Source organism: Sphaerodactylus townsendi, linkage group LG03 (genome assembly GCF_021028975.2).
Source record: "Sphaerodactylus townsendi isolate TG3544 linkage group LG03, MPM_Stown_v2.3, whole genome shotgun sequence".
Lineage (NCBI taxonomy): Eukaryota > Metazoa > Chordata > Lepidosauria > Squamata > Sphaerodactylidae > Sphaerodactylus > Sphaerodactylus townsendi.
The window spans coordinates 71,429,135-72,005,850 of NC_059427.1; the positions used below are offsets into that span (position 1 = coordinate 71,429,135).

Here is a 576,716-nt window from a genome sequence, read left to right on the forward strand (position 1 = left end):
ATTAATGTTAGACAATTTTATAAGATGAATTATGGTGAAATAGAATACATTTTTAAAAGCTTGCAATGGTGATTACTTTTATAAATTTCTAAAAATACTTCCTGAATAATGAAAATTGACTTCACATATTATTACCATTTTTCCATAATATATTGAAATGTTCCCTCCTTTTAACTCCTTTTCAATATAACAGATCAATAGGCTCATTAATAATTCATATATATTACTTCAAAATTTCCTTCTTTGCTCCCCATTTTATAGGAATAATATGAGTAATATGCTTTCCACTTATACAAAAATATGTAGTTGATCCCTTATTCACATAGTTCATTAATTTTTGCCATTACTACATATTCAGCTAGTTTACTTTCCCAGTACTTTTGGCATGGGTATTCTTCTGCTTTCCATTTTGCTGCAAATGTAAATCTGGCTGCTGTTATCATATATCTAAACAATTCTTCCATAATTTTTGGAATATTTTTAGGAGGATGTCCAGTAACGTACTCTTAGCTTCCATAATAAATTTGATTTTTAATTTTGTCTGGATTTCAGCATTAATTCTTTCCAATTTTTTTACATTTCACTCCTGAGGATGTGGGTAGCTTAGCCACAGCCCCACGGCGCAGTGACCCACTCCTTTCCCTCGGAAAGTGTCTATGTAGCACAATGGGCTGCCTGGAGGATTTTGCCAGCATAAGTCTACACTAGTAAGTGGGGGCATTCTCAGGTTGGAAAAGCTCAGGAGGCTGACTAAAACCAGCCCTGCCCAGGAATGCCCCTTTTGATGCCAGCGCAGGCTCCTGCATTGGAGAAGCCCTGCTGGAAGGTTGCAATGATGCCAGGACATCGTGTTGCCGCATGGCTTCCCAACATCAGCCTAAGTGCCTCTGCGCCAGTGTAAATGTCCCTTATGCTGGCATAAGTGCCACTTAAGCCAGTGCCTGGGTCACTCAGCCTCCTATGTGGTTTCATTCCCCCATCCCCAGGATTGCACTGTACGTCTTTTTGCACATGCACTACATAGGATAAAGAGTGCTGCCTACCTCTTTACATTTCCAGCATTTTCCTTTATGGTTCTTGTCCATCTCCTCATTATCCTTTGGAGTGATATACCATAGATAAAATATCTTATACCAGTTTCCTCTTGACTGGCTGTAAATGTTATATCTTTCATCTGTAAGATTTCCCATTGTTGAAGAGGTATTTCTTTCTCAAAATTTTGCAACCATCTTACCATACATGTTTTAAACTGAACAATGTTTGTTTTGGCTGGGATTTTGCAAGTCTCTGTCACAGATCAGCCATTAAAGCGTTAACTGTTTGTATGTAAACAAGTTGCTGAAGTCACTGTTTATGATCTGATCTATTGATTAGCTATTGGTCAGTCAGATAGCCATTGCTTGAATGTTAATGAGCATGTACATCTGAAGTTATAAAGTTCTTGGTTTCTTTGTTTGAAAAAGGATGAAGATATGTGAGAAAAGTGAAGCCATGTGCTGAGGCGGTAGGGTAGCACATAGTTAGAAAGATGTAACCAAATGCATAGTAATGTAGATAAGTAACAGGAAAGAAAGGATTTCTTATTTTATCTCCTTATAACCCTCCCTTATGGTTAGTAAACGTATATATAAAAAGCAACTGAGAATCTGTCTTTTCTATTGTATGCTGAGTATACGATTGGTGTGTCTTGCTAGAATCAACTTCCCACATTTATAGATATCCCACAGTCTTATCTTTTTTGATTAGCAAGGACTACAGACCCTAAAGCTGTAATGAACAATGCACTCTGAACCCAATGGGGGTGGGATGGAGGCAAAAGAGTTTGGGGGGTGGCATGGCCTTGCGCCAGCACACTTGCCCTCCCCAGGACACTTACCCCACCAGAGGAGGCAGATGTGCCAGTGGCCACCCACTCCCCAGCTTCGTGGTGGCAAATCCCGGAAGTTCAAGTCACCACTGGACAAGTTCTTATACAAGCATAATTAATCTCATGTACTCTGAGTAATGGGCTGCCCTGGCATCCCAATCAGATGCCAGCATGGGAACGGGGCAGGCCAGGACATTCCTGGGAACAGAGCCAATGTTAGTCAGCTTTCTCCCGGGGTTTAGGGCTGGGAGCAGAAGCGTACCAGGGGCAAATGGCGCCCGGAGACAAATTGTCTCCAGGACGCCCCCCAGGCTCTGCCCCCCACCACCCTAGCTCCGCCCCTGATGCCCCCAGATTCCGCCCCCACTGCCCTCAACCCTGCCCATGTCACCATGCACATGGGCAAGGTCTAGGGTGCCCACCTCCCCCCCAGATTCCCTCTGCTGGCTGGGTTCCCAGCTGGCAGCCTGCAGTCTCTTCTGAAGAGAGGGGGGAGTCCAGGGTGGGATTGAGGGCACTCGGATGGGGTCAAGGCATGCGAAAACAACGAGACAGCAGGACTTCCTGGTCACGTGGGGGGCCAATTTTGCGCCCTCCACGTGACCAGAAGAGTGGTGCCCGGGGACAAGGGGTACCCCTTGTCCCTAGGCAGATACACCACTGGCTGGGAGTGCAGCATAGTCCTCGGACTTACACCACCACAGCAGCACTGCATCCTGCCACAAAAGGCTGTGGATGGGACTGCCCATCAGACTTTTGATAGTGGTAAGCCTCTGACACTATTTAGGAAGGAAAGAGGGATCTGAATTGACATATAAATTGGTAATAGAATTGTTGCTGAATCATTAGAATATGTGATGTGGTGTTTTGGGGTTGAATTTATTCAGAGACCAGCATCTATTATATAACGAAATAGAAGTAGCTAATGTGAAGACACCCATCATTTGGGGAGAATGCCAAAGGAAGTAGTAGTTGAAAACAGTGGTGGGCGACTCATGACTGAGCTGGCAGAATGCAGGAAGCCTCTACAACAGTTTTGTGTCATTTGTTCTGCTTCTTAAATCCCAGCATTTTTAATACTTACTCAGCATCTTCAAGTTGCAGCAACCCATTTGAAAATGGCAAAAATGGAGAGGGGTCCAAAACCAATGATACAAGTTTTACAAAGTCCAACATTATGAGTTCTGTGACCAGATAGCAACGCTTTTCAAGGGCTGATTTTCATTTTTAAGGGTAATTTTGACATTAAACATTGTAGAAGTATATGTCCATTGTATCTGCTGTCAACAAAATAATATGCTACTTATTGCTAATCACATGTAATTAAATTTAGCAGATTATTGTGACCTACAACATATGCTTCTGATGTGTCCTTTACTGGTAAACAAAATTGTCCATCTCCCAGACCCTCGGTCCATCAAGGTCAGTATTAAGATGTTGCGGGTTTTCTGGTTCCAGTAGTATTTTCTCCTAACATTTTGCCTGCCATAGATGCAGGCAAAATGTCAGGAGAAAATACTACTGGAACTCGGCCATACAACCTGGGAAACCCACAACATCCTTGTGATTCCGACTGTGAAAGTCTTTGACAATACAAGGTCAGTATTGTTAGTTCAGACTGGCAGCAGGTCTCCAGGAACTCAGGCTTGGGTATTTCAGATTGTCTGCTAACTGGCCTTTTAAATTGTAGATACTGAGGAATGAATGCGGGACCTTCTGCAATGCAGCGCAGAGGCTCTTCCACCGAACCACAGCCCCTCCGTCCCTATTTCTATTAGTTTTTTCTGTCTTTACCCTTACATTATATATTAGGGTCGGGTGCTATCTGGATTCCCCCTTTTAATAAAGTGATTGATTAATACAAACATGTGTATTTGTGATTATATTATTTGGAAATGGTTCATATTATGTCTGAATGTCAGCATCAATCAAAGAGGGAATGGGCAAAACAGCACTGGTTTCTACCAATGTTAAGCCACAAAAATAAAAAGGGCTTAATCAGGGAATTATGAGACACCCAATTTATTAATATTTTTGCATCCAAGTTAATATAGTCATTTCAAAATTCACAGGGCTGGATTTCAATCATCAGACAATCTTAGAATGTTTCTCTTAATATATACCACCACCACCACCAACACCCTGATTTGTACCTAGACTTAAACATAATGTTCTTAATACAAACGAGTCTATTAATAAAATAGTCAGTGTGCCTGATAGTCACAGGAATATTAATTTGATCACCTAGAATGTAAGATTGCAATATATCAGTGGATAATGATCTCATCTAACACTGGGCTGAATAAGGGAAGGTAGATTCCCACCTAAACATATCACCCTCTCTTGGGCTGACAAAGTATTAATATATTTTCCTGTATTTTCTTGGGAAAATAAAGGGATTGCCTTTAGATATTCAATAATTCCTGAGGTTGCCAGTTGTACATAGGAAACTATGAAGACAAATATATTTATTTGCAGTTATTCACAACACATAGTTCCAAAATAAAATTACTTCCATGTTTCAAAAAGCATGTGATGTTCTTATACAAGCATAATTAATCTCATTTATTTTGAGTAATGGGATTTTATGACAACAGAGATGGTAGGATGTCAAAAGCATCTGTGCACATCACACTAGTAAACTATTCACTTGCCTCTCAGGCACAGAATAAAAGGGAATTGGGGAGGTGCTGAAAGATGACTCACCCTTTCCTCCCCATTTTGCTTGAGCACCATTCCACTGACATTTGTTCCACTACAGTACACAGCATGGTACATGTGAGTATCCACATGGAAAACCAAAGGGATATACATTGAGAAAAGGACCAAGAAATAAGAGCTGGGATCAACTGAGAACTCCAAAGGCAGATTTAGCTGAAATCTTGTTAAACAAAATAGTACATACAGTTTCACAGTTTATGGACCTAGGATTTAGGTCCACAAACTGGCTACCTCCCAAATGGAATCTGAATACAAAGCAAGTAATTCAAAGCAAGCTGATTCTCATCACATTTAATCAGGAACAAACCCCACTGATTTCAGTCAGTCTTTACATGTATCTCAAACTTCATGGTTGTGGCTGCCTCCTATGCAAGATCTGGTATGTACAAAGTCAGCTGCAAAGGTGCTCATGAAGTCATAGCCAGCATGTTCATTATCTGCCACTTGGCACATTCACTGACTGCATGCTTGCCAGTCACAGTGTCAAGGGTCACCTCATGGGTGGAAGGTTTTATACAAATTAGGGCCAAAACATAAACCACTGTGGAGGTAACAGCAGGAACCATGCAGAACTCGTACAAGTGCTTTCACTGTCAGGTAAGTGTGCCTAAGATACTAGCCATCCTTCACAGATCAGTCTTATATAACTTTCTGTAAAGTATAAGTCCCAGCCTTTTTTCTTTTGAAACTGGGAATATGATGAAGGAAACTAGTCTATATCCTGCTGGGGAACTGAGATCTACTTTATGACTCACAAATGACAAAGTTGCCAAACTGGTTCTCCACCAGTTTATGCTGATGGCTTCCTGGAAACATTATGAACTTCAGAATGTGTTTCAGATTCGGGACATACTCTTAGCGATCCATATATCTGGTTTCCAGGCTCACCAGATGTTACACATGTTTAGAGCTTCTTCCTCTAGGTCCCAGGAGGCGATAGATGGCATCAGTTATGTTTATATGGATCTTGTAAGGCTCTTATCTTATATTTGGTACAGATGTCATATTTGCTGTGGATAGCTAATTTGCTTTACATGTCACTGGGCAGCAGCACTGGAGAATATTGGTTTGTAGATAAATTGTGCTGCACCCATACTTGCCAAATAGTTGGCTGCTACGCTTAATGATGACTGGGGTTGGACTCTTGTCTCCCTGATAATTGAGTTTTGGGTGACTCAACCAGAACAGCATGGATCTGGCAAAACTGAAGTCAGTAAAAGTGACTTTTAAGTTTTGATGCTGTAGCTTACCTCAAATGGTAAAGGTTTATGGTCCAGAGCCTCTTTGATAGGAACAGCTCTATTTGTACTGCTATTCCAGTGCCCCCTTTGGTAGTGGCACAACCAGAATCATGGTGGAAGGTCTTTTGGAGAATTGGTTACTATTAATTTCTCTTGTTTTTGTCTGGCTATAAATTTATTTACAGCTGAGGGCTTTTATCTGGTCGTGATTCTAGGTGCAACACCTTCATCAATTTAAAATACACATCCCATGGGAAAACAACACACACACACACACACACACACACACACACACACACACACACACACACACACACACACACACACACACACACACACACACACACCCGTGTAGTGATTAGAATGGAGTCTGACCCTACCCTGCCGGAGATATTCGCTAGGTGACCTTGAGCCAGTCACATACTCTCAGCCAAAGCTCATGAGTGGTTGTGAGTATAGAAAGGGGAAGCAAACTAAACCATTGTGTTTCCCCACTAAAAAGAAAGGTAGGGTATAAATGATATATAGAGATAATATGTTTGCTGTATTATGTCGAATTGCAGCAATTCTTGGAGGTCTCAGAGGCAGGTTTTAAATTATGATGCCAGGGACTGGACCTGGTGTTTCACCTTGGAGGCTGGCACCTTCTGTTCGCAAAGCTGGCACTCAAGCCCCGTGTCACCATCACCCCTCCCCAAAGAGTCACAAAAAGTCAAGGTGGGATGGCTTATTTGCAGAGCATTCCGATCATAAAGCTATTCGCTGAGAGAGGTCTGTGGTCAGGGATTTGTGTCGCTAGGGGGAGAGGTGACAAGGGCATCGTGGAAGGGAGCGAGGTCCTGGACATCAGCCTGTGTGCGGGAAAGAGGAGCAGAGGAAACTGTCAGCTTCCGAGGAAGGACCGGCTGTATATGGGGGAGAGGCGCGCGGTTACCATGGGGAGGGGCCAGAGATGCGCTGAGCTCACTCAGGCTGCTTTTCAGGGGTGGGGCCGGACCCGAAGACAGGAGCTCCGCCCCCATTCTGCCGCTGCGGTTGTCCCCGCCGCCGCCTCGTATGTCCCTGACGGCGCTCCGTAGCGGGGCGGATGTTGTGAAGAGCCGCTGCCGGGGCTGGGCACGCCTGGCGTGGGGTGGCGGTGAGTCTGGTCTCCTTGGGACTCTGCGGGAGGGGGACCACCCAGAGCGGCTGGCAGGCTGCGGGGTAGCACCTGCAGAGGCCTGACTCGGTGGTCGTGCCTAGGCCAGGGTCAGCGCCGGAGGGCTGCTTGGGCAGATCGTGGCGCCTGCCCTTTGCTGGGATCTGGGTCCGGGCTTGAGCCCCGCTCTGAAGACCCGTCTCGGTTGTCACATCCGCCCGCGGCGTAGGGAGGGAGAAAGCTGCGGGGCGGGGGGGAGCGCCTTGAGGTCTTCTCGAAGCCCCTTGCCCCGGGTGAGGGAGACGCTCTCAGGTGGCAGCCCCAGAGTAAATGCTGCGGCGACACGAGCCACTGGCCAGGTCTCTGTCCTTGGCGTGAGTTGACCAAGAGGCCTTTTACGGGAAGAGGCCAGTACCTTCTGGCTCCCAGGCTGCTGCTCCTGCTGCTGCTTTTTCTGGCTTCTCCAAATCGTCCACTCAACTGCAACACGTTTCCTGCCCTGGCGAATACTGGTATTCCCGTCTTTCAGCGCTCTTTGCAGAGTTGACATTACCATTCTAGTGGAGCCCCGCTGTTTAAGACACCCCCCCCCCCCATCGCTATAAATCGAAATCGATTTTTAGCGCAGTTCTAATTATGCTTACTCGGAAGGGGAGTTGTGGTTAGGCATTCAGCTTTTCAGCCCTAGCCTAAGGTTATGTACTCAGAAGTAAGTGCCACTGCTATCAGTGGGGCATACTGTTACGTAAATGAGCATAGGATCAACACCGGGGAAGCCTAGGTTACCTTTTCAGGAGAGGCTGTAGCAAACAAGACTAAAGGTGACAGTTTAAGGGCTGTTAAGGAGCACAGACTGAAATGGCTAAAATAGCTACTGTAATCCTGTGAGAAAGCAGAAATATATCATTATGCCATATGAGGCACTCACATGCTTTCACAGTGCTTTTCATAGGTGTTTTTTTTCCACATGGAGGCTGAAGCACTGAGTCCATATTCAGCAGCTATTTACAGGATACAATCATATACATACTTACAATGGAATAAGCTCCCCTGAATATAGTGGGACAATGAGTAGACACGTATAGGGTTGAGACTCCATGTCCTATGTTCCTAAATGCATGCCTCTTCTTCAGAAAATCCAGATGTGGTAGTGTGACTTGTCTGGAAGACATTCACCTAATTATATATTGTTTTGGACACAAACCAGTTCTGCAAACCAACTCTGCATGACCTCTCTTTGTATTCTTGTAGCAAATAAATGGCTGGCATATTGCCGCTACAAATATGCATAATTAAAATTTGACGCAAGAGATAGTGATATAAAAAATTAGGAATTTTTTTAACTAACTGAATTTCTCATTCTATTGAGACTAGAGGTGAATTAAAGAATTAGAAAACAATATAAAAGGCCAGTATAATATATGCAACAATTAATGCAAGAATACTGGATTGTAAAACTAGAGAACAGTGGAATAAAGACAGGATAATACAGCCAGTGTAATAGTTTTAAAAGCTGCCTAAAATTTTCCCAGATATTAACAAATTTTGAAAAATGCTCTCCTGAACATTTCTGTATGCTGAAATTATAGATAATGTGGCCATTATCTAGCGTTGCCAACTGGCCTGAAGAAAAATGTCCAGTTCTTTTACTGTAACTTGAAATTCAGGCTTTACGTCAGCCACTCATCTGGTGCCTGTGTACACAAAAACTGCCTCGGGGAGGGAAAGTTAACAAAAGTTGGCTTATTTTTTTACTGTGGAGCCACAACCAATTTTTAAAAGGTTGCTGCACTGTTTAAAAACTGCTCCCTGTTGTGCCATCTTATATCTTAGAAATTACTTTTATTTGTAATAAATTTAAACCATTTTAAATAAAATGTAGGGATGGTGAATGAGGACCATTGTAAGAATACCATCTGACTTTGTAATTCAAAGCAATATTGCCTGTTTTATCTTTGCATTATGATTCATAGATGTAACCTATGAACACATATTTGCTAAAGTTATCAAAGTTATTGTTAAGGTTTTGTTCTGTAGTCTACAGAAGAATGCTGTATGCTAATGTTTTTATCTTACTTAGAGGCAGAAAAAAATTCTTTATCTCATTTAGTGTGGCAGATGGGTACCGTGCCCTTGGTAAGATACAGTATAAATTCCCTTATAAAGGACAATTTTGTGTATGAGTAGCAGTGATAGTGGGGACTGCTATTGTTGCTCATAAGTACCTGCTTCAGGTTGCATGCCAAAGAGACCAAGTTGGACTATAGAGAAATAGGAAAAAATCTGACTGCATCTCATGTGCCAGGGAGATCTGTATCAAACTACTAATGGTTAGATTGCTGGGTATGACTTTCTCCTGTTTGTGTCCTCATACAGTGTATCTTCATCATTCACTGAATTTCCTTTTAAGATTAAATTCACTTTTCTTTGTGAAATTGTCTGGATGTTCTGCTTGGTTTATACATAAAGCTTATAGTTGCTGCTGAAACCATTACTGTGAACTCCAGAGAGCAATTGATATCTATTGTTAAACTCAAGTCCCCCATAAAACATCAGTAACATCACATCATTCTCCTGTGACCTGTTTGAATAGATACATATTAACTTTTGATTTTTGAAAAGCTAGTATGTGCAGGCATGGTTGTATTTTATATGTTTTGTTTTATAGGGACTTGGGTTGGTCAATCAATATTCATTACTGTCTACAGTTAATTATATATTCCGTTTATGCTTGCTTCTCTCACTCTTTCTCTTTTCCCTAGGGGTCTCTTGTTATACAACCATTATTTTGACTTGTGTTAAGCTGATGTTTTTCTAGATGTGTGGCTGTTAGCCTTCTATAAACTTTTCAGCCCTTTTTATTGGCAGGTTCCTAGTTTTGTTAAGATCTTTTGAAATTCAGCTAATCACGAAAGCATCCAATACCTTCTTTTTGTGCCTATAATTTTCCTGACCCAGGTCCTTAGAGGCAGTGAATTCTATGCAGCTGTGTAAAGACACAGAAAAATCCAGATTATTTATTTGTAGGGTTGTTTTGCTTCTTTTCTTCAGCATTGTGAAGGTTTTATTAGAACTTTGCATCCTTTCTTTCTTACAAAAGTTTATTTCCAGATGAACAATAATGATTTTATTCTTGTTCAGTTTTGAGGTTAGTAGACATTCACACTGACCTGAATAATGACATCAAGAGGGGCTGGCACATCTTTTTCTCGGAAAAACTACAGATTAAGCACAGAGCCTGAAAAGGCCAAGATTGCAGGTAAGAGTACTGTGCCTCTGATAGGGGGAGGGTATAGAGGAAAAAATATGACAGGAACTAGCTAATGGTTTACAAATCCAAGTGTATAATGTTTCTGTCAGTTTTCCATTATTCACTTGCTTAACACACATTGAAAAATAAAAATGGTCTGTAAAAGCTGATGAATTAGGTCTTCACTTTGCAAAAATGCTAATTATTTTCCAGTACAACTTGATCAGAAGGTAGAAAAATCGAACTGGTAGAAAAATGATTACATGAACCCACCCTTAGATATTCTAGCACAGAGTTATTTAGTAGCATAAAGAAACAGTAAACATTCTCATTTGTTGACTTGTGCTTTACCATAGGTTGTAGTTCTTTCTGGCCTCAAATTTGATGAGACCTTGATTAGAGCTGCAACTAGGTATGATAATAAAACAGGGGTAGTGGTGAAGTCTATACATGCTGATGATTCTAAGATGCCAATTAATTTTAGGGTATTCTGTGACAGAATCCTTGTGTTGCAGTTCTTTTAGGATTTTTTTAAAAAATATTGGTTTTTCCAGTATTATGCCGATGACGGCTTGATTGAAGTGCAGATGTTCAAAATGTAGCATAAGGCAAAAAGAGAGACCAGGGACACTCCTAACTGATCTGCCATTTCAGGCAATGTGCTGGAACATCTCCTGCTGAGTAACTGTAAAGTGGGTGCAGACAGTAGCCAGGGTCAGCGGATGCTTTCATTTGCTACTTGAATTTTCCATATGGTGAATTGCTGTATCTCTTCTTAAACAAATTTACTTTCTCATGAAGGAACTTGGAGGTGGAGTTTTACAAAGGGGCAAGACCCATAATGTAGCAGGCATTTGCCACGTATGCCAGGATACCTGGTGAAGAGACATCCTTAGAGATGAATGCTGCAATCCTAAGAGCTTAGTTAATCAATTTCAAGGACATTTCTTAGGATTAGGTTGCAGATGATCTAGTGTGACATAACTTTAACTGTTTTTAAACTGTAAATTTCTGCTGATTAAATACTGTAATGTACTGAGCTCTTTTCTCGTCTGGCAGAAGTGAAGATAGTATTTTGGATGTTATACCTGATTGCTCATTGCTGATTTGCTGTTTGCTGTAGGAATAGTGAACAGCAAACTTCTGAATGATTATCTGCATCGTATTTTCCCCAGTTCTGATGGGATTCAGCCAGCTGCTGGACACAGGTACTAGACTCCTGATTTGCTAAACAGCAAGCTAAGCTGTATTTGTGTTGATGTTGCTGATGAGTGCATCTTTAGCAGTGTTACTTGGGAACAAAACAGAGTCATAATGCTGACGGGCAAAACAAGAAGTTCATTGTATTGCGAATGCCTTTGGTGTGATGTCGCGTTTGTATGCTTTTTTAGACCAGCCTTCATTTTGAAGGTGTTTGCTAGTATGTGTGTGTGAGAGAAACAGAGAGAGAAGGCAATGATGATGACCCAATTTCTCTGTTGTAAATCTGGCTATTTCACATAGAAATTATCAATAGTAATATTAGCTGAATGTTTTGAAAGGAGCCTGGCAAGTATTCACTATTAATTTAAATGAATGCAATTGTCAGTTAGTTACAGACCTCATCAGACGATGGCAGCCAGGTTTTCAGTGTCTAGTACATTGCATACATTGATGCCATGTCATTAATTTTCTGTAAGTAGTTACTAAAACATACCTTGTATTATTGTTATTTTAAATTGTCCATTGTCACTTAATGTATAATTCTGATGATTTTTTTTAAAGTCTGAAACAAGGTCAAGTTTTAAGTTTTATTTGTCTGTTACACATTAAAGCACATTTCACCTCCATGCTTCAGAATATGAGTCATCAATACAGAGTAAAAGTTCCTTTCATTTTTATCCTTGAGAGGGCTCGCTTGTTCAGGATGGTAGCAGTTTGTGACACATGTGAGAGTTTCTCTTGAAGAACGGCTGTTGTATTTAATGAGCTGCTAGGGTCACATTCCGTATGCTATATTCTTAGCTTCTGAACTCACAACTGGGTTGTCAGTGGTGCTAAAAATAATTTTCATCCCCTTTTGCTTTTGGTGAGCAAAGGTTACCAAGTGGAAAAGGAGATGGAGAGAGTACCTTTTTTTCCTTGTCTCTACGGCTTTCCCAGAAACTATATTCTTGGTGAATACCACAGGATTTTTACTTTTTTAAAGTTTTAACATCTTCAGCTTCTTGCTTATTTGTCTTATTCCTTAAAATCAAAGAAATTACCAGTCTGAAAAGGAAGGTACTTGGTGTAATACTCAGTCTCTGTTGGAACTTTTCATAATGAGGACACTTTATAATTCACTAACACTACAATCCAAAGGGTGAGGGGAGGACCATTGAAAGGATGGTGTGACCCCTGCACAGGTATAAATTTACACCAGTTCAGAGTCACGTGCTGCTGTTGGGGAGTCGCATGGCAGTCTGATGCCTGGGCACCATCACAGCTGCAGCTCCAGTGCTCTTTTGGCGCAGGAGCCCACTCTGGCGCTATAGGGGGCATTCCTGGGAATGGACCTGGGTTTAGTCAGCTTCCTGAGCTCTTTCATGCCAGGAACACCTCCATTTGCTGGTCCACAGTTATGCCAACAAAATCACTGGTACATCCCATTGAACTGCATAGATCATTTGCACAAGGAAAGGGGCAGTGTCATTTTTCATTTCCTGGCCATGGTACAACAACCCACTTAGGAGACGGTGCAGCTGTGCCATTCCTGGCCACACTGTAACTCTGCCCGCCCCGCTCAGGATTGTGCTGCCTGATTAATATAACTTGCCACCATATATGGTCCTAGGCTATCTAGGACTCCTATGAATTTCCTATTTCTGTTGCCTTCCTAGAAGTATGAGACCAAAGAATGTTAAAAATGTAGAATACTACTAGGCTGTGTTAACAAATTGTGCAGACCTGCCTTGATATTTCTGTTCAGTAGGAAATCAGACAGAAATCTTGGGCACTAGGGCTTTGGTAATCTATTTTGTACAGTATTCAGAGTAGAAGGAAGGATTTGCCTAATAGTTAATGAAGTGGATCCAGCTATTCTTCGCACCAAAATATGAAGCCTTCTTCCATTCTAAGGAGTGTTACTTCAATTTAAATATCTCTTCTCTTGGAAGAATAATAATTTATGTTGGAGGAAGGCTGGTGGAAGGGTTCAAATATTACTGAGCAGAGTGGCTTAGATTCACCACAGTGTGTTCACTTTAGAAAAAAACTTTGAGCTGAGAAGCATGATATCAAGTCGAGTGGTGTGTTTTGGCATAAAGTGTCCTTAAGAATTAACTTGGTCAGCATGTATAAGCTGTTCTTATTCCTGCAGTATCTTCATTTCTGAGTTTTTTTATTAGTTGCTCTCAGGCAGCTATCTCCTTAGGCACTTTTGTGTATATGAAAAAGCCACACAGAATTATTCAAGTTGGCAATATAAAAAGGGCAATTTTGAAGTATGCTAGGAATTCTAGTTTACGATTTATGCAGATTTTTCCTTGGTGACTGATATGTTGTATCTGAAGAATATTCTTTCTATTCCTAGAAGGTACCTTTCATTCCAAAATTTACAGGAACACATAGAACGACTGCTAGCAGGGAATGCTGGCTCCGAAGATGGTCAAGGTAGGTATTTGAGAGTCTGTTCATATTGGAACCACCAGGGAGGGAGAATAGCATGAGAATTCCCCCTCAGCACTTCAGTGCCATACTGCAGTTTTAGTGGTGACACTTCCATGGGGAAAGAAAGGGGTGGCTTTCCCTTTTGAATTCATTGAATGTATGAGGAGTAGCTTCTCAAACAGACTTTATGTGGGTGGGATATAGTCTGTCCTGTCTTCTGAAACCTGCTATTTGTGGAATGGTTGCTTAGTAGAGTTGTTTCTTTTTCTTAATGTAACATAAATAATAAAAAAGTGTTGCAGTTCCTCTAAGGAGCATTCATCAGGGTTCTTCAGGATTCTTCCTTTGCTCTTGTGTCCTCCTTAGTTGGACATCTTTGACTCATAAGGCCATCAGTCTGCTTTGAGATTCCTGAAATATTCACTTTAAGATTCCTGAAATATTCACCACAGTCTAGATCTGAAAATAGCTTCAGAGGGTAGCCTTATTGGTTAGACCTCTAAGTTTTTGCTGTTTCTTTTTTGTCAGGATATAGGTGTATGCTATAGTTTTATTTATGATCTTTTGGAGTACATTGGTACATCTTTTAGGTACCTTGTGAGACTTCAGTGTGTGGCTAGGAGAATTTATGTTGTGTTCTTCTGTGCTTCCTTTTCCTGAGCAAGATGATGTCTTAGTTCATTCTGGCAAGTCCTCTTTCTCTTTTTTGTTTGTTTTGTGTACAACTGTGGGCTGCTATATCTATAATGCTGTTACTTTACAAGCATTTCTTATTGTCATTCGTGCACTTTTCATTTCAGATCAGATGGTAGAAGGCAGACTTGGTCCTTCTGTTGTGGTACTGGATCATACAAGTGGTTTTGAGGGACTCCTGCTGGTGGATGATGATCTTCTTGGGGTGAGTTTGAAGGGGGAATCTGAGAATGTTGACGTTGCCCACGGCCTGGAGAAAAAAAAATCCTGTTCCTTTAACCAAAGTGTAATAGGATGTTGTTTACCAAGTGATGTTATTTACCTCACACATTTATCCTCTGTTAAAGAGGCAAGGATTTGCTAACAATCCTGTACTGGCTTACTTAAAGGCTGTTCAAGGTTTAAGTTGGTGCTTCTATATTCCGCTCTACCCACTGCTCTTTATTTTTTGGATGAAGAGATAATATTGGTTAGTCTTGGGAACACATATTTCCTTCTCCCTCCCACCATTGGAACAAATTCTTCCTAACCTCGGTTAAACAATTTGTCAGTGTAAATATGAACCATAAGGAAAATGAGCATTCTCATTAATTTGCAGTTTATAGTGAATTTAAGAATTTGTGTTGTGTTCTTCTGTACTTTCTTTTCATGAGCAAGATGATGTCTTGGTTAATGGTGCCAGTGAACTTACTTGCCAGTAATTGGGAATGGTATTTGACTGTTTATTTTTTAAAATGAAATACAAAATCTTACCTTTTGAGGAGGTTCACGGGGGAGGAGAAGCTTCCTGTTATCCTCATGGCCATTGGGTTTTAAAAAGTTAAAGCCATTATATTGAGTTGGACCTCTTGTATAGCAGAGCTGCGATGGTGATTGTGTACGTGTGTTTTCTTGCTACTATATCTGACTCCCTGGCCTTGAGTCTTATCAGAGAAAGGAAAGACAAGTGTTTTTGTCTTCAGCTTACCAGCAGCTATTGTTACTTGTTGCCTGGCCTACTAATCCAATCACTCAAATGTGTATGGCTGGGGTGGGGCCAGGTAGAACTCTTGCCCTGCAGGACTTCTGACCTTCCAATGGCAATCTGATTGTTTGTGCAAATTGAAACTATGTTGTGTCAGTGGCAGTTACGACTGCAGTGTTGGCTTTATTCTGTCTCTCATTCCTCTTCCAAGTGGATTAAAAAAAACAACCTCTTTTCTGCACTTGGGCTTTCTCTTTCTGTGTGTGTATACAAGCGTGTCTCACAAATGGCCCTTCTGTAGTTGGCTTTGCCTCTCCTGGCAGCTATTTTATGGTTGCATCTGCCATCCTGTGTGAGAATCCCAAAAGTGTCCACTGGCTCAAAACAGTTGGGGAACCTTGGTTTATGACATCCTTAAACATACATAGTATGCTTGTCTCCTGTAGAGCACCTTTGCCCTGCGACTGCTCCTATCATAGGTATTATGTACTTTCCATGTGTTGTTCCATTTGTGTCTTGGATTCTTTTGTTATTCCTCTGGCATTCTCTCCTTAGCCATACGGTTTCTAGCAAGTCTCTAAGTGCAAACATTTGTGTGACCTTTCTCATTCTTGAAGGTGGCATACATGAGTTTCTTATTCCTTTATGATTCCCAACCTATCCACATGACATGACTGATGTGGGCAAATGTGGGACCAGCATGAGTCTTCTCAGACAGCTTCTCTGGTCTTGGCACTGTGTTTGACCTGAGAGCAACAAAAATGGGAAGCTACTTTGCTGGCGTGCTCTTTTTTTTGTTTTGTTCCTGTGTGCCAATTATTTGCAAACCCCTTAATGTCTTGATTTGTTCAATCCAGTTATAAAGTAATAGATGTGAGAAAGCCACTGGTGATGTATTTACATGTGTGGATGTGACCTGATACTTTTTGGAATGTGTCATCTCTGATTTTCTGTTCATGTGTTTGTGAAATGGAATGGAGTTAGTATCTTTGTTCATGGTGTGACAATATTCTTTCTCTTTTTCTAAAATCAGGTGATTGGACATAGTAACTTTGGTTCCATCAGAGCCACAACCTGCGTATATAAAGGTAAGTATTAGAAAAAAGCTGGACACTACCATAGTAGTGGTTCAAGTATTTTTTAGCAGGAACATAATACTTTGAGGTGTGAATGTACTGAGAGTGGGACTTAAAGAAATCCTGTTTTTGCTTTTGGAACCACAATTATTGCCATTTTTTAAAGGTAATATTGGATGCAACATTTAGGAACATGGATCAGGAATAATGGACTGACTACTCTGGATGCTATAGTTCTGGCTCTATTCTAGCTTTCTGTATTGTTTGAGAATCAGCTTAAATCTGTATAGTTGTGTGACTTTGTCACCAGACACTTTCCTCCTGTCTGTTTTTAGGAAAATGGATCTATGAGGTGCTGATTTCATCCCAAGGCCTCATGCAGATTGGCTGGTGTACTCTCAATTGTCGATTCAATCAAGAGGTAACATAAAAGCATTACTTTGCAGACATCTGAAATTCTCTTGTATATTAATATGCAGGACTAGATTGATATGTATGTATGCATGTATGTATGTATGTTTATACTCCTCCCTTTCCCTAGGAGCTCAGGACGGCAACAACACCATAATAACACAATAAAATCATAATAAATAGTTAAAACAGTTTAAAACAATACTAAAAACCTCAGTCCAGATGATGACGTATACATTTTAATAGATCCCACCCCTTCCCTTTTCTTTTGTATTATGTATTTTCAGGTAGGTAAAATATTATTATGCAAATATATACACGGGAAAGTGTTATCTGAAGTGGTGGGGGTCTGTCCCTTTTAGAATTGGGGAATTAGCGAGAGCAGACTTTTTGCTTAGTGAGGAATCGGGCAAACTCAGAATCTTGTCCTAAGAACAGAGCCCCACTCTAGTGGGTCAGTGTGGTAACAAAGGATTGTATTTTGTAATTTGCTTTTTGTGGAGCTTTTACTGAAGGCTGTAATGGGGACTTTATAATTTCTTCTGATGATTGTGGCTATGGGCTGGGTCTAAGTTGTATGTGTATTTACTGCGATTTTCAATTTTGTACTGATGTCTGATATGCTGTATTGCCCCAATATGAGTCATTCAGCCACTTCTGTAGTCTCTCTTCAGACTATGCTTCTAACTTGTTTTTGGCCTGAGGCTAACAGTGATGGATGGATGAAAGGAAACACTACCATGAAGTAAATGTCTGAAAAGCAAAAACATAATAGGTCCTAGAGTATTGCAATTTTAAGTGAATGAGCTGTAGATATTCTATATCAGCTAAAGGAATGTATTAAAATATCACTTAAAACTTATTCAAAATCTTCTTTCGGTCAGGGAAATGCTGCTTCTTTCTGTCAGGGAAATGCTGCTTAAGAAATCAGCTGAAAAGTCATGCCCCTTACGTAGCCTCTCAGACTTTGCTTTCTCTTTTAGTTAACCTTTACTTAAGTGTTGTCCAAGTAGCCTTGATTACAGTGTACTCTTGGCTCTCTTGTTTTATAGGAAGGAGTTGGAGATACTCCAGATTCATATGCCTATGATGGGAATCGAGTGCGCAAATGGAATGTAACTACAACCAACTATGGTAAAGTAAGTATCTGTTTTTCTTGTTTTTGAAGCAAACTTGATGCATATTCTCTCAACACTTGCAAGCATTATTTGGCCTGGCTTAAGAATTTCTGCCTGATCTGATCACTCTTCCAAAGGTCATGCTGAACAATTGTAACAGGCTTATAAGGCCTTATAATCCTGTTTAAGCAGAAATTATTCAAACTGTGACTAGAGTGTTAAACTGCTAAATTAATTTAGTCAGCCACTTTGATGCAGGCTGTCTTGATTTAAGGACTGTTGATGGCTATCATGTGGCAGCTTGTCACCATGCCATGCATTCACTTCTGTTTCAGTTAACATAATTTGAACATTTTTTTGGCATGAATTGAACATGCCTGGACCTCCTTGGCATTTATCTAACAGCATTTTTAGTCTGCCTTTCTCCAGAGGGCTAAAGATGGGTTGTAATGTGATTTAAAACCAAAATGAAGCAGAAACAAAAACAGTCAGAACAACATGTGTCAGTAAGCACAAGAACTTTCAGGAGACTTCCTCAATCTTAGCTACAAAAACCAATCACGTGAAAAGCAGGTCTTGCATTCATAAGTATGCCCTCCTAAATTATATCATTTTGCAAAGCCTCTGAAAGATCAATATTGTGATGGCCCAGATATCCTCAGGGATGCTATTTCACCAAATATGAGCCATTGCTGAAAATGCTCCAGGGCACTGTTCTGACCTGTTTGCAAAATGGCATTCACCTGGGTTCTCACAGTACCATTCTGGCAGAGATTTACCCTTCTAAGTCTGCAGGGCCACTTATGTTGGTGGTGGGCTGCCATGCGGCAGCGCAATGTCAGGACTCCATCCAAGCCTCTGTACCTGTGCTCCTCTAGTGCAGGAGCCCATGCTGGCATTCCCAGGGGTGGAGCTGACTTACATTGGCTTCTAGTCAGCTTTCAGCCCAGGAATGATTCCTTTTGATTGTGTAGACTTATGCCATCAAAAAGGTAGGCACAGTCCACTGACATGCATAGAAGGTTTGCAAGGCAGCTGGGGACCTTTTTTGCAGATTCTGTGCTTGTTGAACCCCCTGAAACCTCTTTGGAGGCGGTGCAACTGCACCACAGCAGCGCTGGCCACCATGCAACTCCCCCCACCCCTTTGGATTGGCCTTCCCAGGTGTAACTGCTTAGGATTGCACTGCCAGTTTCTCATTGAAATAGGTATAGCTAACCCTAATTAGATGATAACATATTCATCATTAGTCAACAATATGTGGCATTCTTAAATTTTTGTAGGACTGGGGCATACCTGATTGGATCACATGTTGTATTTTCAGCCTTACTGAATAAATCTGCATCTCCACTGTACAAATTTATATTTACGCAGATATAAATACACATGTGTAGCCCACCACACAATTTAAAAAACAAACTTACTTCATGTATCTGATGAAATCAGTGCTATTCTACAATCGATTGAATCTTTAAAACGTCATAGGACTCTTCATCCTGGAAGCCAAGCCAAAATTCTGCAGAAGTCCTGTAATATGTCTAATTCTGATGTTTCTTAATTCAATTTTTTCAAATAGTATTGTAATCATTTTGTACAAAGTATTCTGTGGGAGCAAAGGAAGTGGTATAATTCCAGTTCAGGTATATTGAAGGGTCCATTTTGTATATGCTACAGCTTGTTCAATGGAAGACTGACTGTGACTTTGGGTGGGCTCCAAGTAAAGCCTTTTCCAGAGTTCTCCTTATAGCAGCCTCAGTAGGTGGATGCTGTTTTTGTAGCACACCAACATCACATGCATACTATCATTCTTCACTCCTTGCCATGTGTGTAACCTGTCTTATCACTACATATCTTTGTGTGTAACCCTCACTGGTAATATAAATGTTCCATGCTGATTGTTCACTTGCCACCACCACACTGTAGAGCACAGCACCTTACTGAGTCCCTGCATACCTATCCCATTTCCCAGCAGACACTGGCAGAGCACCTTCATCCTTCTCCTGCTGTAATGTAGAGCTGAAGTTCTACATACTAAATAAGCAGAGGGATATTAAGTTAAACTGGTAGACCAGTGAGGCAGCTGTAATATGGAGCTTTTCTCGTGGGACTTTTAACAATCCTTTTATTCCAGCCTTACCCACAGATGCTTAGTTGTAATTAGAATAATAAAATAGGTCCTCGCTCTCTGTGTTTGTAAGCAGTTGTACTAATTGTTTGTGCTACAAATGGGTTTAGATGAGAAAGATAGTATGTTGTATCAAAGAGGAAGAGGGTTTGAATTCTATGTTGGGTAAGATTCAAAATAGTGTGAAGTGATCCCCTACGTTAGGGGTCTGCAACCCACGGCTCTGGAGCCGCATGCAGCTCTTTCAGCCTTATACTGCAACTCCGCATGGCCTGGAGGTCAGAGGGTAGCGTAGGCATGTCCCTCCAGCCCTCCAGAGCAGTGCTGGAAGCAAAGGTGAGTGGAGGGACCGAACCAGAGGCGGCTCCGTGTGGAGCCCCCTCTCCGACTCGGTAGAACTTCGGAGCCATGGAAAACGGGAAAATGGGTGGTAAAGGTTGCCAACTCCTGCCCTACGTGATTGTAAAACCAGAAGACAATAATCTTCCTAAAAGAGATAGATTTAAGTCCAGTAGTTGTTTTAGTGCAGACCAGGACAGCTACCTTCTGAAACTATTTTCCTTAGAAGTTATCTCTGTATGTATTTGTCAATATCTTAGCAAAACTGGGAAAATGCTTCATTAGTTCTAAGACTTTTCTCTTTTTTGTGCAGTCTTGGGCAGCCGGAGATATTGTCAGCTGTTTGATAGACCTGGATGAGGGAAACATTTCTTTTTGCCTGTAAGTTTCTTTACTCTATGATGCTACTGTAATCTAATGTTTTCCCTGCTTGAGTACATTCAGTCAAGCTTTAAACTAAGCTGTGCCAAAGGGGGAGAATCTTTGCATTTGGGTTATATCAAATACACAAATCTTTTGGGATTTTCTGAAAGAAGTTTCTTTTTCTTTTCTTCTTCAGGAATGGCGTATCTCTGGGGATTGCTTTTGAGAACATTTCCCGTGGCTCTGGCATGGCCTATTTCCCTGCCATCAGCTTGTCATTCAAGGAATCCGTTGCTTTTAACTTTGGCAGCCGCCCACTTCGATATCCTTTGACAGTAATTTTGAACGAACTGTGGAAAGATTGTTCCAAAAGTAACATTAGAATTTAATGTGGCATTTCCCCTAGCTTCCCGGTGCCCTCAGGCGAGTGTGCCGTCCCTCCTTCCCTGACCTGGGGGTTGGATTCCCCAGACGGTGTTTCGTCCCCTTGGCCCAGAGGGCCAAGAAACAACCTCACCCACAGGGCATCTGTGTGAGTGTACCCCCTGGCCTTCCCCACACAGCCAACACCCTCTTAGCAGGTCTCTCTGCCTTCCTTCCCCTGGCTGACTTGAGAGTTCGCACCCTCCCTCTCTCTCCCTTGTTGCCTCGCAAGGAGAGGTGTTTCCAGCCTGTGTGAAAGACTCCCACCCTGTTACTGCACAGGGATGGGACCAGCCTAAACCATGCTCTAGGTTCTGGTAGGGGGCCTGGGCTCTAGGGTCCTCTTCCCTCCTTCCCACTTCCTACCATTGAGCTGTCCCTTTCCCTTGTCTGTTCACACCCACATTTGCTGTTGCTGCCGCAGCTCCTGACTCTCCCTTTCCCACTTCCTTATATCCCTTCTGCCCTCTCATTTCTCTCCCTCGTCCCAGCTGCTTCCCCAGCCCATCTCCTACATCCGCCTCAGCTGTGGGTGGGTGGGTCCTGCCTGGTCTAAGCTGCTTCCCCAGCCCATCTCCCACATCCAGCTCGGTTGTGGGTGGGTGGGTCCTGCTGGGCCTAAAACTCCTCTCTTCCTTGCCTTCCTCTTTGAACAAGGCCTCTAAGACCTCCACCGTCCCTGCAAGAGGCTCCTCTGCAGCCTTCCCATCTCCCGTGGTGCCAGTCCGTGCGGGACCCAGCGGGGCAAGTCCGGGTGCTGCGGCCGAGCCCGGACATCTAAAGCGTCCTATTCTTTTCCCATGTTGAGCCTACTTTGTCATTTGTTGGCATTGTTAGTATAATAATATTTGACAGAGTGTGTTTTATGAACTATGTGCACTGAACTTGGTCATCCATATAATGAATTTGTAAGTAAGGCCTCATAACCATGTTACAAAGTCACATCTTCTTTTGGATTGTTTCTGCACTGCCAAGATATACCTTTTGTATTTCTTTGTGAGGTAGGATAACATTTTATAAGTTTCTACTGCTGAACCTCTTCTTACTAGCCTGGATGAACTTTTTGTCCAGATGTCAAGAAAGCTGTACTCTTATATGAAGTTCTGAACATTAATGCAGGTCCAAGAATGGTTGTCCTATGTGGAATGTCATTAAAGTGATTATTGGTCATTGAAATAAAAAAGAGGACTAGATTCAGATTCAGAGACCTTTATTAGGCATATACAACCTAGGGACAAAGAAGAAGAAGAGTTTGGATTTATATCCCCCCTTTCTCTCCTGTAGGAAACTCAAAGGGGCTTACAATTTCCTTGTCCTTCCCCCCTCACAACAAACACCCTGTGAGGTGGGTGGGGCTGAGAGAGCTGCGAAAAGCTGTGACTAGCCAAGGTCACTCAGCTGGCATGTGTGGGCGTGCACAGGCTAATCTGAATTCCCCAGATAAGCCTCCACAGCTCAAGCGGCAGAGCAGGGAATCAAACCCGGTTCCCCCAGATTAAAATGCACCTGTTCTTAATCAGTAAATCCAGTAAAGAACAGTGAAAGTAATGTGAACAGAAGCCAAGGGAACCTAGTTCAAAACGCACAGCAAAAATTTAACTATGGTTTCAGTTATTTCAACCAAAAGAGGTTGAAATAGGTTGAGGCTTTAAAAGGGGCTTGGACAGATTTATGGAGGAGAAATCGATCTATGGCTACCAATCTTGATCCTCCTTGATCTCAGATTGCAAATGCCTTAGCAGACCAGGTGCTCGGGAGCAACAGCAGCAGCAGAAGGCCATTGCTTTCACCTCCTGCATGTGAGCTCCCAAAGGCACCTGGTGGGCCACTGTGAGTAGCAGAGAGCTGGACTAGATGGACTCTGGTCTGATCCAGCTGGCTTGTTCTTATGTTCTTAAGAGGACTAGTGGGACTTATTTCAATGACCAATCAACAGCAACTTTTTGTTGTTGGAGTCCTCCTGGGATAGGGTGGTATATAAACTTAACAAACAAACAAACAAACTTGTTCCAATATATGCTGTGCTCACACAGATGGCTTTGCAAGGATGCCCCGGGATCCTGAAGCATATGAAATAACAGCAGTAAATGCAGCGTGTGTTTTGCAAGTTTGAGGTTCTGGAGGGGACTGAGTGTTGGCAGAAAAGGAGACTTGTGATTTGTCCCTCTAAGTAGTAAATTCACCATTATAAAAGCTGGATTTTGTCCTTAGCAATTTCATACATATCCAGTTGAGGGATATCAGCCCTTACAGGACAGACCCATTGCAGATCTGGTAAAAGCTCAGAAGCTGTTGGAATATCTGAAAAATGTTATTCATACTGAAATAGATGTTTCGGTAAGATAATCAATCTTATATTTCATTAGACTCGTTCTACCCAATCCTGATTGAGGAAGTGGTCATATTAGGGGGGAGGTATATACAGCTTAATAAATTATTTTCTTATGTGTAGAAAGGATGGGCCTGTGCATATCAAGAGGTGGAGCTGTGGCAGCAGGAGCAGCCTGGAATCTAAATGACTGGGTCATCTAGGATAGGTTGTCGGTTTAGCCTCCTCCTCAGGGGATCCCCATGTGCCTTTGTCCATTCACTCCCTTAGGAAATGGAAAGTACTGAAACTGGGAGCACTTGTGGTGAGAGCAAAGCCTGCTTTTTACTCCTGCCGTTGACTATCCCGGCCCTTGCAGGCATGGACTCTGACCCCTAAGTAGCACCATGTGCCCAGAGATGCACATAGCCCCACTGTCCTTGCAGTATTCAAATCTTCCAGCTAATATATACATTCATCAGCTATCACAATGGTTATTTTGACAGCACATAATATATCTGCTAAAAAGCCAGCTATGCAGTTTGGGTTTTTATTTTTAGAGCTATATATGAAAATGTAAAAATGGTGGTGCTGGTGCAAGTTATCATCATCGTGGGCTTATCTGATAATGGTGTTTGCATTTCTTTGCTTGGTATTTATTTTTTGGGATAAATATAGCATTCATACTATTCAGCAAGCCTGAAGTTTGAAGGATACAGTACGATGAAAGTGTAGGTTTATTCATGCAGAAGAGCATGTGTGCACATCTCCAGTGTGATTAATTATAACGACTCACATTTTGAGAAACTTTTTTGTTGTTGGTTACATGAGTGAATAAGATGAGTTTGAGATTTGTCCACAAACTTATGGAAAAGCAGTCTCATAGGATTTACTTGTTCACCTCATCTTCTTACAACATTTCTGTTCTTACTTTATAGTAATGTATAAAGTTCCCAGAAATAAAATCCCATAATCTTGTGCTTGATATTTCAGGAAGGGAAGCTTATGGAGAGGGACTCTGCCATGTGGCAACTTCAGGGGGAACCCACAGTACTGATCACCTTGGCACACATTTTTAACAACTTTTCCCCCCTCATGGTGAGTTTCCCTAAGTTTGTTTTACTTTCATGCTCAGTCACCTTAACTTCCCCCAATAGCAATTAGTTGCAGGAGGGGATATACAAGTGCCTTCCTGAAGGCTGAGTTGATGCTAACAAATTTCTTTTCCAGGACTCAGAGCAGCAAACAGCTTGATTTTGTCCCTCCTTGTTCCAGAAAGTTCCTATACAACTCATTTTGCATGTATAACCTACACCACACACAACACTAGACCTTGAAGACATTCAGTGAAGCTGATGGACAGTAAATTCAGACCAGAATGAAGTGTGGAATTTGCTGCCTGAGGATGTAGTGATGGCATAGACAACCTTAAAAAGGGATTGGACAGATTCATGGAGTACAGGTCTATTGGTGGCTGCCACCAGTGGCTAAAGGAACCACCACAGCCAGATGCAGTAAACCTCTGAATACTAGTGCTTGCAGGCAACTTCAGGGGATGACCTGGCCTCTATGTCCTGTTGTTGGTCCTTTGGAGTAGCTGGTTGGCCACTGTATCAGAAAAGGTGCTGGACTAGGTGGACCACTGGTCTGATCCAGCAGGGCTCTTATTATATTCTTATGTTCAAAGAGCACTACAAGGAATTTAGTGATGAAGTGCTCTGACAGATACTTGTGTGTCTGTGCCAACAGTGAGGAAGATCTGCTGTGGCTGCTTCATATGGCCAGCCTATGCCTTCTGGCTCACCACCAGTTTGGTTGGGAAGATCTGCAACTGTGTTTCTACTTGCAAGAATGGATTACAATTTGCTTTGCGTTCCCCATCAGCAAGCTCACTTGGGAGAAAGAGCTACAGTCTGCCCTGTCCAGTACTGAGCTTCAGCCCTTCTCCTTGTGAGCAAAGACACAGTTGGGGAAAGAAGGAATGTTTCTCACAGTGTCTATCTGGACAATCTAGTGAACATTTTAGGAGAAGCAGATGCCTCTTCAAGGTGGGATTTTTCAGAAACAGACCAAGCTTTAAAGTGTCACAATGAGAGATACCATTAGGATTTATGGAAGGCTACATTAGCAGTTTCAGCACACATTTTAAGAAAAATTGCTATGCTCTAAACTTGCACCACTGATGGTGCTGCTTTTGCGTCATGAGTTGCCTTGATAGTCTCTGCTGCAACCTGGTGGCAAATGTACTATACAGATCTGCTGATCTGAGATTTTTTCTTTTGCAGTGCAAAGTGTACTTAGTAGAAGATGTGCTTATGAACTTCCTACTTGGCATCCTAGAAGGGGGAGGGTCTGTGGAAGCGCACCCTCTCATTCAGCAGTTATTGGATCTCATGTGGCTTCTCATGGAGGTGAGAACTACACGGTTTGGGTAATCAGCTTCTAGTAGTGTCCCTTCTATGTGTCCTCTTTTTTTTGCTGGGAGGTAGTTGGCACTTATATCTTGTAGACAAAGTTTCTTTTCCCTTCAGGAGTATGAAGTACACGAATGCCTCAAACAGCTGCTGATGTCCCTGCTCAGGGCGTACCGTTTCTCTCCCATCGCTCCTGACTTAAGCTTACAGGTAAGTGCAACCATAGGAGTAAAGGGCATACAAGGAAAGAAGCTGCTTTGTGCCTGGCTATAGGTTGTAAGCAATCTTAAATATCATGTCTTGAGAGCTTTTGATCGCTGAGTTCTACAGTTAATCTTGATTGGGTTTTTCTTTTCCTGTCTGTCTAGATTCACTACCTCCGTCTCACTATTGCTGTCCTGAAGCATGAGAAATCCAGGAAATACCTGCTTCAAAATGTCCTGTATCCTTCTAGTGCTGATGTTTTTACCCTCATCAAAATCCTCTGATGAAGCAAAGTCACTGAGGCTGCTAACAGTTTCAAATGGAACTGGTGCACAATTGTAGCATTATACCGCAAATGATCCCTTTTGCTTTTGTAAATATTCATTTCCTATGGCCATAGTTGGTGCCATTTCTCAATAGTGCTTTGAACTGATATTGGAAGGAAAATCCCATGTTTAGTTTGCAGGTTCTAGGGCACCTTGTTCTACTTTACTTGTACTTGCAAATGGACTTCAGGTTCCTCTCCCCAAATTGAGAGGGAGGCTAAGTTGTAACTGGAAAATGTTTAATCTCCGTTGTGCGAAAGAAGAAACCCAAGTTTACTAATGAATTTTCTTAATGCCTTAGTAAGTAAAACAGATCTCCCCCAGACATTTGCTGTTTTTACCACTGCAGATGAGAGACTGAATCTAGTCTCAAGTTGCTAGACCTCAGTGAAGAGTTCATTTTCCAGCTTCAGTCTACCCATTTCCTTTTACAAATGGGATTGCATTGCCTGGCTAATATTTAGAGGTGTAGCTGTCTAGCAGCCTGAACTCTGTTTAAATTCAGAATCCTCTCCATCTTTCAGCCACTGAAGAATTAGGGGAAAAAAAATCTCTGGAAATCTTAGTTGGTGGAGACAACTCCCAACTGGAGCTGCCCTTGCTTCTCTCTTATACTTTGGTAAAGCATGAGCCAAGTTTTAGACTTGCCTGTTATTGCAAAGACAAAGTAACTCCAAATTAAGGGGGGGAAAAGAAGTGATAGCTTTAAGTATATCATTGGTTACAGCAATAAAAGGATACAATTGAACAAGCAAAGTGTAGTGCATCCAAGCATAGGAAAAATCAAATGAGCATGAACTGAATCCTTCTTTCTAGGTCTACAATTTATCCCTATGATATTAAAGAAATAGTCAGAAACATCGTGCTGGTTCCAAGTTTTTGGTCATATCAGTTTTGCCTTTCTTCTCCCATTCGGGTGGTCACATCTTTTCAGATTGTGGGCCTATGTATGCTTTCATTATCCCTAAGAAGTCTCTTCTTCAATTCTATTTTATGGAATTCTTTCCCTGAGCTTCCCAAAGAATGACTGCCACCTCTTCTTAAAGGGAGAGTTTCCTCCCAAAAGCTTCCCTCCCCCCACCGCCCAATCCCTCTAATTCGAGATTCACCTTGCAGAGAATGAAAAAGTCTAGATGGTTCTAGTAAACTTAAAGACTCAGGAGGGCCCCAGTTCTCTTTGGCCATAGTGTCCTTGCTCTCCAAAATGTGTATGGAGGGAGATACTGGAAAAGAAAATTCAAGAAACGGTTGAAAAGTGCTAATCTGCAATTTGTAAAGTCTTAAGATAGGGCACAGTACATGTTGCATATTTAATTAGATAGGGTGGGATACAAAATAAGTTTCAAAAAGAATTAAGGACTATTGGGATAGCGAGGGAGAAAAATGGTCTATGTCTCTGAGAATATAAAAGCTAGAAGGCAATTAGAAGTCTCTCCAGTGTTAATTGGAACACGAGAGAACCTTGGAAAGCAAAGAGTAAAATAAGAACATTGGTATTCATATTAATAAAGCTGGAGATTAATTATAGATGATGCTCTAGGTAAAGAGTCACTAGATACCAAATTGAGTGGTTGGAGAGCATGTAATCTAAAGGAAATTTTTTGTTGAAGATCATTTTTCTTCAATTGAAAAATCATAGGGTTGGAAGAGATCACAAGGGTCATGAAATCCAACCCCCTGCCATGCAGAAACACACAATCAAAGCACTCCTGACATATGATCATCCAGCCTCTGTTTAAAAACCTCCAAAGAAGGAGACTCCACCACTCTCCGAGGCAGTGAATTCCACTGTTGAACAGCCCTGACAGTCAGAAAGTTCTTCCTAATGGTGTTGTGGGTTTTCCGGGTTGTATGGCCATGTTCCAGTAGCATTTTCTCCTGACATTTTGCCTGCATCTGTGGCTGGCATCTTCAGAGGATCTGATGGTAGTGAAGCAAGAGGAGTATATATACCTGTGAATGTCCAGGGTGGGAGAAAGAACCATTTGCATTGGTTAAAAGCAGAGGCAGAGCAAGGGGAAACTCTGCCTGGGGTGCGCATGCACCCTGCGCCCCTGCCACAGTACCACCTGCCCTGGAACGCCCTGCCACACCCCCTTTGTAGCATGGCCATGCCTCCGTTGCGGGCATCACACCCTCCAGGGCTTCACCCCCCCGCCCCATTGGCACTACGCCTCTGGCTAAAAGTGTTAGGGGTGCAGTTTGCAAGTGTAATTTGCATGTGTTAAGTGGCCCCTTTAAGGGGATTTCTAAAACCACCATCAATTTATCAGCAAATACTCTTAATTTATAAGGTTCTTTCTTAATACTCCCAGTCCTCTCATTGTCTTGTGCCTCTATTCAGTACTTTCAGAACTAATATAAACAAGAAAGGAGAACATGAGCAACCTTGCCTTGTTTCTTTATGGATATTGCAAAGTTATTTCAATATCCATTAGCAATTAATTGTTCCAATGGCGATGTATAAATCCATTTCACCCATTTTATAAAATTCTTTCCAAGTCCACATTTTCCCAAAACATTAAACAAAAAGGACCAGTTCAAACGTTTTCTCTGCATCTACAAAAATCAAAGCGACTTGCTTTTCATTATGTTTCTCCAAATATTCCAAAATATCTAGTAAAGTTTTAACACTGTCCTTTAACTGTATTTTGGTAAAAATCCATATTGATCTTCAGCAATAACTGCTTCTAACACTATTTTCAGCCTATCAGCTAAAATTGTGGTAAACAACTTGTAATTATTTAGTAATGATATTGGTCTTTAATTTCTTGTCTAAGTTAACTCTTGCCCTTCTTTAGGAATTAATGTTATAGTACTCAGAGTGGCACTTTGCCGGATCTGGTAGCTGGTCCCCTACTTATCTTGCCCAGATCTAGCCACTGTGTTCCAGGTAGCATCACCTCCAAGTTAGACTACTGTAATTCACTTTACACAGGGTTACCTTTGAGACTGTTCTGGAAACTTCAGCTGGTCCAGAATTCAGCAGTGTGGGTCCTTTCAGGGGCCCATGAAGGGCACATCATCAATCAGTGCTCCGCCAGCTGCACTGGCTTCAGGTGGAGTCCTGAATCAGATTCAGGGTTTTAGTGTTGACCTTCAAAGTCCTTAATAGTCTGGAATCTATGAGACCACCTCTCCTGAGCCATCACAGAAAAAGAGCTTTGCTCAGCAGGAAACAGCTCGCTTGTTGTCCCCAGTCTGAAAACGCTTAACTAGAGCCAGTGCTTTTTCGTCTCTGACCCCAGCCTGATGGAACTCTCTTATCAAATGAGACCCAAGGCCTGGTGGACCTGTTGCATTTCTGCAGGGCCAGTAAAACTGAGATATTCCTCCAGGCCTATGGCTGTGGGCAGCAGTGGTTTTCATTGCTGGCCTCTCTCCCTCTCCTGTCCCCTCCCTTTTCCTTTCCCCCTCCTCTTTCCCTGTCCCTTTCCATATATAATATTGAATTACCCATTCCTTACTCCCGCCTTCCTTATTGAGAATTTCCAGTTGTCCCATTTCATTTTTCCCCTTCTGTCTGGCTCCCCCGTTATTGTTTATGCTTCATGCACCATGGAGTTTAATTATTTGAAGGTTTTTAAACTGTTATATTGTGTAATTTTAATGTTTGTGAATTTTGTTGTAATCTATCCTGCCCCTGACTTGGTTGGGAAAGAGTGGGTTAAAAAAAACTGATCAGTCAATCAAAAAGCTCTGATATGTGGAGTCCAAATGAGGAGCAGGAGTGAGCTTCTGCCGGTTTCCAGTGTCTTTGTAGAATCCTTTAGGGTCATAAAAGTGTCAGCTATTCAAGCTAGTCTCAACAGCAGAAATGCTATTTTAAACAATCTGCTTTTGAAGCCTGCGTTTAGTAAAGCACAAACTATAATGTTATATGTTTCATGACGGGAGGGTACATGGAGATGGTTGTTTTAGTGTTGCATTGCATGCTTTTTCTCTTTCATTTCCACAAGATACCTTGATTGTCATGCACATACTTCTTCAAAGTACAAAGTACTATGTCGATTCAAGACCTGTTTGAGACACATGAATGGCAGGGTCATGTGTGTGAAGACTTATTCTTAACTCGCTGCAGGGCTTCTTGTTGTGACACCAGTACTGCAGGTGCATCCATTTGAGCTGCCACACAACTCCCTTAACTCATTGCAGATTTGATGTGCTACGCTCAGTTGTGTTTTTCTACATCAAGAGTCCCTTGCGGGTGGAAGAAGCTGGCCTGCAAGAGCTCATTCCCACCACTTGGTGGCCAAACCGTTTCAACAAGGAGGTGAGAAATAGTGTATCTGCTGCTGATGGATTTGGTCCGCCTAAAGGCTCTGCTGATTGCTTTGCCCAACTGTATTCTGCACAAAATGCATTTCTGTGAATGTATTTCAAGCTCATCTGTCTGGCTGATGTTAATAACTCTTCACTTGGATGGGGAACAGCCATCTCTCAGTCGCAGAGTGCCTGCATTCCAAGCAGAAATTTAATCCCCAGCATCTCCTGTTAAAATAATTAGGTGGTAGGCTATGCGAAAGACCTGTGCCTAACTGGCCCTGGCGAGCCACAGCCAGTCAGAGTAGACAGTACACACTTTGACAGATGAACACACATGAAGTTCACTTATGCTGAATCATAACATCAGAGTTCATCAAGGTTAGCATTTATTCCAACGGGTGGCAGCTCTCCAGAATCTCAGGTGGAGGTCACCTGCTAACTTGTCTTTCTACATCTCCTGTTAACTGATCCTTTTAACAGGAGATGCCAGGAGTTGAACGTGGGAGCTGCATGCTGAGCAGATGCCCTACTACAGAACCAAAACCTCTCACTAGTTCAAGCATCTGACATAATATAAGACACCCTTATGTGTTCAACTCTGTTAAGGACTGTCTTTTGAACACAGGGCAAAGAGAGTAAAGAGATTAAGGATGAAACTGCTGAGGAGAGACTGAGACGACGAGCGTATGAGAGAGGTTGCCAGAGGCTTAAGAAACGGATTGAAGGTATGGTGGTGGGCGTAATGACGTTCAAAATCTCATGGGCGTTACAGAGAATGGTGTGAAGGTGATGGAGCAGTGGACATTTTCTAGGATTTGATATTCTTCCTACAACAGAAAAAAAGTATGAGCTGTTAGCTGAGCAGTGCTATGCTATGCTATAAATGCTTTCAAATTCCTGTTTTACCAACTCAGTCCTTCCCCTTGTATGTAGTACTGAACTTCCCTTTGATAATGGTTGGAGTTTTCATTGTTTTGAAGATTATCCTAAGATAACTGCTGGGGTGGTATAGCTCATCAAATGGAGCCAAGTAACATTATGGGAAGGCTGGTTTCTTCCTGAGCAGATCTGTAATGTGGTCACTGACAGTTTCTCTGTGGAAATGTGCTTGTAGGTGCTTTGACAGATATTGTTTAATCTGTTCTCAGTGGTGGAGGAACTCCAAGTGCAGATCCTAAAGTTGCTGTTAAACAATAAAGATCGAGGTGGGGTAAGTGAAATAGAAAAACTTAACAGTGAATAGATGCAAAAACTCTGAACAGTAGCTTGCTTTGTGACATTTGTGAGCATAATTTTGCCTCTTGAGGGTTGCATTTGTTTGTCATCTTGACTGCAAGGCCACAAGTAGTTCCGCAATACAAAGTACAGTGCTGGCAGTGTGATATTTAATGTAGTGTAGAGGCCCATAATGCTTTGCTGCTGAAATGGGTGAGCTGTGCCTGGTGGATCCCACATTATCTCAGTTTGACTATATAGTAGGCAGCAAAGTCTGATTGTTACATTTGATGGAACATCTGACTAGCTGTTTGGCTGGACTGAGCTAAAACACTAAACATAAGTCTTGGAATTGTTTTAAAATGTTTGTGTGCTGCCCAGAGCTCGACTTTAGTCAGGAAGGGTGGGATAGAAATGTAGTAAATAAATAATGAACTGTCTTGGTTAAACACATTTAAGTAATGGTGGCTGGATTGTTGTACAACAGCCAAAAGACCTAATGATGGTGTATAATTAAGCTGGTGTATAATTTTCCTGGGAGAGAGAGCCTTCCCAAAGGCAGTGTGCGTTTCGCCTGCATCTGTGGCTGGCGTCTTCAGAGGATCCACAGAATCAGGCAAAACATCAGGAGAAAATGCTACTGGAACACGGCCATACAGCCTGGAAATCCCACAACACTTCATGATAGTGATGCTTTTCTTTTGCAGCTTTGAAAACTGCCTTGCATACATATAGTGATAGAAAGATGGGATATAACTGCCCTAAAAATGAATAAACTGCAGGCATGGCAAATCTTTTTGTTTATTTGGTCTCTCATCAATTTATTTAATTTATTTTTTACATTACACATAGTTCCACTTCCTTACTGAGACTCAAGATAAATTATGTAGTGTTAAGTCAGTACAGTCAACAGGATGGGTTATCCAATAAGCAATGCAATAGGATTTGGAGTGCAGAAATCTGAAAAAATGTGCCCCAATGAGCTCTTGTAGCCACTGTTAATAACATAAAGAAGGATAACAAACAGCAGTAAAAATAAATTACAATATAACATTTAAGATCTTTTAATTGAAAATTACTGTATTAACAATAATTCTTTTAATCCGCAAAATAGCAGCAGTTAAAATTTCTCTGAATGAAAAACCAACAAGAAATTTAAAAAATGCATGTGTGTTTTTCTTTAGTTGGCTCTATGTGAATTTCTTAATGAATCAACAAGGGTGACTGCAGGTGAAATCAAGAAATGCTGTATTTTGAATGGTTTTTCATCGGGACAGAACTTAGTTGACTTAAAGCTCTGGTTGTTGGTTCTTTCAGGGAGGAGCTTCCAGATATATCTTTCTTAACAAATTCCACAAATTTCTGCAGGAAAATGCTAGTAACCGAGGGGTAAGTAATTTGTCAAATTCAGTGATCCATCAGTGAATTGCACTGATGGATGCATATTTGTCCCTCTCATGAGCAACCAGTCTCCGGAAAACTGATTTTGTGAATCATGGACCCATTTGTATTGAAAAGAAAGATGAAATTACCCGTCCCACCCCTTCTCTCAGTTTTAGTTTTGCCCCCTCCTCTGTGCATCCTCCCAACCTGTTTGGCTATTTCAGGATCCTGAAACTCAACTATCATGGGTCAGAATGAATTGCCGTGGTTGGGGAGCAGGGGAAAAGTTTGGGATCCTTTCACCCACTGATAACAGCATCCAACCCAATATTGTGATGGCACGTTTAACATACTGTTGCGTTCCTGGACAAAGATACCTTTTTTGTTTCATACATATTTCCAGACATGTTCATACCAATCTGTGCCTGATTTTATGGGCCTTTGAAAGTGTCTTTGAAGTTTTAAAAAATAGTAATAATTGTTATTGTTATTATCCTCTACTATTGGACTCAATGTTAAAGGTGCAGCTGTGCAGTCCCATTCTTGGTTATGGCCACATTTGTTTGTGCATTTTTTGCACAGTCATTGTTTACTCAGATGTAAATACAGCTTACTAACATACATCTGAGTTGGCTGTAGCTATGATGAGCTAGGTGCAGACATAAGCTATGTCAAGGGCCTGGACATGAGCACTTTGACTTTGAGCCTCTCCCTTTCATTGTGATCTGCTCAGTTTTGTGTTCAAAATGTCTGTCTGACATTTTGGGAACAGGGTGGAGGGGAGGTGGGACAGAAAGAAAACCAGACATAGTTTTTCTTGGCCCAGAATTTTGATTTGTTTACTTTCACAGCAGAACATGTCCTCTCACATGTATACAACTGTGACTCTCTCATGTTGCAATCCTATTAAAGCAACATGATGTTGCTCTGCTTAGGATGGTACTTTTAGTGATGGTTTTTGTCCCAGGATGCCCTTTCATTGTTATGTGATTTTTGTCCTTTCCTGACCTACAGAGTTATAAGCCAGTCTTTCCTGAAAATTAGGCAAGTTTGTCTAACGATAGTTGGTAACATAGCTTGAGGCTGCCAAGTTGGCCTCTTTTCTGAATGCATAGTGCTACTTTGATTAAAAGGAACCTTTCTGACTATAAATAAGTTAATGGTACTTTCCCCCTTGTTAGGAAGTAAGTGAGAATCTGTGACGTGTGTTGATTTTGACTCGGTTAGTTACTGGAAATGTTTTGAACTGTCTGTGGAACACTGTAAGCAAGTGTGTATCCTTGGCATATGTATTTGGAAGTGGTAGACCTCAATTTGGATCCTGCTACTGTTTTGTTAAAAGCAGAAGTTAACTATCACACTGTTTTTGCCCTTAGAATCTGACTGTCTTGTGCCCCCCAGAGTACATGGTGTGCTTCTTACATCGACTTATTGCAGCCTTGAGACATTACTGGGATGAGCACAAGATGAAGAGCCTTTCAGCACTTAGCAGTGAAGGTAAGATGTCTTTCCAGTAGAACAGTAATGCCTCAAAATTCACAGGGATGGATAACTGTCTCTGTAATTAACTTATCTTTCTTCCTCTCTCTTCTGAAGTCCAATTCTTTCATTCCTCAGGCTAGAAGTTGTCTCCCCTCAGTACACTGTATTAGATCCTATGTGTTGTTCCACTCACATTCATCTCAGGGGAGATTTCCGTCTATACTTACTCCCAACCCCTATCTTCCTTGTGTTCCATGGGGAGAGGAGCACAATGGACCTAAGTAGGAAGAGGGAGATGGAAATGTTCCCTTCCACACAATCACATTGCACAGGATTTAACCCAACGATTTCCAATGTTTTTGAGTATGAGAACCCCTTCTAACTTAAACATTTGTGGACTCCCTGTGTGATACTACTTGTCCTCTTAGTGCCCATTGATTGAGAAATTATATAATGCCAAAAACATCAAAATAATACTTTATGGATGGATGTGTGGACTTTTTGTAATAATTAAATGGTTTTCCAGGAATCCCCAACCCCCAGGTTGGGATCCACTAGTGCAGATTTCCTGCTATAACTCTCCCCAACCACATCCCAAGCTGCAGTTAACTCTGCTGGGAGGAGGACAGGTGTCATGTGCACACACACACATACATATGAAAGGTACTCGGTAATCAAAGTCTAGTCCAAGGTCAACCCAGATAGGCCCTTTCTCCCAAGCATCAACTCCAGGTAGGGATAACACAATTAACACACATCCAGGAGTCCAGGCCAAAGTCAGAACGAAATAGTCAATATACACAAACGCAGGCAGGATAGCAGCCTGCAGACTTGTTTGCTTCCACACAGCCTCCTATTTCCCAGCCTCTTTTAACAGGATGCTGCCCAAGCATCTGGAAATAGCCTGTCCCTGGCCATCATGTCAGCCCTGCTCCACCAAACATTCCTCTTTGCTGTTAATGTTGGCGCAGTGCAGGGCTGCCACACCTTCAGGTTGTCACGTAACCTTCTCCTGCACCGCTCATGGGGCTCAGGGGTTGCGGGGAGAGAGCAAGTTGGGTTCCCTGCAGCTGACCTGATACCAGGAGGCTGAGCTTCTCCCTAGCTGTGGCTCAGGGTCTCCTCCCAGAGTCTCTGTGCCAGTTTCCATCTGTGATCTGGTTTGACCCCATAGGGGCTATCTCCTGTGGCTCCACTGCTTCTGGCTGAGGGGATGGGGAGCATCCTGCCACTATCTGGCTCCTCCTCAGAAGAGTCCTCTGAATCCCTGGACTTGGCTGAGCTTTTCTGGGCCATTACGCGAGGTTCCGAATCTGACCTGCTTACCCTCTCCTCCTCTTTGCTTGTTTTGTACCATGTGGGACTACTACTCAGTAAAATCAGAAAACACAGATCTTATTCATGGATCTTCCATGTGGAAACACAGTTCACAAATCTAGAGCTGTCAACTCTGAGCAATTTTTACTAAGGTTTACTTCAGACACAACCATATCAATGGGATTCACAAATGTGAACTCTCATCTCTCTCTCCCCTCCTCCCCCTTTCTCTGCTCATGTGTTAAAACCTAATTAGTCTTCAGGATTTTCAGAAAACCATGATTTCTGAACTGTCAAACTATGGTTTGCTCCTTTCCTAAAGACCAGAATTCCAGATTCAGGTTTGCTCCCAGTTTTGGAAATCCTAGTTTGTAGCTCAGCACAAATTGGCAAACTATGGTTTGACTGAAATACAAAAATGACTGATTAGAAGGAAGCTCCAAATTCCTTAAAGCTTCAGTCACACAATGCTAATCCATGATTGGATTACATCTGAACTGTGCCTAACACTTATTGTAGGGGCTGCTGGATGCCATCATTTAATTCTTGTCAGGATCCATTTCATGGAATTTGTTCTTGGGCCACTCCCCACTTACCTCTTCTAAGTGCAACGCCGCAGCGACCCCGCATAAAAAAGCCTCTGCGGCTTTTGACCACGGAGACATTTGTTTCCCACTCATTTGCCATTCAGGCAATAACGCGGGGGAGCAAGAGGAGGAGTTCTGTCGCAATCGACCATTCTGATTGGCTGGCACGCGTGTGCGTCATGGACACGTTGAAGTGGCAGCCAGCCGAAGGCGGGCCTCCATTTTGATTGGCTGACACGAGAAGTTGTTTTTGATAGGCTTGCCCGCAAAGCCGTAAAGCTCGAGCAAAGGGAGCAATGTTGGCACGTCGCGTTGTACACATGTCTCAATTTCCGTGAGCGTGCATTGTAAAAGAGGATGTCGCCTCGTGTCTACATCATCACGCAGCTTCATGTCGCCCACTTTCTGACGGGGATACCCTCCCTAAACAAAATGGAGGATCCTTTTTCCTGATTGGCTGGAAAGCTGTGCATCACAGCGAATCAACCACGCGGCAACTGCGGGGTTTTGGAAAATGTTGCTCTTTGAAGTGGACCTAATTTGATGCGCGCCAAGGAGGTGGGAGAGTGGCAAATTCTGGGCAGCTGCGCAGTGGCTGCTGGTGATGTGGGGAACGTCCAGGATCCCCGTGTCTTATCAAGAGGTGACCCCGCGGCTTATGGTGAGTGGGGAGCGGGCCCTTGTCCATTAAATCTTAGCACCCGAATAGACATTCAGAGGCAAGACCACTGTTCCCTAATTGGTATTAAAGGAAAGGTTGAGATGGGGAAATAGTTGTTATCAAAATGGACCCCAAAAATGATAAGGACATGCCATCACAATTATCTGATGTCACTGAGTAACCCTACGCAGGTCTATTCAGTGTGGCTGACTCCCTGGAAAGTGTTTCTTAGGGTTGTACTAAATGAAAGTTAGATCTTCCTAAATACATTCTCTTTATCTTTCCGACAGATGCTTATGTCCCCCCTCAGCTCTTCTATAATGGGAAAGTGGATTACTTTGATCTTCAAAGACTTGGAGGACTCCTGTCTCATCTCAAAAAGACTCTCAAAGGCAAGTTTGTTCTGTCACTTGAAAACAAATGGCATAGAAATCCTGCCCCAAGAGCCTTCAGTACAAGCAAGAGCCAGCATGGTATAGTCATGGTTAAGAGCAGCAGATTCTAATCTGGAGAACCAGGTTTGAGTCCACATTCCTCCACATGAGCTGAGGACTCTGATCTGGAGGAATGGATTTGATTCCTCACTCCTCCATATGAGCAGCGAACACTAATCTGGAGAGCAGAGGCATAGCTAGGAAAAATGGAGCCTGGGCAAAATCTGAGGTTTTTGCTCCCACCCCCCAGTATGGGTGCCCGCCCTCCCCTACCCTGACCAAATAGTCTACTAGCAGCAGAGCCCATTGCTGGGGAGATGCAGTGGGCCCTAAAAAAGGATAGAAGAGGAAGGACCTCCCCAGCAATGGACTTTAGTGGGGCTGTTGTAGCTTCCACCCCACCCTTGCTCAAGGTGAGACATTTACCTGGGTGTGGGTCTGTGGCTCAGGGTTGGGACACATTGAAGAGTGTGGCTTGAGGTAGGAAGGAAGGTGAGGATATGTGCAGGGTGGAGAGGAGTGGGGTGTGGGGAGAGTGGCAGAGTGAGGGCTGGAGTGGAGAAGAATGGAACAGAGTGGCTTGGGATGGTGGGAGAATTGAAAGAGCAGGCTTGGGGTGGCAGATTGGGAGAGGGTGGAATGAGAGGCTTCAGGTGGGGGAGGTCAGAAAAGTGAGGGTTCTGGTGAGGCAGGGTGGTAAGGTGAGTCATGGGGGAGGGTTAAAAGGTAAGGCTTAGGGTGGTGGTGGCTAGGGGTGGGGGATAGTTGTAGGAGAGCATGAGGGTGGGTAGGGTTATCATGTTAGTTTTGGGATGGGGCAGGGTGGCAAGGTGAGGGTTGGGATGGGGAAGGGTGGAAAAGTAAGACTTTGGGTGGTGGGAGGGTTGAAAGGTGTGGCTAGGGGAGGGTTGGTAGGTGAGTATGAAGGTGGGGCGGGTTGGCAGGTTACCATTGGGGTGGGAGAGTGGCAAGGTGAGGCTTGGGGTGGGGAGCATTAGAAGGTGAGGCTTGGGGTGGGGAGGATTGGAAGGTGTGTAACTAGGGGTGGGGGAGGGTGTAAAGATTAGGATGAGGTGGGGGAGGGGGGAGAGGGGAGGGGGGAAAGTAGCTGGGGGTTGGTAGGTGAGTATGAGAGTAGGGAGGGTTGGGAGTTAGTATTGAGGTGGGGGAGGGAGGCAAAGTGAGGGTAGGGGTGAGGGAAGGTTAGAAAATGAGGCTTGGGTGGCGGGAGGGTGGGAAGCTTTAGGTTAGGGTGGGGAGGTGGCGGGGCCCAGGCTTCCTTGTAGTGTTGGGCAGGGGAGGCAGGGAAGGGCCCATGGAGATGTTCTGCAGGCTCGAGCTTCCTTGTGGGGGTGGGCGGGGGAATTAGGGAAGGGAAGGTGGGGGATGGGGGAAGGTGGGGAGGGCTTGTCTGGCAGGGCACAGCACGGGGCTCTCCAGGCGGGGGCGGCGGTCAGAGAGCAGGGCCTAGCGGGGGGTGGGGCGAGCCAAGCCTTCCCTCTTTCCTTGCTTGCTGCCTACCGCCATGCCGTACCGAGCGCCTCAAGCTGAGGGTTGCCGGGGGGTGTGAGGGGCGATTTTCCCTGGCGGGGTGGAGCTGAGCAGGGGCGCTCAGCAGCGGCCTTCGCCTGGACTGGCCTGGCGGGGTGGGGCAAGGGGGGAAGGAAGAGGGGTGTGGGGGGAGATTTTCCAACCCCCCACATGACCCCAACTGCATCTGCCTGGGGCGCCTGTCTCCACCTCTCCCCATGGTAGCTACACCACTGCTGGAGAGTTAGATTGGATTTTCCACTTCTCCATGTAAAATCTGCTGAGTGACCTTGGGCTAGACACAGTTGTCTCAGAATTCTCTCAGCCCCTCCTACCTCACAAGGTGTGTATTGTGGGGAGGGGAAGGAAAGTGACTTTAATCTGCTTTGAGACTTGTTATAGTAGAGAGAAGTAGGGTATAAAAATCTTCCAGACATAGAAAAAATAACTGAAAAAAGAAAAAGTGAATAAAGAATGCTTTGAGGAGCATGCCTCTTAGTTGTCGTTCGACTTTTTGATACAGGCTCCTGTTTTCCAAGCCAGGATAGTATTCATATTTGTCTGAGAAAATTTTTGCTTTTGCAACTGGGAATGAGAGCAGTAAGTACCAGGCAGGTGCTGGAAAGAAAATTTGAGGTTGCCTTTAGAAGCTCAGTTTTCCTAGCATGTGACCTTCCATGTTGACCAAATATTTTATCTGGGACATTAAAAAGTGGCCATGGCATAAGTGTGGTAATTTTTTTGACTTTTTAATTTGCATATAAATCTATTCCAGCTAATTTAAATAGTTTGGTCCTCTTGAAGGCTATGTGAATGGCCTCTGGGTCTGAAAATAAGAACTGTTCTCTTGGGACTTGAAGATTAAGTGGCAGCTGATGCCTCTTGGGCTGAGTGACTCTGATTATTAATACTTTCTCTCCCCCCGCCCCCCTTGGTGCACTTGAAATCAGCAGAACTGTGCTTAAGGGCACCACCTAGCCTTGTGTTTGGTAGAGATAAGAGGATGTGAAATCCAAGCTCTAAATTATGTTGGAAAGACTGTTTATGAGCAAAGCCAAAGGGCTTTCGTTCATCCAGGAGTAGGGGCTAGAATTCATTACCTAGTATTTTGCCCCTTGCTGGAGAGATTTTTCTGCTTCTCCAAGGTTTTGAGGCTCTACTCTTTCTGTTGTAGAGCAACCTCAAGGGCAAAATGTAGAAAGAAAGTAACTGAAACATTTAGGATCAGTGATAGGGTTACTAAAGTAGTACAATTTACATGATAGGGTATTCTATACTTGCAGAGAACACATCTGATCCTCTCAGACTCCATCTAGCAATGATGCTCCATACCACTTTCTGTCTTCTTTTGTGGGGGTGGGACCAGGCAGTTCTGTAACTATATTGAATGCAGTTCTGTAATTCTTTTTCTGGGGTTTCTGTTGCTGGATGAAGCAGATGCAAGAAACTTGAGATTGGTTGTTTCCACATGGCAAAATTATACCTGTGCACCACCAGTCTTTTTTAACCTGGGTCTATTTTATCTCGGGGTATCCGTCTGCATGGCTGCCTGCTTTTTGAAGGAATCCATTGAAAATCCAGACTTCTGTATTTACTTCGGAAGCATCTGAGCGTGCCCAGTGTCCCATGTTCTGATTGGCTGTTGTTTTTGAGTGGCAGCTTGAATGAACAACCGGCAGGGAGATCAGGTGGCTGGGCGGGAAAAATAAACCAGTCCTGCTCCCAATTGGTGTTTGCACAGTAGCAGGCACAAGCAGCGTCACACTGGGATTTTTTAAAAGAACTTCCAAATTGGCGATTTTTGAAAATCCTGGGGTAAGGGAAATATTGCAGGGCAACACCACTTTAGCACTGGGAGCCATGCGGAATTCTCAGCTACACGGGGATATTTTTCTTGCTCAACCCAGGATATTTTGACTGTGAGGAAACTTTCATTGATCCATTTAGAATGTTCTCATACCACCTCTCCAGGAAAATAATAAAAGTAAAAGATTAAAATATATAAAAGTTCAGTATTGAAAAGTCCCAGTGTAAAAACATTGTAGATCACAAAAACAGACCATAGACAACTTGCAACAATTTCCCAGCTAGCATATTGTAAAAATCAACCTCTTAATTAAAAGCCTGGGTAAACCAAAATGTTTTGGCTTGGCCTCTAATAGAAAGCAATATAGGCAAGCCTTAGGGTCATTCCACAAATGAGGTTCAGCTATTGAAAAAGCCTTTCTCCAACAGTGGAGCTTAGTCATCCAGGCCTGTTAGGTCACCTCTCCAACTTTTTAAGCAGGGCTATATAAATTATTTGCAAACTTTCCTGGAGTGTAGGGGGCCATCGTTGTCCAGTCCAAATAGCCCTGCTGTTTGGACAGTTTGCTAGTTTCCTAGCTCCAGTAATTAGAGTTATAAAGGAAAGAGGTTCAGCACAGGGGAGACAATGCTGCACTACCTCCAGTGAGCTCTGGGTGGTGCAGTGAGCAATGGGGGGAAAAAGCCATCCAGAAAACTCCATTGAAAAAGTGACTTACACCATGTGTTTTTGTGGCATAAGTTACAGGCCTGCACCAGCGATGTTCCCAGGCCAAAACCCTGGTGAAAGCCACCTACTATTGGCTCCACCCCCCAGGAACCCCCCAGCCTGCCTCCAGCTGCACTGACATCCTCTTTTACGCCGATGCAGCTCTGAGGGGTGGAAGTCTTTTCCAAGTCAAGCACTGTGGCGCGCCAGGGCGCTAGCCTGCTGCCCTGTTTTCCCTCCCCACCTGCATAGGTGCCACTTATGCCGTTGGGGTGGGCAAATGTGTCTGTAAAGGCCCACACCACTCCTACAACCCATTCTGCCCCCCTCCTTCACAATCTGGATTAAACTGCAAAGATAAGAACCAGCACTTTGAATTGTGCCCTGAAACAAATAGGTAGCCAGTGCAGATCTTTTGGCGCTGGGGTGATATGGTCCCTGTATCCTACCGTTGACAGAAACTTGAATGCTTCGTTTTGGATGAGCTGGAGTTTCTGTACTATTTATGAAGACAGCCCCAAGTAAAGCACATTACAGTAATCTAACCCTGATACAATTAAGGCATGGATCACTGTGGCCCGATCATATTTTTAAAGGCACCCCTGTGGCTGGCTTGCTGCTGAAGCAGATGGAAGGCACTATATGTTTCTTCAGAGGAAATGGCACATTTGGTCAGACTGACTCCCCAGTCCTCAAGCTGCTTTGTCATTGACCAGCAACACCTCAATCTTGTCTGGACTGATCTTCATCTGTCCCATTGCCATCTCCAAGCATCTGTTTAGAACTTTGCTAGATACATCTGACTCAGCTGTTATGGAGAAGTAGTGCTGAATGTGAAGGACTGGATGTAGAGAAGGGGAAATTAACTCTAAAAGAGTTTCAGAAGGGAATAATGTGAGACCTTGTAGCCTCTGTGTACCAGGATGGATCTCAGCAGGGGTACCCCAAAACAAAATTATGAAGAAATAGCGTAAGAATGAGTAATTCTGTACTCACAAAAAACTTTATTATATACAAAATAAAATAAAATGAATAAAAAATGCTGCACACCAATGCTGGTGTAACTGCCCCATTTGCTGAGGCAAATGGGATTTATGCAGGCTGTGCTGCCTCCACAGCTCTTTCCCTTTCCCCTTTGTGGATTTGGTTGCTAGTCAGAGAACTAATGTTTGAAGTGAGTTAAGCTCAAATGGTGCTGTAGTTTCATAGATGTTTGTTAGCATAAGTAGGGGAGGGGGGAAAAGCAGAGGGAAGGTATGTTGATTTAGTTTATATGAATGGAACCTGTCTCAGCTGGAATTCCCCAATAGCCAGCATTCCTACACCATTGCTTGTGCCTGATGCATTCTTACTTAGAGCATTAACCAAACTGGAGCAAGAAAATCCCAGTCCCCTCTTCAGAGCTCCTTGTAGAAGGGATTCTGAGGGTAGTTTCGAAACCATGAATCCTTTCCTCTGTGTTCTAATAAAAGTGGGGGTTGCTATTTTACTTTCAGGAGAAGACTTTAGGAACTGTATTTTTAGCCATGAGTTCTAAACCAAGTGACTTCATGATGATGCAGTATTGCTGTTATTATTTGATATGTCAGGTGTGTCATAAACTAGTCCCCCTTGAAACTACTCGCTGAGTTTCTGCTGTTTATCCTGCAGGAGAGGTATGTGGAAGAGATGAGGCACGTGGATATCTGTTCCTGGCAATGTCTTTGTTTCTTTTATTCATGCAGATGACTTGGCCTCAAAGGCAAATATTGTGATTGACCCTGCAGAGCTTCAGGCTGTGACCATGGATGACCTCGATGAAGATGAAGAATCATCAGTGTCAACATCACAAGTGAGCCTAAAAGTGATGCATGAAGCAGGGTGGTACATGTATGGAACCTCTTGACAGAGAAGGGACAGAACTCGATCTGCATCTGTGTAATTTAGGAAGTAGACTTGTTTTGAGTAGTGAAAACAACAGATTAACAGGAAGTCCTTTTATGTGTCATAACAAAGAACTTATCCTTTGGAAACTTTATTAATTGTGATGTGATGTGATTCCACCACTCTGACAAGAGTAATAGCAAGCAGAAGCCATCCCAAAATAAGGGCTATAGGTATATATCCTCAAAGCCACTTAGAAGGGGGACAACTCGGGAAGCAGTGCAGAGCACTATCCGAAGCGCTCCATTTGAAAGTCAGAGTTTATACAAACAGTGTACGTCTCATGGACTGCTGGGAGTTAGTTCAGTTGTGGAATCTTGATGGTGAATGAGGAGCTCTGTAAATATCTGGATCTGGTGACTACCTATATTCTTCATGAGGCAGCAGTGGGGAAATAAGCTTATATTTCTTTTTATTTTCAAATCCCTTATCCTGCCCTTATTCCCCCAAGGTGCTCAGGGCGACAGCAACATTTTTAAAACAGGCACAATAAAATCTTGTTAAATAAATTAAAACCATATAAAACAGTGCTAAAACTAAATCCAGATGGCGACTTACAAAATTCAATATTCCCTCCCCAACCCCGCTCCTGGGAGGCCAAAACAGCTGTTAATCTGGCTGGCCATTAGGGAAAGCCCAGTGGAATAGCTCGGTTTTACAGGCCCTGTAAAATATTCAAGTCTGACAAGGCCCTGATCTCAGTTGGGAGCATATTCCACCAGGTAGGGGTCAGGGCCAAAAAGGCCCTGGCCATTGTTGAGGCCAGCTGGATGGTTTTCAGGCCAGGGATTTCCAGGAGGTTACCCTCTGAAGAGCGGAGGGACCTGCTCGGTCAGTATGGGGAGAAACGGTCCCTGAGGTATGTGGGTCCAAGACCACTCATGGCCTTAAAGGTTAAAACCAATACCTTGAAGATAACCCAGTACTTGATGTGCAGCCAGTGAAGATGGAAGCAGACAGGTGTAATATGGTCCCTACTTGAGGCCACAACTAGGAGCCTCCCACAGGGCTCAGAGTGGGTTACAACATAAAAACTTAAACAATCAATTGAACTTTAAAATACAGCTTTCTTATAAAAACAATTAAGATCAGCTAAATACAGTACTGAGCACCATCATGTGTTCCTGTTCAACTGCTAGCATACAGAGAGGACTTCAGGGACAAGATCTGCTGTAATTTCACATTGGGATTTGCAGAAGACATAGCATGAGGAGAACTTTCTCTTCTAACAAAGCTTTGGCATAGATCCAGCAGGGGATGGGAAGGTGTCTTTTGGGAGAAGAAAAGAAGCTGCAGGGGACTCTTGTAATTGCTGTCTCCTTCCTCAGTGCCTTTTGTTATGCGAGGATTGTTTTGCATTAGTTGGTGTGGAAAATGAAAGCAGCAAAAGGAACTCTACAATCTTTTCCTTCTCCAAAGTAGAGCGAGAAATGATAGAAAGGTTCTCTCCCCAAGGTCCTGTGATCTTGTAAGAAGACTGTATGAAGATTTACCTCACTGCTCTCAAGGTGTTTGCAGAAGGCAACACCACCCAATTCTTCCTACTCTGCATTCTCTGCAGTTCACAGAAAACTCAGGAAAGAGGTTATTGTGTTGGCTCTCTGGATCCAGCGAAAAAGGCTGCTTGCTTACTCTAAGGCCCTTTCCACACGGGTGGAAAAGAGCGCCCCAGGGATGCTAAAAACAGCGTCCCTGGGGAGGGGTTTGCAAGGCCGGTGCTGCTGCATCACAGCAACTCGCAAGCGGCGCGAAGATGCTGCTTCTGAACCTCACTCCCTGAGTGAGGTTTTTCAGAAGTAGCGTCTTCCAACCACTGCTGTGCGAATGGCAGCGGATGGAAAGCGCCATTTCCCCCGCACCGTCCCTGAACGCCTATCTTGTCTCCTGGCTTCTGGCTTGTCGCGGAGGCCAGGGGACACGCCCCCCAGGCCTGCGACTGCAGAGCTGTCGCTCCAGCCTGCGGGGGGAGGGGTGTGTGTGTCCCCTGGCCTCTGCGACACGCTGGAAGCCAGGAGACGAGGTAGGCGTTCAGCGATGGCGCAACCTGTGCGAAGGCTGCGCCGCTGCCTGCCACCCTCCTGGGACCATCCATGCGAACGGTCCTGGGGTGTGTGTGTGTGTGTGTGTCAGCATTGTTTAGGCTGACGCACCCCTGCACCGTTGCCATGCAGAAAGGGCCTAAGTTAGACTTAATGTGTGCACCACTCGTGTTTCTGCATCCACAAGATTTTGTGCAAGCTGAATACCATTAAATCCATTTGCGTTTCTGCTTGTGTGTTGCTGAACCCAAACCCTGGTGACTAAATTTATGCTTTAATAGTTCTTGGGAAGATGATATAACAGTGGGGTTTGGAGGCATGTAGTACAGAGTAGAAAAGCTGTTTGTTAAGTCTCTGGCCCAGTAAATATACTGTGGAAAATGAAAGATCATCTGTTGCAGTTTATTTGTGTAAGGAAGCTCTCTGTCCACTGGTTAAACTCAAGGAATGTTGGCATGTTCTGGACCAAGGCCGAATGGTATGGGAAATTCAAGATCTCTTCACAAATTCCAAACACAGAAATAGAGCAAGGCAAGGAGAAAATAAAAATTGCTTCCTTTTGATTGTTTAGCTTTTTAAATGTTTTCCATCTTTATGTCTCAACTTATGGTTTGCCTTCCTATCATCTTATGAAACATAAGCCAAGTCACAGTTTCCGTGGGATTCTTAAGGACAAGGTCATAAGTGGCCAAGTTTTGCTCCTTTTAAAATATACAAGATGAATTGGATTTAGGGAATTTCACACCAATCTGCTGGCTTACTTTGGAAAGTCACCAAATGTCCAAAGCTTCTATGTATTTGTGTCTGCCTCTTGCTGATTTTGTACTTGAAACTGATATTGCTTCTGGTCTCAGGCAGATTCTGCCTTGCAGTCTGGTTTTTGGATCCTAGATGGTCTGATTCTTCACCAGTTTTTTTTTGATTGAATATACTTTATTGTTTTAAAAAAAGAAAAGGGCATGCGACAAACACACCCACATAGAACAACAAATAACAAACAACAACAAACACAAATATTTTACATGTCAAGCTTCCACGGCTACAACTGTATAACAAATTCTATATAATCCAAGTTTTTAGCTGAGGCTTGAGTCACATTTTTTACAGTGCAGATTCTGTAAATTGTCATACGGACCAAAATCAACCTACAGTGATATAGCAGTGGGAGGTGTGACATGTTCTTCCTAGTAAAGTTTCGTTATATCTGTGCTTTGACTGTACTTTCTTGTATGAGACCCACCATATCTTTTCTAGGCAGGAGTGTTTCTCGTGCTTTCTGTATGACTCCTTGGCTTTCGTTAACTGCTTGAATTAACTAGAACACAAGGTGTATGGTTCAAACCAGACTTCAAAGTTGATACATCTGAACAGAGGCAACTGAATATCTTTGACCCTGTCTTTTTGTTTCTCAGCGTCCAGCTGCTGCTTTGGCAATTGGAGGTGCCCTTGCCAGGCCAAGCTGGCTCAGTTCACCCACTCTGGGGCGAGCTAACCGTTTTCTCAGCACTGCAGCTGTCAGCCTTATGAATCCCAGGCGGTCACCAGGCACCATGGAGAAGGTTAAAGTCCGTACCTTGAACATGGAACAGCGGACAGAAGAGGACAGTGAGTAGTATCTTATTGCACTGTAAAACAGCTTCTGGTTTCTGGAATGTAATGCCACACTGACATTTAGTGAGGAATCGTATATTGGCTGTTATCCCATGTAAACATGATGAGAACATTGCTTGTCTGAAATTCAGCTTGCTAGTTGAAATAATCATGACCTGGATAGCTCAGGCTACCCTGATCTCATCAGAACTCAGAAACTAAGCAGGGTCCGCTCTTGTTAGTGAATGGGAGACCACTAACAAAGTCCTGGGTTGCTACACAGAGGCAGGCAATAGTAAAACATCTCTTAATATTTACTTACCTTGAAAACACTATGGGGTTGCTATTAAGTTGGCTGTAATTTGATGGCATTTTCCATCACCTGTTAAAAGAAGATGTCTGAAAGATGTCTCACTGCATAGTTTATGACTTGAGAGGAGTCTGTGAAGGATACTTAGGCGATGTTTAATTACATGAATTCACAAACAGCCAAGAGAGAATGGCAAGGAAGAGGAAATAAAGTTTCAAGGAGAAATGACACAAAAGAGGACATAACCAGAAGCTGCCTTAACAATTTATGTTGAGAGGTGGGATGTGGCTTTAATTAAATAAATACATAGCAATTAATAAATCAAAAATCAGTTACATCCAAAATTCTATTATTCTGAAGTTGCTTTTCATTCATTACTGGCTTTGGGACCAATGTTATGACTGTGCTTCACAGTCAAAGAGGAATATAAAAATTAATGTTCATAACAGCTTAGATCCATTTTCTTTACAGTTTCTGATGAACAATGACTAGCTCAGGAATTCCCTTCTGTTTTATGGCAGTTGAAGGCAGCCATGGAAATGACGGCCTCTTGCTGGGGAAACCTGCAGAAGAGCCAGAACAACCAATAACAGAGAACTCTCTGCTGGAAATCTTGGATGGAATAGTCATGATGTACAACCTCAGCGTGCATCAGCAGCTTGGTAAGGTGAGCAGGATTCATTTGGGGGAGGGGAGTGTTCCAGTGATCTCTCACTCTCACAACTTGAATTAAAACTCATGTTAACAGAGGCTGCAGGGCGGGGCAGGAGCAAACCATGTGTTCGCTGTACCAAGAATCTTGTTGGCTTTTTTAGTACCTGTGGATGAAAGTGCACATGACAGCAGAGCACCTCTATATTTGTTGATGCAGATAGCTGCTGAAAGCAGTATACCTCAATGAGCAGGTGTGCAGTTTCCATCAGGAAAGTCAGAGAAAGTGAATAGTCTTTCCTCTGCCCTTTGCTCCTCCTTCTCTTCTGAGCTCCACCCATTTTCCTCTTAATTGGATTTGGAGAATGAACTGAGTTGGGGGTAAAACGGACTTGGAGGGAGTCTAGTTGTGGGGAGGCAAGTTAGTTGAAGGAAGGGTTCAAGCAATCCCCTCCAACCTTTATGCCTTATCTGCTAAAAATCTCACTTCCATTTTGTGACTTCAGGGCCGGTTGGTGGTAAATGATGTCCAAAGATATAGGCTGGCTTCTATTGTATGTGGTTCTGCCTTGGGGGGGAGGGGGGGGTGTTAGGGTAAATTTCACACTGGCTGCAATTAGGCGACTGGTGGGAGAAACTGACTACTTATAGAGTACTACATCTGCCAAGTTTTTCTTACATATGTGTTATAATGTGAATGGAAATACTTGTGTTTCAGATGGTAGGTGTTTCCGATGATGTGAATGAGTATGCTTTGGCACTGAAAGACACTGAAGAAAAGATGAGCCGATGCCCGAAGAGGGTAAGGAGGCCTCCTGTTGTTCATGTGCTGCTGTTCTCCTGGAGACCATTTAACTACTGTTCCAAGCCCCACTCCTCTCACTAGTGCTTGTTTCCTGAAGACTGGCTGAGAAGCGAGAATGGGAGGGATAGAATGAGCCTTTTATTTATTTCTCTGGAACATAGCTTCCTTTTAAAATTTCAGTTATAGTTTTTATATTAGAGAAAATTCAGATCAGAACCTGTAAACCTAAGGCCCAAACTACCCAATATTGTGATTGAATCTATAATTGAAAAGCAAATAGGGGGCGGATTTGGATCAGGGCTACACCACTAAAGGAAAGAGGAGTGGTTAACCCTTCTCCACCATGCTGTTTCCCTGATAGAAGTCTTTTGTGTTTACAACATTTCTATCCTGCCTTTTCTCATGATTCAAGGCAGCTTCTACCCCCATGTGCATGCATCGTAGCTACTGCTGATAGCTGAGGTAGGAGAAAAAGACAGAGACCCATGTTTGTACTATGTACTGGAACAAGTAGCTTGGCTGTAAATCTAAGGATCAGTTATAGTGTTTTGGTGGGGGTCAAATTATGGAAATAGTCAACGGAGTTACCTCCTTCCATGATGTGAGATATATAGACTTGGGCAAAGTGTGCAAAGGGAAGGAGAGTCATGGTTTTGGGTCAGTTCGCACCTCATTGTACTCTTCTCCTATGACTCGTTTTGCATCTGTTAGCTTCTGTTATATGTGATTGTCAGATCCAGCTCAGCCTGTGCACCTGTGGGTTTTGTATTTTTTGTGGCATTAGTGCCAGCAGTGCCCCTAATTGAGGTGTTAATGATGGTTGTGAAAAAAAAACTGTGTAAGCTGTAGCTCTCCGTAGTCTGCATGGGGTACCATTAGTATCTTAGTCATGATCTTCCCTAACTCTGTGCAAGGATTATGTTATTGAAAAATTAACAGTGGCTTTTGGCAGTCTATGTTATTTTTCAGCTGTAACCAGAAAGCCTATTATTGTGAATAGGCCTGCATGAATACCACGGTTTTCTGTGTTCATGCTTCAGAAAGTAGAAGAAGATTGATATCTTTTCTCCTAATCCCCCTTCTATCTTTAACACAGAGAAGAGATATCTATGATGAGCTAGTGAAGAGTCAGAAGGTTTTTTCTGAGAAGCTTAATCACCTGAGTCGGCGTCTTGCTTGGATCAATGTTACTATTTATTCAAAGGTGAGAGGGAAAATAATATATATATAAATATATATAAATATATAAACACACACACACACACACACACACACACACGGCACAGAAGTATGGCACATGAGATGCAGGATGTAATGATGCAGTTCCACTCAACAAGAACTAAGCCATAGCTGAAATAGCAGGGTCAGCCTTAAGTGAGACTCTTCATAGGCACTATAGTCTGAGCCTGCTATTTCAGCTATGGCTTAGTCCATGCTGAGTGGAACTGCATCATTACATCCCATATCTCATGTGCCATATTTCTGCATAGCAAAGCAGCTTTTTATTATGGAGCAAGTCTGCATTTTAGTACTGAATTTATCTGCCAAAATAAAAAAAAGTTTGTTTTGATATATAAAAAAAGAAGTTTATTTTGGTACAATCTTGGAATAGATTTCTGACCTGGCTAGGCTCAAGTTATGCTTAAGGAGTATAGCATACTAATAACCATATTAGTAATAACTAGTCTTAATGCATTGTCTTTTTTCTGTCCATAAAATTTACTGCTGAACTAACATATCATGTGCATATTTCTCTCTTTCCGTCTCTCTGTGATAACTTGATAGATGCTCTTTGACAATCATTTTATTATTGATTTGTTTTCTTGAAGATATCAGACTACATCATGTAGCGACCTGAAGAAATAGTCTATCAATATAGAAAGTTAAGGCTTTTTAAATATCAGTAATTGCAGGTTACTCTGTTTTGTTGGAGAATTCCCACTCTTACTGAAATATCACATTTTTCTTCTGCGTAATATGGTAGGTTCCCCTTAGCTCCATTGTGTAATGTGAAAATAATATTCTGCTCTCTTTCTCTGATCCATAATATGCCAGATGAGGAGATTTAGAAATAGGTGAAATACTCTGTGAAATACTATTATAAGGTGAACAAAGTTCTTTTAGTTACCCTGGATGCCAATTCGACATGTCAAGTCTGCATTTTTTCCTGGACTTCCACACTTAGAATGGGAAGAAGTTAGTGTGTGAGGTCATCTTCATGCAGCTTTGTGAAAGTTCAGGGTTTATTTTCTTGCAATAGTAACTTCATATTTTAAGGTATTATGTGTATGGCTTTGAGAGTGCAAAGCAGAATTTTTGTATCCCATTTTTTTTCTTTAGAGTTTACATAACACTTGAATGTAGGGTGACATTTTGGCATCATTTGTCTCTGTGGTAGTGTTCTAATCCCTTACATATGCTTATCCTTTTCTTCCATCTGTGATAACAAACTGACTAGGAACTGCTCCTTTACAGGAGAAGATGCAAGATATATACTGGTTGCTGCGGGTGTGCGTCCGCACTATTGAACATGGAGACAGGATTGGCTCGCTCTTTGCATTTATGCCAGAATTTTATCTGAGTGTGGTTATGAATAGCTACAGTGCTCTCAAGAACTACTTCAGTCCTGTCAATAGCATGGAGGACCTTCCAGGTGAGGAGGAGGGAGCTGGAGAGGGTCTCTAACCAGGGCCTTCTGTACATTTTGCATGTAGAAACCTGAACACAAGATCAAAAAAAAAGCACACACGAAACCTGATATTGCCGAGAATCTTAGCTTTTACATAAAAACTTGCTTTTATGTATGTTAAAGTATGTTTTCAAACTGCAGACTGAGCTGACAAAATACTCCAGTGCTTGGGGGCATTGCATTTCTCTCTTATAAACCCTGGTAGTGTTAACTTACTTACGCAGGTATCCTACCCTCTCAGTGCCAGAACTGCAGAGTTCCAGAGGCTCTGGTTTCCAGAGGCTTTAAATTTTTTGATAACGGTGCATGCTGGATGAGCATTACTTCACTCTATAGTCTGCAGTCAATGAAAACATTGCTGCTTTGGTACCTACCTTGCCTCTCACAGACTTCCTGTACTATTTTGTCATCCACATCATCATAGTGTTTCAGGATAACATAAAACTAATTTCTTAAGCAGCTTCACATGTTAACTCTTAGATTTTATAACAAAAAAAAGGGGGGGGGTCACAAAAATGTGTGATGGGACAAGATACAGTGAGTGGAAGGAGAGTCTGTTTGCCTCTTCCACCTCTTCCTGTTGACCTTTCACCTCCTACCATGGAGCTCTTGAAACATCTCCCCCCAGTCCTTTGTGCCAAAATTCCTCCTGCTGTTTCTGTTACCATATCTGTTGCCATCATTCCTTTTAGTTGTTGCCTGGAACAGTTTTGGAGGCAGACAATAAGGGTTGTTTGATGTCCCCTCCCACCCTGTTTTTGTGCATCTTTCTTGCCCAGCTCTCCTAGTTCATGGTTATAGAGCAAACAAGAGCAAAGTGTTCTAGTATAAAAGGGAGCATGAAGGAAAGTTTGAATGAAAGTGGTCAAGCAAAACAGATTGCAAGTTCATCATTGGAGGTCATTTGAAACAAGAGAAACACATGAGGCTTATTCCTTTGAAGGCAGACGAAGAAACCAGCACCTGTCTTTCTCTTGATGATATCTTTTGGGACGCACCCAGCATACTGTTCAGTTATATTGATAAGAGTATGTGACCAAGTTGTTTTTTACATTCTCACAGTAATTACACTGAGTTCACTTTTGAAGAGATTCAGTAATAAGAACTTCAGTGTGATTTTTTTTACTTTGTAAAAATTCTTTGGTTCATTCCTTGGGTAAAAGTGTCAAAAAGCAGAAAATTACCTTTTGTTTTATTGGTGGTTCTTTCTTTTCTTGCCCATACAATGTTAAGATAATTTGTTCAAATATTTCACCATTGGATTTTTCTTTTATGCTGTTTCTCCTTTACTCATGCAATGACTAGAGGACGGAAAGGGTAAACTTGTGCTAGAAGTAGGGTACACCAGTAGATAACTGTTAGTAGTGAATTCTCATTTGATGATTTAAAGTGTAATCAGGGGAAAATAAGGCTGTTATTCAAGTTCTGATTTGATAAGTATAAGTATTCTTATAATATTCTTATGAAATGAAATATGAAAATGAAATATGAAATATGAAATGAAAGGGGTTATGAACATCATCTCCTGCTGTCTTAGCACACACCTGTATTTTTGAAAATGACTTAATGTACTAAAACCAAAAGAATACCTACTATACCCAAGCTACTGTCCAGTGAAAAAAATACCAGTAATAAGATGCAAAGTGTTCCATTTAATAACATGGTGTAACTGTCATATATCAGAGGATCAACACATAAACAAGAAGACAGACAAATGTAAGCACATGCATATGTATCTGCTAACCAGCCTGTAAGCAGTATGAAAGCCCCTGTAGGGAAAAGATCACACTATAGCAATGTATCAAAACCTATATTTAGGTTTATGCTATATTAATTTCAGTATCTCCTGCCATAATTATTTATTTTAGTGCTGTTCACACATTTGTAAAAGTTTCTCAAGTTTGCTGCAGTTATTTTAATTTTTAAATAGTTCTTTGGGTTTGCTTAAGCGCTGTTTTATATTGTATTGTTATTTTATGGTTAGCCTTTAGCAGTTTTATATTGTTTTCTTTAAGTTGAAGGCCATCTTAGAAGATATTATGACTGATAATTTTGGAACAAATATATTAAATTAAAAAACCAAATACGATTTGGCATTACATCTGAGCCAAGCCAAAAATCTATTAATTTTTGTGGTGCTGTTTTATCCTATATGCCTAAATGCCTGGATTTAAAGTGGCAAGCTGGCAGCTGTCTTTAGGAACACCAGTCAGCTGGTGTTTGGTGAATATTTCTGCAAGTCCAAGATGAGCTACAAGTCCCTTGACCTCTCACAGTTGCAAAGTGCCGGGAAATACTTCTGCCTTACTGTGCAACTCTTTGTTCCTTTGTAAAGTTTCCCATTAGAAATTACTCCTTCCAGTTCAAAAGAAGGGGAAAAATTGTACTTCTCATTCTAATCTTACAGCAAATATGTATGGATCTGCTACTACTGCACTGATTCCCTGCATGTCCCCAACATCCATCATAGAGAAGGGGATCTGTCCAATCTAAAAGATGTAAAATATTCAGAGATGTTTAAAGCATGTTTTTCATTTCCAACAGAATTAAACTGTTGAAAAAGTTTTGGAATATATGCAACATTTACTTTCTTATCAAACTTAAACTTATTTTACTGCTTTAGCAAAATAAAATGCACTATTTTTGGTGTAGGTTACATATAAAATTTGATTATTCAGCATGCTTATTGTTTTTTAAATTATTTTTCAAATATACTGGGTGCTAGAGATACAGAATTGCAAATTTGCTGCACCCTCTGCTGCTTTAGCACACATTTAGTTTTTGCTGCCCTGAAAAGTCCTTCAAAAAACCCATCCCCCCATTTTTCTGCCATTCCCCTATTTAGCTTTCATATCTGTATCCCAGTCTGCATAGCTGCTTTGAGTTTGTACGATCACTTTCCCCCTATTAAAGTGGTGAAAAGTACTTTTGCATTTAAGAGAATTTCATCTGTTTCTGCTTAAGTTCTAAATATGAACTGACAACCTGGAAACTGCTGTCAGAGTTGCCCCGTAAGCTTTACTTGGTTCATATTTTCATGTCTTCTCAAAATCTTTTTTAATGTTTTTAAAATGTAGCAGCTGATTATAAAACTTGGTCCTGATAAAAGTAGTCAGTCTTGTGAAATTTCTCTGTGTGTTTAGTGATTTTCATATTTGGAATCTTTTCAGGATATGAAGAGACTTTGATGCGCCTTGCTGCCATTTTAGCAAAGCACTTTGCTGATCCACGGATTGTGGGCACTGGTAAGACATCTCATGTCCTATAAAAGTGCTATTTTAACTATCCATGTTGCAGACTTAACTCACTGTACTCATTCCTCTCTGATTTCCAGTTGAGGTTTGTAGAATACTAAGGGGCTGTTTATTTTAATTTCTCTCGTAGCCAAACTCATTGAAGGGGGACATGATAACTACCTTGTTCTGTCAGCTGTTTATCTTGCCCCTTTATCTTGGCTGTTTGTCTGCCTCCCATTTCTGGAGTAAACAATTGCTTCACAATCTCTGGAAATCTGTGTTGCTATTTTGTTTGCTAATACTTCTGTCTCTTTTCCATAATCAGATATCAGGGACTCCCTGATGCAAGCGCTGGCCAGCTATGTTTGCTACCCCCACTCTCTCCGTGCTGTTGAGAGGATCCCAGAAGAGCAGTAAGTTCTTGGTTTCTTGGTTGATGTATGACAACATGTTCCTTTGCTTTTCTTTCCCTGAATCAGGCATGATTCTCAAATTTATTTTCTCTGACTGCTCCTTCACCTGGGTCCTCACCTTTCCCACAATATTTCCCCTCTCAAGTGAGCTAAACATCTTGTCTCGGAATCTGTTCCCCTGTTCAGCTTTGGCATATATCCATCTCATGGTGTTGACCTGTTGTGTTGCTATGGCAGGCGAATATCCATGATGAAGAACTTGCTGGCCCCCTATGAGCAAAGGCCCTGGGCCCAGACCAACTGGATCCTTGTGCGACTGTGGCGGGTAAGGATAGGTTTTCCTTTTGTATTCTCATTTTGTTTAGAATTTCTAATCTGCTTTTTTAAACCCAGTGCCCGTTCTCTGCATGATTTCTGCTTTAACCCACTGTCTAATATTTCTCATACAGCTCTTGTGACAGTGTCTTACTGTTCCCTGTGAAAGATAATATGAGGTGTGTTATAGAGCCTGGTTTTTTTCCCCTCTTCCTGTAGGGCTGTGGATTTGGATATAGGTACACACGACTTCCTCATCTGCTGAAAACCAAGCCCGAGGATGTGAATCTCCCCAGTTTGCAGAGTGAGTGGGTTGCGGGTTAATAGAAGGGGAGACATTTCTTTGCAATTGTAGCGGATGGGTCTGTGTGATGCAGTAAGTGGCATGTTAACTGGTATCACTGAGTATTTGTCTGTATTACTGCTGGAAATTGGAATATAAGGCAGATGAAGAGGTCCCAGTGGAAACCAATTAGGACTATGTTGTCTGGATCCCTGACTGGCTGAGGTGTGTGACTCCTTTGGAGGATGGAGTTCTCTTCCAATCTGGCATAGAGTAAAGTCATTCAACTGTGAAGGGATAGAGACTGATTTCCAATGCAGTAACAGATGAGCAGAGTAGAAAACAGTGAGGGGCCTCCTTTCTTCATGAAGAAATGCAATGGTAACCAAAGAGGTTGAGCTGAAAACTATAAAATCTAAATCAAAATAAATGTATTTATTATCTAGTGTACACAAGGAAGAGTTAAAAACACAAGGCCTGAGTTTCAGGCTGCACCTTTCAAAATCAGTGGAAATTGTTGTACATATCCTAAACACTGTCGATAATACAGTTATGTCAGTGACCGAGAAATGGTCCTTTGTTGGTCCCTGTTGGCCTTTCTTGAGTTGTCAGCCTTTGTCTGTCTAAAACCTGGCATATAAATCTTCAGTAGTGGGTTGTTAATATATGTTAGTCCAGTCTCCTCTTTTTCTTCTGTGAATCTTAGGCTCTTTGAGGCATGTGATCACCCATTGCATTTGGCCATGGTTTGGAATCAGGCTAGTCTCTTGGTGCTACTGCAGTGCTCAGGGCTTTCTTTATTCTGCACAGTAGGGAGCTCTGTAAGACTTCAGTTACAGTCTGTTGGGGGAGCTTTGGGCTATCCTTTGGAACATTCAGAAAGGAAATAGCAAAGGTTATTCTCTGTTACTGGGAGAGTAAGAGGACCTCAAAACTACTGTTCCAGGCTCAGAGAATCACTCATTAAGAATCACTGGACCCAAGTGAATGGGTTTTTTTATGATGGGGAGGAAGAACATTGGAAGAGTAAGAAGCGATGGAGGTGGCAAGCAGACTTAACTGCACTCACAAAGTATGCTTGTGTATTAGGCAGGAGCTTTTGAACTACTGAAGAAAATGGTTTTGCATACACTGGCATTTTCCACACGGACCATATATCCTGGGATATGGTGGTGAAACATCCCGGTTCAGCCATGACTTCCGCATGGCTTCCGGGTCTAACTCAGGCCTGCCCCGTGAGATTTCCTTTATCCTGCGGCTTTAAAAACAATAATTTGGTGGTTCTTTTTTAAAAAAAAATGTGCCACTCCTGCTCCCATGCAAACACCTCAAGAGATGGACCAGTTTATTTTTCCCACCTTGCCGCCAGCTCTCCCCACCCCACAGCTGCGACCAATCAGAACATCGGAAAAACGGGACTGTTCACGCATGTGCGGAAACAATGCTGTGGAAAATGAAACTAAACTGGGGGCCAAGCGTAATCACCTGGAGTTCTTCCTCCCGGTCTGAACGTGATAATGGGCAGCTGTGTGGAGGGAGAAACCGAGATAGAAACATCCTGGTATGTATGATCCCGGTTTTCCCCCAGGATATTATGTCTGTCCGGAAAACGCCACTGTTATTTTTTATCAGCTCATGTCCTCTGGGTTTCTTAACAGATGTCAGGTTATCAGTTAGCCCTGTCTGTGTCCTCTCTGAGAGATCACATAATAAAAGTAGAAAACACCTAAACTTATAGCTCTGCAGTACCCCCGGTAGACCCTGCTTAAGAATATTTGCATCTTTATTTAATGTTGCTCTGTTTGTTTCTTTATTTCTTGGGCCCAGGAGATCTCTCTGTTGCTAGTTTCCAGAGTAAGTTTCCTGTTGTCTTCCCTTTGTATGGTGGTGTAATAGTTTTTAGCCCTTTAGCAGAGCCTTTTCCCCTCCCACCCTTGGAGTGCAGGCAGGTCCAGTTCTGTCATTCCTACTGTAAGTGGGGTTCAGCTCTGGAAACTGGGGTAGGGAGGTAAAAGGGGATAAGTTTGGGCAGACCAAGTGATTGTCTCAAGAACCATCAGAAAGATTCATGCTGGTAACCTGCCAAATGTGCCTCAGGGTGGGTGGATGTGTGTGTATCTGCCTTTGGTTGAAGGGTGCATTATGCGTGCACAGTGTATGTGTGTGTAGCTGCTGTTTCGTTGTTCATGTGCTCTCCATAGCTATTTCCCCTTTGTGGCTGTGATTTCTACTGTTCCTTTCTTGTTGATTTTTTTCCCATCTGCAGCTGGACGTGGAAGAGGGGAGGCTGGGTGGACCATATTCCAGTACTGATGGGCAGGGGCCACTATGGTGTTAGGATGCAGAGAGATAGCTTGCAAAGAAGGGGTCCTAGATGTTTGTGTGCTATCACCCCTTCCACTCTGCCCCCCAACCGTGGAACAGTGGGAGTGCATGTCTTCCTGGTAGTGCTGCTTGTGAATGCCAGGTCAGTCTAAAATGAATCTGTCCTCATCCAGAACTTGACCTGGGATGATGGGTCAGCCTAGTCTGCTTCACAGAGGTCTCTGTGGGTTAGCTGGGGGGCCTGGCGCTTACCCAACTCAACTTCCTGGATTACTGTGTGCAGCACCAGTCTAGGCTGGTGGGGCAGGGTAGGGGAGTTGCTGTAGTCAATAGAGATTCCATCAGACTCACCAGATGACCCTCCCGCCCTGGTGTAGAGAGCTTGTTCGTAGTGCTTGGTCAGAGAGACAAGTTGAGACTGTGGCTGGTGTACTGCTCACGCCTTTACCCAGCTGCCTGCCTGTCTAAACTGATGCAGGCAGTGTTGGAGGTAGCATTGGAGGCTCTGAGTACAGTAGTTCTGGGGGATTTCTACCTCCATGTCAAGGATGCCTCTGATGGTCCAACTTGGGATCTCATGGCAACCATGCAGTTGTCTCAGTTTGTTTCTGGCTCAACACATTCAGCTGGACACACTCTAGACGGGACGGGTTGGAAGTGATCTGCTAGTTGGGGGTCATAAGATCTGTCCTTTGTCATAGATGGATAATTACTTGGTGAACTTTGGGCTTCAGATGTCATTCTCCCTCTGCAGGGGTGGGAGATGGTCCGCCCCAGAAGAGGATGGAATCCCAAGGATTTCTGAGAGCTCTGGGGGATTCTCCTGGAGACATGGCCAGCACTCCTGTTGAGGCCCTAACCTCCCTTTGGAATGGTAAGATCAGAAGGGCCATTGATATGATCGCTCCTGAGCACCCTTGCCCTGCTGGCAGAGCCCTCTGGACCCCATGGTATACTGGGAATCTGAGGGCAATGAAACAGGAGGGGCGTGAGCACAGGTGGCAGAAATCGCATTGTGGAACTGACCAGACAATGGTGAGAGCCCATTATCAGGCCTACCAAATGCCAGTGGCAGTGGTGAAGAAGATTTTTTGAGGTCCAAGAATGTGGACAAGTTGCTTGCAGGGATGCGGCCTACTGCTTGTCCCCTCGACCCTTGTTGATCCTGGATGATAAAAGCTAGCTGGGGGCAAGGGCTGGCCCAGTGGGTTTAGGAGGGTGGTGAATTAATCTTTGATGGAGGGGGTAGTGCTAGCGCTTCTGAAAGAGATGGTGGTCTGCCATCTTTTTGAAGGGGTCTACTATCTTTTTGGAACCTATGGTGCTGAGCAATTATCACCCGGTGGCCAACATCTCATTTTTGGGCAAAGTCCTATAGACAATGGTGGTGGCTCAACTTCAAGCTTACTTAGAAGAAACTAATTTTCTAGACCCGTATCAAACTGGTTTCAGGCATGGTGACGGTACAGAAACAGTCTTAGTCATCCTCATAGATGACCTTTATCAGGAGTGATGGGGGGATATTACCATGCTGCATCTCTATGATCTCTCAACAGCTTTTGATACCATAGACCAGGGGTCTTCCAACTAAGGCCCTCCAGATGTTTATAGACTACAGTTCTCATGAGCCCTACCACTTGGCCATGCTGGCAGGAGTTGATGGGAATTGTAGTCCATGAACATCGGGAGGGCCATAGTTTGAAGACCCCTGCCATAGACCATGGAATTTTGCTGGACTGGCTTTGGGGAATGGAGTTGTGGGACACTGTGTTACAGTGGTTCTCCTCCTAACTTTGGGGTCCGTTCCAGAAGATAGCACTGGGGACTTGTGCTTGCAGTTCTGGAGCTCCCTTATGGGGTTCCCCAGGCTCAGTCCTGCCCCTTATGCTATTTAACATCCACATGAAGCCACTGGGTGAGATCATCAGGGGATTTGGAGTCAAGTGTCATCAATTTGTAGATGACACTGAGCTCTGTCTCTCCATTTCATCAGAGTTAGGAGAAGAGCTCTGTGTGCTAGACTACTGCCTGGAAGCAGTTATGGGTTGGATGAGAACCAACAAAATGAGACTGAGTCCAGACAAGATGGAAGTTCTCTATGTTCTTGACTGCCTAGTCTGTGAGATCATGGGACACCCAATTCTGGATGTGGTTGTGTTGTCCAGAAGGATCAGGTGTGAAATTTGGGGGTGCTCCTGGATTCATTGCTGTCCTTTGATCTTCAGGTGATGACGGGGCCATGAAGGTCTTCCAGCAGCTCTGTCTGGTTTGCCACCTCTGCCTGTTTTTGTACAAAGGGGACCTGACCACAGTTTTACATGCCCTGATAACCTCTCAATTGGACTACTGTAACATGCTGTATGTGGGGCTGCCCTTGAAGATAGCTTGGAAGCTGGAATTGGTGCAGCATGTGGCAGCTAGGCTGTTATCTGATACATCATGTCGGATGCACATCATTCCAGTCCTTAAGGAACTTCAGTGGCTCCCAGTTCACTCCTAGGCCCAATTCAAGGTGTTGAAATTGATGTACAAACTCCTAAATGACTTGGGACCTGCTTACCTAAAGGAGTGCCTGTGCCTGTATGTACCTGTCCGGGCACTGGGGTCACATGGGAGACACTCCTGGTAGTACCGCCCTCTGCCGAGGTGTGGAGGGTAGGGGCATGCTCTCAGGCTTGCTCTCAGGCTTTGGAATACTCTCCCCTTGGAGATCCACCATGGACTGACCCTTTAGATAAGATAAGAAGCATTTATTGTAATTGTTCACACACAACGAAATTTACAAGCATTCCCCGATGCACACTATTTCAGACCTCACACCCCATCCTCACATTCCCCTTCCTCCAACCATCACTACACAGCCCCAAACACATCAACACGAAACCATGGAATTCAGCATAGCCACAGTTCTAGAATAGAAGCTGTCTCTAAGCCTGTTTGTCCTTATTTTTATAATCCTATATCGTCTGCCAGATGGTAACATTTCAAAAAGAAAGTATGCCGGATGAGACGGGTCCTTCAGAATATTCTGAACTTTCTTTAGGCAGCAGGAATTTCAAAGTTCTTCCAAAGAGGGAAGAGGGCAGCCAATAATCCTCTGGGCAGTAGTGATCACCCTTTGGAGCGCCTTCCTATCTGCCACGGGGCAACTGGCGAAGGTCACCAGCAGTTTTTCATTCAGTTGTTGCTTCCTTAAAAGTCTCAGGTAATACAGTCTCTGCTGGGCCTTCCTAACCATCACGGCAATCTGAATGCCCCAGGTCAAGTCCTCTTTAATCATAACACCCAGAAACTTAAAACTGGCCACCTGCTCTAGTTGATCCCCATTTATAACCGAGGGCTGAATTTCTGAGCTATTCCTTCTATAGTCTACTACTATTATTTTCCCTGCACCACAAGAGCAACCGATCCACCTCACCCCGGTAGGCAGACTCATCCCCTCCAGAGATAAGCCCCACCACCATTGTGTCATCTGCAAATTTGATAATAGTGTTACTATGATAGACAGGGGTACAATCATATGTATAAAGGGTGAACAATAAAGGACTCAACAAACAGCCCTGTGGCATTTATGTGTTTAGATATATGACAAAGACCTTCCTTTTCACCCAGGCATTTGCTTAGCCTCCCTGGAATCCCCTTTTATAACTGCTGGTCTAGGGGGTGGGGGAGTGAGGGTTGGTGTTACTTTTATGTTATTTTAATTGTTGTTTTAGTTCTTATGTTTTACTTATGCAGCTTTATTGTGGCTTTTAATTGTTTTTAACCTGTGTAAGCCACCTAGAGATGCGGGTATGAGGTGGGGTTTACATTTTTTGTAAACAAATAAATCCCCACTTTTTCTTAAAAGTCTCCTTCAGTGAACATGGAAGTGAGGGTGGAAGGAGAGGATGGAAGAAGCTGAGGAACAGGAAAAATTAGCAGATGGCAGCCTGCCAAGAAAAGATGCCATCCCGCAGTCCTGAACCAAGCATGAAGCCGAGATTATTATGACATTCCATCCCTGTGGTGTTTGTGGTCCCAAAAGTTACCTTGGGATGTCTCTGGGGTCAGTGTGGCATTGCTTCATTTTTTTCTAGGTGTCGGCAAGGTCCTGTCTAACTACCAATTATTTTTGCACTTGGCATCAAAAGATCTGAGGGAGGGCACAGGCTAGTGATCCTGCTCTCTTCTATTTTAAGGTGCACTTGAATGAATAATTAATACCAGGTTAATTGAAAGAAGCCTGTCCACTAGCTGTCCTTGGGATGTTGCCCAGGAGTGGCCAGGCCCCTCCCCCACCTCTGTTCTGCTGCAGGGAAGGAATGGAGAACACTCAAGGGGGAAAGGACTTGCTTGCTGCAGTTGGTGAGAGATTGTTTCTTCACATATATCCGGGTTACTGCCTTGAGGGGTTTCTGAATTTGGAGTCCAGTCCACCCTTCTGCCTCGGAGATAACAAGGATTCTTTACATTGTGTGCCCAAGGCATTGACTGGCGCTTACTAGATGAGTTCTGTCGGTTAAGGGGGTCTGGTAGTTAGAATAATCTTCAGACCTTCAACAACAGTTTATTAAAGAACAATTTTTAATCCATCTGCTGCCTTCTGGAATCTTTCACAACTAGTGATGATGATAAGTCTTGCTGTTCAGTGAGCAGAGCACTCAACAGACCTTCCTGCAAAGTCCTCTCTTCCTAAATATCGCTACTGGCACTGAGAGCAGCAGCTAATCTTTTTTATTGGCTAATTTTCCCAACCTGGGTATAGGTATCACTGTCTGTAGCTGGTGGCAGAATTCCTACAGCTTGCCATCACAACTGTGAGCCTTCCAACTATTCCCTAATATGTGTAAAATTTTGTGAGCCTCATTTGGCAGAAAGTTTGGTAGCACCCAAACTGAAGCTGGTAGTGAATCATCAGGATGAAGTGGCCTCCTGTGTTCGAAAAACATTTGTAGATTTTCAGCATTTCTTCCTATCGAAAAAGGCCAGAAACAGCTTTTGAAATTTTAACTTTTGAGAGCATTTATTTGTAAAGAAAAATAATAATCATATATCACCAAGATTCGCAGATCATTCTGTAGGGCAAGAATGCTTCTCCAACACTGTTTTTCTCTGTGTTCATTTTTAAAACGCCCTGACCTGGATAGCCCAGGCTAGCCTGATCTCAGCGGATCTCAGAGGCTAAGCAGAGTCAGCCGTGTTTCGTACTTAGATAGGAGCCCACCAAGGAGGACCAGGGTTTCTGTGCAGACGGAAGCAATGGCCAATCATCTCTGAATGTCTCTCTCCTTGAAAATCCTATGGAGTCTCCATAAGTCATCTGTGATGATGGAAAAATGGTGGCAGGTGGTGGGGACACTGCTATAAAATGGTCAGAGATGAGTCTCAGAAGTGAACCCTGAGACAACTGGGCTCAACAGATGTGTCTCACTTCCTATCTGATAATTAGCATGTTCCAAAGTTGCACAGGCTTTCAGGCATTTTTCTGATCACTTCTAAATATTTTTAACAAGGCAAGGGGGGAAAAGCAATGGGTAGCAGGGCTGAGATGGGCTGCCATTGATGCATCTCAGAACCCTCCTTAGTTGTTTCTGCAGTCTTGGCAATATTAGCAAACTTCATTTGCTGCTGTGTCAAAGCTCTCCGTTGTGACATCAGGCTCTCTTATTCCTGTTTGCTTTCAATGGAAGTGTTTGGGATGGGAAGGGAGATCAGAAAATAACTGTCCCTTGTTTGTACTGAGGAGCACTTCTTGGTGATGAGAGCTAGCAGATTTCCTATAGGTACCTTTCTGTTCCCCTTCCCCCTGGTGATTTGGGGAGGATTCCTTCAGACAGCCACAAGCCTGCTTTAATATCCACAGCTGCTGCAGGCCTGATCTCTGGATGTTGGGAGTAGGCTGCCATGTAACTTTATCACTCTGATTGGAGCTGGGCAGATACGTATGAATCCTGAGAGCGGCAGAGATTGCTGTTTTGGTGTCGATACCCTGCTGCGAAGCTGTTGTGATGCTGCTTTCAGAAGAGATTAGTATTGAGCTGACCTAGGGCCTTGTGGAGATGAGGGTGAGGGAAGCTTGTCTGGAACTCAGCTACAGGGCACAACCTCTGATTTGCAGCGAGACAGCAAATGTGCACGGCTGCAGCCTGGCTAATTCAGGTTAGCATTATGGCAGAGTGCTGCAGGCCATAGTGATGGGATAAGCTCAGAATAGTCTTATGCGAAAGCTAGCCTTGAAGGGCACCTGCCATATCTGCTTATTGTAAAGATGACCCCTGTGGAAAGAGGTGCAAAGAATTCCTTGTGGTTTTTAGAGATGGAATGGTGCTGAAGTGTGTGTGGGGGTGGGGGTGGGGAGACACAGATCTGTGAAGAATGGAAGATGTGTGTGCTGTTTCCCGTTTTCGTACTCAGTTGTGGTAAGTCAGGTTTGCCCCTGGCTGCAGCACTCCAGACCCCTCTAACTATATAGCCACTCTAAAAGCTGCTGCTGTTTCCTTTCAGAGCCTTGCCCTTCCACCTTGCTGCAGCGACACATGGCAGACCTCCTGTGCAGTGACCGTGAAATGGCACCTAGCTTCCTCAACAGTGTCCTTAACCAACTGAACTGGGCCTTTTCGGAGTTCATTGGCATGATTCAGGAGGTAAAACTGTGGATCCTGAATGAACCTAATTGGAAAGGGCAGGTCTCTGTCTAGCTGGTGAACAACTGGAGGAGTAAATGACTTTTTGGTGGGTGAGATGTGGGCTCCTGCTGACTGCTGGGATTGAGCCAATTTCTGTAAGAGGTGAAACCAAGAAGGCAGAGGGTAGTGACAAGCCCAGAGAAGAATAGCTGCTGCTTCCCACTGAATCTTATATTAATCTGCATTCTCTTGATCTGGGCAGATCCAGCAGGCTGCAGAGCGCTTGGAAAGAAATTTTGTGGACAGCCGTCAGCTGAAGGTGTGTGCAACATGTTTTGACCTGTCGGTGAGCCTTCTCAGGGTACTGGAAATGACTGTCACTCTGGCTCCTGAAATCTTCCTGGACTGGAGTCGCCCCTCATCGGAGCTGTTACTCAGGAGACTTGCACAGGTATTCGTGTCTCTTCAGAACAACATTAGAATAGGGGTATGTCAGAGACAACCATTTCATAGCATACTGTCTCTGTGTACACTGCTTTAGCTGGTTTTCTGCCACAGTTGAAATTATCAATCTGAATTTATTTTTCCTCTTCCAAAAAAGGCTCATAAATGAGTATGAACAGGCTTGGGACTGATTCAGACAACATTGTGTGCTTGTTCTTCCCTTCCTTCCCCACTTCTGTATTGCCAGTCTCTGATAATACTTACCAGGAAAGTATGCGTATGCGGTGAAATGTCTCAAGCTCAGTGTTTTGGTGATAGAAGATGTCCATGCATTTAGTGGTACTGATAAACAAAACAATTTGCCACATCTATGTTTTCTGATGATATGCCTAACAATCCCTATCTCCAGGCTTGTGCCCTTAAATTATTTCTGTCAGATGCATTTTGCCTCATAGTATTTACTTTTCAAAACCAGAATAAATCACTCTCCCTGTTGGGAAAAACCGCAGAACTTTGTTAAATGTTGTCAGTTCAGCAGATCCCACCAGCTTTCAAAGTGCTGGCAGAAGAAATGGGCAGGGAGAAAGTGCTCATCTGTCTTGTGTTAATTGGATTTTGCCCGCTGAGATCATATACAGACCAGCTGTGGCCGCTGTAGACAAAGACTAAGCACAGTCAGTCTTTATATACTTCAGAAAATGGTTTACAGTCTGCCCAAATGTGTTGTTTTGAATTGTACAAAAGTGGAGTTCTATACATTATGTAGGATTTCGCATCCAGGCTGCATTTCTTTCAGCGTCAGCAGTGATTTTAGAGTGAATGTTATCTTTTTGAAGTAAAAGAGTTGCCTAGAGCCTGTTCACCAATGACTGGACATAGAAGAAGAAACAGCAGCATTGTTTGGCAGGCCCACAGTGGCTAGCTGATTTAGGGGTGCAGCTTCTGGAGGCTGCTCAGAAAAAGATTGTATGGTTATGCAGGTGGTTCTGCTGGAATTCTACAGACATCAGATTTCTGAATGAAAAGCTGTGCGGAACAACATGCCTTGATGCAGATACTAGTGCCTCAGGATGAAGAGGAAAAAGCTTCCTCGTGAACCAAGGCATGGTTGTACAGGGCATGGCATCTGATGTATCTGGAAACGCAGTTTGAATCGTTATGGAGAAACTGATCATATGAATAGGTTTGCTTTGCACCAAATAACCTATGAACAGTAATATGTAAATAAAGTAACCCAAACACTGGTGAATGCTGGGTAACAGGCAGTAAATCTTTGATTTAAAGTACTTGTACTCCCACCATATTAGTTTGTACAACTGTTTGGAGTGTGAGGTGCTGTGTGGTTTCCAGGCTGTATGGCCGTGTTCTAGCAGCATTCTCTCCTGACGTTTCACCTGGAGAGTGATCATTGTGTTGTGTCGCCTCCCTTTTCCCCCACTTGCAAAATTCTGCCACATTTTTGGTGAAACTTCAGATTGCTGTCTGGGACAATGACATTTTTGGTTAATTCCTCATTTGTCTCAGTTTTCTTAAATTGGACGCCTTGCCCAAGCTTTGTTCTGAGGTTCTAGTTCAGTGGTTCTCAACCTTCCTAATGCCACGACCCTTTAATACAGTTCCTCATGTTGTGGTGACCCCCAACCCTAACATTTATCCCATTTTACAGATGGAGAACACTGGTGCAAAGAGTCTTAGGCGACCCCTGTGAAAGGGTTGTTCGACCCACAGGTTGAGAACCACTGTTCTAGTTTATGTGTACACTGAAATCTGACTTCTTAAGAAGACTTGCTGTTTTCTGCCGTTTCCCATCCCAGGAGACCATCTGCTCTGGGAATGAATAGCTGCTTTTCCCTTCAAAGAGCTTTTCAGTGAAACTGGCCACAGCCTTTGATGTGAGCTGATGCAATCTGACCAATTTCCCCCTTATTACTGTTGGAGGCTTAAGTCTGCCATCACTGTCCCAGCTTCACACAGAGCCCTGTCAGATTCCCTGCGCAGCCTTGCTGATCAGTGTCTGGCATGCCATGTGATCTAAGGAGGACCAAGCAGGCCACATTGTGCACTCTGATATGGGCAGCCTCTGACCCACCCATGTGCTGTTTCAAAGCTGCAAAGTGGAAAGTTCTAAGGCATAAAGAAAGGAATGATTCTGGAAGAGCATGTTTATGTCCTTTCCCTTATCCGAGTACACACTGTAACAGCACAGGGTCCAAAATCTCACCTCCTTTTACTGGAATGTTTCTGAAATTGCGGATAGAGTCTTCCTTTATTCATGCTCAGTCTGGTGAGTGCATCTCTAGATATGGCATCCTTGTCAATGGGCCGACACTGTCCTTTAAGCATTCTGCCATCTTATCTCCTCTCTCCACAGCTGTTAAATCAGGTGCTGAATCGTGTGACGGCTGAGCGCAACCTGTTTGACAGAGTGGTCAATCTCCGCCTGCCAGGTGAGCTACTGGCCCCCACACAGTTTTCCCTGCATTCCTGGGAGAGATTCTTCCCTCCTGTCATGAAAATTCACAGTTCAAGATAACAGGTCTTGAATGTTTTTTGTGTTTTTCAAACAAAATAGAATCTGTGACTAGCCGGAGGCATCTCCCTACATAGGAATGCTCCCTCTGTAAATTCAAGAGAAATCTTTTGAAAAAGTGGATAATTATTGGGACAGTATCCATAGGTGAATCCAGTCAGTGCTGGCCTCACAGTTTTCCCATCTACTGTACCGACAGGCAGGAACTAACAGGGTAGGCATGAAGTGGAAGGGGCATTTCTAATCTTAAAAGAAAGCCCCATATGTCTTGTTCTTGGCTGTCTTACGGAGGAACATAACATTTGCAACTGTAGATAGTGAGCTTATGTGGAGTGAATATTGGAATGTCTTGGCAATGAACACCAAGTAGCTATTAAGTGATGGCCATGTGCCCAGCCTACTCAGGGCCAAGGGATCCATTTTCTTATAAAGCTTGTTAAAACATGAAGTTATTCACAGGGAAGCAAGATGCCCTGTTTATAGAAGTAGAAGCTGAACAGGTAGGAAGAGCATTTGAATGCAGAGCTACTGAGCGAGTTCCATTTATTCTATTGCTCCATTATATGGACTTGTCATTTAGATGGTCAGCCTGTTGCCTCATGACAGGGAAAGGACAGCATGTGTTAGCAGCACTGTCTTTGAGAGTGAGGGGCCATTTCCTTTCACTGCATTATTGAAGAACTGCCGAAGCACCTCCTGCATGTCAGCAGGTCCACTCCTGTAAATCTGCGATTGGAAGTGAACAGCATTGCTGAGTCACTGTGGCCTTTCTTTCCTTCCCAGTGGATGAAGGACTCAGGCCTTCTCCTTGAGACTGCAGGTTGCGAAAAGAGAGAATGTTTAAAAGAGTAGCTGTTAGCTATCTTTTGTTGGATTGTTTTAGGCTCCTTCCGCTCATGCAGAATAATGCACTTTCAATCCACTTTCACAATTGTTTGCAAGTGGATTTTTCTATTCTGCACAGTAAAATCCATCTGCAAAGTGCATTGAAAGTGGATTGAAAGTGCATTACTCTGCATGTGTGGAAGGGGCCTTACCTCTTTGGAGGGGAATTATATCAGAAACAGCTAGTGTAATAACAGGAATATTCTACTTTAATTTTGGTTTGAGCTGACATCCTGAAGGACACTTTTCTCTGTAAGCTGTAAATACAAGGAAATAGTTTGAGGAAATGTAAGTCCGTAGGTGAATCCCCACTAACCAAACTCTAGCTCCTTTAAACATGAATCGACAATGGTGCTGTGCAAATAATTTTGTAGTTATGCAGCAAGCCAAGAATTACCTCATTCTCTTATTCAAAGGCACCAGGCTATTGGTATAAGAAATATGTTGTAACTGCTAAGTGTCTCTTTGGTTTCTAATTTAAAAATTGATTCCTAACCTAAGAATTGGTTCCTAATCTAAGAATTGCCAGTATACCAATTCTTATGAAAATGTGATAATTCTTGGCTTTTCCAATGTCTAGACAGGGGTCTGCAACCTACGGCTCTCCCGATGTTCATGGACTACAATTCCCACCAGCCCCTGACTATGGTGGCAGGGGCTGATGGGAATTGTAGTCCACGAACATCGGGAGAGCCGCAGGTTGCAGACCCCTGGGCTAGAAGCTACAAACAACTATCCCTCTATGGGATGTTATGGGGTTTCCGGGCTGTATGACTGTTCTAGGAGCATTTTCTCCTGACGTTTCGCCTGCATTTGTGGCTGGCATCCTCAGAGGATCTGATGGTAGTAAAGCAAGTGGAGTATATATACCTGTGGAATGTCCAGGGTGGGAGAAAGGAACCATTTGCATTGGTTTAACAAGTGTAAAGGGTGCAATTAGCAACTAATTGTACCCTTTACACTTAACCAATGCAAATGGTTCCTTTCTCCCACCCTGGACGTTCCACAGGTATATATACTCCACTTGCTTTACTACCATCAGATCCTCCGAAGATGCCAGCCACAAATGCAGATGAAACATCAAGAGAAAATGCTACTGGAACACAGCCATACAGCCTGGAAACCCCATAACACCCCAGTGATTCCAGCCGTGAAAGCCTTCGACAGTACATTGAACTATCCCATTATGTTGGTGGAACTGGTGGAGGTGGGCACTAAGTGTAGTTAATTATTTATGAAACCCATTCCCTAATTCTGGTGTTTACTTTTTAGTCATTCCTTGCCCTCTGCTGTGTTTTGTATCTCAGTGCACTTCAGTGCTAATTTGGCCTCAGGTGGAGCTCTCTTCAGATATAAAAAGGGATGCGGCCTTCATTTCCTCTGCTTTCTTTTTTCAGGACTGGAGAGTGTTGATCACTACCCAATCCTTGTGGCTGTGACAGGAATTCTGGTCCGACTCCTGGTTGATACTGATTTTCAAGGGTAAGTGTCCCCTTATGCCATTCAGTGAAATATTTTCAATCAACTGCTTGTGTTGTTATCTACCTTCTCAGTTGGCTATTCTAAGGGACCCTATATGTGGGCTGCTGAATCAGTCTGTGATGTTATCTCCTGGTTTATTGTCTTAGACTGGCGTAACATATAATGACTCTCCTGAGAAATGTTTATGATGTAGGTTGTTCTTCAGAGTTAGTACATTTATGTTCTGATGATAGAGTACAAATCAACTATTAAAAAGATAGTTTATGATCATCTTCATGATCCTCTGAAGATGCCAGCCACAGATGCAGGCGAAACGTCAGGAGAGAATGCTGCTAGAACACGGCCATACAGCCCGGAAACCACACAGCACCCAAATATTAAAAAGATGACAGTGGCTTTTAAACCTACCCTTGGATTCTGTGAGCTCTGTCTGACCTCTGCACTCTTCCCCTGGTTGCATAGGTTCTCCCTTGTCAGGGAGACCTTTCAATCCTAAGGGTTTATCACTAGAGAGCATCTTGCCCCAAGTCAGAGCAGACCAGCTCTGCTGTTATTCAAAGGCACCAGGCTGTTGGTATAAGAAACATCCTGTATCTGCTAAGAGTTTCTTCAGTTACCTTCCTAATCTAAGCAGTGCCAATAGCATATAAATTAAATTGATAAAGTTGTAAAGACATGGTGTTCTGTTGCATTAAGCCCTAAATGTATCTGATTACAATAGCTTGCTGTAGAGAAAAAATAAAGAGTCCGAAGGGAAAGTTATTGCTGATGTGTGTTTCCAGATGGTCTGTGGTGTTGCTGGTGGCATTCTCTTACATCTAAGAAGGAAACGTATTCTTGTTCTGCCGGTTTCTTTTTCTACTGTTTTGAGTGCATTTACCACTGACCTCTGTGAGGGCTCTGATGTGTCTCTTCCAAATCTGTGATCTCAGTACCTTCTCCAGAAATTGCAGGCAAGTCATATTATTTGCCAGTCCCAATTAATACCTATTATTTGGAATATTTATTGTGAATCCTAAAGTAGTGGTAAGGAACAGCATTCAACTATGAAAGGAAAAATAACCTAGAAATATAACATATGCTGGAAGTAGCCACACTTCAGTGGCAGAGCACATGCCTTGCCTGCACAGGGTCCTAGGTTTGGTCCTCAGCAACTCCAAGCAAAGGAACAATGACAAATATAAGACAGAATCTATAAAGCCACTGCCAGAATGAGTGCAATAGGATGCAGGGTTGACAATATCTGAAATTCTTTGGGAGGAGCAATGACTCAGTAGTAAAACATGTATTTTGCATGCAGGAATTGTCAGATTCTGTCCCACATTGTCCATTGTGTACCTGAAGAGCTTCTGTCACTGAATACTGAGCAAGATATATCACTGATATATCCACTGATATATCTTTGGAAATAAGGCAATTTGATGTATTCTCTGCCTTGCCTTTCTCTTTAACAAAGGTCACCTTTACCCACTGGAGACACCGAGGAGTTGGTATATCAGATAAGCTGAAAGGTATCTGATGTTATTAAGATATGTATTATAAAAAAGCTGAGAGCACTCACTGTTCCCTGTTTTGTGGAACAGATGTAAATGTATATCTGTTCCAGATTTTGGAGGATCAAGGCTAAGAGCTAAGGTAGCTCTTGCTTCTTTGGGATGTGGATAGAGTTGGGTGCGTGTTTTGAAAGAAAGGTGTTAAGAATGCCCCCTACTTCTCAGCTTCCTTATAAGACATACCTCAGTAATAGACAGATCTCTTTTAGCTTGACTGATCCCTTTTCATCCTTCTCACCAAAGTACAGTCTGTAAGAAGCTTTCATCTCACATTCACATTCCTCATATGGCATGTCTTGTTTTTTTCACAGTGTGGTTCTTGCTTTGCAGGCAGCTGAGCCCTATCTGGCAAGGCATTTTAGCTCCATATCCAGTCTATTTTGGGACTTCCTTCCCCCCTCCCCCACAAGGCCTTCCAGATAGGCACATATCAACCTAATTATACTCTCCCTCTTGTCATTGAAGTCATGCAGCCATAAGCGTTTCTGTGTCAGGTTCTCGCTTGTCTTTTCTGTATTACATTGAAATAGATCTTGATTTCAGGCACCATAACTATTTCCCCAAAAAATTGTTTGTATTTTTATTTTTTATAAGAGTATTTATAAGATGACTGTCCACTTAAGGCAATTATTTTATGTTATTGTTATTTATTTATACCCTGCCTTCTCCCCAGTAGGGACCCAGCAGCTTACAGTATAATTCTTCCCAGTCCATAGACTTCCCAGTGTCAGTACCAAGGCAGACTGGTACAGTTAGAGTCAGCCCTTCATATACCCTGGATCCAGGCTATTCAGGGCTGTAAAAGTCAAAACCAGCACTTTCAGTTAAGCCCAGAAACAAATTGGGAGGTAATGCCACTGCAGTAAAGTTGGCTTAATATGTTTGTTTTAGTGTCCCAGTAGGGACCTTGCAAATACATTTTATACCCTTTGAAGGTTCCAAACTCTTCAAATGCAGCCCTGCACAGAGTGCATGTGTAACTGTAGCCAGGTTGACATTAATTGCTTAGACTCTGAATATGGGAAATCATAGCAGGCCTATTGAGAGCTGCTACTCCATCCCTCCAATTACTGTTACATAATTAAATGAGATGTTTCCTGTTTACATCTGTGTTAGGCATAGACCCTCGGTGGGGATTTAAGGTGTTGGTTTTTTTATAATCTCTAGTCTATTTTCTGGCCAAACTGTAACCCAACTAATTTCTCAGTACCCAGGCAAAATTGTCACAATCCTTGCCACTGTTTTCCCTGTACAATTATTTACAGATCTTCATGAGCTAGTCCTTCCTTCCTTCCTTCCTTCCTTCCTTCCTTCCTTCCTTCCTTCCTTCCTTCCTTCCTTCCTTCCTTCCTTCCTTCCTTCCTTCCTTCCTTCCTTCCTTCCTTCCTTCCTTCCTTCCTTCCTTCCTTCCTTCCTTCCTTCCTTCCCTTCCCTTCCCTTCCCTTCCCTTCCCTTCCCTTCCCTTCCCTTCCCTTCCCTTCCCTTCCCTTCCCTTCCTTTAAAATATATAATATAAAAACAATTAAAAACAACAATTAAACAAAATACCTACACAGTTAATACACCTTGGTAGTTAAGATACATACACAGGAAGAGGGTCAGTAAAGGAATGTCAGATAAAACAGACAAGTCTTCACCTTTTAGTAGATGGCAGTGGTGGAGTGCGACAGCTGGATCTGCCTTGGGGAGGGAATTCCATAATTTTGGTGCCATGAAAGAGAAGGGTGTTTCTCAGATTGCTGCCCGTCTAGCCCTCAGATGGCAGAGGCACATAAAGAAGAGCCTCTGAAGATGACCACAGTGGTTATGTGTGTTCATGTAGTCCTTCAGGTGTGTTTGGACTAAGGCATGCAGAGCTTTAAAGGCTAATACAACCTTCTTGAATTGGGTCCAGAAATTAGTTAGAAGCCACTGTAGGTGGAACAAGAGTGGAATGATGTGGTCTCAAGGCCCCACTCTAGTCAGCAGTCTGCTTGCAGAATTCTCCATTAACTGTAGTTGGACCTTCTTCAAGGGCAGCCCTGCCTAGAGTGCAACCTAACTCTAATCTAAATGTTATCAGGACATGTACCTCAGTGTCAGGATCTTTTTTGTTCAGGAAAGACCACAGCTGCTCATCAGCCCAAATTGATAAAAGGTGCTGCTGGCCACTGCTGTCACCTACTTATCCAACAGGACTCCTGGATCCAGCAGCGTCCACAAACTGTGAACCTGTTGCTTTAGAGGGCGTGTGATCAAATCCCCAGAATAGGAGACACCTCAGTTGCTGGATCAGTCTTTCCACCCACCAGCAGCAGCACAGTTTTGTCAGGATTAAGTTGTTATTAGTCCTCATCCATTCCTCCAATCACTGGTTCACAATTTCCACAGCCACACTAAGATCTACTGAAAGCATACTAGATAATTCTACTACTTACTTGTGTTTCTCTAAGTTTTCTTTTTGTGTGTGTATGTGATGTAAAAAGCTGCAGACTAAGATGTGTCTTGTACCAAAGTTGTTGCTTAATGAACCTTTGTGATGTTCTCAGAATAAAGATTTGTTCAGAGCTGCATCTTTTGGCAACCATCCAACACTATTGGAATATAATTATGAACATGGAGAAAATTGGCTCAAGTGTACAGTGCAACCCTGGGAAAATCCATTGACCTTTCTGCAAAAAGTTCTGTACAGTGCAGTCTTGAACAGAGTAGTACCCTTGAATTCACTGGGCTTAGAAAAGTGTAGTTCTTCTTAGGATTGCACTGTAGGAAATGTGTATATGCTCTGATCCAACACTGAAGAGCCTTCATGCAAATATAAGTGGGTTAAAGGGATTCCATATATTCTGTCCCTCATATCGCAGTGCTGTGATTGTTGTGTGGTAATAAATCCATACAAGATGACTTTAAGAAAGCAGCCCTGACTCTTGAGTGCTTAGTGTTACAGGCCTGTGGATGGAACAGTTTATCTGAAGGACTGTCTTCTCCTCTGAGTCCCTTTCCACACAGCAAATGTTTAGCAGACGGAATAAAGTAACCCGCTTTCCTGTTTTCGCATTCCCATGCATCCATGCAGGCAGCGATTGGAGTCCACGGAAACAGTGCGGGTTGTTGTCGCGTCTTTGCATGGAGGCGCGTGTATTTTTTTTATTTACCTCCCACTGATGTGTAGCTACACAGGCATGCACAAATAAACCCCCGCAGCCATGCTGCTGTTTCATGATACCACGATATGACCATTTGCACCTGCATGGCTATGCAGATGTAAGTCAGGGAAAAAATTACTATATTTTTTAAAATAAGTAGCCGAATAAAGTGCCTCTTGTCCAGCTGTTCGCTCGCAAGAAGCTGCAACCTGGGATTTCTCAGAAGACTTGCGAATAGTGTGATTCTCAAAAAAACTTGGTTTGGGGAAAATAACACGGGGCAAACTCACTTTAGGGGCAGAATCTGTGCGAAGTCCCCCCTCAATGTTTTTTTTTAACCATCCTTAACTCGTGCTTATTGGCCCATGCGGAACAGGCCTGAGTTTTCCCATGACCCTTTAAATCTGTATGCTAGATAAAACATCACGGTCAGGTGTCTGTGGTAACTGCCAGATTATGGAAATTCTTCTCCTTGGAAGCATGTGAATCCATGTGAGCATTCCTGTGTTCTGAGGCAATGTGCAACATCTTTTCTTTGGCTTGGCTTTAAGTGGCCAATGGTAAAAAGATAGTAGATTTTGATTTTATCTATTTTTAGTTAAATATGTTCTGCTTATATTGTGATAATTTTATAGACTGGTTTTATATATTGTTTAGTTTTTTGTGCAATGCCTTTGAGCTTTTGGAGTGATTTTTAAAATATACATATTATATTGTCAAATTCTGCAGTTTTTTTCCAGTCTTCAGTAATGAATAAGTTGTCCTAAACCCTGCCATTTGTAGCCAAACAATCAAATGAAAGCATCAGTTGTATTTATATTCTTTCAATGAATATTGTTTGTAATGAAGAAGAAACACTGAGCAGTTTGCGTTGTTTCTAAATAGCAATGCAGACAAAAAAAGTTACCAGCCCATTAGTGCACGAATAACTATGTATTGCAGGGAATATGAATAATGGAGTTTGGCAAGCTACTCACCTGGAAGGAATTGTTAGTCTGGGTAAGTGGCATAGGTTGAACTGTTAAAAAAATATTTTTGTGGGCATGTTCAGCATCTTGACGCATTGATCATTTCAACAATATTTTCTCTATAAGTGAGAGTGTCCACTGTATAGGTTTGTGTTCGGCAGTATTATGTGATGGGTTGGGGGTATACTTAATTTTTCCCTGTGAACTATAATCTATTGTTTGGTGAGCTGTGAAAAATGCAAGTTTATTGTTTCCATAACTTTGTCAAGAACAACTGCTTACAGGGATTATAAAAATGGCAGCATTGGTAACCTTGGCTGAACTTCTTTTTCCTTAAGTCCCAAATTTCTAGAGAACACAACAGTGCAGCATAACAGTTTCAGGGTAATTAAGATGATAAGATAGGATTCTTTCTGAAAGAAAGAGATTCTTGGGGAGACTTGGGAGTTCTGAGTTGACAATGCAGCTAGAAATGAGTGTACAATTTTAATTAGTTGCTAAAGATGAACAGTGCTGCTTAATAGCAGTATCTCTTCAGAAAGCATTATTATTTTATTTTTGCGATTAAATTTAGTACAGAGAATCTCAGAAGGAGGATGAAAGCATAAACTGTAGATCCATAAGGAATTGAAAAGTAAAGGACAGAAGCATAATAAAACATGGAGAAAAGTGCAGAATAAAACCAGCTTTAATCAAAGCTCAGAAAAATGAACTGTGTTGATTCAGAGGTTTATAGTAGATGAACAGCAGCCTCTTTCTGGCTCTTAAAACAAGCATTCTGTCAGTTCTGGAGAACATATAGTTCATATGCAAAGTACTTTAACCATGGTAAAAACATTGGAGAATCAGAGACCAATTCTGCACAAGGTGTCTGGTGTGCGACGGAGGTGAATGTCTGCTGCTGCAAGATTTCTTGTATGGATGTATTTCCTTGAGTCCTGCTCAAGGACCACTCTCAACAGTAGCAATCTGTTATTTTTCATTTTCATGAGAATTTACTTGGATTGCTGGTAGCTTCCCATCTAGGCTGTAGTGCTGGCAGCTCACAGTGTAGCCAAGATTAGAAATGGCAGCTTCCCCACAAGACGGTGTCCAGTTCCCACAGTTCTACAGCCGTCTGATTTATGTCCTCGCCTGAAGTAGTGTTTTCCTTTTCTGCTGCAGCTAGTTAAATGTGGGGCAATGGGTGAATATGGAGCCATCTGCTTACTTTCTCTGTGAATAACCTCTCTACAAACTACTTACTGTGATAGGACTTGTATTGCTGAGTTGGCCTCTTTTTTATTTTTTGGTAAGAGGGGAGAATGACTCAGAGAGCTTTTTGCTGTTCTCTCTGGGTGAAACATTAGTGTTTTTGCTGACCCGTTTATCTTGTTGTTCAGGCAGTTTAGAAGCTCTGAACTTGGCAGTGCTTTGGGCTCTCTGTTGCTGTTGTATTTGCTGAGAGAGAGCCTGGTGCATTCCTAAGGGACAGTCATTACCCTTTCAAAGTCCCGTTCATCAAAGGAGCTGGATTTCTTTCTTTTTTTGAACTAGTGCAACCCTAGGTAAAGTAAGATTTTTATTAAGCCTTTTGTACTTTGAAATGTTGGCTGTTAAGTGCAGCTAATGGCAAGGAGGCAGCTGTGCTCACTGCTGCAAAGCTGCTGATGTGAATGCCAGGATTGGAATTGCTGCAGCCAGATCATGGCTGTTCCTCTTAGAGCAGTTCAGATTTCTCCATGTTGCATTCCTTATCTGTCTCTTGCATTTCTTTGTGGATTTGGTTGGCTCTTGGACAGAGTCTGAGGGGAAGGCCTAAGCTGACCTGTGGAGGGCTGAATGGCAGCTCTGTTTTGTGATCTCTACATCCTCCTGCTCACAGGGCTCCAAATTTACTGTGTGTGTGTAAAGTGCTGTCAAGTTGCAGCCAATGGATGGCAACCCCATAACATTTCAAGGCAAGAGATTAATAGAGGTGGTTTGCCATGGTGTTCCTCTGCACAGCAGCACTCACATTCCTTGATTTTCTCCCATCCCTGCTCAGTTTCTGAGATCTGACAAGATCAGGCTAGCCTAGTGAGGGTTGATTAGTTTACTACCACCACCTAGATCTAAGAGATGGTATATACAGTCTCACTCTGGCTAATGATAAGACAAATATGCCCTCCTGTGGAGGAAGTGAGGTATATATCATTAGTTTCATTAGAACATTTTCAGGGTCTGAAATTTGTGATTTCCCCACACTGAGGCTAACTTCATTCACAATCTTCCAAATAGTCTGCAAAAAAACTGTCCATAAAAATGACTCTGCAAAATGAATTAAATCAATTTGTAGTTCTACCTTAAGCACAGTTATGCCCTTTTGTATCCAGTGAAGTCCATGGGGTTGTGTATGTGTTTGTGTGTTAAGTGCTGTGTCACTATGGCAACTGGGGGGTTACAAGGCTTAGGCTGGCCCTGCTAGGTATTTCTGATTCAGTTTTCAGCTCTACATCTCTTTTGTAAAGTAAGAGTAATATAGGAAGGTAAAAAAGCTAGGTTGCTCAGAAACGTATCCTTACTGCCAACTAGTTTAAAAGCAGCTTTTTGGTGGGGATTTATTGCTTGTCTTGAAAATCCGACCTTGCTGTGCTTTTGAGGACAAACTCCCTGAGTGACTAAAGCACTGCAGGGAAAATTTAAATGCATGATGTCTGGAAAATCTGAGGTCTTTCCATGTGGACTAATTGTGTGTTGGCACTTCGAGATTTTACCACTGTTTCCAAGACTGGGTTCATTAAAAAATTGAGTTTGGCACATAATTCATGTGGTTAAAAATAACTTTCCTGCATGCAGATGATGCTCTCAGTCTAGAGCCAATCAAGGGTTCAGGTCACAGCAGCTGATAGGAGAATGCATCTCTGGCAGCTGGGTTACCAGAGGAAGGTCTGCTAGAGGAAGATGCTGCCAATATACCGGTAGTGTATATCAAACTTTGATGGATATCTGTAGAGTCTTAAATGTCATGTGACTGAAAGATCACAAGGCAAAAAAACCCAGAACGAAAGAATAGATATCCCCCTTCTTTAAAGTCATATGAGCAGAAAATAAAGGGGGGAGAGGGAAATAACTACATTTAACACAATAAACTATAGTTTTGTGGCATATATTAAATTGTGACATTTTGTCAGAGCAAATGACCAAACCATGTAAACTTGACTTCCCCTTTCCAGTGCTAAGGAAGTCTCTTTGATCTATGGTACAATATATATGAAAGATGATCTCAAACAGCATTGAAGAAAATTTGTATGCACCTGGATATAATGTTCAGAGGAGGAAATGAATACTACTGAATCCAGACAAGGCACAAGGCCCCCGGGTTCTGTTCTAGACTGTTGGCTAAGAATGTTGACCCCGATCTATAAGGACTCTGTAAGTTCCTCATCTCCTGGAAGCAGTACAGTTTCCCCTTTTACATATCTAGAAATACATTTTGAGATTTCTTTGATTGAAAGGAAAAATGGAATAATGGAGCTAAGAAAGCTAAGAATGAGCACTGCTCCCCTGAGATTAGCTTTAAAGGTATATTCTTAATTCTAGGAGATACTGCATTGTCTGAAGATCAGTTTGGATAGTGGCCATAAAATAGTTGCCTCCATCTAACATAGTAGCCAAACCATCTCAAACATAAGTAGCAACACCTGCATACATCACAAAAAAAAATCCTAGAATTCAAGTGGTGATTCGTATCCACTGTTATGGCAGAAGCATCCATGACAAAGAGAAGAGGAGGCTAGTAGAGGGAAAGTAGAAGCCAGAAACCAGCTGGTGGGGAAGAAATTAGAGCCAGTAGCAAAGGGGGTGGGGGGTGGGGGCTCTGAAACCACAGCCATTGATGAGATATGAAGGGGAGCAGTAAGATTCTCTTGAACATAATAGTATAAGCGTATAATATATCATTAGTTTTTATTTTAAGGCATACATCTCCAGCACTTCCTTAGAAGATTTGTTTTTGAACAGATCGGCACTAGCGTATTCTGTTTTGGGTTTGAGTTTTTTTGTGTTTTCTGCTTGCTTTTGTTTTGTTTTGCAATTTGAGAATGTTCCTGGGAGCAGCCAGGAGAGAAAGTAATACGAGCACCAATTTTCCACTTCCTTTCCCTGCGGTGGTAGCATCTCATTTACGAAGATTTCTTTCCTGAAGCTCAGCATGTCTATTGTGATCTTTTAGCCAGCAGCTGCAAATCTTCCCTGCTGGATAAAAAAAGGTGTTTTAAAATGTATTTGTTTAAGCATCTCACCAATTTTGTTCTAAAGATGCAGGGGATATAGCACTAATTTTTACAATTTGTCTGGCCAGATTATAACAGATGAAAAGTATCCCCCAGACATAACTCAACTCCAGACATCAACATCAGACAAAAAAAATGATTTTTTAAAAAAATGATGCTTATTGTTGGCAAAACTAAATGAATTAATACTAAATGAATTAATTGTATATGTACAAATGGATCTGTGTGCATTCACTGCAGTTTAAACAAAGCGTGGACGAAATCACGGAATCCCATCCTCTTTCAACTGGAATAGATGGCTTATGTGGACCCCCCCCCCCCCCCATTTACCAGTCCTTAAAGAAAAGTTTTAGTGGACTCTCAGGAGCTTGAACATTTTGAGATAGCCTTTTCCTCTCTTTTTTTCAGCTCTCTAGTCCGTTCAAATAATGACAGAGATATAGACCGTTCTTTGCATTTCCCTTTCCCCACAAGAAGAATAAAGGATTTCTACCTACTTACTGAAGTTTGTACTGATAATCCATTTCATTTGTTAGGACTCCAAAAGAGCCAGGAAGGTACTAAAGGTAAACTGTCCTGGTAAAAGGATGTATGGTGATAGTTTATGAAGTACAGTGATGTGGATGTCACAGTGACCTTGCTGGAGTGTATTTAGAAACACTCAAAAGAAATGCAGGAATAGAAACTGCTAGTGCTGCCGTCATTCTCCCTTCCCTTTTCCGAAAGGCTGCAGGAACAAATCCCATTAGCACACGCAATTAATGAAGAAGAAAAAAACCTCAGCCTCCTGTCCTAGGTAAGTCCTAGAACAAAGCAAAGGAATACTGGAAGTGGGGTGTAGATGTGGTACCAAGGTTACTTTCTGGTTAAGGGTCTGTTGAGCAGGATATGCTGTGTGGAAAAGCAGTCTGTTTCAAATCTGTTGAGCTTTTTATCTAAGCACATTGATTTGAACTCCAGTCACAATACAGATGAAGCTGTGGCGATGGCCTAGTCCAGGGTTCTGCAACCTGCGGCTCTCCAGATGTTCATGGACTACAATTCCCATTGTAGTCCATGAACATCTGGAGAGCCGCAGGTTGCAGACCCCTGGACTAGTCTCTCTCACTCATGTGGTTTAAAGAAACTTCAGCATTACTTCTGCCATCTACAGTAAGTAATAACTGAGGTAGAGGTTCACTGTGGTTCTTGTCTGGTTCCTATGCTTACAATCCTGACCCCTTAACATTAATTCAGTGAACTAAAGCAGAAATTCTGTCATCTGGGCACAGAGTTGAAATTCCTAAGTAGCATGTGTCCCTCCCTCTGGAAGTGGCAAGTGTACTATAAGGTCACTATAAGGAAGCCAAAATTTCCACACAATAAAATTTAGTCAAAGAGAATTCTGCCCTCTCCTTACCATCTGATAAACCAGAGCCCTGCTGAGTTAGTAAATATGACTTTAAAACATTGTGGAACCTTGTCCAAAGAAATCCAAAGTGGAAGCAGATGCCTTTCATTGGTCTGTGCTCATCACAGAGATGGGATATTTGCCCCATTTCCTGATAGCAACCTAAGTACTTCCCTCCTCCACAGGGGACTCAACTAGGAGTGCAGTGTATCATTGCACATTGGGTCTGCACCACTTATGTGGGAGGGGGGCTTCCTTGCCTCTGCTTAGCACTCTGTTTCATGTTTCTGTAAGAAGTAGAGATGTCCCTCCCCCAAGTATCCACAGTAGCGGTAGAACAAGGGCTGTGATTAAACCTGTGTCTCCTGACTATTCTAATTAGCTACACCTTTGCTCCTCTCTAACAGCCTCTATGATCAGCAGAGATTGATGTGTCAATGATACGCTGAATGTTCCAGGTACATAGCTCTTGATAGCCCTGTTCACATTTGGAATTGCTTTCTTCCTGAGAGCCAGGACAGTCTTAGCCTAGGTAGTTCATAAGTATTGCAAGAGCACTTTATTCAAGCAAGGCTTGTATGTCTAGAGTCACTGTGGGGATTTACTCATACTTTTAAATTAAAATAATTAAATATCTAAAATACTAATTGTTACTCAAAAATTGCTGATTTTAGCCTTTGGGGTAGGATGAGCCGAACAAATAATAAAATAGGAGTCATCAGCTAAAATATATTATATTGTAAATTTAATTGTCTTTCATACTGTTGAAAGACGCTCTGGGGCCCCTGTTGTGGGGGAGAGTAGGGTGAAAATCAAATAGGCTAATAAAAAAATTAAAACAAACAGTAGAAGTGTTCAGACTAATCTGACTTCTCTGGAAAATGCCACTTGGATGCCAGCTGCCAATTTAGAAATGAAAGAAAAGAGGAGAAAGTGGTGTCAAAGGCAGCTGGTAGACCTCTTTAAATCACTGAATCATTGGCCCACCATTCCTCATTCCCTTCTTAAGGTGACTCCATGGAGAAGCTGTTGCTTCTGATTTCAGACCTGATTTTTGAAGGATCTAGGGAGTTACCAGAGCTTTAACAATGAACAACAATACTGTGCTTGAATGCTAAGCTGTTCTTTTATCATCCCATTTTTGAACTGACTGTAGTACCTTTTGCCATTTAATCCGTCTATTACAGCCTGTGCTGCTATGTGGTAGTCTCTGCACCAGTTTACATCTCCATTTCATTCTCCTCATTACCACCAACCATTTCCAAAGCAAGCATTTCAGAAAAAATAATTATAAACTTCTGTCACACAGATTCAGTTTACAATTGCTTTCGTTAGTCTTTGTGTGTTCTAGTTCTCTCTTTGCATCTTGGTAGCTGTCATACATTTGAGTGGTTTCTAAATGCAAAAAATGGCAAATATCCTGAATAGAAACATTATTTAAATTATGTGATAATTTGGATTTATCAGTAGTAGAAACATTTGCCCAGTCTTCCTGTGTTTGGATTAATATGGATTTGGAACTGGTACTTTATGAGATGACTATTGAGTGATAATAAACATTGTAGAAGACAGCTCTGCCCCACATTGTTGCAAAGGCAAAGAATCTTTCAGATGAAAACATTAAAATATAAGTATTCAATGCACTTGTAATGTGAGAGGACATCTAGCCCCAGGTAAACATTACACAGATTGGAGTCCTGTCTAATTAGCTTGTTCTTCGAAGCAAATCTGCCCATCTCAGGGAGAAAAGTAATTCATATGAAACTCTTTGTGCATGGGGAGCCCTAAGCGAGGCATGGTTGGATCATAGCTTTTCTATGCATAAATGATGCATTCCAAGATATGATTATTTACAGCTGCTTTCATGGGGTAGAGGGACAAGGAAATTCTAGCTTTGAATGACTCCCTTTAGGAAATCTATTCAGTTAACACCTCCCACCCAATGTCAGCTGAATAAATTGGCCAGCCATGGGTTAATTGCACATTTTTTAAAAAAGCAAATGGCATCAGCACTCTGTCTGGAACATCATCCTTTTTACTCTTTTGAGTGCCCGTTGCCTTAAACCAAAGAAATACCCTATTCTTGCTGAAATAAAGGGAAATAATTTGTCCTTTTCCAGTCTAGTCCAAGGATAATATTTTTTGCTGCTGCTGCAACTATTCAAAAACACTGTATTTGTGAACTAGTGGGATTTTATTATAAACCTTAGAAGTTTCCTGCTTACAATCAGAGACCAACGCCTAGAAAACAGTCAAGTTAGATGTTCATCCCAGTACATGGCAGCCAGCACATTTGGTAATTCAGTTAAATAAAACAGTCTGTTGAGCTGGTTCAAGCACAGAGTTAACTTTGATAGTTTCTCTCACTTACGTGGCTGACTGCACATATCCAAGAATGTGAAGTGGTCATCTTGAGCAGGGCTAGTGACCTCCTTGCATGGAGCCTTGCTTCATTTTTTAACCATGCTGGGAGTTGCTTAGAGAAGCCCTGATAATGGAAAGAGTGGACTCAGAAACATTGTTCAAATTAATATTGCAAGCACTATCAGATGAAACCAGTTCCACAAATAAAAGAAGAGACCTCTGTTTAGGTAATGAAGGCAGTCTTTTCTTGTCCAGAAATACAAGCTTGTTCTATAGCAAATGTTCATACCCTGAAGGTCAATACTGTAACACAAGCTTGAATTATACAGCAGTTTTCTAAAGTGAGGGGGATTCCCTCTGCTGGAACATACTGTCTCTTTTATAGAGCAGGCTGCAGTCCTTGGGTGTGTATAAAGAGTTTTCAATCTCTTTTTCGTTGAAGGTTTCTGCCTTTGTGGTGTATAATGAATAGATTTTGGAGCAGTCAGACTGGAATTGCTAAAAGGAATTATTTCATTCTTTATGATGAGGGAAATCATGGGAAATAAGAATGATCCATTGTCCATTATCTTTGTATTTTGGTGAAAAACTCCCTCATAAATACGTCTTGTATTTCCCTTCCACAATGGAAAATAAGTTGATCCTTCTCTACCCCTACTCCGCAGTTACATACCTCTTGGGGATGGCTTGCTACCCATCTGCCTGTGACAGCTCTTCTGCTTCATAGGACATGATAGGGCGATCTGAAAAGACTGAACTGATGGATTCAGAGTCCAACTTAAGCTGCAGAAGCTTGGGGCTTTTAGCGTCAGGGAAGTCCTCGCCAACAGCCAGTCTGACCTTGCCATTCTGAGCCTCTTTGATGGGCTCTAGGAAAACAACATGCTTGTTTGTGCTGATCTTGCGGTTTGGCCCATCGGTGGCTGGTGGGGTGGTACTCAGTATAGATGATTGGGCACTGCAGTCTTGAGGAGGACTTGCAGGCATCTTGAAGCACTTGGAGCAGCGACATGGTGTGAGGTACAAGTACAGGAGAACTAGCAACAAACTGACAACACACCCTAAGAGGGTTGTGATGCCAGTATTGAAGGAGTCAACCAATTTGGGGTGCTGGACTGTGATGTTGACTTCATAAGTTGCATTGATCTTTTGGTGCTTGCTGATGGCTACACACAGATAAACACCAGAATGCAAAAGCTTAGGATTTGTAATCTTTAGGCTTCCATTTTGTAAAACTTTGTGTGTCTTATCACTGTGCTCAGGGTACATGAATGATTCATGCTTGGGAGAGAACCACCTATAAACGGTAGTGTTGTCATCATGAAGGCTTGTGTTGCAGTGAATTACTAAGGATTCTCCCACTTTGCAGGGGATCTCCGGAATACTCAGTTCTTTTAGGCTTCTGGAGCAGTTTTCAAAATCCTTATACTTGAAGGTATTGACTATAGATCGTGGCACATTGCTATAGGCTTTGCAGGTATGCTCTTCTGTGAAATCCTGCACAGAACTGAAGCCATGACGTTTCCATTCTTGAAGCATCTGATGGAGAGAGCAGTCACATTTCACAGGATTGTTGTGAAGATATAAACCATTTTTTATATAGAAAGGCAAGGCTGCTATTACTTCAACAGGAATGCTGCTTAAATTGTTGGTAGAAAGATCAAGGGTCCTCAAGTGAGTGTGTTTGAATCCTTGAATGGATATGAATGGGAATTTAGCTATCCGATTCCAACTCAGATAGATCTTTTGCAAACTGATGAGCTTGACAAAAGCATTTCCATCTACTTCTACAATTTTGTTGTTGTATAGCAAGAGCTCTTGCAAGTTCACAAGGTTTTCAAAATAGTGCTTCTTGACAGCGTGCAGACAGTTGGAAGACATGTCCAGGTGCACAAGATAAATGGCATTGTGGAACACCTTCTGCGAGAGGTCATTGATCTGGTTGTGGCTGATCCTGAGGGTGTGAAGGCGTGGTAAGGTTGCCAGCCAGTGGTCATTAAGGTGAGTGATGGCGTTGTGGCTGAGGTCCAAGGTGGTGGCCGTAGGAGGCAGGGTGGCAGGGATCTGATGGAGCTCCTGTCTGGCACAGCTCAAAAGATCAGCTGTACAAATGCAAGCCTCGGGACATCTCATGAAGGCAGACAAATTGAAAGTGCCGACTTCAACAAGCAGTTCTAAAAATACTAACAGATACCCAAGAAATGTCCAGGTAACTGTAGCCAGTGGAAGCATATTCACCAAATAACAATGGGTTCCCCCTCCTTTGTTAATAGCTGCATGAAACCAGGCTGTCAAAGTAATTTTCACATCAAACACAACCTTGCCACAGTGCACAGCAGTATGAATAAACCACTAAAACAGATCTTCTTGCACCAAAGTTAATAAAATGGAAATCTCAAATGGATTCAAAGTTCAGTCACTTGGGAGAAGACGTTTAGTAGCAAAACCTATAAAACAGCTTCAGATTCCTAAAATTCAAGAGGGTCCACTTAGAGGGTCCACCTTGTACATAAAGTTATTTAGGGCAGCACTTGTTCCAACTCCAGCTGGTTCTCTCAACTCCGAAAAGAAGTACCCAGAGCTGCAGTTACATGCTGCCATTCAGTTTCAGTATGACACTTAGGTGCCTGGTTATTTTGAGTGAGAAACGCAACCTTTTCTGGAGCTAAATTTGAAATCTCCAGTGGTGTCATCTAGTGTTCTTTTTGCTGAGCCAAGCATCCTTGGAGCACTAAGTTTTCATTAGTGAATTCTCATCGTATGCATAGGAATCTCTTGTACTGATCCATCACAAACGAGGCTTGAGCTGGAGCACATCTCTGTATTCCAAAATAGAAATGTTGGCAAAAAGTAAGGAATGCCCAAAAGGGAGCTCTTACCCTCGTCTGCTCCTTTCTGGGTTGTGTTGAGCAGCTGTGTTCCTTCCTGCTGCTGGTTTCATCTTTTGTCTCAGTTCGATGTGTGCAAACATTTCCCCTTCCTCTGCTCCTATTTACAAGCTGCCTCAGAATATGGAAGGCTGAGCCTTGTGAGCCAGCAGAAATTCTATTGGTCTGTGCTAACAGGGAGTGGTGGTAGAAGGGGTGGAGAGAAGACATTCAGTAGTGAAGAGATTTTTTTGAATGGCCTGTCATTCCTTCATTATGCCATCTGGGGGCAGAAAAATCCTGCACAGCGATCGTGGGACTGGGCAGCTCACAAGAACTGTAGCAACTTGTGCCAGGTATATGTTTCCAAGGGGAAGCCATGGGATAATTAGAGGCAGCTTGATAAAAGAAGGACAAATGTGGTCTTGCTAAGCAGCCAAACTCTGCTTGCTTTTTCAGGTGCTTCTGTGTGGGGCTGTAAGATTTCTTAATTTTAGCAGTTCTTGGATCTTGACTGCATTTGGGAGAAGGTATTTGAACTCATAATAGTGCTTAGAGGATATAACCAAGATTTGGTCATTTTTACAAAGATTTATCAGTTTTATTTAGACTTCCATACAGGGTGATACAATAATAGTTGCTCTGTAACATTTGCAGCAATTTGCGTAGTTATTGTGATTAAACATGTCAGGGTTGGAGGGCATTTGTTTGCTTGTGACTGTCAGTTTTAGTAAACAGAAAAATCCAGGATGGACATCTAACTTCTCAAAAATAAGTACCCAGACAACAGCACAATGTGAACACATATATCTGTGTGGGTGAATAGAATCAGAGTGTGGAAGAGGATACTGAGGCACAAAGTTAGCAAAATGACTTCATGATGTCACAAAATGACTTCACGATGTCTCCCAAGCATGAATCATTATATTATACAAATATAATAAATAAAAGACAATTAGTTTCACAGAAAATCAGGTTTTCTGGATTATTACCTAATGATCTGTTGAAGTAGTGTTCACTCTGCAAGTAAGTGGACCCTTTATGCATGGAACGCTTACCTCGGGGCTCTTCGCTGTGCAGTGGAATTGTAGTGTGGTCTCCTCGCATTTCTATGTTTACATGTGAGGAGCCATTCTCTGCCTGCCTTGTAGCTAGCTGAAGTCTCAGCGGTCCTTTGGTTTTCCTGGTTCTCTTAACTCTGCCATTAACTCCTTCTTAAAGGCACAGATCTCATTGCACCTGCGGTTTCAAAATAAGCAGCTTTAAACTGCAGTTATATTGATATACCTGTGATTGTAGTTATGTTGGTATTCTAGCCTATCCCAAAAGTGATTCCCCCCAGCAATAAAAAAGGCAAAGCAATTCCCTGAACCACATGCTGCTGAAGAAAGGGAGCCATGTGCTAGATCCCCCTCCATTCCCTTCCACAAAGTCTATCTCCCTCTTTCTCTCTCTCTTCCTGCTGCTACTGCTGCTGGTGCAGGAGAAGACAGAGGCTTGTTTGAAATAACATTTTAAATAGCCTTCCCAATCATTAGGGAGGGCAGAAGTAGACCGGGGGAGGTGTGGTAAAGCCAAAGAGAGACCATACTTGTGTTGTCCTTTGCAAAAGCCAACTCTCTGTTGTTATTATATTGAGTCATTGATATCTTGATATTAGCATTTAGAGAAACAGGAAGGAACTGGGAACATATAAGGAGGGGCAAGGGGGAAGGCATGGATGGCAATCCGAGGGAGTGGGAAGGGTGGAGCTAGATAGGCTGGCAGTGGGCGGAGGGAAGATGCCTGGCACGAAGCTGTGCTCACTGGCAAATTTGCCCACTCTGGCAGCAGAGCAAATTAAAAGTCGTGCTAGAAGTGGTGGTGTTTGCTGTGGGGAGAATGGAAAATGAATAGGAGACTCGAGAAAATATGTGTGTACAAGAAAACTGGCTCAACAGACATTCGACCCCATTGCGCACCAGACACTTTGTGCCTAGTAGGCCAATATCTTGGAAACTGAGGCTCATGAAGACAGTGGGAGTAGTCATAATTATGTAGCTAGTGAGTAATTCACATTCCTAATTTTACAGTCCACGATGCCTCTCTCCTAAAAAAACCCTCAAGGCAAACAGATTGGAAGCTCCTTTCATATCCAGCACTTCAGGCCTCGGTTGTTCAGTTAAGCCTTTCGTTCTTTTAAAGTTAATGAGTGGCTCTCTTGGCACTGTTCTTAACTTTTCCCCAATGGAGTTGTACACCAGGAAGTGGTGTGCTCAGGGAAGGTTTAAGGTTGGAGGCAATAACATCCTTTCTATTGCTATGCTTAATTTCCAGATCTCATAAGGAGCCATTTCTCAAGTTCTCTACATTCCTTTTTCTCTTCACTTCTACTTTGACATTAGCAAATTAGAGCAGATATAAAACATGTAGATAGTTATGTTGGTATGTATCAGAATTCAGAAACAAAAGCCCTGTAATTCAATGTCTTTTAGTAAGACTAAACTAAATAATGCAACACAGTGTGCTGTCTTTTGATTTCTGTCAAACTCTTTGTTATGGTGGATGTTAAAAGGGGGGAGGAGAGTTTGAGGAGAAAAAAGTATCTTTCAGGCTATTATCTTTATCACCATCATGGTAGCCCCCATCTCCTTAGCAAAGAATGGGGGATGGGGCACCCCCTTTGAGGGTCCATAACCTCGGACCCTCTAAACCAAACTGCACCAAACTTGGGGGGTCCCATCAGGACAGTTTCCAGATGATACCCTGAAATTTTGGTGCCGATACGTCCAAAAATGCACCCCCTGCAGGAACATCCTAGAAATTTGCCCAAGAACCTTTGTTCTACATTGTGTTTTCTGCATTGCTGTCAATGGGGGTTGCAGGCTGGGGAGTGGCACATTTCTGAAGGCACAGTCTCAAAACTTTCAGGGTCTCATCAGGAGACTGCCCTGATGATACCCTCCAGGTTTGGTGCAGTTTGGTTCAGGGGGGCCAAAGTTATGGACCCTCAAAACTGTAGCCCCTATCTCCTATTAGCTCCCATTGGAAACAATGGGGGATGGGGCACCCCCTTTGGGAGTCCATAACTTTGGACTCCTTGAACCAAACCAAGCATAAGGTCAGTCTCCTGATGATATGCTGAAATTTTGGTGCTGATATGTCTAAAAATGCACCCCCTGCAGGCACCAATGTTCTGGTGCAAAAAAAAATTTGGTCGTGGTAGAGTGGCCACCCATGGGGTAGGGGGGCATCCAACTCAGGTTTTGCCCAGGGCCTCAGTTATGCCCCTGTCTAATAGTCTTTACATTAACCATTCTGGAGATTAATTTTAAAAGTCAGGGTAAACCAAACTATAGTTGTATTACATACTGACCCATTGTGCAAGGAAAGCTTATCTCAAGCCTTTTCTTCAAGCAGTGGGCTTGTAGTGGGCTCTCCTCGTGTTTCTCTGTTTTCATGCAAGGAGGCACTTACTCCCTGCCATGGAACTTTTCTGCAGAGAACTTTCCCAGGCCTGGTTCCCTTAACTCCACCCATCAAGTAATCCTTAAAGGCACAGATCTCATTAGACCTGGTAAGATTGCTGGATTCACTTTTTAAAATGCACTTATATTGATATTACTGTTCTAAAAATACTGCCCCCAAATGAAAGAGGCAAAGCAATTCACTGGACTACAGGCTGCTACAGAAGGGGACTGTCCTAGAACTGATATTCTCCCCTCCCCTCCACTCACACTCTAATTAGATTATTAATCTGCAAGCTGGAGAGGCAAGTGCACTGTAAATTGACTAGATCCAAGCAAGTACTGTAATGTTTTTTATTAATTGCAAAATTAATGTGGGTACTTCTACAAGTTATTATGCAAATAAACAACTTGTCTTGTTCCCTTCCTAGGAAACCAAAGCCCTTCATCTGTACCATTCTTGTTAGTGCATGGATTTACCACTTAATAGTTCAGGTATACTCTGCAAGTTCTAGTTGCGGCTAGCTTGTTTTTCTCATATCTAGTGATTAGTGCACTTGCAGTCGTTAGAACTATCTTCGTTTAAATAAATATATATAAATGTTCACACGAAAGGGAAGGGAAAGGTTGACTCTTTGTGCTGTATAGTACTTTTATGGAAACGGCTCCCCTTATTTTTTTTAACCAATAGAAAAGTGAGGTTTTTACACTGTAGTGAATCTTGCAAATTGTATGTTAATGTGTTTAATTTTAATAATTTGGTTTGGATTTCTTTTATGCAACTCATTTAAGTTTTGACTTGTATGTGTTCTTTTTCTTGAATTAGAGAATTAGGGTTGTGATGCATCAAGTTTTTATATACTGGGAAATGGCTAGCCTGTGATAACATTTTGAATAATTCTTGCTATACAGTCTTTCTGGCAATTACCTATTTATTGAACTGTTCTTCTGATGTACTGCTGAGAAATACTTTACCAGCACTTTGCTGATGTGAGCTTGCATTTGAAATAGCTGCCAAGTAGCTGCCAAGATCAACATTGTTTGGGTTTGCATTTTCGCAGTCATAATATTGAGACTTTACTGACATACCTCTCAAAAATGACAAGTAGACTTCATGGCATTTAGTCTCACTTTGGAACACTGTGATGTGTGTGTGTGTGTGTGTGTAATAACAATTCAAGAGTAGCTTAGCTGTTCCAGAGCTGCTGTGCATTGTTGTTGCAGAAAGAGGGTTGAATATAATGCTTTTCAGTTACAAATTCAGCTTCTTGAGTCATCTGGAGTGAGATCCTTTTGTTGGTCCAACCATATCCTTTTTGCTTTTGGTCTGAATTCTGATACAGATTGCTGCTCCGTAATCCCCTTAGCAACCCACCACAAGAGATGGTTTAAAAAAGAAATAGAATCCATATTTCAAGATGTTGTTAAAGATACATCCTGAGTTTGAAAAGAGTTGATATTATTGCTCTGGGCCTGGAGTGACCTTCTATTAGATGTTTTTGGAGCTTTTTTCATTAAATGACCTAGTCTTAGGCATTCATAAAGATAGCCAGCTGACTTTGTAGTTAAGACAAATCCCCTAATAATTTAAAGTTCTGCAGTCCCCAGATAGGGTGAACCACTTTTCTGATAACTTTTAAATATCTGAAATATCAACCTCCTTCTCCCCCTCCTCTTCCTGTCTGCCTTCTTTTCTCTATATCTATTCACATTTTCCTCATATGAATTCTCTTTTGTTTGTCCAGTTTCAGATATCACACCTTCTACTTTTCTCCCTGATGTGCTCATTTCCCATGTGTAGAAACAGTCCAGCCACCTGCCTGCTGACTGAAAGGGTGCAATTAGTGAGGCCTCTGTTATGTTGCAAACCAAGCAGGAAGAATTATTCAATTAATTTCACTTAGTTTTGACCACCAGGAAGAGGTCTGTAGGTTGTGATTGCATTAGGCTAATATTCTTACGTGGGGCTTTCTTCATAATAATTTTTCAAGCTGTGCAGGCTTTTCAAACATAACACAAAATCTGGAAAAACAAAGTGGGTCTGTTAGAACATCAACTAATCTCTGGAATAATGGTAAAATTCCTCAAAACCAAGGGCAAAAATATCTGGTGTTCATAGCACTTGGGTTGCTGGGACATCTGATTGTTTGCAAGGTGAGACAAGCAGGTTGTGAATTGGTTCCAGAGGACTTGGGAAGTAACATCGCTCCCCCCCCCCTTTTTTTTATAACATCGTTCTCCTCTCAGGAGGGTTTTAGCTGTTGGACGCCATCTGCTGTATCCTGTAACTTGAATCGCTGTATTTTAATGGAGTTTAGTATTTTAATATGAATAGAGACTATATTTATTTATGGTTGTTTTGATTAAGCTTATATGGTGCTCTATCTGTTCCATTCATGCTGTGCACTGCCCTGAGCCCTTCAGGGGAGGGCGGTATATAAGATTAATAACAATAACAACAGAGTGGGGAACTAATGTACTGGAGTAGTACTTTAACAGGCTCTTTTGAATGCTAGAAAATAAGCAAACTGTCTGGATTTATAAGTTTATATGGTTTCAGTAGTTCCTCAGATAGGATCGGTTTCTGATTCCCTGTAAGAAACACTGGTGACCCGTTAAGTCTTTCCTGAAGCAGCTAGCTGGAAATTCTCTCTGCAGCTGCAATCCCAAGCGTCGTGACATTTACAATCTCCTTTGAGGGTGAGGGTGATCAATCTTTCTAAGGCATTTCCTAGTCTTCAGGATACAGTTATGATGCATCCATCTTATTCTGTTCTGTACCAAGGCTGGAGTGACTGGCAGTGTGCAGGCTGAAGTAGGATGCCATTCTCAAAACAGTGTTGCTGGACTCAGAGGGACAGTGGGGACCTGGAAGAGATGGCCTGCCTGATGGCTGCAACAATTTAAAACATTCAGATTGCAACAATATCAATATTGTTGATATTTTTAGATTTGCTTTCAGGCCTCTCCTGGAGCAGCTGATTTGATTGTATTGTGTTCTACGTATAGAAGGGACATCCCTCATTAGATGAGTAGGAAGTGCACAAGAGCTCAGGTAGGTTCTGAGGCAGATTATTCCGCTGCCTCCCCACACTGATTCCTGCACTGCTTAATGTATTTGATCAATTTGACATCTACAAGGAAGAACATTAGTGAATTTTGCCTTCATCTTCCTTGAAGGAAAGAGGTGCCAGACAGTACTTGTCCCTACTGACAAGTCTGCAGTAAAGCATAAGATAGAACACAAACACTTATTTCTAGATAATGCATTGCTGACATCCCAGTAGGCAGACATACATAGCTTCAAAGATCTACTTTGCTGCCTGGCACTAACCTCTCCTCTGAGTATCTGGAATTTACTGGCCTGCCTCTGGAACAGGAATAGACAACTTTTTTTTTACCCAGTTGCCAAAAAACTCCCAACATCTACCTGTAAAGACATTGGTGCTTCAGCAAGTGGAGGAGAAAAGGGTCATACTTGGCCAGAACCCTGGCAGCAAGCTGAGTTCCAGTAGCACTGCCAGTACATGAGGGGCTTACCTTGAGTAGGATTTGGCCCTGCATGCCAAACAAAATGATCTAATGTGCCACTGTTCAGTAGGCATGCCACAGGTTGCCTATCCTTGCTTTAGATGGCTGAGGGGTATAGCTCAGCAAGAACCGGAGCATCCCAGTGTGTCCTGTATCTTGCTGACTCTGACTAGCCTAGTGTTAAAACCTGCAGTGATATATCTTTGGTCATTTCGCTCTGTCCTTTGTGCCAGTAGAATTGGTATGCGCAAACTGCCAGGCCATTTGATCAACTCAACATTAAAATACTTCTTTAGCATAACAGGTGATAAAATGTTGACAGTGTGCAACAGAGGGGTACATTGAACATCTCTGCTCAGCAAAGTTTGAAGCCTTCCTCCAGCTTAAGGAGATTTCTTCAATCTTCCTCCACAAAAGCCTCTTAAATTGGAGGAAGGCTCCTGACTTTGGAGAGCAGAGTGTGGCTCAATGTGCCCCAGAGAAGTCTTTCTGGAATGTTTAGTGTTATGAACCGTGAGTGTTGGAATGATGGCATTTTTCAGGTTGCCCCATTCAAAGGCCTCACAGTTCCTTCCATATGAAATAACATGCATGTAGACAACTGAGACACTTGATGGCTCAGTTGAAGTTGGGAGTGGGGATGAGCAGAGTAAAAGATTGTGGAGGTACACAGTTCTTATTTTATATATTGGTGAAAACAACAATAATTAACAAATAACAGATTGAGCGAAATCCTGATTATTCTTTCTGCTGACTAGTGTTGATGTATACAAACTCTGGGAGGAAGAATCCTCAATTCTAACTAGGTGGAAAAAAAGTACCATGTGTGTTATCTGCCCCAGGTTGAATACTGTTGAGAATCACTTCTTTTTCCTGCTTCCTCATGGCAACATGGTGCATTTGTTCACTTTCCAGGGTTTCCCCAGTCTTTCTCAAACTTGTTTTGCCATGAAGATTTGACAAAGGTTGCAGTAAAGCTGGGACAGCTGTTTTGTGGATGGGAAAGTTTGTATTTTCCCACCCACATACCACCCACATTTCCAGCCCTTTCCTTTGCAGGGATATAAGGGGAAAGGCATATATCTACGATAAAAAGGAGCTAGAGATTTATATATTTTAAAAAATTAAAGCTGGGAATTCGTAGAACATGTCATACTATTGATGTAATGATTTGAAATTTCAAATGAAAAATAATTAAAAGCCCCAGTGGTCCAGGGCAGAGAGGATGACTGCTATTGGGGGGGATGGGTGCAGGGAAAATGCAGACACACCTGCTGCATGGAAGTCCTGTTGCTGTTGCCATTAACATTGCACTGTACAGGCAGCTGCGTTGGCAGAAGGGAAAGCACCATTGCCTATCAGTGGACCTTGAAATGGAAATTCCAGCTTCAGCATGCTCCTGGTCTCTCCCCAGGGATCATGCCAGCTTTCATATCAGCAGGGCCAAGTCAGAAAACTGCCTATACACAGATATGACAGACATAAAAATCCAGATCCCCACAACACATGTGCCAGCTGTATGTGATGAGAACAGACACCCTTGGGGTAGCCCGAGCCCTTGTGTGGTGACTGCAGTTGTAATCACCCAGTGCAAGGCTCTGTACTTGTGTAGCTTGATTTGATTTCCAGTCATTCTTTATAGTTTGGCTTCTCCATCATTTTCATTGTTTTTAGCTGTTTGCCTTGCTAGATATGAGGACATGTTGCTGCGCAGTGATATTGAGACCTGCTTGTGATGAAAAAAGTATGGTTTGCTTTTGTTCATATAACAATGGAAAAAAGAGCATTTTGGTAGGTTAAACAACAGATGGAAATGTGGCTTCTGCGTAGCTGATGAAAGTAAAAATGTAAGGATTCAATGCATGTTCCAACTCACCTTAGGTGGGGAGAGGAGCTTCCCTTTCTTCCTGCCCATACTAAAAAAAACCTGCTATTCCTCTGACAGAGATGTCTTAAAGAGTTGAATCATCATCCTTGCCCCTCTCTTTTAACCTTTCTAGTAGGTTCTGTGAGAAGTGGGGAGAGAACTTTCCACGGTATGATGGGCTGTACCTTGTTGTTATGATTATAAGTAGAGAAAATGAATAGACTCTCCAGGGATATGAAAGTGGCAGGGCGGAGCCTAGGTTATACAATTTCTTAAAGGTGGGAGGGTGTGTATGATTTCAAGCAACATGTGCAGGTGGGGGATATATGGACTTTTGGTGTGTGAGTGGAACTATACCAGTAGTTCCCAACCTGTGGGTCGCAACCCCTTTGGGGGGTCGAATGACCTTTTCACAGGGGTTGCCTAAGACTTTCTTCATCAGTGTTCTCCATCTGTAAAATGGATAAATGTTAGGGTTGGGGGTCACCACAACATGAGGAACTGTATTAAAGGGTCGCAGCATTAGGAAGGTTGAGAACCACTGAATTATACCAACATTCAAAGGGGATGTATTTCCCTAACTTTACTGGCAAGTGTGGAGCTTCTGCTATTTGTACATCAACATTGCTTTCACAGGATACAATCCAGGATTCACTGGCATGATGTAAGCCGTATGTCAGTCAGTGTGGCTGCTAAGCAGCTGTCTCTTGCTCTTGAATCACATTTTGGAATGAAGTATCCTCTGTGTCTAGACCTGGTTTATTTGTCAGAATGTTATATCTTTTTCTCAGCTGTTCCCCCTCTGAGTCTTGGTGGTTCAGCTGTTAGAATGTTTGTTACTAATTTAGCTGTAGTTCATGTCTTTGTGTAAGCTGCTTCTGCAGGACTTAAGCCTTCTCTAGTTACATACTAAAATATGTCAGAATAATAGAACTTTCAGGTGTGCTCAACCTTTGAGAAAATCAGTTGTACCCAGGAAGAAAACCCACTGGGAAGGAAGTTGCAGGTTTCCTGAAAGGGTCAAACCCTTGTTCTTCAACAGGCAGCTAATGGGTCACATCAAGGGGCCCCTTATCTCTTCTCTTCCCTCCTTCCACTACCATGGTGCCTCTGCTTTTGTAGCTGCTCCAACTGGAGGGAGCCGTGGCTTCCCGGGCAGTAGGCCTGAGTCCAGTTCTAACCTGTGTGACAATTCTTTGGGCTAACAATATCCTCTTAAAGGCTGGAAGGTAGTCCTTTCTCTTTGCCCTCCATGGTTCAATGTTACTATGTTGTACAGGGTTTGCTGAGAGCTATGGCATGTGCTGCCATTCCAAGGCAAGGCCTTTAAGTAAGAGTTTGACTGTTTGTCTTTCCAGGGCTGAGCGGGCGACAGCTGTGCTGTTGGCAGATCCCTGTTTCCAGCTCTGTTCTATTCAGTACTTGCTGGGTCACACGGAGCCTTTAGTACTGGGAACGGCATCTTCTTCTGCTGACAAGAAACACTTCTCTCTGCAAAGCTGTGAGTATCTCCTGATTTGTCATGCTTAAATATGCAAGGCTGCTTTGCCTCACATGGCTGTGCCGTCTCTTGCCAGTTTGGCCACTGCTAGTGCCATCTGTAGAAAAGGCAGCAAGGTGGTTGCTGTGTAAAAACTTTGAATACGGTTTCATGGGCATCTTGGTCTTTTATTTTTGGCCATCTCTTTTTGCTGTTCAAAGTTTCCTTTGTACTTGAGAATTTAGCTCCAAAACATGCCTTTTGAGAGCCAGCATGATGTAGTGGTTAAGGTGTCTGTTGTAGGGAGAGGGAGGGAAAGGAGCTTGTAAGCCACCTTGAGTCTCCTTACAGGAGAGAAAGGTGGGGTATAAATCCAAACTCCTCCTCCTCCTCCTCCTCCTCCTCATAATCATGGGGGAGACTGCCTACTTCTCCCTCTTTCCACACCGCACCCCAAACAGAAGACCAGATCTACAAGGAGCACAGAATGAGCCAAGCATTAGAAATAAGGATTTTTTTAAAAAAAATACGATAAAACAAGATAAGATGAAGTTATGTCTTTGTATGAGAGCCAGTGTGGTATAATGGTTAATGGTACATGGATTCTAATCTGTAGAACTGGGTTTGATTCCCCACTCTTCCACATGGATTTATTTCCCAACACCTATACCTTCCTGTTGAGTGATCTTGGGTTAGTCACAGTTCTTTGGAACTCTCTCAGTCCCACCTACTCACAAAGTGTCTGTTGCGGGGAGAGGAAGGGAAAGGAGCTTGTAAGCCCTTTTGAGTCTCCTTAGAAGAGAGAAAGGGGGGGGGGACATAAATCCAAACTCTTCTTTTTACTGATGAAGATTTTAACACCTGATACTGGGAGGGAATGAGTAAAAATCTGCCAGTTCAGGGCTGGCCTATCTGCTAGGCACACCTAGGCGATTGCCAAGGATATCAGAGGTAGAAGGGCGGGTGGTCATCAGCCATGTTGCTGGCATCAGGGTCTCCTGCAGCAAGCAGCAACACTGGAGAGGCAGATCAGTTGGTGAAGCTGCTTCCTTCCCTCTGTCTCAAGGGCAAGCTTCCTCTTTCCTTTGCCAGGGCCTGGCCTTCCTTCCCTTGCTGCCTTCCTATAGGGATAAGGTAACTCGGACCAGCCTGTGAGGGTCTGAAGGACCAATCAGAAGTGTCAGGGATATTAGTTGCTTGCATTGCCACTGTTAATGTCTGCTGTCCTCTAATGCAAGGGTGCAGTAATTGACACTGGTAGTTTCTCACTTTGGGGCCTGAAACATATGACCAGGGGATGGAAATTGTCCACTCACTGTGGCATGGGAGTGAGCCATCCTCCTTACTGCATTGGTTTTCAGTATGTCAACAGTTTGCATTTTTTTAAACTTTTTTTTACTTTGTTACAAAGCCTTTTGTGGGACCTTGGGAGATTTAAAAAAAAAATAAAGTCACATCTGACATATTGCAACCTTTGGTGGGATTCTGAAGGCAAAAGATGTTCAGAGCTGATTTGTCATTGGCTATGTCACAACCGTGTGGCATAGTGGTTAAGTGCTTGCACTGCCACTCACACGGTCAGGTGTTCGAGCTCCCTGTGGGTCAGATATCCTGGCAGCTGGCTCATGGTCAATTCATCCATCCATCCATTTCTTGGTCGGTAAATGAGTATAACTAAAGGGGAAACTTTGCCTTTTTTTTTAATGTCACAACACTGGTATTTCTTGGAGGTCTCCCATCATCCAAATACTTGCCTGGGTCAACCCTGCTTAACTTCTGACATCTGATGAAATCAAGCTAGACTGAGCTATACAGATCAGAATAATTTGAGAGATAGCTGCCAACAAATACAAACACACAAATAAATTCTATAGACTAAAATACAAGCCAAAATACAAAACGGTGTATTAAAACTATCCAAGGCCATGCCATGCTCCTGGACTGTTCCGTAACAAGACTTCATGTTCAAATGATTTCCTTTATTGAAAACAAGGCACCAAATCAGCTTCCATTATACCCTCACTCCATTCTCCCCCGCCCATGTAGCTTAGCAGCACCTACCAGTGCCTCTCAATCTCATGGGAAAGTGAGGGTGCTGCCTCCATTGAAGCAAAACAGCCCACGCTCCCCAAGGCTTTGAAGTGTAGAAACCAGCAGATGTCTAATGAGCAGATTAGCTCACACCGGAAACGAAACTTCAAAGCAAGCAAGACAGAGAGCAGGCAGACCCAGACAGGGGATCCCACCTTCTGGTCAGGAGACATGACAGGATTCAGCCGGAGCAAGACCAGATCATGACACGTCATCATGTCTGATCACTAAAACCCACTTATGTGGGAAAGATCTGTAGCTCTTGTTTTGTGGTGCCCATTTCTAAGAAACCTGAGCCTGATATGCCTCCCCCTTCCCTCAGATTACGCCTTTTATATATAACTAAGGTTGATGTTGAAAAGCTTCTGAAAATGGTGGAAATTTGGAGGATGGCCCAAGAAGAGAGGCTTTAAATTAAGCTGCAGTGGCTTGTGAGGCTAAAAGGGAGGAGAGGAAAACAATGTAAACTGCTTTGGGCCTCCACTGATGATAAAGAGGAATTTTTTAAAAGGCAAAAGATGATTTTCTTTTATTCCTTTTGTGTGGTTATTTGCTGGCTGTGTTTTGAACGATCCTGTGTATTTCACTGTGATTGGTAATGCTGAATTCTCATCTCAGCCTATTACATTTTTAAACACAAGCCACCTTGAATACTATTTCACCAGCCGTATGTTTGATAGAAAGAGAGACAGATAGAGCAGAAAAAGAGTGCTTCTCTTTGTGCAGAAGCATTGCTCCTCATAGCAGGGCACTGCTGGAAAGAAGCGTTATTTGCCATCCCTAAATAGAAACACAGAGAGGGAGAGAAGCGAGCCCTTGTCCTTCACTGTGCACTGTGCCCTTGGAATTCGCAGAGATGCAGAGAAGAAGCAATTGGAGGGCTGAGATGGAGGAAACTCTGTTCCTTGAGGAACAGAGCAGGCTTTATTTACCCATCCTCTAGAAGCTGCTAGTTCCATGGAAATCTTGAGCTGTTGATAAAACAGCATTAAATAATGGAAGGAGGGAAAGCTGCTGAAGCATAAATTACGGGGAGAGAGGAATCCCTGCAGTGGGCACCGAAGCTTCATCTGAGCTGAGCTGTGGTTGCCTTGTCAATTTCCATTCCAGATGCAAACAGACTGGCTGGAGTGATTGAGGCCTGGGGAGTTGGAAGTTTTTATTTTCCAGCTGAATGCAGGCAAGCAAATAAACTTGCACGGTGTTTACAGAACAGAGGCATCTGAAAACAGCCATTTAGCCCATATAACAAACCACATCTTATGTTGGGGTGATCTCGGCATCCTCCTTTTGATGACTCCCTGGTGAGTTTGTTCTGATCCGAGGAATGCTCTGTCCCAGAGAAATTGGAGAGAGCTTTCATAGTTTCTCCTCTGTGGTTCAGATAGTTGTACATTTGCTGAGCACTTCAAATTTAGAAGCTGTACTCTGAAAGGCTGTTGATGATCCCCGAGTCAATTAAAACAATTGAAATATCAATACAGAATGCTTCCCCCCCCCTTCAGTTATCTCTTCTTCAGCAGCTTCCTGTGTGTTCCAAGAGCTTTCGGTTTACTTCAAATAAGAGAAACCTGCAGGCTCATTGGGTGGCTGCAAAGTTCCTTGGGTGGTTGGTGCTGTGTGGAAGTCCACAGGGGTTTATGTCTGCTGCCCTTTCCTGCTTGCTAAAGTCAGTGCAAGTGGGGCTTTCCTTCCTGGCAGCAGCAGAATCCCTCTTCTTGCTGACAGCAGGGAAACATGTGCTACAAACAAGACAGCAGGCTGCAGAGAACGCCACAGGCAGATTTGCCTCTGTTTTTTTGTCATGCATTGTAAGTTATACCTAAAGAGGAACTGTTAATTGTTCCCCAGAAGGAGCCTTGCTGAGGTCTCCTGTGGGTCCTCTGCAATTAGACCTCTGCCCTCACCCTTTCTGATGGGTGCATACCACTACTTGCCGCAGAGTGCTCATATTCCCATCCTGGACTCATGATGCCCCACCCATCAGAGAGTGCTCTTTCTCTCACCCTCTTCACTGAAAAATGCAAGCTGCTTGTACATGTACATCATTTGATGAGGTTGGACCCAACTAAGACTTGGTGTGCTCGGAGCCCTCTGCTCAGTCACTGGCATAACAAGTATTAGTATTGGTTTATTCATTAGTTGTGGTATAGTGCCTTTGTCAGTAGTACACTGAGTTTCCCGTGGCTCTTTCTCTTTCCACATTTACATTATGTCTCCACATCTGTGTCCTTTGACATCTGTTAATTCCTACTGGGCTAAAGGAATGCTTCATTCCCTGATGGGAGGGGCTCCATAAGAACATAAGAACAAGCCAGCTGGATCAGACCAGAGTCCATCTAGTCCAGCTCTCTGCTACTCGCAGTGGCCCACCAGGTGCCATTGGGAGCTCACATGCAGTATGTGAAAGCAATGGCCTTCTGCAGCTGTTGCTCCCGAGCACCTGGTCTGTTAAGGCATTTGAAATCTCAGATCAAAGAGGATCAAGATTGGTAGCCATAAATCGACTTCTCCTCCATAAATCTATCCAAGCCCCTTTTAAAGCTATCCAGGTTAGTGGCCTTCACCACCTCCTGTGGCAGCATATTCCAAACACCAATCACACGTTGCGTGAAGAAGTGTTTCCTTTTATTAGTCCTAATTCTTCCCCCCAGCATTTTCAATGAATACTTCCTGGTTCTAGTATTGTGAGAAAGAGAGAAAAATTTCTCTGTCAACATTTTCTACCCCATGCATAATTTTATAGACTTCAATCATATCCCCCCTCCCTAGGGCAAATGAGCTCAATCCTTTGGGGGAGGGGCTTTGACTCAGTGGAAGATCCTCTGCTTTGCATGCAGAAGGTCCCAGTTTCCATCAGTGTCCTCTCTAGTTAAAAGTGCCCGCCACTGCCAGTCTGATCAGATCGTACAGAACACGATGAGCCGATCGTCTGATTTAGCATAAACCAGCTTCCCGTATGTTCATGCGCTCAATCAGACGGTGATGCCTCCTCTTGGGAAGTGGGAGATTACCCTGAGGCACCTCCATCAGTGTCCATTTCCCAGTCAAAAAAATGCTGCTGGAAGCAGAGCAGAGATTATTTTGCCATCTTTTTAGCCTCACCTACACTAAGGGAACTAAAAGGAGGGCAGGAGGATTCTCATGGCACTCCCTGAAGCATTTGTCCTATTGGAAAATGCTGTAAGGGCCACTGGGACAGTCTCCTGTTTCCTGATGGAAGGGGATTTAGGGACTGGTGGTGCCTTTTCTTGCTGGGAAAACTCCCTTAGATCAAGGGTTCCCTGGAAAGTCCCCTGGTACCCTTCCTCCTGAGAACTTTTGGACTGTCCTGGTGAGAAGACCCTCTTCCAGCATAGTACTATTTTATTTTATTTTATTTTATTGGCTTTAATAGGTCGCCTCTCCCCTTCTTGGCTCAGGGTGACTTACAACATAAATATAAACATCTGTCAAAAACATAAAATCATGTACAGATATTAAATATATTTAATTAATCTCAATAATTTCCCACTAATTCAATCCAAGAGGCACCATGTATCAAACCTATAGGGTGACACAAATTCTAATTATCTGAAAGGAAAAAGAGAACAGGGGAAGTGGGAGGGGATGGGGAGGCCGGATGGTAATATGGCCACCTCAGCCATAGACCTGGTGGAACAGCTCCGTCTTGCAGGCCCTGTGGAATTGCATAAGATCCTGCAGGACCCTGGTCTCATTGGACAGAGCATTCCACAAGGCCAGGGCCTACAAATCTAACCTAGCTTCTCTGGGGCCAGGGGCCACCAGCAGATTATTATTCCCTGCTCTTTGGGAAACATACCAGGAGAGATAGTCCCTTAGGTACATGGACCCCAGATTGTTTGGAGCTTTCTGTGTTAAGTACAAGCACCTTAAACCTGATCCAGTGCCTCACCTGGAGCCAATGCCGCTGGTGGATCACTGGTTGAATGTGCGTCAGCCATGGGTCCCTGTCAGGACCCTCACTGCTGCATTTTGGACCAACTGAAGCTTCTGGAGCTGGCCCAAGAGTAGCCCTATGTGAGTTGCAGAAGTCTAACTGGAGGTGACTGTTTCATGGATTACTTTGGCCAGATGGGGTTGGGAAAGGTAGGGTTCTTTGCCTGGCACAAATGGAAAAATGCTGAACAAGCTGTGTGTGCTACCTGGGTCTCCATGGTTAAGGAGGTATCTAGGAGCACACCCATATGCTTAACGGTAGACACGGGTTACAGCTGGACACCATCCAGGATCAGTAGTTGGCACTCTCCACCTGACCCATGCCAATCCAACCATAGAACGTCTGTCTTCGATGAATTCAATCAGCTCTATTACATCTATCCAAACAACTGACCAGAACTTCTGGGGCAGCTTCCAGCCGACCTCCCATCAGCAGATATTACTGGGTGTTATTAGCATACTGATGACAACCCAGTCCAAACCTTCAGATTAACCTGGTGAGGTGGCCCCATAAAGATGCAGAATAATACTGGCAAGAGAATAGCCCCTTGTGGCACACCACTTTCCAAGTGGTGGGCGGAACTGCTCTTGCTAATTGATATGTCCCCGACCCTGGAGAAATAAGTGCAGCCATTGCAGGGCTGAACCAATAGACCTATAACAAAATAACACCAGCCTGATGGTACCCGTGCAGTGTTCCACATGAGGAAGAGATTAAAAGAAAATATCCCATAGAAATAAGTGAAGCCAAAACAAAAAATGTCTTTATAAAAAGGTTCATTGTGAAAGAGAGAAAAAAAGGGGTGGAAAAAGGTATAACAAAATACAGGATCAAGAACACAGCAGCAACAACATGCAGATCAATTCAAATGAAAAGCAATACAGTTGAACTAATTGAGGTAAACCTGGAAAAAGAAGAAGCAGAAGAAGAAGAGGAAGAGGAAGAAGAGTTTGGATTTATATCCCCCCCTTTCTCTCCTGAAGGAGACTCAAAGGGGCTTACAATCTCCTTGCCCTTCCCCCCTAACAACAAACACCACAACAAAAACCTGTTACCTATGCTGAAGCTAGTTCCTTGGAGTATGTGCAGAATTCATTGTGGTAACAAGAAGTTACAGTCCTTAACCTTCATCTAACTTCCTGTGGACCCAGTTTTTTGAAAACTGGTTGAAAACCGAAGATAAAGGATGATCCCAAATGTACAGATATGCTCAATTAAGTTGAACCTACTACAGGCTCCTTTCTAATAGTGACACTTTTCCCATGCAAATCTCCATCTCCGATGTCATTGGTTACCTTTATCTATTAGATCCATATCCCATACCCGCATCCATCCAGCTCTGAACTAACATGACAAAAATTGACTGCTTCCTCTGGGTCTGCCAAAAACTTCACCCGCTGGCAGCATAGTTACCAATTCCAGCTTGGAAAATGCTTTCAGATTTGGGAAGCGGAGGTACCTCAGCAGGGATGTGATGCCATAGAATCCATCCTCTTAAGGCTCCATTTTTCTTCAGGAGAACTGATCTCTGTCTAGAGATCCGTTCTAATTCTGAGAGAACTCCAGGCTCCACTTTGAGATTGGGAACTCTAACTGGGAGATGGGGCAGGTATTCCGGTGGATCCTTGGAAGGTGCCCTAGCATCTAGTTTGTGTAAGGCAAGAAGCTGTGGCTGCTCTGTACTCTCAAAAGATATTCCAGCACATAGACTGGACTCTGCTGGCTTAAAAGAAAACTACACCTGCCTTTCTGCCTCATATGTCATTACTTCACACAACACATTGGTGATGTTGAACTCAATCTGGTGATTTCTGTTTGCACTTCATGGGGTTAATGATAGGCTATGCCATCATGTGGCCAATCCTCATTATTGCAGTTTCAATTTAATTCCATAAATGAGAAGGGACTGAGGAAAGGAATATGTCATCGATGCTCCCCTCCTCTTTCCCACTCTGTGCTGTAATAACAGAATCTATACACACATGCACCTCCATTTGTTGTTGTTCTTTGTTTTTCTTCATAGACACTGACTACATTAGCCAGGAAGAGCTAGCCAAGGTGGAACAAATGCTGGGTCATCTGAGTGAAGAGTCCAAGCAGGCTGCAGCTTCTACCTTGGTGAGTGCCCCAAGTCTCTTATTCTTGGTACATTATAACTGCAATAGCATGAAGGTTCTTGCCGTGGGATCTACTAGTGCTGTGTAGCTACCAAGTGGGTTGCCTCCCAGTGCTGAGGATCTCTGTTTTCTGGATAGCTAAACCTGGTTTAATCAAAGAATCATAAAGTTGGAAGAGACGCCCCCCCCCAAGTCCAACCCCCTGTCATTCAGGAAGACACAATCAAAGCACTCCTGACAGATGGCACTCTGGCCTCAGTTTAAAACTTCCAAAGGAGACTCTGCCACCCTCTGAGGCAGTATCTTCCACTGTCAAACATCCCTTACCATCAGGAAGTTCTTCCTAATGTTTAGGTGGAATCTCTTTTCCTGTACCTTGAATCCGTTACTCCTTGTCTTAGTCTCTGGAGCAGCAGAAAACAAGCTTGCTCCCTCTTCAACATGACATCCCCTCAGATATGACTATCAAGTCACTCTTTAACCTTCTCTTCTCCTGACTAAACATACCTAGCTCCCTAAGCCGCTCCTCGTAGGGCATGGAGTTCAGACCTTTTACCATTTTGGTAACCCTCTACTGGACCCATTCCAGCGTAACATAGTTAAGCATAATATGGTCTCAGATGGCTATGTATCAAGGCTTCATTGTAGTGGGTCTCCATGCAGTTGGTCTAAGCCTGAGCCTTGGAAGAAATGAGGGTTGCCACATCCAGTCCTTCTCGTTCAGTGGCTGACAAACAACTGAAGAGCAGACAGATATCCTAAAGGTGCAGTATTCCATCGCATTTGGTGAAATTAGATCCCATATCGTGTTAAATCTTTGACTGTTCCCCTACAATCCACATTATCCCCCTTTTCAAACTCATTCTTCCTCAGAGCTTGCTTAAAACGTTCAAGATTCTGTGAAACAAACAATCCTTAAATCTTAGGATTTGAATCTTGGTCACAGAACCAACAAGGCAAAATAAACAAAAGACAGGTCTGATAAAGATGCATCAATTGAAAACCTAGAATTGTGTGTCTTTGATGCATAATGTTGGGATGGTGGATGTGGTGTAGAAAGTATCCTGGAACAATGGGCAAAAAAGAAGAATAGTGGCTGCCCAGAGAGATTCTGGGAGCTGAAGTGCCCCAGCAAGTGCGATTGTGTCTGAATGACCTCTGAAAAGGAGCAGTGATCCATCAAGGAACATGATCTCTGCTGGGACTGGATCTGAATTATTAATGCAGCTGCTCCCTTTCCAGTTGCAGCGCAGGACCTGCATGATGGCCGCTGCAGAAGGAGAGAGGAGGCAGGGGACTGATGTGAAAGCTCTGTCCCTGCACTTGGGGAGATCCACAGAGCCGAGGCCGATCTGGAGGCAGAAAGTGAACCTTACTATGAAGGCTGGGTCTATTGCACTTTCAGTGTGTGGAGTTAGTAAAGCCAATGAGGCCTGAGCAAGCATACGTTGACCATTGGAGCCCAAAAGCTTTTTGACCCTTACAAATTTTACCAGCATTACAGTGAAAGGCCGCCCTCTGTGAATACTCAAGTGTACATATTCTCCCGACTTCAGTCTTCTGTACAGACAGAGCTGATGTCCCTGCACCAAGGGAGTGATTCATAAGACTTGAGGTTTTTAACTTGTATCTTGTAATTCCTTTTTGTCATATTTGAGGCTTCCACCAATGACTGCAGGACTACATGCTCACTGGGATTGCTTTTCCTCTTGGGCACAAACAGCCCCCCCCCCCTTTCATTTATGATACAATCTGCTTCTGTATTTCAAATCAGCTCTTCTAAACCACAGACAGAAGAGAAATTCCTGGTAAATGGAATTTCTGGTCAATGAACCTTGGTTTTTTTTTAAAAAAAGAAATAGAATTATGCAGAATCTTTTTCTTCCATCCACTTTACATGGTAAGGGAATGTCTAGGATTGCATCCCTGCACATCAGACCTTCTTCCTTTTCCATAGCAGTGGGAGATTAATTTGACCATTGCAAATGCCTTAACAGACCAGGTGATCGGGAGCAACAGCCGCAGAAGGCCATTGCGTTCACATCCTACATGTGAGCTCCCAAAGGCACCTGGTAGGCCACTGCGAGTAGCAGAATGCTGGACTAGATGGACTTTGGTCTGATCCAGCTGGCTTGTTCTTATGTTCTTATGTTCTTATTCTTCCCGTAAAGATTTGAACCAAAATGGAGAAAGAAGGCCTATCACTGCTTCATGTGTGGGCAACTGAGCCTGTTCAGTGCAGCAGATCTGCATCTAAGGCCACTTCCTCTCTTCCACCCGTCAGAGTAGAGCAGAAGCTGATGTAGAAGATACTGTGTCCTCTCAGTCACCAAGAGAATATCTTGCCCAGTCATCTCAGGAGAAGCAGCTCCGCTTTTCTTGTACCTTAGAATAGGGGGATCCATTCTCCACCTACAGAGACCCATCTCTGGTACCAGAGCTTCTGGATAGGGGAAGGCAATAAAGTTTAGTTTGATCTTTAGCAATGTTATTTTGGTATGAGCCCTAAGATGGAAAGTACAAATCCACTCACAGCTCCAGCCTTGAGAATCATATTGCAAAACTTTGTTCTATTGACTATAAAGGCCTGTTGCTCTTTTCTAAGAGCATTTCCATTGTGAGTCACCATGCACTTAAACTTGATGTAGGCTGATGTTGGCAGCTGCTAATGTGTTGAGTTCTGTTCTTTCTGCAGCCCACCAGTGAGGAGGACCTATGCCCTATCTGCTATGCTCATCCAATTTCTGCTGTGTTCAAGCCATGCTCCCACAAGTCCTGCAAGTGAGTAACCCCCTGGGGGAGTGGGCTGTTCTTTATCTTCGGCTATTAGTTGGCTAGCAGGAGTGATAGAAGGTGGTGCGCTTTAATCAGCCTAATTTAGTTTTGTCCACTTTAATCCCTTGAAGTTTCTAAGTTGGATTTTCCTTCATGAGTTTCCCTAGTTGGGAGATTCCTGAATGGGTGTTTAAGGTATCAGGGCAATAGTTCTTCCATTGCACAAGGCTGTGTATAATGTGATGGCACTGGAAGCATGCAGTTGGGCACCAAAGCTGGAATCCAGCATCTGGAGAATCTCAGGTTTCTTTTGTTCCAAAATAGCCTTTTAACCCCCAAAGGCTACAAAGCGTTTGGCCGAGGGAGGCTTAATCAATTTTCCAGCACTGATGTGATGGTGCATCGATGCCTTCCATCGCCGTGTCCTGTGGAAACATTATACACAAGTTTGCAAGTGGCTCCAGGAGGTAGGATTCTTGATTACCTGGAAAAGCACTTTCCTTCAGTAAGGCAGGATCATACTGCAGATGTCACCAAGAGGTCCTCCTTTCACCTCCCAAGCCAGCCTGGTTAGTAGTAAGCAAAGCTTGTGATTTTGTGACGATAACATCACATTTAAAAGAAAAAGTGCTCCTCTTCTTGCCTTTCCTTACATCTGTAACTAAGGTTAGATGATACACTCACATGTTTCGACTGGTGATCTGATGTCTGGCAAGAGTGCTTGCAGTGAGTGTTGATCATTTCAAACATTAATCTTTATTGCTTGGTAAAAGGTTTTTTTTTTTAATTCTCTGGAGCTATGGAGGACTTGCCTCGTAACTCACTACAAACTTGCTGAAGGAAGCTGAGGAAGTCAGCACTTGGGGAGAAAACCAAAGACAGATAGTTAGCCAGACATTCTTTCAAATGGCTTGGAATAAAAACTCTGGTCAGCTGAAATGTTCTAGTCGCCACAAGCTAAAAAGTTGGGGAAATCACCACAGAGTCATTGAGGTGGAATCTGGGGATGGTAAAAGCATACAGTGAGTCATCTAAATGAACTTCATGTGTCACATGAAAAGAAGAGTATCCCCATGATTTCTGCATTGTCTAGATGAAGCCATTGTTAGGGTTAGGGTAGGAACAGAAGTCTGTGGCAGGAGGCCTCAGGGGGGCAAAACCCTACCTGGTCCCAATAGTATGCCTCGCAGCTTTGTACACTTTACCTCCTCCTGCCCCTTCCTGCATGGCAGGAAAGATTCACAGTATTTGCTACTTCAGCAGTGAAAAAGATCAATAGGAAGTCCAGTTTGTATGGATACTCCTCAAATGCTATAATGGAGAAACAAAAGACAGGAACAAGCTTGCCCAGCTGCTCCTACGCTTAGGAAAGAAGAATGGAAATCCCAAATAGCTTTGATCCTTTTGTGTTACTGACTCTTCCAGTCAACCTGGGAACTTCAGGAACTGCGAAGTTAAATGGCAACCCCCTGAACCTACAGCAGTGCGTAGGAATATCCAATCCAAATTCTGAGGAGACAAGAAGCCACACACAGCCTTGCTGTCATGGAAACTGTCTGTACCATCAAGATAGGGAGTCATCTTTAACATTTTGCTAGATCATGAGAGAGGTCAACTTTCAACCTTCAGCTACTGTGGAGTTGCCCTTATGGGTATACCCTGCAATTAGAAAACTCCCCAGCAACAGTCTTGTTCACACTCCAAGTACTAGGGATTGAATCCTCCAGTGGATTTCTGTTCATAAAACATTATCACCTCCTCCTGCTACCAAAAGTGCTGCTCACTCAAGGAGAGGTGAGGATCTGCAGGAGAGGGAGGAGTGGCAAAAATTATTCCCCCTCCCCCCGTTGGCACCTGTGGAAATTGGCACGTGGTGTCATGCAAGTCTACATGTCCTGTCAAACACCAGCTTCTCTTATAGTGACTAAGCTCTTTCTTCCAACCCAGATTAAGAAGATTAATTCAATCATTTTACCATCTTCAAAAGAGAATAAAAATGCAGACTATCCTGTAGCTGAAGTGGTTCAATTACAGGATGAAAAACAACACTTAGGGACAGAGGTCCTTAATTCTGTAATGTTTGTAATCATATACAAGGACTTACTGCCTTCCACATACCTCATAAAGGCATGTTCAGCAGACAGAAAATGACTTTTTTATGCTGGATATATAGTGAGCCACTGAGGACTCTCATTTTGTTAGCACCAAAAGTGCTGGTGACACGAGTGGCATGCCAGCATTTCTGGGGCTTGCGAGTTTCCCTGGATTACGTCCTCATCAGTTCACACCACTTCTCACAAGGGATGCAGCTTTGCCTGTCTTGAGGACCATGGGTTCATTGGCAACAGAGCCAGGAGCATCTTCAAAGCCTGAATACTGCATGCCTGGATGTGAGCACTCAACAGAAATTTCTTATTATAGAAAGACAGATTGCTATTGCTCTTTCAAAAGGAGGACTTTGGTGTTGCCAGCACATACCTTTTCCAGCAGAGAAGCACAAAGAATTACAGTGGTAGCTGACCATCTGTCACATAGGCTCAGGGACACTTGTTCAGGAATCAGTTTATCTGCTAATCAAGACAGATGCCAGGCTAGCAGGTTGAAGAGTTCAACTCCAGCACAAAGTGGCTCAAAGAAACTGTTCCACAGTTGACTGCATGGGGAGCATAAAGTGGCTGGTACTGAATACCTTTCAAGATCAAACCGTAGGCAGCTATGTGGTGGTCCGCACAGTTAATGTATGTCTGAAAGCTTATATAAACAGGAGAGGTGCCACAAGGTGAAGAAACCTCCACAAGGAAGTCTGTTGGATGTTGATCTTGGTGAACTGTCAAAACACATTACAAGAGAGTCAAACATGACAGCAAACTGGTGCAGCAGAAGAGCCTTGAGCCAGACAGAATGACATTGCATTTGGAGATCTTCCCACACATCTGCAAGAGGTTCAAGGTAATCTGGTAGGGCTTGTTCACAGCAATAGAGATTTATTGATTCTCCTAGCTCTTTGCGTGGCCTTCATATCTGAAGGGCAACATGTCCAGAGGCTATAGCCAAAGCATTCATTCTGCCTTGGGTCTGAACTGTCCAGACAATCCTCATCAGGCCTTTTCTCCATTCTTACCTGATCTCCAGGTTCATAACATGACACTGTGTGTGGCTATCCTGATTGCCCTACTCTGGCCTAGCAAGATGCATTTCATCTACTGTAAGTTGTCAACCCAGCCAAACAAGACAACTTAGGGACTGAAGAGCATCTTCAACCAGACCTGTTATAACTTGCAGACGAGAAGTCCAGTGACAGCATTTATGGGAATTAGGTTACACTGACAATGCCGGATCACTTAATTATCTTTGCATAGTCAAGGCACCAACAGAGTATCCATCATTATCAGACTTTTCCTCCTCAGTGGGACAACCAGGGGATTGATCCAGTGGTTACAGACATCCATTCTCCTCTTAGAGATTCTTCAGAGTGGCCTTGATAAGGGCTTGAATACTGACAGATGAAGAAACTTATTGTTTTCTGACATTCTTGGTCACAGGAAAGGCAGATCTCAAACCTACCGCATTAGTAGGTTACATACAGCGACATTGCTACCCAATCCTTCTCATACTCAGATTCTCCACTTAGTAATTTGATGTGGTCAGCTCTGACCAGAACACCCATTGAGTAACTGGCAGCATGCCCCCTTAAGAGAGTTAACGTTTAAAATAGGTTTTTTTTCCTAGTAGAGATTCAAGACACTGGTAGGATGGTGGAACCTAATGCTGTCTCAATAAATAAGAAATTGTGCATTGTTTAGGAGGATAGGATTCAGAACAAAACCCACCCTTCCCTAAAGTTTGATTCTTAATCCTTCCTTCCATCCAAATCATGCATATCTCAGGCAAAAACAGGAGTCCACCTTTGCCATGAGAAGAGATCAGCTTCTATATTTAAAGACCTAAAGAATCTTGATAGGTGGAAACCCTTTTTGTTTCATTTGGACACTTCCATGTGGGCGGGAGTTTTTCCTCTCTGCTATCACCAGGTGGCTGAGAGATTGCATAAAAAGGGCATGTTAGTATTGTAGCACCTCCTTGCCTAGTAGGCATTATGTTCATTCATTTCTTGTACCTGTAGTAGGTGTCCTTTTCATTGAAGTAGCCTGCAAAGCTGCCACATGGTAACCAGTTCATACTTTTATGAAACATCATTGCCTAATTAGCTTGTATCTGCCAATGCAACTCTGGAAAGGCAAGTTCTTTAGAAGGTAATGTGTGTGTAATGGGCAACATTCACATTGTAATTTTTATGCAGAGTTGCAGGCTCTAGTTTGAAAATAGTTTGTATTTTTTGGATTTCAGGAATGGGTTGCATATCAGCATTCTGGAGTATTTCTCCCCCTATACATGATTTCAGGATTCTAATTTGGGTGCTTTTTTCATTTCAACATTTTTCAAGTTCAATATTCCTTATGGAGGTCTCTTTCCAGGATGCTGGAGTGGCTGTTTTGCAACCAAATATGCAGGGAACCTAGAACAACCTGTCCTCTAAATACTCACCAAGTTTCAATCAAATGGAATGAAAGAGGTGCCCAAAGCCAATCCTTCTTGTCTCCATTGTTTCTTATTGGGGCAGATCTATGTTTTCATCATGGCAAAACAACTAAAACTAAAATCCAGTCACACAAGAGCAACTACTGGCTAAAACCTTCCCATGGCAAACCAAACCAATGCCAAACAAGATAAACCCTGCAGGACCAGGCCAATGTGGTAAGCCCAACAAAACCAATGAAAAACCAGAGAATCGAAGCCAAAACCAGGCAAGCTAGTACTAGATCTTGCAAGATAACCACACACCCATCATTTCCCCAAGGAAGGTCTTGGAAAGCAAGAAGAGGGGATTTGGGGGCACCCTCTGAGTCTGCAGCCTGTTTTATCAGTGGCTTGCAGGACCCTACGGACACAGTTTGTGCTTCCTCCTGCTCCTGTAGAGAAGAAACACAACAACAGTGCAGTATGCATGAGCTTTATTTTAGGTGCTTCTGTGGGTTCTGCTTGATTTGTCTATTTTGTTAAACATTTGTACTCCAATTATATTTGAGGGGAGGAATGTTTTTGAGAGTAACAACATACACCATATTTATTTTCTGCACAGACTTGTGCTGAAAGATGCTGAGCCCCGTGACATCTCCCTAGCAGCTAGGGTTCACTTGAGGCTTTTCTAAAAGGTTCTTTATGTAGAACACAATTCAGAATGTGGATTTGAGATAGGGTAAATCAGATTGGACAACATCCCAGCTGTTTCTTTTGGGTGGAACATTTTACCCTCACACCCCAACACAGACTGAGAGGATGCAGTCTTTTGAAAGCTTAACAAAAGCCTGATTACACTGACTGAACACTAAGCTGAAATTTATATTGTGTTCTAATTTGGGTACCCAAATTCTTACCAACAATTAACTGTCATTAAAACATAATCAGAAGTTTCCTTAAGAAAAATTTAAAACAGGAACACCCCAAAACTCTATAATGTATCCCTTCAAAAACACAACTGTAAAACAAGAACCAGATGAATACTGACAGATAAACTTCTAAAGCATCAACAACCTGTGAAATCCCCCTCAAAACACAAAGTTTTTAAATTAAAATGCCAGTTAAAAATTCTAAAACAAACCAAGAGATCCTAACGATACTAAAACCAAAGAAGCTATTTCAAATGAACCAGAAACAAGCCCCCTAAGCTACAATGCACCAAGCCAAAAAAAGAAAAAACCCAAACAGAAAATATCAAAACAGTGTTTTAAAGAATGTTTTAAAACAAGTGCAAGCCAGTCCTGTCCCAAAACCAGAGGGTCTTCCCAGGCAGACAGAATTAATGCAAGGCACAGAGAGGCCACAGCTGCCAGAAGCACATCAGCCCTCTTCAAAATCTCTTCTTGGAATCAGGCTAATTTCTATTCTGCCAGCTGAATACCTTTTTCCATGTTCCTTTTTCATGGTCCTTTTTCCATGCTCAGAAAAGTATAGACTATGAAAAAAAGAATTGTGATTGGGCAGATGGCTCTCCCCCTAACATGTGATCCCATTTTCCTAGGAGAATTGCCCCTCCCTCCTATTGCCTAGGAAATCTGTTGAATGGGTGCGGGGGGCGGGGGGGGGGCAGTTCTGGAATCTTTAAAATACCAACCACGGATATATCTGAATTTCCAGAATCCAGAATTTCCAAATCCAGAATTCTGAATTTCCAAGAATCCTGAATATCATCCAAATCCCTGAAAAAGACTGATAAGGTCTTTCTTGAGTATACATGTAAACCACATATATCATATTGCACATCCCTAGCTGTTATCCAAAACACTGGGGTCTGCCCCTTTTAGAGTGGGGAATTAGCACGGGCAGAACTGCTTTAGCGAGAGGCTTGATAGCTTTACGGGATCTTTTCCACCAGAGTTTATGGAGGTGGTTTCCGCAAGAAATCTGCAGTAATCAGGAGTAAAGGTTTTAAGAGTTTTATTTAAAATAAAATAATAAATGTACAATCACACAAATGGTCAAAGCGCACAGAATTTATACAGTTCTAAGATATAGTGTTGAGGACATAGGCCTAGGATAGAGAAGGATTTTGGAAGAAAATAGGTAATAATTACCTTATCCTGAAGAAGGGTTCCAGAAAAGCAGTGTTCAGCGCCTGCATTGATCTCCAAGGTTGGAAGCAGATGGCGCTCAGCGTGATAGACACACTGGGCACAGACTGCAGGGCAGATGGTTAATTTATACTTTGTTCTTCGAAGGAGAGACCAGAAAAGGACGCTTAAGTTAAGCGGTGGATACTTAACCTTAATGGTCAACTCTTAGGCTTGATGTTCCAAGCTGGTGAGTGCTAGGAATTGATGAGATGTTAGGATAATGCTGATTCAGTAACAGCTTTGGGACTATGCCAATGTAAATGAAGGGAGTCTTTGAAGGGGTTAGTCAGAAACTAGAAGATGAGCTTAGTGTTTATAAGAATAGCTTGGCAGGAACTCTTGATGAAATCCCTTTTTTCACGGAGGCAGGTAGACCGAGGTTGGAATGAGAACTGTCTTCTCAAGCTGAAGGTATTGCCTTTTCCTAATCACTTTAGGAAAAGGTGAGGCAAGTTGTTTTGCAAGTTAATGTTGGCAGGAGGCTTGTCCAGGCAAGTTTCTGTCTTTATGGGTGATTCTGAACCGATGCAGAGGATGACAACTATCTTGGCACTGCAAGATTGGTGGGGTAGAGGCACTCCAGTCTTAAAAACATGGCCCCACCCACTATGGGTCTGTCTGGTAACATAGTGATGGTACAGGCAGTGGTGGTATGTAGGGTCAAGGTAATACCCTGCAACTGTGGACAAATGTTTAAGGTCTGCTATTCTTCTGTTTTTAGAGCCTGTATCAACCAGCACCTGATGAACAACAAGGACTGTTTCTTCTGCAAAGCCACCATTACGGGTGTGGATGATTACATTAAGCCACCCACCTCCTAGTGCCTGGACCCTGCAGGGCAGGGCGACGTGCCTGGGCAGCTTCTTCACACCATGGACTCCCCCTCCCCCCGCTCCAAGAGGACTTCTGTTCAAAGGCAGCTACAGTTCAGCATAGCTGAGCTCAGCTTTATTTATAACACCTCTTGCAGACCAGGCAAGGCTGTATGCACCACCTAGACCACATCAGACCCCAGTTCCCCCTGAATTTAGGTACACTTCCTGTTGCTGTCATTGCCTCCAAACCAACAGGTGTTAGGCTTTCCCCATGGGGGTATATACAAGGGGGCTGAACATGCTCAGGTTTTCTACCTCAGCCTGAATCTGTAGCTCCTTTCCTGCAGCTGGCCCTGGAACCCTGTCACAAGCTGTTGCTGGGACACATCCTCTTATGTGTGGTGCTCTCCCACAGCGAGCCTTCTCCCGGGAGGCCTGCTGCCCACTAGCCAAGGGTGTTCTTGCTGCTGCTACTGCAGTGCTTTGCTGTTTGACAATGTATGTGTGGGTCAGATATTTCGGTGGGCATACAGTTCAATAACCTATGTGCCTACCACCCGCTGTGTTAGCTTTTAATACTGAGGGAAACTGTGACCTGTGATTCACCAAGTGAGGCAGCTGAGCAGAGGCCTAGAGTGTGTGTCTGACTGCACCAGCTGTTTGCATTTGGCCATGCTGAAGGCAGCTGCGTAACCATGATAGAAAAGACACTAGGCCAGGTTTCTGGGTGGAAAGCCTAGAGAGGCACCTAGCGGCACACTTTCCTATAATTAACCTAGGTACAGAGGTGAAGCACACAGCCACCAAAGAGGAACAAGAGTATGAACAAATTGCTGAGGGTCTCTAAGGAAGCAAGTCAAATGCTGATGGGGTCAGGGTTTGGATAGCATGGGTGAGAGGCACTCATTAGATTGATTTTATAGGCTGCTTCGGAGGTGAATGTGATTGCACTGCTATCTTCCACCAGCAGAGGGTGCCCATGGCACCGGCCCTTCACTGTGTGACCAGTACTATACAGGAACAGGCAAGGATATTTTTTTCTAATTTACTGTGTGTGATTTGTAACCAGAAGCATTGGGGAGGGCAGCACACAATGCGCTTGGAGCAAGGAATTTAACTTATGTGCATCTACAGTTGTTTCTTCTTCCTTCCCACCCACCCAAGGGAGTGTTACTTCTGTACAACGGATTATTATTAAATTATTATTCCTTACAGACATGCTGTGTATACATCTCTACCACTGTGGGATACCACCCTGGAGGCAGGTCCAATTTGTAAAACAAAAGTACTAGTGGTTGGTCTGGCAGCCTCAGGAATACATAGAAGAAGACCTCTTAAGGAGTCTCTTCATCTGCTCAACATAATGAACAAACAAAAAGAGAGAGAGAGAGAGAGACCACTGTAGCTTATTTTTCGTTACAATATAATTGGTTGTTTTCAGTAGTGGACAGCACCCTGTCCCGACTTTGAATAATACTATTAGTGATTATTGGCCATATTGAACAAAAGGGCTTCAGTCTTTGTAAGGCAACAGAGTTCCCAAGAAATACTGGGAAAAGACTGCATTCAGACTTCCCCATGAGAAGTAAGAGCCATCCTGGTATAACAGCATAACATGCTGCTCATTCTCCTCCACAGGCCTCACCTGAATCTGTTGTCTTTGCAGTCTAATTACTGCAGTGTCTATCTCTTGCTCACAGCCACTCTCCATGCTAAAGCGTGCATCCTAGCTTTTGCAGGACAACAAGCTCAGAGCCAGCAACACATCTGAAGGTCCCAACCATCTTGTGCAGATCTTGGTCCTGGTTTGCTTTTCTGCAGGACCTACAAAAAAGGGCTGAGGGTTCAGCAGCAGGGGCAAAGTAAGTATTTCACTCCAAAGATCCCTCTGCTGCCAAGGCACAGAGTGGGGATGGCCCCAATTCAGGATAACACAGGCAGGGCCTTGAGGGGGCTGGTCCAGCGCTCAAATCCCAGAATGGCTACATGATGATGCGTGGCTCTGGCACTGACTCGGCGATGGATTTGTGAGGTAGCACATTGGCACCGTTGAGGTAGAGTTCATCATTCACAATGACATCTTCACCAAGCACGGTCACGTTCTCCATCCGTACCTAGAGAAAAACACACCAGACAGATACTATATGCATCTAAAGGCCAGCTGGGGAAAACTAACATTTTGCAGGCCACGCTAAACTACCACAGTGGTTACAAGGGATGGTAATCTTTATGATACAGTTGTCTGCCAGCTTAACAGCTGCAGCCCAGGCACAATGGGAGGTCTCACCAGTGTCACAAGCCCCACCATACAAGATGACTTATTCATCAAGGAACAAATTGACACTACTTGGCTAAATGCCTACACAGTGGGAAATTGTAGGTGGCCAGGCACCACTATTTTGAGGCTGTAAGAATAACAAGAGGGTATCCCAAATATATGACCAGAGAAACAATGGCATGTGGGGAAATCTGTCTGAGTAATCCTCTGCTACCCTACAGCACTGGTGTACGTTTTGTTCCCCAGGAAGTATCTCAGCACTGGTGTCTTCCTAAGTCCTGTCACTCTGTGGCAACTTACCCACTGGCCTACAGAGGAGCTCCAGCCAACAATGCAGGACTCAAGCCAAGAATGAGAACGGATGCGTGATCCTTTCAGAACAGTGCAACGCTTGATCCGAACTCCATCCTCTATCACCACACCTGCTCCAATTGTGACATTGGGACCAATATTACAGTTTGCTCCAATCTTGGCAGTTGGGTCCTACAAAAGAAAAAAAACTAGTATGAAAGTTGCAGTGTTGCTCTGAGCAGCTTCTGATTCCACCCGTGAGGAAACCATGACATTTCACAAAAGGCTAGACAAAATTTCCATACAGCTTTAGGCCCCCACTATGGCAGGCATATTCCAAGCTGTTACCCCACCCCTGTAATAATCAGCCAGTGCTAGACAAACTCCAGCTGCCCTGTCAAAGGGCTATTTGCTTTTGAACTCATTCCAAATGAAGGCCAACATGGGCTTACCACAAGTACATTCCCCACAAAACCTGGGCCTGAATGCAGCCGTTCTGGCTGCTTCAGCCGCAGAGACTGCAGATACATGCACATGCCAGTCAGGAAGTCTTTAGGTTGGCCAATGTCCATCCAGAACCCTGTGAAGACAAAGCTGCATTAATCAAATGTCAGTCTCTGGAACAGAGCTTTTACTTAGTGTCACTGGCATTTAGCTGAAGAGGTGAGAAGAGCTTTTTTTTCTGACATGTAGGGGGAGTAAGGCCTGGCAACCTTCTCGCTTTTCTCTATTCAGGAAACTGGAACTACCAGATATGCTTATCATGTCCCCAGTGCGTAACAATGCTCTACGTTTGATAAAGACCAACACTTCAGGGAATCAAATCAGCAACAGCGAAGCAAACTGTCCATGCTTGTTGAAGAAAGTTCTTATGGTTGAACTTCACTATTAACACTTTTCAATATCATCTGGTAATGACAAGTTCTAGAAGAAATGTGCTAAATGAATTTTCTAGGACTTCTGACCTGCGTTGCAACATTTTGGTAAAATCGCTAACACAATTCCAATTCTGCATCTTTATCTTGTTTCACTTCTCAACTTCACTTTTCAGTAGCCTTCTATCATCAGTACCCTCTATTAAGTGACCCTTTTGTACCTTGTAAGAAAGCAATTTCAAATGTATCCTTGTATCAGTCTATAATTCTTACCCTGTAGTTCCATAGCATAAAGCTGTCCTTGCTCTGCCATCACTGGGAAGATTTCCTTCTCAATTGAGGTAGGTTGCAGCTAAAAGAAAGTAAGAGTTTAGTCAACTGGATGTTCCTGACTTAGGAGGTAAAAATGTCCAATTCCCAGGATCAACCATAGCAGAAGGCACCTGACCAGAATCCTTGTCCTATGCCCTTTGAATTCAACATAGGTTAAAATTTGCAAATAACAAAGCTGGATTCTACAAAACTCCCAGCCCAAGATGTTAAAACAACTCATCTTGTATGGGCAGCAGGTACGTCAGGTACGTCCACCTCAGGTACGTCAACCAATCTGCCCTAGAAAAGATCCTCTTTAGCTCCTTAGTGTCACCTACCTGGATTCTTTCTAGCACACTGGGGTTGAAGATGTACATGCCAGCATTGATTTTATTGGAGACAAAAACCTGGGGTTTCTCCACAAAGCGGTGTATGCGCCCAGTATCAGCTTCACACACCACTACCCCATATTTTGACGGCTCTTCCACCTTTGTCACCTGCAAGGCAGTAAAGTCAGCATCAGACCCAAACATAGTCAAGGACACAGAACCACATACACAGAAATACCTCAATGTGAAATGTTCTTCCTATTTTTTTATTTTTAGTCTGGTCTTATTGTACCTGTTTAAAAAGAACTTGGCATGCAGAAGAAAAGATAAAAGTGTGGCGGAGTCGACTGAATATTTTCAGTCTTTTATATTTTCCAGTTAATACAGAGATAACACAAGATCTTGTGGATATGCAATTCTTTCTCAAAATAGGAACAAATCCCTTCTATTAGTAAAGCCGCCTTCTAGACGTATGAGAGGCCAATAGAGCGTTCACTGTTTGGTTTGCATAGACAGAAATTACACCAAGGCTCGTGGAAAGAACAGAGCTTTTGCCCCCATCCCCCCAAATAGAACTGGAATCCTGGCAGCTCCACAACCAGTACTGAAGAAGCAAGAGTCCTCAGGCAATCCAAAGCTGTAAGCAGCATTACATGCATATAGCTGGTCTACCTCTGATATTTACCACAATGGTGCCCTCTTTGCCATGATGCTTGTGGAAGCGCACCATGTCTGCAAATGGGAAGTCACAGATCACATCACTGTTGAGTACGAAAAAAGGCTCAGAATTCTCATTCAGTAGCTCCCGAGCCAGTGCCAGTGGGCCAGCTGTAGAGGGAAAGGGGCTAATTAGTATTTTGTGCTTATCTATGAATTCTTCAATAACTGTAGTCAGCAGATTGCTCAACTCAGTTCAAGAAGTTCTTTTAATTTAATTTAATTTATATCTAAACTTGGATCGCTGCTTTTAAATGTTATTAATTATACTATTTTTAAATGTTGTACACCGCCCAGAGCCCTCCGGGGATGGGGCGGTATAAAAATCTAATAAAATAAATAAATAAATAAATAATACATTGCAGTGTGAAATAAGTAGTCAAATCCTCATCTGCATACAGTCCAAAACCTAAAAGGCTGCTGCAGATCTTTGTTGTGATCCCACACTGACCCCCATAAATCCTCACCACAGTCACTTTGCCAGAAGCACTTACCCGTGCCCAGTGGTTCCTTCTCATGTGACAGGGAAATATGTATGTTCAACTGGGAAACAAAGAACAGAGTTTGAAAAGTGAGGAGACAAGCACTAATAATTTAATGTGTTTGTGCCTCTTACCCGCAACACAGCTGCCTTATTGGACTTCCAATCACCTATCTGATAGGCCGACACAGTGGTTCACCTTAAGGATGACATTTCTCCTGTTATTATTACAGCTGCATCAATATCATTCACTGCTTTATGATGAGATGTATATACTCACTGGTCTTTATTCTAATGATGCTGCAAATAAGCAGAGTGAATTAGGGAAGACAATGGAAGTTGATTGTGCCATTGTTTCAACATCCAAATCCTAAACTATTATTTGGAAGTACAAGCCTGTGGAGTTCAATATAATTAAAAGGTAGGTTTGAAGTATGATTAAACATTTTAAAAATTCATGTTTAAAACATTTTAAAAAACATTTTAAAAATGTCTGATGAGATGCTACCTCACTGAAAGCCAATATGATGTAGTGATGGACTAGGATCTAGGAAACCCAAGGTCAGATCTATACTTTGCTTGCTGGGTGACCTTATATAGTCTAACATACCTCACAGGGCTGATGTGAGGATAGCACACAGGAGAGGAGGATGAAAGCTGCTTTGGGAACGGAGAGAAAAGCAGGGTATACATGAATCAATAAACAAAAATAATGGGAAAGTTTGTGGCCATAATAGTCCATTACTGAAAAAAAAGGGGGGGGAGAAGAGCATATAACAGCTGTCAGTTCATTAACTAGGAAATTGTTATCTGTATGCCAGTAACTTTCAGTTACAGGAGTTTACTGAAAAGAAGATAACAGTGCCATACCCTACTTTTTAGGGTGGAGACAGTATTTTAATCCATGCTAGCATTAAGGAAGTGAGTTACTAGTTTTGCTTAAGGAACCTCAATTAAAAACTAGAATGTAAACTACATTTTAATTGAGTTGTGCAGTAAAACATACACTGCCTTGTAACACAGTTTTACAGTGCTCTACGGAAGTGATGTGGCAGTAAGGTAAAAGGTCACTGAGCCACTGGCTTTGGTAGCAACCTATTCATATTAGGTAAGAACACTTCAACATACTCGTAAAAATCAAAACTGCTTTCTTCTGTGATGACTTTCATTTTAGTTCCTTTTCCAAACACAGCCACTGATCCACCCTTTCAAGACAGGTACATTTTAAAACTTTTTTTTTGCCTGCTATCTTCCTTTTGAAATAAAGCTAATCTAGGCCTCTTTTATCCACAATGGGGAAAATTTATGTGTATTTAAATTTTTTACAGACAGAATATATACAACCAAAGGATAATGAAAATGAAAAGGTTAAAGATTCATTTGAGTTTCTGATCCACTATTTCCATTCTAACTGGATCACTTAAAAGCCTGGCAGCTGTTCAACCTGCAACACATACCTTTTGTTCCTGCTCTTTCATTTCCTTCTCCAGCAGTTCTGACATATAACTGACCGCAAGTATCACATGGTTTACACCTGCCTATCAAGACAGGAGACAGTCAGGATCCAGTGATAAGTCCAAGTCCCTATTCAAAAACTGTTTCAGCAAATTTTGTATCAAAATTGCCCTATTTTGCAGAAGCAGGAAGGTTTCATTGCCAGTTAGAATCCAACTAGGTAAGAGAAATATTGGGCCTTCTAGGCGGTGCCTACAAAAGGGTTTCTTTTTTTAAAAAAATGCTCTGTCAGCTCCCTTTGCAGGACAATATCTAAGGCTTAAGCCAATCAGCCACTAATATCCATGCATTTCTTTCTAATTATTAAAAAGAAACATTGCCTGAATTTGGAAATCTACTTCTGACACTTTCTCTCAAGTTTCTTCTAGCTATAGCATCATATATCAGATATGAACACATGGCTGCCAAAACAGAAATTATATGATAGGACTGTAGATAGCATAAATCGGACTATACATTCCCAATGTGCTGCTCTCTATATAGGGCCTCTTTTTCTGGCGCCGGTTCTGATTTCTGAACCTTTACAAGGAACAGATACGGAAGAAATTCAGTAGATCCTCCTCAACCCCTCCCCACCTTCAGCTGCTGCGATGGACAAAGCACCTCCCGTTTATTTTCTGCCCATCACATGGATCTTACCAGCACAGAGCAGCTTCATTCCCCACCCCCACCCGACGAGAAATCTGAATCTTACCTTCACCAAGGCCTCCACCTGATGCAACAGAATGGGCTTGTTACAGAACTCCACAAGCGGCTTGGGGATGCTGAGCGTCAGAGGCCGCAATCGGGTCCCATAGCCCCCCACCAAGATCAGGGCCTTCATCCTGGTCTAGGGACAATGGAAATAAGGTGTCAGAAGTAGGGAACGCGGGGCCCGAGGCTGTTCCTCCTGCCTTCTTCCTTCCTGGACACGCGAGACTTGCCAGAGGAATCTCAAACTCGCGGCCCTGAAGATCTCCCTGACTCAAATTCAACCGGATCCCGCCCCCCGCCCACTCCGGATTCTCACCTGCCCTCGCCGACCCAGCGCAGAGGCTCCGCCCCGCCCGGGATGGACAGCTTCAGCCTCCACAACATTTCCGTCAATCTCCCGTTCGAACTAACTGACCAATCAGTTTGCTTAACGTGTCCCAGCGGTCCAGGGAACCAATGCTGACCCAGACTCATCGGATTTGCTGGCCAATCACTTTGTAAGCTATCCTGTTCCTACAGCAACGCGGAAACAACAAAAAAGGCGACGTTTTCGTCATATTATAGCGCCAGCATTACTCTAGTGGACACGTCTCTCCCGGTGCCACGAAGCGGCGCTCAGGTTTCAAAGTATAAGCCCCGCCCTTCCAGGCTCCGCCTCCGAATGTCTTGTGACGTCATCAGTGTGCGCTATGACGGTGCGCCTAGCAACAAAGGTTTCCCTGTGGAAAAGCCCCGTTTTGTTGCGGCAGCGTTTCTCTTACGTGATGCTGCCATTCTTGGAGAAGCCTCGTTGATGCTGGATGGCATCTGTGGAGGTAGCCAATAAGCGAAGTGGTGTCTCCTTCCCTGGTTGACAGCGGAAGAAGGACTGGAGAGTCGCGATTTGGCCAGGAGCTTCTCTCGTGATTTGCCCAGGTGTTCTGTTTCTTAGTATTGGTAGCTCCAATTAGAATTTTCCTTTGCTGACTGTCTGAGGAAGTACCGAAAGAAATGTGCATGCAACACAAAAACTTATATCAGGAATAAAACTTTGTTGGGCTTAAAGGTGCTACTGGACTTAAACTCTTGTCCATAAGAGTATAAACGCAAGTTGTTAAACCGTTCTGCAGCATGTCCGAGTTTATTTCTGTGCATACTACCGTAGTCGGGGTGTGTGTCACAATGGGTTTAGTGGAGTTTACTCCGGAGTAAAGATGCATAGCTGTGAAGTGACTTGGTTATTGAAGTCTAAGCTTCCATAGGCTGCATTGAGACTTCCATCAGCTGCACAGAGAGCCATCAGGTTATGGGCTGTTCTGTGAAAACTTCCAGTGTTGGTAATGCCTCCCCCCTTACTGTGTGTATGGGTTATGGTATTTAGTAGTGCAGAATTTCCTGTGTTTTGATATGTGGATGTAATTATTATGATCCACTGAACTGAGCCTATGGCTATTTTTCCAGTATGGGGACCATGACGCATGAGCCTGCACTATGCACTATCAAAAGCCCTGTCATGCTGCAAGTGGGTGACATGAAGACCGAGCAAGGCCGACCAGGTGTTGCAGTGATTGATGTGATGCTGCCACACTCTCAGACCATTGATGTGAGTATAAGCAAAGAGGAAGCATAAATAATGGTGTAATTATAAACCTGTAATCCAACTTTTATCAATTGTATTGTTAGTTCTATACCTGAACCTTGCTGAGCACTTCTCAGCAAAGTTACACCCGTCTAAGCCCATTGAGTTTAATTGCTTTAGAAGGGTGTAATTCTGTTTAGAATTGTACTATAAGAGTTTGAGGCATTCATTTCCTGCTTCCAATCTGTATGTTAAAGAATAACTTCAGTTCCTTTAGCTTCTGGCTGAGGAACGCATGGCTGCGAACATCAAGACTAGCAACAAACAGTTCTTCAAGTACATCAAAAGTAGGAAGCCAGCTAGGGAAGCGGTAGGCCCGTTAGATGACAAAGGAACAAAGGGTGTGCTAAAAGATGACAGGGAGATTGCAGAGAAGCTGAATGAATTCTTTGCATCTGTCTTCACCCAAGAGGAGGTGAGGAAAATTCCTGCACCTGAACCAAGCTTCTTAGGAGGTGAATCCGAGGAACTAGCGAAGTTAGTGGTAGACAAGGAAGAAGTTCTGACAGCCATTGATAAACTAAATGCTACCAAATCCCCTGGCCCAGATTGCATTCATCCAAGAGTTCTTAAAGAGCTCAAGCATGAAATTGCTGATGTTCTCACATTAATATGCAACTTATCCCTGAAATCTGCCTCCATCCCTGAAGACTGGAAGATGGCCAATGTCACACCAATCTTTAAGAAAGGGTCTAGGGGGGACCCGGGAAATTACAGGCCAGTCAGTTTGACATCTGTTCCTGGTAAATTAGTAGAATCTATCATTAAAGATAAAATTATAAAACATGTAGAAAAGCGAGACCTGCTGAGGAAGAGTCAGCATGGCTTTTGTAGAGGCAAGTCCTGTCTTACAAACTTACTAGAGTTCTTTGAGGGTGTAAACAGACATGTGGATAAGGGGGAACCGGTGGACATTGTCTACTTGGATTTCCAAAAGGCTTTTGACAAAGTTCCTCACCAGAGACTGTTGAGAAAACTCAGCAATGAAGGAATAAGAGGAGAAGTCCTCCTATGGATTAAAAACTGGTTGAGGAACAGGAAACAAAGGGTGGGTATAAATGGGAAGTTCTCACAATGGAGAGATGTAGGGAGTGGTGTCCCCCAAGGATCCGTTTTGGGACCAGTGCTCTTTAACCTATTCATAAATGACCTGGAAGTAGGGGTGGGTAGTGTGGTGGCCAAGTTTGCAGATGATACCAAATTATGTAGGGTGGTAAGAACCACAAAGGATTGCGAAGAGCTCCAAGCGGACCTTGATAAATTAGGTGAGTGGGCTAAGAAATGGCAAATGCAGTTCAATGTAGCAAAATGTAAAGTGATGCACATAGGGGCAAAAAATCCAAACTTCACATACACGCTACAGGGGTCAGTGCTATCAGTCACAGACCAGGAAAGGGATTTGGGCGTCTTAGTTGATAGTTCCATGGGAATGTCAACTCAATGCATGGCAGCTGTGAAAAAGGCAAACTCTATGCTGGGGATAATGAGGAAAGGAGTTGATAATAAAACTGCAAGGATTGTCATGCCCTTATATAAAGCAGTGGTGCGACCGCACTTGGAGTACTGTGTTCAGTTCTGGTCGCCACATCTCAAAAAGGATATCGAAGAGATAGAAAAAGTGCAGAGAAGGGCAACGAGGATGATTGAAGGATTGGAGCACCTTCTTTATGAGGAGAGGCTGCAGCGTTTGGGACTCTTTAGTTTGGAGAGGAGACGTCTGAGGGCGGATATGATTGAAGTCTATAAAATTATGCATGGGGTAGAAAATGTTGACAGAGAGACATTTTTCTCTCTTTCTCACAATACTAGAACCAGGGGGCATACATTGAAAATGCTGGGGGGAAGAATTAGGACTAATAAAAGGAAACACTTCTTCACGCAACGTGTGATTGGTGTTTGGAATATGGAGGCCACAGGAGGTGGTGATGGCCACTAACCTGGATAGCTTTAAAAAGGGCTTGGGCAGATTTATGGAGGAGAAGTCAATCTATGGCTACCAATCTTGATCCTCCTTGATCTCAGATTGCAAATGCCTTAGCAGACCAGGTGCTCAGGAGCAGCAGCAGCAGCAGAAGGCCATTGCTTTCACATCCTGCATGTGAGCTCCCAAAGGCACCTGGTGGGCCACTGCGAGTAGCAGAATGCTGGACTAGATGGACTCTGGTCTGATCCAGCAGGCTAGTTCTTATGTTCTTATGTTCTTATGATTTGTTTATTGATCAGCAATTGCAGGAGAAGTTGCCAATTGTTATATATTGGCAAGTTCTAATTTCACCCTTTGACCATAAGTAATTTATACATATTTAATTTATACATATTTAGTACGTTATTGATCTACTAATACACATCTTGAAGTCTGATTGGTTACCATTATTAATTATGAGGCAATTGTGCATGTATATTATTGACATTTCAGTAGTGAACAAACATATTATTACAATCAGTTATACTTAGTCTTAGCTAATATATTCCATTTAGTGGCTCACCAACAGAACAAAATATCTTTACCTTCAGCATTTCTTTCTGCTTCATGTATCATTTTCTCCATGATATGAAATCCTTTGATATATATCATTACCCCTGGTTTTCTACAGATTTGTCCCCCTCTCTATTAATAATACAGGTCCATAGTTAGAAGTGGAATGCGTGCAGAACTTCAACTTTTTGGGGAAAAAGTAGTATAAAGATGTTAGATCATATGCTTAGTATTATCATTACTATTTCCTAAATGTACCATTACTTTTTACTTTATATCTGGCATTAATTAGCCCAGCATTAATGTATTTTAGTTAATTTCTTTTCTCATAAGGTAGGGGAGATCTTGGCTCTCCTTGACTGCTGTCTCCCAAAACTATCTGACTTGCAAGAAATTCAAAGTAGCTGGTCAGGTTACAGGCAGTATTGATTGCAGTTCTCTCCTACAGTTCTATGGCCTGGACTTGGAGGTCAGGGAATATGTAACAATATGAAGAAAAGGGGCCATAATTATCTCCTAGCTAGATGGATCATGTACATTGCAGGCTATGCTAGTAAAAGATATATAGAGTTATCACATGGGACCTTTGGTGTGGGAAGGGTTCATTTCAATTTACACATTTACTGAAAAGAAATACTACTGAGTTTTTTTGTAGAGCTCTCCTGCGGTTTGTATCTTATGTTCCTTAGCGTCTACAAGTTTTTGACTTCATTCCATGAGTCTACCTGCCTTGGAGGTGTCAGGGTTCTTTACATAGCTTCAGGAAAAATATTAATGACCTGAAGTGGCTGTCATACAGATAGATGCTTCTTTGACCCTAAGGTCACTCAGGTGAATAGGTGAATTCAGTAAATTATATCCCCTTTCTGTGGGATATAATTAATAGTTATTAGTTAAAATAGTTAATAGTTAAAAAGAGTATTATAAAAATATCTCATACAACCAATTGAAACCAAAGCTATAAAATACACACAGAGAAACAAAAAATGTTTGCCTGCTGGTGGAAGATGACGGAAGGGAACAAACAAATATCTCTAGATAGGGAATTCCTTAATTGTGGTACTATGACCAAGAAGGCTCTCTTGGGTTGCCACTCATCTAGCCTCATGTATATATGAAGAAAAGGCTTTAGCAAGATATAGCAATCCCTTGTCGAAGGCTTTCACAGCCGGAATCACTTGGGTGCTGTGTGGTTTCCGGGCTGTATGGCCGTGTTCTAGCAGCATTCTCTCCTGACGTTTCGCCTGCATCTGTGGCTGGCATCTTCAGAGGATCTGAAGATAGCAATCCCTAATTACGCCTGTTCCATCTTTTTCCAGACTGTCTTTATATGTTTTGTGAAAATTAGTTTCCTATTCTAAATACTTCACATAAACTGTCAACTGGTTTTCCAGACATTCATGCTGGATTCTTTGCTTCCAAATATTGATCCGAGTGTAGTTTAGTCACTGACTATGTCCTTAACTTCAATTTAAAAACTTCCCATTTTTGACCCAAGATGTGGGCATTCTTGAATCCCTGGTGTTTAGGTGCACCCATTACACGATAGACAATGGAATGGGCAGGAACTCCATAAATTGCTCTTTTTCTGGATATTCTATTTCTGTTCTCTTTTTTTTTTCAGTTGCAGGAAATTGTATTCAAGAACTATTACACAGCTTTTTTGAGCCTGCGGGTGCTGCGCCAAAGCACCACAGATGGTGGAGATGGAAGTCCTTCCAAATGGGTTACCTGCCTGCGAAACTATTGCTTGATGCCTAACCTGCATGCAGAGCAAGGTTCACAGGACTACTTCTCTGTTTCTAGGCATCAGGTCAGAATTTCAGCTTCTATTGGCATTTCAACTTATGCTGATATTTGATCTTCTTTACTTTAGTGCAAGATTTTTCTTGCCTGACACTCAGCCTGTGCTCTGCATGGTGTCCTTACTTTTCCTACAGCCTGACATAAATATTGCTCAGTAAATGTTGAAGGTTTCCATTCTAACTGCCTACTGTGCACTTTTCAACTCAAGGCATTAATGATGCTGTTCTGGCCCAGCTGCGATTTTGCTCATTAAGGCCAGTGTGAGTTCATTCTCTAGGGAAATGCAGAAAGCTCAGGCCTAGTGCACATAACCACTGCTAATAGCCTGGCACTTCCAGAAAAAGCTACTTATTAATGATGGGGATCACAGCCAAACTCCATTTTGCACTCTTGATGTTTCTGTGAGCTTTGTTACTCCTCACTGTCTTGACCTGGGGTTGTCTTACTGATGGATAAACTGATCCAGTCAAACAGTTTATGATGGGTGAAAAGAATGTGCACTATTTTGAAACGAATATTCATTTATATAGCATTGACAGTGTGCAAGAGATCCGTTCTCTCCTTGCAGGATCTCTTTGAGGTAAATTGTGGTAGTTCCTGTAACTAAGGAAACTGGCAAACTATGGCAGAGAGCTGGCACTATGATTAATGAAGGACTGTTACTCCCTGATGGGAATCTATGTGGCAACTGTTCACTTTATTGCAAGGTGAACAGTTGCCACATAGATTCCCATCAGGGAATCCTGTCAGTACCCTCTGTCAGTTATGGCCAGAGCCTTTTCTGTTGCTGTGCTGCAACTGTGGTATGCATAGCTCCTCAGAAGGGATAAGGCAGGTGTCTTCCAGCAAGTTTGTAAAATATCTATTCAAGAGAGCTTATGGTACAGGGACTCTGTTCCTTTTAGAGACTGGGCTGGAAACCTTTTCACGAACTGTTTTTACCTGTAGAGCTGGGTTTCTAATAAAGTCTCCCTTGAAGGGCATGCTGCAATTGCCATGCACAACCCCAGAGTGCTAACATTCCCTTGCCCAGGGAACTGTACCAGCTCCAGCAAAAGTTGGATGGGATCTGGTACAGTTCACCCCACTCCATAGTTGTATTGTAGTAACCCTTGTTCCTTTCCCCCCTTCTTTAATGCAGAAGTGCTTCTGCCTTATTTCCATCTATTTCTTCCTGCAATTGTGTTCATTTCTTGCCTCTCTTGTTTTGCTAGATGCTTTGTGATATGGACCAGGTGGCTGCCATACGTCTGATCCTGCGTCAGCCTTCTCCAGTGTGGCTACATTTCAGCATTGAGGAGCTGCAGCTCATCCCTGCAAGTCAAAAGGTGTGTGCCCAGCCCCTCGTCAAAGCACATTTCTCTTACATAGCCATTGTTTTCATCCTTGTTGAGTCTTATGATGACTTATTGACTTACAGGGTCAGGGAAGGCTTTTTCAGGAGGCCCTAGAGCCTGACTTGTTTGTTTACCTGTTTCATATGTACCCTCGAAGATTAAAAAAATAAGGCCAAGACCGATGATGCAAAATAAGGTCAGAATATATTTTATTACTCACTTAAAACTCCCTAAACATTTTGCCCAAGGGGCTTCTTCACAGCAGTCTGCTAGTCTTGCAATGGTATAAGATCTCTGATCTTATTCTCTTTGAAAAACCACTGCAAGACTAGGAAGCCCTTTGGGTGAAATGCATAGAGAATTTTAGCTGAATAATAAAATATATATTTTACCTTATTGGCTTTGGGCTTTTTCTTCCTATGACTGGTGTGGCTCTTTTATTTCTGCTTTCATTTATACCTGCCTTTCTCCCCAGTGGGGACCAAAATAGCTTATGTCATTCTCCTCTCCTCTGTTTTATCCTCACAACAATATGTGAGGTAAGTTGAGGGTGTGTAACTGGCCAGGATCTCCCTACAAAGCTTTCATGGTAGAGTCAGGATTAGAATCTGTGTCTCTCAGATCCTTGTCTCACACTAACAACTAAAACACACTGGTTCTTTTTGCACAATTTGCTGCTCTTCAGCTCTGTTCAGTTTGCCTTCATTCTAAATTTGAGAGGGTGCTAAACCTAAATATTTTCCTAAACCTACATATGTTTCAAAGCTTCCAAGCCAGTTCTGATGTTATTCTGCTTTTGTGGAATGAAATCTTCATTCTGACTGCCTAAAATGCACATTTCATCTTAAGCCATTATTGATTACTGCTTGAGTGTTATTCAGCTGCTTGGCCTGAATATTCCTTTGAGTTTTCTGTAAGATGCAGTTGGCTTTTCCTCAGACCAACCTCCTTCCCTCTCCCCATGCCCAATGATCTCTCACCAGTGAACCATATGAGATATTAGATAGTTTCTGGAATACATATCTAAGAATGAATTCAGTATCTCCTTGGGAACAGTTGAGGAAAATATTTACAGAGTTCATAAGAACATAAGAACTAGCCTGCTGGATCAGACCAAAGTCCATCTAGTCCAGCTCTCTGCTACTCGCAGTGGCCCACCAGGTGCCTTTGGGAGCTCACATGCAGGATGTGAAAGCAATGGCCTTCTGCTGCTGCTGCTGCTCCTGAGCACCTGGTCTGCTAAGGCATTTGCAATCTGAGATCAAGGAGGATCAAGATTGGTAGCCATAGATCGACTTCTCCTCCATAAATCTGTCCAAGCCCTTTTTAAAGCTATCCAGGTTAGTGGCCTTCACCACCTCCTGTGGCAGCATATTCCAAACACCAATCACACGCTGCGTGAAGAAGTGTTTCCTTTTATTAGTCTTAATTCTTCCCCCCAGCATTTTCAATGTATGCCCCCTGGTTCTAGTATTGTGAGAAAGAGAGAAAAATTTCTCTCTGTCAACATTTTCTACCCCATGCATAATTTTATAGACTTCAATCATATCCGCCCTCAGACGTCTCCTCTCCAAACTAAAGAGTCCCAAACGCTACAGCTCTCCTCATAAGGAAGGTGCTCCAATCCTTCAATCATCCTCGTTGCCCTTCTCTGCACTTTTTCTATCTCTTTGATATCCTTTTTGAGATGTGCAGTACTCCAAGTACGGTTGCACCAAGTTCCTGCACCATCTCTTGCTTTTCTGTACATAATCTGTTCTGAGAGTAAAAGTTAAATACTAAAATGGAGGGAGGTGCCTTAGGATGCTTGGTTGTGTATATGTTCATGTACTCACAAGTATGCCAGAGGAAGCTTTGCATCAACCTGGATCTCAGGCTGTTCTCTCTTTTAGAGCCCACAGAAAGGCTTTCCAGCCTGGCTTTCATGCCCATCTCAGGAACGTCCAGCCATTCTGCATGATGTGAGTACTGCCACTGAGACCAGGGCCTGCCACCATAAGACCTCCCTGCTATGCTTTACGAACTTTAGTCTCTTCCTACCATTGGGGATTGCTAGTTGCATAGCTGCCACGGGGCGGGGTGGGTGGCACCGCACTCCAGGCGCACACCATTGGGGTCATTTTCCACCCCCCAAACCCTTCCTCCCTCACCCTGCCTCACCAGGGCCGGCAAAAGCTGCTGCAGGGCGCCCCTGCCCAGCCCCACCCCACCAGCCAGGTCCCGCGGTCCGGAGCAGCCTGGCGGGGCTGGGCTGGGTGGTGGCCCAGCAAGGCTGCTTTTTCTGCCAGCTGAACTAAGTGGGGGCGGGGGAGAGGGTGATGCCCTGCACTGCCCCTGCGCCCCTTCCACCCCTGCCCCCACGCTTACCTTAGTTCAACCAGTGGCCTCTCCAGGCTGCTCTTTGCAGTTGGCTGAACTAAAGTAAGTGGGGGTCCCCCATGGGGGTGGGGCCCAGGTGCCATTTCCCCCCTTATGCCTTGGGGATTCTTAATGGGAAATTGGGGCAGCCAGTTAATTCCTTGAAGATCTTAGTCTTGGATGAGTGAAGGCTGCTATTCAGTTGCATCCCTTTGACTCCTTCTCTCTGCTTTCCCCTATCTGCAAAGCCTTGGCAAACCCTGATGCCATTAGCTGTGCCCCACCTGCCATGCTACGCTCACATTGCCTATGGATCATTTGGTTGTATCCTGAGCAATCAATTTTAATATCTCTTAACTTGTTTTGGAAGGGCTGCTGGATATATTACTGTAGAATGATGTGCGAGGTGCAATGGCAAATTGCCCCCCCTCCTCTGCTTCAGCCAGCACAAGAATAGTAGGGAAGGACAGAAAAGGAGCAAGACTAAGCTGCGGTGTGTGGCTAATCAGAGACATGATTCCGTAGAAGTTCCTAGTCTGGTGCTGGTGTATGTTCAGCTCCTGGTGGGGAATAGCTTCTGAATGGATATGTTGGATTAAGAAAAGCAGGGGGGAAGATTTAAATAACTGTTCTCTGCTTTCAGGGACTCCCTGATGCTGACAAAGTGTCTTCTGAAGTGCAGCAAATGTGGGTTCTGACGGAGATGCTTCAAGCCAGCCAGCCAACAGCACAGATTGGACGCTTTGATGTTAGTTTTCTCCTGCTTCTGCTTAATGCTTTGTGGAAAGGTGTCCTTCACTGGACTCCAGTCAGAATCCAAACACAAAAAGTGTGATTAAAAGTGATGCCCCTTCCAAACCATAACTCCTTTTAGCTGTATGCATAGAACATAAGAACATAAGAAAGAGCCTGCTGGATCAGGCCAAAGTCTATCTAGTCCAGCACTCTGCAGAAACAGATGATTGATTGTAGGACCTTTCTAAGAAGTCTTCTGGGTCAGAAGGCCAAAAGTCTTTTCTGATCCATCATCCTGTTTTCAGCAGTAAGTAGCCAGGAGCTGTGATGAAGAAACATCCTAGACGAAGAGAGTCTCCAGCTAGTTTAATTATTTATTGCATTTCAAGGATACTTCTTCCAAGGATCTTGAGATGGCAATCATGACACCTTCATATTGATTCAAAATGGATTAAGCTGTGTGGAAAGCAACTGACTCAGGGTCAACCTTCATAGCTGGGTGGAAATTGGAATCCAGTTCTTCTTAGCCCAGTATTACATTCATTACTCCATTCTGTGTCTCCAGCTACTGTGGCCAGAGGGATAGGAATAGTGGCTCAGTTCAGATGGGATGTAAATTAAATTTGAGCAGCAAGCCTAGGAATGGTCTGGTTCTTGGGGTCTGGGTTTGTAAGAAAATGTTAGTTTAGTTGTAATTGCAAAAGTGGAAAAATCTATTAGCTGGCCACACACAGGCGAAAGGGGGGTGGGCGGTTACATGAGCCTAGGGTTGACCTTGGATCCGTTCATATAATGCCAAATCATGGTTTTCTTTACATCTGTAGTAAGCCAATATGGGGGAGGGGGACAAACGTGTCCCCAGCTTGCTGTAGCTTTACTAAAAAGAATTATTTGTGTCTGTTTTAGGTGGATGGCTGCTATGATCTCAACCTGCTTTCCTACACTTGAACTGGGCTGAAAACTGACTGGGTTCTCAGGAGCTGGACTCACTAGATCCTCATTCCTGCCTTACTGAATCAACTTGAGACAGGAAGAAATGGACCAAGTTTGCTCCCTTCATGTCCTGGCTCTTCTCCTTCCTACTGTATTGGAGTGGCCTTTCTAGGCCTTTCTTCAAACTGGGTTCCATCCTTTCTCCTCTGTCCCTATAGTCCTAGGTCCTATGTGGAGAACATTCTTAACCCTGCATTTTGCACTGGAGCTTGGAGGGTTGGGTTCCTCTTCTCCAAACTGCAGCTGCCTAACTTGGGCTTATTTTTATCTCCTGTTCTTCTCTTCCAACCTCTCTTCCATGTTGCATGTTTCCAACAGAGCAAAATTGAACATTTTCTTTCATTAAGAATATGTCTCTGTAGGAAGAGGATGACCTGGGATGTTTGGAAATGACCAGATGGAAAGTTTGAGAAAATTGGTGAAAGTAGAGCTCAGTTAAAAGTTCGTTTGCTGTGGCTACCTCACAAGAATCCATGTGGTTTTTTTAATGCCTGAGTGGAAAAAGAAAAGGGTATGTGGATAAGTTTTCAGAAGGCCATCTCTTAACAGGTCACTTTTCTTCTCTAGAGGAATACAATTAGCAGGTCTGTTCCTGATACCGTCCTTGAGCTGGAAGTGGGGATGCTTACAAGACGGTGAACATTATACCCAGAAGGCAGTATTCTGCACTCATATGCCCAGCTCTGTGCAGTTCATAATAAAACTGTAGTGGTACATGGCCTCAGCTGATTACTGGAGTATCCTGCCATGTTCAGCAGGCACCACGCTAGAGACTTCAGGACACGAAGATTGTGTTGTGCTGGGAAGTTTAAGCTCAGCTGTGCAGTAGAGCTGCCTGCTAGACTAAATATTTTCTTGTTTGTTTCTGTCTCTCCTCGTCAATTCATTCTTGCATAGCTTTAGCTCTTAAATGCCACTTATTCCCCTCGGGAGTTGAGCAGTTGAGAGAGCAAATGAACATGGTCAAAGTCTGGGGTGAGATTCATGGTATACAAAGAACAGACTTGGCTGCCTTTTGGAAAATCATTTTCTGTCAATTCCCAATTTGCAAAGTGAGATTGCAGTTACACTCTAAAAAGACTGTTAATAAAAGATAGTTTCGAAGAACATCTGAGCATCTCACTTTTGGGGCACATTGTGTGATATTTATGTATCTGAATGGCCTAAAGCTACATGGCTTCCACAGATACCTTCTTTTTGGCCAGGACATTTCTAGCAGTACATGCGTGATTGACAGCCGTCTGATAGAGGAGGCTGTACAGTGATCAGAGTTGTTGGTGTTGGATGTGAGATGACATTTAATGTCTGTTGTTGGGAGCAGACATGTTGTTGTAATGTTTCCTTTACCTCTACATCATTTCCTTCTTATTTATTATGAACTAGTTCTGTTATTTATAGTTGGAGAATGGCCTTATGGTCTTTTATCCTACTGCACTGAACCAGGTTTGGTTTACCAAATCTTTCTCAATAAACGTTTACCTAGTTCAAATGACTTGAGCATTGTGTATAGTGTTTATTGAGGGAAGAGGGAATAAGCACTATGCAAAATAGTACTGCCTGTGCTGTTAGTGAACCCTCATTTAGATTGACTCATAAAAGCTGTCTTGAGTCAGAAGAGAAGACTTCCAGGCTACACAGCAGATATGTACTTTTCCACATGCTGCTTGTCCAGTGGGAATGAGGTTGCAAGTGAATTGTCACATTCTTGAGTCAGCATACTAACTACATGCTAATCAGAAAAATTAAGGGGTGAGAGCAGAGATGGATCAAGATGAAGATGTTTGGAAGCAGCCCATTTTGGAGAACACCTACAGAACAAGGAAGAAGAGCATCAATACCTCTTCCAGTTATCCAGTTCACTTTGCTTCTGGTTGTAACTGCTTCTGTTCAGAGCTGGATTTCTCTATTTTTTCACTCATTCAGATGATGTGTTCTAATGTTACACGTAAGAATTTTCCTATCACAATTCTGGATTCAAAGCCTTGCTTCTAGCACTCCTCTCTTTATCTCATAGTCCCTGGCTATGTGAAGAGTAAATGTTTCAGAGATCTCTAATTGTTTTTGGTATCCTCTGGGGCTATTGATCAAATTAGCCAGCCTCCCTGTAAAGTGCTCCCCTTGCTGTTGTCTTCCAAAGCTGATGTTGCAATATATACTCCATTATTTACATATTGATTGTATGAAGTTTCTTCCGATGTAAAAGGTTCATTAGGATGGACTCTCTCCAGGTTTTTTAAATTAGTTTTTAAGTGGCAGCCTGAAACTGAATATGAAATTTAAGAAAGGCTTGTCTTGCTAATATATGGGCATTGTCTCAGTGTTTATTATGTATACCCAAGTAATGATCAGGGCCATCTTCCCAGCCTTGCTTTTGAGTGGTTTCCTAGATCCCAGTGTGGTATACTAACCGTTATATCATGCTGGCATTTTATTACAGTATTCTACAGCCTAGTTATAGACAATAAAATGCACATGCCCAATGGTTTCTAAGTTCCAGCAAAGAGTATGTTCTTTATACAGCATAAACTTATTAATGCAAATATTTTAGTTGTTTCAGGTAATGGCACATTCTGAAAACAGCTTGTGGGTAATATCTGGTGAAATCTCAAAAACTTGGCAGCACTGAATAATAATTCTAGTTTTAATGGAGCAAAATAGAGTCCTGACTTTTTGTTTGATCCTTTCCATCACGGTCAGGACAATGTTGAGTAGGCTGGCATTTTGTAATAATACTGGCATCAGTAATGCAGATCTTGTTGTATTTTTACTTTTGGTTAATTCTATTTTAAAATGATTTGAAAATTGTAAGCCTCTTTGGGTCCTGCGTACTGTTGGAGAAAAGTGGCCTATATTCAGAGAGAGTGGTGGGATCACCCAGTACATTCGATTAATTAGATTAGTCACAAGGCCGTAGGTAAGGGGGGGGGGATTTCTCGGGTTCAACCCCCCCCCCCATTGCATGTCCGAAGCTCTGTCCCCCCCCTGTTTGTGGCTTTTTTGTAGTTTAAAGTTTTGGGGTTTTTTTGGCCTGCAGGGGACGCAGTTTTTAGGTTAGTGGCACCAAAATTTCAGGCTATTGTCAGGTGAAACTCCTGATGATACCAGCCAGGTTTGGTGAAGTTTGGTTCAGGGGGTCCAAAGTTATGGACCCCCAAAGGGGGTGCCCTCCTCCCCCATTGTTTCCAATGGGAGCTAATAGTTGATGGGGCTACCTTTTTAAGGGTCCATATCTTTGGACCCCCTGAATCAAGCTTCACTAAACCTAGGTGGTATCATCAGGATAGTCTCCTGCTGACACCACCCAAGTTGCTTCAGGGGGTCCAAAGTTATGGACTCCCAAAAGGGGTGCCCCATCCCCCATTGTTTCCAATGGGAGCTAATAGAAGATGGGGGCTACACCTTTGAGAGTCCATAACTTTGGACCCCCTCAACCAAACTTCACCAAACCTGGGTGGTATCATCAGGAGAGTCTCCTAACGATACCCTGAAAGTTTGGTGCTGCTAGTTTAACAATTGCACCCCTGACAGCAGGCACCCTCCAAATTTCCCCAGATTCTCCTTTTAAATCACCCCCCCCCCTTTGGCATGGATTTAAAGGGAGAATCTGAGGTCCCCAGATTAAACATTGAAAGTGATGCTGTTTCAGGGTGGGGGAAAACCCCAAAACATCACTTGCAATGTTGTTTTAACTGGGGACCCCAGATTTGCCCTTTAAGATGGATTTAAAAGGAGAATGTGGCCTCCCTAATTTAAACACCATTGAAAGTGATGCTGTTTGGGGTGGATTCCAGCATTACACCAGCCGCCCATGGGGTGTGTGCAAACCTCAGATTTTGCACCAGACTCCATTTTCCCTAGCTACCACTCTGCCTGGAGGGAAGGGAGAAGGGACTGTTGGCTACTAGCTGGGAGCCCAGCTGGTGGTGGGGCGGGGGGGGGGCAGGGCAGGGCAGGGCAGGGGAGTCTGCTGCCCCTGGCCTTGGAGAGCTGCTTTTATAAGTACTGAGGCCAGGGGTGGGGATTGGGGAGGTGTGGCCATGCCCCCAGGGGCGGGCGGGGGCGTGGCCTTGCCCCCCAAACCCCCCATAAAAAATCTATACCTATGTCACTGATTAGTCACATAATTTAGCTTTGTTGGCTGAGAGTTCAGGATATTAAATCATAATTAGTAGAGCTAAATATTGTAACACTCTGCCTCTGTACTGTGGCTGTGATAGGATCTTGTGCATGAAGTAAGTGTGATATAGGGACTAGAAATTAGCATCTTCATGGTCCATATGCAGAACTGATAATGATGTGTCTTATACTTGTCCACAGACTTCTCCAGAGTATCCCCTTTGCATCTGCAAGGCTGTAGTAATGGCAGAAAGTGTTGTTGAGTCCCAGCCAGCTTACAGCAACCCTGTGGCATTTCCAGCACAAGAGACATTCAGCAGGGGTGATTTGCCATTGGGTGCCACTCTAGCAACCCTGGGCTTCTTTAGTGGTCTCCTATCTAAGTACTAACCAGAGTTGACCCTGCTTAGTTTTCAAGGTTTGACAATATCAGGCTATTGTAGGCCATTCAGGTCACAGCTTGTAGGGCTGTATGGAATACCAGACTAGGAGCTCTGTATAGGATTTCCAGAACTACAAAGAACAATTTGAAGACCTTGTGGTTTGGAATTAAGGACTTCTCAACCTGCAGGCGTAAGGTTTCAACACAGCAATGCAGCGTGAAAGTTTCATGTTCCCTTATTGGATTGGGATCTCCCAGGTTACAGTGTGGGACCTCCCTTCTTCATACTTTAGCTACAGAGAAAGTAGGGATGTGTAGATAGTACCAGAAATCCAGTTTTAATCGGTTTCCATTTTGTTTCCAGGATCAGTTGAAAAACCTTTTAACATTTTTAAACTGTGGAGAACTGACATTCATCCAGTCTCACCTCTTGAACCCACCTAGCAGCTAAGAACTTCCATATCTTTCAGTGTGAATGGAACACAGAAGCAAGTGGGTTTCTACCAGAGATGGGGCTTTTTCTCTGGAGGTCCCCTAAGCTCTGTTTCTGGACATCTTCAGCCAGTTTCATCTCTGTTAGCATCTGGCAAAAGTCTTTCTCCTCTTGTGTTTTAATAGTATTTAACATTTGTCCATCTGGGCTTGCTTATTTCAGTGCCTAGCCCGCTGTTTGCTACAACCACCGCTAGCAAATATAAAAAACAGATAGAAAATAAAATCAATAATAAAACGATACAATTATGTGTATAGTTTTGTTTTTACTTTCTGCTTGTTTTGTACTTTTCTGTTTTGTAAACTACTCTGAAGGATCAATGTAGCAAAATGGAATATAAATGACAAGTGCCCCTACGCTGGCCTCTTTCAAATGAAGGATGTCACAGAGAGCTGAGTGGCAGAGCACTTTCGTCGTCTGAAGAAGCTCTCGAGCAAAGTCACAGGTCGGTAGTTCAGAGGATATCCGGAATGCTGACATAGGACCGCCGCCTGCCTGTCACAACACTGAGCTAGATGGACCAAAAGAAGCCAGCTTCCTCGGTTCTTTGCATAACTACGTAGTTGAACATAACTATGAGCGCCGGGGCAGCAGGGAGTGGCAGGTCCGCTTTCAGCAGTGATCCACTGGATCGTCCCCGATCTAAGAAAGCCTGCACCAATGGTCTTGAGAAGTGCTTGGTTGCCCCCTTGGCTCGTGCAAGGCTTCGCTCGGTCGCCGGGGTTGGGACTACAGTTCCCAAGCTCCTCCTGGGAATCGGCCGCCGAGGACAGGGTCCGAGTGGGTGGGAGGGAGGCAGAGAGGGGAGGGAAGGCGTTCCCCAGCCATGTCGTCGGGGCGCTGGATGGCTGGACGGATGCTGCGGGCTGGGGCTGCGGTGCGGGGGGTGCCTCCGCGCTTGGGGATCGGCGTCCCCACTCTACGGGGCAAGCGGGGCTACGCTGCTGGGCAGGTGAGCAGAGGGGCCCCTTCTCCCACCCTTGGGCGAGAGCGGGACAGTCTTGTGCAGGGTTGCTGCTGCTGGGGAAGACGCGAGCTCGGTGGCACTCCTAAGAGTATTGGTGTGGGAGCAAGCGCCGCTCCATAACATTTATGAGATATTTTTTTTAAGTGTTGCATTGCTAAAGCAGGAGGCGGGATGCTACTTCTGTTTCGACAGGACCCCGTAGCTGAAGCGGTCCAACACTTTGTGCTGGAGGAGGTCAAAGGGAGGAGGGGGATGTCGCCCGAGAAAATTTCCAAAATGGCATAAATCCAGATATGTTAGATGCATTCTTGCCCGAGGCTGTATTTGAGTTTGACACCTGTTTAGACACTCCCCGGTTGATCTTTGCTTCGCCGAAAACGGGAAGACACTCTGGGCAGGGAGCGTTGCCTTCACGCTGGCAAACTTCAGACAGCGCTGGCAAATGCCCCTGTCTGGACTTTCACCATCTGAACTGACTGCTATCTTGTGAGAGTTTCCTGCGGTTTTGCTGAGATTGCTGATGTCCCTTGAAACAGATATTTGACCAAGGAGTCTTCCACTGAAGATGGAAATGCTGCAAGCACCCAAAAGCAAGCAATCTCTCCCTTTCTTGTAGCATGTTCACAAGTTGCAATGAACATATGTACAATCTGTGTATAGTGTACAATTGATATTCCTTTCGATATGTGCTGAGTTATCCTGTTGTGACATTCAGTGTATGTACAGCTGAGTGTGTGAATTGAAGCTCTCATTTACCCAGGTACTAGTCCCTGGATTCATCTGAATCTCAGCTCTTTCTTATGGACGGGGATATACAGTACATGCAGGATATACATGTTCACTGTAACATACAAATTGGGCTACAACAGGGAAAGTTATTCTTCTTGTAGCCTTTCAATATCAGAGGGAGTACCTGTTTACATCTGCCCAGGGGGTATATTTTGTTAAGAAATATTTTGCTCAATGGTGCAGAATCAATAGAATGGCTGAGCGAAGTATTTACAGGCTTCAACTGAAGAAATGACCAGTGTTAAGGGGTCGTATGAATTAAAAGAAGATGCCTTCCACATATAGTCCCAACTAGAAGCACTACTAGTAGCCTGCAGCACAAACACTCAAACTATCCCCATTAATCAGTATTTGGATAATCACGATTTCTCACTACTAATGCAAGAACATTGGGAATAAGCATAGGGACAGCTCACTTTACATGGCTGGGCATTTGTCTTGTAGAAGTACAGATCTACACTATCCATTCTTTCAACTGTAAGCAATTTCTCTCCTGTGACTTTTTTAAAACCATGAATGGTGCTGCAGTAAGAAAGTCTGTACACACAGGCAGTTGTCATTACCTGCTATACTGAGGAAAACTGAAAATAGGATTTATCTGGAGATAATCACGACTTAACTTTCAGCCATAAACACGTAGCCCAGAGCTTAACTGGCTGAGAAAGTGTACCTGGTGTGCTGGCTGAGGTACCTGGCTGAGAAAGTGACAACAGAGGAGACTTGCTTACCTGTGAGGGGTCCAAAGGGCGGGCTCTCTTTTCCCTCTTGATGTTGGCCTTGTTATAAAGCACTAAGCAAACACGGCTCACTACAAAGGTCAGAGGCACTCCGACAGAGCTGCCCCTTGCCACCAAAGTATTCTTTATAGTGAAATATGCCAAGGTTAGCCTTTGGTATATTTTGTTGTAAAACATATGGAGTGGTCAGATGTGGGCATACTGCCACCCTCTTCAAATATTGTAATGCCAAAGGTTTTGAACTTATTCCAGCTTCTTTCTGAAGATAGGGCTGGGTGTGTGGGTCAACAACTGTGCTGCCCCTTATGTGGGGATGAGATGGTAGCCTTCTGGATTGTATATCTCAAGGCTGCAAATATAGGGGCAATTTTTAAAAAATGTACCATGATTACAAAAAATCCTCAAAGTATGGAGAAAGTTAGCATAGCCCTTTCTGTCATGTGCTCATTTACTGTAACTGAAGACTATACTGTAGCCCTCTGGCTTGCACATTATGGTACAACACTTGAGCCATGTAGGTTGGTAGGGTGGAATCCTGGGTGTGAAGCCAACATATCAAGATTATCCCTGAAAGCAATTCATGCCAGAAAGGAGCCCCAAGACACCTGTTGGCAGGCACATCTTGCCTTCTGCTCTTTTTTGCCCTCTGGACTTCTTTCTGACACCACTTGTTCCTCTTGGTTACCTTTCTCAAGGACTGTGTGAACTCTGAGACAGCAAGAGGGTGTAGGGGTGAGCCTGTGAACCCGGCAGAACCGTAGAAGGAGCGCTAGGCATGCCGGTGCCTGCTACGGCCTTCCGGGCGCACACGCTCCCCCAACCCCCGCTCCCCCATGAGTCACGGGTCGTGAACTGCCTGACCCGCGGTCACCAGGTGTCCCACACAAAGGGACACAACGGCTCCTGCCCTCAGGTGAAGATTAGGCCCAGACATGGATGCTTCCTCCCGCACGTAGCAGCCCGATGAGATCATGCATCACATGATGATCTCCCGCTCTCCCGCTCTCCCGACCTCCCGTTGTCCCGCCTGCCCGACCCCTTTTACACGCCCCCATTGAAACCCTAATAAAAGGTGTGAGGGGCGAGCGCACGGCAGAGTTGCCAGGATCACGGGATCCCGCACTTCCTGCTTGCTGGCTCTCTCCACCAGATGAAATCTCCGCATGTCGTCTCTTCCCTGGGACCTCGTGGGTACGACTACAGAGGGTCCTGCAGATTTAGCAAAATCAGCATTGTGAGCCTTGAGCAATCCAGGACTGCACCCAGAGGGGTCAGCATAGTTGGAAGCTGGGGAGGGCAAGAACTGTGTTGTGCACATTCCTGGAACAGGACTGAGATGGGTCTGGTATGGGAGTAGCTATGATGTAAGTAGACAAATGTGCTGGACTGTGATGATTACATGTGGGTGACTGACCATTGGTGCTCACTTCCTCTGTAGGACAGCCTGAAGCGAACACCTCTTTATGACTTTCACCGGCACCATGGTGGAAAGATGGTGGATTTTGCTGGCTGGAGCCTACCTGTGCAGTACACTCGCAGCCACTTGGAGTCCCACCTGCACACGCGTCAGCAGTGCTCACTCTTTGATGTGTCTCACATGCTGCAGGTAAGGTCTGAAGGAGCGGCTGGCCACAGAAGAAGGACCCTGCCTTACTGCCATAGCTTCTCTTGTTCTTCACCACATTTAATCCCCAAATACATCACTAGTGACCAATTTTAAACCTGACCAGTGTTGATCAGCCATGGCCCATGCAGATACCTTTCAAAATGTGGTGATCCTTATGGTCCTGCCCCTGTGCCCCACTATGTTGAGCAGGTTTTTTTTAATTAGTCTTCAACAAGTGCTTTGGGGGAATTATAGCAGCATTGTGAGAGGTCTGAGCTGATTTGCAAGGACTTAAGAGAGCTGGGGAAGGATGATGGATGCCAACTGAATGGGCTGACTTAGCTCAGGGCTGGTAAAATACGCTCTGCGGTGTGATCCATGTATGCAGAGGTGGGTATTTAATTCAGACAGCAGAGCAGTAGGCATTGTGTTGGTAATTTGTACCACGGTCTCTGCTTTTCATGGAAACTTTTAGCGGAATTAAAACATGGTCTGACCTTTTAATGATATTGCCGGACTCCTATGGTTAAATGCAGTTGGCACCACATTTAAGTGGTTCAAACAGCAATGAAAACTAATTGTGACACAGTACATTTTCCTATCACTAGGACTTGCTGCATGCACTCCTGGACTAATTAATGCAAGCCAGTTCATATTCATATCATTAGCCATTGTTGATGATACCTGCTAGTCTGAGACCTAGCACTAATTTCTGCTGATGGCATTCTGACCTACTAACTTCTGCTCCAGTTCAAAATAACTTCTCACCAGTGCTGCTCTTGGAAAATGGGAACCCCCAGGATCATGGAGGGGGGGGGGGGCTGGGAAGGCTGAAGAATGTAGCAAGCAAAGGAAACAAGCAAAAATCATCCCCACCTCCATCAGCAGAAATACTGCAGGAGAACTAACCTTACATTTGGACTTTTTGCTGGCAATTCTTGCCATATTGTACAACCCAGCTGCACCAAACCATGCAGTTGCCGGCTAGGCAGTAGTCCCATGCCCAGCTCTGGAACCTGACCATGTCCTGGGTACTACATAACATGTGGGCAATGTGACTTTATTGTCCTTCACAGACTAAAGTGTTTGGCAGAGAGCGGGTGAAGTTCCTGGAGAGCCTGGTAGTTGGGGACATTGCAGAACTGAAGCCAGATCAGGTATGTTGGAGGCCTGTGAGTTCGAGACAGATGTGGTCCAATGGACAACATGCTGGGATTATAGATGAGACTCTCAAGTTCACATACTTCTTGACCAGATTTTTTTAGCAAGTTGGTTCTGGTCATGATGCTGTAAGATGTGGAATGGAGGTCTCTTGCTTTAAGCAGCAGGAAACCAGGAGCCCAATTCAGATTGAGATTGTGATGTGAGGTTTAAGCCTCCTCCCTCATGCCATTTTTCTGACCTGAAAGAGCCACATTCATGTATCTGCCACAATAGGGCAAACAGCATCTCCATGCAGTCATTTCAGTTGAGGAAAACAGTTTGTACCACGGTCCCAACCAAGACCCTGTTCACATGTTCCTCTAAGAAAATGGAGTGCTGACTGAGGGCTCTGTTCATGGAACTGCCATGACTAGTCTGGTCTTTAGACTGACTGATCACAGGGCAACTGAGAAGGCAAAATTAGGCAGTGATATATTGTAACCTTCCCTGAGCCCACGAGATGGAACAGGGGAACAAATGTAAATAAACATAATGCATGAATTTCTAATTACGATCAACTATAGTGTGCCTGAAGCATTTTTCATTATTTTTTGCAAGCTGTAACCCAGCATTGGATTACCGGGGGGTGGGGTGGGGGGAGCAGTACTGTACTACAGTTTGTAGTACCTCTGTTTCCAGAATAGATGGCACAAAGGTGTACTGCCCAGTACCCAAAAGCAAATTATTAAAATGATCACAGAATATCCCTGTGGCTCTTAATCTCTTAAAAACAACAACAACACACTAGGGCTGGTGGCTTTGTTATCACACAAATATAGGAGAAACCTTGAACAAAAATCTGTGTAGTAGGGGGGAGTTGATGTCACAGTCCATGATTAATGGGTGTCTGGAATTTTTGCGCATTTACACTCTGCACAGCAATAGCCAACATAAGTGATGCACCATGGTGGCTGCGAAGACAATGGCTGCCTTTCCTGCCCCTGACTTTGATCCTTTATTATTGAATTTCTACCCATGACCGATTGTCCAGTGACACTTTTTAGTCTAACAACTGCCCATGACACCTATTTCAATATAAGCTTTATTCTTGTTGTTAGTCTTTAAGATGCCAGTAGACTTTTGTTTTGCTGCAACAGTTGACTTAAAAAGGCTGGTCATTAGAGTCAGGCTGAGACCAGTTTTATTTCCAGGGCACTCTGTCTCTATTCACGAACGAAAAAGGAGGCATCCTAGATGACTTGATTGCGACAAGCACTTCAGAGCAACACCTCTATGTGGTCTCCAACGCAGGCTGCAGGGACAAAGATTTAGCCCTCATGCAGGTATGTTTCCAGCCAGGTTCACCCGGGGAGGAAGCAACACAAAAAACTGGGATGACAGGTAAGCAGTTACTTCTGTTATTCTTGGTGACTTGATTTGTCTCTCTCCTGCAGATGTTGAAGTCTGATTACAGGAAGGATGGGATGGGATGGACGAGGAGAGACTGTCCCTAGGTTGTATGATCTTGCTGCCTTTCTTGTTTCTTCTTGCAGGACAAGGCAAAAGAAATGAAAGCTGCTGGATATGATGTCGATGTAGAAGTTTCAGAGAATGCTTTGCTTGCTCTGCAAGGTACATCTAACCTCTGCAACTATCATGCTAACAAAACTGGAGAAATGTGTATTCCAGTAACAGGACCAGACACTCACCTTGTGAAAGAATGCACTGAACTTTCAGTGCCTATTGTTCTGAAAGAGTTGGAGTTTGTGGCTACTTTTCTCAACTGTAAGGAGTCTCAAGAAAGCTTACAATGGCCTTCCCTCCCCTCCCCACAACAGCCACCTTGTGAAGTAGGTGGGGCTGAGAGTGTTCTGAGAGAACTGTGATTAGCCCAAGGTCATCCAGCAGGCTTCATGAGTAGCAGTGGGGAAAACTAACCTGGTTCACCAGATTAGAGTCCTCCACTCTTAACCATTACACCATTACAGCATATTCCAAACACCAATCACACGTTGTGTGAAGAAGTGTTTCCTTTGAATTAGGACTAATAAACGTGTGATTGGTGTTTGGAATATGCTGCCACAGAAGGTGGTGATGGCCACTAACCTGGATAGCTTTAAAAAGGGCTTGGACAGATTTATGGAGGAGAAGTCGATCTATGGCTACCAATCTTGATCCTCCTTGATCTCAGATTGCAAATGCCTTAGCAGACCAGGTGCTCGGGAACAGCAGCAGCAGAAGGCCATTGCTTTCACATCCTGCATGTGAGCTCCCAAAGGCACCTGGTGGGCCACTGCGAGTAGCAGAGTGCTGGACTAGATGACTCTGGTCTGATCCAGCAGGCTAGTTCTTATGTTCTTATGTACTGGCCATGTTTCTTCTAGCTTCAAGTCATTTGTTCTGTTGCATTTGCTGTACTCCCATCTAAAACACCCTATTAGTTTTGCTTTGTTAGGCTCACTTGGGTCTTACAAGTCTAGTTCATGATCAGCTGAAGGGACACTAGTTAGTCTTGGGCCTGACTTCAAAAACTCACTATAAGTTGGTACACATTTCTATGCTCCCCTCTACCCTTGATCTCTAATCAAGACATGGTTAGGCTTACAGAAGGAAGCATTGGGTCCATTATGTAGTTAAAACAACATCTATAGCTGAAATAGACAATTCTTCCATCACTCAATTAGGATTTGTTTTGGGAAGGATCTTTGGAACTTACAGACGCTTGCAGATCTTTCAGCCTGCTATTCTGCTTCCTTCTTCCCCTACCAGGTCCTGCCATGGCCCGTGTGCTGCAGGCTGGGGTGTCAGACAGTCTGGCTAAGCTGCCCTTCATGAGCAGTGCGGTGATGGGTGTATTTGGCGTGCAAGGCTGCAGGGTCACACGTTGCGGCTACACAGGCGAAGATGGCGTAGAGGTACCACATAGTCACCTCACCCAGGGGATAAAAGGGAATGGGGCAACATGACAGCAGAAGTCATGTGGTTTGATGAAGTCAGATTGCATGGGGGAAGAGTCACTGAGAAGGGAGCAGTCAGCTCAGGCCAGACAGAAGAGACCGCACCAAATCAAGCTGGTTGGGATTGAGGAGTCAGACCAAGTGAATAACAGAGGCTGGCCAGGAGTGAACAAGGCGAGTAACCAAAATTGGGTCAGGAGGGTACAAAGCCCACTGACCAAATAACAAATGTTTTTCCCTACCCAGATCTCTGTCCCTGCAAGCCAAGCAGTAGAGCTGGCTGAGAACTTGCTCAAAGATCCAACTGTGTGGCTGGCAGGACTTGCTGCTCGAGATAGTTTGCGTCTGGAGGCAGGGCTCTGTCTCTATGGGAATGACATTGAAGAGAGCACAACTCCTGTGGAGGCCAGTCTGACATGGACCCTGGGTAGGTGTTTGCTGCATCTCTGGATTTGTGCTGCCTCCCCCTCCCCCTTTCCTCTCTCAATGCAGAACTTGATCAAACTCCTCCCCTGGGCCACTCAAATCAACTACTGTGTTTACTCAAAAGGAAGACAACCCTGAATGTAAGACTATCCCTCTTTTAAGAAGTCACTCACAAAAGGTGTTACTTTACATAACTGTAACTTAAATACAAATTTAAGATGGCCCCTTACGTTTCTTGGTAGCTTATGTAGACAAAACTTTGCCTTCCTTTTGGGAAAACAGTGTACTCCCAGGTCCAGGGTGTGCAGGGCAGGAAATACACAGAAATAATAAATTGGCAAAGGGAAGGAAGTTGTTAAGAGTTTTCAGTGGCATGAATGAAAGCTTATGTAACATATCTGCCCCCAAGTGCAAGGTCATTTGAATTAGGGCAGTGGGATTCCCAATCTGATTACTAGCAATAACACTTTCCTTTTGACTGGTTCTCAGGGAAACGCCGACGTATTGCCATGGATTTTCCTGGTGCGCAGATCATTGTGGCTCAAATCAAAGAAAAGCCAAAGAGGAAACGTATAGGACTGATTTCCACAGGTCCTCCTATCCGTCAACACATGCCGGTCCTTGGCCCAGAAGGCAAAATCATTGGTAGGTGGAGCATCAGTTTGGAATGTTTCATTCCCCCCCCCCCCCCGCCTCCCACTGGGCAAGTTAGCTTTAGAGATAAAGGAAAATAGTTCCAGCTTAAATGACCGTGTCTGGCCCAGGACCCAATGTGCTTTACCATCCTAGCAGGGATCAGTTTTGTCTTTAAGTGCCACTGGTATTCTTTTTTTCATTTCATTGTTTAGAAGTAGCTTCCAATAGATGCCTAATGCTTCACAACCTAGCAGTTCAGTTACTGCAAATAACATTTGAAGAACTCTGCTGGACACCAAGAACAGCAGCCAACTGCTTGATCATGCATAGCTTATCAAGGTCACTACTAGAGCAAAACTAGAGCCATTAAGGGTGGTTGCATGTCTCTCATTAACTTACCTTTCCTTCCTATTCAAGGTGAGGTTACAAGTGGCTGTCCCTCACCCTGTCTGCAGAAGAACATTGCCATGGGCTACGTGGAGAGTGAACATAGCAAACTGAATACAGACCTCATGGTAGAAGTGAGGAAGAAGAGCTGTCCAGCTCTAGTGACCAAGATGCCCTTTGTACCCACCCACTACTACACAGTGAAATGAGCTGCTGCTGCTGGCACAAACTGTTTTGTACTGTCAACCTGTGTAAAAAGTCATTGGGACTTCCTTTAAGAATGGTGGCTGCCAGAACCAATCAGTACTTAAAAAGGAAGACCAGTTTAATCTGCTGAAGAAATTGCCTTAGCAGCTAAAAAGAGCAGCATAGACTAGTCCCAGGAGATGTGTGCCTTTAAACTAGTACTGACGTAGCAATAACTTGAGCTGCCACAGTCCCTGCACAGAGCCTGCCTAGGTCTGTACTGGTTTCCAGTTTAATCAAAAATTAAACAGTACCCTTAACTTCTCTGCTGCCCTCTACTTATTTGAGATGCAGTCATAAATAACATTCCTGCGATCCGATATGTGCTCAACTAGACCTTCTAGTAAAGTTGACACCCATGTTTATTGTTTCTGTTCTTGAAGTAGGAAGAGGTAAGCACATTGCTTATCCCTTTGATATATTTCAACATCAGAGCTAGGTTTTCTTAATTATACAAACATGTTTTGGTCCCAACTGGTACATTTTAACAAGCTTTTATTCCCTTGGGTAATAATGAATGGGAGATATCTTCTACAGATGGTCTCTGAGAGACAATGGAGTCCACCATTCCCAGTTCCAATATGAAATGTACATTATTGGTGTCAGGACTTCTAATTCAAAAAGGATGCTGGTCTACAAACAAGCTCCATGATATGGGCAGTCAAAAATGGACCTGGCTTCATTCACTGCACTAAATGACTTCTTGACTAGTTCTCTTCTTTTCAATTACGCACACAAACCATTTTACCTAAGTCAGTATTAGGTCTCGAAACCTTTAGTCAATACTTTGAAGTATTGATCAGTAGTGTTTATTGAAGAGGTATCAAAGCACTATATGTGGCAAAACCAGTTCTCATGAAGCTGGCAGAACGAAGCTCCCCTGTTGAGAACCCCCCTCCTGTTTTCCCAAGAGGTTGTGAAAAACAGTCTTGGGAGCTGAGGCGCCTCAAGGTCAGCAGCAGACAGCACGAGATCACTTCCTGCCCTACGAAATAACGGATGTAATACAGTTCTCATGGGACAGAGGTACTAGGGAAAGCCTAGTTGTCTACAAACCGTGCAGAGCCACAAAGTAGAGATCAAGGAAAGAATACACAGATGGCAGTGGATACATGTAGCAGCCTGATCATATATATGGTCATATATATCTTTCTAGCAGCAGTAATTGGTTATTTTAAGAAGTTACATGGATCTGGGAATGTATTTCAATCACATAGATAGCATCCTCCTGACAGGCAGACAGCTGTTTTTCTAAAGAGAATTCCTGGGGGGGTTCTAGAAACACCGGATCAACAATTCTAGAATTTGAAAAAAGGCAGCATTCTGGTCAAATTCTTCTGTTTGGGTGAATTCCTCCATTTGTTTCCAGCCTAGATAATTCATAAGGTAGAACCTGAACATGCTGCTTTGGGCTGTAAAGAATGCAAATTATCTATCAGAAAGTAGCCTAGGTTTAAGTAACTACATATCTAAAAATGTTCATGAAGTACCAAGAAGATCAGTTAATGCAAAAAGAAACACATGATTTGCTTTGGCCATTATCTCTTTATAATATGTACATTATACACAACCAACAAGGAGGCAGCGTTTGGCAGAATGAAGTGCTAATCAGTACCTCTAATACCACACAGCTGCAGAGCACACTCTACATTACTCCTCCAGGGAATGAGCACCAAGAACTATAGTTTGGAGCGGGAACATTTGTAGAAGTTGGTGAGCTCGTAGATCTCAGTTGGGGACACACAGTGCAAAGACTTATTGAGGCAAGGAACGAGAAAGGATTTCAAATTTCTTGGACTAGGCCACCACAGCTTGCTAAAGACAGCTTTCGTCTGATACTAGCAAGGGTGACTTAAACTCTAAAGAAAAATCTGAGGCTCTCCCCAACATCAGTGTTCTTCTTCATCCTTGAGATTTATTTCCCTTGAACTGTTTTAAACCAAGAGGAGTTCAAACACAACTGCAGAAAAGAAAGCAAACCCAACCCAACCAACCCAATAAGCTACCTTGATGTTGAACAGAAGGAGACTCAAGGCTGGTTTGCAGAATGAATAGCACTACAGCAAAAAGAAGAATGCTAACAACTTAAAGGAGGGAAACTGCAGCTTCCCCAACCTGAGTAGAGCAACCCTGAGACTCCACACTTGATAACTGGAGGGATCAGAGCAGTCACAGGGGAACAATCCTTACAGCACCAGTGTTAGCCAGCAGCCAGGCCACAGGGCAGGAGAAAAGGCAAGCATGGCTGCAGTTTCCTTAGCACTGACGGACCAAGGCCTCTTGCCCAGCAGGCATCCTCTATGCTCCTGAGCAGCAACAGTCTGGTTTTGTTAGCTCCGTTATTATTCCCGATGGGTTTTCACAGTTTCATTGCTTGAGCTCTCCCTGAGGAAAATCAAATACAACACATTAGTAAATCAGAGGCTATAGGTAAAAATCATCCTGTTTTCTCTGGCATTTGGTGTTCAAGCTGATGCTGATTCCGTAATGGAGACAGGGGGATCCAAGTCAGAAGCACAAGACACTTACCACACTGAGAAGTGGGAGGAGCCATCAGGAGTCCCTCCATTCTGTCCTCCAGGACCTGGAAAGGAGAAAGCAGTCAAACAAACGTTTTCTCTGAAACTGTCCCACTCCACAAAGAGCTACCAATGCTTTTGCCAATGGGTTGTAAGATAAAAACTGGTTAGGGAAAATCATATAAATTTCACTCTATGCAATTTACAACTCACCAACTAGGGCAAAGCAACTGTCCCTGGATCTCTCTCTGTCCTTTAAATTACACTGATCAAAAGTAACAAAAAAGGGTAATCTGATAGAAAATCTTGGCAGCTGTCAGCAAGCTATTGGGCCAGCTGAAGATTTCTTCCTAATGTGAGTTCTGCAGCAGTGCTTCTTTGGCTTCTATTTCTTGCACAGCTTCACTTCCTCCCTGGGACAGTGGATGCAAGCATACCCCTTCTCACAGTCTTTCTGCCCACTCTAATTTCTTAGTTGTAGAGGAATTTTTCAGAAGAGTGGTGCATGATAACAAATCAGTAAAACCAAATAGACAATGTTTTTTTACTGAGCCTGGAACACAAGTAGATCAAGATCAAAAGCTAGGAAATTGTGGGAATAAATTAAGTATACACAAACTCTTTAGAAGGTATTTCATAGAAACCATATTTAGAAAGGCACCTGATAAAAAATCTCAGTAATCTAAAAAAAGACTCCTAAATACGCAACCATAACATTAATCCCAGCAATTACAGAACAATCTGTTTAGAAATAATGTCACTGAAATAAATAAAATGAAGGCCATATATATTGATCACTTTTAGATCCAATAAACTTAAAAGGATAAAAAGAAACCACTGCTATGTAGCTGACAAAAAATTGGAGAGGTACAGTATTTGCAAGCAAGTCCTTTTCAACTATTTTTATTCAAGTAGGAATACACTAACAAATAACAATTAAAACTAACAGTGGCCAGAAACTCTCCTAGTTGAAATCAAATAACAAAGCTGATTTGGGTACTTAAGGTTTTGTGAACTGTGCAGTAAGGGCTTCTGAGTTGGGTACTTGGGGGGGAGGTCAATATTTACAGGGCCTTACATAAATCATTTTGGGAACTCCTGTATATTGCAGGAAAGGGAAACAAGTAATTAAGAAATCTGGTGGACTAGTCTGCCCAGCTTAACCAAGTGGATAAGCTTTTCCATTGCAAAGAAATGCCAGACTTTTTCAGGACACTGGCTTTTCTGGATGAGGGCTTCTGTTTTCAAGTGTCCACCTAATCAGAGGCGTAGCTAGGCCAGAGTACGCCCGGTGCACACTCTGGCTTTTCCGCCCCCCCGTGGCCCCCCCTGAGGCACCCCATTCCACTTACTTTTAGGAAAGGAGAAGGCCTGCATTGCCTGGGCCTGGTGGGAACTACATTTCCCAGGAGCCCCTGGGAAATGTAGTTCCCATCAGGCCCAGGCAACGCAGGCAGGCTTCTTCTCTGGGATGTTCCATTCCTAAAAGTACGTGTGGGGGGTGTGCCGTGGGGGGCCATGGGGGGACTTTTCTGCCCCCCGTGTGACTAGAAATGATGCGCCCGGTGCGTTGCGCACCCCCCAGCCCCCTGGTGGCTTTGCCACTGCACCTAATACTAGCACAGCTGCCATCAAGACACAAATATAATTCTTTATAAATGGCATGTTATGTCCTCATACCAGCAACATTCCAGATGCTTTAAAATCTAGGCCCCAGCAATTCGATTAATGTTAATCAAAGTAACCACCTACCAAATGTGAAACTTTAGACAACTGCACCAATTGCAGCAGAAGGTTCCGCTGTTCTCCCACCCCTGTTGGCAGGGCCCGTTTCCTGCAATATGACACGTTCTGTTGGGGTAATATTCTGGTAAGCCAGAATTTTAGGGATGCCTCCACAGCTCATTTACCCCATAACAATGCTGAACTCATTAGAAAGTAGATTCTTGACATTAACCAGTTAGCCTTTGAATGACTTTCTGGACTTTGGCACCATTCCAGCAAGACTGAATAATCTTTCTAGCTCTCAGACAACAACATAAAACGTCTCAGTTTTCTGGAAACTATCCAAAGGAAAAGTTCAACAAGCAGAGATCACTTAATGTCTTGTTTGGGCTCTGGTAACTCTTATGTATAATTCATGCACAAAAAAAGTCTTAACCAAGTATTACAAGGAGAAGGGAGATAAAGGGGGAGGGGAGTGTCAGTGGTAGATCCTGTACTTTGTCCAGCTTCACAAGGATTCAGCCCCCAATATATTCAGTAACAGGATCCCAAGTAAAAGGTAACATGAAAGCAGACTAGGTGAGGGAGGCTTGGACAAGTACCAAGTTCCCACAGTTTGTCAAATCTATCACAGGGCACCACACAAGGCCCTTTTCAATTTTCCTCCTTGCAAAAACTCAGCAAGGCAGGCAGAGAAAGAGTGTGTGTCTTGCTCAAGGTCATCTCATAAGTGTAAAGGTCATCTCATAAGTATAATGGTTGCATGGTGATTTGAATGCAGATCTTGACAGTCTGACGTAACTACCCCAACAGTGCTCTCCTCTGCAGAGTGATTCCAGTCTAGATTGTACTGAAAGCTAGCTTTCTTTAAAGATATTTTACTCGCAAAAGATGCTTACAATGTCACTCTGGAAACAGCTACCATCACAACACCCATCTAGCCAACTATTATGCAGTCTTGGGGGAGGAGAAGACCAAGGAGTGGGGAGTCAACAAGATCAGACAACAGGGAATACTGCAACTAATGTCACAAAAACTATACTTTTCAGACACAATGAACGGCCACCTACCCCCGATCTATGAACTGACAGCAAAGCCATATAGGCCAACCTCAAGTCACAGCCTTGTTGCCACTACGTTTTGGAGGACATCGATTCATAGCATCGCCATGAGTTGGAAGAGACCTGACAGCACTTACATACACACACATGTTTAGTTTAAGACTCCATTCCAGCCTCTAGCGGCTGGTTTCTACCCGAATCCAGGCTTCAGATGCTGCTACAAAACAGAGGCCGGGGACTGAAGGCTTTGAAAGACACGCGCAGGGCTGAGGATTTGGGGAGAGAGGCAGGAAAGGTCATGCAAGCGAAGTGACGATGCCAGAGGCAGCCAGCGGAGAAGCCACGGTGAAAATGTCCACTCTGTCCGCGCGGAGGCGGCCCCATGGGCGGCGGGGACGGCAGTGTCGCAGGGCCCCCAGCAGGAAGCGAGGCCTACCTTGCCGGTAGTAGAGGCCGGTGACGGTGTTCCCGTAGACGCGCCAGGCCACCTGGATGCCCACCAAGCTCACCAGGAGCCAGAGCACGAGCAGCTGGAAGAGGGCGGCCCGCAAGTCCTGCGCCTCCCAGTCGGACACGAACTCCTGACCCAGCCAGGTCAGAGCCCGCAGCGCCCGCGACGGGCCCCCCCACTCCTCGCCCCCCGCCGCCGCCGCCGCCATCCTCCCCCGCCACCTGCACCCGCACCCGCACCCGGGCGGCAAGGCCGAGCGCGGCACCGGCAGCTCCTGCTGCGCAAACAACGCCACGGGATGGCATATGGCGCATGCGCTCGAAGGGAACTCTCGGGCCCCGCCTCCACAGCCGGGTTCCGCTGGGTGTTTGTTGTGACTGAAATATTCCACTACTCGAGTAAAAGTTTCCTGCGCAGCCAGAGCGCGTTGACTCCGAAGAAGTAATGCCCTTTGCAGTCAGTGGAACTTACTTCAGGGTGAATGTGGACTAGGTCGTCCGTTTACACCTAGATCACTGACTAAATGACATTTAGTAAATGTGCATTCGATTTAATTGCTCTGCTGGCCCAAGACTCCTCGTGCGAAAGGCTGCCTTACTCCCCACGAACCGTGTTAAAATGGGAACATTTTCTTTTCTGACAATTTTTGGCGACCTACCCCAAGGGAAGGGTGGATTCTGCAGCCTTTCCAACGATGAGGACATCCGCACTAACCACTAAGATCCATTAGTTCCTAGGCAAGGCAAGCAGAGTACACAACTAATAAGGATCGTTCAATTAAAAAGAGAAACAGAAGTGAACAAACAGTCCCTAATCCCGCCCCCTCAGCAAGGTTGCACCTAACATTATAACCTATCGTGCGGATTTCGGGGACGAGATGCTGAGAAGTGGTTCTGGCGTTTCCCGGCCACTTTGAAATGCTGCACGAAAGAAAGCTGCAGAATTCTTTTAGCGGCAACTCGTGGCGGAACATGACAATAATCATCATAATAATGCGTAGTGTCGCCCAAGATTATTAAATCGCTCTTTCGAAAGTGACTGCTATACACAGAGGTGCCGAAAGGGAGTTGAGAATGCTCCACTTTTCCGGAAAGCGATTGTCCTTCACTTTCATTTTCGTTTTCAAGGGAAGGAAAAACCAGGCGTTTCCTAGGGTCGGAGGCGGAGCAAAACCTTAGCACTGCTCTGTTCTTAGCGTTGGAGGTTCAGGTCGGGTACTGGAGGCAGCTCTCGGTTTAGGTAAGATATGTAATTTCTCCCAGCCCGAAAGAATCCTGAAACTTACACATCTGCATTCAGAGAAATCTCGTGGCTGACATTCTGTGTGATAGTGTACTTCCTGTGGGCAATGTGTCTCTTGTTGGCATTTATGCCCTTTCACAGGTGAAATTCAGATGCTGTGCACCTGTCCGTTGGCCTTCTTTAAGGTTATCTTCTTGTTGACTAGTCAGGTGAGAGCTATACTAATGTGTGGATTATTGGAGAGATGTAATGGATTTGTTTGATGTTCATATAGAATTGAATTGCATGTGCATACACCAAAGACTTCAAGTGGCTCATCTCGACTTGTAAGTCATCCTTTAGATATGAGATTCCCAGCAAAATCCAAAACATATGGCATAATGCCATTTTCTCATTCTAATACACTGGTGTTCAGTTGACAGGTTCAGCCTTAACCCCAAAGTAGTTCACTTCTATGTATCTGCCATTGACATCTGCCTTTTTAAGCACTGTTTTTTTTTAAAAAGAAAAGATAAAAGAAAAAGGAGGAAGTGAGAGAAACAGAAAGATGGGCATTCTTAGGCAAAATAATGAAAAGTGGATCCGGTATATTAATTGGGCTTAGAGGTGCCGTCTATCATGCATAATGTGGATTTTTGAACTTTCCTCACTACCCACTGGTTGTACATGAAAAAGGACAAAGAGTAACTTGATATGTTTGCAAATAGAGTATGAGGAAAAGTCACAGTTTGGAAACCTTGGAGCTTAAAGCGAGCCTAAATTCTTAGCAGAGAGAAAGGAGTTTACTTAAAGGTATTGACTCATCCCTTTCTGTTTGATGGGCAGGAGCAAAATGAACACCTTAGAGAACCTTCCAGAGATTGATGAAAGACTATACTCGCGTCAACTGTGAGTTTTTGGTTTTGTTTTATAGATAACGTAGATAATATGTTTTATAGATAATATGCAGGCAGGAGATATCCTCACAGAACAAAGAGGGCAAGTAGGGTAATGGTTCAAGGGGCCAGAGCAGAAGGTTTCAAAACAAGCAGATGTAGTTATTTATTTTGGAGGAAGGCTGGGAGAAGGGCAGCCTTGTCCTTAGACCCTGATACTGATGGCACACTCACAAGGATGTGGTCTGCTAGTCGGTATGGTGTAACCCTTCCCTAGCGGGAAAATAAGTGACACAAACATCATTTGGTAAGGCTCTGACTTCATCAAGGGCACAATTGAGTGCATAGCAATCGTGACAACATCCACCAGTCACAGAGCAGGGCACTGCCAAGGCTCCTGAGAGTGGCAGTCTTGTCACAGCCAACTGCCGCCCCTGGTTTGGCCACAGTTTGATATCACACAGCTGCCAGCCACAGGAAGGGCTGTGGCTCAGTGGAAAATATCTGATTTGCATGCAAAAGATCCCAGTTCAACCCTCAGCTTCTCCAGTTAAAAGATCAGGTGCTCTTCCTGACACCCTGGAGAGGAATTTACCTTTATGGACCAACAGTCTGATTCAGTGTAAAGGAGTTTCATGAATTCACATGCAGAGTTCTATAGGGAGAGTTCTGGGGAAGAAGAGCAGCTAGCTCTTTGACCCTACAGAGGCTGGTGGCCCAAGTGGTAGAAACCTGAGATATATATTTCAGGGGGCTCCACAGAGAAGAGTTTGAGTCCCTGTGTGCAGTCAAATTTCCTTTTGCCAGACAGATATGAAGGGGAGTCCTGTGGTCACCAGTTGGCCTGGTGAAAAATGTCTTGTCCTGTTATCAGAAGCTTAGGGTATGGAAATGGACAATTGAAGTGGACAGCTGGAGGTAAATAGCATCCCATTAAGCCTCTGTTAAAGGGGCAAGATATTTTTCTGGCAACCCTATAATCCAGCTGCAGCATTCCTGCATTCTTTTAGTACATCAAAGGCAACTACTATAGACTGCCCAAGACTTCTCTTGCCAAGAGTTTAGATTCAAGTCAATGGAGGACATGGAGGAAGCACAAGCCTTTTGCCAGGAAAGGGAAACAATGTACTCTGTGCCCAACATGGACCAGAGATGGGTCTGTGTTGCATGCCTATGTAACCATATGGATATGGCCCTCTATTGAGGTTGTGGGGAAAGGCATTTTATTCCTGAGCCATAGGAGAGTCCTAAGGAAAATGAATCCTGGGGGAGGGGAGAGTTCTGAGGAGAAAAAGGAGAGAGAAGCCATGTGGGCAGTGGTGGGATTCAAATAATTTAACAACCGGTTGTTTACAAGCACTATTTTAACAACCGATTCTGCCGAAGTGGTGCGAACCTGCTGAATCCTACTACTGCATGTGGGACTGAGGGCAAAGAACAGATTGAATGGAGAAAGAATTTCAGCAGCAGCACACACACAAACATACACACACAAGCACCGCCACAGAAACCACCACAGACAGATGGGTAGAGGACACCACCAGGTTTGAAAGACGTGCAGAAGGTCTTAGAGAGACCGTAAAAAACCCCAAATACTACATCAATCCCAACTTTAAGTTGAGTCTTTTTATATATGCATCCTGCTTTGATTGCCAGTCCTTCTTTGTTGAATTAAACCCCACTTCTGTTTTAAGTTCTACTTGTGTATAGGTGACTGGAGGATGTGGTAGTTGGGTTTGAATTTCTCTTCTGTTTTTCTTTCCCTACCAGCCATTCCTCCTATTAGGAAATGGAAGCCAGTGAGCAGGAAGCATATTCTGGGATTGGAGAGGTTTAGGAAATTGGCTAAATCCTGCTTCACCTGAGGTTGCCCAGTTCCGCACTATCATAGTGGTCACACTGATGTGGCATTGCTGTGATGTTGGTGGGTCTGGCTGAAGAGTATCTTCAAAATTTTCCACCATAGGTTTAGCCACCATCATAAACCCTCACAAGTTTCAGATAAGATCACACTGTGTGACAGCTAAATATGAGACTAAGGGGTATGTTGGGGTCTGTTATGGCATGAGGTCAGGAAAGTCATGTTTGGCAAGGACATCACAGGGGGAAGTTAGGGGGAAGTTTGAGGAGAGCATGTGAGGAAGTGAATTGTACTGGCTATTTATTCTATTTATCCTGTATTACATATTCAAGTTTTTGCTCTGGTATGCCTTTTTCTAGCTTTGTGCTGGGCCGTGAGGCCATGCAGAAGATGGCTACAGCTGCTGTGCTGGTCTCTGGCATGAAGGGGCTGGGTGTGGAGATCGCCAAGAACATCATTCTTGCAGGAGTGAAATCTGTCACTGTCCACGATCAGCATGATGCTCAGTGGAGTGATCTCTCCTCACAGGTATGCTTGTGGGAGCACAAGTGCCAGACATGTAGCGCAGTTTTTGCCATTTATTGGCATAATATGCACATCCTGGAAAAGGCAATCATATTTTGCCTTCCAAAGGCTATATGGGTACTCTTCCTTCCACTTCCTTTTTGTATGCTTAAAGGTAATATACATTTTGAGGTTTATTTTTCTTTTTAAAATCCTTAAATTCCAGTAAAAGATTACTTTTGTTAGTTTACACAAATTATACTTCAGGTACATTTCATGTTCCACCATCTCTAGTGTCGTCATAAGTCATCTGAACTTTTGACTAGTCCTACTGTTCTTATAGTGGTGACTAAAGGGGACCTCCGCTTTCAGAGGCGGCAAACCTCAGGGGAAGGCTTTGGCCCCTATGTCCTATTGCCTTCCAGGGCAACTGGTTAGCCCCTGTGAAAATGCTGGACTGGATGAACAACTGGGTTGATCCAACCGGGCTTTTCTTATGTTCTGCTACAGCCAGACAACAGTTAATAATAACTGTTCATACTTTAACTACTTTCATGAGCTATGATGTAATCTAGGCATGAAATTCAAATGAGGTTGTGCAGTTTGGGAAGTTGGATGAGTCAGTTTATTTTGCTGTTAAAAATAGTCTGAAGAGAAATGGTAAAGTGCCACCAGTTTAGCTCATTAGCAAAAAAAAAAAAGAGCAACTCCCCGCCTCTAAAACAATGAAGTGTGGGAAGTGAGTGAAATCCCTGCCTGCTCTGTAATGCGGTACTTATCCCTGCCCTTTCAAAGCTGTCATACAATAGCCTGCTAGTTTAATTAACAGTTCAGGAGTTGCTGCCTTCTTATGTAGCTGGGTAATACTGTAAATGCTTTGCAGTTTTTTTCCTTTTAAACATTTTATTAGGTTTCTGTACTGCCCTCCCCTTTCATGCTAAGGCGGGTTTCCAGCCATACAAACATTATTCCAAATATAATAAATACATTAAAATCAAGTTAAAACAATACAAATTCTATACAAATCCTGATGGCAGTAATATATCCAAATTCACCAGAGACCAATTGGAAGGTCAGAAGGGGTCAGGAGGGGGAGGTCTGAGAAGGTAACTGTCACTGCCTCAACTGCATGCTTGGTGGACCAGCTCTATCTTACAGACCCTGCAGAACTACATCAGATTGGGTGCTGATTTACCTAAGGGGTCATCTTAAAACTCATAACCTGGTACCCGCATTTTCAACCTTATCACCATACTTTGGAAGCTCTGTATGAAATTGAGAAAGCGGGTCTGGTCCACTCAGCTTTGCTTCTCTGCCTGAATGTTAACATTCCCCCTGAAAATGGAGGAGGAAAGGGAGGATAAAATGGCTGAAGGGGAAGTTGGGGGGTTATACAGGGGCCTGAATAAGGGGTCAATGATATTTAGTGGGGCAGAGACATAAAGACAATTTCAACATGATTGCATGCTTACGGAAAGCTAGCTTGGAAACAGGGCAAAACACTGCAGAAAACATTTTTGTGAACCTAGTAGAGAACAAGTTAACTAGAAATATTTCTGGAACCAAACCGGGGGAGGGGGTGGGGGAATATTTCAAAGTCCATAGAAAAAATGTAGCATTTGCCAGCAGGTTATGTAGTAAACAACTTGTGCAGAAAAGCCGTGAGTCTTCACTAATTGTTGTGTCTTCACAATACCAGGGTAAGAATATGTATACTCTGCTAAGACTATCTATCTCCCTGCTCTATTAAAATGAAATTTGGTGATCTGGATAGATTAGTTCATTTGCATTTAAATAACAAACAATGTAACAGTCTTATGCATCCTTTTGGCTATATGGGAAGAGTAGTAAAACCTCTATGACAGTTGTGCAGTCTCAAGCAGAGTGACCTCTTTTTGAGCTCATGACTTTCAGTTCACTTAGTCTTAGAAGGATATGCACTCTCTGCACTGTGGATCACTGAAGTCTTGCCTCTTGGTACTGGCCAAGTTCCCCTTTGACTTCTGAGATTTCCTCAGGCATTGCAGGGCCCATATATTATCAAGCCCGTCTTTTCAGTCATAAGGAATTAGAAACGTATTTGTTTTTATAAAGTAAATGAATGTTGATATATTCAGGATGCTGCTTACTACTCCCAGTACCAAATTCCATACTTGCATGTACAATTACAGAACGCAAACAACCCTGGTACTATTCTGCTGATTCAGCGGTTGGTACACCCTATTTTTAATATGTATTTGATGGTGTATAAAGTCTGGGAATGGTACTATCAGCCAAATCTTGTGTCTGACCTCAGGCAATGTACTGAATCTGGGAAGAGGACTAGCAACAAAAGAGTAAATTCCCTGCTTTTTTGGGTTACGTGTGCCTGTGACAAAACCATAATAACCTTCCCCCTTAACATTGCTGTCTCTCTTCAGTTCTACCTGTCTGAGAAAGATGTGGGCCAGAATCGAGCTGTGGTTTCACAGCACCGTCTTGCAGAACTGAACAGCTACGTGCCTGTGCTAGCCTATACTGAAGCGCTGTCTGAGAGTTTCTTGTCTGCCTTCCAGGTATAGACAGATCTGCATATATCACACCATACATCATCCCAAAGAGAGGGAGAGGGAGCAGTTTTGGCGTCACCTCTGTAAGGCTTCACAATAGCATGCACCCTAGTGTTGCACTGAGCAAATCTTCCTCCAGCCTAAAGTGCCTTCCTCCCACTGATCCCATTGGATGAAGAGCCCCTTAAGTTGGAGGTAGACTTCTTAGGCTGAAGAAATTTCTTCCAGCCTAAGGCTGAATATAGGTCAGTATCTGGTGTTTACACAAGACTTTATCCAAACCTACTGTAGTGGCTTCTGCTTCTTGTGCTGCAGCTACAGGCAAGCCTATAGGCCTGTGTCCAGGTATTTATGATAGTGGCAGTACGAGGGCTAATTATCCAGGGTTCAAATGTCACACTCCAAAACACTTGGTCAAAATCAGACTGCTCAGCTCATGTGGCAATGGGCTGGATTAGCTGTATTATACCATGCCTGAGCCACCCAAGTAGCTGTCACAATCAACACAATGAGGAAGGTGCTAATGTGCCCTCACGGGCTTAGCTCTCTTGTGGCTGCTGGTGGTGTGGGAGGAGGGAGCGGAAGCACCCTTTACCTGTCATCAGCTTCTGGATCCATCTCACCAGTAGCTGGATCCAAGCCAGCCATAAGGACTCAGCTTGCTCCCAGCCAACAGCAGCACAAAAGGAAGGGACGACCATGGCTTGGTTTGGGAAGGGCTGCTGCTGTGTTGTTTCTTATGGCCTTGTTTCTTATTCTGTGAGACCCTGATCTCATCCAGCAGTAAACTCCAACTTTTGCTGCAGGTTGTAGTCCTGACCAACTCATCCTTGGAGGAGCAGCTGTGTATCAGTGATTATTGCCACGCCAACAACATTTGCTTTGTCATTGCTGACACCAAGGGTCTGGCTGGGTATGTGTTGAGTGAATGCTGTCCTGTGCCAAGAAGGGAGTATTGTGGTGGTGGGGTGAAGTGATATCCCAGTTCAGAGGAACGCTCAAATAGATTTTCAGTGGGGACCTGGGGGATACTTGTGGGTGGAGGGCCTGTGTGAAGAGATGCTTTTCATGATAGTGAAGGAGAACTTGAGTGTGGTGCAGTGATAAAGTGAACCCCTGTGGGAAAGAAGTATTAACTCTTTTGCCTTCCTTCTGAACTCTAGGCAGCTCTTCTGTGATTTTGGAGAACACTTTGTGGTATATGATCCTTCTGAGACTGAACCTGTCTCTGCTGTCATTCAGCACATAACCCAGGTAATTAAGTTCTTCTGACTTTGCCTAGTGAGTTTTGATGCCCTTCCCATGTCCCACTTCTTATGCTTGCCTTCTTTATCATCTGGATCCAGTCTGTATATTTCCATGGAGGCTATAACTTTTTCATCTAGAAGTAAACACTTTCCCCTGTATCTTTTTTTCAAAGGGTAACCCTGGTGTGTTGACAGTGGCCTGTGAGGATGAGCAGGGACGAGGCCACCAGTTTGAGGATGGCAACTGGGTGACATTCTTAGAGGTTGAAGGGATGACCGAAGTTAATAACCTTGAGCCACGTCCAATCTGTGTGACTGGTAAGACTGCCTGTTTTCTCCCTTTCCACATTTCTGTGTGGGCAATACATTTCAACCCACAGAAGATAGTGTGATGAGGGGTAAAGGACTGTAATAGGAAGGAATGGCTTATGAGGAAGAACTCTGACGGAAAGGTGGGAGAGGTGCTAAGTATACAGAGGACTGCATCATTCCTCTCACATCAGAAGGATGCTGCAAGACTTCAGTATGGGTGAGATTCCTATGTTTGGTTGATCAAGATGGCTTCAGAGAGGCTTGTGTTGTGAAGGCTGCATCAGTAGCAAATGCATTGCTTGCTTTTATTTTACTCCAGTCATATTGATCTACTCAGAAACATAATGGAGTCCTATACTTGTGCTTTTTATCTAGGACCGTACACCCTGGAGATTGGAGACACATCTTCCTTTTCTCCATATAAAAGTGGTGGGAACATCACACAAGTCAAGATGCCCCAACTGCACTCCTTTGTATGTATTAATTTCAAAACCTGAGGGATTTAAGGAGGTTAAGGAGGAAAATAAGGTTATCCCTTTCAAGCTACATCATAGATGCCTTCACAAAGGGCGTAATGGGGCCTGTGTAATCTTATTACCTGGCAGAGCTTTTTAGTTGGAGGACTCGCCTGAGGTCAAGAACTCCATTTCGCTAGGGAAGACCAATTGGAACTATATTCTAGAGCATGGGCCTGGTTCTCTGAGATAAAGACTTACCAAAAACTAAGGTTGCCATCTTCAGGTTATGAACTACCTGGAGATTTTGGGGGTGGACCCTGAAGAGGGTAGAGTTTGCAGGAGGAGGGACTTCAATAGGACAATATGCCATAGATTCTACCTTCCAAAGTGGCAATTTTGTCCAGGTAAACTTATGTCACCTGGTGATCTGTTGTAATAGTGAAAAATCTCCAGCCACTAGCTGGAGGTTGGCAACCCTATAGAAAATGATAGAAGGAGTTCAGTGTTCTTGAGGTGGTTGCCTTATAAGAAAGGACATGAATTTTGTACTTTCCATTTATTTCTGAATTGCCAGGAATCCTTGAGGGTCTCCATGAACAGTCCCAAGATCAAAACTCCTGATGCAGGGAAAATGTCTCGCTATCACACCCTTCACAGGGCCTTCTGGGCACAGCATTTATTCCAGAGCAAAATGAAGCGTCTGCCTAGGCCTAGAAATCAGGCAAGACCCTCTAGACTTTTTCACCTCTGGCAACTCATGCTCTTCTTCCAGCTTGCTTCATTTCCTCATAACCTGTCCTGAGCTTCCCTACATTTTCTCATAACCTGACCTTTCCTACAGAAAGTTTCTTCTTTCTGCAAATTATCTCGTTACCTCTTCTCCAAGTAACCATTATGGTCATCCTCAGCAAGATACCTTGCCCAACTTCATCCATCATTATTTCTTGGTAGGCAGATGCGGAGGAGATGGTGAAGCTAGCACAGGCCCTACCTATGGGTCAGCACCCCCTGGCTGAGGATCTGGTGCGGACATTTGCATATGGTTGTACTGGGGCCCTGAATCCAATCAATGCCTTCATTGGAGCTGTAGCTGCTCATGAGGTGCTGAAGGTGAGTAGTGAAGAAACTACACAGGCAGCCTATTATGTTTGGAGGACATTTCCCATGGTGCATCTGGGCCCTAAGAAGCCCTAAAGTGGTGGTGGTGGGAATACCAAAGGGGCACAGTCCTCTTTTAATACCATTGATGATTAGGGATTCTAAGTTTGGTAGTTGAAGCTGTAACTGCTGTACAGGCCACTGATCTTTCTCATATAGACTGTTGAGGCCACAGGTTGCAGCATCAGCAGCAGCCCTGGATTAACCAGTAAGCAAAATAAGCATGTGCTTAGGCCTCAAGTAAAGAGAGCCCCATTGAGTTTTTTTTCTCCTTTTCTTGGCTAAACGTTGAAGCAGATTTATTACATCAGATTAATTTTGAGGATATGACCTAAGACTCTGTGATTAAAAAATGCAGGAGAAAACTTTTTATAGTTTAAAGTTATAAGTAAGCAACAGTAAACATTATTTTGCATCTTTGATTCATGTAAGTTAAAATGCTATGTATCTTCAAGACAGGAAAGCAGTGGAATAATACGTGTTTTGTTTCTTACAAATAATGATATTTATTCATTAGAATATATATATATTATGGTTTACTATTGTTTTTGTTTTGAATTACATATACAGTATTGGGGGAGGAGGTTGTACCACAATCTTTTCAGTGCTTAGGACCTCTAAAGGTCTTAATCTGGTCCTGATTAGAAGGATTGTGTAACACTTTTGTTCTCTGCAAGAAGCAGCAATACATTTAATTGGTTATTAAATAACAAACAGGCAGAAACTGCCTAAAGGTAGCAATTATGACTGAGTTACCAGGACATTTCCCAGTGGATCCCAGAAGTGGCAGCTTCCTTTCCTACTTAGAAAGGCAAGTATCCCATCTCCATGATCTACTTAACTCTGTATCACCATTGACGTTTGGGATGTTGCCTGTCCTTTTTAAACCAATCTAACTGGTTTTCTTTTGGAATAGCCAGATATGATTGTCAATTGATTATTTAAACAAACAAACATACTAACAATTACGGTAGGCAATTTTAAATGAGTGCAGAGAGGAGGCAATTCACTCACATTTTTCAAGGCCTACTTCTTCCGATTTTTATATTTATGGAACATAAAAACTGTCATTAATTTCAGTGGTCAGTTATACATCTATGGTGTCTGGTTTAGTTCCCAGAAACAGGGCTAGAGTACATGATATAATAACAAGTTAGGCTTAGGTTTTGGGGACACAACTTGCATCCGCACACAGTAACTGTTGGGAATGGGTTTTTCAAAGTCTGTGGGGAAGGGTAATTTGATGTGGTGCTGTGGTGTGTGGAGAGCAGAGGTGTAGCTGGGCCAAACTGCGCCCGGTGCGCAGTCTATATTTTCCACCCCCCATGCCCCACACAGTGCCCCTCCCCCCCCACGGCTCTCCCTTCCCCCCTTCTACATTTACCTTAGTTCCTTTCCTTTTTTCCCTAGAACTTTTTCAGGCTGAAAAAAAGGCCTATTCACAGTTCAGGCTTAAAAACGGCCTGATGGGAACTATACTTCTCAGGAGACCTTGTGAGCCCCAAAGTCTCCTGGGAACTAGTTCCTCAGGCCGTTTTTAGCCTGTACTGTGAACAGGCCTTTTTTTCAGGCTGAAAAAGTTCTAGGAAAAGGAAAGGAACTAAGGTAAGTGTGGGAAGGGGGTGGGGGGTGCCGCAGGGGGGCACTGCGGGGGAGAATGGGGAAGGGGGAGGGGTCAAGGGGAATTTTGCACCCCCATGTGACCCAACACCGTGCGCCCGGTGCGTGGCACACACACACACACACACACTCCCTGGTTGCCCTGCCTCTGGTGGAGAGGAAATTCCTGCCTTCCCTCCTGCACAATTTTTCCTGAGCAGAAGCACCCCTGGCGCAAATAACTCTGGACTGAACTTGTTAGAAATTGTATTGTGTAGTTTGGCACTATGATATGCATCAAATTTTTCCACATTATCAAGATGTGCACCTCTGAGCTCCTTCAGACTTTATCTGAGGTGTCAGTAACGGAACATGTAAGTGCCTTATACTGTCTGAGATTCTGCTGTTTGTGGTTCCGATATGAGATCTTAAGAAATTTACAGGAGGGAGGTTCACGTGCAGTTTGTGACTTTTCCATGTGCAAGTTCTCCCTCAGGCATTACATTGAAGCTCAAACCCTAGAATCAGGAAGTATTGACACATCTGTTTCTAATAATATTTGGAGCCACTCCTGCATGTATACATTTTAAAATAGGAGCCATGAAAAGACAACACAAAACAGAAAAACATATAACCCCACCTCCCCTCCCCAAAACCCAAGCACAACCTATTACACATCATAAGGTGACTTCCAGCCATCTTACCTTTGACTACAGGTTAATTTTAACTTCAGTGTTTACGGTTAGCATGTTCTTTCAGTAATTCTTTCTTAAATATATTCTGGTAATTACAGTCTACTATTTTCTTTAAATTTCAAACCCTAACACTACTTCTATGTTTGAGTAGCTTTTCAAAAGGTAGAATCATAGAGTTGGAAGAGACCACAAGGGCCATCAAGTCCAACCCCCTGCCATGCAGGAACACACAATCAAAGCACTCCTGACATATGATCATCAAGCCTCTGTTTAAAAACCTCCAAAGAAGAAGACTCCACCACTCTCCAAGGCAGTAAATCCCACTGTCAAACAGCCCTGACAGTCAGAAAGTTCTTCCTCATGTTTAGGTGGAATCTCTTTTCCTTCACCTTGAATCCATTACTCCAGGTCTTAGTCTCTGAGGCAGCACAAAACAACCTTGCTCTCTCTTTGACATGACATCCCTTCCAATATTTAAACATAGCTATCATGTCTCCTCTTAACCTTCGCTTCTCCAGACTAAACATTCCTAGCTCCCTAAGTCTCTCTTCGTAGGGCATGGATTCCAGACCTTTCACCATTTTGGTTGCCCTCCTCTGGACACGTTCCAGCTTGTCAATATCCTTCTTAAATTATGGTGCCCAGAACTGAACCCAGTACTCTAGGTAAGGTCTGATCAATGCAGAGTAGAATGGTACAATTACTTCCCTTGATCTAGACACTATACTCTTATTGATGCATCCCAGAATTGCATTGGCTTTCTTGGCTGCCATATCACACTGCTGAGTCATGTTCAGCTTGTGGTCTACTAAGACTCCCATATCTCTTTCACATGTACTGTTGTCAAGTCAGGTGTCACCTCTCCTATATCCATGCATTTCCTTTTTTCTGCTGAAGTATAGAATTTTACATTTATCTCTGTTGAAATTTATTTTGGTTGTTTTGGCCCAGCTCTCTAATCTGTCCAGATGATTTTGAATCGTGCCCCTTCTAATTTGGTATTATCTGTAAATTTGATTAACATGCCCTCTATTTCATTTTCCTGGTCATTGATAAAAATATTGAATAGCACTGGGCCTAGGACAGAACCCTGTGGCACTCCACTATTCACTTCTCTCCAGAATGAAAATGAGCCATTGATGAGCACTCTTTGTATTCGGCCAGTCAACCAGTTACAAATCCATCTAACAGTTGCATCATCTAGTCCACATATTTCCAGCTTACTTGCAAGAATATAATGGGGCACCTCGTCAAAGGCCTTACTTTACAGGTATTCTGTAAAAGGTTTCCTGTTTTGTGAAAAATTGTTCAAACTATTATCTCTTAATGATGATGTCAGTTTTGCCATTTCTGCATATTGTGTAACTTTCAAAATCCAGACCACTTTTGTTGGTATCTTATTGTCTCTCCATTTTTGTGCAAAGTTGTCATATACATAAACAGTTCTACATCACTTAGAAACGTCTTCACCCATTATTCCCAACAGAAAGGTGTCAAATTTTTTCACAATTGTTATTTTCACATTTTTTGCAGTTCCTTGAGTATCATATCCCAAAAAATCATAGCCTCTTTTCATGTCGACCACATATGAAAAAAGACCCCTCTTGATGTTGACATTTCCAGCATCTATTTGACAAGCCTTTATACATGTTTGCCATTTTTTTGGTTTCAAATACTATCTATACATCATTTTGCAACAATTTTTGTTCAAATTGTAACATGCTATAAACGATAATAATCTGAAACAAAACATACAGCTACACACTGTCTTGGACTTGTTACAAAATATAAAATATAATACCTAATTTCATTTTCTGTTCCACCTCCATTAATTTCATGTTCCAACTCCTGACTGTATATACTTTTTATTCATTCAACAAGAGCAGGTAGAGTAACACATGGCAAGGTATGCATAGTCACTTTTGAACTTGGGTGTAAACCTTTCTTTAATCACTTTCACATGGAGGTTTGTCTCCACTTTGGTTTCCAAACTGGAGCACTTTTGGGGGACCATCTGTACAATGTCATGTTCAGCTTGTGCTCAAATTATCCTTTTCCTGTTCTTTCCAAATCTGCTTTTCAACATCCTGTTTGAAAAGAACATATTCCAAGCACCTAATCACACCATCTGGATGGGACATATGGATTTTTAAAGGTCTCGCCCACATCAGTGCTATTTTCCTTCTTCCAACCCGTGATAGCCACCATTTTCCCTACTGCACAACCTCCTGCTTTGTGAGGCTTTAAAAAAATTGGTAGTTGCTATAGCGCTATAATATTATAGCACTACATCATTTACTAATTTTAAAAAGATCCTTAAAAATGCTCACCAGGGGCTTGGAAGGGGGGGGGGGATGCAATCAATCAATCAATAAATAAATAATGCAGTATGGAGAGTCTCTGTTGTGTTGGATGCATCCTTTTTTGTTTGCTGGCAAATGTGTGGGGTTTTTCTTTCTGTTTTGCAGATTGGCCACTAGATGGCATCTGAAGCTTTGGGTCAGTTTTTTTTAAAGTAGGAGACTTCTCTGATTTGAAGATAGGTTTGTCCCACAGTCAGTTTTATCAATAAGCAAGCAAGACCACCACCCAGCAGGAATTGTTATCAGGGGAAGGGCCCCCTTAAGAGTACTCTAGTTAAGTTTAGTTAGTGCTTGCCTGCTTGTCTTTGTGTTTTCTGAGCCACATCTGAAAGAGGTCTGTTGCCATTTGATCTTAAAGTTTGATTTAGTGCTTTATGGTGAAGAGCGGAATGATTGCATTATTATGGGCCTCTTTTCCCTGTTTTTTTGCTTTAATGTGATTGAACGTTCTGATTTTAGCATTTGTTCTGTCAGATACCTCCTGTTGTCCATGAGCATCGTTCAGGTCCATTAAATGTAATTACACAGCATGAAAGCTAGTATAGCACGGTGCCTAAAGCCCTTTTCCTTCATTTGATCAACTTGTGGGTAAAGGGAGATTGCTCAGAGTGCAGTCTTCTTGATATGTGTGGTTACCAGTTGTGTGAACAGGGAATGTTTGTATTTTCTAACTTTAATTTGTGCAAATAGGTTCTCTAAAAACTAGGGTTTCCAGTTGCACAAACCAAAGCAAAAATAAATAAATACCCGCATTACCCTGCTTAAGCAATATGGAAGCCATTTGGAGGATTGTACTATGTGTGTGTGACCTCTCCTTGCACACAGTTAATAGTAATGACTGAAAGAGGCTTAAGAGACTGACAGTGCAGTCCTAAATCCTTGGTTCAAATTTTGCCTCAACTATTAAATTGATAGAGGTCTTTAGGCAAAGCACTAGATCTCAGCTGTAGTCCCTTCACCTGAAGAATGGAGGTGAGAATACTGACCTTAGAGGTTACAATGTGAAGCGTTTTGAACGTGATTAACACATTTGTATACAGTATCTGAAAAGTGTTGTTAGACCAGGGTCTGACATTGGTGCTGAAGATTCCAAACCTGGGGGATAATTTGGGAATATTTTGTGGCTCAGGTTAGGCAAGATCTCAGCTGGGTTCCAAAGGGGAACATTGTTAAAAGGCAGGATGGACTGATTTCCAGCCCTCCTGCAGCACCTCAAGCCTGTCTGCAAATAAGATCAATCTTTACCAGTATGAAAACGAGTTATCTCCTAGCTAGCTGGCTGAAGTGCTCTGCAGGATTAGATGGTGAACAGAATAGGGGATGGATTGGCTTACCAAAGTTATTGTTATTATTAACTTTACCAGATGTCAGTGCAAGAAAGTTAACTTTGCCTAGAACTCCCCATCTCTTGTTCCCAGGCTTCTCAGAAAGATTTGGCTCCAACAATTTTTTTTCCTGCCAATTTTTCCTCTTCTTTCCTGCCTGTTCTACCTCCGTTGGCATCTGAGCACAAGACTTGATCCAATGTCATTTTTTAATTTTTATTTTACTTTCTGCTGAAGAAGATGATTTCAGTAATTTATATAACAAATGGAAAACTCCTTCTTTTAGTTGTAATCAGGAATTTGGTTATTCAGACCTATGAGATGTTCATTTTTCATGGGATGGTCTCCAAGCACAGTGGAGTATGAACTAGCCAAGTTGTGAGTTGCAACCGATATCTGAGGATCAGAATTTCTGCTGTTTTTCACCTGTGATTTTTAGTGCTGAATAAATTGATTTCTGGAGGCAGGGAGCTCATTAGGGTTCCATAACAAGTGGCTGGCCAGCAGGGTCTGCTGCCATTGTGACCTTACTGAAGTTGAGAAGAGTGATGAGGTTCTTGTGCCCTGGTTTATGACAGGCAAGAAATGAAAAATGCAGCTCTTGCTGGCATGCAGATGAAGGCATAAGGAAGCTTTTCCTATTGAATTTCTTTCTGTTACTTATTTGTTACAGGCACAAGAGCCTGCTCAAGGAATAAAGGTGGTAAGCGTCATGGTATTGTTCTGGAGGCTTTTGTGACCCTTGAGAGAAACAGCTTTCTGCCCCCCACAAACAAAAAAGTGCAGTTCCTCCAAAGTAAAATTTCTCCCTCTTGTTATGCCTGCAGGCAGCTTCTGGGAAATTCACTCCTCTGGACCAGTGGCTATATTTTGATGCCTATGAATGTTTGCCTGAGGAAGATCATGGTGTGTTGCTGACTGAGGAAAACTGCACTCCAGTAAGTGATAAGCTCTTCTGTTTGTATTTTTCCATCACAGTATCTCTGCTTGGATGGGATCAGAGCTCTGTTTATATGTATCCCCCTCCTTTATGTCAACTTTCAGTCTGGAAAAGGTTCTGGCAATATATATGTCCCCTCCCCCACTGTCTCTCATGTACTGGAAAGAGTTAGAGCCCAAAGCTGACATGATGTAGACAGCTGCTGTGTTTTCCCCATTCTCATAGCAAGTGAATGTGAATGTGTGTGGTGGTGGTGGATGTCTGATATTGGCATCCAAAGGGGCATACAATAAGGAAGAATCAAGTCTGTAGCCACAAATAGGCCTGTGAGGGTCTTGTCCTCCAAATGTTGTACCAGGCACTTCCTTTTGTATTAAATTCATTTGTTAAATACCTTTGAATACATCAGATGATGTGTAAAAACTCAAGTTACTAGGCCCAAGCCAAAATGTTGGCACTTACCTTTTACAGCCATAAATGGCTTGGGATCAAGGTGCCTGAGATGTCCTCTCCTGAGTCCCTTATAATCCTACCGACCAACCATAGAGCCCTGAGCCCGGCTCTCTATTCTCTTGTAAGCATAAGTGAGCCAAGTGATTAATAGAGAATGAGGGCTTTCCTCAGGGGTGGCTCCCTGGTTGTGATATGCTCTGCCGTTTGCGATGCACCTGCCGTTTACTTTTATTACTTTATTGACTTTAAGGCACCTGGCAAAAACGTTTCTTATCACCCAGTCTTTTGGCTCATTTTCAATCCTCTTGGTATCTGATGTTTTACTGCATCCTCTCTGTTTTAAACCATTTTATGTTGCAGATTGTGTTAAACATATGCTGCTTCCATGTGGAGGTTTTGCCTTCTGTGGCCAGCTGGATGCTTCAGCTTTTTTGAGGGAGCTTCCATACAACACCATACCCAGAACATGATACAGTTTACTTTCCCATTTTGAATCAGAGTTGACTCAACGGGAAACTGTGGGTTGAGTTTCCTTGTGGACCCTCCCTGCCACTAGTGAGGGGTCAGAGCTAAGGTCCACAGTTGCTTCCCTTCTAAGCTCTTTAATGAGACACCACCACCCAACCACCTGGCAAGCTGACCTACAGTGCTTTGAGCACCACAGTTCGACTGTGGAGTAAGGATTGTTGCCAGGTGGTGGTGGGGATTCCATTGCTTCCTGCACCACCAAGAGTGGGATAGTGATGGAGATTATTTTATTTCACCCATTATTTACAAAGCTCAAAGTGGCATACACGGCTGGTCTCATTTTATCCCTACAGCGATCCTGGCAGGTCGATAAGGTAGAGGGAAAGCAAGTTACATGGTTGACTTGGATTTGAACCCAGATTTTCCAAGTCATAATCTAACACTCTAACCACTGTATATCCCTGATATCCACATTGTGCCTGTCTTTTTTTCCTTTTTGGGGTTTAAAGCATCTATTTGTGACTGGGCAAACAGCATAGAGGGAAGAGTTAATTCTCCCCCTGCAGGCCTGATCCGTACTGGGGGCCTCTACAGGATGCTTTTTGTAACTCAGTTACACTTCTGGTAATCTGGCCATGGATGCTCAACATCATGTGTAGTTTGGCCCTTATCTGTAGTGTGTTGCTTGTCATATTCTTAGATCTGCCTACAGACAGCTTGCTGTACTTTCATGCCCCCTTTCATGTTAAAATAAGACATTCTACCCTCAACTATATGGTGGAGTCCACCAGAGTGTTTTAGCAGACAGAAGAATTTCTGTCCAGGAAGTGTGATGTTCTTACCTTCCCCTCCTGCACAGCTCCAAATTCCCCCAAGTGCTGTTCCTGTGGGTTTCCTGCCCCCTTGAGCAGTGTTTTTTTTTTGGGCATTTGGATCTGCAAGGGAGGGGAGTACAAAAGTCATACAGTTGAAAATCCTTCCACCCACAAAAATGTTCTGGTGGATGAAAGCCAATATATGGTTTGATCAAGCACACAGATAAGCAAACCTTTCTCATCCTGACATATCTTGTTTAGCCATTGAGTCTGCTCATAGTGGACTTACATGTTGTGCTTCTTCTGGCAGTTCATCTCTGTCAAACTCAATCACTTTTGGCTGTGAGGAAGCTCTTTTTCTTCTTGATTGAACTCCTGTTCAAAAGGAGTCCAAATTCTGAACCTATTAAAGCTGATCGTAACTGTCTCCTTAAAAACCATATTAACCTCCTATTTTCTCCTGTTTGGAGCATTCCTTTTGGATCTCTAATGCCTGCCATCTCTGTTCTCTGACAGCATGGCAGCCGCTATGATGGGCAAATTGCTGTTTTTGGTGCTGATTTCCAGGAACGGCTTGGAAAGCAGAAATACTTTGTGGTGAGTTTGGCCAACTGTATGTGACATCAAGGGGGTTGAATGAAGATGATGAAGAGGTCCTGAGAGCAGAATAGCGATTGGGGAGGGGGGATGTGACTTATGAGGGCTATGCTTGTAAGAAGGAACAGGAATAGAAGGCCTAGTATGTTAGTAGTAAATGGGACCCACAGATTCAGGGAGCTGGAAAAATCCAGTGAGTTGTATAGTTACGCCCTTTGCTATAAAGCAGTGCTGACAGTACTGTTGTTTGTACAGCCATAATTGTAGTTGTTTGTACAGCCATAATTTTGATGACATTTTTACAATGTTCTGTACTATTCATGGTATTTTCCACAACACACACACCTGGACAGTCAGTAAATCCTTGGAAATGGAGGAATTCTTGGGGGTATTCTTACTGACCAACTCTCTCTCCTAAATAGCTTCTTATGTAAGTTCCTTCAAAAGTGCTGGTAGATCTCTAGCAGCCTGGGCAAGTCTTTTGAAAGACTCCAGGGGCTTCTTCCATAATTAATGAAGGAAGTACAATGCAGCTTTTCTAATCACAGGAGTTGCTGAGATCTTTCCACTTATGGTAGTAGTTGAAACGTGGAGGGGTGGGGAAGAATATATTTACTAAACGTGATGGCTGCATTGGTTGTTGGTGTAAAGTACATTAATATGAAATAAATCAAAGGCCTGGCCCAAGAGGAGCAAATGTGCAGGACTGCTTGACTTTGGTATTTGGCAGAGAGGCAACATGAAGGGTAGTGGTGGGACTCAGCAGGTTCGCACCACTTCGGCAAAACTGGTTGTTAAAATGGTGCTTGTAAACAATCATTTGTTAAATTATTTGAATCCCACCACCAGAACCGGTTGTTAAATTATTTTAATCCCACCACTGATGAAGGGGTATAGTTTGGGGTAGCCCAACTAATATTGACTCCTGCAGACATGCTGCTTGCTTTTCCCAGTCAGTCAGGCATGAGAACAGGACAACTGGTTCTGGGCAATGACAACGACAATACTTCTTGGATTCCTTCATATCATCCCACTGAAGTGCAGGATGGTGGTGCATCTTCATTTTGATTCCCTCTCTTGGAATGATGTATTGTGTTTGGTTTTGGACACGACAGTTTAAGAAGGATGTAGACAAGCTGGAACATTTGCTACTAATCTCAGGGAAATGGCATGTTTTTTGTTTGTAATCAGTTTAAACGTGCCAGAATTTCAGCATTTACTTTTACTTTTACATCCATTCATTATTTTTATCTACTCTCTAACTGATAAAGACCAGCTTGATGCAATATAGCAGTCATCAACAAAGCATCATTGTTGAGTTCTTCTGGGAATAATAAATTTATATTGCTTAACGATAGGCACAATTTCAAGAGGGCCTCTATGATAAAATCCTAATCTCCTTCATATCCTGTAATTCTGGTTTCATTTGTCTTTGAAGCAATTAGAAAGTCACAGTTGGTGTTGTTAAAATCGTTGTGTCAAATTCTTCTGTTTCAAGACAGAGGCTAGATCGCCATCCGACAGTGCTGATGATTCTGTAAACTTGAGCATGTCATGAGAGGGAGGGCAGGAAGGGATGGGTCCATGCTTGACTTTCATGACTCTTTGGGTTCAGGAAGCAATTTTCTCCAGGCCAGATTGATCCGGGAGGGTTCCCCCCCCCCCACATCTTCTGGGCATGCAGCAGGGGTCACTGGGGTGTGGGGGAGGAGGTAGTTGTTTCCTGAATTGTGCTGGGGTTGTCCCTGGAGGTCCCTTTCATCTCTATGTTTCTATGAGGTTTCTGCCTGTATTTTAGCAGAGGAAAGGATCAGTGTTGCCTTGGATCTCTTTTGCTCGGGCAGGCATGAAGGCACCCAGTCTGGTACCTTGCATGGCATGTTTCAACCAATTTGTAGCACATCTGTCTTTTCTGGCTGAAGTTTGGGTGTCTCTGATAAAGTCAATGATGTAAAGAGAGGTGGGGTGGAGTGCTTTGGCAGATCATGGAGGAGGCAGATAAGGAAGAGAAGTAAGGTGGGATGGGACACCCCCTCCTCTGTCTCCACGGTTGCTTTCACCCTGCTTTGCCTTCACTTATGGGCTACAGAGTAACTAGTGCTCTCTGCCCCATTCTCCCTATTTAGATGCTGTTCTTTGTTAAATTTAATTTAGTCTTGTGCAGTGGATCAGAGAGTATATACCCATTTCCTTTTACGCTAGTTACAATCGTCTGGAAGCCTGAAGCCTGTTTTGTGCCTCCTCATTTTCAGTTGTTTGCCATGGGCACTGCTTGTTTTTATAATTTTTGCAAATGTTAATAGCTTTCACAGAAATCTGTAGGTTTCTCAAATGACCTGCCTGGGTCTCTTGTGTTTTTTTAAAAACCACATTTGTTTAAAATAGTCCCCTTCGCTGGTCCGGAAGTAGTTTATTCATTTGGGCATTGATGACATGAGATTAGGTTGACTTTTCCCTTGACTTCAGTGCCTATTTTTCCAGTGCTTTGTGATGAAGGAAATGTTGACTCCACCAGAAGATGAATAATGATTTTTGTATGAGTAACTAATCCAGATCTGCTTTGCAGCTGTTGCTGGAGTTTCTTTGTAAACATAACATTTGCTCTCATAGTTGTCTGTGAAGAAACCTGGAAGCATTTCACCCTAAAGTGTAGCAAATTTTTAAAGGTGGTCTCCAGACTTTATTACCACAAAATAAAAGTGTTTGGATTATGGTGTAAATGGCAATTGCAATGGTCAGTAATGTTTATATCCAAGGGTGTCACCATCTGCAGTTCTGCATGTGTAACTTTTATGGGAAATTTGGCATGGATTCCTAAGAATCTTTGCAGTTATTTTGTGGCCTCTGTGGCTTTGTGGTAGTTTTTAATATCTACATGCCTAGCTACCTCAGCTCAAATCCTGGGGTAAGAATAAACAATGCAAATTGAGTGTTTCTAAAAGAGACTCAGATTTACATAATGTTTCTTGATTTGCTTTATCTGTTTTTAGTACAGCATTCAAGACTTCTGGGTGTACTATTTGGAATCTTTTTGGCACAGGTATAAAAGGCTCCTGATTGTATCTAATTAGTGTATAAACTCTAATTTGATTAAACATTTGCAGTGCTTTTTTATCCTGCAGTGCTTTGACAGCCTTCCCTAGAATACATTCATTGTTAGGCCCAGACTTGCATCATTTACATTCTTGAAATGTATCTTACGGAATAGTCTAAAGCAGAATTCCACCCCTCTAAGTCAATTGAAGTCTGCTTAGAATTTCACTTCTTGTTGATTTTCAGCTCCAATCTAAGCATGTTTACTTAGAAGCAGTCCCGATGAAGTTTGATTCAAAATAGCCAGGCTGTCTTGGACGGAAATAACTACATAAACAAATTATAGGGGAGAATTCCAGTGGGTTCCTGACAAACAGCTCTAGACCAGTGTTTCCCCTGTTGCCTTTTGGATTTCTTCACCAGACATGGTTTATGGGGATCGATCTTTCTTTCTTTCTTTCTTTCTTTCTTTCTTTCTTTCTTTCTTTCTTTCTTTCTTTCTTTCTTTCTTTCTTTCTTTCTTTCTTTCTTTCTTTCTCTCTCTCTTTCTTTTCTTTTCTTTTCTTTTCTTTCTTTCTTTCTTTCTTTCTTTCTTTCTTTCTTTCTTTCTTTCTTTCTTTCTTTCTTTCTTTCTTTCTTTCTTTCTTTCTTTCTTTCTTTCTTTCTTTCTTTCTTTCGAATTGCAATGCTAGCTCAAATTGAAACACAAAGTGCTACTTATGCTCCTGGCAGGAGAATCAGGTTGTAGATAGCACCCCACCATTTCTTGGTTTCACAGATAATTAAATGGCTTAGAGCACTGACTGGATTAGGATTTTGGATCAGGACTGCAGAATGTATATGCTGTCTCCTCACACTTTTACTACTTGGGGCAGATAATACCTCTAGATGGTCAAATTGCATCCGAACAATGGGAGAAGACTAAAAGTCACCCTCTTCCTAGTGTTACATTCCAGATCTGGGTGGGGGTGGGTGTCTACTTATGGAAATATAAAGACATAGCAGTTTTGATCAAGAATTTCCAATATCTATTCTAGCTGAATTTAAGCAACTGAGAGGCAGATTCTGAAATTTACTAGCTTGGTAACCTTTCCCATTGGCTAGATAATATTTCTCTCACTTCAAATCTAGCAGGCCCTGGAGGGCTGTTTCTTGTCTTTCTTTGTTCCTCTCCTGCTCTCTTTAATGTTTCATGCACTAAGCCAAGTTAAACATTTTCCCAATCCATCAAACATCATTTTGTTTGTGTATGCTTTTTAGCTCTGCAGGTTCTCTCCAATGAAATAGCCATACTGACAGATCAATTAAAAATGAAATGAAATCAAGAGCAAATTGTGGAATTACCTTTCCTAATGATATCAGGAAATGACTGATTAAAGGATTAATTGTGATGCTGCCAGTTGCTGGAAGAAACAGTTCCATTCCTTTAAATTATGTGGGACATTATTGAATAAATATACTTCTAGTACCCTGTTATAGTGACTCTGCATAGGATTGCACAGTAAGAATCTCTCTTAGGATGGGGCTTTGCAGGATCTGAAAAGGGGACAGAATACTGTATTTTTCAGTATAGCACTGAAGTTGTAAATCCACATCTAGCTGATTAGAGAATCATGCTCCTCAAGTTCAACAGGATTTACTTTCAGTACCATTGGATGGGATTGGCATTTTAGTGCTGCTTCTTGACTGTTGTGGCATTTGTCTTTCCCCCACAAAGTTCATCTGTGTGTTCTTAAGTAGGGCATTTTTTCTAGTTTTCTGGTTCAAACTTCCACACAGGTCTCTTCTTGTGTAGGTGAGAGCATGAGGAGGTCACTAGTGTGTTGACAGGCAGTGTGTTGCTGAGTCATATACTAGTAATCTTAGACCAAGTTTCAAAAAGGTTTGGAAGATAGTTGATTTATGTGATAAAAGAGGGTTGGGTTGATATTACATCCTGGTTTTACTCCTTTTTCTTGTTTGAACGTCTCACATTGTTCTCTATGTGTTACACACATTTGATGAATTGGCACACAGATCGGATGAGGTTTTAGGTTTCCTTCAAGTTCTTGTTTTGTTACAAATTATGGTTTAGTTCATAATGCCAGATGGAAGCAAAAAATGTATTTTGAAGACAAATATTTTCCCCTTTTCACAAGTGTTTGCTAATGAGCATCTGTAGTACAAAATGTGTCCAGTGAGTCGTTTTTCACAAAGAGTGTGAACTCAATTTGTTTTTCCTTATAATGTGGAAGTCACGGCCCTCAGTTTGCAAGACCTGAGGCCCCTTCTGCACGTGCAAAATAATGCATTTTCAAACCACTTTCACAACTGTTTGCAAGTGGATTTTGCCATTCCGCACGGCTTCAAAGAGCCCTGAAAGCAGTTTGAAAGTGCATTATTCTGCATGTGCGGAATGAACCTGAGCTAGGCTGTTAATGATAGGACGCTTTGGAGGAGTTTGATTCATAAGGTTGCCATGAGTCAACAGTGACTTGGCAGCACTTAACATACATAATGTGTGTTCCATACACTCCCTGAAAGAGGAGTGTGAAGGACTACAAGTAGGAAATACCATGTTAACACTGAAAGGTAACTTAAGTTTCCCAGGAGAGAAATGCAATCGAAGGCTATAGGAATCTAGTTTCCTATTTATGAATCATTCCTGAAAAGAACATGTATATGTTTCAATTCTGAATAACAGCATTCTACATATATTCCTGAATTGGAGCCAATCCAGTAGACTGTGAAGGAAAATCTTATACCAGAAACAGGCTTGTAACTTGAAAATGTCACCTGTTCCCTTATCCCCTATCCTACCCCAGGAAATGCTGAGAGCAACTAAGCTCAGGGCTGCATCTAGAATGCCACAGGTATTGTGTCAATCTTAGTGCTTCTTCCTCAGGTAGGAGCGGGTGCCATTGGCTGTGAACTGTTGAAGAACTTTGCAATGATTGGCTTGGCTGCTGGTGAGGGTGGGAACATCACTGTGACAGACATGGACACAATTGAATATTCCAACCTCAACCGTCAGTTCCTCTTTCGACCACAGAATGTGTCTGTAAGTTTTGCAGAGATGATGATGAGGCTTGGGGAAGTGTGTGTGTATGGGAGGAGGGGCAGTTTGACCAAGCTATGTGTCTCAAGTAGTACTAAAATGCCATTCATTATGCTGAAAAGCATAATCTAGGCTCTGGTATGGCTAGTCTCATGCCACCTTAGCTAATGACTGAGCAATTGACCAAATGAAGTAAGTTCTGTTGATTTCCATTCTAGCTCCTCTTAATAATATTCTCTTTGTCCCTATAGAAGTTGAAATCACAAGTGGCAGCAGCTGCCATAAAGCTCATGAATCCCTGCGTCAGTGTAACAGCTGAGCAAAATCAAGTTGGACCTGATACCGAGTGCTACTATGGAGATGAATTCTTCCTTGGCGTGGATGGTGTAGCCACTGCCCTGGACAGCCTGCAAGCCAGTGAGTGTTCCAGATGGCATGCCAATGGCCTTTCCACTGTACTGTGGGTTTGGTCATTCCATGTTCAGAATAAAATGTGTAAAGTGGATTTCTTTGCAGGCATTGCCTTAATAAGAATTATCATCTGCTCAGTGTTTGTAAAATGTTTTCAAAGCATTTGACAGACAATGTTTCAGTTCCAACAGGGCTTTTGCTTGTTTTGTACCATAAGCTAGGGTGGTGAAGAGTAAGGAAAGATGGAACACTGAAAAAAGAAAACCACAATCGAGGGTGTGGGTTATGGCAAGAACAGAGAACTGTGTAGATGTGGACACTTACCTTTGTGGTGACGGAAAGCTCTGTCTTTTGCTTGAGTCACTAATACCAGCTGATAGACCTTTCAGTATGACCTTGTGGGTGAAAAAGAAAGAAGCTACATATTTATTTAATGTAGATCCCACCTTCTTCTATCATGAAATTCCATCATGACCAGACCCAAACTTCTTTAACTTCAGAAAGTCTGTTAAGTAGCTTGTGCCTTCCATCCATACCCTGACACTCAGGACATCACCTTTTGGAAGGAGAGGGGAAGAGCATTGTAAGGCTGACTATTGGTTGGATGCATGATAGATCTTGAGGGTCTGCTTTGTGCTGGCCACCTGGTGCCTCTTGGATGAAAAGTTAACAAGTTGTTGGAGGTCAGGAACACTTCACAAAGGGTTTGTACAGTGAACTGTCAGTGGAAAGGCTATGGCTGAATGGCAGAGAATCCGCTATGCATGCAGAATGTCTCAGGTTCAATTCTCAGAATCTCCATTTAAAAGGTAACAGGTGATCTGGAAGACCTCTACTTGAGACACTGGAGACCCACTGCCAGTCAGAGTAGACTGTACTGAGTTTGCTAGATAAGTTCATACCACAAACTGAACGTGACTCAGCAGTGTGATGTGACAGCCAAGAAAGCCAATGCAATTCTGGGCTGTACGAACAGGAGTACAGTGTCTAGACTGAGGGACATAATAGTACCACTCTATTCTGCATTGGTCAGATCTCACCTGGAATACTTTGTCCAGTTCTGGCCACCAAAATTCAAGGAGTTGTTAGACTCAGTATAAGATTACTTAATTTCTTCTTGTGAATCTTATGTATGTTTACTTGTTGCATAAGGGATTTTGGTCCTACTCCCAGGTAAGCATGTATAGGATCGCCACTGATTGATGTTAACATCAGGATCGAGAAAGAGCCAGCGGAACCACCTCAAGGAGCAAGAAGGCTTGAATAAGTAGTGGGGGATGATCCAATTCGTTGCGGTGCTGAACTTTCCATTGAGGGTCAGTGGCTGCAGAAAGTCCATAATTACTGTTCAAATAATGCCATCAATTCAACGGTTCCATTTCCCCTCCTGCCATAATGTTTTTTGTTGTCAGTTCAGGCACAAATGAAAGCAGGAATCTGCAGAAGGAACTACATTCCTTGTAGCTCTTCATTTTTCTTTCTCTGCAGGAGCATATGTGGGTAAACAGTGCACACAGTACCTCAAGCCTCTGCTTGATTCTGGAACGCAAGGCACCAAAGGACATGTTCAGGTGTTTGTGCCCTTTCTCACGGAGACATATGGCCATGCTGAGGACCAGGATGAAGAACAGTATCCTCTTTGCACCCTGCGTCACTATCCCACTACCATCCAGCACACCCTACAGGTAGAGGGCTCTTCTTATCCACAGTTCTTTCCCTGTCTGATCAAATTCTGCAATGTCTGCTCTCTCAGACCCTCTCCTGCCTTTCTCTCCAGCTGGGCCATCCCCAAAAAGGGAACACTCACTTCTCATCTGCCAACTGGTTCTTCTCCTTATGCCTTGCCTGGCCCCTTGGCTTTGCTTACTCTTACAGGTAGCTGCATTAGGACTGGGGTTGTCAGCATTGCTGACAGCAGGAAATGGGGCCCAGCTGTTTCACCTATGAGCCAGGCTAGTTCCTTCACAATATGCAGAATTCCAGCTGCTGCTTCTTGTTCTGTGACAGGGGTAGAAAGAGAACACATCCCATCTCCTTTGCACTCCAAGGAAAGGAGGACAGTTGGGCACTGTCATGCTGATCCCATGTTATGGTGTCAGAAGGAGGTCTGCATTAGAGAATTCCCTATGTGCTAGGCTCTCAGTGTTTCCCAAATAGACTTGGGTGGAGGTGATAGTGCTGGTGATAGATCTTCTAGTGAAGTTCAAATAACCAGTGACAGTGTTCTTTTCTTTTTCCTTGCAGTGGGCCCGAGATCAATTTGAGGGTCTTTTCAGGATGACAGCAGAGACCATCAACAAATTTCTTCTGTGAGTGTCAGGCAGGAGGTTGGTTATGCGATTGTGGGTAAAGGGTGGGGTAAGGGAATCATGAACGCAGCAATGAGAATAAAATGGATTTTCTTAAGAATTTCTCTATGGGAGGAAATTTGCTGAAGAAAAAACTGTGACTTGTTCTAAAATTTATCTGGGATACGAAGCAGAATTTCTTGCCACCAGCTTCATGAGTGTAAATGACCAAAAATGAAATTATTGTCTTTAAACCAAACATGCCTAGAGGGGCATTTGCCTTTCTCCCCCATCTGTACTGTTTAACTGTGTGGTAGATGATCTAGTGTTGCATTAGACCAAAGAGACCTGGGTTTCAGTCCCTGTGTAGCTATTTGAGTTCATTGGGCCACCTTTGGCCCAACACTGTTTCCAGGCTTCCTGTGAGGATAAACAGGCTGGTTATACACTGCTGCTCTGCCATGCAGTGAGAAAGCGTTTCCTTCGTGGCAGAGATTTCTGTACATACACGCTTACACTTACGGTGCTGCTGATCCCAGAAACCCCACAGTTAGCGAGAGCGGGGAAACCCTGATATTTCCTCTCCCTTCAGGATTTTGCTCCTTGTGGGTCACTCCCCCACTTAAGCCAAGAATGAAGATTGCTGGTGTGTGTTTTTTTGTATTTTTTAAAGCCCTTTAAATGTAACATTGATATTCCTTATATTGATATTGTGCAGGCTTCTACCATACTTTCTGTTTTTTTAGGGAAATGCCAGCCGTCAATCCCTGTGAGGAGAGGATGCTGGGGGTGGGGGTGGTGTAATAAATATTTTAAATGCATGGAAGTGCATCAGGAAAAGGTTAAATAGCCCTTCCCCCACACACTAGTCTCCCCTTTTCAATTGCAACTCTCATGGTGGAGTTTTCTGTTAATTAAAAAAAATATAGGAAAAAATAATCACAAAAGTGAAGATAATATGTAGTTCTATCTTTAGGCTCTGCTTATTTGGGCTGAAATTCTAATATGCCTTCAGAGAGTTATGTGGCTTATACTGCGATTTCCCCAAGACTGTGGAAATAGTATTGGATGAAATCTGTTTGTGTTTCTGTCTTACGGCTTTCAGAAAGAAATGTAAAACCAGTTTGTATGCACTTATTTTTGGAGCTTGGAATGATAATGCTGAATATACTTTGTTCAGGATTAAGAATGTATTATTTTTAAATGAAGATGTCTTTCCAGCATAATTAGGATTGTTTGGGGTGCAGATTCCTTTCTCTAGGGCTTCCACAGACAAATTGCACTCTGCCCACAATAACACAAAGGTGTCTTGTGGCACCTTGGTGTAACATGACTCATAATTTTGGCTGCCACGGACTAAAATGGTTACTCCTGGTCTCTGTCTGCAGGGATCCCAGCTTCCCACTGCCCCAAGAAGTGGAGGCTCTGGAGATGGCACAAGGCAGACTTCAGGAAAAGCCACACAGCTGGAGGGACTGTGTGTTCTGGGCCCGAAGGCTTTGGGAGAAACTTTTCTCTCATGATATTCAGCAGCTGCGGTACAACTTCCCGCCTGACCATGTGAGGCATAACTGGTTTTGGTATTGGCCCCTTCTCTCATTTCTTGTCCATTGCTTTCCCTAGCATTTTCTCCGTTGTAATTGCTTAGCTCTGGCTCTGAGAACTGGGGTCCAGATGTCCGGAACCAAATACAGCAACTGTTGTTGGCAGCCACTTAATGTGATATATTAAAGCCGAGTGGTGATCTTCACACTGCCCATCTTTCATTCAAGCATGCATTTTGTTGGCATGGTCTTCCGCCCACTCATAATTCGCTCCAGCGTTGCTGGTCCTGCCCTTTCAGAGTTGGCCACTGATCTCTAACTCCTTGTTTTTGGTTTGATCACTCAACCGCTTATGAGATGGTTGTAAAATTTCTCATGGGGTGGCTCTAATTGGTTTTCATGCAATTGTTTGTTACTTTGCACTGTGGAACAAGCTTCTGGAGACGAGAAACGATTGACTGTGTTCACAGTTAGAGCTGTACTGCTTTTGTAGCAGTTCCCAAGCTGCATTCATTCTCCTAGTTATATGCCTATCAGCTGCAACTGGGAAGTCACAATCACAACTGCTTGTGTGTGATGGCAAAAAAAAAATCCTAATGATAAGTTTTCAGGTATTCACCACCACACAGTGTCTTGGATGCTACACTTTGTTTCCCTTTGCATTTTCTTATTGTGGGGGCAGTCCTGTCCCACAGAGCACATTCTTCTTGCACCAGGCTCTGTTTGGCTCCTTGAAAGGAATGTACAACTCCATAGGAGAGAACCACCTCCACAACAGAGAGCAAGGAGCACAAGCAGAAACAAATACAGGATCCCAGCCAGCGCATGCTTGTGATTGTGATTCCATAACTGCTGCTTATACAAGGGAATAAAAAAGCATGACAGCTGCCACAGTGACAGTGCTACAAGAAATGGTAGGCTACTGGTTCCCATTTATTCCTGTTTGTGCATACAAAGGGCTCAGCTGTGAAGACCCATGGCAACTAAAGATAACCAAATTCTGTTGATCACAGTGTCAACATTTCAGGTCCCATTGCACATCCTCTGGATGCTGAGGCAATTGTTCCCTTCCCTTCTGAATTAGTGTACTTCCTTTCGGCTCTTAAGCACAACAGAGATTGGTCAATCATCCGTAATGCAACAGTCACACTGTCCAGCACCAGCAGTCACTCATGATAGTCTTGTCAAAGGCCATTTTAACTTAACAGGATTGTCCCAGGTGATCTGGATAATGCTTTTAGAATATGAATAATATTAGTACTTCTCTCTGAACTCTGGAAAATCAGTTGCATATGCTGCTACGTTTTTTCTTGGCCCCTGACCTGCTTTCTCTTCCTTCACTGCATGCTCACAGTCCTGTTTCCAGTACCTCACAGTGCAGAAACTTTTGGCCTCATTCCAGCTCTTGGGCAGTGGAGTTTCCTTCCTTACATTTCTTTTCTCCATCCTGTACTGCTTCCTAACGGATCCCATCTGTCTTTATCCCCAGAAGACAACCTCTGGACTTCCTTTCTGGTCAGGGCCCATGCAATGCCCCAAGAAGCTGGATTTTGACTTCAGTAATGTGAGTAAGAAACTCAGCTTGGTAGTAAGAGAATCTGCAGTGTGACAGAGATTGTACAATTATTAGGGAACATGCAAGGAGAAATCAAGATGAACTGTCCACTTGCTAACTTAATATTAAATTAAGGCAAAAAAATAAATTTACAAAACAAAAAAAGTTCAATAACATTTCAACATTGATCCCTTCTTATTTTTGTTATGTGAACCTGGGTAACTCCCCCTCACACCCACTTTCCAAATATTTATTACAGTGGTTCTCAACCTTCCTAATGTGGTGACCCTTTACTACAGTTCCTCATGTTGTGGTGACTCCCAACCCTAATATTTGTCCATTTTACAGATGGAGAACACTGATGCAGAGAGTCTTAGGCGACCCCTGTGAAATGGTTGTTTGACCCCCAAAGGGGTCCCAACCCACAGGTTGAGAACCACTAATTTATTATAAGAAATAACGTACGCTTGTTTCAAAGAACCCCCATTGGCAGGAGAAAAGTTAGCTCTGATTTTCTTCTTTCAGTTGGGTATGTGAGCTGTCCTCAAATGGCCACGTATGAGGTGCCTCCTGTAGCTCTGTACAAGTTTGGAATGCAACCATCCTAAATTTCAGGCAATGCCACATGTGGGAGGTAAAATTTTAGCTGAGGTGGAAACGAGGGACAATCAATAGAGTTGAAGGAAGGAAGGAAGGAAGGAAGGAAGGAAGGAAGGAAGGAAGGAAGGAAGGAAGGAAGGAAGGAAGGAAGGAAGGAAGGAAGGAAGGAAGGAAGGAAGGAAGGAAGGAAGGAAGGAAGGAAGGAAGGAAGGAAGGAAGGAAGGAAGGAAGGAAGGAAGGAAGGAAGGAAGGAAGGAAGGAAGGAAGGAAGGAAGGAAGGAAGTTGAGCTAGGGACTGCACATGAACACACATGAAACTGCCTTACTCTGAGTCAGACCACTGGTGTCTCAAGGTCAGTATCATCTATTCAGACTGGCAGAAGCTCTCCAGAGTCTTGGTTCTTCCACATCACTTGCTTCCTGATTATTTTTTTATACTGGAGATGTGAGGGATTGACCATGGGACCTTCTGTTTGCCAGGCAGGTGCTCTTCCACTGACCCATAGCCCCTTCCCAAAGGAAAGAAGGACCATTCCTACAATCTATCCCCCATGTTTTTACAGACCACCCATAGGACCTTCATTTTGGCGGCCAGCCACCTCTTTGCTCAGATGTATAGGCTGAATGTGAGTGAGAACGATGCTGCCACCAGCCAGATCCTTCTTGACTTTCACCTACAACCTTTCCAGCCACGAAATGGAGTGCATATCCCCGTCACGGATCAAGAAGTGCAGAGGTTACAGGGAACAGTTGGTAAGGAGTTCAGGAGATCTTCTACAGGTCAGAGATCCCAGCTGTTCTAAGTCTCCAGAGCACTCTGTTGACCCACATCAAAACTGTGAATGACTTCTTGCCCAGCATAATTGGATTGAAAACTTGGATTCAACCTTAGTCTTTTGGACAAAAAAGGCTTAAAACAAGTAGCGAAATGTTTCTTTCTCTGCATTGTTCTGAAGATCTTGCATTACTTGACTGTGTTTCAACTGTGTCTTGCAGAAGAAATGAGGCTGGCAGAATTGAAGCAGGACTTGGCAAGACTCAGGTTGGATCTGGAAGAACAAGATGCCCTCCTCTCCAGTCTTATGATGCCCATTCATTTTGAGAAGGTACTGAATGTGTGTCTATGTTTTTTTTTTCTTGCTTTGTATTTCCCTTTGAACTCTAGTGTTCCAAATAAGGAAAATATTATAAACTGGTGGATAGACTGAAAGTCTCTCTGCATGGAGACAAAACTACACATGATCACAGATTTTTCCCGCCTTTCAATATACATTTCAGGTTAGGGCCATGACAGGAAAGAAAAGGAAGTTCAATCCTTTCATCTTCACATGGTTTCACCTATTAAACCTGCCCTTCCCTATGCTGGTAGTACTTATTTAGGTATTTATACTCTGCTTTTCTTCCCAAAAGGGGTCCAAAGTGGCTTGCAACATTGTTCTTTCCTTCATTTTATCCTCACAACAATCCTCTGAAGTAGGTTAGGCTGAGAGAGTGACTGGTACATGGCCATCTGGTGAACATCCACGGTAGATTTGAACATGGGTTTCCCATATCCTGCTCTGACCTCGATGGGTACCTTGTATCATGCTCTAACCTGGATGGCCAAAGCTAGCCCAATCTCATCAGATCTTGCATGCTGAGCAGGGTCAGCCCTGGTTTGAACCTGGATGGGAGGTACGGATGCCAGCCTCTAGGTGGGATCTGGGGATCCCCCTGGAATTACAGCTCATTTCCAAACTACAGAAATCAGTTCCCCTGGAAGAAAATGGATTCTTTGAAAGGTGGACTCTATAGCATTGTACCCCATTGAGGATGAGGTCCCTGCCTTCCCCAGGCTTCATCCCCAAAACTCCAGAAGTTTCCCAACCTGGATCTGGCAACCCTACCCCCCACCCCCACCCCAAATCCCCACTGTTGGCTAGGGGAGACCTGGCAACATTAATAGGAGATCGCCAAGGAAATCCAGAGTTACTATGCGGAAGCAGGCAATGGCAAACCACCTCTGAACCTCTTGCCTTGAAAACCCATTGGCTGTGACCTGACAGCTCTTTTCATCATCATTTTGCCACACTAGATCTAGAGGTCAAAAAAGATAAGCACCTAGATGATCTTAAAGGCCAGTAACATGTGCAAAGGCTAATTCCAATGTACAAAATCATGCAGGGGAGGTTAAACTACTCCCCGCAATACGCATACTACTCAGATCCAAATCAGGTCCTCTTGGGGCTTCTATTAATATTTTCGAAATTCTTGGAGGATCCAGTCTAGAAGCCATTTGTCTATTTTGATTGTGGAATATTTTCAGCCTTATGTTTAAGCAAGGGACTGATCAGCTGTTGGAGTAGACTTGCTTTTAATTTAGCTTTGGTGGTTGTTCTTCTAGTATGCTGTGACAGAGAGTCTTGTTTTATTTAGCTATGGTGACACCGGTAGCTGCATATTTTTCATAAGTTACATAGAATTGGGAACTGGTCCATTTCGGCTCTGCAGCTGCTGTTACTGAAGTTTTTGTGCACACTGAGCACTTGTCTGCCGGGCTGCAGATGTGATTTTGGAATCTTGTAGGGATTATATCCCAGTATGTCTTCAGCTGCCAGAATTGGGGCCCATATTTTAGTTAAGGTGGAATATTTTCCATATACTGGAGTTTCAGCTGAAAGATGCTGTCAAACAATCCTATTAGAATCTTTATTTGCAGGTGATGTCATATAGCTTTGACCCTTTAAGACTGAGTGGCATGTCTGTTATTTTTTTGTCTAGGGTTGATGTTTAGAAACACACACACCCCCCCTACTATTTTCTGGCTGTTTTGAGACAATTTTTACCCTGATGTTTTTCTGAATATCAATACTGAACTAGCTTTTTCCTAGTGTGTAATTTTTTTATTGATTTTCTTTGTCCCACCCATCTCCAGACCACTTCAATGACAGGTCTGTCATAATTGTTGAACCCCTCCCTTGCCTCCCAAGGCGAGTGGTTTCATGTTTAAAACCCCCTAAAAGATCCATGTAATGCTGTAGTGTTGTGATGATAGTTTAAATAGGTTCTCTGAATTCCCAGCTTTCATTTTCACAAAGTAAGTCTCTGGGTTCTTCCCTTGCAGAGATGGGTCTTTCCCCTTATATCCTCAGCAGGGATGTAGATAGAGACTTACTTTAAAAAAAAATGAAACCTGGGAGTTCAGAGAACTGGCTTAAACTATCAGTACAACTCTACAGCATTACATGGATCTTTTAGGGCCATTAAAAAAATAAGGAGGGTGCTGTGACACCACCTATGACAACATCAATGAGGTGGTGGTTTGCTAATAATCTAGTCTTGCAAAAATCTCATTAACTACCAAGAAACGTGTCATTCTGTACCAGCCCTCAGAAGAGAGGAAAGTTAGTATTAGAGAAAGAGGGGTGTATAAAGGTGTATCAAGCTAGCTTTATCATGGATGAAGAAGGATTTCCTCTGACCACCCAAAAAGATTATGCTTGGAGTCATGGGACGTACATGGACAAAGCCACATGCGCAAAGTAGGGTCTTCTTACTTAGGAGAACTAGATGAGAATGAGTGAAAAGTTGGTTGGATTGATGCTAGTGACTGGACCAAGGTCAGCCCGTGAAAATCTTGACCAAGTGGAGATTTTAACCCAGGTCTCCCTAATCCTGGTCTAATACTCAAACCCCTACATCATATTCACTGATTCTGTTTGTGGTACCTACCGGTATGCTCATTTATACACAGCCCTAGCTCTGGAATTACTATGGCCCAAAACACAGGCTGTACCTTTCTATGAGCAGAGACCAAAGTAACCAAAAGTCAGAAGGTTCCCTTCCTTAACTATAAAATAGTAGCCACTGGGGTTTTGGACAGGATTCTCATATACTGGGAATAGCACATACTTTGCCATAGCTGCTCGCATCTTGTGCTTGAAAAATCTGGATTTTGTAACCTGCATAAGTTGTACAAATATGTTTAGATTTACTTATTTTACATACTTTTTAATGTCTTTGCTGGTAATGGAGAAGGGAGTTATCCTGGGGCCTTCAGTACCACTTACAAGCTGCTAGGGGCCAATGCAGCAATAATGTAACCTTTAATTAGAATAATGATATCAGCAGCAGGCTGGGACCACAGGCTCCTTCTCTCAACCCCACCCCCAAAGTCTCAGTCCAGAAGAATTCTAAAAATTAGGTTAAATTTTGGATAAACATCCATCAGAAATAACACTGAAGTGTAATGAAAGAGTGTTGGCTGTGGGATGGAATGCACAGCCCTGCAACTCGGTCCCATCTCTCAACCACAGTTGAAGCCAAGAATACATTACATTTGCAGAGGCCATAGGGATATTGCTGTATTCTCTGAGATTTCAAGCCTATTTTTACAGCCACAAGGGCAGAAAAATGCTATTTCCAAAATTAAAACCTTGGGATATTCAGTATGCCAAGCTCTGTGCCTTTGAGTGTGATTACATTAAATCACAGTTTGCACATCCCTGGCTATATACTCGTGTCACCTTCCCCACTTTCCTGTGTGCGTTCAACAATTACCTTTGTCTCAGTCCCAATGAGATCTTTTTGCCTTCCTTCTATCACCCCTTCTTGGCTGTGAATGATTTCCCAATGGCTGGGCCCTCAGGATGACGACAGCAACTCTCATTTGGACTTCATTGCAACTGCAGCCAATCTGCGAGCTGAGAACTACGGCATCCCTCCTATTGATAAACTCCAGGTGAGGAAAGGAGGTGGGGCTTTCAGTTTTTCCTTCCATTTCAGCTCCAGGAATAAAATAGGACAGGCCTATATTGCCACAAGCCTTTCCAACAGGTTCCAGGGGATGTAGACGGCAAAACTTGACACAGGGAAGGAAAGGTGTAGGAGCTGACATAGTCATCTGTGAGAGGAGTCAGAAGATGAGAGTGACTGAATCTGACATCTCCTTTTATGATGTTCCCTTCAACAGTGTCTTCATAGTAGTGCTGAACACATTTCCCATTCTGTACTAGACTCTTTCCTAATACCCTACTGAAATGCCTTTTCCTAATGCCTTACTGAAAGGATCAGACTCTCTTTTACAGGCTGTTACCTGGTTTCAGAGCCAGGAAAGAGAATTTAATTCTGGATACCAGCTGAACTTCCACAATTCCCAACACACATTGGACCCCTTCTTCTTCCATCTTGTTTCTTCACAGAATAGGACAGGAAACCTTTGCTCTCCCTCTTTACCTATTCTCTCCCTCCCTCCATTTTCCAAATTACTGTTCCCATTTTCCACAGAAGTACCCCTTTAGCTCAAACATTAACCCCCGCTTCAAATGGGAGCAACTCTGCTGAACGTTTGTAAGTTGTTTCTATATTAATTGGGATAAGGAATGTGTTTGTTCTGGTTTAGTTCCAGTAATATAGGTCCGGAGTCCCCTCTACTGTACCAAATCCGATCTCTGTCTTCCTTTTCCTGCTGAAGACTTGCTACTCATATTTGCCTCTTTAGGTGAAAGAAAAGGTTTGCTGTGTCCTGTACAAAAATGCAAGCTAATTCCTCATGTTAATCTGAATGTATGTTCGCATGTTGGATGTGGTGACATCATCAAGCTGTTGGGATTTTTTTGCTTCTTAGAATAGCAGAGTGCTCAAAGGCATATACACACTGCAAACCGCCATGTGGTCTGTGTGCTGCTATTAAACCAAGTTACAAACAGAGCCTCTTTATCTTTTGCTGACTATCCAGTTTTATTTCAACAGGCTAAGAGGATTGTGGGCAGGATTGTACCTGCCATTGCCACAACCACAGCTGCTGTGGCTGGCCTGGTGTGCCTGGAGCTGTACAAGCTAGTGTGGGGACACAGGACTCTTGGCTCCTATTGCAGCACTTTCTTGCGGCTCTCAGAGCCTCTGTTCATTCAAAGCCTGCCCCATTCACCTCAGTCAATATACAAGGTAAGGACTGGTTTGATTGGCCTTTGGTCTCTGTGTTCCTTATGCCTTGAAGGCAGAAGCTCAGTGGGATTTGCTTTTCCTCAGATATTTAATGGTGGAAGCAGAGAGCTATTCAGTGCGGCTGTGTTCTTCACTGTGCTGACTCTAAGAGGGGCCTCTACATCACAGGGAGTTGAAGCTCATAAAGTTCAGGAAATCTTCCTTCCATAGAATTTAATGTTTTATCTATACTGAATAGCTTTGTACTGCTGGACATGTCATTTCTGTGTGCATGTGGGTATCAGTTTATTGGTAACCTTCTTTTTGAATTTTACTCTCTGCTGCAGAAGAATCCCAGTCAGTCCTCAACTGACTGCTGTCCTCCCATGACTGATTGTAGCTTTTCATACTACAGTGCCTGTAGCCAATGAGACAGATATGTGCTCCTGACTTCCTGTTCTTGGGCTGTTGCTGTAATGCTCGACTGAAAGACAAAAAAGATTTGCATGCATCCAATCCCCTGCAAGTGTTTCAGAGGCTCATTCTGCACATGCAGAATAATGCACTTTCAAACTGCTTTCAGTTCTCTTTGAAGCTGTGCGGAATGGCAAAATCCACTTGCAAACAGTTGTGAAAGTGGTTTGAAAACGCATTATTTTGCGTGTGTGGAAGGAGCCAGACATTATAGCAGCTACTCAACAACCAGAAACATAAAGGGTCTGAATGTATGGGTGGTGCCAAGTGCTATGATGCTTAGGTACATGGCTTGCCTGTTCCCCCAGTGGGCCTACATCACTCCTGAAAGTGGACCATGAGTCAGAACCTCTTATGTGAACTGGTGAGCAGCAACTGCTCCCCCATTCATTGTCAACAAGAGGTATCAGAATGGCTGCCCTGTTGCTTGCAGCAGTGTGGGGATGTGAGTGACTTGCAGAGGCGGCAGAGGGAACCTTTCTAACCCACCCCTCTTGTCTGGATGCTGGGGACTGAGCTTCTTGCTGAGAGTTGTTGCAGGGGGGAGGGTGCCTGCTCCTGCTCAGCTGCTGACCTTGCCTTTCCTGAGCCCCTTCTGGCAGACAGACGGTGAAGGGGATCTAGTTTCAGAAGCTGGTGCCTGGAGTGTGTATCAGGCAGGCAACGGTGCAGAGGGAGAGGCATGGACAAGGCTGCCTGTGAGCTGTCAGACACAGGAAATGGTCTTTAACCTGCAGCTGACATGCACAGCTGGTGCCAAGCCACACACCACAGTGCGTCTTTGCCTCCTTTTTTCAGCTCTGGGCTACCCATACAGCTTTTCTGCGGACTCAGTCCCTGATGCCAAGACTAATCTTCTCCACACATCTCTATAGTCACTTGGCTATTTAGGCCAAAGAATGTTGACCAGGAGTACATACGGTGGGCCAGGCAGATACAAGGCTTTTTCCTGGCACAATGCCCTCACTGGGCAAGACGATCCTTTTTTCCCCCCCTCTAGTGTCTTGGGGGTACACAGTGGATAACATCTGATGGATACTGAGAACGGCATATATGCTTGGGAAATTCTTCCTATATAGTTCCTAGACAACTTGCCAAGGAGACAGATAGTTGACGGTGTTGTGAAGAACCCCATTAGTGTGCTGTTTGTAACATCTCTCTTTTATTGGGTTTCCGTGTTAGACCTCCTGAGCCTTAATCACTACATAGGTTCAATTTGTGCCTTCCTGTGAAGCTTTCTGGCTGACCTTGGGCTAATTGCTACCTCTAACCTACCTCACAGGGTTGCTGTGAAGCTTCTCTGAGGTGCTTGGAGAAATGGCAAACAAAGTGCAGTAAATGTATAATAATTTGGATACAACTCATTTTCCCAACACTTTTGCGGCTGGAAACTGTGAGCCTTCTCTAGTAAAGAATTCTACAGGGGGCCTTGTTTAGACAAGAGGGTTGTCTGTTTAGTACATTAGTATCCTGTAAGGAACTGGACATATTCAAATGGTTTGCCTGCAAAAACCTACCTTGATTCCTTGCCTGTCTTGCAGCCCCCTTGTCATTAAAAGCTGTGACACAGGGATATGGCTTCTACTTTGCCACCCCTTCCGCCTGGGCTTTTATCTGAGAAGGCCATGGCAGGAACCATGTTTTAGCATGTGTGTACACATCCATGTGTGCACACAAGTATGTATGCTAGATATTTTCAGGGAGTTTCCCTTTTAACTCTGCTCTGATGTACCATCCCTAGGACTTTGCAGTTTCTGGGGCTGGGATAATTCTTGGCTTCCTTACAAAAACTCCCTTTTCTGGAGAGGGAAACCAGAGCTGGAATGGTGGGGGAAAGCAGGGGGAGCAAGAAGCTAAATTAAGAGCGTCTGTTTGAATAGAAGCCTTTTTGTCTTGAGTTTATGGAGTGCGAGGCTGGGGCTTCCTGCTACACAGGAAGCGCAGATTGGAACCAGATTGGTGGGAGCTGGGGGGGGGGGGCAGGCAGGAAAGTGGGGGGAGGGCTGCTCTTCCATCTCCAGCGATTTCCACGACGCTGACTCTTGGCGCCTCTATTCCTCCTCTCCCCCCAGATCATGCTGCATGGCCCGAGGGCTTGCTTAGCACACGCACTCCACTTACCATTGCCAAATATCCTGTACTTTAAAGGACAGCTCCGGTTTCTGAATAATGCCACTCTGTAGAAGCCTCTCTGACCGGATCTTTAGGCTGCCTGTGTAGTGAGAAGGTAGTGCCAGGTCGAGAAATGTAGACCAGACTGCTTCACATTGCAGTGTGAGCTTTCCTCAATGTGACAAGAGGAATCCTGGTTCTGTGGAGTCGCTAAACACTCAAAATGGACTGGGGCCACATAGAGAATGCTGTCAGGGCTGTAAAGGGAAGACCAGAACGGAACCACAGCGTAGTATCCAGAGTGCAAGGCAATACATCCTGCACCTGCGTTCTTCTGCTTAGACTTGAGTGAACCCATGGACTTGAATTCTGCATCCTTTCCTGAAATGCAAGTGTGAAATAGCTATCCTGGAAGGAGAGCCTAGTTGGTGGTGGCGGGGCGGGGCGGGGGGGGGGGGATGTGCTGGGGTGAACTGAAAGCAGTTTCCGGGAAGAGTGGGGCATGCAATAGCATCCAGAGATGGGGTGGAAAGCAGAAAGTAACAGAGAACAAGGCAGGGTCCAAAGAACTGATGGAATCGATTAAGCAGCATATGGGAGTCGTTAGTTTGTAAGGAGGGGGGAGGGGAGCTCCTGCCCTGGCGCCAAAGGATCTCCCCCTAAGGATAGATTCCCTGGACTTTTGCTTCTCAATGCTTAGTAGATGAGGGGATTGTAAGATTTTAGAGAATGTGAAGGGCAAACTGAAGTGAAAAAAAAAACTGGGGTAAGGATTTTTTGAATTTGTGCCCCAAGCAAATTGGGAATATAGCAAAGAACAGAGCCCCAATATCTTGTCTTCCCAGTCCCAGCATGGTGACCTGTCCCTCTACTCCACCCAAGTGTATAGCTCAGTGCCTTGAAGGGTAGCTGTGGCAGGCATCAGGCTGACTTATGGAAGTAAATCCCGGAATGCCTTCCTACGAATGTAGCCTGATGAGCTTCCTCATTCGCCACTGCCCTGTCAGCTCTCTGGCTGTGGAAATGGATGGGCAGAGGATTTAGGAGCGCCAAGTGGGAGAACTGAGTCCAAGGTGCTAATGAGTTCTTGCAGGTGTGAAAGGCCAAGCTGGCCATATGGCACTTGGGAAGGATGGGCAGTCTTCTCTCCACACTGGCCCTGTAGATAGAAGAGCAAATGGGATAGGCCATATGGCTCCAAATGGCCCAGATGAAAAATCTTTGCTCTCAGCTCAAAGCCGCCTCTCCCTTCCTTCGCTTGTGCTGTTTTACAAACAGTGTGCTTGGGAGCAAGCTGAGGTGGAACCTCTTCTGATTCAAATCAAAGCAATTCCTTGGGGGAGGGTTCACTCCTGCTTGGGCTGAAATCACTTATGCATTTTAAAGTGATGCTAAGGAACTCTTCTGACTGGTCATCAGCTGATTCAGAAACGGAATGAAAATGCATTTAAATCTGCCTTTCTGTTTTTCATTTGTGTGCCCCAATAGTAAAAGAGAAAGTGAAAAATGCTGTGGCGTGTGTGAATTTGGCTTGGCTTGCATGAACGTATAGGCCTGATTGCATGTTTCCAAGTCTGCACGTCCCCCAAGCATCTGTCCCGGGTTCTGGCTATAGTTGTGCTCAGAAAGATCTTTCTGTGCTTCAGATTTAATTCCCAGGCAAGTTCCCATGAAGACATTGCTTGACCTTCCCGGCTGACCAATTTCCTGTGTCAGTTCTGGAGAGCCACACTTAACTCTTCGTGGGAAACTTATGTGTAACCTATCAGCTCATGCACGTTTCCCCAACAGCTTTACTGGAGAGCCATTTCATGTTGGAAAAATTGGTGGGGGGGGGGGGCTTAACTCCCCTCTCTCCCACATGTTGTAGTCCCAGTCCAAATCAGTGGATGCCTGAATAACAGGGTCCAAGCACACAACTCCCAGGCCACGTCTGCTGACTGGATCCATGCTGACAGGGGGAGGGACATGAGGACTTTGTAACATGTGTCTAGGCCTGAATCTGTGCCTGACTGCAGCAACCAACTGGACACTTTGGCCTTCTTCTTTTGGTTCTTCAGGGCACAGGTTACCATTCCCAGGGTTTGCAAGAAGCTCAAGTGTATGTGTGGGCTCCTTCTTTCTATTGTTCTCCAGGCACTCCTCCTACCCCAGCATTGATTTGAATAAAGCAAAAAGTGAATGTATGACCATCCGTCTGTAGGCAGCTGCCTGACAAAACAAAAACGTATGCTAAAAGAAGAGTCCTAGTTTTGAGTATGCTGTACAGTAGAGTAGGACACTGCAGCCTGCATCAAAACCCATGAGCAGGACCAGAAGAAATGGTCCACAAACCCACTACTCTTCTCAGAGCACCTTAGGGACATGGCAGTGAGATCACTGAAGGACTTCAGGGTGTGCAGTGCTCCCCCACATTCTCCTTAGAAAGTCTCTGAGCAATAATGGCTGGCTTTCTTTCTTCTTTTCTGTGGCTGTGCTGTTATGAAGATTAGATTGGTGAATAAACTGTATGGTATAATGATTAGAAGTGTCAGGCCAGTAGTGCCGTTCTAAACATAAAAAGAATAAAAGAAAAGCCCCATTTAGCTCAATTGGATTTACTTCCTAGTAATTGTACTTACAATTGAAGCCTAGAACTGGGGAGACCTGGGTTGAAATATGCTCTGTAGCTGAACCTATCCGGTTGTTATGAGGAGAAAATGGAGGAGGGGAGAATTATGTAAGTTGCCACAATCTCCTTGGTGGAAAAGTTGGATGAAAATGCAATTATTTAAACAATTGTTTAGTGATATCGATACCCAGCTCTACACTGTGCTGTTGGGAAAGAACACTAGGCCCTACTACATTGGGAAGGGGGAGCTGTCTGTATCCTGCTGAGGACTGAGCCATGCTGGGGAGTTGCAATGGTAGAAGAGAGATACATCTCCCTTTTCACTGAATGGAGCTCTGAGCAGGGGCCTGATGGAATGAGTCTTGAGTAGCTGCTGGTATCCCCAGATCTGACAGGTGGTGGTGGTGGTGGTGGTGGTGCTTGTATGTGTCTAATTCCAGGCAACATGGGAAGATTTGTCAGGCAGCTGAGGAAAATGCTGCAGTTCAGGATAGCTCCTCCTCTGCTGGCCAGTGGATTTGCCCAGGACAGTACGCCTTTGTGCTGCCTGACCTCACTAAGTTCCCTCTGGTTAGGGCATTTCCTGCTGTGAGCTTACTAGTAGCTAGCCCCAAAAGATTCCTTGTTTGGGGACTGGATGCTTCTTGTCCTCTCTTCTCTTTTTGCTGAGGGCCAAACTAGGCAGGGTCACAGAGCAGGAGGCCAAGGCATTCTGGGCCTCATTTTGAAGAAAAGGATATTTGTACGTGGGCAGCGTGCTATCTCAATGCGTCTTTGTGCAGGAGCGAGCTGCTTGAAGGAGCCCTACAGAATCCTCTCCATCAGGCCCGCTGCCAGTCCAAAGATGTCAAGATTAGAAAGAACTCTACAGATCACCCAAAGCTGACTTCTTTTGTGCAATGCACAAGGAATAACTGCCTTCCTTTTCATATTATGCCAGGATATTTCTGTTGTTTTTTACAATATCAAAGCATCATTTCAGGAGACTGTCTTGCTCCAAAGCCTCTGTCTAAAATAAAGGAGAATCCTGTATACTGCCTTGTGCTCTTTGGAGGAACAGCAGGATTCAAAATGTGACGAAATAAATGTGATGAAATAAAATCAACAGGAGACTGTAGTTTTTATTTACAGCTTATTTACTTGTTAACATTGTACTCTGCCTTTTCCCAAGCTTCTCAGAGTATGGCTGCGGTTTCACAGCAACCCTGTAAGTGAAGGGAAGAAGGACATGCCTGATGTAACTCAGTGAGCTTCAGATCTGAGCAAGGTTTGAACTGGGATCTTCCCATTCCTAATCCTTGCATTTTCCAGACTGTTGCATCATGCTTGTTTGGAGAACTTTGTGTTTGGTGTTGCAATGGTGACTTGCCTTTGCTGACTAAATGCTGTGCTTGATTAGAATTTGTCTGGCTTTTATCTTTCCTTCATTCGTTGAGTAGATTAAAGAACTACTCTTTGGTACCTAAAACCTTCTCCCTATTGAAGGTGCACTACAATCAGTTCACTTTTTAACCTTCTTCTTGATAAGCAGAACAGACAGGATTCTCAGCTCCTTCAATTCAAGATTTCTTTCTCTTTCCTATTTTTCCTCCACCTCTGGCAAATGAATAGTGCGGTACTTATTGCGCATAGTGGTCATGGTCTACCAATCAACACTTGTAGATTTGTATCACACAGGTGGTCAATTTGTTGTTAGGTTATCTCTGTTAGTCCTGGCGTAACTTCACTGGCTGTCGTTTAGCTTCCAGCTTCAATTGTAGGTCCTGGTGCTTACTTTTAAAGCATTTCCTCACCTGGTCTCATGTCCTTGAAGGACCATCTTTCCCAATATGGACAGTTGAGGCAATTGTACTTCTTTCCACAGGGTCTCAAATGGCATACTTGCTCTCAAGGATACCATTCTGTGACAACCTAGGCCCCAGATCTTTTCTGTTATTGCCCAACTGGTATGGAAGAGCCTTCTGTAAAGAGGTGAAGCAGGCATCTGCCCTTGGTCTGGCCGTCTGACTGTGATGTAAGCCAGAATCATTTAAGAAAGCATGGACAACTAGAAGGAGTTCTGGCTTAATGGTTTTAGCTGGTGTGATTGTTTTGGTTGCATTTGTGATCGCTTGTTTTTAACTAGATGTTTTAATATCAACATTTTTGTATTATATTTATTATTGTCATATATTTTGGGTCCTGACTGTGTCAGGATTAAGGCAGGGCAAGCAAAGGAAACAAACAAACCAACAAATATAGCACAAGCCTTTTGCCACAGTAGTACCTTGGAAGGTCATGTTCCCTTTAAGACCTTGTCAGAAGTGGCGCTTTTCAATTATTCTCTATTCTTGCCGCTTACATTTTCTTGTTCTAAGGTATAACTTTGCATTTGGTAATATTAAGATGTTTGTTTGTATGCTGCTTTTTTCTGACTGTTGATATTTACCATTTTATTATGATCGGTCTTTTAAGCATTACTCCCATGCACGCTTGGGAGTAACCTTCATTGGGACTTATTTCTAAGCAAACATGCAAAGGTTTGGACTGCCTGACATTTAAAATGTATGGCCTATTGATCTGTGTAGGAAATGACCCATTGTGGGCTACAAGCAGCTGGCTAGTTTTGTCCAGGGTGGGGTTATGCTTTTTAAAACTGAACTTCTTTGTGTTCCTGCTGTATTCTCAGCATCACCAGAAGACGTGGAGCTGCTGGGAAAGAATTGAAGTGCCAGGAGTTGATGGCAATGGAGAAGAGATCACCCTGAAGGGCCTCTGTGACCATCTCCAGGTGACAATGAACAAGTGTGAGGTTTATGGGTGGATGCAGGCAGGAACATAGACAACATTTCCTGAAATTGTCAATTCATAAGAACATAACAAAGAGCCTGCTGGACCAAACCAGAGTCCATCTAGTCCAGCACTCTGCTACTTGCAGTGGCCCACCAGATGCCTTTGGGAGCTCACATGCAGGATGTGAAAGCAATGGCCTTCTGCTGCTGCTGCACCTGAGCACCTGGTCTGCTAAGGCATTTGCAATCTCAGATCAAGGAGGATCAAATGCTAAGGCATTTGCAATCTCAGATCAAGGAGGATCAAGATTGGTAGCCATAGATCGACTTCTCCTCCATAAATCTGTCCAAGCTCCTTTTAAAGCTATCCAGGTTAGTGGCCATCGCCACCTCCTGTGGCAGCATATTCCAAACACCAATCACACGTTGCTTGAAGAAATGTTTCCTTTTATTAGTCTGAATTCTTCCCCCCAGCATTTTCAATAGATGCCCCCTGGTTCTAGTATTGTGAGAAAGAGAGAAAAATTTCTCTCTGTCGACATTTTCTACCCCATGCATGATTTTATAAACTTCAATCATATCCCCCCCTCAGACATCTCTCTCCAAACTAAAGAGTCCCAAATGCTGCAGCCTTTCCTCATAAGGAAGGTACTCCGGTTCCTCAATCATCCTCGTTGCCCTTCTCTGCACTTTTTCTATCTCTTCGATATCCTTTTTGAGATGTGGTGACCAGAACTGAACACAGTACTCCAAGTGCAATTGCACCACTGCTTTATATAAGGGCATGACAGTCTTTGCAGTTTTATTATCAATTTCTTTCCTAATTATCCCCAGCATAGCCTTTTTCACAGCTGCCATGCATTGAATTGACATTCCCATGGAACTATCAACTTAGATGCCCAAATTCCTTTCCTGGTCTGTGACTGATAGCACTGACCCCTGTAGTGTCTATGTGAAGTTTGGATTTTTTGCCCCTATGTGCATCACTTTGCATTTTGCTACATTGAACTGCATTTGCCATTTCTTAGCCCACTCACCTAATTTATCAAGGTCCGCTTGGAGCTCTTCGCAATCCTTTGCGGTTTTCACCACTCTACATAATTTGGTATCATCCGCAAACTTGCCACCATGCTACCCACCCCTACTTCCAGATCATTTATGAATAGGTTAGAGAGCACTGGTCCCAAAATGGATCCCTGGGGGACACCACTCCCTACATCTCTCCATTGTGAGAACTTCCCATTTACACTCACCCTTTGCTTCCTGTTTCTCAACCAGGTTTTAATCCATAGGAGGACTACCCCTCTTATTCCTTGACTTCCCTTCTTATTCCATCTTTATATTCTCCCACCGTAATGTCTGAATAACCTGCATCCTCACTACCATGGTGCGTGCCAGGAGTACAGCAAGGGGTTTTCTATGCTACATCAAATGAGGAAGCGGAGCAAGTTCTGCAGTTCAGGAGGGCCCAGTATGCACTGCATCCTGACTCTCTGGTCCCATTTGTGGACCAGTACAAAGATTCCCTCTCTCCATTCAGTGCAACCCTCTCCTTCTGCCCAAGAGTCTCTGTTGCCCTGATTACATTTAAGGCATTTATACCCCCTTCCCCACTTAAAAAAATAAGTCCTTAAAGGCAGATAACCAATATTAAATATTGATTAAAACACAATAAAGTATCACTAAAATGGAAAAAACCAAACAGTACCATAAAGCCAGCAGACATGTCCAATTTCAGTAAAGAAAATCAGACTGCACTGGTTGCCAGTTGAATTCTGAATCATTTTCAAGGTTTGGGTATTAACCTTTAAGGCTTTGAGTGGCTTGGGACCATCATTTCTCCAGGATCACATCTCCTCATATTGCCCACAGAGAACCCTCTGATCCTCTGATTGTAATATACTGGTGGTTCCCAGTCCCAGGAACATTTGGCTGAGTTCCACCAAAGGCCTTCTGGGCTCTGGCTCCCATTTGGTGGAACTCACTCCCGGCAGACATTAGAGCCTTGTGGGGTATAAATCAATTCTGCAGAGGCTGTAAGACCAAAATGTTCCGCCAGGTCTATAACTGAAGATGTCGGTCCTAAATTGTAATATCTTGGCCCCTGAGTTTATACTCCCTGCTTTCTCACCATAAGATCTGGAACTGGAGTGGGACCTGGATTGATAAATGGGTAATGTATGTAAATCCCCATCTGTGTATTTATTGTATGTTGGAATGTTTTAATTATTTTATTAACATAGAGTGATTACTGTTTTAAACATGTGTATTAGCTGCCTTGAGCCTGGCTTTGACCAGGAAAGGTAGGATATGAAACCAAATAAAATAAAATGAACAACTGATTAAAACTTCAAGTAAAAAGGACAAATTAGGTCTGGCACCCAAATGATAGTAATGTCTAATTCAATATGATCTCACTTTGCTTCTATTCTGGCTGTCCCTTCCCTTCCCTTCCCTTGCCTCCCCTACCCCATCACCAGCCTTATATTATTCTATGTACTTTCTACTATCATTTAACGTTTTCCATTTCATCTTCCTCCATGGAATGAATTGTACTGGAACCAAAATTCCACCTTTTCATTTTTCCAATTCTAGTCCACATGGTTCTCGATGCCTCTGTCCCAGCTCCAACCCAGTCCAGTAGCTTTTCTGGTACAGAGATCTAAGAAAAGATTGTCAGCATGATGCTTATTCCCTCCTGTTTCACAGAGAGAGCACAACCTGGTGCCACAGACGCTGATGCATGGGAAAGCTATTATTTATTATGGACTCTGGGCAGAAGAGAAAAGAGAAAAACAGCTTTCCAGCAGGTAAGACAATTTCAGGAAAATGTCCCCATGAGTTTTGAAGCATTGCTTCCTGAATCCCTTCCTAAAAAGCCAAAAGTGACCTCAGATAAGAGTCAGATGATGCCTGTGTGAGTCTCCCCATACTAGCAGTCTTTTGGCATCGATACTGTAATTCACATAGAGGGGCTTAAGTCCTCATAGTTCAGTTCTTGTTATGTTTCCCAGTGCTGCAGACTTATCTCTGACGTCAGGAGCAATGAATTTTGCAGCAGCAGGAAATGCCTGGGTAGGTCAAGGCCTTCCTAATCAGGTCTTGACCCCATCTAGGCCCAGATACAGTCTGGAAAGATAGGGGAAGGCTTGGGGCTGAAGTGGTCCATCCAAAAAGGGTGATTGGCAAAGCCTAAATTCCTGTGCTCTTCTGCTTCAGCATCTTAATTTTCATGATGTTTAGAATAATCATCTTGAGAAATTCCAGTGGGGCAGCTATGACATCCGTGTTCCTCACTTTCCCTCTGTCCAGTTGAAAGGCATTGGTCCAGTATACGTTTCTCTTGATGCTCCAACTTCAGTAGACTTACTTTGCATCACTCTGGCTTGAGTCACTTCCTGTCACCCTTAGCTGGATGCTTAGCTTGTGTCTTTCCTTTGCTTAGGCAGGCAAGCTTTTGCTTCGCTCCTATCTCCTTCTTGTGTCTGTGAATCAATATTCCTCCATTTTGTCTCCTCTTATCCATTCTGGGACCTACAGAGTCATAGACTTGCATCTGGAAAGAGGACTGAGGATTGTGGTGTAGGAATATCAAAGCTGCTCTTCCAGAGAGCCTCTTCAAGTCCAGCCTGGGGTTCTGTAGTTGCAACAGCTGCAAAGCCTCCATGTCCTGTCCCTTCCATGCTGGGTAAACATCCTGCAGTCAGCACCTCCTCCGCTGCTTCCTGGGGCAGGGTGAACTTTCCCCACCCTAGCAGGCCCACCCTGGGTATCTGCTATCCGCACACATCCAGAAGCAATAGTCAGTCCCATGCTCCACAGTCTTTCCCGACTCCTTGGCAGTCTTTCCTGTTCTCTGCGCCCTCACTGTCCCTCTATGCCCCCCCCCCACAAAACCCACGTTGCAAACTCTCATGAACACAGTAACCTGTTTTTACTCTGATTTCCATTTCTCTGGGAAAGGGAGGAAAAGTACTGAGTGTGTGGCTGAATGGAAGCTAGGAAAAAATGCACACATCACTAACTCTGCTCCAGGTAGAGGCTGTGTTGATTTTAGCCCTTGATTCTGGACCTCCAGGCCATCTGCAGAGCAGGGAAAATAACAGGGTGAAGGCAGGCAGGGAGGGGTCAATAGCATTGTCTGTGGCATGTGCATGAAAGGGCCTTCTGAACAGGAATTCTTGAGGAACTGTCAGCTGATTGCCTCCGCTGTGTTGTGACCACCGGTCAGGTAACTAATAAGGTGTAGTTTAAGAGCTGTTGTAAGACCACAAACACATTCTGGTGAACAAAGTATTGAAAATTCCGTTACAGCCCAAGCAGGGGCCCATCCCTTCTGCCAATCTCTTCAGTCCTCCAGGACATTTGCTTTCACTTTCTCCAGACTGACAGAACTGGTTTGCCGTGCTACTGCAGAGACAGTGTCCAAGGACTGCCGGCTGTTGGTGTTCGAAATTGTCTGTGAAAATGAAGAGGACGACACAGAGTTACCATCTGTTCATGTCTGGCTCCATCCAACAAACAGGAAAGAATGAGTAACATGTATGTGTAAGTGTGTGCTTGTGTTACATACCCTTCTGTGTGCACCACACACACACATCCATATAATAACTATACTCATATTGGATATGGCTAATACCACTGAAAGCGAAAATGTGTATTTTGCTTTGATGAAGGAGGAAATGTACCCTCTTCAGCGACTGACCTGCAGGCCTGGTCTTGCTCTCAAGGATAAAGAATTAATTAGGAAATGAGCTCATTCAAGAAGTCTGTTCTACAGCATTCTTATTTGCTTTGTTTAGAAGAGCTCCCTGGGCCTTCTCTGACTTCCTTTCCAGCATACCATATCACTCCTTTCAGAGGTTTGGAAGCACTAGCATTGTTACAAATTACCATTAACTGTTTTAAATATTTCAGGACTGCAGCAAAATCCCAGGTTTTATATAATAGGAGCAGAGGAAAGGGCCAAAGCTCAGCTTTGTACTCATAAAATCCCAAGTTCCACCTCCAACATTTCCAGTAAAGGGTCTCAAGCAGCAGCGCTCAAAGGGACTTTTGCTTGAGGCCCTGGAGATCTTGACTGGATGAATCAATTGTCTGACTGAGTGGAAAACATACATGTATACACTGCGGTGGTGAAGAAGAAGAAGAAGAGCTTGGATTTATATCCCCCCTATCTCTCCTGCAGGAGACTCAAAGGGGCTTACAATCTCCTTGCCCTTCCCCCCTCACAACAAACATCCTGTGAGGTGTGTGGGGCTGAGAGAGCTCAGAAGAACTGGGACTAGCCCAAGGTCACCCAGCTGGCATGGGTTGGAGTGCACAGGCTAATCTGAATTCCCCAGATAAGCCTCCACAGCTCAAGCGACAGAGCGGGGAATGAAACCCGGTTCCTCCAGATAAGAATGCACCTGCTCTTAACCACTATGCCACATGTTAGTATGTTTGACAGGTACTAGGTTGTGTATCTGTTCTGACATCTCTTGCTAAAAAGCCCTGTGGAAGTAATTGTCCCTGTCAGTAAAAAAAAAAAAAAAGACGCTACGATGAATAATAAAACATACTTTAATGTCCCACCGGCCACAAGCAGCAGCATCAAGCTAATATCATTCCCAAAGAAATTAAATCCTTTTATATTTAATTACCACCTATAAAAAATTTAACTACTAATAGCAGTATCCTATTATCTGAGTCAGAAAATAGAAACTGAGTTAAACTTTGCAAAGCAGCGTGTATGTGCTAAATATGCTACTTGGTGGTAAAAAATGCAGTATTTTCACCCTAGGACTCTATGTCACTATTTGATGTTATTACTTAACTATGCATCTCTTCTTAATCTATCTGGTAAGTCCCTAGTTATGATTTGATTTTAAAGATTGTGGATTTTATACATATCTGCAAATCTACCCTCTAGTATCCTCACAGATAACAGCACATAGAAGAAATGGAGTGACCAACTTTGCATCTTATAACAGCTGACACATTACTGACAGGAGCATTATGACAAAGTACAACTGGCAGATTACACCTCCTGTTTGTAGTAAGCTTTTAGCAACATGTTACATTAACAAGTCATACCTGATGGAAATGACACTTCTTTCATTATAAAGGGATGCTGCTTCTAGGGGAGCTGTTTTTGAGCTTCAATTTGTTCTTCCATTCTTTCAGTTTATCACTTGAATGCTGCTTGCCACCAGTAATACAAAATGCTTTCTGTGAACTTCTCCTGGAAAACAAGCTAGATTTAGGTTGATTGTTTAAGATATGAATACACGTTGGTTTCTACTTTAAAAATAGGGTTAATGTCAACATTTTGAATTGTGCTCAGAACAAAGTGGAAAACAGTGAACTTGTTTCAAAACTTGGAAGATATGTTCACTGCTGCCAGCCCCAGTTAACAGCCTGACTGCCATATGGTGGACTGGGCGATGCTTCTAAATCACAGAAACAACGCCAACCCATGTATAACACATTACAGTAGTCAAACCTAAAGTCAGGCATGAAGCCCTGTAGCAGAAGGGCCACAGAGAGGAATTAATTTCCTGGACCACTTCTTCATAATCTGTCTGACAGGTAAGAGGAAAGTGTAGCATTCTCAGTCCTTCCAGATGATCCAGAAGTTTATCATTAATCTGACGAAACTTCCAAGAAAATCAACTGGACCCTGCTCCCTGGTTCTTTTCTCAGTACAGATGGTCTGTCAGTATGACCAAGTCATTTTTGACAAATCTGGATAATTGGTTGACCTTCCTTGGCTTTCTACTGAAAATACTGCAGATAATCAGTACTGGGCCATTCTCTGAATACTGCTAAAAACAAGGTTCTCGTGCTTTGTTGAAATGATGGCCATGGTCCTCTTTTTATCTCAAGGAGGAGGCTCTTGGAAAGGCTGTTGCCTCAAGTCCCAGATTAGATATAATGGTGGAAAGTCTGTGTATTTAAATATGAATGTAGCCCAATCACATAGTGAGAAAGGTCTGTTTTTAATAGCAAATGGGGCGTACAGTTGAGAGAACAGACTTCCCCACCATCTTGTATTCTGTTTCCCCATGCACTTTTCTCCTCAGCTAAGCTCTGTTACAATAACTTCCAGAAGCAATTCAGCTGACAGAGAATGGTTGGGGATGGAGGCTGCATGGAATGCTAAGCCACAATGAATAAATTTTGAAGGCCAAGCTAACGATTAAAAAATATCTAATGCATTCCTTAGCAGTTTTATATGAAGTAGCAAAACTGGACTTAAAAGTTGCATTATAACCTCTGTGTGCTACTGTGGTAGTATCTGCTGGCAATACAGTTATTGTATCCACCATACAAAAAAGGTCCTGGAAATCTGTGATGCAAGCCTGGAATGCGTCCTTCAAAGTGAGAGAGACAAGATCACCAACGTGATCTGTTTAGATTAGAATACTTAAACGTTTGCCTTTAATACTTGCCCAATCTCAGCGCTTCCCTAGAAGGAAGCCTGGTATGCTAACAGTCTGGTTGCAGTAGAGGAGATAAAACTGTTGATTTTTTTTAAAGGTGCCATTTGGTGATTAACAATTGAGAAAAGCCCAGTGAAGATGGTGACTGGATTATCCATTCATCTGTAGTCTTTAGGTTAAAATTGTAGCTCTCAGTTAGCACAGGGGCAGGGGAGCAGTGGAGTAGAACATCAAATGTCCTGCACTGGACTGTTGTAAATAACCAGAGAAAAATCCCCATGGTTTAAATTACGCTGGAGGTCAGCCGGCCCTAGAGAGATTTCTTGTTCAAAGAAGAGACTTCTATTAGCTAGGAAGAGGCTTGATTTTGGAGCCCTTACATAGGTTTGCAGACTGAACAAGCAGGATGATGGCTCATAAACCCATTGTTTTAGGGCTCATTCACATAACTTTGCAAAGAGGGACAATACTCCTGATAAAGAGGACTTTTACCACTTATCCCTTACTAGCATCTTGGTGAAAGAGTTACAGTTCAAAAGGTGGGAGTGTCTGCTCTGTAACCAACTACGCAAGCTGGAGTGTTTACATATTACTACCCTGTGTCTCAACATCATGTGGTTTTCTTATCACCAGGGCCTGCATTACCATGCAAGAACAATGTGGTCCAATTTCAGTGCCCTCGGAGTACATGCTAAAGTTTGTTTATTATATCCATGCATTCAGTGACGTATCCTCTTGTACTGGTAAAGTACTGCAGCTGTGGTGTGCAGTTGTTTTTATTTCAAGGCAGCCCATCTAAATAGTGTAGGGGTGAGAATTAAAATGCTGGACTTTCACTGGATCGACCACGATTCATCTCCACATGCAGCCATGGAGCTCTCTAAATTACCTTCGGTCAGGGCAAGCATTTTGTCTCAGCGTCACCTTCTTCACAGAGTTGTCATGAGGATATAAAGCAGGGGGCAAAGAGAACCAAGTTTGTTCACTTAAACCCTTCAGGGGAAGAGTGGGATAAACCTGAGCACACGCATGAGGATGTCTTATACTGAATCAGGCCATTTGTCCATCAAGGAGAATATTGTCTATTCAGACTGGCATCGTCTCTCCAGTGTCTCAGGGAAAGGTCTTTCACATCACCTCCTACCCGGTCCTCTTAACTTAGGCTGACCAGACGTCCCGCTTTTGGCAGGACAGTCCCACCTTTAAACAATTTGTCCCGCGTCCTGCGGGTTTTTTCAAGTATCCCGATTTTTGAAAGGCTGCCACACTGCCTTCTGGGGCGCAAGGCAGTGCGGCAGCTGTGCGGCCGCAGGAGTGCACGGCCTTCTGGGGTGCTCCCGTTTCCCGCCCGCCTACCTGCCTGTCCCGGTTCACAAAGGTGACCGTCTGGTCACCTTAACTGGATATGCTGGTGATTGAACCTGGGACCTCCTGCATGCCAAACGTCCTCTGGCACTGAGCTACAACCCCTCCCAATACCTGTGATATTTAGATACAACAGTAAAAGAATAATTTGAAATAAAAACCCCTCTAGAGACATACATAGGCACAAACATAAATATATTTGATGCTACTCTGCAGCAGAAAGAGTCCAGTAGTGGCATCTTAAAAACTAACAAAATTTAGACCAGCTTAAGCATTCGTGATTCAGAGGTGCATGAAGTATACTCCCATCAGGTACACACATTTATATTAAGAAGAGGAGTTTGGATTTCTACCTTCCTTTTTCCAACTGTAAGGAGTCTCAAAGCAGCTTACAAATTCCTTCCTCTCCCCACAATAGGCACCTTGTGAGGTAGGTGGGCCTGAGAGAGTTCTGAAAGAACTGTTACTGGTCCAAGATCACCCAGCAGGCTTCATGTGTGAGAGTGGGGAATCAAACTTGGTTCTCCAGATTAGAGTCCATCACTCTTAACCATTACACTACACTGGCTTTCAACAGAACCCCCCACCCCTCCCATGGGAGGGGATGAAGATGTTTTAAAACAAAATGCAATCAAATGATTTGAAATAAACCAACCTCTCTTTGTGAACTGATCACTCTTTTTGTTGTATTTTGCTGTAAACTGGCCTCCCATTGTAACATCTCCCCCACCCCATCCCCTGCCATATTTCAGTTAATTTAAATGCATTAGCCTAATGAATGCACACTTTATGTGGGTTCTGGCTGACAAAAGCTAATGCTAGAATAAATTATTTTAATCTTTTAAGGTGGCTCTGGACTCCTGTTTTATAAATGTATCTGGGGGGGGGGGGTTGTTAATAAAAAATGCATATGCTCCCTGATCTTATATTCAACCCTTTCCACTGCCCCATTTAAGTGTGTGCACATATTTGAACTGTTATGTTACAGAAATATTGAAGTGTGGGTTTTTTTAAGTTCTTCTCTGGTGAACCAGATTTGTTTCTGCACTCCTACATTCCTGCTGGGTGACTTTGGGCTAGTCACAGTTCTTTGGAACTCTCTCAGCACCCCCCACCCTATCCCTACTTCACAAGGTGTCTGTTGTTGGGAGAGGAAGTGAAAGGAGTTTGTAAGCCCCTTTGAGTCTCCTTACAGGAGAGAAAGGGATGGTGTATGTGTGGGTGTAGAAATTTAAACTCTTTTTTTGGGTTGATCCATCAGGGCAATTCCCATTAATTTTACATTTTCCTGAACATTAGCTGATATTCTTTAAGTATTATTACCATATAGCTCTATATGGTAAGGGAAAGCAAAGGAAAATAAGAGAGAGAATGCCAACTTCATTCAGGGGTATATTTGAAAGCTTCCACCATTGTTCCACTACCAAAGAGATTTCCTGCTGACAATCTTCAGGATTATAGACCAGTGGCACTCACCCCCATCATCATGAAGTGTTTTGAAAAACTGGTCCATAGGCATATTAGTTCTTGCCTTCCAGATACATTTGATAAACATCAGTTCGCATATCGGACTAATAGATCTACAGAGGACGCCATTGCCATTAGCCTCCACACTGCTTTGACGCATCTGGAACAGCAGGGGAATTATGTGCGAATGCTCTTTGCGGACTTTAGTTCAGCATTTAATACAATCTCGCCACAAAGACTGGTGACAAAACTTGTGGATCTTGGACTCTCACATTCAATCTGTTTGTGGATTAGGGACTTCTTGTCTGGACGTTCCCAGAGGGTTAGACTGGGAAATCGGGTTTCCTCAGTTCTTACTCTAAATATGGGAACGCCACAGGGCTGTGTGTTGAGTCCTTTACTGTTCACCCTTTATACATATGACTGTACCATTATCAAATTTGCTGATGACACAACAGTGGTGGGGCTCATCTCAGGAGGGGATGAGTCTGCCTATCGGAATGAAGTGGACCGACTGCTCTCATGGTGCAGGGAAAATAACCTGGTTCTTAACACTAACAAGACAAAGGAGCTCATAGTGGACTATAGAAGGAATAGCTCAGAAATTCAGCCCTTGACTATAAATGGAGATCAAGTGGAGTGGGTGGCTAGTTTTAAATTTCTGGGCATTATGATTAAAGAGGACTTGACCTGGGGCGTACAGACTGCCGCGGTGGTTAAGAAAGCCCAGCAAAGACTGTACTTTCTGAGACTTTTAAGGAAGCAACAACTGGATGGAAAACTTCTGGTGTCCTTTTACCACTGTGCTATAGAGAGTGTCCTAACCTACTGCATCTGTGTATGGTTCTCCAGTTGCACAGTGGCGAATAGGAAGGCGCTCCAAAGGGTGATCACTACTGCACAAAGGATTATCGGCTGCCCTTTTCCCTCCTTGGAAGAAATCTATAATTCCCGAAGCCTAAATAAAGCCCAAAATATTCTGAGGGACCCGTCTCATCCAGCACACTCTCTTTTTAAACTGTTACCATCTGGCAGACGATACAGGGCCCTCAGAACTAGGACAAAGAGGCTTAGAGACAGCTTCTACTCTAGATCTGTGGCTATGCTAAACTCCGCTGCTTCATATTGATGTATTTGGGGCTGTGTAGGGATGGGTGGAGGAAGGGGAAAGTGAGGATGATGTATGAGTCTGAAATTGTGTGCATCGAGGAATGCTGCTGTAAATTTCGTTGTGCGTGCACAATGACAATAAAATGCTTATGCTTATGCTTATTTCTAGCCTTCATGATTGCAGAAATTTAAATTGAAAAAACAGGGATAACTACCATTAAGATTTTTTAAATAGAGCTTCTTTTGGTTAATTACAGTATACCCTGAACTTTCCTGGTGTGAGTTCCACCCTTCAAATCTCTGTCAAACAATTGTTCATTCTGCTGAAACAATTGCAAGTATAGTCTTGCAAATTAAGTACACTAGTGAAAGGTCACCCCAAATCTCTAGTATAGTTGCATAATTAATGAAATGCTCTATCAACAGCTGTGGTAGTGGTTGTTTGCCTACGTTAGATGGCATTTAAAAGGGATCATGGGGAAGAAACAGAGTTATAGTAGCTAAACAGTACCTCCAAGTTTCTGCCCCCTCTGACTAGTAGATTGTGGGGATAAACAATAAGCCCTCACTTTTAAGTGCTGCCTGTAAGCATCTAGAGGAAGGTGACTCACTGTTATCAGAAACATAATTCTCATGCTGTTTCCAGATTTTCCAAACGTATTTCTTTGTGGGTTTACATTTCTTTATGGTAACTGGGGAACACTCCTTAAATTTTGCATTTGTTCTTCACCATATTACATTTCAAATTATTCCCAGATTTTCTGTACCAAAGTAATATGTACAGGGTGCTATGGGTTTTCTAGGCTGTGTGGTCATGGTCTGGTAGTTTTTGCTCCTAACATTTAGCCTATGGTTGACATCTTTGGAGGCATGTCATGATAAGATGTGTTTCTCTCCATGGCACAGTGTGGAGTGACTGTGTGGTGGGGGTATATGTTTTGTCCACCTCATAGGTGGGGGGGGGGGTGAGGTTAATGTGCCACCCAGCCCAGAAAACCTACAACAGCCAGTTGATTTCAGCCATGGAAGTCTTCAATAATACAATATGTACAGCTTTTCCAGATATATTCTATAACTTGATCATACATGCTATTAGTGCCACTGTTAGTGTTCTAATCAGTGATGTGCAAGGAAAACCTCCTTCAGTTTGACTCCTTTCATGTAATCTGGAAATAGTAGTTAGCCTTTGACAGGTATTGTTCTATCCATTCCTACAAATATACACAGCAGCTGATGTGATCAGTTGACACTTTTAGGTATGACTACAGACCTGCTTTATTTTTACACGCTGTTCTCCTTTTTATCCATTAAAGGTGGATGAAAAAGCTGATCAAACAAATGTGTCAATCAAATCAAGGTATTATTACTTTCCTTTGGACAGGCAAATAAAAGGCATTTGAATGCCTTGGTAAACTTGGAATTTGAATAACTGATTTAATTTGAATATATTGTTTTGACCTTTCATGCTGCATAACTGCTATTTAAGATAAAATGCAACATTTTTGAGAACTGTTTCAGAATTCTTTGTTTTTATGAGAACATAGATGGCCACAATGCCCTGACTAATCTGATTATTATTTTCATCACTTATATTTGCACACTACAGTTAACACAGTCCGTCCTATAAATGCCAGCTGGATGCCTCCAGTGTGGTACCCACTGTACTTTACAGATATATGCCAGCATGCAATGATTCTTGTCATCATTCACAGGTCTTGTCTCGGCCCTTTTGAAACTGCTGTTATTAGAAGTCCGGAGCGGTTCTCTTACTGGCTCGTTCCCAAAGTTTGTACTGAGAATCAAGCACAAACTGTTCTTTGGTGGTCTGTCAATCTAAATAACTATCTTTAATGCTCCTTTATATTCTTTCAAGTTTCAATACACTTCTAAACTAAGTAAAGCACTCCATTTCAGTTGAATCTTTAAGGGATATAGTCATATAATGGCAATTTTTGATCAACAATAATTCTCTAGATCAAATTTTTCCAGAGATGAGTTTCCAATATTCCAGACTTCACATCTTCCAATAGTTGAAAGGAACTATGCTGATACTTGCTAAACTGAAACAATAGCTTTGTTGGACAGAACTAAAACATTTCAAGAAATCAGAACACAGAATGTTCCGTTCTTGAGACGAAAGTTTCTAGTTCATGATGAGTTCTGTTTGTTCATGTTATTACACTCTATGGACGATAACTGATTCATTGGCTTGAAGCAAAATCAATTAGAATGTAACTAAAATGTTGTTTGGTTGAAAAATGCCTTGGATTCACTATAGTGATTCCATGCATAGGAATATTTCTACCTGCAAAGCATCACTTTCTCCCCTCTCCCCTCCCAGTGCAGGCAGAAATAGTAATGGGAGGTGGGGGTAGGCCTTTAGCAGGAGGGAAAGGTGACAAAACCATTCTCTGCCCATGAAAATATTGCAGACAATCCAAGCCAATAGCATAAAGCTGCGTGGCCATTTATAGACATACCAAAGATACAACGTAAGGAAAAAAGACATTTATTTACAAAATCTGTAAAAAATTATATTTATATTTAAAAAGTATTAAGAAACCTCAGCAAGACTAGATGTATCCGATCACATCATTGCAAATGATTGGTTGCCGACTTCGACAGTTCATGAGGGCAGCAAAGCTGTTACAGTCTGTTGAAAGCTCACTGATGTTGGCGTGGGACTGGTGGAAGTAGGGGAGCGTTGGCCGTGCACCCAGTCCTACAGGGCAGGAAAAACGCTTTGTGCCATCAGCGTCCTGCTTAATACGCTCTGTGCGTGAGATGCCGGCAAGTCTGCGGCGCACATTGCCAGAAAGGTTGAGCAGGAATCCGTGGGGCTTGGCCAGCCAGCGCTGCAGCCGCCCACGTTCCCCACTCTCCTCCGGCAGGTCCATCCAGTTCTCAACCAAGTCCGCAAAGCAGTTATCACCCAACACCAATGGTTGCCGGTTGCGGCTCTGTGACAGAAGGGACACTGTCCAGTCCCCTGCGTCTGCAGGTTCCACTTCCCGCCACCGCTCCAGGCAGGCATCAGAAGCAGATTTGGGCCGAGGCCTCCTGGCAGGTGCTCGGCGGCGTAAGAAACCCCCAGAAGAAAGCTTACTGGCTCTCAATGGTGGGGGGCCATCTTCATCCCGCCAGCTGCTCCCTGACACTTCAGAGTAACCCGAATCAAACTCCAGACTCCGCTCACTGCTCGGGTGAGAGAAGGCCATCTCTTCTTCCACAGCCACCTCCAGACAACAGGCAGAATCTGCTTCTGAAATGGCTGATACCCTTGGACTGGTGCACTGCTTTGGCGAAGGCATGGAAGGGAGTGGCCTCATTTCCTTGGGATCTAGTCGAAGGTCCTGGTCATGTGCTCTTTTCAAATCATGGAGAGTCCGCATCATGCACTGCATCTGGCCCCGCAGCACTTCGCTTGATTCCTTCATGCACAACTGTGGAGGAGAAGACAAACATTGTCAGCTTTCCATCATCATCATTCCAAAGACTTTGCCCAATAAAGCGTACAAATTTCAGCCCACGACATATTGAAAGTTAGTACGAAATAACATCACAAGCAAACTGCAGTCTTCAAAATTACTTAGCCCAAACATGCCTATTCCGGAACTAATCCTGCCAATTTAATGCAAAAAGTCCAAAGAAAGCAGTTTGGTAGATCATGAGCTCAGACAGTGCAAAAAAAGACAGCAAACAAGAGAATAACTGACTCGACTGAAGCGGGCTCCTGACCTCACATGACTCATGTCTCTTTAGTTAAAAAAACACACAATAACCTTCATTTGTTTTCAGTGAAGCTTTCCACTCTCCTAACCCTTACTCCTCTTGTTCTCCACACAGCCCACTTCGCACTAACCCATTCCCTCTGTCAGACAACTCACTCTGCCCAAGTGCATCTCTCCAGCTCATGCAAGCGCTTCCCCAGGTATGTGGAACATTCCAGGGCTTCCTGCTGCTTCTAGCCCAGATTACGCCTCGCTCCGCAAAGGTGCAGAACTGGGAGCCAGCGCTGCGCGTGCAAGTCCTCGCCCTGTCTCATCTTGGCAAGCCCCCAGCCCTGAGGCAGAGCTTTTCGGTAGCATCTGCGTGTTCCAGGCCCATCCCAGGGTCTACAAGCAGCAGCATGTTTCAGTGAGTGAGCAGCCCCACCCGGCAGAAGATGACACAGTGGGTGTGTGAGAGACTTCAGGAATTACACAAACAGTCCCCTGCTGCATGCAAGGAGAGAATGCCAGGAGATAAGGACACAGCCATTGGCGGAAGCAGTGTGTTCAGGAGGGGGACTGGGAATCTGTAGCAGTAGCAGCAAAGAGAAGATGAGGTTCACTTCTGAGCTAATGACTTTTGGCTTCTGTACACTTCCCTCCCCCCTCCACCCCAACCACCTGGAGGCCTCTCAGTTGTTGCTATTGTGTGGGAGGGCAAGACATATGAGCAAGCCAGAATGATGCAAACTGCCTTTTCTTGTAAGAAATCTCTATGTACAGCTAGGTATGGGGTACAAAAGGCTCAGTTTCAGAGTTAGACCAGCACAGAAATATGCTGAGCACAGCCCCAGATCTTCCAGGTGTTAAGGAAAATATGGGCCAATGCTGAGGAGACCCCTACAGTAAAGACAAAGAGGATGAGGAAAGATGAAAGAGGTCTGGAAACGAGTGTGGAAATGTCAAAATTGCAATCATTTCCCAGTTTACAAACTGGTTTCATTCATTGCTAAATGAGGTGTAATCTGGGTCCAACCACTATGACCAAATTCCTACTATTCTTCAAGCCCACTTCCTGTTATTTTCTAAAAGTTCAGCTGTGCCCTAGGCTGCTGCTTTCCCAGGCAGACTTGTGAGCACAAAGATAGAATTATTCATTTCACTGGTCTGGAGGCCCAGTTCACAGTTATTCACCAGTGGCTGACTGCAAACCTGGAATCCATCAAATGTCTGGTTTTGATTATGCTTCAGTCACAATTCCTGGGCAGTCATCAAAAGTCTCTAGATCATTTATCCCCTCCTCCAACATCCGCAGCTCTTCTAGTCAAGGAAAAATCCAAGCTGCATTCCTAGCCACAGCATCCTTTACACCACAACTGTGAGTCAGCCATTGATGTAATTTTTTTAATAATAAAGAACAACTCCATCTGAAGTTTTACACAGGTCAGGAAATGCTGAAGCTTCAGCACAGAGTGATTCTGGCCTAATATTAAGCAGGCGTATGGAATATGACTCAGTCTCCACCCAAGATTAGAATTCCATTGTCTTAGTAGCCATCTCAAAGTTCATGTTGCAGCAAGCCAGAGAATGTATTGCTCTGAAGACCATGTACTCAAGAGGGGTTTCTGCTATCTGTGGTTTAGTTGTTAGTAAGGCAAGCTCTGGATGTAGGGAACCTTAATATTGCTCTCTGTTCTGCATCCTTCATCCCGCACACCTCAAGCCTGGTGCATGCTCCTTCTCCTCACAATACTTCCTTCAACTTTGCCACCACCTTTCCCACTCTGAACACACGACATGTGGGGATTGACCGTTTCATTTGACTAGCAGCTACATCACTGGGCCTAACAGAGTGACTAATTGAGAATGATGGCTGAGATAGGAATGGTTACCTACCAACAGAGTTGCCAGATGCCCTTGCAAAAGATGACATCTGTTGAAAATGCTCTATTGCCCTGGCAGGACAGATCAGAGAGGGAGAATTATAGAGAGGAACAAGGTGATCCCCTGAGTGGCTAGAATGAGAAGCACGGGAGCCACATGAGTGACTGTCAACACAGACAACTTCCTATTCATAGTCCCCAGATGCCAGGGAAGATAGTCAAGAAAGCAATCCCTAGGCTTAGAACTTTCAGTCTATCACCAGCTCTGTGCTGATGGCTCCACTGCATTTGCAGCACTAGATCATCTCCAGGCAACCAGCTGTTCAGAACACTCTTGAAACTGAGTTTAGAAAAGAACTCTGCAAAACATTTCACTCTAGCAGCAGCTCCTAAAGGTGTAAGATTTCCAAACTCAGCACCAGCTATTTTAGTCCCCAAATTGCTGCCACCCATTTGCAAATTATGGAACTGGCAAAGAATGAAGGCATTTGAAAAGAAAGTGCTGTTCCTATACTCACAGTGAATACAAGGGAAAGTCTGACCACTTCTCTCATCAGCACATATTAAAGACAAGCGTTTTCATGAGTAAATGCTGGGGAGAACATCCCCATCCTTCACTTGCTCCCTTCTGATCCACTCTGGAGAGCACTGGAGGATTTAGCCCACACACCTAGTAGCCTTGTTTTCAAAAGGGGTCAATGACACATATCCTACCACTCAGTGCTGTGCAGGGGAGGGGGAAGAGGAAGTGTCAGTAAGGTATATAAGGTAACACCTATTTCCACTGTTTCTCCCCTCAGGACTTGGGAGAGCCCCCCAGAAAAGGTGCCAGTCCTCAGCACTTGGGAATACCATCACACGCACAAAAAGTCCTGCTTTCTCTTGACTAAACCAAACCTTCCTGCAGCGTAAGAGGCCATCCTCCAATTTGGAAGGCTGCTTAGGTTGGAGTACCCAAATGTTACTAAATGTTATATTATGATTTAAGCAAGGCAGCTGGTAGACCCCTTGTGAAGATATCGTTTGTGGTTACTGTTTGAGTTGAGAGAAAGGGAAGAACAGGCTGCAGTAGACTTTTCCATCTTCACGCCATTCATCAGTCGTCAGACTCCTCAAAGGAGAGTTCTGCATCTGAACAGCTGAAACTCCTTATATAATTGCATCACTTCCTATGTAAGAACTCTCATCTCTCACTATCTGGAAAAAGCAGGCTAGGTAGCTCCTTTCCCTTTTCAGGGTCACTGTGAAAAATGTAAGCAGTTTTTTCTTCTGTCTGTGGCATTTGCAGATGTTGGTCCTTCTGGAAAATTGGGAGCTCTTCCCAGTCCACCAGTAATGTGGATTGGTCTCTGCTAATGTATTTCTTTCAGGAGAGAGAAGGAACCAGGGTACAGTCCAGAAGGAACCCCTGGCTCACTGGTCAGTTAACTCTGTTATCTTGCCAGTGTATGGAAAGAAAAGTTCTTGGGTCCCCCTTGCAGTCTTCAGAGAAACTCCTCACCTCCTAGTAGTGTGAGGTCCAAGAGTCTAGAGGTGGTCTTAGCCATGGTGCACTGGGGGTAGTTGCCCCAGGCTAGTAGGGCATCTACCGATGACCGCATCAACCCCCGATGGAGAGGGAAAGAGAAGAGCATGCAGGTGTCTGCCTCTGCTTGGGCCAGCCCTCTCCAGCTCTCAGGTAGCCAGCTCAGCAGTTGCCATGTGCGCTTGCCCATGCTGGGGATTGGGCAGCAGCCAGCTCAGCAGCCACTGAGTGTACTTGCCTTGCATTTGGCAGAGGAAACAGTTGGTGATGCCACATCACCCAAAGTTGCTGAGGATCCCACAAACTATTCCAGCATGGAACTCTAGTGCACAGTCTCAGGATCCCAGGGATGCATCAAATTCTGTGGTCACCTTACACAAAATTCAAAGAATCTAGGCTGCAACAGGAGGTCTAACCCTTCTCCTTTCAGACAGAAACCATGAAGATCCAGAGTGGAGTATGCCCACCTAGGTAGCATCTCATACTCTACGAACACTATGGGGACAAGCCCTACTCTCAAGACTCATTTCTCCCGTGGTACCCTATGGGGAAAGGGTGCCTAAAATCCTCAAACTAAGAATCCTCACAATTGCAGACCACAAGGTCGTTGAACGGGGCCTCCTCCCCTGTCTTTCTGGCTCCTCTTATTAAAGGCAAACAGGGCTAGTTTATGTTGCAGTTTCATTATGTTCTGAAAGGAGAAACAAGCAAGTAGCTTTTTGCTATGCCTTGGGAAAGAGTGTCCGTTATAGAGGAACGAGGCATCATCACTGCATTGTCACAAACTATCTTATCCAGTGCCGGGGAAGATGGCTCTTTGGAGAGGCTAAGTTCTAGAGAAGACTCACTCACTAGCAGTGGGGGAGAGACCAGGTCATAGAGAAGACTCACTGACAACAAACTGTAGATCTCTAACGAGGGCTGGCTGGGTAGGGCAGAGGGAAGATCGCTCTCCCTTTTTGCGTCTTCCCTTCCTCGAACAGAACGTGTTCTGCACTGGCGAGAGGTACAGAACAGAGTTTCAGAAGGAACAGTCGGCCTCTAGCGCCCCCCAAACTTTGACTCCATCCTTTTACCCGTTCCTTTTCCTGAAAGAAAGGGCCAGGGCTGCTCCTCCCTCCTCGGCACAGATGCAGCTGATTTCCCTCCGCTCGATCTCTTCCCAGCAGCAGGCAGCCTCATTTGGGCCAGGGATCACCAGCCACCGGGACAGCCCCAGCGCCCGTCCCGCCCGGCAGGACCCAACCTTGGAGCGCGGGAAGCAACGCACCCTTTCGCCACGCACGCCGTTAGGTCACTAGACTTCCAAGGAGTCACTTCTGCTACACGTTTACTCAGAAGTTATCCCGCCCCCAATGTCAAGGGCGCTCACTCCCTGGGAAACGTTGGAAAGACTGCGGCCATCCACTCCGCCGTCGTTAGAGATCCACCCTATCCAGGCTTATTCATCGCAGCAAGACACACCGAATCCAAACTTCTGTTACTCCCTAGTAGGACCGGAGTGTCACTCTCAGACGCCGCACCTTCCGCTGCCAGAGCCATCCTCTCACTCCGGGGCACCTCCAAGGTCAAGCGCGCACCGTCCCACCCGGCAGCCAGGCAGCGGGCGCCCAGGAGCAACGTCTGCTTTTGCTGCTACCGCCGCCGCCGCCGCCTTCGGAAAGAGGCGAACCGGAGCTGACAGCTCCCCGGGCCGCCGGGGCGGGCCACGGGCGCTTTACTACTCATCCCTGGCGCTGCGCAGGAGCCGCAAGCCCCGTCTTGTTCTCCAGTCGCCTTGGCGCAGGAGGGGGATTCCCAGCGCGCAGCAGAAGTCACAAGGGGCGGCGAGCAAACGGCTATCTGCAGCCCTCGGGAGACTCGCTGGGCACGTCCTTCTTCCCACCCAGCTCTTTCTCCAGGGTCACCCACATGAACGGTGGCTTCATCCCGGCACCCTCCTCCGTGACCCTCAGGCAGCACCCGACGTCCACCACCCCCACCCCCAGTCTGCCCCCAGAACTTACCACTTCTGCACGGAGGTGGCTCACGAAGGCGTCGAGGCGGGCGCTGTGCATGCCAGAGCCGGGACCCTCCGCTGCCAGCTGCACGGGTCGGCCCGGGAGGGAGGGAGGAGTGTCCGAGAGGGGCCCGCTGCTGCTGCTGCTGCTGCTGCTGCCACTATCAGGGGGAGACGGCGAGGAGGAGCGGCCGCCTGAAGTTTCTCTGCGGTCGGGCCAGGCGCCCACTTTCTCCTCGACGCCGTCTCAAGCGATCGGAGCGCCTCGTTTGGTTCAGCCCGAGCCCTTCCCCGGCCTGGCGGAAGGACCAATGAGCGCCCGCGGCCACGCCTCTCAACTCAGGCGAGAGCCAATGGGCGTGCTCGGTGGCTGGCTGTAACTTGAACGCCTGGAGCGGGCTGTAATTTAATTAGATCCCATATTAGGAACCAAAAGGTGCCGCACATGGCGGGGCGGGGGGCGCCGCCACAGGGCCCCTCTGAGGTCGGGACCCTCCTGGGCACGGCGGAATGACACAGAGGTATGCGCTGTTACGTCGCTCTGGGACACCTCCAGGGCCATACAGTAGCGCTTTGATGACCCGCTTTCCCTGTCACAAGACAAGACTCCGTGAACAGCTTCATTGACTACTCAAAGAGCGTCTGTCTATTGTCAGAGAGAACAACAGAAATGGAAACAGTTCTACACCAAGGCTGTACAAATTGCTGAACGTGCCAATTTAATGCAAAGAGCGCACAAACTGTAGCACGCGAGTCGCGAACGCAAACTAGACTATAAATAAAGCCCAATTCCACACGTCAAAAGTGCCCAAATCAGGGATAATTCAAAAGTATAGAAATGGGACGAGCTCCCTGATATTGCCCGTTTTGGTGTGGCTTTCCCCACCATCAGCAGTTTAGTTGATCTTGCCCATAAGTCTTGGAGTCACTGTCTCATCAACTGGCATGCCATATGTAATATTCCGTATCCAGACTCTAGGATTATTCCTAATTGCACACTTCTGACTTGTTGAATTTATGGTGACATTTGAAGAGGTGAAGAAGAGTTTGGATTTATGCCCCCACCTTTCTCTCCTGTAAGGAGCCTCAAGGTGGCTTAGGAGCTCCTTTCCCTTCCTCTCCCCACAACAGACACCTTCTGAGGTAGGTGGGCTGAGAGAGTTTGGAAGAACTATGACTAGCCCAAGGTTTTATTTATTTGGGCTTTATGTCTTCTAGTTTGTTTGCTAATCCCCTCAAGGGGAATATAGCCCAAGAAGAAGAAGACGATTCATCATCTAGTTTGTGTTTGTACATTATAGCTTGTGTACTCTTTGTATTAAATCTGCAAATTCAGCAATTTGTATAACCTTGGTATAGAATTGTTTCTATTTTTGTTGTTTCCACATTGCATGCCATGCCTTGTTTACTGATTGCCTTCTGTATTGTCAGAGACCACCAGGATTTCCACCAGGTCCTGCCTGCCCACCAAGAGGAGCTGATGGGGGAGTAGGGTTGGTAGATCCAGGTGGGATCTCCTGGAGATTTGGGGATGGAGCCTGGGGAGGAGGGGACCTCAGTGGGGTACAATGCAATACAGTCCACCCTTCAAAACATCCCTTTTCTCCAGAGGAACATATCTCTGTAGTCTGGAGATGAGTTGTAATTCTGGAGAATCCCCAGGTCCCACCTGGAGGTTGGCATCCCTTGTTTCCATGTGTTTGGCAATTGTGTGACACATTTGACAAGTGACAACTTTTCAACTCACAGAAGACTGTGAACTCACACAAATGTTCATTTGTTTAACTTCTATCTAGCCCACTATTAAAAACCTAGGGACCCTGTGGAAAAATAGTAGAAGCCTTCATTCTCCACTAGAAACTATGTACAATATGTACTTACTGGGGGACAGATTTTGCAGAGAACTATGGGATGTCTATATTATCTGTCAATTATCTGGAATGTATATTATCTGCTCTTCTTACCTTGGTACTACACTATGTGCATGTCATATATTCTCATCTAGACACCTTGGTTCCTAACATCAGATGTGGAAGAAATATGATTATAGTCACCAATAATGGAAATGCACTCTACACATGCTTAGAAACAATTATATCTTTATTTGTTCCAAAGCAGAAGCCAGACATTTTAAAAAGTTTCCATGCTGGGGCCCAATGAACGGGTTTTGCCACTATATAGGACCAAACATGTTCAGTGTAACAGTTTGGGTGAGTTAAATGTGCTTGGAACATTACAAAATCTTTGCTGTCTAAATGTAACAATATGAGCCATGCGGGCTGACTAGAGACACTACGTTCTAAAGTTTCACAATTCTCCTGTGAAGCATTCCTGCCTCTGTGGAAAATTGGTCTGTGGTTGTAAACAATAAACTGATCCACGTCTACTGTTCCAGCAGTTTGCATATTACCTGGAGGGATGATTCTCTTGAAGAACACTGGAGAGAGAATGTACATACAGGGTGCTTTTGTGAAGTAAGCAGCCAAACTGGGCTAGACAATGCCAAGCAAAGGATGCGGAGAAATGAGGAACTTGGGAAGGTGCACACTGCCTGCTCATAGCTTTTCTCTAGCCTTCCCTCAATGTGCCTCAGTTCTCTCTCCATCATTACCCAAAACTCCTTCATCCAAACCTTTCATTTTCCTGCCACTTCTGACTTCTCATCTCCTTCTGAATCCAGCAGAACTGAAACACCTTCCCTTGAAAGTTCTCCACAGCCTCACCCTGTATGAAAGTTCAGTACTTGTTTTCTATTTATATCACTGTCTGGGACATTTGCTTCTCCAACTTTACCACCCTCCACAGCTGCAAGTCTCTTCCTTTGCCCATGACTCCCTTTATCCTTTTTGCTGCCTCCCTATGCATGGGACACACATGCTTATTGTGCCTGAGCTCTCTCCACACTCATCTCTGTCTTCCTTCCCACAGATCTTCCCCATTGTTTAGTTTAGACTGCATGCTCCTTGAGGTCAGGGACCTTATTTTTGCCCCACAAAACCTGTTGTGCTGTATATGTGCCCACACGTATACAAGCATGTATAAATGAAAATCCAGCAGAAGAACCCATGAATTCTGTAGGCTGTTGACATACTTTTACACTAGAGGCAGACAGGACAAATTCAGTCATCCCTGGACTGCAGCCAGAGCTCTCTGGCCCCCACCAAGCAAACCATGTATGTGTTCACCAAAGGGATCCTTAGAATGAACTGTTTTTTCTGTTTTTTTCAGTATGTTTTTTCTTCTCTATGCATCCAGACTGTCCTGTTAACCTAGTAACAGCTACGGATCCATTCACCACTATGTCAAGCTAAGAATTTCCCAGCACCAATCTGCTTAAGCGGATATTTGAATGAAGTTCAGTTCCCCAATGCTGCCTGAAAGCGCAGAAAGAACTGCAGAATTTGCATTGCCAGTATTATGCAAATATTTATAATGGCAGCAGCTGGATATCTGAAAGCCTAATGTGTACATAATCATATAGCCTAACTGAAATAGTCACACCAAAAGCCATCTTCTTGAGAAGTCTAGAAATGTTTAAACATTATCCACCAGGGTCCAGTTTCTCTACACACCAAGGTTGATGGAAATAGATGCATGGAAAATTGTTCCATCTCTTACCAATCTGTTAAGGCTTGCAATCTTCAAGACTCAATTTTCCAGTGGAACTTTCCTGACTCCACACTCCAACTGCAGCTCACTGATCTCCATGAAATGCTGCTCTTGAAAGGGGACCCCATGCATTGACATGACAGGGGTTTGCAGCAGGAAGGGAGAATCAATGGAAATTTGCTAATTTAGTCTGGATTCAACCCATTGCATCCTGGGTTGTTTCCACACAGAGATTTTGCAATGGTTTGGCATCCATGCTGGAGAAGGGTTTTGTGGGCAGGGGCTTCCATACAATGTTATCTCTGGTTTGATACATTTTGGGGGAAAGATCACAATTATGCTTGTATGCTGTGTGGATTGGAAGACGTGCATTTTTGAAGGTCGCACCCATATTGGTGCCATTTTCTTTGCCTTAGCTTTCTGCAAGCACACCTTGCACACCATTAGTGATGGAAAATGGTTAACAATAAAAAAAGTTATTGCTATATTGCAAAAGCACAATGGCATAATGATCTATAGCCATTGATCTACACAGAGACTCTGTGTGTGTGTTCATATGAACCCCCTCTCTTGACTGATCTCACCATTAAACCAGAAGAATTACCAGTCATTGCTGATCTTTGCTCTAAAAGCATCACTGGCCCCAGGTGGTTTTCATCATACCTATGGTTTTACAGGTACCTGTCTGTTAACTTTCGGATTGTAGCCGGGACAGCAGCATCTGGTCTGAGCAAGGGAGACCAGGCACTCTCTTAACGCACTGTGAGGAACAACATTGTAATCAGTTGGCTCCTCTCCCACTCTGTGCAGTCCAAGATGGGTGTTGAGTGGGTACAAGACCATCCTATCACACAGAGAGGGCACTTTTCCAATTCCAGTTGGTGCAAGTTGAATTCTAGAACTGTCTCCTCTCCATGTAGAGCTGAGGGCACCCCGCCCAGACTCTGGGCTCTTTCTTCTTCTTCTTTCATCCTACGCGTTTCTGAGGGCTCAGGCTGTCAAGTGCAAGCTGCAGCAGCTCCCTCATACACACCCATGGAAGGTAACTGGGCTCAGGCCATTTCTATAGCAGGAAGTAAGTCCTTTTCCTCACAAATCACTGAGTGGCTGGAAATGGGGTGGAGTGCCTGGGACAAGGGCATGAATATCTTTATGAGTAAAACTTGCCTGCATTTGACAGCAGAATGGATTGTTTGCTTTCATTTTAGGGACTGTTTTGAGATAGGATTCTTCTTATATTTTCAGCTGTGATTGTTTGCCCCAGTTACAGGCAGGATGCTTCTGTTGCTTGCACTCATTCAGTCTCACAAATCTTGATTCCAACTATCCCACTGGTGACTTGTTTACCATTCAGCAAGCACTCAAAATGTCTCCTAGAAACCTTACGGATATTGTCCTTTGGTGCCATATGTCTGATTGGAATGTGTGTATAGATTGTTTGTATCACACTCTTCATCCAAGAAGGAAGGTTCTCCCTCCTGTTTTTCTTCACACAATTAACTTCAGTATCCTTAGTCCTAATCCAAAACTCTAACTAGTTTCGTCCACTGTTTTCAGACAGGAATGTTTTAGCTGGGAAAAGTGTAAGCAAGTCCTTTATCTGCAGAGGCCTTGTGAAGATAGGCTTAGATGTGGCCCCTGGAGAAAATATCCTTGTTCAACACAGTTCTCTGCAGTGTGCATGGAAAACATGGCTCTCAGGTCTACAGGAACGTAACTCTGCAAGGATGATTTTATTTAACTCACAAGGATTACTGTAATTAAAACAAAATTATTGTTACTGTAATTAAATAAAAATGATTGTTACATACTACACAGTGGGGCCAGTGTCTTTGTTTATTGCTGTTTCAGCAATGTGGCATACACACAGAGAGGAAAAATAATGTTGAATCGCCAACTTTTCAACCAGCCGTTGTAACTGTACCTTTAACAGCAGTTTAATGTACAGATAGCCCTGATGTGATAGCCCCAGGCTAGCCTGATCTAGTCTGATCTCAGAAGCTCAGGGTTGGCCCTGGTTAGCATTTGATGGCCAACCTCCAAGGAATACCAGAGTCACGATGTGGAGTGAGGCAGGCAATGGCAAACTACCTCTGAATACCTCCTTCCTTGAAACCCCTATAGGGGTTGCCATAAGTCAGCTGTGACTTGATGGCACAAAAAATTGTACAGATATTAACATAAAATGTATACAGGGAAAAGATGGCCTGCTGACTTCAGCATTAACAGGTTGCTGCCAAATGCAGCTGTCCAATGCAGTGTTCTGTGATGTCTTGGCAATTGTAAGAAGACCCCACTTGGGGAATATCACCATATTTAAAGACATATTAAATACATGCAGGGTAGGTGATACCTTTATATGCATGCAGCTGGAATCCCTCAGGTTGGCAACCTCAAGGTGGCACCTGGAGAATTTCCACTATTACAACTGATTTCCAGATGATAAAGATCAGTTCCCCTAGAAAAAATGTCTGCTTTGGAGGGTTGACTGTATGGCATCATAGAGGGTTGGCAGCTCCGGGTTGGGAAACACCTGGCGTATTTTGGGGGTGGAGCCTGAGGATGGCAGAATTTGGGGAAGGGAATGACTTCATTGGGGTAAAATGCCATTAAATCCACCTTCCAAAGCATCCATTTTAATCAGGTGAACTGATATCAGTCTTCTAGAGATCAGCAGTATTAGCAGGAGGTCTCCAGCCACCACCTGAAGGTTGGCAGCCATACCTTTCACCCTGCTGAGATCCCTCCCCTCCCCAAATCCCACTCTTTCCAGGCTCCACTCCCCAAATCTCAAGGTGCTTCCCAACCAGAACTCCCAACCCTATGAATCCCTGACTTGATCAAGATTCCAATCACTATGCACACTGATGCTTGAAAAAGCATATGTATCCCTCTACATGTTAGCTGGAGAATCACTGGAGCACATTCAGCTATAGTCTTTACCATGTAAATGTGAAGCTGCTCAAATGTTCCCAAAAGATGCTCCAGAATGGGGCCAAGAGGGCACAATAAAGACCTCTCCAAAGCCATTTCAACCTCAGTTCCTTTCATGCAGGCATGTTCACCCTCCCTCACCAAATTTTCCTGGCTTGTCTTTGGATTCAGGTCTCTTTACTAGCTGAGCCAAGTCGTGCTCCAAGCATCTGCACAGACTGGAGCATAATATATCTCATGAGTTGGGCTTTCCCTTCCCTACAGCAACGGATACACAGCTTTTCCAGTTTCCACCCCCACTCCTTGGCAGCTCTCTTCCTGTGCAAAATCCTCTCAAAGTACAGGCTAACCCCTCCAAGGGGCCTCCAGCCAAGGCCACAAGAACTTCCTCTTTCTGCTAGAATTTCTTGGGCATGAAGGGCAAATAAACAAACACAGACAGGATTGCCATATTTAAAAAATCCCAGGTAGGGACAACATTACGTGCATATTATGCAAATCAATAATTATGCAAATCAAACACATTGTTATGTTATTTACTAGTTGCTTTGCACCTTTTGTTATAGCTGAGGAATGATCACAGAAAAAAGTATTTTCCTGAGGCAACAAAATCAGCCACAAAAATCATGCCAGGATTTGCTCATTCTCTTTTTGAAGACAATGACAGGCATGTCTGGCAGAAAGAAGTCCCGGCTGCAGCATCACACCGCTATGCAAGGACAATTTACAGTGTGGAAATTCTTATTTTACTTCCTTTTCCCAAGCCTTGAACTCTTGACAGTCAAATACTAAATGCATCCCCCCCCCCCCCCCCCCCGCAAACACCTTAGCTTGTAGCATTTAGCAATAGTCAGCTGAAGTTAGATTTGAGCTGCTATTCGGCGTGAATTGCCTAGTGATTTCAGAAGGGTTACTGTCAGTGAAGTGAGAACAAGACTGCTGTCTTAAAGGCTAATCCTAATTTACTCAAAGACAAATCCTAATTAAATAGAACTAATTTAGGGTTGTCAATGTCCAGGTGAGGTCTGGAGATCTCCTGGAATTACAACTGAAATCTAAGTGACAGATGATTTCCCTTTCAGGAAACTGCTGCTTTGGAGTCTCAACTCTATAGCATTATCTATGGCCCAGATTTCCCCCCCCCCCCCCCCCCCCAAAAAAAAAAACCTTGCTGTTCTCAGGCTCCTCTTCCAAATCTCAAGGAATTTCCTAACCCAGAGTCGGCAACCCTAGACTGACTGCCATTGCTGCCTGAGACATCTCAAACTTCCCCCAACAGCATGCAATAATGCTGAGTCTAAGAGTTCCTCTGCATAAACCATTAAGAAATTAACTGCAAAACCTAATCTCTGAACCTTCGCAAGAACTCTAACAAACTCTCTATAAATAGTAGACTAGACTGATGCTGAATTCCAAGTTTGCTGATCATGAATATGCTTGTTATTGGCATATATAATCAGAGTTCAGTATATGGAAAATTAAAAGGTAATTGGAACAATAATCTGTCTTTCAATACAGCTAGAAGGAAAAGAGTCTTACTGCATACAAAGATTTGTCTGGACTGCAACATTTCTGTAAGCATTCAGAGTGTTACTGAATCCTGGTCAAAAAAGGAAGTTTGAAACAAGGGGACGTAAAAAGAAAATAATTACAAACCAGTCACTTTTGTTTATCATCTTTGAAGTCAAATTCTGTGGATCTCAGGCACTTGAACAACTGGACTAGTTTCATGACCTCCAGGTAATGCCACCCAGTTTGGCTCCTGTCACCTGCTAGTGCACCTTCAGAAGTTATTTTTCTGTTTCAAAAATATAAAGATCACATTGTTTTTCTACTGTTCTCTCCTTCCTGTGCAACACTGGGGAAAGGATTAACAATGACTGCCAATTTAGAGCTTGAAAGGGAGAGATGCAATTTTAATGAAATATCGCTGTCTTAGGAATTATTTTTAAATGCCCAAGAAAGCATGAGATACTTGTCCTTAGAATCCTACAAGTTCATTAAAGCCTAAGAATCAGAAAGCATTCAGAAAACTATCAGCTCCATCTGAGGGACCGAGGGCCTAGCCGCCGCAGCACAGCCATGATGGCCTGCTGCCGCCAAGGAGGCTTCCCAGTGGCGTGGGGAGGCTTAAAACACAAAAAAGCTTCCCTGCTTAATGGACTTGTACCCCAGCTGCTGGCGCAACTGGGGCAATGGATGGGTCGGGAGCTGACTAGTGTCAGCTCCTCCCCTGGCTACACCACTGGATTGCCCTTGCTACACCGGTGGCGGTAGCGGGAGTGCAGGGACATTTGTGCAGCCACCCTTTAGATCTGTTTCCTGATGCTGGGTAGGGCTGTGGCAGCTGGACACAGGCAGATTCACCCCTCTGCTGGGGCAAGTGCCCCAGGGAGGGCAAATCCACCAGCATGGCCTCGCACCCCTCCCAACAGCAGATTCAGCCTCGCCCCTCCGTTTGGATGAAGCTGTGAATATTTTGCATTGCATCTTTGGATATGGAAGGCATACAGGTAAGAGCATTCACACCATCAGCCAAACCGGGCTCCTAAGTGTGTGTGCTGTGGGAAAAAGCATGCACAGAAGGCAGAATGTCCAGCTAAGGATGCAGAGTGCTACAAGTGCAAACAAATGGTGCATTTTTGCTGCTGTGTGTCACATGCAAGGTGTAAGAGAAGTTGCATCTATAGAGGGTGCCTCTGACCAATTCTTTTTTGGGTTCAGCCACCTGCTCCAGACCCACAACTGATCCACAGGTGGTTTTGTTATACATTTTTGGTTTGTTTTTAGAATTTAAAATAGATACTGCAGCTGATGCAAATGTCTACAGAAAGTTTAAGAGTCTTCCTCATCTTTATCAAGCCTCTTCCATATTCTCCAGCCCTGGGAGAGACAATTTGAGTTGCATGGGATATTTCCAAGCTTAAACCATTTTCAAGCAAAAACCTACTGCTTTGAGGTCTATGTACTCTAAACTTGATCCAATAACCTCCTCAGCAGATATACAGCTGTTGCAATGGGCCTGATCTGTCACCTAGATGCCTTCCTTCTAGGATCTCAACAGGAGCTGGGAAATTTATAAATCCCACCCATTAAAATAAGGATAAAATATAATGCTGCACCCTATGCTGTCAGCATCACTACTCCTAAAGGTAAAAGCTGAATTGGACAGGCTGGTTCACTGTAGAGCAATGGCGTAGCGCCTACACGCCCAGGGGGCGCAATGCCCCAGGAGTGCCCTGGTGCAGGGGCATGGCTGGAACATGGAGGGGTGTGTGGAGGGGTGTTCTGGGAGTGTTCCGGGGTGGGGACAGGTGCTGCTGCGGCAGGGGTGCAGGGCATGTGCGCAGTTTCCCCAGGCGCAGTTTCCCCTTGCTCCGCCCCTACTGCAGAGTTATAGAACCAATCACAGAACCTACAGATTGGTGTGTTGCAATGGTACTTGTACCAATGAAAGATGGTTCAACACGCATCTGTGCTGACTGAAAACAACTTAATAAAGCCATCAAATGTAAACATTTCATTCTCCCAACCATAGATGACATCCTTTCAAGATTAGTCATTGCCTGTATATTTTCACTTCTGGCTGCTCCAGGTGGATTTTGGAAGATTTGCTTAGAGCCTAAAAGTGCAAAGCTAACCACTTTCACCACACTTTTCAGACTATATTTCTTTCACAGATTGCCATTTGGAATTTCTAGTGTTACAGCGTTATTCCAGAGAGACATGACTCTCCTATTACAGCGCCTAGAAAGTGTATCCATTTACATGGATGATATTTTGGTTTATGGGCACACAGAGGAAGAGCACAATGCTCAAATACACACAAAGTTCTACACACCTTACAAAAGGCAGGTTCACAACTGAATAAACCTAAATGTCTTCTATGCCAGAAGTTCCTCACCTATCTATGACATCACACAGATGAGCATGGAATTAGACCTGAACAGAAGAAGGAAGCTATTTTGGGGATTGACCCTCCCAGCAGCACTACAGAATTTAGGCCCTTTCTGCACGGGTCAATAAAAGCGAGGGAAAGGCGGGTTACATGAACCTGCCCTCGCCCTGGCCCCTTCGCATGGCTGTCTGTCTCATGGACAGCTTTATTAACTTACCAGGCTACTTTTATAAATGCTACTGGTTACAGTCCTGCAAAATTGATAATAGTACGTCAACTCCGAACTCCACTTCATACTTTAGGGATAATTCTATACCCTTAATGGACAAATTTGCAGATATTCCACAAAGACAAGAAACCTAAAACAGCATACAAAAGACACTATGATCAACATTATGGCATTCAACCATTTCCACCACTTCCAACAGGATCACAGGTAAGAGTGAAACTTGATGATAAATGGTCCACTCCTGCGGTAGTCATGGAACACAGTGAAATGCCACGATCATACCTTGTAAAGACCAACACTGGAGTTCTTCAAAGCAGGAAACACCTTCAGTTAGTTCCTACAGAGAGTCCTACAGAGAGATCATCAGAGTTGAAGCTCCCACACCAGACCCAGTTCAGACTCAGCCTACAGCTACGCTCACTTCTTCACCACTTCTGAGACAGTGATCTCGAGAGGCAGTGTAAACGGAAAAACTGAATGCTGTAGAGACTAACACTGTTATATAGTTAGCAACAGCAACCCATTACAGGGCAGAATAATCCCTCAGATGCTATTGGGGTGGATGACAGTCTGCTCATCTTAAATTAGGATGTTTAACTGATATATGTTTAAGTTATTATTTGTGTTGCTATTTAGGTAACTATGATATATCGTGTATTCAGAAGAGGGGAAGATGTGGTGAAATGTGCCTTTAAAAAAGAGTTTGAATTAAAAGGTGGAGCTCTGATGAAACTAAAAGATGTATTTAGAGCACAGAGGACTGTTAGGAAGTGGTTAACCTTATCATTGTTGTTAAGCTTAATAAATAACCTTGTTTCACCCACAACTAGAGTCCTGGCATTTGTCATGACAGTTCCCAGACCCCTCTTTTCACAGATCCTGCCTGCATGTACAGTTATATTCTGTGACATCAGCTGGCAACTAGCAACTGGGAAGCTCACCTTCCTTGCCAGCAGGTGGGCAGCCCACCTTCATGGCTCCCCCCCAATTTTGTCCCTACCTCCCTTGGCGTTTCTGGAACCCCCTCCAAAGAGATAATTGCCTGGTGCCATCTTTGTAATCATTTAGTTATCAAGAGGTGTCTCTTGAGTTTACCTGAGACTTTGGTGAGAACACGTTTTTCTCCTATTACATTCTCTGAACTCATTGCCCATTGGTTCTCCTGACTGCAGTTAACTGAGCTTGAACTTACTGCTAAATGTATCTGCCCTTCTGAACTTGTAAAATGCAACTATCTCTAATTACATTTCCTACAAAATAGTCAGATTCGAACTTCCCCAAAGAAGAGTACAAATAAGGAAACATCAAAAAGTCACAAGATGCTTCACAAAAGAATAAGATTAAACCAACAACAACATCCAAGATGAACTCATGCATCTGATTTTGTGAGGAATTTCCCCCTGGTCCTCTTCATGTGTGTGATACTAAGAAACTGGACGCAGCTCCTCTGTCCCCAATCTTCCTAGCATCCTCTTGTGTTATGCTCTCTAGATCTTCAACTTTGATAGCCTACACACCTCTCCAGCCCTTAGAGAAGAGATGGTGTGCCTTGGACTTCAGCTTCCCTTGTGCTCCTGAAGGAGTAGAAACATCTGTTCCTCAACTTCAACACCTTTGCTCCATGGACACTGTGAGGACTGACTGCTGCCCTTCTAGACTGGCAGGCAAACTAGCACCATCTAGCAGCCAAGTGAAGAAGCTGCACGTCACAATACCATCTTAATCCTGGCTACCCAGCTGCACAGGCCCCAAATGACTGCTGAAGTGACAATAATAAAATCACAACCAGCAACTTTATTCCCTTCTAGCATGAGAGCCCATTTTAAATTAAAATAAAATGGGTTCAAGAAGTGGGGGAAGGGGACGCCCCTCCTCCTTTCCTCCAGGAAGGCTGCCTGTATTGTTTTTTGGGGGGAAGGCTTCTGGGTTGAAGGAAGGTGGGTGGGGGCAGGATGGAATGTCATGAGTTCTGCACACCTTTTGGCTGGGGGTTTGTCAGATATTGCATCCCTTAGGCACTTTTGGGCAGAGCCATAGTGAGGGGGAACTGCACTGGGGCACAGATGTGCCCTGTGCCCTGCCACGCCTCTGCTATGCCATGCCTCTGCCATGCCCCCACATCAGTGTGCAGCTGGAGGAAGACACCCCCCATCCCCTGGGCACTACGCCACTGCTTGTGGATAAGGATAGTATTTTAAACAGTTCTTGCCTCAGGGAGCCTTCCTTACATCTCCTTGGCCTCTGGACAACCTCTGCGTAACTGCTAGGAAACATCACTGAAAATTCTGGGGCATATTTTAGGGCATATGCCTAGATCTTGAGGGGCACTAGCAGGTTCTGTTTGTTGTCACTGCTATTCATTTGAATTGACAGGGCAGCTCAGAACACACCAAACTTGTCATGCAGCTGAATGTTGCAGAAGAGGTGGGTAGACCATCTGTCAGAGTAGGCAGTCTGCCTGTCAGATGATCATGTCACTGGAGAACTCCAGTAGGGTTTCCTTGAAGTCAGTGGAATAACCATTGAATGACACAGTTACATAAATCTAAACCTCTTTGTTTTAAATCACATGGGCATGACACATAGCAGAGTCTTAAGAGTTTATTCATATGGTTCCTGAGGAAATTTTGCTCCTAAAGAGCAGAGATTATTTGATACAGGAACATTTTAGGGAAAGTCAGATAACTGCTTTCTGATGCTTTAGTAGCAACACTGCAAGCTTAATAGCCTGCTGTTGGTGGATTTATTTGGCATAACTGACAAGCTTTTGTCCCTTTAACAGCCGCCTAACATTATCGAATCTCCATCTTAAAAATGAGTTAGCTATTGAACCCATCCCGACTATGGTGGTTGTTCTGTATATAAAGCAAACAAGGTTGTGTGGGAAACTGTTGGCAGAAAAAGCAAAAATGCTGATGGCTGAGTTGTTCCAGGCTGCCTTTGGGTTCTTACAACAGTTATACAAATGTGCCATTTATCCATGTGAGAGCATGAGGACTTCACGGACCTTATAATAGATAAAGATGTGGGGATGAGCAGGGCTGACAAAGTGTCCTTGTAGTCTCACAGAAATATGATGATTGGCCACTGATTGTTTTGTTCTGAAAAATCACAGCAGCACAGCACAAGAGTGCACCCTTGTGGCTACTGCATGAGTAACAGTAACAGAAATAGCAGCAGCAGCTTTGCATGCATGCGCGCGCACGCGCACACACACATAGAGAAACTCAGTTTCACACTTACAGCACAGTCCTCATTTTCCTCAAAAAACTCTCTTATGTTTCCTGATTAGACTTGATATGCTTCTTGTTCTGCAACTTAGGGACCCAACCCTAACCCTAACCCAGCCAGGGGGAGAAGGAAGAACAGCCTTAACCCATATTGGAGGATTTGGATTTGTGGAGAGCCCTTCCAGATGTTACACACTAACTATCCCACTCCCTGAGGTGCTTCTCCATCAGGGATACTACATACCTCTGCTTTGTGTTTTGCACATGGGAAAATTCAGTTATTCAAAACACACCCACTGGTCTGTCATTTTCTTATAGAATTTGGTTCAGCAAGTGTCATTACAAGAAACACCGTCTCTCCCCATATGAGCCCACACACCAGTTTTTAGTCTCAGAAGAGGACAACAGTGGAAACAGGATGCATCTGCTCCATTCAAAGCATGTCTCATTTTTTAAAAAATAAAGCCATTATCTAATATGGCTGCAATAAGTAGTTTATTGTTCACTACCCAGGTGGGTTCAAGGTTGACTCAACCTTCCATCCTTCTGAGGTTGGTAAAATGAGTATCCAGCCTTGCTGGGGATAAAGTGTAGATGACTGGGAAAGGCAAGTACAAACCACCCCATAAACAAAGTCTGGCTGTGATGTGACATCTCTCCATGGGTCAGTAATGACCCGGTGCTTGCATAGGGAACTACTTTACCTACTTTATTTATTTAGTACCTTTTAAAATTCTGCCTTCCTTTCAAATTCAGGCAGCATTTTATCTTTAGTTATGTTGTGAGATAGGTTAAGCTGAGAGAGTGTGGCTGGCCCAAGGTCACCTAAGATTATGAGCTGAATTGGAGTCTCCCAGATCCTAGTCTGACACTGTAATCACTACACTACACTGGTTCTTTATTTATTCAGAGTTATGAAGAGAAAAAAAGAGAGTGCAGAAAGATGGGCTCTCCTTTCTCTCTTTACTCTTCTCCGCAAGACAATGGTTCAGGGATCTCAACTTACCGGTACTCATTTTTAATTCTTCAGTGGCTGGGCACTCTTTTACTGCCACACGGCAATTCAGGAGTCTTTAACTTTTTAAATGGTTCAAGACCCTGTTTCTGTTGCAACATCCCCAGATAATAAACTTTTAAGTTTTATTTTGCTTTTTATTTTATTTAGTTCTTTACAGTCTCGTTGTCCTCTTTCTCCATTGCTGGAGGACACATCTTCCCATCTTTGGAAGTTTATTAATTGCAACTTGAGCCCTGAATGCTTGCTGTAAAATAAGTCCCATTGAGTTCAATAATCTTTAGTCCCGTCCTAGTGTTTTTAGGATTACAGAGCTAGGAGGGACAACTGCAGGATATCTACTCCGCATTGATTTCTTGTGCACTGGACAATTATACTAGTGTCTTTGGGAATTCAAGATAGTGACTAAGGCTAAAAATGTTCCCCAGTTAACATCCAGGCTGGAAGAAACAGTAACTTTGAGATTCAGGCTAGATCCTGTTGCCTGTTTTCCTTTTCCTAATTCTGAATCAGGAAGTGATGGACAGCTCTGACTGTTAAGGCCTGCCCTGCCCTGTGTTACTAGCAACCTTACTTGGCAACCTAAGGAGGCAAAGACACAGACAGCTCGGTTACAACACACAGCTTCCTTGCATAATGGGGTCAGAATGGCACTTACTTTTCTTTCTACTCCTCACCATTTGGAGTAAAGGTAAGACTCAGCCCCGATGAAGATCTTGCCCCCACATTTGTTCATTATAGGAACTCCTCCTCAGGGTATCAGTCCTTGGAGAAGCCTGTCATAGCAGCCTGTTATGTCACAGGTTCCATTCCCTCAATCACATTTTTAATGAACTATTCAAGCAATTGATTTACCTGTCTTTTGTAGCCACAGACATTTTGCCAAGTCCAAAATTTTGTTATAGAGACATTGCTCTAATAAACAATTGTATCCCTGATTGCTCATTTGGAGCTTTTAGAAATGCAGTGTGTATTTGTGAATGGTGCCAAGATCACAAGCAGGTATAGGGAATAGTTATGATGATATTTCTGTTTAAGTGCCACAATTCCCCAAGTGTTCTATTTTGTCACCTTTTGAACTTTGTGGATTTGTTTCATTGTTTGAGGATGCACATTCCCACGCAGCCCAGCTTGTGTGGGGGAATGAACTCATAGCAAGATTATTATTATTTTTAAGAGGATATATAACAGCACGGCTATTACTACAGTAAACGTTTACTTATACTAATACTCATGCCTATTACATAGCTTCTGATGGGCTATTGTGTTACTGTTGTGGAAGCCTCATTTGCTAAAATGTCACAGGCTGGCTAAAAATGAGGCTCAGTGTGGAGTGATTCTGTAGAAAGCCATGTTAGCCAAGCCTCAAATACTTCTACTGAGATTGCCGACTGGTCAGTAAAAGAATAACCAGTTCATGTGCTTTTGCTTCTGAGTGAGCTGCCAGAATGCCAATATTCCCTTCTCCCCAACCATTTTTTAAAAAGATTTGTGCAGTTTAGGTGAAAATACATTTTCTATGTCTGGGCTCCACTCTTGGTCAAGTCAAAAACAGGTAAGCTCTACTTGTGAACTGTTCTCCTAGGCCTGCTTTGGGTTTTATTCCTCGACCTCTCCCCCAAGTCTTGCTCAGTTACAAGTGTTGATTTCAAGTACTGTCAGAGCCTGGAATTATCCCAGTCTTTCAAATCCCTGAAAAATTTCCTTTCAGTGACAGTAAGATAGACCAGGTGTTCAAAAGTGTTCTGAAGGGGCTAGCTTTATTTTAGTAGTTGTGATTCACTGAAATGAGACAGGCAAGATAACCAGAAACACTTTTCCTTCAACAGTTTCCACAAGATGCTAATACTGTTCAGTCCTTGATGATTCAGACCTTCTGGGTTCCATATTAAGAAGGATGAAGTTTAGGATTATCAACTTCCACGTGTCGTCTGCAGAGCTTTCAGAATTACACCTGACCCCCAGACTATAGAGATCAGCTACTCTGGATGACATGGTTGCTTTGGAGGGTGGACTCAATTACATTTTGATCCCCCGAGGTCCCTCCCCTCCCCAAACCCTGCCTTCCAAAGGCAATACCCTCAGATCTCCAAAAATTTTCCAACTTGGAGTTGACAACCCTGACGAAGTTATCATGTCTTCCTTGTCAGAATGAGGATGACCAAAAGCAAAGAAGAACAGAATTTCAGTAGCTGTATAGGAGACAGCCTTTTCAACAAGGGCAGCTTTTTTCATACCCTCATAACAAGCTGCTCATGTCCAAAGTCCTTCTCCTGAACACATATTAATGAGCCTGTTTGTATTGCTCTAGTCAGGGTGCCTTTTTGTCAAGATATTAGAAGAGCAAAGACAAGGTTGGGAGAGAATGAGAAGCAGAGTTAACTCTGCAACAAAAAATGTTTGCACCCACTGTTGTTTCTGGATACGTAACACTTAAACTATACTAAAAGCAGGTGATTGTAGCAGTCTTTTATTCTTTTTCTCCTCCAGGTGCAGTCATCACAGCTGTAGGTAAGGATGGAGACCTCTAGCCTTCTGTGGCCTGTCATCAGTGGTGGGGAAAAGAAGATCACCTCGTGGAAGGGCAGGAATGGGCTTTGATGCACAACAGCTGTGAAAACAAAGCTGCTTGTTCTTAGTGTGGGCAAATATGGTTTGTAGCCAAACATGTGTGTGTGAACCCAGGCCCCTCCAGATGAGCATACAGACAACTTAGTGATGATACACTTTGAAGGGGCTACCTTAGGGTCAGAGCTTTGCTCTTAGATTGTGTTCCTTGGTATGCACTTCCTGCAAAAGAAGTTCAATTGTTCTCTAAAGGTAAATCAGGTCTTGCTAACCAGGTGCAAGACAGGTAGCTGTCTAGGAGTTCTAGAGGCACAAGGCTATCCTTTTGAGAATGGAATACAATTGCCATAATAGCTGAGTTAACAGAGATTGGGCAAGGGAGTGAGTGTTCCTTTTTATATGTTTTCCCAGTTGCAGAGCAAGCAAATGCAAGTGGGGAAGGTCTGAAGAAGGGACATAATTGTCCCATAAGAGACCCCGCCCCTCAAAAACGTACACAGTGGCACTATTAGTGAGATTCCAGATTACTGTTTCATTCAGAGAGATGAGAGTCATTTTTATTGGCCTTTTAATGAACCTGTGTATCAGCTGTCACGTGACTTGAACCCAGAACCTGGAGTGAACACCTCCAGAACCTTGCTGTGTATACCACCTGAGTTTCTGGTCCAATCTCCTGTGCATCACAGTACCCACCCCAAGATGGCCAGTGAACAAAGCACACCCTGCCTGGGGGAACCAATGAGAGCTGCAAGGAGCAGCTGACAAACAAGTCTAATAAGATCTAGCCAGAAGATGTCGTTGCTTCCTCTAGGCCCGTGGTGGCGAACCTTTGGCACTCCAGATGTTATGGACTACAATTCCCATCAGCCCCTTCTAGCATGGCCAATTGGCCATGCTGGAAGGGGCTGATGGGAATTGTAGTCCATAACATCTGGAGTGCCAAAGGTTCGCCACCACTGCTCTAGGCTGTATCCTTCAGTCTGAGCAATTCATCTGTGGTATGAAGGCAGTGCTAACTCAAGGAGGAGAGTGAGGAGGCTATCTTGCAGGCTTGTCATAAAAGTCAGAGATATTCCTGCAAGGACCATAAATGTCTCAGGTTCTCTGCTACTTTCAACAAGCATGTAATCTGCAATTCTTCATAAGCACAACATTTTGTGTTTTGGGGTCAAATTCAGAATCCTCAGTTGTTAAGTCTAGACCCTAATGGCTGCGTGCAGAAAATCTCAGAACTGGGATGCAGGAAGACAAAGATGGGACAAGGATAGGACTGTCACAGCTCTAGGAGTAGGAACGTGAGCCACTTACACAGACTCCGGACATTTCAGGACACAATTCAAGGTTCTGATATTGACCTTTAAACAGTGGCATATCTTGGGGGGGGGGGGTCCAGAGGGGGTAGATGACCCAGGTGCCATTTGCCTGGGTCACATGGGGGATGAATTCTGACCTCCCCGACCCTTCCACTCTCTTTGACCAGCACCATGTCTCTGAGGACTTGTGGAACTTGCCAACCATCAGCAATTTCTCAGTCTCATGCACCTCAACCGGCAGGGGCAAGCCCTCCAGAGCCTTTTCCCTTGGCGCCTCGGTGTTGATGATCATGCTGCACCTTCCACACCTAGACGTCCATCCTCCTGCCTGCTACACATACCCTCTGCCTCTGCGGTGCTCTGCTCACCTCACTCTCTGACCACCTTTTAGCCACTGGGTGCAACCTGGGTTTGCCCAGGCTAGGGTGAGCTCATGGGGGAGGAGCTACGCCAGCCCATCCCTGTGCATGCTCCAGGCAAGGGCTGGTCACCAGAGGCTGGAGGGAAGGCCCCAGGAAGGGGTACTGTGCTGTTGTTGCCTTGCCAGACTCCAGCAGCCTCAGCCCCGCCCGGGCAGGTGGAGTGAAGGTGAACATCCTCCAACCATGGGTACTCCCCCAGCCAGCCCCTGCATCTAGCAAGGAAGGGACAACTCCAGCGTGGTAATGGCCCTGCCAGGTACATGTTCACCTTGAAGACACAGCGCAATTGCTTTACCCAGAGGTAGCTCTTTGTTTGTTGAATTTTTTGTGGGGGGCACGGGGGTGTGTGTTGGGCAAGGGTGAGGGGAGTTCAGTGGGGGGGGGGCATGTAGTACACTACTGCCTTTAATTCTCTAAATGGTTTGGGTCCAGCATACCTGAAGGACCATTTACTCCCTTACAAACCTACCTGTGGCCATATTCCAAGGCCCTGCTTTGGGTCCCCCTGCCTTCTGAGACTGGGCAGGTGGCAACCCAGAAGAAGCTCTTCTCAGTCTTGGCATCAAAACTTTTGCTGGTTTTATAGATGTGATTTCATTGTGTATATTTTCAAATTTGTAAGGCTCCTTAATGGCCCTTACGAAGATAAAAACGAGTATAAATTTTATAAACTAAGATGCATAAAATCCTCTGACAGATTTTCACATCTTCAAAAGAAGAGTCTGACCAGGGCCTGCCCAGAGGATTCTGAGGAATAGTAGTAAGGTTCATATGCAGAAAAGTGGTGGGGTTTTTTAAAAGTCAAATAATTATAGCTGGGCGGATACTTTTTTGTTGTTGCCAAATCTATGGTAGAACATGCTAGAACATGTTATTATTCACTGCTAGAACATGTTATTTTTGCTTCCTAAAGACGCCCCCCCCCCTTTAATTTCTTTTTTAAAAAAATACAGCGATAATAAGGCAACATGCAGGGTAAGGTGGCATTTTATTTACCTGTAGTTTGTGTCGGATTCTGATAGAGCTTGCTGTCATGGAGACAGACATGCAAACAGTGTAATCCTAATCCAAGTTATACCCTTTTAAGCCCTTTGCTTCCATATATTGAGAAAGCTGCAACTCTGTTTAGGATTGCACTAACAATGTTTTACTTTGGCTTGATTGTGTCATGAGGCTAATTCTCTCCAATGATTTCTCTCTGCTGCAGTGTTCAATGACCTCCCACGTACTGTTGAGGTGAATGAAAACGTGGCTGCAGGAGTTGTGGCCAGCTTCACTGTCAATTGTACCACACCCTCAAGCAGTGGACCCAGTGTAACTTTGCAGAACATCAGTCCCACAACCATGTTTTTCAATTCACCAAATGCCTTAGGCAATGGCACTTTCCAGGTACTAAGGGGTTGTAGTACCTCAACTTCTTCAAGAGTGAGAAACTTTTTAAAGCATGACCCATGAGACAATGTGGATGGTTCCTATCTATGACATCTTGTGTAGACATTTTAGGGAAAATTCTTTATCTGGAACCAACGGATAGAAAATGCTGCTATCCTACTTGACTACGAGATAGGCTTTTCTATTCAAAATAGGGCCTTTCCCCACTTACCTTAAGCCCCGCGCTACTCTCCTCAAGTAGCGCAGGGTCCCCCTGCACTCCCCACAACAGGGGCAGTGACAGCGAAGCTGCCCTGACGCTGCCGCTGTCGCGCCCCCTCAGCGCACGGCATCCCTGGTGCTGGAGAAAATGGCGCCTTTTGATGACCCTGCGCAGAGCAGCGCGTGGCATAGGGGGGATCCTTGTGAGTGGGGAAACGCCCATAGATGAATTCGCCAGTGACAGATACCACAGTATTTAATAAATGAATATCATTTGTATATCATTAAAACGTGTGCAGAAGAACTGCTCCTAGCCCAAATCTGCTAACTATATTTGATTCTGCTTCATTCCCTAATTCTGTATTATGGTCACCCATGATTATCAACACATCTTATTTAGGTGTATATGATCAGTTTCTTCATGGCAAAAATATGTTCCATATCCTTCATTTTACAAAATACCTACAAATAGCTGTGAGAAAATGTGCTGGTTATATTACAAAATGCCCATAACTACCAGCTTTCCCATTACTCAAACTGAACCATAAAACTAGTCCCTGTGCACCTTGCCCTAGCACAAAAAATGTATATTCATTTGTAAGTCAGTATTGTCAAATTACACCAGTCTTAAAATGTTATAATCTGTTATATGTAAGCTACAAAGGGACTGATTGAGTTATTTACATTGGATGTTTGTGTAATGCAGGACAGAATATTTTAGTTATGAGTACTGAGTCCAGATATTTTTAATTGTAATATGTGGTGTAGATTTTGAATACACTACAAAGTACAGAGAACCCCAAACTTGGAGGATGGTGTGATAGTTTCTTATACACTAAGGCTCTGCATATTATTTCTGGCCTAGCAGCCACTGCTAACCACTAGATCTAATTTTCCCTATGTCTAATACATTAAAATGCCACTTTACATTTGGAATGTGCTTCCCATGTGCATGCCCACAAATTTCTGAGAATTAACTTTTAGCCTGAAGGAAGCAGATGGGCAGCAGTGGGCAGAGGCGTACCAGGGGAAAATGGCACCTGGGGCAACCCTGCTCAGGATGCCCCCCCCCCGTCCCCCACTTACCTTAGCCGGCGGAGGAGGGCAGCGGCGGTCCCGGGCAGCCTGGCAGGGCTGGACCTGGCGAGGCCGGGCCAAGGGGCATCTGGCAGGCCTGAGGCAGGCTCCCAGCCTGGCTGGGCTCAGTGGCGGGTGGCTCAGGCAGGCGCCACAGCTGCAGGCTGGCTCCTGTCCTCCCTAGCCTCCCTGCTGACAGGGAGGCTGGGGAGGGCAGGAGCCAGCCTGTGGCCACGGCTCACCATCAAGCGGCTCTGACGGGCGCCTGAGGCTGTCTCCTGCCTTCCCCATCCTCCCTGCTGACAGGGAGGGTGGGGAGGGCAGGGAGAGTGGGAGCTGGCCTGCAGTCACAGCACACAGCTCAGGCAGCAAGTGGCGCCCCAGCAGCGAGGGAGCCCCTGGGCACCCTCTGGGTCGCTGCGCCACAGGAGAGGTCAGGCACAAGGACCCAGTCAGCGCCTGGTGCCTCTCACATGACCAAATGGTGTGTGCCCGGAGACATGTGATACACCATGTCCCTGTGGGCGGTACACCACTGGCAGTGGGGGATGGTTGTTCTTAGCCATGTATATAGCAAAGTTGTTTCTCAGATGTTACTGCCTGATGCTAGAGAGTCTGAGGGCACCCAAGACCAATCTAACATGCAATGTGCTCCTGTAATGTCCCCAACTGGCCTTGATAGGAAAATGTTTTTGTCCCTTTAATAGAAACTTAATAGTGTGCTATTTACCAGGTGATGTTATTTACTGCCATGCCATGAAAAACTTCAATTGCCAATTTTCCCACATTAAGCCTCTGTTAAAAGAACAGGGCATTTTTCTCCAGGTCTGTTGGCAACCCTAATTCCATTGACTCTGTGCAGTGAATTTTCCTAGGTATGATCAGAAGCAATGGTAATGTAAAAAGGGGAGGGCAGGGCTCCTGCTCCCCTGTTTGTGGTGGTTATTAATCAGGTTGATCTCCATATTTTTTGATTGCTAGGTAACCCTTCGCCCAGGTGCTACCCTGAATGCCAGAGAAGTGAATCAGTACACCTTCACATTCCAAGCAGAGTGTCCCGGAGAAACCATCAGTACTAGTCAACTTTACATTCAAGTAAAAGAAGTATACGAATTACTGTGTGACAACTCATTTCTTGATACAGGTAAGACTAGTTTGGTTGTCTAACTCTAGTGAAGGCCCTGGCTTGTTCATCTTGTGGACAAGAGTGTTAATGTAGGGTGCTGATACTACTAAGGTGACCAGATGGTCACCTTCAAGAACGAGGACGGGTGGGCAGCCCCCCGCGCACACACACACTCGCACAGCCGCAGGAGCGCACTGCCTTCTGAGGCACTGCCGTTTCCCACCCTGTGACAGGGCGGGAAATGGCAGCGCCCCAGAAGGCAGTGTGCTCCTGCGGCCGCGCGGGAGGCTGCCACACTGCCTTGCGCCCCAGAAGGCAGTGTGGCAGCCTTCCAAAACCCGGGACATTGGGGAAAACCTGCGGGACGCGGGACAAGTTCTTTCAAGGCATGAATGTCCCACCAAAAGCGGGACGGATGGTCAGCTTAGATACTACAGAAAACAACAACTAAATCCAAAATCCTAGGCACCACCAAGCAATGATTGAGAGACAATTAGTTCTCTACCAATATGTACCCTAAAAGTCACAAGAGGTTGGTTTTGTGGGAATAAGAAAGGACGGCCCAGACTAGCACGGGATATGGCATTGCTACAACAAATCCAGAAGTCTGTCCATGTTAATTTGTTGCAGCAAAACCAAACAGGAATCCTGTGGCACCTTGAACACTATGAAAAATTACGCAAGAATACATTTTGGTTAGTGTTTAAGGTGCCACTGGTTAGAATTGTCACAAGGCTCATTGTGATGGACAGAAGAAGATGGGTTGTTTGGGCCAGTGGGAATCTGAACCAGTGGAAGGTGCTAGAGCAGTCAAAGCATGACACTTTAATTTAGAAGAGGGATCCTGACACTTTCTTCTCTCCTACAGCTGCAAAACCATTAGTAGTTCCTGAGGATATTGCTCCTGAAGCGGTCATCTACACAGTCACACTGAAGAGGCAAGGCAGAGGCAGTTTGACAGTGAGCATCATGGTAGCAAGGCAATAGCTGAAACATTGTTACAGAAAGAATTTATTAGTAGCAGGGAGGGGTTATTCTCTGGGAGGGGGTGTTCTGAGAAAGGGAATTTACTGATGTTGTGCCTGGATGTAAGGAAGAGCCTTGAGAATTTGGAAGGTTTTCTGATGATGTTCCAAGTATGGCAGGGGATAGCCAGGGCTGGATTCATCTATAGGCTTGGCAGGCTGAAGCCTAGAGCCTCAAAATACAGGGGGCCTCTGGCTAAGGTGTACAATAAGAACATAAGAACTAGCCTGCTGGATCAGACCAGAGTCCATCTAGTCCAGCTCTCTGCTACTCGCAGTGGCCCACCAGGTGCCTTTGGGAGCTCACATGCAGGATGTGAAAGCAATGGCCTTCTGCTGCTGCTGCTCCTGAGGCATTTGCAATCTGAGATCAAGGAGGATCAAGATTGGTAGCCATAGATTGACTTCTCCTCCATAAATCTGTCCAAGCCCTTTTTAAAGCTATCCAGGTTAGTGGCCATCGCCACCTCCTGTGGCAGCATATTCCAAACACCAATCACACGTTGCGTGAAGAAGTGTTTCCTTTTATTAGTCCTAATTCTTCCCCCCAGCATTTTCAATGAATGCCCCCTGGTTCTAGTATTGTGAGAAAGAGAGAAAAATGTCTCTCTGTCAACATTTTCTACCCCATGCATAATTTTGTAGACTTCAATCATATCCCCCCTCAGACGTCTCCTCTCCAAACTAAAGAGTCCCAAACGCTGCAGCCTCTCCTCATAAGGAAGGTGCTCCAATCCTTCAATCATCCTCGTTGCCCTTCTCTGCACTTTTTCTATCTCTTCGATATCCTTTTTGAGATGTGGCGACCAGAACTGAACACAGTACTCCAAGTGCGGTCGCACCACTGCTTTATATAAGGGCATGACAATCCTTGCAGTTTTATTATCAACTCCTTTCCTAATTATCCCCAGCATAGAGTTTGCCTTTTTCACAGCTGCCATGCATTGAGTTGACATTCCCACGGAACTATCAACTAAGACGCCCAAATCCCTTTCCTGGTCTGTGACTGATAGCACTGACCCCTGTAGCGTGTATGTGAAGTTTGGATTTTTTGCCCCTATGTGCATCACTTTACATTTTGCTATATTGAACTGCATTTGCCATTTCTTAGCCCATTCACCTAATTTATCAAGGTCCGCTTCGCAATCCTTTGTGGTTCTCACCACCCTACATAATTTGGTATCATCTGCAAACTTGGCCACCACACTACCCACCCCTACTTCCAGGTCATTTATGAATAAGTTAAAGAGCACTGGTCCCAAAATGGATCCTTGGGGGACACCACTCCCTACATCTCTCCATTGTGAGAACTTCCCATTTATACCCACCCTTTGTTTCCTGTTCCTCAACCAGTTTTTAATCCATAGGAGGACTTCCCCTCTTATTACTTCATTGCTGAGTTTTCTCAACAGTCTCTGGCAATATTTTTGACACTGTCAAAGGCCTTTTTTACACCACACTGTAGTCTCTAAACAACCCTTCAGTAATTTTCCTTGTGTAACCCTGAGTCCACTAGAAGAGCTAAACAGTCAGGATATTCCGTATAAGAAAGAAAAGTCATAATCTTCTCAGACTGACTGGAGGCCCTGAAGCCCCTCAGAAGGGCTCCAACCTTGTTATAAACTACATATTAATATTCTAGGGATAAGAACTTCTTATACTGATTGCTGGAAGGGAGGATTGTGTTTATATTAATTAGCTATTTCATTTATTCCACGCACTGGCCACTCTTTAAATTTGGAGGGCCATTCGGTTGTTGACTGCTGCCTTGATGTAGTGAACTGTTTTGGTATTGTCAATGAAATTTATACCTTCTTTCCATCCTCCACAAAGAGATGGGCAGTTCTAAAATCATTTTTGCAACCTCAGTCGAAAGTGTCAGACACTAGGTGGGAGGCACATGCAAAAGCCACACAATCTGTTTTGGAAAGTTACAGTGCTAACACTGATGCCCTCAGTCTTTTGTACTCCAATGTTAATGGGAAGGGTGGTACTAGACTTCAAGATAACAATCTTTTGCAGAAAATGGAAGAACTGGAATTTGTTTATGCTGCATTTTTGAACCCACGTGCTAGGTCATTTTCACAGGGTCAGCAAAACCATTCAGAAATCAGAACTGCTACTGTGTACTTGGACAAGTTTGTACAGTTCACTTCAGGATTTTTAAAACAAAATTAGAGAAGATTTTGATGAGTTTGAGCATCAAGTGAATGTTAACTACAATGACAAATGTTAACTACAGAACTGTCACAAGAAGACAAAGAGTAAGGAAACAGCAAGGAAATGATGGAAATCATTTGGTCCTGATGCTTTAAATAAACTTTCTTCAAGAGATAAGTTTAGAATTAAATCCTTTATTCCTTTACTGGGTGCACTTGAAGCCAGTTTAAGAAGAGCTGCTGTGTACAGTGATATTGCACAAATGTTTTCCTTTCTTGCTAATCCGACAGCATATAAGCAAGAAATTCAGCAAGGTGTTGAACTGTTGATGGCTCATACAGACTTTTATCAAATTATACACAAGGAAAAAAATCAGATGGCTTTCCGTAACATGGAAGCAATCTTGTGCCTATTTCTTAGCTTAATAGTTACCAGCTGCTCAGGAAAGAGATCTTTTTCAAAACTCAAAAGAATTAAAAATGAATAATAACCACAATGTCTCAAGAGAGGTTGTCCGCACTGTGTATTCTGTGCATCGAAAGTGACAAACTTAGACAAGCAAATTTTGATGAACTTTTAGAAAATTTTGCTAGGAGGAAAGCTAGAAAAAATTTTTGTTTTAGTCTTAGCATATTTGATGATTGCAGTTTCTTTATTTCTTAACATGTATTTTAAAACTGACTGTTTCATTATAAAATAAAGTAGATTTAAAAGTGTCACACTGTCATTGTCAGGTAGTCATGATAATCTTATTAACTCTTCCCAGGCAATAAAATGTGTAAGCTCAAGGTTTGTTTTTTCAAGGATATAACAGGAAACTTACAATTTCATTTTCCTAAAAATTCCTACTTATTCCACAAATGTTTACAAAGTTCAGTTATGGCAAATGTTTTTCACAGTGTTAATTTTAGCATTTATGCATTTTTAATTGTTACAGTATTTAACAATAACATCTTATGTCCTTTAGAGGAGGAATTGTGAATTGCTGAATTTTAAACACCTGTCATCTTCCTCAGCTTTACTCAGCTTCAAAACACTCTTCCATCTTCCTCTAGTCATAAAGGTGGGAGATCAGGAGGGGAGCCTCACAAGTGGAATAGCCTAGGGCCGTGGTGGCGAACCTTTGGCACTCCAGATGTTATTGGCCATGCTGGCAGGGGCTGATGGGAATTGTAGTCCATAACATCTGGAGTGCCAAAGGTTCACCACCACTGGCCTAGGGCTTCTCTTCATCTAAATCTGGCCCTGGGGATAGTGGGTCTGGGGGTAGGTGATAATGAATGTGACTTATCTTTCAGTGAAATTTCCTGCTGTTTCTTTTCTCATACAGTTTGGCTTTGAAAATGTTTTGGTGCCTTTCACCATAAATACAGAAGGACAAGTGCGTGTACCTGCCACAGGTTTCACTCGTGAACAAGCTGGTAAGGTGTGTGCCTCTATTTACTTTATGGATGAACCATAAAAGGGCAAGGGATAAGCCTAAAACCAACCCAGCCAACCAAATAACTGTAAACCTATCCTAGAAACACATTTAATCCAACTGCCCTACAATATGTACACAAAGTATTCACATAATAAAGCATTCACATGAAAAGTCATAAAGGACCCAACATATATCATTTTAACTGTCATCTGCTGTGGCCTCTAACACATAAACACCCTATTCTTTCATAGATATTTATATATGCAAAATAAATAGTACAAAGAAAATAGATATGACATTAAAACATCATCAATATCTCATCCTCCCATTGAGCTTTGCCCTTTCATTCATTCTTTACAAGTCTTTTTAAAACCTAAAAATATAAAATGAAAAATAAATGCTATTTAAATATTACTGAAGGTCATTCAGTTGAAACATGTTTGGTCCTTGCATGATTTTTCATGTAATATTTTTTTACTTATGAATATTTTGTGTATCTGTTAAAGAACAGTTCTTTTATCTCAGGAATCTCCACCTGGTGCCGATGGGTGCCATTGTGCCTACCAAGTATTTTTTGGTGGGCAGGGTCAGGTGGTGCTTTTGCCCATCAAGGATTCTGATTGACTATTAGAGAGTTGATTCCTTGTACAGATTTAAAAAAAATTGCTTTGGCAGCAGCTGCCACAATAGCACAAGGATCTGAACTGTGTTACTGAAATTCAGTCATGGCAATCACTTTGTAACTGTCTCCACCTAGGGTTGCCAGACCTCTGCTAGTGTCAGGGGATCAGTTGTCTTTCCCAGTACCCATACATACAGACTAGTTTCTGTTGTCAAAGTCCAGTTCCAAGTGTCAAGCACTAAAATTCCCAAACTCACAGTGATAAATCCCAGGGTAATCCAAAAGCACAAATCCAGAAATGCAGGCCAAGGTCAAGATGGAGCAGATGATTCAGGGCAGAAGCCATAAAGTCAGTAGCAATTGGATGTATTACTTCCACAAAGCTACGCCCTTTCCAACTGCTTATAAACACAAAGCCACTCAGAGGGCCTATAACACAGAGGGCCTGTTTCAGACTCATTTCTAATTTTCTACATAACAGGGAACCCTTCCTGCCCAATCCTGGAACTTTGATAAAGCTCCAGTTGTCCTGACTAGTAGTACAGCGTTTCCCCTCTAAGTCCATCGAAGTCAAAGCTTGCACTGTATGCATCCTGGATCCAACAGAACCTGAATCAGACTAGACGTAAATCCATTCTACACGCAGATCCATCATGTGCTGTTTCCCCTGCAGCTATTCCAAACAAATATTGTGGTCAAGGATGCTGATGGAAGAAACTGTAGCAGTTTTCTGGAGGTCCAAGTGCAGCCTGTTTACCACAACACAGTCAATTTCACGTGAGTTGGGTGAGCTGTAATTGGGAGATGGTGAAGAGGTACACAAAAGGCTTTAGGTTCCTTATCCTGTAAATCTGACTCTTGGACAGTGGGCAGGTACCAGAGCAGGTTTATCCTTAGACACTCTGGTTGAAGGACACAGTGAGAAAGTGTGCCCAAAGTCCTTTGCAATGGTACACAGCAAAGAATTGAGGGATAGAGAAATCAATCTCACATAGCCATATGTGGTCTGAGAGCTGCACTCCAGCATCCTTTGTGGTGTTTTAAAGTATGTGTCCTTCAACATGAATGGTACTTTATTGCCATCCCTAAAAATATTGCCACCTTTGGTGAACATGCAGGTTTTGAGCCAGGACAATGAGCATGGACAGTCTTAACCAATGGGCAACAGGGGCAGCTGCCATGCCCCTTGCCAAAGGAGGGAAATGAAAAAGAGCAGCATTCTGCTGCCATTTGCACCTGACCTATATGGGGTTTAGGCAGCTGGCTTCTAGCAGCAGCAGAGGTTCCTGCCCACCTTGTACAAATTGAGGACCACTCCATGCTTGGCCCAAGTAAGGTGGTGGTGGTGGGGTGACAGTGATTCTGGGACTTCCTCTTGAACTTTTTCCCAAGGTCCCAGAATTACTAATACCACCCCCAGCAATGAGCTGGTAATAAGGCTTCCACAGGCCACATGTGGAGCCTACCTGCTCCCTCTTACACTTTAATCAAGTGTAAGCAAGATGTCCATAGTCTAGTTCTCTGACAATCCTTTGAACATTCAAGACAACAACCAGTAGCAGGCCTTTGGTATCCCCACGTTATTTCTTCCAGCAATGCTTCTTCAGACAGGCTGTTCTCTGAGGGTGCATACAATCAACAGATCTGGGAGTTAGAGCTGGAATTCTTGTGAAAACCCACAGCACAGAATAAGTAGTGTGGTGTATGGTCCTTTCTGAAAAACATCCACCTACTATTATACTGGGGTTAGAGCTATTCTACCAACTCTATATACTCTGAAGAACATAATGGGATTTCTTTGGGACGCTTATAGCCCAATCCAGAGATCCCTGGCAGTGGAACTGCCCCACTTCTCAGCAGTGTAGGGAGGCAAAAAACAAGAAAAAGCCTCCCTGCCACGGAAAAGTCTTCCACTGGGGCTGGGGCTCTTAAATGGTGTAAATCTAAGCCCCGAGTGCCAGCGTTCCGACAGGCAAAGGCCAAGTGCAAGCTGACTAATGTCAGCTCCACCTCCAGCCATGCCTCCAGAGTGCCCCAGTCTCACTGGAGCAGCATACTGCATTGACAGGGCTGGGGCATGGTGGCAGCTTCTGGGGTCGGGTGCAGTGGTGGGATTCAGCAGGTTCGCACCACTTCGGCAGAACCGGTTGTTAAAATGGTGCTTGTAAACAACAGTTATAAACATTTGTTAAATTGTTTGAATCCCACCACTGGTCAGGTGCCATGGAGCTGTGCAGCTCCTGAGCACCTGTGTATCTGGGCCCTCAGCCAGCACATTTGCCCCTTGCGCCAGTGGGGTGGGTACTTGTGCCGGTGCAAGGCTGTTCCTGATCCAGAGGTACTCCACACACACACACACCACAGATTGGGCTGTCTGAAGGGAATCTAGATGCTTTTAAAGCCTTTTTTTTCAGGTCACACATATTGCTAGGATTGCACTGATCAGCCAAGACTCCTTATATGAACATGTCTGATGTCTTTGTTATTAAAGTTCTTTGCTTGCACTGAATCTTAAAGCAGTAACCTTAAAATACAAGTAACCAAGGTGGACAACAGAGTTTATGTGGGCTGTAGATTTAGAAGTGGAGGCTCATACTGCTTTCTTTTTGGTTCAGGGAGTCATCAATAGCAGTTTCTGTGTATGAAAACAACGGTCCCCTCCAGATTATCACACAGGTCCATGCCCATGGAGGAGGACATGTGCGCTACCAGATCAGATCTCCCACAGTATATTTTACCATTAGCTCAGGTAAGGAGCCACATGACATTCATATGGCCTTATGGAGGGCCTAGGTCCTTCCGCACAAGCAGAATAATGCACTTTCAATCCACTTTGCAGCTGGATTTTACTGTGCAAAATAGCAAAATCCACTGGCAAACAATTGTGGAAGTGGATTGAAAGTGCATTATTCTGCTTGTGCAGAAGGGGCCTGGGTGATCAGCAACATGACTTTCAAACAATGTCTGCACTCTTGCCCTTAAGGGACTGGCTAATCTCAGACCTTCTTGCCTGCATGCAGATTTGGGTGTGATTAAGAATACATACAACCTAGATTTGGACCATAATCCAGGGTTGCACAACACCCTGTTGGTGGTGGAAGCCTATGATATTCTCCATCCCACTGATAGGGCTACCATCATTGTCAACATTACTGTACAACGCCGGAACCAGCAAGGACCCATGTGTCACCCTGCTATTTATGTGTAAGTATCTGGGCAATCCAGTCTTGCAATAGCTTGAGCCAGTACAAAGAATGGGGCCAAGATCAAGTGTTTGAAGTGTGCCTGATACCACAGCATTCAAGATACTGTGATGCTTGGGTACAAAGTCTTTCTCTGAGAGGAAAGTGATGCCTATGAGTTATTGTATTGCTTACGAGCCAGGACACCCTTTGATTTAAAAACTGGAAAAACTGGAGCATAATTATTATATTTAAATGCAAAGCAAATTACCAACAGTGACATTATTGTGAAGCCTTTCTGTGCCTGTGCTATGGTCCCTTCTCTCAACAGTAAAATACTATTAGCTTCTAAAAAACTGAGACAGCCCAAATCTTTCCCCCCTTCAAATATTTTTTCTGCTCTTCTGCAACCTCCAACTCCTATGACTGGCTAAATCTGTTTAATCCCAGAGCTGAGATTCCAGAGACTTCTCGAATTGGGACGAGCCTAGCAACTCTCACTTGTGTAGATAAAGACAATAACAACAGAACTCTTCAGTACCACATGGAGAATAACCAGACCCCTCCTTATAGTTTTCATATGGAACATAATGTGCTGCAGGTGAGCATTCAGAATGGACTACTTCCTTACATCGGCCTGCCAAGCAGCATTGCACTAGTTAGTGAAATCTGTACCGTGGAGGAATTCCTGTTTCAGTCATATGGCTGGTAGCCTGAGCATGGCAGAAGGATTGCCTCTATCCATAGGAGCTTAAGCATCACCATCTCTGCAGATGGACCATCTCTCCTTAGCAGTTAATATCATTTGCTTCAGTTGAGGCTTTGTACCTATGGATTAATGGCTACAAGATTCTCACTCTGTGTATGGGTTGTGGCAGGTGAACACTACTTTGGATTATGACTCAGCAGCCATGATCAGTCGTGGATTCCTGTACCAGGCCACCATTCTGGTGACAGACAATGGAAACCCCCAACAAACCAGTGAGTATCTTCTCTTTGTAGCATATAATGCCATATCTACTAAGATGAATACCCAGGCTCTGTTTTTCTTAATACTGAATATAGGAGTTCACAGGAATGTGGGAATAATTGAAGGATCAGCTTGCTGTGAGAAAGTAGAAATAACCTCCCTGTGGTATTATCCTAGCTGTACAAATAACGTCTGTAGCTTTATTAGGAAAGATAAAGCTGGAATGTCTGGGCTGTTGTCTGGAATAGAAAATAAATTAAAATTGGAATCTAAGAGACAAGTTAATTCATGTATGAGGCAACCACATGTTGAACATCGGAGATGAATTATGGGCAAGCATGTGCATACTTGGTGCTTTCCTTTTAAAAAATATCAAAATTCTTCACTGAGGTCACCCAAATTCCAGGCTCAGCATTCCTAGAGATTATTTTTCCTCATGTAATATTAAGAGGATTGTCCCCAAACTGTATTCAGATTTGGTAGTAAGAAGCCTGTTTCCATTATGTTTTAGAATAAATTTCATTTTGGATTGGTAGTAGAACTAGACTTTTCCCCTCCTCCATCTGTCTCTCTTTCTGCACGTGCCTTGCACTTCTTGCGACGCATCGCCCAACGCCTTGCCTGCCCTTACTTGCACGCTCCTTGCACGCATGCCTTACGCCTTATGCAGCACAGAGAGAGAGAGAGAGAGAGAGAGAGATGTTAAGGTATGGAGTAGGATCTGGGAAACTCACGTTCAAATCCTCACTCTGCTATACAAACTTGCTGAGGCCAGTCACTCATTCTCATCCTAGACCCTAGCAAGTATTTGGATGAGAGACTTTCAAGGAATACCAGGATCATGACATGGAGGCTGGCAATGGAAAATCATTCCTGAATGTCTCTTGCCTTGAAGACCACACTGGGGTCACCATAAGCCAGCTGTGACTTGATGGCAAAACAAAACACACACAAACACACTTATTTCTGCCCTTTTGACTTTGTGAACCTGCCTTCCGCAAACTGAATTATGTTAGTTGTATACATTTTTTTTGCCATCAAATCACTGCTGACTTATGGTAACCCCCGTAGGGTTTTCAAGGCAAGAGGCATTCATAGGTGGTTTATCATTTCCTGCCTTTGTACTGGAACCCTGGACTTCCTTGGTGATCTTCCATCCAAGGGATCTTCGATCCCTTCCAGTCCGGCTTCCGTGCTGGGCATGGGACGGAGACTGTTCTTGTCGCCATCACGGACACGCTCCGCATACAACTTGACCGAGGTGGATCGGCGCTGCTGGTATTATTGGACCTTACCGCAGCGTTTGATATGGTCGACCACGACCTTTTGGCCCACCGCCTGGCCGCTTCCGGGGTGCGGGGCACTGTCCTTCAGTGGATTGTCTCGTTCCTCCAGGACCGGAGTCAGCAAGTGTGGTGTGGGGACCAAGCCTCCCAGAGGTGCCCACTTCAGTGTGGTGTGCCTCAGGGGGCATTGCTCTCCCCGCTATTGTTTAACATCTATATGCGACCACTTGCTCAGTTGGTGCGGAGCTTTGGGCTGATCTGTCATCAGTATGCTGATGACACTCAGCTCATTCTGCTGATGGAGGGGGGGACAGTTGCCGCCCTTGCAGCTCTACAGCATTGTTTGGAGGCGGTTGCTGGATGGTTGCAACAGAGCAGGTTAAAACTGAATCCATCGAAGACGGAGATCCTTTGGCTGGGCCGCCGGGGGGAGGTGGGGGATTTTCAGCCGCCGGAGTGGGAGGGGGCTTCATTGGCACCAGCCTCCTCCGTCCGCAGCCTGGGGGTCCACCTGGATTCGTCTCTTTCAATGGAGACCCAGGTGGCCCATATAACCCGGGTTGCGTTTTTCCATCTTCGTCAGGCCCGGTGGTTGGCTCCCTTCCTCTCCCATGTGGACCTGGCCACTGTGATCCATGCAACGGTCACCTCCAGGCTAGACTATTGTAACTTCGGCTCTACGCGGGCCTTCCCTTACGTCTGATCCGGAAGTTGAAACTGGTGCAACATGCAGCGGCGTGTGCTCACAGGTGGTGCCTTTAGAGAACACATTCAACCTGTGTTGCGCTTTGCACTGGCTTCGGTTGAGTTCTGAATCATTCATAAGGTGTGGGTACTCACCTTTAAGGCCTTACGCGGTCTGGGACCTTCATACCTTCGGGAACGTCTCACCCCATATGTCCCTCTGCGGCCTCTGCGTTCGGCAGAGGCCAACTTGCTAGTTGTCCCTAGCCCCTCGATGATGCGGTTGGCCTCTACCGGGGCCAGGGCCTTTACAGCCCTGGCCCCTGCCCGGTGGAACACTTTACCACCAGCTATCCGGGCTCTGCGGGATCTTGGAGAGTTCCGCAGGGCCTGTAAGACCGCATTGTTCCACCGGGCGTTTGGAGGGGCCGACCGCTGATGTGCGCCCTCTCCCTCCTTCCCTCCTTTTTTACGCTCTGGGCCCTTAATTTCTATGGGGCCCTCAGCTTTTTGGGTCTGCTTCCAGGGTGGGTGTATTACGTTTTATGAAATTTGTCGGATGCCGCTGTAATTTTATTTAATTCGCTGTTTTAACTGGGATTTTAATGTTATTTCTGTTATGATTATGTTGTTCACCGCCCAGAGCCCTTCGGGGGAGGGGCGGTATATAAAATTGATTATAAATAAATAAATAAATAAATAAGTACTATCCAGAGCCAACCATGCTTAACTTCTAAGATCTGACAAGATCAGACTAGTTTGGGTCATCCACATCAGGGCATTATATGCTGTGCAAATTAAGCACATTCGAAAAAAGTTATGGCAGGCAAAGCTTCATGCCTTGATCCTATTCAGCCTTTACTCTTGACTTCTGAGTCTTACCAAGCATTTTCAAAAGTCTTGCCATGAGAGCTTTCATTTGTTAAAAAAAGTTTCTAATCCTTCTGCCTGCAAAAGTATGCTTCAAACAGCATGGTGAAACTTCATACAACACTGGCTATCCAGAATGTGTAACAGCCTCACAATGCAGTCATGGAACAGAGGTGGCACTTCCCTGCTGCTATTTCTCCCATCAAAATACTCTTAATTGCTTTTAGTCCAAATAGGGAGGAGAAAGACAGTTATTAGCACTGGACCTGCCTTTTCTAAACTATAAAGACTAAAAGTAGCTGGAGGAAGGGCGATTTCAATTGGGCAAATGGTGCAGGGAGAGAAGAGATAAAACCCTGTTCTCTAGTGGTGCAGCCATAATTCATACAACTTCTATTCCACAGTCCACACACACACACTTGACTATTTTGGATGTCTTATAATGCATACACAAATTCACATGCAATTTGGCCACTGAATGCCGAATTGCAAGCCTAGTGCATAATTCTATGCTTGCACAGAACAATGCTGGAATTAAATAACATAAAGCACATCGATCATACAAATTTGTGTTCTGATCTCAAGAACAGATGGCAATTTTCCCTCCCTTCCCGCCCTGTAGAACTATTGTAGAATAGAACTACTGTAGAATAGCCTACAAAACTATTGTGGGAGGAAGCTGATTTGACCTTAGCACTTGCCCTAGAGAGCAGTACATGAAAGGAAATAGTTTACTAAATAAATTCAGCATGGGCAAGCAACAACTGCATGCGATCTTTGAAAAACAAATAGACCACCCTCACAGACTGTGGAGCAACTATCTTATGGTACATATAACAATTGATTTAAGTGTAAAGCTTCTCAAAAACACAGAATTGAAACAAAGATATGGAAATTGTAACAAAAAATCTACTGAATGTTTTTAACTATTTTTTAAAAGGACATGCAAAGAAATTTGGCTGGGCTTTGCCTGTACAAGGGAAATTCATGTTCCTAACATAGGTACAGGAAAACATGATTTACAATGTAACACTATGCAGAGTTGCTCCACTCTAAGCCCACTGGACTTAAAGGGCTTAGATTGGAGAAACTCTGCATAGTGGCTTGTGCCCTAATAGCTGCTACTATTCAGTAAAAAACTTTGAATGAATAACCTGGGCAAATTATTCAACGCTGAATCCATCGTGAAAATGATTTGGTTGATTTGGAGTAATCCATGCCTCTTCAGAATCAGGGCTACTTAAACTATACATATATCCTCACAACAACTTCGTTGGTTAGGTTTAGCTGAGAAAGAGTGACTGGTCCAGTAAACGTAATGGCTTAGGAGAGATTTGAACCCAGATGCTCTCTAACCATTAAGCCACTCCAACATCACCACACTGATTACACTTGGATCTGCATCAAGCTCATATAGAGTGGAACGGCTGGGTGTCTGGCCTCTTGAGCAAAAGGAGTGCTTGGATGGTAGTGATGAATTTCCATCCCCTTCTTGTAGTTCCCTTCCCCACAGTGTCTGTGCTAGTATCATTCCTCCTGCCCAACTGTTCTGAAATACCTGAAGTAAGCTTGTCTAGGAAGAAGGAACTTTGCTTCATGAAAGCAAGCCATTAAGTTCAAGGAGCAGCCTCTCAACCTGCATGCCTCTTTTGTTCTAAAAAGGCTGGAAAATCCCCTCTCACTTTACATATTAGTGAATCAGACGATCTGTGTTTAAACCAGTGATTCTTCTGTCATCACTGTTTATTTTATTTATTTGTTCATGTATCTGAACACCTGTGTTCCACCCTTAACTGAATTCCCTGTTGCCATCACCACCACCATTGGTAGTTCATTAATTCATCCTCAGTTGTTTGAAACAACCTTTCTCTGAAACTAGACTCAGACTGGGTTACAATGATAATGAAAATAACATATAATTAAAAAACCCACAAAACCCAGCAGGTCTAGCTATCCTTATCTAGCTGTGTTTGTTACTTGTTACTACCTATACTTGATGCTGTGTAGTTTAGATACTTGGTTGATAGCCAACAAAGCCATTATTGCTTACTGCAACTCTAGTCAGAGAAATTCCTTCAGCTTTTTTTTCTACCTGGTCTTCAGCCAGAATACCAGTGCTAATGACAGTAAGCAGGGTGAATGAATACTGTCCACAGTGCCCACGACAGTCCTCCTACAGTATATCAGAGGATGCTGTCTTTGGAGACTTTGTTGGCAATGTCAATGGCACTGATCGAGACTACCCCTTCAACAACATTGAATACAACATCCTTGGAGAACAGAATGTTTTCTACGTTGGTCGTCAATCAGGTAAGCATACCATTGTAGGGCCCTGCAGGCTTACTGATATGGTCCACTTTCAGTTCCACTCACCAGGTCTTATTTACTACATATGTAGGTTCATTCTTCCCCTGAATCTTATTTTGCCTCAGGATGACAGCTTTTCTTCTCTCATATCTAGTAGAAACTGGCATACTTGACTGGAGCCCTATCGTCAGTTGAACCTGGCTTGGGCTACAGATTAACAAAGCCAGAATGGTACCCAGAGAAAATGTGTTGCAAGACAGGCCCAAAAGTTAAAATAACAGAACACCACCAATGGTGACATACCGCTTGCAACTTAACATGGTTCAACATATTGTCAGCGACTTACAACCTCCGCAGATAATGCCAGTTCTCTTTCACAAGTATTGGGGGGGGACCTTTTTCTGCATATAAACAACCCCCCCCAAAAAACAACTCCTCACCCACAATAATACAATATTTAATTTGAACATGGACACCTGGTACCAGAGCTTATAATGAAGCTTGATGCCAACTTTGCTGCCACATACACCTAAACAGCACGATCACTGGACCTAACCACTTCAACTATACCACCTCATGCTCATTCACTTGCTCATCTTCTAACATTGTGTATATGCCATTAAATGCCAACAATGCTCTTCAGTTCTTCACCCAGGGCAATCAGGGCAAACCCTATGCCAAAGGATAAATGGACACAAGTCTGACACCAGAAATCCCAAAACTGAGAAACTGGTAGGCGAGCACTTCAACCTTAGTACATTCAGTGCAGGATCTCAAAAGAGGTGTTTCATTGCCAAAAAAGAAAATAAAACGGCTAGAACGGGAGGTTGCTGAATTAGAACTTATTATAATACTCTTGACAGTGGAAACACCAGGACTCAATAAGGATATTGGATTCTTATCTCACTACATATGTTAACATCATTCAGGTCCCCCATCTGTTTGTAAACTCTTTTATTGTGCTGGATGCTAATTTGTTGCTGTAGTAATGCACTGCTGACCCAGCAGCACCGTTAGTGCAGAAACGTTGAACGCCAACGGATCTAGCGGACCTTCTGACCTTCGGTAAACATTCCACTCCCCCACTCCTCATCCCCCCCTATGAGTCAATGGTCATGAACTGTCTCAATCAGTCACCGGCTCCTGCCGTGACAAAGGGACAATGATCTGCCCTCAGGTGAGGATTAGGCCCAGACAGCTGATGCTCACTCTCCAAGACCGTATAAGCCAGCCAGGTGAGATCATGCATCACATGATGATCTCCAGGTCTCCCGGTCTCCCGCTCATCTCCCTACCCACCTCCTTTACACGCCCACAAGGAAACCCTAATAAAAGGCGCCGGAGAGATCAGCATTGTGGAGAGTTGGTTGTGATCAATGAAATCCCGCTTCCTGTTGTTGACGGCTCTCCGCCAGATGAAACCTCCCTCCGCCGTCGCCTTTCTATTCCTTAGCGACGCATCTCTGCGGGGTTGACTTCACAAGCTGGTGCCGGAAACCCGGAATCCTCGGACCCCTCCACCCTGCTCACCGTCGCTTGGGAAAGGGGCAGCGATACGGAAGTCCGGCTGGATCGCGCGATCCAGGGACCATCGCTTTCGGTATCGCCTGTCCTCTGGATCGGGCGCGATCCAGAGATTTCGCAGCGTCTTAGGACACTCTCGGTCCGGACGGAACACCCGGTGAAGTATGGGAGCTTGCAAAAAGCAGGGCTTATGACAAGCACGCTGGACGAACCGAAGCTGCTTAGCGAACAGCGGCAGGAGTCCCCAGAAGAGAAGGGAGTTCTGCGCCAGTCTGGTTGAGGGTGATCGGTGTCAACGTTCATGGTACCCAGAGGGGGGGGGACATTGAATCTTGGCGACTGGGGAAAACATCACGCGACTTCTTCGCGACAAGAGCCCTCAGCAATACGATGTCACTGCTACTGACGTGGAGACAATGTTATGTCGCCATCCAGCCTGCAGAGACCTATGGCCCCTTGTCGTAGGTCAGCCCTCCTTTCGATCTTTCACCTTCAATTTCAAACCCCGAATTTTCTCTATCCGCTAAATTGGGCCGCCTGTCCTCCTTCTGCCCCCCCCCCTTTGCTTCCATTTCACTTCTCCCCGCTGCTCAGTCAGCCTCCCTGTTCACTTTCATTTTCCAAGCCATCAGACCGTCATTAGCTATTTTAATGGCGCTGGTTTTCAAACTCTCGCCGGTGAGCCGTATTAGCCACGATCTGCAAAGAAAGAAACCCTGACGGAAGAGCGATGCCGATATTCTCGGTGATTGTGCCCCGGCCCATTTCCATTGATACCCGAGGGGAGGATGGCATTGAAACCGCTGGTTGCCTGAAATCGCCTTTAAGCTATAACATCCCTCACTGAGTCTCCGCGAGTTTATGGCGGACGAGTGGAATCACTAGCTCCCTACGGAGAGGCATGCTAGAGGCAATCACAGGAATCACTTAATGGTTCCCGACGACTGGAAGACCACCTTCCGCGCATGCCCTGAGCCCCTGCACAATTTGTGATCTGGGAGAGCTGAAGAGTCCCGCCAGCAATGCTTTTAGCAGGGCAGCCGCCTTCTGGCGGCGTTTACACCATCACAGCTTTTATGGCTCGCTAAGCTAGCGTAACCCAATGCACAAAAATTACCAGCTCTGCCGGTGGCCACGCCTACGTCGCTTCTGAATCGCCTACAAGCGCGTTTTGAAAGTCCCCAATACCCGGACAGCCAACCCAAAGTTTTTCTAGCACTCGGCAGAAGCTCTCAAAAGGAGCCCTATGCAGAGTTTGTGAAGACAGGCTCCGTGAGGCCCCTCAAGAGAGCAGGTTGACAACGAGGCCAGAGGGCCTTAACTCTAAGCCTTGCCAAGGAGAACGCCTCGCTGGAAGTGCATAAAGCAGTTTAATCACAGGTCTAGGGAAGGAGACCTCGAAGCTGGCCGAAGACATGCTCGTGCTTGCCAGGATATCGGATGCTTTTCATCCATCAGAAAACCAGCCTTCTAGTTGCCGCCCTCTCCGGGCTGCCATGAGACAGCCCCGGTGACGAAGTGTCTCACTATGCGGCAAGCCAGGATATTCGGAGGAATTGTAGGCTGCCCGCTGGGGCCTAACCCTGACGGTAGTGTCTCTCCGAGTGGCTTAAGACCCCTGCGGAAAGTCTAAGACCGGCGTAAACCAGTCCTAATGCCCGCCAGAGGCTCACGCCCGTGGCATCTCCCCAGCCCGGAACCAAAGATCCGCGACCCCTCAAACCCTTCCCCAGAGTTCTCATGAGATCTTCGGCTGCCCCAGCTCAGTATAGTGATCCCATCCCCACCCGGAGACCATTGGGCTGAGATGCTTGCCAGCTTGTTCCCCCCCCACGCCTATACTTCCTGCTCTGCTAACCCCTTCTACTTCCAAAGTCACTATGCCTCCACCAGTGCCTCTAGAGATGGCACGCATTTTCAAAATCTCTTGCAGAGTCCACAGTCACTGAATTGCAGCAGAAGAAATGCTGACGGAAGAGGACTGCCGCTTTGAACTCCTCCTCAAGAATGCCCCATAGCTAATCACAGCATAAAGAGGTATGGAAAGGGGAAGATGCTCGCACAATGGCCTTAAGCCAAAGTCCCCTCGCATAGCAGCTTCCCCTGGCCCTCCAGCCGCGCCTCCATCCAGCTTTCTCCTGGTTTCCCTGCAGCCCTAAGCTCAAAGCTCCCAGTGGCAAACCAGCCAGTACCCTGTGAGAGAGAGCAAGATCTCAAATCAGAGTCGCTAATCCTCCTCGCTACTTTATATGTGCTCTGTATGCCTATGTATGTGTCTCGTATGTCTTGCCCTTCAAGAGACCCTAAAGTTTTCCCCTCATAAGAGGATTTTTCCATTGCTTCTAAGCTATGCTCTTGTGCTTCAATTAAAAGTTTCTCCTTCTGATTATGTGTGCCAATGCCTTGAAAGGTTTTCCGCCGCAGTGATCTCGCTTTAAACGTGGACACACAGCTCGTAAGGTTTCTAGGATACCTATGGGACCTGCTTCTGCTTCCCATCTTAGTTTAAACCTTCAAAACTCTTTTCTTCAAACCTCTCTCCTTGAGAACCTTTTTCCGAGGTAGGAAGCTTTGTGCTCAAACTGCCAAAGTTCCTTACAGGAGGGGAAGGTAGAGCTGACTTCCAAACCCCTTCCCCCGCCTTCTTTTCTGCACACCCTCCTTCTTCTCTCATGGGCTGACGCATCTCCACCTTCTAGATCTTGGATCTGACAAAGGCTTTTCTTGCAAACCCTCTCAAATTGCTCGTGTGGATCGCAAAACCTCAAGCCCAGGAACTGTTTTTTTGCATCTTTCTAAATCTTCCTATGAATGCTATATTACTTATATGATCATAACTGTGAATTGCTTCTTGCTGTCGACCTGGTTGTGACCTCTCCTTCTCCTAAGCCTTCGGGCACTCGGGCCGTCTTGTGTACTTTGCTGCCAGGTGATCGTTGTTCTGAATGGGGCCAACTGCACCTAAGAAAAGCTTGGCCAAACAAACGAAAAGAAAGGGAGTAGTTCCCCCCTATTGACCCAATCAAGGTCTCCATCCAGACCATATCCAAAGTACTCTTCTATTCTCTATCAAAAAATTGCTCTATCAAAATTGCCCTCGCTTCCACTCAGGCCTCGGGCTTTCCATTGTCATCTATAAGAACTAACTCAGCCAGCACGCGAAAAAACCCTAAAGCCGCTATCTCTTCTCTCATACAGGAGTCCAGCCGCCATGCCGGCCAGCCCCATCCCGAGATGGAGCGGGCCTCCTGGAGGATCCGACTCTGTTGAGAGAGCCCGACACCCCAGCCTGGGCCAAGACAGGACCTCTGAACCAGTACACCCATTCTTCCACTGGAGATCGCAGTCCCCTCGCTGCCCCCCCCCCCCCCCCCCCCCAGGAATGGTGGCAGCCTGGGCCAGCTATGGCTCAGCGTTGACGCTTTCGTGTGTCGTTCTCATCTACAGCCATTCTCCTCTGTCACTTCGGCTGAACTTGGAATTGCAGCCGGAACATTCTGATAGATTAACCCTTGAACTCCTCGCTGTTTCAGCCGCTGAATAATTGTTGGAACACTTCTTCACAACCTTGTACCGCGGAGAGTCACTGAACCCGTACGTTAAAGACTATCAGTAGCTTCCTCCTCTACGCTTGAGAAAACCCTATGGACTTCAACGCCATCGCTTCTTGTAGCTTTGGTAGTCAAACAGCAAGAGCTATGCATTGACAATTATGCAACCACGGGTTGCCTTCCTTCCTTACATCTAACCTATGTACCAAGCGAATATGTTTATTGTTTTCATTTATATGATGCTGTCGCCTATCTACAAAACACATGCATGTCTTGTATATATTGTTGCCAACGCAATGTCTTGATGCCTTGCCCCTTATACCCATTGCTCTAATTCTCCAAGGGAATTGTTGAGTACTATGACCGACTGATTATTGAAGTTACTGCATGCCTTAATTTTGTAGTTATCGATTTGCTGTTGTTGCATCTCGCCATCTGCCTGCCGACTCTCTACCGTCAGTCTTCACCATTGTTTTGCATCAGGCTTTCACCTCGGAGCCTAAGCACCGTGCCGCTTCCCGCCCTCGACTTCTTTGCCGAGCGACGAAATGCTCTTAGCCAGCGAGTTTTATGACTCTCTTGTGGAGTCCCCCGACTTGTTTCCATGTAACACTACCATCGCCGCTCTGGCCTGGTGCGCCCTTGGCGGTAGTCTATCAACTCTACTCCCCCACCGCTTCTGATGCCCTGGCCTCCCGAAAGCAGCAGGAACTTCGCCGTTTAATCTTAGATAATCGTACGCTTATTGATTACTTATTGTTGCTTGCATCACCAAGGTTGTGAAATGTAATGCTGTGTTGCTTAATCTCTCTGATAACTCCTTACCTGATTCATATGAAAGTGCTTAATTGCAGGAAGTTGTGGTCTAATCTGAAGTATGATGCTTTGCTCCATTGGTGGTGGTCAGCCCTCTGAGCTGAGTGATGATTGAGTGCCATTGTACAGCTCTGCATTGGCTTCTAATTGTATGCCTCATTATCGGATCTGTTTCGCTCAATGTATGTCTAGTATTGCCTGTAACCTATGTAAGAAGCCCCTAATTTCCTTACCCCGCGAACCAAGTTCTATCGTTATACAAGCAGCTCGGCTCAGCTTGACCAGACGGCGAGGGTATGTACCTTCAAATCACCCCTTAGCATTTCGTCCCCTTCTAAAATGTAAAAGGAGAGATGTGGTAATGCAATTGCTGACCCAGCAGCACCGCGGTAGAACGCTAGAACGCCAACGACCTACGCCTTCTGGTCGCACCGCACCCCCACTTCTCATCCCCCTATGAGTCACGGGTCATGAACTGTCTGGCTCAGTCACCGGGCTCCCAGACAAAGGGACAATGATCTGCCCCCAGGTGAGGATTAGGCCCAGACGCTGATGCTCCTCTCCGCACGTAGCAGCCAGGTGAGATCATGCATCACATGATGATCTCCCCAGGTCTCCCCGGTCTCCCGCTCATCTCCCTACCCACCTCCTTTACACGCCCACAAGGAAACCCTAATAAAAGCGAGACTTCAGCACAGGGAGTAGCGTCGCATCAATGCAATCCCGCGCTTCCTGTTGCTGACGCTCTCCGCCAGATGAAACCTCCTCCGCGTCTCGCCTATTCCTTAGCGACGACCCTGCGGGGTTGACTACAGTTGCCATTCACAGGTTTCACCATCCGATCTTACTTAACTCTCAGTTACTTGTGCGTATTTACCCTAACTAGCCCTTCCAGGCAGCACTCTCCCCACCCTCTACTTATATGCAATGTTTGGTCACTTCTGCTTCAGTGTATCAGAAGACATGTGCATATGTACTCAAAGCTTATACCGACAGTAAATTTTTGTTGGTCTTAAATGTGCCACTCACTTCATATGTGATAGTTCACATAACTAAGTCTTTAACTGTACTCTTGCAGTCAAAATTAGAGTGGTTAAACAGAGGAAGTTGGGATTTCTAATAAACATTGGCTGTTGTGAATATGGTTCCAGGAGATGATTGTTATCACTAAGTATCTAACATGAAGTACAACAGCATGATCTTGTATGTATGGCACAGGAGATCTGTATGTATTGGGTCCACTTGACTATGAGAAGCAGAAATCATATCGATTGATCCTAACCCTGAAGGATTTGGACAATGACGTAAATCCAACCAAGCAGTTCACAACACCCTGTAACATTACCATTAATGTGCTGGTAAGTGGAACATGGGAAGAGCATGCAAGGTCCAAGGAAAATGAGGTGATGGTAATGATGGCTACAAGCACCCATTACAAATGTCCAAGGGGAATCACCCCAGCCTGGAAACCTCAGCTCGAGACGTAGCCTTATTTATATTATTTCACAAACAAAACAGAAAAATTTCCTTCATGATTCATTAGAGGCGTATGTATGGGATTAGATACTGGAGTGGAGGGATGTTACAAGTTTTGATGAGCCCAGAGGAATGATGCTTGGATCCCAAGGTCAGGATTGATGAATATAGGTCTTTGCCACTGAGGCCCAGCACAGAATGTTCGTTATGCTGGTATATAAACTGCTCATTGTAATGATCCAGGCAGTCCAAATACCAGTGTTTTAGGAGATCACATTTTTTTATTTTGTTGTTTTATGTCCTTCTTTCAAGCTATAATGTCCTTAAAGAAGTTGTCTACCATGTGCCACATTTTCTTCCTTTGGCAACACTTGTACATGCTACAGGACACACTTAAAATAGTTTCTCCATTAGATACCTCTGACCATCATATTCTGCCCTGACTTTAAGGTCACAAAACATTTCACATATTGGTTGGTCTCATCTATAGTATTATATATATTTCCTGCGCCCAGAAACATGGCCTTTCTCTTCTGTCTTGCAATAGAGTTGCCATCTTTGCTTCCCGATTGAAACGTTGTTTTTTTAATAGCTACATGACAAGCAAAAAAATTCACCTGTCACTGCATCTTCATGGGGGGAGAATTGCACCTGGTGAATTTCTGCATGTTGTGCCCCTGTATAAAGCACAGAAAAAAAACAGGCAATATGAGACTTCTGTTGTCATGTCCCTGGGCCCCAGTGCCCAGCACAACCCCCTCTCTGGAGTCCTGAGGTGCCTTTCCCAGCTGCTGACTGGCCCTGTACCAGGCAACAGCTAACTGGGTTCGTCGACCTCTTTAGCCATCCTGGCACTTACCCTTTTTATCCCCTCCTACCAAATTGGGCTCCGCCCATGGTCCTTCTCCCCGGCTCTTTTTTCAGAGGCTTTTTAAATCAGCCCGAGCCAGCAGGGTGGTTCCTCCCTCTTTGTATCTACAGGGCAAGCCTCAGCTGGTTCTCAAGCTTCTTTGCCTCTGTGGCTGGCCTGGGCCTTCCCAAGTTCTCCTTCTTCCCACCACTGGTGCCTCCTGGCTGCCACAACCCTTTTGGGCCCAGGACCGCCGAGATAAATGTTCTTTCCTGGTGGTTAGAGATGAGCTGCAGCAGAGAAGCTGGGAGTGACATCTGTATTCTTGACCATTCTAGTGACTGTATTGTCAATTTTGTATTGGGTTGGGAGAGGCAGGAGGACAGAAAGCTTGTGAATAATAATGACTGTTTATGACATATTTTTATGAACTTAATGAGAGGAAACATGCTTAAAAGCAGCTCTCTTGGAATCCAGGTTATGAATATATTCAATTATTCTTGCATAGGTTTTGTGAGATTTAACAGGGCCTGTGGCAAATATTCAATTTCAGTAAGTTTTCTGACAAAAGAAACACCTGAGGGGGGAGGTGACTACCAGCTGCATGCCATCCTCTGCTTTGTGGAGGAATGCAGAAAGAGACTTTTAATTTGGCTCATGCAAAACATTGTCAAGGTTCACAGAATTTATAATTGCTTATTTACCACTTTGGGCAATAGTGATGCTTACTTGTGGGTGGATAAGGAATACTCTATTCCAATATTCCTGGCATGCTGAGACATATTAAACCTTTTCCTATCCCTAGAATGTGAATGACAATGCTCCAGTGTGTACCCCAGACTTTGAGACACGTACCATATGTTCCACAAGGGCCACCGATACAAGTATTGTGACACTGCAGTGCCGTGATGAGGATGAGGAAAATGGTCGGCTGATCTACACCATTGTTGGCGGTATGGAATGGATGGGGCAGCGTATTAGGGAACAGATTTAATCAGAGTGAAAAATAGCCTCTTTGGTGCCCCCCCTCTCAAAACATCTGAAGAAAGTGGACTTAGGGGGAGCTACACTTTAGTTCTATGTTCATTTTTAAAAGTTTTCCCATAAATATTGGGCTGTTGTATTGAGAAAAAGAATTGGGGGGGGGGGGGGAAGAGAGCAAGAGAGACAGAGGAAGGTTCTATCATCTTTTCATCCACTACCATGTTCCCACTAAAAAAACACTCTGGAGCCACTGAAGCTGCTATAAGCAGCTGTCCTTGGTGAGGGTGGGGGGAGCTTTAAACATGAAGATGGAGCTAAATATAATCTGTTGTTCTGCCCTCAGAGAAAGTGGGTAGTATGTATTACAGACAGGACTAGATAGCTGCAGTGGAAGAGAGAGTGATTTAAGTACAATGGGGTAGGAAAGGTGGACTCTCAAAAGACAGAGAACATGAGAGAGTTTACCTTGAGAAGTGGGGGTGGGGGGCTGGCCTCTGCCAGGAGAGAAGGAAAGACAGCTTCCCATCAAAAAGAGAATATGATGATCTGAACACATTTAAACTCACAAGCTTATACTGGCTTATTCTCCCTAGAACTGAGAATTGTAGATGGGTAAATAAGAATCTCTAACAGAGCTCTGATAGTACCCTCACCAAACCATAGGATTCCCCGAGGGAAAGTGTAACAGTTTAAGTGGAATAAAACTCATGTATAAGTTTGCAGTCCAACTATGCTCTCTTATTTTTTTCCTCCAGGGAACACAAATGGGCGATTTCGTATGATAGACAACAGCTTGTTCCATAATACATTCTCCTTCAACCGTGATGGTATTTTTGACCCACGCAATTATGAGCTTCTGGTGCAAGTGATGGATAGCCATACACCTCACCTTAGCACCACAGCAACCATTATTGTCCATGTGATTCCTTGGACAACTACTGTGCCTACTACTAGCACTACTACCACCACGGTGAGGGGATAGATATAGTCAGGAACCTTTTGGACAATATTACTTGGAACTCTGGAGTTTCACTCCTCTACCTTCAATGTCTAATACTTATAGCATCCTTTAAGCATCCTCCATCTGTGTACTAGGATGGTGGTCCTCCAGCTGTGTCCACTGGGATGGTGGCTACAGAAAGAGTGTAGGTGGGACAGAGGTTTTTCACAATCTATATATATATCTTTATATATATATATATAAAGCTAACCATGTATTTGTTAGTGATGGTATAATTCAGTAACTGTTGGGCCAATTCCTCTGAAAATTCCCAGCCACTATAGGCAGCCAGGCAAGAGTGTTTTTAGATGTTCACATACCTGAAATTTCACACCTGGCCCAGGTAAAATGCCTTTTTCCTGGCGCTCCATGGTGAAGGACATGCAGCTGCCTGTGTGTAACTGTCACCCTTAGAATGTTCGTGCAGCTTAGAATGTTCGCTCAGATGGCCAGATATGAGCAGCGAAAACAGTACATAGGCAATAACTCAAGTGGAAGTGAAACACACACACGAGGAAGAGGGAAGGGAGGGAGGGGGAGGGGTGGCATGCAAGAGAAGAGAAGTGAGGGAGGGGAGAGAGTGAGGGGTGGCATGCAAGGGAGGGGAGGAGGGGGCCCAGCATCTGAATTTGACCCACCCACCCTAGCGGAGGGAGAGGGAAGGGTCAGCGTCTGTTCCTTTCCCATTTCACCACAATAACCCACAGCAACGTGTGGCCGGGTACCGCTAGTAATTACTAAGAATACAGTCCCTAACTCTGCATGCAAATGTAATGAGCTTTCTCCTGATGACCCTATCAGCTATGAATTCTCCAAGTGACCTTTTGGGATATTAGTAATAACAGTGTGCATGTAAACATACAAATGTCCTTCTCAGAAAATGTTGCTTTTGTTTTACCATGGTGGAACTCAGATTCTTTAACAGAGTAACTGGTGGGACATGAGAAAGGTTGGTAATGACTGTACTAGGATGTCTTGTTTTGCTACCCAATAGTGTAAAAATTGTCTCTTTGGGCCCCAGCAAAAATAGTCTCTTTGGGTCCCAGCAAAACTATTGGAGAAGGTGGACTTAGGGGAAGGGGTTCTGCAGGAGGGGAGGGTAATTAGCGGGACACTATAAAGCTGGACTGACATTGATACTGCATGGTTTCACCTTAGAAGCAAATTCATTTAGTTCCAAAACAGCCTGGCAAAGTATCTGTGCAGCATAATTTCTTGTAGATAGCATTTGCAACCAAGGCCTATATTAAGGTCCATATCAATCAGGGTTCAAAATGATTCATCCTAGTTGATGATGTGCATCCAGAGACTCACAGGGGGAGTGTGACCCTGTTATTATTTTTGAAATATTCTGTGCTGTTTAGCACATAAAAGTCTTCTGAATTACCTGAAATTCCTGGATTTTATGGTGTCATTGTTTATCTGAATGAGAGATCTCAGAGGGTACTTCTGGGTAATTGCTGGTAGCTACATGGGAAATATGTTGTGGAATATGGCAAGGTTTTATTTTGTTCCTAGCAGTATTTCACTTCTGTGGTATCCATGATTGACTGATCCTTATGATTTCAGATGGCACCTAAGAAACCCATAATTTTGCATAGAACAGAGGAATACTGGGCTCCAGATCCCTGGTTTGTCGTGGTTCTTACAGTCACTGGAATTCTTCTCCTCTCAGCCCTAGGTTTGTTGTTTTGGCATTTCTGCTGTAGGTGAGTATCTAGCAAAATCTCTCTATGCATTCCTTTTTTCCATGTCCACTATTGGCTCAGCTTGGAAACCGGCAAAATAACTGGCAATAGCTGGTTCCATGGACACTCTGGAAAGGGACTTGATTATGATTATGTGGCAACCAAACATGGGCAATCCCAACCAGACAGGACCTAAACTGGTCCCAGAGAAGCTCCTGTGTTCTCTTCCCCAATACTTGAAAACTTGTGGGGTATTTTTTTGTTGCCTCGTATATACCCCTGCCTCTCTGAACTCAAACAACATTGCAGTCAGTCCCATACTTTGTCAAACTGTAGGTTTGGTAGGAAGTCTCATCTGACTTTTCTACTGATGTTTGAATTTCAGGAAAGCACAAACAGAGGCATCTCAGCCCCTACTGCAGAACAGGTAAAAAATCCTGACCTTGGCCCTATTCTTGCATTATGGAAACCTATTAACCTCTATTAATCTTTTGATTCCTGTCTGTTATTCTATAGGGGCCAAAGGATGGAAAGGAACTACATTGTGACAGAAGAATCTAGCAATGACAAAGGGAACGTTTCTGCTGAGGTGCTGAGTCTGGTATGGCATGCCCCAATTTGAAATTTTCAAATAGTTTGTGGTTAGACTTTATTATATAGTATCTTATACTGGAAAACTATGTAACTGTTACCACATAGCAAACATATTTGTGACTATTCTAAAACCTTAACGTGTAGGCATTTAACTACTGTTTAGTTCATCCACAGCCACCCTCACTTTATTGAGTCTTTGGGCATTAATAGATTTTAAAGAAAAAGTACCACAAAATGGCTTCCATGATCCTGTTTCAGGCTGGGAGGCTGTTTTTTGTTTGTTTGTTTGTTTTAGGGAAATAAGAAAACTTTCAGGTGTAATTGACCAAGTTTACTAATATTTATCCAACTGAAATAAATTTTGCTGAGTCACCTTAGTTACCATCTGTAAGTCCGGGTGGGAATCATAGGCTTTGATAGTTGAATCCAGTTGAAACCAATACTGTGTACAATAGATTTTATTCGGCGTGTGTATGGATGTGGCAGGTGCTTGGAGGTTGAGATGGGTTTCTATGGCTCAGACTGGAGAGATGCAAGTCTACTATTTGCCTCCTCTTTTTCTTTCCTTATCTCTTTTAACTGTTCTTTCATTTCTTGAAGTGAGGGCCACGTTCCCTATTTCTGTTGTTGTTGAAGCTGTTGTTGAGGTGAGGTAGTTCCAAGCAAACACATATCCTTTCAAGCAAACACAAATGTAGCAAGCTGCAAAATCATGTATCCGTTGCCCTTTAACACTGTGGCTACTGCATAAACTTTGCTGGAGGCAACTGGAACTTTGCTCTCTCCCTGCTCCCACCAGGACAAAAAGAAGAGAATTTGAAAAGGGGTAAAGAAGGGGTGTCAAACAGGTCAGGATAAGACAGGGGTCTGCAACCTGTGGCTCTCCAGATGTTCATGGACTACAATTCCCATCAGCCCCTGCCAGCATGGCCAATTAGCCATGCTGGCAGGGGCTGATGGGATTTGTAGTCCATGAACATCTGGAGAGCCGCAGGTTGCAGACCCCTGGGATAAGAGAAGAGGCAGGAAGCAAGTACATGGAACACACTGGTGGATGCCATCGCACTGATTGACATTCTGGCCAATTCCCCACGGTCAATTAATTATGTGATACTCACACAAAATATCAAGGATTCAGGAAAAACTCCCCACTGCCTGATCGATGAACAAGGATTCATCCCGGTTCTGGCGCTCATTTTCCCCCTTATCCCGCGTCTTTGCCAAACCTGCTTGAAAGTACTACTTTTTCAAAAAACAAGTCTTCAATCCAGTTTGGAGGGGAGGATCGGGGTGTGTGTGTTGAATCTTGGTTCAAATTTCCTGCCGTGGAGCATGACGCAAATGCCTTACAATCAATCAGTGCATGTGGTGCTGTTCTCGCGAGAGCACGAGAACCAACCAGAAACTTGGGCGGGAGAGACATGATGACGTTCTGATGTCATAACGTCAGCAAGTTTTTGTGGGAGAGTAAAAAAAGATCCCGCCCCAATCAGAAGAGACCCGCCGATCGTGTGGTAGTGGGGATTGTTAAATTTCTTGAATCCAAGATAGGCCTAGATGTCTTCACTGGAAACATGCTGCGGTGGGGAGATTGAAACCTCGATGAAAAGGTGCAGTTTATTTTCAAACTTGATTTAGATTGAATTTCCCAGTGGGGATTGGGTCTCTGTTGGAAATCACTGAAAGGCAAACACTTTTGCATGCCTTGTTTGGCACCTTCTGATAGCTTCAGTGTCTCCTGCAGTCAGAAACTGGAATGGTGTAACTGAGAATTTTCCTCATCCATCAAGATCCTCCAGTTTAGATTCCAAAAATATGTAATAACAGAAGTTAAGAAAGGAATAACTTGGAATTATCTCAAGTTCAAGCAACACTTCCTCTCCATACAAGCCTTTGGCATGAATGGTTGAGAGTACAATCATATGAGTCTAGTTGTCACTCTCTCCCATTACAGCACCACCACTTTGATGGCCGTGCTCAGGACCCTGGTAAGTCCATTCTTCAGTTTGCTTTGTAATAGCTTTTAAGGTAGGTTCCAGACGTATTGTATAAGACAGCAGTGTAGTTCAAAGAATGCTCAACCAAACACAACACTGAATTCACACATTAATATAGCAAATTTGGAACAAAGCATTAGGAGCAGCAGTGTAAGAGGTTAAGAGCTCGTGTATCTAATCTGGAGGAACCGGGTTTGATTCCCAGCTCTGCCGCCTGAGCTGTGGAGGCTTATCTGGGGAATTCACACTCCCACACACGCCAGCTGGGTGACCTTGGGCTAGTCACAGCTTCTTAGAGCTCTCTCAGCCCCACCCACCGCACAGGGTGTTTGTTGTGAGGGGGGAAGGGCAAGGAGATTGTAAGCCCCTTTGAGTCTCCTGCAGGAGAGAAAGGGGGATAAAAATCCAAACTCTTCTTCTTCTTCTTAGAGCACAGATCAAAAATTCTATATAGCAGGGCCATGTATGAAATGGGGGGATTCAATATACCTGGAAGAAATCCAGCAGTTTGCAGAAAAACCTGACCACTTAAAACAATTTGAGGGGGGAGTTTAAAAAGCCTCAAAACAAAGGGAAAAATGAACCCCTATGCTGCATTTTGAGATCTCACTTGCTATTATGAAGGCTAACCCATAAACTATGTTGAAGAGGGGCCACAGTTGATGCTGGGCAAAGGGGAATTAAGGCAAGGGCAATGGGGGGAGGACAAGTAAGCAAAACAGAAGCTGGGGGGGGGAAGGAAAATAAAGGCACAGGCCTTTATTGGAGGAACAGTCAGTGAAGGGAGAGGAGGCAGTGGTAGGTGGTCAAGTCACGGGGAGAGAGGCAGCAGCGGGGAGTGTGAGGGCAGAAAGAAGAAAGAAAAGGAAGTGGGGACCAGCAAAGTGAATGTGATCTCCCTTCCACTGAGAGTTCCTTGTAGGCCCCTCCTTGTATAATGATATTTTCCTAACTAACTCTTTTATATATTTGCAAGAATGACTGACCATATTGATCCCATGGGTAGAACTTAACTTATTAACTGAAAGCTGAGATGATGTACGCCATCACCCATAATGTGCTCCAGCAGCTATCACACATCATAGCAAAACAAAGGTCTTATAATACCTAACTTAATCTTCACAGTGAGGGCATCCTCATCTCCATAATCCATATTGAATTAATGGTGTATAACACCTGCAGGCTGTACTGGTTCTTTGTTGGGAAGTTTGATTCCTAAGGTTATGTATGACACCCACAGTAGACAGAAGTCCCAGGAGGTACCCTCATAAGCCCCTTTTCTGTACAGTGTCATAAAGACAGGCCAATGGCACTCTGGTCATATTAGTTTTATTGGTGGGCAGGAAGAGACGTTGAAGGATGGGGAGGTAGTGATGAATGAGACCAAGACCTGATGTTGTTCTTTGCTTTATGTCTCTAGTCACAGGCCAGCATTACCTGTACGACAGCAGCAGTGGAGCACGGCGCTGGGTGTGAGTGTGGTCTGTTCCATCCTAAGGACAGCAGCATGAGGGCACACAGACATGATGGGAAGAGAAGATAAAGAGCAGGCTTTCTGCACAGAATGCACAGTGTAAATATCACATGGTTCCTACCCAGTGTATTGGAACAGAACTTTTCCATAAGTTTCCTCTACTTATTACATCCACCTTGTATATCAACTTGTAGAAGTGAAGTGTTGCAACTGAGTGGTTCTCCTCCAGCCAGCTGTATTTCCTTTGGCCAATTCCTACCATATATACTCACGTATAAGCCGAGTTTTTCAGCCCTCTTTTAAGGCTGAAAAATGCCCCCTTGGCTTATAATAACGAAGTCCCTAATTTCCAGCAGCCGAGGTTCTTCCAGGCCTTCTCTGCCGCAGGCTGGGAGGCGTGTAGCCAGTGACGACTCTCCCTGCAGCTGCACAAGCCGCTTGTTGCTGCCTTCCTCGGAGGTTGAAGGGGAACCCTGGCTGGCTGGGCTTCCTCAAACCCCGGGAGGCAGAGGGAGCTCCTTATTTGGGCAGTGACTCCCCCTGATGTCATTGCCCAAATAAGGAGCTCCCTCCACCTCTGGGCTGGGTTTGAGAAAGCCCAGCCTGCCAGGAGGCGGAGGGAGCTCCTTATTTGGGCAGTGACTCCCCCTGATGTCATTGCCCAAATAAGGAGCCCCCTCCACCTCCTGGTTGCCTGGGCTTCCTCAAACCCAGCGGTGGGTGGGTGGGTGGGTGGGTGGGTGGGTGGAGGGAGCTCCTTATTTGGGCAATGACATCAGGGGGAGTCACTGCCCAAATAAGGCCTCTACCTCAACTCCTTATTTGGACATGACATCAGGAGGTACTGCTAGGCAGGAACTCCCTCCTCCCAAGCTTCCACCTTCGCCACTCCATGCTGAAGTCAATACGTTTCCCCAGGTTTTGGTAGTAAAATTAGGTGCCTCGGCTTATACACGAGTCAGCTTATACACGAGTTTATACGGTATTTCTATTTGATGAACTTCAAGAACAGATACCAGAACTGCCACCTTTGCTTTTCTTCTCTTGGCCACCTACTTTTAAGAGTATCTGACCAACAGTGTGATTAGTTAATAAAATCATTGAAAATTAAATATTTAGAAAATTGTTTGAATACTCAATAACAAGAAGCCCTAGTCCAAGTGATTCTCTGGATGGACCAGCAACACAAATAATGACAAAATGTTGGGGTATGAGTCCTCACACCTCAGTTTGGGTAGCTGCCATCCCCTTTTTCATATACCAGAACCAAGCCGGAACCAAGAGGCAGGCTTCCAACCTTCCTGGTAATAAAATCAAGAAAGTCACCCCTGCAATGCGAGTTTCACAAAACAATTATTCTGGTAGATGTAGCCACATACAGTGGTGGGATTCAGCAGGTTCGCAGCACTTCGGGAGAACCAGTTGTTAAAATTGTGCTTGTTTACAACCAGTTGTTAAATTATTTGAATCCCACCACCGGAACCAGTTGTTAAATCCTTTGAATCCCACCACTGGCCACATAGGTCTAGGAAGCCATCCGAAGACAAAATTCCAAAATATAATTAAAATGATTTATTGAAAGTATGCAAGAATATTTCTAAAAGAACATTAAGCAGTGGGCATTAAAATAACAAAACTAGCTCAAAATTACTAACTAAGCAGTAACAACATGGGTCGAAATTAGATGTTACCTTTCCAGCTGCCATCCTCCAGCAGTCCACCCTTTCTGAGAGTCACTATGGACAGACAGCATTTTTAGCCCATAGGCTAGTACAAAATCACAAGGTCCAAAAGTGGATTGAGGTGCTGATGGGCAAGAACCAAAGAGCCTCCCTTTTAAATAGTCTAGCTAGAGATTAATTGGTTATAGGCAGCTTAAAAGTTTAGCCAAGCAAGCACAGAAATAGCTGTGTAGGGAAGACACAGTGTAATATTGTGGCTTATGGGCTGATATTAAAGAACAACACTGTGCCTCTTTCTTAAGAGTTTCAAAGCTGTTACCATAGAGATGTGGTTGGGTAGCCAAGCAACCCAGACAAGATGAAAACTTAGAAAGTAGCTTGGAAAAAGTTTTAATATGGGATGGATAGAAAGCTTAGAGCACAGGTGCCAGAGGTGGCACTCAGAGCCCTCTTTGTGGGCATGCGCAGAGTCGCCCCCCACTCCACTCCACCCCACCCCACCCCACCCCCCACACACCCAGGCTGGCCTGGGCCACTGGGCTCGATTACCGGTATTAGAATTAACCCTAAGACTTAGTTTTGGGGAAGCACTGCTTTGGGGAAGTACTGTTAAACCCCACTGATTTTCATGCGAAGAACTAAAGCGCGATCCTTTACCTGGGAGTAAGCTCGGTTGCTGGCAATGGGGCTTGCTTCTGAGTAAACCCTCCTAGGGTCGTGATTCACCCATTGGAAGAGTTGCACGGTTGCTTCAAAGCAAAGCCACCGACTACCACCAAGCTTACTCCCTAGTAACGCATGCCTCAGAGCCAACCACTTTTTCTAAACTAAAACCTCAGTATTCAGGTTAAATTGCCGGGTTGGCACTTTGCGATAAGTGAGTGGGTTTGGGTTGCAATTTGGGCACTCAGTCTAGAAAAGGTTCGCCATCACTGGCTTAGAGGAATGTTCTGCGCATGTACCAATATTACTTACTGCTCTGTATAAAGATCTGGCCCCAAAGATTGTGTGAGCCTCTGTCCTTTCACTTGCTGGAGCTCCCTTTATTCAAATAAAACCTTTTTGACTTTCCTCCTGACTTGAATACTTCATTTGGCTGAAAGCACACCAGGAAATGGTCTCGTTTCACGATAGGAGGCATGAATAAGGCACCAAGAGCACACAAAACTAGGATGAACTGCTACATTTTGTGGCCAGGGGTCAGAGTTGGTGTGCACCCATTGGCCAAACAGATCTATGGCTGGTGATGTCAATTAATCACATAACCCTGTCGTGATCCAGATGACCCAGCGGGTCAGAGTGAAACAAAGTACAAGCTAATCTGCAGGCCCTCTTATTTCTCACAGATGTCAGTGCTCATAATTTTTCCTGCTAATTAAATGGAATGTGGCTCCACTGTTCTGGACCTTGGAGACTTAATGGGGAGGCATGATAGAGACTCCAGGGTTCTTACCTTAGTTGCAAAAGGTCACAACTTTGCTGAACTTCAAGCACAGCACAGCTATTTTCCATTTTCAACTCTTCTATCATTGGCCTGAAGCCTGAACCAATATGTAAGATAACAAGAAATTACATTTAGGGACTCAGTTTTTTGGCAGTTAATTAAATATGATTCAATCTGTTGGCAGCCCTACTCCCGCAACATTTCCATATCACTTGGAAGTATTGCATGCATGTACATTTTTCTTGGCCAGTTTCACAGGCCAAGGTAACATGAACTATATATCAGGATCCGTAAATAAAAGCTATGGCTATGTTAGCTTGAAAGAGGAATGAGAGGTGCAACAGAGAAGTGAGAGCTGGGGCGGGGGCTTGATTGTTCCAGTTAATTCCAGAAAGTCCTCATGATTTTTCCATTAGCTCTCTGCACTGTGCATATACACAATGTCTCTCTCACAAAGAAAAATAAAAGGAGTATTGCCGTAGAACAAGGGAAGCTCGAACTCTCTGTTGCGAAGATTAGAGTTGCAGAGTTTTAACTTCCTTGTTTATCTTTTCCCATTCTGTTTTCAAGATGGCAAGGACACTATCCCCAACTGGAAAGCTTTGTGACCCCCGAGGCAGAGTCACATAGATCTTTTGAGGAAGGGCCAATGTGTACTAGATGCACATGTGGCCTTCAGTGGTCATGTAAAAGGACTTATTGACTGCTTCCATACCAGGACACTTCTGCGCTACTAAGAAATTTAATCAACTAGCTACAAGCAGAATTGTTACTGATTTCACTCAATATATATAGTGCTCTTTTCCCCATAAAACACTAATCGTCGTTCCCTTGGGCAAAATCCTACCATGGATGCATTCAGATATTGTGCTATAGTGCAATTTTTCATGATGGATATGAATGTGGCCTATGATCATGCACTGTGTTCTCTTCTCACACTCAGAGTCAGCACATCTGAGGATAAACTCCAGTTCCTTGTGTCATACAAACACAATCCCCCTTGGTAAATAGATGCTTGTTTACTCCCTACAAAATGGAATTCTACACCACAGTTTAATCTTGGGTTTGAAAAGGCTTAATTTCACCCACGGACCTGCACTTTTATGTCACAGGGCAGAAGTGTTTGCTTAAAATCAGGAATTCTTAATTGTGTTCTATATGAGAAGGAGTGAGAATTGATGGCGCATGAGAAACAAGTGGTGCTTGTGTTTGTTACAGGGCATCACGACTTAGTGTGATGTCTAAATGCAGCCTATATATTTACTTGGTAATGTCCTGTTCAGCAAAGGTTCTACTTTTCTCTGCATTTTCCTTTTGTTCCTTGTTCCACTTAGTCACTTTCTGTAGTCATGGCATTCCTGAAGCAACGTGCAATTATAATTTCTTGTATAGTTCATTTTTTAGAATTTTATTTTTATTGCAACACTATACAGATTATTAAACATTAAAACATTTATGTAGTAATTAGAGTGGCTTTGGTGGCAAAGTTCCTCTGCATTCACCTCTGTGGTTCTAAATTGAAATTGAAAAACGCACTGGTTCCACGGGGACCAATGGAATTCACATTTTACTGAGAAAAAAGTCCTGCTGAATTCACTGAAACTTAAAATATCTTCCTGTGAATTCATGAAGACTAAAAAAATGTATTGTGGCATAAACTTTCACATGCAAGGTTCACTCTGTCAGATGCTGGAAAATACCTCCTCAGTAAATGTACTTACAATGCAGATTTTAATAACAATATCTACAATTTTAGAATAATATTCCATTTGATGGGACATCATACTTTTGACTCAAACCCTCCTATTGATGAAATTAGATAACAATCCTTTTGCCTTTTCTTTCATCTCTCACAAGTTCAAAATCAATTTTTCCTCTGCCTCGTTTAATGGGATATCATATAGACTCTGATAAATATAATATCTTTCTGGCCTCTCTCCATATCTCAGTACTGGAGAAGAAAGTACATGGTGAGATTTTACTACATAATGAACTATGTCCTAAACACATTTTATCATTTGCATGATATTCCCAAAAGCTGTGATTTACAGCTGGTGTCTTTACATCCCTTTGCTATACAATTATGATGAAATTAGCTGTTAGATAAAGGGATGAAGCTTTTCAAGGCTGGAGACAAGACACCTGACATTTTTTGTAGTATATATAGATATTTCTATTGTGTTTCTTTCAACTTTAGTCAAACAGGTGCTGCAGGAATTTTTTTTAATCCCAAACCTTGCAGAATCTATTTGCTAGGGATGAAAGTGGATTTGTGTATGTGTGTGTAAAGTGCCGAAAAGTCACAGCTGATTTGCAGCAGAGTGGGCCATTCATGAACTGTAATCTTATTTTTAAACTACTCTGTCTTCAACTCAAATTATTCCAAGCTGGATGGAAATTTTGTAAAAAAAAATTTCTACAAAGAGAGGGTAAAAGCAGAAAAAGTAAAAACTAAATTGTAAAAAATAAGGGCACTTCATTTTTCTTCTTTCTGAAGAGTTGTAAGCGATTTATGAAAGTATGGAGAGGAGTGGTAAGAATCCAAAATAAGCACAAAGTAGGGGCAGAGAAGGGCAAACTTCCCCCCAATGTCTCTTGCCTTGACAACCGCACAAGGTCATTATAAATCAGCTGTGATTTGATGGCAACAGGATTTTAGCAAATCTAGCATAATCTTTATGGTATGGTCAGAGGGCAAGTCCTTAATCAAAGCCTGGATAAGAACAAACTCTTCGGAGCCGCCGGAGTTTGTTTTAGGCAGATACTCTAGGAAAGAGCCTGTAAAAAGGGGTCAGAGGCCAGGTTATGCAAAAGGTAATCTAGGAACCACTTTCCACAGCGATAGCAGAGGTCAGTCCTAAAAGATTTACCTCAAGGTGGAGGTAGAGATACACAATGAAACCAAACTATGGTTGGTTTGGCAAGTCATGACTTCTCAGCCTATAGACTACCGCCCCAACACAAGAGATTTGTTACGTCACGTTTGCGCAGCGTGCGTCGGAAAACAGAAGGCGTGGTTCCCGTTGGGGCGATATGGAAGAGTGACATATACATAGCCCAATCAATATCAGGAATAATATACCTCCAGGCATGCCTTATCATACTATTGGTTCTACTCCTCAGGAGGTAGGACTTGAACAACACGGTTGCTATGACGGCGGAATGCCCACCTTCCCGGCGCCGCCATCTTGTTGTTGATTCGAACCGTAGGGAGCGGGCGAGGGAAGTATTGGAGCCGGCCTGGGGGGACCCGACAGCAGCAGCGCCCCCCGGCCGGGCTGGGGGAAGTTTACCTTGGTGAGTGCGCTTCCCCTCAAGAGAAAGGGGGTTTTGCGCGGCAGTGTGGCCGAGCGGTCCGCTCCATTTGGGGCTGGTGTCCGGAAGGAGACCTGCGAGGCGAGATGCGGGCAACAGGAGACGGGGAGTGAATGAGTGTTTGGGGGAAGGGGCCCGGCTGGTCAGGGACTGAGAGGTTGAGGGGAAAGGCCGGGAGGAATCGGGCTGCCTGGTGGGCTGGTGTGGTGGGCGGAGTGGGAAGTCCTTCTAGGAGACCTGTGGGAGGTTTCGGATGCAGGTATTTGTTTATCTGTGGGGTCGTTTCAGCAGACAGTCGAGGTGGTTATTCTCTGTGTTGTGCATGAGAAATTCGTAAGCGTGTGTTTCATTGATAATCCCCCCCCCCCCCGCGCAAGCCTTGATGCTGGGTCAGGAATGACAAGGAAGGAGACCATGCCCGTTGGGAAATTGTATTGGTTTTTAATAGAAGGCTCCAGCCCTGGCACTCCAGTCCTAACTGAACCCTCAGACCCAAATTTAGAGAATTGTGGAATTAGCAGAAACATTGTTTGGCAATCAGAAGATTTAGCAGATTAGCTTGTGCAGTTTATACGGGACCTGTAGTGAGTTTGTGTTAGAACTGAACTAGTGATAATTAGGCTTGATTTAAATCATGGTTTTCAACGTAAAGAGTCATCCTTGCTGATATAATCTTGATATTTACAATCAGATGAAGGTTTCATTATTAGAATAGTAACTTTTGGGATTAGTTTTACAGTTATATGAAAAAAAATACTGATTTGGTTATACTGTTAGCAATAGATCAATAGTCCACCTTTCAGTAATTTCACAGTTATCTATGTCCAGTTTCATTTGGACCACCAGATCTTGCATTTCTTTGTTCGAGTGTTTGCATTTTGCATGCATGCCAGGCTTACCCATAGGTAAAATATTCCTAAACTAAGTGTCTTTTATGGACTGCTGCCATTATAGATTTTCTCCTCCAAGGAGCAAATAATATAATAAATCTCAGACTATACACACAGAAATCTCAGGACTTGTAGGCTGTTCAAAAGATTTCACTTTCATTTTTATTGCTAGCCCCTCCCTCCCATATTGCAAGCCATTCCCTCTTTGTACTGATCAATTCCACTCCAATCTTCTATTCATTGAACATCTTGAAACTTAGCACTTAAAAGGTATGAGGTTGGTTCTGTGTACATAGATTTGGAAAGAGACCATTTGGAATTAAGGTCTTTTTCTTTTGTTTCTTTTATAACATTTTTACTGTGAAGAAGAGGCATGTTTCTCTGCACACACAAATTCACAATTTTGAGAATTGCAAAACCAAGCATCTGTGATAACATCTTCTAGATAGAAAAATTGCCCAAAATAATCTTACAGAAACCTATGGAAGAGCATGACATTGTGAATGGATTAGTGAAATTAATTTATATTAAAAAATAAACATTGCATGAATCTGCAGTCTCATGCTATATAATTAAAATTAATCCTTATTTCATGATAAATAACCTTTAGGCCATAATGTAGTTTAGACAGAAAAGTGTATAAAGTATTTTAGATTTTTTTTTGCTCAAAAGGCCTTTTATTTGAAAAATCTGATTTAAATCCAAAAAAATCTGATTTCTATTTAAAAAATCATTGATTTTTATCCACTCTGGTCTGTTGTTTCTGTTAACTGCTCCAGGTACAAGACACACTGCTTGTTCGAGGGACTTGTTTATATAATGTTGAGGGTTTCTTATGAAAATTCATTTTGAGTGGCTGTTTCTGTCCGCTTATATAACTAACGTTAGTTTTTCTTACAATGAGTGAGTCAGTTTGCCTAAAAGCCGTTGATAAATTTTGTCATATAAGCAAAATTGCCAATAGCAGAATCTATTTATAACAAGCTGTGTGTGTTAAATTTGCAGAGATCTGTGCAATCAGTAATCTGGTGGGAATTTCTGTCCAAGTTACCACGATGGGCCTATTTTTGTAAAGAGAAGTAAGTTGTTAATTAAAAAAATAATGTTCCTATGAATATTGCTATAAAGAGTGATAATTGTAACCTCACTAATCCTGGCATTAAAGCACAGTAGCAACATGTTCATCATACTTTTCAGTATGGCTTTTGAGTTGAAATTCCTGTTAATTCCCCCAATTGTCTTATCAGTTGAAATAAATAATTATTTGTCAAAAAGAATTTGAAGCATCAGCAGTGCAAGTAATTTCAATCTACGTGTGTCCAGTATGAAGGCTACATTTTTCTTTATTGTTACCTGAAGATTCCAGGGCACTCTGCCTGGGGTTGCCTTGATGATGCTGAAAGCTTCAGCAAGTTTGGTCTTCTTTCTATCTTCATTTTATTTGCCTGAGAAATTTGGTATTTGTTGTTTAATCTACTGAACTTTCCAATATTTTATGGGAGAGTGACCTATAAATATATTTATTTTTGTGACAGAATTCAGATGAACATTGAAATATGGATCTAAAATTTAGCATCATTAAATAATCTTCAGCATTTTATTTTCTGTGTACATGTGCCCAGGGTTTTAAGCATTGGTTCCTACCATTATCTACACTTCCATATTGTGAAACTGCAACCTACCCTACAATGTTTAAGGTGTTCCCTTAATAAGCGGAGCTGCTTCTGATTTCATCTTCTATATATTCCTGAAAGGGACTGAGGCGTTGGAAGACTGGTGGTGTGATTAGCCACAGCAGTAATCCCATCACACTCTGTGTTTAGATGAAGAAGCTGTTATGATCTTCTCTGCATCAAGGGTAAATATTGAGGATGTACAGTGTTCTTGCCTTGTTCTTAGCCTTGGCACTCCTTCCTTTTGAGGTTTGCTTGTGGCCTGTTGGCTAAGGGAGAACCTGAGGAACTGTTTCATAGATGAGCATGGAATTACTTCTGCATGTGCAGGTTGTGCGCCTCTGTGTGTGTCTATGTATATATTATGTGGCTCTCTTAGTTTCTGGAATTACTTACAACCACTAAGCATTCCTGTAAAGAAATGGTCCATCATCAAAGGAACTTAGAGGTTGCAGCAACCTTGGAATCAGAATTGTACCACCTAGGGTAACTTGTTATTTTATGAGTTATTTTGCAAATTTTATTTCAGTCACCCATAAAGCATTGAAGTAGGGTCTAACCTTGGAGAGTCTGACCTTTCTTGCATTTTGGAGATTTAATGAATATAACTATAATGATACACATATAAAGCCTCATGTATATTTGTGTGCTTGTTTGTCTTTTCTCTAAGCAAACCTTTTTTACTTCCTTTCAGTGCTTCTCTGCCATTAATTTGGCACTAAATCATTCTGATGTATTACGTAACTAAAATGCTTGTTCAAAAGTGAATAATGATCACAGAAGTCTGCAATCTCTTCAAGATTTCTGTTGAAAGAAACTGCAGCAGAAAGATCTATTTTCTGTTGGGTATTATGGCCGATTGCTGATATAAATGTTTTGGCAAAACATGAACGTTTCTTCATACTTTGCTGTGCATTGACCCAGAGGCCCTTGCATCATTCTTCTCTGTTTATACAATGTGACTATCATAAGAACACCTTCTGCTAAAACTTTCAGTGTTTTTGCAATATTCTTGGTTCTTAACCAATTTGAGATGGTGTGTGAGGAACACTGACATTCCAGTGACTGTACCTGAAATAAATCTTAGATTAAGTCCTTGGAATCTGGTTTTCTAAAAAAGTGACGAAGGCTCAGATCTAGCAAAGGCTGGATTGGTTTTAATTTTCTGTTCACATCCCTGCTGTGAGTGGAATAGTGACTTATGTTTCTTCTCGTAATATTGCAATCCTTAGTAATGCAGGTAAAAGGCAAAGATTCATTTACAGTAGCTTCTCCAATAGTCTGTATGCACTAGGCCCAAATATTATAATAATTATTATGCCTTTTGAGGGAAAGGAGCCCATCATACAATGGTATAGCTTGAAAACTGTAAGAGAATCTTGACTTAATTTCTAAATTGCATGATTCTGGTGTATAGTTGCTGATCTCTGTACATACCTCCTCTGAGCAGTGCTTCTAATTATAATTATGATATATCATTGCCATCAACCTTAATAAAGTTTTAACTTTACAGGTAAAGTTCAAGGCACCTGGCTGATGGGGTAATGGGCAAGTTGTAATTCTTTTCCTAACAGGGGAAGAACATCATTCACAAAATATTCTCTGTAACAACTTTATTCTCTGTAGAACATCCTTGTGGCAACTGCATATACTTGTCTGCCCTTGAACAGCCAGGGCATCCCACTTCATGTTGCTGTCTGAAATGTCTTCTGAAGGATCACAGTTTTGGGGAGCATTTTGAGTTAGTAGTATGAGGAGCAAGTTGAAGGCTTCCCTGTTTCAAACAGTCTGGTTTGTTATGACAGCTGAATTGTGGCAAACAACAAGTTGTAGTTAGTGGTGTTGCTTACAAATAGATTAGTCCTGTTTTGTAGACGAGATCAGTTTGTGCTTGGCACATGTCAGATTTCACAACTAATTGTAGTTTGTCCCCAACTCCGTGCAAAGGTGAAAGAGTCTTGAGATGAGCCTGACTCATTCTGACTGTGCCCATGGAAGGTACCTGAACAGGTGTTCTTAGCTCTTGTCCTACAAAACAACTGACAGTGTATAATAATAATAATGCTCTGGGTATTTTTCCAGTACCTTCTGTCTTTGTAGTTTTTGTTTATTGGAAGGTGAACTTCTGTTTCTCATTAATGGTGCTTAACTGTAGCAAACAAACTATCTTCAAACATTTTAATATGTTTGAATGAATTCAAACAGTAGTGTACTTTGCTACCTCACTGATGATTGGAATGGACCTTTTTTCCAAGAGTCCGCTTTTAGGATCAACGTTCTTTAGCCCTGTGCCCTGTTTGATATAGTGGCCATCAGATATTTCTAGAAAGCTCACAAGTGTGGTAGAGAAGCTGTGGTCTCCTCCTCATTGTCCCCTCCCCTCCCAGCAGTGATATTTAGAGCAATGATATTCCTCTGAACATGGAGGTTCTGTTTCATTGTCACTGTGTCAGGACCCCCTGGACTGTTCTGGGAAATCACTTTTGTTGTAGCAAAAGTCTTTATTCAGAAACAACTGTTCGGGTGAAATAGCCCATCAGATGTTTGACTGTACCCACCTCCTGTCAGGAGGAGGACTATAGTCAGACCTGGTATAAGACTTTCATTAATAGCCATTGATAGACCTGTCCTTGACTTTGCCCTGTTCAAGTTTACTATGCTTTCTGTTCATGTGGATTGGGAAGCAACTTGCTCCCTAGTATGGGTGTATTCATTACATTTATTTATTTTGTTGGGACAAAAGGAGCTTAGTAGGTTTATTTGTGACTAAGCCAAATTTTCTTTGCCAAAAAGAAGAAGGGGTAGTGATTTAGAATATTTTTTTTTTTAGGTTGAACAGTCTATCTTATTTTCATGCCTTAATGAAAAAAAAAATTAAGGCTCCAGAGTTTACATGGTTGCAGACCTTGCACAAGCAATGCATACACACACAACTGTACTTTGTAGTTTGGGGCTGTAGTCTAGAAAACAAATCTTTTGCCCTATTGTCTTTATAGATGCTGGGAATGCAAGAAAAATGAGTGTACGAGATCAATGATAATGAGATATTTGGGAATTACACAGTCATTTCTGTTGTTCAACTTTACCATATTCTTAGATGTGTATATGCCTCCATATGCCCGGAGAACTCACAGTGTGAATGAGTCATACAATAGGCATAACATTAGTTTCTACAAATGTGACAATGATTTGGCACTGCTCTGATAGCTAGATTACATATATAGAGGATGTGATGGTTAAGACCAGAATTATAGGTAAACAGTTGCTGATCTTGACACAAGATCATGCAGGCCAGAATCAAGTCTGGCCTGGTCTTTCAGCTAAACATGCCATGCAGGGAGTCCATAGATTCCAAATAGAATAGCCTTGCAGAAGGACAAAAAAGTACAGACGGTATGGGTTTTAGTAGATTAGAAATGTTATAATTTCAATAGAGATGTCTCTGTACCCAGGTGTGAGAATTGTCTAAGAATGACAAGAATATATGTGAAGGTATAGTTCAGAAACGCTTGTGACCACCTGGATGTGCATCTACTACTGTGTGCAGGATTGGCAAATCCTGAAAAAAACAATTTGTGATAAGAACCTTCTGGATCAGGCTAGTGGTGAAGCCAATTCTGGAAAGCCATCAAATAGTGCATAGAGCCTAAGATGTTCTCCTGATGTTGCTGATATTCTGAGATGTGCTGCATTTGAATATGAACGGATACAAATACATTCAACTATCCAACAGATTTTAAAGACTAATATACAAATGGAAACGGAGGCTTTTCTTTTGGGTTTTAGGGACAGAGAGTTGGGGGTGGGGGGGGAAAGAACTTAACTCTGTGCAGGAGGCAGAGTGTTGGGCTATGCACAGCTGCACTGTAGGGCACAGGATCAAGCGGTTGTCCTACTAAGTACTTGCTTACGATACTGCCTCATGGCTTAAGACCTGTTAATTATTTTCCATTCTATCTTCTCAACCCTGACTAAGTGTTTGATTTCCCAGACCAGTTCTTTGATGGAAATCTTAGAGCTTTGCACTTTATGTGGGCTTTTCACTTGATGACCCTCATTCTCCTTTTCTTTTCTTTTCTTTTCTTTTCTTTTCTTTTCTTTTCTTTCTTTTCTTTTCTTTTCTTTTCTTTTCTTTTCTTTTCTTTTCTTTTCTTTGAAAGCATGGCTTTATTGATCAAAACCTTAAGCCTCAATGATCATAGTTCTTAAAGCTTGAACTGTGTGAGTAAGTGTATAGGTTATCCAATGATACATTGCTTTGGTTTGGCAGATTGTTTTTGCCTGAAAATCTGAAGGGAGCAGTTGGAATACAGATAATACAGTGCCTAACAAAAGCCCCTGCAAGCTCACGCTTTACAGGATGGGCAAGTAAGGAAAAGCAGACACAACAGCTAAGGCAAGAGAAGAGACCATGTGCGATAAAATGTTTTAAGGGAGCATGAATATACATCACATGGCAAAGCAAATATGATATAATAGGCTTCACTAAAACCCGGTGGGATGATTTTCACGACTGGGTTTGTTATCATCAGTTATTGTTGTTTGCATGTCACTGAGAACTACCCAGTCTGTAATATTCTTAGCCCTTCTAAAGGTAATAATAGGTAATGATGAACAGTCAGGAATGTCTACTATAACATTCCACTATTTATAAACCATTTTTCTAAAGTTCATTGCATGCTGTGTATATTCCAAGGTACAAATAAGGTGTTCCTGACATTTAGGCTCTTTGGTTTGAAATAAGCTTAGTCTATTAGTAGCATTTGTCCTAATTCTTGCTTTTCTGATGGCAGAATTAGGATATCTTCTTTTTGCAAGTTGCTCTTCCAGTTCATTAGCTGATTTAGAAGGTCCTGAGAAGTACAGTTTTGTTTTCTCCTAAGGAATTGCCCATAGCTGCCTTTGCTGGCCTGAGTTCTCCCATCATATCCCTTTTGATGTTCATGACTGGAACACCCTTGGCATTTGTGCACAGGATGGAGAAGTTCAGTTGTACTGGGAGAGGCTGTGAGCTCATTTGGACAACAAGTGGAGGGGACCTTTTGAGAACATAAACTGAGCAGGTGGCAGATCTGTCTGCATGAGTGATACAGCTGGTCTTGTGAGTTCTCAATAGTTTGTGGGTGAGGCTAACAACTATCTGGCTTGCTGTTTGCTTGTAGTTCTGCTCTCCAGCTGCTTCTATGGCAGCACTTTGTGCATATGGTAATATGGTAAGAGAGCTTAAAATCATTTAAAACATTCTTTATCTTAACTGCTCATTCATATGAACTGTTCTAAATTGGTAATAGCAGTATTCCCAGTTTTTCAGGTTTTTAATCTCCTGAGTGTATTTACTTGATAAATAAATGTTTGAGAAACGCCTGTGCTTGCAATAAACCATATGAAATGCTGGTTGCTGTTTCCTATTACCTGTTACTATGTAAAGGCACTTGAGCCTCGCTTTCTTTGTCACTCCCTGACTGATATCAAAATTGCTGTGATATTCCCCCAGCAAAAACAAAGGAGAAAATTAATGTGCACATGTGGGGCATCTAGCATACTAGAAAAGTCTGGAAACAGGACCCTTCACCTGTCCTGTCAAAAATACAGAACTTGCAAGCAACAGATTTTCCCAACTTGCAGGCTGTACATTTTCCCAGCTTTTCTCTCTCCCCAGTAGTCCACTCTGGGGACCCTAGGACAGTTTGTTCCCCAGGGTTGTGGGACTTGTGAGATGGAAGAGCTGCCTGGGTTGAGAGGGTTGCAGTAAGAAGGAAGGTGAAATCATTCTCACTTTCATTTCCCATGAATGGAGCTTTACTCCCTCCTGTAACCTTGAGAATAATCTTTCCTGGGTAAGAAAGGACTGTTGGTAGTAAGAGAAGGCCAGGAAGATGCACAGTTCTTGCGCTGGATCCAACCTAGCCAAAATTCATACATGGAGCACACATCTTGGGCCATAGGAACTCACCCTCACATATTTGAAGCTGGATGAAGCATTTAGAATTACAGCCCAGTATGCAAAGTGGGACAAGCCACAGGTATGAAGGGGGAATACTCATATTGTAACAGTCCCTAACTGTGGAAGGTTTTCCCTACTTCCGATGGAATCATGTTAGGCAGGATGCAAGCAGCATTTCCTGATTTAATATAAACGCTGATAAATAGGACAGGCATTGCAAGCGCATCAGTACCTGAACCTTTTCCTAAGCAGGATTCTTAACTCTAACCGGCTTTACCCAGGATCACAGAAGCTTCACAGTTGCCACCTTTCTGTTTGGCAATCAGCATACATACGCTGACCTCATTTTAGTTGGCCTCACATTAGTCTGCGTCACTCACCTTCTGTTTTAGCCATTTGTTGAGATATGGGAAGCACATCCTTATTAGGAAAAGGGAGGTAAAAGTGCTTAACTCTCAGGGAATCTTCAATTGGTTTAGTCTGGTTTGTGAAAAGTGAGAAACAAATATTAAGGTAAATATTAGAAAATAATATGCAAAGGTGAATGAAAATGCATGCATGAAGAATAACATATTATTAATAATGTCATAATAATTTCAAGTGACATGTTAATATTTATGCTTTGCTTTAGTTCTGTTTTTAGTCTTCTGGTTGGTTCTACAACCCTAATCCTGTTGCATTTTTTATTGAACATCCCATCTGTTGATTATATTGACTCACTCTATGTAATCCACTTTGAGTACAAATGAGAAAGTACAAATAACATAAATAATAGATAAATAATAAGCAAACTGATCTGTGTGTATATACCATACTAGTTTGGAATAAAAATAAAGACGAGTCTTCCTCATTATTAATTACAGTTTACTTAATACCACCAACCAAATGGATCAGAGTTCAAGAATAAATTTTTTTTGTGAAGGATACTTTTTAAAAAGGCCTCTTTCAGTTTAAAATAGTTGATTTCTGTGACTATGAATTCAAAATTGTCATGAATGGAAGAATATTGGGTAGATACATGTGGTCGAAAGTGATGTCAAGTCACAGATGAGTTATAGCAACCCTGTAAGGTTTTCAAGGCAAGAGACATTTGGAGGTGGTTTTCCCCCGTGGCCTGGGGGAATTCTGAGAGAACTCTGACTGGCTCAAGGTCACCCAGCAGGCTTCTGGGTCGAATGAGGACTCAAACCCAGTTCTCCAGATCAGAGTCCTCTGCTTTTAGCCACTATACCATACTGGCTCTCATTGAGCCAATGTATAGAATACTGAAATGGAAGAGCTGGGATGATAGAATAGCTTATCATCTTTGTTTAACAAGTGTAATACTGCGCATAAAGATGTAATTTGTGCTATTAAAAGACTCAGTTTTTTCTGAAGAGATGACATGTTATCACTTATTCCTGGTTTCCCATCCACAGTTCTCACCAGAAATTGTATCTTTTGACCATTGATAGAATGCAAAAGTGAGCTCAAGTTCCTTCATTCCCCCTCTGTAAAGATACCTTGTTTCTCTGAAAATAAGACATCCCCTGAAAATAAAACATACCAGAGGTTTTGCTGAAGTGCTAAATATAAGGCATTCCCCGAAAGTAAGACATACCAGTAGCAAAGTTTTTGTTTGGAAGCATGTGCGCCCCCAAACCCCTCCCCCTTCCTGCCTCGCCTGGCCCCACCCCAACACTGGTTTGTGATGACAACTACTGTACAGTATATAATAAATGTTCATTTTTTTTGTTCAACAATAAATGTGAATTCTTCTTCATGAAAAAATAAGACATCCCCTGAAAATAAGACGTAGCGCATCTTTGGGAGCAAAAATTAATAGAAGACACTGTCTTATTTTTGGAGAAACAGGGGTATGCCATAGTTCAAACCAGATTAAATTTTCATTTTTGCCATTTCATTGCCATCAACAATGATTCCATCAGTTTCACTTTCCTTTTGCTTCATTTGATGAATGTGTGTGGCGAAGGTTCTGCATCGCTCATAAGTTAGTGGAATTAGAATGCTTAAGCAGGCTCTAATGGGGTGGATCTTATATCTTCCTATCTTTATAGAAGGATCCTTTACCAAACAGTTGTATGGAACAGTCTATGCTTCCCATCTTGTTAGCAGGATGTTAGCTTGCATGGGCAGATTTAGTTAGAATTTATATTTTGGCAGAATAGCTAGACCAGTGTGATCACTTATGGGTCTTGATCCAGACGGTTGTGGAGGCTTGAATGTGAGAGCTGGTAATGGCCTGGATAGCCCAGTCTAGCCTGATCTTGTCAGATGGGCGACCTCCAAGGACTACCGGGGTCATGACATGGAGGCAGGCAATGACAAGCTGCTTCTGATGCTCTTGCCTTAAAAGCCTTAGAAGTTCACCATAAGTCAGCTGTGACTTGACAGCATAACACACTGTGTCTATTCAAGTAAGATAGTGGAGATTTTTAAAGATACTGAAAGAGGCTTGCTACCTTTTTGCTCACTTTGAAGTGGCACAAGCAGGGCTGGGGATAGTCCAGCTATAAAAGAGTTTATAAGGAAAGCTGTAAATTATTAATAAACCTGAGGAAAAGATAGAATCTGAGGAGGGATCATAACACTGGAAACTGATTTTTTGAGGGCAATTCAGTGTAGATATCTGGAAATACTGTATGCAGCTGTTAAAGTTCATATCAAAATGAACACAGATTGCCTTGGTAGGCCAAACTTCATGGTATCTCCTTTCTGTTTAACAGATTGTTGGCGCACATTTGCTTACTCGGATATCTGAATGGTGGTCTTTTTTTCCTTTGAGAAACTTCTCCTTCCACCCCATGCAGCTCTCCCCATGCCCCAAGTGTGTGACTGGTGTCCAACGCAATGTGTGTTTGTCAAACCATGGAGGTGGGGAAGCATGGCAAGAACACGACCCACGCAGGAGGCAGAGGGGTCCTGCTGGAGCCTTTCATTCATCAGGTGGGCGGCCACAGCAGCATGATGCGCTATGATGACCATACTGTGTGCAAGCCCTTGCTTACCAGAGAACAGCGCTTCTACGAGTCTTTACCTCCAGAAATGAAGGAATTCACACCTGAATACAAAGGTGAGACTTGAATGCTTTTAGATAATCTGGTTTAAATCCAAAGCATTCCCACCTTTTGAGACCATGAGTTTTTTTATGGTGATTTCTGTGAGTATGCAAAGTTTTGCTTTTGTTTTAATGCCATTGCCAGGAAATTGAATGCTTCTAGAGAACTGTATGTTACTTCTGCATGCAGACTGCCTGATGTGGAAGGTTTTGGCATGCAAAGTAAGCTTTCATTTGGAAGTTCTAGAAATATATAAGTTGCTTGACAGAAGTCATTACTACTTCCATTGTATCAGAGGCGTATGGGAGTGGGGGTGCCTGGGGACAAAGTCTGTCCTGTGGAGCCCTGTCCCCGTGCGTTTCATAGCCCCGCACCCTGTGTCCCTGGTGCCGACTCCTGCTCTTCCCAGAGCCTGGGGAGGTCAGAAGACAGCTGCAGGGAGCCCAGGAGGGCAGAGCGCTGCCGCCTACTGCGTAGCCCCGCTCCTCCCCCCCTGCAGAGCCCAGGTAGGCCTGCCTGCCTGCCTGCCTGCCTTCAGGGAGCCTCATCTGACTTTGTCCTCCCTTGGCCCCGCCCACATCGCTGCCTTTTGCAACGCTGTCTGACTTTGGCCTCCCTCGGCCCCACTGAGGGAGGATGACGTGGGTGGGGCCGAGGGAGGCTGAAGTTAGATGAGGGGGACGGCATCTGGTCACGGGGGCCGATTTTGTGCCCCCCATGTGACCAGATTAGTTGCACCCGGGGACATGGGTTACCCTTGTCCCCAGGCAGACATGCCCCTACATTGTACTTTCTATTGCAAGAACTAGATTTCAATATTTTTAAAGTCCTTTCATCTTAGTGACAATAGCTTCAAGCTTGACAAAAGCAGCCTGCGAAGAGTTGTTTTTATGCAGCACTACATCTATGTTTCACATACCTCGTTTTCTAAAGCTCTTTAACCCTGACAGCATCTTGCGTAGCCTTAGACAATTCCAGCCTTGTGCTTGTCTAAGTGTAATGTGCAGTGTGTTCTTATTATATGGAAAGATCACAAAGCCTTGGAAGTGGCTTATAAAATGTGGGGCCGCTTACTGTTTGTCCGGTGCAATGCCTAGCTAGCTAGTGATACAAAACAAATGTTTTAACAGAAATGTAATATGGGCAACAAATGCTCTAGAAATGGAGCACCATAAATGGGCATTGTTCTTTTATAATGGTGGCACTGCAGAAATAAGCATGTCTCAGAAGAAACCAATATTGTAGTAAAGAACTTATGATTGATTCTTGATTGGACTGGAAAGACCATATATACTTTTATTTTTATTAATCACAGTAGGTAAGCTAGGCTAACTTTAAGATTTCAGTACTCTGTGCACCAACAGCTACATTGGTATTAAGAGGCTTTTCTTTCAAAGCAGGAAAAAAAATACATGGCATCTCACCCTGAAATCATTCCACTTAATAGTAAGGATGTATGCATGAAATTATGGCTGTGCAAGAAAATTGACAGCAGTGACTTATAAAAATGAGGAATAATTCTCTGGACACTGATTCTGCAGATAATGGCTTGAGCTTATACGCTGAAATATTTATTTTTTCATTATACGCTGAAATATTTATTTTTTCATAAGCAGAGTTCTGACTTTAAAGTTTATGTAACCTTCTATTCTGCTGCCACTTTGGAACATACAGCACTACCCTGTGTTTCCTTGTTAAGCCAAGAAGGCCTGAAAACATTGCCTGTTCTAGCCTGGAACTTGAAATCTAGCATTCCTGCCATGAAGCTATTTTTCTTGTACCATAAGATTATAGTTCTGGAGTCAGAGCAGCTAAACCAGGATTAGCCAACTCCTATATTCTCAGGAGCCAGGCTACACTGGAGCTTGAACTATGAGTTGCCACACACTTTGATTCCTCACAAGTCATGAGGCTCCACAGTAAAGTTGGTGCCACCTAGCTGCAAGAATTTCACAGTTGTAAAATGAATATGCCGAAGTATAACAACTTACAGATATGCAGTCTTGCATGTCATGTCTATAGAAAGCCCAAAAGAGTGGTGGCTTTTTAAGAGAGGCTTAAAGTATGCCTTCATCTTGCAACTGATTATTGCTTCTCTTTCTTCTTCAAATGAAACTGGCCAGTCCTTCTGCTGTGCTTGTAGCCAACCAAAAGGGCAGATTAGATTATCAAGAAGTTAGCTCCTGTTCAATCTATGTGAAAAAGACACACGCACACCATGATACTTATAATGTTTCCTGAGTAAAATGGAACAGTCTCCACAATTAGCCTTGTATCCCAGTCTTGTGCACATTTATTCAGATAGGTTCCATCAATTTCAATTGGAGTTACTCATATGTAAGCATACATAGCAGATGCAACTGCAAATATAAATGTAACTGCAATTGAAGTCGACCTGGACACATGCAAATGTGCCTCACCTTCTCCCCCCCCCCTTCCCCAGTGAGGTGGACAAAAGATATAACCCACCACACAATCGCTCCACATTGTGCCACGGAGAGAAACACATCTTACCATAACATGACTCTGAAGATGCCAGCCATAGATGTAGATTAAATGTTAGAAGCAAAAACTACCAGACCAAAGTCACACAGCCCAGAAAACCCTCAACAGCCCAGCATGCATAGAATTGCCTGCTTTAGTGTTCAGGGTTGGAATCCCAGTAGTGAATCATAGTGTTCTGCTTGAAAACAGTGTAGATTGTATAATCTAAAGCTTGCCTTCCCCCGCTACAATTTAATTGCTGAGAACCACGTAAATTGGCATGAAGGCAGTTCCTGGGCCTGTTTCAGCCTGTTGATTTATTTTAGTTAGGCTATTATGCAGGGCTGTGGACAGCAACTATGTACAACTAACTGTTAAGATCTAGCCTAAATATTTTCATAAATGCATTTATTCTTCCAATCAAATCTGTTGCTTTGTATAAATGTTGCTTTCTAAATTACATGTGTAGAAGAGAGAAGCATCGGAAAAGCTAATTGTTTTGTTGGTGATAGCTCAATTCCAAGAGAGATAGAGACTTCTGTTGCAGGCATCAGAGAACTTGAAGTTGGAGAGAGATGCAGAGTTGCTGATGTGGCTGCAGGACCAAAAAGCAAAAGATGGAAAATGTAGAGCTCCTTACCTTCTAACCCCAAATTTCTTCATGAAAGCCTGAGGATGGTTTGGAATACTAGCTCTCTCATCCCATCTTGGATATCTCACATTGCCAGTTTTGAAGCTGTTATGTTGCATGTTAGGAACGAACCATTTCTCTTGTTTTTGGCAGGTGTGGTATCTGTCTGTTTTGAGGGAGACAGCGACGGCTACATTAACCTGGTAGCATACCCCTACGTGGAGAGTGAGGCCCTGGAGTCAGATGATATGCCAGAAAGGGACCAGCCACGTCGTAAACACTCCCGTAGGAGTCTCAACAGGTCAGGCAGTACCAGTGAGCACAAAGAGGAAAAAGCAGGACTGACCTGTGACAACTCAGAAAGGTACTGTGTTTCTGTTGTTTTTCTTTAATTCAGAAGTTGCTTCTATGAAGCAGCCTTTAGTTATATTTAAACCTTTCAACAATACTGCTGCTGACAAGAGATCAGCCCTTGTATGTGCCTGCCAGGTGCCTCATAGGGTAACTTGTTTGCAAACAGGGCTTAGTATCCAGCCAACTTGCATGCACCATTCTCTAAGAGCTGCACTGCAAATGAAAGTAATATTTGGATTAGTAAGCAAAGTTGCATTGCTTATCACTTGTATCAGAGATTGCAACATCTTAACTGTAAGCCATATCATTGTACCAGCAGCACCCAAGAGATGAAGAACCTCAAGGTGCAGTCAGATGTTCCTTTTCAGATGCTTGATGGAAATAGTAGCCTGAGTTCTGAAAACATCACCTATAACCCATGGAGTCTGCGTTGCCACAAGCAACAGCTGAGCCGAATGCGATCAGAGTCCAAGGAACGAAAACTCTACAGTATCCTCCGAAAGGAAGAAATCTTTCCTGTCCTTTTATGATTGTGTCTCGTGTGTCAGACATGCACATGTTGCTTCTCCATAGTTTTCAGTCACAATTTCTCCCATATTATTCCAGCATGGCATCAGTAATATCCATTGCCAGTTGCAGCCACCTCAGCTGCAGCAGTTAGGAGGCTTGTTCTTCTCAGCTAAAGACTCCTATCTGCATTTTTTGAAATATGAAGTTATATTCCTGCTAACTTTGATCCTGTTTTTATTCATAGCCCACCTTGTGGTTTTGTATGTTTGCTTTGTGTTCTTTAACAGACTTCCTTTTTGTGTCCGAATGTACATTCTCTGCCAAAGCATTTAGAAAGTGAAAGAGAAGTTTCAGAACCTCTGTAAAAACTATGCAGGGCAGTTCTAGAAATCTGGAAAAGGGACATTCTCCTTGACCAGCTCTTTAGAATTTCTTTTGCTGGAGAATGTGGTACATCACTTCAGATTTCCCTGTGTGCTTGATCTCAAAATGGGGACCAGACAGCACGGAGATGATGCCTCTGAAGAGAAGGCTGCTCGACAGATGAAGAAGTGTGCACAGAGCACCTCAGCTTCACTAGGTGTACGAGTTTGTGGAATGCAGGTACTGTATGGGCAGAAAGTGACCAGTATACAATTCATAGCTGTTGATAGTCAAGACTGGTAGGCAACTCTGCATGTAGTGGAATCTAGGGCTCACTTTAAAAAGCTGGGAATCTGTTTGCTTTTTGAAAAGCGCACATAATTCATATATGTACATAGACATAAAAATATATGTGTACACATAGAAGTATGTATTTCTAGTCCTCAACATTATAATCTGAAGCCATACAGTGTCTACAGAGGCTTCAGGGCCTGGTATTTCTGATTCTGTACAGAAAGTATTCCTGTACAATGTCTACTCTGAGAGCTTCACATTGTGTGTCCTTGAATGTACTTCAAGCGCATTACTTTGACGCAGTTATTAATGTAGTAATACTTAAAACAGTGGGCACAATTACAAGAGAAAGGCATGCTGTTTGGTATGTTAATAAAATGATACATAGCATAATTATCAATGTAGATTTTTTTTTGGAAGGGATGGGATAGTGGGTGCAGGATACTGCTCATATTGTCCAAAACAGGCATTATTAGTGTGTCCTAATGGACTGATTTAATTAAAGGAATTCCTTAGTCTTGAACTTTCCCAATGTAGGACATAGGCATCTTAGCGAATTGTGCTCATTCTCCCATATGGGGACTGACACTGGTGTCCATTTACCCTAAGGGTCTATTTGGCTTGCATATGAAAAAGTAGCTGCCTATCACACAGATGTATGTTATGTACCAAGCCATGGAATAGGCTAGAAAGAAATGCTTTATCTCATGGTAGGCAGCTGCGCTGTTTTCCTGACTGATTGTATTCCAAATAAAACAAAGTAGCTTGTTCATGGGGTTCTGTCTGTTGTTGCTATGAGCAATACCATAGTAGATCCTCCCTTGCTGTGCAGATGTATCTTCACAGTTTGCATTGCTAGCGCCCTCTGCTGGATGGTTTCCTTTAAAAAGGAAAACATGAACATTCTTAACTGATTTTACTGAAAATGACCATTCTGTATTTGTAAAGTGGCGTTTTGGGACACAGTTTTTTGAAAGAAATTGACTTTAGCTGGTTGCTGGAAATCGGCTTTTTAATACATTGACAGTTATTAGTGAACCATTTGATTGGCTAGCAGTTTTTTCTTGTGCTGGCTTACACAGTAGTGACACACTGTTTATGAACAATTTTCAGAATCTGGGATGCAGTATAACAAAAGATAAACATTATTAATGATTTAACTATTAAATTAGTATTAGAAGAAGCAGATTGATTTGCTGCTTCAGCCATGACTGCACATCTTCTCTAACCCTCTAGAGCAGGAGTGTCCAACTCTGGCACCCCAGATGTTCATGGACTACGATTCCCATCAGTCCCTGCCAGCATGGCCAATTGGGCTGATAGGAATTGTAGTCCATGAACATCTAGGGTGCCAGAGTTGGACACCCCTGCTCTAGAATATATCTCATGTTAAGCACCACCCTCACAAGCAAGGCCTTGTGTTGGGGCCATTCTCCCATATTTTCATCATAACACATTTTGGAAGGTATGGAGACTTCTGTCTTGAATGGAATATTGAAGCTTGCATACATTTATTACATCTGCTAGCATAATATGTAATCCTTCAAACTGTGGGAAACAATGCTGGTGAGAAATCCTGTTGAGGTACAGCAATTGGCTGTTAATATCCTCCTATATTTAAGCTAAAAGATTCTTGCTCCATTTTGGCTTTGAACTATGTTTTAATGGAGAAAGAGGCCTTGGTAGCATTTTTTCTGATTGGCATGTAGTAGAGCACCTCCATCTCACTGCTTGCCATACACAAATAAGGGTCTGACCCTTATTTGAATAGATCTCAGAAAAAGTGAAGATTTTCTGAACTGCTGTTGTAAAAGATGACTGATTTCTGTTACTTTGTAGATTGTTGAAATTTGACTGTACATCCTAATTGATACATGCTTTCTCTGTGTCTTATAGGTATACCAGCATGATACAGGGCATTATTTGTGCAGGAATAAATACTATGGCAGAGGTCTTTCCACTGAGGGTTTTCACAATGCCCTCTATCAGTATCTGCACAATGGAATAGGGCTACGAAAGGACCTCTTTGAGCCCATCCTTAGCAAGCTGTACAGCCTGAAAGCAGTACTGGAGAAGCAGGCCTCTTATCGCTTTTACTCCAGCTCCTTGCTCATCATCTATGATGGGAAGGAAGACTGGTCTGAGATATACATGGAGCACAGAGCAGAGATGCGCCTGAAGCACATGGACATATCTCTGCCAGAGAGCCTACAGGATGGTGGCAGCACAGAATCCATCCCCCCTCAGCCCAAGGTGGATGTGCGCATGATTGACTTTGCACACAGCACGTTCAAAGGTTTTCGGGATGATCCCACAGTGCACGATGGCCCGGACATGGGTTATGTGTTTGGTTTAGAGAGCCTTATCAACATAATTGAACAGATGCGGGATGAGAACAAATAACCTTGGGCGGAACTCTTCAATTTTGTTTCCCCACTGATAGGAACAGAAAGAACCATCCCTCCTTCGTTGAAAGCAAACTCAGTTGCTCTGAAAAAAGTATTGTTCCAATGTTTTTAACTACATCAAAGAACATAATATCCTGAATGAGCCTGTCAAATATGGCTTTGACTATTCTGGCTCAGATGCTTTTCAGGAAAAACGCATGTCATGGACTACAACACTGGGCATTTGTGTCCAAAACTAGCATTTAATGCAGCCCTCTGATCATGTCTGTGTTAGGGATGGAGACTCTTACCCCACAGAAAAGAAGAAGGGTGATGTTTTAGGCATGTAGATTTGGGGATTCCAGTCTCCTCTTTTCTTGTCAACCTTCCATTGAGGCACTGTGACTTGAACCTCTCTTGTGTTTGAAAAGGGCATTTGGATGCAAACTGACATCACTTACGGGGCTCATTAGAGGCACATGGTTTGCACACACTCTCCTCTGTTATTGCTGCCCCTGTGCAGGCCTGAGAGACTCTGAGAGTTGGTAGTACAATTTATTTTCTCTAATCCTGGGTGTTACTGTATTATTCTGACTAGGAAAATAAATGACCAAAGGAAAGCCAGATTAGTTTTGATTTGTATTCCATGGGTGAGATTTGTATACACTCCTTCATCATTCCCTGGAGCCGAGATAGAAGCTCTGCAAATTCCAGAAAGGCCAGGGCAGGATTACACAATATTATCTTCATTTGTGTTTTCATGGGAGAATTTAGCTGCCTAAGAACAGTATCAATAACACATTTCACCTGGCCCCTTGCGAGTTTTCTGTAACTCATTCAAGCCGCTCTTTCCATCCCGTCCTTTTACATTTTGTATTTTACAACCTCATTCATAGATGAGCACTTTAGTGCAGAAATTGAAACTTGCCTTTTCCCTCCTTCCCAAGCCGATTTTCTAGTGAGCTGGACACTTGTTCCAATGACAGTATTTCTGGGATGAAGAAAAAGGAGGCATCTGCATTTTCAGATGTTTATCCAGTTGTGGAAGGAAGCGTCTACATGGCTTTGAACAGTGGCCTCACCGCTGAATATGCTGCCACCTGTGCTTGATTTTGCCTCAGGGAATTGGCATCTGCTGGCCTTGTTCCTACGATTGGTGACTAGTTGAATGCATCTGGGCCAGATTCTGACACCACATATGTATTCACAACATTGTTGTGGCTGAGTTAATCCCCTGCTCCTCTTTTGGACCCTGGAAGCTGACCCTTCCTGGTTAGAGACAACACGCTACATCTCTTTGAAATGCAGTGTGTTGGGAAGAGAGTTGCTGCCATAGAGAACCAATACCAAGGCATTAAGATTGAGAAGAGCTGTCTTATGCTGGATGCTCTTAAGACAGGAGGAGAAGGCTCATTGGTGTGCTGATTCTGTGCCTCCCTTTTGGTATGGTATGGTCTTCATAGGTCAGTTTTTCAAAGTCTGTCTGACTTCCATCAAGCTGCTTCTGGTAAGGGTTTAGCTAGTGCTAGTACGTGTCTGCAGGAGCAAAGCTTGCTAGTCCAATTCTGCAAGTTTTGTAAGCTTGGTGGAAGAACCATCCCTGTACCGACCAATTCAGTACTAGTCTGAGATCTTGCTGCTTCTAGGGGAAGCTACTATAATGAGGGACATTTTGCACTTGGAACAGGGTAGTTCAGTTTCTCCAGCATTATCTCTGATTCCCAGAACTGAAGGGGAAAGCTAGAGCCTGCACAATGTTGCTAGACTCTATTGAGCCTTGCTTTTGAAAGCTTTGTGTTAAGTATGAGGCATCATAATTGTTTCAGTTGAACAGCATCCTTCAAGAGTGCTGTGAAGGGTTTGGACTGTACACAATTGTTAATCCCTCCATCATTTCAGTAATAAGGGGAATAATATACTCAGACACTGTACAAAGTTTCCTTCCTGTTCTAGTGACTGCTATGTTTTATAATCTTAAAAAACGACAGCCCAACCCTCTGGACCATTCAACCCTTTTCATCAGTTCCAGAGCTTGTAAATAGCATATTTTCCTTGTTGTCAGGTTTTGTTTTATAAAGCTAGTCACTCTGTTTAAGCTCTATAAAGAACCAAAAATATTAAAGGTTGTGAGTATTTCAGTATTGTAGCATTGTGGTTAATTTTCAACAGCATAACTAGAAAGCACAGTCTTGTTCAATAGCAATAAGCCTTTCAAGTTTGTTTGTTTTTACTTCAGGATGAGCAAAAGGACATGGTTCTGACTGTTCTCTGGACTTGCGTTCATCACTTGCATGTCTGAAAGGGTTTGGGTTTTATCATTAGAGGCTTGCTTTCAACCAGACTGGGTACCAAGAAAACCAGTTTATGTAATTAAAGTTCTTGCTAGACATGTATCCGTAAACAGCCTCTTACAAAACATTGTAAATGAGTCTGTATTTGATGGAGGGGGAGTTTGGGGCGATGCGTGAGCACAGGCATCCTGTCAGTACTAGAGCAGCAGAAATGGTGATGTACTGGCAAAGCTGCATGAGGGAACATCTTCCAGGCTTGTTGGGAAAGTACCATACTGTCAGGGCAGATGAATTCAACCAGATCTTCTCTTAATAGTTGGTTCTGCGCCGTCCTGTTGAGTGTGCATCAGAATCAGTTTCTGCAGCTTGACATTTGCCTCCGATTGAAAGCAGCTCTGCACTGTGAACCTATCTGCTAAAATGCACCAACAGAAATGGGTACTGTCTGTAAGGTAGAAAGCAATGTATTTGTCTTCATTGGCTCTTTTCACATGTGAGGGATTCAATCTGTACAGAAATGACGTGTGGAATTCTTCTAAAACTTCCAAGCAGATTGTATAGTTCACCATTTTTGATTGTCTTACATGTTTCCAACTTATTTGACAAATATCAGTGATGTACAAGTACACTCGCTGGCCTCCTCTGCCTTGAAACAAAGGGAACTTGGCTTGCAAAGCTAGCTTATCCTATGGCTTTTGTATAGTGTTCTGTGTCCCGCTCCAGTTTGTTGTACGAATGGGGCAGCATAACTTGCTAAGGCAGGAGTTAGCATTTGCTGTTAATGTTGCAGCTGGTCTCCTTATTATCCAGGCAACTGTCTTTGGTTACTTTTATTAAAATCTGCCCTTCTCTCCTTGGTTCTACCTCATTAACTAAGGTAAAATTCTTCAGGATGGTTGTCAGGTCTCTTATGCCTGTAGGTGTGTTGCCATAAAACTGGAAGTTATGTCTCATGTTACCTAGAGCCAGCTTGCAAAAGGACTGGTTTGCAAACTTGCTGTAGATGTTTGATTAATTTTGAACAACAAACCTAAAAGTAAAACCACTTGACTCCTTGCTCTTGTAGCTCTAATGGGGCTATTAGAGTTTTTAGTGCAATTCTTTGCTCACCAGAAGAAGGCAGGAGTATGATCAGTCCTGTGCTGAAATGCCTCTAGGATGGATGATGAGAGCTCCTGAGCGTACATTTTAGTAAAGCCATTTTGCATGCATTTATACATTCAGGCCCTCTTTTGGAGGCTTGTGTAAGTAATCCTTCCAGTCTGTTCCTGCTGGATCAGCGCAGTCTGTTTGTTGCCCTTTACAGTTTGCCGACACTTTATGTCCAGGTGTGTGAATTCCTGTAGCAGAACTTTGCACGTACTGTGTTGTTGCCTTCATGTAGATGATCAATCAGCTTCTCAGCCTTCTGGAATATAGCCAGCTATCTATCTAGCAATATATAGGAACTGGTAGCTTTGGTGTATGAACCCAGAAGGGGTTCCCTTATTTTACAAATAAGGTCCAGAGAGGAGGGTTGCCAGATAAATACTTTTGTATTTAAGAGCACAGAAGAGGAAGATTGTGGTCTCTGTTCCTTTTGTACTGGAGGTGGCAACTGCTGCCTTAAAACTTCTCTTCCTCTCCTCCGCTAGAGGTTACTACTGCACTGTGCTTTTTGTTAATAACTGATTTTGCCCTTTCAGCTGGACAGGAGCCACCTTCTCTTTACTAGCACCTTCGTAGCCTGGATTTGCTGCATGATCTGTCAGATGTACAAGTTCAGCTACTACCCTATGAAGGATGGAGTATTGCACTAGGGATAATGTTCAGTCCGATGACTCCAAAGGCGGCCTTCTGTGTGGCATGGGAAGGTGCTGCTGTCTAAATTTGACTTGCCATACCTGGCTTCTGTTGCAAACTGGTGAAGAGTTTTAATGTCTGAAGTCCTGCTTGCATCTGTTTCTCCTTACAGATCCTGTCCCTCCACAGAGGACGAAATAATTTCAGTGCCCATTTGCCTGCCTAGTGGGCTCAGATGGTGCAGTTTTAGAAGTCTGAGAACAATAGTACCTGCTGGGAAAGGGAACTTTAGCTAGCCAGTATCTCACGGAAAACAACAGCAGCGACTTGCCATTAGTCCTTGGAGTACACCTGTCTATACACTCAGTATGTAATGTGGAGGTGCAATCTGTGGGCATATGCTGCTCTACACCAATGCAAAGGCCTGCTTTATTACTCACTGTAATTGGGTCTCTGCCAAACATAAATTTAATAGGAGAGGCAATTTTTGGTTTTCATGGACTACTTCTGAGGGTGGAAGGAGAGCGAGAGAGACGGGCTCCAGGGATATGTATTCTGCTTGTCTTACATTTAAGTCTGAAAAGAGTCATTCTAGTTGAGTTCAGACTTTAGTTGTATTTGTACTATTATTGCATGCTTATCTCAGGAGCAAAATTTTTGTTTTTTTATACTTCAAAAAGCCTAGGTGCAAAATGGTCTCTATGAGAACTGCTTGAAAGGGAAGAAATGTTGCTGTGATCAGGGAGCACAGTTGCAACTCAAAGGAGAATGGTTCCCAGCTGTCCCTTTTGACTTGTCTGGGACAGATACAGCATCACATTTCAAATTTCTTGTATATTTTTCAGTTTTGGTGCCATTTTGTTGAGCCAAGTCAAGTTTTTGGGCATGGGAAATGTTAGTATGTGTACTCATATACTCTGCACCCTTGGCTCCTTGGTTGTGTATAAAGTCATATGTGTATATAAATAAACTGCTAGACATCTAGCTGTGGGGCACATGTGTCTGACTGTGGTTATCTTCTTCACCACTACACTTAAGTGACCTAGCCCACCCACACATCCTGCTAGGATATGCTTGTTCAGCTAGGCTCACAGGATGAGCACAAAATGCATCAGAATGAATTTGACTGCCCAGACAACTATTGGAGATTGGAGAATTAAGAAACCACAGACTGGGTTTTTCTTAATTCTTTTTGTTCCTATTTTTTAAATTTACGTCTATCCTTTCCTTCCTCTAAGGCAGGGGTGTCCAACTCTGGTGCTTCAGATGTTCATGGACTACAATTCCCATCAGCCCCTGCTGACATGGCCTGCCACTCCAAGGAGATCAGGGCAGCAGGACAGCAGAAATAGGGATTGGCCCACTTTTATCCTTCCAATAACCCCATGAGGTAGGTTAGAATGAAATAGAATGACTGCTCAGGGTCACCCAGGAAATTTATAGATAAGTAACCAATTGAACCAAGGCTTCCATGGCTTAAGTCCAGAACACTACCACACTGGCTCTCTGTCCCTTTAATTTTGTACACATTCACAAAGATGACTAAAGCTCATATTACTTTATTGTACCTAAGAAGGGAATCTAAGGCATTCATTGTGGAGTTTTTAACAGGCTGTGAAATTTCAATTTTCTGCATAGAAATATTTGTCAAAGTTCAACTCAAAGCACAAGCTTATTTAAAATAATACGAAGAATGAGTGAATTCTGTGAACTGAATTTGGGGCCCAACTATATGTGAAGGTAGGAATTTGTTATTTGATCCTTGGACACAAGATGAAAAGTAGTTTGGAGAAAGAGAGAAGCAAGCCTTTATTGGAATAGAGTTTGGAGAAAGGATATGGTATTGGAACAGGTCAAGAGCAGCCCAGATTTTCCTGCCCTGTGCTGTTTTACTGGTAGAAATTTCTTCTCCACTCCATTTGTTTCAAAAAACACTTCTCAGACCTGCCTTTTCCCCACTGGCTAAATGTTCTTTGGAAGGGGTGAATTTTTTCCAGGGAAAATGGAGGGAAGGAGGGTTAAACCTCTCCAGGCCTTAGTGTACATCTGTGGTCTCAGTACATCCCCATGTTGGGGACTGCACCTGCGCAGACCAGCCACCTTGGCAGGATTCTTCTAGCAACAGTAGGAGGCTATCTCCCTGCATTATCCATGATGGTTCCTTCCCACTCAAACCATCACGTGACCCAGGGAGAGTCCACCCCCCTTCCCTCCAGTTCCTTTCTTGCCGCTCATGCATGCAGATAATTTCAGCTCTTTTTGTTTTGTAAGTGTTCTTCATTGTTTCCTTCCAAACTGAAACCGCTTTTGTTGGCTAGCATCTTCTTAAGTTTGATTACTCTTAGAAGTTTTGAGTTAACTGAGCCACCTTTTGCTGACTAGTTGTTGGTCTGCTTCCTCAGACCAACATTAGTTTGGGTCACAGGGATGGCCCTGAAAGCCTCATTTAAGAATTGTGCCACATGCAGCACTAAAGCAACTGTTTCGGATTAGTGTGACTCGTCTCATTTGCCTGGGTGAGACCCATAATGTCGCTAAGTGCAAGATTTGTCCCAAAATTTACTCCTAAGAGGGCTTCCGCCCTAAAGCCACTTTGGGGGACAAGACTTTATCCACCACTTTGCAGCAATCCAGTTCCTGAACTGCAGCCTGACCCATTTCTGAACAGTTGTCTCAATCCGTAGACCATCCAAGATTGGCTTTGGTTCTGTCCAAATCTGTCCATTCCGTGATTTGAGACCCTGCGGTTCTGAACATGCCCAATCTGCACATATCCCACCTGGAGCAGCCTTTCTCAAATCCTCCAATGAATAAGCACAAAACCAAGCATTGGGAGAAATCCAAGGATGCCAAAATGCTAAGTTGGTTTTCATCTTCTAACTGTGCTAGTAATCCTGATGTGGTTGTGGTCCCTCCATTAACTCTGCCTGTCCAGTCCAAATCACTGTATCCAATCCTGTTCAAACCAGAGTTTATTCCATCTCCTCTACCACCTGCCTCTGCAGTGTCTTCTTCCATTCCAGAACCTGCCATCTGGCCTTAGACCACACTGCGGCCATCTTTCCTGCTCAACTCCAGCAGCTACTGGTAGCTTGTGCTGGTCTCTGGGAAGCTTCTTGGGTTCTGGTCCAACAGCCTGATATTTGGTTTTATGTTCCTCAAGCCCCTCTTGCTACCTTTGAGTTTGATCAAGAGGAAGGGGATATTGACCCATGGTCATCTGGAATCACAATCAGAAACATCTCCAGATGAGAGAGTCACTAAGGCACATCAGTCTCTCCCTATGGAGAGCAAATGCTCAAAATTGCTTAGACCTTGGACACTGATGTTTCTACATCAGCGGGGTAAATGTAGCGGTAGGCGGTGGCCAGATTATAGAAGGCGGACGAGATACGGGAATGCTCGCTCACCTTCTGACCTCCGACCTATCTCGAAGAACGAGGATGGCAGGGTTCAGGAATACTCCACTTCGTCCCTGGTGTTGATAAATGCCAGGTCCATTAATAATAAAACCGCTATACTCCGAGATTTTCTCGGAGTCCAGCAGATGGACCTGGCCTGTGTCACCGAGACCTGGGGTGCTTGAAGGTAGAGACCCGTGCGCCTTGGGCGAGGTCAGCGCCCAGGTTTCAGCGATGCCTCCCACCCGGATCCGCTTCTGCAACCGGGGCCGGGGGGGTGGGAGATGGCAATGTTCATCCGTGGATTCTATCCCCTTCAGGGGCTTGCCCCAGTCCCGGAGATCTCTGGCATGGAATGTGTCGGTTTTGGAGTGGTTGGCCTTTGGAGAGGTTGGCTGTTCTCTCCTGGTGTACCGGTTAAGCCTAGCACACCGGGAGACAGCCTGTCAGCGGCATGCTGGAGGTGGTGGCAGCACTGGGCATTGCGGTACCCTAGAACTTATTGTCTTGGGTGACTTACAATGTCCCGTAATGCGCTGCGCCACCGCTTCGTCTGGCACTAGCCAAGGCTTGTAACCTAGTGTCATCCATGGCGACACTGGAGCCTCTCCTTAGTAGAATGGTCTGGCCCCACCCATGAGGCCGGTCACGAAAGGCTAGGATTTGGTCTTCGGGCTGGGGAGTTGACATGAGTTACGTATCCTCTGTCGATAGAGTGCCATGGTCCGGACCATTACGCCCTGAGGGTTCGAGATTGGACTTGCCACAACACCTTCCCGTCTTCAGGCGACGGGCTGATTTATGCCCGCCCAGCGGAGACTTATGGATCCACTTGGTTTCCTGGATATGCTCTGCGGGGATCCTGCCCCTGCCAGCACGCTGCACGATGAGCAGGTGGGCGACTGGTATTCCCGGCTTTTCTGATGCCATCGAAGGTTGTTGCCCCCCGGCCCTCTAAGCGGGCTTCCATGGTATCACCGGAGGAGCTCCATGCATATGAAACGGAGCACTCAGGCGGCTTGAAGCGAGTGTGGAGGAAATCTGCGTGGATAGGAGCCGCGGCAGACATCTTATAGGAGCGGCTTATGAAGAAGCCTGATGAGATGGCGACAAAGGAGGCGAAGAGAACTTTTTTCTCCTCCTCTCTCGCGATCCTGCTAAGCTCACAATGCCTTCAGCACAATTGTTCCGGTGATAATTCGGTCCCTGACCTCCTTATCCCGAGGAAGGTTCTGTAAATCATCAATTGGCTATTAGCTGTGAGGGGCATTTGCGAAGGCTTGCTTTGCAGATAAAATCTCGTCAGTCTCCGCCAGGATCTTTCCCTCCGCTTTGACTACAATGAGTGAACTGGAGGCTCCACTTGCCGTCTTCCGGCCCTTTGTTTGGCCCAGTTCTCCCTGCTATCGAGGTCGCATTGTTGACAGGGCCCTGGGCTGCCTGTTAGACCTACTACTCTGCCCTCTGGATCCGGTGCCCTCCTGGCTTATTAAAACCTGCCGGGCGGAGCTACAAGCCCCATCTGTTGAATATCATCAATACAGCTCCCCCTTGAGCAAGGGAGTTTTTCCGGATGGGTTGAAGGAGGCAGTGGTCCGCCCACTCTTGAAAAGACCATCGTTAGATCCAGGGGATCTGGCCAATTACTGCCCCGTCTCGAATCTTTCATTTCTGGGGAAGGTAATTGAGAGAGTGGTGTTGGAGCAGCTTCAGGGCTTCCTGGATGACACATCTGCTTTTGACCCCTTCCAGTCTGGCTTCCGTGCTGGGCATGGGAGGGAGACGGTTCTCGTTGCTGTCACAGATACGCTCCGTATGCAGCTTGACCAAGGCGGATCGGCGCTGCTGGTTTTGTTAGATCTTACCGCAGCGTTTGATATGGTCGATCACGACCTTTTGACCCACCGCCTGGCTGTTTCCGGGATACGGGGCACTGTCCTTCAATGGATTGCCTCGTTTCTCCGGGACCGTTGCCAGCAAGTGTGGTGCGGGGACCAAGCCTCCCGGAGGTGCCCACTTCAATGTGGGGTGCCTCAGGGAGCGCTGCTGTCCCCGCTATTATTTACATCTATATGCGACCACTTGCTCAGCTGGTACGGAGCTTTGGGCTGATTTGTCACCAGTACGCTGATGACACTCAGCTCATTCTGTTGATGGAGGGGGGAGCTGTCACGGCCCCTGCAGCTCTACAGCATTGTTTGGAGGTGGTCGCTGGTTGGTTACAGCAGAGCAGGCTGAAACTGAATCCATCGAAGATGGAGATCCTTTGGCTGGGCCGCAGGGGGGAGGCGGGGGATTTCCAGCCGCCGGAGTGGGAGGGGACCATTTTGGCACCGGCCCCCTCTGTCCGCAGTCTGGGGGTCCACCTGGATTCATCTCTTTCAATGGAGACCCAGGTGGCCCTTGTAACCCGGACTGCATTTTTCCATCTTCGGCAGGCCCGGCGGCTGGCCCCCTTCCTCTCTCAGGTGGACCTGGCCACTGTGATACATGCAACTGTCACCTCCAGGCTTGACTATTGTAACTCGCTCTACGCGGGCCTTCCCTTGCGCCTGATTCGGAAACTGAAACTGGTCCAACATGCAGCGGCGCGTTTGCTCACAGGGGGCGCCTTCTGTGATCATATTCAACCTGTGTTGCGCCAGCTGCATTGGCTCCCAGTGGAATTCCGAATCATCTTCAAGGTGTGGGTTTTAACCTTTAAGGCCTTACGCGGCCTGGGACCCTCGTATCTGAGAGACCGCATTACCCCATATGCCCCTACTCGGCCTCTGCGATCAGCAGAGGCCAATTTGCTGGTGGTTCCTGGCCCCTCGATGATGCGGCTGGCCTCCACACGGGCCAGGACCTTTACGGCCCTGGCCCCAGCCTGGTGGAACACTCTCCCTCCAGCTGTCCGGGCCCTGCGGGACCTTGGTGAATTCCGCAGGGCCTGTGGGACTGAGTTGTTCCACCGGGCCTTTGGAGTGTCCAGTCGCTGAATGGCGCCCCCTTCCCCTCCCCCTCTCCTCCCCTGCTTTTTTGCACATACCATCTGATGCACTTTACCACCTTATTATCCTCCTAGAGATGAACCTGACCTCTCCCTTTTCTTTTTACTGGGGTGATCTTAATTGAATTGGCCATAATAGGGCACCTATTATGATATTAACCGCTGTTTTTAAGTAGCTTTTAATGGATTTTAGTATTATATTGTTGTTATCGATTTAACTAATTGTATATGTGAATGTTGTACACCGCCCAGAGCCCCTAGGGCATGGGGCGGTTTATAAATTGAAACAATAAATAAAATAAATACCAAAACATGAGATTCTGAGTGACTTGTGGAATAGCTCCCCTGTTATTATTACATTCCCTCCATGAGAGCCTGAATTAGTTTTCTGTAGTTTTTGGTTTATACACTTCCATCATTGATAGTTTCCGAAGACTTACAAGCCAGACTGCCCTGGCTAACTCTCCACACTGATAAAGAAAGCTGATAAGGAAAGTCTCTGTCTGAACACCATTGGTAGGAAGGTGCACTTCTCCTCCTCAAGCTTCTATATCGGCAGCTACCAGACCATAATGGCTAGCTATCAGTTGGCCTTATAAGAAAGCCTCACCTCTCAGATAGACATACTTCCCAACAATATCCACCCCTTTTTCATGTAGTTCCAGAGTGAGGCAATTAGACTTTCCAAACAGGAGTTAAATGTTGGTCAACAAGCAGTAGAGTCAGCTACCTGCACTCTTGCCTCTGCCATTACTTGTGACACCATTTGTGGCTGAGGACCACAGCCTTGCCCATCAAGACCAGGGCAAAAACGGAAGATTTGCTTTTTGAAGACCAGGCTCTTCTTTCCTCCAAGATGGATGAGTTCCTGGCTGTCTATAAGAAAAACAAGCACAATGCTAAATACTATGAAGTATTTGCCTCATCTTCTTCATCATAAACCTCATAAATAAAATCAAATGTGTCTTTCCACCTTAGCAGAGTTTGTAGAGTTGCCAGGAAATACACAGCAGACAGTCCAGACCAAAAGGATGGAAACCCCAGAATGGGATTTCTTTAGTGCTACAGAAAAGGAATGCATTCTCATGTAAAATGTTATGCTGAGCTGTAAATAAAAAGGTTCACTTGATCCATGTGAACAGCATGAGGCGACCAATAGTTGGTATAAAAAGAAGGGGCCCACAGTAGAGCATAAAGTCTTTGCCAATGTATTATTTAATCAATTTACAGGAAAGGGACAGTATTGCTTCAATGTGCCATGACAATTGTCAGCTGCTGGCTCTGCAGAAACCAAAACAAAAGGTTAGAGTCACTCACCTAGAACATGAACAGCAGTACTACCTTGGCAAACCCGTCAAATTTCAATTGTAGGAGTCCCTTGTCTCTGTGTGTGCTCTTTATGTTGGGAGCAGGGGCTGGGGAAATACTCTCAGCAGCATGTTTGAGGAAATATCTGCTGCAATTGTAAGCCCAGCAAGCATCAGAAATGAGTGCCATCCCTTCAGTAATGCCTGCGGAGCTTCCCTGCTCTACTGGAGTAAATGGAAACAGTTGAAACTAACAACAAAGTCCCTCCTGCGTGCTGCTGGCTTGAATAGAGCATCTCCATTAGCAGCTATGGTTCCTGGATCTCAGAAGAATAAACCTGGTTAGCATTGGCAAACCCCTGAAAAGAACAGACTTTTTTTTTTTTAAAGGCAGTTCTGTCATACCTGATTCCCAACTGGCAACGTCTTTTTGTATTTTAGGGCTGTAATGTATGCCACGATTCTGTGGGAGCACAAAATGTGGCACGAGATGCAGTTTTTATTTTCAAAACATGTTTCTAGCCCTTATAACTCTAAAGATGCATTTGAAAGCATGAGCACAATATCCACTAAACGGCAAGGGGGCTGAACAAGATGGTTGTAGGTGAGGCTTCTGGCTCTTCCGTAGCTTTGTACCCTGTCCCATGAATAGCAAAGCCAGAATAAACGATGCAGTCTTCTAAAAATGCGACATCATCCACCTTTGAGAGGAGGCAGAATTTTAATTCTTAAGCCAAATGTCAAGTACACAGAGCCCAGCCTAACATCCCAGCCAGTGGTGTATGGGTCCAGGACTCACAAGACAAATTTAGGCTGTGTGAATGGAGGCCTCCATAATGCTCTTCCCAGGAATAGAGGATCTATTTGTTCTTGGGATGTTGTTTGCTGTAAACCAAACAGCAATAGATTCTGCTGAAGGCAGGCTATTAATGCAAAGAAATGAATTTATTAAAATAGTGGCCTTTCCCTTTATGCCTTATAATAGCTTGCAATCTAGAATTAAAACAATGTGGTTTATTAAAAACCAATAATCTCCATGTGTACCACTCATATTCCATTAAATATTTTTTTGGGGGGTGGAACCTAGCACAGCCTCCTTTTTAAAAAAAATCCTCCAAGGCAAGGTTAGTTCCCCCCCCCCCCGTCCTATTACCTCAGTTCCACAAAGCAGGAGCCACTGCTGAACAGGAATGGGTTCTAGGGCCGGGGGGTGGGGGGAATGACCAGAAGACAGCAGCCAGCTCTGTTGCCTCTTCTTGTCTCTGACATTAGGGTCTGTTGCAAAAAATGACAACCCTGGTCCTAGTAGGCAGCCCACATAGGGGCCTGCTCCTTCATGGGGTGGGGGTATTTTCCTCTTCCATGGTGTGAGAATGTGGAGGGCATGTAGTAGCTTCCTGCCTCACAACAGTGCAAGTGGTGAGGTGGGTGGGTAGCAGCTTCCCACCTCACTTAGGGGACCTACACCAGGCCTGTCAGCTGCCTCCTTATTTTTGTGGGTCAGATCTTGCCAAATTGGCCCATGCAATGGTCACAGGCAGATTGGACTACTGTAATTGGCTCTGCATAGGGCTACCCTTGAAAATGCTTCAGAGATTGCAGGTGGTCCAGAATGTTTTCAGTTATATCTGCCCCATCATCCACATGGCATCCCTTCAGGTATCATAAGTGGTGATTATATCACCTCGTAAGTACCTTGTCTCCAACATATGACCAATTCATTCAACCTCTCCACATGGGATATGATCTCCAAACCCTACTAGATTCATTGTCCTACCCTGATGTCATGACCCCCTTTACTGAGACAAGTAAATTTTTAAAAAATCATTCATGTATGAAAGGAAATATTTCTTCCTCCTTTTGCTTTTTCTCACAACTACACTATGAAGTGGGTTAGGTTGAGAACGTGTGACTGGCCCAAGGTCACATAGCAAACTTCAAGTTTAAGTGGGGATTTGAATTCTGGTCTCTTCAAACTTATGCCAGTACCACTCACATATTGGATACTATACCACTCACATATTGGATACTCAGCATAAACCTCAGAATAAATACTGGCTTCTTAGGCTCTTGGTTTGGTTGAAGAAGGGTTCAGGACCTCAGTTTCCATATTCAGGGAACCATTTCCTTTTCTGTAAAGCAAGTCCCAGGATGCCCAGTCCTGCCATTAGGGCCACAGGCCTCTGCCTACTTCCCCCAACAAACAACTTCCAGGCTCTGCCTGCCCCTGCCCCCTCCCCCCATGCTAAGCTAAATATAAATTGGAGATAGAGCTATTTATTTGAAGGACAGTTTAAGTAGTAGAATAACCTTCCCACCTTTGGGGAGCCAGCTTTTCTTCCTCCCACCCATACCTGAAGATAAAATGAAGGTGGGACTATCTCTTTGTCTAAGGAAGGGCCCACCAGGACAGAGGCATGGCGTAATTATTAGTTTCGGGAGTGTAGATATGTTGGTCTACAGTAGAAGAGCTAAATTTTAGACCCACAGCTCCTTGGGATCCAACAAGATTTGGGGGATATAAGCTCCAATAATTTGGGTTGATGAGTAATTTCAGTGTGCAGTACCTCATTTTCTCAAAAGGTGTCACCATTTGTTCAAAAATTTATAGAGTTGTGGAGTGGTTTGTTGTGGCAGAAACAACAAAAAATCATTGTGTTTTAAGTTTTTGTGGGCCAGAACAAATTTTGTCAGATACATTAAATGGGCAATGGGCAAGTTTGCATGCTCTGAGTGTTGACTATTATCACAAAGTGAAGCTATACAAGAGCATTATGCCATGCTGGGACAAATGGCAGTGCAGTCCACTGAAGAGTAAAAGATCCAATTGAAATGGGTATGATGAACAAGAAAAACAAGATGAATAGTATACATAAACACCTAAAAGGAGACAGTTATGTTGTATAACAAGTTAGCTATGTCTTTAAAAGCATAAGTCCAGTGGTGTTGAATTTGTAAATTAATTCCAGCTCAGTGACCTGTATTAAATATAGTTGGCTAAGGATATTGGGTTTATTTATTTATATGCCTGTTAGCTATAGGTAAATATTTTGAGGAGATGAAACTAAACACAGAAGGAATCACTGATCTGGAAACTGGTACACACAAATCTCAGTTCCCTAAACTGAAGTGAGGTTCCTCTAGAACAGAGTTTCTCAACCTTCCTAATGCCGTGACCCTTTAATACAGTTCCTCATGTTGTAGTGACCCCCAACCCTAACATTTATCCATTTTACAGATGGAGAACACTGATGCAGAGAGTCTTAGGTGACCCCTGTGAAAGGGTCGTTTGACCCCCAAAGAGGTCGCAACCCACAGGTTGAGAACCGCTGCTCTAGAACTTCTAGAAGAGGAAATTTTGTCTACTCACCATGATGTGTTTGCCCACTTCAGCCAGGGCGAACGATCCAAAATTTGCCATATAACCTTGACAAGCAGTTGTTTCCAACACCTCTGGAAACTGATCTATAATCTAACTTTTGTCCAAGTTGGATTGGATGAGAGAAGTTTTATCAGAATAGAATTATGCAAAATCACACAGTGAGTAGACAGCATTTCCTCCTCTAGAGGTTCTGATTTTGGATTCAATAAACTTCTCCCCACCTTAGATAATTGGGCTGAATGAGATTCAGCTTAATCCTACAATGTCAAAGAAGAACATTTTAATGTCTCTTGTTAGCAGCCCCCTTAGTGAGTCTCCCACCATCTCAGAGAGGAATAGATAACACTCTTTTATCACCTAAATGCTGTGCTTTTTAGGTACACAAGAATACAAAACTTGTGGGGAAGGAACCCCATCCCCTTGGGCCAACCACTTGGGCATTCTGTTCCTTGGCATCACTACTGCTTCCACTCCCATACTTTGTCCTCCTCAGATGGCATAAGGCCAGCCACTTGCTGGCCAGAGACATCACCTAGTTGAAGCACCACCCTCACTTGCCTACTTTTGCAGCTCATTTTGCCCACTGCCTACAAATAGCTGGGGGGGGGGGGCGTGGTTCCTCTGCTGCCAGCCCAGCTCACAGCTCTGGGGGCAGCAGTGGCTCCTCCCACCCAGCCTGTAGGTGGGAGTGACAGCATGTCCTCATGCCCACTTAGCTCATAGGTAGGGAGTTGGGATAGCTCCTCCCATTCACCCAGTTTATAGATGGGGGGCACTTTCTCTTGGCCCCTATTGCCCACTTGCCTGGCTCCCAGGTTGTCCACCCATCTCCTTGCTGCTATGCCCATTTCCAATGTAACTGTGTTGATTGTGCATGTACCAACAACACCGCTATTTGGAGGGATTTTACCACCATCTCCCTTAATTTTTCCTGAGTTAAACACTTTTCTGCAAACCTGGCAGTCCACCCAGTAGGCAGGAAAATGCCCGTAGTCTGCACATAACCTTGATCTGCAGATTTAAGTATCCATAGATGCTGAGAATTAGATATACTGGTTTATATGTATAGCACTATAGCTCTTTGTCTGCAATTTTGGAGGGTATCTAAATAGGAGGTTTTATTAAAATGTCCTGAAATAGCAAGCTATCCTGAAAACAGAAAGATTATTTGTCAGAGAATATCTTCCTCCAATAATGCATTAGCTTTATTTCTCTACCGTGCCATATTTTTAATGAACAAAATCTGAAATTGATCAGTAATTAATTTATCTGAGACAAAGTACACATTACATGTGACACAAGTTGAGTCATGGGTGCCTGACCCAACTCTCAGTCACATGTTCATGAGGGAACTAAGTTTTTAAAACTTCCCAGGCTCTTTACATGGCACCAAATGCTATAAAATGGAAAAAGGGGCTTCAGATTTCCCTTCTGTACTGTTTTCACCAGTGGGGGGAAAGCTGTTTGCCCCTCCCTAGACTTCTGTGTGTCCATTGCAGGGAGAATGGAGCCCAAGGAAGGCTCCCAAACAGCTCCTCCCCACAGCTGTTTCTACTGGCAAAAACTGTGCAGTAGAGAAGCCTGATGCCTCCCACCCCCAGCATTGAGAGCTGCGTGACACATTGGTGAGATTAAAGTACCCACATGAAGGTGCGATTGACAGTTGGGTTGGGCACCTGTAGCTCAGTGCTCATAACCCATAATATATATTTTGGCCATGCCTTTGGTCTTAAACTTCTTTCATTATATTAAAAAATAATATCTTCAGGGTTTCTTGCTGTCTATCGTAAGAGTTGTCTTATTTTAGGGCAGGACAGAAACCTTTATATTTAGGAGTAAGAAACTCAGCCGAAACCCTTTCTGCTTTTTGTCCCTAGATTGCAGAATGTCAATTCTGGTTTGGGAGTCCAATCCCTTTTTAGCACTTGTGTACTTTCAAGGCTTACTCTAGTTCAGGGGTAGGGAACCTGCGGCTCTCCAGATGTTCAGGAACTACAATTCCCATCAGCCCCTTTCAGCATGGCCAACATCTGGAGAGCTGCAGGTTCCCTACCCCTGCTCTAGTTTGAAAAGATTAGCATTGTGGACAACTGAGATAATGTAAAACAGGCCAACAAATATCAATTTTCACACCAATAAACTGAACCCCTCCGAATTCAAATCCTATGTGCACAAAAAATTTCCTTTGGCAAGAGAGCTCATCCAGCTTGCCCATTTCCTGTCCATCATCCAACAGGTGACTAGTGATCCCGACTTTGCCAGGCATCTATTACAACACCATGAAAGCTGGTATGGTATTGAGAAGATTCTCACATAAAGGAGCAGCTGCTCAGGCCACTGATGCATGCAAGCATCTCTAGCGCACTCCGTTTTGTTTTTATGCAGTACTTGTGTGATATGTGAAAATGTTTGCTATCTTTGGTGAGACTGGTGATTGCTCAGAACGGGAAAGGTTCAAAGTTACCAATGAAAGAAGAATGGACTGAGAAATTGATAGATTTAGCAGAAATGAACAAATAAAAAAAAAACAGAATAAGAGGATAAGACCCAGACAGGTATCTTAATACTTGAAAACTGTTTATCGCCTACCTGACGAAATGTAAAAAAGATTAACTGTAGGCTTTGTACATTAGACAGTAGTGAGTAAATTCAATAGTGGTAGAAATTAGACAATATTATAATAATTTCAGTACGATGTCAGCAAGGGATGACTTGGAAAAGAAGATTAGTCCTGTGTGAAGAAGTGGGAAGTCTTTGAGTTTAGGGTGAAACATTTGCTAGACATGTTTTGACATTTTTTTAAAAAAATTGTACATTAACAAAGTTGAAATTAAAAAAAAGATTTTTGCTATCTTTTTATTTATGAAACAGAAAGATATGGCTGGTTTACACAGTGGGAGAAAAGCATCTGTGCTACTGAAAGCAATGCGACTTCAAGAATTTAATGTCAGTTTGACTTTGTCCTGTGTAGGACACAAACACAGAGTAGGCTGGGGCTCTGGCAGCATTTTTGGGAATTGGTACTGGATGGCAACACCTGTTGTTTAGGACTCTGGTCTGCTTCTGCCAAGAGAGCTTAAGGGAAAGACATACTTGTTAAAAAGAACTTGCTTGTTTTTCCAAACCCATTTCTTGGAGCTGGGCTTGCAACAAATGGTGAGTTCATTATGCCAGAGGGTAATCCTTTCCCACCAACCTCAGAAGCTCTCCGAGTTGGATCCCAGACACAGATCTATTGCCAGGGTTCAGCTGGACAACAGCTGCCAGTGGAACACTCTCCATAGCTTGGGCAGCAGATGACAGATTGAGAACTAGAGTGAAATCGATTCCAGAAAAACCTTGCCAAGGGCCATTAGCACAGTTGCATGTCCATCCCAAAGGGCTTCCTTGCAGAACTCCCTGTGTAATGTTGCCTTCCGTGAACCTTCCCTTTCATAAGTGCTGCCACACCCCACTCATCCCCTTATGCCTCCTTCCTGGCCTTAATGTAAGGCCTTGCTATTCCCCTTTGCCCTCAGTTTGATTGTTGGTACCTCCATCAACACCATTGTTTGTACAATATACATCTATGCCTGGCCCTTCAGTCAACTACCTCTTGCCACTTTCAGCTCTTGGGGAACAGAAGGAAGGTTGTGTGACCTGAGAGGCATATATCTACATCCTTGTTGCTGATTTCTTGTACCATAAAGTTATCTGAAATTCAGCTGATGCTGCCCACAGGATAAGACAGAAATGAACACTGTCTCTGTTTCCAGTAGATAGAGAAGCCTTCAAAAAAGAACTATAACCTACCAAAATGTATTAGAAATGAAACAAAAACCAACAGAAATTAAGGTCCCTCCATACTGAGAGTTAGTTTAAATCAACAGAAAGTGGGATCCTGGGAGCAGATTGCTATTTACCTTGGCACGCAGATCTGGATGGCACAGATTTTGGAAGCTAAGCAGGGTCAACCCTGGTTAATATTTGGATGGAGACTACTGAGAAAGTGCAGGGCACAGTGGCAGGCAATATCAAACCATCTTTGTTCATCCCTTGCCTTGAAAACCCTCTGGGGTTGCCTTCAGTTGGCTATGACTTAACTGCGCTTTCCGCCGCCACCACGACCACCATTTACCCTGGTGGAACATAAGGGAATGGAGCCAGGGGAGAAATGTTGTAGCTAAATCAAAGGAAGGGCACTCCTTTTTTAAAGAACGATGCTGCTAACGGCTAGAGTAGGACAAATAGGGGGTGTGGTTTGTAGTCATTTTGAGCTTTGAGGAACCTTTCTGTAAAACATTTATATGTAACCTCAGTTAGATGCTTCGAGTGTACTAGAATATGCCCTGCACTATGATTTCAGTTGGACCTGCTGATCATATACTGCTTTTTGGACACAAGGCAGGAATCATGTAAACTAACTTTGCAGCAAGTCCTAATGAATTCATTGAGACTTACTGCTAAGTATACATGTATAACCTTGCCCTGATATTTTATTGTCAGTCCTTAAATCTTTTACTCTGTGATGTTATGAAGGCCAGAACACCACTTGATAATGGAACATAAGCATTGTTTTCTTGGCCAGCCTGCAACTCTGGCCCAGTGACATGCTCTAGGGCAGGGGTAGGGAACCTGCGGCTCTCCAGATGTTCAGGAACTACAATTCCCATCAGCCCCTACCAGCATGGCCAATTGGCCATGCTGACAGAGGCTGATGGGAATTGTAGTTCCTGAACATCTGGAGAGCCGCAGGTTCCCTACCCCTGCTCTAGGGAAACTGCCAAGAAGCATATTGATGCCTTAAATGAAAACTATACTGCCTTTGAAGATGGAGGTTCTCTTTTATCTGCCATGAAAAACAGCTTTTGATCATCCACATATTTGTCAAATACTTTTTTAAAAAGCTACCGGTATATCATACTAGCCATCTTGAGGAAGAAGCATGAGAACCTCCAATCAAAGCCAAATCCACCCACACGGCTCTTGTGGGCTGCTGGCTTTTCCTGGCCTCAATGGAGCTGTTGCCATCACAGATCTTTCCTGACCATCAGCACTTATACCTGCCTTTACCAACTCTGGTTACCTTTGATCTGGGCTCTGGCTTGGCCGATGGCTGCCTGTCTTTTGCTTCTGTTGAGCCAGGAGGGGGAGCGAAAGGAGGCTTGGCTCAGCTTCAGTTATGTGATTCAAAGACACACATTTCTGGCGGGCAAGAGAAGACTCTTCAGCGCTTGAAGAAAGCCAATGTGAAAACAGCCGAAAATGATGCTCGAGTGGCTCCAGGCCATTCATGGCAAGGCAGCATAAGCCGCTCTTCAGTGCCCTTGTTGTCACTGCAGCAGCCGGAACGCATCAAGCTCTGCCACCGAGCTTAGAGCCTCAGATTGAAGCAAAATAGGAGCGGCCTCACGGTGGCCACGAGGGGCACACAGAGGCACTGAGCAGCCATCGGTTAATCCTGGACAGCGATCCTGAGGGAGACAGTGATTCTCACATCTCTCTCTCTCGCCCCTCACCCCCCAACTTTGACAGACAAGAACAGCACAGGCTGTTGTTCTTCTGGTTTGCCCAGAGTAGCCACATCTAGGAAGTGAGGTTTCTGTGAGTTGTCATCAGCAGCTCAAACACAGTTGGAGAATGGCAAGTGCACAGCAGCAAACCATGCAGGGAAGTGCCCAGGGATGGTGGCCTCCACAGTCTAGCGGATCACAAAACAGGGATCCTTGGCCAGGAGCTACCTCAGGGCTAATAGGCCCTCAAGGAGAAATCCCTCTGTGCTGGTAGGGCGGTGTGTGTGTGTGTGTGTGTGTACCTCTGAGCTGGTAGGGCGGGGTGTGTGTGGGGGGGGGGGGTGTGTGTGTGTGTGTGTGTGTGTGTGTGTGTGTGTGGAAAAAACCTGAAAACAGCCAAAACAGCACTCAGGCCTTCTTGCTTGGCTCTGGAGTCAGGTTACAAAACTTACTCCGCCCAGAGAAGCTAAAAATTGCTTGTTTATGCCTTGATGCTGAGGCCCCATCCTCCCCCTTTTTAAAAAAAGTTTCTGTTTAAATATTGCAGGACTGGAGAAAGGGAAGGGAGGCCCCACCCTTTCTTGTGCTGCAAGGGAGCCATAAATAGGGAAGATTTTTGCAGAGCCTTCCCTTCTCCCGTCCTGGCAGAGTTTAAAATAGATGGGATGGGCTTAATGACTGCTTGTAAGGCTGCCAAAGCCAGGCTGGAGCAAAAGTGTTGAGAAGCAACAGGGGCTGCGAGGAGGCAGGCTCTCCAAAGCCTGCCTTGCCCTTCCCAGCAGAAGCTGACAAAACAAGAGCTGGGGATTCTTATCAGCAGCTCCATGTGCTCCCACGGACAATGCCAGCAAATAGCAACGCTGTCTCTGAAAAGCAGGCAGTGGGAAGTTGCTCTGAGAGCGGCAGGCATGGCTGGCAGTTGTGCATGCAGCCCTGCTGCCGCTCAGCCTCATTGGAGGAGAGGCTAGCAAGTTTTTAAGTATCTAGTTTTCCATTCTTGCCACATTTCTCCTTCTGAATGCTTCCTGATTAATACATGACGGAAAAGCTCAGTTCCCTGCTTTAGGGTGCAGCAGGAACCACACACCAAGAAGGGAGGGGGAGAGAGCTCCAACCTTGCCTTGCTGACTATAAGGAGCAGTGGTTGCACTGAGAGGCACAGTCGCCTTAGAGAGGCTGCAAGTCATTGGTTCAGTGCCCAGCGGCTGCACACCTACAGCTCTAGGTAGGCACCCCACCTTGCTTGGCAGGAAACGGTTCTAGATCTAACTGAATCTTCATAAGATACACAGGGAAAAGACTTGCAGGGGCAATAAGAAAAAAGAGAGCTTTGTACCAGCTTTGCTGGGAAGATCAGCAACTCAAGAATCACCACAAATACCATTTACAGACTGCCTTTCTTTTGGGCAGGTAAGAGTTTCATTCCATCTAAGCCTCAAGCAAAGTCAGTCCAGCATAGCTGCAGGAAGCTTCCTGCTTGGGACCCTTACACCAGGGTACTGCCATACATGCAATGAGCATTCTGCTGATCTAAAAGGAGACTGTAGCATGTATTGATTTACTTCATTTCTACCCAGCCTTCCCCCCCCCCCCCGGCCCCCAACTAGGATCCAAAATGGTTCACATCACCCTCCCCACCTCCATTTTCTACACAACCTTGTGAGGAGAGTGTAATGGCTAAGGAATCAGCATAGGAGTTGGGAAATCCAGGTTTGAATCCCCACTCAGCCATGGAAACTTGCTGGGTGACCTTGGACCAGCCACACACGCTCAACCTTGACTGTGACAAGTATTTGGAAGGAGTACCATGAGCATGATGTGGAAGAAAGCAGTGGCAGATTACCTCTTGTCTTGAAAACCCTACGAAGTCGCCATTAAGTCTGCTGCAACGTGACAGGAAAAAAACTCTTGTGAGGTGGATTAGGCCGAGTGTTTGACTGACCCAACATCACCCACCAGGCTTCTATGACAGAGTAAGGAGTGGAACAAAAGTTTGCCGGATCCTAATATGATGCTCTAACCAATACTCTGCACTAGGTTTGCATGCCAGGAAATTGGATTGAGAGAATAAAGACCAAATCCAATCTCCCATAAGGCTAGGTTAGGTTACCTACTAGGCTTTATTTCTAGTGATGCTAATTAGGACTGCCTATCCCATATGAACTTATTCAACCACTACAGCCATCTTCAGAGGCCCATGCTTTGGGTGCCCCTGCAAGCTGAGGCTAGATGGCAATCCAGGAAACAGCCTTCTTCACCATGGCACCAAAATTATGGAATTCCCTCCCCAGGTAGGTGTCTGTCCCTGTCTCCTCATTGCCATATCTTCTTGTTTATGTGTTTACTTTTATGATCTATTTTTATTGTTTTTATCTAGTTATATGTGTTTTCAATCTGGCTTTACTTTTTTATTGTTCACCATCTTGGGGACCCTATGTTGGGTGGAAAGGCAGCTTACAAAAATAAAACAAATCATAAAATTGTGAGCTAAACCCCACACTTGCTGCCTGTCTTGGAGGGAGAAATGAAAAAGATAGTTACATTCTGTCACATTCTTAATGTGACCAAGAAGTGCAATCTCAAGCCCAGCTGCTGAAGTGACAGGGATTCTACAAGGTGAGTCGATATACCTGTGCGTCCAAAAATGTGCTGACCCTTCCCAAAATCCTTGCTACCCTCCTTTTAAGTCACAACCTGAAGAGAATGTTCAAATGCACAAATTTTAGGAGAACACCACAATTCTGGCAATGGTTGGAAGACATGCTAATGACCAAGGAGCAGGCCACCAAAAATAACTTAGAGAAATATAGACGTTTGAGTCATATTTGTATAATTACAGCCCAGTTAGGCAAGAACTAAGCACTATATGGTAACATATCCAAGGACACAGCACAGACAGTCTTACTCATATTCATTTCAGCTCAGCAGCCAAGGAATGAGTTGTCATTGCCTCTGGGACTTCCAAGACATGGCACTCACTAGAAAAGCACTTAGAAACAAACACCGCCTTGCACTGAGTACATTGGATTTGTTAGTGCGTACAAGTCCACACTTACTGCAAATGAAATGTACAAATCATCCCAGTTTTAATTTTGCCTCTTGCTGAGTACTTGAAATTCATATTGTTTCAAGTTCTTGCAAGGATGTGCACTGTTTAAAGTTTAAACCAGTCTGAGTTGCACATTTTGGTACAAGGGAACCAAAACTGCTGCCAAGTGGGTAGAGTGTCACAGAAAGATTAGCAGAAACTCATTTAATTTCTACTGTGTGCACACCAGCAATGTCTTGCCAGAACTCCTTTAATCTTCTGCTGGTATTTCTTAAGCACACTCATTAACGTGAGCAAAAGGGCCAAGTATGCCTGCTTTCATGGCAGGAAAGATGTATTGAGATATGGTGACTTTAACATACAAATGTATTTCTTCTGCTTCACAAAGAAAACAAATATAAAGGCCGGTGCCATCGTTAATCACAAATACGGATTTTTATATATGAGGACCTGGGTGAGCAATCTTTAATCACTCAACAGTTAACTTATTCATGCAATCTCCTTCTAAGTGCTCCGTTTCAATGGAATGAAGTTGTGTTGCCAAACAGTTTCTTTGAGTGCAAGCTAGTCTCTTGGTCACTTATCTAGCTGTTGTTTTGTATTTTCTAGCCAGGTACCTGCTGAAGTATCAGAGGTGAGAAAATGAAAGCACAGCTGTGGAAAGAACAGTGTAGTAACAATGCAATCTTTAGCAGAGTTAGACCATTCTTAGTCCACTGAAACCAAGGCGTGGAATAGTCCAACTCTGCTTAATTCCTCTCTCACTGTTTGGAACCACAATCTTCCTGCAAAAACATACAAAAGTAACATTTTAAGCTGAATAAAAACTTAGTTGGTAAATTGGGTTTCAGTATATATAAAAATATTGAGGTAAAGAACTTAAGTAGATTGAGCTATGTTTAGTATCTAAAAACAGGTAACCTGCAACAATTTGTGGGGGGCTTCTCAATTCCCCCTCCCCGATCATTTCTTCTTTCCCTTCCACAAAAGGCCCCATCACCTTTCCCCTCTGTCTACTCCCTTTTCTCCTTCCCACCCCCTAGACAGCCTACCATTAGCTGCTGCTCTGTCTTCACTTTCCCTTCGCCTGACAGACTCTACGCAGTCAAACTATGGGAAAACATTCCTGTGGTGATGACTGCTATTCCAGTTGCATGGTGGGAATGTGCAAGGACTTGCAGCAAGCACTTCACATATTCTCTTTCCCTCCTTCTGGTAACTCCCATATCCTCACCTTTCTCTGCTTCCTTCACTCTTTCCCACCCACCAAACAACCTATCTTTTACCTGCCACCATCTGTCCCCCCCCATTTGTCAGTTATATTTATTTACTTAATTTATATCCCCCCCCCCCCTTTCTCCACCATCAGAACTCAAAGAAGCTCAGATCATTCTCTTCTCCATTTTATCTTCTCAACAATCCTATGAGGTATGTTAAGCTGAGAATGTGTAACTGGTCGAAGGTCACCCAATGAGTTCCCATGGCACACTGGGAATATGAACCTGGCTCTCCTAGATTATGATGTGAAACTTCAGCCACTACAATGTACTGGCTTTTATAGGGTGGCTGCTGTTGTACAGTAGCAAGCAGCAGGCAGTAGCAAGTCATCCAGTGGCAGTTGAAAGTGAGCCTTGAACCACTGTTGTGGCTGCCTAGAAATGGCCACGGAGGTATTCATTCCTTAACACTAAAGTGCTGAATCTATCATTTGTGGGGGGAGGGGGGTGAACCCCAATGGATTTATTTTTTGAGATTTCAGATACCTGTAATTTTTTCAGATTTCTTGAAAGCTGTCTATAGATAACAGATTAAATCTCTAGATTTAAGTGTGCCTGAATTTGGCCATGTGGCAAATTAGAAACATTGATCTATAGTACTTTGTACATATTTATCTTGAATTTATCATTTTAAAATTCTGTTTAGGATTGTACTATTAACATACTCATAAATATCACAGAAACTTCTTCCTTGACTAATAGAAGATTGCAACCATTCCTACCTGGATATGCTACCTTTTTACCACAGACCAATGTAACCCACTTTTGAGTAAGTGGGTATAAGGTTGGAATCAGTTATAAAATATTATAATCCAAAATCCAAGCCTTTCAGATAGGATAGGGAGGGGAATATTATAAATTAGTTTTTATTGGGGAAAAAATCTTCATCCCTTTGACAGAGAGAATTGTTAGACAACTTGAAGGATGCAATTAGTATAATAAAATTAATTATTATTTAAAGTGAAAAAGTTTTAAATATTGGTATGATCCAGAAAACAAATGATCCAGAAAAATGGAAACAAAGCAATCAGTAATGTGACAGATTTGTAGTGAATTTGATAATTAAATAAATTAAATTGGAAACATAATTTATATGTAACATCATAAAATTAGAAGGGTATGTCTTTTACTTATTGCGTGTTTGTAAAGAAACTACTTCCTACAGGGCTGAAACTGTACAGGGATTAAAACTTAGTCCTTTTTATAGATATTTATAGTTCACCTTATCTCAAGGGTTTAGGGAAGATAATAGCACTTGAATTGTCAAAGAAATGGGCTAAAGAGTTTCAGTTCCAAGTTAGAGAAAGGGCATGGAAATATGAAGAAGCTGGTACTAAAGGTGTGACAAAATCTAGAATGTTATTATGTACAAATACAAAACAAAAATATAAAGTCCTACAGCTTCTCCTCAGAAACAGAATATAGCCATATTCTGATGTGTGATTAGAAAGCCTGAAAAGGAATATGACACAAACATCAAAAGCAGCCAATACAGTTTGGTTTTTTTACAGCAGTGTAATTCTCCTTGCCCTAATCTGGATTCAAATTAAATAGCTAGTGTGGTGAATGGACAGAGCAGCAGACAAATTGTGCACTCAAACCCCTGCTCTCCATCACGAGCTACGCGCCTCTGTTTGTGCTCTGTAAAATAGGACCTACTTTACAGCACTGTTACCAGGATGAATGACGGAAGCATTTTACAGACTGTGTTATATTATCATAAACAACCAACACAACCAATTACAGTTAATGGAACCTTATGTCTTTGAGGTTGTCGCTTCAGAAGCGTTTTTACCAGCATGACATTTTAGAGAATGAAATTCTTTGCAGAAATGCAAAGTCTGTGCTGTTTGTCAACTTCAGTTTAAGAAAGCAACAGGAATGTTTTTTCACACTAGTGAGAATTTAAGGCGGGGAGCATTGCTACAGATCTACCATTGTGCTTTGTTTCTTATATTTTCATGGTGAAAAAATCTTCAACCCAACAGCAAGCAACTCTCTCAGAATTCTTACCAAGGCAACTGGGGAGCAGCTTCAGGGAGCAGCCACCCCTCACTCCATTCAGCAGTCTTACTCTCACCAGCAGTTTATTAATGCACTGTCTGAGGCTTCTTTCCCAGGACCCTCCTGGGCATGGAGATAGGGAAATACTATTTTCTGGGAACCCAAATGGGATCTGATGGAAGAGCTCACTAGCCTCTGCATGTGTAGTAAAGTACACTGGTTTATTTAGTTGATATGCCTCTTTACAGAATGCAGAAAACACATCTTTAAAATAATTATATAAGGACATAAAAACACATCAGTGGTTGGTGAACACTTTTAATACAAGATTCTCTCCCACCATTACAGTGTCTAGTGGCATAAATAAACAGCACTGGTGCTTAGGGGGAAGGCGGCTGATGAGAATGCCATTGTTATTATTCTGTTCACTGCCCCTTCGCCTCCAGTTTCTATGGTTACAGGTAGGCCCAGGCCTGAAACTGTTTGCGCTTGCGCATGACCAGTACAAAGTGGTATCAGTTGCTAGGGGCAACGGCATTGTTTGGAAGGCCCTTCTGACTTGCAGCATTTGGGCTTAGGAGGCTCTGTGTATTGATAACTTGGAGACATCTGAAAGGCAGGCCTGCCAGTATAGGTTTTGGCACTGTGCTGCCATGGCTAGTGGCTGAGAAAGGGGAAGGCTCTTACAAGCAGGTTTCCACCATCTGTTTAAAAGTAGTGCCACTTGATCCCTGTCCATCCAACTAGAATGCCTGTGTGAGAGCTGGACCACAATGCCTCTCCTCATCTCAGGCATACCCCAACGGTCAAGTAGGGAAGGGGGAGAAGAGGAGATGCAGTGGTTTTTTAAACTTTGTCGGACAAATGCATGCCTGTCAAACTAGACACAGGTAAAAACTGAAGCATCCTTTACAGTCACCCTCATTTCAACACATACCCCTCCATCCCACCTCAGGGATTAGAAGCAGAGTGCAGAACTACAAGGGCCCTTAATCAAACTGATATTTGTTTTTGATAGGTAAAATGCTGTTCAAGTAGTTTTTTTTTAAAAAAAGGCTTGATGGAAATGCCACCCTAGCAAGTTCAGATGTGCAGGTCATCTGAGCCATTCATCCACTAGTTAATTGGCCAGGTCAGCACACAAACATACTTTGCAAAACAGTCAATATGGCTTAAAAAGTGTCTGCTTTGTGTGCAAAGTCAGCCAGGGGCCGCCCAGCCCCCAGCCAGGGGATGGACTCATTATTGCAAAGGGTTTTGTCCTCCCTCTTAATGTACCAAAAATAGTCTCAAATGGACAAGAAAAAAAAATCCATGCTTAAAATGTCTTTGTCTAAGGAAAAAAAAAAAGGCATGGGAGTGACCTTGAGGGCAGCTCTGACTTCCCAGGAGAAATATGTGAAAGCTCACTTTTCCAAAAGGCAAGAAACTCAGACATGGTTCTAATATTTAAAACAAGGACTATGAAAGACCAAAAAAAAAAATTAAATCCAAAATGAGCAAAGCAGTCAGTTCCATTGAGTTGATACTAAGAAGCTAAGCTCATACAAACTGCTGGCAGCATTACCGTATTTAATTATTTTTTTAATAAAACAATTTGAGGCTGTATCAAAAATTTAGTAAAAAAATTAAGAGCTGAGAGTTCACTGGTTTTTACTATGAACTATTTCTGGCGTTTTTAATGTTCCCAACTGCCAGACAGCTACTCTATTGCATTTGTGTGTGCCCACAGGACAAAGGGGAGGGAGGGGCAGGAGCAGCCAGAGGAGACAGGGAGGGGAGGAGGAACTGTTTCAATACTGTGGTCTAGGAGGAGTCTTGATGTGAGGAAACTACATTACACTACATAAAAATATTGCATCTTCACCAAAATACCTCAAGAGTGTTTCAAAAGCCAGAATTTGCCTTCCAGATGAAAAATCTCAGAGCAGCACCATAAACCTTGCAGCTTGAAGATACCACTGGTGGGCAGCAATATCACTACATGGCAAGATTTGGCCCAGCTTTCTGGTAACTGTAAAAAGCTCTCTAAATTTCTCTTTTAAAAAACCTGCAGCTGTCAACACGACATCTGTCCAGCAACAGCGTGATAGAGCAACAAGACCTCTCTTTACAGTTTGCAAAAGGACCCCACCTGATGACTGATTTGTATGTGTGAAAAAATACGATTCCTTTGATAAAAAAAAGATGGTCCCTCAGCCTGACTGGCATTGGAAACACCCCAGGAGCTTATTTGTAGTAAAGCACTCCCCCCCTTCCCCAAATCTATACATACAAGTTTAGGTAACAGCGATTAAATGTAAAAACTTAATGTTGACCTCAGAAAGTCCTCTGATTCTTAGGCTATGTTTCATGTTATGCCCTGTAGCTAGACACACGTGAATAGAAAAAACAGTACAGTTAGTTTTAAAGGCAAACAGCAGAGACCCAGCGTGCCACCCCTAGAGCTGCCTGCATGTCCAGCCAGTCTCCCTTTGCACAAGTTCACTGATGCTTTGAGACGCCTGCTGTCAGAAATACTTTTTGAGCCAAGATTTTTTTTTCTCTATGAATAAACAAAACAAAAGCTGTTAGGCAAAAATAAATTCAGTCTCCCAAAAGTTCCACAAGCACTCTGGTGTAGCAAATGCATTTGGAGAGGGCCTGCTGGGACCGGGCAACGTTTGAGATTCTGGATGTTGATTTTCTGGTTGGTAACGGATTTGCAGGCCAACGATCCTCACAGACAACACTGGTGTGGAACTATAGGCCCCATCTCCGCATGCATCTCTTGTTCATTAAGGAGGGACATAAGGGGGTGGAGACCTGTATGGGGTCATGTTCTTTGGGCGGGAACCTTTACCCTCCATGGGTGCTGTGAAGGGTGGGGGAGGCTGATAGGGAGGTGCATTGGGGTCTTCATCCCGCAGTGGTGTGTACTCCCCTATGGTGTCTTGGTTGAGTGGTGTGGTCTCTGGCATGTTCTGATTTGGGTACTCAGGGGGTGGGAGAGGAGCTTTTTCTTCCTGTAGAATCAATGGCATGCTGGACGAAGGAGGTGGTTTAGAGTCATCTAGTTCATCTGCAAAGATTATCGGTACTCCCTTCTTGATAAAGGTAGCCTGGTCTTCTATGGTAAGTTTGCCTTTTCTCTTCTTGCGATAGCAAATCATAGCAATAATTCCAGCAATCAGAAGGATGGCTGCCACCACGACAGCAGGAATTACTGTGTGTAGGTACACATCATCCTCACTTGTCTTTTCTGGATCTCGCCCTGGAAGCACGTCTGTAGGTGGTGAAGTTGTGGGTGGTCCATCTTTAGTAACTGGAATAAACTGGATGTGTCTGCAGCTGCCAGAACCAACTACAGAAATGTTGATGGGCCTAAACTCTGGTTCTAAGGCATTGGAGAAACCTTGGCTTGGATTACCAGATTCATCAGAAATTTTTTTGCTCAAAGCTCGAATTTTCTCTTTTGGGCATGGTTCAAAAGGCAGAGTATTGTTTGTCCACTCAACTACAATAGAACCTCTGCTGATGTTGGCCAAGGTAATAGTACTACTGTTTCTGTCTCCAAGTGCAAATGCCAGCTTCTTTACCAACATGATTTTCTTATGAATGTCATTGGTAACTGTATTATGGTCTCCGTGGAATTTGGCCTTAAATTTAACTGGAGGCACCTCATCTTGTTCAAGTGCATGGACAAATATTTCAAATGCATCCACGGCAGTAAGGCCACCTTTGTCAGTGGCATGCATGAAATATTCATGAATGCCTGTATGGGTCTGATTGGGCAGCCCATACATTAGCTGACTAGTGCTATTGAACTGCACCCAAGAATTTTCTTCCAATGGCTGCTCCCCTAACAGTTTCATGGTCAGCTGAAGCTTATCAGTGGTGGTATCTTCCTTGTCATAGAAAGTATCTGAAGGTATTTTAAGCTCAAAGTAAGTGCCTACCCATGCATCTACTCGGTCAATGTGGTTTTTCAGCACAGGTGGATCATTGGGCACACGGGGAGTTCCAATGGTAGTGGTACGCAAGCGAGTTGGTGGTGAAACGGCCTCCTGTTTAATGAGGGGCGACCGAGTAGTCCCAGGAGTCTTTGAAGGTCGAGGAGTTTTGGGACCTCTTTTAGGAGGTTTCCGTGTTGTAATATCAGTGGTTGATGGCGTGGCTTGTTTTGGAGTGGTTCCTCTTGGCTTCTTTGTTGTGGGCGGGGTAACTACAGCAGTAGGTTCCACATATCCTGTCATTGTCGGCTGAATTGGGCCAGGGAGAGTAGTTGTTGCTTCTCCCACTCTGGTTGGCTGAATAGGGCCGAGAGTTGGTGTCTGAACAATAGGACCTCTTGTTCTAATAGTAACTGTGGGTTTCTTAGGCAATGGTACAGGTTCTCTCACTGGAGGAGCTGTTGTTTCAGTAGGAGGTGCAATGGCTGGAGAAGTGGGTGTTGGAACAATTCTAGTTGGTGGCTCTTGGAGGCCAGTTGTTGGTGGTCCAACAGCAGTCACAGGTGTTGGTGTAGCATTTATTTGCCGCCGAATTCTCTTTGGAAGATTAGGTTTCTTGTTAGCAATATGCCAGCCAACTACAGGGTAGCCAAGATGAGCAGACATTGTACCTTCTTTAGCTGGAGTTTCAACACTGCTTATGTTTGGGACGCTATTTTGGCTCAAGGAACAACCCAATTTCCAGGACAGTAAAGCTCCATTTTCCACCACCTTCTTTGCATTCCCTGGTCCAGCCATAAATGCTGACATGTCAAAAAGTCTATTATTTACAACAGGAACTAATTTCATGTTATAAAGTTCCACTTCTGAGAAGCTTTTCATGCGGTTTAAAAGTTCGATCCTTTGCTTTGGTGTCATTTTTGTTAAGTCAGCATCCAAAATAACAGTCAAAATAGTGACTGGTTCCTCTGCACTACACACAAATGGTGCTGCTTCATTCACATCTTGTGAAGTCACCCGTACCGACTGAGGTTCATTGTGATCTTCAGGATGAACTTCAATTGAAAAGACATTGGTGGTTTGGGGTATGTAGCTTCCATTAGATACTAGCTGCATTGCATTCACTGAAATATAATGAATGCCCTTATCTGTGTCAAGTGGGAGGCCTTCCAGGGTGCTATTCTCTGGTTCCCAATTCAGCCAAGAAGGCAAAGATTCTTTTCCAGCTTCAGTGATCTGTTAAAAGAGAAAAAAAACAGACAAAATAAATTATGGCATCTTTAAGAAATCAGTAACACAAGATACTTTTAAAGTTTATGCAGAAGCCATTTAACACTCCTCCATTGTACAAAATATGGAAGGTAAATCAAAAGATAATTTTGCAAGGACAAAAAGACTGAAAATGACTCTAAGTTTATTGTTAAAACACACTTGTACACATAAAAATAATGTCTAGGTGATATTTATTAAGCAGAACGTGATGTTTTGTTTTAGGTCACTGATGTACTACAAGTGATAAATATACAGTGGAACCTCGGTTTTCATTGCTTTTGGTTTTCATCGATTTTTTCAGTGAAAAATTTGTCTCAGTTTTCATCGATTTGCCTCAGTTTTAATCAATCTGCAGTAAGGTGCAGGAGTTTGTGGAGAAAAATCACCCGGACAAAGCTGTTGCAGGTCGTGTCTGCAACTTGTCTAATGACAATGTCTCGCCCCATTTCAGACAAATCTTAAAGAGGCGTCAGAAACAGACCTCTTTGGACAGCTTTCTGGTGCGACATTGGTCCACTGGCTCTGAAGCTGGTCCTAGTGTTATTGTTTGTTACTGTTTTCAGCATTAAGCACTATGTTTATTCACCAAAAATATGTTTTTGGTATGTTTTTTGGAGTCCCTAGAATGGATTAGTTGGATTTACATTGATTCCTATGGAAAAGTTTGCCTCGGTTTTAATCGATTCTTTTCGGATGGATTACCAACACAAATTGAGGTTCCACTGTATCGACATCTGTGCAGACAAGTGATTGCCCTTTGTGTGGGACAGTAATTTTCTCAAACTTATTTTCATAGGTAAGTTACATTAGTCTATATGATGAGCTCCTGCAGGCCCTGCTCCTCTTTATTAAGGGATAGGAAGGGAAGAAGGAAACCTGGAGCTGGAGTAATACCAAGTTAGAGAAATATGGGAAGTACTTGATATTCTGTTGGATGGATGAAAACTTGTGGGTGGCAGGGACATGAAAAGGATGGCAGATAAGCTGACCAGATCCTTGGCTATTATAGGGCAGGAGGTAGCAAAGTTGGGAACTTGACACCAAAATAAAAGTTTGATAAAGTATATTGTCCTGTTATAAAGTGAAGACTTAAAAAAAATCCTAGCACTCTGTCAAATATATTTGATGCTTAAAGAATACCAATACTCATAATCCATAAATTTTGGTGATAATTTTCCTGTTCTGTCACATCTATAAGGGATTTTTGAAGATTCTCTGCATGCCATTCATAAAAGGACACATAGCCCTTAAACTGTCCAGGAAAGGTTAACATGTTCAGTACTTGCTTTTGTTGGTAGTAAAACAGGAGAAGAAATCAGTGGCACTGCTCATGTTCAACTATTTCAAATTATGAAAATGGTTTTTAAAGCAAGTGTTCAGCTTTTCCTGTATGTTCCAGAGTAGTCACGGATGTCAGAATGTGAATGGTCCTGTTTGCAGCATGCCTGGCTATTTTCCTCAAGACAAGATGAGTGAAGAAGATCTAGTTCTGCTGTGCACTATCTGTGAGTTTGAGAACCAAGGATTCAAAGGTGTAGGGAGATATTTAGGAGTATATGCACCATTTAAGATGGCCAGCAAAAGTGCTAGCTGACCACTTTTATTTCACCAAGATCCAAAGTGCTCAAACATCCCAGCATTTTAAAAAACACACTCAAGAGAGTATGTTCTCGGTCAAGCTTATCCTTAACCAGCTAAACATCCAAGCATGTTATGCTTGGCTCCATTTGTGGGCAAGGATAGAACATCTGATTAGATGCTTTTCCCACAAATATTCTGCTTCATGGCAGATGGCAACAGTTAGAGGACAATGACTAAGAAATATGGCTGTGTACCCAGTAGACTGTGGCTTAATTGAGGGAGTAGAAACTTTAAAAAAGCAAAGATCACACATCTATACACTGACAAGGACTAGAGATAACTGCACTTGGTTGCTTCCTCCCCCCACCCCCCCGCTTCCTGCCTACCTACCTTCCCTCACTTCCAAAACAGTATCCGCAATAATACAGCTCTCATTCCACTGGGAGATGTGCCTGAAGCTTATGTATTCCATAGCAGTGGGCAAGGAATTGGCAAAAAAATTACTTCCATCACATTCCGCTACACGTCTGTGGAACAAGCACACCTATCACAAGGCCAGAAGGACCTCTAGAATGTAAGTGGACCTAAGGGGAATTGTCCTTCAAATATACTTCAATTTGTTTAGTAAGTGGAAAATACAGAGTTGCACTTACCTGTATCTGAAGTTCATCAAGAGGGTTTCTGTGCAGACACACACTGGGACTGTGCTTGCTCAGGCCTGCCACAGAAAGATTTTTAAGCTTTATGTCTGCTTTGCAGCACTGAAGAGTACTTGCTACCCTTTCCCCTCCCTTTTGGAGGGAAGATTCCTGCCCAAATGGTCATATCCTGGGAGGGGAAGGAGTGCTATTCCCTCAGTTCTTCTACTGCCGCAACAGTAGACAAGGAAGACCTCAAAAGCCAGTTGCTACGTGGTAAAAAATAGCAGCCCATGGAGGGGCAGGAGAGAGGGATGCGTGTCTGCACAGAAACCCACTCAATGAACTACAGTTACAGGTAAGCGCAACTCTGTATTTCATCTTCGTGAGTATTCTGTGCAGCCCCACATTGGGAGACTAGCAAGCTGAAGTAGCTTGGCGGTGGACATGAGGTTGCCTAATTAACTAATGCCTGTCGACTGGTTGGATCACTGCAGCCTCCCTGTAGGAGTTAAAGTCCACCAAATAATGTCAAAAAACAGATGTCAAGGAGGGTCATGTGGCCATCCTTTAAATGTCCTGACTGTGTGCATTTGATAGCCAGGCAGCTGACACTACCTGTTCTCTGCTGGACTGAGTATGAACTTCCAATGACCAAAGCACTCCTGATGAGCCATAGGTGAACTTTATGGGCTTGGGCACTCATGTACACTGGTGTAGCTACTGCTAGCTCTCTATGTGGTCCCCTACCAGAATGAAAAGGTTATTGCCCTTCATCGTGTCTGCAGTGCAATGCAGGTTGAAAAGCAATGCACTATGTATGTGTAGTGTGTGCAGAGACTGTTCCACTGGGAGAGATGGTTTGGGGAAGAACACTGGCCAGACCATGTCCTGACCCATGTAGAATGCTGAAACCAGCTTAGAAATGCTCTAGGCTGGGGCACCATAGCACGTTTTCTTGATGGAATCGATTGAAAATGGATCATACCTGAGAGTTCACAGGTCTCCTACCCTCCTAGCAGAGGTGATGGCAACAAGGAGGACAGTCTTATAGGTCAGGAGCAATAAGTCACTGGAAGTCAAGGTTCAAAGGGGCATGCCATTAACCCAGTGAAAATCAAATTCCACTGTGGCACAGGTCTCTTAACAGGTGGGCACATGCTCTGTAAACCCTTGAGGTTGCAGGGTGGGTGGGGAAAGAGGAGAATAAATCCAACCCAAGATGAAATGCTGAAAATAGCAGAAAAGTACACTTTAACTGAGGATGTAGAAAGACTGGAGCCTTTCAAGTGAAGTAGGAATCAAACACAAGTAAGTCACATGATTCAGATACAACTTTTTGTCCTTGTACCCACAGAAAAAAATGGACCAACTGTTGTCCTAGGACATTGTGGTGGACTCTTGTCTGGATGGTAAGAGGATGGCCCTCATTCTAACAGACTACTTTTGTAATGCTGTAGTGGTCAAGCTGTTAGGCAGAGTGCTCGCACATCATTGTGTAGCACAGGATCCGCCCTGAGCAGGAGGGAGCCTGGAGGTCACAATCTGGGCCAAGGATTTTAGGATGGGAGCCAAGAATTCCCACTCTCATGACAGGCAATGAGAATGCCCCAGGGTTTGTTGGCTTGTGTATGTCTACTACAGTAGAGTAGGGGGAACGGTAGGAAGAGAAAACTCCCTGTTCCAATGAAATTGGAACACAACCCCTGTTGATGTGATGCCAATGCCAGCTCTCTAGCAGCATCTCCTGCACTTGGTACTGCCTGGGTTGTGACCATAAAGGTAGCCGCTTTAGTTTCCAAGGAAGCAATTGAATAAAGTCAAGTTCTCTCCCCTCCTTTCTTGTTACGGGATGGGACAGTAGACACAAGCTTGGCTTGGGAAAGGAACCTGCAGTCTTCCTTCTGAACGTTGTATAGCCTTTCCAGTTCATTAGTGGGTCTAGACCAAGCAGAACTCGACAGTCAACAGAGATGTGGCAGTAAGCAACACAATAAGAGTACTGTCAAGTGGGTTTAAGGCATGCAATGCCCCAGGTGGCGCAGAGTGGACTGATAAGATCAGAGCTTTGGCCATCCAGACCAGGTGCTCCAAGAAGCGATGCTAATCACCCAAAGTGAAGACCTCAGTTGTCCCTCATCAAGACCTTGTAACACATCTGAAAGGTGAAAAGACCCACCATCAGAGTCTCTGCGCTAGTCAGAGGCTGACCTAACAGACTGACTCTCAGTGCGGAGCAGATCGGACCCAAAGATCCTTGGTGCCGAGTGGATCAGTTCTGACAATCCTTGGCGCCAAGTGGGTCAGCTCCAATGATGCCTGGCATTGAGTGAATTGGCTCCAAAGAGCCTTGATGCTAAACGATTCATTTCCAAAAAGCCTCAGCACTGAACGATTCGGCTCCGAAAAACCTTGTTGCTAAACTGTTCAGCTCCGAAAAACCTTGTTGCTAAAATAGGCTCGGTTCTGACAAATCCTAGGTTCTGAACTATGCAGCTCCAAAGAACCTTGGCGCCAAACCAATTGGCTCTGAAGAGCCTTGACACTGAATGGATCAACTCCAAAGAGCCTTATTGCTGGTTCCAGGCAGTTCTGATGGAAGGCACCATTGCAGGGGATCTGGAGACCAATGTGATCTTGACAGTGCAAGCTATTTGTAGTGGCCAATTGCCTGGTTGGAGAAGACAATCGCCTTTTTAGAAGAATGGCTCTTTAATTATTTTTTTCTCATTTTTTGCCTTAGGGCCCTTCCTTTGAGGGAGCTCTGAGCAGCTCAGGTTGGAGAAAGCCTAGAAGGTTCCACAAGAAGGGACAGAAATAGAGGCTGGGGAACCTCTTCTCCCCTTGCTCTGAAGCACCCAAAGGAGCCAGAGATGGACTCCAAGCCTCGACAGGAAGTGACAGAATTCTTTTTCCTGCCTCCCTGAGATGAGGTGGAAATCACCCACCAAGATGTCCTCCACCTCCAAGAAAAGAGCTGAGGGAATAGCACTACCCCCCTCCCACCACGTGACCATCTCGGTGAGAATCTTCCCTCCCAAGGGGATGGGGAGGGAGAGTGAGTGATCTTCAGAGCTGCAGAGCAGACAAAAAGCTTGAAAATCTTTCTGTGGCAGGCTTTCGCAAGCGCAGTCCCAGTGTGGGGCTGCACAGAATACCCACAAAGATGAATGACCAGTTGATAACTTTATCACATCCCAGGTTGCCTCCTTTCATTGGTTACTGTGTTAATATCACCAGAATGTTTTAACTGTTGGATACTTGTTATATGTTGTTATATAGATACTTGTTATATAGTTGTTATATGTGAAATTTGCTTGAATATATTGCGAAAGCATACTCCCTCCCTCCCCAAAATTCATCGGACAGATTGCTGGTGCTCCCTTGGTTTCAGAACAAACAGGAATTGGAATAGCCTAGATCCTAAGGCTTCACTCATGTACTTTTCCCCTGTAAGTTGAAGAGTGGAACACACTTTGGCATGCTTCCAGACAGTCAGTTTTTCCTGATCACAACTAGCTGCAGAGAAAGAGTCTGCATTAAATGGAATAAGTGAGGGAAAAGTGCAGATATGTAGTCTTCTGGCTGACACAGGATTACTTCAGGTCTTCTAATGATACAAAGAGGATTAAGAACATAAGAAAAACCCATGCTGGATCAGATCAAGGCCCACCAAGTCCAGCAGTCTGTTCACAAAGTGACTAACCAGGTGCTTCTAGGAAGCCCACAAGCAGGATGACTGTAGCTGCATTACTCTACCTGTGTTCCACAGCACTTGCATCATGACTACATTATCCATTTTGACCAGAAGTCAAGGATAGTCCTATCCTCCGTGAACATGTCCACTCCCCTCTTACAGTCCAATCCAAAGGTGGGGGCAAAGCCACATTGGAAGCAGTGTGGCCCTTGTGTCAATCTCATTGCCACTTGTGCCACCCAAACGGCACAGATGCCGATGCAGTGGCCATCCACCTCAGGAGGCTACATTGGGGTGGACAAGGGCATTCTAGGGGAGGCAACTTTAGGCCGTGGGAATGCCCCCTCTTCCCAGGACAGACTTACCCCACCAAAAAGAGTGGCCTAAACCATTGCCCTGAATGGGGCATTTTGCAGCCAGCAGGAGTTTTCCTTTGTTTTCCTGCTGGCCATGCTACCGCATGCCTCTTTGGAGGAGGTGCCAGCCCCAGCTGCTGCTCACCCCACACCTCCTTTGGATGGAGCTGCCTAGGCATTCCAGGGACTATTAAATGTAATGGATATTATGCAGCTGAATCCTTCATCTCTCACTCAATCCCTCCTCCCCTGGTTATAAAAAAAGCCTCCACTGCTTTAAATAAAATAGCAAATCTTCTTTTAAGAGGCCAAAATTGATTAGTCAAAAGATGAACCTCTTGCACAGAACAATGAAACTTTGGGTATGCACAAAATATATGAATTAATGCTGAACTGCCTGTTGAATTTAAAATTAATGTCTCTGAAAGTGGAGGGCTTGATTTCTGCTAGAAAACTGTACTACACATGTTACTGCACATTCATTGGAGTTGTTTGATATAAATCATGCAATACCCATATTAGCTTTACTGCAGCTAGTCTGTGAGACAAAGGGAACGGTCCATTGGTTCACTTACCGTGAAGAGGCCTTCTCTTGTAGGCGTAGACCATCTTGGTGGGTGGTTTCCACCCCCATTCAGGGAGGCAGGAAGAAGAATTCCGTCACTTCCTGTCCAGGTTTGGAGCTCGTTTTATCCAGTATCCGACTAGCCGAGCAGTTGAAGTACAGTAAGAAGGAACAAAGGTCTCACAAGAGAGATAACGTCTAACATAATAACAACATTAACTCTAGCCTTAGCTAAAACTAAACTGGTTTGGGCTTGGAAGGAGAGCCCTAGGTAACCCAAGGTGAACTAAGAAAACTAGTAGGGCTGCTAAATTATTTGGTACTGTTCTGGAGCTCAATTTGTACTGTTAACGACGTTAGAGGGTTAAGATGGTCTCCACTACAAGAGAAGGCCTCTCTAATGCAAGTGAACCAATGGACCGTTCTCTTGGAGGCGTAGCCCATCTTGGTGGGACCTCCCAAAGCAGGGTCCCTTATTAGGTGGGCTGTCGTTAGGAATCTATAATATGCTCCAGTAAATTCCCACGCCCAAATACTCGTATCGGATGCCCCCAAGATTGAAGTGCTTGTAGTGCTTCACAAAGGTAGAGGGGGTAGACCAGATTGCTGTCCGCATATCTGTTCGACTGAGGCTGTTATGCCTGTTGTTGCATTGGAAGCCGCTGATCTAGTGGAATGTGCTGTTATTCCTACCGGACAGGAATATCTAATGCTTTGTGGATCTTCTACTATACACCTAATTTCAGATTGGCACTGATGGATGATGTGGACATGGTATGGCCCATGTTTGGGTTTGAGATGTTGATAAACATGGTTTGGGTTTTCCTAATAGATTCAGTTCTAATGAGGAATGCCTTAAGTGCCCGCCTGGCATCCAATGTGTGCCAGGACTCTTTTCCTTTGGATGAGAAGGCGAGAATGGAAAGTAGGGAAAATGATGTCCTGTTGTAGGTGGAAGCTGGAGGCCTTGGGTCGTGAAGGTGGGATCCATGCTAAGGACGCACCTTGTCAGCCGTGGGAAGATGCAGAGATTGGGATCGATGGAGAGAGCGGGATTTCTGAGACTCCTCTGCCGGCGGATGGTTGTTAGAAATAGAGCCTTCATTCTGAGCCATTTAAGGGAGATGGTCTGGATGGGCTCAAAGGGAGTCTTTGTGAGGGCCGAGAGGACCGCGGTGCAGCCTCCAGGATGGAAACCGGTGACAGGTGGGGGGCTGAGATTGCTGAACCCCTTTAGGGAAACGTAATAACGCCAGGGATGTTATGCGCTGTCGAAAACCCTTGAAAAGTATGCCAAACTGTAGACAGGATGTATGCACCTGTCTTCTCAGAGTGTTGCTTGAGACCAGCCTGGAAGCCCCTTTGTAGGAAGTCTAAGATGGAAGATAACGCCGGTAATTCCAGATCGATAGTCTTTGGCTTTAGCCCTGTGATGACGGCCGCTTCCAAGTATAGTCGTAGATCCTCGCGACTGTGGCTGGTCTTCTGGAGGCCAGGAGTGTGTTGGTCACTTCACTGGAGTAACCCTTGTTGATCAGTTTCTGTTGCTCAACAAGACGGTCAGTTTTAACCAGTCTGGGTTAGGTGGAAAGAGGCCCTGATGCAGGAGTTCTAAAGACCGAACCGAACTGGAGGGGTAGCTGACAGTTCCTGATTGTGGAAAACCAAGGTCTCCTTGGCCATGCAGGTGCCACTAGGGATCACTTTGTGCCTTCTCTGCGATGATCTTCCTGAGTAGCTTCGCATGACAGGAATTACGGAAGGCTTATAGTAGGACAGGGGCCATTGGTTTGACAAGGCATCCACCGCCATCGCCTTGTGGTGATAAAAATCTGGACATAAAGTTTGGCACTTGGCGCTGCTCTGGGTCAAGTGGGGGCTAACAAATCGATGCTTGGTCTGGCCGGAATCTGCGGGTGATGCTCAAGAAGGTTTCCGTTCAGGGACCATTCTGCCAGGAGATTGTTTGATCGGCTTAGCCAGTTCATGCTTCAGGTTCAGAGAACCTTTGATGTCTCCTACTTGGATGCTCAAGAGATTGGTTTCTGCCCATGACATTATCTTGGAGGCTTCCTTGAGAAGGCGACGATCTTGAGTCAGCCTCTGATTGTTGAGGTACGACTTGGCTGCGAGCAAGTTGTTCAGCGCATCTTCAGGATGTGTTGACCGGAGACGTAGGTCTGGAGCGATTGGAGGGCTAAGAGGATTGCCCTCACCTCTAACACATTGATAGGTAGCTTGGACGATTGGATGTCCCACTTCCCTTGTGTGTAATGGTGATTGAGGCTGGCACCCCATCCCTGGAGGCTGGCATCTGTGAAGAGTTGTATCTGATCCGGAAACAGGAAATGTTTTCCTTGAATCAGGTTCTGGCGATGGAGCCACCATTGCATCTGTTTCTTGAGGGGGCGCGGAAGTAGGATGGGCCGGTCCCTCTTTAGGATAATATCCTGTTGGAATGGTCGCAGGAGCAGTTGTAGGGCGAAGCGTGAAATCTTCCCCATTGGACCAGATCCATGGCTGAAATGAGGATTCCCAGGAGTTTCACTAGGAACATGAGGGATGCAGATTTGGGATGCATGATGGAGCTGGCCATCTTCTGTATTTTGCAAACCTTTTCTTCCGGGAGGAAGATGCTGTTGTTGGAGTTCGATGATGGCTCCGAGGTGGAGGATCCGCTGGAGTTGGAGACAGGATGTTTTCTCTGTTGATAAAGGAATCCATGGAGTTGTAGTGTTGGATTACTAACTCCAGATCCTGTGGCCTTGGTCTTGGTCCTGATCGAATCAAGAGATCGCCGAGATAGGGGTGTATGTGTATCCCATGACCTAAGAAGTGCCACAGGTGCCAATAGAGTTTTCGAGAAAAACGGGGCCGAAAGGCGAATAACGGTGAGCTCTGAATTGGTAATGGTTGTTTTCACGGCAAACCTGCAGAATTTTCTGTGAGGGTCTGATAGAATGTGAAGGTATGCCTCTACTAGATCTAGGGAAGTCATGAAGTCTCCGGTCTTATGGCTTCCGAAAGATGGTCCGAGAGATTCCATCTTGAATCTGGCGTAATTTCAGAAACTTGTTGAGTGTTCTTGAGATTGAGTATCACTCTCCAGTCCCCATTCTCCTTTGGGGACTGTAAAGAAATGAGAGTAGTGACCTGAGTAGGTGTCTTCTCTGGGAACCGGTTCCATGGCCCTGATGGAAGATGTCTCTATGGCCCCCAAGGTTCTGGATGCTTTTTCCTTTTGGTTGCTGAGGGGGGAGGGGATGGAACCGAGGGGAAGGAGAGAAATTCTATGTGGCATATCCCTGGGATACTGTCTCCTTGGTCCAGGCATCGGGTGTCTTGTTCCCATGCTTGTTGGAACAGAAGGAGACGCCCCAACTGGGGAGGAGCTGTGGGATTTGGAATTTCCCTCTTGTCTGTTGTTTGATCAAATCTGGTCTGAAGTTCCCCTTCTACGAAAGGAACCAGATCCCCTGTTGGACCAAGAGTTGTTTCTGGCATCTCTGGGGAACCAGGAGGAGCCTTTGCCGTCCCTGGTGGTTCTGGGAAGTACTCTGTGTGAACGAAAGGAAGATGACGCAGGAGCTGTTCTGGACCAGTTCCTATTCTATCTGGAACCGGGCAATTTTGAAGGCCTTCTTTATCTCTTTGGTCTCGACCAGGATGGGTTGTGGTCTTCCTAAGAGCTTGTCCTTGGAAGGAGTAGCTTGTTAAGAGGTTTTGGAGTGAATATCGGCTTGCCAGGATCTAACCCATGTGATTATGCAAGGCATGCATCAAGGAGGAGGAGGCCATGGCGCGAGGACAGGGATGATGAAGGCCCAAGGTGGCATCAGCGAAGGCGGCACCTGTTTTGATGTCCAGGCTCCTCCTGGACGGGCTAATTTGTTCAGGGCGAAGGAGTTCCAGTCCATACTAGTAATGCCGCCACGTGGATGCTAGCTAAGGCTTTGATGGAGCTGTCGATGGCTTCGTGGATCGCCTGGAGCATGGCGTCCGATCTCTTGTCCAAGGGTCCCTTTGATATTACCCTCTCCTTCCTTGACAGCAGGCCTGTCGACTAAGTGGCCAATGATGGGTGCCTCTACAGGTGGTACCCTGTAGGATGGAGTCTACATATTCGCACGAGGTACCTTTTTTCTTGACAGAAGAAAGGCTGTGTTTGTTGGCTGCAGGGTTCTCCCATTCTTTTTAATTTTCTCTTTGATGAAGAACTTCGGGAATGGGAAAGACCCAGTTGTTGTTCCTCGCCTGGAGGGAAATAGTGTTTGCTTCCCTTGTGGGACTCTCGATGGGAGGCAGAGATGGATTGGTGCCTGGATTTTTAGCGCCCCTCTGTATCCTGTAGTTCCAGGGCAGTGGTAGTTTTTGCAATGAGGAAGGCCAGTTCTTCGTCTTTAAAACATTTGTGTGGACTTGTCTGGAACGGGAGGTAACTCTTCAGAGTCTGAAAAATGGATTAATGCCCTGTTCCTCTTCCCTCTGCACTGTGTTCCTCATCTCCTGGAAAGTGGAGAGGGTCTTGTTGAGGGATTCTAGGGTAGCCCCTAGTTTGCCCATGGGGAGGGGTCCCAGAAGGGAGACCTAGGGTAGCCCCTAGTGTGTGTCTCTGATAGGAAGGTCCTGGACCCCTGCAATGGGGAGCTAGGGTAACCCCTAGGACCCATGCTTAACAGCTTGAGTTGCCCCAGGTAGTTGTTCTGGCTGACTAAGTGGAATTGTTGAAGTTTGTCTTCTATGGTCTTGTTGAGAAAATTGGCTAAGTCAGCAGGAGAGAGGGACTGCCAGTTAAATGGGGACTCAGCATTCACCATTTCCTCCCTCCACCCTGCAGCTGCCTGCCCCGCGCACTGAGCCTTGCCTGCTCTCATCTATCTCCCAGGCTGTGCCTCTGCATCGGGGTGTTGGGGGGGTTGTTCTCCTCCAATCGCCTCCCCGCTTGCTATGGCTGCTGCAGTCCGGCCCGGAGGTTGCTGAAGGAAGCCGGGAGGGCTGGGCAACCTGTCTCCGCGGAGGGGAGAGGTAAGGAACGGGGTTGGCAGCGAAGGCGCCAGCCTCGTCCGGCCGGAGCCCTTGTTGTTGCGGGAGGCGGGCTGGCGCTGGCCAAGTAGCTTCTTGCCGCCCGCTTTGGGCTTGCTGCTCGGATGTTGGAGCCGTCCGGCTGCCTGTTGGGAGGGGCCCTGAGAGGGGACTCATGGGCGGAGGAGAGTAATGCCTTTGGTGGCTCTTTCTCCCAGTGGCTTCTGCCTGAGCGATGGAAGGTTCCCCGGGTGGGGAGAAGCGCTGAGCGGCCATGTTGGGAGCCCGCTTTACGGGAATGCGTGTTAAGCTGGGGGGGGTGGGAAGCCTAAGAGGGTTGCGACCTGGGTCCCCTATCCCCCACTCCTTACAGTTAAGGTCAAAAAAGAGAGAAGAATAGAAGAAGAAGAGACAGGAGGACGGAGAAGCCCAAAAAGGAGCTAAGGAAGGATTCAGGTACAGAGGACCAAGAATTCCATGCACTCCCTGTCGAGGCAGGAAAGGTACTGGATAAAACGAGCTCCAAACCTGGACAGGAAGTGACGGAATTCTTCTTCCTGCCTCCCTGAATGGGGGTGGAAACCACCCACCAAGATGGGCTACGCCTCCAAGAGAACCACCTCATCAGATATATTGGCCAAGCTGCACCTCTTTGAAAGTTCTTTAATAAGGGCCAGGAGAACGTTATTCGGGGGGGGGGGGGGCTATTCTCAGCCTCCAATAAGTGATGTCACCAAAAAGCAGAACAAAGCAGTTGGGGAAGGGACATGTACTCAGTATAAGGAATACAACAGTATAGGTCATTTAACGCTTTGAGGCAGAGTTGCATTACCACTTACAACAGCAACTACCGCAAAGGCTATATCATTCAGGTACCTCCCGTTAAGACTACATCAAATTTGAAGTCCTGAAGCAATTCAATTCGAAAAAGGTTTCAATGTCTACCTACAAAATATCAGCACTGTATCTGAACTCTGCCATTTCATACAAAACAGAAATATCTCAGATTGTTAAAGAAGAAAGCCTGCTTTGTTTTCCAAATTATTATGATTCAATTACAAATCACACAGCAAGAGGCTTCTACAGAGAATAGTGGTGTTCAGCCTCTCCTCTGCTAAAGCTGAACTCTCCTTTGGTTACTTGTTCTACACTGATCCTTAAACTACCTAAAGATTTTTTTTAAAAAGCAAATAGGTTAACTTTAGAATGATGAACTATACCAGTATAAATTATCTTCTTGCACTTAAGATTCAAACTAATTATGGCAGAAGTCAGGATCAAAATTCAATGGACGTAGCATATCATGTCTTCTATCCAACTCACAACATCAAGACTGTCCTGACAAACAGAACAACTTGCTGTGATTGTTACTGGAGTCTGGCAAGAAAACTATGAATGCTACATAATGAAACTGAAGAATACTTTTCAGGGACTAGCTTGGTCTATATCCAGGCTGTTGGACATAAGCTTTGAAGCATTTTTCTTGGAACACAGCAGAAATGAAAAAAAGAAAAAAACAGTAGTAGGCCACCCCAATCTAACCGGGTGATCCTGCCCCATTTAATACATTTGCAATAAAGCTGTATATCATAATACCAAGTGCAATTTGGAATGAACAAGTAAAGTCTTGCATAACTCTCAACTTATTTAATAGTTATTTAGAGTATTTGCATACTAGGTTCCCCTTGACCACTTTGAAAAAGGAGTCCCGTGATGACTTGCATCTTATCAATGAGGCACCTAAAGCATAGTCATGTTTGTTAGAAATGCACATTATGTGCACACACATTCTAAAGTGAATCTGCTTACTGTCAGGCACTGAACTCTCATTTACAAGTGAATAGGTGAGGTTGCCTTCTACAGAGTCATCTGTTTACCTAGCTCAGCAGGGCACTCTGACTGGCAAAGGCTCAAGAAAAGAAAGCTGCCACGTGAGTTTCTATTTAACTGGATATGCCAAGGATTAAATGTGGTATCTACTGCTTGCAAAGTAGATGCACTATTATTGAGTCACAAACATATTTTAAAAGCAAATGTCTGTTAGTTTAGCAGGGCTTTTTGATATCCACACTGCCCTCGGATTAGGACTACTGGAGTACTGGAGGGCCCTGAGGTAGGCAAGAGATCTTTGCATCTGTAATTTGGTATAGGCAGAACAATTTCTTGACAGTGCTCTGATAGGGTGAAGCTACTACAGTTTTTTCTTCTAACAGTAAATAGCACTGGGAACTACAGCTGACAATGCTAAGTTGAAATCCAGACAGCATTAAAAAAATGAATGCTAAAACCATTGTGATTTATGCATGCCACTGTACACCAAGAAGGATTACACATTTTGGAAGAACCTCCAACAATGCTAAATTCACTATATTCATTATCAAGCAAGTCAGCTCTTATGCTCAGACCAAAGACTCGTGTAGTCTAGCACTGTTTCCCAAAGAGACTAACCAAACCTGGAAGCTGGGTGCAATGCATTTGGTTTGTCCCAATTATAGATTACTTCTTGAGAAGAGGTTTATTTGTGCTACCAGGACAGACAGAAAATCTAACTCTTCTAAAAAGCAATCTGGGCTAGGTAACCGCTTTTTGTAGCAATTAATTCCATAAGTTCCTCATGCAGAGAATTAGAATTTTCCTACATTTTGCCAAAAACCATTTCCCTTGCATTTTATTGCTCATGAGTTTAAGCATGAGCCAAACTCAAAGATCATAAATTTAAGAGCAAAAGATGTTCTATGGATTGCATCCTGCAAAAAAAAGACAAAAAACAAAATACTGAAGCAATTTTTAAAATATTCTTTGACTATGCTAAAGTCCATGATCCTGTGTACTCTACGAAATCTCCTTTATCTTGGGACCACCCAAGAATTGCATATATATTCAATCTAAACTCGTTATCCATTGTATCCACTAGAGGGAGCAATGATGCTCACACTGGAATACTAATAATTTATGTAACACCTACAACTAAGTACTTTACAATTAATGGGAAGAGATGAGGAGGCTGCCGAAAGGTTTACAATTTTTAAAAGTTTAGTTTATCAAAAATATAAGGGATGTGTTTTATTTTTTAAAACCAACACAGTCAACTTCATCTAGAACTCTAAAAGAATAGAAACCAGAACAAGCAGCAGCCTGAGGCCCTCTGCTGCATGTATTAGATTTTTGGCCGGACCCATTTTACAGATGTGGAACTGACTCAAATTTGCCAACATACTTGTCTTTGAGTCTATTATATGCACTCTGTGATAGATAGTATTGTTCACAGATCAGTAAACATCTGAACAGATGTTCTAGCTAATACCATTCTGTCACTCCCACAGTAACGCCTTCGTTTCCAGATGTACCCATACTTATTATAAAGAAGCTATTCAAAGGACAAAGATTTCCTCTCTTGCACAACAAGAGGGCATGCCATTAATTTCACTGGGTGGTTACTGTAAACCACTGAATGTCCAATGAAATGCTCCTTTCATTAGCAAAAGCTGCCAGTCTGGAAAAAACAATTCATTAAGTCTATTCTAGCTGGATGATGTCTTCCTGAACCAGCCTGTTCCCTGCACTCTGCTATTCATTTTGTTAGAAGTCCGAAACAGGAGATCAAACTTTGAACAGTGGCACTTGTTTATATACGACCTTTTCATCTGCAAAAGGCCAGAGGGATAAAAATCTACCAGACAACATTTGTACCAGATACTAGGTGTTTATTGATGATGATCGAGGCTCCCTACAAATCATCACTTGCTGCTATTTCTTATAGTCAGCAGATACCCTTATGTCTGAGTTGGCACAAGGCCGCAGGCAGTGACTTTCATCCAGGCCATGAACTAGCATATGCTGTTACTCACTGGTTACCTCTCTCATCTTTTAAACTCCAAATGCTGGAGGAAGCAATTTATAGGCAGAACTATTAAGGCACAGAATTTTCAGTCCAGGGAATTTAGTCGTATTTTCCAGGTTTGGAATCTATTATCAAAGTTGAAAGGCTAAAACTTCTTCACTGCAGAAGGTATACAAGTCTTTGGACAAATCTTTGTGAGTTCCTTTCCAGGGGCCTCCATGATCAGATCCCCAAGAGCCCACAGGTGTTACTGAAGCACCGCAGCATGTGACAGGCAGCATCAGGTTCCCACAGACCCAGGCACGCAAAAATCTAAATCCATTAGTTAGCAGGCAGCCTGCCAATTGCTCCCACTGCATTAGCCTGAAGCTTCACAGAAAGTGCTCTTTGCATCATGTTGACCCTAATCTTGAGTTCACGTTCAGTTAGAAATCCATGGGTTAATCTCCTTAACAGAAGCCCAAAAGAAAAAAAAATCAGCATAAGTGACAACTCCATTCCACAACTGAACGCTCTAGGTGAAAGTTTTCTCATAGCAGAACTACTGGCTTTAGTAGGGACAGTCTGGAGTCCTGCACATGTGACTGCACCAGCATCAAATAATGAGCCTTTTTGGTTTCTGCAAATGAAACTCTTCAGATCCTGTTTGTGGATGAAATCTCCTTAATATCCGATAAGAATAAACTTGTTAAATAAAAGCCTCACCAGCAGATGGTGACAGTTACTGGCCTTGTGAAAAGAAGTCTCCTGTTTGAGCCTGCAAAGCAGCTTTGCACAGATTTATTGCCAACTGGTTTATCAGCCACAGAAATACCATTTAAATGGAGTCATCAGCTAAGTGGAACCTATTAAATGAATGGGATTTGGTTTTGCTCTGGGCAGTTCAATGCTGGCTCTGCACCAGTTATGTACATGGTTAGCACCCTTCAACCTGTCTACTGAGCACATGTTGGAAAATATTAATGGCCTAGCACTCTCTAACTCCGCACTGCCATTTTATTATAGGCCACAGAGCCTCCTTTAAGGTTAACTATAGCTTTTGAGGTAGGTCCCAACTGGTCCATCTCTCCATTCTCAAAGGTATACCAACCATTAAAGGCTGCTCTGTTTCTCAGCAGAGCAGGGTATGTCTGGTAATGTTCCAGAGAAATCATCACTATCAACTTATCCACGAATAGCTGATTTTGTTTACTGGGTATTAGTTCCCCACCTTGTAAAAGCAGGGTTAGGTCTGGGAGTTTATTAGATGAATAGTTTGCTCTGCAGTAAGGCTGAATAATCTGTGGGATTTTAATCAACAGCATGACAAGTGAGGAAGGTAAGGTAATTATCTACTAGATTACTGTTGCTCCCACAAGTGTTACAGCACCCGTTCTGGCAGAAAGGCTAATGTTGTCCTTAAAAGCACATTCGGGAAGAAGAAGCCATTTTTAATTTGTAGTGGCACTGGTGAGCCTAGTGCCGGAATAATACAGGCTTCCAGACGCTCACCTGGCTTCCTGCAAGGAATGAAGTACTCTGTAAAAGGGAAAGAGTAGGTTATTGTCTATTCTTTTTAGGCCGCTATAAAATGACTAACAAAAAGATATGTGCAAAAGAGTAAGTGTGTTACCTGGTTGTAGCAAAATTAAACTGTAATCAAGGATCACCTTTACGACAAACCAAGTTTATTTCACAGTGTAAGCTTTTGAAAATCAGACTTCACTTCTTCAGATGCATAATAATGGAATGAAAAATTCATATCAATCTTTTAAACTGCAATTACAGAAATAAAGAGGAGCTGGGGAGAGGATGTGATGTGGCACAGAATGGCATACAGTAAATCATTCTGAATGAGTCCACAGCAAGTGGCCAAACAGATGTGGTTGTTATAAGTAATGACGAAAGAGGTCAAGGGTTCCAGCTTCTCAAGGGGTTCAGCTGCCAAGAGATTAAGAAGTTTACAAATTAGTCCCTTCCAGGAATTTATATCATTAATTTATACCTTTGCTTTCCCCCCAGTGGGGACTCAAAGCATGACATTCTCCTTCCATCCATTTTCTTCTCTAGGCCACCCTTCAAGGTAGGCTAGACTGGAAATATGTGACTGGTATTACTTACCCCATGACTGAGAGGCAGTTGATTCTCTTTCTTCACAGTGGGATTCTCCTGTGTACACCACTCTTTTCCCACTGCAGTTTTTTGTTTACACAGGTTACCCTCCTGCCAAGTGTCCCTCTCTGAGCTGGTCTGCCATTTTGACTGCCTACCTCCTTGTTGTTTCCATACAGCCTCTGTCTGCTGCATTTTTGTTGTGGTGGGTGGTTGTCTTTGACTAATGTTAGTTCACAGACCTGCCTCATTTAAGCTAGGTGGTTGATTTTTTAAAAAAGAGTCTACCCTGCCAAGCAACACAAACTTGTCTTGCAGGAGGCTGGGGAGGGAAGGAGAAAAAAGGTGGGGGAAATTGGGGGGGGGGAAGGGGGAGGTGAGCAAGGCCAGCAAGAGTTTTGTTAATGAACCCAGTCTTGTCAACTTCACTGGGTTAACCACTCCAGAAATAGCCCTTTACTGTAAAATTTTTAAAAAGCCCTTCTGATCATCCTGAAATGGTGACTCAAAGAGTGGAAGAAACTACTGTGATATGGGTGGGAAAGGCAAGGAGGAGCTGGAAAACCTGAGGAAAGCTTAATTCATGGTTATCTCCTTCACTTTCCCTGCAAAGGGAGGGGGGAAAGTTGCACTTAAAGGGCTTTCTGGAACCATGGGGATTCTCTGATCTGAAGGTGAGGTGACTGAAGATGAGGGGGAAAATGTGTGCGTAACTAAGAATCAAACTTGAAGGGAATGTATGGTTAAAGCGAAGGAGACCACACGTGTGTAAATGGGCAGGGTCACCCAACAAGTTTTGATGCCCAGTGCCTAGATCAACATACTAATCATTATACTACACAGTGGGAAGCCTAAGACAAGGAATACAGCACAAAGCAGCCTAATAGTATGATTGTCACGTAAGAAGATCAACATTTCTAAAGAATGGGTTATAATGAACAGTTACCAAATCCAAGTCTTTTTAGGCTCAGATATGTTGTGGTGTTTAATTTTCGGATGAGTTCCAATTCTGCATTTTGTATTTGATTCCTTTTTTTGTATATCGGTGATATTCAGATCTGCAGCAATATGTACAGGAGGATGTTTCCTTACTGCTTTCTCTACGTTGTATTTTTTATATTAGATTTGTGTCCATTTATTCTGCCAGTGACTGCTATCAACCTGAACATGACCAAATCCATACAACAAGCAGTTTCTGGACACCACTGCAAAATTACGCAAAATCTCTACAACTTGATCTCTCAGCAACTGAACCCCATGAAAGGCTGAAACCTGCCACTTCTCTTGACATCGAGTGTAATCACCATGGCTGTTCCTGTGTCTTGAAAATGGCCTCCTCTAGAATTACCTGCTACAAAACCTTGCCCAACACCACCTTCTCTCCCCCGACTCTTGCCCTTATGTGGCTGAAGTTATAAAGAATGGTGTGATTTTTTTTTCATTTTATATGCATCTGAAGTAGTGAGGGTCTGACTCATGAAAGCTTATGCTGAAATAAACTTAGTCTTAAAGGGCCAATTGATTTTAATTCGCTATATCTGGAGAGATAGGCTACAATAAAATAGGAATTTTTTATTTCTACAGACTTGCTTATAAAGCTGAATCAAGTCCATTTCTAATGATTTCTAACACACTGTCTGAAAAACAAGCCAAAAGAAATATGCAAGTAATATAGACTACCAAAAGCAATGTGAAGAGCTTAGCATGTTGGAACTTAAAATAATCCAATTACCATTAATGGAGAAGCATGTTTATGGCTATGAAGATCTATGAAGACTAAAAACTCAATAAAAAGGTGCTTGACAGGTCACAGATTGCTAGAATTACACAACTCTAAAATAGCTAGGTTATAAATTAGAGGATAAAGATGATCAATTAATTAGTCAAAGAAAGGGCAAATTTGTTGCCCTGGAGGCTTCAAAGCAAAAGACTGGTTTTAAAATATGCTTTTGTCATGCAAAAATATTGATTAACTATTTATCCCAGTTATTGAATAAGATTAAGTGGCCTGTATTAATAAGATTGCAAAGCCATAACTAATCAATTCACAACAGTCCTGATTTTAGGCATTCTATGACTTCCTCATAAAGCAATTTGAACCAGGTACAGATGGGAAGTTTGAGTGAGAACAATTTACTTTGAGAAAAGTGGTTCCCTAGAAGACTAGGCTTGTATACAGTGCTACCTGAGATGTTTTCTTGATCACACCATCTCAACATTTAGGCTTTAGATCAGCAGAAATCTCTGAATACTCTGTGGTTGCCTGAGACAAACAGCTTTTGTTTACCTGTAGATTCTTCAATCTGAACAGCATCTCAGTGAGCAAACCTGTTGATCTGCCAATTGGATTTTTTTCTCCTTTTTTAACCCAGTTTGGGAACCTTTTAACAGCTCACAAACAGATTCTTACACACTACTAGCAGCTATCAGTAGCTATCACTTTCTCTTGACCTTCATGTGGTAAGGCAACACTCACTGGGCTTTCTACAAATGTACTATGCAAACAATGTTGCTAGCAAAGCAATAGTTTGAATACAGAAGCAGCTTATGCACAAAAATGGTTAAGTGAAGCTTCATCAAGCTAGAGTTCCAAAAGATTATGTGCAAGTGAGATTTTCCTTGTGGCCAACTGATGTTGGGGGCATGGCAACCAAAGCAGTCTACCAGCACACCCAGGTGCATTTTAACAGGCATTTGGCTTACTTTGATTTATCTGTTTTAAGCCAAAACAGTAAATCACCCTCTTTACTAATCCTTTGAATCTTGAGAGAGTTTGTAATCCCCGTAATGCTGGTGCAATGAACCAGATGTGTGATAAAAGAGTTGCTCTTCAATGTTGAGACAGACTCAAATGGTGCTTCCATTAAAAACAGGGGTAATAGTTGTCTTGGCGCCACCAAGTTCTTCTTAAGTTTTTACATATCTGTACCTCATTCTACATTTTTTCTACTGCATCTACTTACACGATAATTGTTGGTGTAATTGTATACTTTGTCCTTCTGTCCAGGGCAACTATAAAATCCATTTGACTGAACTGGTTAATGGCAGAATTTCTGGATACTGCAGCACTTTCCGTCAGATCACAAATGGCCACAACTTCAGGTCTGTGGCTGTGTCTTTTGGAGAGCCTGCCTATTTAAGGCCAGGGCTGTCAGCACCTATTCCATCTTGGCATCTCCTTGGCTCCAGCCTATATTCCTTGGGAAAACTTCACCTGGTATAAAATATGGTGGCTTGCCTCACAGCAAAAGCATAGCCCCAAACACATTTTGCCAGCCTTAAAATAGCTTTGTTGACTGATTGAAAAATATGCAGAGAAAAAGCCCTTAGGGGATGGGGCGATATATCAAATCGATCGATCGATCGATCAATCAATCAATCAATCAATCAATAATAAATAAATAAATTCATAAGGTACTAAGTGCCTACTTTCAAAGCCATTCATGGCCTGGAACTTGAATGTGTCTCCTTCTCTCTCTCTTTTAATATGGTTTTATGATTCTCTTCCTGTTGATTTGTAGTATGTTTGTGGGTTTATTGTTTGTAGCTTGAGCATATAACTAGCTACAGTAGTCTAGAAAACGATTATTCCATGTAATATAAAGTATGCTATTGAAGCCATCCTTTCCCTGATTGAAGGCATATGGAAAGACACCAGCATTGGAATGGCCCAGGGAAAACACTTATGAAGTTGTGACAGAGCAAGCCCTTGTTTTGCTCTTTTCTTCCAACTTTCTCAGTCTGCTACCAACTCCCCCCACCCTACCCCACCCCAATGTCAAATTTCAGATTCTTGTTAAAACATTCCAGATATTAAAATGTTTAAGACAAACTGGAAAACACGGCATCAGTTTTTTCCATCATTATCCCAGCCATTTGGATTTATAGGGCAGTGAGAGCCTGAGAATGGGAAGGGAGAAAATAAGGCACAGTAAAAGCAAAAGCAAAAAATTTGCCTGAGATCACAAGGCCTAATATCCTCACCTGGACAAGTTCTCCATTGGCAGCTATTAGGTCTGTTGGGATGGTGACTCTGAAGGAACGACCCACTACGGCAGAGCTGTCTGGAATCCCCACCACTGCTGGCACGCTCTCCCGGAGATCTGAAAGTACCGAGTGCATGGAGGCCTCTAGCTGATTTTCCCAGTCCCGTACAACTTCTGAGGCCTCATTGGGCCAGTGGCACTTAACAGAAGTAGTCACTATCAGCACCAGTAAAGTCCTCCCCAGTACTAGGGGCAGCTGTACAAATCCAGGAGTCATTCTCTCCGCAGGCACCATGTACAATGTTCTGGCCAGAAATGAGGATCCAGAAGCCAGCCAGCTATGAAAAGTCAGAGCTAGGCATCCACGAGTTCCTCACACCAGATTCATTGTTGCCAGGCTTGAGATCTGTAAGGGAAAAAAGAGAGGCATGAGGGTAATTGTATTATGCACCTTTAAATGGCTAATACATGAAAGCGTTTGGCTGCTGAAGTCCACCTGCCAAAAGCTGTGGGACCCTCCTTTATAAATGCTGCAGAAATGCCAGAGGCTATTCCCTTCAACAAAATAGCTCCTAGGCAACTGTAGATATTCAAGAGCAAATTTCTACCATCAAAATGGAATCCTTTTCTGTAAGACATTCCATCCATATCCTCCTCCGTTTTCCTCCAAGTGATATAATGACTTGGAGCAGCAGTGGGATTCAAATAATTTAACAACCAGTTCTGGAGGTAGAATTCAAATGATTTAACAACTAGTTGTTTACAAGCACCATTTTAACAACCGGTTCTGCAGAAGTCGTGCGAACCTGTTGAATCCCACCACTGACTTGGAGCCTAGCCTCTTGCACTGGGAGCTTTTCCCTAGGCAGTCCACATAATGCTATTTTTTTGCCTCCCCCTTGAAGTTCTCCCCCAAATGCGGTTCCAGGTGACTCCCTGTCCCCTGGATCAGCATTTCAGGGGGCATTTTGGGCTATACTCAGAAGAGGTAGTAGAGAAGGTCATGCTCCACAAGTGGAAATTGCGTCATTTGGATCCAAGCCAATATTCTTTGGTTAAAAAAGAGAGAGGAAGGGAGGGAGGTTTAGAGGTGCAGCAAGTCAGACTTACAGTTCCAGACACAGAAGAGGAAAATATGTTTAGAGACACAAATAATAACTAGAGCTCTTTTCCAAGCTCTGCCTTTGTTAATGTAATAAAAATAAGGCATACTCTTAATGTTCACATGGAAAGCACTAACCACTGGGCATTTCGCCAAGCTTTCACAATTGCTGCTTTCATTAAAAAAAATTTAACCCAGTTTCGATTTTAAGACAGTTTCACACAATTTTGTGTGTGTCTTTCAACAACTGAATTAATCTCAATAGAACTGCTCAGACCCCTGGTAAGTCATAAGCTAACTTAACGTGCTCTGATTAACCCTGAAACTTCCACTACTGATCAGCAATACCTAAAAATTGCCTTGCCAAAGTTCATGTTCAGTGGCGGTCAATACTTTTCACAAGAATGCCTAATAAAGCACATTTCCTCAGCCAGTCAAAGTAAGGCCCTTTCCGCACCGCAACGGTGCGGGGGTGCGTAGGCATAAACCAGGGGTCCCCAAACTACGGCCCGGGGGCCAAATGTGGCCCCCTGAAGGCATTTATCCAGCCCGCCAGGCATGGCGGCGATGGCTCCATTCATGTGCAGTGGGGGCTCGAGGGAGAGGAGGAACCGGCCCCAACGGCTGTTGATTGCAATTACATGATGGCACCCCCAAATCTCCATGAATTTTCTGACCCAGAGTTGGAAACCTTACATGTGGCAATGCCTGCTCCGCCCTTCCCTCTCAGCTACTCCACATGTGACAATACATTTGCTCTCAGGCTTTCTGTCTCTTCACGCCTCACTCCCATTGGCATCAGCCAGGCTGGCGAATCGCTTGCTGGCTGCTAGGGAGGAAAGAACCCAGGAAGATACCTGATCCTGGGTTAGATGGAATGCTTCATTGGGAAAGTTCTGCTCTTTTTTTTACAAGGGAAGGTATTCCAAAGCCTCCCCAACAATATTTGGAGCCCACCCTGTACTTGACATACTTTGGTCACTGTTCTAAAAATAGACCATGACAGAAAGGCTGAAACGTGAAATCAAACATTTTACAATCATTTGTGCATAGGAATTTGTTCATAGTTTTTTTTGTCCGGCCCTCCAACAGTCTGAGGGACAGTGAACTGGCCCCCTGTTTAAAAAGTTTGGGGACCCCTGGCATAAACAATGCCGACGCACACACACACCCCAAACCGTTTGCATGGACGGTCCCGGGAAGGCGGCAAATAGCGGCGCAGCCTTCGCACAGGCTGCGCCATTGCCGAACGCCTACCTTGTCTCCTGGTTTCCAGCTCATCACAGAAGCCAGGGGACATGCCCCTGCAGCCTGGAGCGACGGCTCTGGAGTCACAGACCAGGCCGTGCGAACCCCTCCCCAGGGACGCTGTTTTTAGCATCCCTGGGACACTGTATTCCACCCGTGCGGAAACAGCCTAAATGATTGAGGTGATTCCTCCTACATCCATTTGTTCAAGATGCCAGCAGAACAGGATTTAACCCAACTGTGAAAAACACACAATTTCAAGGCTAGAATTTCATGGAAGCATTCTATTACTGAGAACATGTCTGAACCAATAGCTGATCTTCAGTTTGAAATAATGAATGTGCACTTTATTTTTAAAGCATCTTAGGGACAGTTGTGTGTAGAACCATTGAGTTGGAAGAGGGCCATACAGGACATCTAGTCCAACCCACAGCTCAGTGCAGGACCAGCTTAGAGCATCCCTGACAAGTGCTCGTCCAGCTGCTGCTTGAAGACTGCCAGAAAGGAGGCGCTCACCACCTCCACAGGCAGCCAATTCCACTGCTGAACTACTCTCACTGTAAAACATTTATTCTTAAAGTTCAGCCAGTAGCTTTCTGCCTGTAATTTATACCCATTATTGTAAGTCCTATCCTCTACTGCCAACAGCCTTTTAAATACTTAGAGAACAATCATGCCTATCCTTAACCTCCTCTTCTCCAGACAGAACATTCCCAAGTCCCTCTGCCTTTTCTTGTAGGGCTTGGTTTCCAGGCCCCTGATTATTCCCATTGCTGACCTCTGAACCCGCTCCATTCTGTCCACATCCTTTTTAAAATGAGGTCTCCAGAACTGCTCAGAGTACTCCAGGTGTGGCCTGACCAATGCAGCCTACAGGGGGCTGTGACATCTTGTGATATGGATGTTATGCCCCTGATAGACAAGGATAGAGGGACTGGAGGGTATAGAGGATAATCACAGAAAAAGAGAATAGGCAAGACTGTCAAATTACTTATGTGGCTGTAGCTTCTAACAGCAGTACTTCTGTTCTTTGCACCACTATAAGACAGATCTATAATATGTTGCCACTGGCTGATACACAGTAAGATTTTGGCACAATCATCTCCTCCCTCTAATCCATCCAATGGCTTACAACTACACCACAAGTACAGGGAAGTACACATTTTCCCACCTGCATATTTAGATGTTATCAGGCAAAATTATTTTATAGAATGTAAGTTCAGATAATGGCTTGGATCCACTGGAGTGTTTCCACGTCAGATGGATTGCTGACCAGAGTGCGCAGACTAAAATGTCCCCTGAATTGCTGCTCCTGGGACACTCAGGAACAGCATAGGAGGATATTTTGGGCTGCAGCAGGGTATGAGGCAAGAAAGTCATGGTCCATCAACAGAAATCGTTCTGACGAGGCTAACACTTTGGTGGAGCCAAGTGACAGTCTGAAGGCACTACTAAAGGCAAACAATCCAGGCCACCAAAACCTGAATAAAGGATTTTGTGTGGTGACATCTTGGTCATATTTTAGCCCCTGGGTGAAGTCTTGCTTCCCTGAGTTTTTGACAATGGGTTTCTTAAATAGAAAATAGAAATAAATTTTAGTAGCTGCTGTTCCCATTGTGTTATAGCTGCTATTCAATATGGAATTTATATTGTTTTATGTATTAGAAGCCATCTTTAGTGTTCAATTGAGGCAGAAAGATAGCACACTGTATAAATATAATATAAACCACTCTCTTTACTCCTTCTCAAAATGAGTGTGAAATAAAATTATTTTTACAGATCCAAATTCCCTTGGGTTCTGGGGCTAGGTCTAAATGGCCAGCTTAATGGCAAATGATTACCGTAATCTTCTCTTACTTATTGTACCAAGTAGCAACAATACCTTGAAGATATCCTTGACATCTAAGAATAGCTGATCACCACTCCTTTAACTATTTCTACCCAAGAGAGGAGAAAAACAATGCTTGTAAGTCTAACAAGAAAGCAGGTTAAATGCAAACATTTCCAGTCCAGAAATAATTTGAAAATTTAGCTTGGAGCCCAAAGGGTATGGAGACTATTGTAGAAGGTACTTTTTACCTTAGTGTATAAAGCTACCTATAACATTTCAATGTATGAAGTTCTTCAGAAAATCAAAGAAATTGTCTAAAACTCTGACAAGGCAGCAATATCTGTTTTTAGTAGTAGAATGTTTGTTTAAGAGTATGAAGATTAAGAACCAAGTGAGCATAGATTCAAAGTTGTGGAGGATACAACAGTAATGAAGGGACATTTGACTGTGACACCTTCTACCAGCCTGCAAAATACATTCCAGGATCTAGGAACAAAAAGAATCATATATTTGAAGTATAATAGCAATTGGTGGCAGGAAGACCAGACTGCTCACGTGCAGCAATGGCTCGGTTCAAGAATGCTGGATCTTTTGAGCAACCCTACAATAAAACTGGCCAGACTTTCCAAAGAAAGTATTGAGTATTCTTCCATCATGTGCAACATGCCGCTGTGCTAAACCACTGATACGCACAGGCTAGACCAGTCAACACAAGCTTGTTGTTTTCACAAGTATTCTACACATCCAGAACTTGATCTTCCTCAATATAATTTAGGAATAAAACTGCAATTTGAGTTTACTTGCTTTATATCCCTCTAGTCTAGGATATGAGTTGCTTCAGTCAAACTGGCTACTTTAAAAACAGTCAAACAGTGCTACTTTAAAAAAAAACAAAAAAACTAACATCAAGTTAGCAGCAGATATGTGCAGTAACAAGGTGCCTTTTTGCCCAGTCATTTTCCTTATCAAATGTTACTGTATTCAATTCACATATATGGTTTCTAGTACATCTATTACCAACAATAGGGAAATGTGGCCCTTGGGAAAAATCTGGAAAGAAAAATAGGCAAGACTACTGAAAACCATGTGACCCAGAAATGGAAAAACAAGTTTTCCCAGTTCTGGCTATTTATTGTGAACCACCAACCCTAAATCACCGTATATTCCCATTTCCTAGCATTCTGCAGAAAATGGTCTAGCAGCAAGATCAACTTAAAGTGATGGATGAGAGTACATCAGGGATTTTGGCTCAGATGTTTATTGGGTGGATGACATGTTTCGAATGGCCTCCTACACTTCAGCTCCTCATTTCTTCATTAAATTGAAATGGCACAAATAATTTTTGTGATACTACTAAGTACAATGTAATAAATGCAGCATTAGACCGCACAAGCCAATTAGAGTGAAACTTGAGTCATTAGGAAATCCCCCCTAGAAGCCCTGATCACCAACATTCATCAGTTCACATGTCTAGAGAAGCAGTACCAACGCCTTGCATTTAGTACCTTTTGTAATATTATTTATTTTTAAAGAGGTTATTCCAATCTTGTCTCAAGACACTGTAACCTACATTCATAAGACACACACAGTATGGAAATTCAAGGCTATTATCTGTCACTCAGTTGAAATTCCCAAACATCAGGGCTTGCGCAGAAGCCTATTGCTAATTTTGATTGTTCTTTTAAATAAATGATCTGAAACACTGCATGCACGGTAAAAGGGTTGTAGAAGATCTGCCACATTATGTTCTGCTGTGTCCAATTTAAGCTGTAAAAGTCTCTCTTTGCAAGGATGTACTGGTCATAAGGGGGGAAAATCAAATTTGTGGTAGTCAGAGATAGTAGTTCTATAGAACTCTGTGGTTTTCACTTCTGCTGCTGCAAAGATGTGATAAAAATTATCTACAAGCTTTTAATCTACAATTAACTGCTTTCAGGACAACAAATCTGATTGCACTTTTTGTGCTTTCTAGAACTGTGTTTTTGTTACAACTTATTCTGCTCGTTTGTACATTAAGTAAGATTATCAAAACTGGAGTTACTACAAAAATAAAAGAAATAGGATAAAAACTTGTTCAGGAGGCTACAAGTGAACTAGCTGAGAGAAGCTGAAAAATATTGTCATATAGTGCAGAATCATAACCCCCCTCCCCAAGAAGGGCCTACACACAAGAATTTCACCGGGATCAGAATACTCATTAAACCACCAATTTGCAAACTGGGGATAGACACACTTTTGCACTTAGAATGTCATGGCTGAGGTTCCCCAATGTTCAAAATGCCAATGGAACTAGTAGTGAAGGAAGAGAGGATGAATTCTGATATAGGTCCAATGACCAAAAGCAACAGTAGTTTGGAAGACAGCATACTGACTAGAAGCAAAACGCATGCATTGAGAAGCTAAATAAGGTCACCGAGACAGTATTGCAAATGACCAGGTATACTCATTAGGGTTTGCAGGATGGGACTGCAGAAGTTTAAAGGCAGATTACTATGATTTTAAAAATGAGCTAGCTAAACATGGGCATTTAAAAGAGGCTATTTTTGAACTCTGTTGGCAGAGATTTTGTTGAAGAATGAAGTGTTAATGTTTATAACTATATCTGTTCCCAAACAGTACAAGAATTTAACGTAAGATAAACAATTAGCAATACAATTTTGCACACAAGGAACCTCAAGAGAAGATGCTACAATTTCATCAAAAGTAGTAAAGGCTAGTACTGTATAGATTCTTGACCAGGATCACAGGCCCTTGTGCCTGATACAATGAATAGCCAATAGAACTGCCACCTGTCTATTTTATTAGCAACTCCTTTATCATACAGCCTTCAGCACCACAAAACATGGAAGCCGGGGATCCCACAGTAGTCAGATGCTGGTATAGGGAGGGGCAGGCCAGGGTGTTCTTAGAGGTGGAGCTGACATTAGGTATGCAGCGGCCCAGAGGTACTGAGTGATACCACCCTTCTGGGTGGCATAACTCCATTTAGCCCTACGGAGGGCTTTCCGGTGCTGGGTTTTGTTGTTTGTTTTCCCTGCCTCTCCACGCCACTGGAAAGGGTGGGGTAGGGCAGCAGCGCTGTCCCCAGCCGCCTCAGTCTTTGGATTGGGATGCCCGTATGCCTGTCTGTAAGATGAATCCATGTACTGTATCATACTGAACATCTTAGGGCTTAGTTTGGGTTAGAGGATCTATTCACTTTGCAAGTGCATCCTTGTCTCAAAGCAACTATAAATATGCAATGCAAACAGAAAGTTGGCTGGAAGTTTTATGCTCTCAAACAAAACTTTATTTAGCTGCAAGTCAACTAGGAAGACTACAACTAGGAATAAGTAGCTAGGCCCAGGGCCAATCATAAAATCAATAAAACCATCTATCGATAAGGTAAGAGTCTTAAAATTCTCCTGGGAGGGCACTACACAAGGAAAGCAAAACTATGAATTCCAAAAAGAAACAAAAGAAAAAGAAAAGCAGATGTAAAACAAGTAACTATCTTCCAGGAACACAGAATATTTAATTTATTTAGTAGATAATGGGAGAGGGACTTTCCCCTGAGGGTTTTCTCTCAATTTTCCCCATGGCCTACTGGGAAATTTCAAGCAATACTAAAACAAATTCTAATGTTTTTTTTCCCTCATTGAAATCAGTGAAAAGTTTTTTAAGAAAAAGTTTTGCTTGTTCGGAATGCACAGGATGACAGTCTGAGCACTATTTCAGTTCAGAACATTGAAAAAAAAAACCTCCTATGCAGTATCCCTCCCCCTTTGGAATGAGTGAAATGTATTAACATAGCATAGGATGCAGCAATGTGCAGCTCTCTTACTTTAGTAATGAGTACATTTGTAATTTTGCTTATAGAAAACTAAGGCATTGGTTTGTTTTCCATCAAGTCACAGATGATTTCTGGCAATCCGTTGTGGGGTTTTCAAGGCAAAAGGCATCCAGAGGAGGTTTCCCATTGTCTGCCTCTGCACTGTGGCCCTGATATTCCTTGGAGGTCTCCCTTTGGAGCACTTGCCAGGGCAGACCCTGCTTGGCTTCTGAGATCTGACAAGATCAGGCTAGCCTGGGGCTCTCCAGGTCAGGGCAAGGTCTTCATACATATTCACAAATAGGCCAATTAACACAATTTCATATGGAGAGGAAGTTATAAAAATGCCTCTTATGTTAAAACTGCACAATCAGATTTGGTAGGAAAGTATTGCATAATCCCCCAAATTTCATTTCCTGCCACACAGCAAATGGGAAAACAGGTCTTCAACCCAGTTTAGATGGCCCTCAGAGATGCAGTCAACCTCAGCTTCCGGCAGAAGGCACTCCATAAGTGGGGGACAGCAACAGAAAATAAATGCACCCCTTTGAGTACCAGTAACTAGACCTTGCTTACTGGCTCTATGGGGAAGGCCCCTTATGTGGATCAGAAATCCTCAGTTAAACAATTCATGTGGAGATGGTCCTTTAGGGTTATACCACCTCCAAATCAGTTAGGGCTTTAAAAGTCTAAGTTAGCACTTTGTCTTAGCCCTAAAAACATAGCAGAAGCCAGTATAAATGGAATAACATTCTCAAGATGACGGCAACAGGACATTCCAAAAATAATCCCAACTACTGCATTTTGTACCAGTTGTAGTTTCCAAACCATCTTCAAGGACAGCAACATATATACCATCTTCCAAGTAGTCATACTGAGGCAGTTAACAGAATAGTCCATTGGATACTCACCATGAAGGGCCCTTCTCCTGGTAGGCAATGAGGACATCTTCATGGCCACGCTGAGCAAAAAAGATGCAAGATGTCCTCTGCCTCCAAGAGAAAAGGTTTTTTAAAAATCAAGTACCCGAATGCTTCCAGAATAATAGAGGAAGAGATGGGGGGGGGGGGGGGTATCCTTGACTGACCACCTTATCTGCTCTTTTTTCTCTGTTGGGAATGTTTCCCTTGTTGTTGGGGAACAGTCCATTGGCACTTACCGTGAAGGGCCTTTCTCCTGGTAGGCTGGAAGGCATCTCGCTGGGTAGTTCTCTTCCTTTTACCAGGAGGAAGGAACTTCACTAATTTTTTTCCCTCACTTCCTCTTGGCTTGATCCACTTCCTCCCATTGCCTCTTGGCTTCATCCACTTCCTCCCATTACCAATATTGGATTGAACATGTAGTACACAACCACGTAGTACACAACATAGTGACACAACAGGCTCACAACAGCACAAACATTAACTTTTTTCTAAACACAGAATCAACTTGAAAAAACTAACCTTGTTAGTACCTCACCAGGACTAAAGTACCTGAATAAATTGCTGTGTAACTAACTGTTAACTATGTTTATAACTAAATTAACTGGTTGTACTGTTCTAGGAGACTGATGGGCATTTGCCTCATTGTTGTGGACCATTTCCCCTGGACAATCTGGTGGTCTAGGGTAGCTCCCCAACCCATCCGGCTGGCATCTGTGAATATTTGGATGTTGGTTTTTATCTGATAAATCTTCTCCTGCAACAGATTGCTGTTGAATGTCCACCATCTCAGGCTCATCTTGACGGGGACCGTTAGCTGCTTGTCTTTTTTCTGCACAATTTCCAGCTGGTACAGATGGAGGAAGAGCTGTAGTTGCCTGGAGTGGAATCGGGCTCATTGGAGAGTCTATTGACACAACAAATAGGCCCAGTAGGCTGGACAGGTTCATCAGGGACGATTTCTTGGCTGTGATCACCTTTGCCATTGATCTCTGTATTTTTTGGATTTTTTCTGCAGGTAAGAGGAGGGAATTTTGTGTGGTGTCTATAATTGCCCCTACGTGCTCCATGCACTGTGAGGCGATGGTGATGCTCTTTTTGATGTTGACCAAAAATCCAAAGTATTGCAGGGTCTGTTGAACTTTGTGAACATTGGCGTAAGCCTTTTCCTCTGAGCTTGACCGGATCAACAGGCCGTCCAGATAGGAGTGGATGTGAATGCCCTGCTGACACAACTGGATCTCTGGCAGAAAAAGGACCTTCGGAAACACCCGCAGTGCTGAAGCCAGGCTGAAGGATAGGGCTCTGAATTGCAGGTGGTCCTCTCCTACCAGGAACCAGAGATACTTGTGATATCGAGTGGATTGGAATATGGAGGTGTGCTTCCATCAAGTCCAGCGAGATTAGAAATTCTCCCTCCCGAAGAGAAGCTGCGATGGTGCGCAGTGTCTCCATGCTGAAGTGGTGTAACCTGATGTGCCGATTTACAAAGCGCAAATTCAGGATGGCTCTCCATTCTCCTGACCGCTTGGGCACTGTGAAGAAGTGGGAATAGATGCCAGTGTGCTTCTCTGAATCTGGAATAGATTCCGCAGCTTGTATGGTTCTCAGATGTGCTATTGCCGCAAAAGTTCTGGTTCTCTTGTCTGGGAGGGTGCCCAGTGCCGATGGGACGAATCTATGTGGGGGGAAACTGGCAAACTCTACTTCGTAACTGTGTGTCACAACATCTTTGGTCCAAATGTCTATAAAGGGTTTGTTCCAGCGGTGCTGGGAGTGGAGAAGCCCCCCACCCCTGACTGGAATGTCTGGATAGTCAAGACCAAGCGTTCTTGTAAGGTCTGGGAAATCTATTGGGCTTCCCAAAGGCACAAAAATTTCCCCTTCCGGATTGTTGTGGCTGCCAGGATGGTCTCCTCCCATACCTGTTAAACCGGGGGTAAGGCCCTGTGTGTGTACACAAGGAAGTACAGGGTGCTGACTTTTCATGACGTACCGGCCTAGCGAGTATCTTCTTGTTATCTTTGGTGTTAACCAGAAACTGCTTGAGGTCCTTGCTGAAGAGTTTCTGCCCATAGGAAGTGTACCCAGCGACTACAGTTTTGGACTGAAAATCTGCCTTCCAGGAACAAAGCCATAAATTCCTTCTGGTTAAAATGGAGCAAATCATTGATCTGGCAGCAAATGTAAGTGCGTCTAGTGTGGCATCTGCCAAAAAGGAGGAACCAATCAATAACCTATCTAGACCCTCTCTTACTGCCCTGTCTTCCGTAGGGAGGAGATCAATTATGCACTTGATCCAGACTAACAGGGCTCTGGACACTGTTATGAACATAAGAACATAAGGACTAGCCTGCTGGATCAGACCAGAGTCCATCTAGTCCAGCACTCTGCTACTCGAAGTGGCCCACCAGGTGCCTTTGGGAGCTCAAATGCAGGATGTGAAAGCAATGGCTTTCTGCTGCTCCTGCTCCTGAGCACCTGTTGTGGTAGGTATAAGGATTTTCATGACTAAGGCTTTCATGTGCCTTTTTCAAGGCCACCTCCGATTTCCTGTCCAGGGGGTCCCTGACCCTTCCCCATCTTTGGAAACCAGGTTTCCCGACTGCAAATTGGCCACTGGTACATCTACCATGGGATCTGTAGGAGTCCACTTACATAAGGGGTACAGGGTATATTTTTCTACACTCTGAGGGGATTGTTTTACTGGCAGTAGGATTCTGCCATTTCTGTTTTATTTTCTTCTCAAAGGACTCAGGTAATAGAAAAAACTTTGAGGGATCACCTTCCTCTGGGAAGTAGTTCTGATTCCCTTTGGGGCAGACCTTAACGGGCTTTCCCTGGGTCTGACCTATAGGATCCTCAGTGTCAGCTGGATCATGAATGTCCAGAGCTGAGATAGTTTTAGTAATGAGCTGCAAAAGATCCTCAGGCTTAAAGAATCTTGGTATCAGATCAGACTCTTCTAATAGGGCAACCTCAGAGTCAGAAAACTGGCTTGGTCATCCAAACACTCGCCCTCACTCAGGTCTTCCTCCTCAAGGGAGTTACGTGAAGAGTGCTACTCTATCCTAATAGCTGTCATAGAGATGGCCACTGCTTGGTTACTCTGGGAGGGGAATTGAGCAAATTCAAATGGGGAAATATCATTCCAAGCACCAAACTTGTTTGAAAGCAATAGGCTGTTTGGACTAGAACAGGGGTAGGGAACCTGCGGCTCGAGAGCCGCATGCGGCTCTTCTGCCCTTGCACTGCGGCTCCACGAGCTGAGCCGCTGGCCCCATCCTTGCCCGCCCTGAAGGCAGCAGGGAGGGCACACCAACTGCCCACGGCCGGCTGGGCCGCGCCGCGGGCTTCCCCTCTCGCCTGCCCCTTTGGAGCGGGGCAGGCGCTTTCCTGGCGGCCAGCGAGGCCGAGCCGCTGGCTCCATCCTTGCCTTCCCTGCAGGCAGCAGGGCAGACGCATCCATGCGCTTCTCAGAATGAGCGGAGTAAAAGGTAAAAAACCCCAATATATACAGTGTTATCTTTATTTTTAATGTCAAAAATTATTTGTGGCTCCAAGTATTTTCTTTTCCCATGGAAAATAGGTCCAAATGGCTCTTTGAGTGTTAAAGGTTCCCTACCCCTGGACTAGAAGATTGAGCTCCTTCTTCCCCAGCCCCCTTCTGAATATTACTGGGAGGATCTTGCCTGTTTACCATCACTGGAATCGTGGTATGGTTGGCCGTGTCTTCCAGTGGGAGGCTGGATCTTGGGCATTCCTTTTGCTTGCAGAAGAGGGGGGGGGGCTTCTTGCACTTTGCGACTGTTTTTGCTCCCTTTTTGTGTGCTTTTTCTTTCCGGTAATGCTCACAGACCTTGAGTGGGTCGGGCTTGTCCCCTCTCCTGGGTCTTCCTGAGCTGCCCCTGGTTGGGGTGCGGAAGCCCTAGCTGTTCTCGCCCACGTGGCCACCGCGGAGGAACAAGCGAATATCTCCCTGGCGGGAGAAAAAGACCTACCAGCCATGTTGGTGCCTTTTTGTGCCAAAAACTACTTCAAAATGGCACCCACAGCAGTTGGCCATTCCGTGGCCTCCCCACACCTCCTCAAGTCATTCACAAACAAGATGCGTAGGATGGGGAAGATGAGACAGCGACAACCAAAAAACAACAAAAAACTCACAGAGGGAAAGAGGAAGATGAAAAATGAAGACATTCCAAACTCTCACACAAGAACTCAGCCATGGATTGCTGAAAGAAGCCGTGCTCTCCTGTTAGAGGCAGGAACAATAATGGCAATGGGAGGAAGTGGATCAAGCCAAGAGGAAGTGAGGGGAAAATTAGTAAAGTTTCTGCCTCCTGGTAAAAGGAAGAGAACTACCCAGTGAGATGCCCTCCACCTCCAGGAGAATGGGTGGCGACATGAAACAGGATTGTTGGTTAGGAGTACTGCATGGAACAATATGGAAAATACATTTGTTTGAAAGATGTAGTGCTCTGGGAGGTAATATCTAGACTTTGCAATGAGATGACTCTTTCTGATCCTGTCTAGGATAGCATCAGTCTCCTCACTAAAGAAGGTCTTACCCTCAATGGGAAGGTCTTCAATTCTTGCCTTAGTGTCAGGAGGTAATGAGGAAGTCCTGGCTAAGTTTGCCTCCTCAAAACAGCCCTGGAGGCCATAGCTCTACCAGTACTGTCAGCCATATATCTTGTGGCGTTTAACAGCTGCTTTCCTAGTCAGCAAATAAGACCTTACCCAGAGTCTTTTTATTCTCTGACAAGAAGTCAATTCTTCAGGCAGATGACCTTGCCACCTGCCCTCTTAACTTTCCTCTGGTAGACCCCTGGGTTTCAGTTTACTGCTGCTGTCAAGGAAAAGCACAAAACTTCTGTACTCAAGCAGCAATTCCCAACTGGCATTTTTGGGGCTCAGTCTCCCCAGTCACCCTATCCCTTGGACTCCAAGTATTGAGAATCAGTCCTATCTACAAGCACTGGCACCACCAGTATGGAAGGAGGAAGTTTTACATGGATCATTTCCATGGTACTTTGAGACTTCTTTCAAACTACAGAATCAGACAACGTATCAATTTCTTTCCCCTTATTCCTGTTTTCCTGCTCATCCCTGCCACTTTCTCCTTCCTTTCCAGCATTCCTCCCTGAAACTCAGCTTTCCAGGAGCTCGGTTTCAGCTACCTTCCCTCCTTCCCACTCCACTCAGAGGAATCTCAATCTTGCATCTCACCTCTATATTCCATACCAATTGCATCTCCTCTTTCACCCCATGGGCAGGCTCTGTAAAGAAAACCAATCCTGGGAAGGGGACATCTAGGGTAGGTGGGATGGGTTCCGCTATAGTAATAGCTTGTATTGCTATTTGTTTATTCCCCAGTATTTTTATGGTGTATCAGCATAGGGTTACTAGTATAGTTTACTGCATTTTCTGCATTTGCCTCTTTTTTCTCACTAAATATACTGAATTAAAGATCACAGATTGTTCAATTTCAGTTGCCATCTCCTTTGTCTTCATCATTTCACCCAAAATACCACTGCGACACAGTTTACACAAACTTCAAATCCCTTGCTTGGGGTGAAGAGATCCACAGGTAAAGGTCTTGCACGTGTTGTCCCTCCATCCTTTGAGAGCAGTTTCTTTGCCACTGCTCACTTTTAAGCAGTGTTAGAAATAAATCTCTGCTAAATAGGCTCAAGAACTTTGATGCCTTGGATGGACTACTAGATCAGTGATGCTCCTTTACAATCACAAGCAGCTGAACTGAAGCTTGTGTGGAGACTTCACAAGTGAACAGAAAACAGAGGATTTTGGTCCTTGTTAACATTAGCTCTTATGAGCAGCTTACTGTCTTCTCATGCTGTTCTGACCAGCAACAAAGCACCCCCTGCCAACCATATTGTTCTCATTCAACTGCAAAGCATATTGAAAAATGGAACACAAAGGAGGTTGCTTTTTAGCCAGGCAAAGCAGAATATTATAGAAAAGTAGTGGCTTTGTACATTGTGTAGTGTTTTAATTTTTCAAATATTTTTGGAGCATCAAAGTGATTGGGTTGGTTGTGCACTGACCAAAGGTACACTTGCTGTTTTCAAGACAAAATTGGGAACGAGAAAATCTAATGACAGAACTGGCACAAAGATTAAGGTCCTCAAAGTAACTTCTTATAATTCTGGAATAAAAAAGAGGACATATCTGGAAACCAGAGAGGACATATCTGGAAACAAGCAACTCCACAGGAAGCTACAACTACACTAAAACTGTCACAAAAGTCTATTTCAGCCATTTGGGCTTTCATACAAATAATCCAAGACATACTTGATACAGAGGAAAACAAACCCACAGAGAAATTGGTGTGTAAACTTATTTTCGATTATCCTGAAAGGCAAGAATCTCCTCAATCTAAATTATCTCAATTCACATCCTAGCAAAAGTCCATTCCTCACAGAGGTTCAAGACTAGCTTGGGAACCTCTCTGAAAAGCAGTTTCAATAAAAATCCTCTTAAGAATCTAAATTCCTTTCCTCAATAGGCTAACGAAGTACGTGAGACCTTCAGACCAAAGTGCCGCAAACAGGAACCTTTACACAATTTCCTGGGATGTTTTGGGGCCAAGGTTACTATGCAAATATTAGTCTTGCTAATCACAATTTTAGCTATGTAATCAAGTAGACCAAAGGGAAGGGCACAAAATAATGAATGTTCCAGACTGAAAAACATGCAGCACTTCTAGTATAACAGTAAAACTGAACAAGGATCTATGACTTCTTATGAAAAGACATTCACCCAACAGAAGGGCGACTTCGTACACTACTGGCTGAATTTAAACCGTACAAACTACTCAAAAAAATCCTCACCTCCTGAATGAAATCAATACATTTCTTGAAAATATTTTGACAGCATGATTTTATAGGCTCTTGTCCAACTCATTATTCATGTGACCTACACTGAAGGGGTATTTTTCTTTTGAAAAAGCTCCTTTCTATGCAGCCTTACATACTGCTATGGCTGCTCTGCTGCTTCAAACAGGCATATTTGAAAGGAGATGATATTAGTACAAGAACCCGAAGGCTGTCTAGGGCAGGAAGCCATCAATATTTTTTTGTTAGGCACAGAACAGATTTGTCCCCTGTTTACCAGGATGCTTTCAAGACTACTACAGCATCCTAAAATGAGATACTAATATCTTCTCTTAAACTTCACAAGAACGTGATGAGCTCTAAGGCATATTGATTTAAGCACACCATTTGAAAGTTAATACAACTAAGCATTATGTTTGTGAACTCTGCTGTCTCTCCCCCCCCCCCCCCCCCAAAGCAGTAATTAGATTAGCTTCATTCACAGCTATGTGGGCAACAGAAGGCAAAAGTCCATGGGAAAGTGGGAATTATGCATAAGCACAGCCATGCCAAGACAACAAAACAAGCACTACTTCCCTCAAGTAGCTCCGGTTTTTCATTATTTAGACAACTAAGAACCTACCTATTTTGAGAAGTAATCATTTAAATGCCCTTGGAAGGTAGACCAAATGAAAACAGCAAGTATTACATTACTCTCTTATCATATGGAACTGCCTTAAATGGAGTCAGCCTATTGTTCCATCAAGTTCAGTGATGCTTAGTTTGAGCAGCAATGGTTCACCTGTGTCTTAGGTACCAATCTTCAAAATCATCAATTTTCTCTTCCTTTGAACTGGTGATTTTGAAGAACAAAACTAGGATCATCTTCTTGCAAAGCAGATGCTCTGCTACTGAGCTACAGAAGTTCAACTGCTTTAGATTGGCTAGCTTATGGGTTTGAACAGAGCAACAAGAGATTATCAAGCAGAATGTACCTACAAGCACAGAATTTTGATGGCTTTTGCAAAAGAAACTTCAGGCATGCCATCTGTATGCAAGCGAGTGCCCAAGTAACAGGCTATCAGCCCCGATGAAGTAGGTTTGGAACTCACTTTCCTTCCCCAAGTAAATTTCCATGTCCAATAAAGTCACTGGGAAGGTGACTTACAACAAATGTCAACCTAAAGATTAAGATATGGAAGAGCACCTTGTCCTAGACCTCCTTCAAATGTGAAGAGAAAGAAGCCTTTTCATATGCTGGTAGACTGCTTGTCAACAGCTTCCGGGGGAAAAAACTATTGTATGTAAGCAAACTGTTTTTGGATCTAGCCAACCTGCTGCTCTTGAGCAGTTAGAGGAAAATCTGTGGTACTGTATCATTCCCTTTCAACTTCTGTCTCATGCTGTGACCATAATATGATTTCATGCCAACCACTGACTTGCTTCAGATACAACATTTCACTGGATGTGGGAAAACCAGGCTATAGTCTCTGCCCAGCTATGAAACTCAGTGGGTGGCCTTGGGACATCAATCTCCCAGCCAAACCTCACTGATCTATGAAGCAAAAATCTGGCTCTGAGCTCTTTCAAAGACAAATGGGATACCAAAGTACTAAGTAAGTCTAATCCTTATAGAAATCATCATACAGGAATCTACTTAAATTCTTCCAGAGAACCCGGGGAGGGGGCTCCAATGCACCAGCATAAGCACTAGCATAATATTTCATGTTAAACAACTTCATTTTAAGTCAATGGGCAGCCCCATCTAAGGGGCCAGGCAGGGTTGCAGCCTCAATGCTCCCATAGAGGCTTCTCGGCAGCATGGGGAGGTCTGAAAAGCAAAAAAGCCTCCCTGCCGCCAAAAAGCCCCCATTGGGGTTAACAGACTTATGTCATCCTTTTGGTGGCATAAGTCTAAAGCCCCAGCTGCCAGTGTAACAGGGCTAGTAGCCAACCCCCATCCCCCACTATGCCTCTGCTATAGCAGAAGGGAACTCAGAAGTTGGTGCAGCTTCTGGTGCCATGTCCTAGTGCTGGGCAGTGGCTCCATGCCAGTGTAATTGCCCCTCCACTGGGGCAAGTGCCCCGGGACAGCAAATCTACTGGCATGGCCACAGTCCGACAGGTGGATTCATGTCCCCCCCCCTCCCATCCTTTTGGATGGGCTTTAATATATTCAACCCTCATCCAAAAATTCCACATATTTTAGAGGATGTTCATGGACACAGTGAACATTATGAACAAATGCTTCTAATTCTCAACACGGCTACATCTATGAATACTTATACCTGGAGACAGGGAACGTGGACGGTCAGATCATTCTACAAACCTGAGAACATCTCCATGTTTGCTAACAAAAAAAAAAATCCACCCTGAAACATTAAAAAAAACTAGGGGATGGGTTTAAAACTACCCAAAATAACAGCAGTAGCATCTGCACCTTTACAAAACAAATGCACTCAGTGGCCTTTGCTAGGCAGCCACTAAAATACTGTTGGCCTTCAAACCTTCATTCCTGTTAGATGAAAGGAAAGGGATTGGCAGGGTTCTTTTAGGGATTAATTTGGTCTTTGAGGGAGGACCTACTGGGGCCAAGGCCTGCAGCAACCACAGGCAACTTGCAATGTTTCAGGTTCAGCTGTCACTGTCTTGCCCAACCATCTTTTTAGGCACCAGACTAAAACATTTCTTTTTATCCTGGCTTTTAATTAAGGGGTTGATCAAGGATGTAGGTAAGGGGGGGTTTTCTCAGATTCAACCCCCCCATTACATATCCGAAGTGCTGCGCCCCGTTTGTGGTTTTTTGTATTTTTAGTGTTTTTTCGGTTTTGGGCCTGGAGGGGGCACAGTTTTTAGGCTAGCAGCACCAAAATTTCAGGGATTTTTTGGGAGACTCTCCTGATGACACCACCCACGTTTGGTGAGGTTTGGTTTAGGGAGTCCAAAGTTATGGACTCCCAAAGGGAGTGCCCCCAACCCCCAACCCCATTCCAATGGGAGCTAATAGAAGATGGGGCTACACCTTTCAGGGTCCATAACTTTGGACTCCCTGAACCAAACTTCACCAAACCTGGGTGGTATCACCAGGAGAGTCTCCTAAAGATATCCTGAAAGTTTGGTGCTGCTAGCTTAACAATTGCACCATGACAGCAGGCATCCCAAAATGCCCCAGATTCTCCTTTTAAATACACCCACTTCAGCATGGATTTAAAGGGAGAATCTGGGCTCCCATTGAAAGTGATGATCTTTGGGGGTGGACTGCAGCATCACAGTGGCTGCCTGGGGGGGCGGGGTGTGCACGCAAAACTCAGATTTTGCACCAGGCTCCATTTCCCCTAGCTATGCCTCTCCCCGGAGCGGAGGGCAGAAGGGGCTGCTGGCTGGAAGCCCAGCTGGTGGGGGGGGGAGCGAGGGGGCAGTCTGCCGTCCCTGGCCTCTGGCCTCAGAGAGCTGCTTTTGTAAGCACTGAGGCTGGGCTTGGGGAGGCATGGCCAGGGGCGGGTGGGGGTGTGGCCCCACCCCCGAACCCCCCCATAAAAAAATCTATACCTACATCACTGGGGTTGATCCTTGTTTACATTCTGTTCTAGCCTGATGGGCAGTTTATGAAACATGCTATGGTATCATGCATTCTAGGTTGTTTTTATGCTGTTGCTGAGTTTTCATTCTTATTACAACTTTTATAGGATTTTTAATTTGTCAGCTACCTTGAGCAGGCTCTATGGAGAGGAGATATAATAATAGTCTAAACAAGTATAGTTGCCCGCTCTCACCAGTCACATTTTTAAAATTTATGCAAAACATTTCATGTCCAGCTGCTCTCTCCAATGAAGATTAAAAGAGGCTGACAAATAATAATACAATCTAAACTTAAAAACTATGAAGAACAGTAAACATGTTCTTGACATTAACCCATAGACATGGAATAATATTTCCAGTTCCTGAGAACTGGCATGAAATGTCAGCTCAGTGCAGGGCTGAATATTTCAAATTCCTGGGTGTTAGTGAAGTTTTAAGAGTTAAATTGACCAATCACTTGGTACTTTTACAACCCTATTAAATGATATGAATCTCTTCCTATATCACCTCAATCTTATTTCAAAGATGCAAACAAGCATTGGGAAAGTTACGACAAAGGGGTATGCTTGGAAGGGATGGCACTAGGTACCCCTATTAACATAATGTAAGTCAGTGAAAGGAACGACCCATTGGATACTCACCGTGAAGGGGTCTTCTCCTTGGTGGTCGCAGGCCATCTGGTTGGGTTGTTCGCTGCCCTGCGGCGAGTAGGCAGGAAAAGGCTCTTTGGTGACTTCCTGTCAGGGAACCGTAGTGGTGCACTTCCCAATGATATCTGGACCTTCACAGTCGAGTAACAGTACACCGACAAACGTAACAAAAGTACAATATACAACACCACGGCCCAACATACCATGAAGGAAACGAATAATCCTATTTAAAAGGGGACCAAAGAGCCCAACAAAGAACAGGCTGAACTGTAAACGATAAAAAACTGTAAAAGCTGGATATTTAGAGAACACATTATCGGGTCAGCAAAAAAAACCGGGTGGGCCCAGATGGCCTGGACGTCACCAAGGAGAAGACCCCTTCACGGTGTGAGTATCCAATGGAGTGCGTTTCTCCCTGGTGGTAGCAGTACCATCTGGTTGGGAACAAGGTTCCAAGCAGTGCCCGAGAAAAGGGAGGGTTCGGGTTACTCCCTCGACACGTAAGCCTGCATCGGGCCTCCCAGGGAGCCTCGCACGGCATCAATGGATGCCAGTTCATAATGTTTAACTTAATGAAGAGGGTGGAGCCCAGAGTGAAACTGCCCTGGCCAAAGTCTGTTCAAGGGGAATGCGTTTAAGAGAGCTGCATTAGCCGTCGCAAGTTCTGGTGGAGTATTGTAACCTCGTCGGGTATGGGCAGAATCCTCTGGCCTTAAGGGCCTCTGCGATGCAGGCCCATTAGTAGAGCTGATAGAAGCCTTGCTCACAGGTTCGCTTCCAATCTGGGGCCGGGCTGGATGTTGGAGCAAGCAGAGCCTCCGATTTGCGGAGTTTGTTTAGTACGTATCAGAAAGGTCTTGAGAGAACGCCTCACATCCAGGTGATGCCAATGGCGCTCTCTGGGGTGTGTGGGATTTATTAGAACCACCTCCTGCTGCAAATGGAATTTAGATGCCACTTTAGGTCTAAAGCAGGGGAAAAAGCATAAATTTGGATTAGTTGACATGGCTCTAATCTCTAATACCCTTCCAGCGGAGGTTATGGCTACCAGGAACAAAAGCTTCATCCTAAGTCATTTTAAATGTATGTGTCGAACAGGTTCAAAGGGAGGGTTTCTTGGAATTAGGCGCGCCTAACCCCATGGAGACTTTGCGGTAGCTTACGCTGGAAAATGTACTGGCGGTTGGGACCGAGAAACCCCTTTGAGAATTTTTAAAGGTGTCTGCGTGCCTGGTGATGCAGGCATCCTTCGTCCAAGAGTAGAACCGCTATAAATGGCAGCTACCTGACGCCTTTGTGGGTGGAACTGCTCTCAACCCCTGACTCAAACCCGCTCTGCAGGAATTCCAATTATGTATACAGCAGGGAAGCTTAACCTAGGGACCTTCCTTTTCTACCGGCACCACCGCGACATAAGCCTTCCAGGAGGAGTCATAAATTCTGATTGGACTTTCTTCTAGCAGCTAAAATTGCCTTTATGACCCTTTTAGGATAACCCCGCTTCTTAACAGTCTCGCTCATTGCTCAAAGCAGGCGGCTAGTTCCTATGAAAGACCAGCCTGGAGCCCGGGATGTAGTAGGGGGGCCCTGGGAGAGCAGTGGTCTGGCAGTTGTAGTGGTAGAACCAACGGTGGTGGTGTGACAGATAGCTGTTTTAGTACTGAGTACCAGGACCTCCTTGGGCCAGTTCGAGACTCCCCAGTATGATTCGCCCTCACGTTCCGACTGCACGGTGGAGTAGTCTGTGAAAAACTTGGATCGGGGGAAAATACATATGAGAGAACCCACTGCGGCCAGGGAGAGCTGAGAGCGATCCCGGTGGCTGTGCGTCCTCATGAATGAGTGGTATCTGGTGAAGAATCACGCTGATCTGAGCATTGAGAGAGTGATGCAAAGAGAGGCGTCGATGCGTCGCCATCCCGAGGTCGCTTCCTGGATGGTCTGGAAAACTGCTGGGTTCTAGCTTCCACTTGGAGCTGGAGAGCGTGGAACCAGCTTTCGAGCCCGAGTGCGGCTTCCGTGTTTAGTGAGCCTCGAATGTGTTCGGCTCAGGCGGGGATGCAAGATTCTGTTATTCGCCCATGAGATCACACGCAAAGCTTCTCTGTGTAGGAGCATGCTGACCTGGAGCCTCCCTGATGAATTGACATGGCAGCCGCCCTTGAAGATGTTGTTGGCGTGAAGCACTACGTGCTTCTGCAGAATAAAGTTAGCTTGAATGATTACAGGGCCCATCATATTGCTCTGACCTACTTTGTGAATGTTGATCGGGAAGCTGAGAGCCCTGCGCTTGGGATCAGGAGTTCCTGAGCCAGGTGGTGAAAGTTTCAGGTTTGGCACCAACCCGGACAGACTGGCATCCACAAAGGGGATATGGATTGCTATTCGCGAAGAGGCGAAAAAACTTACCTTGTAGGAGGTTGGAGGTGGGTGGTCCACCATTTTTAGACTGAGACTGACTGGCTGTAGGGGGAGGCTCAATGATCGAATCTGTCTTCAGAATGATTTGCTTTGGTATAAGGTCAGAAGAAAGGGCCTTTGTAGAGGCCTGAGCGATGGAGCGTACCGACCCCACTGTATGAGGTCAGGTCCATTGTGGACAGCAAAGGGCCCAGCAAGCCAAGTAAAGTTAGTAGTAAGTTGGAAGATTTTGCCCGCAAGCAAGCGTGCGAAGACTGGTCTCATGGATTTTTCTGGACTTTTACCGAGGTACAAAGGGGAGTACAAATGGGCGTATCTATCAAAGAAGCCCTAAGTGATGTTCCATCTGTTGCGGGAAGGGGCAAATAAGGAACTCTTGCTCACGCGTGATGACAAACTGGCGCTATTCAGTTTGGACCCTTTCCACGCCTCCTGACAGCCTGTATTTCCGCATCAAGATCTGATTAAGAGAAGGTTGTCGCAGATATCGGCCAGGATATGCATCCCTTTGACTGCGGAGCAGGAAATGGAGTGCAATCAAGACTTTCTCGTGAAAACTCAGGGAGTTGTCGCCAATCGACTGGCAGAGCTATGTACTGAAAATGGAGGTCTGCTATCAGCGGACCCAGGGAAGCTGCATGATGAGCCAGGTGTATGGGTTACGGGAGGTATGCCTCCGTCCAGAGACCAAGGAGGCGATCATGTCCCCTCTCCTGATGGCTGCTTAATCAGTGGATCTGATATGGTTTCCATGTCGAAAACCTGAATTTGATGCCCGAGATGACGATTGACGTAATGTCTTAGCTGAGAACGGATCGCCCTGACATCCCCATTCTTTTGGGGACAGTGAAAGAAAAGCGGGAGCACACCCCCCATCCGCCTGATTGCTTGATATTTTGGCACCGCCCCTATGGCTCTGATGGTAAGTAGCTGTTTACCAGCCAGTTTTAGTCTGTTGAAGCTTCGCCTTCCTTGCCAATCGGGTTGAAGGAAAGGACGTCAGCCGACTGGAAACCTGGCGTAATCAGCCTTTGTTGTTATTAAGCCAGAGGCGCCGGGTCCCAAATGGGTCTGCCGCTCGAAGTTGGAGCTGGGCGAAAATGCGTGGTGTCTTACAGAAGGACGCACTGAGTAGCTGCCAGCAAATAGTCTGCTTATATTCCGTGATTGGTGGAAGGGAGCCTGCGATGAAATGATTTGAGGGCAGGTTTTGCAGAAAACCTGGGCCTGTCTCCTGACAGACCGTGGCATAGCTTATTTATTGTTATGGTCCTTGGTCTCCACTAGGAAACTGAGAAACTTATTTAACTCCTGACCCAAATAGAGTCCCTCCCTCAAAATCAAAACTAGCCACCGCTGTCTTAGATAGGGTGTCAGCCTGTCAGGGCTTAAGCCAGAGCAATCTACGTTGAGACTGATGCCTAAGAACATGGGTCTAGAGGAGACTAGGAGGAGCATCTAGGGGTGGCATCAGCTGGGAAGGGGAGGTGGCCATGACTACCTCCTCTCCATCCCTCTCTACATGCCTTGTGGCACTTTCGGGTAGAATGATGCTCTGAAGAGCGAACTGGAGCCCAAAAGGAATGGGAGCTGTGGGGGACCGGTGGCGCTGTCGGAACCAGGATTTTTTTTTTTTGCTGCTGCCATGAGTCGCACCATCATGAATTCTGCAGAGACCATGTTCCATGCCTTACGATCAATGGGGGTCTTTAACATCACCCTCTCCGTCCGGGAAACCAGACCCCCTGAATGCAGTGAGGAGATGGGACGCGTCAACTAGAGGGGTTCTAATCATTCTCAAAAAAATTGCAGTCTGGAGCTAGGGTAAGCTACTTGTAGACTGGGAGGAAACCCTCTGTTTGGAAGGGGTGACTGGCCCATTCTTTTTTCTGAACTGTGGGCAAAAGACTCTTGGGAGGCGGGGAGAAAACATGAGTAGGCCTGGATCCTCCTAAGGAAAGACGTGATGAGGAGATCCCCTGTAGGGCAGCCCCCAGTGGGCCTTGGGCGTGGTAGGAGCATTGGGATGCGCCCGCCTCCTCAGAGAGACCCTCAGTTCCAAAGCGTGACATTGTTTTGCTAAAAGAGTGGATAATTGTTCCACCTTAATCAATCTGTGGCTCTGGTCTGCCCTACGAACTGGTGGTAGTGAAGCACTCCTCCCTCAGAAAGGCGTCTGAGTCCAGGTCTCCACCTCCCAGCTTCACTCAAGGTACTCTGCATCATAATCCAAGCACCTGGAGTTCTCCTGCAGGACCTGGAAGGGGATCTCATGCCTGCTTGTCTGAGGGAGGCACGGGCAGGGCATTTAAATGTCTAATAGCCGACTGGTCTATGGAGCCCCTGTGAAGTAAGGAGACCAGCTTGCTCGCGGGAGAAAGCGCTCCAGTCTGAAGGCAAGGAGCTACTCCCAAGTCAGCACCTCCCGTCCATGGCAGCACCCCATGACTGACCTGCAGCGAAGAAGTTCCCTCAGGCAGCTTTCTAACAAGAGTGGGGGTGGGGGAACAGGCTCATGGGCGAAGCAAAAAAAAGCAGAACATCGGGGCATGGGCGGCGAGAGCAGGGAAGCCGACCTGGCGCCGCCTGAGCCGTCGCCCATCGGTCCGTCTCCCTGTCCATTGGGAGTCGATGCCAGTCGCATCCGCCCAGCTTCCCGTCGCCCTTGTGAAGGGCCCTCCGGAGTAGCCTTGTCGTGCTTCCCGTCTTGCAAGGGCCTGGGAAGCTGAGCGAAGCGCCGAGCCCAGCTCGCCCAGCCCGGCTGTTGGGCTTGCCCAGCTTCCCAAGAGAGTCTCCTCTCACTATCAGCCCAGCGGCTGTGTGTGGGAAGACTGTTGAATCTCGAAGAGTCTCCTCACCTATCAGCATGGCAGCCAGGCTGTGTGTGTGGGAGACTGGACCTAGTGGTTTCTACCGCTGATCGGTAGAAAGGACTCCCCTTTGTGGAGAAAAAAATGGGCGCCGAATGCCATAGCGCTTCCTTCTCCTTCCTCAAGCCAAGAAAAGGTGGGAACACAAGGGAAGGGAGAGGGAGAGAGCTCAGTTCATGCACGCTAGACAAAAAAGTATGGAAAAAACGATCAAACTATTAACTGCACACAAAGGGAATCACAAAAAAACAACAACACAAGGGAAGAAAAGGTAGCTTTGTGGAATCCAGCCCTAGGAGGCCTCGTGGATGAGTGCTGCCTACTCTGACCGAGGCAGGCAGGAGGAGATACTGGGGCTGCACCACTCACCCGGGACACCCGACAGGAAGTCAAATTAAAGAGCTCTTTTTCCTGCCTACTTCACCGCCTATAGGGCAGCGAACAACCCAACCAGATGGCCTGCTACCACTAGGGAGAACATCTTATTAATTTATCTTATTTATAGTCCATCTTTTTCCACTGAGACTTAAGTTGTGAAACTCAATTGGTTAAATTTTCCTACAATCAGATGAATTTAGATATGCCACATAGAAAATAGTAGAGGCCTTTTACTGTAGAGGTCAAAGTTAAATTTGGTATTGCACTCAGAAACTCAGTAGGAACCAATATAGTCTACAGAACATGCTGAAGTATAATATCCTGCCCCATAAATAGCACAGCTCACTCAGCCACTTCATTCAGATGAAATTCTACTGCTTGTCCCCTCTGTAAGGTGGCCTAGCATTAGCTTTTCAGTAAATCCCATCTGGTACTGCAGCGTTAAGCCACACACCACTGACATTCTCCATTCAACCTGCAAAATCTGAAAACAAAAGTAGGCAATTCAGGAAAACTGGAAAGCAAAAACAGAGCTGGTAGTCAGAAACTGAAGAAGAGTTCTGAAAAAGACAATTTTCATTTTAAGCCTTCCAACATCTTGACTGTGGAGACATGCTCAAAAATTGGCAGTATCTGCAAAAAAGGTAAACCAGGAATGATTGAATCCTGCACATTATATAGTCCCCATGACCTTCCAACATTTGTCTATACACGTGGCACCAGAACCTTAATTTCCTGCAAAGTTTGCTCACAACCACAATACCCTCTGGCATTCCATTTATTTTCCTTGAACTTAAGGTCTGTGTAAGTAGCAGTTTCTCCGGCATCTCACAAGACAGGACAAATAAGTTATCATGGCTAAAGGAACTGCAAATGTTCAACATGCAAACCAAATGGTGCCAGCAAGTATAATTAGTTGACAAGACCACCCTGACCTAATAGTTAGTTTAAAAGTTAATTTTTCCACCTCTGTGTGTCATTACTCTTACTGACTAGATGTTGGGTCCAGTTAAAAGTTTTAGCAATTTTAATGAATTATTTTAATTCAAGTTATTAAATATCTTTGACCTTTATGGTTAAAAAGCAGGATATGAGTATTTTACAGTTATAGGAGTGGCATACATCTTCCTAATTTTCAAGATACAATCTTACAATAAAACTATGTAGAAAAACCAGGTTGGATATTAATACACATGCTCCCCCAGTCTATGCTGGCCAATCCTGTTTACACTATCTTAACTTTTCAGCTGCCTCTCTTTAAATACTTTGCATATTTTAGATGGTTCTGCTTTCCCCCCCCCCCCCTTTAATGGGTTTAGCTACACACACACAAGTTTAGGCATTAAGATTCACCTCTAGTTTGCTGCTGCATTCTCTGCAACTGAGGTAAACTAATCTAAACAAAGTATTTTAGGTGTGGTCCTGCCAGAGACAGAAATCTCTACTGCCTAAAGCATCAGACTGTAGTCACCAAGATCAAGCATAAAAAATGTACATAATCCACACTGGATTTTCAGCAATAGGTACCTCCGTATGGACAGTGGTTACTTTATCTGGTCAAGCTAATTTGAGTCCAAGCATTACCCTTTAATTCCTATCAAATCAAGATATGTAACAATTCGTCATCATGATTTAACAATTCAGAAGGGTGAGGAACAGGGAATTCCCTTTTATAAGGCCCCTTAAGGAAGTGCTACACAATTTCTATTAGAATTCTCTCAAACATATATTTGACAATCTCAAACCCTACTTGTCGATATAATAGATAATAGAACAAGTTGAAAATTTTGGATTTTGGGGGCTATAAAGTTAATATGAGAAAGATGAAAGTAATTTTAAATTTTTTAACAAAGCAGGAAGAGGAATATATTAGAAGGATTATAGAATGTGTTGTAACATCCAACCCATTCAAATATGTGGGAATAAACCTGACTGGACCAATCAATACATTATTTAAAGACAATTACAAAACAATGTGGGTTAAGATATAAGAGGACCTGCAGAGATGGTCTAAACTAAAAATTGCATGGTCAGGAAGCATCTCTATAATAAAAATGAATGTATGATATTTAAGATTTTACTATATGTGGGTCGCGACCCCTTTTGGGGTCAAACGACCCTTTCACAGGGGTCACATAAGACTCTCTGCATCAGTGCTCTCCATCTGTAAAATGGATAAATGTTAGGGTTGGGGGTCACCACAACATGAGGAACTGTATTAAAGGGTCATGGCATTGGGAAGGTTGAGAACCACTGATATATATATACACACACAAGAAAAAACTTTGAAGAAATGGCAGAAAGAAAAAAATAAATTCCTATGGAACAGCAAAAGGCCAAGAGTCAGATTCAAAGTTCCACAGAATGAGAAAAACAGAGGAAGACTAGACACACCTAATATCACACTATAAGCAGCTGGTCTGGTTTGGATTGAGGATTGGATTAAAAACCCAGATCAAAGAATAATAATATTAGAAATGGCAGATTTGGAAGAAGGTTTACACAATTATCTAAGCACTAAAAACAATCAGCCAAAAATACAATGCAAAATGGGAATCTACCCCCAAAAAGAATTAGTCTCACTGTATCCCCATTAATGTCTCCTATAGAGGTATACTATGAGAACAGTGTGAAGAAAAATATTTTGTAATATATTGAGATATGATAAACTCTTGAGGAGAGAAATTATCTTAATGGCTTGATGACTTGATGAAGGCAACACCCCCCCCCCCAAATAACGATAATTTAAACTAGTTTCAAGATTTAAAAGGTCACATACAGCACAAGGTGTAATAGGGGAGCTGACTGAATTTGGGAAAGTGAAAATGAAGCAAACCCCCCCCCCCCATTTATTACAACAAACTGACAAGCTATTACTTCAATTTTACACCGAAACAGAACAAGTTAAAACATATTTCTTCCTCAAGATTTTGCATCATTATCTCTCGAACAATGGAAAACCTTATGAATGAAAGATAAAATTTACAGCCAAACGTTTAAGAGAAAATTAGTACAAGATGTTCTGTCGGTGGTATATTACTCCAAAGGATATCAAGAAGATAGACAAGAACTATAATCCGGAATATTAAAAATGTAAAGAAGTGGACAGCATTCTTCAAATGTGATAAACATGCAAAAAGACAAAAAAAGGAAATACATGCCAAAATCCAGAAAATTCTGAAATCAAATGTGTTATGGAAGCCAAGAGTTTGCGACTAGGCATTCTACCAAAAACAAAAAATCCAAAAAGCTTGGAAGAATTGTTTCGATACATGACAATGACAGCCAGAGTTATACTTATAGCAGAAGAGTGTCCATGCTGAGAGGATTGGGAAAGCAAACTAGCTGAATATGAAGTAATGGCAAAACTTAAGAACAATGTGCATAAAAGACTAATTAAAGAATTTCAGGATAAATAGAAAGCATAATACTTACATTATTCCTAAAAAATAGGGAGCAGAAAGGGAGGTTGTTGAAATATGAATTATTAAAAACCCTAGTTATATGTTGTATTGAAGAGGTATCAAAAGTGGGAACATTTAAATTTATTATGAATAGATGATAATAATATGTGAATGGCTTGAAAAAAATAATTTGGGACTTCTGGTACAGAAAATTGGTGCTAGGAGGCTGAGCATGGCTTTGCTCTAGCTTTGCCAGGCACCAAAGCTCAAGTGTGCAATTCTGAAAAGAGTAGTCTCTCTGGATGAAGGAGAGAGCCAGAGAAGCTGCATGTACTCCTGAAGCTCCTGTAGCAGGATTGTGCAGTAATACTCACCACAGTGGTCTGTTGGAGGTGAGAAGATGGAGTTAGCGGTAACTGCTATCTTTTCCAACTTGAGCTTCTGACTCCCCCTCCCTCTCCCAGGAGGAAATATCCAAGCCATGTATTCCTTATGATATAAGGTATGAAGATATAAAGAGATTGAAAGAGGAGTCCACATCCTGCTGCTGATAAGCCTGACAAAAATCAAGTCTTCCTAAAGAGTATGAAATGACGAGCAAATGCAGAAAAGTGTTCAAATAAGGTTGTACTAAAAGATACTCCCAGAGTTTAAGGCATCAGAGTGAGACAACACTTCTAAGGCAAAATTTTTTCCAAAACTTATTCTCCTCTCAGTTGGCAGGCTGCCAAAACAAAACTGGAAAAGAAATGGTCTTAGAAACACATCAGCAACCAGAGGGAGGGAAGAATTTGATCCCTGCATTAAATAACTGAAAACTTTCAGAAACTGTGGAAACAGCAGCATCTAGTGGGCAATGGAAACTACTAGGAAGGGTTCTGTGTCCTCTGAAAGAGGCAAGATCTTTTATTTTTTTAAATTCAACATTTATTACTTTAATATCCTTTATAAGCTCAGACATCATTGTGGGAATACTGTTATTAACAGAGCCTTTCAGAGAGTCTAATTATGCCCTGAGACTTAGAATACTGCAAATAAAACAAATAAAAGGTAGGGAAGACCAAAGAGGAAGTGAAAACCTTAAAACAGTCCATTGGTAGACTTACCCTGAAGAGGCCTTCTCCTGGACGGCGACGAGGGCATCCTGATTGGGTGATTTCCCAATCCATTATCAGGGAGGCAGGAACAACTTTTTTGTTGCAACTTCCTGTGATGGGTTGGGCATCCAATTTGCCCCCAGAAATTTGACTAACATAGCAGTAACTAGTAAAATAGAGAGTCAGTATACATGCAACACAACAGGAAGTAACAACACAGCAAACTGTAGAACATAAACCTTAACCTGAGTTCCTAATACTCATTAATGCTGGCTTTTTTGCTAACTATAACTTGATATATTAATATATAACTGAGTAAGCTCCGGGGGGGGGGGCAGGATGCCCTCGTCGCCATCCAGGAGAAGGCCTCTTCAGGGTAAGTCTACCAATGGACCGTTCTCCTGGAGGCGACCTCGGGCATCCTGATTGGGACCTCCCCGAGCAGTGTCTCTTATGGGGTGGGCTTCTTAGTCCCCGATCGCTCTAGCACTTCCAGCCCGGCAACCTCAAGAAGGTTGCCAGGGTAACCTATAGTGTTTTGTGAATCCAGGTCAGGAAGACCAAGTGGTCAGCGGTAAATGTCCGGCTGGGGATGTGGCGACGGAGCCACATTGGTGGCACTTCTTGTCGAAAGGCCATGTGATGCCCAAAGGCAACGGGAAGTTTGAGGCCCTATATGCCTCCGCTATGCAGGATCTTTAAGTGGCAGAACTGATGGATCGCTTTTGACATGGCACAACCAGTTCAAATGCCATCACCAGGGTTTCAGTTTTTCTGATGGGTTCGGTTCTAATGATAAAGGCCTTGAGTGCTCTACGGACATCCAGTTTGTGCCAGATTATTTCTTTCAGGTGAGAGGGAAAGGGAAAGAATGTAGGCAGGACTATCTCCTGTTTCATGTGGAATAAGGATCCGACCTTAGGAACGAAGGATGGGTCTAGCCTTAACACTACTCTGTCCTTGTGGAAGGTGCATAACTGAGAGTTAATTGATAGAGCGGCCAGAAGTTCCGGGATGGCCTCTACGGACGGATAGCCACTAGGAGTGAGAAGTTTCATACCGGAGCCATTTTAGTCCTATGGATTGGAATTGGTTCAAAATGGAGGCTTTGCCAGGGCCGTACTCAGACGCCAACAAGGGAACTTCGCAACCTACTGGCTTGTTTCTGTCTAACTCCTTCAGGAACTTGATCACGCCAGGATGTCTAGGAAGCCGGACTCCCTGAAGGTGGGGCCAGACCTAGACAGGGCTGCCACTGTCTTCTTAGGGTTGAGCTTCTAAAAGACCCTCGGTCAAACTGGGTCTTGTAAAACTGTAGTACTTTGGAGGTACCGTGGACCTGGAGCGATTAGTACGATGTTTTGTCAGCCCACTGAACTTAATGTCCTCCAGGAAGAGTTGTAGATTCTAATGGTAGAGGGTTTGTGAGAAGTGATGATGGTATCGGGCTACCTTCTTGGAATACCCCTTTGTTAATTAAGCTCTCCCGCTCAAGCTCCAGGCGGTTAAGCAAAACCATTGAGGATCGGGGATGATGAACTGGAGCCTTGTGTCAGCATACAATTCTGCTGGAAGCGTGAGAGAAGGTAGAAAGGTGGGGCTTAACGGATAGTTGCAGAATGAGGAGAACCATGGTCGCCTGGAGCCACCATGGAGCCGAACTAGGATGACTGCTCACTTCTCCTTCCAAATCTTTTCTCAGAAGTTTGGAGGGATGACGGGAAATCCTGGGGAAGGCATAAGAAGGGAGTTTGGGTGGCCAGCTGACATCAGAGCATCTGTGTCCCTGGCTCGAGGGTGGAAGTACCTGGTGATGAATTGTGGAAGTTGATGGTTTTCTGCCGATGTGGTCGATGGCTGGGTTGCCGAAGGTTTGACTTAACAGTTGGAAGATTGCCGGGTTCAGCTTCCATTCCGCTTCCAGAACAGTCTGTCATAGCTTAGGGCCAGTCCGGCTTCCACATTTAGATTTCGCCCGACATGTGTCTCCTCGCTGTCAGGGACAGAAGATGAGATTCTGCCCAGGTGAGGATCCAGGCTGCTTCCTGATGGAGGCGTGCAGATGGGAGCACTCTTTGATTGTTGACACATGGGCCTCGGGTCGCGAATAAGTTGTCTGTTCTTATCATGATATGTGTTGGTTCTGTATGAACGGTCCTAAATGAAAGGTGGGAAGGAGGGCCAGGCGGGTAATGGCTGCATCATCTCCAACAAGTTGATTGGTAGCTGGGATTGATGTGCGGTCCAGGTGCCTTGGTGCTAGGTGACCTGGTAGGATGTTCCCCAGCCTAAAAGGCTGGGCTGGCATTGGTGAAGATCTGGAATTCGATTTTCTGGCAGGTAAACCTTGCCTGGAAAGCATAGATTCTTGTGGTGGGGCCCACCACGCAGGGCTGTTCTGGACTTGGAGAGGTGAGTATCAATCGAGAGTTCCTGTTTTCTGCATTATTTTGCTGTTGGTGAGGGCGCAGCACTTCTGTGGTGCTGCAGTGGCTGAAATTCTCGCGCCCATTGCAGCATGTCTATGACAGAGATGAACAAACCCATCAGTTATGGCAAGCTGTATGAATGGAGGCTCTTCTGGCATTGACCTGAACAAGGAGACATTCATTCTCCTGAATCTTTACTGTTTTGTCGCGGAGGAGGACCTAACAGGGCATTGTGTGTCGTGGTCGATGGCGGACTGCCCCCCAGAGTAGGCGAGACATCGCTGGGTGCTGGGGTTCAGGGAGGACTTTTCTGGAGAGTTGGGATGAGAAAGCCATGCCGTATCAGGAAGTTGATATGACGGGTTGAGAGATCCTTGTGGTGTTCTGTCGCCTGGATGGGGACTCCTCACCAGGATGTGCGGCCCAGGATAGGGGGTGGCCGCGTGGATCTCCTGTTCTCGGAGGAGCCAGATGGAAGCCAGTGAGGGACCTTTGTGTGAAACTCTGGGGGGCTGTGGCTAAACTGGGGAGAAAGCTTTGTATTGGAAATGGTGGTTCCCGACGGGCGAATCTGGAGAAAGGCCCCGTGGAAGGGGATTGATCGTGCACCTATTGCGAAGATAGGCCTCTTGTCAAGTCCAGAGATGAAAGGTGGGGCCCTCGGCAAAGGTTCTTGACAATGGATCTGAGGGTCTCCGAGATTTTGAAGCTGGCATGAAAGTCGGGATGTGTCTGTTCACAAATTTCAGGTTCAAGATGGCTCTCCTCGCTCTCCGCCTCGCTTGGGAACTGTAAAAGTGGGAGTAAACTCCGCAAAAAACGTTGTGAGGAAGGAACTGGTTCTGGACGCTTTTGATTTTGAGGGAGATGGTGAATAGCATGCGCTCAGCCGCTTCTTTCTTTTTTCTTTATGGGATTTTTTGTGGACCGGAGATTGATAGAAATGGGGTTTTGGCGTATTGGAAGAACTTCGATGAGGTAGCCCGATGGATGACCACCTCCCTGGTCCAGCTGCATTGACCCGATGTATGTCGCCTCGCCATTCAATGGTGCTGCCAGAAAGATTGAGGCGGCCACCCGACGCGGAATCGGGATGTCCGGTGGTCAGGATCTAGCTGACCGGGTCGGGTTGGAATAAACCTTTGCCTCCTCTTCCTGGCTGTCTGAAGTTAGTGGGACAAAAGGAAGAATTATTGGAGGTATTGTTGTTGTAGTTGCCGCAGGGAGTCTGGCGGAAAGAGTTTTTGGTTAGGCCACCTTCTACCATCATTGGAGGTTCTGGCCAGTGTGCGTTGGGGACCTAAAGGAAGTGTGGTTTTGAAGAGGAGGAGCCCTGGTCGGATCTGACCTAACCTGGGCATGATCTTCTTGTGCCCCTTGACTCGACAAGCACCGCTGCCTAGCTCTTTACCGAAGCGGTGCCGTGGTAGTCATAAGAGGCTACCACCTGTTTTGGAATGGAAGTCTGCCTGCCATTGACGCATAGGCTTGCCTTCTAGCCACTACTCCAAGACCTAGAATGCGGGAAACTAACATAAGGGCATCGAAGGTAGAGTCTGCCCAATAGGAGACTGCCATGAGCATTCTTTCTACGCCCTCTCTGATTCCCTGGAATTCAGGTGGGATGATAGCAAGAATTCTGCGGGCCCAAACGATGGATGCCCTTGCCATGGTGGAGGATGGTGCTAATGCCCTGATGGTAAGGGCAAGTCTGTCATGAATTCTCTTTAGAAAGGCCACTACCGGGTCAGAGGGGTCCTGATTGTGTTCTCCCCGCCTTGGTGACGAGTCCCCCCGGATTGGAGGGCAACCACGGGTGCATCAACTAGTGGTGTTTGGATGAGGGCATGGATGTGTTCTGGAAGCACATACATCTTCTTAAGGAAGTTGGGGGAGGATCTACTAGCTTCTAAATTTAGCCATTCTTACTTCATCCTCCTCTCAAAGTATTCCGGGAGTGGAAAAGCCTGAGGAGTATCCTCTGACTGAGGAAAAATTTCCTTGCTCCCTTTGGGCCAGCCCTTGACTGATTTTTTGGAGGTGGAGGCCGAAGAAGGGTCCTCTGCATCTGCTGCATCGTGCAATTCAAGGGCGGCTATGGTTTTGGCCATCATTAAAGCTAAATTCTCTTTTTTGAAGAAGTGTTTACATTGCTCATTGGTTTTTATGGGGGTGTCGTCCCCCCCTCGGAGAAATGGTCTGAGGAGTTTTCGGATTCTCCGTCACTGGAGGCCTCATCCCCGGGGATGGCAAGGGACCCTGTATCTAGAGGTGGAGGGGCGGGGGCTGTCTGAGCTGGAGGACGAGCTAGAAATGTGCCTCCTCCTTTTGTCTCTATGTTGGGACCTGTGTCTACCTTTGGTGTTACGTTTTTCCCTGTTTCTTTTATCCATGACATGGCTAAAGGCTTTGGAGAACATTTTTATTAAGTGGGCTGAGGAGGCATTGGCCCAAGGGTTCGCATTAGCGGGAGACAGGGCCTTGCCAGCTGAGGAATGGCTCTTCCCCCCCCCCCCCACTGCCCCGATCTTGCCTGGAGGTTGCAGGAGCAGATGCTTCTGAAGAGTCCCCTGGGTCCTCTGAAATGGCGTCGTCAGCCCTGTCCGCGTTGGAACGCCTCCCCCGTCTTCTTCTGGTTCTTCTCCCGTGTCCGCCATGGAGAGACACCCGCCATACGGCCCTGAGAGGGGCTGGTGCCCCGCTGCCAACTGAGCCGCCATGTCATCATGGCATCTCTTTGCTGCTTCTGGCCCTTGTTTTGGCCCCCCTCTTTTTTTCCTTTGGCTGCCGCTTGTTGCCGCTTATCATTGGTCGCTGGATGCCTCTGTGACAAAGCTGCCGATGCTTCGGCACCGCGACCAGATTTCATGGCTGCCCTAGTCCATTCAGCTGCTGTGCTGACGGCTGGTTTCAGGAGGATGGTATGCCATTTTACGGCGGCCGGTTATGACGGGAGTGTTCCTCAGCAGAAGAGGAAGCTTGAGAGGGGAGACTGACAGAGACGAACACAGAGGACTCACGCAGAAAGGGTACACTGAAGATAGAACGAAGAAAAAACAAGCTGGAACTCAGACGTATTGGAGCCTAGCTCCAAGACCTGCACTCCCTGCTAGGCAGGAAACGAAACTGGGGGCAAATTGGATGGCCAACCCATCACAGGAAGTTGCAACAAAAAAGTTGTTCCTGCCTCCCTGATAATGGATTGGGAAATCACCCAATCAGGATGCCCGAGGTCGCCTCCAGGAGAACAAGATGTGGGTTGTACAATTGGAGGTTAAAACACACGATCTAACCATTCTTCAACTGGAGAATCAAATCAAGCAGAAGACCTTGAGACTTAGAAAAGACCCAGAGGATCCAAATCCAACAAAAGTGGAGTTGAATAAGAAAATTGCCTCAGTCCTGACCAATCATTAGAAGATCAAAGAAGAAGAAATAGTGTCAAAGATTGAAAAAAATCTATACAGTCACATCAAAAAATCCAAAAGTGAAAGGACTGTGTAGAAACATTGTTATCTATTTTTACTCTAAAGAAATGGCAGATCAGATTTTGGAAATACACAGGAAATCAACAATCAATATAGAAGACAAGGACATCATCATGATGGAGATTCTTTTAAGAATCTTACAGAAAGATTACACATTTTGGTAGACACTTAATGTTAGGTCTCGAGCCTTAAGGCAATAAATGGACTGTGTGTGATGGACTGTGATCAGCAGCATTTACTGATAAGCTCAAAGCTTGACAAAGCCAGTTCTGGCAAATCTGGTCTTTGCCATCCCCTTTATCCCCATTGCCAGACCTCAATCCCCTTTTCCTGAGAAGTTTGGAAGAGTTTGCGGAACCGAGGCGCCCCAAGGTAGGTGACACATAGAAAACCACCTGGCATCTTGCCCCCACAGAACAAACAAAAACAGCACCATATCTCAGGAGAGTAGGGTGTCAGGGAGAAGTCTCGTTTTCTACAGAGCGTGAGAAGCCATAAAGTAAAGATCAAGGAAAGAATGCCCCAGATGGCAGTGGTAACATAAAGCAGGCTGGTTACATATATCTTGTAGAAGCATTGATATATAGTTGCAAGCAGTTAGGTTGAGTTAGGAATGCATCTCAATCACCTAGAAAGCTCCCCCCTGACATTTTAAGAAGAATCCAGATAATATTTTTATGGCTTAGATGGGAAGGAGTTTTCTTTACTTACAAGGGACATCAGAACAGAATTACTCCAATATCAAGTGCTAAGGAGATCTTCAAGAAAATTTTAAAAGACCTTAAGTAAAAATGTTCAGCAAGATCAATTTGTCTTGTCTTGATATAATTGTAACTGTTGTTTAGATACGGTTTTTAATTTTTATCCTTTCTTCTGTTCCATTTATATCTATTAAAAATATTTTTATGAATTAAAAAAAAACATACATTTCTAACATTTTTCCCATTTAGGCCCATAATTAACTTACAGCCAAATCCATTTAAATTATCATTTAGGAGAGGTCTGACGCTATTTTCAAAAAGAATGCTGGTGACAGCTGCAAGCAAAAAACTGGCATTTAATAGACCCTGGATAAACAAGCAGTGACACTCCAGGTGGTCTGGGAATGCTACAAGGAAAAACCAGACAAAGATTGGTAAGGGAGATACTAGGAAAAACTCAAGGAATTTGTAATTTTTAAATTCTTCAAATCCACCATTGGTGAAACTGAACAGCTTATTATATTGGAGTCAGTTCTGAATGTGAAGAGTTGGAATTGCAAAAATTGCAATTACATACCAAATGTCTTTGTTATTTTCCTTTACAATAATGATTTCAGACCTTGTCACTGTATAACTCATAGGTTCAGATTGAATAGAAAATGCCAATTTAAGCACTCTTTTTCAAACAAAACCCCAAAGGATAATCCACTTTCAGTTGTGGGTATACAGCCAGGCAATGTGAATGTCCCAACTGACAGTTCCATGTTAATTAACATAGGTAGATCATGCAGCAGACTTAGTTGTTGCTCAAGCACTCCTCCCCTCTACACTACCAAGAGGACTGTGGGGGATAAATGAAACATACAAAGCATTTTTAAAAGCACTAACGGACACAAACAGCAGCTCTCAAACTGCAGCACATTCAGCATTAGAGTCAGCGAAGGACTGTGTCTCATTTGCTTGACATGCAGAAAATCCAAGGTTTGATTCCCAGCATCTCCAATTAAAAGGATCAGGTAGTAGGTGATGTGAAAGACTTCTACACAAAACCCTGCGGACCTTCTGCCAGTCTGAGTATACAGTACTGACCCTGATGGACCAATGGTCCAATTAAGTAGAAGATGTGCTCTTGTGTATTCTGGGTAGAATGCAGATATACCAGCTAGTCAAGCATTCAGTTCTCAAAAAGTGTCCAGGCACATGCCTGAGGAAGCCAACAAGCTGAGTACAGAACTGACAGCCATCTTCTGTTTGTCTGCAGTATTTGCTATTCATAGCTATAGTGCCTCTGAAAACAGAGGTTTGAGCAATCATAGCTTACAGTGTAATCTTTATTGTTTGAACTAGAATTAAACTGGCAACAGGATGATTTTGATAGCACTTCCAAGTCTTGTGGTACTTGTTTTAGGAGTTATTTTCCACTGATTTTATCAAAGTTTACAAGCCAATAGAACTAGCCCATACAACATAAAATCTGTCTCAAAGTACTGATTCTGAGAAAAAGGCAAGTTGCCTATTTGTGACTAATATTCTCTGAACAATTCCCTGTGCAAGCACACGTAAGGATTCAACACTTGCACAAGACAAGTCTCTACAGTTTGAGAGTCCTAAATAGGAGATTAGCACCCACACCTCTTTCCTTTCAAAGGCGGAATTTGCAGCCATCTGTGCTGTCTTGAGGATGGACTGAGTGCCTGCTCACAGAAGAGTCATGAAAATAGGAGTGAAAAACTGCTCTGGCACAGGCATCAAGAGCATAGTGCTTAATGAAAGTCAATCAGGTAAACCAGAGACAAGCAATCACCAGTAAATGTGCTGAACACAGTACACCAAACCACTTTGCTTTGCACCCAAAGGCACTGGCAACTCTGCTGGGCACCAGTGGTAAGGAGCTACAAGGATTCCTTCTGCTCTGAAGAAGGGAGGGGCTCGTGACATGGGTAGTTCCCATCGGTCCATCAAGGAAGCAGGACTAAAATTATTCTAGACTTCCTGTCTCCTGGGCAGAGTCACTCACTCCCCTCAATTTGGTAACTCCTGAAGCAGCATCAATACTACTAAAATACTAAGTAAACCATTCAGCATTTTAGGATTCTGGAAATCTGTTAGGACAGGAAATTACTGTGCGGCTGCCTTATAGATTTCCTCAGTGAAACCTTCAGTGTCCAATGCCACATTAGTTGTAGTACAATGAATGTAGTAAGCTGTGATTCCGGGTGTTCTTGGGTCTTGCTAGTTTGGTAAGCCTGTGAGATGCACAGTCTCAGAGTCTTATAACTCCTTTGGACATTTGCCATCCCTTGTTGGCAGGTCAACTGAGATTAAAAGAGAGCTCATTTTACAAACTGATGCTGTGTACCTACTATAGATCATTAGGGTCCTTCCTGCAAAGATCTACCATGTGCCTCTCCTTTTGTTTGGGGTGGGATGGTTTTGGGAATAATAAAAAGGCAAAGACATTTATTTAGACTAGTGGAAGTGTTCACTTTTGAACTGAATGTCAGGTCCACTCTTAGGACCATAATGTCCTTATGAAAAACACACAACTGGTAGACAGATCTCCTAATTCCAACATCCTTCTGGCCCAAAGTCAAAGCTTCCAGAACCAGGGCCTTCATTCTGAACCATTTTAGTGGAACTTCTGAGGTTCAAATAGAGGCTGAGTGAGCACCAGTAGGACTAACAAGTAGCTGAAAAGAAGGAAATCTATAGGCAAGTGGAGTGTTGATAGGGACTAGTCCTTTGAGAAACCTGGCTGTGTGAGGCTATCTGGATATTGAGCATCTATCGACCTGTGGGGGACCACTGTAGCCAGGGCTGACACTTGCCTGTGTAGCATATCAGCTTTCAATTTTGGTGTATGATATCTTGCAGGGACTCCATGATTTGGTGTAATGTAGGGGCAAATGGGTCTAGGTCAGGGGTAGGGAACCTGCGGCTCTCCAGATGTTCAGGAACTACAATTCCCATCAGCCCCTACCAGCATGGCCAATTGGCCATGCTGACAGAGGCTGATGGGAATTGTAGTTCCTGAACATCTGGAGAGCCGCAGGTTCCCTACCCCTGGTCTAGGTGTTTCCATTTGCACAATCTGGCATAGTCATTTCTCTCTGCACAGTTCCAGGTCTCTTGTGCATGTCTTCCCTGAAGAGTTTGCTCCCCAGTCTGTCATTTCTTTAAAAATATCTGGATTATGCTGGCCTTGATGTATTCCTTGCCCTTGGCTAGACTGGATAATTGGGTCCGCCAGACAAGACCTCGCTGAAGATGGTAAATAAGAATTAAGCGAATGCCTATCTTCTGAAGGATTTGTAGTGGTGTCTCAGGAACCACAGCAGAGGATGGGAGTGAAAACTTGCCCAAGGAATCAAGAACAGGCAAGTGAATATGAGACTTCACAGTCTTACCAGAGTCATGATGATGACCTATAACACATCAGTTGTCTTGCAATGTCTGAAATTTTCTGCATCTTCTCCTCTAGCAGGTACAGCCCATTTATGGAGGAAACTATTGTAAACCTCTGATGAAGCTTCACAGTCAGTGACCTGTTCTATAACCTCGATGTTTATTAGGTGACAAATGACTTCATACAGCATATGTGTATCTCCAGCTATTTGGATATCACATTTTTATTATGTCCATTACCCACTAGTCCAGGGGTCTGCAACCTATGACTCTCCAGATGTTCATGGACTACAATTCCCATCAGCTCCTGCCAGGTTAAGAGGTGACATGATAGCCATGTTTAGATATTTGAAGGGGTGTCATGTTGGTGAAGGAGCAAACTTGTTTTCTGCTGCTCCAGAGACTAGGACCAGGAGTAATGGGTTCAAGGTGAAGGAAAAGAGATTCCACCTAAACATCAGGAAAAAATTCCTGACAGCAAGGGCTGTTTGTCAGTAGAATTGCGCTACCTTGGATTGTGGTGGGGTCTTCTTCTTTGGAGGTTTTTTAAGAGAGGCTGGATGGCCATCTGACAGGAGTGCTTTCAGTGTGTTCCTGAATTGCAGGGGGTTGGACTTGATAGCCCTTGGGGTCTCTTCCAACCCTATGATTGTATGAAATACAGTAACAATTATCAGGTGGACTTCAGGGAAGAGAACTGACAAAGAGATGACAATGACATAGTAACGGAGACCCTGCGGCTGTACAAAAGTCACAAATCAATTTGGTTGCACACTATTTCACAGTAGAAGACATTTCAAAGCTTAGTAAGGCTTCTTGTGGGTGTTAAGTGTTGTCAACTGGCTTCCAACCTCTGGAGACCCTATGAATTAATGACCTCCAAGACGTCGGTTAACAGACTTGCTCAGATCTTGCAAACGAAGGGCTGTGGCTTCCTTGATGGAGTCAAATAATCTCATATTAGGCCTTCTACTTTTCCTAGCTGCCTTCAGCTTTTTCTACTACACTTCCCAGTGATTCTTGTCTTCTCATAATGTGATCAACTACAATACCCTCAGTTTATTCATTTTAGCTTCTAGGAACAGTTTAAGCTTGATTTAATCAGAACTCATTTATTAGTCTTTCTGGCAGTCCACAGTATCCATGAAACTCTCCTTCAACACCACATCTCAAAGAAATTGACTTTCTTCCTGTCAGCTTTCTTCACTATCCAACTTTCACACCCATGCACAGTATTGGGGAATACTACAGGATGAATCATTTGGATCTTGGTCTCCAGCAACACATCCTTACACTTAGCACCTGGAGTACTCCTATGAAAAATAGATGCTCAAGAAATTGACTGAAGTGCAAAGCTGTTTTGTGTGGCAGAGGAAGAGTGATATCATAAGCCTATTATACAGTATTTCCTGAAAACATAAAAAAAAACCTTTCAAAGAACCAGAAAGGTCTAGATATCAGATTTTCAAAGTCCCCTTTGAAAATGGTGAATACAAGCAGCAGAAATCAAACTTATGTTGAGATTAGGAAACAGATTTGGTTACTCACTGGTGCAGGATGGCACTGACTTCCTGGGATAGCAGAGGCACGTGAGGAGAGGAAAGATGTACAATATGCTGGGAGACAAAATATTTGACTTGACAGCATTGCACAGATGCATGACAAAATGGACCTGATGGCCCACAGCGGCTGATACTCAAAGCACTAATGAGTGCGAGTGCCTACTAAACGATCTGCACTGAACTGATAAAACAGTAGTCTGAATCAGAACATGGGTTAGGTAATAGTGTGACATTTCATGTGGAAGCACTACAGGTTTAAGCTTGAACCACTGCGTGAACACCAAGGTGTTTTTCTCCCTTAAAAGGCAATCACTACTGAGCTGGTGACAGAGAAAGGACTGCGGTGACAATGATTAGCCTAAGGAACTCAGGGTGGGGGGAACATGGCTTTTCTTCCTTATTCATTTTATGCTCACATCAGCCACAGTCCTAGAACTGCTGTGGAATGAAAAGCACTGTTGATTTGCAGCTTTAAGAAACAAAAGGCCACTGCCCAAGACACTCTGGCAAGGTTTTTTGTCAACTAGCAAATGCTTGATGAGGGGAGACAACTGTTCCCATAGATAGTACTGTCAACAAGACATACATGCCTGACTGTTAGCAATGCTGAAGCAGATTTTGTGGCGCATGACATCTAACACGTCCATCCCAATCTGCTGAGGAAAAAGAGGAACTGGGCATCCCCTGCAATGAGATGCCTTCTCTGCAAAGAAACTAGGCCCTATACAAGCGAACAGGAGTACAGTTTTCCAGCTGAATTTGATCAATGTTCTAAAGTCTGCATAATCAATTCCTTGGCTGACTCTTGGAGAGAGAGCGATTTTAGGACAGCTCTTTCAGGTTAAGCTAGTCCACCACTGTGTTCTGTGAGCCTTGAATATGCTCAGCAGGACTGTAAATTGGACTCCACCCATGGGAGAATCCTCTGTGCTTCCTGATTTAGGAAGGAGGATCTTGACCCTCCCTGTTTGTTCAAGTGGGCTTTGGTGGAGATGCTGTCTATGCATATGAGAACAGGGCTCACTTAGATCTGTCTGAGAAAACGTCAGGTGGCACAGAGCCATCTGATACTTAAGCTTTGCTCCTGTGGTGATCACTGCCCCTGTGCCAGCCTGAGTTGGGGGGAGGCTTCTCGTCCTAGGAGGTTGGCATTGGTAAATATTTTTATTGCTCCCTGTTGGACGTATGAGAGACCCCTGAGGAGGGGTTTTGCCTTGGTCCACCAGACCAAACTACTCCTGACAATGTCTGAGGTTCAGTAACTTGTCTCTTTTCAGGATGATGTCACATTGGAAAGGGCTCAGGAACCACTTTAGTGGCCTGGTATAGAGGTGTGCCCATGGAACAGAGTCTGTACAGGCAATTATCAGGTCCTGAAGGCAGGTGAACACCATGAGGCTTTCTGTTCTGGCTTCTGGCACCTTTCTGGCCATCTCTGGTATCTTGGCCACTTTTCCCTCTGGCAGGAAGAGAGAGTTTATCTGGAAATCTGTAAGTATATTTATTTGTTTGTTTGTTTGTTCCACTTTTATACCGCCCTTCCCCGAGGGGCTTAGGACAGTTTACAACATGAATACAGACAAGTGGATAAACAAAATAAAATACTAAATATTGGTACCAGTTAAAATGCAGCGCTCAAATTTCATAACCATTTAAAATACAGATGGCGTTTGACCATTAAAACTCCTCTAAACTCCTCTAAGAGGGGAACAGCGGGTCTCAGTTGTTGACAGGCACGTATCAGCAGCTGGGCTCCCCAAAAGCCCGGGGGAATAGATCAGTCTTAAAGGCCCTGCAGAACTCATTTAGGTCCCGCAGGGCCCGGACAGCTGAAGGGAGAGCATTCCACCAGGCAGGGGCCAGGGCCGTAAAAGCCCTGGCCCTAGTGGAGGCCAGCAGCATCATGGAGGGGGCGGGGATCTCCAACAAATTGGCCTCTGCCGAGCGCAGAGACTGACAGGGGACATATGGGGCCAGATGGTCCCTGAGGTACGAGGGTCCCAGACCGCGTAAGGCCTTAAAGGTTAACACCAATACCCTGAAGACGATTCGGAATTCAACCGGGAGCCAGTGCAAGCGGTGCAACACGGGCATGATGTGATCTCTGATGGCACCTCCCGTGAGCAAACGAGCTGCCGCATGCTGGACCAGTTTCAATTTCCGGATCAGCCTTAAGGGCAGGCCCGCATAGAGCGAGTTGCAATAGTTTAATCTGGAGGTGACCGTTGCATGAATCACTGTGGCCAGATCCGCCTGGGAGAGGAAGGGGGCCAGCCGCCGGGCCTGGCGGAGATGGAAAAACGCAACCCAGGTTACATGGGCCACCTGGGTCTTCATAGAAAGAGACAAATCCAGGTGGACCCCCAGGCTGTGAACTGAGGGGGTCGGTGCCAATGAGACCCCCTCCCACATTGGTGGCTTAAAGTCCCCCACGCCCCCCCACGGCCTAGCCAAAGGATCTCCGTCTTTGCTGGATTCAGTTTTAACCTGCTCTGCGTCAACCAACCAGCAACCGCCTCCAAACAATGCTGTAGAGCTGTAGGGGCGGTGTCCGCTCCCCCTTCCATCGACAGAATGAGCTGGGTATCATCAGCATATTGATGACACACCAGCCCAAAGCTCCGTACCAGCTGAGCAAGGGGTCGCATATAGATGTTAAATAACAGCGGGGACAACAGCGCTCCCTGAGGCACACCGCAATGAAGCAGGCACCTCCGGGAAGCTTGGTCCCTGCACCACACTTGCTGACTCCCTTGAATTTGGGGCTTCAATTGGTAGCAGCATGCTTAGGTAACTGTTAGGTAATTTGGAGGGCGGGGGAATCAGATGAGCCCACAGGAGTGTTACTCCAGCATCCACTCGCCTTTGAAAAGAGGGAAAGGATTCTGGAAGAAAGACAGGAGAAGAGCAGTTGAGTTCTGCCTCAAGGAAAGAGCAGTGACAGCTCAGGTCTGGCTCAGGAAAAAGAGAAGACAGAGTTAAGGGAAGCTTTGCCTGATAGTTTGGTTTAGCTCTTCCTCTGGGAGAGAAGAGAGTGCTTGATTGTTAGGCCTGTCTCTGGTGATGAGCCAATCTTGTATAATTTAGTCTGACTCTGGAGAAATGGCAGGCTGGTGTGGGTGGAATCCTCTGTGTGACTAGCTAGAGACTAGCTAATAAAAGTCTGTTTGTGCCCTAAACCCATTGTAGAAAAGTTTTACTCTCTGAAATCATAACCCATTTAAATTTCTGTGCTTCAGTCAGGTTAATACTTTTACTGGAGACCTGTGTTGCTGGTTCATTCTTTCAAAACTAACCCACAAATAAATACATCTTCTTATTCGTTTATATATTAATCCAGCCTCAGTGGTCTCAATAATCTCCTTGCATGCCCCAAGCTTACTTTACGCTTGTTACCTGTAGAACACTTGAAAACTGAGAGGAAGGTTTACAGTTTAAAAAGAACCTAGATCCCAAAATTCTTAAGAAGCTGTGTGCATTCCCTCAGCATGAAAAATGGCAGAGAAAGCGGACAAAATTTTCTTCTTTTTTTAAAAAAAGGAAGAACAGGAAGGAACATACCAACAAGGCAATCCTAAGCAAAGTCATACTCTTGTAAAGTCCACTGAAGGTAGTGCACTGATAAAGGCATTAATTCTGCTTATGACTGCCCTGTTAAGCAAAATTCATGGGAGAATATTATCTAACAGCAAAAGATCTTGAACATTCTAAGGCTGTTTTGCACAGTTTTAGAACTCATATGTAGGGCTACAAGGATGCTACAAAGGATTCATCAATGTTTGCCAGCATCTTTCACAAATGTGCAGTTCAGAGTAGATAATAGCTGCACTAGTGTGCTGAGAGTGCAAAATGAACACTCCTCTGTGTACTGCAGTTTCTTCACAGCTGAATCTCATTCCTCCTCCTACACTCCCAAGAAGAACATTTCCCATAACTTGCTTCGACTATATCAGTTGTGTTATTTGCTTTCCAGTAAACATACTGATGAGATCTGCCAGATGAGAACTCCACAGAATACAGGGCGAGTCAAGGTTTCAAAAATCATCTTGCCACCTCCGCCAAATTCTCTTTTACTGTATTTTTTAAATCAGTGCCATTTACGACACAACTGGCAAACCAGATTACCGTCAACACAGTGACCAACATCTTAAACATCCGGACTTTGAAAACTAAATGCAGAAGGAGGTCTGCCATGAACCTCACATGGAGATGCAAATTCCTTGTAAAGGTGATAATGGGTTGAAAAAGTGGTTGCACAAGCCAGATCAGAGATGGTTTAAAAAACAGTACTCTCAAATGTGTTGTGACTGATAAGCACATCTGCCTGTCTCCACCTGCTGCTTACATTCCATACATTCTCATTTTTTCTTCTGGCAGAGAAACAGCCGCTTATCTGTAGCAGCAGAGATTTCTGGGGAAACAAACAAGGCCTGTTATGAAAACATGCTATTCTGAGGCCTGAGCACAAAAATGGAGGGGACTTTCCATCAGGATGGAGTTGCTGTTATTTATTTCTGTATCTTTGCAGGATCTTGAACAACTACCTGATCTTTCCAACCTCCTGCCAGGAAGTGCACTGTACTCTTATAGCATCTCATGACACACATTTTCTTACGACGCTCCTTAAGAGACAAAAACAAATCTCTGAAGTGCCCAACCTATTATCCAATTGTTCACACTGACAGTTTTTCTATGTTGTCCAGCCACACCCAAAACAACAATGGCTCCAACTGGCAGAAGGCACTTGGTGCTACAAGGGCATGAGGTCTTCACCCCTTCTGTAAAGGAAGAGATCCTACTAAATGAACAGCTGAAAGAACAGAAGGAGGAACAGCTGCACACAAACTACTAGAATCGCCTTGTTCTATTTCTACAGAGACTATCAACAATGTGATTTTTACAGTACAACTCTAACCATGCTTACCTATTATTATTATTATTATTATTATTATTATTATTATTATTATTATTATTATTATTATTATTATTATTATTATTAACGTCATCCATAGTTTGCCTTTTTCACTGGGACTCAAGGCAGATGACAAATTAGAAGGCAAAGGGCACCTATAAACCCAGCAGGACAAGGATTACAAAAATAGAAAACAATGCAAACAAACACTATCTAAGGCATGGCGTACCATAATGAAGAAAGGGGTTTAAAAAGGTAGAGGATTTTGCAGTAAAAACAGGAAGGGATATGTACACTATTGCAACAGGCTACAATGCTGTCGCTTACTGAAGCAATCTCCTGTACTGTTCCAACATGCTACTAATTTAATCCCACTGTAATAATGCCCTCCTGAACATTTGTTTCCCATTCTGCAAAATGACACGTGTGGAACCGTTCTGACCATTGCAGAGAATGTATGTGAACAAGCAGTTGCTGATTTTATCCATCAGTAGGGTGCTGGCTTTAGGTCTTGCTCAGATGAGCAAATCTGCCATGGTAGGGCGCAGCAGGAAAGGCAGTTCTGCAGGTACCATATATACTCGCATATAAGTCAAATTTTTCAGCACATTTTTGTGCTGAAAAAGCCCCCCTCGACTTATATGCGAGTCAGGTGTATTTTAAAAAACATTTTAGGGTTTTGTCGGCCTCCAGGGGGCGCAGTTTTTAGGCTAGCAGCACCAAAATTTCAGGGATTTTTCATGAGACTCTCCTGATGATACCACCCAAGTTTGGTAAAGTTTGGCTTAGGGGGTCCAAAAGTTATGGATCCCCAAAGGGGGTGCCCCCATCCCCCAGTGTTTCCAATGGGAGCTAATAGTAGATGGGGCTACATTTTGAGGGTCCATAAATTGGACCCCTTGAACCAAAATTCACCAAACCTGGGTGGTATCATCAGGATAATCTCTTGCTGATACCAGCCAGGTTTGGTGATGTTTGGTTCAGGGGGTCCAATGTTATGGACCCTCAAAGTGGGTGCCCCATCCCCCATTGTTTCCAATGGGAGCTAATAGTAGATGGGGCTACATTTTGAGGATCCATAACTTTGGACCCCCTGAACCAAATTTCACCAAACCTGGGTGGTATCATCAGGAGGGTCTCCTAAAGATACTCTGAAATGTTGATACTGCTAACATAAACATTCCTTCCTTGACAAAAAATCCAGTTTTGAAGGATTTTAACTCTTGTGTTTTAGCTTGGCTGCTGGTTGAGCTAAGGTTTTTGTTCTTTTAAAGTTATTGTTGAGACCATATTGTTTTTGTGGACCCTCTTTTCCACTTACAGAGCTAGTTTACTGTTTTTCTTTGAAATAAATATTCAAAAACATTTAACCTACTGATGCCTCAATCAATGTGATTTTATTGGTATCTATTTTTATTTTTGAAATTTACCAGTAGCTGCTTCATTTCCCACCCTCGACTTATACATGAATCAATAAGTTTTCCCAGTTTTTGGTGGTAAAATTAGGTGCCTCAACTTATATGCGGGTCGACTTATACATGAGTATATACGGTTTATGGGTCCAAGGCTATTTAAAGGCTTGCAGGTGATAACCAGAACCTTGAAGTGAACTGGTAACTGAAAGATAGCTAATGGAGTGTCTGCAAAATGGGAGCAACATGCATATTCTGCTTTGTGCCTGATAGCAGCTGGGTGGCAGCATTCTGTTCTAATTTGAGTTCTCAAGTTTTCTTTAAGGTAGACCAACATACAGGGCATTACAGTAGTCTAGCCTTGAGGTAACCACAGTATGAATCCATGTAGTCAGATCAACTGAATCAAGATAGAGGGCCTTTTTCCAAGCTAAGTGAAACTGAAATATTGCCTTTTTTTGTGGCTGCATTAACTTTGTCTCTCCAGCAATAAAGCTAGATCCACTATAATTCCTAGGTTCTTAACAAAGTCAGCAAGTGTCAGCTAGACCCCATCAAAAGCAGGAAACAGAAAGTCCTTCAGGACTTCAGTCTATTGATAACACAGGGACTTTTTTTTCAACCAAGGATGCTAAAAAATGTAGCTCTAGAGTCTAGAATCTAAAGCTATTGACAACAGAAGTGTCCCAAGCCATAGACCAAGCTTCTACCATGAAAAGTAATTCACAATATCAAATGATTTAGGGATAGAAGCAAGCTGGAGAGGGAAATGTCAACAATATTATAAGAGCAAACAAGGAAAAATGTTCAGCTAGCATCTCTCACTGACTTAGCAACAGTGTACTGTACAATTTCAGCTGTAGAGATGGCCTTATCCTGGAAAATCTACCTGAAACAAATAGAATTTCATTGTTGATCTACTAAAAACTACCCTCTTAGTTGTTGATCTACTAAAAACTACCCTCACCTCCTTAGTTGTTGCTATTTTTGTGCTGTACTGTGGTTTGAATTATGAAGAACTAGCCGTGCCTTCAGGCAGAGACATTTGACTTGGCAGCATTTTGGTCCACTCCAACCCTTAAACACTATGAAATACAGGACTAACATTGTGCTAAGAAGTTTCAAGACAATGTTTTTAAAATAAGCTTATAATCAATAATATTTTAAAAGCCCAACAGGATCTCCCAGAAATGACTGGCTGAAAACAGCATCCTCAGCTACACTAATTCTTACTAGTTTGAACTTTTATGTGGGCCAACAGTAAGCAATTGATCAATACTTGTTCTATCAACAAAAATGGATTGGGGGGGGGGGGCAGGGGAGATTTTCAGCTGCAAACTGAACACCAGAAACAGGCAACTCATTACTCACTTTAAACTCCCCTGAGAATAAGTGCATTGTGGAAGCTAGAAGAAAAGTTCAAATGTTTCAATGGGCTCAAGAAGGCGTGTTTGTCCCAAGAAGTCAATTCCTTCGCACGCAGTTAGAGAACTTGGCCACAAGACATAAAGGAACATCCTTCTGATAATCACTTCAGCTTACTAAGTATCCTAGTAGAAAAAGAGTAAGTATGGTTATTTTGTTTTCTGGGTAAGTTTTCTTTATCACCAAGGAAGGCTGCATTCCCACATTATAAATTAGCTCCTATAACAAACAGTTGAACAAACAAACAAACAAACAAAAATAAAGCTTTGCACCACAAAAAGTATTCTTGTAAAGCTTTCTCTGCATGACTCTACTTTGCCCTTTATCTATACTACAAGTGCTTCCAACTCCCAAAGCACAAGAATACTCCCTCAAGTAAAAGTTATATTGTTGCCACATGCTTAGGTGGAGAGAAAAATGAGACAGGTGAAAGCTCAGACCAGTCAGTACCAAGTATCTGGCAACAAAAAGTATAACAAATCCAAAAACCACAGTATGGGACAAAGGCCTGTAAATGCTCACAACTGGAACAACTATGGCCACTCAAACCCAACGGGCATTTTCAAAATTAGCAGCCTTACAGAACTTAAGGAGCTCTAATGCTCTCTGGCCATGCGTTTGTGCACTTGAATTCAAATCAAATACATTTCTGTAGAGAAAGGCTTATTCACTTGGCCCTTTAAGTATGAGCAATCTGCAATAGGAGGACAAGGACTATCTTATTTCATTAATATTTAGGTAGTCCACCAGCTTTCCCTGTACAAACAGGAAATCCATGTGAACGAAAGGTTACCTATAAGGAAACACAATGGTGAAAAGAAGTCACTTATGTGCAACAGGAAGAGCAGATTGGCACAGTGAGCCCAACTGAGTGTGAAAGTAGATTCTTATGAATGTCCAAGTAATCCCAGCTTGATTGTGCAAATCTAACTGGATCTCAGGGACAGTATTTCCACAACACAGCAGACGTGGTGCACTGACAAATTTTCTAATCTTTCATAAACTTATGGCAAGGAAGACATACCTAGGTCATCTGTTCCCAAATAACACCTATGGCAAAGAAAATATTTTGCTCCATTAAGCTTCTCTAGCACTTACTAGCCTCACTCTGTTTCAAAATAAGATTATTATAACAGAAGATGAGAATAGAAGAGGCAGAAGCCAGGCAGACTCCCTAAGTCAAAAATAAACTATGCCAAGACTAACTGGAGTCACAGTAAAAATAGTTCAGTTTCCCCTGCCTTTCCAAGACCTAACTTTACAGGGAAAAGCAGCATAATACACACCTAAAACACCCAATCTCAGACCTGAGGTATTATATTTATCCAAGCATTTAATCCAAAAGAAGGTCAGCAAATAAGCATGCTGGCTTTTATTTTTGCGTGTGTGTGCAACAACCCAAGCAGTGGACGCAACAACCCAAGCAGAACTTGTATCTATTTTAGACAACCAAGAATATTCTCTCTCCAGCCTATGTATCTTTCACACCCACCTGATACTTAAAAAGCACACCACAGCATGCAAAATTCTCATGCACCAAGAAAGCTCAAAAAACAAATGCCAGTCAACATTAATTCTCTGCATTAAAAAATTACCAAGAGACTCACACTTCTGAAAAGATACTCCTGACTGGTAAATTAATATATTTAAGGCGTAGGGGTGGTTTAAATCTAACATTCTCCTGTGATCACTATATAGTTTATAAACAAAATAAGTGGGTTTTTTTAATCTTCCAAGACCACCAAAGTGGTGTCCTCGTTAACTGCTCCAACTGCCTGTGGAATGTCATGAGCCCTCATTGGACATGCCTTGCTAAAAGGCCAGGCTTCTCTGACTCCGGCATTCTTGCAATTCCAACACTGAACTTCAGCTTCAGACATTGAAGCACAAAGTAACATTGTTTTAACCAACAACAAAGACCAGTCCCCTACCATAAGTCACATTTTTTCCCTCCATGCTGTGAAACCATCATTTCACATACTACATCAGAACAAATTCAGGCATCAGCTCTTTTGTCTACTGCAGCCTGTGCTGCAACTGCTGCCAGGTAAATGATGGTCCTTCATGTTGGAACAGGCAATGTCTGGATGTAAAGATTGCATTTCTACCTGAAGAAAAGAAGGAGAAAAAGTTCAAACCTCACATCTAACTGCCCACTTGCTGCCCCTTGCAGAGTCATCTTCTCTTCTTTATACGCACTGCCTATTCCAATACCCCTTCTTAAAATCTAGCATACAAAGTCTACAAGATTCATCTGCTTAGGCAGACTTTCAAGCTTTTCTGCAGGAAGTGGCTTAGTTAATACAGTCTGCACCCATTTTTTCTCTGCCAACACTTCATGCCAAATTGCCCCCTTTTTACCTAGAGATTTGAGTTTGTTGAAGAAAATCCTATAAAACTGAGCCAGATTTAGGACACTTCTGGAAGAAAAGAAACTAACAACCCTATCAGCCTGTCAAGCCCCCACAGAGCTTATATAATCATGGAGGGCACATTTTGAGAGTTAGGATGGGATTTCCAAAAGGAACCCCAGTGCCTTTCCCATAAGCATCCCAATCGTTCTTCTGAAGACCTTCTCTCAAGCATTCCTAATTCCTAATGCATTAAAACCAAAATGCAGTATAGCAATTCAAATAATGACTAGGGTTGATAAAACAGATTTACATGGGAGTCAAAATGAATGTGCACATTACTAAAATGAGCAAATTCCTTCAAACTCAGTGCTCAGAAAGTACTCTGTTCTGAGAAGCTACCAAAAACATTTACTCTTGGAACAGAACGCAGGCACAACACAGCCTCCCACTGCTCTCCTTTCTCACTTTCTCAGATTCCTTCGAGTCCTGAAATAAACTGATAAACGTTTGAAAATACAATCAAGGAATAAATGGATACTGATGGCTGATAAAGCACAGGCCTTATGCGTTCATCCCAGCAGGTTCCCATCAGCAAGCTAACCACCAAGTTTTGCATCAACTGACTTTTTAGAGACAATACAAAGACAGCTAACATTCAGCAGATCTGATTCTTAACCTGGCCCCTATGTAGATGCAGAGAATGGAGTACAGACAGGGGTAATTATTCTACCAACCTGTGGGGATCCACCCACAAATTTTCAGAAAACACCTGTACATAATTCACTTTTACATAAAGATCAAGATTTGAGCTGCACGATCTTGGCTGCAATTTTTGAAGCCAGGAGCAGCCATAAACCCCTTCATGAGACAAGCAGGCACAGGAGGAAGAATGGGAGCTCTGCCAGAGAAAGGGCAACCTCCTCTTCCTCACCACCCTCTCCTCTGCCATGTGAGCCCCCTCCACCAATGAGTGGGTAAGCAGGTAGAGGTGAGGGAGCAGGAGCTGTGTTGCCACGCTCTCCACCAATGAGTTCGTGCAGGAGTCCTGTGATGCTCAATTGGATAAGAGAGTAGCCACCCTGCCAGTTTGCCCACCCTCCCACCCCAGCAGCTGCATCCTGGTCTGGAGCCTCCTTCCCCACCTTTGCTTATGACTGCGCCCAGTCAAAGTAACTAACTTTATTTGTCTGCTCCTCCTGGGCATTTTCCCTAAGCTCTGGGTGGGAAGGGATGTGGGTGTCGATGGAAGAGGTTGGCTATGAAGAGGGACACAGAGAGCTGCACTCCCACAGCCTCCTGACCAGCTGGCTCTGGTTCCTCTACTACAAGTCTCTTCGGTCCCCCACTTGTCAGTTATGTAATCTGGATATTTATTCATAGCACTTCCTATTTAATCTGGATTATGTGTTATTTATTTATTTATTTGTATATTTTAAATTTTTAGACTGCCCTCCCACGTAGGGGTCAGGTTATTTGCCTACCCCCCAGAGGTTCACTGACTTACGGGACTGATTCAAAACTGCTACCACCTCTCTGGAGTTAGATGGAAAAGGGAGTATGAATTGGATAGCCTACAGACAACTCTTTATTACAAGTTTTTCAATGAGAACTAATTTCATGCAGAGTGGAGATTATAATTATAAATAAATGGTTAATTCATGAGCTATTGGGTAGTTTATTAACAGCAGAACAATAGCCTGCACAACTTCTAAAATGAACACCACACAGGGCTTCAGCTGAACTTCACACGCAGAGGCAGTATACGTCTCCGTAAGAGATGCTGGGAAACATTTAATTGATGGCACTTGATATTATGCCCTACACAACACTCCCAAAACATCTGGCTGAAAACAGCAGGATTGACTAGATTATTCTTTGGTCCTTAAATGCCATTTTTTATGTTTCCCTTCTGTGAGCTACTCAGTATGGAGGAAAAAAAAAACTTTTTAACAAAACAGAAGGCTCCAACAAATAAAGATCTCTATGCCTTTAACCCTTTCAAGACTGACATTCAGTTCCAGTTAGCAACGTGGAACCCACTCCCCTATGCCCTATGGACTGTCCTGAAAATCCTCTGGGCGTTGTTGGGTCCTTGGGAACAAAATGTGTCACAGTACACAAGGCTGAAGCAAGCAAAGGGAATCTGCCGCCCCTTTAAATTTTTTTTGATAACAAAGGTACGCTGACCCTCAGATAAGATTTTCAGGACAAGCAGCAAGCTGCTAGAGGGCAAGATCCACCCCACCAATTCTGCCTAGGAGCTTTTCTGCAGGATCTGACCCACTGTCTATCTGCTAGGATCTCAGCTCACATGGAGGGAGGTAACGCAAGCCATTTCCAAACATCTCTTGTCTTGAAAACGCTATGGGGTTGCCATGTCAGCTGTGACCCAGGCTTGAATCCCTGCTCTGCCATGGAGGCTCACTGGGGGCCTGCCTAACCTACCTCAGCGTTATTGCAAAGATGAAATGTAGAAGGGAGAACGGTGTTTGCTGCTTTGGGTTCCTACTGATGAGAAAAGCATGGGATAAATAGCTACACATTCTGTTTGTCGTGGTGCCTTCCCACACGCACATTTTTGTCCATTATTTAAAAATTCCCCTTTCCACGGTGCCCCCCCCCCCCCCCCGCACACACAAAAAGCCCTTTTATATGATGTTGCTGATCATTCCTTCAAAACAACATTTCAGCAGGCTTGGTGGACTTCTTTGGATTTTTCTCTGCTGCTAACACCACGCCCTCTTAAGGCTAAAGTACAGTTAGATAAAGGTCACTATATTTGAGTACTGAACCTACCTATAATGAGCACTGATAACTTTCAAAGAAATATCAAATGAGACACTGTAACACTTTAACTGATTAGCACGCAGATATTATGTGCTTTATTTTTTAAAATCAAGTTGTCTTAAGAGTCAGCATGGTGTGGTGGTCAAGAGCAGTGGACTCTAATCTGGTGAACCGGGTTTGATTCTCTACCCTTCCAGAGTGGTGGAGTCTTATCTGGTGAACCAGATTTGTCTCCTCACTCCTGCACATTCCTGCTGGGTGACCTTGGGCTAGTCCAAACTCTTCTTCTTCTTGAGTTTCCAGATCAAATGCCTTCCTCGTAGCTCTACAAAGAACGTCTGCTTTGTAGAAGAAAAGGCTGTCTTTCCAAGGCTTAACTTTTTTTAAAAAAAGCCTACTAGAACAAGTTCTAAGAAAAACATACATTGGCCCAGAAGATAATCAACAACTTTATTTCCACTTCATTTTTCTGGAGGCTTACATATTTTATTGTTTACCATTCCATTCAAAAATCATGAAAATTTTTGAAAATAAATATAAATATACACAATCCAATATTAAGCAGTTTTACATAATTAAGCTGGCAGAGATCTAGTGCTCCTCCTTTCTCCCTGACTCTTGATTACCTACTCTTCATAACCCTAAAGTATCCTGCAACTGAATAAAATCCTAAAGCTGCTCCTGAGACATTTGCCTCAGATATAAACGACTTCTGATCAGCACATCTGTTGTAATGCAAAGACTAGAGATTTGAAGTACACTATTAAAAGAAGCACACCACTGGAAGCTTGAAATGAAAAAAGTATGACAGCACCATTTATGAAAGAACTGATGTTATCGTTTAAGTCAATATAATTTAAATTGCCTTAACCAAATCATCTCTTAATAAAATGGCTGTACATGTATAGCTGTGTTATGGAACTGCTGACTGATAGACTCGGGGTGGAAGCACATCAGAATATTCCTTTGTAAAATCCTGTACAGCTTGCTTTCAAATGATGAGTAAATTGAAGGTTCATCCTATGAACTCAACAGACTGAACCATAGTGGTTCAAACAGAAAACAGTAAGTTGAACACCAAAGTGTCTTCAGGGGTTTTGATTTTTTTTTCATTCCAATTTTACTGGAAACTCAGGGCTATTTTCTACATCAGACTAGCAAAATTATCACCTACTTTGTTCTAATGACTGGGATTTCTAAAGCTGGCATTCCAGAAATTCACTTGTCTGTTAGCCAACAGCAGGTCTCCTCTCCAACCCATGTCTCTACCCAAAAGTTTTGTTTTTGAAAGAAAACCCAAAAGCCCCATTCCCAGGACAAACAGCATAAGGGAAGCAAAGAAGGGGTGGCTGCAACCCCTTCTTATTGCTCTAAAGTGCTAGCAGAAAGGTGCTGCTACTACATTCTGCGAATGATCAGCACAAGGGCCAACAGCCTTCCCTTCCCTAAATTCTCTGCATACATCACAGAATTTGTGCAAGAGGGGAGGCCTGTGGCCTTCATAAATAAAAGATTACCTAGTGACTAGACCAGTGATGGCGAACCTTTTTGAGATCGAGCACCCAAATTGCAACCCAAAACCCACTTATTTATCGCAAAGTGCCAACACGGCAATTTAACCTGAATAACCCCCCTCGAGCAGGGGCCAGTCTGCTGTAGCCTCCAGCAAGTCCCACATGCGCCACTCTGCGCCTCTCTAGCATCTCTGCCGCCTCTGCCCTCCCTTCCCAGGCAGCAGCCACCTGGAACACAGGCACCAGGCCCGCCAGCTGAGTCCTCCCTGCTCGCTGAGGTGCACGCACATCAAGTCCAGCAGACCAGGCCATGACAAACTCTGTGCACGCATGCCCACAGAGGGGACTCTGAGTGCCACAGGTGCCAGAGGTTCGCCACCACTTGACTAGACACTTGTCCAAAGCCAAATAAACCTTGCCATTACTCAGGGGAGAACATTACTCAGCAACACAATCTTGGTTAAAGCCTTTAGGCTGTAGAGAACCCACAGTTTGGATGAAAAGAGCCAGCAAAAGAGCATGTTTTACACTCCTGCCACATTCTCACCTGGGTCCTTCTTTTCCAGCAGAGGTTTCCCTGATAGACTTGCCACAACAAAGGGGATAAGCAGTTTGGGAAATAGAATGGGCACACACAAGGGAGAAGTGATAGCAAAAAAAAAGGCCAAGCATCCTTTCTGACCACTTCTCCCTTTTAATCTGTATTCTGGCTTTTCAATAGTTTAGCAGGATCCCAGACCTTGGTTTGCTTCTAATCACTAGTAGTTTAAGAGCACATATCACTATTTCATGTTTTAGGAAGAAAGACTGGGCGTAAGTATCTTAGTAGAAATAAATATGGTTTTTTAAAATCAGTTTTTTATCTTCACAGAATACAAAAGAACAAAAAGGAATAAACACTTTCACACCACCACCACATCAATACAAAACAAAAATATGAAATACAAAAAGAAAAATAAGCACATTTAAAAGTATTAAAACGTAACTCATACATTAACAAAACTCAACCTATTATAACCCACTAAGCCACACACCATAACACCAAATAATGATTTCCCACTATCTCATTGCTGAATTCTAACCCATTCTTAAATTCATGCATCTATTTACAATGGAACACTTAATAATTTATCCTTTTTAATATTCTATTTCAATCTGCCGTTTTCTTTTAAATCTCAAATCCTGCAACTATTTCTCTTCTATCATATTTTTTCCAATAGGTAGTCAGTGAAAGGTTCCCAGTTTTTTGCAAACTTTGATAATTTTGCTATTTTTGAATATTCAGTGACATTCTGTATCCAGTCTTTCTTTGTTGGTATTTTTTAATCTCTCCATTTCTGCTCATACGATGTCCTTGCAGCAGTACATATATACATGAAAAGCAGTCTGTATTGATTTGGGATGTCATCTCCCATTAGTCCCAGTAGAAAAACTTCAGGCTTTTTCTCCATTGTTGTTTTCAAACTTTTTTGTATTTCTTTGGGTATCACATCCCAAAAGGATTTAGCCTCTGTACAAAATAAATATGGTTTGTGATGCTAATACATAGTAGCCGGTAGGTCAGTGGTTATCAACCTGGGGGTCGGGACCCCTTTGGGGGTCGAACGACCCTTTCACAGGGGTCACCTAAGACTCTCTGCATCAGTGTTCTCCATCTGTAAAATGGATAAATGTTAGGGTTGGGGGTCACCAGAACATGAGGAACTGTATTAAAGGGTCATGGCATTAGGAAGGTTGAGAACCACTGATGTAGGTGAATGGCACATAACACAACTCTGTATCAGAGGTGTAGTGGTTCTAGCCTGACTGCTCCCTTCCAGACTGTCACAGAACAGTAATACTCAGTGCACTTTGTGGGAACATAATGAGCTGAATTTCAGTAAGAGATATAACAAGATTTGCTCACTGAAGAACCAACTGTTGCTTGTTTTATTTGTGGACCCCGGACAGACTTATAGAATACATTTTCAGGAAAGCAAAGGACACCATTTTCATGTGTCACCTTATTTTGCCCTGCAGGGAAAAACTAAGTGGTCTGACCAGTCCCAACTCCAAGAAACTATGCCTATCAGAATGAGAAACAATTTAAAATGCCAACCCATTTCACTAGAGAATGGACAGTGATAGATAACAAGTCCCAAACATCTGTTAGTAGCATTACTTGGTTCAAACTTGCTGTGCTGTAGCAACTACATTCTTCCTGGCATCCATATATTTTCTATCATGAACAAGGCAACTACTACCACAATACAAAGGGATTTTTATCCTCTGTTCAGGGTCTGGCAGTTTTGGCAACGGCTGCTCAGCTAGTTCAAGAATCTGCAGTTAACTCAAATGACAAGCTGTCAGGATACCAGAAGAACTAAAACAAAAGTTCTGCCAGAGCAAAAATAAAAAAGAAACAGAAGTTTGTAATTTCTTAGAAAATGATGGAATATTTTTGACAAATAGGAGGCTCAGTGGGGAAGATCACAGAAACAATGCAGAGCAGGAAAAAGATGATGGAATGGTCAGCTAAGGGTTCCCATGTATATTTTAAATTTGGAAAGTAGAATGGGCCAGTCCTATAATACACATGCGTGTTCAGATTGTGCCGGTTCTTCCCCATCTTTATGGCTGATGGGGATAGTTGTTAAACTGGACTTAGTGTGAGAATTTCCAGGGAAATTTCCAGGGAATTTCCAGGGAAAAAGGGAGTGGTTGCTTTATTCAGTATAATAACAATCAGATGTTTCATTTCAGAAATATTTTTGTTTGCTACTGCCCTGGATCATACTTAAAAAGCAGTAATGTAGATGCACACTTAGATCGTGGCAGTATTTTGGCATGATATTCTCATGAAGCAGACCCAGAAAATATATATTTCTCAAACAACGGTAAACGAAGCCTCTGAAACTTAAAATGTCAGCACAAGTATAATTACTATCTGAGTTGGTCTAACATACTGGAAGCTCCTTGCAAGAACGTTTACCAGCCTGTCTGTCCACCAATAATGGGTTAGTAATTTGTGGTTTATTTCTGGCTGTTTACAAACGTGTTATAAATGCTTCTTTAGCCTTCAATAGCATATCTGTGTATTACTAAAGCTATGTTCCATGAGTTCGTAGAAAGTTAGCCAAAAATAAAACAAAGGATCAAAAATAGAAGCTGATCATGTGGTATTTATACAAATAAAGAAAAGCAGCATAAGACATGAAATATTTACTTGGAAGAGGAAAAAAGTTAAATTACTGGTGTCACAAGGACAAATGAATTAAGAGCTGGGAAGCATAAAAATCAAAATTGATCAAAGCTATTTAATCTGCTATGCCTAGGCTATGCTATGTACTACCTGAGAATCCCAACTCGCCCCGTGTTGTAATGGTTTAGAATGAAGTTCCTACAAGTACATGAAAGTTTATAGATTATAGCTTGCAGAGTGAATGCCATATTATCCAGAAAATAATAGAGCAGCAGAAAATAGCTTGTCCTTCAAATTACAAAGGTAGGAAGCATACTAACCTTGTAAGTTGAGAGAGCGCAGAACTGAACACTTTCCTCTAGGTCATCCTTTCTCCCAAGTTAGAAACTGCAAAGAACTTCAGACAAACATTCCTGAAAAGTTGGGATCTATTGCAGTTTCAGCACCAGAAGGGCCTCAACAAAGAATAATCTTTGTGAAACCATTCACTCTCTCACAGCAGGTCCTCAAGAAAGTTCCAGTCTAGAGAGCAGGGTAACTTTCAGAGTCACGGTAATAAGGCTAATTCCTTTCCAGTGAGGGGGAAGGGGGAGGGGTGGGTGGTAGACTGTAAATGGAACAATTGTTTGCCTATGAATGTACTTTGCAAATCAGTTCAGCCTGCACATTGCTCCAAAGCCACAAGACATTAGCCTGATTGTAAATACTTTGATCTGATTCTTACCCTCTCCTGTTATCAGCACCCCCATTAGGGCATGGCTCCCCAGTATTCTTATATTGACCACTGGGTCCCTCTACATGTTCTATGTAGACAGGAGTTACTGTAACCTGGAAATTGATAACGTACATGCAAATTATTTAATGTGCCTGAGGCTAGTCCCCAGGAACAAAGTACCAGTTGATGAGGCTAAAAAGACATAAGAACCATTATTTAAAGAGCTACTTGAACAGCATCTCAGATTACCTATTATTTTCCAGGAAATACATGCACACAAGTTAGAATATTATCTGTGCAGCTCCAACAGTGTATCTACTTTTCTTCAACAATGCATGCATAATTTTTTTTCACATTTGCAGCCTGCTGGATGTTTATACAAAGAGCAATTCCATTTTATTCTCATAATAATCCTGCAAAGTAAATTAAACAGAGATAGGTGACGTGTCCCAGACTACACAGTAAGCTTCAAAGCTACATGAAGTTTCAACTCTGGGCCATCCAAGATCCAATAAATTAATCTAACACTCTGAAGATGTCAGCCACAGATGCAGGCAGATGTCAGGAGAAAATGCTACTAGAACACGGCCATACGAACCGGAAACCACACAACATCCCAATCTAACACCACCTTGTGTGTGTGTAAAGTGTTGTCAAGTAACAGCTGACTTACTATGAACCTGTAGGGTTTGCAAGATAAGAGAGATTTGGAGATGGTTTGCTATTGCTTTTCTTTATGTGGGCTGAGTTCTGAGAGAACTGTTACTGGCCCAAGGACACCATGCAGGCTTCATGTGGAGGAGTGGGGAACAAAACTCTGTTCATCTGGATTAGAGTCCACTGGTCTGAACCACTACAACATGTTCACTCTCATACAAGATCACATTACTCATGTGCAAGTTTCACTGTGAGAGATTCAGAAAGACTGGTTTGAAAAAACAGTCAAATCTTAGTCTATGTCTACCATTCTCAGCCCAATGGCCATGTTTCTGAGAGTAAAACTTTGGAAGTAAACTTGAAGATTATAAAATCTGGGGATTGTGATGAGAAATCATTAAGGTAATGAAAGAACAATAATGGCAGAGACAATTTCTGGACTTTAAAAGGTGTCATTTCCAGTTAAGAAACAAAAGAATTAAAATGTTTTATGGTAAAGACTCATTTAATACTGTTCATGATTTAAGACACCAACTGAAACAATTGATTTGCCTGTTACTACATTAACAAAAAGTACAGAAAAACTTTCTTGTGGAGAAAAGGAAGAACAAAATTCTGGTTATTACTGTACATTAAGTGTATTCAGTGGGTAAATGGAAAAAGAAAAACTTGGATTACCAACTATTCTGGACAGCACCAATGGCCATGGTTCATCAACAGTTTAGCTACAGATTAAAAAAAAACCCTTCGACCTATGAGGTTCATGATTCAGACCAGTCTTTTGCTCTGGGACAAAAAGTTACACTGATTTAACAAACATCCAGCTTGTGAACTTTTTAAAATAATCCAGTGCCACAGTTGGAGCTCACTAGAATTCAATAATGCTTCCCCACCAGGATCATTGATTTTCATTCATTTTCTCAGCAATGTGAGAGATTTGTTCTGGGTAGTACGGGGAGAACCATCTCACATTGCACTGGCTAGGATACCAGGGTAAGATGCTAACCAGATCACTCATTAAATGGGAGACTTGCTCGAGCAATCTTGACTCAGCATTCTTGAAGTATGCAGGTACAAGCATCTTAAGGAACATTATTCATTCTAAGTGTGTGGCACATCAACCTAAATGGGATTTATCCACATTTTTATCTACTACATTCCTGGATGAAAGAAGCTCCCTCCTCCCTACACAGGCTCTTGAGAAGAATTCAAACCACAAATATCATCAGTGCCCTTTAATAGTAAAGAGCAACTTCATCAACACCAGTAATGGCACCTGGTTGGGTAAGTCTTCTGACCTTGAATATTATTAAATATGACTATATAAGGAGATCTCCAACAGCCAGCTTGTTTAAGACTTTGAAAAGTCAAATCCAGAACCTTACATTTCCTCTGGAAAAAGAATGGAGAAGGAATTAAGAGATGCATGCAGATGTAGATCCCATCATTCACACAAAAACAAAACAAAGCAGTTCATGAACCTCACTTGAGCACTGGCTCATGCTTTTAGAATTCTTTTTCAGAGATTCTAAAATATGTCAAACTGATAGAGAAAATACAGTTCTTCTCCAAAAGCCTTGCAGATCGCCAAATGCTTCAACTTTTTAGAATGGTTTACCAAGCTGGCATGCTAATCTATATTTAGGATAGTTCAGTATAATATTACGAGTAAGCAGTTTAGCTTGATTGTAGTAGTATGAATACATTCATGCTACATGTCATATTACAGATCGGGAGATATGCTGGAGATTGAAGAAATACTGTAAATGCAAGTAGAAAAGAACAGATTCCAGCAACAAACATCACAATACTTCAGAAGACTGTCTTGATTTTTAGTGTGATCAAAAGACAGTACAAAATTGGGTTGGGGAGAAACCTGATGCCATACCCTCTTCCTGCAGAGAAATTGAGAGGAAAATCCAATCAAAGCTATATAAACAAGCTGTCTTGTTGATTCCAACCCCTTCATCTTCTCAGATAAAAGTGAGCTACTTTTATGCCCAGGAACTGCAACTGAACTCTACCTGTTCACATGCAAATGTGCCTCAGCCTCCCACCCACGAGATGGACAAAACATATACCCCATCACAAAATCACTCCACACTGTGCCACAGAGAGAAACACATCTTACCATGATGTCACCTCTAAAGATGCCAGCCATAAACGTAGGCAAAACATTAGGAGAAAGAACTACCGGACCACGACAAAACAGCCAAGAAAACCACAACAGCCTCTGTGTGTGTGTGTGTTTGTGTGCGTGTAACATACCAACATGAGAGGGAGGACAACAAACTTTAAGTTTAAACACAGAAGTCTTACTGTGTTTATTGTAAACATTATCTTAGAATGGTACAAGTTAAGCAATTCTCCATGCTGTGCTAGAAACACCCTATTAGCACCACCTATAATTAACATTACCGGTCTTACATACTTTTGTCATGACACTTCAGTCAAGGAGGCAGTAACGAAAAACTACAGACCTCTCTAAATGCTTACACAGTTTTTAGGCTGAACTGAACACTGGGAGTTGCCACTATTCGGTTGCTCATGTGTAAGTTAAAATCTAGGCAACATTGTTGTCAGGCTGACAATTATGAAAAATAGTCAATTTTGCCTGTCCTGAATTTTACTGTCATTCAGTTTCACAAAGCATCCTCAAGTTCTAGTGTTATGGGGAAAAGAAAGGTTTCAGCAATATTCTCCGTGGCATAAATAGTGCTCTATCATGATTTATCTCACCAATAATTTTTGAAGGTAAAAATATTTTCCCTGTTGGAGAGATTCGCCAAGTTTTTGATAATTTTTGGTTGCTCTTTTCTGAACCTTTCCCTCTCCTTTGAGACACCACACAAGATAGGGCAAGCACAGCATTACACGTGTAGCTGTATTATAATGGTATTAAACAACCAGCCATTTTGTTGCCTATCCATTCAGGCTGGAGTGAAGCTCTTTACAACTTACTTGGGTTATATCACGTTAAAACAATGTGTTAACATTTGAAAACTTGCCCTCCTACTCATCTTGACACCAACAATTTAAGATTAATTATCACAGTTTGCTTCCACCAAGTGTAAAAACTGCCAGGTAGCTCAGGAGTCTTTTTGGTGAATAATTTTTTTCGACAGCTTTTTAGAAGTCCAAGTATTCGTGGCCTAATAGAGGACTACTATTTAGGGACTTAAGACTGGTAAGAGAGGACTTCTCTTTGCAGAGGTCATTGGATATATATCCTAAGAGCCCTTCTCAAATTTGGCATATGCCAGGCTTTTTCTTTTGCATGTTTTGGTTGTGGGTAGAAGGATGGTAGATGGATCTCCTGAATTCTGTGGAATGAGAAATTAAGTGAGGGTAAAGGTAGGATCCAAACGAAGCACCATCTTGTCCTTGTGAAACGTGTAAAGACCTTTCCCGGCTGCGATGATCCCCACTTCGGACACTCTCTAAGCCAAAGTTACCACAGTTAAGAACAAGGTTTTCACGTGAAGCCACTTAAGCAGGACCTCTCTCAATGGTTCAAATAGAGCCTTATTGAGACCTGACACTACCACGTGTAATCCTCACACAGGAAATTGATGGATGACAAGAGGACTAGTCTGTGCTATCCCTTTTAAGAACAAGACAATGTGTGGATGCTTAATCAAGGGAACATCTGCTACCTGTGGAATTACTGTTGCTATAGTTGCCACTTGTTGATGAAATATGGAAGCCCTCAACTGCTGATCGACCCCATCTTGAATGAAAGCAAATAATGACCCAATCATGAATTCAAAGAACCCATCTTCTTGTTTTAACACCATCATGCAAAGGCCTGTGGGACATACACCAGGTAGACAGTCCTCTGGAGGTCATGATGGTTTCAGTCACCTCTAGATCTTAACAGAGACCTATCAACCTGTTCCTTTCACAAACCACGGGGTCAGACATAACCATTCTGGATCCAGGTGCCAGATCAGACCTTGCTGTAACATGTCCAGACTCATAGGAATATGCCAATGCTTTTGCAGAAAGTTCCACTAGAGATGGGAACCAGGGTCTGCAAGGCCATTTTGGAGCCACAATTATAACCAGAGTCTGCTCCTGGCATAACTCCCTCAGTGCCTTTAGGACAACCAGTAGAGCTGGAAATGCATGCTGTGGTCCCTGTAACCACGGAGATGTTTGGACATCCACTTGTTCTACCCATGTGTCTGGAAAAGAATCATGGTACTCAGTGATTGGAGGCTCACTCTCAAAACTCCGTTACTGTTCATGATCAGTTGGAGAGTCTCTGTTTTGACAGACTACTCATTCTTATCCATGGTCTGTCTGCTCAGTCAGGGTGACTGACTACTGAGGGATCCCTGGATGGGCTCCACTGAAATCAACTATAGATACATTTCTGCCCATGATAGAATGATCTTTGCTTCTCGATGCAGGACAGACAACCTGGATCCTCCTTGCCTATGGATGTGAGCCTTGGCTATATTGTTGGTCCCGACAAGAACGTGCTGGCCCCTGATTGAGCTCTGAAAATGTATGAGTGCCATCCTTACAGCTCTGATTTCCAGGACATTGGTGCAGTCACTTCTCTTCCTTCATCTGGTCACCCTGGGCTGGCTGATTCTGTAGGGATGCTCCCCAACCAATCAGACTGGCATCTGTGAAAATTTATACCATATATTTCTGGATATAAAATTGTCCCCAAACTAGATGGCTGTGTTTGGTCCACTAAATTATGCTTTGTTTAACCAAGATTGCTAGGGTCCACATAATGTCCCTTTTTTGTGTGTGATCGCTGTTTGATGTAACCGCAGAAACTACTGGAGAGGTCTGGAATGCAGATAAGCCCATGGGACCCTGTAATTGGGGGAAGGGCATTAGCCTTTCTGATCTGGCTCTGAAGATGTTCTTTGCCAAGCTTGATACCTTGATTTTTTTTTCTTCTGAAAGAAATAACATGTTCTTTTGGGTATCTAAGATGACTCCAAGATGCTGCAGCCACTGTGTCAGAAGATGGCTTTTGTCTCTGTTCAAAAAGTGACCATGATTCTCCAACATCTGTATGATGAGGTCTGTGTCTTTGATGGCTTTCTCCTTTGCTGGAAAACAAATCAGGAGATCGTGCAGATACGGATCCACCTGTATTCTCTGCCTTTGGGCAAGGGCCACTAGTGTCACCAGAACCTTGGAGAACACTTGAGGTGCTGAGGCTGGTCTGAAGGGAAATGTTGGTCTTGGCAGGAGTATCTGAGGAACCTGCAATGGCCCACATGGATGTATAGGTATGTTTCCATGAGGTCAATGGAAGTCATGAATGATCCTGGATTGAGAGCTTCAGGATAAGGTCTCCATGCAGAAGTGTTTCTCAGACACAAACCTGTAGACATATTTTAGATTAAGTATGACTCACCAATCCCCATTCTTCTAGGGGACTACGAACAACTTTTTTGTGTGTGATATTACGGAACTGCAAGTTTGATAAAGGTATGTCCCATTATGCCCCCAATCAGCCTTTCAAAGTACTCAGGGAAGGGAACAGACCTGTCTGACGAAGATAACCTTAGGAAAAATTCCTTGGTCCCCTTTAGTCTGGACCTGCCCTGCTTAGGCTCTTTACCAAGATCAGGATCCTCAGACAGGTATAATGCAATGTTCCCTGTAAGTTGTGTGGCCATGCAGACACCGCATCATGCCATGCAGACCAGGCAGCTGCTGGCAAGGGGAGTTCTCACAGGCAGCTCTGTTGAGCTTCTGGGTAGGGGACTTCCACACAGTTCGCTACTACGGTTAGAGGGACTTCCAATGCATAATGGTCCTAGTCAAAAGTGACTGCTAATCCTTCCCATAAAACAGGCTAGTTGGTTGCTGTAGAAGCTGGCTCCCCCTCTGAGGAAAGCTCCCCTTTCACTTTTTATTGTCTGAAAGGCAAAAGGACCTTTCATTTCCAAAAGGTGTCCAGGGAAGGCACGTCAAGAGAAGGACTTCCTGGCTGCCCTGGTGGGCCACTGTCTGGGGTACTGCACACATTGGGTGGCTTAACCTATATCAGTTGATGGGAGTATACGAAGAGAAAGGATGGAATCTCCTGAAAGGAACTGGAGATGCATATATTTTGGATAAATTGCAGTTCTTCCTTTAGGGGTCTTCTGACCATCTTCAAGGTATCTGTAGAGCAAGATGGTTGTCCTCCTACAACCTTGAATATGGAGAGTTGCAGGTATATTACATGTGGAGACTTCCTAACCCATCTACAGAGAAAAGTAATCATTTTCCCAGGCCTACCATCATTGCTGCTCTGGGCTGAAGTGGAAGCCATTAGGGCCATTTTAACAGTAGGAGTCCTTTTCACGCCTTCTTCTTGTGGCACAATGAGCAGCTTTTGATTTCACACCTAGGACTTAACGGCCGATTTCTCTTATTCTCTTCCAATGCTCCGTAAGTTCCTCTGACCCAGGCAGGCTACCAGCTATGGTGAGGACAGCAGACCCAGGTCTGCATCCTCGTTTTGGAGAAACCTGTCATCTCCTGGTCGGTTCCTCAGCTCTGAAAAGTTCTCAGTTAAAGGGGGGAAGGGAGAAGGAAGGAGGTGAAAGGATAACAGATAATAAAAGGAACTCCTGCGATAAGGCTCTAGATGTAATGGCAAGAAGCAGGGGGTTGAAAGGGATGCAAGCAAGGCCAAAAAAAAAAAAAAGCAGTAGTGAGGCAGGGACAAAAAACTGAGTTCTGCCTGGAAGACAGGAAGTGAAAAGCTTAGCCTTGCCTCTCTGAGCAGCCAATAGGAAACACCCAAGTTTTCAAGATGCCCTCCTCCACAGAATGAGGAACATTTAATAAAATGGACCCAGCTGCAGAAAATATCTAGTAATCTATGAGATTCACAGAAGACCAAATAAAGAACTAGATGCTGAGTAAGACTTTTGGCAAATCTTAGCAGCTGCAAAAACAACACTAGCTGTTACTACCAAAGAAAGCCTTTAAATACCCCTACAGATACCAAAACCACCATTTGAAAATCACCATTTGAAAAATATGGGACAACATAAATGACTAGGGATTTCTAGAGCCCCTCTGGATCTCTTTTTTGAAAGTGATGCTACTACCCTGACTGTCTTGTAATCATGCAGTAAAGAGGTCAAGGTTTAAAAGTTACATATATGCTATAAGACTAGCCATTTCACTTTTACGCAGAGGCGTATCTAGGGAAAATGTAGCCTGGTGCAAAATCTGGATTTTCTGCCCCTCCCCCTCGGTATGGGTGGCCACCCTCCCCCCAACGACTTAAAATTGGGTTTTTTTGCACCAGGTCTTGAAGTCAGTGTATGGACCCAAGTGGGGAGGGGGAAGAAGGAGGAGGGGTGTGGGGGTGATTCCCCCCGTGTGACTAAATGGCCACAGCTTGGGGACATTTGACTCCATATGTACCCCTGGACTGTACGCCCCGCTTTTAAGTAAAAAACCTCTTGGGTATATAGCATCCAAATGCTTCTTAACTGTTGTCAGCCTTACATCTTATATCACTTTATTTTTGTCAACCTTAGAACATCTCATCTGCATCTATGAGATTCTTCTGACACCCTCCCCAGATACCAAGGAGATGCTCTATCACTGAGCCACAGCCCCTCCCTAACCTTCAATTTACCTTTAAAAGGAGAAATTAACAGAAATTATGCTGCCAAGACATCCCAAGAGTGCCAGATTTAAATTCCGTCATTCAAATATCAAGCATGGTAAAAACTGACATTCGGAAACCATATTCTTATATGATCAGTTATTCCAATAATTGTATCACATTTTGATACTGCAACAGTTTCCCGACTAAATTAACTACTTATGTAATCCTTTGCCTCCCCACATATTATTCCTGAAAACTAATGGTCCAATTTGAAATCAAGCCTTATGACCAATAAGTCTGTGTCAGAGTGAAGCCTTGAACTGAAGTAATGAAGTGATCCCAACAACAGCAACAAAAGCCCAGACAGTGTTTTAAATATACCAGAACCTCTCTACTCATGTGACTACCAGGAAGCCCCAAGTAAAAGAGAGACAAAAATGTCATTCCTCAAACACACTGCTGTTTCAACTGTCAAGCTCAAAGCTTTGTCAAACATGTCCAAATTAATAAAGACAAACACAATTTAAAGTTCCACGCCTACATTATGAGCATACTAAAAATAAAGCCACAGAATTTAGAATTTTTTTAAAAAAAATACATCCATCATTCTTTAGACTGATGACCCAGGTCTTACCACACTGTACAAAGGATAACAAAGGAAAAGTAAAGAGCCCTATGGCATGAGCACAGTTCAAAACTGCTAACTGGTGGCAGGGGTTAAGGGGTCACCATTGCTGCTGTGGTCTTTCAAATATTATTTAAACTTGAGTAATGAGATTTTCAAAAGCAAGTTTCTCAACACAGTGAGGCTACTAGTTATGTGCAATGCATACAGTAAGGGAAAATGCTGTAGGAAGCAGGGGGGGGGGACACCAGCTCCGGGGGCCACTGTGACACAGTCTCAAGTCAGAGGGGACTTCAGGACTGCTGCAAAAACTCTTCACTTTCCCAAACCTCACTCCCAGAGGAGTGGAGATGGAGGGTGGGGCAGGATCACCATCTATCAATGGATTAACACCATGTTTCTCAAATTTCTGAAAGTGGAGGCAATCCCCACCCCACCCCGTATTTAGACTGGTGACACTACTTCTGATATGGGATACAATAATCTTCTTCAAAGAGATCACCTACTGTTCCATATTTCTGTCTTAAAATCAGCAACTGATACATGTGCACCGAAGCTGCTTGCAATGCAACTTCCTGCTGTGAAGAACAAGGATGAGTGAAATAGAAGACTGCAGTAGGGGAAAGTTAGAAGACCAACACCTAGTTTTAAAGCAAATGTTTTAGAAGTCCAACTGCAACATGCATAAATCTTCACATTCTCTCAAAACAGAAGCCAGTGAAAAAACTAACCACAAAAATGTTATCCTGTGTTCATATTTTTACAGCCTTTTGTGTTTAAGGCAAACAAACAGTTCTGCTGACAAACCTGTACACAGCTTCACACTTCTGTCAGGCAAATAGAGCAAGCTATTGCAATGTATTCTATGGAACCCCCTACTTTGCCTTCATTAAAATTGATTCCTTAAAGCAAGCTTGCAGTAAGAGTGCTTTCAATTCTCTTCCCACCCCCCACCCCAGAGTTGGGCATGCTAGTGAATACAGGGTTTCAATATTTTTCCCTGCTCTAAATAAGATCAAAGAACAGCTGAGTGACCAAGTGCAAATTTTGGTTAGAACTCCCTTCAATCCATAAGACGCTCTTAAGACCAAGTAGATGTGCCCTATTTAGAGGATTCAGCAATCCAATCCCTGCAGTGCACACACTGGTATCTTGCCCATCCACATGGTTAACAATCAGAGCTGTAGAATCAGCTCAGCAGTATAAGAGAAATGGTACCTGCCTTTTCTTTTGATAATACCGACACTCCCAACTGTACCTAGTAACACATAACCAAGAAAACTGAGCATACCCTGGTTTCTAAATATGCTGAGTATTTTTAATTGCACTGAATTAATTGTATTGAATTAAGCATTAGGAATGCTTTGCTCATTCTGCTAGAGCGAGAACAGCCAGCAATCCCTGGTATCATGACAGTATTACCGACAACAAGAAAAGCATCACTTTACAAGTCAATAGATCCTCTGGTGAATAATTGATTCTATTAAACAAACTTGCATTTAACCTATTCAGTGTCAATGATTCCTGCAGGCCTAACACTCCAGGACACAACCCTAAAGCAACTCCAACATGTAAATATGTGTCTACAGGGAAGCAATGTCTTTTACCTAGCCATTATTAAGTTTCTAGTACTTTTAATGGTACACACAGAAACTAAATCGAAAAACACAGTTAGCACTGTATCTTATAGGGGAGATAAGAAGATCACTAAAGTAGTCAACATCATATTATTTTCAACAGTCTGCACTATACAAACTTAGACTATTATTAAAGCCTCCAATAATTGTGGAAATTGAGACATCCTCCTGAACCAGGGCCTTGTGGATGTAGGATGTTTGCAACTGACATCAGTAAGTCCATAATCTTTAAAAGGTGTCAAAGTAGTAAAACAACATACTTCTGAGTCTCCATGTATTCATAAATATGAAAAGGGAACTATTGAAGCAGTAAATACCCCAAAACACCTGGATTGGGCCCCAAGGCGTCTTTTCATCAACACAAGCAATATGAATACAGGGAACTCATTCCTCAACATGGCAGGCAACTGTAAAGAGTTTGGTAAGGAGGAGCCTGCAACACTCCCAAATGAGGAAAGGCGGCAGGAGCACAAGATTTTCCCACATTACAGATGTCCCAGATTCTCAGGCGCAAAAATAACTGAGATATGCCGAGGCGATGCAGGTCCTCCCTGGGTCCTTCAACAGCACCGACCCCTTCCATGCGACTCAACGCAACTCACTTCACCAGTACCCCAAGCGCCACGCTCTCCCGCTTGCACCTGCTGAGGGCTTTCTAAAAAAAAATAAATATTTAAAATACATCCACCTGCAATTCGGCCACACTGCAAACTCCCCGCTCCGTTCTTACCATCAACACGCCCTACAGAAAGAGCAGGGCAGCAGCCCAGGCCCACGGAGAGATGCCCCCACACAAGCTCGGCAAGCAGGGAAGGCGAGATTCGGGGGGAGGGGGAGGGGACAGAAAGCTGGTGCTGGAGACGCAGAGCCCCAAAGCCGCCCGGGGGTCCGGCTCCGCCCCAAACGCCAGGGAGGCCTTTCCAGCTGCACTGATCCCTGGCCTATTAGGGCCCAAAAGCGGGCCCCGGTCGCCGCGGCCCCGCCAGAAAGCGCCTCTGGTGCGAGGGCTCACCTACTGCGGCGCGGGGCCCCTACGAAGTCCCGCCCGCGAGGAGGCCGCTCCCTCCGGGGACTCGCCGCCGGCACAGTGACCAACAGATCGAGCAACCGAGCAAGCGCGACGGCGCGCGACACGTACCTGGGGGAGGGGCGGCGCACAGGAGCCTAGCAACCACCGGCACGACAGCGCCGCAACCAATCATAAAGCCTTCCCCCGGCCGAGCCGCAGCGCCGCGCAGCTCGGCAGCGTCTGCCCGCTTTGCTCGCGGCAGCCCGACCCAACCCGCGAGGCTCCGCCTCACGCGCACCAGCTCCCCCTACCCAAACTCAGGACACGCCCTCTCTAAAGCCACGCCCCTTGCTCCAGCGTGCAAAAATCACGGGAGCTCCTTTTCTTGGCCACACCCACCGGGCTCTGCAATTCAAGCCCCCCAAATCAAAGGCTCGAGTCCACGCCCCTCGTCACACTTTTTATTGGGCAGGTGGAAGAGTTCTCTGACTTTTTGTTTCTCCATTGGTCAGTCCTGTGGGTGGAGCAAGGCTCGGGCAGTGTGCCCTGTCCCACCTGCAAACCCCGCCCACTACTTTTCTTTTCAGAACTGGGACAAAGACGTGGGGAAGAGGAGGAGTGAGTCTCTATGTCCGAAATCTGGTTTCCAGTTCTTTTCTGGTAACCTGGTCGTTTGGAAGTCGTGATCCTTAATTCGTAGTTATTGACTGCTCAGTGGAGAGTATTCTCTGCACATGCTCAGAAATAAGAAAAGTTTAGGAAATTTTAAAATTAATAGGATGTTAAGTATACAACGGTTGGTTGAATTAGCATTACGGTCATCCAGTGATAAAAATGAAATTTCTGTTTCTTTAGATTTATAAGGGTTCATAGTATGGCTGGAGGACAATTTTGCTAACGCTAACCAAGTCTTCCATTAGTTTGCCAACGCAAGGAGGTGATTTGGCAGTAGGGCTTGGGAAAATTGGACTTTGGTAATGGGAGGTAGGTCAACAGAGCCCACCCTCTGAAATTCTAGGGACACTGATTTCTGTAGTCTGGACATCAGTTATAATTCCACAAGCACTCCAGGCCCACCTGACAGTTCAGTTCCCAGATGGGTTGTCCTTTCTAACTCCTATGAATACTGTCTCAATTTCCACGGTGGAATAAAAGGCAGGGTAAAAATAAATAATCTACTGTATGCTGAAGGACTGGAGTATGTATCATCAAAATCTCACCAGACATAACCAACATTTACAATCTTGCCAGTGCCAACTTCACTTTGAATGCTAAGAACTACCCCAATGTGTAGGCCATGCATTATTTCTGAAAAATGCTCAGCTTGGACATTGGTAAGTGTGCCATAGGACTGGAGGCAGAGATGGCTGTTGACATACAGAAATCTATATATATAAAAAGCTAACAGTGTTTTTGTTACTGATGCCCTAATGCCGAAACAGCTGGACGGATTGCCCCCAAATTTTCACATGACGTTCTTCCCTGTTGTGGGTAGGTAATCAGACCTTCAAATCGCCAAAAGTCCATACCTGAGCCAGGTAAAACGTCTTTTTCCTGGCACACCAGGCCATGAAGCTGGCTCCGTTTAACTGTCACCCTTAGAATGTTTGTGCAGCAAGTCTGTGGCCTGTGGGGTTGGTATGCCCTTACAAGGTTTGCGCAGGTGCCTCACCCACTGCTACCACACAACACACATACTGTCATACACATCCAGCTCATCCTCACACACTTCACTCTACCCTCCCTCACATCCAACCACCACTTACCCACTTCCTCACCCATATTCGCCACAGCTCTCTTTTACTAAAAGTGAGCTGGAGTTTGCCTTTTTCTTCTAAGAAAATCTGCAGGGTGGGGGCGAACCAACGCTACTGGCACCGCTTCTTTTGCACATGGCCCTTTAAGAACCCAGGGAGCTGGCCTCGATCTGAATGCCTCACCACCCTGCCTCTGCTGCCTGACTGGGATAGCCTCCTTGCCCCAGTTCTGCCTTACCCAAGCCAGGACTGTGCATGTCAACCAGCCTCATGGAAAGTGGGATTCGAACTCTGGACAGTTCTGTTGTGGAATGGAAATGGTTACCTTATACTAAAAAAACAAGACACCACCATATAACAATGTGAATTGAAAAGGGAAAGAGGGATTCCATTTGACCACCCCAAAAGGCTATGCTGCAGATCATTGGACCTGCATGGACATCTGTGTGGGTTGCGGACTGTGATGAGAAGGACAATTGCCACAGCAACGTGTGGCCGGTGCCCGCTAGTTTTCAATATAGTTTTTCGGGTATTTCTCAAAGAGAATCCAGTCTTTAAGATTTATTGGATCTGAATCATTTAAGCTTTTATAAGTTGTGATTTATTTATTTAAATAGTCATATCCCACTTGACTTCCACACAGGGAACTCAAAGCAGCTTATGTACAAAATATACAAAAAAATCCACAAATGTAAACAGAAGTAAGCAAACAGGCACTCTTTACATGATGATGGGATGTAAAGTCAGCCTGAGCTGATGTTGATTCTGGCAGCACAGCTTGCACAAAGTCACAGGCCCAGAACTCTTTGGCTCCTGCTGCTTGGCATATCCTTTGAACAAGCCCAAGATTAAAGTACCTGCAGAATGGTAAGCCCAGATGCTCAGCCACAGGTCATGTTCAACTGGCTCAGGTCCTCCCAGTGTACTAGAACGAGCTCTTTGAATTGTGGCTGGAAGGGGCATGTTGAACCAGTGCAAATGTTACCAGGACCTTTCATCTTGTGGGCATCAATCTTTATCTCTTGCACCCAGAACCAATCCAGGTTGTTGTTTTTTGCCAAACTCAGAATCTGTCAAACCCGCAACCAAATGAAGGGGCAGGGGAAGAGTCTTGCAAGCCCTGGCTAGGTATCTGTGCAGAACAATTAAAACAGCCATATACATTTTGTAGGGGATATAAAGAAGGTTAAAACGTTTTTCAAGACATCATAATGCAAAACTGCAAATATATAAAATCTGGAAGCCAGATACAAGGTTAAACTCAAGGAACAACAGATACAGAACACAGTATACCTTGGACAGATTCTATACAGATGGAAATATGGAATCAGGTTGTGTTTTTATTTAATTGACTTCTAGGCCTCCATCCCCAAATGGGCTCAGGGCAGCTTACAACGAAGAATTTGCTGCATTAAAGAGCAGTATCATGTGATAAAGCCCATAACATTGACATAAAATTCTATAATACATAATATCTTGGTGCCATTAAAATCAAGGGTAAGTCAATCAAACCTAGTACCTCCCCCCCAATATCTTCATCGGTCATATTGGGAGAGGGAAAGAGGAAAGCGAGAGGAGGAGGATTGGACTAGTGTGTCTCACTAAATTCAATAGTTTTTACTTTTGAGTAAAAGTATAGACCAAGGCTACACATGCAGGAACTACAGCTGAGGAGGTTGATGCTGTCATTAGCAGAAAATGACATTTGTCTTATCAAATGGTTTCCTGTGTACTGTTTAACTATTTTATGTGCAAGAAGCCCCTGTAGTGGGCCATTTTAGAGAATACTGTCTCCCTATAGTCAACACTTATACTTGCTATTTTCTGCAAAAAAAAATTGCATTCTCCAGTCAAGCACACTCCCTTGCCATAAGTACAGTTATCATCTGCTATATCACTGTTTGTAAACTGGTGGAGAGTAAGCAGATTTGGCTGCATTTTTCAATGTGTGTTGTTTTTATCTTGTTGATAGACAGTTAAGATATTTTTGTGTCCTTGCAACTCTTGTGTTTGGCTAGCTTCCTTGACGCAGAGAAAATAAGGTGGGATATAAATATTTCTCACAAATCCTCCTAGTTACCCCTCCCAGTTTTCCCCACATCGACCTTTACCTTCTGCCCTCCATCTTCCTGACACATTGATACATACTTTCTTACATTTTGAAATTCTTATTGTAGCTGGGACCTTTCAGGTTTTACCGTGGAGTAGTAGAGAACCTTCAACAATGAAGGTTGCTATTTTAGGTGTATTAAGCAAAGGATACTGCGCTGATACACAGAGCCTTTATAAGCTGGGGTATTAATTTTATAAAGTTCATTTCAGAAAGGATGCTGAAGCACCTGATTGCGGAAAAGACTTGTGATGAATGTGAACAGTACATAGATGGTATTGTTACGCTTTCCTCACTGTACATACATTCTCTGACGTTGTCAACTGACTAGAAAAAGAAAGGCTTGTCCTGATCTTGGATCTAAAACAGCAACTTAATAATGCAGGTATTAGTTACCATTGTTCTTAGCTGTACCATTTTTCATTGGTTTTGTTAGTTACCTCATGAAGCCTAGTTACCATGCTTCTTAGCTATACAATTTTCATTAGTTTTACTAGAATGCAACTTGCCATATACTGCATAATGTATGTCCTTGAGAATGACAGCTAAGCTGAGTGAAGGCTAAGGCAACATGTCTGAGAACAGCTGTGTCCAGATATAAATTAGTGCCCTGACAAGGAGGGCAGTGCAAATTGACCCTGATTTGCCTATGAGGAACATAGAGAAAGCTGAAGCCATTCCCACTGTCTGTGTTGCAGAAATTCCTCTGGTGCAGCCTCGAGTAGGGAGGTGTGGCAAAAAGGCCAGGAATTTAGGAATGCTCTATGTACTTTCTTTTGAAGTCTTCAGGTGTGTTGCTGACATTCTGGCTGCTAGCTGTTTACCTCCAGGGTATGATCCTTTCATGCTAATTATTCTCAAGTAGCTTCTAGAATGTAGCCAGTAGTGATACAGGCTCAGATTGACTGGGAAGATCATTGTTTAATTTCATAAGTAAAACAACTATGAGTTGAAACTGAGTTCTGAAAAGTTTTCTTTTTTGGTATATGCTAGTGAGGAAGCCTCCAGCCACTGGCTAAGCTGCTCTGATATCCTATTTGGGCTAGGTAGGAAAAGGGTCTAGAGTTATAAAAGTTAGAGGTCTGGGGCAATCGTGAGCCAAGAAAGACAGTGTAAAGGGATGCCACAGAAAGGAGAAGGGAGCCAGGCATGTAGCAGATAGCATCTGAGACAGAATGAGGGAAACTGTCAAAAGGAGGTGGTTAACAAGGATGACGGGAGGATATAGAAACAGGAGTCTGAGGAAGGTGTGGGATGGGTAGAAAAGAAAGGAAAGGAAGGCTCCATAGCAATTCCATCCTCTTTTGAGGCGTCAGGTCATTTAAAGATACAGGTACCACCTCTGGGAGTTGACCTAGTAGTTCAGATCAAGGTTATAAAGTGTTGCCACTAGAATGGTGATATGTAAATAGAAGAGGAAACCGTTAAGGACTCTTAGAGCAGAGAAGCTAAGGAAGCCATTTATAGGATAGGATGTGGGGGGAAGCTGAATGGATCTAAGCACTGCACAAGAGTTCCTACAGCCAGAGATGTGGGTAGAAGGTCATGATTCCCATGAGCTACAGTGCTAGCATTTGCGTGCACTCTAGAGTATGTTTATCTCTGTGGGTATGCCATGAGGATCTCAAGCACATTCTTGAAATGTCCCACAGTCAATGCTGTAATTGTCCTCCTGGGCATACATGCGCAGGCTGGGGTCTTACTGCCTGCAGCCCACAGCCTAAAGAATGTTGCATGTTTTATTCTGCCCTTTTCTAGTGCTGACTCCAAGATTCTCCCAGCATTGTGCTCATTGTTGTTCAGATAATCCTGTCATGGCAAGAACGAGAGAACCTGGGAGCTGTTGCTGGGACTCAAGTACTTGTCACTTGAGAGAAGGCTGCCTGGATTTCAGTGACTGGGGGGTGGGGTGGAGACTTGGCTGGCTGGTTGGCAACATTTCTTACACCAGTGCAAAAGGAATGGTGCTGCCTCCATTAGACATTCCTGCAGGCACGGTAACAACAGAGGAGAACTGATGTTGAGAAGTTTGTTCTAGAAAAACAGAGAGACTCTTCTCTGGCTGGACTCTTGTTCCAGGTTGCATGACAATTCAGAACTCAGCTTTTTGCCAGAGCAGAAATGCAGTGATGGGCAAGCACTTCATCTGTAGAGCTTCCAAATTTCTTCAGTCATGTGATGATAGTGCGAGAGTCTTTTGGAGGGGCGGGGATTGGTTGTCATCAGAATGGAGGACTCCTACTTGCCTGCAGACTAAGAGCAGCCAAAGAGTGGACAGTAACAAGCCCCTTCCTATTCCTGTGCTGCTACATTCCTTTTTCTTCTCTTTCAGTAGCTGAGCAAATACTCCCTTTGTTCCCAGGCAATCTAAGCACCCAGATTGAAAAAATATCCATAGGTTCCCACAAGGACAGCAGCAATCTTCACAATCTTTGAACTGAAACCTTCAAACAGGTATTGAGAAGTCAAGGAAGGTGTGGTAGGGAAGACTGATACTAAGCAGCATGGGTTCCAGATTAAGTTTATCAAGAGCCAATATTATGTAGTGGTTAGTGTTGTACTAGGGTGACTTCGGATCAAATCTGTGCTCTGCCTGGAAGATCACTGGGTTACCTTGGCCCTAATCAGTATCTCTCAGCCTGTCCTTCAGAAGTTTGTTGTGAGGATAGAGTGAAGGAGGGAAGAACCATGTTTGCTATCCCAAATTTGGGCAGAGCTCTTTCAGGGAAGAGCAGGGAAGAGCTTTTCTTCCTTCATGTAACTAAAAAAGTAATGACTGGAAAAAGTGAAGAGATCCAGAATTTGTATAGCAAAGAATGATGAGTTACTGCAGAGTGTGGGTTACCCAACTTTTCTTGACACAGCAATTCTGCCTCCTAGTTTCCTAAATGCCATTTCTGAGTGAAGTTCTTATAGTTACCTGCTGTTTCCACCTATCATGGTGACATAAAGGAGAGTGACTAAGGGCCCTGTTCTGCAGGTACCAGGGGGTAAAAACCAAGAGACTTGACAGTTCTCTTCCTATGAGTGACCTAATGCCAACAGCCACGGTTTCTTTTCTACATGGATCTCTTCCGGGATACCCTTTTTCATGTTGTGATTCTTACACTGTACCCAATTCTTCTACTTTGTGGGTATCTCTTCTGGGAAAGACACCAAATTCCAGGAGATGGTTCTTTAGCAGAAATGCTGAGTATTGTGCGACATAACACTGGAGCAAGTATGTTGGCAGCACAGTATGTGTTGGGCAGCTATGCATCAGGCAGCAGTCATTAGGGCAGAATCTAATCTACACCTGTCCCACTTCAAGACCCAAGGGGCTAGCATTTACCTGGGTGGGCTCCCTTTGGAGAAGAGTCCTGGAGATTCAAGGTATTTTTGTAGTATTTGCTTTATTTAGAAATATACAGGTCTGGGCACAGAAACATTCCTACAGCAGATTCCCAGAGTGGGAGATCCCACACCACCAAAGAGTTTCAGTCAGCTCACATCAACGGCTCTCTCTGCCTTTGTGACCCTTTCACCATCTGAAACTGCACTTCTTTTCCATACCTACACACTTGCCCATTCGCTGCGCACAAGGGGCCATTTCCCACTTTATTTATTTATTTATTTATTTTTCAAACTTATATCCCGCCCAACCCCCGAAGGGGGTCATCTAAACCGCGTCCGATTGACTCCGCTGCTTTCAAGCACGTAAACTTGCTCCCCACAGCAGTTTGCTCTTACCTAAATAACGGGGGGTCAGAATTGCAGCATTCCCCATGACCCCGTGCATTTAGCAGCGATTGGGAGGGCGGGTCTCTGCTGGGATTGGCTCGCTCCTTGCGGTGCGTGAAAATTTGCGGAACTTCCTGGTTGTTTGTTCATATGGAATTGCTGAGAAGACGTGCAGACGTGCAGACAAATTTTACAATTTTGAATTTACAATTTACAATGTACTATTCTTCATCCGCGTGCACTGAACCCGACGTGCACACTTTCATTTTTTGAATGAAAATGGTAGTAAGGAAAAGTCTGCCCATGCAACGCGCACGAACTGCCCCGCTGTGGCCTGATTGGATGGGAGTGCGCACGTCACCAGGAACGGCATGAAATTCAGTTTCGTGCTCGCCTGCCGAAGTTCCCCACACCCCTGCGCTCAGCACATGGCTTTTCAAAAAGGTGCTCTTTGACCAGGACCTAAAATGACGTGCGCTGAGGGGGTGGGAGAGCAGCAGAATCGGGGTGGCTGCATTGTTGCCGCTGGTGCGGTGGGGAGCGCTGCAGAACCCCGGGTCATTTGCCCTGAATAACCCGCAACAAAAGGTGAGTGGGGAAAGGCCCCTGGTCACCTCTCCCAGGTTCTGATGTGCTGCTTGACTAGAACCAGCAAGGCTCCTAAGATGAATATCCACAGTCTTGAAGCAGCATTGCTATTCCTTTTGTCATCTGAAGTACAGATCCCAAACTGTAGTAAGTTTGAGTAGAATGTTTCTTTTGCAGTCAGTTGGCAAAGCAGTTTGAAATTGTTCTTGGGCAGTCTTGAAAGAGTATTAGGCTGCTATGCATTTGCCTTGGGTACAGGACACTGCACTTGTTTATTAGATATGTAAACTCAGTATCATTCTTGGGAGGAAATGGCTGACACTGATCAGTGGTGGTAGAATGGCTGTTCATCGAGTAAGTGCCTTCTCTGCCCTTGTCTCTGCACATCTCCTCCTGTGTTTCTAGCTCGGGGGGTATTTTTAGCTGCGCTCTTTCTTCTACAGGTCTGCTACAAGCCTCTCATCTGACTCAGTGGCACCAAAATCCCCATCCCTGGAATTGGACTTGGCTCATCTTACAGCTCCGTTTCATTGTGTGTGAGACGTGCCAAACTTTAGGGCAGTGGTGTGCAGGACGGTCAGCAGTGATGGGAGGGCAGACAGGGAAATGCTTTGAGTGGGGGGTGGGGGGAGATGAGCATGGGGGAAGGGTACCCATGATGGCATCTCTAGTGTTCAGCTCCCGCTCTGCCCTTTCCACTGCAGCTGTGCTCTGAAAAGAAAGGACTCGGGTGCCTTTGCCTTGAGTCACTAAGGGAGGGATATGTCCAAGGCATTTCTAACTAGGCTGTACATTTGTGTGTAAAAGGCTCCCTCAGCCTGACTCACAGTGTCTCTTTCATCCATGTGAGAAATCATGGGACAGTCGGAGTGCTGGCGGCCTGAAAAGTTTGTAAACTCTCATATAACTGGAGAATTCTTTAACCCCAGAGCCAAAGTAGGTGAGAATCATGGTTTCCCTATATCAAATGTCAGAGGTTTTAACTTCACGAAAGCTGAAATATAAAGAACACCATCCATCAAAAATCATTTTTAAATTAAATTCTATTTTAATCCATTATTATAGTTGGACTAATTATAAATGCAGCTGCTCAGGGATATTAACCCTGGATGTACCAAACACAGTAGTGAAGAGCAGAATGAGGTTAATGTTGCAGCAGGAATTGTAGACATGTATCAGTGGGATGCCTTCCACCAAAGTTAGCTGGGCTTCCTATTGTCGCAGGTCATTTTTATCAACCCCATCTGGAATTTTGATTGTGGTTCCCAAAATTTCAAGAGTCTCTGACCAGTGACTGGGGTTGTCATCTCTGGATTGGGAAACACATGGAGATTTTTGGGGATGGAGCCTGAGGAGAGCATGATTTGGGGAGGAGGATACTCCAGTGTGGTATAATGCCATAGAATCCACCTTCCAAAGCAGCCACTTTCTCCAGGCAAACAGGTGTCTGTGGCTGGAGATCAGTTCGAATTACAGGAGATGTAACTAGTACCTGGAATATGCCACCCTGCCAGCAACTGAGCAAAAGACCCAAACAGGGTTGGACCTTTTGGAAATCTGAGTTCAGGCAAAAACTCTCTCTTTAGGGTAGGATGCTGCTATTAGCCCAATGCTGCTATTAGTACTTCTAGTATTAAAAATAACTGGTTGCTACTCTAATGGCCAAATCCGGACATGTGGACTTGGTCATAAAAATGCAGAGGGTAAGCAACACTCCTATCTTCTTCCATAAATATAGTGTGTGTCATGATCTTTTTATCTCCTATTTTTGCAGCCCATAACCATTCCATTGTATGTGCTGATCCCTGTGCATATGAGTGTGCCAATGTATGTTGGGGCCCAGGCAAGGATATGAGTGATTCAGTGCTATGGATAAATCCCCAAGGTCTCTAAGTCGGGTGTTTCTCAGCTTGTAAAAGTAACCCATAATTTTGTGTATGCAGAGTAAATGCACTTAAAAGCACAATTTTTCTGTCCAAACCTCTGAGCGACCCGCCGAGATTTCAAGAAAGCCAGGAGTTAAACTGCTGCGTTCTTTAAAATGGCTGTTATCGCTGGAAGGCACTGAGACATGTTTTGTAGCCAGGTTGGATTTCCTTTGACATGTAATTGGTCTTTGAACTCTCACACAACAGCCCAGCCATGGACTGGCCCAACCAGTTTACTTTCAGGGATCATTGTTCTGAAGGCATTAGGAGACAGTTCCAGGCCTGGCTCACTACCCACTCACATCCTGCTGTACAAAAGAGGGTAGAAAATTATTTACCAATCATGTGATATTTCAAACATGTGCTTTTCAAACAAAGCACCAGCTGCCTTCGGTCACAAAGGTGAATGCACCCTCTGGCCGCATGCAGTTTTTGCAGTATGTGTGTATTTATAGGTTGATTTAAGCATTCAGAATCTGAGCAACCAGCATTCCATTTCTGTGCATATTGTGTGGCTGGCAATCTTTCCTGTATGTTCTCACCTCTATAGTAGATCCCAGAGGAGTACTGTGTTTCAATAAAAACAAGGATTTTTTAATTGCTTGATTTTGGTTAACAGATTTATTGTAGCATCAGTTTTCACATAACCGCATAGCGTAGTGGTCTAGGATCTGGGAGACCCAGGTTCAAATCCTCGCTCTGCCATAGAGCTTTCTTAGTGATCTTGGGTCTTTTACATATTCTTAGCTTAACTTTCCTGGCAGAGTTGTTGTTGAGGATCATGTGGAGGAGGGGGAAACCACGTATGCATTCCTGAGCGCCTTGGAAGAAGGGTGGAATAAGAGCAATGTTCCCTCTAATTTTTCCCCACCACTGAGCGGAACTTCCCAATCACTGAGCAGAACTTTTGATGGTTTGAGCAAAAATATTTTAAATTCAGAGCTACTCATGGCATTCAATGTTTCATGCAGCTTATCCAACAGATATTTACAATTTTAAAAAGCACTTTTATAGTGAGTTATTACTGCATGGCATGCATCTGAATTAGACATATAAATAATTTAACTTATAAGAAACAACTCTCCATATTGGGGGGGGGGGGAGAGAAAATGCCCTCAAGTTGCAGCTGTTTTTTAGAGCAAGAGATGTTCAGAGGTGGTTTGTCATTGGCTGTCCCTTCATAGCAACCCTAGACTTCCACCATCTGGCTTGGTTTAGCCTGGGCATCTAGGTCCAGGCCAATGAAATTTCCTGCTGAGCATATATGACGAGGATTGCACCACAAATGTGCGTGAGCCCTCTTTGCCACTCTTTTCTTTTTTCCTTTTTTTCCTGCCTCCCAACGCTCCGCCCAGCCATGCCAGGCCACATCTCGCGCCTCTCCACCCGCCCTCATACACTTTCCCCCCAGTGAGGCTGGTGGCACCTGGCAAAGCACTCCTGCCCTGCCCTGCCCTGCCCTGCCCTGTCCTGCCCTGCCCTGCCTGGGATCAAGGAAGATCACCAGCCCCCTGGAAGAGCTCCCCCTGCTGGGCAGCCCCTCACACCTGCTCCACGAGCAGCAAACTTTTTAACTGCGTGGCACAGAAATGGAGAGTGCATGGCCACTCACCTGGGCATCTTATATTGGATAAGAGTGTACTAAAAAAAAGTAATAGTGACCAAACATGGTTGCAAGGATGGAAGACCAAGGCCAAACCTTGTACAGTTCTGAGCAGTGTCTGTGTAAGATCTTCGAAATGCTTCATAGGTTGTTGTTGTTTTTTAAACTTAGGAGGCAGGATAATTTTGGGTTGGTCCCCATGACTGCTATGGAAAAGGTTCCTGGCATTGTGAAGGCCACCTTCAGCAAACTGTATCTCTAGTGTTCATGCTTGACAGGGGGAGATAGAAATACCTCTAGCAAAATAATTAATATATCTTTGGTTCGTGGTGTCTTTTCAACCCCTCTAAAGAAAAAAGTACTTTGACACCCAAAAAGTACTTTGACCAGAGATGATGAGACTAAAATGACCAAGCAGGTGGTAGCAGTTTACCTGGATGAAAAACCTACCCTTGACCTATTTCAAGCTCTCTTCAGACCTGGATTTGGGACTGAAAGAGCTCTAGTAGCTCTGATGGCTGATATCTGTTTACTTCTGAATATAGTTAGTGCTTCCATGCTAACCCTTTTAGAACTGTGACTCTTGATGCAGAAGAGCATGATATCATGGTTAAGAAGTTTCAAAATCTGGCAGGTATAAAGGGAGTGACCTGATAGTTTCATTGTTTTTCCCCCTCATAGGATGTAAACAGTTTCCATTAGAGAGATGGAGTCAGCAATATGGTATGGAATTTAACCTCTAGAGACCCTTAGTGATATATTCATTTGCCTCTGCTTTGTGACATCTATGTAAGACCACTGAATGAAACCATCCCTAGTTTTGGGGTTAAATGTAGTCCATGTGCTGATGACTCCCAGTTCTGTATTTCTCTTCCTAACCCTCTAAAACTGAAGCTGATATCCTAAATGAGTACCGGTATATTGTTGCCATGGTCAAGTGACTGAAAATGAACACGCTGAAATGAATTCAGACTTGGTCCCAAAGGCTGATTTCCTAGATGGGATTGATCTGCCAACCCTAGATGTGATGAGTTTGTCTTAGAGCATCCCTGTAAAGAGCTTGGGATGCTCTTGGAGGTAGCCTTGCTAATGGTGAAGCAGCCTAATGCAGCGGCTTAGAGCACTTCCTTTCAATTACATGTTTCTTGTAAATGATCTTCTTACCTGAACTCTTCTCATCTTGCCACAGCGATCCGTAATGCTTTAATCTCTAGCCTGGGTTGCTGTAATTATCCTCAATGTGGGGCTGCCTTTAGAGACAACTCAGACGTTTCAACTACTATGGAATACGACTGCCCATTTTTTGACTGAAACAATCCACTTTGAACATATCCTTTTATTTAGTAGCCAAGACACATTCAAGTAAAACAGACTCAATAATGGGGCCAGCCCCAGCTAGCTAGCCAGATAGCCAGATAGATAGCCAGATAGATAGCCAGATAGCCAGATAGATAGCCAGATAGATAGATAGCCAGCCGGCCGGCGTGTATGCAATAACTAGCTAATGAGATAGATAGATAGATAGATAGATAGATAGATGAATGAATGATGGAATGGGTAGGTGAGTGGAGTGGAGTGGAGGTAAGGTGGGTGGGTAGGTGGGTAGGTGGGTAGGTAGGTAGGTAGGTAGGTAGGTAGGTGGGTAGGTGGGTAGGTGGGTAGGTGGGTAGGTGGGTAGGTGGGTAGGTAGGTGGGTAGGTAGGTGGGTAGGTAGGTGGGTAGGTGGGTAGGTGGGTAGGTGGGTAGGTGGGTAGGTGGGTAGGTGGATGGATGGATAGATAGATAGATAGATAGATAGATAGATAGATAGATAGATAGATAGATAGATAGATAGATAGATAGATAGATAGATAGATAGATAGATAGATAGATAGATAGATAGATAGATAGATAGGGTAAGGGTTCTACAAACTTAGGTGGAAGCTCCAAGTCTGGGAAAAAAGATTTTTAAAAACATAATTGAAAGGTTTTAAGCAGCTATCAAACAATACTCAAAAAATATCAAACATCAAAAGTAAGTTCAGGTGGCATGTTTGGTTCCCATAACAACCCAACATGGAATCTGACATTGAGACTAAGTACAGCCTCTATCAGAAGGAGGTGATGGCAGTGAGGAAATGTAAACACAGCTAGGGACTCACATGAAATACTTACAGTGCAATCCTAAATAGAGTTACACCCTTCTAAGTTTATTGAAGTCACTGTACATAGAAAAGTAACTTTGCTTTGGATGCCATTGTTAATCTCCCTGTAATTGCAGTCCTTCAATCAGCTGTTACTGCACCCTCACACATATTTTTGTGCAGGCTGTGGTTTTTCAGTTGTCAGGCCAGTTTAATGAAATAGGTTACCAAAAAACCCAAAAACCTAGTTATGGTGACCATGTACAGTTTTCACACAGGCCAAAAGACATTCAAAAGTGGTTTGCCATTGCCTACCTCTGTGACACACTCCTGGTATTCCTTGGAAGTGTCCTATCCAAATACTTACTAAGGTCGAGGCTGAAACTGTATGACTGGCCCAAGTTCATCAAGCAAGTTTCCACAGCACAAGAGGGGATTTGAAGTTCGGTTTCCCAGATCCTAGCCTGAGACCTTAATCACTACACCATGCTGGCTCTGGGCTCCATCTTTACCATGGAGTTTAGGGGTTTATTTGCCTGGGCAAGTTTCATTGAGGCCATTTATGCACAAGGCTTCTCCACATGGCAAGCCTACCTTCTCTTTGGGGCAGATTTTCAATTAACATATTCGCTACATTATCAGGATGTGATTTTCACTTATGCAAAGTCCCAAGGCTGCTGTGTTGATGAGCAAAAGCACAGATCTTCCCAATTCAGAATCTGAAGCTGCATGAGTGTGCCATGCTTGCCTCGGGTTCATTTTACACCTCCCTTCCCTCTTTTCCCCTCCCATGATGCCCTTCACCGCTGCCCAAAAAGGAGGGGGCATTACTTGGCTCTCCTCACACTCATGTGTGGGCAACCATCGTGTGAATATAGCTTCAGAGCTGTGCAGATGCTCTGTTCAACTGCATGCCAATACAACCCCCTCCCCCCATCCCATGATTGATGTTATGGGGACTGGGTGGAAACCCAGGCCATCAAAAGCTGAATCCTATGCTCAGAGTAATAGCCCACCCCCACCCCCCAGCAGATGTTGGGAGAAGGGTGATGGAAAAGCGGGGAAAGTGGAAAGTGTGTAATTGATCTCCTGATGTCGTGGGGGGGGGGGGCTTCGAAACTAAATACTACAAAACCATGGGGAGTCATTATTGTGTAAATGACCTGAAGTAGACAAATTATTTGATCATGCTCTGATTTTCTGATGCCTTATATTTGCTGTTTTAGTTTTACTGGGTTGGATTCAAACAGTTTTTCTATAAGTGAAATTGGGATGAGAGGTGACATTTTGACCACCAAAAAAAGATTATACTTGGGGCATCTTGAGTGCTACATGGACAAAAACCAGGTCTGAAGTAAGCAGGAGAATAGGGAAGAGTAAGAGAAAATGATGACTGGATCTAACCCACTGCCATTTGGCATGATTTCTGTCCTAAATCTTCAGAGAAAGGTGGGGCATTAGTACACTTTTTTAAAATCAAGCCTCAGATGTAACATTTGCTGCCTTGACTGCACACATAGAATACTAGAGCACAGGACCAGGGCAACAGTGTTCAGTTCTTATGACTCCTCTTGAGTTTGTTTTTTTCTGAAAATAGTCCCAAGAGGATAGTTATTGCAGCAAAAATAGCCTTCTGACACTATAAAGATTTAACGTTCTTATTCTAGCATACACTTTTATGGAATAGAACCCATTTCATCTGCTACATCTGACAAAGCTACATCCATGAAAGCTTATGTTAGAGTGCCACAAGCCTCCAGTTCATTTCTTCTGCCAAGTTCCTGTAGAATTGTTTCCATAAGAACTCATGGGCCCTGATTCACCCAAACCACAAAGAACCAGTGTGGTGCAGTTGTTAAGAGTATAAGACTAGTGTCTGGGAGACCAAGTTCAAATCCCCATTCGTGCCAAGGAAACTTGCTGGGTGTCCTTGGACCCAATCACACTCTTTCAGCCTAACCTTCCTTATAAGGTTGAAAACAAAATGGAGGAAAGGAGAACGATTTAAGTAGCTTTAGGAGAGAATGGCTAAGTACAAATGAATTAAATAAAGATGAAAATAAAATAAAGTCCCATTGAAACCGAAACTGCCAGCTGGGGACATGCATCTGATGAAGTAGGCTGAAGTCTACAAAAGGTTGTGACACAGTAAACGTTAGTCTTCAAGGTTCCCTAAAACTCCATTTTATTTTAGCTGAATTGGGATCTTTGTTTTCTTCAGGCCCTTGTGCAAATTGTTCAATGCCTAAGATTGTTTCCCCACTTACCTGCTGCTGCACTCTACTCTCCCCAAGTAGCGCGGGGTCCCCTGGCACTCCCCACTACAGGGGCGGCGACAACGCAGCTGCCCCAAAGCTGCCGCTGTCGTGCCCCCTCAGCGCACGTCATTCCCGGCGCTCCTCAAAACGGCGTCTTTTGATGACCCTGTGCAGAGCGCGGGGTCGTGGGGAAGCCCGGGAGTGCGCCAGAAATCACATGCGCTGGGAGTTGCGCGCAGCAACCTTTGGTCGAGGTAAGTGGGGAAACTACCTAAATTCTCCTCTTAAATAGCATTGGTAGCCATGGGTTAATGGCTGCCATCATGTGTAGTTTGGTCGTGGGTGTAGATTTTATATGGGGTAATTGATCTGCTGCCCTTTAAGAATACCTCTGTGTCTCTAATCTATGCTTGACTAATAAATTTGTAAATAAAGCCATTAGTATAAAAATGGCACAGAATTTAGGAGTATTTCATCCTCCAGTGGGAGCCAGTGCAGGTAAAGTGCTGCTTCTGGAGCATCTTATCACTTAAGGAAGTATAATATGGCATTATTCTATGCATTACTCTATTCAAGAATTCTTGAATAGAGGTACTTGTTTGACAGGAATATAGGGGTTGGATAGTCATGTAAATCCTTCTGAAGTGAATGGCTAGTTATTTGATCAACAAAAATACATGAATTGGTCAAGGGTTTCTAGACTACAGAAGTCTATCTTTCATGCAAAGCAATGTATGTCAACTTACATACATTAAATTATCCATGTCACATGATTCCATGTAAATGCTCTGTGCTAATTCACTCAGGCATAGGGTTGCCTTCAAGTCAGTATGTAAGAGGGCTATTTCCCATTACAACTTCAAAGTGTACACATTTCAGATCTGTTTTGTGTCTTCCAAAACTGAAATAGTTGGAGCACTATGCATTTTTTTTAAATCTCATGTATCCCTTGGAAACACACACACCCCACAGAGGTCTTGCACCCTGTAAATTGTTGTAATTTTAGTGGCTACATAATATAGATCTATTATGTATTCTCATTAAATTCATAATGTATTCATAATGAAACAGCTCTCTCTGAAGATGAAGGCAGAGTAGAAAAGGTGGCTGTCTTTCTGCTTGGGTGAAAGATTTTGTAAAAATGCACAGCCCCTAAAATTGCTGTGCATAGTTCTTACCATTCGGGGTTCTCTCATTTTCTGTGGTCAGCACAGCAGCAAGAGGGTAAATGTCCTCCTCACCCCCAAGGTTTAGGCAACGGGTGTGCCATCCTGAATGGGGTTGAAAGGATGATCACCTGTGTCTGTCATTCCTGTCCATTCCTGCTCTTCGTGTGAGTAAAATAGCACGGCTTTATCTGGGAAATAGAAGAATGACTAGGAAGGAATGTTTATGGGTGAGGGGAGATAAGCAACTGCATTCTCCAGCTTTGCCTGGGCCTGCAGTGGCCAAATCCTTCCTCACCTGCCTGTGACTGAATAATGCTTTCCGTTGTAAGAGACCAGACTTTACAGTACAATAGATACCTGTCTTCCCTGCACCCCCAACATGGCTTTGAGGGATTACTTCGAGGGGAAATAACATGCAGGGAGATATTAACCTCCCCTCTTTTGCTAGCTCCATGGTCCCAACTCAGTTTGGCGGCCCTGTAGCTACTCTGAGTATATGTGTGTGTGTGTGTGTGTGTGTGTGTGTCAGAAGATCTAATCATGGTCTCTTCTGTATAATGTGTAATTTGGCCCTGAGTTCTAATGGAATGTATTATTCTAGCTTCAGGACTATTGTACAAGGGGGCTATATTGCACCACCGTTTCCTGCTGTAACTGTCTTGTCTTTGTATCTCATGTCTGACAGGAATATTTGTTTTCTTTCTCCAAAAGGGATAAATCTTATTCACCTACTGACTTTGCCTTCAAAACCAGCATCACTTCCAGCTTGTCTGGATACAATTTCAGTGCTCTTTCAAGTGGCAAAAGCGTTGACTGAGGACAGAGACTGCAGCATCCAGAGGTCTTGTGAAAGAGATGCAAAGAGTCATTGGCAATTACTCAGGCAAGGTTCCTGTGACTTCAAAGAGAATTGCCCGAGGAATCTTTGTTTGGGGGCATGTTTAACGTTATTACCCACCGTTCTGTTTGCAGCAGGGCAGGCATTACACCCATCAACTGGCTTTTTGCTTGGGTCTGGGGGGAGGGGGCAATGTTTTTTGGTTCTCTATCATGGATGTGTGCTTTAATTTTTAATATAATTTTTAATTTTTATCTTTAATCATATCAATAGAGTGATATATCAATCTTATGGATAGATGGATAGATAGATATATCAACATGAAAAGGTGAATTACTAAAGAAAAGTCTTGAATACGGCATCAGCCCAAACAATTATTGTCTTTTATGGTGGGAAGTGAAGGGGGAGTAATGATACCATGCAAATTGCAAAACCGCAAAAGGACAATGTGAACTGCCGTTTGCTAAGCTCCCTAGCTTCATGATCGTCCATCTCTCGATATTCTGTAAACCCAAGTGTCAAGCTGCCTAGCTTCATGATCGTCCATCTCTCGATATTCTGTAAACCCAAGTGTCAAGACTGACGTGCTTTTCCCAATGTAATCTGAAATCACTGATTGTGTATAAAACTATGAGGCTGGAGATGTCCCAGTTTGTTGATCAAATGCAGATGCAAATCAGGGGTTTGGACTGATTGACTAGTCTTATTATTCTTTTAGTATTAGAATCAGTTTATTAATCTATCGATACGGTTATTTGAATTGCTTAAATCTAAAGATATGCAGGAGCGGAGAGGCCACATGCAATAGAAGTGATACGGCAGGACAAGAGGTGGGAAGTAGTCAGCAACAGGGAGGAGGGCTGGGGGAAGCGTTCAAAGCAGCATGAAGGAGTTGGAGGGTAAGACTAGGTGGGCTGGCTGTGGGTAGAGGACTGGGGCAAAGTGGCACCCCCTGGCAAATCTGTCCTACTCTGGCAGCAAAGCAAAATTAACATTGGGCTATAAGTGGATTTGCTTGCCACAAAGAGAGTGGAAAGTGAATGTGGACTGGAGGAAATACGTTGGTACAAGAAATGTTGCTGCAGTGAACATTTGCCTCCACTATTCAGTAAACACCTTGTGAGTAATCGGCCGTTATCATACTGATGACAGCCAACTCCAAAACTGCAAAGGGCCTTGTTGGGACCTCATACACATTTTTAAAAAAACATGGGAAAAGGATAGAATCCTACGGCACACTGCAGAATGAATTCCAGACTAAGGAGACTATTTCTAATGACAGCATTCTGCCACTGGTCTCAAAGAAGAAAGTGAAAACTAGTGTAAAGCTGTACCCTGGGGCCAAACTACAAGTTCAGGTTTTTAACAAGTTGGGTTTGGGTTCCTCAGACCTAACTTGGGTTTCCTGCAGCCACACAGCAGCTGTGGGAAATAGCTTTTTAAAAATGAAAGAGAGCCCACATGGGCTCAGAATGCCACTTGGACCTCTCCCCTGAACCGTTTTCCCAAGTGAAAACTGCACTGGGGGTTGGGAGTTACTTCCTCGTTTTGTTGCTCAATGTGGAGTATTATGTGTAAATGGGCCCCTTCCGCACATGCAGAATAATGCACTTTCAATCCCCTTTCAATGCACTTTGCAACTGCATTTTACTGTGTGGAATAATAAAATCCACTTGCAAACAGTTGTGAAAGTGGATTGAAAGTGCATTATTTTGCATGTGCGGAAGGGGCCATGGAGTAGCAAATATGGGGAAATAACCACCAAGCATTGTTTACACATAGCAAACTAGCTCAGGGGAGAGGTAAAGCAGAAGCTTTTCCTCACCCTAAGGTGGGATTCCAAGCCTGTTTGGGTATCCTTTATTTTTTAAAAAGATATTTCCTGCAGCTGCTGGGACCCAACTCAATTAAAACTCAGGCATGTAGTTTGGCCCTTAGAGTCCAGATTTTCTCACTAGAGAGATGTTGTATCAGAACCTGTGGACCTAACTCACAAAATCAAGCAAGCAGTCTTACCATCATTCATCTGAAAATGTAGATCATTCACAAGAACTGTTAAAGAAATCTTTTCCAAAGACAAGTTGGGATGCAGATTGGAAAAGCCCAAGAGAAGATTGTTTAAAGTTTTTATGTGGGTACTTACAGCATTTCAAATCCACCATTCTCCACATGTCTCAAGGTATATTACAATAAAAATTCTAAAAACCACAATGAATGTAACAAACCAGATAATCCATCATCAGACATAACAGCACAACATCTCACCATCTTAAAAATATCCTCACAATTCTGTTTTATTATAATCTATGGCTTCATAGAGCAAGCTGTTCCACTAAGTAGGGGCCAGCACTGAGAATGCTCAAGTATAGGCAGCCATCAATTTTACCTGTTTGCAGAATGACAGCTTCCAGGTATGCCTGAAATTGCTCTGCCACCACATATTCAATTTTCTGTCCCAAGAAAGACATATTTCATGCCGGTCTATTATTAACGTGGTCTTCTTTATCCCAAGGGGGTTTCTCTAATAAAGGTCATACTAGATTATCTTTCAGGGCTATTGGAAAATGCCCTTAACCAGGGAATTAATAATACTGGTCAAAGAAACATTCATCTCTTCTTGGAACGATAACCCAAAGGGACACAGTTCTAGATTACATGTGATGGGCTTCACAACGCCATTGACATCAGATAGGAACAGCATGCTGACATGATCCAAGCAATCTGGACAAACAGGCACTATCTGAAAATGGATCCGTTCTTAATCTGGCAGCCAAGTTGGAACAGATAAAACCGACTATCTGCAAAGAATCTAGCAAAAGCATCACAGCCGGCCAGCCAAGCGTGCTTTTCAGAGGAACAAGCGCTGAGTGCTAACAAGCCTTGGACAATTTTTAAAAGCTCTGCTGGATGAAATTCAGCAAATGCAGTGGCAATGGAGGGAAAAGCTTTCTTTGCTGCTTTACAGGCCTGTAAATAGATTCTATAGTGTGCTCAGCCTGGTATGTCCTAATAGTTGCTCAGTGGAGGCATACCAAGTGTGGAAATGACAGAAGTGAGTTGATATAAAAAAGGCAAGTGAGACCATGGGTAACTGTCAGAAATAGCCTCTGACGGCCTGCCCTGTATTCCCACATTAACAGAAGAACTAAGGTTCATGGGTGCAAGTGACAGAACTTTCTCAGTTGTGACCTGAGAACTCACTGCCACAAGAGATTTGTCTTGTTCTGTTGCTTGTGTCCTTCCAGAGGCCTATTAAGCCTATTCTCTTCAGGAGAATATTTGGTGATTCCTTGATCAAATATTGCTGGTTTTGTCTTTATATAGTTTTAGTAGTGACAGACTGCTTTTTTTTAAAAAAAAATGTGTTATTTGTATTACATTTCTGCTGGGTTTTTTGGAATGATAATTTTTAGTTTTTTAACTTTTTAATGAATGTGGTTTATATGAGTAGGAAAATCAAATATACAAGTTCTAAATAAGTTTGATGAGCAGTGGAAAGATCTGTGCCAGCAGTTAGGACAGAGAGACGATACTAACAGTTTACATAATAAGTGTCAGACCTGATGCACAAATTCAAATGACTGAAGTGGTAACTCTAATCCCCACCCGCACCTAGTATGTCTGCACATGTAGGAAGTAGGTTGCAGAATGATTTATTTAGTATTTCATTACATTTATGCCACATCCTTATCCACCATGCTCATGTACATGGGGTTCTTAAGGAGGCCCCAGCCCAGGCACTGACTGACAGGGAGCTGTTTGGCCTCAGCAAGGTTGCTGTGGCCAGTGCTTTTAGCCCATATCCTTGTTCTCCAAAGGAGCCACTCTCCTCATCTACTTTTGGCTGCTGTTGTACCAAACCATTCTGCAGAGGTGTTTGTGCCCTTTATTGCACCTGGGCACTTTTCTTCATTATGGGCTCTTCCAGGCTTTGCGCAGGATGATCCAACAGCTTGTTGGGCCAGTTGCACAGTGCCCAAATAGGCAAACAGACTGCTGCAGCATCCTGTGCAAAGTACAGAAAGAATCCTGCCAGAAGGAAAGCATGTTGTTGTGCTGGCTGCAGCTTGCTCATGTAGTGATGGCAGGGATTGGGAGGGGAGGGATCTGCTTGCTCCTCAACCTGCTTTCTGTGCACTTTTCAGCACTTCCTGGAGGAGCAGAATTGCACTCATGGTCCTTTGCTTGGTATTTTGAATTTTTAAAATGGACTCTTGCTGTATTACAACTTGGACATTTCAGACTGTGGCAGTAGCAGTTAATACTTGTCATCTCTTGCATAGGGTTATATAAGGGTTATATAAGCCATACAGTGGAGCAGAAAGGCACCTGGAATCTGTAGCCTCTCTCTACTGGGTCTATTTTTTCAGGCCTGGGGCAAAAGAGATAGGGCCAGTCCTGACTCCAGTCAACAGCCTATGAGCTGCAGGTGACCCAAGATTCCTGTCTCTTATCTGCTGAAGCTGGAATGAGGAGTGAAGACAGGATTTCACAATCCTACAAAATGATGCATCAGTCCCCTAAAGAAATGGAGAGGGGTCTTCTTAAGGCAAACTAGGAGGAGGTATCTGATGTTCTCTTATCTCTGCTCCTGTCTCTGGGGTTGAAGGTGTGGCAGTGATGATACATCTGCAAAAGTTGCTGACTCAGCCTCAGATTCCCCTATCTGATCATGGTTGGCTTGTGCTGCATGCCTTAAAAGATCCTTCCAGACATTTGCAGGAGGGTGATTTTGATTTATGTATAGTAAATGTGGCAGCATTGCTCATTTGTTTTGCAGACAGGATCCAGGCATCTTTCCTTAGGAAGCACATCTGTTGCAGAGACAAAGGGCATTGCTCTGTCCCTTGGAAAATGTTATACTCCTCCAAGCAGTGTGTCTTTGTATACAGATGCAAATGCTGTGGTACTGCATAGGAGTTATGGTAACCTCTTGGATAATGCCTTTTATGTTACTTCTGATCAGTGAGACAAACTCCCCTTATTTGTGCCTCCACCATGTTGTGATCATTACCTCAGCCCTCTCCCACTGTGCAGTTTCAATGTAGAACAGTCTAACCCCTTCAAAAAGCAGTGAGGACCTCCCCCAGAAGAATAGCTCTCATCTTTTATTAATCTGGCCCTTTTAAGAACATATAGATATTATTTAAGGCTGTATACTTCCCTTTCCAGCACTGATGCAACCACCTATCCTGATTCCCTTTAAACCAAAGAGTAATGAAGGGTTTTCCTGTTGCAATAGTGCTGGCACATAAACCACACGTTATGTGGGGACTGTCACTGATCACGTGAGCACAAGTTGGGCACTAAGAATAAAATCAGGATTCTTTGGAAATGTTCTGAGAAACATAAATCACAGTGGCAGTTGTAAGTAAAATTTGTCACCAAGAAGCATGACCAGTCCAGCTACTATGAGAGCCAGAGATGTAACCGGAAATGCCTCTGTAATCAGGTCTTCCAAGATAATATGAACCTATTAAACTGTTGTATGTTGTGTCAGGCCCTGGGCCTCTTAGCCTGGTACTGCCTACTCTGAGGTCAAGGTGATTTTCATTTGAGACACTGGAGGTTGAACCTGGGTCCTTATTCATGTGATAGACGTTCTTTACCATTGCTCTTTGCATCATCTCGAAAATATATTTATTCAGAAAAATGTATATGCTGCCTCTCCAGAGCTGTTCAAGCTAAGATATGCTTAGAGATAGAAGCCACAGCTCTCCCTTTGCCAAAAACACCACTGGAATCACATCCACTTTGTGATGGTGACATGTGTAATCATATCCACAGGGTTGATCCCTTGAGCCATGACTTCCTAAGATATTCCCTCCTTGCGTGTATCCATTCATACGTGACACTGCTGGTGGACATCTCACTGATAATTTCTATGCTCTCCAAAAAAGGAGAGTTAAGCACCTCATCCTAATGGTTGCCGACTGCATTGTTAAATGCATGCCACTGTCAATGAGTAGAGTGTCAGATTCCCCATTCAGACAATAAATCACTTGATTGGTTCAAGGCTTTTATTGAAGACATGTCAGGAACATAGAAAGAGAGTTCTGGTGAAAATCGTGCCAAACTTTTGATAATATGAGTATAAGGTCCCCACCCACGCATGTGAAGCAGACAGTTCACATTGTCCGGCCTGGAGTCTCTTCCCAGCCGCAGAGCTCCAAGGCCACAACTAGAAGTGATAAAACTGCACCTGCAAAAGCAAAAGTGACCCCCCCCTCCCGCCTCCAATGACACCATCATAACATAGAGCAGCTGCAGCTGTGGCTTTGCAAGTCCTCTTAGGTCAGTACAAAAAAAATATATAGTCCTACAATCTGCATGTGACTGACTAATCTTACTGATTCGTCTTTTCCTTGTATGAGAGGACACACACACAAACCCTAGACAAGTCATCTGCTAGCCAGTTTCTGAATGAAACCATGCATTGCTAGTGAGTAATTCTGAAGTGTTGAAATAAATGATTGTGTATAAGCTGACTTTTTATAGGTTCATATATGCGCATCTATTACCTGATTACAAAAACAATAGACCCACCTGAACCCACGCTATATAAAACTCAAAACATAAAAAATATACATGAACCCTCCCTGTGGTGCCCCTTGTGAAATATAAGTATGGTGCACTGGCTTCCCCCCATAAAAACAAACAAACAGATTGACCTGTGTGTAGACCTCAGTCTCAGTGAGCTGTGCATGTAGTTGCACAATCATACTATCAAGATGAACATGAGAACAAAGAGGAAACATGGTTGAAGAAGAGGAATGACATGAAGACATGTTTGCACATGGGATAATGCTCTATCTGTTTAGGCCCTTCATTACTGCATCCTCAATAGTTTTATGTTTCACACAAATGCAATGCTGTGGTCATATCAGAAGTATCATATAAAATGGAGTCAAGGAACTGTGGATTGTGTGTGCTTTATCCAACCTAAATCAGCTGCATCATGCTAAGGCTAATCTTGACATTACAGTCTCTCTCCCTTTCTTGTGACTACTGTCCATCTGCCCAGTTGATAAAGGGAGCTTTAGTATATGCTAAAATGAAATGGTCTTTAGGGTGCCGCAGGGCTCCTGTTTGCACCCTGAAATTTGTCCTTTAGCAGCTGTTCTTGAACCAACCTTCCCTCTAGAACTACCATTTTCCTTTAATGCAATTTCAGTTCCTATGTAATTCCAAGATCGCTATCCGAAGGTGCTTAATAGTAACAGAACTACCAACATGAAAGCATTTTTGCAATACAAACTGGGAGACAGGCCACTATTTTAGGACCTCTCCATAGTCATCTAATGGCCCTGTCAACCTTAGTGTATCCCGCTGGGGAAACTGCCATTCTTCCAGCCACGGTTTACTGCAGAACAGAAATGCCACAGCTTCCTAAAAGGCATAGAAGACAGACTCGTGCTGAAGAGCACGGATAAGCATTGTTCTTTGTGCCTTGTTGATTCAGGTGCCTCAGGGAATCTAAATGTTGTTTTAACTAATAACCAGGCCTAGACCCTGAGAGAGCAGGATGTATCAAACACAGCCAGTTATATTCACTGAAACTGGATCAGAGTTGACATACAAAATGGATGAATCCGCCAAAGTGGCAACTGTCATCCCCTCTGACCTTAATATGCCCTCTACTGAAGTGTGTAGAATCTGCAACAGCCCTATCATCATCTTGGCAACTCAGTTTGCTTCTTTAAAAATGCTTGGAAGTTTGTCATTCATTTGGGATCATAAGATTCAAAGGCTTTGCGCTGAACCAAATTCTGGGTTTTGGTATTTCTCTCACCCATTTCAGCAAGTCCTGTTAGTACTGTAGATCCAGGCTGATGGAGTACCGGGCAACAGCTTTGTTTCTGTGAGCTCAAGAGTGAAAAATAGGAACATTAAGGAGCAAGTCTCAAACATGGGCAAAATCCCTCTGCATCGCCTTTGGAAAACAGAACAGTTTTCAGAACTAGCCAAGGCACTGCCACTAGTCATGCACGGCTTTGAAAGCGTTCCTGAGGGCACACTTCTGATATGAAAATGGCCACTTACTGGGGAGGTTCTTCATCCCAAATTTCAGACTGATGAGGAAACTTGCCTTCATTTTATGAAAAGTAATATCTTCAGACATCACATATAGTAATATTGTTTTCAATGTCAATTTGATTAACTTTGTCTTCAAAGGCCGGGTCCTATCTATTATTACCCACTAAAAGATACATTTCCAGTTCAAAAAAATCATGCAAAATTGTAATTATGAAGTTTTTGAGACTTGCCTGCATGGTCAGACCTGAATGACTATGATTTCCTGGAACCTGCCAAGCCAACAGCAAAACTGGAACTGGTACTTAGTGACACCATGTGGTCACTTTTGGTTTTGCACAAAGCTTTGTCCAACAGTTTCTTCCTGGTCTTATTTCCTTCTCTCCTCAGAATGCAAGTACTGCCTTGAGCTAATGAGGCTGGACTAAAGGCGGTCCCCCTACATCAGCATTTTGCTTCCAGCATGACCATAAAAATGCTGCTGAGAAACTCACAAATGTGGAATGTTTATCTTCAGCCTCTGGTTCTTGAAGGACCAGTGAACAAGGAGGAGATGTAGCTATTGCTGCTAATAGGCAATAATAGACATGCCCTCCATAAATGTGTGTAATAACTGTTAAGCTTTTGAAGCTAATGGATTAGATCCAGTGATAATTTCTGAGGACAGAAGAGATGTCCATGAGTGGGACAAAATCTTCCTTCCTCTTTTGGCAGCTGGAAATGCTTCTCCTGGGATCCAGAGCACCTCAAGGGGCAACATGAGAAATCAACTAGAGGTCTGCAGTGAGTGCAGGAATTAACAAAAAAAAGTCTCCCTTTTCATCAGCAGAAATTTACTGCTGGACCCAACCCAATGTTGATCACTACAGTTGTTGACAATTGATTCATAAGGTAATAATAATAGAGTACAAATAAATAAAACTACACAATGCTTTCCCTTTTTTAATGGGCTGAGTGAGCACTCTTCAAAGTACAATAGAGGATTACAAAAAAAGAATCAAAAGCAAATTCAATCTTTTCAAAAGGACAAATTGTTGTTCATGCTGAGATCAATCTGAGATTTGATCTGAGATTGCAAATGCCTTAACAGACCAGGTGATCAGGAGCAACAGCCGCAGAAGGCCATTGCTTTCACGTCCTGCATGTGAGCTCCCAAAGGCACCTGGTGGGCCACTGCTAGTAGCAGACAGCTGGACTAGATGGACTCTGGTCTGATCCAGCTGGCTTGTTCTTATGTTCTTATGCTTTCGGAGGGGATGCTGATATCTTTAGTAATCAGTAACGTCAGAGGCACTATCCAATATAGCCTTGTAATGGTTGCACAACCACATTACATATAATATCAGAACTGTTGCTAGCTGCTGGGAGAGAGCAATGAACTTCATAAGCAGCCTCCTGTGGCCAAGTGCCCATCCAGCAATGGCAGTGCAGGCTCCTGGGAAAGGCATCTGTATCCTCTGCAACTAAAGATCAACACATGCTACTATCTGTCAAGAATGGTTACAGAAAACCTGTCTGACTCACTGCTCTTTTCTTAGTTTCCCGAAGTAAAGTATTTGGTATGGGATCTGCTGCAAAGGTGTCCACTGCACAAGAGCTTGATAACATTCACACCATACAGAGGGGAATAAGTCAAATTGAGGGACATAACTCCGGCAAACTCTTATACTTTGCAGAGATTACCACAGCTTATCTGATGGGAGAGAAAGAAAGAACAGGCAATGAAAAGTTGTCATGCCAACACACCAGAAAGCTGAAAACACATGGAGCAAAACAAAAACCAAGTCACTCAGCCCTACTATTCCAGTGTCACTGCTGGAAAGTTAGTTTTGCTGCAAACTGTACATTTTCTCCTTTCTGGTTAGTCAAGCTTTCCATCTATCCACCATTTCCTACAGCTTGTCTAGTAGCCATTATGATCATCAGAGACCTATGCTAGGCCTTGTCTGCTGCCTCTGTTGTCCAACCATAACTGCATGCTTGTTTTGAGAATCCAGCTCCTTCACCAGTTTGCTTTTGGCTGAGTAGACAAAGAAAGTGATTGCCAGATTCAGCAGTCATACAAGCCAGCATTCAGCTCCCCACAGCAGAAAGATATTTGGCTTCCTTCCATAGTAGCAGTTAAGCCTGGAATTCCCATGATTGAGTTCTAAAAGAGAATCCAGATGACACTGCCAGCATTCCATTGCTTTCCAGTGTTTTCTGTGGTGTTTGTCCATCTTTTTAGAAACACAATTTGTAGCAGTGTTTAAAACATAAAATGCAATTGCAATACTTGTCATCCATGGGTGGACTGACAAAGTGCTACTATCCCTTTAATCCCCCACCCTCCAGTTTCTTCCTGCTTTTCATTGTTTCCTGTCTTGCTAGAGGCCCAGGCAAGTGTGGTTCATTGTCATTGTTCTAGTTCTCTGGGGGCTGGAATAGGGCTTAAATGTTGATTTATTTTATATTCATTTTCAAATTTTTATTATTATTGTAAGTACACAAAAGAACTATAAGATCAAAATAAAAACAATGTGGGTGGCTTTACTTGCAAAGGGGAAATTGCATTTTGTAAATCCCCTCCCCCATCCAAGAACTAATAATTAACATTTGACTGAGATAGGAAGTTATACATCAAGTTGTCAAAGCAAGATGGAAAAGGAACCTTACAGGGGAAAGCCAAGTGGGACTTACCTTGGGTAATCTTACTATTATGATCTTGTCCCGTAGACAAGTGGTGCTGGATTTTTATGGGAAATATAGTGATATTGTATGTTTTGTGTGGAACCATCAGCACAATTTCACCGCAGCTGAACGTGGAAAAGTAATGACTGAGCAGTGCTGAAGTGACTTGGAAATGTGCTTAGCCTTGCTTTGTAAGGAAGTGACAGTGGGGACCACCAAGTTATACATACATCAGTGTAGAAAGAGAAAACTTACAGCACAGTGCTGGAAAGGACAGGGGTGAAAGCTGTCAGGAAGATGACTAGCTGCTACACTTTCTTGGAAATATGCTGGTGCAACCTGGACATATCCTCTTGCAAACTCTGGCATAGCACACAGCAGTCCTCCACTGAAGCGCCACCAGACCCAAGGAATGGTTTGCTTATTTGGTTCCCTGAATTGCTCCAGCCAAGGAATCCCCCCCCCCCCACACCCCGAAACAACAGAAAGTTATGCCAGCAAAAATTCATAGCATATCCAACAGTAGCTGGGTAAGTTCAATACCTCCCCCACCAGTAGATACCCCCTCCTGTTCCCTTGCAATGCGGTGGAGGGTGGCATACTGCTCAGTCAGCATGAAGTTAATACCAACCATGGGCTCCTGAGGACAGCACCCAAGAACCAACCCCCTCTGATACCAACTCCAATTGAGCCCAAAGGCAACCCGCCCAGGTGACCCCCAACATAAACCATCCACAGCCACTCTGAACAGTGTTCTTTTCCTCATGGACCCACTCACCACCCAGGCTGTCATTGCCCAGGCAGTCATCACCCACCCCCAAACAACAACAGATGCTGCCTACCCTGTTGAAGACAACTAGACTGGCAGGTGACACCCACAGTCCCATTTCCCTGCCCCCTAATCACTAGTACTGCCACGAGGCACAGACAGAACCCCTTTAGTAGTGCTCCCATTTTCTGTACAGCTACTGATGTCCAGAACCATATATAGCAGCAGCAGCAAGATTATCACAGGTACCACCAGCCCCTGGGACACTGGCCTGCTGAATGGGCCTGCCCTCAAGGCACTGACCCAGAGAGAAGAACAAGGCTGGGACCTTGCCAAGTGCAGGCCACTGCCTGCGTGAAAACAATACACAATGAATGTTAATAGAAAAACATAACAAGGAGTCCATTAACAGTTAACATCACACAAGCATGATTACATGAATGTAAGTCCCAGGGGAGAGGCCAACTGTGCCAGCTATCATCTTCCATTGCACCCTTCACCTAGGCCAGTAGTGGCGAACCTATGGCACTCCAGATGTTCATGGACTACAATCCCCATCAGCCCCTGCCAGCATGGCCAATTGGCCATTCTGGCAGGGGCTGATGGGAATTGTAGTCCATGAACATCTGGAGTGCTATAGGTTTGCCACTATGGACCTAGGCAGTCTGAACACTTGCATATGACCCTAGCAAGCTGCTGTAAGTGCCCCCAGATGTCCTTTAGGCCCATAAATCAGTCGCTACCTTATTGGCCAAGGAGGAATTTATGAGGATGATGGGATACAACTGGAGATTTGGAGGGTGGGGCTTGGGGAGAGCAGATATTTGGGGGTGGGGATGGATTTCAATGACATATAATGCCAAGGAGTCTACCTTCCAAGGTGACCATTTTCTCCAGGTGAACTGGTCTCTGTCACCTGGAGATCAGTTGTAATACAGAGAGATTTCCAGCTGCTACCTGGAGGTTGGCTACCCTAGCAGTGGTTAGGGTTGCAAACTACAGGGCAGTAAGGGCCACGCAGTGCCGGGTGTATAGCAGCATCTCCAAATACCCTCCAACTAAGACCTCCCCTGGCTGAGCTAATCTTAAACAAGTGATAGTTCTGGAGAAGGACGTTGTGTTGCTGCTCCAGGGGTTGGACCAAATAGCCTTATTGCCCCTTCCAACTGTACAGTTTATTCATTCTGCAGTTCTGTCACTGCTGTTCCTTCTTCCCTTAGAATAAAGTGACTTTGAGGGAAATGGCAGACATAAGCAACCAGAGGAATTTAGTGGCTAGAAATAGAAGGGCACAAATGATGCAAAACAAAATTTCACTCCTATATCTATCAGGCATCTTTTTTTATAGTAGCTTGTTTCACACCCTTCCAGTTTGGGGGGAGGGGGAGGCAGCATTTGTGCCTGATCCACTCACATCCACTTGGCATAATATGTCCCACAGAAAAACAATCTGGGACTAGGTCACCCATAGAACAGGTCAGTTAATGGTGGCACATCATCAATTCACAAGAGCTGCAGTGAGTTTCATCAAGTTAAAGCCAAAACATTCCTTCAACATTGAGTTCTCTAGTTTGTGCTATTTCTGGATTCTAAGAACTAAGGAAAAACTCATGCTGTGCAATGACATTTTGAAAACTGATGTGCTCTGACTATTAAGTGTGTGCATGAGGGAGGAGGTGTTACTGTGACAGCTTGGTTGTTCAGTTTGTTTGCGGCTCACTGACCACCAAGTGCCCCCCAAAAAGGGCCCCACTCAACTAGTATTATTAAAAATATGTCTGCCTCAACTCCCCCTCACCCAAAAAGGGACCTAAGTAGGGTTACCAATTTCCAGGTGGGGCCTGGAGATTCCCCACTTTTACAATTACAGCCTGGAGAAAATGGCAGCTTTGGAAGATGGATTATTTGGCTTTATACCCTATTGAAATCCCTCCTCTCCCCCACCCCACCCTCCTCAGGCTCCACCTCCAAAATATCAAGGCATTTTCCAACTTGGAGCTGGCAACCCTAGATCCAAGGCAGCTAAGCCTAATTTGGTGCCTGGGATCTAAGTCCTGATATCCAGCTTTGTTCTGTGACTAGTTTATTTCCACCTTCCATTCCCATGGAGAGCCAGCATGGTGTAGTGGTTAAGAGCAAGTGGATTCTAATCTGGAGAACCAGATTTGGCTCCCCACTCCTTCGCCTAAGTGGCGGAGGCTTATCTGGTGAACCAGATGTGTTTTCACATTCCTACAGCCCTGCTGGGTGACCTTGGACTAATTCTTCAGAACTCTCTCAGCCCCACCTACCTAACAAGGTGTCTGATGTGGGGAGATGAAGGGAAAAGAGCTTGTCTGCCGCCTTGAGTCTCCTTACAGGAGAGAAGGGTGGGGTATAAATCCAAACACTTCTTCTTCCATAGCCAAATGAGCTGGCCAGTCATCATGTCTTTGATGCACCTGAGTGAACCCAGATAATAGTAGTAGTAGTAGTAGTAGTAGTAGTAGTAGTAGTCGTCGTCGTCGTCGTCGTCGTCGAGGAGGAGGAGGAGGAGGAGGAGGAGGAGGAGGAGGAGGAGGAGGAGTTTGGATTTATATCCCCCCTTTCTCTCCTGCAGGAGACTCAAAAGGGGCTTACAATCTCCTTTCCCTTCCCCCCTCACAACAAACACCCTGTGAGGTGGGTGGGGCTGAGAGAGCTCCGAAAAGGTGTGACTAGCCAAAGGTCACCCAGCTGGCATGTGTGGGAGTGCACAGGCTAATCTGAATTCCCCAGATAAGCCTCCACAGCTCAGGCCTCCACAGATAGGCTGATGGTGCTCACCCTCCAAGCTCTAGACAACTGGATTTCTTGGCAAACTTCTTCAGCTGCTACCAAGAATCCTTCCGTAATGCCTAGTCCTTTTCCTCATAATATTGGTCATCTTCTTTGCCTGTGGTAAAGGAGATGCTTTGCATGCACAAAATCCTGTTTCAGTCCTTAGCATCTCCACTGACAAGGATGTCAGATTATAGCTCTGTGGAAGGCCTATACCTGGAGCCTTGGAGAACTGCTCCCAGTCATAGTTGAGAATGCTGGATCCATGGACCAAAGGTCTGACACAGTGGCTGCATATATTCATGGCTCTGAGGGGATAGAGACATGCACAAAGATGTCACAGGAGGGAGAGAGACTGAGTGCGTTTATTTATGCAAGTAGCTAATTTATATACTATCTCTCCAGAGACCTGCTTGGCTTCTGAATTTCAGAAAGCTGCAAAGAAAGCCCACAAAGTTTGGAAATAATTGTGAGGCATGAAGTCATAATTAAAAGCAAAACTATTGTTATAGTCTTTCTCCCTCTAAATTGGCTAGCTTGTGACTTTTGAGGAATGTTGTACAGGTCATACATACATGGCTACCCCAAAGTAGGGACTAAGGGAGAAGCTCTAGCAAAACATTCACTAATGTAGATATAGCTGTTAATTTAGCTGAAACCATAAGAGGGCAGTGTATGTAAAGACATGTCTTATTTGTAGCCATAAGCAAGAACTTGGAACAAGGTGACAAGTGTTTGGGAAAACAGTTTCTCCTAAAGTTTAGTTCCCTGCAGATTCTTAAACAATGTAATTCTGAACTACAATTCCAGGCCTGTTCTACCTCGTGTGCGCCAGGAAATCTGCATTTGCTAACATATTTCCAGTTCTTCTGACTAAAAGCAAAATACTATAATGCTTTCCCCCAACTTAGTACCAATCATCTATTCTGCAGGTGAATATGAAGAGATCCTTGCATGCAGTCAAGTATATGTATGCATGGGACAGTAACACTCATTCTGACACAAGGTATTTGAGTGCCTTTTAAAACCATGCACGAGGAAATGTAACAAGAAAGCTGCAGCTTGTTCTGAATTCTGTTCTTTCCGCATCACATTGGAATGTCAGGACAGAAAATATGCAGTTCCCCACAAAAATTCAATATGGACCACTGTGCAATCAACAGATTAGAACCGAATTATGAAAAATCTAAGGTTTACAAAAGAAAAAAATATGGACCAGTTAAGAGTTTGTAGCCATTAGGCATTCCATCCACTCATGCACTGGCTGGAGCTGAAGGGAGGTGGCACTACTTGCTTCAGGATCCTGTCTTTCCTTGGATCTATGTATCAGCCGCCAAGTGCTTTTCATCCCCCAGGGGGGCACTCCCATAGAAGTACTAGTATCATATGGTAGGTTTAATGAGCACCTCAGAGGATCCCCCTCCTGGCATGCCAGGGCCAGATAAATTACAGTGCCTCCTCCAGAGACACGGGAAATTTTGTTTGCTGTGATTCCCTGAGGAAGCCTATTTGATCCTCACATCAGAATGAACATTCCCTGGAAGCAATGTGATTCATAGTATTACATAAGATTATATCAGAAGATAAGATCCTTGCTGATCAGACAGCAAGGGGTCCATCTAGTTTTGCATCTTGTTTCCACTGATGGTGATCCAGATGTTTCTGAAAAGTCCACAAGCAGGACATGACGGCAATAGCCTCTTAATTTGTATGTCTTCCAAATCCAGTATTCAGAGATACCTCCTTTGAATGTGGATGTTTCATCTGACTTTAATCTAATAGCTATGGATAGACCTTTCCTCCATACATTTGTCTAAACCTTTAAAAGCACCACTACATTCTGTGTATGTACAAGGTTCACATGTTTAGCATGTGTAGTATAAAATAGTGCTTCCTATAGTCCATTCTTGGTCCCTTTGGATGGTCCTGAGTTCACCCCTTTTACTTTACTTTTACTGACATCTTTTCTCCCTCTTCAGATGTCTTTCTCCCATGCAATTTTTGCTATACTTTTTTCTACTAATTGGCTCACTATTGACCAACTTCCATCCAATCTTGCTTTAGAGAATGTAGTTGGACAACCCTCCTAATAGATGGCTTATATGATGCTGTTTGGCTTTTCCTCACAGGTCAGCTTGCAAGTTGTTGTTCATTGAGATATTTATTTATTTTAAGCACCATACTGGCAGTGTGGTTCGTTGTTGGCTCAAGGGGTATAGGCTTGGCTTCTCTGAAAAGTTCCCAGGGACTCAACAAGCTAAAACCTTTTCCTCAGTACCTCTATCCAAATCACATGTTGAGTTCTCACACTTTGCTTGCCTAATTGATGCTATGCCTTTAATGTAGCATTTCCAAAACATATTATGCTGCAGTACCTGGAGTGTGTCAGGGGAAGGGTGGCATACAAGTCTGTTTAAAAAGGAAGGTAGGCGCTAGGACCCAAACAGAGCATTCTAAAACAAAGAGGGTCCAGCCTGTGGCGAATGAACTTATAATTTTACTTTGATCTTTTGGTAAGACAGAGTACAATAAATAATAATAATAATACTGTGGCACAAGGTGGTGAGACATGTGGAAGAGGTGTATTGATATCCAGTTGACAGGGTGTGACCAGAATGCTGACAGCTGGAAAAGGATGGCTGATCTATGTGACAACAAAAAGAGGAGAAAGGTTGAAAGAGATGGGGAGCAACTGATCAAACACCTGATGAGGAAGGGCAGTGCCCATTGCTGGGGAGAGCACTTATGGTTGTGGGCATAGAACTTGGGGGGCAGTCCAACAATGAGGATGGATGAGGGGTGGTAGCCTGGAGTGAAGTAACTCCAGGCCAGGGCAAAGGATTGGGTGGGGGGAGGTTGGAGTGAAGCAATGCTGGTCAAGGAACCTGCCACTCAATATCTGCTTGATGGATGGAAGAATAAACAGTCTGTTGCACTGGTGAATCCTACACCTGACAATTGATTGGGGAGGGGGGAATGAGACCATGCCCTATACTCAAATCCCTGTTGGCTCCCATAAGTGGGGCATGGGGAGCTGGGCAGGGGAGGGGGCGCAGGGAGCCGGTCATGCCCCCGGGTGCCATTTTAGGCCCGGTATACCACTGTGCTGGGGATGGAAACATGGGGCATTCCGCATGCCAAGCAGATGCTCTACTACTAATCTACAGCCCCTATATGATATCCTTCTGCCTCCACAACATCCACGAAGCAGTCATACAGGAACTGGACTTCTCCACAATGTTCCTGAAGTGAACATACCATCCTGCCTCTCTCAGTTTCTCTGTGTCAGCTACCTTGGCCTTGAAGTAACAAACTTGTTCCATAAGAACAAAATGCTGATTCTACTAAACAGGCAGATAGCAATACACATGGCACTATGAGCAAAGCACTGGATAGTCCCCATGTTCATGCTGGCCTTTTATAATTTAATAGCTTTATGTGAGCATTTTATAAACTAGAATATTTTTGGTAAGGTTAAAAAAGTCCTTTCTTTGTTATGGTACTTCAGCAGTGTGGTGTAAGGATGACGGTAACTGTGTATTTAATCTTTATTCTCTTGTTCTCGTTTTTTTTGCCACTGAACTCTTTCAGGAGTCATGTTTTTATCATATATTATTAGCATTATCTGTCATTGTTGCTCCCATGCTTCAGTGCATGGCTTATCTATCTATCATATCTTTATGTATCACAATTTTATTCTACCCTTCCTCAAAAGAACTTGGGGGTGTATCTTTTCAACCTCTTTGTGAGACAGGTTAAGCTGATAGAGAATTACGACCCCCAGCTGAATAAAAATCGTTGTAGTGATAAAATTTAAGGCACTGTGAAACACAGAGAGGGCATATGTCCAACCCCCAACCCCACCCCAGACTGAGAGATCTGTTTTAGCATTTGTCCTGATGAGGTTTGTTAAAGTATCATTTTCCCCCTTTCTGATTCAGCTGTGTTTCAAATTGAGGAGATACAGAAGGGGAATTGCAAATGAGGTATATATTAGGTTAGAGTTCTCTCATTCAGTTTTGTCAAGAACCACTTAGACAGGGTTCCAGTATGGAGTGAGTTTGGATCACTATTTGTCTTTTGCCTAAGCTTTCATATTTCACTTTTATATTCCTGACATCTAAAAAGACATTAAAAATGAACACAGCTATCTCCCTCTTTCCACCTCGTTTCTGTGTTCGGTTTTCATAAATAAGCTCGCACTAGTCATCTGTCTAATTGTACAATGGAATGCATCTCTTAAGGGAATTCATAGGTACAGAAAAGTAATTTGGCAGCCCAGATTATCCTTCCTAAAGCTAAAGCCAAGCACTTATGGGTGCATTCTAGAATGAAGTTTTCAAATTAATAGAATTATCAATTAAATCAAGAACCCCCAATCTACTCAGGCTGTAGTGAAACAGTGTATGCTGTTATTGCAGGCAGCAATTCAAGTATGCTAGATTTTTGAGGAGACAAAACTGAGCTTCCCCATGTGGTCTTTGGGCATTACCAGAGCAAACTGAAGTTTCACTGGTTTGTCTTTCTCTTTCTATGTGTGTGTCACATTGGTCATTCTTCTTGAACTCTGAAGTACCCAGAATAAAATTTAATCTGTATGTTCAGTACAGGTTCAAATACAAATTCAACCCCCACACACATTTTCAAGTGTGTGTGTGGAGAGGGGAGCAAAAATATATCATACACTGTAATGCAGTGTATGCCTGGAAGACCAAAGAATCTAAATGAGTTTAGTGTGCACATGCTGAGCACACACCCTTCAAATTCAAGTGCACACACCCCACACTTGTTTTTCTGGAAGTCTGAAAATATGCAAAATGAACTACAAGACTGTATCTTAGAATCATAGCGTTGGAAGATACCCCAAGGGCCATCAAATCCAACCCCCTGCAATGCAGGAACACACAATCAAAGCACTCCTGACAGATGGCCAACCAGCCTCTTTTTTAAAACCTCCAAAGAAGGAGACTCCACTGCACTCTCAGGTAGTGCATTTCACTGTCAAACAGTCCTTACTGTCAGAAAGTTTTTTCCTGAGATTTAGGTGGAATCTCTTTTCCTTCCTCTTGAACCCATTACTCCTGGTCCTAGTCTCTGGAGCAGCAGAAAACAAGCTTGCTCCCTCTTCCACATGACATCCCTTCAAATATTTAAACATAGCTATCATGTCCTCCCTTAACCTTTTCTTCTCCAGACTAAACATCCCCAGCTCCCTAAGCCTCTCTTCTTATGGCATGGATTTTTACCATTTTGGTTGCCCTCCTCTGGACCTGTTCCAGTTTGTCAATATTCTTCTTGAATTGAATTGAATTGAATAAATAATAATAATAATTTTGGTGCCCAGAACTGTACACAATATTCCAGGTGAAGTCTAACCCAATGCAGAATGGAGAGGTACAATTACATGCCTCGATCTTGACACTATACTCCTATTGATACAGACCTAAATCGCATGGGCTTTCTGGCCTTTCATCTTGAAGCATTGATAGATTACAAGAAAAGTTGGCTTGCAAATCCTCTCAAGTAGTATTATAATTTACCTGCAGTGCATAATTTACCTACAGTGCAATTTGTTTCAATTGACTTAGGCTGGAGTAACTTTGCACAGGATTGCATTGCTAGTACCACTTGTGATTAACTCTTCAAGAGAAAGAGACGTAACATTTAGGGATTCTAGTTTGCTATCCTGTAATGGTTAATAATAACTGATAACTGTAACTAATAACTCCCCTGCCATAAGGGAAACATTCCTTTTCAAACAGACACATGGAAATGGAGGGTCTCTTTGTCTGTTCCGAAGCAATGCATTAACTGCTAAATCACAGGGCTACATTGAGATGGCTGCTTAATTCAACACTATAGTCCTCTGACTTAAGAAAAACCAGAAGTTTATTTCAGGTGTCAATAGAAAACTTTGTATGCCAGGCAAAGGTCACTCATTTTTATCTTTTAAGATTTTTTTTATTTGAAACCAGTCTAATCATTCTTGAAATGTGAAAATACGAACAAACCACTGTGATACAAAGTATACTTGCATATGTAAATAAAATTAGAAAGAGAAATACATACATATTATTTGTCCCTTATCCTATCTAAAGATTAGAAAATCAAATACAATTTCTGAGACTCTTGGGGGGTGTGGAGGGTTGGACGGTGTGGCTTGAGGTGGCGGAAGAGTTGGAAGGTGAGTATTGGAGTGAGGGGAGGGTGGAAAGAGGAGAGGAGGGTGAGAGGAGGGTGGAATGGGGATGCTTGGGGTGGGGAGGCTGGAGGGCTTCTGAGCGGCTAGGCTACCTGTTATGGGGGGGGGGAGGTGGGAAGGCTTCTGCTGGCCCGCAGATCAGCTTATTCATGGGCCTGGCCTAGCTGTTGGAGGTGGGGGGAGGAGGGAGCCGGGAGGCAGGAGGCAGGAGGCAGGAGGACTTCTGTGGGCCAAGGCACTGCTGCTGCGGGAAGGGAATTCCACCCACTTTATGAGTCCTGCTCCCCCATTGGTAGACGGTTCATTGTCATGACAATCCATTCTCTTAGCCTTTTATTGTTTCTTTAATTGATACAAAAATTGCACAACGGGAGCCAGCCCATGGCAAATTATACGTATAAGTACAGACCTCAATCCTCAGTAATTTTATTGAAGTAACTTTGTCAAACCTTTAGTAACAGTGCTACTCTATAGCCGTTTACATGAAGTACACCAAGACTTTCCAGTTTGTTACTTCTGATGGCATGAGGTAAGCATTTCTCTGTGCCTAGAAGAATTTTCCCATAGAAATATTTATATCAAAACTTTGAAGCAGTGAATCAACTTGTTCATAGATTTTTCTGGGCATCAGTCCATCTATTCAAAAGATTTCTTCTTCACGACAATGGGATATGGAGTATGCAGCTGAGAAAGTAAAACTTGTACATGTTTTGCAAATCTGAAAACTAAAGCAAATTGCCAGGCTTGCTGTTTCTTCAGCCAATACCATTAACAGACCAGGGTCTGCAATAATCCAGCACAGACTTTCTAGCTTCACTCCAGTAGCAAATTTATTTTCTCCAGTAGCAAATTTTAAAAAGGCTTCCCCATTTCAGCCCCACTATTACTGTAGGAGCATTTACTGTTCACAATAGGAATAGACAAAGAAGAGATTTGAAGCTTTGGAAAGTAATTGGGATCCCTTCAGCAGTACAAGTGGGTGAGATAGTGAGCCTTTCCCCACTCTCCTCGATCCCCCCTATGCCGCGCGCTGCTCTCAGCGCCCTTCATCCCAGGCATGCGCCCAGGCGTCCCCACAACCCCGCGCTCTGCACGGGGTCATCAAAAGGCGCCCTTTGCAAGAGCGCCAGGGATGCCGCGCGCTGAGGGGGTGCGACAGCGGCAGCGTCGGGGCGGCTACGCTGTCCCCGCCCCTGTCATGGGGAGTGCCGGGGGACCCCGCGCTATTCTCCTCAAGTAGCGCAGGGTTTAAGGTAAGTGGGGAAAGGCCCATAGTAAAACCGTGGTCCTATGTGTGAAGCATGGCAAGATTTATCACCTGTGGTTGATCAGGGTCCAGTGTAAGGTGAGGAAGAGAGGCAGTAAGTCAGAATGACCAATTGGAGATGGCACACTTGAGAGACTGCAAGAAAGAGGGGGCATGCCGGGTCCTGGCGTGCAACTGGGTCATGGAGTAAATAGAGTTGCTGGGCCTGGCAGTTCCAGTTTCAGTACTGGGGGGTCATAAGGTGTACATTTGCCATTTTAATACGCACAGAAACATAAACAGAGCTATCCAGTGTCAAGAAACCCTTTACTCTTTGCATCTCAGTAATATTCCCCATTTAGGGTGGAGACAACCACATCTGGCCTACTTTGTCAGCACATTGGCTTTCAGTCAATCCCTGCCATGCATACATGAGGAATGCTTAGATAATCCATTCAGATAACACCCAACCGCCATTTCACAGCCTTAGTTTTGTATGTATATCTGATACAAGGGGACTGAAAAATTGTTTGTGTGGTGGGGGTGGGGGAGCAGCCAAATTATGGCTGTTTGAATCCACTTGTAATAGAGCTATATATGGACAGGGCTAGCTAAAGCCACACCTAGCAGGCTGTTCCCTTGCCACCCCAGTGGGGTGCAGGGCAACAGCACAGAGCTTCCTCCCATCCTTGCCACAACTGCTTATATCCAGGATGAGTTCCAAATACAGCACCTCTAAGGCTTCACCTTCTGGGGACAGCAAGGAACCTCCTTTCTTCCTTGTTGCCCTTGCAAGAGGACCTTGGATATGCAAGACAGAAGAATCTGTGGGAAGTTCCCACTCCCCAAGTATGCCACACTGCCGCTCAATGATAGGAAAGGCTAGAGACACTTTTTGCATTTTGAAAATCTCCACCTGCTCTCAGCCATTCTTGTCCCCTCCTCTCTCCCCAGTCACAATTGTAAAGCGATTCTGCTGTCTTTGGACAGCTCTATCCCATCCTGATTGTGATAGTTGTCCCTGATTGGGGCCAGGATGGCTAGCCTGCAGGCCAGAAAGGGACAGATGGGATTATCCAGAATCCAGGGGATCTTTGGAGCAAATGCCATCATGGTGCCCCGAGCAGCTACATGTGCCTCTGGGGCCATATGCCAGTCCTGAATCTCGATGGGATGGAAGCGTCACACATGCAGAGGGTGTGTGCTTGAGGCACTGAACCCCAGTATTTAATAAAAGTGTGCTGCAGAGGTTGCACGTCAAAGCAGAACATGAAGGACTTCACTATATTGCTCAGGGGCAAATTCAGAGTAAACAAGCTTCAGAACTGGTTCTCTGGACAAGGCACCCAAGTAACTGCTTGAGGGTGGCACATCAAGTAGAGCAGCAGTGCCCCACAGGGACTCATCTGCCCTCCAACCATCAGTATTATGGGATGCGTCTGGCTCGCCTCCTGAGCCTTTGCTGCCATTGGCCCTCAATGAAATGGGTATGCTTTACCTGGGGCAAGAAAATACCTCATGTAACTTTGAATTAGGTTTAATTCTGGGACACTTTGTTCTCAGTCTTCCCCCTCTCCCAAGGATTCATAATGCCTTCTCTACAAAGTACAGTTTCAGCCAGTGCCCAACTTGCACTGTAAGGGGTTTCTTTATACATGTATCCACAGGTACCGTATATACTGGCGTATAAGACTACTTTTGAACCCTGGGAATCATCTGTAAAGTCTGGGGTCGTCTTATACGCCGGGTACTGAGCGGGTGGTACTGAGCGCCCAGGATCTGGAGCAGCAGCGCTGCTGCTCAAGCGTTTTTCGCTGCTACCCTCACAAGCACTTGCGGGTTGCCAGTTCCTCACTCCTGAATCACCTAAACTTGCAGGCACTCTACTCTCTACCTTGGCCAGCTGCCTGCCTGCCTCTCTGCCTGTTCAACTGCAGCCTGTCGCCACCACCTGCCATGATCCTAGTGCAACTGTCAGTGTGCCCTCCCCAGAGGGAGAGATGATCTGGAAACTTGGTGAATGTGAAAGGGGGGGGGTCAAGTTTCCCCTCTTCCTCTGAGTGGGAAAATTTCCCCAAGTTGTTCAGGGCACGATTCTTTGGAGTTCTCCTAGAGACGTCCAGCAGCTGCATGTCATAAGCATTTGACGTAGTCTTACACGGCGAGTATATCCCAAACTTTATATTTTAACTGGAAAAGTGGGGGGGGGGGTCGTCTTATACGCCCAGTCGTCTTATACGCCGGTATATACGGTATTAAACTCATCACATGATGTCCTCTGTAGGTTTGTGAAATATCCCTTACTAGCGGGGCCCGGCCACGTATTGCTGTGGCTTATTGTGGTTAAATTGGAAAGGAACAGTAGCAGCAAATCAATTGCAGAGGCCAGCAGTACGTGCTCATGGAAACGCGTAGGCTGATACTGTGATACTGTGCGATGTCATCGATGGAAACGTGTAGGCTGATACTGTGCGATGTCATCGATGTGTGTGACCGCATCCTCTTCTGTTCCCTTGCATGGCACCCCTCCCCCTACCTACCTCCCCTTTCCCTTTGCTAGAGTGGGTGGGTCATATCCAGATGCTGTGCCCCCTCCCTCCCCTCCCTTGCATGCCACCCCTCACTCTCTCCACTCCCTAACTTCTCTTCCCTTGCATGCCTCCCCCCGTCCCTTCCCTCTCCCACCCTCTCTTCCCTTGCATGCCACCCCTCCCCCTCCCTCCCATTTCCCTCTGCTAGGGTGGGTAGGGCATATCCAGATGCTGGGCCCGCTCCCTCCCCTCCCTTGCATGCCACCCCTCACTCTCTGTCCCCTCCCTCACTTCTCTTCCCTTGTATGCCTCCCCCTCCGTCCCTTCCCTCTCCCTCCGCTAAATGTGTATGAGAGTAGGTGTGTTGTGTGGTAGTAGTGGGTGAGGCACAGAGAGTGAAAGGTACCTACGTGTGAGGGGGGGAACCCCACCTGACATCTCACACGGCAACGTGTATATGTGTTTCACTTCCACTCGAATTATGGCCTATGTTTTCACTGCTCATATCTGGCCATCTGAGTGAACATTCTAAGGGCGCGAACATTCTAAGGGTGACAGTTACACCCAGGCAGCTACATGGCCTGGTGCGCCAGGAAAAGATGTTTTACCTGGCTCAGGTGTGTTGTCTGACAGCGGGAGGCAATGCGATGGGAACACAGTCGGGGGAATGAGTAAGTGTCTGTGAAATTTTCAGAGCGTTTGGGCCAGCAGGTGCGGGGTTATTCTCAAAGCAACAAACGCATGGTTCCATTTTTATATATATCGCTTATGGTTGCATAGTAGATGTCCTTTTTTCCAGAACCACTGTTTAACAGAGAGACCAGAATGCCAAATTTTATTTGACCATCCTATAATCTGCAGTTGGGTCTTTCTAGTTGTCCCCTATATTATGGAAGTTTCTCTTGTTTTATAACAATGTGGAATGAGTAGCTTTTTCCAGAATGCCACGCTTGACAAGACTTGATGGAATTCCATTTGACTTGTTTCTACCTCAAAGTTCAACAAAACTTCTTAGTACTGAAACTTTGCTCTGACCACCATGGTATGTAAAGTGGCCTCAGGAACAGTCATGATGAGTTCATCCAGTTAAGAGACTGACAACCTGCAACGATGTTAGGGTGTACAGCACAGCATATCAAGGAGTGTTGCTAAATGATATGAGAGCATTTGAGAAAACCCCATTGATTTCTAGGTGGCTGTAATCAAAGGGCAGACTTGTACAGGTACCAGTTATTGTGCTTTTGCAGAATCAGGAAAAATTAGTAGTAGTTCTCAAGCATGACACTTCCTCCCATTGAGAGCACATGCTCATTGCCTCTGTTTTGGCTACATTCTAGTAGGCTGGACTGCTTTTGCCTGGATGTTGTATAAGGAAAAAAGTGCCAGAATTTTCCAATACTTCACAATTGCTTTCTCTCCTTTTCTCCATGCATACATTACCTACACACCAAGAAAAAGAAAATTTCCCTACTAGATCATTTTTCTTCATGGCACCACTATTATACAGGCATGACAAAAACCTATAGAATCTGAATCCTGAAGTCTACTTTTCTTTAGACCTGAACATTGTTTACAAAAGCCTTGAGTGTAACACCTGGGATATAAATCCATATTCCCAGCAAGATTATAATAATTACATATCTTATCCCTGAGAAAGAAGTTACGGGCTCCTCCAACATAAACCAGCTGGGAGTTTGCCATGTTTCATTTTACTGATGCATAATGTTCAAAAAGCCAACAAAGAGCTTCTAATATCTGCACATACACACTTCATTATTTAAAGCAAGTTTTAACAAGACAATCTGATTTATGTGCCAAACCCAGAACTTTAAAAACAAAGCCCTTTGGAATAAATAAGAATTTCTTCTGGCACTAACTAAGAAGAGCCAGCATGGTCTCCTCCACCTGAGTGGCAGAGGCTAATCTGGTGAATCAGATGTGTTTCCACACTCCTACATTCCTGCTGGGTGACCTTGGGCTAGTCACAGTTCTTCAGAACTCTCTCAGCCGCACCTACCTCACAAGATGTCTGTTGTGGGGAGAGGAAGGGAAAGGAGTTTGTAAGCCATTTTGAGTATCCTGACAGGAAAGAAAGGTGGGGTATAAATCCAAACTCTTCTTCTAATATGAAGCAGCAAAGTCAAGCATTCAGTTACTCTTTTCATACTGCTTTCTGGCTTGTATTTCACCCTGAACTTCTTAAATCTCTGCAGTGTTTAAGATCTACTAACATTCCTTAAGGAAATAATGGACATTGATTGAATCTTTAGTTTCCATCACCATTAAACCTAAATAGAATCCACCCAAAATAAACACAATGGAATTTCCCCTCTTCCCTGCCTCTTCTTACTCAATAATACTCTAAGCTCTCTTGAATCAGGCACATTTTAGTAGCACATTTTAGAAGCTCCTAAGAGCTCTATAAGCAGCAGTCTGGAAGAAGACATTAATATAACTTGAAACCATGGAAAAAACCAAACCCACCATGCTGTTAAACTGATACTCCACTCTTCAAACCAATCTTAAATTCCTAATTATGCATATTGAATATTCAGTCATTGAATGAGGTGACATTAATGTTTTGGTGACAGCCAATTATATTCTTGAAACTCCCAGAAGCAGCTGTATCTGAGTCAATGTTTTGAAGCTGTGGTCAAGTGGATGAGGGGGAAACAAGCATACAATGAAGACAATATGGGGAAACAGGGGAAGTGGTCACTGGTCAGGAAAACTGTTGTGGCAGTGAGGATTGACATACTGTACTTTGGATACTGTTAAGAGTTTGAATGTTCTTTTGGACCTTAATTTTGAGATGATGTTGGAGGTTAATGCCATGACTACTAGTGCAATCCTAAGCAGAGCTATCTGCTTCTAAGCTTATTGACTTAAAATGGATTTAGGAAAATGTAATTCTACTTAGGAAAGCTTTTTTCCCATCAGTACTTGATTTAGATATTATTCTTGCTTGTGGACTCACCAGTTTTGCTTCCATATACAATACACTGTATGTAGGAATACAACTCAAAAAGTTTTGAGGGTACAGAGAGCAGGCCCTTGTTCACTTATAGAATCTAGCTGCTATGTTCATACTGTCCTAGTTATGCTTTTGCTTCTGAGTTCAATCCAAAGTGCGTGTTCTTATTTCCAAAAGCCTTCATGGCCCGAAGAATCATTTTGCTATGTATGAACATGTATGCACCAATTAAAATTCTTTGCAACAGCACCTTCTTTCCACTCCCCATGTCACTATATGTGTGTAAAGTGCCATCAAGTCATAACAGACTTATGGTGATATCAGCCAGAAAGGGGCTTTCAAGGCAACTGATTAAGCAGTTTTCAATACTTTCCTCTGCAGAGTCTTTCTTGGAAGTCTTTCTTCCAAGGTCTTCCTTCTGAGACTGGGCAATACCATGCTGCCTTCCTCATGAAGCTATACACAGAAATAATTCCATTGAAGGTATAAGATTCACCCAAAAGTTACAGGTTAGACTTCTTTTCCCCATATATTGCCCCATGGGATTATAGAATAATAGAATCATGGAATCATAGAGTTGGAAGAAACCACAAGGGCTATCAAATCCAACCCCTTGTCATGCAATCAAAGCACTCCTGACAGATGACCATCCAGACTCCATTTAAAAACCTCCAAAGGACACTCCACCACCCTTCATGGCAACGTATTCCACTGTCGCATGGCCCTTACTGTCAGGAGGTTTTTCCTAATATTTAGGTGAAATCTCTTTTTCTCTACCTTGAACCCATTATTCCTTGTCCTAATCGCTGGAGCAGTAGAAAACAAGCTTGCTCCATCTTCAACATGACAAATATTGAAACATGGCTTTCGTGTCACCCATTAACCGTCTTTTCTCCAGACTAAACATACCTAGCTCCCTAAACTGTTCCCTTGCATGTTTCCTGACCTTTAACCATTTCAGTTGCCCTCGTCTAGACTTATTCCAGCTTGTCAATGTCTTTCTTGAATTGTGGTGCCAAGAACTGGTCTGAGCATTCCAGGTGAGGTCTAAATGATGCAGAATAGACTGGTACTATTACATCCCTTAATCTAGACACTGTACAGAAATGTCATAGTGGTTAAGAGCAGGTGCACTCTAATCTGGATAACTGGGTTTGATTCCCACTCTGCCACTTGAACTGTGGAAGCTTATCTGGGGAACTAGATCAGCCTGTGCACTCACACACCAGCTGGGTGACCTTGGGCTAGTCACAGCTCTTCCGAGCTCTCCCTGCCCCACCCACCTCACAGGGTGTTTGTTGTGGGCGGGGGGGAGGTGATTCTAAGCCCCTTTGAGTCTCCTTACAGAAAAGAAAGGGGGATATAAATCCAACTCTTTTTCTCTTTTTCTATTGATGCAGCCTAGAATTGCATTGGCTTTCTTGGCTGCTGCAACACACTGCTGACTCCTGTTCAGTTTGTGATCTACTATGACTCCAAGATCCCTTTCACAAGTACTGTTGTCAAGCCAGATGCCATCCATCCTATATCTGTAGATTTCATTTTTTCCTGCAAACGTGAAGTGAAGTGATTTATCTCTGTAAATTCATTTTGTTAGTTTTGGCCCAGCTCTCTAATCTGTCCAGGTCATTTTGAATTCTGACCCTGTCCTCTGGGGTATTAGCAATCCTCTCCTAACTTGGTGTCATTTGCAAATTTGATCATCATGTCCTCTATTCTATCATCCAAGTCATTGATAAAATATTGAATAGCACTGGGTCCAGGACATAATTCTGTGGCACCCCACTAGCCAGGATGAAGATGAGCCATTGGTAAGCGCCAATCTGTCAACCAATTACAAATCCATCTAACAGCAGCTCTGTTTAACCCACATTTTCCTAGCTTGCTTGCAAAAATGTCATGGGGGACCTTGACAAAGGCCTTACTGGAATCAAGGTATGCTACATCCACAGCATTCTCTTTGTCTACCAAGCTTGTCACTCTAACAAAAAAGAAATAAGATTAGTCTGGCATGACTTGTTTTTGAGAAACCCATGTTGACTTTTAGTCAGCATTCCCTTCTAAGTGCTTACAGACTGTCTTTTTAATAATCTACTTTAGAATCTTTCCTGTACTGATGTCATTCTGAATGGGCTGTAATTGTCTGGGTCATCTTTCTCCCCTTTGTGAAGATTAACCCATCTCCAGTCTGATGGGACTTCTGTTCTCCATGAGTTTTCAAAGATTATCACAAGTGGTTCTCAGATTACTTCTGCCAGTTCTTTTAACACCCTGGGATGTAGTTCATCAGGCCTTGGAGATTTGAATTCATTCAAAGTATTCATGTACTAGCTCTTTATACTGTGCTGAATTTCCCCTACTTCATCTTCTGTTCCATTTCCCCCTGGTTGAGCAGTTTTCCTTTTGGGAGAAGACAGAGGCAAAGATGGTGTTGAGTAGTTCTGTCTTTTCTCTGTCCCGTTAGCATTTTGCCATCTTCTCCATGCAGTTACTCTATCATATCCTTTTTCTCCTTTTGCTATGGACATAACCAAAAAAGCCTTTAAAATTTAACTGACCTCTCCAGCAAGCCTGAGCTCATTCTTCGTTGTAGCTTTTCTGACTTTCTTCCCATACATCCGGGCTAATTGTTTGAGTTCCTCTTTGGTAATTTCACCTTTTCCCATTTCTTGAACATGTCCCTTTTAAATTTCAGCTCAGTTAAATGCAGAGGCGTGGCTCCAAGGGGGCGGGGGAGTGTGCAACGCACTGGGTGTGCGCCCCTATGGGAGTGTGGTGAGGGTGTTCTGGGGGTGTGGCAGGGGCATTCCAGGGATGTGGTGGGGGCGTTCCAGGGTAGGATGGGGGCAGAGGACACACCAGTGCACTGGGCGCTTTCCCCCCTCTGGTTAAATGTTCTCTAGACATCCATCCTGGTTTCCCTTAGACACCTCCCATTTTTCCTCCTCATTAGAACCATCTGAAATCGTGCCTTCAAGATCTCACTTTTAAAAAACTCCCATCCATCATGAACTCCCTTGTCTTCTGGACCATGAAATTGTTTACAAGGCAGTGAGGAATTTGTTGGACCTTATAGTCTTGCAGTTTGACTTTTAACAAACACAAGAATAATTGAAAATTATCCCATTACTACTACTTCTCTCCTTTCCAAAAGTCTGGTCACCTGTTCCAGGAAGGCATCATCCAACTCCTGAGTCTGGCCTGGGGGTCTGTGAGACCAGTGGACTAACCAAAGCCAGGGGTGTGCATGACAATGTTTGGATCATAAGGGATTAAAATAGGGGAAGGGATTGATGTTTTATTCATTATTATAATTATTAAACTTGTGTGTTCTGTATTAATTTCTATTGGTTTCAACTGGAAGAATATTTCCATCTGCAACCTTTCTGATTTTTATTCAGTTGAGATTATCAGTGCAATCCTAAAAACATTTTCTTGGGTGTAGGCCCCACCAAAAATATCTGAGTGGGATTCTGAGAAGACCTCAGTAGGATTGCTCTGTATGTAGCCCTATGAGAGCCCAGACAGCAGAAAAACCCTTCAAGTACAAGAATAAGGAATGAAAGAGGCCAGAGTTTAGCACTAACAGCCACATGCTGCAGCTCTGCCTAAAAGGCAAAGTCACACCAACACTTCCTTTAGGTGGGAATCAGAGTGTAGTCTCTCTCATAACTGCTGGAAGTAAATGGGGGACAGGCGTTGCTGTTTTTACATGAGCAGAAAAATATGACAGAGCTCAGATGCTGAAGGAACACTCCCTCAGCAAAACAGCTTTTGGTAAGTGGTCATCACGTTAGAGGCACAATTAACTGGATAAAAAAAAGTGGGGGTGGGAAGTCAGGCAGCAAACTCTCTCTTGCACGACTGACTTATTTGGAAAGTAGATCAGTTCATCAAGGGAACAATAAGAGAACGATAACTGATCAGAGAAAAGGGGTCCCTCTGCCCAGGGCCCTCTGCTGCAGCACCTCCAAGGGCAAGAGCCCTACAAACAGCAGATTTTGAGGGAAACAGACACTGGCGGCATTCTTTCACAGCAGCACTTTGTGGGCCTCCAGGGCCGGTTCACGAACGCCTTGGCAAGCACCCGCACCTCGCCCTTTGCCTTTGCCCCTTGGCTCGGCTCTTTCACCGCCGGCCTTGGCTAGGCCGCGCGCCAGCCGCCGAGGGAAGGAAGCGCCTTTTATGGCGCAAGGAAAGGCCATATATGGCGCGGAGGAAGGGCCATATTTGGGCAGAGCAGTTCCTGCCTGGAACCAAACGAGGGCCGCTTCCGCTCAGCTTTGGCTCGGTGGCGGCTGGGATCAGGTGACGCCGGGGACGGCTCCCTGCTCGGCTGCTGGCAGTCTCAGCGCGCCTGGGCTGCTGGAAGAGGCTTCTCAGGGAGCGGCTTCGCGCGCCTCGGGGCCGGCCAGGAGCCAACCGCCGCCGGGTAGGCTTGCAGGAGCCTGGGCGCGGGAGCGGCTGGGCGAGGCTCCAGGGCGCTGGGGCTCCAGAGCCGCTCCCGAGCCTAGGCTCCAGCAAGCAAGCCTGCCCGGTTGGTTGGCTGGCTGGCTGGCTGGCGGGGGCTCTCCGAGTCCATGGAGCGCGCCTTCCCTTCCCGCGCTTGGCTCGGGTCCCGCGTGACGCAAGGCTTTTCCTGTCCCTTAATGGTCAGCGCCGGAGCCCGGCTTTAAATTACAAACAGCTGCCGACTGACTGAGCCAGGCCCCCATCCTCTCCGCTGACTGGCCCGTGGGGAGGGCTTTCGGCTTCCAGGGCAGACAGGAATGCGGAGTTCTCGCCGCGGAAGCCGTGTGAACCGAAGCCGGGCAAAGGCTCCGGCTGCAGACAGACCGAGTCAGCAGCTTCCTCCCACCCACTCCCGCTGCGGCCATCTAATAAAAGCCTCCACTTGGCAGCGTTTAGCTCAGCGCTCGCCAGGCAAGTGGGAGATTCCCAGAGTCTGCTGGAAGCCAACGGGCCAGGCGCGCTTGGGAGAGGAGGGCTCGAGCGCCTCTCGTTGCTTTCCAGCGGCCAGCTTTGAGAGCCACTCTCTGCTGTCAGCGAGCAGCATTTCTGCCCTGCCCGTATAGATGCGTGGGAGACTGCAGCCTTATGCACTCCGGACCGCCAGTAAGTCCCCTTGAAGAAGGCTGACCAAAGAGTCCCTATATATCCGTGTCACTGAACACGAGGCTTCCCCTAATGCCTTCGTTTGTGCTCTCTGTTGTGTTCTAATGCGCTTGAACGTGCGATTCAAGTGACTAAACCGCTCCACAAGCTCCCACCCTGACAGCGGGTCCTCCCCTTTTCCAGTGCCCCGCATTTTTCTAGTGGTGGTCAACATATAATCCAAGGGTGAATCAAGTGTCGACGTCCTCGATTCATTAACTCGCAATAAGACGTCTGTTAGCGGCGCGCATTTTGCAGAATCGGAATCAGTTTGCTGCTTTTAACCCTTTCCAGGGCGCTCCTAGGAAGGAAAAGAGGGCGCCAGGACAGCTCTGCGAGATCAGGCCAGTGGCCATCTAGTCCAGCGTCTGGTTTCCTGAAGTAGCCAACTGGATGCCCTCACTAGCCCTTTCTCGCTGTGGTTCCCCACCCCCTTGGGCAAACAGTGGCGCACGGCTCAGTTTGCCTAGCGCCATATTGACTCTCCCTGTCTACGGCCTCAAACTGGCCATTCCTGTCTGCTACATCTTGAGTCCACCTTCTGGGAGCTCAGGATAACTGACTAGTTCTCTTTACCTCCACTTTATCCTTACAATAACCCTATAAGGTAGGCTAGGTTAACAGGCAGTGACTGGCCCAGCCTTACCAGCAATCGGTTGGCCACCCAGGGGTCTGAACCCGGGCCTCCCGGATCCTTGGATCTTGTGCTTTATCTTACCTGGAAAAGTTCTCAGCATCAGGAGTCAAGCTGACAGAAGAGACTTGACGGGAATCTATTCCATGCCTGCGGGGAATAATATTGTGATTACCGGTGACTCCTCCTGCCAGGTGTTTATTTTCTGAAAAGAAGGGCTGCCTGCGGCTCATGCGTGCCTACCTGAGTCACGCCCTCTGTCCTAGAAGTTTTTCCTCCGCAATTCCAGACGCGTGGGGAGGTAAAGGCACCCCAAGGGGTGGACTTCGGTTCTGGGAGGCAGCCATGGCACAGACAAGACCGGGTGCGGGGGGGGGGGGGGGGGGGCGGAGAAAGGGGGGGAAAGAGCAAAAGAAAGATACATATAACTCCGCCACTGAGAGAAAAAACTCCCAGAACTCAGAAACTCAAAGTGATCGCACTCTGTTCTAGTTACTTTCTTTTCTTTCCAGACCTCAAAAGGAGAGTCGTTCGCAAACTTCGCAGTAAAATGGGTTCTGTAGGATTCCGACGCAACAGTCTTTGGGTGGAAAAACCCGGCTCGTCCTCCTGAGTAAACCACTGTGTGCCTCTCTCAAAGACACAGATTGGTCACTCAGGTGTAGGCTGGAGATTAGGATCGCAATTTCATGCTCGTTTGCTTGGGAGTAAGTGTAAATCCCACGGAAGTTTAAGTGGGCGTGGATAGGATAGACGGCTAGAGTTATCTCAAAACTTTTCCTTGCCTGCTCTTACTGCCACGCAAGTGCGCTCGGTCAGAAGCAGCATCTTCGCTTGCTGCTGGGATGGTCAGTTTCTTCAAGGAGAGGATCCCTGAGTGGGACATTAAAGGCCCTGCCTCTTTCCAGGGGGCTACCTGGGAAGGGTTGAGCTGAACATCTCCTTTGCGGAGAAGCCCCCAGGTGAACCGGAGGTGGCGCACCCTAAGGACTCTCCGAGGACTGGGGAGGAGAGCATCCCTCGGGCATCGGCAAGGGGCGGAGGGGCGGGCACCTGATGTGCGGGATGAAGAAGGTGGGAGCTGGTGGGGCTGAAGAGTCAACCACTCCCAATTCAGGCGGCCCAACATATTTCACCTCCATCTATATCGAGGGAATAATAATATTGGCCTGCCTTGCAGGGCTGATATAAGGATTGTTTGTTGTTTATACGCCGCCTTCCTTACTGAGGCGTAAGCCGCCGAGATAATATCCAAATAATAAATTAGAAGCGCTTGAAAAAAAGGGGGGGGATGCTGTTCCTCATTAGGGTGGGGCTGGGAAGGGCATCCTTAGGGGTTCGGTGATGCCTCGAATTGGCCGGGGGAGTCATGATTCTTCTTCCTGGAAGGTTTTCAAGAACAGACTGCCCAGCCATCGAGCAGGGATGCTGCCTTGGGGTGGGGCAACCAGCTGGAGCAGATGACCCATGGAGAGCCGTCAGCCGTCAGCCAGGTCAAGAGAAAGACAGTCCTTTGTTCCTCTTGCACAGCAGTGTAGCAGGCTGAAATCCATCAGGGGCAGCTTTTACTTGACCCAGAGAAGCAGGCATCAGAAAAGCATTACCTGTTGTATTTATGCTTGCGATTAAAACCCGAAGAAGAGATGGCAACGCTAACACAGGGAACTGCGGAAGGAGTTAATGAATTATGGAGCGAGTTCTATAAATCTCCCGAATATATCTACCAGATCGCAAAGCTGTCTTAGTCCTGTTCCCCGAAGTCTGTTTTTCATGGGACTGCATATCCATTTGCCAGTCCCTTCATCCTCACACTTCTTTTGGGAGAAATCGCATGTCTTCTTTAGTGTTCCCATTTTACAGAGGAAGAGACTGATGTCACCAGCCCAAGCTCCTGACCTGCAAGGAAGCCCCCCACCCCGCGTTTTTCAATGACCCCGACGTCTGTTCCGACGTGCTACTTGCCCCAGGGGTTACCCGGGTTGCCGTCTTATTTGTAGTGGGGCTTCTGAAGGAAACTAAAGGGGAGACTCCCCTCGCCACCCCTGTGCCAAAAGAAAGAAAGAAAGAAAGAAAGAAAGAAAGAAAGAAAGAAAGAAAGAAAGAAAGAAAGAAAGAAAGAAAGAAAGTGTAGGGTCCACCAAGAAAGAAAGTAAGTGTAGGGTCCCAAGAGGGGGAGATGGCGACCTCATAGTTTTATTGAGGAGAGTCGGTTGGTCGCCAAAGCAGAATTCCAAAATGGATTATCTCATCGCCCGGATTCCTGATAAGGCGGTACCCAGGAGAAGAGCGCACCGACCGAAGTGGAGCAACGGGGGCGGGGGGGTTCGCCCAGAAGTGAGCCTGGGGTGGGGGAGGGGCAGTCTAAGCATGGACACCAAGTACACCTGGAAAATAAGGGGCCCGGCCGGGGCTGGATGGAGTGCTGCTGACGGGCACCCTGTGGCTGGGTGATTCTTACCAGGATCTTTTGTTCGACGGCTGCTCCTGGTCAAGTCGCCGCCTGCTCAGGGGCGCTGGCCATACCTTGGGGTCGATGCAGCTGCTGCTGCTTGAGGCCCTAGAGCGCCACTCCCCCCTGCTCATTCCCCCATCAGTTCTGAACCAAAATCTAGAGTCCAAATACTCGACGGCCCAGGAACAAATCGGTGTCCTCTTGCGCAAAGAGCGCCAGTAAGAGCCGGAGTGCAAACGCAGGAGCACTGTTCAGAGAGGCTTCGGAGTTAGCCCCTCTCTCTCTACAGGCGAAATTAAACCCTGAAAGGTCTGGAAAGGATGTCCCTTCTGCCCTGGAGGCTCTTACCCCTAACCTGCATCCAGAGTCGGTCGCAGTCACTGAGAAGCCTCTGCATATGCTCAGAGGCTATCTGATCCGCTTGGTTAGTTCAGCTTTCCTGGGCTGAGTCCCCTCTTGCCAACCTCGCCCTCTAAGACTGGCAAGATTGCCCAGGGGGTCCTGAGCCGCGGCAAGATAAGCAGAAATTTAACGAGTGGTCCATCACTAGAGGAAACCTCACCAGCAAAACTTCTGCCTGCCTTGCAAAAAAAGCTGGCAACCTTGGAAATCAGTTGTTCTCTGTCTCTCTTTAACAGCTCACTCTATAGGAGCCGCGGGAGGAGGGGGGGGGGGTGAGGAACTTCACTCCAGTGTCTGCAAGAATGACTCCCTGCTGAAACTCCTTGGCCACATCTGCAAATCCCGGCCAGAGTGGAGATTTGGGCAGGACTCTCTTGCCAGCCTCAGTCTATCGTCTGTAAAACGGGCACTATGGCGACCCATCTCTCAGGGTCATTGTGCGGGAGGACAGAAGTGAAGGATGCAAACCCACCCGAGCTAAGTCAGATTCCTGAGGGCGTGAACAAGCCTTGAGTGGGGGCAGAACGTGCTTTGCCTTTGAGAGGAACGAGGCCAGCGGCTCTCCACCGGTCCCTGAAGGCTGGACCGGCTCCTTCGAGTCTTTCGAAGGCAGGTATTTTACACCTCATTTTGCAGCCGAGACCCATAGAGGGGCGAACCCCTGGGTTATAGCAGCCCCCCCCCCTCCTTGATCCAGGGAGCCAGTCAGTAAGATCTCATCTACTGGACGTGAACTTGATCCGCCTGTCATCTTGCGACAGCCATTAAGCTCAGCACCCACCCCCCGCGCCCCCAACTGCTGTATCCCGGGAAGAAGAGGTTGGATCAATCCCCCTACCCCAGGGGCAGCCATACTGTGAATCACGCATGGGGAATGGGGGCTCTTCACCGCGATCTGGGCTGCCTTTGCGATTGATCTCATCCCAGTTTAGAGGTTTCTTGTTCCCACAGATCTTCATGAGCTACCGTGCAAACCACCCGGAGGCCTTGAGGCTCCTGAATACCACACCACTGAGGCGTGCGGGGGGGGGGGGGGACGGACGGCTTTCTGCTCTAATTGTCAGGACACCCCCCTCCCCGCCCAATGCAGCAATGGTCCCTGCACTAAATGGTCCCGCCGTCCCTTTCTCAGGCGAAAGGGATGGTAGGTTTGGATGCTACAATATACTCAACTCAAGGCAGCCGCTGGCCATAGTAGAGACGTGCATAGACTTAAGATGGAAGGAGCTCAGGATAGAGACATATCAGCACGGGTTACACTAGGTAGGGGCAGGCCGGGAGGGTCCAGGCAGGGGATGGGTCTCTTCCACTTCCTGCGCACTTGCCAGGGTGGGCTTAGTTGGTTCGTTTGTTCCGCTGCAGGAAAGGCTGAATATTAACCCGTTCCTCAACCCAAAGTAGCCTGCTATGCCACAAAGGATCGCGATCTCCTCCCCTCTCCCCCCAAAGGGACCCCCACTGCTATGGTTAAGAAGAGCTCTCCGATTCCGGAATCTTCCCTCTGCAGGCAAGCAGGCAGGCAGGCCTACGGGACAAGCAAGGGAGCGCTGCCCTCGCCGCCGGCTCCACGCACAGAAAGGGCCAGAAGGTGTCAGTAAAGCGAGCTGCCAGCCCGCACCTGCGACCCTGGAAGAAAAAGCCGTACTGCTGGTCTCTCGGTATTTTATTGACTTGTCTGTAGGGTATTGTACACCAAATATCCCATTGGCAGTAAAGCGCATTCAATGTGTTTATAAGCCAAACAGTCACTTTTGTTTAAACAAACACAAGTACAAAGTCAAAAATAAAACCACAAAAATAATGAACCGCATGTTCATAACATACAAAAATTGCTGCCTACTCAGTAGGTAACTACAACATTCCAACTCCTGAATATATTTATAAATTTACACTTCTGTAACAAAAATAGACTTTTGAGAAGTTCGATTTTTTTGTGTGTTTTGTTTTTTGCTTACATTCTGTCCTCGGGCTCCTCCCCTCCTTGTTTTTGAGCCTGAGCCTCCTTCCACACTTTCCCTTTCACCTTAAGGCTAGATGCAACGCATCCAATCACACAAATGCATGACGTCAGCAGGGCTTCACAACAAGGCACCAAGACTTGGGACTTGAAAGGAAAAAAAACCCAAACAAAAACTTTTTGCCACGTGAGAGAGTGTATCATCCTCAAGGTGATATTTACAAAGAACATCACACTCTTGACATGCTCAAATACATAGTTAAGTGCTGATTTTTTTCTCCCTTGCCCCCCTCCCCCTAACAAGTTGTAAAAATCATTACAGCTTCGTCATCACTAAACGAGCAATTTTTTTTACCATATACAAAAAAAATGGCCCTTGGTACTCCAAATAATGCAATATGAGAATGCAAAGATTTTTTTCCACGTCAAGAGCCCAGAAGGAAAGCAAAGCACATTTACAATATACATTGTCTGGGCATGGATGCCAAAGTCCCTTGCTTCCTAATGAATCGCGGCGGCGGAGAGGGTGGGCGAGAGGGGAAGAACCATAAATGAAAGGAGAACGCCAACGCCCATGCAAAATCAAGTCCTTGGACAGAAGCAAGAAGAACCTCGATGGGGCGGAGTAACTGTTTTTTTTTTTCTTTCAGGCAGTTGAAGTTCAAAGGGAAGGAAGTCCCGGGACCTCGAGGGCTGCAGAAAAGCTGTGGGTGGGTTTGGCTGGCCAGAGTCAACTCCGCCGTGCACCCCAGCCTAGAAGGGAGTCAAGGCCAGCGGGAAGATTCCTCCTCCTCAGCATGGCCTGTGCTTAGGAAAGGGTCTCTCTCTCCCCCTCAACAGATCTCAATTGTTCGTGGCGAGAAAGTGGAGGCCATGTCGGACAGGGCCGAAGTCACTGAGGAACTGAAGGGGCTGGCCAGGCCTCCAGGCGAGGGGAAAGGGGTGGCAGCCGCCTGGCTTTGGAAGGTGGAGGAGGCGATGGAAGCGTAGCTGGTGGCCACAGAGGACGAAGGGAAGGAGGGGAAAGGTGACGTCACGGGAGAAGAGTATGAGGTCACAGGGGGTGCGTATGTCGTCACGGGAGGTGAATAGGAGGCCGGCGACGGGAAGGAGGCGCCCCCAGGGGACGTGCTGTAGGGGGCCAGAGGCGAGGCGGCGGCGGCGCCCCCCGACGGCGCCTGGCCCTTGTCGGCCTTCTTGTCCTTCTGGCGGAGGTGGATTTTGGTGTGGCGCTTGCGCTCGTCGCTGCGGGCGAACTTGCGGCCGCAGATGTCGCAGGCGAAGGGCTTCTCGCCGGTGTGCGTGCGGATGTGGGTGGTGAGGTGGTCGCTCCGGCTGAAGTTGCGCATGCAGATGCGGCACTGGAAGGGCTTCTGGCCCGTGTGGATGCGGATGTGGCGCGTGAGCTCGTCGGAGCGCGAGAAGCGGCGGTCGCAGGACTCGACGGGGCAGGCGTACGGCCGCTCGTGCGGCGGCGTCTTGCTGGGCCGGTTGGGGTACTTCCTCATGCGGCTGGGCTTGACCAGCTGGGCCTGGTAGGCTCCCCCGCCGCCGCCGCCGCCGCCCGGGAGGCTCTTGTGGTCCTGCGGGCCGCTCCCACCGCCGCCGCCGCTCTGCGTGGCGAAGGCCTTGATGGTGGAGAGCGGCGTGAGCGAGGGCGGCGGGCTGGGGAAGGGCTTCTGCTCCAGGCTCAGCTCGCCCGGCGGCGGCTGCTGCGGGAACAGGTAGTCCGGGATGATGGGCAGCTGGAAGGAGCCCTTGGCCGCCGGGTAGGCGGGCGGCGGGAACTGCAGCGAGGCCCCCGACGGGCTGGCGAAGGGCTGGCTCGACGCCTCCGGGAAGATGTCGGCCCCGCTGCCGCCGCCTCCCCCCGGGCTGGGGTAGGTGGGCGCCGCCGAGTAGATGGGGCTGGGGTCGCTGGCCTGCACCGAGCAACTCAGGGCCGGGCTGGGCGAGGCTGCGGCCGAGGTGGGTTGCGAGGCGGAGGAGGTGGGCACTTGGCTGGCCATTCCCACCAGCCCGCTCACTAAGCTGAAGAGGGGCTCCGGCCACAGAGGGGTCCCGTTGCCTCCGCCTCCGCTCGACGACGACGACGAGGCCGGCTCCAGCGAGAAGCGACCCGTGTAGGTGATGGGCGGCAGGCGGGCGGTCTGGCTGGGGAAGCCGCTTTCTGCCAGCGCTTTCTCGCCGCCCAGGGACATCTCTGGGAAGGGATCTGCCGAGAGAAGCACCGCCCGAGGTGAGTCCCGCATCACTTCACCCCCAAGGCCAGCCCTGCAAGAGGCTCGCTCCGCGCTCACCCTCCCCCCGCCCCCGGGCTAAGGAATGGCGGGCCACCGGGAAGGCTCCAGTTGCCGAAGCCCCCAGGGCGGCTGACGCACATCGGAGAACCCCCCCCCCCCCGCCCGCGCGTCTGCCTGCCCGCCTGCCTCGGAGCGCCCAGCGCCCGGCAACCTTTCCCCCCTTCCCGGCGAGAGCGCCTCTGCCTGCCTACCTGCTGCGAGATGCTCGAAGGACTGCTCCCCTCCTTCGCCGGCGGGGTTGAAGCCGCCGCCGCCGCCGCCCTCGTGGCCCCCGGTGGAGCCCAGGAACTGGGGGCCTCCGCTAGCCAGCAGCATGATCTCCTCCAGCTTGGGATAGTTGGTGTCCATGGTGGGGGGCGAGTGCGGGAAGGAGCCGAAGGGGTCGGCCATCTGCAGCGAGGGCAGGAGCTGCATCTCGGTCTTGGCCGCGGCCATGGGGGCGCTGGGGCTCGGGCTTTGCCCGGGGCTGCACGTCAAAACAGGGGCGGGAGGGGGGAGAGAAGAGAACCGGGCGTGGGCGGCGGCTGCTCGGCTGGCCCGGGGATCCCCCTGGCTCTGCCCGCCGGAGGCGCTCGGTTGCCCCGCCCGCCCGGCCCGGGGCTCCCCCTGGCTCTACTTGCTGGAAGCTCTCGGCTCCCCGCCCGCCCCAGAGCAGCCTGTATATATCGAGTCTCCTCGGCCCTGGTCCGCCTCTTTCCTGACGTACATATCCATATATGGGAGGCAGGAAGCCCTTATATGGTGGGGGGGTGAGAACTCCGCCTGGCGTCAGAGGCTGACACTGGGGGAAGCCGGCCGGAGAGAGGGAAGGGGGAGGGCCGGCCGAATCGCGCGCCGCAGTCCTGCTGCCCGCGTGGGCCTCGAGGGCCTTTCCGTGGGCCCCAGTCTGTCAGCCGGGCCCCTGGAGGCGCCCCGCGGGTGCGGTGTCCCCCCTCGCCTGCCTCTGCGGAGGCCTCCGGAAGCCCCCGGACGCGGAAGCCATATTAGGACAGGCCCTTATAAGGGCTTGTTCCGGCGCGAGCCTTCCTGCTCCTAATATGGCAATTCCGGCGAAGGGAGGGAGAAGGAGAGCGACCAGGAGAGCCCGGCTGGGAGGGGGGAGGCGGAGCTGGGAGAGCCGCGGAGGAGCCCTCGGTCTCCCTGCTGCTGCTGCTGCTGCCCTATGGGGCCAAGCGGTGCGGCACCCGCCCGCTCCCGTCCTGCGCTGGAGGAAGGGCGCGCCCGGGCCATTGGCCGGTGCCGGCTCCGTAGGATACCCCCTTCCCCCAAGGCTCCAGGGGGCGCCCGCGGAAAAAGAAGCCCCGCAACTTAGCGGCGGTGGCCTCAAGGCAGCAGGCGCCAGGGGGCGCTATGAATTACCTCGTGCAAACAGCCACACAGCAGGGGCTGGGTTCACCATCACCTGCAGTGCGTTTGCCGGAGGCTGGAACACGGTCAGGGCAAGTATCAGTGCAGACAACGCTTGTAGTCCGTGACAATACCCGTGAGTTTTGGACAAGAGAGTAATGCTCGGGAGTACACGGATCTTTCAGTTTAGCGTCCCCCAAATTGTTTCCAATCCCGTTGGCGTCTCCTTCTGGCGACCATTTTATTACGACTGTTGACCAGCGTCGCGTGTATTCGTCATATGCTGATACACTGCAGCGACAGAGGTGCTGGCAGCTTACCTGGTGTGGATGCCCCCTGGCCACGCACAAGCAATCTCTCGGGCCACGGAGCTCTGCATGGGGCCACCCTGCAGCGGTCGGCTAATCTAGGGAGGGACAGGGAGAAACATAATAGGTTGGAGGAGGCAGGACACGCCACTTCCTCCCTCGAGAATCGTGTCAGTAAGTGGACCCTATCAAAGCCATTTCCTGTGCATTTGGCTCCCTTTCCATGTTTTTTTTTTTGTGCTAAGTATTTATGTTCTATCCCCGCCTATAATAGAGTGGTCGCCTGCCCGGCTGCAAGGCCTTGATGATATGTACATATTTGGGCATCTGAAGAACTGCTCATTTATAAAGATTTCATGCCCTCTTTGCTCCCCGGCCCTATCTTGTTCTGTGCAGTTCTTGCCTTCTCCTATATTAATATGAATTTAATTGTATAAACGTTGTTTTAAAATAGTGTTTATATAGTGTTTATATGTATGTATGGTGTAAGCTGCTGCAAGTCCGGTTTTACAAAGGGGGGGGGCGGAGTACAAATAAAAAGTTATCCTCGACATTGCCAAGCACTACTGTTTGCTTGACTTAGTGGGGGAGGAGAGTTAGAAAAGAGAACGAACAAGCCGTGCCAGGGCCGAAGCACCCTTGGCGCACACACTGCAGAGGCTGCAGCAGCACCTCGTCAAAGGGAATTTCCTGATGATGCGAGATGCGGGGAATCTCGGGGAGTTGCGAAGCCGGCGGCTCGGTGCTGCCCTCTGGTGCTCAGGGCCAGTAGCTGCGACCAAGCGTCGCTTCTGCAGCTGGCTGGGGCTGCGGAGCTGGCTGGCAGCCGCCGCAGGGGTGGGGAGGATTCGCCCCGCTTCCTTGCGCAGCCCAGGGATTCCTCGGGGCTGGGGAGAAGCCCCTGCCGCTGCTCCGCAGGCCTCCGCTGCTGCGTATCGCTCCCCGCGCCCCCACTTTCTTTGGCTCCTGCCCAAGCCAGAGCCTGAGACGCAGTGAGATCGCACTGAGCCTGCGCGGCCGCCTCTGCCCGTGCGTGCTTCCCCCGCAGTCCTCGGAGACCCGGCTCGTAGCTCTGAGCTGGAGCGACTCCTCTGCTGGAATTAGGCGAATGCTGCAAAGCGGGCGGAAGCAGCAGCCCGGCGCAACACACCGCCCCCTCCACCCCCGGCGCGTGGGGCTGAGGAATCCCTGACACTGTGAAGGGAAACCCTCCTCGGCATCCACAAGCACAGCCTGCCTGCTGCGGATGGGCTAGGGGAGGGGGGAGGCGAACCAGCCTCCACTGCAGAAGCCTCTGCCAGCCCCCGCCCCCGCTGCTGCAGAGGCAGCCCTTTGGAGGGGGGAAGTCCATCCTTAGCAGGATTCCCTCCCCTTTGCCAGGCGGGCGTCATCTCCGCCATCTGTGCCGCTGGAGCTCCCCCCTACACTACCCCCCCCCCCCCAGCAGCACATCTTCTGCAAGACATGGCGTGTGTGCATGACTTCGGGACGATCACCAACCGCCCCAAATATCGCACATTTTTACTGAACTGCAGTCCACTCCAGGCAACGGGCGGGAAGCTGGACGGGCGTTTGACAGCTTCATTAAAACGAGCCTCTCCCCAGGTCCGAACAGCCCCCTCCCCACTGCGCATGCTCAGGAGATCTTGTGTGTCGTCGACTTGCTCGTGGTCTCCTGGCCACGTCATACTGCGGGCTCCGGAGGCTCCCCCTGCCTTGCTGCGGGCTACTGACTGCCCGCCTTGAATGACTGAAGAGAGAACAACAAATGCCGTCTGCCATTATTTATTAAGCAGGCGCAGGCAGCCCGGGCTGCAAATGGCTCCCTCACAGCTCCTTGCTAAGCAACAACAGGAGAAAAATGTAGCGCAGTGCAAAATTATGCTCCCTTCCACTCGGCATTGCTCAGTGGAGTATTCCCAGAAGAGTCCTTCCTTCCGTAGTCAGGGTTTTAGGCAGGAAGAGCATACTTGAATGGACCTCGTGTCTTTGAGCACCATCCTGCCATCCTAATGTGCTCCTACCTCCCATGGATGAGAAGCTCAGCATGGTACCCAGATGTGTGCCTGATGTTTTAGTCCTATGATGGGAAAGATGAATATACATTTGAAATATGGATAGCTTTACAGATAGGAGATGCTACCTGGAAATTGGAGCAGATGAGGGTTTATGGAAAGGAAGCAGCCCAGGAAAGGGGGAATCGTCTGTTCCAATAGCTGTCTGGTGTGGATGCCCAAGGAGGGAAGCCAGGTAGGCAGGGCCCATACATGTGGGGGGAGGGAGGGGGAAAATAAGCGCAACTAGCCTAGAGGTCCAGAGACTTGGCCCAGGCTGCAAGCCCATTACTGCTAAATGGCTTATTTAGATCATTTTGGAAATAAAACCTGTTTTCTTTCATGACCATGTCAATGAGGTGTTCAAATGAATGGGATAAAATAGAAATATTATACATCTGCATCAGGCCCAGCAAAGACTCTCTTGGCTTTATTTAAAAGAAGGGAATGCTCAGGGGTATTTCACTCTTCTCTATCCCATATTGAGAATGTGCTTGCTGGCCTCAGGCAGAGGTTAACGCAGGTGAACTATCTCCAGGTCAGCTAGGGAGGAAGCGGCAGAGGAAACGGACAGATCAAAGGAAGAAACTCTGCTCTGCGCCTTCTTGCATTTCTAAGTGTCCCTATACCACTTGGTTTAGCAATCGTGTTCTCTTTGTTGCCTTCATCCTAATTCCAATCCAAAATGATGCGATGCTTTGTTTACTTGCAGAATGACTGTCACTCTAGGTCAATTTAAAATTAATTTTCAAAAAGGCGGGGCTATAAACAAATTAAATCTAATGGTAATATCCTGTGCTGACACTCTGCATTCAGTTTGAGGAATGCCATTCTAGTTGAATGTAATTAAAGAAATTATGAACCATCAAACAATAAACAGAATTTCTGTACTGAGCTTTGGTCTATTTTGGTTTCAGGTCAATATAATTGAGGAAATTGAACTTCATGGTGTCAATCAGAATTACTTCATGTTTTCACTGGGAGGGTTTAAAGCTGCAATAAATTTATTCTGAAGTAATTACCGAAGGTAATGAGAATTTCAGAGATCCTTAAGGTATGCAGGGTGGTCTGCTTGTTTTTCTGGCAGAGCTTTTGTACCTATAGCAGTTACACAGCCTTTGGAGGTGAGGAAAACATCACCTGCAGAAGTTCTGTCGGTCATCAAACTGGTTAATGGAAGTTGAGCATATCTAGGTTTTGTACTAGTTGTGATAAAGAGACTATGACAATGGGAAGTAAAGAGCCCCCGATTGCCTCTTTCGTATCCTTTCATCTTTGAATTTACCTCAGAACTGAGTAAACAAATATAGGACTGAAAAGAAGATTGTTCCCAGGAGTACATGACAGCAAAATACACAGCATTCTGTCTCTAAAAAGCATCATGGCATATTTTAACCATTTCTAGAAGTATTACTGTGACATTACTCCATGGGTCAGTAATGACCTAATTCTAACCTTCACCTTTAAAAGTGTTATCATGGATTCACAGGCAGACTCACATTAAGCAAAGCATATGTGGCAAATGTAGGAAACCATATAATTAGACATATAGAAATATATCTTTCTACATAACGTTTGTTTGGACAATGCCTTTAAAGTCTTTTAAAAAATTATTCTACTGTTTTCGTTTTCTGCTATATTAGGCATGTAGGAAATACATGGCAATGACACACCTCAGAAACCTTAATATACCTTAATTAACTGAATTTAACTCTTTTAATACTTTATTTTTTTCATATTTCTGCCACAAGTGTGTAATGTGCCATGGCTTAATAATGCTTTTTAGGCTGGATCTTTTTGTTTATTTAATATCCTATAATACCAACCCCAACAAAAAAAGATAAACATGTCAAATGTAATAGTACCATCCAGCCACAAGAGGACACTCTTCCCTGTGCTTGAAGGATGGGGGATATTGTTGGCACAGTTAAACAGGGCCCAAGTGGTTTTTGTGTTTAGGCTATAGAGTTTGTTGTGTTGTAATTATACATAGGCAGAGATGACATTCAATGTTAATTGTTCTGAACTTTGCTGTTAAGAGGTCTGGAGAGCGGAGAAGGATGATAATGTTGCAAGCACCTGACCAGTCATGGCCAAGAACAACTGATTTATCTAAAGCAGGACTGCAGCCAAGAAGCTTATAGAAGGAATGTTATGGGCCAGATTATGGTCTGAAGGCACGTGATTACTATCTGCTGCTGCAGCTAGATTGGTCTGGCTTGTAAACTATCTGCATGGAAGTGTTTTGCATTGCTCTGAGCTCTTTGGCAATGGGAAGAAATATACAGATAAAACTACATTAATAGTAAACACCAAAAATCACTAAGGGAAATTTGCCACTGAGACGTGGAAAGCATGTATTGTCATCCATCACAGCAAAAGATCACAGCAAAAAGAAAGGAGGAGAGCCCATGGCATGCTATTTAATCTCCAAGACAGGATACTTGAAAAGCAAAAGGACTGAAGATAACAAATTTGTCCTCTTGTGTTTTGCATCATTTTCCCAGCACTATGCCGAATGGCAACTTTACTGCAATGTGATTCTGAGAGAAAGAGAGAGAGAAGCTGCTTGTTGTTCTTTCATCTCGAAGATTGGGGGAATGAGACAAAGACAAAGGTGCAAGCCGATAAGGCTGTTTTGTTGATTCTTTGCACAGTCTGAGTTTTGCCCTGAATCTTCCAGATATGTTTTGTTGGGATGTGGAGTTGGGGGAAATGGATAAATAGTTCCTACTTAAGCACAGATATATCTATCTTGGTGTGCTATTTTCTCAATATGGCACCTCTATCTCTTTAGAAAAAAATGACAGTAAACACATGGCCAAATACGCAGCTTCTTCTATTACACTGATTTAGGAGAGGCAGTAGTAAGCTGGCATTGTGCCTCTTGACTATACAATTTGGAAGGGGGAGAGATTTCATAGCAATTTCTGCACCACCCTTGATAGGAACAGAAATAAATCCACACTTCAACACTGTAAAATCGTTCTCCCGGAATAAGAAGCTCCTGTCTCCTATTTTGTGCTGAAAATAAAACAGACAGCAAGTAGGCCAGGTTCCTTGAACATTATCAAAGGCCTGTTAAAAGGGAAACAGACAGTTTTGAATGATGAAATAGTTGGGCAGACAGCTAGAACACAAGTGGAGAAAAATTCAAAGAGAATGCGACCATGCTTTGGTGGTTCCACTCTTTCGGAAGGTGTGTCCAAGGAGTCCCACAGTATGGAGTCCCACAGGGTTCCATCTTGTTCCCAGTGCTATTTAACAACTACATGAAACAGTTTGGAGATGACATCTGGGGATTTGAAGTGAGGTGCCACTAATATGTGGATGACACCCAGCTGTATTGCTTCTTAACAGCTAAGCCAGGTGGGTTTGTGGAAGTACTGAATATAAGCCTAGAGAAAGTGAGGGACTTTAACAACTGTGTATAACCACATTTTTATACTCTATGCCAATAAAGGTTATTGTGATTGTGAGAAAGTGATGAGATGAGGGCCAAGAAACTGGAGCTTAATACATACAAGACTGTGGTGCTGTTGGTCAATGGGAAAACGGCTCAGGCACTGCAAAGTCAGCCTGTCCTGGAGAGGCTTGCACTCACCCTGAAGGAGTAGGTTTGTAGCCTGAGGTGCTTCTGGATCCTGGTTTGTGGTTGGAGGTTTTATTACCTCCAGGTGTTTCCAGCTACCACCACTCCTTGAAAAGTGTGATCTGGCTGCAGTGATCCATGTTGTGATCCCATTCAAGTTAGAGTCCTGTAAAACACTCTACTTGGGACTGCCTTTGAAAATGGTCTGGAAACTTCAGGTGGTTCAAAATCAATAGCCAGAATGAAGCAGCCAAGCTACTGTAGGAGCTGGTTGCAGGGATTGTATCACACCTGTGCTAAAGAATCTGCACCTATTTGTTTCTGAACACAATCCAAAGTGCTGGTTCTTACTGTTAAGATCCTCAGTTGCTTGGAGCCAGGGTACCTTTAAGGACCATCTCCTCACATACTATCTAGCCCACCGGTTAAGATCTCTCAAGTCATGATTTTTGTGCCTTCAGAAGTAAGATGTGTGGTGACTAGAGACAGGGCAGTGAGGATATGGGGGTCGCTTGGAGCAAGGAAAGAGGAGGAAGGATGGGGAAGGGGATACCAGGGGGTCTTTCTGAAGAACTTAGATCAATAATGTGAATTATCCACAAATCAGAGTTGTGAATGATCATTCTGTGATATCCTGCCCTTGTGATACCCTTTTCCAAGAAGAGACGTATGGAGGCTAAAGGTAAGAAGTGAGCCAGGAAGTCCTCATGTCTAATTCACCTCAACTGCAAACTCACTCAGGCTGTTTCCGCCCGCGGCCAGTCAGCCCTCCACGCCAGCAGAGAAATTCTGCAGAGGCGTGGAGGCGGAGGAGAACGGCAGGAAGCTTGGCGAAGCGGACTCCGCATGGAGCCGCCTCTTCCCCCCTCCCCTTCCCACTCACCTTGTCCCCGTCGTCGGCCTGCTGACCATCAAAGCCCCGCCCACGCTGCCCTCCTGACCTCCAAAGGGTCAGAGGACAGCGATGAAATGGCAATTAACGGCCAGCAGGCCAACGACGGGGACAAGGTGAGTGGGACGGGGAGGGGAAACAGCGTGTTCCCGGCGGTGCTGTTCGCACCGCATCGCCAGGAACATGCTGTCTGGGGAAAAACAACCAGCACCTTTAAAGGGGTTGTTTTCAGGGCGGCCTGACAGCCGCCCTGGGGAGAGTATTGCCGTTAGGTCGGCGCTGCTGCTTAGCAGCAGCTGTCTGCGAATCGGCTCCCTTGGGGACGGCGTTTGTATCCTGGTCCCTCAGAATAGGCTGCCATTTAAGGGCCGTGCGGAAACGGCCTCAGTGACCTTAGGTGCTCTCTCTTTGTCTTCCTCCCTGATAATAGGGGGTAGTAATATACTATTGATTTAGTTGCAGGATCTTCTAACAATTACTGAGATAAAAACAGTGGAATGCTTTGAATCCTCAAAAAAAGCTCTGTATAAATGTTGTATTTATTATCTGCCAAACAGCTCAATTCCGACCTGGCTGTCAGTCCTTGTATAGTCAACTCCATGGAGTATGAAACATCAAAGAAGAGGTAAAACTTTGAAATGTTTTAATTGTCTGATCAAAAACTACAAAACTGATTAGAGATCTGGCATATTTGAGGAGGTAATTGACAGATGATATCATAGGTTCTATTTGACAGTGGCAGTTTTTGGACAATGTTTTGCTTTCCTGCAGAACTTTTATCCTCAGTGAAGTCTTTTGTGAGTTCAACAATAGTGTGCTAGCCTGAATTCAGCTAGAGATGTACTCTGGTACATTGTGGGTCTTTGCATGGTGCTCTTAATTCATCAAAACAAAAGTGACAAAAAAACACAGTTCACTTTCTGCTATGAGAGTTCTTCACTCCCATGAAGATGTTCAATCAAGATAATCCAAACCACCATGTGCCATTAGCAAGGAGCAGCTACTCTACAGAAAGATGCTTGCAGAAAGATTTGCTAAATCCATCAAGCAAGCTAGCCAAGTCAGGGGGAAACATACAAGGAAAGGTCTCACACAAGCGTTTCGTGTTTCATTTTCAGCTTCTTTCTATAGTGTCAGAATCTGTTGGTACCACACCTGAGGAATATTTTTCTCTTGCTTCAATTTTCTTCTCAAGATTAAGCCGAGGAACAAGGCACCAGGCAAAATGCAGAGTCATTCATAAAATTCCAAATTCATGGGATGAATGGAGTGACAAATAAATGAGGTCAGCACTTTAATCTTCAGTGTCTTTGACAGTATAGAATGTTCACAGGCATTCAAAAGTCAGCAACAGGCAGAATAAATGCTTCTTTCATGAAACATCAAATCATCTTCCCTGAGCTCTTTGTTTTCCCTGTTTCTGTCACTCCTAAGCTCTATCATTCTATTTGGTAGCCGCATAATATTAGGTTTTTATTGTGTTCCCCTTATTTTATTTATTTAGAAAGTACATATGTCTCCTCTCCAGAGACAGGCTGAAGGCAGCTAACAAAATAAAACATGTAAAAATCATAAAGGCAGCAATATACCATTGCAATCAACCAAACACTTAAAAAACTATTTAAAACCCTTGTTAAGAGCCTGTGTATGAAGAAACACCTCAGAGCTGTAATCACTTGTGTGTTCCATCAGTGTTTACTACTGCATACACGAATCACTTCAGCATGGGATCTGATACAAAGCCAGGAACCATATTAAGAAACCCCATCCTGTGATCACTAAAAAGTTATTCCCTTATATTAATATGAAGGGGTGGTGGTGGTGGTGACAAGGTGGGTGACAGTTCACATTTCTTGCCTGCAGAGTAAAGTTCCTGGTCTTCCCCTGGGGAAGCAGGGAACAGGTCCAAATGGTCAACTGATTTCCATGTAAAATGTATGAATTCTGAGTTCAAAGTGGAGTTTGACTGTAGTCGTATGTGTATTTATAAAGTGCCATCAAGTCACAGGAACTCTTAATGGGGTTTTCAAAATAAATGATTATACAAAGCTGGTTTGCCATTGCCTTCCTCTGCAGAGACTTTCTTGGAGGTCACCCTTCCAAGTAGGAGCAGCAGTGGTTAAGAGTAGGTGCACTCTGATCTGGAGAACCGGGTTTGATTCCCCCCTCTGCCACATGAGCTGTGGAGGCTTATCTGGGGCATTAGATTAGCCTGTGCAGTCCAACACATGCCAGCTGGGTGACCTTGGGCGAGTCACAGCTCTTCGGAGCTCTCTCAGCCCCACACACCTCACAGGGTGTTTGTTGTGAGGGGGGGAAGGAAAAGGAGATTGTAAGCGCCTTTACAGGGGAGAAAGGGGGGTATAAATCCAAACTCTTCTTCTTCAACCAACCCACCTTAGCTTCCAAAATCTAACAAGATTGGATTATACGATACCATTTCACATCTCAACTATAGCTATTAGCCTCTTATTCTCACATACATTGCAGGATTAATCAGCCCTTTTGGTCTTTGAAGAACTGTGTGTACAACTTCATACCCCACCCACACAGTTACAGCTGTATCTGACAGCTTTGAGACACCTGTTCCTTTATCTCATCTAAGGCACTGGAACTTGCTATTTAAAGGAAAGAAATGAGACTGGCCTCTGAATGGCTTATCTGTGTGAGAGACAACACACCCTGTTCCACAGGACTGTAGATGTTTCCACTCAAGATTAGCATAAATAGTTTGGTCTTTAAAAAGAAGAGGAAGACGGGTGCTTCGGTAGCATATTTGTTTCCAGACTGCTGCATCACTTCCAGAAATAAGCATTGTGGTTTCATGTTGCATCGCAGACACTGTGACACAGGAAATGCTTCTCTCCACTTCTGTCAAATTTTCCACAAGCCTGAGAAAATCAAAACTCAATGTGATCAGCCCATCAGAAGAGAGAAAACAAAGGAAAGGAGACTCACATGATATACAAAGAAAAGCCTGCCCACTGCCTGCCCCCTGCGTTGCTGGAGGCCACAAAGCTGTATTTGCATTCTGGGATGGATTTCTCAACCACATCATATTTTCTCATTTGCCTTGTAAGAGTCCCTCCCCTCATGGATCATTGCAAACAGTGTTATCATTAGGCGCTAGTGATAATAGTTGTTTTCCAGTGGCTTCACTAAATGCCATCCACATTTAGATGTACCCAAGAGCAGATGGCAGGAGATGCTACAATGCATACTGGTACAGCAGCCAAGATTTTTGCTGCTCTTTGAATGGTTCTCCTGCAAATTATGTAATCAGCTCATGGCAATCAAGCTGGGAAGAAACACAAGATTTATGCTGCTACCAGCTCTGACCTGTGGCTTTGGAGCTGATCAACATATGACAGTTGAGTCATGCCTTGAGCTGATATGTGTCTATGATCTATTTACTGTTTATTCATTAGATTTGTAGCCCATCTAGTTTCAAGCACTTACAACCAATAGAATCAGCAAACAGATGGCAGACCTCTATCTACACAAACAAGTGGTAGATCTTCACTGCACACAAAATGTAACTTGCTCAAATCCAACCTCTGGACTGTAGAACCCAGGTCTTTCTGTTCCAAATCAAACCTCCATGCTCACAACATCCGTCTGGTCAGCTGCCTAGGAGTGCACTAGTTAAAAGACTGCTTCCAAAAATCAATGGTTTAAAGTGGTAATTTTCATTATTTACTACCACAAAATTGCTCAGTGCTTACTCAAACTAGAGAGGTATTCTAGTAATCTAATACTGTGTGCTGTCTTATACTGCATCATCATTGTCTCTTGGTCTACAGAGGATTTCTGTTTGCTTGCTTTACTATATCCTTTTTTGCAGGGAAAGCTTCTGGAAAATGATTGAATAATGCTGTGATGGATAGATGAATGTGCACACTCTGTGTATGCATGCATGTATGTATGTATGTATGTATGTATGTATGTATGTATGTATGTATGTATGTATGTATGTATGCCTGTTTCATCCACCCATAGAATATGAAATGGCTAGAACTTGACCTCCCCTCAGTGCAGGGTCTCTTTGTCTAGCCATGGTATAATGAGATATGTAGATTTCCTAGCATGTAATTAGCCTGGTTCCTGCACTAAAAAAAATACTGAAAGTATTATAATAAAACCATTGTGGCCAACCAAACTAAATTTGAGATAGTCGCTATAGCAACACCTTTAAAATGGTCTGTCACTATAGCAATATGCTACCTTCTTTATTAGCAAGACATTTTTCAACTGTTCTGAAGCATTTCAGTTCCTCACAACTTCTTTTCAAAAGTACTCTTTCCACATAAATAAGTTAAGAATGTGTCCAGACCAGCATTCCTTGCTGGATTTTATTGAATTTTTGTCCCTATCAGTACATATAATTACTTCTATCTTTTTTACAGGAATGTACCCAATCATCGTTTTTTCCTCACAGTGACTACTAAATGGATGCAATCCTCCTCAGGTAACTGATAGCATCAATGTACCTTGCTAAAGAAGGAGGTAGGGAGGAACCTTGAAAAGAGGTTTTGAGCAAGGTTCGCTAAAAAAAAGGACCACCACGTTTACTTGCGACTTAAAATTAGTAGCCCTCTAATAGGAAAACCAAGTAAATACACCTCTGGAGGCAGGGAAACAGGCTCTGCAAATATTGTTGGAACTGACACAATATTTTTTTCATTTAATTCAGTGCAAGTCTAGTGGGCCTAAATTTAACCGCAGAAGCAAGAGCTCAGTTCATCTGTCGTTCTGCGGGAACCTAATGTGTATTTACTATTGAAGAAAATACCTTGGCACATGTAAGAATATCAGGCAAATGAAAAGCCAGGGTGGGTTGGATGGGAGGTGGGCACAGACCTTCAATTTCCTGTAAGAGCTTGGTGCAGTGCCAGGTAGCTATGCATGCATGCTGGAGAAGGAGAGAGGAAAACAAGGCTTTGTTATACCCTCTGGAGATATCTCTCGGCAGGGGCATTGTGCCCTTGATATTTATACTGATTGTACTTTATTGCTATGCATTGAGCCTTGCCTTGTTCTCTGCATGCCTCTCCTTGCCCATGTGCTGAATATGAAGTATGGGAATAACAGGATGTGATGATCAGAAATTTTCTGAAAGTACAGAGCTACAACTGCAAGAGGAAGCCGAACTTCCTGTTTTCTCTTCAGAGATCACGCAGGGCGGAATCAATGTATGTGCTATGCAGCTTTTGAAAACGAAAGTTCAGAGTTCGGCTTTCCACTGCTATTTTTTTCCATGGTGAAAAAGAAGTCAAGAAATTCTATAATGTGCAACAGTTTACTAAGATGGTGCTGTTGTTGGCTCAGTGACTCAGTTCAGCACAATCAGGGGAAGTGTTGTTTTTCAATTGAAAACAGCTACTAAGTACTGAAATCTTAATTCTATTTAAAAGCCTAATAATTAAGCCTTGCACAGAACTAGAATGGGACAAAATGAGGTTTGCCAACATCCAGATGGTGGCTGGAGATCTCCAGGTGATAGATCAGTTCACCTGAGAAAATGACTGCTTTGGAAGGTCCCCTACAAGGCATTATACTCCAGTAAAGTCCTTCCCGAAACCTACCTTTCCCCAGACACCACCCCCAAAATCTCCAGGTATTTCCCAGCCCTGAGCTGACAACTCTAGTCAAAACATTCAGGAGAACTAAATCCCTAGTTTCATTTCTCTAGCTTAAACTACAAATGTTTGGGAGGAAAATTCATACCAAAATCAAGTGTTTAATAGTCTATCATGCTTCCATTTGCTGTTGTTGGTTTTCTGGGCTGTGTGACCATGGTCTTGCCGTGACATACTTCTGAAGATGCCAGCCATAGATGTGGGCAAAATGTTTGGAGCAAAAACTATCAGACCACAGCCAAACATCCCTGAAAACCCTCAACAGTTAGTTGATTTTGGCCGTAAAAGCCTTCAACAATACTATGCTTCCGTTGTTTGCTTTCCTTTTATCCCCTGTAGTCTTGGATGTTTTCTTATATCCACTTTCATTTGAGATCACACAAGAACATGGAACTGAAAGGATGTTTCACGCAGAGTAGCAGTGTTTGCATGGGATCTGCTGCAGCTATCTGTACAAGGGGGGTAATCACTGTGGACCATATCCCGGTAAGTGTAACTACCCTGATGAAGGGGTTTCTTTTCATGCAAAAGATTATTTCAAATTAATGCACATTTTAATTGATGTCATATGTCATGGGATTTGTGATCAACCTATTTTGGTCTTTGTACAAAGCCTAATATTACTAGATCAAACAAAATCAGACAAGACTGCATGCCATGAATTATATTTGTAGACAGCACTATGATGTAGTTTATATCATCTTTGTTGTTATGAATTTAGGAATGTTGTGATGGCAGAGAAGCCTCTAACTAGAATTGGCTGACCTTTTCTAATCCCAGGAATATTCTACATAGGCAAAGTTACAGAATACACAGAAGACAGGTGAAGGCTACAGCTGGAGAAAGAAACCAGCTGTGCTTGGAGAGACAGCCTTCCAAAACGACAGCGGGAAAGGCCAGAAGGGATCCCCAGCAAATAGTATCATGATTGTTAGTGAGTTGCCAATGACAGTCTTTTCGGTCTAGCTCAGTTTGAAATGTGTATGAACATCAGAAAGGAGTTAGCAAGGTATTTTGATATGTGAAGATTGATACTAGTGAAATACAGGCTTGAGACTTGAACCCAGATATTTGTTCTTGGCTCAAGGAATACTGCTCTGAACTACAAAGTTACGGTAAGTTAAACAGTTCAGGATTGCCAGCAAATAACCATTTTCCTGAGAGGGCAATTTCTACAAAAGGCCAGGTTTATTTTTATTTTTTTGGCAATTTTAGGAGTTTTGCCTAGTTAAAATTGTCTGATGCATTTAGTGTGTGAACACCACTGTAGGCAAGTTCTGTCTCTGCCGAGGAAACTGGTTGATTTCTCCACCCCCTCACAGATCTAGCCCACACAGACTAGCTATGGACACAAACAGGCTGACAATCTGAGAACAGCCTTCTAACAAATTATTAGATTTCTTTTAACTTGCGCTCTTTCCTTATTATCAATTGCCAATTGTTAAGATAATGGTAAGTAAGGGAGTACTTCCCTGTACTGGCTTTTAGCATGAACTAGGCCAGCAGGGAAGAACTTTCTCAGATAACATGAAAAAAGAAAGGGATGTCAAGAAAAAATAACAAGCCTAGGACAGGGATTCATGTTTTACCAGTTACATATTTAATACATAATTACACAACTATTTCTTTGATAGTTTATTATTTGCTATTCTTGTATGCCACTTAAAAGGAGCTCTGTAGTGCAGAGTGGTAAGCAACGGGGCTGCAATCAAAAGCTCTACTCATGATCTGAGTTTGATCCTGGAGGAGGAGGAGGAGGAGGAGGAAGAGGAGGAAGAGGAAGAGGAAGAGGAAGAGGAAGAAGAAGAAGAAGAAGAAGAAGAAGAAGAAGAAGAAGAAGAAGAAGAAGAAGAAGAAGAAGAAGAAGAAGAAGAGTTGGATTTATAACCCCTTTCTCTCCCTTAGGAGACTCAAAGGGGCTAACAAACTTCTTTCCCTTCTCCCCTCACAACAAACACCCTGTGAGGTAGGTGGGGTTGAGAGAGCTCAGAAGAACTGTGACTAGCCCAAGGTCACCCAGCTGGCGTGTGTTGGAGTGTACAGGCTAATCTGAGTTCCCCAGATAAGCCTCCACAGCTCAGGCGACAGAGCGGGGAATCAAACCTGGTTCCTCCAGATTAGAGTACGCTTGCTCTTAACCACTACATCACTACTGCTCCTTGAGGTAGTCAGCTGAAGGATGACTCAGCCTTCCGAGGTTGGTAGAATGAGTGCCCAGCTTGCTGGGGGTAAAGTGTAGATGACTGGGGAAGGCAATGGGAAACTACTCTGTAAAAATAGTCTGCCTGGTAAACATTGTGATATGATGTCACCGACCCGTGGGTCAATAATGACACAGTGCTTGCATAGTAGACTACCTTTACTTTTATGCCACTTAAAGCATAAAAAAAGATTTTCAAGGTGACTAATTTAAATCCTCCAACAATATCCCATGAAATCTGTCTAATACTAATGCATGTGTGAACAAATCTACAACAATATACACATCTATATAAAAAATTAAAACAGCAGCAATAAAATTCAAGATCAAAAGTTCCCAAGGCTTGGCTGAATAAAATGTATTTACCAAGAATCAAGTATTTTTAATCTCGATCTGCTAGTAGGCAGCTCAGTACCAAGAGAATGTCATTTCTGCTCTCTGCCAGCACTTAGGTAACTTTACTCAACTGTTTCTGCTAATGTAATATTTATAGCTCCTAAGGTTTTTTAGGAAATACTGTCAACATCTATCACGATTTATATTACAGATCTAAATGGGACACTGAAGAGTACTTATTAAACAGCATATGGGACAAAATAGGTGATTCTTGGTTCCAGTCTGAAATTGGATTGGACTTTTATTATGGATAACTTGGGATCTTAACCAGTCTTAGTAATTACTTGCTAAGGACTCGAGTTATAGGAAGGGTTGATAATATACAGTCAGACATGAGAAGAAGTAATACCAGCTATACAGAGTCATCTGAGAAGTTGCTGTACTCCCTTTCTTGGGCATATGAAGAAAATAAGGTAGAAGCTCCTGTCGTGTCCCATCAGGGAATTCTTTTGTTACAGGAGGCTGAACTAGAAGATGTTTGAGGTTGAGGCTGCCAACTATTTTTTTGGTAGAACTCCTGAATTTTTAATGACACAAAAGTCATCAGATTAAGCTTGCCTTGACATGGAGGTGAGCTGATGGGGGAGGCTTCACTCTCCAAATTTCTGCTCTCACATAGCTGTTAAACTTGTGGGTCTCAACCTGGGGGTCGGGACCCCTTTGGGGGGTCGAACGACCCTTTCACAGGGGTCACCTAAGACTCTCTGTGTCAGTATTCTCCATCTGTAAAATGGATAAATGTTAGGGTTAGGGGTCACCACAACGTGAGGAAATGTATTAAAGGGTCGCGGCATTAGGAAGGTTGAGAACCACTGCGTTAAGGGGAGTGAGGCCTCCCAGGAATAAGGTGATGCATCTTCTCCTGAGGTCCTTTCCTATTTTGTCTTTCTGACTTCAGGGCTGGTGGTCAGTATTCCTGGAGGTGGAGCAGCTGATGGGGCCCAGGGCTTCTGACCTACCTGCCCATGTGCCTTCCCTGCTGCCCATCCTCCCCCACCCAGGGTGGGGCATATTAGTGGTATGGGGATCAGACAGTACAAACAATGAAACTGTATAACCCCTTTCCACAGGAGGTCTATGGAACTTAGGAATTAAACATGCAAGACAATATTAAGTTAAGAAATTTCCTTTTAAATCAAAATTTTTGAAACCATCAGAACAATACAACTTTTTTTTCCAACACAAAGGTGCAACAAGGAACAAAACCCTGCTGCCAATAATGTCTTGAGTTCAGCCAAGTAACTGATTGTCTTTTAAAACTCTTTCAGGATGATGAGCAAAGTCCAACTTTCAGATCTCCCCAAGTGCCAGAGACCCTTACTGTAGTCCTTGATTGTGGAAAAAACTGGAACCCAGCTTCTGCCTTCAGCTTAGGTATTACAGCCCTTATTTAAGATGATCAGAGCTTATAGAAAGCAATCAACTTCCCAGGAACCAGCCTTCTCCTCAAGTGCTCAGGTCCAGATATTTACCCTACCCTAGATCTTTATGTATTTGAAGCTCAGGTGCCATGACCCCATGTAGTTGTTTTCTACCATCATATTTTGGGGGTGACATCATCTTCTCTCTTCAGTTTACCACAGCTCTTTTTTTTAAACAAAAAGCCCTGTGTGTATTCCAAACAATCTTAATAATTATAGCTGTAGCAGCTGAGTGCTGTCAGTGCTACTGCTGGTTTGGTAGTCATGGAAACCCAGTCTCCAAGACTGCTTCTGAAATAATTGGCAATTTCTACCTTCCTGACTCAGAGGATCTTGCCTGAAATCAATTCATACCAGTGTATGATTACCACCTTTTCCCCTAGCAGGACTCCCGTGCATTTAACAAGCTAAATAACAGGCAGTAATTCAATCGGTGCATCCCTTCCCAGCATAGACATTCAGTGAGGGGAAAAGCTTTTCCTATTCAGCAGCTAGGTTTGGGGGGAGGGGGCATTCAGTGAGAATTATACTAATAATAGATTGGATGGGGAAAAGCAAAATTTTTCTTTCTACATTGTTTCTACATTCTACAGCCTATATTTCTTTTTCTTTCTTTTTCACATGAATGACATGCAGAAGTACTGGAAACCGAACACATATTTTTGTATTCTTGCAAACGATCCACATTTTAAGCCAGTGCAATGCTGAAATACCATATGCACTTTAAAGCATTCATATTTATGTTCTATTTCAGGGACATTCAATAATGGGTAGTAGATTCAGGACAAACAACAAATAGTATTTCGTTACTCAAAGTGTAATTAAACTGTGGGATTCACTGTCAGAGGAGCTAGTGATAGTCATGAGCATAGATGGCTTTAGGAGGTGGGGTGCAGGCGCTGTCTCTGAGGTAGGGTTTCCAAGTCCAGGTGATGGTAGCAGCAAGGCGGGGAGCCAGTCCTGGTGCAGCCCCCGTCTCTCTTCGTCTCCCATTGCTGCCACTGCCACTGGGCATGGCATAAGAACATAAGAACTAGCCTGCTGGATCAGACCAGAGTCCATCTAGTCCAGCACTCTGCTACTCGCAATGACCCACCAGGTGCCTTTGGGAGCTCATGTGCAGGATGTGAAAGCAATGGCCTTCTGCTGCTGCTGCTGCTGCTGCTGCTGCTGCTGCTGCTGCTGCTGCTGCTGCTGCTGCTGCTGCTGAGCACCTGGTCTGCTAAGGCATTTGCAATCTGAGATCAAGGAGGATCAAGAATGGTAGCCATAGATTGACTTCTCCTCCATAAATCTGTCCAAGCCCTTTTTAAAGCTATCCAGGTGAGTGGTCATCACCACCTCCTGTGGCAGCATATTCCAAACACCAATCACACGTTGTGTGAAGAAGTGTTTCCTTTTATTAGTCTTAATTCTTCCCCCCAGCATTTTCAATGAATGCCCCCTGGTTCTAGTATTGTGAGAAAGAGAGAAAAATTTATCTCTGTCAATATTTTCTACCCCATGCATAATTTTATAGACTTCAATCATATCCCCCTCAGACGTCTCCTCTCCAAACTAAAGAGTCCCAAACGCTGCAGCCTCTCCTCATAAGGAAGGTGCTCCAATCCTTCAATCATCCTCATTGCCCTTCTCTGCACTTTTTCTATCTCTTCAATATCCTTTTTGAGATGTGGCGACCAGAACTGAACACAGTACTCCAAGTGCGGTCGCACCACGGCTTTATATAAGGGCATGGCAATCCTTGCAGTTTTATTATCAACTCCTTTCCTAATGATTATCAACTCCTTTCCCCTCACCAGCATAGAGTTTGCCTTTTTCACAGCTGCCATACATTGAGTTGACATTCCCATGGAACTATCAACTAAGACGCCCAAATCCCTTTCCTGGTCTGTGACTGATAGCACTGACCCTTGTAGCATGTATGTGACGTTTGCATTTTTTGCCCCTATGTGCATCACTTTACATTTTGCTACATTGAACTGCATTCACCATTTCTTAGCCCACTCACCTACCGGTAATTTATCAAGGTCCACTTGGAGCTCTTCGCAATCCTTTGTGGTTCTCACCACCCTACATAATTTGGAATCATCTGCAAACTTGGCCACCACGCTACCCACCCCTACTTCCAGGTCAAAGTCCCTGGTCCTTCCCAACACCAGTGGGGGAGCCTAAAAAAAATTAAAGCAGCCTGGGCTTCTCTCAGCCTCTGGGAGGCCCTGCCTATAAATACAGCAAGAGCCATATGTCTCTAGGGCTCTCTTGTCAAAGGGGAACCAGTGACGGTACAAGCTGCACTAAGATCCTCTCACTCTTTGAAAAATTTAGACACACATATAAATATTCTATTTCTAATTACATGAGTTGGTTGCCATTAGGGATGCCAGCCTTCAGGTGGGGCCCGGGGATCCCTGGAATTTCACCTCATCTCCAGACTACAGAGCTCAGTTCACCAGAAGAAAATGGATGTTCTGAAAGGTGGTCCCTATGGCCTTGTACCCCAGTGAGATCCCTGTCCTTCCCAGGCTCCATCCACAAATCTCCAGGAGTTTCCCAACCTGAGTCTGGTTGCCCCACCCCCATCCCGCACCAGCAGCCAGGGATGGCCTGTCAACCCTAGTGCCATAGTCCCAAAAAAGTCTGATGCAAGCTGAAGTAGTGGTGCAAAAGGGGCACATGGGCTCCAAGGAAATATTTCCAAGCTAAATATTGAAAGACAAGAAATGGGTGGTCGTTTTCTTTTTTCTTCCCCCTTCAAACCTCTATTCACATTGAATTGTGTTAGGAAGTCACAAGATGCTGACGTGCGCAATCCCCTTTTTCTACCGCTGAAGTCAAGCAGGGATCCTGACTGAACTGTGAACACCGTCTCCTAGGGCTTATCTTAGTTCTCATTGAATTAAACTGAGGCTGGGAGCCCTCTCAGAGTTCTCCTGCTCCTCGTTCAGCCAGAGTTCCCCTCACCTGGTTTTCTTTTTTCTTCAGGCCAAGGGTTGTCAAAGCTCGTCCCTCAAACCCTCTAAGGAATTGTGGGCTCTATTTTTAATCCTGAAAAGGAAAGCATCTTTGTTTTTTTGGACCTGGCTACTTGCCCCATAATTGAGGTCAGAATCTGCTCTCTGCATGTCATTTTGACTGCCTCCAACACTGCCATGCTCTTGCAGCTACTTAATTTTCCATCTACCATCATTTTGGTTTAATGTGGATTTAGGTTCACTTTGGATATATATTCACTAGTTACATATCCGGAGTATGCTTGTCTTCTGGCCACCGTAGCTCCATTTGTCTCCTGCCACTCACTCTCCTCTCTTGCCTTCTGTGACCAGCAGGACTCCTTTAACTTTGCCTCAATGTAGCTGGGCCATGAAGGTGGTCAAATGAGCTGGTAGGGAGCAGGGAGAGAATTGCATTCTTTCTCCATAACTCTGAAAGGAACAGGCATCATCTCCAGGTGAAAAACTGGCAACTGGGAACTACTGCAGCCCCTTAAAATATAAGCCTCTCTTGTTTTACATTAATATCACAGAGATTCCTATGATATTCCAATTCATAGAAAGTTATTTAATTTCCAACCTTTTATTTGCAGATTACTTCTTCTTGGAAGATCATAAACTAATTAGTGACTATTTAAAGCATAATTTATCCATCTCATTCGGTTGAAATGACTGGACCAGTCTGCATTCACTGCCCTTTTCCTGCATCTCCCCTCCCTCTTTCTGCTTAGTTTCTATTTTCTCTGCTGTCTTTTCCCTAGTACCTGGAGCTTTACTTTGAACAGCTGGTTCTTCTGTAACCATGGCAACTGCATGACGACATCAGCAAAAGGTCCCACCATCACTCTGTGGAGTCTGATCTTATTAAAGCCTGTGATCCCTTTTAAATTGTATTTTAATATTTTCTCCACAGTCTAGGGAAACTATCTCTCCTAGCTGAGGATTTCCTCATCTCTGATACAGTTTCTTCTTGGTTACAGATGGGCACAAAGGTTGACAGTGTTTCCACACTTGATGCTTAAAATGCCTTTCAATTTCTCACACACTATCTGGGGGCACGTATGAACATGGAGGAACAAGAAGAAAAATGCAGCTTTGAATTTAATACCTGCTGATATAAAACTGCTATCCCAGATCTACTCAAGCAGAACAAAAAAATTAAGAAGTATGAAATACACTTGTGAAAGGAGAGCTATTGCATTATCAATCACAGGCCTTATTGGGAAATACTGAGTTGGAAAGAAGCGTACAAAGCTGTTCCAGATATAAACAAGCTCGTTGTGGAAGTGCACCTAATGTGTTTTGGTCAGGTGTCTAAACTTCATTACTGAATCCAGCTCAGGGAAAACCCACTGTCCTTACCTCCTCTTGGTGTCAGCATGCTATCTCTGTCTTAAATATTTCTTTAAAACTAAGTGGGATTTTAGAAGTGTCAATCTTTGTTAGTCAGACTAGTCAAGGAACACATTCTCATGGTCATTGTTCTTGTACATTTTAAGAAGCTTTGAGTAGGGCAGAATATTCCATCATTTCCTTGCTGCTCTTATACATTTTCTCTGTTAATTTCTTCTCACAATATCCAAAAGCAAGCACATCACCCCTGCAGCTTCATGGGTTCCGGTTCTCTTCCCTCACCCCACCCCCCACCCCCACCCCCGCTCCAGTTTCTCACATGATTTGTGCATACACACACATGCACCCCCGCCCTGCCACTCCTGCCCTCACAGCCAATGTGCTTTCCTCTTATAACAGGAATGCTTATTTATGACCTTAGCATGAGAATAAAGGCACACATTTCTAGTGAGCTGCAAAAATACAGAAATGGAATTTCAAGAACACACTTCCAACCTTCCTTTAGCGCCAGTCCACATCCATGCTATTTATTTCTTCCCCATACATATTTATACATTCTTGCAGGCAGCTTCTTACTGCTGTGTTCAATAAAGCCCTGCAGAGGCGGTTATTAAAAGCAGTCAGAGCAGCAGGGTCTCGGGGAGCACGGATGCGTCGCTTTCCCTCTGACGTCAGAGTCTGGAAATCCCATTTTAATCAGATTTGTCGATTTTATGTGTCCCTTCTGAAGAACAGAACGAGAGTGAAATCTTGTTTAATTGCTCGGGGGGAGCAGCTTCATTTTACATACACAGTCATTAATATGTTCCTGCTTGTGCTTTCAGAGCTATAGACGAGCTGTAATTCTTTTATACTGAGAAATCAGAAAGTGATGCACATGTGCAAAAATCCAGCAACTCATTCCAGAAGATTCATGATACAGATTTCTGTGTATTTCTCTTTCTGCACACAATTTGTCCCTGCACATCTTTCTAAATAATACTGCTATTGTTGATTATATCTGCAGTTGTACTGCCATATATACATCTCTGTAAGACTTTGCAATTGATACATCAATGTTAATAACTCTCAACAGGTAAGATGAAAGCTCCCCTCTCTTCCTCTGTTCTGATTGATCCATTCATTTCCAAATATCTGTAGGCAGGGGGCACACCTCAGAATTGGATACATAGATTTCTGCAGACTGAGGGGGTTCCCAAAATCTGAGGAAAGTCTGTTGGAGGTGAGTGCGTCCCTTACCTGTAGATATAAGCATCTGCAGGCAGAGGGCACAATTTGAATTAGACATATAGATGTACTTGAGTAAAATCAATGGAACATTCTGATCACAAACCAATCTTCCTCGTGCAATTGAGAGTTTTTGGGTCCACCACAGGGAATTTCATATTTATTGTGTTTCGCTCCTGCTGCTGTATACAAATCTCACATTCAGTAAAGAATCATAAAACCAGGAGGGACTTTATGAGACATGAAACCTGACCTCCTGCACTAATGCTCTTACCAAATTATCCTCCAATGACAACAACTTCATCCAGCAATCTTCCCAGAAAGGGAAGAGCCCACAAACTCAGAAGGGGGCTCAATTTATTACTGTAGTACTGTGAGGTTTTCCTCGGCATGCTGATCCTAGATACTGTTAGCGAAGGAGAAGGCTGCAGATTACAGTCAAACACATTTCCAAATGAAAGCTGGTTTCCCTTATGGCACCTTTTGCTTCAATAAGGTTCTCTACATGCAGGGATCCCCCCTCCCCCCCCCCCACACAGAGTCACGTGGTTGCACAGGCTTGGAATCACGCGTGCTGCTTCTTAATCCTAGTGTTTACAGCAAATGAATCTCACACCCACTTCCAACATGACAAAATTCATATTTTTCCTAGGAAGATATGATCTCTGTGTAGCAAAATATCACGTGTAGTGGCTCTGGCATTGCAGCTTGAATAATAACCTTGAGAACATGACCTTAATTGACAGTGGAGATTTTCATTAAAGAAATGTACAAGGGATCCTGAATGTGATGCCACTAAATAGCCAAGCCATTGCCCCAATCTGATGTTAACCATGTATTACACATTGTTGTATTTTGGCAGAAGCTGACAGTTAGCTGCAATATATATTTTCTGGGTCACTGCTGCTTACTGAGCTACTTCTGCAAGACTGAAACACTGCACACATTCCAATGGCCTTTGTAAAATGGGTTGGGGTTATGAGTATTGAAAGGAACCAGAGCTGCTCAGGACTTCAAAACAGGTACGCTTCTTTTCCCTCTAAACAGATGTCCGCTCTGTAGGCCTTTTCCATGAAAGTCAGTGAGGTGGGAAGATGATGTTTTCCACGCTCGGAAGCACAATGTTTCCAATTCTGTTCACTTTGCCCTTCTATGCAGCAGATTCATCAAAGTTCAAAGCTTAAAGCACAAGGCTGTTCCTTGAAACAGATGAATTAATAGAACCCGTTGAAAGAATGAACAGTAAAAGCCTTGTGTGTGGGAGAGATATAATGACTGAATATGGATACAGAGTAACATATAGCTTGTTCAAGAAGGGCAGTTTGAGATAGGAGAAGTTGCAATAACAACAGTAAACATTTGTGTGTATTAAAACACAGTTACTTCACAAGTGTTCTCTCAGCAACCTTAGCAGCTGCATGGCACAACTCAAACAATCACATGAGCCAGAATTGACCTCTTAGTTGTCCACATTGCAAATTAAAAAATGACATCATCAGTCCCAACTCCATGATCCCAGACCTTGCTCCATAAATCTCAAGGTTAAGTGTGCAATAGATGTGGTAAAGCTCAATGTGGTGGATCTTACAGCTCCTCTGAGCAGAAGTTTATTCATTCATTTATCAAAAGATTTAATGAATACCTCATCCTTCCTTTTGGTTCAAGCTTGAAGTCTTTATTCAGTCCCAAGGTACCTTCCTCCAACTTTAAGGACCACTTAAGTTGGAGGACAAATATTTGGAAGATGGTTGGATCCACCCAGTTCCACCCCTCTAAAAAACCAACAACCTGCAACTGGAAATCAAGTGGAGTATTCATATCTAAAGTCCTTGCCAAGCAGTCACCTCTTCCCCTGCCAGGAAGCCTAGTCCTTTATCTGAGCTCCCCAGAGTGGTTGCTAATGTGATTGGGCATGTTTCCTTTTCCCTTTCCCTCCTCCATCATGAATGAACAGAGGGCAAGGGACTGCCACTGTAAATTCAAATTGTGGAAGACTGAAATTGATGCTTGATGCAAGCTGTGGAAAATAACAAAGGAATAAGCAGAATGGGGGAGCGTGGAGTGGGGTGTTACCAGCCATCTTTCATGGCACAAGATGGCACTTTCATGACAGTACGCTCCCAACCATGGTGTAGTGGTTAAGAGCGGTGGACTCTAATCCGGAGAACTGGGTTTGATTCCCCACTCCTCCACATGAAGCCTGCTGGGTGACCTTTGGCTATGCACAGTTCTCTCAGAACTCTCTCAACTTAATCTACTTCACAAGGGGTCTGTTTTGGGGAGAGGGAGGGAAAGTTTATAAGCCACTTTGAGGCTCCTTAGGGTCAAGAAAAGTGGGGTATAAATTCAAACTCTTCTCTTCTTCACAAGTGTCATGTTATTTCTCCCCTTCCCTTTGTCAAGAGGACACGATGTGTGTGATCCATCCACTGGAGCCCTCTATCTTTCCTTCATCTCACTCCATACCACTGGGGTTGCTTCCTTCCAGGTGGGACCTAGAATTCTCCAGGAATTACAAGTGATGTTTAGACTAGCTGGATGAATTGGCAATTTCTGAAGGTAGACTCTATTTTAGTGCCTTTAAAAAAAAAAAACTAAGTGGTGCTGCAACACCACCAATGGCATCACCAATGACAACAGCACCCTCCTTTGAAAGTCCTCATTACTGAAAGCATGTGTGTAAGAAAACAAACTTGACTCAACATCTGAGAAAGTGTAAAGGGAAGACAGATGTGTGCAGAAGAATTATGCCCAAAATGATTCGAATGCTTATGGATTGACTGTCAAAAAAGCAGGAGTAAGTTGAGTATGTGGAAACGCACCAGCCAAGTCCTAGATTCTTTAAAAACTAATCAACAAACAAAACCACACATCTGAATTCACAAGACAGGGAGAGTATAACATGAACAGTCAGCAAGTCCACCTGTTTTCTACACTCAGCACCTCGGAGATTGCACCTCTGCAGCAAGACCTGACAATTCCCACCACTTCCGTGTCACTGCTGTTATTTTTAGATTGTCCTAAACAAAACTCTGGCAATCAGTACAAGGGAAACATTATTCACAGTTCCAGCAAATTAACAGAGCAGGACCTCCAGTCACCATGGAAATGAATGATGAAAACTTGAATTAGCAAATGACCAAGACAACCAACTCATTTCCCAAGGAGCATTGTGGAGATGCTACTTACAGTCACTGGAGTGACTCTTGTCTAGTGACTTAGCAAAAAAAGATGTGCCGTGCTTTCAATTTCTCCTTTCCCCATCATGCCTGTGCTTCCTGCAGATGTGAAATGGATTACAGAGTTTTGAAAATGAATTGCTGTATTTACCCCAATAGCATCTCTCTGATGAATATATCAGAGCAGCTAGTGACAGCAGTGTGCATCCCACAGTGACAATGCTCAGATTAACCTCCAGCTTTAGGAAATACTGTCGCACAACAATTAGTTGGTAAATGACCACAGCATTCATCTGCAAGCAGCTGCGAGAGATTCTGGGAGAGCTAGATGTACAGTACTTTCCGTTTTTACAATGCACAACAAAGTCCATTTTGATCATATGCCAGCTTTACCATGCACAAAGAGTGGGGCTTGGAAACCCACAACTTACTACTATGCTAATAGAACTGTTACACAAAACAAAGTGAGACTTTTAAACTATTCCCTGCTAAACACATTTATATGCATAAAGTCATCAAAATATTCCTGTCCTATACACATCAGCCTGTGGCTGGGATATGACATAAGACTGGGTGGAGGGGTAGCCTCTGCTCATTAAAGATCAATGGCAGTTTTATACCTTCAGAAGGGAAAGTTTACTGAAGTTAGCCTATGGCTCATATATTTAAAAATTTCAAAGCATTCACCTATGGATCACTGAACCGGCTCTGTTCTTTGTGATCAGCCACATTTTCTTTGAAGGCAGGAGTACATGAAGAAACACCACATAAAATGCAGTGTCTGGACCCAGATATTTCTTTAGATAGAAGAGAAGAAGAGTTCTCTCCTATAAGGCAACTCAAGGAGACTCCCTTCCTCTCCCCACAATAGACATCTTGTGAGGCAAGTGGGGCTGAGAGAGTTCCAAAGAACTGTGACTAGCCCAAGGTCACCCAGCAGGCTTCATGTGAAGGAATGGGGAAACCAATCCAATTCACCAGAGAAGAGTCCGCTGTTCATGTGGAGGAGTGGGGAATCAAACCCAGTTCTCTAGATTAGAGTGCACCTGCTCTTACCACTATGTCACTGACTCTGAAAATGACTGACTGGGAGGTTGGGCAACTACAGGAGGCATGGATAAAGGCCAGACATTTGCACAAAATAGAACACCCCCTCCCAACCCTCACCCCCCCCCCTTCCGTACTGGAGCAGGCACTATTACCTGAAGGAACGCTCTAGATACACACATATTTCCTTAGATAAAATATAAATTGTATAATATAATAAAAGAACTGTGCATTAGGTACAGTTGTATATGTTCAGTAGCCCAATGCTATTTTAGAGACTTTGAATCCTAGTAGCTGGATCACAAGATTAATTGGAAAAGAGTGGCAGGGGTTTAAGCAGAAAAAAGTCTTTGCAAGTTGCTGGTGCAATTTTCCACACATGTGGACCATTATTATTTTTTCCTCAGGCAACTTTTTTTTATAATTGTACAGGAATCAACTACCTGACACATTTTCTGATATGCTCTTTGACCCTGCTCACAGGGCTGGTTTCAGGTTTGGGGCCTCTGGACAGAAAATGCCTGGGATCCCCATCTGCCCATTATGCTTCCCTTTCTCTGCCCACATCTGCATGCCTGTGCTACCTTCTCCTACATACTAACCCTCCCACCATCCATGCTCAGTTGCCTGTACCACCTGCATTTCATCTCTGACATGTGTAACTGGGAGTGCTGCTGTAATTGGCACCAGAAGTGCTGTCAGTGTACACCACCAACATGCCCTTGCTTACCTAGGGCAGTTGGGAGCATGGGTATAGTCAGGTGACAAGGGAGGTGCTTGGGTGGGGGTCAGTGGCAGTGGGCCCTATCAGAGGTCCTGGGCCCTGGCTGATGCCCCAAGCCAGGGTATGCTAATGCTGATGCCCCAACCCTGCCTGCACAGAACTACTCTTCTCAGTACATACACACACTCACAGAGAAAATGAGAGACAAACAAGAGCAAGAACACAGCAGCTTGCACAGAATCTGCTCAAATCTTCACTCAAGACTCTGAAGAAAATCTGCTTGATAAGACCAAGATAAGCCCTTTCTCTGGGAAAAAGCAGGCAGCTTAGTCACTCAGTTCCGTGCAGAGTTATGTGTGTGGTGTGCCCAATCTATTGATTTGCATGGGTACACCTACTGCTACATAGAATTGGGCAGGCTGTGTGATGCCTCCACAGGCTAGAACATTCCTAAAACAAGAGGAGATGGATGCATATTAAAAGAACCAATTTGGCAAATTTCTCTCTCTCTCTCTCTCTCTCTCTCTCTCTCTCTCTCTCTCTCTCTCTCTCTCTCTCACACACACACACACACACACACACACACACACACAAAGCTGGAAGTAAATTCTTCAGCTAAGCAGAGATGTGATTGAAAAGTGAGAACAAACCACTGCTCTTCCTGATTAATACGCTTGGAGGCCTATGTGACATTTCTATAGATCGTCCTGATGCTCCTGGGATTTGATGACTCACAGCAGGCAGCCTGGAATTTCAGCAGAGCTTCAGCCTTCTATATTATCTCCTGTGCCTTTTATCAGCCCATTGAACATATTTTTTTAAAAACTTAGTTGTGATAGGTCCACTCTTCCTTTATTGCTGTCGATATAAAGCTTTTACATGTACAATAGCTGATGCAAAGGGGGTGGGGGGTGGGGAGAGGTAAAGCAACATTTTGAAACAGGTGGAAGTGCAAGTACTGCATCCAGTAAGTCACATGGTGGGACCAGAGGGGGTGGGGGGCAAAATACTGATAAAATGAGCAATGCAGATTTAATGAAGATGTTTAATAAACTGACTTGTTAGAAGCAAACACAGCAACCCTCACAGAAGTAAACAAGAAAGAAAATGTAATTGATACCACCACCAAGAACCTTACATAAGATATAAAAGGAATTAAGAACAGATTAGATGGGTTGGACCAAAAGTTTTTACATTTGGAAGAGGAGAATGAAAGACTCCAAGACCATATTGCTATGCTGGAATACAGGCAAAGAGAAAATTCTTTACATTTTAGATCAATCCCAGAAGTGGAAGGACAGGATATTAAACAGTCACTTACCATAAAATTGGCCCAGCTAGAGTTATGTAAAACCTGGAATAATGGAAGGGGAAATAGATAAAACCTCTCATATAAATTCAACTTATGCCAAACAAAAGAAGTTACCAAGAGATTGCATTGTTCAGTTCAAGTCCAACTCTATTAGGGAAAGGATAGTACAGGCCCACTTTGCAAACAACTTGATCACAGAGGGAACAAAGATCATAATTCTAAAAGAGGTCCCACCTAGACTCCTGAGAGAGAGAAGAGAGTACAAGCACCTGACTGGACTTCTGAAAAAGGCAGGTGTTCCATTTAAATGTGAATTACCAGAAGGAGACATCTTCAATTTTAAAGGCAAAGGCTTAGAATTCTGGGAATTTTGAAAGCAGAGGAATTTTTGCACAAGTATAGAAAGGACTTAGAACAAACACAAGAAATCTGATCACAATGGATTATAAAATCTTGTCTTGAAATGTGAATGGACTTAACTCATTAGCAAAAAGAAGGAAAGTTTTTCATCTTCTCAGAAAACAAATTCTACGTATCATTTGCTTACAAGAGACCCATGTCACAAAATGCAATAGAAAATATTTAGTAAACAAATTTATAGGACAAGAATTTATTGCATCAGACTCTACCAAAAAAAGAGGGGTGGTCTTTTATGTTAAAGCACAATTTGAGCCAAAGTTGTTATATAAGGATGAGAGAGGAAGACTGCTGGCAATTCAGGTCTCAATAGCAGGAACCAAAACAATTTTGGTTGGTGTGTATGCTCCAAATGACAATACATTTCAATTCTATAAAGAAGTGGAACAAATATTGCTAAAATATTCCTGTGAAAATATTATACTGATGGGAGATGTTAATGGAGTAACCTTGACATGACTGGACAGAAATTCAGACAGCAAATAACAGAAGGTAAGGTACCTAAAATCTTTTTTATTTAGTAGAGAATTTAAAATTACAAGATTTATGGAGATTAAAATATGGCAATGCGAGAGAGTATTCCTTATATTCAGAAAGACATAAATCACATTCCAGAATTGACTTGGTGTGGGTAACTAATCCACTTGGACTAAGCATTTATAAGATGGATGTGTGCCCTAAGACCTTTTCAGACCACAATCCACTAGTATTTACATGGAAAAGAAAAAGATCGGTATATAGATGGAGATTAAATGAAACTCTATTGAAAAAAATCAGAGATTGTGGAAAAGGCAAAACAATAGCTACAGGAACTTTTTGAAATCAATTTGAATAAGGGAACAAATCAAAATGTGGTTTGGGATGCCAGTAAAGCGTTTATGAGGGTTGTTTTTTTAAAAATACAGCAGAATAATTTAAACAAGAAGTTGACACAACAGAAAATACAGAATGATTTGGACTTGATAAAAGAAAAGGATTTTAAAAATACTCGAATAAGAGTGAAATTGTCGACTCTACAGCATTAAGATTCTGCAGCAACAACTATCAATGCTCACTACAAAGGAAATTGAAAAAAATTGAGTTTTGCAAAACAGAAAAATTTTGAATGGGCCAAAAAACTAGGGAAAATGTTGGCGGCAAATCTAAGGAAGATGAGAGAGAACAGGTTTATTACCAAGCAACAATGAACAGATAATTTGAAAAGCATTTTTAAAATATTATATTAAAAACTATTTGAAAGCAATATATCAAAGGAAGAAGAGAATATTTGGTAAAGCAAAAATTGCCAATATTGACAAAAGAACAAAAAGAAATACTGAATAACCCAATTTCAACGATGGAGCTAATAGAAGCCATAAAACAAGTGAAATAAAACAAATATCTAGGACCAGACAGATTGCCAGCTATGCACTATGAAGCTTTTGCAGATGTAATAATGGAACCACTCCTAGCAATGATGAATGAGATTTTACTATCTGGGCAACTTCCAGAATCTTGGCAAGAGGCAAATATTACATTAATCCCAAAGGAAAATAAGGACACAACTGACGTTACAAACCAATTTCACTCCTAAACAATGACTATAAAACATTTGCAGAGATTTTAGCAAGAAGATTAAAGGGAATACTAAGAACACTTATTCATGAAGACCAAAGTGGTTTCCTGCCGAAAAGACACAAGAGAAAATGTTAGAACAATTTTAGATGCTGTGGAGTATTATGAGAAAAACACAGACAAACAAGAGCCTTTCCCCACTTTCCTTAAGCCCCGCGCTACTTGAGGAGAGTAGCGCAGGGTCCCCCAGAACTCCCCACGAGAGGGGCGGTGACAGCGCAGCCGCCCCGACGCTGCCGCTGTCGCGCCCCCTCAGTGTGGGGCATCCCTGGCGCTCTTGCAAAGGGCGCCTTTAGATGACCCCGTGCCCGGGCGCGCACCAGGGATGCTGCGCGCTGAGAGCAGCGCGTGGCACAGGGGGGATCATGCTGAGTGGGGAAACGCCCCAAGTTGCATTGATTTTTTTGAATGCAAAGAAGGTATTTGATAATGTTTCTTGGAATTTTATATTAAAGGTATTTAAAAATGGATTTTGGAAACAATTTCCTGAAAGGGACAGAGGCTATTTATGCTAAACAAAATGTCAAAATAATTGTAAATGGAGAAATGTCTGAGAAATGCAAGATTTTTAAAAGACCAAGACAAGGATGTCCACTTTCACCATTGCTTTTTATACTTACTTTAGAAATCTTAAACAGAAGTATTAGAAGTGATGACCAAATAAGAGGTTTGAATGTGGGCAAACAATCCTGTAAACTTTGCAGAAGGCCTAGTAATAATATTAGAAGATCCAGTGCAAAATGTGGAAAGATTGTTAAATAAAATTCAAGAATTTGGTGATCTGGCAGGGTTCAAGTTAAACAAGAGTAAAACAAATATGTTAACAAAAATATGTCCCAGAAATTACAAAACAAATTATCCCTGCTGTTGGGAATTACGGTAGTTAAAAAAGTTAAATATTTGGGAGTGTGGTTGTCTAATAAAAATTGTTTACTATTTCAAAATAACTATATAAAAGTATGGAATGAAGTAAAGAAAGATTTGTTGAGATGGAACAGAACGAATTTATCTTTGTTGGGGAGAGTATCTGTGATAAAGATGAATGTGATGAATGTTATTTCTCTTCCAGGTGCTGCCAGTTATTACCATAACATGTTTTACACAATGGCGAAAAGATATCACTAATTTTATTTGGCAAGAAACCAAGAATAAAATATAAGGATTTACAGGATGCAAAAGAGAGAGGAGGTTTAGCTCTGCCAAACCTAAAATTGTATTTTGATGCTACTGTATTAGTGTGGATCAAAGAATGGGTGATGTTGAAGAATATTAGACTGTTGGACCTGGAGGGGTTTGATAGAAGATATGGGTGAAATGCTGACGTGATACAATAAAGCAAACGTTTCATAAATCAGTATGTTAGAAGGAGTCTATTTTGGTTATAGTTGAAATGTAAAAGATTTATTGCAAGTGTAACTCCCTTATGGTTGTCCCCAATTGAAGCGTTTTCAAGAAACAAAGTGAACATGCAGGAGAAATGGCTTACTTACGGAGAAGTGTTGTACCAGAATTAGAAATGGGAGCTTAAACCACTGGTTGAATTAAAAGATATAGTTAAAAATTGGTTTCATTATTATCAATTGCTAGAAACATTCAAAGGAGACAACAAAAATACAGGTTTTGCCACACAGATGACAGAATTTGAAAGTAACCTATGTATAAATGATTATAAATGTCTGACAAAGTGTGTAACAGACTTCTCTCTGTGATACACCTCTGAAGTTGCCAGCCACAGATGCAGGCGAAACGTTAGGAACAAGATCTACCAGACCAGAAAACCCACCACAACCAATTATATATTCGTCCAAATGTGGCTCTTCAGAAAGTTTCGTCAAAATGACCAGGACTATATCAATCATCAGTCATCTATATATGTAATTCTCAAATGTGGACCAATGTGTGGATATCTAAATCTGTGAACTGGGCCCACACTAAAAAGAAGGAGATTTTCTCCAAAACTGGGGGACCCCAGGTTTCCGGAAAAATCCTAAAGGTGACCGCTGGATTGCGGTGTGCCCCAGGGGGCCTTGTTATCCCCGCTCTTGTTTAATATCTACATGCGACCCCTCGCTCAGCTGGTGCGGAGTTTTCGGCTGGTCTGCCATCAATATGCTGATGACACCCAGCTCATTCTGATGATGGAGGGGGGTGCGACCTCGGCCCCTGTGGCTCTACAGCATTGTTTGGAGGTGGTCGCTGGTTGGTTGAAGCAGAGCAGATTAAAACTTAATCCATCAAAGACAGAGGTCCTTTGGCTGGGCCATGGTGGGGGACATGGGGATTTTCAGCCGCCGGTATTGGAGGGGATTTTGTTAACCCCTACCCTTCTGGCTCGCAGCCTGGGGGTCCGCCTGGACTCCTCTCTTTCCATGGAGAGCCAGGTGGCCCATTGCTACCCATGTTGCTTTTTTTCATCTCTGTCCGGCCCGGTGGCTGGCCCCCTATCTCTCCCAAGTCGACCTGGCCACTGTGATCCATGCAATGGTCACCTCCAGGCTAGACTATTGTAACTCACTCTACGCGGGCCTTCCCTTGCGGCTGATCCGGAAACTGAAACTGGTCCAGAATGCGGCGGCACAACTGTTGGTGGGTGGTTCTTTCAGAGATCATATCACCCCCGTGCTATGTCGCCTGCACTGGTTACCAGTGGAATTCCGGATCACCTTCAAGGTGCTGGTGATAACCTTTAAGGCACTTCGCGGCCTGGGACCCTCATACCTTCACGACCATCTCACCCCATATGTCCCAAGTAGGTCTCTGCGGTCAGCAGAGGCCAATTTACTGGTGGTCCCTGGCCCCTCCATGATGCGGCTGGCCTCCACCTGGGCCAGGGCTTTTATGGCCCTGGCCCCTGCCTGGTGGAACATGCTTCCATCTGATGTGAGGGCCCTGTGGGACCTTGGTGAATTCCACAGGGCCTGTAAAACCGTCCTGTTCCACTGGGCTTTGGGGGAGGCCGGCCGCGGATTCCCTCCCCCGGATGCCCCCGTGCTGAGTGCCACACCGCTTTTGGCACATTCGGTATAACATCTTGTCAGCACAGCCTGTCCCCTCCCGGCCTTTGGATTGGGCGCCACCATTTTTATACTGTATGCTGCTATGTTTTTATATGTCTTACAGATCTGATCATGAATTTTAATGTATTATGTATTGCTGTATTTGTATTATTGTATTTACATTTGTTGTACACCGCTCAGAGCCCTTTGGGGGTGGGCGGTTTCCAAACCAAATAAATAAATAAAACGTAAAAAATAAATGGGAGTGGTTAAATTGCCACAAAACAATAATATTCTCTGTGCATGCATAAAGTATTGCCATTGGCAGGATTCTCAGCAGCCCTGCAACCAGCATGGCCACTCTCAGGGGCCCTACCACAGCTGCAGCCACCACAACTCCCAAGGTGGGGAGGAAGAAGGGAGATTGTCTGAGGGGGTGGGGAGAGAAAGAAAAGGAGGGGAAATGTCTGAGGGGGGAAATCAATGGCATACCTGCCAGAGGGACATGGGGGTCACCCATATCCCTGGGCGCCACCTAACTGGTCCCTAGCCGCAAAATCGCCCCCCACAGACCAAAGCCTTCCACAAGAGGAAGAGGCCAAAGTGGGTGGTCGGCTTCACCCTGCAGTCCCTTTGACGTGGGGAGCCACGTGACAACCACCTTCCGCCGGCCGGAGGGAAGAAAAGGCCGGCCCCTTTCGGAGGGCGAGGAGGTGGCGGCCCACAATTTCCCAGTAGAGGCGTGACGGTGCCACCCCCAGCCAGTAAAGCAGGTCAGAGATGCCAAGCAGCACCTCTTTGCTGCACACCGATGCGCCCCCCATGCGCCCCTCTCTGGCTGACTGGTGTGGCCTCTGATGGGGGGGGGCAGCAGCCAGTGCCAGGCTGGGAGCCTGCTGCGGACAAGGCCTTGTTTTTGCACACACCCCCCCACCTCTATAGCAGGTAGGGGGCCTGACTGACTGCTTCTTTCAAGCATGTCTATTCCTATAAGTGATACAAGGCAAATTCATCTTCTGAAGTCTGCATCTTGAAGAACTGTATTTCTGTATAACTGTATTTCTCCATGCCCTTCCATTACTGTTGTGCTTTATGAGATGCATTTTCTGCTCATTTTAATTAAGGATGTTGCTGCCTTGCCTGAAAACCCCACAAACAAGCAGTGCTCACAAGCTGCCTGTGCTGTAAGGGCAAAATCTCCATGGCAACGGCATGTTTGCTGCTTGCATGCCTGGTAGGAATGACGTTGCTCCCACACTTGCCTATCAGGAAAATCGATTTGAAATTGAATCTATAAATATTGCAGTTATTTAACTTGCCTACTAAAAAGCTTCCTATGGTTAACAGAGTGGAGGTTAATTAAAAAATTTGGCCTGCCCATCTCTGGCTCCCAGCTGCGTAGCACCCATGGGGCAGGGGGAGGGGTGCAACGCAACAGGCGGAGCAGCAGCAGAGGCGTGGCCAGGCTGTCAAGGGTGGGGGCGTGGCATTCTGGGGGCGTTCCGGGGCAGGGCGGAGGTGGGGGATGCCACGCAGGGGCGCCGGGCATGCACGCGCCCTGGATGTGGTTTCCCCTCGCTCTGCCTCTGCTGGCTCCAACTGTGTACAGAGGAATCTGCTGGAACAAGTTCGCTGTTTTGGAGGGTACTGTTCCCTCAGCAGGAAGATTTACAGCTAAGTTACTTAAGAGTGAAGAACAGTTGATGATACATACTATTCCTTGAGACTGTTCTTCCTATCCCTATGCTGAATCTTATCTCTCTGAAGGGAGGCGCAGGTGGTGAATTATTTTGTCACCCCCTCCAAATACACAGAGAAACCACCACTCCCATTCCTTCCTTTGCATTGTGGTGAGGGGTGAAGCTACTGCTCTCCCTCCTACCCTCAGTATTAATCAAATTGAGAAGCTGCGTTCTGGATCACCTACAGTCTCTGAAGCACTTTCAAGGGTAGCCCTATGCAGATCAAATTACAGTAGTCTAATCTGCAGGCGACCATTGCATGGACCAATTTGGCAAGATCTGACCCAAACAAATAAGGAGGCAGTTGGGAGGCCTCATGAGGTGGGAAGCTGTTGTCTACGTCACCTCACCACCAGTCTGCCTAGTAAATGTTACAATGCGACATCACCCCAAGGGTCAGGTCTTTACCACCTGCATGATTTTGCTGATTGAAACTGACCTCTTTCTCTATGCTGTTAGTCACCTTGGAAGCAAAACCGAAAACAACCAGTTACCATATTTTTGTACTTAGTTGTATGCATTTTCTATTTAAGTGCAGCACATTAAATTTTACCAAACATGCTTTATGAGAATTTTTCTCTGAGGTTTGTGACATTCCTACAGTGTCATTCGGGAGGAAAAAACCCAGTTGGAGGCAATTAAAAGTGGGGAAAGGCACCCTAAACCTTTCTTGCCTTGACAATTCTTGACAAAAATTCCAGCAATTTTGCCCATCCCAGATCAGCTCTTATCATTTCTGCCCCTACCCTGTGATGTTCTCAATGCCAGAAAGCATATTTAGCTCAGTTCCTAGGAATGCAAATCTTGTTAATGTTCTACTGGTCTTTGATAAGCTCTGGAGAAGGCAGACTCGTTGCAATCTGGCTCCTGGGCACAGTTTCAGAAGGAGGATAGGAAAAGGCAACATCAGATGTGGCCCCAACATGTACAACAATGAGAAAAGAAGGCATAAATGCAGAAAACACACTCTATAGTTGTAATAAATGGTGAGTACAGAAACAAGAACCCCACTCCCCAAAATAAAAAAGAAAACCTCACCAGGTCTGTGACAATGGTTACTTCCTCATGGAGACTATCCCCTGTGCTGTTCTCAATTGATCTCCATTCTCAGAAGCGATGGATTGCTCACACTAGGGGCCGGTGGGGGGGATTCAAAATGTGTACCTAAGTCCCTCCTTGCACACAGTACTTCCACCCGCAAGCTTTTGCCAGACAAATTCATGCTGGCCATGGGTGGGGCGGTTTGGAAAACCAGGCTCTCCAGTCCACACCAGGACAAACCCACTTGTCTGTTCAAAGGTTTTAACACACACAACTTTAGGGAATAATTGGAAACCTCAGAAATAGCCAAATGGGAATGGTTACACAATGCAGTAATGCAGAAGCTCCAACAAAAACTGCAGCAGTTTGGAAGGCAAACCGTAGAAATAAGTAACTCAGAAATTCTTGTGTAGTTAATCACTCCCCTACACAGTGTTCCTCTCAAGGAAGTACCCTTCAGCATAAAAATTAATGTAATGTACATAGATTACTTGCTCAAGTATCTCAAGCATCTACGAAATAATAAAGCATTATAATCAGAAATGTATTTGTTGACTCCCAACAAATATCAAAATATTTGACATTTTCCATTACTACTGCTTCTCTCCTTTCTGAAAGTTTGTCCAGGAAGGCAAGTTTGTTCCAGGAAGGCAATGGCATGTTTATCTATTCCAGGAAGGCAAAGTAGGAATGGCATGTGAACCCACATCACTACTATAGCCTTATTTAGACAGATGAGTGATATTAAATTCTGAAGGCTCTTCTAATAAATTATTGGTAGTTTTTTCTTTGTATCTTATGTGTTCAGAGACATTCCATTATAGTAAAGAGGGCAACCTTTGGTTAATATCCAGTTACTGTATGCACAAAATATGTGTGTCTGCACATGAACATGCCAAAAATTATGGCTGTTTCCACATGGCACAATTATACTGGGTTACAATCAGTATTTTACAATCCGGATCTATTTCATCCCGGTTTCTTCCTTCACATGGCTGCCCATTCATGTGAAGGAATTGAGTGAAGATTGGGAGGAAACACTCCAGTTTGTTTTGCATGAGCCCAGATCTTTTGTATTTACACCGCAAGTGTATCCGCACATGCGCAAATGTCCCCAGTATCCTGTGTTCTAATTGGCTGTTGTTTTTGGGCGGCAGCTTGAATGACTGTCTCTGCCCTGTCTTTTGAATTGCTGGCACCAGTCTTTACACCTGCTCTGCAGTTTTCAGGTGGGAGCACATTTTGTGAGTTGGGAGATATGAATCTATTCAGCATGGATTTGGATCCAGAGGTGGAGCAGCTGCTGGGTGGGTTTGTGGTTCTGGTGGTGCTCTTCTTCAGCCTCATGCATGGTGCCTTGGTGCATGTACCCACTGCCAGGAAAAGATGGCTGCACAGAGGAGACGTCGCAGACGGGCATGGTTTGCCCTGGCGACTCTCCCCCCCCCCCAAGGCCCTCACATACTGGGTTTACCCACACAGGAGCAGGGATTGGTGGCACAACTGTGTCATGGCTTCTTGGGACAACGAGGAATGGCTGAGAAACTTCCGCATGACCAGGAAGACCTTCATGAGGATCATGGACAGCCTTAGACCACCCCCCCCCCCTCTGCAGCACCAGGACATAAACACACAAGCTTCATTACTGTTAGAGATGATAGTCATCATGGCTATCTGATACCTGGCCAGCCCAAACAGTTTCTGTCAGGTGAAACAGCAGTTTGGTGTCGGCCTGGCAACTGTAGCAGAAGCCGTGCATGAATTCTGCCTGGCCATGAAGGTCACGCTCTTCAGGAGGGTGATCTGTTTCGTGGATAATGTGGAACAGGTATGTGGATTCTTGTGTCCAGCTTATGAGGCTCCAGGTGATTCCACACATTGTCAACCCAGTCGTGGGAGCATGTGTTGTGCAGCACAACATATGGGCAAGCAAGAGCCATAGTGCTCCAGAGATCAAGGTCCGGGCTGGAGCGCTGCTGATGCAGTTGGAAGAGCAGCAGGAGATTTCAGTGAAAGCACAGGAAAGGAGGCAATACACCCCCTGTGATGAGACCAATCTTGCGGAGGGCAGGGCTGTGCGAGACATTCTGGTCACCTACCTGTACAGGAGCGAGGGGCAATGACACCTGCTCCAACTGTGGGAAATGGCTGCAAATTGGAGTGGTTGGGAAGATGGCCATTGACCTCCTCACTCTAGTTTACTTCTTGCTTCTGCCTCATAACATTTTGGTTGCGGTCTCCTGTCTGTGCAGGCATTTTTCATTCTCATTATATCCGGTGTCAGGTCTGTGCATGGGGAAAAACTGTTCTTTTAAAAAGTATTTTGAAACTACACAAAAAACGGAGTGTGTTCTGGAACTATGGAAACATTCACTTTTCTTCCTTGAGGGTCCCTGGCTTGGTGGGTGGGGTGGTTCAAACCGCGGGGTGGGGGGGGGGCAGGCCCCTTAGTGGCCTGCCAGCTGCCTTCTGTTGGACCCAGGGTTGCGAGGGAGAGCTGCCCATGTGCTGCCTGGCTATATGGGGGCTTCCACCGTTTGGTGGCTGTTCTTCCTTTCAAAACATTGGCAGTGTTCTGGGAAATGGTTCTCTCAGAACCAGGCAATTATTGCTGCATCAGCATGAGTCAATGGGGGGCGGCGGCAATGTTCACCGCTTTGTTTAAAAGCTGGGCAAGCAGTACGCCTTTCGCTACATGCCCGCCTGGAAAAAGAGCTCATTATCTGCATGGATACCGAGCTTCCTCACTGAGCGCTGGGCCAGCAACTTGCCAGGTTCCAAAATTCTGGTGCCCAGATGCCTGTCCAAGCAAGGATATGGGGTAAGTCTTCCTTGCCCCTGACCTCTGGGTGTGGGTGAGCACGCAGGAGTGGCCACAAACAATGGTTTCGGGTCCCTCTCTGAAGGTAACAGGATTGCCTGTCCCGAGGTTGGGGATTTCACCCCATGTGTCCCACTTTGGACCATGAATTGTCAGTGCCGTTCATAATGCATAGCCCACAATGCCTTACCTCACACTAATGAACTGATCTAGCTGGCATGCCCACCATTGCTATGCACTTCCTGGGCTGCCTACAAGTCCCGGCGGCCCTTGGTGAGTCTCGCAGGAGAAAGCTGAGTGGCTTTGAGTCTCCTCAGTGATGCCAGACATTAGCTGATACATCTGCTGCCTGCAACTACAGGCTGCCCCAATGCCTCAGGTGAGCTGATCTAGCCAGCAAGTCTGCTGCTGCTAGTTCCTTTGCAGGCTTCCACACTTGTAGTCTCGGTGACTCCCCCCGCCCAGCACCCACCACATGTTGAAAGCTGGGGATCCTCTCCCGCTGTTTCTCTCCATCCGAAGCTCGAAACACGGAGAATTGGTTCCCCCCTGCTCTGTGGCTGCCATATGTTGAGAGTTGAGGATCTCCCACTCAGTTTCCCACTGTCCGAGGTGCAAAACGTGAGGGGAATAGGCTCTGCTCCCTCTCACGCCCTCCACACACCAAAGACCATGACAGAAAGTGCACAGAAACCACTGGGAGAACTGGCCCTTCTCTCACGCCCCACGGCAGCCTCATGTTGAGGCCAGTGAATATGCCCAGAAGCTTCCCCCTTCTGAGCCCTGCAATTTTCCGGGGTCAGCCTTGCACAACGCCAACTATGCTGGGACACCTTGGGGAGACACGTGGAGGGACCATTTTCCACAAACTCTGCTTATCCAAGTCCAGGGGGCCTTGAGGAGGGTGAATGTACATCTCGTTTATCATCTTGAAGAGCTCTTCCAATTCCAGGGCAGCAGGGGTAGATGGGGGCAATAGTCGCTTGTCCACTCCAAACTATGTGGCTGTCATGATCAGGGGGGCTTGATGTTCCTGTCCAACTATCTTTTCAAGCTTCTCAAAGAAAGGGCAGGTTGCCCTGTTGTTACCCAACAACCTGATGTGTTGCACAGCATGCTTGTATTCAAGCCTCATCTCCACAGCCACCTTTTCGAAAACATCAGTTGTCCTATGGCTCTTGGTAAGGGCCCGCTAGATAGCCCACTCTCCCAGGATCCCGATCAGGTGCCTGGTTTCTGCCTCCTTCCAGGCAACACCTCTCCCTGGATCCTTGGCAGAGCTCCCACCATAGACCCCAACAACAGCGTTGCCACTTGTGCCAGCCATCGTTGTCCATGCATGCCAATCACTCAAAACCACACCAGCAGTTGCTGGCCACCCCTCATTAATACTGAACTCAAACTGGCCATTTCCCATCCAAGGTCTGTTTCAGGCCATTGCAACCCCCACAAAAAGGTTGTGCATCTGATTGGTCGACTCACAGTGAGCAGAGGAAAATGAAGCCCCCCCCCTTTTTCCAGTTCTGGATAGGGCCTGCCGCAGGCCTCAGCACGGCAAGAGGCAGCAACAAACAATGGGGCACAGCATCACATCACATGCCCGCTCACGTTCTCATATTTTTGAGGAAAACAAGAGACTCCCCCCTGCCCCGTGATATGCCCATTAACATTCGGCCCAAAGAGCACATTTCACTAGCTTTGTGCTCCGAGCAACCCATACAGAAAAAAAACCGGGGACATTTTGGGACTCCACCCCTGATTAACCCAGGCAAAATGGCACCTAGTCGACACCATGAGCAGAAAATGTGCTTGGGGGAACGTTTCGGGAAGGGCAGGCTGCAACAGTCGGCAGCTCAGCAGAGTTGAAAACTGACATGACATCAGATGGGGAGATCAGGGAGGCAGGGTGGGGAGATCAGGTGGCTGGGCAGAATAGAATAGAATACTTTATTTACAGTCGATGACCAAATATGGGTGGCTGAGCAGGAAAAATAAACTGGTTCTGCTCCTGTGGTGTTTGCACAGTAGTTGGTTCAATGCAGGATTTTTAAAAAAGAATCACCAAACACGGGACAAAACCCTTTTAGGACCGGGAACCGAGCGAACTTCTTGGACAAACGGGTACTTCCCTTGCTCAACCCGGGATATTTGAACCATGCAGAAACGATCTATGAATACCTGCTTACTCTCACACCCAAAACAAATGCATTGAGGCTTCAGACAGTCTGACACAGCTGGGAAAAGGACTCTGATTCTTGCAGTTGCAGACCTGCCCCTTTGCAGCGAGGACATCTGTGGAGGTGAAGGGATGGCACATCCAATACTTAATAATGCTGGCAAGAATCAGTGACAAGACAGGGGGCAGAAGAGAAAGAGTTTCAACCTCCATACAAGCCCCTGGGGAAAGCCATGCTCATAAATGACAGTCTGGGTTAAATTTCAAAGTCAATGGATTCCAGCTCAATCAAAACAAGAAACAGAGCTCAGTATGGCTTAAACAAATCCCTACTGTTTGACCACAGCATATCAGCATAGCAAGTTGAGGACAAGAGACCTTAGGGACAGCTGCCTAAACTTGTTGCCTGATCTCTGGGCCTCATCTGTAAGGTTCTGAAAGATATGAGTTTAAAGGTTGGTAGATTAAGGCAATTCAAACCCTATGGACACTGAAGGAAAACTGCTACCAGCAAATGCACCCCTTTCTAGCACTTCTTCATTTGTTTGGCCCTGTTTCAAACCTCTTATCAAACATTAAGAACTTTCACAATTAAACAAAGTAATTCCACTTCTCAGCACTATGGAAGAGAGAGAGACTAGGATTTTTCCTCCCTGGGAATCCCTCACACACCCCTTCTCAGTCAAAATTATGGAACTGTCCTCCCTGTCCTGACACAGCGTTTTTAATAATTTGTGGACACTGCTATACTATGGCTAGTTGTCAAAGGTTTCATATATTGCACTTAGTATTATTTTATATATATACTGAAGCACACAGTTTTATGTCAGCAGGTGTATTCAGAGTCAGTGGTTGATGGCCAATTTAAGAAGCACAGGCCACACGTGCAACATTGGGCAAACACCTAGCGCAGAAATCGGCAAGCATTCATGCATTTGGCTATCATTTCAAAAACATGTTGAAAAAGGAAATTCATAATAGTTGCATGGAGACGCAGGTTACACACTAGGTCCTCAGTCACATAATGAAAAATCTTTCATCCAAGGAACACAGATGCAGAAACAGTTCCTGTTCAGAGCTACCTTTAAGCATTCATTCCCACTCTGAAAATACCTATCTGTGCTCATTTTCTGGCAGCATTACTACACTGTTTTTTCCTCCCAAAACACAGAAAGAAAAAGTAACATCTAAAGTAACTCAGAGTTGCATCATATCAAAGATGTTCCAGAAGTGTTGTATTATATGCTGATAAATGGTTTACTACTATGACAAAAAGGGGAGGGGAGATGGCAATCTAGTCAGATTAAGTAGAGTCATTTATGACTAATTGTTTCTTAAACCATAGGAAATTATAAGCATCTCCATGTAACTATTATGAATTTCCTTTTTCAACTTGCAAATACGCACCTAGGTCACCAAGGGAAGCAGCAACAATATAATTATCTTTCTATTACTTGAAATCCACACTATGCATCCAGACCTTGAAATTATATCTATATTCAGGAGAAAGGTTGAGAGACAACAGTGAGTACATGTTCCAAGAAATCTCTCTTCAGCCAACATCACAGTTAACAGCCTGCCACTGCAAATGGAGACATCAGTTTAAAGCTATAGTATCACAATCTTTCAATCTGAGAGCACAAATAGTTATGCATTTCTACCACCAGTAGGGTTAACACTATTTCCCCCCAGAAACATTTATACAGAGTTAATTGCCTGTGCCTTTTTTAAAAATCTGTCACAAAGCTAGCATTTAGTTACCATGGTCACCTATTACCTTGGAAACCATTAGATACTTGTATTAGGTTTCATAATGGATTCTTTTTCCACAGGATTCAGTTAAAAGCATTGCCCTCCTACTCTGTCCCAGGGAGTCACTTAGGGTAGTCCAACAAAATTTGGGGGCAAAACAGAGGCTATGCAGCTTCAACAGTTCTAGCAGGCTTATAATACAAACAAATGCACACATGAAACCCCTCCCTGTAGAGATGACATTCAAGAGCTTGACTGTATACTGCAGAAATGAAAGAAGTGGAATAGTAATAATGAAAACTCTCCATTATTATAACTAGTGGAGCTTTCATTATGAGTACCAGTAAGCTGGAAAGGCGCGCGCGCGCATGTGTGTGTGTGAGAGAGAGAGAGAAGTGCCATCAAGTTGCTTCTGATTCATGGCAGCCCTATGAATCAATGTCCTCTGAAACATTCTATCGCTAACAGCCTTGCTCAGAACTTGCAAACTGAGGACTGTGGATTCCTTTATAGAGTCAATTCATCTCATGTTGGGTCTTCCTCTTTTTCTGCTGCCCTGAACTTTTCCTAGCATTATTGTCTTTTCCAGTGACTCTTGTGTTCTCATAATATGGTTAACATCCAAAAGCCTCAGCTTAGTCATTTTAGCTTCTAGGGGCAATTCAGGCTTGATTTGATCCAAAACCCATTTATCTGTTTTCTGACAGTCCATGGTATCTGTAACACTCTCTCACAATACCACATTTCACAGAATCTACTTCCTTCCTGTCAGCTTTCTTCAATATCCAGCATTCACACCTACACATAGTAATATGAGTTACTATAACATGAATAACTTGATCTTGGTTACCAGTGAAACAGCCTTACTCTTAAGAATCTTTTCTAGTTCCTTCATGGCGACACTTCCAAGTCTCAGTTTCCTTCAGATTTCTTGGTTGCAGTCTCCCTTTTAGTTGGGGATTGAGCCAAGAAATAGAGTCTTCAATATTTTAAATGTCCTCATTATTCACCTTAAAGATGAGCAATTTTCCAGTAGTCATTACTTTTGTCTTCTTGATGTTCAGCTGTAGTCCTGCTTTGGCACTTTCTCCTTTAACTTTCAGTGGTAGTTCGTTTCAGCCAGTAGTGTAGTATCACTGGTGCATCTAAAATTATTAATGTTCACCCCCCCCCCCCAATTTTCACTCCACATCAGTGGCATACCACTAATGGGGACATGGGGTATCCCATGTTCCCAGGTACACACCGTTTCATCACGTGGGGAAGTGCCGGGCACCCTCCCCCACATGATGAAATGGAGTGTGCCTGAGCCACCCGCCGCAGCACCCCACCCTCCTCCCGGGCTCTCTACAGGCCGGCTTCTGCCCTTCCCAAGCTCTGCAGGCCTTGCTCTTCTGCTCTCCTCAGGCCCTGCAGCCGGCTTCTGTCCTCCCCAGGCTCCCTGCAGGCCCTGGGAAGAGCAGGAGCCATCCTGCAGGGATGCAGGGGGCGGAGCTCCATGGCAGGCGGGGGAGCGGGGATGCAGGGTAGGGGGGTGGAGGGCATGGGGCACGCAGGGCATGGGGGTGGTGGTCATGCCCCTAGGCACCATTTAAGCCCCATATACCACTGCCCCACATTCATCTAAATCCAATACAGCTTTCCTTATTTGTTCTGCATATTGATTGAAAAGATAGGGAGATAAAATGCATCATTGTCTAGCATCTTTGTCAATTGGAAACCATTCTGTTTCCCCTGTTTTCCCCCTAAGAGTACAGAGTACAGGTTGTACATCAAAACAATCAGATGCTGTGGCACACCCATTTCCTTAAAAACAGCCACAGCTTTTCATGATGTCTGCAGTCAAAAACTTTGCTCTAATCTATGAAACGCAAGCTGATTTTCTTCTGAAATTATCCCATATGCTGCAGTAACCAATGTAAATTTGCAATACGATCTCTGGTGAAAGACCTTTGTACCCCAAGATTAAAACTAATTGTTATATGGTTCCTTCATGATTTTCCAACCATCAATTTTACACATAGAAATCCAGTCTTTACATAAAAGTTATTTCATATTCAGCCTGTATGATTACCCGGAACCATTCTAATCGACTTTCTTGCAGTAGAGCACTTTAGCAAATCATCAGCAGGTGTGATGCTAACTCCATCTGGTGGGCATACATATATAAATAAATAAATCAGAGTTTTCAGGCTTGTGTTTGAACTATTCAGTAAGTATGAACTGTTGGGATGCACAAATAAAAACGTGACTATTTTTATCCCAAAGGAAGAATAACCAAATATACAAATGGAATTATCAAATATTCTGCTGTTGACCTGTCCCATATTTAAACATTTCAGTGAGTTTCAAAACTCCCTTAAAAGAGAGCAATGCTGTTATTTACTTTCCAATTGTTGCTCCACTCAAGTGCTACCAAAAGAAACATTTCAGGCTTTGACTGATTAGTGCTCATACATACTTTTGATAATCCCATGAGAAAAAAATAATCAGTAAAAGATAAAAGTGTACATGCTTTTGGCAGGGCTCTTTGATTTTAATATATTGCTCTACGGCTCCTAGTTTTAACAAGGGCTCAATAAGAATTATTGTTATGCTTAAATAATGATAGAACTAAACCTAAGGAGAAAAGATAATAATCATTATTACATGGGAAGATTCATTCAAAACTCCACCTCTGATTTCATAGATCCAATTTGCAAAATGTTGAATGCTAATTCTCCAAGCTATTATTTTCTTTTATGCTAACAAAAGCAGTGTGATCTGTTGCCAAGAGACAACGGCTTATCTCATCGCTGGCAAATTTTATCTTAAATCTCCCAGGACTAGATAATTCTTAATAAGTGCATTTATTATTGTATAACCCCCAATCCTCTGTTCTGTACAGTGACATCCACCTACCCTTTCAAACATCCTAGGTTATTCATTTCATACACACCCATTATTGTAAATACTTGTGTTAAAATTTTCCCATATTAACTATTTCTGAGGCTCCTAATTATTCTCATTACCCATCAACCAAATCCTAATTTTCAGCCTTTGTTAAAAATGATGAACAAGCTATCAAATATGAAAACAAGTGCTTTGTGGCAATCATGAAACCAGCAAAAACCAGTCCCATTACTACAGGGAGGTATGCAGAGGCCACACTTCACTAGAAATATTCCATGTCCCCTCCCTGAATTCATTTTAGAAGATGGCTCTAGTCCTTAAGACAGTGAAACCCACTTCTAAACTTGCTGTACTTTGGGGCTGGGGCCCACAGAGAGTGGAATATGGGGGGGGGGTGTATTCAGTTAAAATGTCGTAGAGTCCAATCTCTGAAGCAGTTGTTTCCTCCAGAAGTGATCTCTGTGGTCTGGAAATTAGTTGTAATTCTGGGGAAACTCCTGGCCCCATCTGGAAGTTCGGAACCTTTTATAACCCAACTGTAAGAAAGACCTGATTTACTTTTGGGTCCTGACCCCCAGGTTGATGAACATTTCTTTAAGGTATATGGGATGATGTTATTTCTACTTAAAATATTTAAATCCTGCTTTTCTCTCAGTCACTGGAGTTTAAAGCAGCTAACATCAAGTTTAAAAATGGATATAATATCACAATCAAGAAAAACAAATAAAAGGAAGCACAGGGACTGTACTGTAATGAAATTGTTCAGGAAGTTGCATTGGTAAAAGGATAGGGGTCTATACTACTGTATTGCTGCCTATTACTATAAGCATTCTCTAGACAAAGTCGTTTAAACACCATCTAATGTGGGGTGCTGTGTGGTTTCCGGGCTGTATGGCTATGTTCTAGCAGCATTCTCTCCTGATGTTTCACCTGCATCTGTGGCTGGCATCTTCAGAGGATCTGATAGTAGAAATGGAAAGCAAGTGGGGTATATATACTGTGAGGTCAAAAGGTGAGGCCATCTGAATAGAGTAGCCTGGCATGTGAGTCACAAAGAAGTCTGTAGTATGTAACAATGAAGATAGCAAGGTCAATAGGTGAATGCATCTGAATAGAAGTATCCTGGTCTTTGTTCCCTTGCTATTGTCTATAGTTGACCTGTGTTTGTCTGGAGCTGATTAGTCGCTGTCTTGATTCTAGACTTTTTCAACACTGGCAGCCAAATTCTGTTCATTTTCATGGTTTCTTCCTTCCTGTTGAAATTGTCCATGTGCTTGTGAATTTCAATGGCTTCTCTGTGTAGTCTGACGTAGTGGTTGTCAGAGTGGTCCAGAATTTCTGTGTTTTCAAATAATATTTTGTGTCCAGGTTGGTTTATCATGTGTTCTGCTATTGCTGATTTTTCTGGCTGAAATAGTCTGCAGTGCCTTTCGTGTTCTTTGATTTGTGTCTGAGCGCTGCGTTTGGTGGTTCCTATATAGGCTTGTCCACAGCTACATGGTATGCGGTAGACTCCTGCAGTAGCTAGAGGATCCCTCTTATCCTTTGCTGAACGTAGCATTTGTTGAATTTTCTTGGTGGGTCTGTAGATTGTTTGTAGGTTATGTAGGTTATGTTTCTTCATCAGTTTTCCTATACATCAAGGGAACCACTAACAGCATAGGTTTTCCTAACACATCTTTTGGAGCAAAAACTAATATAAGACCGTCTTATTTTGGGGGAAACACGGTAGTTCCTCATCCAAGGAACGGGGAAGAGAAAACTAAATGGTAACTCTGGAGTCGGCTCTGAAAAATTTAAACCTATGACATTTCACAGCACAATGCCTTTTTCGACAGTTCCCCCCCCCCCCCCGCCCCGCACTCTTATATATGGTTGGTTCTGTCATCAGGACTAACAGAACATTCCAGACACATGATGCATCCTTATCCCATGTGCCTCTTGACTATGTAATTGGAGGACTATTTCACAGCGTATGATGTGCGGTCCCTAGTTCTGCCTCTTTTTTAGCATGATAGTTGCTAGCCCAAACCTTACCACCACCTTTACCATGATATAACCAAAATCCAACAGCACTCTTTTTTAGGGAGATGCTGTGACTGTGGGGTCCAACCCCAGCTGAGGAGATAGGGATGAGGGCATGGAAACCTCACCCTGGAAAGGATTAAGCTGGTGGCTAGGGTGTAGCTGGAAGCCTATCGATTAGACTGCAGCTAGGTAATTGGGGCAGTGACTAACAAGAGAAGGTATCCCATTGGATTGGGTAGGATGCCAGGGCCCCTCCCTGCGCAAGTGGTCAGGCACAATCTCAGATTGGTCATGGAAAGAAGCTGGTGGTGATGAATGAAGCAGGTGGAGATGTGTATAATAAATGGCACTAGGCAGCTGGGGCAAAGAGAGAACTTTCCTGTGTGCCTTGTGCGGTATGGGAGACATTCCAATAAAGTGGTTGCAAAAATTGCACTTACCTGTCTGATCCACTGTTTGGAACCAATGGAAGTACAGCCCTGCCAAATTTGCTACACACCACAGTTCCGCTGCCCATCCTGGTCCCAAGAAAGACCTCAGGATGACAGATGCCTTCTGTGGATATTGAAATGTCATCTTGCTGCCTTTCTTAGGGAATCTGTTCCTCTCACTTAGCAAAATGCTCCAACTCTTCCACAGTAAAATCAGAATGTTGGTCTGGGTGGAGCCATGGACTTTGTTTTAGGCTTTCCCACCCAAGTGAAGGTAGCTGGATGCTACGCCCATGCTTTCTTCTGTGTGGGTCCACTAGTTCAAAGGGCCGCAGCCAGCGGTCCACAGTGTATGATAAGGACAGGACATTTAGTGGCATGCTAAGATCTTTGCAGCTGTGGGTCATGGGTTGCTTTTGTTTTTACCCTTGCTGTTTTATGGGTGAGCAGAAGGCATAGGCATGCTAGCATCACTTCGTGTAGAATGGCTTTCTTGCATAGCAAATGTTTGGGCACTGCTTTCATGCCACCCTGTGGCTGTTGCTGGTGGCACTATGGGTTCCAATATTATTGTTATGCTCTCAATTCCATGGGATAGATGGCAACCCCTCCCCCCATCATTTGTCTAATGGGAGAGCATAGGATACTGACTTGTTCCACTGGAGTTATGTCAGAGGCATATCAATATCACAGGCCTTCAGGTAAAGTTATAGAAGAACCAGAATCTCAAACTGTGATATAAACATAGCAATTGGAAGAAGGAAACAAGCAATAACTACCCCCCCCCCCCTTCCAGGAATGGGAGCAGATTGATGTTTAAAATACCTTCAATATAAAAGACACACAGGCAAATATATATTTTGTCTACATTCCATATTATTTCTGATTCCAATTTGTCATTGCAAACTGAACAGCAGCAGCTTTGATACTGGGCTTTGCTACAAACATGTTCAAATATCAGTCATCCTCAGCGACAAAATTCTAACATCAAAGTTGATCATTTTGGCCCAGAGAGTTCCCAGAAAAGGTTGATTTCACAGTCTCAAGTGGCTGCTTGTAAACTTTTTTTTAATTTTCCTCTGGAATCCCACCATGCATTTGGCCCTACAGAGACCTCTCCACAGTTGTGATACTCTGTTGAGGAAGGGGGAAATTCAGCAATCATTGTTCTGAAGTGACAAATATTTAACTGAAAAGAATTCAAGGCCTGGTTGGGGTATGCAAACAGGAAGACACACAGTCTAGTTGTGACCTACCTAGTGGGATGCAGTGCAAGAGTCGTGCTTGAGGCTGATTGATTCCCATACATTCTGTGGCTTTTCAAACAAATCTTTAGTACATATGGTATGTGTTAACCCCACCCCCATGACATTATTTCAGTTAGTATAAAGTTTAAAAGTCTTCACATAACTATGCAAACAGTTCCCAAATACAGCAGTGTGTTAGCTTACTGCTTCTCATTGGGTCACAGCAAGATTCAGGTATGAATGGCAAAATTAAACATTTTTTTTTCCTGGAAGAATAAAGTCATACAAAAAAGTATAATACAAGACTTCAATAGTTACAGAAATCCTGTAAAATGCAGGCAAAAAAACTACTAAATGTTCAAAAACGAATACTGATGACTGCATATGAATCTCTAGGAATACTTATACATTGGTACTAGGCAGACATAACCTGACTCTTGGATTTAAATACCTGTACCTGATGCAAGCACAGATTCCAGAGCATTTACAGCAAAATGTGGCACTTGCACATGGCTTCAGTGAGCTACAACTTTCCCAGTCTAGCCACATGATATTTTTTGAAGTAAGGAATGACATAATATGATGTCTCAACAGATAACAGATTGCTACTTAGAACAGAATAGAGATAAAAGTGTGGCTCTCAATGAGCAAACATACAGCATCTTCAGAGATTGTGGGTTCTTACAATAGAATATTTATCATTTTCCCCCTGTGAAGCAACAGGAGATGGGCTCTTTTAGGGGGATGAGATATGAAGCTTCCATCTCAGGAGATCTCCATGGCTATCAGTGTCCACTCATTTTTGGGAGAGATGCATGTCTCAGAAAAAATTCCAGTAAGACAGTACATGGACACCTGAGGAAGGAAAAGATGACGGTACTATCATTTCTAGGAAAATAGGTTTTGCTGCACGAAGCAGTGTCTTGAGGAATCCACTGCAAGAAGATGTATGCAACAATCCCAGACTAAAATCATCAGCTGTCTGTACAATGAGGTCAAAGAATAGCACAGCATCAAGGGTATTCTAAACATCCGGTCTTCCTCAGCAGGATTGGCATGGTTTGGGTACATACACACTACTCAGCACCTGGCACAAAAGACCTTCTCACTGTCGATTCAGCTGCAAGGCATGGTAAGGTAGAGTGCACAACAGCTGGGCTCTGGGGGCAAAATGGCTGAGAATATCTCTTCCAACAAGGGTAGAAAATGTCTTCACTTAGGCTGTCAAGTGATAAATTCCTAAGCCTCTATTAGTTCATGTAGATGACTCATCCTCCAAGTCTAAACAAATCCCAAGAATAACTGATTGTTATCCCATCTCCTTGGAAATCCCCTCTCTTTTTCTCAGTTTAGTCATATAAAATCTTGTGACAGAGCCTCCTCCAACCATTTGTTCAACAAAATACAGTTCTGTGCTCTGCCTTCTTCAGAATTCAAAATACTCTTTCCTTTCCCACCACAGAAGAGCTGCTGTGTGCAATAACTTATCTGGAGCCAAGAAAGCAGAATGCTCCTTAATGCCACTGTGAACTGACCCCAAACCATACAATTCATAACTGTGCAAAACATAGTTGTGGGGGTGGGGTGGGAGTCCTGCTGAAGAGGTAAAAGCCAGTCACAGGAAGGAAGGAAGTATTCTTGAATGGGGGAATATTGCTAAGAGGGAGAGGTAGCCTTGCACATTCACATTTTCTTTCGTTCTAAAGGGCTACATACATGAATGCAAGGATACGTGTTCATCCTTTCACATACTTAAAGATAGCCACTTTCCAAAAGTGTCCCAGGTATCAGTATATACCATGGACAGTTTCAGATGTGCTACATCCATTCAGAGCAATACGGATTGCACTGGGAGCTAGTTTAGGCTCCCATTCCTCTGTACTGTTCGCAACAAAACACACTCTGCACAATCAGTTGAGACCAGCCAGTATCTTTGCCAAATATGTTATACAGTGACCAGCAGGACAGGGAGCAGCACCACAACCCAGCCAACAACACTGAAGGTCAACCCAGATGCAAGCTTCAAAGTGCAGCTTCAGAGGAGGATTTAACTGCTGAAGGAACATGGAAGGAAAGGGCAAAACACCCTCTCTCCAGCAGGCTGGATCATTGCTCGAATGAGCCAAGCAGCCATTAAAGGTGCCAAACTGGCATTTGCGCCAACCTTCTATGTCACTGTTTTCTGGGGTCCAAGGTAGGCTGCAAAAGCCCTTCCCCTGCACTTCACCTTGCATTCCAATCCTTGCCCTCTGCTGGGATGCCAGTGATCTGAAAGGAGTAGCACACCTGCTCTCATGTACGGCTGCCTCAGATCCATCCACGGTGGGCTGCACAAGAAGCATAAGACACACTAGAGGGTGTCCATGCCTTCTCTGATGGTTGCTGTCTCAGGTCCATCCAAGGCTCACTTGAGGTGCTCCTTCATCTGCAGCCCACCCTGCATCCTGCTGGTGGAGGGAACAGTGGGGGAGGAAGGGGCTCCGGGCAGATCGCTAGCTTCAGATGGCCAGAAACTCACCCCTCCTTTTTTCCCAAAGCTACCTTGTGGGGCAGATCGCTGACTTTTTAAAAAGATCCAAACCACTCTGGTTTCTTTTCCAATTGAATAAACCTGGTGAACTTCCATTCTGGGCTCTGCTGTGAGCCTTGAACTGCTATGAACATTCATGCAAGCCTACCTGAGTTTTTGTAAAATGTTGACAGCAAAACTGCCTTTTTATATAAGAGAGCGCCAACAATGCAAAAACTCTAAAGCTTGTTTGAGATTCTAGCAATCCTGGCTAAAGGAAATCAGACCCTTGCTGCGGAATCATTGGATCAAGACAGGAAAATGAATGACTTGCCACAATAAGCAGCAGCTCCAAAGTGAAAACTTTTGCACTTGTTTACATTAACAGAAGTTCGTTGAATAGAAGATGACCCTTTCTTATTCTCTGATACCAAGATATGATTCTTTGTGATCCTGAGAAGTTTGCTCTGATACAAAGAGGTTGGAGATTCTGCATCTAGAAAGGCTGTAAACCTGCCCACTCTCTCTCTCACACACAAATACCCAGAACTTATTCCTGCAGTAGGGAAAAACTTTGTATTTTACAAGGAACACTTTTTGCTGAAACGGGGAAGACCATACAGATTTTTGGATGGGAGTCCTCTCTAGATTTTATTCTGACCTGGCAAAAAGACCTATGCAAAATAAATAGGGCATATCATTCTCCAATAAATGTGTGAAAATATCTTGCTACAGCATCACTATCATGCTACAGTCTTCTGTTAGGTGTGTATGTGTGCTTTCGCACCCTTCTATTACTATTGTATCAGAAAATGCTAGTGAAGGAAGATGGTGGATACAATGCAGGAAATCACTGAACCAATGCCACTTTCTATGAGATCAGAGGTTCTTTGCATTTCAATGAAGCTGCCCAAAATGCTTTAATGATCCTTCACCCTTATATTTGCAGCTAGCCATCTAGAAGAAAATCCTAAATTCTTCCACCATACACTTCCCAATAAATTAGGTGGGAAAAGATGCACTCAGATGATAGTGTTATTTACATGGTGACTGCAGCTATCCCAAGGTAGTTTCATTTATAGAAGCTTTTATCACAAGATAAAAATCATGATAACCTTTCTTAAAGATAGTAGCAGTCAGTGGGGAGAATCCTCCATGCAACAAGATACATAACCCACTTAATGGATTTTTACACAAGTCTGAATCCCTTCTCAGTGAACTAACTGGGAGTTTCAGTACTCAAAATGCTGTTATACTCCACAGGCCTATGCTAGACTACTCTTGAAAGCATGGGGGAGGGTGAGAAAGCAAAGTAAAAAAACATTAGAGCCATGTGTCACAGAACAGCAAACAAAACAGGCTGAAACCTTGGAAAATACTATGCAATGATCCTCTAAGAACATGACACTAGGTTTGTCATGTTCAATTAGACTAAGACAGATGTGCATAATGTAACTAACTGAGCCAGATGCAGCCCTGCAGCCTTATACTGTAGTTTCTCAGGTGCTTGACAACTCCTGTTTTTGCAGATCCTGAAGAACAGCAAAAATGGGAAGTTTACTGAGTCTTGGTTGAGCCGCCACACATAACAAATGTAGCACTCTTCTAACATAGAGTGCTAAATAACCCGAAGCCTAAATAAAGCCCAAAATATTCTGAGGGACCCGTCTCATCCAGCACACTCTCTTTTTAAACTGTTACCATCTGGCAGACGATACAGGGCCCTCAGAACTAGGACAAAGAGGCTTAGAGACAGCTTCTACTCTAGAGCTGTGGCTATGCTAAACTCCGCTGCTTCATATTGATGTATTTGGGGCTGTGTAGGGATGGGGGAGGAAGGGGAAAGTGAGGATGATGTATGAGTCTGAAATTGTGTGCTTCGAGGAATGCTGCTGTAAATTTCGTTCTGCGTGCACAATGACAATAAAATGCTTATGCTTATGCTAACATAGCAATGCTCTTAAAGAATTCAGAATTATTTGTGACAGATTTGATTTTGGGGGTGGACGGTTACCCTCAGCATTCCTACTGCAGAACCTTGTACCTCCTTGGAATCCGCACAGGGGCTGGCCACAGCTGCAGGAGAGTCTGTTCCTGCAGGGCAAAGTTAGTAAACCTGATCTCAGGCCATCAACTTCTATGCAAAATCATTCACCTTACACAAAGAGTCACAGGGGATCCCCTAAAAAGTATAAAATGTGCTTGTGAAAAATGCAAGACAATATGTACAAGCAAAAACCACAGTGCATTGTTACGCACAAACAGCAATCAGATAAAGTAGTGCTACTTTGCCAGAAATGCCCTTCCTCCTCTCATACTGTAGAACTAGAAAGGCCTCATTTACAGTCATGACATTATCCAAACACATTTCTTCAAATGATATGGAATACCACTATAAGAAAGAGGAATAGTTTTATATGGAGGCTCCACATTCAATGAGAACCACTCAAGACTAACAGAGCAGGACTAGGAGAGTGATCAGCTGTGTAAAAAGCACATGTTTTGACATTCTCACACTTAGCAAACCAAAGTCAGTTTCCCAACTGCTAAAAGGCTAATCTGAGATTCAGGATTGGCATCCTTGACAAATTACAAAATTTCTTTCATTGTTTGCCAAGTCTTTGGCATTAAACAGCTGCTGCCAAAAGGAAACGGCATGAATGTGAATTGTTCTCTTTTTTCTTGCTAAAGCTGAATTGGCAGGTGTCTAAGAACAAAATACAGTATAAAAGTATGAACATGTCACTGAATTGTAAATAAGACAATGTCCTCTAGAAAAATGCCTAGGCAATCTTAATGGTGGGTCTTCTCTTCACAGTTACTACTGAAATAAGCATAAGCATAAAGGTGTGGTCCTCTACGTTCCATTAGACTCAATGGAACAACTTTTGAATAAAACATCTTTAAGGAAGCAGTGAGTATCAGCCTGTGCTGAGAAAAAAATCAGGATTTTATCCAAAGAACAAAGTAACTACACGGCTATTTCATTGTGCACTGAAACTCATCTCACAATGCCACCCACTTTCAGATCTCGTGAATAAACCTGTAGTGCATTTAAGTGAGGGTTACTGAAACTTGGGCCCCACATGTTACATTGTTCCCATTTAAAGGATGGTGGCTTTGGCACATTCAGAATATGAAGAATGTTATCACAAGGGATTGCAAAGTAGTAGAATTATATACCGTCTCCTCAGTACCCCTGCAATAGGATAGTCTTATGTTAAGGTGGCTGGAATAGAAGAGCTGTTGAAGATTTTTTTCATCCATTTGTTTAAAATTCTAAACAAAAATCAACAAAGCTCTGATCTTCACTACACAGTATGTGATTTCAAGCACTACATAATATTGCCTCTAACTAACTAGAGTTAGCAAGAAGGGAAGATGGTAGAAATGGGTAGTTCCTGAGAGCTGAGTAACATTATTCATTGTGCAGCCACGGAATCTTTTATAGTATCCCCATATTGCAAGACAGCACTCACAAAGGCTCCTGAAATGGCCTGCTATTTTTGCCTGCTCACCAGGCTGCATTGCTCAAGCTCCAGCCTTATATTCTTAGTGCAAATAAAATATTTAAATTCCCAGCAGAACCTTAAACATCAGCCATCCAACCATCCTCCAGATTATTCTGCTTTTACCAACAGTTCTTACCAAAAATGGACTGATCTGGAAAATCTAAAACGTAAAGGCAACTCTGGAGGAAAAGCCAAGTGTTATAGTTGCTGGAGAGCAGCTTTCCAGGATTGCAATACTTCAGAGCAATACTGGCATATATCCACACAGATCCTCTTAACCCTCTTCCCTAACACTATCCTACTTGGGACAAACATGCAAACCATTCTTACTACCCAACTGAATGAAAGCAAAGCTGCAACATCTTCACCCAAGCAAAAAAGAGGCTGCTTGGAAACAGGTACCAGACACTGGTAAAGCAGGCAGCTACTTGCATTCTTACCTTCAACCCCGTCCACAAAACCTACAGTTCCCCACCAAGCCCCTTTCTCCCCCCCCCCTTGACTCATTACCTCAGCCATTAAAAGTGAGCCACTGCCCATGTAGCAAAGCACCAAGCAAGCCATCACTTCAGTCCTTTTCTAGCCAAAACTAGTACGGGTGATTCATTTTTCAGTAACAGTCACTTTGCTTCAGGCACTTCCTAACCACTCCACACAGCAGCTACAGCATGGACATCCAGTGAAATACTGAAATACTGCAGGATGCTCCCCTCCTCCAACTGGAATTTCAGCAGCACCAGTCTTGATTTTTTCCCCACCTCTCTGCTAAAGATGGCTCTAACCCTAATTAAAGAGTGGCTCCAGCAAAGACTTTCCCTATTAGGGTTACACAGAGAGGGAATCCCAAAGCAACAGGCTATATACAGACAGATTAGCGTTTTTCTTCATCACAAGGATGAAAACTTAATAATTCCTGAGGATGGCCATCCTCTGATCTGTGTGCCAAATTTCAGTCACCCTCTCGACTTTGAATGAGCTCTACAAAGCAGTAGCTGTTATGTACATGATTTCCGCTTCCTTTTCCTTGTAGAGTGCCCCTCAAAGAGACAGAAGAACTCTGGGACAGACAGGCTAGGGTGTCGTTACGCTGACTCGCCAGCAGTACTAGAGCCGGTAGCTTTCTTCTTAGGACGAGCTTTCACAGTCTTTTGTGGGGGCTGCAAAACAAGAGAGAGAAGTGCCATGAAATCACATGTATTTACCTAAAGGAAAGACAACCCTGAGTATAAATCGATTACCCTTAACCAATGGAAGACAAGGATGAATCTAAAATGATCCCCCTAGAAAAAGGTTCATGACTGCAACTTGTATGTCAACAGGCTTCTCTTTCTCTTGATGGAACAAGGGGGGAAATGAGCTTTTCTTTCAGGTAAACAGGGGAGTTTCAGGACACAGTAAAGACTTTTAAAAAATCTGAAAGGGCTTTATTCAGTTTTTTTGAGACAACTAAGTGATTACTTCCAGAACTAGGGGAACATTACTTAAGAATATTAATTGATTGCTACCTTATTTTTAACCTAGTATCAATGAAACAACTTAGAATGACCAGGTTTAACAGATATCAGCAGTAACCAAAGATAATTTCTATCAAAGAAAAAAAAGCACTCATAAAGCAATTAGCTGAAAGCACTCAGAGCAAGAACCAACCAACTACTCCAACCTACACACATTTTGTTGCCTTGTAACAATTCATCTCAAGAAATCGCAAAGTGCTTGACAATACATAACAACCAACACACTCAAAGATAATTTGTACTCTGAACTACTCTGAAGGCATGTCTGAATGCACAGGATATGCCCCAGAAGTCTCCCCAGAAACACTCCCCCAAAGAAACCACTTACAGCCTGCACTTGTCCCCCAATCATTTCTGTAATTAGCTGTGATCTACAGCAGGATATCAAGGCAGCTAAACCACAATACAGACACTGACTAGGGATACTTCCACACTAAGGAGTTTTAATGTCCCCATCATGTTACCAGTGTGATATTTTCTCAGTCTGCACTTTTAATGGAGATTCCACATGGCACACAGTAATATGGTATTAGTTGTGCTTTCCTTTTCACGCCAGCTGAACGTTACCATTATATCACCCCTTCATTGCTATCTCTCCACTGTCATCAATCTCCACCCATCCTCTTTTCCCTCTTTAAAACTTTGGGTGCATGAATAATGCTTAAGGAAAATTGCTCAATAACAATAACATTTTAGAAAGCCTTCAGTGTATTCTAGTGCTCAGGAATAATGCAAGCTTTCCATCTCTTGCGTTTGCCTGCTTGTTATAGCATAACTCCGCCCACCCACCCGCCCCCGGCCCCCGGCCCCCGAAACAAGTTTTCCTCTCCCAAGTTTGCTTTATTTCAGGGCAGGGCAGGAGTCTATGGGTGATTGACCCTGTCCTTTTCATGGTTAAATACTGCACTGAGAAACATGAACACTGATTTTAAATTGCCCTCGTTGAGTAGTGAAATGTGATTATGACAGCAAAAAGATGTAAAAAAATTAAAATCCAAAAAATACACAGGGGGTGCTCCTTTTCACTAAATTGGGAAGTGTACCTTCCATATGGGAATATCTCCTGCACAACCACCTGTCCCTATTCAGTCTTAAAGCTGTGATCTATACAATGTAACAAAGTCCAATTGTGCTCTTCAGCAAATAATATATGTAGAAAAGACAAATCCTAAGGTACAGCAGCATATTTTTTAGTATCTTAAGGTACAGCTGGCCACAAAGTCTAGGTGCAACCTATGTAAAACAATTCTAGCTCACCTCAGTCTTTGTCACTTTTTTAGGAACTTTAAGGCTCTGTGTCCGCTTGGGAGCTTTGTCTGCATCATCATCTGATGGGTCCGTTCTGGCATCAGACTGGGTCCCATTATGTTTTTGAGATCCAGACACCTCATCTGCTGAGGAATAGCAGGAAGTACCTAAGGAGAGAACAAGGCTACAATCTGAAATGGAAGTCTACTGTGGGGAAAGAGGTGAGATTTTGAATCCATTCCCCTTCCTACTGAGATGTAGGTATCAGCTCTGGTATTGGAGACCAAATGAAGAAATGCATCTATTCTAGAGAGAAGGGCAGCAAGATAAGAAAAGTACCCCTGGTTTGAATACCATTTTTGCAACTGAACTCCAACCCTGAGCTGCTCGCACCCCCTTTCTGCAGATACTCCATGGCTTATCAATCAGCTACCAGGTTCAATGCAAGGTTCCAGGTATCACCTACAAAGCCCTTAAACGCATTAGGCATGCATCCCTGCAGGGCTGCCTTTTCTGCTATGTTCCACTGTGACACCTCTGCTCATATGAGAAAGCCCTTCTGAAGGTACTACCCTACAAACAGGTAAAATTGGCAACAGGTAAAATTCACATACACTCCCTTTGGTGGCTCTGACCTTGTGTAATGGTGTGCCTGAGGCTATCAGAAAGACCCACACACTTCTGCTGATTTTGCAAAATGTACAAAACAAAATTGTTCAGGAGAACATTCTTGCAGAGGTAGCAAAGTGGCAGCAGCAATGGAGCACCTCAGGAGGTGACTTTTATTATGGGTAAAGTATTTGCAACTACACTGATGTTGTGTATTTTCCCACTGTTCTACAATCCCAGTGCAATTGCATTATTTTGCCTTACTAGAAATCTTTGCTAGATTTAAATGTTGTTATTGTATCTTGTAATGTCTTACAGTGAAAGTAACAATGACCATTTCAACCTATTTAGTATCATTTGAGCAAAGGTAGAATGGAAACACTCATTCTGCCTTTCAGAGCACAGTAGAATACCTATTTCCTGTGGAAGTAAGACTCTTGGGGTAATGGCAGTTGTACATAGTTTCAGTGGGGAGCTTCTTATAGTAGAGATACACTCACTACTGAATAGACACATGTACAACCTTTCTGCTCAAACTGGGCACAGTGGTAGTCTGTTCTGGCTTTTGGCAGAAGACAGATTTGCATATCACTGATTGGTTGGTCCTTTGGTTAATCACACAGCCCGCTCCCCCCTTTCATGTAAGAGGCTGCAGTCCTGACTGGCTAGTCCTCAATCAACAGGTTGCTTGTACCTGAATCATCAACTGTTTCAAGAAGGCCAGTAGCAGAAGTATGCAAGCGTGGTTCAGGGCTCCTTAAATGCACAGTGTCATCATCCCGGATCAAGGTCAGATCCTGCATACTGAAACTCCGTAGCTTTTCAGATAAAACTCCTTGGCCCTTTAAGACACAATAGCAGATTTCAACTATCCATGTGCATTAAATCATTCCAAATGAATCACAGGAAACATACTGGAAATGGTTTATGGCCCACAGGAGGTACAAGGGCAAGATAATGGTATGAAGGACATAGCTTGGCTACCAGATAAAAGAATGAAACTGTCTCATGTTAAAAACAGCTATAGCTAGAAGGAACAGCCCAACAGATGCCAGGAAGCCAGTCTGGGTGATGTGGGGGTGCTGGCATTATACCAAACATTAGTCCAGCAGCACAGAATAGAGCAGACATTGCACACAAGTATGAGGTTACCTTTGCAGCTGCAGTAACTGCTGCATTGGCTGCCAAATTTAATCCTCGCTTGCCAACTCTCATCATAGTTTCATAACTCTTGTCACGGGCCTGGCTGATGTACTCATCAATTTCCTAGGATTTAATTGGGGGAAGATCATATTTAAAGATTAAAACTGTATAACTATAGCCCTCTAGTGAGAGATGCACACTCACGCACAACAATTTTAAAGCCTCCGAGAGTAGGCGTTCATATAGTTGGGACAATGATTTCCTTTATCACACAGATCAGAAATCCTCAGTTTGTCTCACCAAGCAAACTTAAGTCATAGGTAAAGTTGTTCATACCTTCTCAAATACCAAACCCTTCTGTTCAGTGACTAAAGCTTCCAATGCTAAATGGGAATGGTATGGTCAAATGTATATAAAAAAACATGAACAGGTATAGCATGTCCATATGGATAGAAACATACAACTAGACTAATTAACTTAAGCAATATTACATTTTGGCTCTATCAACAAACAGCAGAATTCAGCAGAAAAAGGGAGAAGTTCATACTTCACCCTTCAATAAGAATGGATGCAGAAGAGATAATTTCATTTAATATAAGCAATCCTCCTAGCTAGACTTTGAAGACCTGGAGGAAAAAAACATTTTTCACATGGATGTACCTTACAGCAAGATTAGTATCAGAGCCTTGAAAAACTTCACAGAACAATTTGGGCAGATGTAAGGATAATGCTAAAAGCTAATTTCAATGCAACATGATGTAACAGAGTAGCTGATTATTGATGTATGTATCAGATACTACTCTCAAATTATCTGAGCCTGGAAATAACTCTTTATTTGCTTGTCTGATTCATCCACCCTGGAGAGAATGAAATCCTGATGGACTCCTTTATGTAAGCAATCTATTACTAAAGGTGGCAAAGGAAACCAGCAAGGGAAGCGGTAGGCCCGTTAGATGACAAAGGAACAAAGGGTGTGCTAAAAGATGGCAGGGAGATTGCAGAGAAGCTGAATGAATTCTTTGCATCTGTCTTCACCCAAGAGGAGGTGAGGAACATTCCTGCACCTGAACCAAGCTTCTTAGGAGGCGAATCCGAGGAACTAGCGAAGATAGTGGTAGACAAGGAAGAAGTTCTGGCAGCCATTGATAAACTAAATGTTACCAAATCCCCTGGCCCAGATTGCATTCACCCAAGAGTTCTTAAAGAGCTCAAGCATGAAATTGCTGATCTTCTCACTTTAATATGCAACTTATCCCTGGAATCAGGCTCCATCCCTGAAGACTGGAAGATGGCCAACGTCACACCAATCTTTAAGAAAGGATCTAGGGGGGACCCGGGAAATTACAGGCCAGTCAGTTTGACATCTGTTCCTGGTAAATTAGTAGAGATCTATCATTAAAAGATAAAATTTATAAAACATGTAGAAAAGCAAGACCTGCTGAGAAAGAGTCAGCATGAAAAAACTTTTGCAAAACGAAATCCTGTATTACAAACTTACTAGAGTTCTTTGAGGGGTGTAAGACAGGCATGTGGACAGAGGAGTGAACGATTGGACATTGTCTACTTGGATTTCCAAAAGGCTTTTGACAAAGTTCCTCACCAGAGACTGTTGAGAAAACTCAGCAATGAAGGAATAAGAGGGGAAGTCCCCTATGGATTAAAAACTGGTTGAGGAAACAGGAAACAAAAGAGAATTAAGAGTGTAAATGGGAAGTTCTCTCACAATGGAGGAGAGATGTGAGTAGAGTGTCCCCAAGGATCCGTTTTGGGACCAGTGCTCTTTAACCTATTCATAAATGACCTGGAAGTAGGGGGTGGAGCCTGGTGGCCAAGTTTGCAGAGTGATACCAAATTATGTGGGAGTGGTGAGAACCACAAAGGATTCTTGCAGAAGAGCTCCAAGCGGACCTTGATAAATTAGGTGAGTGGGCTCCAGAAATGGCAAATGCAGTTCAAATGTAGCAGAGATACTGCCAGTGATGATGCACATAGGGGCAAAAAATCCAAACTTCACATACATGCTACAGGGGTCAGTGCTTTATCAGTGCACAGACCAGGAAAGGGATTTAGGCGTCTTAGTTGATAGTTCCATGGGAATGTCAACTCAATGCATGGCAGCTGTGAAAAAGGCAAACTCTATGCTGGGGATAATTAGGAAAGGAATTGAGAATAAAACTTGCAAAGATTGTCATGCCCTTATATAAAAGCAGATGAGGTAGGCGACCCTTGCCAGATACTAGTGTGTCCCAGTTCGGGTAATTGCCATGCATCTCAAAAAGGATATTGAAGAGATAGAAAAAGTGCAAGAAGAAGGGCAAGCAAGGATGACTGAGGGACTGGAGCACCTTCCTATGAGGAGAGGCTGCAGTGTTTGGGACTCTTTAGTTTGGAGAGAGGCGTCTGAGGGGATATGAGTTGAAGTCTACAAAATTATGCATAGGGGTAGAAAATGTTGACAGAGAGAAATTTTTCTCTCTTTCTCACAATACTAGAACCAGGGGGCATTCATTGAAAATGCTGGGGGGGGAAGAATTAGGACTAATAAAAGGAAACACTTCTTCACGCAATGTGTGATTGGTGTTTGGAATATGTTGCCACAGGAGGTGGTGATGGCCACTAACCTGGATAGCTTTAAAAGGGGCTTGGACAGATTTATGGAGGAGAAGTCGATTTATGGCTACCAATCTTGATCCTCCTTGATCTGAGATTGCAAATGCCTTAACAGACCAGGTGATCCGGGGGAGCAACAGCACTTAAGAAGGCCATTGCGTTCACATCCTACATGTGAGCTCCCAAAGGCACCTGGTGGGCCACTGCGAGTAGCAGAGAGCTGGACTAGATGGACTTTGGTCTGATCCAGCTGGCTTGTTCTTATGTTCTTATGTTCTAAAGGTGGATAGCGATTTGGCCTTGTAAATGTCCTGGTCACTCACAAGTTGTATTCATTAGTATACAATTTAGTACTTCAAACTTTTGATTCTCAGGGGCTGACTACACAAAGAAAACTTATCTTGAGACTTTTCTCTGTGCAGTGGGCTTGCAGAGGGCTCTCCGCACATTTATCTGTTTATATGCAAGGAAGCAGCCCAGTACCTGCCCTGCAGCTGCTTACTGAAATCTCAACCAGCCTCTTTTTGCTGTTTCTTTTAACTCTGCCCATCAACAGCCCTAAAGGCACAGATCTTGCTGATACTCTCTAACCCTCTACACACACGCTGTATCTCAGAGATAAATGTAAGTGCAGAAGACAGGCTCTCCAGCTCTGGCTTTCTGCATCTAGGTCCTGACACAGTTCAATAGAGTTCTTGAGCCATTCTAGAGTCTCAATTATTGACTGGAGTAACAGAGCCTTACAACTAGGTAGATTCATGAGACTAGCACTTTTCATTCAGCACAGGACAAAGGAAAATTAGCAATATTTTATTGTTTGATTCCCAACAATTCAAAGTGCTAAATTTGGACTGCAGCAGGGAAATCATGAGTAATACCCAGAATGCTTTATTTAATGACAACATGACTGCTAACATAGTAGACAGATCCCCATCAATAAGATACTTCCTTATTAATGAGGCACAGATTTCTTGTCCTCAGCATTGTTTCGCTCTCACATCTAATACTGAAAACACCCACATGGAGCTTGTCAGAAAACTAAGGGTGTACATTTCAATTCACTGAGTTCTAAGTCTAGATTACAAAATAATTCCTAGAATAGCAGCAGCTGTAATAAAATCATTCAAAATTTTAAGACAATCCTTATTCAGACCACAAAAGTGCTTCACAATATTTACACATAACCAAATGGAACTTTAGAGATTCTAATCAACAATCACTGAATCAGCTGAAGATACACAAGGACTTCATAGTGAAAAGCCATCACTCTACTATTATGAGGTTTTCCAAATGCACTGATTTCCCTGGCTTGGATGCTACTAAAAAGTGGATATTTTCCCCACTTTCTCATAGCATCATGGTGCTTTAGTAAACTTCCAAAGATTTCTTGGCTTTATTACATAATTTCTAAAACCTGTTTTGCCACAATTTTGGGGGGGGGGGGACAACAGCTATGTGAACAATAAAGTCCAGGTTTTGCCTGGTCCCACTCACACTGACACTTTTAAATATTAGTAGTGGTAACTGTTGATATTGTAATACATTAATATGTCAGTTACCAATTTTAAAACCCTGAAAAAGCCTCCTAGGGGGAAGATTCCCAAGATTCCTAAGACATCATATTCCCAAGAGAAAGAATTCCAAGTACCAACGTAATTTGGTTCACACAGGTAACTATGGGCTCAGCCACCCCCAAATTGTTTTTACCCACAACTGGGAAAAACTAACTGTTGTGCACATTATTCCCTTAGGAACAGTAAAATCAAACCACTGTTGAATTCTTCTAGTGAGAAAACAGAAAAGGAGCAAAAGAGTTAAAGTTTTCCTCTCTTCCTCACACTGCTCTCCTTTGACCAAGCAAGTAGCTAAATTTGCAGGGAAAAACTGTTTGAAATAAGCATGGGAAAAATTGTAACATATAGTTGAGCCCTATAACAACTATGTTTAATATTCCAAATTCACTATTCTTCAGAATTAATGGAATCCAATGAAGAGTAGAAACACAACAATTAGTAATTAGTCCAAAACCTCACCATAGAAAAGTACTTTTGGGGAATGATTCTACTGTAAAACATCACATATCAAAGATCTGTGGCAGGAAAATCTACACATCAGTTTGGATCCAGATAAGAATATCCACATGATTATAGTAAGCTCCCCTGTTCAGCACAAAGTTGTCATGTTGCTAAGGATATGCAGATCTCAAAAATTCATGTCTCTCAGTAAGTATGGATATTTCAAGGAATAGAGCTGGACTAGTGGCTAAGAGACTGGGCTACGAAACACAACTTTCTGGGTCAAATATCACCTATTTACTAGGTAGTCAAGTCATAGCAGCAGCTCCACATCTGTAACGTGGGAATATCAGGGAAGATACCCTTTATGGAAAAGGACAGCAAGGAGGCTTTGCTAGTTGCTAAAGCAGAGACAACAGGAATCTTGGGAATAATTAACATTCCACCAAAGCCTCCTTGCTATTGCCAGAAAAAAAGGAAAAGAGAAATCCAGAGCTTCACAGCCCCTGAAACAAAGGAGAACAAGACAGGTCAGCTGGTTAAGCATCTGGGTGAGGATGTGGGGCTGAGCACTATCTATTCATAGTTTTATAAATATTAACTGAAGCTAAAACAGTGAAGACAGAAAGTTGCAGAACTTTCCAGTGTTTTGCAGTAAATGCCACAGGTTACTAATGGCTTGATGCCCAGAAGTCATGGCTTTATCATCTGTGCAGTGAGTTCTGTGAGTTCACTACCATGAAGCCGAGGTGATTAACACGGAAGAACTGGAACAGGTAGAGAGGTCTGAGGATGAGACCGTCAGGTATGTGGTATGGAGATCCACCTCCTATATGGACAACATTTCTGCTGTTACACAGAATGAAGATCTTAAGTGAAGAGGACATCACACTGATCCTTGAAGTGATCGTAAAAAAAGGAAACCATTCTTTGGGTGATGAATGGATATCCACTTATAAGGATATGCTGGGTGGGAGTGACAAGGATGGTCCTAATAGTAGGTGATTTAATAGCTAGAAATATAGAAATGGGTTGGTGACCACATCATGAGTTTTCTGATTGATGCCAAGAAAGCAGAAGTCGTTTCCCATGCAAATAGCCTCTAAGGCAGTGCAGGGAAGGAGCCCATTGTTGTATATAAGTGGGGATATAAGTGGGAGGTTACATTTCTAGGTAGGACACTGAAGTCCAGTATGAAGTTAGCATACTAGAGAAGCTTCTGGTCTGGGAAAACTCAACTCCTAGAAATGATGAAGGAAATTTGTCAGATTGTCTTTGTGGGGACAGAGTGAAAATTGTGGGAAAATGTTCAAGAACAAGTTACTCCCATCTAGAGGAGATAAAGAACCAAATGAAGAAATGTACATGGTAAGAGTGTTTAGGATGGAATGAGATGTGTCAGCATGTATACATCAATATTCAAAGGATCAAAGCTAAGATAGGGAAATTGGAGTGCTTATTACTTAAAGTATTATGTGTTGAAAAGAGAGATTATTCTGTACTGAAGACTGAGAGAGAAAGCCAGTTTGTGCAGTACTGAGAGTGAGAGACTAGAAAAGGAGTGAAATCCTAATATGATCTCACATATGTAAAGAAAGAGAGAGGGAACTGTTGTAAAGTGGAAGTCACCTCAGCAGAAATTGTTGCCTCAGGTTTTTTTTATTTATTGTAAATTATTTCTTGAAACATTTAAGCCAAAGAACATATATAAATAAAATTTTGTTAAATGTACCCTGGAATCCCACACTAGTAATTTCCTCAGGACCACGTAGACCTTCAAATCTGCTTTAAAACTCGGACACACTATTTCAGGGGAAAGTATAAAGGGCTTTGGAATTAAATTCCTGGTAGCAGCAAAATACATACAGAGAAAGGAACAAATAAACATTATTTTGTACTATTATATTTATTTATAAAGAAATTAGAGTGGGCAATGCAATGGCCATCCCTGAATATGAAGCAGAGGGAAGGGGCTGGGGTGAGGGTGGGGCAAGGTTAGTTTAACAAATTAGAATACATAACCTGACTAACCTTTTCTGATAGCATTTTACAGTACTAGTCAGGTTTGAAAAAGCATGTGTCCTTTGCAATTATTGTCAGGCAAGTGTGACACACTCTAGTATCTGTATACAAAAAAAGTACCAAAAGTCACAGCACTCATACAGAGAGCCAATGATCTATGAATCATGTACAGCCTGCCAAGCTCATTAAAACCCACTGGTATCACCAGTGAAAACACCAGCCCAAAGAGTTATCTGTAGCAAATTCCCATTGTTGAGCATTGTGCTAATATATTTGTCCTTTTTCCTTCTGAATTCCCAGACACTCCCTGCATCAAATTCTGTGATAACATAATAAGTTCATTTTATACTAGCTATTTAAGTTTGGAATTGCTACAGCTCATTCACTCACTGGCTGCTTCCATACACACTCCTTGTTCCCCACCAAACTACAGTGTGTGTGTGTGTGTGTGTGTGTGTGTGTGTGTGTGTGTGTGTGTGTGTGTGTGTGTGTGTGTGTGTGTGTGTGTGTGTGTTTTCTTTTCTGAGCTTCCATTCCACACTGTTGTGCAGTCACCCATCTTCCAGCTTCTCCTTGGCTGAACTGCATTATTTCTAAAACATAATTTGGTAGTAATTTTTAAGGAAGAATATACTCAATGCAAGTTTTGAATGGGAAAGCACTCCTGCTAGTCTCCTGCTCCCAAGTTGGGGTGTGTGTATGTGTGTGTGTGTGTGTTTAAAGTCAGTAATGGACATATTGCTATGCAGTCACAAACATATTGATATGCTGTTACAATCATGGTGCTGCAAATCAATTATTTATCCATTCTTTTTCAAGGGAAAATTAAAGTGCTGAATTTCACTTTGCAAGCACAGCCACTCGAATTTTTAATTTTTTAAAAGAATATTCCAGCACTATTACCAAGTATAGTAAAAATGGAGGGGGGAGGAATTACAATTGTTTGCTTGCAAAATGAAATGTAGTACTCAATTCTCTGACTGAACAAGAACTGATAACAACTGATTTGTGAATGCTGTGTTCAGCCTTGGAAAAAAGAGGTCGTTAATTAAATTGGAAGTAGAGGAAAAATAATAAAACTTATAGGGACAGAATCCCTGAGAAGTCAGTTTTGACCATACTAAGTAACTTGGAATTGAGGTTGCCTTTTAAAAAAATTGCCACAAGGTTTGAAAAAAGATGGGAAGAGAAACCGGAAGAAGGTTGGAATGCAACATCACCTGGATTTTCCATTTAAAAGTGGTTGCAATCACTCAGGGATAATTTACTGTTTTGCTCTCATGACTGATGTGACAAGGAGCTTCCATATGTACTTCCCTCTCGCATCTGTCATGTCTCCACCCCAGCCACTAGCAGGGTAGGGTTTTTTGCTAATTTCCCAAACAGATTTTAGTGGGTGTATTCAGTGGGTATAATTGATTTGCAGCACCACGATTGGCCAGGAAGTAATTAATTAGACCATAAAGCAAAGGAACAAAAGGAAAACTGCAGGGAAAAGCACTACCCATGGAGAACAAGATTTACTTCCAATCAAACATACAGTAGCATTTTCCTCAGCCTCACTGAAATTTTGATGATTATCCATTAAGTGCCTTATGGAATCTCACAAATACACCTTTGAGTCCTAATTGGGACATGTGAGGTCCAAATTAATGTAATTAAAGTTAAGGCTAACAAAGAACCATTAGGCTGCAAACTAATTTTTCTATAGAAGCAGCAGCCACCACACAATCATTATGAACAGTAACAGTAACAACTAATTTCCAGATCTTTACTGCAACAGAATCGAATGTCACCCAGCTTCCAGCACTAGCAAACAGGGCAAGCTGAAGGAAGTACCTTCTCCTTATTGGAGAGCGTTGGGTGAACAAACTTCCTGTAGAGAACGCTGGAGCCCTTGGTGTAGGGAGAGAGCAGCCAGATCACAAATGCGATTTTCAACTCGAAATAAAAAGGAAACCTGAGAGAGATGGAAAAGGTGGAATCAAGCTCAGGTCAGAGACAGACAAAGACTGACAGTACAGAGAACAGCACAGATGGGATAAGCAAAGGGAAGAGAACACTATAGATGGAACAGCATCAATATGACAAGAGGCCACAAGTGCCTTTACTAAAACATACCTTGCAGAAATCTCAGCTCCTGCATAGCCTTGCTAAACCCATTCAAAGGGTTACTCTTCACTCTCATAAATATAGAGTTACGTTCTGGCAGAAAATACCATGTCCATGGCAGCCATAAAAGACTATAACTATCAAGAACTGTGTAAAGAATTGGCCCTGTACCTGTGAATATCTGACCTCTTCAACCAGCTTATCATGTTCAGTAAAGTCTTCTAGTTAAACCTTATTACTGTCAGATTCATGTTTTAAACAGAGCTATTGACCCTTTAATGCACTTGTTACTGTAGGATTACAGCATCAGTTCTACTCTAAATACCCAGTACAGACAAGTAAGTCTGTTCAATGCAGCTCACAATCTTCCTAGTATATACTGCTGAGCACAAATCTTGAACTATTCTTTCACAAAGCACAAGATATACACATGAGATATAACATTGAAAGAATCTACAATTCTTGATTTGAACTAGATGTGCTTAAAATTTACTCTCGGAAAAAAGGCTTCCATTACTATATTTTGTTTCAGGTTTCAGAGTTTGTTTTGTTTTTTAATTACCTACACATACAATTTTTCCAATCATTTTTGAAACTAGTGTTCCCACACTCAGTTATACTCCTTGTGTGTTCCTCAGAGGGCCTTGGATTTTTTTCTTGGTGGGGAGAACAAGAAGTAGAGTAAGGATGCAGGTCTGGCAAATTCACATTTTCAATATATGAAGAATAATATTTTGAAATATTATCACATACACAACAGATTTTAGGCCTCCATTAGAAAATCACATACACAGCACTCAGACACAGGGTTATTGTAAAACTGAAGTCTTTATTATGGCCTTTTCCGCACAAATCACTTAGAACGTCTCCAGAATATTTTCGATTCCCCCCTTTACCACAATGTTTGTCCGTACTCACCTCCTCCAAACGTTTCATTTTTTTGGCTCATCCATTGATTCGATGCCTTGTCAATCTGATGAATCATTGCTTCATGTAATCGCAGGTTTACTCACGAGTAAATTTACCCGCGTGTAAGAGAAACTGCAGGAAGAAAATCTGTTGAATCGCTGCTTCGTGTGATTACGGGTTTACTCGAGAGTAAATTTACCCACACAAGAGAAAATGCGATGGGGAGAGGAGTGAGAAAAACAGCCAAAAATATAAAATGCCCGAAATGATGAAAACCAAGAGGCAAAGGGGAAAGGAGTGAGGTGGGGCACACGAAAAAATGGCAGGTCATTTTTTCAGCATTTCTGCATAATCTGCATTTGCTATGAAGGACATTAAAATTGCACATTTGCAGTCTAATGTGATACTGCACACAGCCTTAAGTGCCAAATAATGCACTTTCATTGAGACTGGATTTTGCATATTGTATTTTAGTATTTTTATAATATTGCATTTGTATACTGCCGCTTAATATAGAGCACTGCAATTTCATAGAATTGTAACCTCGGGGGTTTTTTATTGTATTGTTGTAAGTTTTTTCAACAAAACCCTTCCTTTTGTTGTATGGAAAATGAAGTGTGGAACACCACAGAGGAAACAATTTTCCCAGAACGTTTCCCAGAAACGTTTTAAATGACTTGCATGGAAAAGGCCTATAGCTCAAGCACAGAAGCCAATTCTAGAAAAATGTTTGGAAAAGGAAGCTAATAGACCCCCTGCTTCCCTTCTAAGACTGGCTGAGAACTTACCAAGAGAGAATAATATCTGTGAGTGTCTCTGCTGTAGTGAAGAAGGCAAACACAATCCAATACATCATCCACTTGACCTGTGATACAGAAGATACTGTTAGAAATCAGTCAAGCATCAGCACCCACATTACATAAATACGGGTTGATATCAAATCCATTAAGCCAGTTCTATACACTTATGTTCATTTTCATGTGTCAGCAATTCAAAAGTTCAAACCAACATTTGGTCTGTCCTAAATTCCCTTCTTCAGTGCCTGGTTGCAAAGTAGAGGAAAATTAAGTCCCATAAACAGAGATTCTTTCTTCTTAGTTCCTATAGTCCTTAGTTCCTATAGCTGTTCTCCTTTGTAAAGAGACCAGTTGAAATGAATCTCAGGACTCCAGTCATTTACTAAGGGTACTACCCTTCGCAAACAACAGGAATCCTGAATTTCCTATTAAGTATATTTCGGCTGCCTGCTTTACACTATCATGCACATTTCCCCTGCAACATTTGCACAAAGGGCATCAGGTGCAACTTGTTCTCAACAACTAATCACATTACATTAAACATAGAGATGGAAATCTTGCAAATCCTATTTATAACAATTGCTTTTGTTTGCCCAGCCAACCATACCAATTTTTCCTATTCATTGCTTTTTCTATTGTCCTCAGATACTGCCTTTTTCAAAAAGTTGTTTCTAGAGCGTATCCCACCCCCCACCGCTGCCAACACTTGGTTGTATTTGCCACAGCTGTATTGTTTACTAAAAATGCCTAACAGCTTCTGCAATGAGATAACACAGGAAACAAAATAAATGCACTTACAAATCAACACTGTCATCATTTAAAAATCCAGTTCTTAATAGAAAGTTCCAATATCTACATTTTTCTAGGGACAATTCAACTTCTCCAGAACAAGCCAGCAAGTGTCGATATAGAATGGGCCACTAATAGCAGAGCACATTATCAAATACTAAATTACTATTCTATGAAACTCAACATTCAGAAGAGGGGATTCCGGTGGGAGGATTGATGGTGTGTTGATGCCTCTGTAAACTGTGGAGGAGTGTTGCAGCTAGAATACTGGCTGATAGGTGTAAATCACCAGCCAAATATTCACTCTGGATAAAGTGGTTGGGAGATAACCCGTGGTGCCTTAAGAAGCTTTCCTCCTGAGTAATTTGTGGAAATGAAGGTTTTTATAACTGGGTTGAGGGCTCGGAGACTAGATGGACCATCCACAGCTTACAGCTACAAGAAATAGAGATGGACTTTCAAACAACCAACCCCCATTTCTTCGCTACTGGAAGATAATCAGTCATATAAAGAGATTGTCTGCACTGAGGACAGCAACCTGGTGATGAGATAGTCCTTTTCTCTGAGAACTATACATCAGCACCAAACTTTAAAGGAAAAAAGGACTTAATTTGATAGCAGGCATTAGAAAGGGCAAATGTAAGAAAGGGTATTCCTGTGATATACTTTATTTTTTATTCAAATACAAATATTTTTTCTTTTGTGACACAAGTGTGTTTGAGCGAAGGCTGCTGTGGAAAAGGTTTAGATTGGATATAAATAAAAAGGCTCCCCACTCCCATTGCTGTGTTGAGTCTGACCTGGAAGAACCGGTTGCTATGCAAACCCTGGAATGCAAATAGATTAACTTGCAGATCTGTGGATAATTTAAGACATCTGCTGGAGAAAGAGACACTGGCAGTTTTTTTAAAATTTGGAGCAGATTTCATCATGAGATGAGTGAAAAATCTATGGAGAAAACTCCAAAAAAAATCAGTTACACCTGAGAACATGAAAAAATACTTTGAACAGTTAATAGATAAATTGGAGAAATCTGAAAAAATGATGGAGATGTTTAACAAAATGGATTATAGGCTTTTAACAGTGAAAGGAGAGATGGCAGAAGATGTTAAGAAACTGGAAAGTTTGATGAACCAAGCATTGGAGAAATAAAACAAGCTAATGACAATGTTGGAACCCTTTAAAAGAAAACAGAATTTTAAAAAGTATGGAAAGAGAAATGGACAGTCTTGCTCTGCTGGAACTGAGGCAAATAATTGTATTAGAGATTCAGGACTGTGCCTGAGATTGTAAATGGAAATATGAGACAAAGGATTGTAATTGTCTTGGCAGACTTCCTGGGGGTTACAGAGAAAGATATGGAGATGGAAGTTGATAAAGTCTACATGTTAAATTCCAAATATGCTGCAGTGAGAAAAATCCCAAGAGATTTAATTCCGTTTGTCAGGAAGAGGTCAAGAGATCAAATCTTACAAGAGCATTTTGAAACAAGATTGAAAATTCATAATGTGGATATAATTGTTTTCAAAGAAATACCTGCATACAGAATACACCCTTCTAACTGAAAATGTGAAACAGAAGATTAGGTTCTGTTGGGGTAAAGATTAAAGGTGTATCATTTTATTTCAAGCAACACAGATTCAGACTGAATACAATTAAAAGTGTGAGAGAATTTCTCAAAAGATATAAAAAGGATTTCAATGGTACAGAGACTTCAGAAGATTCAGATCAAGAGAAATAGAGCAACACAAAAATGGGGCGGGGGGCGACTGGACTGGATGATAAAGATTGCAAATATCTGACATGGAATATGAAAGGAGATAATGCACCACAGAAGAGGATAATTTTTTTCATCATCTCAAAAAACTTAAACAAAGTATAATTTGTTTACCAGAAACACACTTTAGAAAAAAGGATGTAAAATATTTGTCTGAGAAACCTTTAGATGAAGAATTTATTCCAGACAGTATTAAAAAGAAAAACAGAGTGGTATCATACATCAAAACACATTTAGATCCCAAAGTAGTATTGTCTGATGACCAAAGGAGATATGTGGCGGGCAGGGGAGTTCATTTGCTTGGAGTTAATACTATGGTGTTGGGCATCTCTGCTCCAAACAAAGACAAAAGATTATTTTATAAACATCTTACTGATAAGCTTATAGAATTTTCATATGAAAATTGGTGCCTGATGGGGGATTGGAATAGTGTGACATTTCCACAAATGAACAGATTTTCAGAAAACAATATTAAAAATACATAAGGTGATTTGCCAAAAGCTTTTTTGATATGGTGGACATTTTGAATTTGGTTGACATATGGAGGCAAAAAAAAAAGGAAATCCGTCTCAGAAAGACATAGATCTTTCTCAATAATAGATATAATGTCAGTTTCTAGGGTTTTCATTTCATTTTATAATTTTTATTCTTGCAAATATTGTGGAATGGTCAAATAGGTTTCTTCCATGCTGTCATAATTTCAGTTTCACATCTCAAAGGATATTTTCAGGCTCTACAAGGTATACAATAATCAATGCAGCTAATCAGGGGCATATCTACAGAAAAAGGTACCTGGGGCAAGTTCTCAAATTGCGGCTCCCAATCATCTGACACCTATTTTTTTAAATAAGTGTATCATATCAGCTCAAAAATACATGGAGCTCAGGGTAGCACACCCAGCTCTCCCTGATCCATTTTCACCTTCACACCAATCCTTCATGACAGAGTGGGAACTTGAAACTGGGAATCCTAGATTCTAGTACAACCTATTTTCCTCTTCAGCAACTTCTGACTGATCTGCCTATCATCCCCCAAACTTCTGACTGATTCACCTCTCTCACCCTCAACTTCTGGACCTGCCTCTCCTTTCCCAACTTTTGGATCCCCCCCGCCCCCACACACACTTTTGGATCTGGAATCAGGCAATGGCAAAGAACTTCTGAATGCTTCTTGCCCTGTGCCTCGATCATTTGGGGCCACCATAGGCCAGATGGATGAGGAGATGACATGGTGACTGGCATTGGCAACAAGGTTGGGCAAAATCCCAGTCTGGCTGTATTTACACCCACAGCTCCCACAGTGTCCCTGTTTGACCAGATAGAGTCATCCCCAATCAGAACAGCAGGAGCAGGAGCACAGTAGTGGTTGCCACCTGCCTGGCAACTGGCACAGCCCCATGCCTCTACACCCAACCCAGTTGCCAATCCCATGCCCAGCATGCAGGACAGGTGGAAGGTGGACCACCCATGGAGGGACCAGGACACAGTGGAGGAAGGGGCAGAGGAAAAGAGTGAACCCAACACACTCTTCTGGCACTCAAAAGCTTGTGGGAAAAGAACTTCGCAAGGGCTGCGTCACCAGCAGCTCACATCCTTTCTGCATGGGGGTGAGGTGGGGGTGGCTTCTCTCCTCCACTTCTCTGCTGAGGCCCAGCCATCTTGCACCCAGCCAGGCACAGCAAGCTGAGGCATCCAGCCAGCCAAGTACAGAAACTGGGAAGGAATCTAGGGTGGCAGCTCTGAGCTGTGTTGCACCCAAAGCAACACCTGGGGTGTTGCCCCCTCTGTCCCCCCATAAATACACATCTGCAGCTGATGCTAGTGATACCATACACTATAAATTTTCTTCTACTTCATTTATGATAAAGCATTGGTTTCCAAAACTGTATGCTGAGGAACTTTAGACTTTCTAAGTGCTCTTCAGTAAGATCAGTAATGTCTGACAAGCACCCAGTTTTCTCTCCATAGTCAAACTTTCACTACAATGTGCAGTCAACAAAGGAATTTTAAACATACCCAAGGGTGCATAATCTGTTTATGCAGGCCAACCATCTGAATTTCAGTATTGCCCTGAATGAACGGCATGTATACCTGAGTATGCCCCTGAATCCTCTGTGAAGACTGAGATTTGATATCATATGTTCGATTTAAAATCAGATGTTGCCCAGCTAATGAGGTGAGAGCCACCACAGACCACGCATGTGAATGGACAGTCAAGCATAAACACTCTTGCAATGTGGCAGCCTCAGAAGGCTTTCCTCAGATGAGCAAAGTTATTATGTTGGAGCATGGAAGGAGTGGCAATTGTGCAGGTATGAGGGTCAAAAGTTGTTAAAAATCTTGTATATGATTACTTGAACCAATAGCTGATTGGTAACCAACGGATATCTTAGAATGGAAGTGTGTTGCATGTTCCACCCAGGACCTGACAGTAACTGAGCTACTGCATTCCGCCCCCACTGGAGTCTCCAAGTTATCTTTAATGGCTGGCCTATGTAAAATACATTGCAATAGTCTAGCACAATCCTATGTAGTTATTCCAGCATAAGTCATTTAACTTCAGTGGATTTAGAGTGTACAGCTTTGCAAAGACAGGCTCTGAATTTAGAATATTTACATACGTTATTTTTATTCAATATTTGTTCTTTTGTGCAGATTGGTGAAATAAAAGGAGGGTGGAGAATATAAAAAATAACACGTATAAGAATGGGAGAACACATAGGAATGAAGCAAGGGGAAGGAAATTACTACTGGTCTAACTTTTGAATCCTAACCCTTACATATAGCTTTACCAGACGATAGAAAATTCTTGTAATGGTAACCTGGCCCAGGGCTAGTTTTATTTTAGCAACAGATCTGAATTAGCAACAGCCTGGCTTATGACAGTTCCAGCTGCTGATATAAATGTAACAAAACTGGACAGAACATCCTTTATTTTAGTTGCACACAAAAACTACTTATGATATATCAAGTGAAGGTCAGAGAGATATGAAAAGATATTCATAGAACAGTGAAAATTCTGTTATGTTTTTCAACCCTGTCCTTGACTCTTTGACTCCACCCTCTCAAATCTCTCAAACTCGTAAAGAGCCAAGGGCAGTTCAGCAAAATGCATGTCTTTCTGTAGAGGAAAGAAGGGTGCGGGGAGCAGGAAAAAAATCAGGAACAGGAGTGCAGCAGGAAAAAAATCTGTTTACTGCTTCAAGCATTATTACAGTGCCATACTCTGTATGTATGTATAACACTCTTAGGTTACTTACAGGGACAGTATAGGATTTCATGGGCTCTGTGACAACTTAGTGTCTGTCTGAACATGTTGCTGACCCAATAGTATGGAAGGTTACATTCAGGATCTGATCTCTTTTTTTTAAGATGAAAATGATCAATAGGTGAAGAAACTGATAAAGATTATGACTGCCATGAATAGATAACCATCTGCTTACAACTGGACTTTTAGATTCTTTTTGATCCTATTTGTGTGGGAGGGGGGAGGAAGTCAATAGAATGGCCAATATTTCAAGGCTGCTGCATCCAGCTGGTTTCCAGACTACCTTAGGCAATTCCTTTAACTGATCTGGCCAGCTGTCCTATCAACACCCTACCCACTTGGTTGGCATGGTAAGTACATCCCCTTTTCCAATTACACACACTTCCCAGTAGTTTCTGGGAAAGCTGCAAGCAATGAAGCAGCTGGAAATACAGCTGAAGCCGCCTTGAATCACAAGGAAAGGTGGGGTATAAATGTTTTAATTAATAATAAAAATAAATAGAAGAATATTTTCAAGTGCTACTATACAATGCAACTTAAGTTCTATGTGGAAAAAAATCAATTGTATCCATTCTGAGTTAATCACCACGGATCAAATTCTACGATGCCTGAACAGAAATATCCTCATAAAAGTAGATTTGTCCACATTTCCACTCCCCAACAGGAGCCTCTTTTGATGCATAAGCAGACATCAAAGAAAACCGCATGAACAAAAATGCACACAGGACAGAGCGCTGTAGTGAGGAGAAAGCAGGAGAAATTACCACTCTTTTCTACTTGCCACCTTGCCAATCCTGATTGGACAGAAAAACAACCAAAAAAAAGTTTTAAGTAAATAAATAAATTGCAAATGCAAAGGAACTCCACCCAGACACATGCAAATGCACCTCACCTCCCTGCTACCTGTGAGGTGGGAAAATCATATACCCCACCTCACAATCATTCCATTAGGAGAAATGCATTTTCCTGTGACATGCTTCTGAAGACGCCAGCCATGTATGTGAGCAAAACGTTAGGAACAAAAACTACCAGACCACGGCCACACAGTCCAGAAAACCCACAACAACCAAATAAAAAATAGTTTGCTAGCAGTGCTATCAGTTTCCCTCTTGAACTGTATCCATGATGGCTGACAGTAAAAAGCCGGGAAGTTAAGGCATTCATGTATTCGATGTAATCTATAGAAATATATAGTATTATCTGTGAAAAGAAGTAGTAGTGAAACTGAAGAAGCTATCCCTGGATTCTCAGCAGTTAAGCAATTAAAGGTCTGTGTTAAAACTTCATTTTTGGCCAAAGCTGAGCAAGATAAGCAAGCAAGGAAGAAATCCTGCTGGATAAGACCATACTGTCCCTGAATGAATATTTCCATGTCCTCTGAAATGGCTTAAACCACAGGTGTCAAACTCGCAGCCCTCCAGATGTTATGGACTATAGTTCCCATCATCCCCTGCTCTCTCTGTTTCTCTCTCTATATAACATAGTTCCCATCATCCCCTGCTCTCTCTGTTTCTCTCTCTATATAAAAAAAACTCACTTGGTATTTATGTCTCTATTATCAGCGAACCTTTCAAGTTATGGTGAGTCCCAATTTCATTTTACACAGTTTCCCAGCATCCTCAGGGCATCTGAAAATCACTATTTTGTAATTTGCCCTCATCCCTTTCTGCCCCTACAAAAGGATACTTTTTCCAAACTGTCCCCCAGCACCCTCAGAGCCTGCATGCAAATGAGCCTTCTTCTCATTGGCTCCTACTTTCAGTTTTGCCTCATGAAGGGGGGGAGGGAGAAAACTGGCGAAAGGGCTAGGATGCAGCCAGCAGGGACAGTAGAGAAGAGATCATGCATGCCCTTCTGAAAATCGAACTGGTAAGTTTTAGAAGAAAATATGACTTTCTACTTTCAGTTTTACAAAGACTTCACCTGGGGGGGAGGGGTGCTAATCAAAACAAAAGCTAGTTTGTGGCTTTTACCTGTTATCTTCCAGCATTAGCACAGTATGATATCTGTGAATTGCATTTCCACAAGATCTTTAATGCATTGTACAGGTATGTGGGTCAAAAATGCATTGAATATGAAAATAATCCCTTTATGGTTTAGCACTTTAAAACTGCATTATGCAAACAGCACACAGGCAGCATGAATTTTGGAGATTCAGAATCTGAAGAGTTTACAAAATAATCTCATAAATGCTAGAATGCATCCAGCCATGAAACAATTGAACCTGCAAAATTTTAATTAGTAGTTTTTTAATATTATGCATAAGCAATATATTTTAAAAATGTATGCATGTATGCATGTATGTGATATAAGTGTTGCATACTTGATTCCACTTGAAAAAGATCTATCTTTAAACCTTCCAGTCTTTCCCCTTGCTGTTTTAGTTGCCTATGGCTATTTTGCTTTTGGCCAAAGGGCAAAATTATATGCTTTTGGCATACAATTTTATAATACCTCTCTCTCTCAAAGTGTCTCTCAAAGTAAGTGAATAATGTGGTTTTTCACTATAGATAGTGGAATGAATTTAAGATATGTAATAGTTAGCTAAGGAGTGCAAGTCATATTGTTCCAACCTCCAGGTGGTGGCTGGAGATCTCCTGGAATTACAAATGATTTCCAGGTATAGAGATCAGTTCACCAGGAGACAATGGCAACTTTGTATGGTAGATTCTGCATTGCACTCCACTGAAGTCTGTCCTCTCTCTGAACCCCCCTTCCTCAGGTTTCACCTTGAAAATCTCCAGGTATTTCCCAGTCTGGAGCAGGCAACCCTAGTTCTGGACAGTGTAGGATGTTTTAATAATAGCGATGTCTTCAATGTTTGTGATGTCTAAATTGTAAACAAAGGAGCCTAGAAGAAAGAGAAGGGGACACAAACACATAGCTGTTCCTAATTTCTCTGCATCTGGGATTGTAGAGTGATGTTTAGGAATGCTTGGAGTAAACTCCCCACAGTAAACTCCCTGAGGTTCAACAAAAAGCATAGAGGCCAAAATCTGATGTTGCCTCTTGGCACAGGTATTCAGAGGTTTACTGCCCCTGAATGTGGAAGTTCTGCACAGTTTCAGCACCCGAGACAGATTTTTCAAGAGCAAGTCAAGAAAGTAGATTCTGAGTTTGTGCCCAAGCAGCCCACAGCAGCTTCTGCCCTTGGCTACCCAGGCTGGTGAATGCTCACCATATAAATTTAAATGAATACATAAGCACCCCTACCCCCCATCCCCACTCTCTCTGGGAAGAACCTTTCTGTCATTCAGGGGTTACTTTGGGTTGTACCCTTAGCAATTAGAGGATGAATCTGTAGTGCTTGGAGTTCTTGTAGATACAAGTGTGAAATAGGCATTCAGAGGAAGAGATGGAAATTTAGGCTTGCTTGTACTGTGGCTTATTTGGGCAGGTTTGACATTAATCCAAATTGGCTATTATTTCTGGCAATGCTTGGGAAAAATGCAAAGGAATGAGTGGAGGGTAACAAAATATTATTCACAGCAGTAATAAAACATTTTGAAAGCATTTTAAGTCATACGACACTTAAAATACTTTAAAGTGTTATAATAGTTGTTAAACATTATGAAAGCATTTTGAAAATTTTGTCAAATTTTTTTATCTCTGCTTTGTGCCATGGACCATTGTTGTGTTCAAATTTGTGAGTTGAGACATGTTCTATAATGTGATGGTGGCTTTGAAATGAGCTGGTACAAAAATCGTTCTTTGGTTGTAGTGGGGGAGGATGGCCTTGAGTCATGGTGGGGGAGGGTGGCTGCCCATTTGGTGGGGGGGAGCGCAAAACTCAGATTTTGCCAAGGGCTCCATTTTTCCTAGCTATGTGTCTGATTATTCCCATTTATTAATAAGTCCAGAGCCCAGTGGCTCTGAGGCCATCTAAACTTGTGTTCAGGGGGATCCCAATACTGTGGACAGTTTTGGAATTTTGAGAAGGTTAGTGGACACAACTCATAAAATGACTGCCATGGGAGGCAGCTGCAAAAGACTGGGGAAGATAGAGTGCGGGAAAAGTAAGTGGACATCAGGAGAACCACCGATAGACACCATGTTGATCTAGATACTGCAGAATGCTGACAGCATCATGGCCATGGTAGGTACCACATAGTGAGCTCTCAAAAATGTAGTTCTATATGTATCCTGTTGCACATTATTGGCTGGGAGGTCTCTGTATGTAAAAGGGTGATACTTTTTTTCCAGCAGAGACATTTAAGTTATGAAACTCCCCCTTCAACAACAAAGCCCATCTATACTACAGGCTAGCTTATATAAAAACAACTTCATTTTGCCAAATATAATCAGTTCAATGCATAGTGACTCTTACTGTTGATATGTTTGATGATCTTATCTTATCTTATTTATTTATTTATAATTAGTTTTATATACCGCCCCTCCCCCGAAGGGCTCTGGGCGGTGAACAACACAATAAAACAATAGTTACAATAAAAACCCCATTAAAACAACAATCAATAATATTATATTGGCAGATTGGCAGATAATCTAACAGATTGTTTTAATGTTGACATGATATTTAACAACTGTATTTTATTACTTTGTGAATTACACTGAGACCTTTTGGTGAAAACCAGAATTTAAGAAACAAATAACCTTAATGTGTCTCCATTTGAGATAAAAGTAGAGAATAAATGATTTTAAAATATATATACAAAATATCACTCATAAAAAATGAGCACATACAAAAGGAGTGCCTGCTCTTCTTTTTGTACTATTTCTGATCTCTGAACACAGTAAAGACATGTTAATGAGACATCAATACCATGATAACTAAAACTGGTTTTGTGATGGTAGACACCAATATTGAATACTGGCACCTTTTTCATGCCTCTCCCAAGTCCTGATCGTTATGTGCTGGCCCTCATCCCCCACCCAGAAAAAGGACGAGCAGAAGTAGGGCGAAAGCAGGTGGGCACAGAACTTCCTATGAGGACATGCAGGGACCTGAGCTACCACCAAGGTGAATTCACATACCTTGGGCACCATGAGGTGAGAGCCTGTTATTTGCGCATATGGACCAGGTTGAGCATGAAGTTTTGCAAACACTGAACCACCATGCCTGAACTGGATGTGAAGAAGCAGCCCAGCCACTGTCAACCTGTGAGCTGGTTGAGAAGTCACCTGTTCTCTTCCTTCCACCATTATGGAACAGGGGCAGGAAGGATGACAATAGGCCAGCTGACAGGGAGAGTCACCAAGGCCCCAGGCAGGCAAAAAGCAACTGCTGCCCTGCAAACTGGTTGGGCACAGAGCCCAGCAAAGGAGCTGGCAGGTCACCTTCTCCACTGCTTTTCCTCCCATCTGTGGTGAAAACACAGATTCTGAGGATTAGATTCATTTAATACCTATAGCTCTCCACCAGTAAAGAAGTAGAGATGCCCCCTAAAAACTCTGCACACTGGAACCCAACTAGCCCTGAATACTTCACTTCCTGGAGATGATTCATAAATCTTCCTGGTCAAGATATTCAAAAGCAAGCAATGTTATAGTTTTCCTACAACTGAAATTTATAAAAAATTGTGAACATCCCAATATTAGTTTACTCAAGGTCAGTTAACTTGTTTCGTAAGGAAAGCATTTTCTTTATTTTAAACAGAGAAGCATACAGCAGTAAAATGAAGGATGAACAAGTAAAAGCACAAACACTATTCTTAAATTTGATCTGTCCCTTCTCTCATTTATTGGTCTTCCAATTGGTCTTCATATATCTCTAAAATACCACTTTCCATTCTCCCAACTGAGAGAGGGGGAAAGATTCTTAAATGTAAGGATGTGTCACTGGCAACCAAGATCAAATTAATGTATGCCATAGTATTCCCTATTACTATGCGTGGGTGTGAATGCTGGACAATGAACAAAGCTAACAGGAAGAAAGTAGATTCTCTGAAATGTGGTATCAGAAGATAGTGTTAAAAATATTGTGGACTGCCAAAAATAAATGAGAGCGAGTGAGTTCTGGATCAAATTAAGTCTGAACTGTCCCTAGAAATTAAAATGACTAAACCAAGGCTTTTGTATGTTGATGACATTATGAGAAGACAGGAATCACTGGAAAAGACAATAATGCTAGGAAAAGTTCAGGGCAGCAGGAAGGAAGGAAGACTCAACATAAGATGAATGGACTGTATAAAGGAATTCAGTGTTTAGTTTGCAAGACCTGAGAAGGATGTTAATGATAGAATATTTTGGAGTACACTGACTCATAGATTTGCCATGAGTCAGAAGCGACTTGATGACACTTAACACACACACAGGCTTCCTCCCCAAAGATCTGAACTGTATTGCCTGAGCACTGAATCCTAAATACATTGTTGGGAATTTTCACAACTGATAGCTAGCAGTGTCGTTGAATTTTTATTTATTTACATATTGCTATTACATGTTTTTAAGAAACGGCAAATCCTGCATTGATAGCATCACTTGTGAAAATGTTCTAATATTCTAGGTGGAAACAACAGTGTAACTTCTGTTAAATGCCAATCTGTGGAATCCCATTTCTAAAGAAGATTGGTACTGCCCCTACAGATTTTCTGGTCCTGACTGAAGACTTGCCCAGAAGTCCTTTGGACTGAATTAAATTCTGAGGGTGTCACTGTTGTTCAAATTCCTAGCTGTTGCAATATTACTGCTTGATTTTTAATGTTTTGAATTTATGAGGTAACATTTTAGTCAATTTAGATTTAACAATTGGATTATTGGCTTGTTCAAGTATTGAGTAATCTAAGAATCATATGTGTTTTGTGTAATATGAGGCTGCTCACATTTTATCTTCTTGATCACCTTGAGGACCCTATCAGAAGGAAAGACCAATGACAAACCACTTCAAAACATCTCTTGCCTTGAAAACCCTACAGGGTTGCCATTAGTCAGCTGTGACTTGGCAGCAAAAAAAATCCTCAAATAAATGGGAACCACTGAAAGCTGTAACAGAAGCAGTGGCAGAGGGCCAAGGGGACGTAGGGTGCGTCGTGCACCTGGAGCACGCCTGGGGCGCAAAATAGCCCCCTGGCCCTCTCCTTCACGCACGGAGTCACTGCGGCTCATTACACATACTCCTTCGTCTCCTCTTTCTCGACACTCACGACATTTCTTTTCTTTTTGTAGTACTTTTTGAGGCTGAAAAAAGTGGCCTAGTTACAGTTCAAGGGAAAAACTGCCTGAGGAACTACAGTTCCCAGGAGACCTTGGGGCTAACAAGGTCTCCTGGGAAGTATAGTTCGTCAGGTAGCTTTCTCCTTGAACTGTAAATAGGCTGCGTTTTTCAGCCTCAAAAAGTACTACAAAAAGAAAAGGAACGTAGGTAAGTATGGGAAGGGGGTTGGGTGTGTGGTGTGTGTGTCACTGGGGCAGCCTGGGGTACGGGGGCGTATGGAAACACCAAAAGTAACTGTGCACCGGGCGCAGTTTGGTCTAGCTACGCCTCTGAACAGAAGTGAAGAGTATTTTAACTACATTAAAAACTTTTAAGCCTCTCACATTTCCTTTATTTATTTTTTAAATAAATATGAATATGAATATTTTTGAATGTGCAAAAATCTACTTTTAAAAACTGATTGCAAATTCGTCTTCATTCATGTTTCAACCTCCTTGAGCTTTGTGTGACCTATCATTAGAAGAGCTTTATTGATTTTTCAGTCCAGGCTTCACTAGCTGTAGCCTTTACAGCCAATTAAATCAGAGAAGTGGTGACATCACCAAGGATATGTAAGTGATAAAAAAAAATGGTTATGAAGTCCCTTGCAAAATACCCTAAGGAGCTTCACAAGGAATTTTCACATGTGATGCTTAGATCATTTGGGACTTACAAAGATCTGCAATACAACTGTTAAACCTAAATTGAATAGGGCGTGCATTGAGTTTGCCTTCTGCTACTATATCGAGATAAACAACATTTGCAAAACAACATGCAAGATGCTAAAATGTGTTTTTAATATTGTATCCGAAAAGTATCTCAGAAACCACAGCATTGTTTTGGAAACACAACCCCAGCTTTATCTACCTATATGCAATCTATATGCTCATCTCCAGGGTGGCAGGGTAGTATTTGAAGGAAACAGGATGGTCTTTAAAGCAAGGGCGTGGTACCTTGCTCACACTTACATATTCCTTCACATTTTTCGTCTTCACGGCCTTGTAGGAAGAATAGGCAGGGTACAATGTGCCAAAGACCAAGCTGGAAGAAGAGGAAAACGGGGGCAGGGGTGGGGGAAGAGAAGCCTGTGAGATTTTGCAGGGCTGGGTTACAGACCATATAAATCTACGCTTCTTCTACAGAGCCAGGCCTCTTCTCCTCCTGGCAGCCACGCGGGCAGGCCCCGCTAGCGACACAGGATCCTTCCTTCTCCACACCTGAAGCCGCCCTTCCTTCCTTCCTTCCTTCCCTTGCAGCCAGGCTGATGATGCATCCCAAAGGCCGTTAGGCGGCAGCCACAGGCAGTCCAAAGCCATGAAAGGGGGCTAGGGGGCCAGGTGGGGCAGCGCCGGTGTCCAGCCTTTTCCCGTTACCTGTGACAATCGGGGGTGGGCTGGGCGACGGTGGGGATGACAGTAGGGATGATCTCTGACATAGTTAATCCACCAGCGCAGGGCCCTGAAGGGCAACGGGCAGGGAGAGGAGCTGAGCGCTCAGAGGGGGACACCACCGCCCCCCCCCCACCGTCGTGACGGAACCCCGGTTAGAGGCCCCCCCCCACCCCATACCCATCTTCATCCCGTTGCCTAGCAACCGGCACGGAGACGGCCTCCCCCGCCCTCCGCTCCGGCGCGCTTACACCACCAGTCGAGAGATGATCCAGGACACCATGGCGAGGCCGAGGCTCCTCCGGTGGCCAGCGGGGACGAGGGTGGCGGCTTCGGCCACTGGCAACAGCGAGGAAAAGAAGATCACTCTTAAAGGGCAGGTTTCTGCAGCAAGCGAGGCCCCGCCCCGATTCCTTAAAGGGGAGGAGCCTCCGGCGACTCGGCGGAAATCCAGCCGCGGCGGAGCATCACAATACTCGGGTCAGTGCGGAAGGTGGACGAGCGCGCGCGTTCTCCCTCTGCTGACACAGCAGCCTCTGACGGGAATTATATTCCCTCCAGTAACTTGCTCCGTTACAAAAGGCCCAAAGACCTTATAAGGCAACCTGTTAAGACCGAGTGAAAAGGACGACACCGAATATTGAAATACACTGCTAGGCTTTGGAATAGTTATGGATATGCGTAGATCTATAGTTACAAATCCATTCTTATTGTTGTGCGGCATAGTCCTATGTCTATGGTAACTGGATGAGATCAGTCTTGTACAGAATAATCTGTAGCTATTCACTCACGCCTGGCAGTGCGTTGCTCAGATTTTCACAGCTGTAACCTTCAATTGTAGCATCACTTTTTTTTACCTTTTTTGTATATTTATTAAAATCCTAGTCTGCCTTTCTATTAGAACATTTTCTATTAGAACATATTAGAACATCTGCCTTTCTATTAGAACTCTTCTCCCCCTCTTTTCTTGCACATTGAAGTGATGCTACAAAAAAAACTCCCAAACACAACAGACCATGGTTCACAAGTGTGATTCATAAAACCCCACAAGATTAAAACATTTCAACTAGTCATTAATCTCTATAGACTGCACACAAAACATAGGACAAGACAGCACCCTTCCCTTGCAACAGTCTGTTTTATCTGCTGTCCTCATTCCTGCAGACAAAAGGGTTTTTTCTGTAGTACAAACCCTTTGTATCTTTCAAATATTACAAGTTTCCCTAGGCTGTTAATTTTAAACACTGCTAAAAACATACACCTTCAAGAATACTGGCACCCTTCCCTTCTCTATCAATCCCCTACTAGCCAGCATACAGTGATGTCTTCTCTATCAATCCCCTTCTAGCCAGCATACAGTAAGGAGTGGTGTTCCCCAAGAATCCGTTTTGGGACCAGTGCTCTTTAACCTATTCATAAATGACCTGGAAGTAGGGGTGGGTACTGTGGTGGGCAAGTTTGCAGATGATACCAAATTATGTAGTGTGGTGAGAACCGCAAAGGATTGCAAAGAGCTCCAAGCAGACCTTGATAAATTAGGTGAGTGGGCTAAGAAATGGCAAATGCAGTTCAATGTAGCTAAATGTAAAGTGATGCACATAGGGGCAAAAAATCCAAACTTCACATACACGCTACAGGGGTCAGTGCTATCAGTCACAGACCAGGAAAGGGACTGGAGCGTCTTAGTTGATAGTTCCATGGGAATGTCAACTCAATGCATGGCAGCTGTGAAAAAGGCAAACTCTATGCTGGGGATAATGAGGAAAGGAATTGATAATAAAACTGCAAAGATTGTCATGCCCTTATATAAAGCAGTGGTGCGACCGCAGTTCTGGTCACCACATCTCAAAAACGATATTAAAGAGATAGAAAAAGTGCAGAGAAGGGCAACGAGGATGATTGAGGGACTGGAGCACCTTCCTTATGAGGAGAGGCTGCAGCGTTTGGGACTCTTTAGTTTGGAGAGGAGACGTCTGAGGGGGGATATGATTGAAGTCTATAAAATTATGCATGGGGAAGAAAATGTGGACAGAGAGAAATTTTTCTCTCTTTCTCACAATACTAGAACCAGGGGGCATTCATTGAAAATGCTGTGGGGAAGAATTAGGACTAATAAAAGGAAACACTTCTTCACGCAACGTGTGATTGGTGTTTGGAATATGCTGCCACAGGAGGTGGTGATGGCCACTAACCTGGATAGCTTTAAAAGGGGCTTGGACAGGTTTATGGAGGAGAAGTTGATTTATGGCTACCAATCTTGATCCTCTTTGATCTGAGATTGCAAATGCTTTAACAGTCCAGGTGCTCGGGAGCAACAGCCGCAGAAGGCCATTGCGTTCACATCCTGCATGTGAGCTCCCAATGGCACCTGGTGGGCCACTGCGAGTAGCAGAGAGCTGGACTAGATGGACTCTGGTCTGATCCAGCTGGCTTGTTCTTATGTTCTGGATTGATTTTGCCTCCCTCAGTATGCATTCTCACATTGCTCACAAAATGCTATTACAGCATATGATTTTGTAAATCAGAGTTCATTTCATCAGATGCAGATATATTTCTACTAAAAGGCCACAGACAATAAAAAGGCCTCTGTGTGTGCGTGCATGTGGGGTGTGTGTGTATGTTTAATGTCTGATTTGTGCCTACCAACTTTTTTGTATAAAAGTTTTACATTTTCTTCAATCCCACAGCCATGGGCTGAAGGGTTTACTGTAGGCTTTCCCTGGGATTACAATACTCATCCAAGTGAAGCCAAGAGACAAGCTGACCTAGCTAAAATGATACTCAGAAATAATCTCCTAGAAGACAGACCCCAAATAGGTAACAGAACACTATTGCTTATAACCTACAGAGGTCCTGTGGCTAGGCTGAAAATATGCTGGAATGGGGTGCCAGTTCCTAGCGCTTGAAAGAGTGCATCTGTCAAGAGCCTGGGTGTAATCCTGGATGACTCCCTTCCTATGGAGGCCCAGGGCACAAATGTTGCCAGTATTGTTCCACCTATGCCATATTAGGCAACTTGCTCCCTATCTGTCTCACCCTGATCTAGCAACAGCAATCCATGCAATCATCACCTCCAGACTGGATTGCTGTAACACACTCTACACAGGGTTATCCTTAAATCTAATCTGGAAGCTCCAGGTAGTACAAAATTCAGCTGCATGGGTTCTCACAGGGATGCCATGGATGGCCCATATTTGACCTGTGCTGTATCAGCTGCTTTAACTCCAGGTGGAATACCAAATCCAGTTCCCTCCAGATTGGATTACTATAACACACTCTATGCACGGCTGTCCTTAAGGCTAATCCAGAAGCTCCAGGTGGTACAAAATGCGACTGCACGAATTCTCACAGGGATAGTGAGGAGGGGCCATATATGACCTGTGCTATATCAGCTGCATTGACTCCAGGTGGAGTACCAAATCTAATTCAGGGTTTTAATATGAACATTTAAAGCGCGACAGTCTGAAACCATCATATCTGTGAGACCACCTCTCCAAATATGTCACCCAGAGAGCATTACACTCTGCTAATAACAACTTGCTGGAGATTCCTGACCTGTAAAGTGTCTAGCTGTGCTCAACTAGCCAGAGCCTTGTTGGGTCTGGTCACTGTCTGTCGGAATGCCCTGTCAAATGAGATCAGAGTCTTGCAGGACTGATCTCAATTCTATAGGGCCTGCAAGACAGCACTGTTCCACCAGTCCAATAGTTGAGGACAGCGACAGTTTTCTTTCCCCCACTGGTACTTATGTGCCAGACTGGATTTATTATGGCGTGTTTTATTATTATTGATTTTATATTATATTGTATTGACTGTTGGAAACCATTCTGAGCCTGCTTCAGAGGGGAGCACAGGATGCAAATCTAAAAAGTAAGTAAATAAATAAATCCAGCTGGTAGATGAAATCAGGGCAGCACGTCAATTACCTCCAGTCCATCCTAAATATATTTCTCTCACACAGGGCCTGAGTGAGGCCTTTCCTTTTTTTGTAGCTTTTAATATAAGTGCATCTGCCCAATTTTTTAAAATTTATAGTCCACTGTTTTCACTTAGACTCAAGGCAGACTACATAATGTAAGTCAAAGCTTCTAACAGGATAACGAAGTCAATGATCATTCTGAGATACGTTCCCAGAGAGTTCGACTGGGAAATTGGGTTTCCTCAGTTTTTACTCTAAATATGGGAACACCACAGGGCTGTGTGTTGAGTCCTTTATTGTTCACCCTTTATACATATGATTGTACTCCTGTCTATCATAGTAACACCATTATCAAATTTGCCGATGACACAACAGTGGTGGGGCTCATCTCTGGAGGGGATGAGTCTGCCTATCGGAGTGAGGTGGACCGTCTGCTCTCATGGTGCAGGGAAAATAACCTGGTTCTTAATACTAACAAGACAAAGGAGCTTATAGTGGACTATAGAAGGAATAGCTCAGAAATTCAGCCCTTGACTATAAATGGAAATCAAATAGAGCGGGTGGCTAGTTTTAAATTTCTGGGCGTCATGATCAAAGAGGACCTGACCTGGGGCGTACAGACTGCCGCAGTGGTTAAGAAGGCCCAGCAAAGACTGTACTATCTGAGACTTTTAAGGAAACAACAACTGGATGGAAAACTCCTGGTGTCCTTTTACTGCTGTGCTATAGTGTCTTAACCCACTGCATCTGTGTATGGTTCTCCAGTTGCACAGTGGCAGATAGGAAGGCGCTCCAAAGGGTGATCACTACTGCTCAGAGGATTATCAGCTGTCCTCTCCCCTCCTTGGAAGAACTCTATAATTCCCGAAGCCTAAAAAAGGCCCAAAATATTCTGAGAGACCCGTCTCATCCAGCACACTCTCTTTTTGAACTGTTACCATCCGGCAGACGATACAGGTCTATCAAAACTAGGACAAAGAGGCTTAGAGACAGCTTCTACTCTAGAGCTGTGGCTATGCTAAACTCTGCGGCTTCATGTTGATATGTTTGGGGCTGTGTAGGGATGGGTGGAGGAAGGGGAAAGTGAGGATGGGGTATGAGTCTGAAATTGTGTGCATCGAGGAATGCTGCTGTAAATTTCGTTGTGCGTGCACAATGACAATAAAAAGCTTATGCTTATTATCTTCACTATTCCTATGAATCAATATTATTAAGCATAAATAATTCAAACATCATGATTAACCTACCTTTTAAGCTTCATAGTTATACACCATTATATGTAGCAGATAACAAGCACTCAAAAGGGGCAGTACGTCACTTAAGAGAACACTTTTGTACATTGTACAACCACATAGATATCAAGACTCTATTAATGCTGTTTGATAATCTTGCAGGAAAGGAGGAGCATGAATAGTCCAGTTCTTGGTTTGCGCACTACCAGATTCATATCCTTGTTTAGCCATGCCACTCACTGAGAAGACTAAGGCAAGACATGTAACTATTTCTTCTGAAGTGAAAAGGAGACAAAAAAAATTGTATACAAAGTGTTGCATGTCCGTTATCTTATACCAATCATTACAGAAGCCGTCTAAGAAAGGCCTGCGGAGGGAGGGGCCAAACCAAGAGGATGACTTACCAAAGACCACCTTGTGAAAATTTGTAACCAAGGGGAGATTTGTACCAGGGACCTCCCAGTTTGCAGCTCACTCTCATAGCCACTATATAGTATAATGCTGTCCTATCCCTACTCTGAAAATTGATATCAGTGTAATTGGTGCTCCTACAGACCATTCCAACACAAATCATTCACTTATATAAATAATTTTCCTTAGTCTCCTCCCACATTCCTCAGTGCGACAATCATAGAATCTACACAAAAATCCCTATGGTGATTTAGAAATGAGTTTCTTTATGATCTACTGTAAGGCTGCTGAGCATAAGACCAGGAAACTTTATCAGGCCCATTAGAGGTACCCAACATGGCTCCAACATCCCTATCACACTCCACACAACTTACTGAATCATTTTCAGCATTAGTGCATATAGATTATCTGCTTTAATGTGTATGTGAAGGGGGTTGTTTTCTGGATGAAAGGGGCAAATTACCAAAGCAAATACATATACAATATTTATTGTATTCAGGCTATACACTTTAACAAGCATCCAAGAGCCACAATTTCTAATTTGTTAAATATTAGAATCTAATTGAGGTAAAATTGACTGTTCAGTGTCACACTGTGGACTTTTTTAAAAAATGAAAAATTGTGTGATTTCTTGGCACCTTCTAAGTACAGTCCTTCCAGATCATTTGTGTTTGATACCTCAAATTTATTTTTCTGAATACTTCAAAAAATGCAGGTGAAACACTACATATGGAATACTGACAATCTACTAGTAGGGATCAGTTATACAAGATACCAGAAGGTTTTGATGACAGTTCAGTGTTTTGGATAATCCGTCAGAATAATCAAATGTAACTTCAAACTCAGTTCCCAAAGGCAAGAAGGAATAACTGAAATTTATATTTCCATTCGATTTTATAGTTAGCTTTAAATGTCTAGTATGTATTTTATTTTTAACAATTAACTGTTAACAACAAAAATGTCCCCACTAAAATGAAGGGCAGCTATAGTCTATATAATTTCTGTATACTCTAACGCTGCCAATGTAAGATTCAATTGGGTATGTCTTTCAAAAGTCAGCCAGATGTTTGATTTTACTGTGATTTGAAAAAGTAAAACTGAAATTTATGCTTTCAAATCAGTCCACTTCTTTCCAAC

General features: G+C 43.9%; 14 protein-coding genes across 30 annotated transcripts in view; 7 read left to right on the forward strand and 7 right to left on the reverse strand.

The window, feature by feature from the left end:
* LOC125429477 (epidermal differentiation-specific protein-like) overlaps nt 1-540 on the forward strand; it is a 3,477-nt gene extending 2,937 nt beyond the window's left edge. The window contains exon 2 of the mRNA XM_048490610.1: nt 1-540. This exon is cut by the window's left edge and continues 1,956 nt beyond it. The gene's annotated coding sequence lies outside the window, so the exon portion shown is untranslated.
* A 6,329-nt stretch (nt 541-6,869) lies between these two features.
* On the forward strand, nt 6,870-117,019 carry RNF123 (ring finger protein 123). Of its 2 annotated transcripts, XM_048492196.1 has the most exons (40): nt 6,870-6,967; nt 10,109-10,226; nt 11,341-11,425; nt 13,771-13,850; nt 14,648-14,745; nt 16,538-16,592; nt 16,916-17,001; nt 18,044-18,130; nt 20,887-20,954; nt 21,133-21,258; nt 23,582-23,696; nt 24,661-24,765; nt 25,953-26,078; nt 26,199-26,291; nt 26,450-26,523; nt 30,767-30,884; nt 31,503-31,602; nt 32,026-32,087; nt 33,410-33,481; nt 34,852-34,972; nt 37,813-37,914; nt 43,726-43,832; nt 47,376-47,568; nt 48,385-48,530; nt 49,233-49,316; nt 50,416-50,523; nt 51,795-51,972; nt 55,179-55,253; nt 55,570-55,657; nt 55,895-55,982; nt 56,192-56,276; nt 58,083-58,109; nt 65,067-65,206; nt 65,451-65,639; nt 68,004-68,079; nt 70,445-70,529; nt 97,252-97,394; nt 105,449-105,543; nt 108,238-108,323; nt 115,710-117,019. In XM_048492196.1, the coding sequence occupies exons 2-40, from the start codon at nt 10,145-10,147 to the stop codon at nt 115,807-115,809; spliced, it is 3,948 nt and encodes a 1,315-aa protein (XP_048348153.1). In that variant the 5' UTR covers nt 6,870-6,967; nt 10,109-10,144; the 3' UTR covers nt 115,810-117,019. The 2 variants fall into 2 exon arrangements, with proteins under 2 accessions (XP_048348153.1, XP_048348154.1); XM_048492197.1 differs by lacking the exon at nt 58,083-58,109.
* On the reverse strand, nt 78,234-87,172 carry AMIGO3 (adhesion molecule with Ig like domain 3). Of its 3 annotated transcripts, none has more exons than XM_048492199.1 (2): nt 84,190-87,051; nt 78,234-80,387 (listed from the first exon to the last, which is right to left on the reverse strand). In XM_048492199.1, the coding sequence occupies exon 1, from the start codon at nt 86,412-86,414 to the stop codon at nt 84,873-84,875; it is 1,542 nt and encodes a 513-aa protein (XP_048348156.1). In that variant the 5' UTR covers nt 86,415-87,051; the 3' UTR covers nt 78,234-80,387; nt 84,190-84,872. The 3 variants fall into 3 exon arrangements, with proteins under 3 accessions (XP_048348156.1, XP_048348155.1, XP_048348157.1); XM_048492198.1 differs by having other exon boundaries at nt 78,234-80,390; XM_048492200.1 differs by lacking the exon at nt 78,234-80,387 and adding an exon at nt 87,062-87,172 and having other exon boundaries at nt 83,994-86,365.
* Nucleotides 117,020-117,209: 190 nt separating the features above from the next.
* GMPPB (GDP-mannose pyrophosphorylase B) lies at nt 117,210-123,751 on the reverse strand. Its single transcript, XM_048492202.1, has 10 exons — nt 123,611-123,751; nt 123,296-123,430; nt 122,544-122,624; nt 121,100-121,148; nt 120,574-120,716; nt 119,898-120,056; nt 119,521-119,599; nt 118,825-118,952; nt 118,382-118,564; nt 117,210-117,917 (listed from the first exon to the last, which is right to left on the reverse strand). The coding sequence occupies exons 2-10, from the start codon at nt 123,422-123,424 to the stop codon at nt 117,786-117,788; spliced, it is 1,083 nt and encodes a 360-aa protein (XP_048348159.1). The 5' UTR covers nt 123,425-123,430; nt 123,611-123,751; the 3' UTR covers nt 117,210-117,785.
* A 222-nt stretch (nt 123,752-123,973) lies between these two features.
* NICN1 (nicolin 1, tubulin polyglutamylase complex subunit) lies at nt 123,974-136,109 on the forward strand. Of its 2 annotated transcripts, none has more exons than XM_048492173.1 (7): nt 123,974-124,209; nt 124,735-124,876; nt 129,013-129,201; nt 130,409-130,522; nt 132,424-132,492; nt 133,533-133,637; nt 134,531-136,109. In XM_048492173.1, the coding sequence occupies exons 2-7, from the start codon at nt 124,736-124,738 to the stop codon at nt 134,570-134,572; spliced, it is 660 nt and encodes a 219-aa protein (XP_048348130.1). In that variant the 5' UTR covers nt 123,974-124,209; nt 124,735; the 3' UTR covers nt 134,573-136,109. The 2 variants fall into 2 exon arrangements, with proteins under 2 accessions (XP_048348130.1, XP_048348131.1); XM_048492174.1 differs by having other exon boundaries at nt 123,976-124,109.
* Nucleotides 136,110-140,426: 4,317 nt separating this feature from the next.
* Nucleotides 140,427-149,762, forward strand: AMT (aminomethyltransferase). The gene is made up of 9 exons (XM_048488532.1): nt 140,427-140,560; nt 143,540-143,707; nt 144,784-144,864; nt 146,062-146,193; nt 146,404-146,482; nt 147,620-147,765; nt 148,054-148,234; nt 148,723-148,878; nt 149,287-149,762. Exons 1-9 carry the CDS (start codon nt 140,435-140,437, stop codon nt 149,463-149,465), a joined length of 1,248 nt encoding a protein of 415 aa, XP_048344489.1. The 5' UTR covers nt 140,427-140,434; the 3' UTR covers nt 149,466-149,762.
* A 1,265-nt stretch (nt 149,763-151,027) lies between these two features.
* Nucleotides 151,028-155,528, reverse strand: TCTA (T cell leukemia translocation altered). Its single transcript, XM_048488537.1, has 3 exons — nt 155,244-155,528; nt 152,032-152,086; nt 151,028-151,887 (listed from the first exon to the last, which is right to left on the reverse strand). Exons 1-3 carry the CDS (start codon nt 155,464-155,466, stop codon nt 151,845-151,847), a joined length of 321 nt encoding a protein of 106 aa, XP_048344494.1. The 5' UTR covers nt 155,467-155,528; the 3' UTR covers nt 151,028-151,844.
* Nucleotides 155,529-157,019: 1,491 nt separating this feature from the next.
* UBA7 (ubiquitin like modifier activating enzyme 7) lies at nt 157,020-206,199 on the forward strand. Its single transcript, XM_048488538.1, has 24 exons — nt 157,020-157,388; nt 159,596-159,764; nt 162,161-162,295; nt 163,096-163,202; nt 163,453-163,543; nt 163,710-163,854; nt 164,224-164,321; nt 164,881-165,027; nt 165,258-165,416; nt 172,274-172,384; nt 174,639-174,719; nt 180,637-180,792; nt 181,041-181,206; nt 182,689-182,885; nt 183,445-183,509; nt 184,877-185,048; nt 186,522-186,596; nt 187,751-187,940; nt 188,184-188,293; nt 191,815-191,907; nt 192,918-193,112; nt 200,957-201,058; nt 203,769-203,869; nt 205,444-206,199. Exons 1-24 carry the CDS (start codon nt 157,318-157,320, stop codon nt 205,592-205,594), a joined length of 3,087 nt encoding a protein of 1,028 aa, XP_048344495.1. The 5' UTR covers nt 157,020-157,317; the 3' UTR covers nt 205,595-206,199.
* Nucleotides 206,200-214,921: 8,722 nt separating this feature from the next.
* INKA1 (inka box actin regulator 1) lies at nt 214,922-221,786 on the reverse strand. Of its 4 annotated transcripts, none has more exons than XM_048488533.1 (2): nt 221,553-221,786; nt 214,922-215,871 (listed from the first exon to the last, which is right to left on the reverse strand). In XM_048488533.1, the coding sequence occupies exons 1-2, from the start codon at nt 221,601-221,603 to the stop codon at nt 215,002-215,004; spliced, it is 921 nt and encodes a 306-aa protein (XP_048344490.1). In that variant the 5' UTR covers nt 221,604-221,786; the 3' UTR covers nt 214,922-215,001. The 4 variants fall into 4 exon arrangements, with proteins under 4 accessions (XP_048344490.1, XP_048344493.1, XP_048344491.1 ...); XM_048488536.1 differs by lacking the exon at nt 221,553-221,786 and adding an exon at nt 220,623-221,025; XM_048488534.1 differs by lacking the exon at nt 221,553-221,786 and adding an exon at nt 216,316-216,428.
* A 15,265-nt stretch (nt 221,787-237,051) lies between these two features.
* On the forward strand, nt 237,052-275,366 carry CDHR4 (cadherin related family member 4). 3 transcript variants are annotated; one of them, XM_048491095.1, is made up of 20 exons: nt 237,052-237,151; nt 238,951-238,971; nt 241,971-242,152; nt 244,415-244,577; nt 245,428-245,519; nt 249,075-249,170; nt 250,463-250,566; nt 252,405-252,538; nt 252,810-252,993; nt 253,422-253,572; nt 253,850-253,952; nt 258,885-259,091; nt 266,198-266,337; nt 268,111-268,258; nt 269,045-269,259; nt 270,859-270,998; nt 271,363-271,404; nt 271,494-271,578; nt 273,526-273,559; nt 274,989-275,366. In XM_048491095.1, the coding sequence occupies exons 1-20, from the start codon at nt 237,097-237,099 to the stop codon at nt 275,042-275,044; spliced, it is 2,352 nt and encodes a 783-aa protein (XP_048347052.1). In that variant the 5' UTR covers nt 237,052-237,096; the 3' UTR covers nt 275,045-275,366. The 3 variants fall into 3 exon arrangements, with proteins under 3 accessions (XP_048347052.1, XP_048347053.1, XP_048347054.1); XM_048491096.1 differs by lacking the exon at nt 258,885-259,091; XM_048491097.1 differs by lacking the exons at nt 252,405-252,538; nt 252,810-252,993.
* A 5,950-nt stretch (nt 275,367-281,316) lies between these two features.
* IP6K1 (inositol hexakisphosphate kinase 1) lies at nt 281,317-305,129 on the forward strand. Of its 5 annotated transcripts, none has more exons than XM_048488344.1 (8): nt 281,317-281,465; nt 283,379-283,452; nt 284,128-284,231; nt 292,717-293,063; nt 296,318-296,528; nt 296,835-297,007; nt 297,456-297,631; nt 299,582-305,129. In XM_048488344.1, exons 4-8 carry the CDS (start codon nt 292,841-292,843, stop codon nt 300,086-300,088), a joined length of 1,290 nt encoding a protein of 429 aa, XP_048344301.1. In that variant the 5' UTR covers nt 281,317-281,465; nt 283,379-283,452; nt 284,128-284,231; nt 292,717-292,840; the 3' UTR covers nt 300,089-305,129. The 5 variants fall into 5 exon arrangements, with proteins under 5 accessions (XP_048344301.1, XP_048344305.1, XP_048344302.1 ...); XM_048488348.1 differs by having other exon boundaries at nt 296,838-297,007; XM_048488345.1 differs by having other exon boundaries at nt 292,801-293,063.
* A 22,122-nt stretch (nt 305,130-327,251) lies between these two features.
* Nucleotides 327,252-425,851, reverse strand: DAG1 (dystroglycan 1). 4 transcript variants are annotated; one of them, XM_048488633.1, is made up of 3 exons: nt 425,714-425,851; nt 354,029-354,436; nt 327,252-332,217 (listed from the first exon to the last, which is right to left on the reverse strand). In XM_048488633.1, exons 2-3 carry the CDS (start codon nt 354,323-354,325, stop codon nt 329,827-329,829), a joined length of 2,688 nt encoding a protein of 895 aa, XP_048344590.1. In that variant the 5' UTR covers nt 354,326-354,436; nt 425,714-425,851; the 3' UTR covers nt 327,252-329,826. The 4 variants fall into 4 exon arrangements, with proteins under 4 accessions (XP_048344590.1, XP_048344593.1, XP_048344591.1 ...); XM_048488636.1 differs by lacking the exon at nt 425,714-425,851 and adding an exon at nt 425,588-425,612; XM_048488634.1 differs by lacking the exon at nt 425,714-425,851 and adding an exon at nt 425,306-425,570.
* A 55,339-nt stretch (nt 425,852-481,190) lies between these two features.
* Nucleotides 481,191-484,431, reverse strand: EGR1 (early growth response 1). Its single transcript, XM_048490504.1, has 2 exons — nt 483,997-484,431; nt 481,191-483,717 (listed from the first exon to the last, which is right to left on the reverse strand). The coding sequence occupies exons 1-2, from the start codon at nt 484,238-484,240 to the stop codon at nt 482,336-482,338; spliced, it is 1,626 nt and encodes a 541-aa protein (XP_048346461.1). The 5' UTR covers nt 484,241-484,431; the 3' UTR covers nt 481,191-482,335.
* Nucleotides 484,432-539,551: 55,120 nt separating this feature from the next.
* REEP2 (receptor accessory protein 2) lies at nt 539,552-570,463 on the reverse strand. The gene is made up of 8 exons (XM_048489875.1): nt 570,269-570,463; nt 569,598-569,670; nt 555,638-555,714; nt 553,668-553,788; nt 545,191-545,304; nt 544,733-544,880; nt 543,439-543,596; nt 539,552-541,824 (listed from the first exon to the last, which is right to left on the reverse strand). Exons 1-8 carry the CDS (start codon nt 570,298-570,300, stop codon nt 541,750-541,752), a joined length of 798 nt encoding a protein of 265 aa, XP_048345832.1. The 5' UTR covers nt 570,301-570,463; the 3' UTR covers nt 539,552-541,749.
* Between the last annotated feature and the right edge of the window lie 6,253 nt (nt 570,464-576,716).

Bases quoted from the DNA above. Each gene is read 5' to 3' on its own strand.
- RNF123 (XM_048492196.1), top strand. From the start codon at position 10,145: ATGACATCAAGAGGGGCTGGCACATCTTTTTCTCGGAAAAACTACAGA. The intron at 10,227-11,340 runs GTAAGAGTACTG...TGTTTGCTGTAG, and splicing joins TGAAAAGGCCAAGATTGCAG to GAATAGTGAACAGCAAACTT. The intron at 48,531-49,232 runs GTGAGCAGGATT...CTTGTGTTTCAG, and splicing joins TGCATCAGCAGCTTGGTAAG to ATGGTAGGTGTTTCCGATGA.
- AMIGO3 (XM_048492199.1), bottom strand. From the start codon at position 86,414: ATGCTTCCACTGGCTACAGTTACCTGGACATTTCTTGGGTATCTGTTA.
- GMPPB (XM_048492202.1), bottom strand. From the start codon at position 123,424: ATGAAGGCCCTGATCTTGGTGGGGGGCTATGGGACCCGATTGCGGCCT. The intron at 120,057-120,573 runs GTAAATATCAGA...ACTGCCTTGCAG, and splicing joins GCAAAGAGGGCACCATTGTG to GTGACAAAGGTGGAAGAGCC. The intron at 117,918-118,381 runs GTAAGTTGCCAC...GTTTTTCTCTAG, and splicing joins GCTCCTCTGTAGGCCAGTGG to GTACGGATGGAGAACGTGAC.
- NICN1 (XM_048492173.1), top strand. From the start codon at position 124,736: ATGGGGACCATGACGCATGAGCCTGCACTATGCACTATCAAAAGCCCT. The intron at 129,202-130,408 runs GTCAGAATTTCA...TTGTTTTGCTAG, and splicing joins TCTCTGTTTCTAGGCATCAG to ATGCTTTGTGATATGGACCA. The intron at 132,493-133,532 runs GTGAGTACTGCC...CTCTGCTTTCAG, and splicing joins GTCCAGCCATTCTGCATGAT to GGACTCCCTGATGCTGACAA.
- AMT (XM_048488532.1), top strand. From the start codon at position 140,435: ATGTCGTCGGGGCGCTGGATGGCTGGACGGATGCTGCGGGCTGGGGCT. The intron at 144,865-146,061 runs GTATGTTGGAGG...TTTTATTTCCAG, and splicing joins CAGAACTGAAGCCAGATCAG to GGCACTCTGTCTCTATTCAC. The intron at 146,483-147,619 runs GTACATCTAACC...TTCCCCTACCAG, and splicing joins TGCTTTGCTTGCTCTGCAAG to GTCCTGCCATGGCCCGTGTG.
- TCTA (XM_048488537.1), bottom strand. From the start codon at position 155,466: ATGGCGGCGGCGGCGGCGGGGGGCGAGGAGTGGGGGGGCCCGTCGCGG. The intron at 152,087-155,243 runs GTAGGCCTCGCT...TCTCCTTTCCAG, and splicing joins CGGCCTCTACTACCGGCAAG to GTCCTGGAGGACAGAATGGA. The intron at 151,888-152,031 runs GTAAGTGTCTTG...GATTTTCCTCAG, and splicing joins TCCTCCCACTTCTCAGTGTG to GGAGAGCTCAAGCAATGAAA.
- UBA7 (XM_048488538.1), top strand. From the start codon at position 157,318: ATGGGCAGGAGCAAAATGAACACCTTAGAGAACCTTCCAGAGATTGAT. The intron at 162,296-163,095 runs GTATAGACAGAT...CTTTTGCTGCAG, and splicing joins GTTTCTTGTCTGCCTTCCAG to GTTGTAGTCCTGACCAACTC. The intron at 180,793-181,040 runs GTAAGTTTTGCA...TTGTCCCTATAG, and splicing joins TTCGACCACAGAATGTGTCT to AAGTTGAAATCACAAGTGGC.
- INKA1 (XM_048488533.1), bottom strand. From the start codon at position 221,603: ATGCACAGCGCCCGCCTCGACGCCTTCGTGAGCCACCTCCGTGCAGAA. The intron at 215,872-221,552 runs GTAAGTTCTGGG...TCTCCTCCACAG, and splicing joins GCCACCTCCGTGCAGAAGTG to TTGTGCATGAAGGAATCAAG.
- CDHR4 (XM_048491095.1), top strand. From the start codon at position 237,097: ATGGGGTCAGAATGGCACTTACTTTTCTTTCTACTCCTCACCATTTGG. The intron at 245,520-249,074 runs GTGAGCATCATG...TTTCTCATACAG, and splicing joins AAGGCAGAGGCAGTTTGACA to TTTGGCTTTGAAAATGTTTT. The intron at 259,092-266,197 runs GTAAGCATACCA...TGTATGGCACAG, and splicing joins CTACGTTGGTCGTCAATCAG to GAGATCTGTATGTATTGGGT.
- IP6K1 (XM_048488344.1), top strand. From the start codon at position 292,841: ATGTGTGTTTGTCAAACCATGGAGGTGGGGAAGCATGGCAAGAACACG. The intron at 296,529-296,834 runs GTACTGTGTTTC...TCATTGTACCAG, and splicing joins ACCTGTGACAACTCAGAAAG to CAGCACCCAAGAGATGAAGA. The intron at 297,632-299,581 runs GTACTGTATGGG...TGTGTCTTATAG, and splicing joins TACGAGTTTGTGGAATGCAG to GTATACCAGCATGATACAGG.
- DAG1 (XM_048488633.1), bottom strand. From the start codon at position 354,325: ATGGTGCCTGCGGAGAGAATGACTCCTGGATTTGTACAGCTGCCCCTA. The intron at 332,218-354,028 runs GTGAGGATATTA...CTCTTTTAACAG, and splicing joins CCAATGGAGAACTTGTCCAG to ATCACTGAAGCTGGAAAAGA.
- EGR1 (XM_048490504.1), bottom strand. From the start codon at position 484,240: ATGGCCGCGGCCAAGACCGAGATGCAGCTCCTGCCCTCGCTGCAGATG. The intron at 483,718-483,996 runs GTAGGCAGGCAG...TTCTCTCGGCAG, and splicing joins CTTCGAGCATCTCGCAGCAG to ATCCCTTCCCAGAGATGTCC.
- REEP2 (XM_048489875.1), bottom strand. From the start codon at position 570,300: ATGGTGTCCTGGATCATCTCTCGACTGGTGGT. The intron at 569,671-570,268 runs GTAAGCGCGCCG...CTCTTCTTCCAG, and splicing joins ATCATCTCTCGACTGGTGGT to CTTGGTCTTTGGCACATTGT. The intron at 541,825-543,438 runs GTGAGCTAGAAT...CTTGTTTTGCAG, and splicing joins AAAAAGTGACAAAGACTGAG to CCCCCACAAAAGACTGTGAA.